The sequence below is a fragment of the Peromyscus californicus genome, unplaced genomic scaffold (genome assembly GCF_007827085.1).
Source record: "Peromyscus californicus insignis strain IS unplaced genomic scaffold, ASM782708v3 Scaffold_7__1_contigs__length_154581171, whole genome shotgun sequence".
Taxonomy (NCBI): Eukaryota; Metazoa; Chordata; class Mammalia; order Rodentia; family Cricetidae; genus Peromyscus; species Peromyscus californicus.
This window is the reverse complement of record NW_026294595.1, coordinates 76781522-77358237: the sequence shown is the minus strand read 5'-3', so window position 1 is coordinate 77358237 and position 576716 is coordinate 76781522. Positions and strand designations below refer to the sequence as shown.

General features: G+C 44.9%; 3 protein-coding genes and 4 long non-coding RNA genes across 10 annotated transcripts; 4 read left to right on the top strand and 3 right to left on the bottom strand.

The window, feature by feature from the left end:
* The first annotated feature begins 28203 nt into the window (after positions 1 to 28203).
* Trim44 (tripartite motif containing 44) lies at positions 28204 to 145424 on the top strand. Its single transcript, XM_052722888.1, has 5 exons — positions 28204 to 29148; positions 47566 to 47643; positions 74419 to 74658; positions 86538 to 86557; positions 140993 to 145424. The coding sequence occupies exons 1-5, from the start codon at positions 28471 to 28473 to the stop codon at positions 141018 to 141020; spliced, it is 1044 nt and encodes a 347-aa protein (XP_052578848.1). The 5' UTR covers positions 28204 to 28470; the 3' UTR covers positions 141021 to 145424.
* A 71971-nt stretch (positions 145425 to 217395) lies between these two features.
* LOC128102011 (uncharacterized) lies at positions 217396 to 242718 on the top strand. Of its 2 annotated transcripts, none has more exons than XR_008215298.1 (4): positions 217396 to 217740; positions 224881 to 224990; positions 225552 to 225702; positions 237626 to 242718. It is a non-coding gene; the product is annotated as an uncharacterized LOC128102011 (long non-coding RNA). The 2 variants fall into 2 exon arrangements; XR_008215297.1 differs by having other exon boundaries at positions 218501 to 224990.
* Positions 242719 to 263439: 20721 nt separating this feature from the next.
* Positions 263440 to 507187, top strand: Ldlrad3 (low density lipoprotein receptor class A domain containing 3). 3 transcript variants are annotated; one of them, XM_052723119.1, is made up of 6 exons: positions 263440 to 263554; positions 338785 to 338835; positions 380352 to 380477; positions 395620 to 395754; positions 502109 to 502454; positions 504253 to 507187. In XM_052723119.1, exons 1-6 carry the CDS (start codon positions 263509 to 263511, stop codon positions 504500 to 504502), a joined length of 954 nt encoding a protein of 317 aa, XP_052579079.1. In that variant the 5' UTR covers positions 263440 to 263508; the 3' UTR covers positions 504503 to 507187. The 3 variants fall into 3 exon arrangements, with proteins under 3 accessions (XP_052579079.1, XP_052579078.1, XP_052579076.1); XM_052723118.1 differs by having other exon boundaries at positions 338785 to 338931; positions 395623 to 395754; XM_052723116.1 differs by having other exon boundaries at positions 338785 to 338931.
* LOC128100652 (uncharacterized) lies at positions 430801 to 435668 on the bottom strand. Its single transcript, XR_008214861.1, has 3 exons — positions 433053 to 435668; positions 432546 to 432837; positions 430801 to 431647 (listed from the first exon to the last, which is right to left on the bottom strand). It is a non-coding gene; the product is annotated as an uncharacterized LOC128100652 (long non-coding RNA).
* A 27327-nt stretch (positions 507188 to 534514) lies between the features above and the next one.
* On the bottom strand, positions 534515 to 550875 carry LOC128102064 (uncharacterized). The gene is made up of 3 exons (XR_008215312.1): positions 550386 to 550875; positions 543102 to 543286; positions 534515 to 540175 (listed from the first exon to the last, which is right to left on the bottom strand). It is a non-coding gene; the product is annotated as an uncharacterized LOC128102064 (long non-coding RNA).
* LOC128102063 (uncharacterized) lies at positions 546899 to 552556 on the top strand. Its single transcript, XR_008215311.1, has 2 exons — positions 546899 to 548999; positions 550964 to 552556. It is a non-coding gene; the product is annotated as an uncharacterized LOC128102063 (long non-coding RNA).
* Positions 552557 to 556629: 4073 nt separating this feature from the next.
* Commd9 (COMM domain containing 9) lies at positions 556630 to 574775 on the bottom strand. The gene is made up of 6 exons (XM_052725014.1): positions 574688 to 574775; positions 564036 to 564161; positions 562109 to 562248; positions 559805 to 559839; positions 558594 to 558697; positions 556630 to 557356 (listed from the first exon to the last, which is right to left on the bottom strand). Exons 1-6 carry the CDS (start codon positions 574736 to 574738, stop codon positions 557216 to 557218), a joined length of 597 nt encoding a protein of 198 aa, XP_052580974.1. The 5' UTR covers positions 574739 to 574775; the 3' UTR covers positions 556630 to 557215.
* Between the last annotated feature and the right edge of the window lie 1941 nt (positions 574776 to 576716).

Sequence of the window (576716 nt, the reverse complement as noted above, 5' to 3'; positions counted from 1 at the left end):
ATATGGTAGTTTGCATTCAAAAACAGAGCCCATGTGAGATAGAAGCAGGAGGATTAGGAATTTAAAGACACATAGTGAATTCAAGGCCAGCCTGGGCTACAAAAGATACTATCTTTAAAACAACAACAACAACAACAACAAAACCCCTCAAGATTGTCTGTGTGACAAGGATAACTCTTACGATTCTGTTAGAAACTGCATTCCCCTCTGTCCTTGTGAGGGACCCTGTGAAACAAATCAAGGTGATCGATCAGCACAGGACAGAGGCAAGACAGACAGACATTTTACTCCCATTGAAAGAGCTCCTCAACTCTCACCAGATATCAGGTTCAGCATTGCTTCAGCATCCCTCTGCAAGCCTTGTTCTGATGAGCATCTAGAAAGACCACTGGCACCAACATTTCCTAATCTAATTTTCTATCAGTTATAAGAGATATTGTTCCCAGTCACATGTACATGTGTTTTTATGTCTGTGGAATGGGGACATGCCTACCTGTGGATAAGAAGACAGTGCAATGATTAACATATTTTTCTCTGGAGTACATTCAATAAAGGCGTGTCCTAGACTAGATAAAAGCACAGTCCACTTCTTTCCAGGTAAAACGTTTCATGGCTCAGAAAAGAGAGGTCAGGAGCTAGACTTCTCAGAACCCCCTTCCCTGCCTGGTTTCGTGGTCAAGCCTGGCTGACAAAGCTGTGACCTGACCCCATGTTTGGAGCATGAAACAGGAGAAGCTATTTCCTCTGTTAAGCTGACATGTGGGCCAGCGTGATCTTCAATGGCTTTCAGGCTGGCTCTGGAGAATCCCTTTCTTTGGGGTTTCTGGAACAGATGGTCAGGGGCTGCCTCGCTGGCTGTTTCACAGCTACCCTTCTCATCCCCCAGTTTCTAAGTCCTTCCCTCATGAACCTTCAATCTTGGCTACATTAGGTAGTCTCTGTTTTCTCTTGTGAATCTTGACTGAGTAGAGAAATATGAAGACACCTAGAGAGAATTCTATCTTTCTGGGTTCTAACATCGAGAGTTCTAGTGGAGCAGAGGCTGCTGGGCTCTGAGTCTCACCCGAGGAGCTTGCTTCTGCAACAGGGCTGACAAACCCATGATCCCACTTCTGACTTCACCCAACATCAGTTACCACTGGCTCTCTAAAATCCAGTCCACATGGACCATCATTACCGCTCTCCCTGAAGGCATTAGTTAAGCAGCCACTTACTCAGGCAGGCATGTTCTGATCCTCCAGAATGTGTTAGATCTGCTCCTGCACACTCCAGCTGCATCCTTACTGCTCTTGTTATCTATCTTCAGCACCCAGTCCTACCAAACTATAAGCCACATGAGGCCCACAGACAATCCTCCAGATCTCTAGCGTGCAACATCCTCGCTGGAGCACATAGGATGCTTAGTAAGTATCTGTTGAATGATTAGACTTCAAAGGTTCTACTCATAGGTAAATGTATTTCTCTCAAAACAACTGAGACCAAAAGGGAGAATGGACTTCCATCGGGCTCATTCTGTGTAGTGTACTATGTCAAGTACTTGGTTTATATTACTATCATTTTATGCCTTGCAAGAACACCGTGAGGCAGATACTATTAATATTTCTACTTTACAATGGAAGGGACTGAGGCTCAGAGAGGTTAAGTAAATTGGCCAAGATTAGAGTTGCCCTGAGTCTCAGTTTCTCATCTTCTGTTGCATCAGTAATTGTTCGTGGTGTTATATGTCCCTCACATAGCTTACAAAAATGTCTCAGAAATAACAGCACTTAATTTCCATAATGACTGTGTGAGGGTGTTGTGAATGTGTCCTGATATTCTATTTTGTCACTTTAGCAATGACAGGCTTGCATTTCTATATCGCTTAGCTACGGTGGCTTAGTCTTGACCCCTAACCTTCCCTACTCTTTGAAATTGCTTCATTTCTCTCCCTTCAAAGGAGCCAGAACGGCTTTAGTTTGGAGGGCCCACAACAATTTCCTTCCAAATCCTTCATTTCTCAGGCTGCGTCGAGGTTACTGTTTCTCGGAGAGGGCTCACTCTACTCCCGCCCCATCCCTAAGTGCCTGGGCACATGGCCTGCTGGAAAGCAGAGTGTTGTATTTAGTCTCATAATTACGACCAAGTATATAGACTAAAATATAAGTTTAAATCACAGTTCCATCACTTGAGCAAACTTAGGTAAGTTAACCTCGCTGCCTCAGTTTCCATACTTATAAAATACGAGTGATAATTGTATCTGTATCTTGAGATTGTTCTGGAAAATAGATGGTATAAGAAATGGACTAGGTTATAACACACACCTGTAATACTTCAGAGGTATAAGCAAGAGAATCATGAATTCAAGGCCAGCCTTGACTATAGAGTGGGCGAGAGCTCACAGGAACTATGGGAAACCCTGTCTCAAAAACAAAAACAAACAAACAAAAGACAGAGGATGGACAAAAAAATGTGGTGTGTGTATACAGTGTATTTTCCTTGAACATAAAAGGATTAAGTTTTACTATTTGTTAGGAAATGGAGGCAACTAGAGATAATGGTATTAAGAGAACTAATGTGGACTCTGAAAAGTATTGTGTATTTCTCTCATTTGTGGTTCCTATATTTTATACAAACATGTAAAATCCTGCATGCACACACGGCATGAAAGAAACTGTCGGGCTGGAGAGATGGCTCAGCGGTTAAGAATACCAACTGCTCTTCCAGAGGTCCTGAGTTCAATTCCCAGCACCCACATGGTGGCTCACAAACATCTGTAATGAGATCTGGAACCTTCTTCTGTATACATAATAAATAAATAAATCTTTAAAAAAAGAAAAGAAACTGTCTAGGGGAACAAAGGAGACTTGCAGAAGCTGGAAGCGACATAGAAAGGGAAGAAGGGGGACATGGGCGAGAATTTGTTCAGCTTACAATGTGCACGTATGTGGAAGTATTGAAAATACAGAAAGAAATGGCCGGACATCTGTCTGGCCCATTGCAAATGACTAAAAAATGTGAGCATTGTCATTGTTATTGTTTTAGTAGTAATTATATTACAGTATTATCACCAATACCACATGGGAAGTTGGGACAACATAAGCAAACTTTATCAGGTGTCCACACGCAGCCCCAGACCACGTTTCTCCTCATCTTATGGAATGGACCAGAAGCTAAATATCCCTGTTTATCAGTGAACTCGGCAAAGCAGTGCCCAGGCAGAGCACACCCCAGCCCCTCTGGTGAGCCACCTTCTGTCCTATATTTTTCTGTATTTTGGGAAGGGTTTCCTTTCCCTAAAATACTGGCTTCTCCCATCCCTCACCAGTCCTCCGATGGCAGAAAAATTCATTCCCCTTTCTAACTGAATCACAGCTTTAATAAAGCTATTGTATTTGACCACAGGCTTAAAAAACAGCAATATAACATAGTACGAGAAGATCATTAAAGTTCTATAAAGTAAGCGTTCTCTCTGCTTCTTCATTTCCAGTGTCCTGGAGCCTTAGATAAGGGATAAACATTTTTTAATCAAAATCTAAATAACAGTAAATCTCATTTTTCATTTCATTTCAAGTATTTTTCCAGTTAAGTATGTGAGTATGTGATGTTTTCTAATTTCCTGTGTAGATCAGATGTACTAGATGTGCTATAAAAGAGTTTGGGGTTGTGGTTGCTTTTCTCTCTCTCTCTCTCTCTCTCTCTCTCTCTCTCTCTCTCTCTCTCTCTCTCTCTCTGGTTTTCATGGCACTTTTGTGATTGCAATTCCAGCACACATCGCCTCTCTGGTTAAGATGTCAGAGAAGTGAGCCAAGAATGATTAAAATTCTAGAGACGGATTTGTAAAAGAAAAAAAAAGTACTGGGAGGTAAAAAACACTGACTGGGGGATAACTGGGTAAGTAGCTCAGAGAGGCTGAGAACAAAACAGACATTAATTATATCATCCAAGGGCCACAGTTAAAAAAAAAAAAACCTGAAGGAAAATGGAGGCTTTTTCTTTCTCTGTGCCTTTTCTGCTCTTGCTTTGTAACAGGGATCAAGGACACAGACACCGAAGTCCAGCGTTATGCCTGCCATTTGTTGGCTCTGTGAACAAGTAAATGCTAACAAAAAAAAAATAATAATGTATGTGCATGTGTTTGCGTGCATGTCTGTGTGTGGGTGCTAGAGAATGATCCAGAAGTCTTCCTCAATCGTTCCCAGTCTAGTTTTTTTTTTTAATGGAATTTTATTTATTGCTGTAGGTATGCATGTTGGGGGTGATCTTGCCACGGGAATTGAATGTGTAAGGGTCAAAGGACAACTTTTGAGAGTCTGTGCTGTCCTTCTACCATGGATGCTAGGGGTTGAACTAAGGTCAACAGGCTTGAGCAGCAGAACAAATGCTTTTACCCCCTGAAACTTCCCCATCTTATTGCTAAAGACAGGCCTCTTGCTCAGTTTAGAGTTTATTGAGTTGGCTACAGAAGCGGGCCGTCAAGCCCCCAAGGATCCTCCTGTCTCTGCTCCCTAGAGCTGTGAGCACAGGCAAGAGCTCTCACATTAAGCTTATTAAGGGGGTGTAGGGACCTTCGTGTTTGAATGGCAAGTACTTTCATAACCCAGTCGTCTCTCATCTCAGACCAAGTAGCTAAACTTCTCTGAGCCTCAACTGTATTGTCTGTAAATGGACAAGATAGAAACATAATTCATAAGGCTGACAGGAGTCTGACTTAGCCCAGTATCCAATGTGTAATACATGAAACGATTCATTATTTAAGTTTATGGTGATATTTCCTAATATAATATTTTTGAACAATATAAAATGTCCAAAGGAATGTTTCAAAGGGCACATACTTGAGGCTTTTTAAAACTGTCTGGGATAAAGTAGAAGAAAATGAAATCATAGGCAAGCCCTGGAGTGGGCTGTTAATGAAATATCCCATAGCTCCAAAGCTGTAGGCTGGTACCGGAAGACCCAGTGCCTGGTAAGGATCTGCTTCCTGGTTGGCAGGGGGCTGTCTTCTTGTAATGTTTTATTTTGGCAGGTTCATGAACTTTCCTTCTTACAAGGTACCTAATCTCATTCATGGGGCTCCTCTCATTGGTCGTTAAGATTTTGATGTATGACAGTTTTGGTGGGCACATAAACATCTGTAGCATACAGAGTGATGGATGCTATGCAATTTTCTCTCTTCATGGTTCTCTGTCCCACACACCTGCTGAGTTGCTGTCCTGACTTACACCTTCTAATTCTCCTTGGTAAAGCCATGATCATTAACTAATAGGATTTTATAACATGCTAGTTGCCACAGAAACACCCACCTTATAAACTCTGTGAGAACAGGGTCATGTCTGTTACATTCCTGACTAAGACCCTGGTATTAACCCACAAGGAGACTCAGTGAAGGTGTTTGGCCTTAGGCATCATTGGCTGAGCTCAGGATGTCAATCAACTTAGCTGTATCTCTTTCTTGAGGCTCCAAGTAAGAATTTACTTTCTTAGCTTTTCTAGCTTCTTTTTTTGTATTTTAATTTTTTGAGAATTTCATATATGTGTATTATATTTATATTATTTTCACCTATCCATCTTCCCCCTCCAACTCCTCCCTTGTTCTTCCCCACCCCCTCTCAAATCCATGACCTCTTCTTTGTTATTGTTTTTTTAGTGTTGCTCATATGTTTATTACTTAGGGCTGAGTGCTTAGAATTAAATAACCTATCAAGGAACTCCTCCCTGGAAAGACCGACTTTTCCCTTTCTTAGCAACCATTGATTGCCTGCAATTCTTCCTCTACGGGTGGTGTCTTGTGAAATTTTCTCCACACACATTGGCATGTCACCTGGCATTGCCATTGTGCAGGTAGGTCTTGTGTAGGGAGCATGTTGTTGAGAGTTCATGGGTGCAGTTTCCCTGTCACATCTAAATGGCGTTATCTCATAGCAGGTATCCTGCTCTTCTGCTTTTAACAACCTTTCCACCCGAGTCTTAGGTATAGGGATTGCACTGCAGTGTACCAACGGAGGGCAGAGCACCCCATGGTCACTTACTTTCTGCATTTTGAGTGGTTGTTAAACTTTGTGATTGGCTCCAACTGCTGCAAAAAAGAAACCATGCCGGTCAGTGGTGGCACACGCCTTTAATCCCAGCACTCAGGAGGCAGAGCCAGGTGGATCTCTATGAGTTCAGGCCAGCCTGCTCCACAGAGCAAGTTCCAGGACAGGCTCCAAAGAAACCCCGTCAAAAAAAAAAAAAAAAAGGTTCTTTGATGAGGCATGAGAGCTACAGTTATCTGTGGGTGTAAGGACAGATATTTAGAATACAACTAGAAATTGTATTGTTTAGGAAAATGGCAGTAGTAGGTTATCTTGTATGGTCTATGACCTCTCCAGCCATCGGTCTTTATAGTACCAGACACGAGTTCCCTCCTATTGAATGCACATTAAGTACAACGGGCAGCTGTTAGTTACCCCCAAGATAAAAAGTGCCAATAGCCTCTTGAGGCTGCTTACATTCCTTGGTCCCCTCATAGTCCCATTTCCCCATCATCAAGGATAAAAAAGACATGTTAAGTTTTTCTTGCGTTGTATCACTCTATCTTTTATGCTTCCCTCTTTAATTTTTGAGAGCCCTTGTGATTACATTGGATCCACTGGATAATCCAGGATAAGCTCCCTTTATTAGGAGGTCAGCTGATTAATAACCTTCCATTTGCCACTTTTTTTTCTCTTTATCATTTAACATGGCATGCTCACAGACTCTGCCAACAGCAGAGACCAACACTGAGTCAAGCTATGGCACTATTCCCTGGGGTAACAAGCCAGGGACCTGGTGGCAGGTTGACTACATTGGACCACTTCCTCTGTGGAAAGGACAATGCTTTGTCCTTACTAGAGTAGATACTTATTCTGGTTATGGATTTACCTTTCCTGCATGCAACACTTCTGTCAAAAGCAGTATCTGCGGACTTACAGAATTCCTTATCCACCATCATAGTATTCCACACAGTATTGCTTCACAGGCAGAGAAGTGTGACAGTAGGCCTCCACTCATGGAGTCCATTGGTTTTACCATGTTTCCCAGCATCCTGAAGCAGCTGGCCTGATAGAAAGATCAAAGGGCCTTTTGAAGACACAGTTACAGTACCAGTTAGGTGGCAGGATCCTGGAGGGCTGGAGGAGGGTTCTCCAGAAGGCAATATGCTTTGAACCACTGTCCACTATGTTACAGTTTTTCCCGTAGCCAGGATCCACAGGTCCAGGAACCAAGGAATGAAAAGGGAAAAGTTTGACTTCCTGTTCCTGCCACCTTAAGTTTTACTAGAAGTTTTGGTTCCTGTGGAGGGAATGCTCATGCCAGGAGCCACAATAAACATTCCATTGAACTGGAAGCTCAGATTCCCCCTAGCTACTTTGGGTGTCTGGTGCCCTTAAGTCAACAGGCTAAGAAAGGAGTAACAATGTTAGGAGGAGAGACTGGTCTACATAACCAAGAGAAATTGGATTGCTTCTTCACAATGGAGGGAAGAAAGATTGTGTCTGGAGAACAGGAGATCCTTTAGAGCATCTCTTAGTACTGCCAAGTCCTGTGATTAAAGTCAATGGGAAACTACAACAACCTAATCCAGGATGGATGACGAAGGGTGCACACCCTTCAGGAATGAAGGTATGGGTTGCTTATCCAAGAACAGAACTAAGACCTGCTGAAGTGATTACTGACGGTAGAGGGAACACAGAATGGGCCATAGAGGAAGTTAATCATAAAGACCAACTAATGCCACATGATCAGTTTCAAAAACAAGTGTTTCTGTCACATTTTGTTAAGAATGTGTTTATACAGATATTTGTGCTTTCTTTCCTCTATTTCTTTATCATGTGTCTTAGTTGGGGTTTCTATTGCTGTGAAGACACACCATGACCAGGGCAACTCTTAGAAAGGAAAACATTTAATTGGAGCTGGTTTACAGTTCATCGTCATGATGGGAAGGGTGGCAGCAAGTAGACATGGTGCTGGAGGGGTGGCTGAGAGCTCTACATCTGGATCTGCAGGCAGCAGAACTGTGTACCACACTGGGTGTAGCTTGAGCATGCCTCAAAGCCCGCCTCCACAGTGGCACACTTCCCCCAATAAGGCCACACCTAATCAACAAGGTCACGCCTTATAACAGGGCCACTCCCTATGGGCCTATAGGGTTCTCTCTCTTTTTTTTTTTTTTTTCTTTTTCTGTTTTTGTTTTGTTTTGTTTTGTTTTGTTTGAGACAAGCTTTCTCTGTGTAACAGCCCTGGCTGTCCTGGAACTCACTTTGTAGACCAGGCTGACCTCCAACTCACAGAAATCCATCTGCCTCTGCCTCCTAAATGCTGGGATTAAAGGCATGCACCACCACACGCAGTTTATGGGGTCCATTTTTATTCAAACTACCACATCATGTAATGTAATATCAAGAGAGTATCAGTGGTTTTCATATTTAAGTTTTGAGATACTAAAAGAATATCCCTTGAGGGACATTACTACTTATTCTAAAATTTGTAGTGGGTTTGTGTTTGTACAAGGGATAGTTCTATCATGATAGGTATAATTATGACCTGGTTAAATAGATAATGCTTTTGTGATTGTACATGGGATAGTTATATCATGTTAAGCATAATTACAACCTAGTTGTTGTTTTCATTTGGAAATTAAGCATGACATTGGAGATATGATTGTGTGTCAAGATGACAAAGGGTAGACTTGTGACGACTATTCTTAGTGTCAACTTGACTACATCTGGAATTAACTAAAACCCAAGAGGCTGAGTACATTTGTGAGGGGTTTTTCTTTTTCTTTTTTTTTTCTTTTTTTAATGTTTATTTTTATTTTGTTTGCATTGGTGTTATTCCTGTCTCTCTGTATGTCTGTATGAGGCAACCAGATCCTCTGGAACTGGAGTTACAGACAGTTGTGAGCCACCATGTGGTTGCTGGGAATTGAACCTGGGTCCTTTGGAAGAGCAGCTAATGCTTTTTACCACTGAGCCATCTCTCCAGCCCCTGCACATGTTGTTCTTTTTTTTTAATTATTATTATTTTTTTAATTTTTTTTATTTTTTTATTTATTTATTTTTTAATGCCGAGTGCTGTTTATTGAAGGAGGGAGGAGGTCTTAAATACAGGTTTACAGCACAATGGGAGAACCCCGGAGGGCAGAAGTTCACTACCGATGTTTTACAATCTTGCATCTAAGCTGTTAACGCCCATTATGCAGGATACACAGAAAAGGAACTTCCCTTAAGCATTCAGGAGGGTAGAACCTGGCAGGGAATTTGCTGGAGTAAAAAAAAAGGGGGGAGGGGACTGGGGACTCATCATTCCTCTCCACATTCTATTCTTTCCCTTGTTTTATATATTTTAAATTTTTTATCGGTGGTTTCTGCTGGAGTATCCACTGCAGATAAGCGCTGGAGGTCTCCTGTTGCAAATCACCTTCTGGAACGATGGAAGGATCTTTCTACTAGCGTTTGAAGGAGACCCAATCTGGTGTTGGTGTAGGCCCGGGGTTGTTTATGTCTTTCCTCAGGACAATGAGGTTCCTCTTTGGATTCCTGAGCACTGTGTTCGCCCTGTGACTGCTTCTGAAACCCAACATGGCAGAGAACTATTGGGCCTTAATGAAAAACTCTCCACTTCCAATGCCAATGAGGGATTTTTCTTAATGAAATCATTTGAAGTAGAAAGAACCACCTTTAATTTGGATCTTGTGAGGTAGGATGATCTACCATTAATCTGGACCATACCTTCTGGTGGTAGCCTATATAAAGGACACAGAAGAAAGTAGCTCTTCGCTGTTTGCCTGCTCGCCCTCATTCTGGCTGGCAAGCCTATTCCTTCACTGGCTTTAAAGCCTACTTCTTCAGGATTCCACTCAGTGAATCACAAACATCACAGCCCTGATTTTTTTTTTTTTTTTTTTGGTTTTTCGAGACAGGGTTTCTCTATGTAGCTTTGCGCCTTTCCTGGATCTCGCTCTGTAGACCAGGCTGGCCTCGAACTCACAGAGATCCGCCTGCCTCTGCTTCCCGAGTGCTGGGATTAAAGGTGTGCACCACCACCGCCCGGCCACAGCCCTGATTTTAAACACATCAAAGCTAAAGATCTTAGAACTTAAAAGTTCAAGGTCATAGATGTAATCATTAGCAGAGCTAGGATTTGAACCTAGGATCATTTGCAAGGCCTCTTTTTTTTTTTTTTTTTTGGTTTTTCGAGACAGGGTTTCTCTGTGTAGCTTTGCGCCTTTCCTGGAACTCACTTGGTAGTCCAGGCTGGCCTCGAACTCACAGAGATCCGCCTGGCTCTGCCTCCCGAGTGCTGGGATTAAAGGCGCGCGCCACCACTGCCCGGCTGCAAGGCCTCTTAATACTACATTGTCTAATTATAAATGTCAAATAACTATTGGTGTGGTTGAACTCAAATGAGTAATAGATATTCTGAATAAAAGTCTCAGAGAGTACCTTAAAATCCAAGTGGCAGCTTAGTGCATGTTTTATAATGTATAAATTTCCTCAACTCAGAGTCTACCCTTGAAAGTGACAGAAAGTATCAGAACAATCTACTCCAATCCCAGGGCTCCAGGACACGGCTGGAGTTGGGAATTAGTGATCTTATCAGTCATCAGCTTTTTTTGTGGAGAGAAAGGATTGAAACAGGTTTCATGTAGCCCTGGTTGGCCTTGAATTTTCCAGATAGCTGAGAGAGACCTTTAATCTCAGATTCTCCTACCTTTAGGTCCCAAGTGCTGGAATACCTCATGTATAGTGCAAGATGAGGTACAGTACCATACTTGGCAATAATCAGTTTTCCTTTCTCTCTTGGATCACAATGAACTTTTCATGTTAGCACATTAGTAGCAAAAAAAGTGCCACAGCAGTCCTCACTGCCACCTCCTTCTGCTTTTTTTTTTTTTTTTTTTTTTTTTTTGTTAGCAAGAAAAATAAGTGAATTCCTTCTTCTAAAAGTCCAAGGAAAGTCACAGTGCCCCCTCATTGGCTCTGCCAGAGACCCTGGTCTGTCTGTGAAGCTACCACTGAGTTCGGGCAATACGTGCTAAATGATTAGCTCTGGGTTATTTGATCCTTCCTAAGTTCAGCAGTGAGCCAGCATCTCGAGAACCACGAGGACTCACGGAGATCAGGAAGGGGTACTTAAGGCAGCAGGTAACAGACTTGCTTATTTATAGGGACTTAATATCCTCCATAGCAAGAAATCCAGAGGCTGGAAGTTCTGGGCTGGTTAAATCTGAAGCTTAGTGATGTCAAGGGTTGACAGGCTCTTCTGTGACCATTTAGGTTTGCCTCTAGGATTACAAAATGGCTTCCACAACTTGTCCCTCTTTGGCAAGATGTTAAAGCGGGAAGGAAGGGAGGGATGATTTCTTCTTATATGCTCCTCCCTTTTGTTCAGGAAAAAAATATTTTCCAGAAGCATCTCAGAAGATTTGCCTTGTCAGTTTGTAAGGAATAACGGGAGATGGTAATGGGGCTGCAACCAGCTGTATCTGGAGGGATGTTGGGGATTTGGGTTACCAGGAAGGGCTGAGGGGGTCTGGATGAATATTATACAAAGGCTGTCTATTGAAGCAGAACCAAACACAGAGAAGGGTTCAAGGCCTGAACTGTACTAGATACTCTATGGGGAGTTTATAGTGGGATTCACAAGAAATCCCTCAGAGACTTAAGCACAAATATGAACCACCAGAGTCAGCATGGCCACGTTGCATTAGTGACTCTTGAGTCACTGTAACAAAATACCTGACATTATAACTTAATGAAAGATGGATCCGTTTTAGCTCACAGATTCAGAAAGTTTGGTTCCTCACACCATCGAGGGCATGACAGAGCAGGGTTTTTCACAACACAGGAGACCAGGATGTAGATTAATGGGAAGCCTACCACTTAGCTTCCACCTATCCTAATTTCATTCCACTTGAGGGCACAGCCCACGTGACAGTCCCACCCACATTCAAGGTGAGTCTTTCTCCATTATCTGATCTTCTTTGGAAATACCCTCACCCAGAGGTCTTCATCACCAAGCCTAATGATGTTAAATCCAGTCAAGTTGACAGTGAAAATGAACCTTCCCATATGTGGAGCATGGTAACTGTTTCCTTCCAACCACACATGCCCTTCTACAGAGTAACTTTGAACAGATTCTGGAAGAGGCTGTCTTCTCTTCTTGAACTTTGGCTGCCCTCTCCTTGCCTTGACATCCTTCCATAGTGAAAATATGCGTGATATCTGGCCCAGGCTTTAAGGAGCTTTGAAGCTTCCATTTCTGTTTTCTGGGAATCCAGACTCCATACAAAGAAGTTATCTTACCGGAGGGGATGTGCAGAGGGAAAATAGCCCCAGAAAATGAGAGTGAACACAGAAGAGAACCCAGGCTGCCAAACAACTGCCAGCATGTGAGGGACTCGATCTTGGGTGTTCCAGCCTCAGCATCTGGCTGCATGTGGCTGCATGAGTGGCCTCAGACAACACCACATGGAGCAGAACAGCTCAGCTGAGTCCTGTTGGGTCACAAGACCCCAAGAAAACCTTAGTTATTGTTTTAAATCCATGAGACTTTGGAGGCCTGTGGCACATAGAAATAGGTGAAGTGGAAGCCCTCTGCTCCCCTCTTTTCAGACTGCCAGTGAAATTGAAGGCTTGCTCAGAACATCCAAGTTTAGTAGAGGAGAAAGCTTGGTGAGAACTCTGGTTTCTTAAGCTTTCACTTGTTATTCTGGTAGTTTTATTTATTTTTGCTTTTGAGATAGGATCTCCTGTGGCTCATATTGGTCCTGAACTTAATAGGTAGCCCAAGCTGGCCATCCACATTCCACTTCTCAAATGCTGCACTTAATGGATATGGGTCATCACATCTAGCTCAAGAATGCCTGTATCTTAAAAAAAAAAAAAAAAAAAGTAAAAACACAGCTGAGCAGTGGTGGCACACATCTTTAATCCAGCACTTGGAAGGCAGAGGCAGGCAGATCTCTGTGAGTTCTAGACAAGCCTAGTCTACAAAGTGAGTTCCAGGACAGCTAGGGCTGTTACACAGAGAAACTCTGTCTCAAAGAAACAAAATAAATAAATAAAATAAAACCCAAACCAAAGAAAGAAAGGAAGACTTAAAAAGAAAGTATGGTGGCACAGGCACTTGGTTGTTGGAGGTAGGGGGAATCAGTTTAAGGTGGCCACCAGCTAAACAATGAGTTTAAGACCAGCCTGGGCTATATGGAACCCTGTTTCAAAAACTCAACAACAGGATGGAGCATGTAGCTCAGTCAATGTAGTATTTGCCAGTCTATATGAAGCCCTGGATTTGAGCCACAGGACCACATAAACTTAGCACTTAGGAGGAAGCAAAATGATCAGATGCTTAAGGACAACCTTGACTGCACAGTCAGATCACAGCCATCATGGCTTACACGAGACTCTGCTAAAATAATAATAATAATAATAATAATAATAATAATAATAATAATAATAATGAAAACTCATATTTCTGCATTTTCTGTCCTCTGGCATAATTATTTCATTGTATACAATGGGTGCTCTTTTAACTTCTGTTGATATGCATAAAGTAATGCCTCCCATTAAATGATTGCTTATTATATACTTGGCACAATCCTAGGTATATTAGCTCAGGTTTGTTGTGCTCCTGAATTTTACAGATAACAGACATTTAAAATTGTAAATAATGGAATCGGGGTGAAGGGAAAACATGCTTGTCGCTCCAGCATTTGGGAGGCTGTTGTAGGAGGACTGGGAGTTCAAGGCTAACTAATGAGTTAAATAATGAGTTTCGAGTCTATTGGCTAAGTAGCAGTGGACCTGGATTCCCATCCCAATATGCTAGACTCTGAAATGTTTGCGCATTAAGCACCATGATCAACAGCCTCACTGATTCTCAGCGGCATCTTCCCAACAGATGAGGTTTTTCTTTCTTGGGTGATGCAGTGATTCCATTCAGCCCAATTCTCATCGTGTCTTAACGCTGCCTTAGGGTGGATATAGATTTGAGGATTAAGCCAGAGTAGATCTGTTTGGAATCTTCAAAGAGTTTTTCGTTACTGAACATTTGCTGTGAGTCACTAGGATGCTTTCTACAGAGTGAAACATAAAACGCCTTGAGTTTTTCATCTCTCAGAAGAGTTTTATATTCGTGGCACTTCTCATCCCTCCCCCACACCATTTTCTTACCCTGCATCAGGATTCATGGGCTCTTGTCATCCTTAAACTGCTTGTGAGGTAAAGGAGGAGACTTGAATTCTGGTTTAGAAACTTTGTACCGTCTTGCTGAGTAAGGCTGCGGGGTGGGGATAGGAAAGAAGGGATAAGCAGGAAGGACATTGGTCCAATGAAGGCAAAACACCGTTAGGAGTATCTAGAGACTAGCAACCTAAGCCTCCTCTGCCTGTCACTCTGTGCAATGACTGCATGATAGCTTGCCTGTGGCTCCTCTGATCCATACCTAGTGTCCTGACAGAAGTGTCCATAGGCTCCATTGCTAACTCAGGGTGTCCTGACCCTGTCACTCATGCTGCACTCTATACACACCACTCCAGAGTTTTAGAAAGAGGTAGGTATAAGACATGGTCATTGGTGCCGAGGGTGCCGGCTTAACCCCTCTGTCCTTTCTCCTGGAGGCACAGAGGCGAAGACACATAAACAGCTTTCCGAAAACTGAGCACAATAGCAGGCACCATGGAGCACAGAGCTGGGCAGCATCTGGGGGAAGAGATGAGGCAGGTCTGTCAGGAGAGGGAACAGCAACCACAAAGGCAGGAAGGCAGAAGCAGAGAGGCACGGCACACCTAGGGAGCACTCACCCTCTCCCAATGTCCATGCCTAATGTAAGACTCTTCCCTGGAGAAAAAGGAAGACTCACCTTGTGTTGGAATTTTCCCCAGTATCTCATTTAAAATGAAACAAACACACAAACAACAACAAACCTCTTATTTTTGATATTGTTTTTGAGACAGGATTCTCAAAAAACAAACAGGAGTCTGTAGCTCAGGCTAGCTTGGACCTACTCACAATGTATCCTAGGCTGGCCTTGATCTCATCCTCCCAAATGCTGGAATTACAATCATGAGCTGCCAAACCCAGCTTCCACGTGACCTCATTTTATGAGATGATTTTCTAGTTAACTTGATTTTAAATGAAAAAAAAAAAATTCCATTTGGGGAAGAAGGTAAGATGCAAGAATGCCTGGGGGGAGTGGAGGGGAGGAGGAGAGAGAGAGACACTTAGTGTTCTTTGCATGGCTTTGTCATTTAACCCTCAAAAAGCTTGCTATGACAAACACTGTAGAAAACCGTGACGATTATACACTCTGAATAATTGCACTTAGTGTTCCAAAAGTGGCCCTCAGCCAGGTGTGGTGGCCTCCACCCTAATCCCAGCACTGAGGAGGCTAAGACAGGAGGAGGTTTGAGCCTTTAGGCCAGCTCGAGCTACTTAGAAAGGAAGAAAAAGTGGCTGTGGCGATGTTGAAGAGTCGGGGTCACTAATGACGAATGGAATAAAATCATTTCCCAAATTTGATAGGCAAAACAGAGCCAAAGAATCAGTAGTTGGGGGCTGGGAGCAGAGTTCAGCGGTAGAGGACAAAATTAGCATATATAAAGCCCTGGATTCAGTCTGAGCACAAATAAATAAATAGCACCTAGGTAACAATGACAAAAGTCAATATTTGAAAATATTTCATGTAATGTTTAACTTAAACTATATTTAATAAAGTATATTAAATATTAAAGTAGATAGTGCAAAATTTCAGTTTTACTCCTATAATGCTGTTGTACTTTCAAACTGACTATAAAATTTGGCATGGGGGCTATTATGAGAGAGTGAGGGAATTGCCTTATCTGGGCAGTTATCTGATCTAGCACATACTTTGACTTGGTCTCTGGAGCACCAGGGTATAGGGCTGAGGAAGTAGAGACAGATGATTTTGGAAGGAAGTTAGGCGGTCAAATGAGACCCAGTTCAGGAATGACGATGGGGTGATCTGTGTGTTCAGCAGATGAGGCTGCGGTAACTGAGTTTCAGGAGAGTTTTTCTCATGGCCGCACAGAGCAAAACCTTACTCAGTTTTCCCTGAGCTTGTTTCACAATCCAGATCATGTCTGACATCAGGTGGGTATATTTGAGGAGCCAGGGCACTTTCTTCACACATCAAGAAAATGCTTCCTTAGTTCTGCAGTGGGTACCAGCTGTGGGCCCTTCACTATAATTCTGGTACCTTCCTGAAGATAGCATCCTCTTCCATTAGGCTCAGCCCCCAGGACTACCACCCCCCTTCAGATGCCAATCACATGCTGCAGGTTGTTTTGCCTGGGTTTCGGCTTGCTGGATATAAATCCTGCTTCTCACAACCTTCCTGTCAATTTGATTAATGTGCTAGAGTGGTTCACAGAATGCAGGCAGACACATTTACAGTTTTATGATAAAGGATACTAATTCAAAGGTTCTAAGTATAGAGCAGCATGGCTAGAATCCCAGGAGGCTATAATCAGGAGGCTAACACAGCGGGATCCCCTCAAGTTCCAGGCTAGCTTGGGCTACATCATATGACCCTGCACGAAAAAGAAATCAAATGAAATAACAAACCAACCAAGACAAAGGAAACGATGAATGGGCTAAGGCATAGATGGTGACCTGGACCAGTGGGTCAGTCTTCAGTGACAGGGTCCTGAGAGGGAGGTGCCCGGGATGAAAAAGGTAAAGAAGATAGATGATAGAGAAGATAAAAGCTGGGGTTGGGAGGTCTTGCACAAGCTGTGCCTTATGCCAAGCAAGTTATTAAGAAGTACAGCCTCCCATATACTATTTTCAGGGGAAATCACCAAGGTCAGCAGAGAGCTAAATCAATCAGACAATGTTGGCAAAGAGAACACAGGATACTGTCTTAGTTAGGGTTACTCTTGCTGTGAAGAGACACCATGACCACAGCAACTCTTATAAAGAAATCATTTAACTGGGGTGGCTCACTTACAGTTTCAGTCCATTATCATCGTGACGGGGAGCATGGCGGTGTGCAGGCAGCCATAATGCTGGCCACATCTTGACCAGAAGGCAACAGGAAGTTGACTGAAAGTCACCCTGAGGGAAGCTTAAACCAAAGAGACCCCCAAAGCCCGCCCCCATAGTGACACACTTCCTTCAACAAGGCCACACCTCCTAATAGTGCCACTCCCTTTGAAGGCTATTTCCTTTCAAACCACCATGGATGCCTTAGATACAGTTGTCTTAGGATTGATAACCACAGCCCAGAAAGAAGAGTTGGGTCCCCAGAAACTGAAACATTGACTCCTTTGAGGCACAGGCTCCAGCCTCAGACCTGCCTTGCCAAGTCCACTCCTGAATAATGACACAGAACTAAAGTTTACTTTGTCCTTACATCAAGACAAAGTCTTGGACCAGTCTGACTCCCTACAATATGGCTGGTAAAAGAAGCTTCCATGTCCTTTCTGGGTGTACCACTCCCCAGGAATATCCATGTGAAACTCTGCAGAAGCTCTTTGAACCTTATCCTTTTCTTCTTGGAGACTCTTATGCACAGGTGTGATTGTCCTAAAGCCAACAGTTGTTACTGTGATTCATAGACTGAGAAGAAAACCCACTGAGTCCTGTTCATTTAGTTGCTTCTTGGGATCTTTGTGTAGCATTCCCTCCTCCCATGCATGAGAGGGATTATCTGCTGGGTGATTGGGGTGCCTGCCTTTAATCCCAGCACTCGGCGGAGGAGGGATGAGGGGTAGGGGGTGGGGGGTGCAGAGGCAGATGGATCTCTGAGTTTGAAGCCAGCCTGGTCTACAAAGTGAATTCTAGGACAGCCAGGCTTACACAGAGAAACAGCTCTGTCTCAAAAAAAAAAAAAAAAAAAAAAAAAAGGTATAAGAATTGAAGAATTGATCCTCTCACAAGCTCTATCAGATAAGGTAGATCATATAATTCATTATTGTCAGTCCTGTGGAGAGGTGATGAAGTCTTGAATGAATACGCATTGTTGACAGGCACATGGCCATGTTAAAGACCACAATGCCTCAGACCCATGGGGATGGAAAGGCCTTCCCTGGTGTGAGTGTGTGTGTGTGTGTGCAGACACTATCAGCCACAGCTTCCTAGTCCCTGGATGACTGAAGTTTGACCCTGCAGAGTCCCTTACGGAGATTAACTAACCCTCCCGCTCCTCCTTTATGCTTTGTATAATAAACAATCTGAATTCCCTGGCTGCTGCTAGTACAACTCCATCAGAGTGCATGGCCCACCTGACCCCAGTTTGTTCGTATGTGTCTGTCCTTCCTTCATTCCCTATCACCCCGGTTAGGTCAGTCCCTAAGCCTTGCAGGTCTTGATACAGTCCCCAAAGAGAAAAGCAGAAAGAAGGAAGAACATAGATTTAGTTTCTGCAACCCAGTTTGGAGAGGCAAACCGCTAGTTTCTATTGTCTATCTAGAAAAGAAAAAGAAGCTGGGGAAAGGAAAACAGAAGATCAAATCTGTCTCTCTCCCATGTAGAGAGACTGACTGACTGATTGATTAATTGATTGATTGATTGATTGATTAACTGATTAATTGATTGATTGATTGATTGATTGACTGACTGATTGTGTCCTCTGAGCTCTGCTTTTGAAGTCAAAGAAGCCTCAACACCATAGCAAAAGACAGTATTTTACTGCTCTGAAGACATTGGGGAGCAGCTTTAGGAACTAGGGACAGAGACCAAACACTGAAACCTCCTTTGTTTCAGCCATCTGGAACAGGGATATGAGACTTGTGAGCCTGCGGGAACTGTGGATGAAACCCAAACTACTTGTGATAACACAGAGAGACAAGCCGAAACAGAAGAATGCCCCCGATGCTAGCCACAAGAACGTGCGAGCAGCACTCCTGGTCTTGCCTTGTTTTTAAAGACATAACACATTTAGGGAGTGTAAGAGAGGGAAGCAGTTAGCGGACAGCCCCCTCTCACTTTTTCCCTTAATCATGTCGTTGTGGTCCCTCCTATCAGACAAGTTTCTATATTAATAGTTACTATTAAAAAATTAAACCAGGCTGTTAAAAAGCTGTTTCATTCTACAAGGAAAATACAGATTCCTACTCTAAACCATGCAACCATGATAAAAGTGATCTGAAGATGGACTTTACTGTGAAAGTAAAGAAAAACAATGTTGGAGATGTGAATGAAAGTTTCCAGGAAAAAAAAAGCCATGCTCCATGCTAAAGATCTACACGGCTGTTTGACTGCTTAAAATAGTAAACATAGTGAATTGGAATGTTGCAGAATCAGAGTCAAAATTAATTTGGGCTATCTTAATTCCCTTAATAATTCATTCATTTCCCATTCGTATGCCCAAATAAACATCCTTTGGCTGTCAGATAAAACATTTGGAAGGTATTAAGTTATCAGACCACTCCAAAGCTAAGAAGAAGCCAACAGACAGCATCTGAGGCTGAGCAGAGAGGCCCTACCTTGATGTAACTAGACTTCCTGATGTTCCTACCAGTATGTTCAGAAAATGCCTTATTTATGGCCCTTTTAATTCATATGACTATAAAAATTCATGTAAGCACTTCCATCTGTGGGGCCATCTGAGTCTGTATCCCTGGACTAGGGTCACATGTTTACTGAGAATGAGCCATCTCATTTCTTCTGAGGCAAAAGCTGTCTTTTACTACAACAATCTATATATTTATGATCTTGGAGCAAAGAAAGACTTCTTAAACACAAATGGATTTGACTATATTAATACATAAGCTCTTTTCAGAATGGACACTCTTATTAACAATGTTAATGGACAGGTGGCAGACCAGAAGATGATGGTTTCAGCATTTAAATAGACCAGAGTTATTGTCTAGAAAGTTCAAGGAAATCATCCAAACAAAATAGTAAAATAGCAGAAAATGAAATAAAAATTTAAAAGTTATGAACAGTCTATGCACACAAAGAACTATTGATCTTTATTTAAAAACTAAGACACTTAAAAATAGTATTATCATGAGTTTTCATGAGATTAACAAAAATTACAAACAGCTATAATGCCAAATATTGCCAAGGAATAGATTTTAAATAAAGATTTATTTTATTTGTATGTGCGTGCGTGCGTGCGTGCGTGCGTGCGTGTGTGTAAATGCATGCGGATGCCAGAAGAAAGTGTCAGATTGCTAGGAGCTAGAGTTTCAGGTGGTTGGGAGCCACTGGATGAGTGTGCTAAGAACCAAACTCTGATCCTCTAAAGGAGCAGCAAGGACTCTCAGCTCCTCAGCTTCCCTCCAGCCCAATATTCAAGATCAACACACACACACACACACACACACACACACACACACACACACACACACGAGAGAGAGAGAGAGAGAGAGAGAGAGAGAGAGAGAGAGAGAGAGAGAGAGAGAGAGAGAGAGAGAGAGAGCTGGGGATAGTAACACATACCTTTAATCTCAGAACTCAGGAGTCAGAAGCAGGAGAATCTCTATGAGTCAGTTCAGCTTAGCCCACACAGTGAGCTCCAGGACAGCCAGAACTACAGAGACAGACCTGGTAGTCAAAACAACAACAACAACAACAACAACAAATAAGTATATAATTTTGTGTGTATGCGTTTGGCCTGAGTGTATGTAGGAGCACCATGTGTGCAGATCCCTGTGGAGACCAGAAATGGAGTCAGAGCCACTGGAACCGGGGTTACAGGTGTTGTGAGCTGCCGAGGTGGCTGCTGGAAAGTGAAATGGGGTCTTCTGAAAGAGCAGCAGGTGCTCTCACAGATAAGTCATCTCTTCAGCCCATGTATTAAAGATTTTTAATGACACAGCACTGTGTAAAATAATGAGACAAAGAATTCTTTGGTTCTAGGTTTATGTAAAATTTAATACATACATTAAACAAAGCAATACATTTTTTAAAAGATACATACACACAATGACATTAATCAAACACACTGAAGAGAGTTTTGTGGAAACCTTTTGGGGGAATACAAATAGAATTTGAAGTTAAAGAAGAAATAAAGTTAAATTAAAATTGAATGAAATAAGAAAGATGTCTTGCACAAACTGAGGGCAGATTAGGATTTGAGTCATATAACTAACTGGTCTACCTGCACTCAGGTTCCAAAATAAATAAATAAACAGAGGGAACACGCCTCAGGGAGATTTGCCCTCATAATTCTTGATTTACAAGGGCAGTGCACCAACCTCTGAAATACAAAGTCTTTAATTAGTTCCAGTCCAGAGGTGACTGCTTTTCCAAGTGGAGAAATGGAAGGCAAATTTAAGGATCCCCCCCCCCCCCCCACTCATTCCCAGAGTGCCGATCTCACAGATGATTAAGTGTCTGTCTTCCTTTGCAGTCCATGCAGATAAAAGCCAAGACCACCCCCTAGGAAAGCATTTCCAAGAAGAGGGGCTTGAAAACATCAGTTTGACAAAAAGAATTAGCATCAGCCTGGGTTTAGGGAGCTGGCTGGAGACCAGGGAGGAAGTCAGAGATTAACTCACAATTGACTGGATGTTCTTTCATATAATTCCCCCGGCCTGCAGCTTCCACACTGGCAAAATGGAGGCATTCACTAGGAAGTAATTTATAGAACGCATCTGAGAACAATGGTAAAACAAGCCTCATGGGAATGTTTTGAATTCTTGAGGTGAATGGAATGATGATTAGGAAAATGAGGTATCTTTAGCAAGTAACATACTAAATCATTGTCATAAAATATCTTGATCAGGGTTTATCTGGGATTATTTTTTGCAGATATTTGCTTTTAAGGTGGAAGTGTTCATAGTAGTATACGAAGCAGCAGCAGCGAACTGTTCAACCATTCATGTGTGAGCACTGAACAAAATGAAATGTTCAGAAAATTGTTGTGCCAAGCAACTCATTATTCTGTATATCCATCTTCAACAGCCATTTGAGAAGCAGAGTCAGGCCCAGCCCCAAAGCCTTCATTCTTTGTATTTTGGTGGGGCTGGGACGAGCTGTGAGGTATCATATTTCACGGTCCTGACATAATAGGATAAGATATAGCTAATATGGTAACAGGAAGAGATGAGATTTAGGTGATCTCAGGGGCTTGTTGGAGAAAATGAAATGAGGCACTGAGATGACCGTCTAATTACACAAAAATGGGACCAGCTGAAGGGGGCCCATCCACCTTCTCAGCAGGAGTGGACTTTGAAGTTCATCTTGGTCTCTTTTTAAACTTCTAGAGGCTTTTCTAGAACTAATCGTGCTACATTATGAGTCACACTAACCTTCACTCTTCTTACTGGAGCAGTGAGAGAGGACACACACTGCCACCACAGCTGAGGGGTGGGAATGGAGGTGGGTAAAACTACTAGGAGCAGCCAGGATCTCAGCTCAGCTTCCCTCTGGCAGGGTAACTTTTATTAAGTTCTTGTTGCTGTTGTTCGAGTGCTCTCTCTCTCTCTCTCTCTCTCTCTCTCTCTCTCTCTCTCTCTCTCTCTCTCTCTCTCTCTCTGTGTGTGTGTGTGTGTGTGTGTGTGTGTGTGTGTGTGTGTGTGTGAATGTTTTGTTTTCTTCCCAGAATTTAAGTTTCCTTATTTGTATGGAGTTCAAATTGTTAGGCAGCTAGATATTAGCAGGTTTAGATGGATGGACCTCTACCTCAAAATAAGCAGCTTGTAAAACAAAGAACCCAAACTGTGAGACTGATTACAGGTCAAAAGAATTAGATTCAAGCTGTATCCAAGCTGTATCCAAGCCGTATCCAAGCCGTATCTCCAGCTCTAGCTAGAGACCTGGTATTCTAAACTTCTTGGGAGGTCATTAATAGATAACCAAGTTCTGTGAAATTCCTGTTTAGCAGCAGGCTTTCTGGTAGTTACCATTGTTTCCTCCTTTAAGAATCAATCCAAGTGGACCTGTCAATCACCTGGATAGGAAACCCACACCACAGGAAAAGTTGTCTGTTCGAGAGACTTCAGAAATAGGCTAAAAACTGCCAAAAATGTAGATGAGCATAATGTTCTCTTTGGCTCTTTCCCAACCGTCACCCCTTACGAGTGCGTATTGCTCTGCAATGGTCCCTTTGGCCACTGTCCATTCTCACCCCTTGAGAGGGCTCTACTTTTCTCTCTAATAAACTCCACCTAGCGTCTTGTCTGAATTATTTTAATGGAGGTCCCCAGGACCAGAGAGACATAGGGAGTCAGAGGGAGATCCCCAGGGACAAAATGCTTAAAGGCTTAAGACCTAAGAGTCACATAGTAACACACACTTGCTGTTTAGAAATGTATCATTTATTTCTGAGACTCTCACATGAATTCACAAGAGTCGCAGCTGCAACGTACTGTCCTCCACATCTGCCTGCTGAGCATCTTGAGATAGATGCCGTACGGCTGTTGTTAACCACTGTGAGAAGACAATGCCAGTGCCAAGTGTGCCGAGCAGCCTGAAGAAGATTCAAAGTTTTGAAGTAACTGTTATGCAGCAATAGATCATGAGTACAGATTTTATTTCAGTGATGTTCTTCTGTAATAAAACTCTAAAATTGGAATGGCTTTGAACTTGGGCACCAGGAAGAAGTTAGCAGGACCTTGAGGTGAATATTAGTAAAAAACTGGAACCTTGAAGAAACTGCTAGTCAGATCCAAATGGTCTTTGAGATAGCTACAGGACAGAGCTTAAAGAAAAGATGCTATTGGAAACTAGGAGTGGTGTTTGTCATATAGAGACAGGAGTTTGGTGACACTGTCACCTATAGTGATGTGGAAAAGAGAAAGTGTGCCTAATCAATTGGCTATTGCAGCCAAAGTCATTTCCCAGTATAGTGTTGACAGTACTGCCTGATATCTTCACAAATGTGAAAGGAAAGAGCTCATCGGAAGGAAGAACTCTTCAAAAAAAGTACCTAGTCTGAAAATCTCCAGTTAAAGGTGGCAAATGATGCTAAAATAAAGACATGGCTTCCAGACAAAGATAAAGTCCAGGATGATGTTGCAAACATCACTGATGGGGTGAGGGTATGGCTGAACAGTCCTTTATTTAGAACTCAAAACTGTCCATAGCAGGGATTCAGAGAGTCACTCAGACAAAAATAGGACTTCAAAGATGCCCCAGGGTGTGTGCCTCCGCAGCTTCAGTAGAGGGACAGTTTCAGTAGACATGGGTTTGTTTTGAAAAGATTTGTAGGTATGGATTCTGTGTAACAGAATAAACTGAATTATATTTATAGGAGACTTACTTTTAAAAGTATTACAAGCAAGTATAGAGAGAGTAAAACTTAAAGTGGAATTTAGAGCTCCTAGATTCTATTGTTAGAAATCAAAGTGACAATACTATACAGTTTCAAACATATATTACTTTTTCAAAAGTTAATTTATTTATTTTATGTATATGAGTGCTCTAGCTGCATGTACACCATCATGCCATCAGATCTCACTAGAGATGGTTGTGAGCTACCATGTGGTTGCTAGGAACCGAACTCAGGACCTCTGGAAGAGTAGCCAGTGCTCTTAATCACTGAGCCATCTCTCCAGCCTCTTAAACATATATTACTTTAAATGGGAAAAGAATTAAGAGTCCAACAGGCGAATTCAAGAACTGTGGAAAGTTCTTCCCACACAGGAATAGGCCTGAAAGTCCTAACCAAAGAAATTCCAACATGTATGCAACTGGGCTTAAGGATCCTGATGGACCAGTAGCCACCCAGAGCTTCCTCTCTTCCCTTGGAACAGATTGTCTGAATCCAGTTCTATTGAGCCAATCCTGCAAATGTATCTGGGGGTCCAGGAAACACTGGTGTTAAGATGGACAGAGTTATACTTGAGAAGCTTAATTTAAAACATTATGTCTGGGAGACCTACATACATCTGCAGTCAGTTTAGACGACGTGACTCTGGAGTGATGGTATCATGGGAAGAGACATCTACTATGGAACAAAGTGAGAATAGTTTACCTATGGGGGAGAGACAGACTACAGTTGCCGCCAAGAAGCTCCCAAAACTCAAATCTTTATGCCCTTGGTCAGTATCTTCCCACGCTGGACAGCACAATAGTATCTCTATGACCAACAGTCTATGTTGAAAGTAACAAGAGATGCCTTAGGTTATAAAAGATACTATGTTTTCCACCATGTTCTCTCTTGCTTTGGGGGAAATTCAGTTTTCTTAATAGGACAGTCAAACAGTCCTATAAAAAGTAGTGCAGCCTCCTTTCAATGGCCATGTGAGTGAGCTCACTTGCAAGCAAATATGACATTTGCAGATTAGCCTTTAAATGCCTGTAGTACTGACGATATCCTTGCTTACATTTCTAAGCCTGAGCCACTCACAGTTAAGCCACTCCAGGATTCCTTACTCATGGAAATTAAGTGAGACAACAGATGTCTGTTATCTCTAGGTTCTACATTTTAAGGTAATTTTCCATGAAGTAATAGGTTAGTATGACAAGGCTATCTCTAGATAGTTCCCGAAGTCTACTAAGCTTGGAGAACTGGCTGGTTCTACTTTCACTGGAGAGAAGCAGAGAAGCTCATCTGACCGAATCCACTAACTAGGTCACCAGAACTTTACAAAGTCCCTTTTTAATACTTCATTTACTCTTCCTATAAGACTCTCTCCACAGAAGGTTCAGAGACGGATTGTGAAGTATCACATATTGAATTTCACAGCATCGTGTTTTGTTAGGTTGAAATTAAAAAGAACCAAGGACAATAATGATAACAACATGTTGTCACTTCCTCCTGTTAAAAACTCTAGGATCTATAAACGTCCTTTTGCCAGGGGGCTGTGGTACTAAGTATTGAACCCCGGGCCTCTTACGTGCTAAATAAGTACTCTACCACTGAGCTATACTTTCTACAATTTTTCTTAATTTTGTTTTGAGACAGTGTCTTATTAAGTTGTCCAGGTGGGACTCAAATATGCAGTTCTCCTGCCTCAGCCTTCCAGGCAGCTGGAACTAAAGGTGTATGCCACCATGCACAGTCAAAAATACTTTTTAAAATGTATTTTCATCTCAAAGATTTTGTAATTACCATGCCATGGTGTTCCTAAAGCCTAAACAGTTTTATTTTCATCGGGGGAGGGAAACAGAAAGAACCAAGCAACAAACACCACTCACTGAAGTACTGATGTTGAAGCTCGAGTTGGCATTGGCCAATTTCTTTCTCCAGAGTGGTGTATCAATCTTTGTTTTGAATGAAAACATAGAAGCAATTTCCAGAAAAATGAACTGAAGGAAAACGAAAATGTGCACAGATTTAATTGGAACAAAACAAATCTATTTTTTTCCCCAACATTCTATAGAATTTGTTATGAGGTTAAAAACAAACAAAAACAAAATTTCCAAAGCAGGGCGGTGGTGGTGCATGCCTTTAATCCCAGCACTAGGGAGGCAGAGCTGGGAGGATCTCTGTGAGTTCAAGGCCAGCCTGGGCTACAGAGTGAGATCCAGGACAGGCACCAAAACTACACAGAGAAACCCTGTCTGAAAAACAAACAAACAAAAAACCACACACAAAATCTCCAAACCTTCTAAAAATATATATTTAACAACAGCTGCACAGAGACTAAACATACGCTATCTTAAGGGACATCAAACATTATTTAAAATTTTTATTAATCTACATCCCTTGATGTTTTTGTGGAGACCTGGAAATCCCAGCATTCTTATCTAAAGAAAACAGAGGCCACCTACCTCCTTCTCCTTCCTTCCCTCCCTGCCCCGACTCCTTTCAAAGACAGGCTCTGTGTAGCCTTGGCTGTCCTGGAACTTCCCCTCCCCCCATGTAGACGGTGCTAGCCTCAATGCTAGCCCCAAACTCAGAGATTTGCTGGTTTCTGCCTCCCAAGTGCTGGGATTAAAAGCGTGCATCACATGCCCACCTACCTTCCATTCTTCTCACCCACTTCTCTGCCCCACTAGGTCAAAATGTCCCTTTCCTCTCTCAATCATATATATATATATATAATTTCTGTTACTGGAGAGACAACCATGGAGGGTAGAGACAGCAGCCCGCCCAAAATGTCTTACATGTTTAAGATACAGAGCCGGGCGGTGGTGGCACACGCCTTTAATCCCAGCACTCGGGAGGCAGAGCCAGGCGGATCTCTGTGAGTTCGAGGCCAGCCTGGGCTACCAAGTGAGTTCCAGGAAAGGCGCAAAGCTACACAGAGAAACCCTGTCTCGAAAAACCAAAAAAAAAAAAAAAAAAAAAAAAAGATACAGAATGATCTTCAAAGGGTCATTGTCAGGCACTAACTACAATTTGTGCTAAAAATAATAATTAAATCTTAGTGATCACCACAGTGCAAACTCCTTTACATTTAATCCACAAATCCCCATGAAGTAGATATTATCATTATTTCTATTTTACACATTTTTTGTTTGTTTCTTTTTTAAAGCAGAAAAACAGAAAGGTGAATAAATTTGTTCATGATTACAAAACTAAGTGGTGACCTTAGGATTTAGGGATTTTTGTGAATAAAGTCCTAAAACAAGTCTTGAAAACACCACATAAAGATCCAGCACAGTCTAGGGCATTTTGCTTCACGGGTAACAGCTCCTCTCCATTTTCTTGGAGCCGGGTCTGAATCTAGGGGGACCCCTTAGTAACTGGGGGCTGGAATCTCACTTCATAAATACGGTCTCCCTGCACCTCCCTTCACCTGACACAGCTACCACCCAGCCATTGTGAGTCCCTAGGAGACTGGAATGCAAATAGACTCTGCAAACACCACGATGCATAGTATTGCTTTGGATCGAAAATGTTGCCTGTTTGCTCAGCCTGACTCTGAGGCTCCCGGAGCTTAGGAGAAGAAACACAGCCCTTTGGGGGGGCCTTGTGGAAATCCCAGGAGAGCAGGCTCAGTCTGGTACAAACAGCCTTGGGCCTTAGCCCCTGGCAGAATCCTAGGACTGTAATGGGGGCGGGGACAGGTTGACACTCGAGTGACATAAGTCCGCAGGGACCTCAGGCTAGTGGTTTTCGGTCAGGTTGACACCTCCAGGGAGGGCGTGGGGGAAGGCGGGGCCCACCGCCTTCTGCTCAGTGAGGGAGAGACCGCGTTGGCGCTTCTCCTTCCGGCGGGGATGCTCGGCCCCGCGGGAAAACGCCGAAAAGGGCTCTTGCCGCTTTAAGTGACTCAGGAAGTGAAAGGAGGCCGCTGACGGCGAGGGCCAAGTGGAACCGGGGCGGCGCGGGCCCGCGGCGGCCGCGATCCTGCCGGGCCACGGAGGCTGAGCTGCGCGGCGCGGGGGCCGACGGGGCGCGGGCAGCCCAGCCGGAAGTGGCGCGTGAGGGACGAGGCGCAGCGCGGCGCGCAGCGGAGAGGCCGAGCGGGCGCCGGGCCCAGCGCTGTCGGCTGGCCGGCCCCAAGGCCTCAGCTGTCCAGAGGCGGCGCGGCGCGGCTCGGGGCGGCCCAGCGGGGCGGGCGGGCGGTCCCCGGGGGGAGGCGGGCCTGCGTGAGGAGGCTCCGCGGTGAAGGCGGAGAGCACGTCAGCCGCTAGGCCTCGGCCGCGTCCCTGCAGCCACATGGCCTCCGGAGTGGGCGCGGCCTGCGAGGAGCTGCCTCCCGACGGCACGTGTGACGAGTGCGAGCCCGACGAGGCGCCCGGGGCGGAGGAGGTGTGCCGCGACTGCGGCTTCTGCTACTGCCGCCGCCACGCCGACGCGCACCGCCAGAAGTTCCTCAGCCACCGCCTGGCCGAGTACGTCCATGGCGCCCAGGCCTGGGCCCCGCCAGCCCCCGAGGACGACGCGGGCCCCGAAGACGTCGTCGAGGCCAAAGGGGAGCCCGAGGGAGAGGTAGAGAGCGAGGTGGGCGAAGAGGAGAGCGAGTCGGAGGAAGAGGAGAGCGGTGAGTCGGAAGAGGAGAGCGAGACCGAGGAAGACAGTGAGGATGAGAGTGAGGAGGAGAGCGAGGAAGACAGCGAGGAGGAGATGGAGGATGACCAGGAGAGCGAGGCGGAGGAAGACAACCAAGAAGGAGAATCCGAGGCAGAAGGAGAAACTGAGGCAGAAAGCGAATTTGACCCTGAAATAGAGATGGAGGCGGAGAGAGTGGCCAAGAGGAAGTGTCCGGACCATGGGCTGGATTTGAGCACCTACTGCCAGGAAGACAGGCAGCTCATCTGTGTCCTGTGTCCAGTCATTGGGGCTCACCGGGGCCACCAGCTGTCCACACTAGATGAGGCCTTCGAAGAACTGAGAGTGAGTATGGGCATTCAGAACATATGTCTAAGGGGACCAGGACCCCCGTTTCAACTCAGATAGCGTAGCTGTGACCACATTCATTTTCATGTCTCTCTTCTCAAAACAAAACAAAACGAGCCACTTGGTTGGGAAGCAGTGCCTACTCCTACCATTTTGGTTGAAATTGTCAAGTTGTCGATGCTCATCTGAGAAAATACAAGTACACAGAAAATCTTGGGTATAATTGCTAAAAATTTGCAAATCACTTCTCCCTGGATCCCAGATAGAGCATTCCTTGAGAATTTTGACGCCATTTAGGCCAATTTTCACATCATCACCATTGTTAGGATCCGTGTTTTGACTTAGGGCTCTTGTTATGGCAACTCTGCCCACCTGAAAATGTGAGAAACCATGATTTTTGACAAAACCAAGTAGCCGGCTCTTGTAGTGAAAAGACTCCGAAAGTGATGATATAGACGATGACTTGGTGTGTGCCGTGAGTTTCCCAAGGCGCTTCGTTTTCAGACTTAGTAGGAAGGTGTGTAGCTGGAAGGCTACATTGGTGAGGGACAGAGGTTTTCATGGCCACTGTCTAGACTTGGATATATTATCTTGCACCTGTTTTTGGTCAGCAGTAGACATTTAGTAAATATTTGTTGATTGTATTTGGGTTGCCTTTTATGTAAACAGTGGATGGCTATGATCAATAAGAGAACAGTTTTTCTGTGTGTTGTGGTAAGTGGTTCGAGTTGGTAAATGTCATATTATGGCTGTGTTTCCCTCAACAGTCTTACAACCACCGGTCTCAGAATAACTAATACTTTGATAGTGAAAATACTTTGTATTGATATTTCCCTTATTCCTATTTTTATTGTAAAATACACATTCAGAAGTGTACAAAATATGCAGTCTAGCAAATAACTACAAAGCAAATACTTGTGAGAGCTCCACCCAGATCAGAAGTAGAACATTATTACTAATAGTGACATTCTTCATACCTCTTTCCTGTGTCGTCTTTTGGTAACCATTTTCCTGACTTTTGGGCTAATACTTTTCTTGGTTATCTTTATGTGTTACAGCTTTTTTGTGCATTTTTAAACTTGAAATGTATTGTAATGCAGTATTTTGAATTTGATTCAGTTTTTAAAAGACATTTGTGAGATTCATCCATTTACTGGCTGTGATTTATTTTTCATTGAATTGTATTGTGTATTGAATTCCATTTTATGGATATGCCACAAGTTACCATATACATGAACATTTGACTTGTTTCCAGATTCTGGAATTTCTAGCTGTTACAACTAGTGCAGGTGTAACAGGTGCATGTCTGTAATTCCAGCATTCCAGAGGTGGATGCAGGAGGATCAGAGTTCAGTGTCAATCTCAAGTCCATAGTGAGTTTGGAAAATCCTGTCTCAAAAACAAAATGACACATCCCCTCAAAAAATAGTGCAGGTACAGGCATTCTTGGTCATGCCTCCTGATAGCCATTTCCTATATGTAAGTGGAAATAGCACCCAGTGTTACCACCTGTTTTCCAAGTGGTTGTTCTAGTTTGCATAATTATGGAAACATTTCCTGTTGCCCTGAGTCTTCACCACCACTTAGTAGTAACAGTATTTTCCCCAGTGTGGTGATTATGTAATGAATGGTGTCATATTGTGGTTTTAATTGCAGTCCTTTGGTTTCTGAGTATCTTTTGTATTTCCTCTTTTGTGATGTACTGTCAGATCAAAAGAGCAAACTCGAGTAGATTATCTTTTTCCTCATCAACTTATGTGTATGTATACACATATACCTCTGTGTGTGTGTGTGTGTGTGTGTGTGTGTGTGTGTGTGTGTGTATAGTTTCTCCATTGTTTCTATCCATTTCACATATCTTCTGTCTCATTTTTCTTTTCCTTTTCTAATAGATTACTAATAGTATGACGCATTGGGTACTCAGTAGATCTCAAGTATTTATCAGAAGGTGAAAAAGCTGAAGGTAAAGAGGATGGCTTGGTATGTGACAGACCCACCCTTAAGTGACACCACTTTAGTCTCAACTTGAGAATTACTTTTTATTCAGTCTGAGATGGCAGCTTCCTTGTGTACACGTCTTCCTGTTGGCTACTTTAACATCTATAATCTGGGGTTGAACTGTTGGCTGGAAGCAAGGAGCACAGGCACTCAGGACCTCTCTGAGTAGACAGCAGAGTATAGTCAAAGAACAAAACTGTGGCTCTGATATGTGGGGTAGAGATGAAAAATCCAAAAGCCTGGCTCAGGGGAGGCAGGTCATGAGACAGAGACAGAGAGAGAGGGAGAGACTCATTATAACAGAGCTCAAGACAACATCAGTGGAAAATAAAACTGATTTTTAAAAAAATATATCGTTTTGCTTTTTTTGCGGGTTTGAGTATTTAGAGGAGAGATGTGAACAGCTGCTTCTTGGCCTTTCGGATGAGATCAAGTGTAGAGGAGAGTTACAAACAGGATGGCATGTTGTATGAATTTAGAGAAAGAAAGTGGTTTTAGCCAGAGGCATGACACCAGGAATGGTTTATTGGCAAACGTGGTATTTGAGACATGCTTTGAAAGATAGGAAGGATTGAATGGGTAGGTATGGTATTAGATAAACCTTCTCTGTGCCGCCATAGCAACAATTGGTATGCATTTACTGTAACCCCAAATATTGGTTATTATGTCAGTGCTGGTTCTGTTCCCTCTGTGTTAACAACTTTTCTAAGTCTAGCAGTATATGTTAGTCTTCACTATGTTCCCAGCACCTAGCATAGGGCCTATTGGATAATAGACACACATGACATACTTGATTTATGTATGATACGAAGTATAATAATTTTATCTAATAAGGCATTACTGAAGAAGTGATGAAGAGATTGTATTGTAGTGTATCATATTTATGTTGGGACTCAGTTCACTATACATGAAGTAATGGAATAACTTGGAATCCTAAACTGGCAGCAGTTCCTACAGGATGGATGACTATTTCTCCCTCATGTAATTGATGTCTGGATGTCGGCAGTCTAAGATTGGAGGAAGCATGAAGTTTTATCTTGGCTCTTGCCAGCTCCTCTCTGCCATCTTTGTTACAAACTGAGATGGCCACTGAAGTCTAGCCAGCATTTGTAACTTCTAAGATAACAGACATAAAAGTGAAAGATACTCCCCTCTATTTTAAGGCATCTCTCCAGAAGCATGTATTCCTGCTTAGGTTTCATGGGGCAGAACTCAATCCCATGCTTTGTCTAAGGGATATGCAAGGGTGGCTAGAAAATAATCATTTCACCAAGCCACAGATGACAAACTAAAAGGTGACATTTTGTTACCAAGGAAGATCCGTAGAGTGAATATTGAAGTCTTCGCCCTGATTATCCTTACAGGCCTAGCTGTGTTATGTTGGGTAATTCAGTCAGCTTCTCTGAGTCTTGGTTTCTTAACATGGGCATAATTGTGTCTCCCCTCTCCCTGCCCCTGGGAGTATGGTAAAGAGAAATAAGCTCATACATAGATCCTAGAACTATAAGTACTCAGAAACTGATGGCTCTTATTACCTTATTACTGTAGAAAGCTATCTGAGGCCGTCTCTTTTCTGAGTCTAGTTCTGGGCAAGTTAGTCTGGCAGCAGTAGATGTTCTGGACACTAAGCTTTCTTTTGTTAAAACTGTCAGCCCCCTCTCCTTCTGTTCTTTCTGCCTGCTCTAATCTGCTAATTTGATAGGCTACTGAAAACTTTCCTTCAGAGACAGGTTCCTGTGTATTTCAGTGTCCTGCTGGTGTCTAATGCATTAGCTACCCAAAACACAGCTGCTAGTCTATTTTGGGTTCACAGGTTTGGCTGTTGTCCTCTTTAGATTCTGTTTTATACTCTGTAACTGTGGAAGTTTTTACGGAAGTTAAGGGATGATGGGAACAATTGATTCTTTATTTTCTGGGTAGAGGATAGTCTCAGTTACTCTAGTAGATAGTTATGGAGAGAAGTTTCTATAGACCCCCCCTGTTCTTCTAGGACTTTGGGTCTTTATGAACCCTGGCAGGGTATAATTGCAGAGTCTGACTTAATAATTATAGAGAGTAAAAATGCTAATCTTTGTCTGAATATGTAAAATTAAAAGATTACAGTTTGTTGAATTTTGAGACTCTTCTAGAGATAAGGGAAAAAGAAAGTAATTGCTGCCATTTATTCAGAAGTTTGAATACATTTCATATGTTTTTACATTTGATCTTCACTCTAGCAAACTTGGTTGCCATGAGTCCCATTTTACAGATGAGGGACCAGATGTTTAAAGAGGTTGAATTTTGCCAGGTCACTCAGTGTCAATGCAGGATCATAGTTTTTACCACAAAAGATTAAGAGTTTATTCCAGAGCCAATTATGCGTGCCCATTGCCCAGGAACACAGATTCAGGTTACTCTAGACACTTTATGCAAGATGGTAACAGCTTCATGAAGTATTTATAGGAACAGAACAGAGAAAGTCATAGAGAAAAGTGTCTCAAAATCCATTGGTGGGAGCATCAGGTGCACAGTCTACAGCTAAGTGGAAAGTTTCTGTTGTAGACCTCAGATGCTAGTGATACCATTCTTACTTAGCCTTTGGAATAATAGAAATTAAAGTTTGTATGTTCCAAAAAAGGTCTTGCCTGATAGTCACAAGGGTGCTAGTTCAAATACAGAAATGAGCAATAAATGGCTGTTTAAGAGGTTAAAGATAGCACAAAATAATTCAACATTCCAGCTCTCCACAACCACGGGAGTTCTAATGAGTCCATCAGTCTTGTAGAGTATCTAACAGTTGGGGTGTTTTGATTGTTGTTGGCTAACTTGTTTCTATTTGTTTGTTTTTTTCTGGGAACTTCAGTTCACAGTACTAAGTAAAAAGAAGTATTTGAATTCAGTTCTGATACCAGAACACATGTTCTTCCTATTTCCTTTATTCTGTGTGTAGTCTTAGTTATTCTTCTCATTTATGCTTTTTTACATTTCTCAGAATCATTCTCCTGTTGACTGCTGTCTACAGGGATGTACTTCATGCATAAATACTTTCCAACTACTCTCTCATCCCCCTAAAAGATTTCCTATTCTGCAGAATAGTTTGTTGTAACAAGTGGCTTTCTTAATTTCTTCTTTCTATTCAGCGTTTGTTTAGTTTATTATCTGATCCTGAGTTGTCACTGTGTATTCAGTTAGTAACAATCACAATGGCAACAGAAGTGTGGAGAACTTCCTGTGTGCCACCATCTGTACTGTGAACTTCATACACGCTTGTCATTTAACTTTTCCACAATTTTATAAGGTAAATTATTAAGCTGTATTTGTGTTACTTGAATTTAATGGCCTTATGCTTCCCTTTGATTTCTTTATTCATTCAACACATTATTGAAATCCTTTAATTTTCCAAGTGGAAAATTTATGCTGAGATATTTTAGCTGACAATTTGTTTATTTCTTCATTTCTTATTTTTGACCTTTCAAAATAGGGTCTTTTTATGTAGTCCTTGCTGGTCTGGTACTCGATATGTAGCTCAGACTGGCCTCAAACTTGTAGCAGTCTTCCTGTCTCAGGCTTCCAAGTGCTCAGATTATAGGTGTGTGCTCCCATGCATGCCCAGTTTAGCTGTCAGTTTAAAATGTAGGAGGAAGCACAGTTTTCCAAAATTCTTTTAGGGAGTGCTTAAACAAGAGCTTAAAGTCATCAGCTACAGAGAGCCTCTCATGCACCTGAGCAAGTCAGATTGTCACTGTACATGGTTTACTTCCACCTAGTCACTGAAACTAAAATGCCCTTTGACAGAAGATAGTACGGATAAATTATGGGATAGTCATAATTAGATACCATAAATTGCCATGAAAATAAATAAACCAGAACTGTGAATAAATCTCAAAACAATGTTTGAAAAGCAGGCAACTGGTAGAAATATATGTATTGAATGATAACTTTTATATTTAAAAAAATTATAAAAAATAATTTCCATATGGAGTATTTTTGACTGTAGGGAACCTAACAATAAGTGATTCTAAGTCCCTGATGTCACTGAACTTAGTCTGTGAACAATACATACTAAGCAAATTTAAGTAATAGATAATATTTGAATAATGCTCAATTTTATGAACAAACACACTAGAAAGGTAGAAATACACTATAGACTAGGTAGAGTGAGAGGAGAGGAAGGCAGTTGAAGGATCTGAAGAGGACCTGGGATAGTGGCCTTGAAACCGGTACATAGAAGCCACTTCTGCTAAACAGTACTAAGTCCTCACGAGCCCACGGCGTCCAAAAGCAGCATGAAAGCTGGCATCTGCCTTCATTCGTTGCGGTAGTGGAAGGAGAGAGAGAACCCTTTCTACTTCAGTCAGCTTGACTTTTGAGAAGAGCAAAACCTCAAAGGACAGAGCATCTTGTAGAATATTTAAGGTGTGCTACTTTTTTTTTTAATGCTCTGGAACATTTGTTTAATGATACAAAATGTGTTTGATTAAATAAAATTCACCTGCAGTCGTGAGACCCAGGCTGCACCCTCAGCTATTAACAGATTGTGGGTTTAACAACTTACCAGACTACATGTAGGACCTGAGCTGAGAAAATTAATAATGGACAAGACCACACCTAAGCTGGACCTGCTTAATTAACCCTAAAATTCATGTCAATATCCTGAAGATAGTTTTGGGACCAATAAACCCTTAATTTTGTTCTTCTTCCCAATGTGGCCACATTGAATAAATCTCTTTCTCTGCTTCTCACTTTGACTTGTCTCTTTAATTGGCGTATTGGGAATGGGTAGCTCTAATACTGCTCTAACAGCTCAGTTAGAGCTGGAGCCAGTTATGGGAGGGTCTGGGGGCATAGTAGTTCAGATGGACAGAATGAGTGTAAAGGCCATAGGATGAAACAGGAGTATAAGGAATAAGGGCAGGCTTAGGGAGGTGGTGAGGAGTGAAAAGTTCAAGTTACCAAGTAGACCATTATGAAGACTTTGGATTTTCTTCTTTGTGGCCTTGTTCTGTTTAAGCAAGGGAATAAGTGATCTGATTTATATTCTTTTTTTTTTTTTTTGGTTTTTCGAGACAGGGTTTCTCTGTGTAGCTTTGCGCCTTTCCTGGGACTCACTTGGTAGCCCAGGCTGGCCTCGAACTCACAGAGATCCGCCTGGCTCTGCCTCCCGAGTGCTGGGATTAAAGGCGTGCGCCACCACCGCCCGGCCTGATTTATAGTCTTAAAACTTTACTCAGCTTGCATGGTAGTGTACACCTTTAATCTACACATGGGAGTTTGAGGTAGGATGGCAAGCAAGTTCCAACATAGTGAGTCCCTATTTCAAAAAAAAAAAAAACAAAAACAAGAGCAAAACAAATAAGCAAAAACCCAATCTAACAAAAGAAAACAAAACTTGACTTATTTTCTGTGTGGAGAATGGACTATAGCATAGCAAGAGTTTGAGTATTACCACTTGCCCAGTGTTGAGAAGATGGAAAAGAACATACAGGTTTAACATACATGTTAGAGTTAGGTTTGAAACAGCTGAGGGACTAGAGAGACAGCTCAGCTGTTAAGAATGCTTACTGCTCTTCTAGAGGACTAGAGTTCAGTTCCCAGTGTTGAGTGGCTCACAACCACCTGTAACTCCAGCTCTAGGGGATCCTACACCCCCTTCTGGCCTCTATGGCATCTGCCCCCATGTGGCATACATAGAGACATACACAGAGACACATAAATTAAAAATAAAATCTTTAAAAATAATAGTAAAAATAAAAAATACATGTAATGGATTTTAGATCCAAGAATAATTTTGAGTCTGAGGAACTAAAGATGGTTCCTAGCATGGCAGTGAGTTTCAAGTTAGAAATTAAATAAAATGCAGAACGTGGCAGAGATTTTTACTTATGGCATGGTGATATTAATTTTTCATTTCATTTCTTTTAAACATAATGCTTAATTTTAAAATAGCATATAAAGTAATGGGTTTCGTTATGGCATTTTCCTATATTCTTTATTTTTGTTGATTCTTCTCCTCAATTCCCCTTTTTTCTCCCCTTTCCTTCCTTCTGCTAATCTCTTCTCCCAGTAACCTCCATTCCCATTTTCATGTCATATGTATTCTGTTCCCCCTGCACATCGCCCTATCCGCTCATGGTTCTAGTTTCATGACCTATACATCTCCTACCTAAACTTACATAAAAATTAAATTCCAGGATCCACATATAAGAAACATGCATTTTATTTCTGGGTCTAGGTTGTTGTGATTAATGTAATAATTTCCAGTTCCATTCATTTTCCTGCAAATACTATGATTTCATTTTTTCATTATGGTTGAATAAAATTCCATTGGTATACACACCACATGTTATGTATAAGAATGTGGACAAAGAGTTATTTATAGGAACATGGACAACTTTAGAGGCCACTCCACTGAAGAAAATGTCATCATTACTGCTGTTGGTCCTTAAGGAGGGGTGAGGTCTAGTAAACTCTTTCCCTCTCCACAGTGGAATGTTGATGGGCCAGTCTTGTTCAGATAATCACAACTACAGAGTGTTTTAATTGCGTCATGCCTGGAAGACAGCATTTCACAGTACTTCACCCAATTCCTCTAGTCTTACATGCTTCTTCTTCTTCTTTTTTTTTTTTTTTGGTTTTTCGAGACAGGGTTTCTCTGTGTAGTTTTGGTTCCTGTCTTGGATCTTGCTCTGTAGACCAGGCTGGCCTTGAACTCACAGAGATCTACCTGGTTCTGCCTCCTGAGTGCTGGGACTAAAGGCGTGCGCCACCACCATCTGGCTTTAGTCTTACATTCTTTTAGTTTCCTCTTCCACAATGTTCTGTGAACCTTGGAGGGAATAATAGAGATGTCTCGCTGAGGGCTGAGCATTCAGCAATCATTTATTCTTAGGATTTTGACTAGTTATGCATCCCTGTGGTAACTGTTGCCTGCTCTGACCAAAGTTGACAGCAGCACTAACCTATGAGCAAAAGCATAACTATTTATAAAGCGAGTTGATGAGCACATCATGTCCATTCAGCAAAATGATGATGCTGATACTGTAGCGTCCCCATTTGGGCCCATGACCTCCCTGGCCATGGGCTTTTAGCCAGGTTTCCCTACCAGACATGAATTTCCTCCTGTGGATGAAGTTCAAACAGAAAGGAGTTGGTTACCCTATAAAAATTATGCCACTGTTGCACCAATGCTCACACAACTGCTGGGAACTTCACAGGATCCATAGCTGAGTAAGACTGTTAGTGGCATTTTGCCTATAGCAGCCTGCGTGGAACCTTCTGTCACTGTGGAAGCTTGTCAGTGTGGAGGAAACTTTCAGCTCTGCTCCCACTTGATTTCTCTATATCCCGCAACCAAAGTATGTGGTATCTTTAGTAATATGGTCTTACCATATAGTTGTGGGGCGAAGCCAACAGCAATGACAAATAGCCTGTATTGTTTTGAGAGTCTCTGGGGCTTCCCTGGCCAATAACTCAGGAAAATGGCCCACTCCTGCAACTGGAATTTTCATTTAATAACTTTATGGTTTCTGGGAGTGGATTTATCTACCCACCAAGTTTTGTTTTCAAATGTTTAAGCTTTTGTACATTACAGTATGTTGAACATACTTGCCCTCATAACCTCCCTTTCCCAGCCCTCCTCCTGTCATTGGTCCCCATTGTCCCCTTAGCTTTACTTTTACTTTCAAGGTACACAGGCATGTACACACATCTAAGAACCACAAGTAATAGAAAACATGCTATTTAGCATTTTGCCATTGTCTTAATTGGCTTAATATGATTATCTTCAGTTGCTGCCATTTTCCTGCAAATGCCATAATTTCATTCTTCTTTTTATCTGAAAATGTTTTCATTGTATGTATCCATATACACCATATTTTTCTTTTCCATTCCTCTGTTGTTGAATACCTATATTGGTTTCATAAATCAACTGTTGTGAATGGTGTTGCATTAAACATTTACGTCTCTGTTTGTATCTTTTTTTCCCCTGTGAGACAGGGTTTCTCTGTGTAGCCCTGGCTGTCCTGGAACTTGCTCTGTAGACCAGGCTGGCCTTAAACTCACACCAGGCTGCCTCTGCCTCCTGAGTGCTGGGATTAAAGGTGTTCACCACCACAGATGCCTCCAGTATCTTTATCTTAAAGTGTGTCTGCTATGTTTTCCTCCAGGGACTAGAGGAAAGATCCTAGAGTTCAGGAGCTTCATTCAACATCTCAGGTTTTATAGTAAGGTCTTTGATTTATTGCCAGTTGATTTTTGTGTAGGAAAAGAAATACACATCTAATTTTATTCTTCTACAGGTGGGTACCCAGTTTTCCCAGGACCATTTCCCCGGTGTGTAATTGAGAGCTTTGTCAAAAATTAGGTGACTGTAGCTGTGTGATTTGTGGGTCCTGTGTTCTGTTCTATTGGTCTACATTTCTGTTCTGTGCCAGTACCATGAAGTTTTATCACTATGTTTCTGTAATGTAGTCTGAGATCAGATACTGTAATCACTCCAGCATTTTTTTTTCGGACTATTTTGGCTATTTGGGGTTTTATCCATAATAATGTTTTTTCTGTGTTTGTGAAGAATGCCACTTGAATTCTGATGGGGATTGTGTTAAATATGTAGACCACTTTTGGAGATATTATTTCAGCAATATTAATTCTGCCGATCCCTAAGCATGGGAAGTCTTTCCATTCTCTAGAGTCTTCAGTTTCTTTTTTCAGTGTCTTTAGATTTTAATATAGAGGTCTTTTAATACTGTGATTTGGTTTATTCCCAAGATTTTGTTTTGCTTTTAAGCTATTGTGAATGGGAAATTTTCCCTAATTGTTCATGGAAAGTTTATTGTTGGTATATAGAAAAGTTTCTGATTTTTATATCCTGTTTCTTTGCTGAAGGTGCTTATTAAGTCTGAAAATTTCCTTGTAGAGTTTTTAGGGTCTTTTAAGTTTATGGTTATATCATCTGCAAATAGGAAGAATCCTATTTGTATTCCTTTGTTGTTGTTGTTTCCCTCATATTTTGAACCAGCCTTGAATCCCTGGAATGAAACCAACTTCATCATGATATATGTTCTTCTTAGTGTGTTGTTGAATTTGGTTCTCAAGTATTTATTTGGTTGAGAACTTTTGTATCTGTAGGTTTATAGTTGTTGTTATGTCCTTAGTTTTTCTATCAGGATAATACCTGCTTCAAAAGGCAAAGCATAAAGGTATGAAAAATAGGAAACTAAAAGGATGAGATAGAGCAGCCTTTTTCTGGGCCCTCAAAGTTGGAGACTGCCGTTCTGTGCTTGGGTAGGAAGGGTAAGTGGAACCTGAAGACTTTTGTTAGATGATTTATGCTGGTGCTGAGCCTGAACAGGAAAAGAGTTGAGTCTCTCTTCACTTTAGTAGCTTCCTATTGTGGATCAAAGACTTCTGCTATCCACAGTTAGCTTTGTAGTCTGTGGGACTAGCATGCTTTTCTTTTTTTCTGGAGACTCCCCAGACTGTCTTGTAGGCTGATTAGTATTCTATCTGGGGTAGCTTTGGGGGATGCAAGTGTGTTGGGAGGGGAAGCAAAAACAGCATTTAGATTTGTACATGAAGACCTGTCTCTGTACTCTGAAAACCTAGAAAGCATTAACTGCCCCACTGTAGGTGCCAAGTAGTCCTTTGGTACTTTAGACTTTTTGCCTCTACAATCAATGGTGGATTGGTGGGCTCTAGAGGTTTGATCTGCCTGCTAATCTTGGTCTCAGGAAGACCAGACCTCAGAATTCCTTAGTTGATGACATTGGCTGGAAAGCAGGGCTTTTTTTCCCAGTGGTCTTCATTTCACTGAGCCTCCTTCTCCTGCATGCCTCTGCTTCTTAGTGTCCACTTCTTTCATTCTATACAACTGCTGTCGGGACAGTCTCTCACCCTAGGCTTTGGCAGTTGAGTTCGGGCTCTCTGATAACAGTTTGCTTTCTCAGGCTTTCAGGGTAGCTCAGTTTAAAACAGTCTCTGTCCCTCTAGATGGTACCTAGGCACTCCCCTCCAGTGTATTTACAGAATTGGTCTTGTTGTTGGGGAATTACTGTCTCACCGAAGCTTGTAACTGTGAGAGCTATGTGCTCATCATGTGGCTAGGACTTTGGGTCTCATTTTGCCAGCCCTGCTGGCTTATCTCTTCAATGAGGGAGGCTTCTGCTTCCCTCCTCCCACAGGGACCTTGTTTTGAGGCTGGGTTGTGTTTGGCTCCACCTGCTTTCTCTGCACTTTTCAGCTGCTCTATCACTAAGTTTGAATTTTTGAGGTTCTTCCTCTCTCTTTGAAATAGAATGGGGTTTTGTTTGTTTGTTTTTCTAATTCTAACTCGAGTCTTTCATAGGCCCATAGGGAGATAGCTACTACACACACCCGTTTTCGAGACAGGGTTTCTCTGTCTTTTGGTGCCTGTCCTGGATCTCGCTCTAGACCAAGCTGGCCTTGAACTCACAGAAATCTGCCCGGCTCTGCCTCCTGAGTGCTGGGGTTAAAGGCGTGCGCCACCACACCGCCTGGCTTGTAGCTAATTTTAAATGCCACTGTGCTATATAGAACAACACTAAAAGCAAAAGGAAACAGCTCTGTAGATTACAAGCTGCACATTTGTAGCATCTGATCCAGTCATCTTCTCTATTTAAAGATAGAAAAAATAGAAACCCAGTTACTAAATTACTTTCCTAAGCTCACATAGCAACTAGTGGCCGCTAGGAGTAGTATGTGGCCTCCTTTCTTTGTGCTGCGCATGTTACACTAGGAGAGTTAAACTCTTTTTTGGGGGGAACCTAAGAGAAGCCACTATGGCATGTTCAGTGGTTTTGAGAATTTTAGGCCACTTGAAATCTATACAGGAAACCGGGTAAAGATCCTCTCATTCCTGCTGGTTCATATATTTACTACATTAAAAAAAAATAGGCCCTAGTATTTAAGTTAGGTAAACTAATGGGAAAGGCATTAGAAGTATGAGTCCCGGGCTTTCCATTCTTACATCTAACCTTCCTTTTCCCTCTGTCTTATTGCTGTTGTTTTTAAAAATTAAATCTTAAATATACCACTAGCAGTACATTGAACTAAATCTAAATCTAAAATCTTCCTACTACTGTGCTTAATACCAGACCCAGAAATAATTGCTTTTATTTTTGTATACATATATATTGCCCATAGAAAATATATACTGTATGAATTATTTTGCAAGTTTAAAAGAAATCCCATAGTATATTTGTCATAAATCAAGATATATAAGATCTACTTTATTTTCTTTATTATGTCATATTCCATAGTTTTAATTCCATAGTTGCTTATCCATTCACTATTGGACACTTAGGGTATGTAGTTCTTCACTATTGGACATATTATGAATATTTTTGTGCATGCCCCTTTGACATATATCCTTCCTTAAGAGGAAGATGGGAGTGTACGTCATAGACATGTGGTTTCAGAATAGCATTTTCACTTTATACTTCCAAATCAAACATACAGATTTTCCCCAAAGCCCCTTGGTACTGGCTACTTCAGATTAAAACATCCTTTTCAGCTTGATGGGTAAGGAATAATATCTTAATTATGAGTGACTTTGAGCATCTTTTTTGTCTTTCGATGTATGTGTCTTGTTTCACCTTTTCTGTTCATATCCTTTGTTCACATTTCTTATGGGCTTACTGATTTATAGAAATTTCTTAAACATTTTTCATATATTGTTGATATTAGTCTCTTCTCTTATACATGTTATCTTCTTCATTTCTACCTTTCTGTTCCTGGTTTTGCCATTGATTGGTTTTGTGATTTGGGAGGCATGATTTAATTTCCATAACACCATTTTTATCTACTGTTAAGTGTGAATACATTATCTCTGGTTAGTGTGAAATGCTAGTGAAGGGGTGTTTAAACCCTTTGGGTTCCTTATTTTGATTTCCACCAGCTATTTTTATCTGCAGCATGAGAATTTGGTACTTTTAAGGGTATTGAGGAATACCAGCAAAAGAGCATGTGATAGTGCTTTGGAGCTTTGCCTGAGAGGTGGACATCATTTTAGTTTTACTGTAACTTAACCCTAGGAACTGACTTTTGTGACCGTGGATCAGATTCTGAGCTATAGGTGTCACAGCACAGCACTTGTTTATTTTGCACTCTCTTGGTGGAGGAAAGAAGTGCATAAAACAAGGTATGCTCATGCTGACCTGTGTCCTGGATTGCTTTATGGGATGGAGGTACCATGTAAGGAAAAGCCCTCTTCTTCTCCAGCCATGTTACTTGCTCCAAAATGACATGGTAGAATCTGTTCATTTATGGGACTAGATACTTGCAAGATTGGAATTAGCTGCCTTTGTGTCCTTGCCCAGTTCTCAGAGCAAAGGATTCAGAGGAAACATTGGGGGACATATAGCAGTGTGTGTGCATATGTATATGTAAAAATCAGTTTTGATTGTCTAGATTGCTCTCAACAATGAGCAGAAACGTGATAAAGCTCTATAGATTGGGACTACTTAGACTCCACCCTTAGACCCAAACAACCTCTTAGCCTCTGCCCTGTGTCTTCCAAGTTCCTTCCTTTCACCATTTCTGTCCCCTTACAGACTGCTTTCCAAGAATTGACAGAATGTCTTGAGCCCACTACCAGGGCCTATAGAGCCTGTCTGTAGGAAGATGGATCAGGCCAGTGAATTCTACCCATGTTATGTATTTATCCCTAGGTTGCAGGTGTGGCCATAGAGACTGTTTGAGAAGGTGTTTGCAGAGCTTGCATACTCAATTGAACACCTATGCATAAGGCTCTCTAGAGTGTAGATGTGGAGAATACAGGGGTTGTGGGTGGGGTGAACTTGCACCAGGATCTTCCTTTTGTAGTTTTGCATCAATTCTAAAACTTGTCAGAGACAGATCTGTCCTAAAGAAACATTCTGTTTTCATTCTTGGTGATGGTGGTATTAGGGAGGCTTTTCTTCATACTTGTTTTGAGGGTAAACATAGCAGGCTCAATATAAAGCCCGATTAATGTTTGAGGATAACTGAGTTGGCTGGAGAGAGAGGTAGACTGTATGATTTCCTGAAGGGAGACTCTCTTGGTGCTGCCCTGTGTCTCCCCTGGGTAGGTGATGCTTTTGATGTTTTGTGAACAGGAGGAAATATTCTGCTGATGAAATGCATTTTTAGGAAAAGGCAAAGGGTTTCCTCATCTCTTTATGTTAGCAAGGCACAGCTGTCTGCAAAAAGTCTGTTTGCTGCTTAGGGATTCCTCCTTCATTCTTTGTTTCTGAAGGCTTTTAAGACATAGTTTAGTGCATTCCTTTCTGTTTTCTACAGCCAGAGGGAAAGTCATAATCCATCAGGGCTCTTGCTGAATAGCTTATAGTGGGTGCTGACAGCTGAGGGGTGCATGTGTCTGTGTCTGTGTTGGGGAGGGGGAGAGCTTTCCAGGGACAAGTGACCTGCTTGTTCAGCCAATGAGAGTAGGTTAGAGGAATGATATCACCAGACAGGCTTTTTTGTCTGATCATCTTGTAAAAAGCAGGATTGTGTCTGGTAACTTAACCCTTTTTTAAAGTTTCACCCTCCCTGGTATGTGACCTCTAGATTCCTGTTCCCAGCTGTCAGGTGTGAGACCACAGAGATTAAAGACTGGAGAAACTGGGAGAATCATAAGCCACAACTTAAAAAATAGAAATGACTAAACTTTAGAACCACAGCTAGAATGGAAATGTGATCTGAGTTGTGTTCAGAGAGTACATATGGTCATATGGTACTTTCTACTTGTAGTCTTAGGAAGGGAGGAAAGTTAGTGGGAGAAGACAGATTTTAGTATATTTTAATTTATGGAATGGAGTCGGTGGTAGTTTGAATGTAATTGGCCTCCATGGTTCATAGGGTGTAGCACCATTAGGAGGTGTGACTTTGCTGGAGTAGGTATGGCCTTATTGAAGGAGGTGTGTCACTGTGGGGGCAGGCTTTGAGGTTTCCTATGCTCAAGATACCACCCAGTGTTTCAGTTCTGATCAAGATATAGCCAGCACCATGTCTGTCTGCATGCCACCATACTACTAGTTGCCATGCTCTTGATGTCATGATGATAATGGACTAAGCCCCTGAAACTGTAAGCTGCCACCTCAATTAAATGTTTTTCTTTATAAGAATTGCCATGGTCATGGTGTCTCTTCACAGTAATAGAAATCCTAACTAAGAGTCTTACGAAGTATTTCCTGTTTGGGAGGACTTGAATTAGCTTTGTAGATTTAGAGACTGTCCTGTGATTGCTCTTGATGTTGATTTTGAGTAAGTGACTTTTGTAGTATTTGTTTATTCTTGTACTTCTTACTTGTCCCTTGTCCCATAAAATGACAATTCTTGTCTTTATGCTTGTTTCCTTACTGGTAAAATAAGTGGTCCTGTCCTTGCTCATAGAATTTCTGGGATAAGGAAATAAATTAGTTCTTGCAACTTTAGATCTTGCTCCATGCATGAATTACATAACGAGAGTGTTTCTTAAGATTTTATATCCACTTGTTCATTCAGTGGACATTTTACACCTTTGTTTGTTTTTAAGACTGCCTTATATGTCTTAAAATTTTTCAGAGAGAAAGAATATTTGTAGGCATGCATGGCTGTGCATGTGTGAAGGTCAGAGAACAAGTTTGTGGAACCAGTTTCTCCTTCCACCTTTGTGTGGGTACCAGGAATTGAGCTCAGGTCATTGGACTCGAAACCATTGGAATGACAGTGCCTTTACCTGCTGAGCCATTATTCTAGCCCTGGTAAAGCACCACCTTCTTGATGCAGGGTGTAGGAGATACAGACATTAAAGGAGAGTTCTATCCTTTAAGGAACTCAAAACATCACAAAGAAAACAGACAAAAATACTAATTAAATGTGTGTTTCATTCTTTTTATCCAGTGCTAGGTCCTCTTCTAACTCTCCTGGCCTACATGAACACAATTATCTCTCTCAGCTGTATGCAATGGGCACTACTATTACTAGCTTCGTTTTATAGACAGATTTAGAGATGCAGAAGGTAGGACTATTAGAGTTGGCATTTGAAACCAGGCAGTAAGGGTCTGTATTCTGTGCTGACCTCTGCAGTGGTCATAGCCACATGTAACATGAAATGTGCCTAGTCCAGGTTGAATTGGGCTGTATGAATAAGAACTAGATTTCAAAGACCTAGTTGGGGGTGAGTGGGAATCATAAGACTCTCTCCCCCTCCCTCTATCTCTGCCTCCTCCCTCTCCTTCTGCCCCCCACCCCAGCCCTGGTGTGTGTGTGTGTGTGTGTGTGTGTGTGTGTGTGTGTGTGTGTGTGTGTGTGTTTGTGAGTGGTAGAAGAGGTAATTTATTAAGAAAGAAAGGATTCCCAAGAGAAGAAATGGGCCAGAGCAGACAAAGGTCAGAGGCTAATAGGTAAGATCTCATATTGAAATTATATGTTGCTGATATTTTAGACATACTTAATTAAGTAAAATGTATTAAAAGAGGTCTTACTTTCCTATTATAGCTGCTCTGAAACTTAAGGTAACATAGAGGCTTTATGGGAGCACACGTTACATTTTTGTTGGATTGTACTACTCTAAATAATAACAAGCAGGTGTCATTTTGGAACACTTACTGTGTGCTGTACACTCTGCTAACACTTCTGCAAACATTTCAATTAAGCCTCATATTACCCTTTATATTATCCCCATTTTGTAGTCAAAGGAGATGGTTTTGAGAAATTCAATAATTTGTCCTAGGTTAGTCAACTAATTGGTGCCAGACAACTTCAAAACCATGTGTCTGACTCAACACTTCTGTTGGTAACTAGCATATGGTAATTCCATTTGAATTTAAGCCTGAGATGTGTAATTTTTGTAAGTATATATGATATTGTATACTTCTGTATCTGATACATAAAGCTTCAAAGTAAAAATCAGTAGTCCGTAAGACAGAACTCTCCTTTGTAGGGTCTTGAACGCAGGCACAGTTGGGTCTGCAATGAGGCAGTGAAGTCATCCTGTGCAAATTGTATTTATTTAATTTTCCCTCCCTCTCACCTTTCCCCTCCCTCTCTCCTTCCCTCCCTCCCTCCCTCCCTCCCTCCTTCCTTCCTTCCTTCCTTCTTTCCTTCCTCCTTTTGTAGCCTGACTGGCTTGGAACTCACTATGTAGATTAAGCTGGTTTTGAACTCACAGAGATCCTCCTCTCTCTTCCTCCTGAGTGCTAGGATTAAAGGGAAGTGCTATCACACCCAGCCACAAGTGTGTTTAATTTTCATTCCAGTCTATTGCTTTAACCCTTGTCCGTGATGGAGACAGGAAGGGACAGCACAGCACACCTTCCTTAGTTGTTTGGTCCTCTTGCCTAATCAGATGACAAATTTGTTTTCTGTTTCACTGTCCTTTTTGTCCTCTGAAATACTGTTTGTGTTTGAGAAAGCAATGATATGCTGCGTAGTGACTCTTGACTTTTTTTCTCCTAGAGCAAAGATTCGGGTGGACTGAAGGCAGCTATGATAGAGTTGGTGGAAAGGTTAAAGTTCAAGAGCTCAGACCCTAAAGTAAGTATTGTTTTGGAATTAACTGGGTGTTGGTACCTCAAGCATTTGTTCTCCTTGATCTGAGTACAGGGAGTGTTAATGATCATCTATCTGTACTTTCTATTTAGATTCAATTAAGCCTCACGTCAAAAACAGTCTTCTCATATGCCTGGGGAAAAGTCATCTATTTCCCCTTGTCTATTTTATGACTTATAACATATAATCATTAATTGTTTTTTTCTGAATTGCAGAGAAGTGCTTTTTTAATTTTTTCTTACGAGACCTTTGAGACTTCTGTCCTCTGTGTCCCTTAGATCTACCCAAAGGCATCTGAGATACTCATCAGCATAATTCTGGTCCCTGGATACCTAGCCATTTGGTGCACAGTACTAATATGCCTTGTCAACCCTAGCTTACAGGAGGCAGCTGCCTCTGAGCATGCCATTGTCCTTGTTACCTAGAGTCTAGTCGAGGAAATGATTGACCAGAGCATCCCAGCTTCTTTCAAGATTTGGGGAGCTGAAGGATTGATATTCTGGGAGATGTCAAACTCGAGTGGAGGTGCGAGTGGAGGTGGTGGGCTGGGAGCTGAATGTGCAGGAGGGATTGTGACTAATAGATTCCCTTCTTCTTACTGAGACACTTACTATAGCAGCACTGCCCGGTATTGGGACTAGATGGCTTTGTTGGAAAAGAGCCTCTCATAGGTAAGTAGGGAAAGGAACATGCTTTTATTTTTATGTCTCTCCTTTTTCCTTTTTTTTTTTTTTCTCACAATTTCTTTATCAAATAAGAGTACCTGAGAGCCAGGTCCTACACTCGGGATCTTACATAGTTGTGATAAAATATATAACAATTTAACCATTTAAAATGTATATTTCAATAGCATCAAGTTCACTTAGAGTGCTATGCAGCCATCATCACTGTCTATCTCTAGCATATTTTCATTGTCCCAAACTAAAACTCTTTCCCTCTTCAACACAGCACCTCATTCTCCCTCCCTTTCCATATTTTTGATTATTGCAAACCCCTGTGAAGTGGTTCCTTATCCCAGTTTAATTTATTTTATTTTAAGGACAGTAGAGTTATTTGCTCCAAGTCTGGTATATTGTGGAGATTCGAGTCAAATGACTCTAGTGCCTTTGTGTTCAGTCTCACTGCAAACCAAGCAGTGGTTGTGCTGTGTAATCACGGTTTTTGAACGCCGCAGTGAAGCAGAGCCATTGGCAGCAATGGACTCTATAGGTAACTGCAGCCATCAGTAGTTTTCTTTTCATATGACACTGAAAATATTGACATTAGTAGTATCTCCTCTCTTTTTGAACAGGTAAGGTTCTAGCAGTAGTGAGCATCTAGATAGAAAAAAAGGTTATATAACTTTAACAACTCTTTTACCTAGAATAGGAGGACTCCTGCTATTTTTCCATTGATAAAGCTGAACCAATTTAGTACTAAAGGTAACTGAAAACTAACACCTTGAAAAGTTTCTTTGGTTTTGTGTGTAACCGATATATTGCAGGAAACGAACTGTATTTTCTGTCTCTGCCATACCTGCATGTTTGTGATTAGCAAAGCAGTAACAGGGGATTGATGATACAGACTTTAGCCTCCTTTATGAATACAGACAGTGCTTCTTTGAGAAACTTGCCACAGAGGAGAAAAGTCCAGCTAAAGTGTTCCCTAATGCAGCTGTTCACAACCTGGGGGTCAATCCCTTTGCCGGGTCAAGTGACCCTTTCACAGGGGTCACATATCAGATGCCCTGCATATCAGATATTTACATTATGATTCATAACAGTAGCAAAATTACAGTTATGAAGTAGCAATGAAAATGATTTTATGGTTGGGGGTCACTGCAACATGATTAACTATTTTCAAGGGTTGCAGCATTAGGAAGGTTGAGAACCACTGCCCTAATATAAGCTAAAAGATGGCTCTAAGGACCTGACTTGATCTTAGGTTTGGGTCCACCCCTTTACCTTCAAGCCTTTTAGTCTACAGGATGAATTTGCTTGAGTGTATATGGAGCTGGCTTGAGAAGGAGTGAATGTAAGTGTGGAGTGATTGCCAGATCAGGAAGAAGGGAGAAAAACAGGACACTTTTAATAGAAACTTTTTGTAAAAAATGTTCTCAGAAATCAGTTATCTTCCAAAAGTGCCCTTAAGTTTCTGTCTGTCCTGTTATCCTCCAGTACCCTACCATCCCCTTTTTGATTGGCTTATTTAAGAAGGGCAGACTAGCTCAGGCTTTCTGATTTGTCATTTTGGGATACAGTTGCTTTACATAGAGACACTGATTGAATTGTAGGGACTGAGCACTATCTCTGCCTCACTTCCTCTAGAACCCCTAATGCATCACAAAACTTGATTGTCCAGACAGTGAAGTCTACTGCCAACTGAATTCACTCTAAAAAACTATATATAGTTATAGTTATTTATTTATATTTATATAAATAAAATTATTTATTTATTATGTATGGGACTCTGTCAACATGTATGTCTGTGCACTCCATGCATGCTATGTTCATGGAGGGACTGAGCTGCCATATGGGTGCTGGGAATCAAACTTAGGTCTTTTGGAAGAGCAGCCAGTGCTCTTAATAGCTGAGCCATCTCTCCAGCCCCTGAATTCACATTAACTGTGTGTTTTGCTAAAGAGCAATGGAAGATGCCTATATTAACTGTTTTCTATAATTAAGAAGCAATATATGCTTGTAGATAAATATAGATATTCATAAAGGAAAGCTAGAATGAATTCCCCTCAAATTAGTTACAGTTATTGACAGTTTGGTGTATAAGCTTCTAGATATTTTTTGGATTTAAATTTTTTTTTTGCAAAAATTATACTGTGCCTATGGTTTTATGTTGCCTTTTTCATTATGCAGAATATTCTAGATACTCTTCTGTGTTGACAGATAGAATGTTAGTTATAATGGGTGGTGGTGGCACACACCTTTAATCCCAGCAATCAGGAGGCAGAGCCAGGCGGATCTCTGTGAGTTCATGGCCAGCCTGGTCTACAGAACAAGATGCAGGACAAGCACCAAAAACTACACAGAGAAACCCTGTCTTGGGGGAAAAAAAAGAAGAAGAAGAACGTTAGTTTCTCCTATTGATAAGATTCAGGTTCTGGTTAGCTTTAAATGTCAACTTGATATAGCCTAGTGTCATCTGGGAGGCAAGTCTCCATTAGGGAATTGCCTGGATCAAATTGACCTGTGAGCTTGTCTGTGAGGGGGGTTGTCTTGATTGGTAATTGATGCTGGAGGGTCCAGCCCACTTGGGGTACCACCTTACCTAGGCAGGTGGTCCTGTATAAGAAGGCTAGCTAAGCATGAGCCTGTGAGGGAGCCAGCAAGTAGCCATCCTCCATGATCTCTGCTTCAAGTTCTTGCTTGAATTCCTGCCCTGACTTCCCTGATGGACTATGTTATGCAAATGGAAGCCTGTCACAGCAGTAGAAAGGGAAACTAGAACACTTCATCTTACTCAAGCATGCCAGATACTTTCTAGATCAGCTGCTCTTAAATTTTATTGTTCATAAAAATCACCCAGAGGATTTATTAAAAGATAGAGTTCTAGGCCAGGCGGTGGTGGTGCACACCTTGAATCCCAGCACTTAGGAGGCAGAGGCAGGCAGATGACTAATAGTTCCTGGCCAGCCTGGTCTACAGAGTGAGTTCCAGGACAGCCAGAGCTACACAGAGAAACCCTGTCTCTTTAAAAAACAAAACAAAAAAAGAACACACACACACACACACACACACACACACACACACACACACACACACACACAAAGTAAATAAATAAACTTATTTATTTATAACTATATATTTACATACATACTTAGGAGAGACAGAGAGTGTGTTCTGGACCCACCCCCAGAGTTTTGATTCAGTTGCTGTGGGCTGACAGAGTCCCAGACTGTGAGAACCACTGTGCTAAACTGAGCTACTTTCCTTGCTTTTTGTTTGTTTGTTTTGTTTTTCTGCTTTCTTCAAATAGAGCACCTAAAAATAAGACTAAGTGATTTTCAAATTTGAAAAAGAAATTGAAATATATAAAAATCTAGGCTTAGGAAACAAATGAATTGAACAGAGGTAACAAAGAAATGGGAACGGAAAAGGGAAATACAAGGGAGGTCACTGAGGTCTGTGAAAGAGGCAGGGTGGTTTCATCGTCTCATTTCTAACAGAAAAATAGCCAGGTCAGGAAGAAGGAAAGGACTCAAGAAGGAGTGTGAAGAGAGGTGTTGAGTCAAGACAGGAGGTCATTAAAGACTGTGCTGTGCTTCTCTAATAGACTGAGTTCTAAAGCTAGAGGAACCATAGGAAACATCAAATCCCAGCCACTAGACCTTGAGAACAGGGATCAGAGCCAGTGATGGCTAAGAAATTACTCAAGACTGGAGGAAGCTATGCATGTGTGTGTTGCTTTGGTGGGCCTTGTTTTAAAGGTTACATGCCTCCAGGTAGCTAGCATTCCTGTATTGTGGATAAAGATTGCTTTTAATAACAACCTTTACTTTGTATAAAAATGATTACCAAGAAACTCTTTTAAATAATAAACTGGCCAGATAAGTTTGATATTCAAATTGCAAAAATTTCTTTTCAAGCTAATTTTCATAAACATGTTACACAAAGCATGGTTTGTTTTTTGTTTTGTTTATTTGCATGTAGCTTTCTTATATTTCTGCTCAGCATTAGTGAAATAAAAGATATCTCTCTGAGAGTGATGCCTTAGGCCCGTTATCTCAGTACTTAAGAGGCTGAAGCAGGACCATCATGAGTTCTAGTGGGTTACACAGAGAGACTCTCTTTCAAATGCAGCATAAAATAAAGCAAAGAAAAAGATGTAGTCATTTAGGTGCATGTCTGTGGCAGGATGCGGGAGCCCTGGACTTGTAGGACAGTAAAAACTGAGTTCTTTATATTAACAGCTTTCTTGAGTGACTGTAGTTTATCCGAGAAAGACTGAATCAAAAGCACAACATACTAATCTTTATCAAACTAACTTTTTATGCCATTAGTAACAGGTACTTTCTCTATTTTCTATTGATTACTTTCTTCCCCTCAGAATATGCTTTTCATTGTTTCCTTTAACTAGTATACTTAAAGCAAACATTTAAAAACAGTGTGGTTCACTAATTCATAATAATCTTTTTTTAATTTTTAAAATTTATTTTTATGTGTGTTTTGCCTGTTTGTATGTCTGTTTACTACTTGTGTACCTGGTACCCACAGAGACCAGAAGAGGGTGTCAGTCCCCTGGGACTGGAGTTACGGGTTTTTGTGAACCACCTGGTACGTGCTGGGAATTGAACCTACATCCTCTGGAAGAGCAGCCAGTGCCTTTAGCTTCTGAGCCATCTCTCCAGCCCTCATACTAATTTTTCCAAGTAGTTTCAAAGATGGAAGCACCTTGAAACTCTATCAGAGTAGTTTATGTTCTACTGTCTTGACTAACGTGGAAGCAGATGTGGGACCTGGTCCTAGCAGGTCTAAGGCATAGCCAATTCTTCCTATTTATTTATTTATTTATTTATTTATTTATTTATTTATTTATTTATTTATTTATTTATTGTTACAAGTTTTTATTTATTTATTTATTTATTTATTGTTGCAAGCCTCTAAAGATACTCTACTAAATAATGAAGCCAAAAGCTGTCTAGAAACATGAAGTTTGTTAGATAGATCTAAGAATGGCTTTCTTGTATTTTGTAATTACAAGAACTTTATGGTCATTTTTTTTATAACCAGTATCATTGTTATGGAATACAACCTAGTCTGCCCTTCTGTGCTAATTAGAATGTCAGAGTTGCCGGGCAGTGGTGGCGCACGCTTTTAATCCCAGCACTCGGGAGGCAGAGCCAGGTGGATCTCTGTGAGTTCGAGGCCAGCCTGGTCTACAGAGCGAGATCCAGGAAAGGCGCAAAGCTACACAGAGAAACCCTGTCTCGAAAAACCAAAAAAAAAAAAAAAAAAAGAATGTCAGAGTTTTAGGTTTTGCCTTTAAAAATCATAATAGTTAATCAAAACCTAATTTGAATTCTTGTTAATATTCTGTTACTCTTAAGAGTTAAGCCATACTTCATTCTGTTGCTTGTCTTCACCAAAACAGAAACACTTATTGGTCAAGACTTGAGATAGCTCAGCTATCAAATAGTGCATATGAGCATGCTCCTTTGACTGAAGAGTTCTGAAAATTAGTGACCTACTTCTGTACTTTTTATTTAAAAAGCTAGAAGTAGGAATCTTGGAGGATATAAGTCATGTTTATTTTGTTTTCATAACCTCAACACTTACTAGCATGAATCTTGACACACAGTAATTGATGTATATCACAACACCCATGAAATAAAGAATTTGTCCCATTTTATGAATGAGTCGTTGGAGACTTAAAGGAGTTAAGTAGCTTGCTAGTAAATGATAGACCAGAACTTATCTTTTTATTAAGACAGGTTCTCTCTATGTAGCCCTGGCTGTCCTGGAACTCAACTATGTAGACCAGGATGGCTTGAAACTCACAAAGATCCCCCTGCCTCTGTCTCCCAAGTGCTGGGACTAATGGCATGTGCCACAAAGCCTGGCTAAGGACTTAACTTTTGGGTTGTCTTATTCCATGTTCTTGACCCCGGAACTGGGTTGAATCTGTAAACAAGCAGATAGAGGCTACAGATGCATGTAGACTGTCACCCCTTTCAGTAGGACCCTTCTCATTATTTTTACCTCGCATCTTCTTTTCCCTTTTTAGCATCCTTCAGCCAAAGTTACCACAGTCCCAGAGCACCAGAATTGGTAGATGGGCTTTTCTAAAAGACAGTGTGGAAAGACAAGAAAGATCCATAACATCCAGAGCTCCAACTTGACTTGATTGTTTGAGGACAGCAGTTGGGAAAAACTCCTACTTTGTCAGGCCAGCTCTAGCTTCTGGCATAGGAGCCACTCAGAAACAGTTGTGGCCCCTTTCATCCCCGTAGACATTGAGAGCACAACGGGGAAAATGAATCTCTTACTTTTTTCTTATACCCTTCCCTTTATCCATGTGAAAAGAGATCTCTTCTTCTTCTTATCTTCTCCTCTATTCTAAAAATAATATGAGTTCTCGGTAGACATTTCGAAAAATACGGAAAAGTACAAAGAATAAAGAAAAAAATCACTTATTCTCCCACTGCCCATAGTAGGTTATAAAGTTTGGGGGTTTTGTTAATGCTGGTTCTTGAATCTCAGCTATTTCACATAATTCAGGGGTAGTTCTGAGATCTGGTTAGACCAATCCAAGGTACAGGGTCAGTGGCATTAAATGAGAGATGCTAAAACTTAGGATACTACTGTGCTTTGCCTTTTAAGTGTGTGTGAGTGAGTGTGTGTGTGTGAGTGTGATGAGTATGTATGCATGTACGAACACATATACACTATATATGTAGTTTTGTTTTCTGACCTTTACAGCTAACAGCCTTTATAAATGCATACATTTTTATCATTTGAGTAAACTTTGATCCTTGAATCCATTCTGGGGTAGTAGAACCATGAAAGCCGATTTGCCTTTACTGTTGAATAAAAATTTTACTTAATAAGGCCTTAGGTTTTTGGTGGCAGGAACAGATTCTTTGCAGTGTGTGGTGGTATTGTGTAGATAGAGTTTTCCAGCCTGGCCCACAGTCAGGACAAATCTCTGTCACCCGCCAGTCCCACAGCAGCTCAGACCCGACCAAGTAAACACAGACTTATATTGCTTACAAACTGTATGGCTGTGGCAGGCTTCTTGCTAACTGTTCTTACAGCTTAAATTAATCCATTTCCATTAATCTATACCCTTCCACGTGGCTCGTGGCTTACCGGCATCTTCACATGTTGTTTGTCATTATGGGGCTGGTAGTGTCTCTGACTCAGCCTTCCACTTCCCAGCTTTATTCTCCTCCTTGTCCCGCCTATACTTCCTGCCTAGCCAATGGCCAATCAGTGTTTTATTTATTGACCAATCAGCAACACATTTGCCATACAGAACATCCCACAGCAGTATTGTGTTCCCCAAAATATTGTGCACCCTAATAAACTTATCTGGGGTCAGAGACAGAACAGTCACTAGATGCAAAGGCTAGAAAATGGTGGCACTCACACCTTTAATCCTAGCATTCCAGAGGTAGAAGTCCCTCTGGATCTCTGTGAGTTCAAGGCCACATTGAAAACAGCCAGGCATGGTGACACACGCCTTTAATCCCAAGAAGTGAGCCTTTAATCCCAGGGAGTGATGGCAAAAACAGAAAGATATATAAGGTGTGAAGACCAGAAACTAGAAGTTTTGACTGGTTAAGCATTCAGGCTTTCAAGTAGCAGTTCAGCTGAGAGCCATTGGGATGAGGACACAGAAGCTTCCAGACTGAGGAAACAGGATCAGCTGAGGAACTGGCGAGGTGAGGTAGCTGTGGCTTATTCTGCTTCTCTGATCTTTCAGCATTCACCCCAATAACTGGCCTCAGGTTTGATTTTATTAATAAGAACTTTTAAGATTCCTGCTACAGCAGTGTTTTTTTGTTTTGTTTGTATTTTGGTAAAATGACAGTTGTAGTCCAAAGTTATTTGGAACAGGGAAAATGTAATGCAGAGTTGAGTTCCTAGTCATATAACCAGCTATTTCATTGCATCAATGTTCTTACTGGTCAATATGTCTTACTTATGATGACAGAGTAGTACCCTCTTGTAAAGCTGACCACTTGCTCCAGTTGTCCCACTTCATAGATGAAGAAACAGAACCAAGAAGTTCAAGACTTACCAAGCCAGGTATAACAGAGATATGGGAGGCTGATCTGCAGTTTTCTTTACTATGTGAGTGTAGAGAAATTGCAACCCTCGTGCATTTATGACTGGAATGTGTAATGGTACAGCCACATTGGTAAGTAGTGTCAGTCCCTCTAATGGATAATCAACGAGTTATCATATTATCTAGCAGTTCTTCTTTTTTTTTTTTGGTTTTTCGAGACAGGGTTTCTCTGTGTAGCTTTGCGCCTTTCCTGGAACTCACTCTGTAGCCCAGGCTGGCTTCGAACTCACAGAAATCCGCCTGGCTCTGCCTTCCGAGTGCTGGGATTAAAGGCGTGCGCCACCACCGCCCGGCTTATCTAGCAGTTCTATTATTGTGTGTGCAAAAATATTTAAGAGAGATGAAAGCAGGTGAACATAAAAATGTACACACTTATCTTCGCAGCAGCATTAGTCAATCTGTCCAGAAAGTGGAAACAACCCCCCTTGACCTTCAGCTGAAGAATGGATAAATAAAGCGTGGTACATCTGCAGTGAAATAGTATTTAGCAGTGAAAAATGAAGTCATAGTAGATGCCATACCATCAACTACCCTTGGATATATCATGTAGGGAAAAAAAATTTTCCTCTCTACCACTGAGAGTTTTTAATTGAGAAATTCTTTGAATAGAAACAAATCAACAGTAGAAAAAAGGAATGCAAATTTGTTTGCATATAACCCAGTGAATAGGCTTGAATTGATATGTGAATATCATTGAGATAGGCCAGTTCTGGGAGATGTCCAACACAGATTGGTAAACAAAGATGGAGAAGTGTGCATGGTGCATATGCATCTGTGATTTAGAGGCACCTTCCCTTTCTATACAGAGAGGGAGATGCCCTTAGACAGAGATTTCCTTTGTAAGTCTTTCACGAAAGGGTAAGTTTTTTTGTGGTAAATAATCCTAAGTCAGTGCTGGGAATGGTGAGGTGTGTTTGTCATTTTGTTACTCAGGAGACTGAGGCAAGAGGACTGCTGTGAATATGTAGCCTGGGATACATAGTCAGATCTTTTCTACAAAACAAAAGAATAATAACATCAAAGCAACTTAAAATAACCTAACAATGAGTCATATTTTCGGGTAACCTATTCCACTCTTCTATAGTTATATTTTGGAATATCGTGTACTTGACATTTGGGGATATCATATCCCTTAAATAAGTTTTAAAAAGTTATTCATAGGTGACCCAATAATATATGATTCTACTTATACAGAAGCTCATATTGGACAAGTTTATAGGAATGGGAAGTATACTTGGCATTGTCTATGGCTGAGAAGTGTGACAGCTTACAAGCATGGGGTTTCTTTGAGGGATAATGAAAGGGATCAGAGATGGATAGTGGTGCTAGTTCCACAACTCTGGATATAGTAATAGCCTGAATATAAAAAAAGCTGAACTATACACTTTTTTTTTTTTTTTTTTTGAGACAGGGTCTCCATACATATCCCTGGTTGTCCTGAAACTCACTACATAGACCTGGCTGGTCTCAAACTCACAGAGATCTACATGTTTCTGCCTTCTGAGCAGTGGATTAAAGGCATGTACCATGATGCCCAGCTCTGAACTGAATTCTTTTTTTTTTTTTTTTTTTTTTTTGTCAGAGCTGAGGACCGAACCCAGGGCCTTGTGCTTGCTAGGCAAACACTCTACCACTGAGCTAAATCCCCAACCCCTGAACTGTATTCTTAATGAGTGAATTATAAGATCTGTGGCTCATATCTCATAAAGCTCTTGGGGGAGGCAAAATTACTGCCTGAATTACTTTGCTCCATCCTTAAAGTGTTAGCCATGAACAGTGTTTTTCTTTTCCTTCTTTAGCCAGGGATAAGGGTCAGGAACCTGATGTTCACCTCTGACAGGAAGTAGCAGTATATGTTCTACAATTATTCAGCCCCTACCCCAAGAGTAGCTCTGACATGAATAGCTGCACAAGCTTGGGCAAATCCTGTGCTCAACTTTTTGATTTTTGGGTTTTTGTCTGTAAAATAGGGGATAATAGTATATACTTCAGAGGTTGAAAGGAAGACTATATGAGATAAAGTATGATATCCTATTAATCGTGGCTACTACTACCCCTTCTAGTCCTGAGAAATGCCTTTTAAAGGGGGACAAGTGGATCTTGGGCCAGCTACTTCTCTACAAAATTGAGGAGACCCTTCCAGTCCTTTCTGAGAAAAAATTAGCTACCCACTTACAAATAACTAGATTCTTTATTTGGATCAATTAGCACATCTCAGGCTTAGTAATACTTATAGATTGTAGGTTTTAAGGGTCATTGATATCTCTTTGAGTAATAATGATATGCAAATAAATTAAATTCTCACAGTTAGAATCTGTTGGTGTGGCTGGCAAGCTCATTTTGAAGGCCTGGTCTGCCTGTCAAGTATGTGGCCTTGTTCAGCATAGCTTCCTGCTCCTGCAAGTTAAGGCACATATATCCACCTTGTGTGTGTGCAGCTGTGTATTGGTATTTGTGATAGAAATAAGAATCCACTGCATAGCATCTCTTCTGCTATTCTGGACCAAATTCTCCGGCAGATCTGCCTGGTGCCAAATTGAAAGAAAAAGCAGTTATATTTCTTTTAAGAGTCACACCAAGTGATGTATCCCTGCTTTAAAGTAAATGCCACTAAGATTCTTTATTTTCCCCCTACTCCTTCTTGTTTCCCTTGCAGCTTTACCCTTTGACTGTAACTCTTTCTTATTGGGGCCCCAAATCATAAGGAACTTCTACATATATTGACTATAGGCATTTTATAAGTAAGGTGGCAATGATTTTTGAGTCACCGGGGGAGCTGGAACATTGTTAGAAAGAAAAGGGACTGAGCATTAAATGGCTTAATAAAATCAATTCATTGTGGTGTCCGCCCTTGGTCCTTTCTACACTGACAGGAGACTTGATAATCTACTCTGCTGAATGCTTGCAGGTGCTGCTTACACAGCTAATGGGGAGAGGGGAGTAGAACTGTCTGCACTCCTCCACAGCAGCCACGCTTCATGTTTTGAGTGTGGATTGTATTTGACATTTAATTTAGGAGCCTGGGAACCTAGATATAAAACTCTACTATGATAATAGTGATAAAAACCAGCTAGACTTTTATTTAAGAGTCTGCATCTTTCCTACCTTCCCTCCCCATTTCCTGATAAGTTAAACCTTTCAAGAAATAAAATTACAATATACTCAACAAAAAGATGCTTTCTTTGATAACTTTAAGTCTTTAAAGTACAACTCTCAGTATACTGTAGTCTATATTTAGATGCTTTTAAGGATATGTGTGTATAAAATTGGAGGATAATGCCTTTCTAATTGTCTCAGCATTTAGATAGAGGGCTAAAATAAACAAAAATTGAGGAAATTATGGAAGGTCACAGAGCTTAAGATGCTGATAAGTATTTTTCTGTGATTTTTATGTAGACTATATAGAACATTATTGACATTTTACCTATATAAGTAGATTATGACTATATACCAATGTAGAGTTTATTCAGACTTTCAGGGTGTTTCTATCAAGAATGGCATGCTTTTCTTTCCTTTTACAGTGAAAGATTCACATGACCTGGTCCACATAGCACAGCACCTATTACCTGTCAATGTACTGGAGCCTTCATTCAGTTTTATCTTGATAGTAGTAGTAGTAGGATTAATCATGTTGTGTTGTAATTAATAATCTGAAAATGGAAATTTTTATTTTGTGGTGCTGGAGAGTGAACTTGGGACCTTGTATATGCCAGGCAGGCACCATATCACTGAATTACAACTCTAGGCCTCAAAATGAAGACTTTTGAGGAGATACGAAACAGAGATATGAAACATTTGGTATCACAGCCTTCGGGGACCTGAAAAGCATGTTAGTTAATGAATACTGTGGCTCTTGGTTCTTGGATATACAGATGTTCCTAAAATTCCTTGACTTGAAAAGAGACATGAACAATGTCTACCCCTCCTCCTAAGGTCCTAATGACAAACCAAATTACAATTCCACTAAGGTTCACCCAAGGGAACCAGTGAGTTATTAAGAGTTCCTTACAGAGCAGTGGGTGAGAGGTTATGGACAGGAGGACAGGTGACTTACAGTAGCACCCAGGAAAGATGGTAGCTTCCCCATAGCTGTATAGATGGAACATCTTCCCTGCATCATTCCCCGCCTATATTCCCCACCTCTAGCTTTTCCCAGAGACCCAAAGGTCATGTGTACTTAGGGCAGAATTACATACAAATTGTTGGGAGGGTTGACTGAATACTCAAGCAAGGGTTTCATGATCCTCCCCATCCCCTTTCCAAGAGGGAACATCAACTGTGATGGTCCTTGGTGAGCAGGTCCAGCTGGAATCCTGAAGATAGTGGTAGTTTGGCTATGAAGATGTCTTATACAACACAGGCTACTAATTTCCCATAGGGAAAGAATAGGGTTTCCATTTGTACAGAAAAGGAAATAGAGTCAGAGGCAATCTGCGAGATTGAAGAGACTACTGTGTCCAGAGACTCTGTTTAGGTGCTGAAGAGCAGAATGTGACCCATTCTTCTGACACATTCTGCTTTGCTGCTATTGTAGTCTTGTAGTTGGAAGTTTTCCTGTGTTCTGCCTGGTCCATAGCTACTCAGACCCAAATAAACACACAGAGGTTTATATTAATTACAAACTGTATGGCCATTAGCTCAGGCTTATTACTGACTAGCTCTTACACTTAAATTACTCATAATTCTTATTTATGTTTAGCCATGTGGCTTGGTATCTTTTCTCAGTTCTGCCTTTACATCTTGCTTCCTCTGTGCCTGGCTGGTGACTTCTGACTCTGCTCTTCCTCTTCCCAGCATTCCTTTTGTCTGCTTGCCCCACCTATACTTCCTGCTTGGCTACTGGCCAGTCAGTGTTTTATTAAACCAGTGTACAACAGCATTATTCCACAGCATTTCCCCTTTTCTCTCTAATCAAAAAGGAAGGTTTTAACTTTAACATAGTAAAATTACATATAACAAAACAGTTATCAAGCAAGAATTATAGTTATAATATCTAGTCTATTTGTATTTGGCAAAATTAAAGAAAATATTTCATCTATCCTATATTTGTGGGTCTAAAGTTTCATATCTAATTTGTCTTTTATCATAACCAAGGAAAATTATAACTGTAACTATCTAGTCTTCAACTACATCAAAGACCCCAGAAGGATATATTACCTAAGTAAACAGGAAATGCATTGTAAGCAACTTCCAAAAATCTAGAATGACAGAGACAGCTGTCTCCCTGGACAATCACCTAAAGTTCATCTGAAATGTTGGGGCATCCATCTTTATCCTATAGGCCTTGAGTTTTTTAATTGTTTCTCCATGTGTCCTGTAGAATATCCAGCAGTCTCCTCTGTGAAGCAGGAACCTGATAGATCACCTTGCCTTGCAAAGTTCATTGGTCACCTTTCCATGGGTCCTGCGTGTCCAGTTGACACAACATTTTGTCAAGTAGTCCAGGCAATAACAGTTTCTTGCCCAAAGGGCTGTCTTTGCCAAGAAGATAACTCCATATGGAATGTCTTTGACACCCATCTTTCTCTTTGAAGTAAATCGGTCCTGCCAGGAACAGATGTGTCTCACTGTCCAGAAAGTCCTAAATGCCATATTTTGTAGGTCTTTGAAGTGTTTGAAGATTACCTATCTATCTGAAATATATCTGTGTATATCTAGAAAACTAAACTAACATGACTATAAGTTTGACTATCATAGAAGACTATTAATCTGTATTTCTTAAACTATCCATTACAATTTCAAATGAACTACACAAACATAATACCTTAAACAAGAGTAGAAATATACATACAGTATAACAAAATTAACTTTAAATTTATATCAATAAACTAAAATCTATAGCAATTTAAATCAAGTTGCTTTTTAAAAGTAGATTCAATAGTCTACCCTTTCATCCTATCATATCTATATCCTATCCCCCTTTCTTCTTTTAGAAGGAGATTGACTATGACCAATAAATAACAATTTGCAACCAACAATCTAAACAAAGACAAACATCCTTAATCTATTTTTTTGGGAATGTGGGTGTAGTGTTCTAGGCTATTTCCTGCTGATAGGGGGCGCTGGTAGTCTTATGGGGATCCTGAGAAAATTTGAGGTAATGTTCTAGTCCTGGGAAGACCGGCTATAACCTTTGTTGATAGGAACCATCTGTTAAGGTTCAGGAGGTCTGGTTTGATCAAATATGATCCATCTTAACATGGAATAAATCCATAGCCTCTTGCTTCCTGTAGAAACAAAAACAGCCTCCTTTTCAAAGCAACATATCCTTAGATCCAAATTTTGAAGTCAAGATACCTTTAAAATATATGTATATGGGTTTAACTGAGCAGCCTTTATAATTAAATGTCTTTCTGCAGTTAAAAATCCCAAAGACAACACAATCCAGATTCTCTCTGTAATATCCATCTTTATGTGGCTTATTTTTTTATATTACCTTTACTGTCTCTTTAAAGACTTTATCTTTTAAAACTATTTCTTTATATAACTGTCTATATTCCTTTTCCCCTCTCTTCCAAGCCTACATACATTTTTACACACACCGTAAACCATTTGGCAGTTTATTTAATCTGAATCTGACTTATTGTGAATCTGTTGCTTTAAACTGTAGAATGACTAGGACTGAAATGGCAGCTTTGGCTGCTGTCTCTGCCCACCTCCCAACATGGTGGAACTACATTTACAGCCAGCTCTGGGAACCATGCTCACCGCCAACTCTGGGAAGCAGTGGGTCTATGCTTCTATCAAAGCAGCCTGTAGCCCAGAAACCAACCTTCCTTCCTTCTTTCCTTCCTTTCTTCCTTTCTTCCTTTTTTTTTCCTGTACTAGCAAAGGCTAAATCTACCACACAGCATAATATGCAGCTTGGAGATGCCTCTGTGTACCTCAGTGGGAATCCACCATGTTGTAGGTCAACCCTGCATGCCACAAACCCACTATAGAGTAGCTCAAGCCCACAGGCTTTGGCCAGCCTGAGAAACACAACTAGGAAGCTGTTTTTTAGCTCTGTTTTAGAATCTTTTGTTTGTTTGTTTTTTGTTTTTGTTTTTTTAAGCTATCTCAGGTTTTAGGTAGAAACTCTTGACCCACATTTTGGCGCCATTTGTAGTTGGAACTTTTCCCGTGTCCCGCCCGATCCCTTTTTCCCAGAATTCTCCTCGTCTGCTTGCCCTGCCTATACTTCCTGCCTGGCTGCTGGCCAATCAGTGTTTTATTAAACCAGTGTGCAACAGCATTATGCCACAGCATTTCCCCTTTTCTATCTAATATATAAATAAATAAGAATTATGGGTTAATTTAAGTGTAAAAGCTAGTCAGTAATAAGCCTGAGCTAATGGCCATACAGTTTGTAATTAATATAAGCTTCTTTGTGTTTACTTGGGTCCGAGTCACTGCGGGACTGGTGGGTGAGAGAGATTTGTCCTGACCAAAGGCCAAGTAGGACACAGCAAAACTTCAGCTACATAGTCTAGACTGTCTGAGGTGATGCTCAGTGAGGTCTTGTCAAACTAGAGAAGGTGGAAATTGCTTCCTAAGGACTTGAGGCTCCTAAGGCAAAGAGATTCTATATTATAATCCTCACTTCTAAGAATGTTTTTCCTGTGTGCTCTCAGGATACTAGAATCTCATTTCCCAAGTGTGGAGTCTCTCTTTAAAAAAGCTTGCAAGGAGCTCCTTATGAGAACCCAGTGAGTTATCACACAGACGCGCACAGTGACTATTCAGATACTGTTATCTCTCAGCAGCAGATTACTCACTGGCCTGTGTGCCTGGAGAGTATACACAACTCTTTCCATGTGTTATTTTATGCTAAATTCATAAAAAAAAAAATCTATGAGGACACTGTTATCCTACTTTACAAATAAACTTTTTTTGCCTGAGCTGCACAAAGTGGCCAGCAGAGCCAGTCCTGAAAAACTTCAGGCTCCCTGGACTCTACCCCTGCAGAGAAGAGGACCCGGAAAAGGAAGTTCCCTATCAAGTGTCTACTGGTGCCTGGTGATATGCAGTTATTTTGGAGGTAGAGTTTCCCTAATATACAAGTAATTGACTTTGTAGGGAAGGTATTTGGATTGAAAGACAACTAGAATGAGGTTGAGAGGTGAATCCCCCCCCCCAATTTTAGTGGGGTCGCTGTCAGGGACCCAGTGTTGGGGTCCAGCCCCAACCTACCAAAGGGTCCCTTGAAGTGGGGAGTGAGGAATTGAGAAATGCTAGATAGGAAATATAGACATAGACGAAGAAAAGACAGAGACATAGGATAGCTTCGGGAGGGCCCTGGGTTAATACCAGCAGCCCCGAGTTTATTCATGATGGGCTTTTTAATACATAAGCAAGGGGAGGGGCAAAAGACCTCCCCCTTTCAGGGTTGAGATATAAAGTACCAACAAGTATAGATCCTTAAAACACCTGGTAACCAGCCTTTGGCCAAATCATCCTATTATGCAGCCCTGCTGGGTAAAGCAAGCTCAGCCTTTCTGACCTTGAGTAAGGCCTCTGTGGGCCCCCACAGGTTGCTTTGAGTTTCTCTCCATTTAATTTGATGTTGGCTATTGGCTTGCTACAAATTGCCTTTATTATGTTGAGGTATATGCCTTGTACCTCTACTCTTTCCAGGACTTTTATCATAAAGGGATGTTGGATTTTGTCAGAGTCTTTTTTGGCATCCAATGAGATGATCATGGTTTTTTGTTTTTGTTTTTCCGTTCAGTTGGTTCATATGGTGGATTATATTGACTGATTTTCATATTCTGAACTATCCCTGTAATCTCTGGGATGAAGCCTACTTGGTCATGGTGGATGATCTTTTTACTGTGTGCTTGGATTTGCTTTGTGAGTATTTTATTGAGTATTTTTGCACCAATGTTCATGAGGGAAATTGGTCTGTAATTCTCTTTCTTTGTTGAATCTTTGTGTGGTTTGGGTATCAGGGTGAGTGTGACCTCATGAAATGAATTGGGCAGTGTTGCTTCTGTTTTTATTTTGTGGAATAATTTGAGGAGCATTGGCGTAAGCTCTTCTTTGAAAGTCTGGTAGAATTCTGCACTAAAACAGTATGGCCCTGGACTTTTTTAGGTTGGGAGAATTAATGACTGCTTCTATTTCCTTGGGGCTTATGGGTCATTTAAAGTGTTTATCTGCTCTTGATTTAACTTTGGTTTTTTCCATACATCCTTAGTTTGAATTAACCAAGTCACCACTCCATCCTGTCCCCTGTATCCCCACCCTTGAGTCTGTTTAACCCTTTAATTTCAAGTATTCCATATGTGCTTTCATATATGTGCTCTACTCTCTCCTCACCCACCTCCTGCTCTCCCTCTCATCGGATCTTTTTAGTTTCCTGAGCTCATAGAACTCTTAAGCTACACACACACAAATCTAAAAACTCAAAGCTAGGATCCACATATGAGGGAGAACACTTGGTGTTCTTCTTTTTGTGGACTTGAGTTAAGAGGTGAGTCCTTTTAAAATTGCTTTAGTCTTCAGCAGATAGAATAGGCCTTCTTTGTGTATGCAAATGTAACTGGGTCAAAAATATTATAAATTATGTGTAGTTGCCCCCACAAACTTTTAGTGTCACTTTCTACCTCCACTTAATTACTAGTAACTATTTTTCTGGTTTATGCTAGGTTCAGAAGGAGAGGTCACAGAAAAACAAGACAGACTAGAAGCACTCTTCTTAGTTTTTATGGGTCCTGGATGTCCCTGGAGACTCCTTCTGCTTTATAGTCCTGGAGTGCAGGTCATCCAGAATTCTTTTTTCTGTTCTCAAAAGTTTGTAACTGTGGTCTCTGTTACTACTCTGAGGTCAGGCAAAGAGAGAAGTATCTGAAGAACAAGCAGTAATGTCAAGTCCACACAAGCACAGCATCCCCATGAACTGCTTTGTGCTGCATCCATTTCAGTGCATGTCACTGGGTTACACATCAAGTTGTCAGGATGATAAAGTCATAGCAGCTGACAACAGGACAAGCAGTCCCAGGAGAAGATGCTTGGCAGCGGTGCTATATCCATAGTGGTTAGATGTTCATGTCTCTCACTAAGGGCTGCTCATCCTTTGACAGTGACTGTGTCTCTCTTAGATGCCTGGAGTGTGCAGTTGCTGTTCACTTCTCAATTTGATCAGCAGATTCAATTCATGTGCTTACTAGGCCCTTTCAAGTATCAAAACCTCTAGTGGGTTTTTTGTTTGTTTGTTTTTTCATTCTTTGGGCACTCACTACCCAGCTCCCAAATAAATACACAGAAACGTATTCTTACTTATGAATGCCCAGCCTTAGCTTGGCTTATTTCTAGCCAGCTTTTCTTAACTTAAATTATCCCATCTACCTTTTGCTTCTGGTCTTTTACCCTTCCCTATTCTGTATACCTTTTTTCCTTCTTACTCTGTTGCTGGTTGTGTGGCTGGGTGGTTGGCCCCTGGTGTCCTCTGTCCTTTTCTTGCTCCTCTCTCTTCCATCTCTGCATGCTAGCCACGCCTATCCTCTCTCTCCTGCCTAGCTATTGGCCGTTCAGCTCTTTATTAGAGCAATCAGGTGTTTTAGACAGGTAAAGTAATACAGCTTTTCAGAGTTAAAGAAACGCAACATAAAAGAATGCAACATATCTTAGCATTGTTAAACAACTATTCCACAATGTAAACGAATGTAACACATTTTAAACTAACATTCCACAACAAAAATCTCCAAGACATATTGTCCTCTGATATGTATGCTCACGGCATGCATGTTTATGTTGAGGAAGGAGAACTGTGGGGGAAAGAGAGGATGAAGCATAATGCCATATGTAAGGAGCTCTAAAACTTATGGCTCAAAAACCAAAACAAATAGTTTAGGGAAGAAATATCAGAGGAAAAGAGAGGAAGGATGGAGTATTTTGATTGAAATTTTGGATTATTGTCTGAGAGAATGTGGTTTGGAAAGTTAGAGGTATAAGCCAGGTCAAAAGCTACCAAAGCTAAGGTCTCTCTTCCTATGTGATGAGAATGAGGAATAAGTATAGTCACTAATATTGAAAGGATCAAAAGTGATGTTTGAAGTCAAGGTCAAAAGCTAAGAATTCAGAGCCAAGGAGAGATGAAAAGGGAACAAAAACTATGCAAGCTAGAGTTGAAAGTAGTAGCAGGATTCTAACCATAGGTTCAAATCAAGGGCTTTATCACTTAGAATTTTGTTTGAGAAAGTTGGTGGTGGGGAGAATAGGACTAGATTAAAGGGCCACAATAGAGTGGCCCAGGGAGGGCTGAAATGGAGAGCTGAAGCACAAGTCTGGGTGTTTAATGACAATCAGTGGGAGGGGAATGCTAGGGAAAGAAGGGGATTTTCATAGATGGGAGAAACTTCCAGCTATACTGTAGAAGGTCAGAGGTAGTGTGGTTCCCTCAGAACCAGTTGTCTAGTGCTATATGCAAAACCTGGGAAGGGGAAGATAAAACTGACCTGAGTTGGTATCCTGGATACCTGCCTAAATGCCCTTACTTTGAATGGGAGGTAAGAGGGCACTTCAGTGTTTGATGGGAAAATAAAATAATATAGTTAGAAGGCAGATTATGTACTCAAATTATGTAAATTTAAACTCTAGTTTGCTATTTACTTGGGGCAGGGTTAGTTTTCTTTCCTCACCTCAGTTTCTTCATCTGTAAAATAAATATAATGATAGCTTCTTCACAGTACTACTGTGATGGCTAACTGAAGTAATTCACACATAGTGCTTCCGATAGTCCCAAACATGGGACACGGAAAAACAGGGTAGCAATGGTAAGGAGGAGTGGTGGTGATTTGGCTTGAAGTGTGACGATGGCTTAGGTAATAGGAACGTGTCCAGATGGGGAAGTTCATGAGTCAAGAGGAATACTGAGATGAGTTGCCTGGAGAAAAAATCCAGACATAAAGGGCCTTCTCTCAAGGGGGTAATAATTGCATTCCAAAGATGGGATGAAATTACGAAAGCAAAGTCTAGTGTTTCTCAATGCTTCCAGCAACGTTGTCAGAGCTGAGGTAGGGAGGATGCTGCTGGCCATCGTACAGTACCTTAGCATTTCCCCACAGCAAGGAATTATTAGCTTCAAGTGTGAATGGTGCAGGGTTGAAAACTCTCAATCGTAGTTACTTGTGAAGAGTGTATAGAATTGCCAAGAGGAAGTTGGTAATGAAGGAGCTAGAGAAGTGCAGCAACTGTGATAGAGAATTTAGACTATGAGCATGGTGCTTTGTTAGCAAAACAGGGATCGTGAAGACAAGTGAAGAGCAGACACGTGGCTGCTTTTCTCTGGAGGCATGCAGGGAAGATGGGAATCCTGGTTGAAGGAAGATTGGGGTATTTGTTTTTTGTGCTGCTGGGGGTCTAAGCCAAGGACACTGCATATGGGAGGCAAGCACTCCACTACTGGGTTGTGGCCCAACAGGAAGACTTGAAATACCACTTTCCTTAATGTCTTCTTGAAACATCTCAACACCCTAGTGTAAAACCCAAGGAAGTCAGGTTTCTAACTAGGTCATGAGAATGACTTTACTGAGAATGTTGGTGATGGAATGTAGTTCAGAGTTCATATCTGCTGTGTTTCTAAACTGCTTGATAATTTTCATAGCCTGAGAAATGCACTTTTGTTTTATTAATAAACTGGCTTTTTCAGTCACATATGAGGCATGGACTTGTGAGATCTTGTCATTGAAGAAGACCTACTTTTCTGGAATACCTTTTTATTAAGCCACTATGCTTTCTAGCTATCATTCTTCTTCTTTTAAAGCTACCTCTGATTAGTAAAAAGAAATAAAACCTGGTTGCTGTGGGATGGTCTGTATGTCAAGTGTGTTGCTGATTGGTCAATAAATAAATCACTGATTGGCCATTGGTCAGGCAGGAAGGATAGGCGGGACAAGGAGGAGAATAAAGCTGGGAAGTGGAAGGCTGAGTCAGAGACACTGCCAGCCGCCACGATGACAAACAGCATGTGAAGATGCCGGTAAACCACAAGCCACGTGGCAAGGTATAGATTAATAGAAATGGATTAATTTAAGCTATAAGAACAGTTAGCAAGAAGCCTGGCACGGCCTTACAGTTTGTAAGCAATATAAGTCTCTGTGTTTACTTGGTCGGGTCTGAGCGACTGCGGGACTGGCAGGTGAGAGAGATTTGTCCTGACTGTGGGCCAGGCAGGAAAACTCAAGCTACACCTGGTTTCCTGTAGTTCAGCTAGCAAGGAGTTATTAAGTTCCAGTTCATGTCAGATACTTTGAATATTGTTTCTAAGTACAAGCTTCTTAATTCAAGGTTTTATGTGTTTAATTATGTATGTGTAAAGTGCCATTTTACATACCTCTTGGGTCTAGCCTAGCTAGGAAATATTAAATACAAGAGTATAGAGAATATATCATGGGATAAGATTTAACTCTTTAAGGTGTAAATTCTTTATCCTGGTAGGGACCATAAGAGAACTGTTCTATTAAATATGGAAATAACTCGGGTAGAAATGAACTCCATTATGGGTATGGTGTACTATTCCTTTAATCTCAGCACTAAGGAGGTAGAGGTAGGCAGATTTCTTGAGTTTGAGGCCAGACTGGTCTACATAGCAAGTTTCAGGACATCCAAGGCTATATATAGAGAGGACCCTGTCCCAAATAAATTATCCAAAAGGACCTGAGCAGTCATAAAGTGATTATTAGAGGCAGTATGTTATAGCAGAAAATGTGGTACTAGACCAAGGCAAAATTTCCAGACTTGACATTAAGACTGTTCTTCCCCAGAGCTTCCCTTCTTCACCTATAAAATAAGGTCACCTATAGGTATTCACTACCAGTGTTTCCAAATTACAGATAATGCTGTGTTTAAGTAATAGCATTTGCACGCTAATGCAGCTATAACCAGATAGATGATTGTGTTCATAAGAGAAGTGCTAAAGGTTTTAGCAAATTGGGAGCCAGCTGACCAACAAGAGGAAGCTCCTTTTACAGTTTCCATGTCCCTCAGGTAGCATTTTCCTGGAGATACTCAGTGCCCTAGTAAGTATGCACTTCAAAGAGGAGGAGCATAGTTTTCTCCTAATTAAGTAGTTCCATCTTGGTTTAATTAGCCTCTAAGAGTCCACACTAAGATTGTGTTTGGAGTAAGGTTTGATAGTTTAGTGGATGCGGTCTAGAAAGAAGCTTCCAGATTAGATTCCATTTTCACCATTCTGTCTATCTACCTTTCTTCTCTGAGTTTGTAGTTTTATTTTTATAGACATCACATATAGTGAGAACATCACTGACATTTCTGGGGAACTTTAGAACAGGCTGAAGAAGTACCAATAAACTCACTCAGAAATGATATCTGAGATTTCCAGGTAATAGGAACCAGCATGAAGGGCTCATTGCTTTTGAGAACTGTGGTTTTTAGCAGGATAGAGTTCTGATGACAAGGTGAGGTAACTGGAAGGAAGTTTAGAAAGCAGGAGTCCTTGTCCAGAACACCCATCCTTCTGCATGCCCTCTCCCAGGAGACTGTTCCTTAGGCTCTGGAGTAAAGTGAATGTATCCATCTGTTAATTAGTATAGATGGAAATAGGAAGGTATAAAGGTTTGATAGATTATTCTGCCTCCACTCTTTGTTTTTGCTTTCTTTACATAGGATGAAGTGTCTTGTTGAAAAACTATGTAAAGCAATAGGAAATAAGGAATTTAATCATTAAAACTTAGGATTAATTTGCCTTTTTTTTTTTTTGGTGTTTTGAGACAGGGTTTCTCTGTGTAGCTTTGCGCCTGTCCTGGAACTCACTCTGTAGCCCAGGCTGGCCTCGAACTCACAGAGATCCATCTGCCTCTGCCTCCCGAGTGCTGGGATTAAAGGCAAGTGCCACAACCGCCCGACTTAATTTGCCTTTTCTCTGATCCAGTTTCCCTGATTGTGATGATAGCTTCCTAACTTTCAGCCACATGTGTATATGACGTCTAGTCAAGTAGATTGCAGTTAGTGTCTATCATAATTGTCATTTTCAGTCACTTAAAGCCATTGAAAATATTTAGTGAGAATATCAGACCAGAAATGACCATCATAGAAGCACTGACATGCATACATTAAAATAGAAATATAAAAAAACTTATGTAAGCGCAAAGCCTACCCAATCTGATAAACTCATTAACTCATTGAACATTTCCCATCCTCTTTCCAGGGAGAGCACCTACAGGGACGACTTGAATTCTGGAGGGCTTAGATCACTTAGCCAGTTGATGTGGCGTGCAGGCATTCTTTTGCCTTGGCATCCTTATGGCATTGTTAAAAGAGGCACTTAAGACCTTGTCAGTCCTCATTCAGTTTGTAATAGGCTAATTAAAGATGGCCTCATTTCCTTCCCCTACTTTCAGTCTTTCTATTCCTCAGTTTTCTTTCTTACATTTTTCCAGTGACTTCTATGAAAAGAGTCTCAGGCTGAGGAGAAAAAAAAAAAGACTAAAAAGTTTCTTCCTCTCCTATGTTTACTTCTGTGTCTGTTTCATTACCTATAAAAGAAGTTCACTTAGGCGACAACTACTTGTTCTTCTTCCCACATTCTTTCCTGATGGTCTTTTTTCCTGTTTCCTTTAGTTCTACTTCTTCAGTGTGTGTGTGTGTGTGTGTGTGTGTGTGTGTGTGTGTGTGTGTGTGTGTGTGTGTTATATGTGTATGTGCATATGATGTGTTCTCTATGTATGTACAGAGATTGGTGTGCAGTGTCTCTAATAATTGCTCATCATCTTTTAAAATTTAATTTTTCATGTATATTGTGTATGATGTGCATATATGTGTATCTGCATGTTTGCACGTGTGTACATGTATGTGTGAATGCATATGGAGGCCCAAAGTTGACATGAGAAGTCTTTCTTAGTCTTATTCCCCTTTATTCATTTGGACATGGTCTCTCAGTTGAACTTGGAGCTTTCAGACACAGTTAGTCTAATTAAGTTAGTATCCACCTTCTAAGCTTTATGATTGCAGGTGGGCTACTCTGCCTACGTGGTATTTACATGGGGTCTGGGGATTTGAACTCTGGTCCTCACACCTGCAGGACAAGCACTTTAATCACTGAGCCATCTCTCCAGCCCTACCTTACTTTGAAGACAAGAGTTCTCGCTGACATTGGAGCTCATTCTTTCTCTTAGACTGACTAACTAGTGAGCTCCAGGATCTGTCTGTCTTCCCTGTGCCACCTCTGCTCCTGTCCCTGCTCCTGCCCCTGCCCCTCGGCCAGCACTGGGGTTGCCAGTGTATACACTGTACCCACTTCCATGTGAGTGCTAATGATAGGAACCTGGGCTCTCCTGCTTGCACAACAAGCACTTTAACAAATGAACCAGCTCCCTGCCCCCTTCCCTGTTTCTTACCTCAGGTACACATACTATGGATGGTTGTTTAAAAACACCCATGAAACTGGGGATGCAGCTCAGTGGTAGAGCGCTTGTCCTGTATGTGTCAGGCTCTTGGTTTGATCCCCAGCACTGCAAAAAACAGTAAAGCAAAATAAGAAAATACAGTTTTTTGAAAAACTTATTTTATTTTCATAGGTTTTCATTTTGTTTGCCCTTCTTATTTCTTAGCCAAACACACCATCAGCAGCATGTGTGTTTGTTTGTGTGTGTGTGTGTGTGTGTGTGTGTGTTCAGTTTATGGTTGTAGTAAAATAAGACAGTAACATTTTTGCCTACTATATTAAAAAATGTAAAAGTTTGATATTACCCCGTATTGATAAGATTGTAGAGAAGTGCTTCCTTTCACACATTGTTGTATAATTGCTCCATCCTTTTCAGAGAGCAGTTTGGCACCATCACAATAACTTTAGCATATGTATGAAATGGCTTAGTGACTTGAGAGATTTCTGAAGACACTCACGTAAATATTAAGAGTTATTCCTCAGATATTCATTGTTATGTTGTCTGTAATAGCAAAAATTTAGAAATAGCACATTTCTGTGATAAGAGGGATAAATGGGATATATCTTTATATCCTGCAAGTGGTAAAAAGTAATACAAAAGATGAAGGTGCTGTCTGTATTTCACTAACATTTTAAGTGGAAAAGCAAGACATAGAACCATATGTTCACTGTAATCCATAGAAACTTTACCCAGTTTTAGGTATGTGTGAGTAACCATATAGAGAAATAGAACACCTACTGAACTGGTAGTTTCTTTGAGTTTTGTTATTGTTGCTGTTGTTATGTTTTGACTTTTCAAGGCAGTCTTACTACACTCACCAACATGACCTCAAAACCTTGATCCTCCTTCCTACCTCTGCTTTCTAGGTGCTGAGGTTCCAGGCATGTACCACTATTCCTGGTTCAGACTTCTTCCTACCTCTGCTTTCTAGGTGCTGAGGTTTCAGGCATGTACCGCTATTCCTGGTTCAGACTTCTTCCTACCTCTGCTTTCTAGGTGCTGAGGTTTCAGGCATGTACCGCTATTCCTGGTTCAGACTTCTTCCTACCTCTGCTTTCTAGGTGCTGAGGTTTCAGGCATGTACCACTATTCCTGGTTCAGACTTCTTCCTCTTCCTCCTCCCCTTTTTTGTTTGTTTTTGAGACAGAGTCCTCTATAGCTCAGCTGTCCTGGAACTCACTGGTAGTTTGTGCTGACTTTGAACTCTTGATATTCCTCTGCCTCAGTCTCTGGCATGCTAGGAGTAGAGGCATGAACTGCCATATCTGGCTAGAAATTGTACTTTTTATTTTATGTATTCTTCTATTACAATTTTTTAAAGTAGTTATATATTACTGGTATGTAAATAAATAAAACCCAAAGCAAGAAAAAAAAGATAAGGAATTAGTTCCTGAACAATAAAAACAGTTACCAGGACATTTATCGAAGGTGTTGGAAGAATATTATTGAGAGCATATTGCTAAGATTTCAAAATGAGATAGCAACAATAATCTGTATTTTGAGCAGGACTACCTTGCACTATTAAAAAACTCTACCTTTCCATTTCATTGCTGTGTTCAATCTACACTTCTTACGTGTCTGTGTTCTACAGGTAACTCGAGACCAGATGAAGGTATTTATACAGCAAGAATTTAAGAAAGTTCAGAAAGTGATTGCTGATGAGGAGCAGAAGGCCCTTCACTTAGTGGACATCCAAGAAGCAATGGCCACAGCTCATGTGACTGAGATACTGGCGGACATCCAATCTCACATGGATAGATTGATGACTCAGATGGCCCAGGCCAAGGAACAACTTGATACCTCTAATGAATCAGCTGAGCCAAAGGCAGAGGTAAATGAAAATGTTGGTGATTTTTAGCAGGAAAACTATTAGGAACCTGACTGTCATATTCGTTGGCTATGAAAATACCTGCTTGTGATCTCTAAACATAATGAACTGAAAAGTTGGGGAGGATTTCAACTAGTATGGACTGGAGAGTGCAGGTATTGGCTACTAGGGTCTATACCTGGCTTTTTGTCCTAGCAAAGTATTATCCAACATAATTTAAAGGATTGTAGTCAATGGGGCAGATACTAATCATAGTTAAGACGAGAAGCCGAAAATCTAAACTAGAGAAGAGAGCAAGTGACAGACATAACCCATCTCAAGCCGTGAAATGAATATAGAAATGATAAAGGTTATTTTAGACTTGAGAACAGGACTGAATTAGAGTGAGTCAGGTAAAGCCTAAAATAGTACAGAGTGAAAAATTGTGGATTTAATTTTGTGACTAGCAAAGGGGTGTGGTGATATATTGTGTACCCTACTAAACTTGCCTGAGGATCAGAGGACAGAGCCAGCCACTAGTTCTTACCTCTACAAAATCCTCAGCCTAAAGAGAGTGAGTTCTTGTTTCCTCATGCCTTATATACTTTTCTCTGCCCTGCCATATTACTTCCTGGGTTTAAAGGCGTGTGTGCTTCCCAAGCAAAGGCATGAGACCTCAAATGCTGGGATTAAAGGTGTGTGCCACCACTGCCTGACCTCTATATCTAATCTAGTGACTGACTCTGTCCTCTGATCCTCAGGCAAATTTATTAGCATACACAATGTATCACCACAAAGGGGTGCTTCCCGTTGGGTATTTTATGGATCCATCTGTATAATTGAAGGTATATTTGCTGGATTAAGAGCAGCACATGGGGCTGTGAATTGTGGCACAGCTACTTGGGAGGATGAGAAGGGAGGATCACTTCAGCCGGTATAGTGAGACCCCATTTCAAAAAGAAAACCAAAATTCTTAAGAAAATAACAAATCAAAAAGTAGAGCATATTATGAAAAAAAAAAGAATAACATGAACAAAAGACACAAGATAAATGTGAATCAGTATTACTTAACTATATGCATTTCATAACAGGATAAAGTGTTGGGATATTTCAAACAACATATTTGGACATTTCCAATTGTGTGTTTATATGTGTGTGTGTGTGTGTGTGTGTACACACATACACATATACATATATATATCACAACAAGCTAAGCATGTTGGTAACTAGCTTTAATTTCAGCACTTAGGAGGCAGAAGCAGGCAGAGCTCTGAGTTGGAGGCCAGCCTTGGACTACACAGCTAATTCTAAGAAGCCAACCAGGAATATATAGACCCTGTCTAAAACATGGGAGAGGAAGATCTGGAAAGATGGTTCAGCAGTTAAGATAACTTACTGCTCTTGCTGGGGACCCAGGTTTGGTTCCTAGCATCTGCATAGTGGCTTACAACTGTCTGTAACTCTAGTTGCAGAGATCCAAAGTTTCCTCTGTAAGCACATGTTGCATAGACGTACACTCAGGCACATACACATAAGGAAGGAAGGGAGAGAGGGAGGGAAGGAGAAAAAGAGGGATCGACGATAGATAGGAAAGTAGGAAGGAAGGTAGGTAGGTAGGTAAGTCAGCCAAGGCAACCATTTGTAAAAAAACACAAAACATCTATTTCAGAGAGAGGCTAGTGTTCAATAGGACTTCATAATGATAAGTAAAACTTCTGGTCAGACACATGCTAGGTAGGGTGAGGTAGTTTGTTCTATAAGAAAACGTGAGACAGTCCTGCGGACTTTCCATAACTGCTGTTGAATTAGTGAGTTCAGCATTAACTGGCAGTCTTACCCAGGCCAAGGAATATACTGGCCAGTGAAGGAGTCAGGGTATAATACCAGACTCAGGCCTTGTCCACGTCAGTCCAACAGGAATATGAGATACCATTCTACCCATCCAAGACTCTTGATGAGTTTTCATTTGTGTGTGGAAAGAATAGATGTTGTTCTTTTCATGTCAGCCTTCCTAAAATTAGCAAAGTGTGTGTCTGAGTTTCTAGATATACAAGAGAATACTTTATAGTTATCATTTTATTTAACTCTAAGGTCTGTGTTCATCAGCCCCATCTATAGATGCTATGTTGAGAATCAAAGAACTACAGAAACACAAACCCAGTGTCATTTAGGTAGTAGAATGGAACCAGAATTTAGAATTAAATTTGTCTTATTCTACTGCCTGCTTTCCCTTTTCTATGTGTTGTATGCTAAGTATCCTGTTTATAATGGGAGAAATCAGGAAAATTCACTTAAAGTATTTTAAGGTGAGCTAGTCATTTTGACTGGAAGGGTCAGAAGCAATAACTGTCTCAGATTCCCTTCAAATTGAGACCCTGTGTTAAGTTATACTTTCAAAAAGAAAGCTTTCATTTGTGACTAGTTCCCTCTCTTTTATTATTATTCTAAATAATGAATTCAGTTTCTCCCTAACATTAACTCTTCTTTAAATACTTCAGCTTAGAGAATTACTCTTAGGATTCAAGAGCTGACAAAGCTTAGACTGACTAGGCTGGGGACATGATGAAGCTATAAGAATAAGAAGCAGCATTCTGTTAGGTAGAGCATTTCCAAAGAGCTGTGTCATTAATAGCATCTCATTCCAATTAATTTGGTAATTTATTAGTTAGAGCAAATATCCAATACCTCTCACTCCACAGAGGAACTCTCTTGTTTCCTTTATATAATACAGAATTAGAAGAAAAATCACCTGTATTTGGAATTTAGTCAAAGGTTTCCTTTTCAATATTTTTATAAATATCAAGCAAACATACAGCAAAATTGGAAGGATTTTCTGGATTACACCCTTATAACCTATCACTTAAGTTCTAATTCATTTACATTTCCCTTATTGCTTATCTATATTTCTAGTCATCTTTCCAACTTTCCACTTATCAATCTATTTTATTTTTAATGCTAAAAACAGAATGTCGGGTCTGGTGATGCATCTTGGTAAAGCATTTGCCTAGCATTCTTGAAGCCCTTAATTTGATTCTAGCACCATATAAAACTGATGTGTTGGGGCACACAGTATTCAGGAAGTGGAGACAGGATTAGAAGCTCAAGGTCATCCTTGGCCACATAAGAAGTTTGAAACCAGTCTGGGATACGTAAGAGCCTATCTAACAAAACAAAGCAAAGAAACAGAACTGAGCTTCTAGTTCTTCAGTGGAGTCATGATCATGTTTCATTTTACTCCTTTCTCTAATCCCTGAATGAAAGTCACTTAACAGAGGGGAAAAGATTCAGTACTGTAGTGTAGTGGGTAGCCATTCCAGCTTTGATCTGGAAGTTCCAATCCAGCAACTGTCACGCCTATAAGGCGGGGCCAAGGGAGGCGCAAGAGACCTGAGATCTGGATGGGCCAGCGCTCTGCTCTCTCTGTTCCTGGACCGTGGACGGTGGAGGTGGACCAAGCAGAGCTCCGGAGAACACCGCTGGACTGTGATACACCTTCCCCAGACCCCGCGACCTACCTATCCCTTTATTTGTAAGTTACCCACTAAATAAATCTTCCTTTTAACTACGTGGAGTGGCCTTAATAATTTCGCCAATATCTGGCGCTCACGTGGGGCAAATTCCAAAGGCCTGGGTGGCTCCCACCCTCAGCCTCCTCCCCGACTGGTGGGTACCTAAACCCGCCTGCAAAGTTCCATATAACCAGGGAACGCCTACATGGTTCCATTCCTGAAAAAGGGAGCAGCTAGTCTGGTCTCAGTTCCCTAGCTTAGCCCCAAGACCAGCAAGGTCTTGTTAATAAAAACAAACCTGGAACCAGGTGTTGGGTTAAAGCTGGAAGATCAGAGTGACAGAACAGGCCACAGCTACCTCACCTTGCCAGTTCCTCAGCTGATCCTGTTTCCTCAGACTGGAAGTCTATGTGCCCTCATCTGAATGGGTCTCAGCTGAACTGTTGCTAAAAGCCTTAAAGCTTAACCAGGCTAGTTCCTGGTTTTCACACCTTTTATACCTTTCTGCTTCCTGCCATCACTTCCTGGGATTAAAGGCGTGAGTCACCATGCCTGGCTGTTTCCAGTATGGCCTTGAACTCACAGAGATCCAGACAGATCTCTGCCTCTGGAATGCTAGGATTAAAGGCGTGTGTGCCACCGTTTTCTGGCCTCTATATCTAGTGGCTGTTCTATTCTCTGACCCCAGATAAGTTTATTAGGATACACAATATATTGGGGAACACAATATCACCACACATTACTACCTGAGAACTTTGGACTTAAAGACCTACAAGGCAGAGTGTTACCAAGGTTCCTATCCTTCCTGTATTTTCTAGCTTGGGTGTTCCACAAACTGGAAACACTAACAGACACAGACAGAAAGGGAATTCCCAAGAAAAATCTGCTTTCTGTAACCAAAGAACTTGGAAAAGTGTTATCCAGTTCTAGAGAAATCTTTTGATCATACCTGCCTGTTCTAGAGTGAATACATAAAGAAAGCTCACTGCTCATCAGCCCCAATTGGCACTATTGCAGTGGAGCTGGTAGGCTGAATATCTAAAATCTATGTTCCCCTACAGTAACAAGTTATCTTTTTTCTTTGATATAATTTATTTATTTATATTTTATGTGCATTGGTGTTTTGCCTGCATGTATTTCTGTACCAGGGTGCTGGATTCCCTGGAACTGGAGTTACAGACAGTTGTGAGTTGTGTGGGTACTGGGAATTGAACCCAGGTCCTCTAGAAGAGCAGCCAGCCCTCTTAACCACAGAGCCATCTCTCCAGTCCCCACAAGTTATCTTTATTTCTCCATGGAACTTTTAGGCAAAACCTTATTTTCTCCTTATGCCCTTTCTCCTCTCAGTAGTAAGGCTCATTTGACATGCACCTGTAGGTGGAACTCTAACATTACTCCTGACTGCTTTTTCAATGAGGAAGTACTAATAGCCTTCCCTGTGGAGACTTTGCAGAGCTCTATTTCCTCTTACCCTATGTTAACAAGCCACTGCTCCTCCACTCCAGGATCAGTGGATGGAAACTTGCTTACACTCTGCTCTGTAGTAATGAGTTGGCACCTCTCCCTTTCCATAGCTAACTGTGGAAACTAGAGTGGAGTCCTGTCATCTGTGCCAGGCAGAGGCATGTACACTAAGTTGACATTTAAACCAGAGTCCACAAAAGTAGTTCAGGACATACTCATTCTGAACTTAACAGGTTGATGACCTGCTAAAGTAGAAGGTTATAAATAGTTACAGATTGCTGTAATACAACTTAATATTTTCAGGTTATAGTCCAAAATTACTCATTATACTGATAAAACTCCAACTGTAAGGAAAAAAAGCACATGACAGCACCAAGATTAGGGAGATATTGGAATTATCAGACAAGGACAGCTATCATAAAAATGGATATTTACAAGCACCTGGGAAACAGGTGATGCAGAAAAGGACCAAATGAGATTATAAAATTTAAAACTATGAAAACTGACAATGCTTAGTGGTAGAACACTTACATAGCATGTGTTAGACAGACCTTGGGTTCTATGTCCAGTATCACGTAGATAAACACACAGAGACATGACAAAAAAGTCATTGTGTGGGCTCTTTAGCAAATTGGAGACATCAGAAAAGATGGTGAATCTGAAGACAATTTGATAGTGATCCATTATTATCAAAAGATTGAAAAGCAATTGAACTAAGCTTCAGGGACCCATGGGACAATAACAAAGGGCCTGCCTGATGCTCATTTAATAAAGAGGCAAGAAAGAAATGTTAAGCTAAAAAAAGTCTGAAAAATAATAATGGTGCCCAACATTCAGTTGGAAATGTAAACCTTCAAATTTAAGAAGCAGAGCAAACCCAAACAATATAAACTCTTAAGAAATCCACACTAGGACATACCAGATTAGACTTTTGAAAACTAGTGAGAAGGGAATATGCCTTGAATACAGAGCTCCTGAAGAGAAATGACAGAAAACAACAGTTTGATAGAACATGATATGTGAGTCTTAATTTGTAGGTTTTATCTATATATTCTCAAAAATAATTCAAAATTTTCAGTTAATTTAAATTGCTTTTGTTAAATGTTTCTGTATCCTTTGCATCATCAATATTATTAAAAGAATTGTTTTAATTTTTATTTTTCAGTTTTTTTATGTTATATATAAAATACAACTTTTTCTTTGAGACAGGTTTCACTGTATTACCCTAATTGACCTCAGATTTTCTAGTTCATGCAGTCCTTCTGCCTTACCCTTCCAAGTAGTTGTAACTTTAGATATGCTCTACTGCCCCCAGTAACAAATGAACTTTCACCTTGTATTTGTAACCTTGTCAGATTCCCATATTTGTTATAGCTGTGGCCTAATAGATTCTTTGGGGTTTTATGCATCAGCAATCATGCTATCTGTGACGGTCTTGCTTCCCCCTATAAGCTCTATGCTAGTTCTTTTCCTTTCTTTGCCTAAGTGCAACTGCTAGGTCCACCCATGTGCTGCCTGCATGATGGTAAGAGTACATTCTCGCCTTGTTCGCTGCCATACAGGGAAGAACTCAGTGTGTAAACATTGCACATGATGGTGTTTCTAAGTGCTCTTCATCAAATTGAAGTTTTCGTAGTCATAAATTATATTGAATTTTGTCTTCTGCATCTATCCGAGATGATTATATGAATTTTATGTATTTTATTGTAATGATTAACTACATTGACTAATTCTACAATATTAAACTAACCTTACATTCATTTTGCTAATTTAAGAGTTTTTATGACTTTTCATGAAGGACATTGATCTATAATTTTTATGTCCACGTTTTTGTCAGTTTTTGGTATTAGGTATACATTTGCTTCATAATTCAAACTGAGAAGTATTCCCTTCTCTGTTTTCTGAGTTTCTATTCTTTATCAAAGTTAAATATTGAAAATATGATATTTAAATTTTTATTATTCAGAATAATATGCTTAAGTAATGGATGTCTGGGTACTTCCTGTGTCTCCTTGTAGTTGGCAGTCTGACAGAGGACACAGTATAGATTATGGGGGAACTTCTAGAGAGCCTGTGTTCCTTCAAGGACCCAGTTTGCCAGTGAAGTATCTAGCTAACACCCCTGCTAGTTTTTACTGTATTTTTACAGTATTACCCATAGACCTTAGCCCCCCCCCCCTTGGGTATGTGTATGAAAAGTGATCCTAATTTAAAAATTGAATGATATGCTTTTTTTATCTGTAATTCATGAACATTTCCATATTCTGCATAGTGGATATGTTTTTGTTTGTGTTGTTTTATTTGCTTGTTTTTGTTTGAGATGGGGTCTTATGTAACCCTGGCTGGCTTCAAACTTGCCATGTGGCTGAGGATAACCTCTGGGTTATCTCCTGCCTCTGTTTCCCAAGTGCTGAGATTTGAGACATGTGCCACCTTCCTCCATTTGTGTCGTCCAGAGGATGGAATCCAGAGCGTGTTGGACACACTGTCAACGAGTATATGCCCCAAACCCTTCCAGTTTTTTTTTTTTTTTTTTTTTTTTTTTTGGTTTTTCGAGACAGGGTTTCTCTGTGTAGCTTTGCGCCTCTCCTGGAACTCACTTGGTAGTCCAGGCTGGCCTCGAACTCACAGAGATCCGCCTGGCTCTGCCTCCCGAGTGCTGGGATTAAAGGCGTGCGCCACCACCGCCCGGCCCCCTTCCAGTTTTTGAAAGGAGAGTTCTGACTTGCAATGAAATAGATAATCCTAGAAAAGGTGGTTTCTGTGGAGAAATTAGTAAAAATAAAATGTATATATCTTAAGCATTTACTTTGAATTTTAAAATTTACTAGTTTTGCCTTGGAGTCCAGGTGTTTTTAGAAAAATGTGAGTTTGCCAATTGAGGTTGAATGTCAGATTCTAAGTATGAACTACATCTACTACCATTTTAAAAGCCCAGTTAGGACGAGGGCATAGCTCAGTAGAGTGTTTACATAGCATGTTAAGACTCTGGGTTTGCTTCCCGGCACCCTGAGAAATCAACGATAAACTATTGCCTAAAATATCTAGTGTTACTCCATAGTGAAGGAGATACAATTCAAAGCAAGTTAAATGTAGAATCTTAGACATTGTAATTTAAGTTTTGTAGTATTTTGCATGTTCCACCTATACTCAAAATTGTTACTAATTTTTACCATTTTTAATGAATGCTGTGAAGCATTTAAATTCTCAAAAAACAACAACTCTTGGGGACAATGGTTGTCTCTCTTACATTCATTTTTGTTATTTCACTTGTCATGATGATTGCAGGTTTACCTGAATAAGCAGATTTGGGATTCAACTTGAACTTAGTGAACCTTATTTCCACTGGTGGAAGTAGAAAGAAAAGGTCACATTAGAGTGCAGTGTGCCATCCAAGAGCATTCATGATGTTAGAAGGAGGGATTTGGGAATATTGCTTAATCTATCAAGTCACTTCTGATATTTGTAACCAGAATTAACTTATAATGGCAATAGAAATTAATCTTAAATCCTGCTATATCTTTGCCTGAACTCCTAAGTAATTATTTACTATATACTTGTGCACCCTAGATATGAACAAAACTTTTTCAAATGGTTGAAATCCATTGAGGGAGACACCATGTGGTGCTGTGACCATCAGTTTTCTTAAGCTGCTAAGTGAAAAGAATGAACTCCACAGACACAGAGTAGAAAAGAGCATTATCTTCCCAAGCTCTCAGTGAGGAAGTTACTGAGTCAGGCCTGATCTTAAAGGAGTGCCTAGAATTAGCAAGGTTTTCAGGATAGAGGTGAATCTTAGATGGTCTTTTAATAAAAAACCCAGAGCTAGATATCAGGGTGAAAGCTGAAAGATCAGAGAAGCCGAGCAGCCAGCTACTAGTTCTTACCTCTATGAAATCATCAGCCTAAAGAGAATGAGTTCCTGTTTCCTCATGCCTTATATACCTTTCTCTGCTCTGCCATATTCCTTCCTAGGATTAAAGGTTTGTGTGCTTCCCAAGCAAATGCTGGGATTAAAGGTGTGTGCCACCACTGCCTGACCTCTGTGTCTAATCTAGTGGCTGGCTCTGTCCTTTGATCCCCAGGCAAGCTTTATTAGGGTACACAATATATCATCACAGTGAACATTTGGGGTAGCAGGGCCAGCATGTGCACATCTTTTACCAGCAAATTATAGCTATCTGGATGTCTGGTGAAGCCATCTAAATAGACTTACACTTTGTAAATGTGCTTGTTGTTTCATCCACTTGTTCATTCTTTCAGTAGTGAAACCTTTGTTCTGGCATTCTGCATGCTTTGTAGTAGTGACTGTTGTTTCTCAGAAAGATGGAAATACAACAAAACTGCCTTTTCTTACCTCCCCTGTTCCCAGATAAACAGTATTGATTAGTAATTCAGAAGAAGCTCAGTAATGGTCCCCATTATTGGACACTATATCACATACTTGTTTAGAAAACTGAATCTGGAAATGTTAATTACCAAACTTTAATCCTGGGATTAATGTGAGATTGTTTTTATAACTCAGAAATCCTACTCAATCTCATACAAGCCTTCCTATGTAGGTAAGATTCTAATTCACCACCCTTCTTCCTCAGCCTTAAGTGCTAGAACTGAGGGTATGTGTACCATGAAAATACACAAATCCCATTTCATAACCATTGTACCAAGATGTGTGACTGTGAAGAGAACTTGCTTTAAATCATGGGAGAACATTTAGATGTATTTTCCTACAAGGTTCTCTCAGGTAGTTATGTTTAAATAGCCAAAGATAATTGGAAAATTTTGTTGAGGTTTAATTGTGTCATTGGTAGTTATATAACTCATGAAATTTAAATTATATGACTCTCTTTGCTGTATTATAGTACTCTTGAGATGTATAAGTTGATCAAAATGCAACTTATATCACCCCTGTATCAGCCTTTCTACTTTCTACTACTTTGCCCCCTGCTCTCATTGAGGTACAAATGATTAGTGCCCTTACAATATTGAAACTCTCTGAAAAGAAATGCCCTTCTTTTCAATCGCCAGTACATAGAATGATTAAATCACTTTCCTGGCTGGAGCTTCCTTTACAGGCCTAATGTCTGGTAATCTGTCTTTATCCCACTTGCACTCTTAACCCCACACTGCCCTTAGCCCCACTCCTACACTGCCCAGAATACATAGGCACATCCTCATTTTCTTATTCCACAGAACCCAAATTTTGTCCCTCTCTCCCTCCCTTCATTTCATCTGTCTTATCATCTATCTATTAAACTATTATGTCTTTGCTCTTGTTATTCCAGTGTTGTTCTTACTGTCCTATCAATCATCTATCTATCTATCTATCTATCTATCTATCTATCTATCTATCTATCTGTCTATCTACCTACCTACCTACCTACCTACCTACCTACCTACCTACCTACCTACCTACCTATCTATCTATCTATCTATCTATCTATCTATCTATCTATCTATCTATCTATCTATCTATCGGCTATATTAATTAAACTGTTAGGCATTTCTCTTGTTAGTCCAGTCTTCTTCCCACTTTTTAGTATTGTCAGCCTGGGAGAATCCTGCTTATCTCAAGTATCAATGTATATGTCACCTTCTCTTCCCTTTTGTCCCTGAGGTCATTCTGTTTATGCCTTCAGTAGCGCCCATAACATACTTAGTTTATTTTCTGTGTACATGAGCCCCTTGTTGAGAGCTCATAGAAGGTTAGATCATTGTCCCTAGCACTTACACACACTGTTTTTAATGATCCGTACTAAATTACTACTGATATTAATCAGTATCCTTTATTAACAGTGTCCTCTCAAGCACTATGTATGCTTAGCAATTTGAGCATTATTTAATCCTCATATTGATCCTATTGATTCAGAGACAGTTATTACCTCACTTTATAAACCAGGAGGTTGAATTTGAAAGAGGCAGAATAACATGGCTAGAGTAACACAGCAAGTAAGTGATGGAGCCAAGATTTGAACCCACAGTGTCTGGTTCCAGCTTATACAAGTTGGAATCATTGATTAATTGATTCTATGGGGAGTACAACCAGAAGGTATGTTCTCTACTGAAATCAACCCTAAATTACTGAAGAAGGGAGTGTGAAAGGTACTTTGTCACTAGAAGGATGAATGAACTGCCATGGGAAAGGCTTCAAAGTCATTTGAAAGCTCTCATTTTGTTACAGAGGGAGATGCCAAATAATCTGCTGCGAGGGTTACTGATAAAGTTAGGTCAAGAAAATGAAACAACTAGAAAAAGAATACACATTTTTGCAGAATGAATAAAAAAAAAGAGGAAAAGTATTGTTTGGGTAATGAATGAGGTAGATTACCGATGCTCAGACTACCCATTTACAGAGGAGGAAACCAAGGGTCATTTTAACCATTTAGTGTGTCCCAGTAGCACATTCTCATAAGTCTCAGACTTCAAATAGAATCTCTATTTCCTGAGTCCTAATTTAGAACTCTTCCTACCTCAATATGCTGAGTATTAGAACCACTGTGTTCATATTTCAAGAAAAAATGCCAGACCAAGACAGAAATTAAGTTTTTGAAGAAAACAGCTTGATGCTTTTGGAGCTGGTCAGCTTTGCCCAAGACCTGCTGCTATTTTGGGGTTCTTGGTTTGCTCAGAACTAAATACTGCCAGACATAGAAATAAAAAAGCAAGGCTATTCTTTAGACCACCTAGGTCTGTGCGTTCACATTCCATGCTTGCAATGGCAAATTATTAGCCCATCTCTGCTAGGCAGTTCCAACATAGAAATGGATATATTAGTCCTTGTCTTAGCTCTTAGACATCTTTTGGCTTGTCTTTGTTAAGATAAATACACAACCTTGCTTTTGGTTTGGGCATGAAGAGGAAAATTAAAGAAATCTCAACCAGTTTTTAACCAACAATGATTTCTAACACTGTTTTTTCTTTTTATTTCAGGGTGAAGAAGAAGGACCCAGGTAAGATTACATTTTTGCTGCTTGTCTATTTTCAGAAGTGGAATGACATTTGTGACCTTCTAATGCCTCCTGAAATATAGATAAGTAAAGGACAGCAGAGAAAAGGAATTTCTGTCTTAATCCAGGGCTGTGAGGCCTTTATTCTATAGGACTCCCATCTCCTTCCCTGTCTGTGTCATTTTCTGCCTGTAAACTTCATTAAAGGTAGACTTGAAAGTATATGGTGACAGAGACTTTGCTTTGTTCTTTAGCACATTCAGAGTTCCTTGTTAAGAAGAGCAGGCTCTGTATTTGAATGATATTAGACTATCAGGTGGACCTACTAAACTTACAGTGTTCTTTTTTGATAGAAATTAGATTTTGTCAGTGTGCTCTAGACTGTACATTATTTCTGTCACAATGAATGTCAAAATAAGTTCTAGGTCATAGGTTAAAAAAAAACTTTATTTGGCCGGGTGGTGGCGATGGTGGTGGTGCAGGTGCAGGCACACACCTTCAATCCCAGCACTCAGGAGGCAGAGGCAGGTGGATCTCTGTGAGTTTGAGGCCAGCCTGGTCTACAGACTATCCAGCAAGTTCCAGGACAGGCTCCAAAGCTACACAGAGTAACTCTGTCCTGGTGGGGGGGGGGGCGGGGGAGAAAGAAAGAAAAAAAAATATTTAAGGAGCAGGGAGGAGGCCTTTGTATTTTTCTATGTCAACAATTGAAGAAATTTAACAGAGCATTTATTATTGCCTCAGCCTTTAGTAAACTTGGACTTGACTTTCATTTCTTCTCTTTCCATCTGCTTGAGCAGTGAGAAGACTAGGAAATGCTGCAGCTGTGCCATCAAGCAGACTATACTGTCCAGGCAGGCCGCATCTGTCATGGAGACTAATGGACTTAAGACAGGGAGTTATCACAAAGGGTGTCTGGGTCTCTGCTGTTTGAAAAGTAGGGTGTCTGGGTCTCTGCTGTTTGAACTTTTATTTTAACCACAGCATTGCCTTTCTAATGAAGTTGAACCCCAATGAGTATAAACATTTGTCTTCATGTGGAGTTAAGACTGTAACCCTTGGTGGACCACTGACTTCATCCTAGTAGAGTCTGAGCGGCTTCTAAAGAGACCAGAGCTCCTCAGAACCAGTGCCGGGTTCACTAATGGAGCTCCAGTCCTTCTTAAACCTAAACGAGCTGTCCAGGATTGCCCATGGAGCCAGTTTTTCACTCTGGCTTTATTTCTAACCAACGAATATAGTTCCTCTCTGCTCCTGTCTCAGGTGCTATTTGTTGTTTTTCCTGTCACTGTGATGAAATATGTCCTGACCAAAGCAGTTTACGAGAGAAAGGGTTCAAGGTACAATCCATTATGGTAGGGAAGTCAAGGCAATAGGAACTCGAAACAGCTGGTCACATTGCATCTGCAGCAGAAGAAAAGAGCAGTGAATGCTTGTGCTCACCCCACCTTTTCATTTTTATATTGTCTGAGATCCCAACTAGGGAATGGTGCCACTCATAGTGGGAAGGCCTTCCCATTGCACTTACCTGACCAAGATAGTGCCTTACAGTCATGCTCAGAAGCCAATCTAACCCAAATGATCCCTCCCAAGTTTACATAGAGGTTTGTCTAATAAGTAATTTTAGATCCTGTCAGCTTGACAGTTAAAGCTGATTACCACATTTTGAACTTCTCCCCCACTTTAAATGTATTGTTTGAGAATTTTATACAGGAATATAATGTGTTTTGACAGATCTACTCCCTACTTCCTCCTCTCCAACTTTTTCCATATTCCCACAGCCACTTTTACCTTCCAACTTCTTGTGTTCCTTTTAAACCCAGAGTCCATTTAGTGCTGCCAGTGTGTGCATGGGTGTAAGACCGTCCTGTGGAACATGGGCAACCTATCAAAAGTCACCGCCCAGAAGAAAATTGATGGCTTTCTTCCCCCATTGTTGCCATCAGTTGCCAATAGGTCCTCACCTAGGGGTGGGGCTTTGTGAGCCTCTCCCTCTTCCATTCTGGGATTTTTGGCTGGCTTGATTTCGTGCAGGCCTTGTGCATGCAGTCATAGGCACTGTGAGTTCATGTGTGTAGTGGGCTGTCATGTCCTGAAACACTGTTTTGCAGTAACCCTCCGCTAACTCTGGCTCTTAAAATCTTTCCACCCTATTCTCTAGTGATCCCCTGAGGCTTTTGCAGAGAAGGGCATATGATACAAATGTCCCATTTAGGGCTGAGCAGTCTGTGGTATCTTCTTAGTCTCTGTATATTGATCAATTGTAAGTCTTTATGTTAATCACTATTTACTGCAAAAAGAAGCTTCCCTGATAAAGGTTGAAAATATACTAATTTATGGCTATAAAGATAAATATTTAGGGAGCAGTTTAAAATAATGTCTGTTAAGCAGCCTACCCAGCTGTGGATTCTTGGTCCAGTTAACAGTAGAAGGCATGCATTCCATTTTGTGGATTGGGCCTTAAATCCAACCAGAAAAGTGCTCAGTTACTCCTGGATTATTGGTCCCACTATTCCCCATGGGCATGTCTTGTAAGATTTACAGCGAGTTAGATTATTGAGTACATCATTCCCCAGTAGCCTGTATGGTATCTTCACTACTGTGGAAGCTAGCCACTAGAGATGAAGCTTCTAGGTCAGTGCCAGCTCAATTTCTCTATGTCTACTGACTCAAATATGTGGTATCTTCAACAATAGGTCTTTCCATCAAATTCTGGAGAGTAACCAAGAACAATGCCAATAGCCTGTAATGTTTTGGGAGAGTCTATGGGACTCCACTGATCAATAGGAAGTAACCCATACTTGGCACTATTGAACCCCTTTCTTAAGATGTTCCAAATCATGTCCTGGATTTGCATCTTTTGGTACTTCCTACTCTTTAAAACTGTAGTTCTCGGCTTCCACTTTAGAACTACAGGAAAATAACTACCTCTGGTTTGCTGTTGTTCAAGCCAGAAGCATCATGCATTAAACCTGCAGAGCCTCAGAGAATCCCTTTAGATTCTACCTTAAAACATTTTCAGGAACAAGCTTGCTCTATATTATGGTTCCTTCCCTCACTAGCTCCTTCCCATTTTCTTATTCCTTTAAAATGTGTTTGTGGGAGCTGAAGAAATGGCTCAGCAGTTAGGAGAAATAATGGCTCCCACATGGCACCTCACAACCATCTGTAACTCTAATTCCAGGAGATCTGATGCCTTCTTCTAGCCTTTGTGGGTTCCTGTTCACATGGGATACACATAAATTCATGCAATCACTTAAATATAAAAATAAGGAAGTAAACATTAAAAATGTTTGTTTATGATCCTGCTGTAGCACAGGTACTGTGCTCCACACTGTTATACCCATAATGGTGACTAAGGCAGACATGGTAACTACTTTGGTGCATTTAGAGTCTAGATAGAAGAGGTGAGCTTGTAAAGCAGCAGTATGGAAGAAATGCTGTGGTAAGGGAAGTCCAAGCTGCTTGAGGAAAGGATTAAACCAGAAAAATAAGGAAGGAGGCGAAAGAAGGAAAGAAGAGAGAGTGAATGAATGTGAATGAATAAATCGAATGAATGGGAGTCCTAATAGAAAAGGGTATATATGGACAGAGATCTGGAAGATGAGAAGGCAGGCAAAGGATGAGCATGGATTAGTTGTTGTGGGTCGAGGAAAATTCTTATGTAAAAGCCCTAGACAAGAGAAAGTAGAAGATAAAAAGCACACTGTTGTAATTTTGGCCTTAGAAGCCTTTTTTGGGTATTTGCACTTTCCTGGCGTCAGTGGAAAGCCATTAAAGAATTTTAAACCATAGGCTGAGCATTTAGGAAGTAGAAGCAGAAGGGTCAACAGTTTGAGGCAAGCCTTGTTAGCCTGGGCTACATGAGATTCTTCCCAAAAAGAGCAGAAACAGCACTTTGAACAAAAATTGGCCTGAGCAGGTTTGTAGTTTAGATGTCTCTGCTTTGTTTTCAGAGTAGAAAATGGACTGGAGGCAATCATAAGTCTAGGTAAATTGACTAAATGATGTGGTTTTGTTTTGTGTTCTGCAACAAAATCCATGAGAGTGGGTGCTACATAAGGATATTGATTAGCTTATAGTTCTGAAGGTTGTAGGGGCCATGGCACCACAATCTGATTGACGCTGGTGAGGACCTCATTGTGCATGGCATCATAGTAGCTTGAATGTGTGCAGAAAAAAGGCTCACAGGTTTTGGGCTCTCATTTTCTTAGAACTAATCCAACTCCATAGGACTAAATTAATTCCTTCCCAGGGTGGTGCCTCAGTGGCCAAGTCACATTGCACTAGGCTTCACCCTTTAAAGGTACCTTACCTCTGGATATGGCCACGCTGGGGACAAATGTTCAGCATGTGAATCTCTCAAGGACAGAACATGTCTAAGCTTTAGCACTAGACTTGTAATGATATGGTTTGAACACCAAATTCTCCATGGCACCTCGCCCCTTTATTCTCTAGGTCTTGAAATCGAGGGCAGACACAGCCCTAGACTTTCTTTCCCCTGAAGAGAGTTCAAGCAAGACCATGCTAAGAGACAAGAGCTCAGCAGAAGTAATAGGAAGGTTCCATGGGGTAGCACATGGCTTTTCTATCCTGACAGAGCTTGACTCGGCTGAACTTTCCATTGTGTTATGGCCACATTCCAAAGTCACATTGATTAGGAGAGTAAAAGGATACATGCAGAGAAGTGAGAAACTAGTTTTCAAGTTTAACTGCAGATACCTTAGTGTCATTTTGATAAGGCATAAAGTTTCTTTACTAGTAACTAAGATGTCAAGCTCTCTCCCTCAAGCCAGGCTGCCATGGATGTCAGCAGAATTCTCTTGGACTAAGACTTGACAAAACCTTTTTCAGTATTGTGTGTACTTGAGAGCATGTTCTAAATTGGCAAAAAGAGGAAAGAGGATTCTTTTTGTTTGTTTGTTTGTTTTTGTTTTTCAAGACAGGGTTTCTCTGTGTAGCTTTGCACCTTTCCCAGGCTGGCCTCGAACTCACAGAGATCCACCTGCCTCTGCCTCCTGAGTGCTGGGATTAAAGGTGTGCGCCACCACCGCCCGGCGGGAAGAGGATTCTTATTTTCTTTTTAACCTTTAAATTCATGCTTATTGGTTCCATTCAACTTATTTGTGTTGAACTACCATTTGGCTCAATCTATTCCAATTAGTACTTCAGGGCAGATTGTCTTTGATCTAAAATTTCTTTCATTTATGATACACATTTTACCATTTCAACAAGCCAAAGAGAATTTTTTTCCAAAGTTTTCTGTGTTGCTGAGAGATTAAACAAGAGTTTGATGTGTAAAGGAAGAAGGAAGGAAAAGCAGGTCTCCCTGCGTAAAGAATGGCTAAGGAATGAATATGGAGACTAGGTCCCATATCCAGTCATCCTCTACTGAGGAAGGAACAAGAGAATCCTGTATCCTGTGGGATAGATTGTTCTTCCCTTCCACCAGCCGGAGTCCTCTTGCCTTCTTTCCTCGGGTTTTGACCTTCCAGGCTGTGTGATAAGATACAGCCAGATATTGTGCTTTTTTGTTTATGCCTGTTCTCTACCAAGTTTTACTGTATAGTTGTCTGGCAAATTAACAACAATAATAATTGTAGCTACCCTGCAATGAAGGTTTATTATGTCCAAAGTCCTTATTATATATCTTCATTTAACTTCATGCAAATCTTATGATATAATTATCCCATTTGTTAAATGAGGACATATTAATACATTCTCAGAGAGATCACAAGCTAATTAGTAAGTAGCAGAATTAGGAAGTGAGTCTGATCTGTTTTGGGGACTCATTTGGACTGTCTGCAGAAGGCAAACACAAGGCTGTGGTGGTATTGTGTTCCCCAAATATTGTGCACCCTAGTAAACTTATCTGGGGTCAGAGACAGAACAGCCACTAGATACAAAGGCTAGAAAATGGTGGCACTCACACCTTTAATCCTAGCACTCCAGAGGTAGAAATCCCTCTGGATCTCTGTGAGTTCAAGGCCACATTGGAAACGGCCAGGCATGGTGACACACGCCTTTAATCCCAGAAAGCGAGCCTTTAATCCCAGGGAGTGATGGTAGAAAGCAGAAAGGTTTATAAGGCGTGAGGACCAGAAACTAGAAGCATTTGGCCTGGCAGCATTTGGCTGGTTAAGCTTTCAGGCTTCTAGCAGCACAGTTCAGCTGAGAGCTATTTGGATATGAGGACACAGAGGTTTCCAGTCTGAGGAAACAAGACCAGCTGAGAAGTTGGCCAGGTGAGGTTAGATGTGGCTTGTTCTGTCTCTCTGACCATCCAGCATTTCACCCCAATAACTGGCCCCGGGTTTGATTTTGTTAATAAGACTCTTTAAGATTCGTGCTACACAAGGCTCTTTGTGACTTCAATGTGAAAACCAAGAGAATTCACACACAGTCCTTCGAGGATCGTTTCGGTCTAATTCCTCTAACTGGGGCATCATGATTCACTGATATGTAATTGCTGTGGCCTGTTTTCTGAAAATGATTTCTCTTGTCCTTAGCTCCTGTGCTTATCCAGGGATATCTATTTAATCCTCACAATGTCTCCTGAGCACCAGCACCAAGAGGATTCTCTAGGGAGCCAAGCAAGCCTTTGTTTGATGTCACAGGATAGTTGCCTATTGCTTGCTGTGTGTTAGCTAGTCCTCAGATCATGATACATAGCCATATGGCTGGCAAGGATCCTCAGAGGGTATGGTAGAGCAAAAGACTTAATACGTAGACCATGGATATTAACTACTATGGAGTCATCTTGTAAGAAGGTGTCTTTGAAGCCCAGAATGATTTTTTTTTTCTTCAAGCAAAAAAGCAATTTACACTTTTGGCTGCAATTTTCTGTCTTCTTTGTACTGTTATGGGAGATCTTGTGTTTACTGCCTCACAGATTGGCTTCTTCTCTACCCCTGCTGAAGCCTGCTGAGAAGTAATAGGTATTTGAGGAGAGAGGGTGGCAGTATGATCAGCTTGTGTGAAAGCAGTTGTTTTGTGGGAGTCAGCCAGAGGCAGAGAAAGACCCTTAAACTCTTGTGTTCAGAGGAAAAGGAGCAAGATCAGGATTAAATTTTGATTTGCTGTTGAGGTTTTCTGTGATTTTTCTTTTTAAACTAAGAGGAAAATGGCTTTTTAATAATATCAGCTATACAGGGAACTTCTGTAGAATTTTCATCTTCAAAGCTGGCTGTTATTCACGTTTAAAGCGCCTGCTGAGATCATTGTGAATGTGACCTGTGCTGATTGTGTGATCAAATAGGAAGCATGTTTGGAAAGAGTAAGAGCAAAAAGTATTAACTTTACCTCTCTTCTCTTCTTGTTTGTGCCTGTGACCGATGGTCACTTAACCTTGTATACTATTATTTCTCACTCCCTATCCTACCTTTACCAAGTTTGGGGTTTGTGTTAAGTCATTTTTCCATTGTGCAACAAAGTACCCAATAAGGGAAGAAAGTTACTTTTTCCTAACACACAGTTTCAGAGGCTTTAATCCATTGTCATGGGCTGTCTTGTCCTTGGACCTGTGACAAGCTAGTACATCATGGTAGACAGTAAAGGAAACTTCCTCTCTTGGTGCCTGGGAGAAAAAATTTAGAAGAGCCAGAATCTCAATAGCTCTTAATGGCACACTCCTATAACCTGGTTCTTCAGCAGACCTCACTTTCTAAGGATGTACTACCTCCCAGTAGTACCAGAGTTAGCAGCCAAGCCTCTATCTAGCACGTAGTCTTTGGGGAATATTTATTAATTTTAGTTGTGTGTGTTTTAATTAGTAATTTTAAAAATTGTAAATCACAGTTTTGTTTCTTTAGTAACAACAATGGTTAAGGAAGAGGAGGCCATTAATTCGTTTGGTTGTGGGGCAGGCATGGGAGTGGTAGGAGAGAGGACATAATGTAGTTATATTTTAATTAAATAAAAAAAATTACCCTGAAGGTTCATGCTATATATTCTACCTTCCCCAAATGAATAACCCTGTATTTTTCTGACTTCCTAGAGTATATTGAAATAAATGAATTAAGTCACTGATACACACGTTTCTTTTGTCCTCAGATTGCAGATTGATGGTTTGGTTGTTGCATTCTCTTCATCTTAGGAGGCTTGTCTGAAAGCTGAAGAAAGGGGCTCTGATATTTGTGCGTAGAATAGAAATTCCTGGGCTGCTTATTATGCAAAGTAAGGTTCCAACATTTAAGTTGGCTTTCAGCCTGGGAGTCTCTTAACTGACATTTCCATGGTATAGAACATGGGCTTCCTTTGTTTTCCCATGCTGAGTTGGGTTGTTTGTCTCTCCCTCTAGCCAGGTGGACAGTGAAACTATGCTGCGCATTGTGCTGCCTCTCTATACCAAATTAGCCTCCTTGCTAAAGTAATTGGTTTTCAGAAACTTGCCTGAGAGTCACAACTTTATTTTGTGCACGTGTATTAACCAGAGAATTCATTTGCAGCTGGAAATTTCACCTAAAATGCCTCTGACATGAATCTGCCTCCAAATGGAAATGCCATGTAGTTATAGCATATACTGTCCTATATCGCTGCCTACTTTTCAGGACTTCATAATGCTAAAGAAAAGGCTGGGTAAGAACAGGCTTGGCTTGTCCCCTTTCCTGCTGTAGCTCTTCTCTGTTGAACTTCTACCTGCTGCCCAGCATAGTAGTTATGATGCTGTGCGTGTTTCTACAATAGACTTGAAGGCTTATCAAAATGAGGCCCTCCATTGGGAGTTCTCTTAACTGACTTCTCCAACAGAAGAGATTGCAGAAGAATTCTTTCATTAATTTATCAAGCAAATTCTTAGATTGCCTATATTGTGCCCGGGCCTATCCTAGGCCTTGGGGATATAAGGACAAAGACTTTTTTTTCTTACATTTATAGAGGTCTCAAAGTCTAGTTTGAGAGAGCTAAATAAACAATTTTATTATCATATTTAATTGCAGTATAATAATCATTACGATATTTAAAGAAACATTAATGATTTACCAACTATGTATGTATTTTAAATATTTAGATAAATTAAATCGTGTATGATAGCCCTAATAACTGGTTTATATATTATCTTTATTTTTCATCTGAGATGAAAAAATGAGTCACAGAGAAGTTACACATTTATGAAATCATGTTGTTTTAAAAAATGGCAGTCAGCTTCCAAGCTCAAGTAGTTTGACCCCAGAGTGTAAGCTATACCATTGCATGATAGTAATCCTATAAAGTAAATCTATTGAGTGTAGTGTACTACCAACTCAAAGAATTCTTCTGGATCTTGGCAAATGGGTACAGCTAGGCATTTTCTAATGGAAAGAATAGGAAGGTCATCCAAGCAGAGAAACCAGCAAATATAAAGGCTCAGAGGTATACATATGCTGTGTGAGGACTATTGAATGACTGTATGACGGACTGCAGGAGGTAAGACTGGCGAGATGTAGAGTTGAGCTCTGGCCTGTGATGCTGTGCTGAGACATCAAAAGGTTTAGACATTTCCTGTTACACGTTACTTCTTGAAGCCAGGATTTCCTGTCCATCCTCTACTCACCCCTCATAATTTGTAGATTCTTTGTTTGGTTTTTTTTTTTTGGTTTTTCGAGACAGGGTTTCTCTGTGTAGCTTTGAGCCTCTCCTGGAACTCACTTGGTAGCCCAGGCTGGCCTCGAACTCACAGAGATCCGCCTGGCTCTGCCTCCCGAGTGCTGGGATTAAAGGCGTGCGCCACCACCGCCCGGCTTCTTTGTTTGTTTTTAATGCCTCTTTCTCCATCAATATATGACACATGGGCCAATGAGATGGCTCATCTAGTAACAGGGCTTGCCAGCAAGCATAATGAGTCCTGAATTCAATTCTAGAGACTCACATGACAGAAGTGAAGAACTAACTTCCACAACTTTTCATCTGACCTCCACATGCGTGCTCTGGTATATAATTACCCACATAAATACACACGAAATAAACATGTAATTTTTAAAATCTGATATCCAATAATATATAACAAACACCACAAAACAGAAAGCATTCTTTTTGTATCTGTTATATGGAAAAATAAGAAGTTGAGATAAAACATTTATAGAAGGACTTCATTTGATTTGCATTCTATTTATATTCCTATTTTCACAGTTCCTACCTTCCTCTAATTTAAAACCAAGTTTGGAAAATAGTTATTTAATTCCTTTCAAATTAATGGAGAAAGGCAATCTTAACGTACCAACATTTTCCAAATGGAGGGCATAGATCTTTTACTTAAAAACTAGTCAAAGAAATTGATGTGAAAGGATGCTATGTTGATGCTCAGTTAGAACTGATGCTAAGGAGTTTGTCTATGGCCCCACTCTTTTTCTTGTTTGTCTTCCTAGCCATTTGGCTTGGCCCTTAGCAGAATAAGTTTTAGGAGTCAGAACTCTAGCATCTTTTTAAAGAATAACTATATTTAATGACCTTGTTATGTCCCGCACAGCAGAATTGTTCGTTGTGTCTTTTTTATTGTGCAAGAAACCTGCTAGTTAGTCTCAAGTGCCTTCTTGCTTCTTCCCAATGAGAGACAGGCAAGAGATAACAGCATATTTCCCTACCCTCTAAGGGTACTTTTTTTGGGGGGGGTGGAGGGAGGTGGGGCAATGGAAACTTTCACTAGGCATTTATATCACATGCTGGGAACAAATACTACTGGGTTTTGTTTAGTTTTTCTTCCTTTCTTTATCCCATTATTTTTTGAGTTGGTATGATCTGTAGAGTCACTAAATAGAAGTTTCCTCAACATTAGAACTATAAGGAAGTGATTTCAAAGTTTTAAGAAAGACAAAACTGAATAATAGTGTGTGGTATCTCAAATGGTGAGATCTTTTACCGTGAACCAAAAAGTACTTGTTTAGACATCTTAAACATGAGTGGTTATAGGATCATGAAAGAAATGCTTTCTTATTCATAAGCGGGGGATTCAGGGAAGAAAAACACTTTCTTATATAAACACCCCACTCACCCAAGTCCTCAGTACCACTACCAGTTCTCTGTAGGTTGCAATGTGGTTGTAAAATGAAAAGCATTTTGTTTCCTTGGTGACTACCCGTCTTCTTACACTCTGGTTCCATCACTTCTATTTAAAGGAAAGTGAGATTGAACATGAGAAAAACAGTACAGAGAGGGAGGAGCTGACAAAATTTCAAGGAAGCCAGGCAGGGAAAGTAGCACAACTCAGCATTTCTCTGCTCTGGCTGTTAGATGCATCTTGATCTGGATGCTGTGGGGGCAATGTGGCATTTTATCTGACTAAAGGTACTGTCACTCAGACAAGTATAAAGTGACAAAGATGGCAGCTTTGTCCTGTCTTTAAGCATTGTCCAGAATTGATAGTTAACCAGCAACAACAGTGAGACTTCTGAACAGTGAACATTGAGTAGGAGGTAGACCTATAGACTCTTAGAACTTTTAAAGCATCTCTTATAGTTATACCCACCACCCTTATGGATATGGTGGAATAGATACTATAAGAAGTTGAGTGATTGACCTATGGTCATATAGTTAGCAAGTAATATTGCTACGATTAAAAGAACCCAGATCTAGCAAGCTTAAAATTCTCCATGTTTAGCGTTTATACTGCAGTGCCTTTGTCAGGAAACAGAAGATCTAGATCTTATAACTTGTTGGCTGAGAATTAGTAAAGCTGATGGGCAGTATTGTAAAAGTCAACAGGGATTCAGCACTTCATCAGAATTTTCCATTTCTTTGTCAAATACAAATGGGCAGTTTGAAAAAAAAAAGTTGAGATTAGGCTTGCCAAGAAAGTACCTGAAGGAGAATAAACAGGAACTTCAGTCCGTAGACAGGTAAACATTAGTTTACCCCCTGGCTTTTGTAGAGCCAGCAACTGCCATTGCCTCTTTTGAAAGAGCCTCTGTTCACCCAGTGGCAGGTGCAGGCCAACTGTTGCCATGACAACTGCAGGAGAAGCAAGCAGTTTAATTCCAGAACTGATAATTAACTAGGGGGGTGGAGTGGGGGTGGGGAACGAATTGGGGTGATAATTGTTGTCAGAGAGAAAACTTAGCAATTACTGGCAAGCTGCATATATGCAAAGGCCAGGCACAGATGCTCCAACCCAGCGTGCCCTAACATTCAGCATTCATTCCCTTTGCTTGGGAATTTTGATAAACTAAAATGAAGGGTCAAGTTCCCCCAGCCAACTAGGTCTCTTTAAGGAACATGAGGAAAGAAGAATGTTACGTTGGTTATGAAAAGAAACTCAGGGGAGCATATGAATGAGTACCTCAGTGATACTACCCAGCCAGAAGCAATTCAGAAGTACCGTTAAATCTGAAAGATGGGACCCACAAAACATGCTTCTTAGGAGTTTCAGCCTCTGTGGTTGGGAAGGGGAGACAGTTTTCTAGAAAGTAAAAGACTTGTAGAAGTAATCAACTTAGGTACTTGATCGTGGCTTTATTTTATCAGTTCTTTTGAAGCTGTATTGATGAAAGTACCCCATTACACACAAGAAACCAGTATCTGTCTTGTTTAACCATACAACCTAGGAAGAAGACAATATTATTATCCTTATAGAGATCCAGAAATGTTGAGGACTTAAAGCAAGTCAGAGAACTTGTAGGTCCTTGTACTGAATCTTATTGTCCTATTAAGTTTACTTATACCATTCTGTTGGAGATCATGGTCCCAATCTAAAAAAAACAACAAACCAGAAAAGAAAAAAAAAAAACTATTTTCTTTTGTGTGTGTGTGCCTATGTGTACACGTGTGGATTTCAGGAGTTGACATCGAGCATCCTCCTCTATCATTCTCCTTATTTTTTTAAACTTCTAATTTTTTTATTTATTTTTAAAAAGAGGAACAATAATGTTTATTGTGTGTTGCAGTTATATACATTAGCCCCATGAAAAGACAAACACTCAGACTCGGGCATTCTGACATTGAAAGTCTTTCCTTAAGAAATTAATAAGTTCCCTGTCACTAGAGTACATCATTTCTACCCTTTCTACTCTTTCCTCGACCTCCTTCCATCTGCCCCCTCTCAAATTCATGACCTCTTCCCTAATTACTACTGTTACATATGTGTGTATGCTCATACATGTATGTGCATGTGTTTAGGGAGGACCATTTAGGATTAGATAACCTATCACGGGACTCATCTCTGGAGAAAAGGAGGACCATTTAGGATTGGATAACCTATCATGGGGCTCATCTCTGGAGAAAGCTGATTCTCTTTCAGCAGCCATTGCCTATAGCTCTTCATCAAGGAGGGAGCAGTAGGAATTTCCTCCATCCATGTTGGCATGTCCACTGCTGTTGTCATTATGAAGGTCATGTTTAAGCAATCATGTTTTTGAGATTTCATGGATGCAGCTTTCCTGTCATATCTAAAGATACTAGCTCACAACAGGCATTGTGGCCCTCTGGCTCGTAGAATCTTTCTCTCCCCCCCTCGACATTATTCCTTGAGACTTAGGTGTAGGGGTTGCATTGTAGTTGTACCAGTTGGGATTGGGCACGCCACAGCCACTTGTTCTCTACAGTTTGACCAGTTGTAGATCTCTGTTAAGAGTCTGTATCTGCTACAGAAAGAAGTTTCTTTGATGAGGGCTCATTGCTACATTTATCTATGGGTGTAAGCATTTACAATACAATTAGAGATTGTACTGGTTTAGGAAAACCCTGGGTTTAATCTCCAGCACCACAGAAACAGGGGATAATCCAGCACTGGGAAAGTGGAGACAGCAAGAACAGAAATCCAAGTTCATCTTAGCCTCTGCTCCACAGGGAGTTATAAGCCAGCATGGGCTCCATGGACCCTTGTCTCAGAAAGAATAAGAGGAAGCAAAGGAGGAAGGAAAAAAGGAAAAGAGAAGTATGAGAGGGAAGACAGAGACAGAGAAAAGAATGGTAACATTTAAGTCCTTATATTCTGGAATTTCAAGTATGGGTTTAGGAATGTAAATAGTATGTAATTTTTAAAGGACATTTTTTAGGAGGCCTGTTTGTCCTTCTTTTAATATCTATTATAGAAGACAAAACTTTCTCAGTCCTTCTGACTGGATGGAAAATGTGGAGCATGGAGTGATAACCATGACTGAAAACTGAACTTACCCACAATTTTCCAGAACTTTCAAAATCTAGTAAGTTATTGTGTGTGTGAAACAATATCAGAATTTAGGAGTTCAGTTAACTCAATAATTATGCTGGAAAATGTAATTTTCCTCTATAATAAGGGATTATTTCAAAGAGATAACATTGATGTGCTAATCATCAACAAAAACAGTGTAACCTTGCTTTTGAATGTGATAAGGGTCATGGTCTGAAAGGCCATCAGAATAGTTCTCAATCCTTTGTTCAAAATAATAACTTAAGCACTGTCTGAAAGTATAGGATGGAAACTGAAATAATTAAAGCTAGAATAAAGTTGTGACTGTCATCTAAAATCTTGGTGAGCCGGTTATCATATTTTTCTTTATCAGGCTGTTTAACAACTTTTATCAAATATCTACCCTGTACCACACAGTGCTATCGAGGCATTGGATCTTGGTAGAAAATAAAACCACACACAATCCTTGTATGTTTTTTATTAGCCTATGGTCGTCTCCAAATTTTATTTCTTCTGTTGGCTCAAAACTCTGCAAGCCTAAAGAATCATTAGACAGTCGGGTGCTGGTGTGGTACACCTTTAATCCCAGCACTTGGGAGGCAGAGGCAGGCAGATCTCAGTGAGTTTGAGGCCAGCCTGGTCTACAAAGTGAGTTCTAGGACAGCCAGGACTATTACACAGAGAAACTCTGTCTTGAAAAACAAAACATAAAAATCAGACTACTGAAAAGACCTATGTCACATGCATGTATAAGTAGAAATTCTCCAGCACAGGGCTTCCCAAGTGTGTGAGATGACCATGAATTGGGTTGTTAACTTCACCTTCTAAACTTGGTTCCATAGTTTAGTGTTAAGTTTGACAAATGCTATAGTAATAAATAGTAATAAAAACAGCTTGGTATTGGCATAAAAACCAACACATGGACCAATGGAATTGAATTGAAGACCCTGACATTAACCCCACACTTATTAACACCTAATTTTTGACAAAGAAGCCAAAACTGTACAATGGAAAAAAGAAAGCATCTTCAACAAATGGTGCTGGCATAACTGAATATCAACATGTAGAAGATTGCAAATAGATCCGTATCTGTCGCCATGCACAAAACTCTCAGTCCAAGTCAAGTCAAAGAACTCAATATAAAACCAGTTACCACGAACCTGATAGACGAGAAAGTAGGAAGTAGTCTTGAAAGCAATGGCACAAGAGACTAACTCTTAAATATAATACCAGTAGCATAGGCACTGAAAGCAACAATTAATAAATGGGACCTCCTAAAACTGAGAAGCTTCTGTAAGTCAAAGGACAAGGTAAATAAGACAAAACAACAGCTTACAGAATGGGGAAAGATCTTCACCAACCCCACATCTGACAGAGGGCTGATCTCCAAAATATATAAAGAATTCAAGAAACTAGACATCAAAATAACAAACATTCCAATTAAAAAATGGGCCACAGAGCTAAACAGAGAATTCTCAATAGAAGAATCTTAAATGGCCAAAAGACATTTAAGGAATTCCTCAAAATCCTTAGTCATCAAGGAAATGCAAATCAAAACAACTCTGAGATACCATCTTACACCTGTCAGAGTGGCTAAGATCAAAAAACACGGATGACAGTTTATGTTGGAGAGGATGTGGAGCAGGGGGATCACTCCTCCACTGTTGGTGGGAGTGCAAACTTGTACACCCACTTTGGAAATCACTATGGTGGTTTCTCAGAAAATTGGGAATCAATCTTCCTCAAGACTCAGCTATACCACTCTTGGGCATATACCCAAAGAATGCTCAATCATACCACAAGGACACATGCTCAACTATGTTCATAGCAGCATTATTCGTAATAGCCAAAACCTGGAAACAACCTAGATGCCCCTCAACTGAAGAATGGATTAAGACAATGTTGTACATATACACAGTGGAGTACTACTCAGTAGTAAAAAAACAATGACATCATGAAATTTGCAGGCAAATGGATGGAACTAGAAAATACCAAGCTGAGTGAGGTAACCCAAACTCAGAAGGACAAACATGTCATGTGCTCACTCATAAGTGGATACTAGATGTAACGGAAAGGATAACCCACAGTTCTAGAGAAGGACCCAAAGAGGGATACATGGATTGCCCTGGAAAGGGGGAAATAGATGAGATCTCCATGAGTGGATGAGGTGGGGGCAATGGAGGTAAGGGATGAGGGATGAGAACTAAGGGAACAGATAGTCGAGCTGGAATAGGGATGAAGTGGGAGAGCAGTGAAAGAGATACCATGATAGAGGGAGACATCATGGGGATAGGGAGAAATCGGGTACTAGGGAAGTTCCCAGGAATCCACAAGGATGACCCCAGCTTAGACTACTAGCAATAGTGGAGAGGGTGCTTGAGCTGGCTTACCCCAGTAATCAGATTGGTGAATACCCTAATTGTTATCATACAGCCTTTCTCCAGTAACTGATGGAAGCAGATGCAGAGATCCACAGCCAAATACCAGACTGAGCTCCAGGGGTCCAGTCGAAGAGAGAGAAGAACAAGGGGGCATCAAGATCATGATGGGGAAACCTACAGAGACAACCAAACCAAACTAGTGGGAACTCAAGACCTTTAGACTAACACCTGTGGAGCCTCCATAGGACTAGACTAGGCCCTCTGCATAAGCAAGACAGTTGTGTAGCTTGATCTGCTTAAGGGGCTCCCTGGCAGTAGGATCAGGATTCATCCCTTGTGCATGAGCTGTCTTTTTGGAGCCCACTACCTATGGTCGGACACCTTGCACAGCCTTGCAGGGGGAAGGGCTTGGACCTTCCTCTATTGAATGTACCAGGCTTTGCTGACTCCCCATGGAAGGCCTTACCTTCTTGTAGGAGGGAATTGGGGGGTGGGGAGGAGGGAAGAGGGGAATCTGTGATTGGTATGTAAAATGAATAAAACATTTCTTAATAAAAAAAAAGATAATTTCTTTCTACCACAATTGAAATGTAAATATCAAGTATATAGATAGTGAAGCTACTGTACATTCCTGGGGAATGGAGACCTAGGAATATCTGCTGAGTTTTTTTAATCACTTGAAAATTTTTTTTAAAGACAAGAACAATTAATTTCTATAATTTTATCTAAAAATGTCATAAATAGGATTTGTGTTTTCTTCGTTATAATTAACACTGTAATCCCTTTTCTTCTACTTGCTTATTTAATTTTTGGTGTTATGAGGTAGTAACTTGCACTATAATAGCCCCAATTGGCCTCAAACTCAGGATCATTCTGCCATAGCCTCCCAAATGCTAGGAGTATCTCGCCATACTTGGCCTCCGCTCTTTTTTGACAGTAGCAGCACGGCGGTGCTACTGAATCCCAAATATTTTAGCATGTTGACTAGCACAAAGGAATTCAGATCTTGGTGAAATCAGTGAATTCATGAGTTTGGCAAAACAATTGCTAAATATAAAGCAATGTTCAGCTGTGATTTTTTTTTTCAGTTTAAAGTTGGTATTTAAATTGGCTCATCCTTTGGTCCCATATTAGTGTCCTTGTACATCTAGCAGATATCAAGGGTGTCTCACATTGACAGGATCCAAGAAAAGAAGTATTTTACAAATTATCAAATACTGCATCTGATGAATAGTCATTGCGTTTGTTTGTTTTTCACTAAGGGTTATAGAAATACTCACCATTCAGTGTGTTGGAAATTTCTCTAATGTGACTAGGCTTCAGTGACAAATAGATTTTACACCAAGATCTCAGTTTTCTGATTTGCAGGCCAACAGACAGAACAGTGAGACCAGAAGGCCTGCAGTAGAATTTGCCTGCCTTTCATCTGTCATATATAGAGGCATTAGTAGTTACTCTGTATATTAAGGATTAAGATAATACACATGAAAGGTTGTGTATAGGAAAAACCATCAGAAACAATATTCTATACCCTTTAAAAATGTAAAGTGCTAAACAGATGAAATAAGATTGAATGATGACAGGTCAAGTCTTTTTGACATGGTATTTGTGAAGACATAATTATATTGACTACCTAAGATTCAAAGGTAGCTCATTTAAACAAGCATTTACCAGAACTAGCAAAGGAGGAAGCAAGGAAACTGATCTTGATACATTGCTTATACAATTTATATTACATCTTGTAGTTGGTTTTGTTTTTGCTCTTTGGGGGCCCACCACCCAGCTCCCAAATAAATAGAGACTTATTCTTACTTGTGAATGCTCAGCCTCAGCTTGTCTTATTTCTAGCCAGCTTTTCTAACTTAAATTATCCCTTTTCTCTTTAACTATGTTTTGCCTCTGGGTTTTTAATCTTTCTTTTTTTTCTGTATATCTTTCTTTCCTTCTTACTCTGTGGCTGGCCGGGTGGCTGGCCCCTGGCTTCCTCCTCTCCTCCTTTACTCACTCCTCACTCTTCTCCCTGGATTTCTCCTCCTATTTATTCTCCCTGCATGCCAGCCCCACCTATCCTTTCTCCTGCCTAGCTATTGACTGTTCAGCTCTTTATTAGACCAACCAGGTGCTTTAGGCAGGCCAAATAATACAGCTTTACAGAGTTATACAAATGTAACATAAATTAATGCAACACATCTTTACATCATTAAATATTTCACAGCATAAACAAATGTAACACATCTTCAACTAATATTCCACAACATGTCATTTCCTTCTGATGTCAGTCATGAAAGGTGGTTTTGCTGCCTGTATATTAGGTAGGTGATTAAATTGAGTGAGAGTGTCTTGTCCAAGGTTACTCAGCGGAGCTACAAGTGTTAAGAAGACTTACAAGGAGGGCCTTCTTGTTTTGTATTTCATGTCTTTGTTCTCAGAACTGGGTTTATTCAAAACAAGACCCTGTTTTCTTCTCTTTGCCAAATGCTTTTATCCTTGACTCTGCTTTCTTAGGAAATGGTAACACCCTGTCTCAGGGTAGGAGTCATTCTCATCATTCCTTTTCTCTGCATCTCACATCTACTTACTAGACAAACCCTGACAGATTTATCTTAAAGTGTATGTCAAATCCAAAAACTTCTCACCCCCTCCAGGTTTCCAGCCTGGTCCGGACTACAGAATTTCTCTCCAAGGATTCTGCTGCTGTTGCCACTCTTACTTCCCTTCCCTTCCATCTCCACTTCTCATCCCATTCTTGACATACAAGGTAGAGGAAACTGTCCAGATGATAAGAAGAGCTTGTAGCTCTTGATTTATTAGTATACCAGGCCCAGCTTTGCTTTAGAATTTCCCAGGAGAAATGGACTGTAAAGTCACAAACTGACACTGCTCACTGCTTCGCCCTCATGTTGGCCACTTATCTCACTGAACAATTTAAACCACACTCACTTCTTACTCTTCTTCAACAGATAAGGACATCTTTCCTATATCGTGACCTTTGTGCTCTTGGTGTCCTGTAACACGAATTGCTAAACGGTCTTATTAATTAAAAAAAAAAAAAAAACCTGGTGCCAGATATTGGGGTGAAAACTGAAAGATCAGAGAATCAGAACTACAGCCAACCTCACCTTGACAACTCCTCAGACTGAAAGCCTCTCTTTCAAGAGAGCAAGTATTCCTATTTCCCCTGACTAAAAGCTTCTGAGTCTTCCTCCCCCTCCCCTGGGTCTCAATTGAACTGCTGCTAAAAAGTTTCTAGTTCCTGGTCCTCACGCCTTATATACCTTTCTGCTTCCTGCCATCACTTCCTGGAATTAAAGGCATGTGTCCTTCCCAAGCAAAGGCATGAGATCTCAAATCCTGGGATTAAAGGTGTGTGCCGCCACTGCCTGGCTCTGTTTCCAGTGTGGCCTTGAACTCACAGAGATCTCTACCTCCCGAGTGATAGGATTAAGGGTGTGTGCTACCACTGTCTGGCCTCTTTGTCTAACCTAGTGACTGGCTCTGCCCTCTGATCCCCAGGTAAGTTTTATTTGTTAGAGCACAAATAAAACATCACCACAGTGTCCTGTTTCAGGGTTTCAGGTTCTGTCTGCCTGAATTGTCATCCTTAGATGTTCATGTGGTGTGTTCACTTACTTTATCCAGGCCTCCCGAGATATTACTTATTAGGAACTTTATTCCTTAACCTGCTTTGCTTTCCTATAAAGACCTGTTGCCACATGAAAATGTTTTCCTTCTTGGTCAGGAAGGACTTGATATGAAGTTGTGGTTGTTTTTTGTTTTTGTTTTTTTTTTTTTAATTGGCTTTTCCACCAGTGTGCTGTAGAACATAATAGCCACTCATTAAAGGTTTGAATGAATAATAGCTTTGCAAGTAGTAGTGAGAACTTTGGTTTGGACTAGGAAGACATTAAGTTCATTTGCTTACAATCTGTTGCCATGTGTAGGCTATATCCCCTCAGCTATTATTAATGAATCTGCTTCTTTGTCTGCAAACTGTAGGTAGCAAGGTGCTAGCAATTAGGAGTGAATAATTAAATGAATAACTGTATGAGGTTTGGGGAAGTAGTAAGATGCTCTAGATATGGAAGAAAAAACCTTGATGTGACTCAGCCTGTACTCCCTTTAGAAAGCATTGTAAGGGAAAATCACCCAAATCTATTTCTTCAGTATCACTCTGCTCAGTACTACCAGGAACTGGCAGGGGTTCTGCTTAGACAGTGTCAGAATCAAAGCTTAAGGCCTAGATTCATCCTTAGAGTCAGACCTTAAGAACAACTGCCTCCATCATGTGGTTGGTATCCAAATGGTTGGCAGAAATACTTATGTATCCTAATTATTGCTAAAATCCAAGTATATTAAAGCAGCTAGGGCTGTTCACTTAGGCAGGACTGCCAATGATGATAGGAAAGTATGTTCTTTGTTCAGGAAAGTTCTAGATTGTGCTTACATAAACAAATAATACTACCATTATTCAAATGAGATCTATCCTGTTGCTGTTTGGAAAGAAAGATATGAGCTCATGTAGCTACCAAACTGACTTGAAGAAACTGCCCTTCCTGTTGTAAGCACCTTGTGCCCCATGTTAGTAGAAATCCCTTCAGAGACTTAGGCCCTTTGCCATCTTCTTTGGTGGCTTTAATAGATTCAGTCTCCCCTTTCTTCATACCTTATCTAAAAAGCCACCTGCTTATTCTTTGATGTGGATACTTGTGTGGATATTTTGTTTGTGTTCTGACAAATAAAGCCTGCCTGGAGATCAGGGGGCAGAGCTAGTCACTAGTTAACCATAGAGGCCAGGCAGTGGTGGCACACATTTAATCCCAGCACTTGGGAGGAGGAAGCAGGAAGATCAGGAGTTCAAGGCCACCCTGGTCTACATGAGATTGAACCAGTCTAAAAGAGAAAAAGAGCCAGGCAATGGTAGTGCATGCCTTTGATCCCAGCACATGGGAGGATCATGCCTTTAATCCCAGCACTAGGAAGGTGGAGACAGGGTCTCAGGCCCCTATTCGGTCTGAGGATTCGTAGAGGTAACAAATCTCTAATGTCTGCTCTGCTTCTCTGATCTTTCAGCTTTTACCCTAGTATCTGACCCTAGGTTTTTATTAATAAGACTAATTAGGATCACACTTCAGGTACTTGTTTAGAAACATTTCTTTCTCAGTAGAAACTGATGGATAATTGAGTACAAGTTCTGGCTTCTGTGTGTTTTGTGATTCTGGTAGCATAGATTTTTGGAGCAATGAAGTTCTCTCTCCAAGCAAGTAAGACCTGATCATAAATGAGCTATTATTTACACTACACAAGGATAAAGGGTTGATTTCTTCATGAAGTGGAAGGGCTGGACTGTTCAAAGAGCCTTCCCTGCTACTGCTTCTCCTGTCAGGTTGCTGGGCAGAGAGAGGTTGGGGAAGAGCTGTGGCCTGCTTCTGGAGTATTGCCTGATAGTGAAAGAGCAGAGGTCAGGTTGTAGAAGAGGCTCCATAAAGGAGATGTGGCTCTGAGGCTTAAGGCTGAAAGAGCTGTGCCTGTATATCTGTATCTTTGTCCTTTAGGGTTTTTTTCCATTAAATTAATTTTTCCACAACAAAAACAAATAAAAATCCATGATAGAATTAGAACTAGAAACATTTAGGATAAGTACATAAAATGTATTCAATACTGAAAATATAAAATTTAATGTGTTCCACAGCTTCTGTTTTAAATGCCTATTCTAATTGTATGTAAGTTCATTAAGTTGTATAATCTTTAGGGCTGGTTAATCCTGAAGTATGGTTTTTTACTTATTTCTAAGATTTTTAAATAATTAAGTAAAAAATTAACTTAGTTGAAAACATATTTCATTTTCACTATCATACATACGGATAATCTATAATACTGCTTTTATGCCATGTTTAAGTTGTATATAGTGGAATGTAAGACCTTAATATCTTAATAAGTTGGTGTCCACCATTACCCATTTAAATACATGTAAACTATTCAAATTTTGTATTGTTCCTTTTTCCTGCCACTGCATTTGTGTCACATTTTCCTCACAAAACTTTATCCTAATAATTGTGAAAGTCAAAAAATTATTTCCTAAATATGTAATTTCTTCCTGAACTGAGTCAAATTACAGGCACTAATTTTTGTTGTTTTGTCTTTTTTTTTTTTTTTTTTCCAGAGCTGAGGACCGAACCCAGGGCCTTGCGCTTGCTAGGCAAGCGCTCTACCACTGAGCTAAATCCCCAACCCCGGCACTAATTTTTTATCAAAATAACCATTAGTGAAATAGAACATTAAGTTCCTTTGGCAGTAGTAATTAGTAAGATTATAACAGAGTCTATTCATTGGGTATCTAATGAGTGCCAAGAAGTTTACCTATGAAGACTTGATTAGGTCCTAAGACTTTGTATTAGATATAATTTTTTCTTTTTATTGGTTTTTACTAATTTTTGGTGGTTGTGTCAAAGAAAAGCATGATAGTATTATTTTAATTGAAGGGAAGTTATTGTATGTAAAGAGGAAAAGAATCATCTTAGCTTCCTTACATGACTCAAAAAAGATCATTCTGGATCTATTATAACATTGATGACCAATGGCCGTGATGCCTGATTCTTACTCTGGAGCTCTGCTGTTAGGAGACTTGGCTGTCATTCATTTTACCCATACATCCCTATCTTTCCTTCACGGTTGGACTTGGTTGCCTCTTTAGTTCATTTTTTCACTTGGAGCTTTTACCTCTATTGTTTACTTACCTGGTGTGTCACACCCTCTGTGTGATACACAAACTCCTGAGTGCTAGCCTTAGACCTTTTGGCTTTTCTTTCTGCATGTGTAAGTAGATCTGTTTAACTACATGAGCACTTCTTGCCATGGCCCTGATGGAAAAATCACTGGGAAGGACTCCTGAGTCCATGGCTGTTTCTTAGAAAATGGTAGCCGTGGTCATTACAGCAGCAATAAGGAGAAGCATGGAGTTAAATGTAGACCATGGGCCTGAGGAGTAATCCTGGCTGTGGCATTATTTAGTTAAGTAAATTCGGAAAGTTCTTGAAATTCTTCAGGTCTAAGTTTAAACATTTAGAAAATGAGAATTCTGAATTTGATGTGACCCTAAAGATTCCCCCCCCCCCCCATGGTCTCTGCTTCTGGAGATGACAGACATTATAATAGAAGTGGTGCTCCTGGGAAGGAAGGTTAATTTTGAAAACAAAAGATGTTACTAACAGCTTTATTTTGTATTTGTTTGAGTACACTGGGGTTTGGCCTCCCTTTTCGACTTTGCTCAGCTTTTCCCCTCACTCTCTCCTGGGCTATGTTATGAATCCAAAAAGGAGACAGAATGGTTTTTCATTTCCAAGGTCAGATCTTTGGAAACATACAAAGCCATGAAGTCATGAATTAATGTAGCCTTCTGTGCAACATTTCTCCAGCATCTTTTGATATCCTGGGGTCATTATATGCTCCCACCAGTGTATTTTGCAGTATCATAACATCTTCACAAATGTCAGCCTGGAAGTCTGGAGAGAAACCTTATTTTTCCCTGCTGCCACATCTCTACAGAATCCGAAACGTGTGCCAAGTCTTCCTCCTTCTGAAGGGCATGCTTCTGTCTTTCTTCTCTCCTTTGTTTGGTGCTTCTCTTTAGAAAAGAAGCAACTTCTGATTAGTGAGAATTCAACATTCACCTGACTCCTCTTCCTCACTGTATGGGGCCCATGTCTTAACAATCCCAGCACTAAAAAGATAGCATGGCATCTTTACTTGAGTCATCTAAGTCAAGCAAAGTTGTCCTTCCTTGCTTTTGTCCCTACTGTGTAAAAAGAGATTAGGAAGAAATTGCCTCTATTAGACACAGGTAAGTTTTTGTTTTGGCTTCTCTCTCAGTGATAAATCAGTACTTCACACCTGTTACTAGAGGTGACTTTGATGTAGTAGGAGAGGTGTCGAAAAGCTTCTACTATAGCTTCAGATACTAGACCATCTGAGTCATCACTGTATTTTTGGGTTTCCATTGACTGTACCTGGATTACATTAGCTCCTTAAGCTTCACCCCTTCCTGTTTGAATTGGCAAATAAAGTGACTAAGTGAGTTCTTTTAGCATTATACCACAGTTTGTATTGGCTTCCTCTCCACACTGTAGAATCTAACAGGATAAATAAAAACCTTAGTTTCTTTTTAGCCATCTACCCTTTCAGTTGTTCTCATGTCTCTTGTTTGTTGTTGTGTTAGTCAGCAGCCATTTAATGATAAGAAGCAGAAACGCCCCCTAAGCTAGTTCAGATAGCACAGGGTGAGGTGAAGAATATGGAAAAGTGGTATTCATTTAGCACGATCCAATTCAAGAAGTGTAGTTGTTTTTTTTTTTTTTACTCTTTGGGGACCCACCACCCAACTCCCAAATAAATACATAGAGACTTATTCTTACTTAATGAATGCCCCCATCCTTAGCTTGTCTTGTTTCTAGCCAGCTTTTCTAACTTAAATTATCCCTTTTCTCTTTAACTACGGTTTGCCTCTGGGCTGTTACCTTTCTTTATTCTGTATATCTTTCTTTCCTTCTTACTCTGTGGCTGGCCGGGTGGCTGGCCCCTGGCTTCCTCCTCTCCTCCTTTACTCATTCCTCACTCTTCTCCCTGAATTTGTCCTCCTATTTATTCTCCCTGCATGCCAGCCCCACCTATCCTTTCTCCTGCCTAGCTATTGACTGTTCAGCTCTTTATTAGACCAACCAGGTGCTTTAGGCAGGCCAAATAATACAGCTTTACAGAGTTATACAAATGTAACGTAAATTAATGCAACACATCTTTACATCATTAGCAAATACCCCACAGCATAAACGAATGTAACACATCTTAAACTAAAATATTCCACAACAAGGAAGTGTTTGTGTTTGGTAGAGACAGTGGACACTGGTTAGAACTAGAGCGTTTTCTCAGTTTCCTTCTTTACTTTCTTCTTTTACCCACTTTATTGTCCTCCCCATAGAACAGCCTTCTCTGTTTCCTTGTGTTTCTCATCTTCCCTTGTAATTTCAAATTGTCCAAGTATCATTTTGGCCTCAGCTCCACAGGAATTCTTTGATGCAGGATTCACCATTGCCTTACCACTGTCTTCAGAGAAAGCCCAGTAAAACCATTTGTCTTTTGGTTAACTTTTCCTGAGATAGATGGTCATAGCCAGTTCAGGACACTATAGTTAAATGGGCCTTTCCTTCCTGAGATAGGTTGGGGCATTGGGAAAGGTCAGCAAATTACATGATATTCTGCTCTGCTGTGATACAGAGCCTGTCAAAGGTATACAGTCTAGATAAAGTTTATATTTTCTTCAAATCCATACTGTTTCCCAATAGCTAGATAACAGAGTAGCCCCCTAATTGCCCACATTCAGTGTCCATCCCAGAATAAATTACTTTGTGGGGGCACACCCAGCATTTCACAGATAATCAGAGCAATGACCATTAACTTAACATATGGCTTCTTCTCCATTTTCTTGTTTACTGTTGCCTCTTACAGGCTAAGTATATGAGGAAAAGAGTGAATTTGGAGTCAACTGATTATTTATTCTCTTATTCCTTCAGTGACAGGACTTTTTCAGTGACAGGAAAAAGTCCCTGTTTCTTGGGAGCCCTGTTCCCTAATAACCAACACAGGACTGATTCATGCCTCAGTGGTGTTGGGAGACTTATGAGGGATTTATGATAAATCATGTCAGATGACTTCAAGAATATTAAAGCAGTGTATAATGAATTTAACTATTAGTTGTAGATGTAACCAACCATCTTATTAAATAAGAAACAGAACCAATGCAAAGAAGAAAGCCAAGAGATCAGAGCTAAGAGCCTTACCAGCCTGCTGCAGCTAGCCTCTTCAGCCAGGAGACCTCTCCGAAAAAAGAGACCTACTTCCTGTCTGTTTGTCTTTATGTAAACTTTCTGTTCTGCCTTCTCATTGGTTGTAAAACCAACCACGTGACTGCCTCGTCACAGCCTGTCTATACAGACCTCCAGACACACATTGGAGCGTGTGTCTCCAATGCTGGCTGTATCCTTGAACACACAGAGATCTACATAGCTCTGCCTACCAAGTGCTGGGATTAAAGGCGTGCACCACCAATGCCCAGCTTTCCTATGGCTTGCTAATAGCTCTGACCCCTGGGCAACTTTATTTATTAACATACAATTAAAATCACATTTCAGTACAAATAAAATACCGCCATAATTAGTAAACTGTGTTAGAGGTAGAAACATTGGTTTCTGGCTGTTTGGGTCTGTCTATCAACATGAACTGCTAAGAAATAACTCTGATACCGTTTTCCTAATAAGGCATGGTTTTGGAAGACTCAGCCAAGTTTCTAGTTCTCCAGCTCTGACTCAGGCTGTCACTAACCCCTGGACTACTTTGAATAAAGATGTAATAGAAGGCAATGTGTGCTCCCCATCATCATGATTCTGTACATCATAGAGGAGTTTTCATTTTATTCATGAGCCAGAACTATTTTAATGATAGTAATATCAAGCAGGGTGCTTCTTTCAGTTATGAGGGAAAGAGCATGGATCACAAATGTGATTTAACTGAGGATAATATTTACTTGAATATGGATAGGAGCAAAGAAAAGACTTGTCATCATATGAGGCTGCTTCCTCTGTCAGTCAAAGATTTCATTTGCAATTGATAATCTTCAGTGTTGCTACTCTGTGCTAGGAGGGAAAATTCAAGAAGGAGGTTGGAGGTGCTGCCAGCTCTGTTCCTTTGACTTTCCTATGTTTCTATTATGTTTCTCTGCTGTGGTGGGAATAATGGAGAAACATTCTCAAAGTGTTCTGTCTGTGAAAGAAGGTCATACACACATACAAAAATACACACAAGCACATACATACATATGTATATACACATAGACATATACCCACCTCAGATGTATTACTTGAAGAGAGGCCACTGTGTGTAGTTCAGACAGCATGGTCTTTGAAGTTAGGATAGATGTAGATCCAAAAGTCAAAACTCAAACATTTTCTCATGGACACAGCCTTGAGAAGTGATTTGACCTTTGACTTTTGGATTTTCTACCTGTGCTGTGCAGAAACAGGGCTTAGCACAATACATTCAGTAAGTGATGGCTACAGCTAGAATTGTCTAGGCTCCTGATGGTCCTGGCCCTGAAAACTTGCTCAGCCAGGTAGAGGCAGTGGAATGGTTAGGAGCTGCAGGGGAAATGTTAGTAATTGACAGGAGGAAAACTTCTTTAAAACTGTAATCAGTCTAAGGTTGCTCACAACTCTGTGCTGCAGTGTAGCACTTACTGAGCCATAGTCTGTGAACTCCAGGGAAGGGGACCAAGCAAGATGCTTTGAAGGAAGTTTAAGTGAGGAATGAGGATTAAAAGCTCAGTGATTTATTTTAGGTGGCCCAAAGAGAGCATTTAACATGGATTCAAGCTTTTCATGTAGGCACAGAACCGAATTTAAAGAAGTATTACTAGTTAATATTCTGATAATGACAGCACCCTGTGAAGTAGCTTCTCTCCTTGATTTCATTTACTACCCAGGAAAGTCCTATAATGTAGGTGAAATTACTTAAGAATCTGTATAATTCACTGAAGATTGCTGTGATGGCTAATCCTGGTTGTCAACTTGACACACTTGAGAAAAGGGACCCTCCATTGAATAATTAACCTCCATCATATTAGTCAGTGGGCATATCTGTGTGGCATTTTCTTGATTGTTAATGGATGCAGGAGGGTCTAGCACACTGTGGGTAGTACATCCCTAGACAGATGGACCTGGGCCGTATTTAAAATAATAATAATAATAACTGAGCCAATGCCAAAGGCTGTGAGCCATTAGAAACCTCCAATGATTTCTGCTTTGGCTCCTGCCCGAGTCCCTGCCCTGACTTCCCTCAGTGATGGACTGTGACCTGGAAGTTTAAGATGGAAACGCTCCCCTTCACTCCCTGAACACACACCACTATGCACATTGTTGATTTTGGTCATGGTTTTTATTCACAGCAACAGAAATCAAACTAGAACAGTCCCCCCATTAGTAAAGGCTACGATTGAAACTGTTCTCTTAGAGTACAAATCCCACATTTTCCTACTATACATCACTGCTATCAGATCGTGGAGCCCACTTTCTTAATTCAGTAATTCTAATTTCCAGATTCCAAGATAGAAATAAAATCTATGGTGTATTTTCAGTAATCTAAAGCTTTAATGGAAAAATCTTAACATTAATCTATAACAAATTTTTATTCATTAATAAAAATGCCAACTTTGTTTGTTTAGGATGGAGTTAATGTTAATCATTTTTTCTCCTATGAAGACCTGATTTGTAGTCAATTAATATATTAAATTCTTTTTATTTTTCTTTCTTTCTCTCTTTTTTTTTTTTTTTTTTTTTTTGAGGAGGGAGGTAGGGGGCTGGTTTTTCGAGGCAGAGTTTCTCTTTGTAGCCCTGGCTGTCCTGGAACTCTTTGTGGACAAAACTGGCCTCAAACTCAGAGATTCACCTGCCTCTGCCTCTCAAGTGCTGAGATTAAACATGTGCGCCACCACACCCATTAAATTCTTATAAGGAAACTAATGACCTACTTGAAATGCTTTTGTTAGAAGATTAAAACTTGTTACTGTCGCACCAGTTGCTCTTTTTTGCAGCATTCTAAATAAACTTGTCTCCTTCCAAACAAACAAAAAAACTAACCAACAACAACAAAAAAAAAACCTAAGAATTTCAAAATTTGAAGCCCATGAAGGGTAAATGAGGGCCCTTGAACATGAAAGGATTATGAAATAGGGGCTAAGGAGTTGACTCAGCAGTTAAGGGCACTTGCTGCTCTTGCAGAGGACCATAGTTCTGTCGCCAGCACTTAACATTGGTCAGCTGACAACCTGTACCTCCAGCTCCAGGATACCTGACATCCTCACATCCATGTATGCTTGTGTACACACATGCACACATGTACATTAAAATATTTTTTAGAGATTATGAAATAGTAATTGAATTTTAAGACTGCAGGCTGTTAAGTCATCAATCAAATCTGTCATAAAGGAATATTTTGTCTGCTTTGAGTAATTTTAAAATTTTGGATCAGCCTTTAAAATCCAAAGGTGAATATTTCTCCATGAGAGTGACCAGCTAGAGCTGAGCTGTTGTTAAGATAGGAGTGTGCTTTTCAGTGTACCACAGCCTTTCACAGCCCAGTTCATTGACTTGTTCTACCTGTCATGCCCTGAAAGCATTTGAGTCTATAATGCTGAGGCTAGTCCAACCTCCTCTGACTACTTAGTAATGGCAGAGAAAAGCCCATTTCCCTGTTCTCCTGCCTTCTGCATTCACTGACCCTCTAGAGTTTTGTGCCTTGGTCCTTTTTTAAATGTTAAGTTAGTCATATAAGCTTGTCTCTTTTATTCTGCTATGTCTTTTAGAAAAAGAGTCATTCTCATCAAGTAACACATCAAGGCATGTGCAGGAGACTGGGAACATAATAAGTGAGATATATCTCCCACCCCGAGGAAGGTCATAGTCTGTTTTGAATTTAAGAGAGTATCTAGCACTCTGATAGGTACCAAGTACATGTTCAGAACCTACTTGCTAAAATGTGGTCATTAACAGCATGGAGTTTGGCATTACAAAGGCTTAATGAAGCTGAGTGTGGTGGAGCATGCCTATAAGCACAGCACTTGAGAAGGGTGAGGCAGAAAAAAATGCAAATTTGAGGCCAGTCTTCAAGACTCAGAAATTAGAAAGAGAAAAACCACTTAGCTCAATACTTGTTAAATAGAAGACAGAAGACAGTCTTGTCATATTTACAAATTTTAATCATGCAATAAGCAATAGAAAATTCAATATATTACCAAAAAAGAAGATAGTGTATGTCAACCCGGCCTCAGATTTCTTGTCTGTAGACTGGAGCTATTCGTAGTGATTATGGGATAGAGTAAGGATGAAGAACATAAAAGATTGGTTGATTGTAGCTTGAAGTTTTTTCCGGTCCTGCCCGGCCCACAGTCGGGACAAATCTCTCCTAACCCGCCTCCCACAGCTGCTTGGTCCCAGGTTAATACACAGAGGCTTATATTATTTACAAACTGGATGGCCCATGACAAGCCTCTTGCTAGCTAGCTCTTATATCTTAAATTAACCCATTTCTATTAATCTATGTTTTGCCACGTGTTCCATGGCTTTACTGGTCTGTTGGCATGTTGCTCCTTGAGCAGCAGCTGGCTCTCCTCCACCTTTCCTTTCCTCTTCCTGTGTCTCTCTTGGATTTCCTGCCTGGCTATAACCTGACTCACCATAGGCCAGAGCAGCTTCTTTATTAACCAATCATAGCAACACATATTCACGGAAAGACATTCCACAGCAGGTGATAGTGACTAACATCTATTAACTGCCCAGTATTTGGTAACTCTTATCACTAGGACTACATAAAGAGTTGACACTTACTTGGTGCTTACTGATGAACAAATGAACCGACAAAATGAAGTGAATGTAAGGTGTTGGAGTTTTTCAAACAGCTGTGACAAGTATTCTCTCCAGCAGCCCTTATGGCTTTGAATGTACTGGTTTGATAAAACCTAAGGATTCGTATATTTCTGGAAGCATCAACACCCAAAGTTCTTTAAAATGGATTTGTGTCCTTATCTCTGTGGGATGCAGTAGCCATTTAAAATAAGTGAACATCAAGTGAGAAGTGAGAAATAAATCTCTCCTGTTCTAGAGGGTAGACTCGTGCTCAGAGTTTTGAGAATGTACTCAAGACTTAAAACTTGTACTGTGGGCTCAACTTTATGACATAGCATCTTGAGAGTGTTGCCCTAAAGCAGCAGTTCTCAACTTGTGGGGTCTCAGCCCCTGTGGGATCACATATCAGATATCCTGCATATCAGATATTTACATTATTATTCATAACAGTAGCAAAATTAGTTACAAAGTAGCACCAAAATAACTTTATGGTTGGGGCCACACAACGTGAGGAACTTTATTAAAGGGTCAAAGCATTAGGAAAGTTGAGAACCACTACTAAAGTATCAGGACAGTTGCTAAGGGAATTGTTGAAATGGGAAAAATATTAGACCACTTTCCTAGGATTCCTATACTGCTTCTTCTTTTTACAGCCTTAGGGAATAGCAGAGAATTAACTAACTGCCATCCCTGTTTCGTGTCCTTGTCTACTGATTCACTAAATCAGTTTTTCCTATAGATTATGAAACTAAAGCTCTGAGAGATGAACGGATCTACTCCAGTTCCCATGTATTTTATAAGGATTGGACTAGGACTTTTGTGTTTTCTTCAACACCACATAGGCTCCCAAAGCCTACCTCACTGTCCATAGTATGCACCAAGCTTGTCAACCCCAATGCCTCCCCTAAAAGGAGATAAAGGTCAGTAGAGGAGATATACTAAGTTAATACACGCTGTACTCACTGCTGCTGCTGCTGCTGCTCCTCCTCCTCCTCCTCCTCCTCCTCCTCCTCCTCCTCCTCCTCCTCCTCTTCCTCCTCTTCGTGTTTTCAAGTCATACTTATTAGGCACTTGAACACTGCCCTTGATGCCAAGATACAGGGTAAAAATGACAGGGAAGATCTCTCTGTTAGAACTTTATTCTGGTAGGAAAAGAGACAGAAAAGCTTAATAAAGCAGGTCACAGTGACACATAACCTATAATCCCAGAACTGAAGAAGTAGAAAGAAGCAGGAAGATTTTAAATTGAGGGCCAGCCTGGACTACACACTGAAACTCTGTCCCCCAAAACCAAAAGCAAAACAAAACAAAAACTTATCATTAAATAACAAAATAATTTCAGATAGTGGTGTTATAGTGAAAATGAAACAGAGAAGTGAGTTTGAAGCTTGGGAGAGGAAGCTGCTGTAGATAAGGTGTGGAAAGTGCTCAAAGGACTGAAGGAGGTGTGTTTGAGCAGAAAGCTGACTGAACGAAGGAGCTAGCCAAGCCAAAATGGATATGGGAAGTGGAGGCAGAGCTACAGATACAAGGCACAGACCTGCATCAGATCAGACCACTACATGTTTTAGACTTCTCTCTCTCTCTCTCTCTCTCTCTCTCTCTCTCTCTCTCTCTCTCTCTCCTCTCTCTCTCTCCTCTCTCTCCTCTCTCTCCTCTCTCTCCCCGCTTTCCTTTTTTTTTGATTCCATATGTTTAATAACTATGGAGTATGTTTCTGATATATCATCTGAATTACAATACAGTCATATATAAGCAATAGGGAACCATTCTGAGAAATGTGTTGTTAGTTATGTGAACATACAGAATGTACTTTTAAACAGCTATGACATTAAGCATTATAATGGGGCCACCTCCATACATAGTAGTTCACCATTGGTCAGTGTGTCACTGTGCATGCAAACCTGTGTTGCATCATTTGGTGTTATTATTTTGAAGGAAAGCTAATAATCTTTGATTAAGAAGGAAGCCGTCTATATGAGTCCCAGAGACAGGCTGCTTTATGAGAGAGTGAAGGCATGAGAGCTTACATTGTTTTCTGGCAGAGAACTACATACTTTAGTGCAGCCGTAATTGCTGCATACTGCAGCAGGAATGGTGAGGACTCTATACAACAGGAAGCCTCCAGAACCTTGGTCACCAATGTGGAACTTGGGTACCTCAGAAGGGAACTGCTGAATGATGTGATGTGCACATCTAAATGAATACACATTGCACTCTCTGCTGCTTCTCCTCATCCTCCTCTTCTTGTTTTCAAATCATACGTGTTTTGGTGCCAAATAAAATTATTCTCAATTAAGAAGGAAAACAAACATTTTTTAAATAGCGAAGAAAGAAAGAAAGAAAACTATTTTGTGTAAATAAGAGTAGATTAAATATATGGTATAAAATAATCGAGGGAATAAGAATAAGAGATGCCATGAATGCAATCCTGAAAAGTGGAATAACTATTAAAATAACAAAAACAATAAGGAAGCTATTTGCAGTGTGTTTAAATTTTTCTTAAAATTCAGATGACTTTGTAACACAATGGTTATCAAAGAGGAATTCTAAAAAATAAGTTAAAATGCAGTATAAATAGGGGTAGGGAGGTGACTCAGTTGATAAAATATTTGCCTTCATGAAGACCCAAATTTAATGCCTAGAGTCCATGTAGAAATGCCAGGTACAGTGGTACATTTTTAACCCCAGCTCTGGGAAAGTAGAGACATGAAGATTCCCTGGAGCTCATGGACCGTCCAGCCTATCCTATACCTGGTGACCTCCAGACCAGTGAGAGACCCTGTCTCAAAAACAGGTAAATAAAGGAAGGTGGATGATACCTGAGGAATAAAACCTAAGACTTGCCTCTGACCTCTGCACATGTGTACATACATACAAAAAAAAAAAAAAAAAAAAAAAAAACAGTAGTGATCTGGAACCAAGGGAAGGAAAATCTTGGCAAAGAAAAGATATCATCAAGTGTATGCCTTTTGATTCTCCTGAGTACTTCCATATTATATCAGTTAGAATTGTGTTCGGCTTTGAGCAACAGAAAACTCTGGTGTCAGTACTTTCAGGAAACAAAGCTTTCTTTGTATCACAGAATACATACAAAGGAAAATGAATTCTGGCTTTGGCTGGGTGGCTTATGATGTCAAGACTGCTTTGGGTCTTATCCGAGACAGTTTGCAAGAGTTGATTCTTTCTTTCCACCATGTGGGTCCTGGAGATCAAACTCAGGTGACCAGGGTTGGTATCGTGCACTTTTAGTCACGGAGTCATCAGCCACCCTTAGGATTTCCTTATGACTGAAAAGGGGGCTGCAGCTTGAGTTATTGTATCTTTGCCCAGGCATGATGAAAGGATCATGCCTCTATTAATCAGGGAAGTAAACACTTTCCCAAGATCATACTTCGTAACCCTAGCACCAAACCATATTTCTTTTTCTTTTTTTGTAATACACATTGCAGCAAGATTATACAGCCAGTGATAGCTGCAGTGTAGGACATATATGCAAATAATCTTTAGTGGAATGAGCTGGGAACAACTACCAAGTCAGCTAGTATGTAGTATCTGACAAACATTTCATTTGCTGTTTATAATAAACTTGTGCATTGGAAAGCCAGGGTTTGTTAGTTCTACTTTATTTTGCTGATATTACAGTGTCATACAGTTATTTAATGATTTAAAAAAAAAGAAACTTGATTATATGCATGCCTACTATGCATTGGATGCTAAGCACTTTACAGGTCTTTTGTTCTTTCCTCCCTTCCTGGGGCTAGTGGGAGAGGATTCAGCTCTCCTTATTTATAGATGTATCTGAGTAACAGAGATATAGACAAGTTTTGATGTAATTTGCCCAGTATCGCAGGATAGAGCAGGGACAGAATTTAGACTCTGTCAGTGTTAACCTAGTGCTCTTCCAGCTTCTTCTGCCTTTTCACTATCAAACTTCACCCCTGTGTATCTAGGTATGTGCCATGTCACTGACAATGCCCAGAGCCCTTGAAGCCACTCTGTGCCCCTGTTACTCCTTTTAATTTATATGACCTATCCTGCTTCTTCATTATTGTTTTTATGAACACAGAATCCAGCATCACATTATTTTAAATGCTCTACCATTATGAATACATTTCCTTTCATTGTAATAGCACCAACTCTAATGACTACATTTTGTTTCCACGCAGATGTCACTGGTGTTTTTGATACTCCATTCTAATTTATGTTAGAAAATGAATGCTTAAAGTATTGCCCAGGCTCCCATTACTCCAGAGGAAATGAGAGGCACCCTGTGTGTGTGCATATGTTCTTGCACTCATGCAGTAGATAGAATGGTTTGGTCAGAATGAATTGTGTGCCTGAAATGAGAGTCTAGATCTTTCCTGGAAGGGCACATTGAAGATTATTTGCTGTGCATATTGGCAAACCTATGCAAGCAGATTACTTTCTGAATGCATGTTTGCACTGCTTGCTAGGCACAAACTACTCAGATTTTGTAAGGAAGGGAAAAGGGAGTCCTCCAAGATCTTAACCTTATGTGCAGAGTCAGCAAAGGTTGCTGTTTCGTTCAGGACCTCGATCTCCCTGTCCATTAGCCATATATTGACATAACCTTCAGTGCTGAGGGTGAATAGTGAGACAAAAATCCACTTGGAAGCAGAATATGCTGGGATTTGGAGTAGTTGTGTGAATTGGTCTTTATGTAAGAGTGAGAGCATATTGTAAAGAATGAGTATGGATCACATACTCATGTGGAGGGGGGATATAGTCCTCTGTTATCCAAGAAAATGATCTCCCTCGTTTGCACAGTGTATCTATAGCTGTGATGCTGCAGGCACTCTGTATTATGAGTCGTCATTCATAAGTTACAGAAATTAAAGGGTAAGAGGTCCTGTAGTTCACAGAATATAGTAGTATCCTCAAAAATACTACATGTTTATATTATACTAGCTAAATCTTGTAACTATCTAGGAATGCCCCCCTAATAAAACTTGGCTACTTAATTTAAGATCACTGACTTACTATTTACAAGGTAAATCCAAGACAGAATAGTGATTATAAACTAAACTTAGAATGTGTTCATATATGTGTGTTTGTATGTATGTTTATCTGTATATACTAAAGACATATTGTTAAGGGTTCAGAAAAATGTTCATTTGCCTCCAACAACACATGCTCCATAAAGGGGAAGGGGAGATGGAGAAGAAGAAAAAGGCCAAGACCTGTTCTAGAAATTGGCTTAGGGAAAGTAAAAATGCTCTCTGTATCTTTAAGTGATAATAAATCTCACCAGAATTTTATAACTGAAAATCTATCAAAAAAATACATATGGAACTTCTGCTGCCTCCTTTTCTGTTGCATGGGTAGTACTTTCCCTCTGTGAGTCTCCCAAGGTTTGATTTTTACACACTCTTGTCAATAACAGGAAGAACTAGTTTGCCTGTGCCTTTCCAGAAATGCAAGCTTAGATGAAACCCAAGCAGTAGCCTTGAAGAAGTTATTTTCTGCCCCTTCATGCTAGAAAGCTGCTAATACTTGTCATGTGCTAAAAAGTTTAGATTTTACACAGAATTTTAAGGGATTAGCTAAAATGCAAATAAATAAGTGAATTGTATCTCTGATCCCACATGTGGGTTCAAATAGTGACACTGCCTATTATATCTGTAGGAGGAAACGGCAAGAGGACAGGAACATTTGAGACCTGTGGGTCTGGGCAGTCTGCCACACTGTCCACCGTTCCTTGGGGACAGTGATCTGAAGCACATTTTATGTTTGCCGTAGCAGGGTAGTCTTTCTTCAGCCTGCAAAGCCTTTGTGAAAGGGACATGGAGATGCAGGTACAGAGGGAAGCTGCCTCATGCAGCACTTGCTTCTGTGAACAGAACACAGGAGGCAAGGACAGTTTACCACCAGACCAAGTCTGTCAGAATTGCAGGAAGACTAAAACTCCTACAAAGGGAACTTGGGTGTGTTCCTATTAGGCTCATACCTCAGCCATTATAGGTAAAAGCAGGGATACTTTGTTAACAGCCTGCCTCTCCCTCATCTCACTGCTTTCTGCTCAAATAAACTGTTGGGCAAGCCTGAAGACCAGCCTAAACCCTGCTTCTGTTGAGCTGCCGGTGTTAACAGAGTTCCTAACAAATCTACCTTCAGGGACTATAAACTAGAGCAAAGCCTTGTGCATCAATTCATCCTACAGGTCCTTGGCCTTCTAAATGGTCAACATTCCTGGCCATCCATGTATATATTACAGTTTCTAGTTTCTGCAAAGCTATACTTCAGCTCTAAAGAGATTATAGCATATAGGCGAGGGCTAGCCCCACAGAAAATGTGACTCTCTATTTCTTGAACTCAGTCCTCTGTGCTTGCATTACAGTTTTTTGTCTTGTTTGTTTTTAGCTATGAAAAAAACTCGTGGTTTTATTTTGTTCAACTATAAATAGTACTTATTGAATGAGAACAAGTTGTTGCAAACCTCTGAGCTTTTAAAAACTATTAATCTGAAATAAAGCAGTAGTTACATTAATAGTTGTTTATATAAAGTATTACCCTGTGCTAGAATTTTAATAAGGTTTCATATTTAGGCTCACACCTACTCTATTACATAGGTTATATATGACCCATTTTATAGATGGGGACACTAGAATTCAGAGAGAAAAATGACCTAACCAGGTTTACTTTATTTATCTCAGTTCCCAACCCTTTTCTTTGAGATGGTAATTGATAACCAAAAGATCAAAGAAAGATCCACCAGAGAAATTGCATTATAGTCTACCTGAGAATGATAGGTTGAAACTTCTTTTGATCAGGTGAATGGAAGCTACCATACTTTGCACAGCGCCTATCCTTCTAATTAATGAGATCTGAGTGATGCAGGCTTGACAGAAGTCACAGTCAGCTTCAACTTTCTTTTTACTGAAAAACATGGGTTTTGTAATTGGCCAAATCTGGGTTCCAGATGTGGCCATGTTCCCTGAGCCTCAATTTCTATATCTGTAAAGCATAACCATCCATGCCAATTAAAACAGTTAAGAGATAAGCTTTGGTGTGTGTGTGGGGAGGGGGGATGTTTTCTTGCTTTTCACATAGACTAGTGGTCCCCAGCCTCCATTGCTGGACTACTGCATTTAATTTTCCAGAACATGGTCTGCCTATCTTCTTCAGTAGGCAAGGAGAGGCATGTGACTTAGCCAGTGGGTTAGGCCCACCAGATCCCCAAGTACTATCAGGAGTTTGACTCTGGAGAGATAACCTGGAAGATCAGTTTGTGGAGAAAATAGCCCTCTCTCCAAAAAACAACAAAAAATTACTTCCACTGGCTTTATTTAAACTGTGAGAGTGATCATTTTTCCTAGTTACATTTATTTATTTATCTAAAAGTCCTTAAAATAATTTTTATAAAGGAGTGTCTTCATTGTCTCACAGCAGGTTACCTTAAATGTAAAGACAACCCCCAAAAGAATTCTCTTCTCCTTGAAGAAATGTATGAAATACTTAGTTAACCATTCTTCCATGCCATTCCTGGGCTGAGTGAAGATTATATGAAATATTTAAGTAGAGAGTGGGTTGGGAAAGCAAATTGACCTTTGTACTTTGTTAACTTCTCATGCTGGTATAGATGAAAGCTATCTGTAATGCATTGTTCTATATTAAACAAGTCAGATTGAGACTCAGAGTGTAAGAACCTGAGACTCCTAATCCTTTAAGGAAGAAGAGAACAGAGCAGTAGGTAGACATTGTCCTCAGACATTTCGTGAAAACATTGATCATTTACCAGTTTCCTATGCTTTACATTCATAAAGAACCTAGGATTCACTAACCATAAGCAAGAAAACTGAGGCCAAGGAGAGTCAGTTTTGCAGGGGAGTTACTGAGTGAAAGGATTGACTTTAAACCTTTGTTTCTCTTGGGCATGATTACTGGTTCTCTTCAGTTTGAAAGGCAGGATTGAAAGTTTTGACAGCAGGGAAGCCTGTCCTACAGATGATTGACAGATGACCATCAATTGGGCAGCCTTAGTGGGTGCTTAGCCTTTACTCGGGCATTGTCATCCTGGTGTTCTTTTGGATATCTGCACTGTTCTGTCTGGCAGGGTCTTATAGTAGGGCCAACAGAGAGTGACTGCTTTGTAAATATCATAAATAAAGACCATGACACTAGATTTATGTTGAAATAAACATAAACAGACCCGTCTCCATAGATGGAGTCTGAGTGATACAATTATATCATTTCAATGTCACAGAACAGGCTTCAGGAAAAACTGAGAGGAGAGCAAAAGTGTCTTTAACGATCCTTACTTCAGTGTTTTTAACACTCTGTTCTCACACACTAGTCCAAGCTCCCTTAAAGCGGGGCATTTTCTTTCCCCAGTAACCCTAACCATCCATCTCAGTGGTTCCATCCCACAATCTCAGTGGTTACAACTGGCTCATCCAGTAACTCATCTGTGCTTAGCTGGGTTATGGTAGTCCCACAGCCAACTTTTAACTCTACAGCTTCAAGCAGAAGAAAAGTTCTAAGTATAGGACTGTAGAATGAAAAACAACTTTCATAGGGGCTTTTTGCTTACTGGCCTCTGGGGACCTATTAAAAGGAATAAAGCCCTTGTATGTTCCTCACATGATCTCATGCTCAGTATCTGTTACTTCCTCCAGTATACAGGACACTGAGTTCAGAGCAATAGGCCTTGTTTAGTGTAAACTAGATGACATGCAGTAGAGGGGAGGCTGCGTTGTTCAGTTTCCTGTGTTTATGTATTGTCTCTCTGCTCACTCCTCCCTCTCCCCTGTTTGCTGTTGTCATGGGTTTGGGGGTCTTCTAGTAATGACCAGACTAGTGCTCTCTCTCATCTGATAACACTGAAGTACAATCCAGAAGGGCCTCTGGTAAGATTGGCTGAAAATAAATGTATTCATCTTTTCAGATGACTACGGGAACCCGTCTTAGGAACCTGCTTCCTAGTAGGGGCAGATACCGCTGAGTGCATGCCTATTTTCTGTCTCCTTAGCTTCCTGAATATTGGAGTAGGATACAGGTAGAAAGAACTTTCATACCATCTTTTCCATTTCCTAAACATACCTACCGCAAGAAGGGGGATAGATGAGTAGGGATCAGGCAGTAGAACAGGACCTTCTGCTATCTTATACAAACATCTGCTTAGAACCCTGGGGAAGATGGTCCACAGAGACCTCTGGCCTATTGACAGAAAACATTTGTTTCCACAGTTTCCACAGAAAACATTTCTTTCCCCATTAAGAGTTTTCTTGCTGTCCCTGGCATGGGCCTTAGAACAGACAAGTTAGTTTGGCATTGGCAAAAAGGGAACACCCCCCCCCCCCCCCGGCTCTGCTTAGAACCTAGTTTCCCTTACTTCAGACCCCCAGCAGGTTAGCTCTTGACACTCTTCCATTCTGAGTCTCAGACCTGTACTGATTGTATAGTCATATTTCAGAAGCCTGATGCCTGCCTACTTCCCCCACGCAGACTTTGTATTGAGTTACCACTGGGTATTTGTTTTTCTTTTTTTTCCCCTGAAACATCTGTTTGTGCTGTCTTGAGGGAATGTTGCACAGAATACAGCCTGAATATTTTAAACATTGCTCTTGTTCACATTTTGAAGTGCTGGCAGTGTGGTAGACGCCATATGGAGATCTGACACCCTCCTAATCTTCTATTCTTTCCCATCTATACCCCCCCCTTCTTAGGAGACACTTCAGGCATGACCTATGAAAGGAAGCACCGATGAGTCGCTTTCAGCCTCCTTACCCTTGCTTTATTCTGGCTATTCTGGACTTTTCACAGCCCTCTGACCATGCTAAGCTGTTTCACATCTTCCAGAGTTTATTCAAGCTGTTCGCTCCACCTGGCATGCCTTCCTCCTGACCCCATTGTCTTCCTGGATGGTACTAATCCATCTGTCAATGATGAGTGATAAAACAGTTTCTTACTTATTAAATGTGAGTCACGTAACTTTGTTCTCTTTCTTATAGTGTGCAGACTACCTACATTTTTGCACACTCTGAGGTCTTTAGCTGTATTCCATCACTTGGTTATTTATTTGCATATTAGTAGGGATTCAGCTACTATGAGATGAAAAAGACAAGTATAGAAGTGATAGAAAAACATTTAGATGTGGCTGAGTACTAATTATTAGGAAATATGTTAATCACTTTCATCTATTATTCATATAATACTTACTCAGTTGTAAAGGGTAGCCTCATGTTTTCACTTTCCTGAATGGCCTGACACAAGCACTGGTCCTTTTTGACCCCATCATCTTGCGTCAGTTTCTTCATAGTACTTTCTACTCAGTACAGTTAGTGTGCTTATTGTTGCTTCATTGGAAATTAGACCGTACAAGAGCCAAAACCTTGTCTCTCTTTCTTGATGCTTTAAAGCAGCTACTACCAAAGTGCTTAATATATTGCAAATGTTCAATAAATATTTTCATTGAAAGAGGGAATTATTTGATAACTCTTTATCCCACAGATTATAAAACAATGGATAATGAGATTAAATAGCCTGGTACTTCTGACCTGGACAGACAGAACTGAAATTGACCTAGAGGGACTCTGTTCTAGTGATTCTGCTTCTCATGTGTCTTGGTAGTGAGTCTTTTGCATGACTGTTTGCTGGAAGCTGAGGGGAAAGGCTGTCTTTCAGCAAGGTTATTTTACAACAGGAATAGTTGTAAAAACTGAAAGGGGGAAAAAAATCTTAACTTCCAACCCCCTTTTGACAAGGCTGTTGGGGATTCTCCATGACAAGAAGTTTTCTAGCAATTGTAACCACAGTGGAGTTTTAAGTCTCCCAAGGCCTTGGAAAATCTTTAGCATTGAGGCATTAGCTGGTTGGGTAGATACCGGGAGATTGACTTCACAAGCCTCCTAACAGATTGCCTAGCCATCACTGAGTTTTCCTGTACAGGGTTGAACAAGGGACAGGCCTTGATTGTAGTTGTAGTTCTGTCTAGCTCTGGGACCTTGAGATGATACCTTCTTACTCCATTCTTCATTTTCTTCACCTGTAAAATGGATTGTCAGTGCTGCTACACAGTTATTGTGAAAACTGAATGTAAAAAATTGGTAAGTGACTCCCTCAGTATCTAACAAATAATCACACCATTCCTATAGTGAGTGCTTATAATGTGTCCCCTTAACCAACATGAAAACCTTTGTTAAAGGAAGCCTGTTGTGTGTGTGAGAATGGGATCTTGAAGATTAGCATGTGTTTTTTCTACTACTGTTATTGTTTGTCTTTTGGCTCTTTTTAGGGGGGCCCACCACCCAGCTCCCAAATAAATCACACGTGGAGGCTTATTGTTAATTATGAATGCCCGACCTTAGCGTGACTTAGTTTCTAACCAGCTTTCCTTAACTTTAATTTATCCCATCTACCTTTTGCTCCTGGGCTTTTCCCTTTCTATTCCTAAATAACCTTTCTTTGTTTTCTTACTCAGTGGCTGGCTGTGTAGCGTGGTGGCTGGCCTCTGGAGTCCTCCTCCTTCTCTGACTCCTATATCTTTTCACTCCTCCATCTCTTTTTCTTCTTCCCAGATTTGTCCCTCTATATATTCTCTCTGCCTGCCAGCCCCACCTATCCTTTCTCCTGCCTTGTTATTGGTCAGTTCTTCATTGCACCATCAGGTGTTTCACACAGGCACAGTAACACAGCTTCACAGAGTTAAACAAATGCAACATAAACAAAAGTGACACACCTTAAAATATTCTGCTTCATACTACTGGTCACAACCACAGTTCTAGTGCAGCTCTCCCTCTACTGGATCCAAGCTTCAGCTGACATTCGTCTGAATGAGAGAGGGAAGCAGTGGCTTAAACACTCTTTCACCCTCAGGATGGCCTGGAAGACTTAATGACATCCTTACCTCTCTCCCACCAATGGTCATTAAGGTGAAGGCTAAATGATTCAAAGTCTTGCGGTTTGAGTCTGTCTTGAGAACAACTTGCAGCTAAGTTGCAGAACACTGGAAGATTCCAAACATGTAGCTGTTTAATAGGGAAGCAAGATGAGAATTTTTCTTCATGAAGATAAATCTTTTCCTTATGAAGATAAGTTGGTTTTTGAGGTTCCCTTGTTGGGGATGTTTAGACATAAGCTTGCTTCTACTGGGTCCTTGTGGTGGTTTGAGTGAGAATGGCCCCCATAAGATCATATATTTGAATACTTGGTCCCCAGTTGGTGGAGCTGTTTGGGAAGGATTAAGAGGGAATGACCTTGTTGAAGAAGGTGTGCCACTGGAGGTGGACTTTTAGGTTTCCAAAGTCCATGCCGTTCCCAGTTAGCTCTGGTGCTCATAGATCAAGATGGAAGCTCTCAGGTACAGCTTCAGTGCCATGCTTGCCTGCCTGCCCACTGGGCATGCTCCTTACCATGGTGGTCATAGACTTTAACCCTCCAAAACTGTAAGCCCCCCAGACTGTTACTTCTATAAGTTGCCTTGATCATGCTGTTTTATCACAGCAATAGAGAAGTAACTAAGACAGTCCTTGGTGATAACAGTTTCACTGATCCGTTGACCAGACCTGCCCTTTACCAGCAAGTCTATGTTTTATAAGAACAATCACGAAAAAACCAAAAAAAAAAAAAAAAAAAAAAAGCCGGGCGTGGTGGTGCACGCCTTTAATCCCAGCACTCGGGAGGCAGAGGCAGGCGGATCTCTGTGAGTTCGAGGCCAGCCTGGTCTCCAAAGCGAGTTCCAGGAAAGGTGCAAAGCTACACAGAGAAACCCTGTCTCGAAAAAACAAAAACAAAAACAAAAACAAAAAAATCATTGTTTATGATACAGCACTTTGATCCACACTTGGTGTTGGAGTGGTTACACACACCTCATAATTCCAGTGACAATTAGAAAAGAAAATGGGCTTTTTGTTTACCTGTAGAGACAAACTGTTAACAACATGTGAGATTCCTGGGCAGTCTCTAGGACCAGTGGTGACCCACGGTCTGCTAAGGAGGTTTCTCAGAACATACAGACTCTATGGGGTCATTTTAATCATTACGTATTCGTTTGTAACTCCAAAATATATAGGATGCCTAAAGTGTGCTAGATATTATACCACGTGGATGAACGTACACTCTGTGTGTGTGTGTGTGTGTACACCATCTATATTAATATACTCTAGACTGAAAGAATGTGTGTGTGTGTCACATTTAATTCCTTTTAGTAGCTCTTTAAAGTAGCTAGTTACTAACTAATTTGTCCCCTGTTTTCAAGTAAAAGCATAGAAGTCAAAAGTCCTTTCTACTAAATGGTAGAGCTGTGACTCAAAACCACATGTTTTGTTAATCCCAAACAAAGATGGGAGGAGAAAGACCGCTTCCCCATATCATCATGGCCAAATTAATTAAAGAAAGCAATTAAGTAAAGTAAGCTTTTTATTCATGTACATGGGCTACATCTCCCTAAGGCAGGGTTCAATAGGTCAGCATTGGGTGTGAGGGAGATGAGGCTTAGGAGAAGGGGGTTTCCAAATAGGAGATTTGGTGCGCAAACTAAGCAGGGTTACAGGAGCATACGCATAACAGCTAGTCCTAACTACCTCCTGAAACAAAGACATGATTGCAAGGCGAACATAACAAGGTAGTCATAGGTGGTTATATAACCTTTTGAAATAAAGGTAGGTTAGGTTTGCAAGATGGTTATAAACAATTATTTTGAATGACATAATTGTCATTCTTGGAACGTGCAGGACAAGACCATTTGTAGTTAAGGTTACAGATGGGACACAGCCCAATCCTTGAAAAACAGATGTTTAATCATAAATAGGAATGAACCTAGTTTGTCCTTACTATAAGATGGCTTTTAAGTCTAAGATGGGGGCAGGCTGGTTCTTCAGTTTAACTGCTAAATCAACATTCATAATTCTTAGCAATAGGAGAAGTAGCCTTAGTTTTTTAAGAGTTGTAGTTATTCCAACTTATTACGGTCTACAGATTTCACACCTTTTCCCACAATCATCATGAGACTCAAAGCTATTGAAAATAACGTGAGCTTGTGCGCACACACACACACACACACACACACACAAACTTTTCATATAGAGATGAGATTAGTGTCAAGTACATTTATTTATTGATCCTTTTTTCTTTTCCTTTGCTTACTTGCAAGATCTAGCAGCTTGGGGCAACAGAAAATTTGAAGCCCCAGATTTTATTAAATTTTATGTCTAAGTTTTTTTTTTTTAAAGGAAACTCCTTAAGAGATTTGGTTTCCATTATTCATATGCCAAGAGAAGATGAGGAAACTGGGTCAGGTGATTTCCTGAAGGTATAGGAAGCAGGGAAAACAAACCTTTGGGCTATTTTCTTCTTCTCGTTCTCCACCCCCTAGAGTTGCATGGGCCCTAATAGAAGGTGTGAAGGGTTCCCTTCAGTCCTCACTCACAGGAGATCAGCAGGGAGGTGAGGTCCAGAAGTGCTGGGGGAAGGAAGGAAGGAAGGTTGCAAACAGCCAATATAATGGCAGTAAAAAGGGAAACTTAACTGTCCTCCTGGCATTTGCCTCTTACAGACACGTGCACATGCACACAATGCACACACAGACCTTCTTATTTCTGCACGACTTTAGTTTCCTGCATATACTTTGAAACCATCCTATTTGTGGCAGGCGTGTAGGGAGAATGGGCATTCTCATCTCTGTGTAAGTAATGGTTATAAATCAGCACACAATGACTTCTGCCACACATTTTAACAATAATGTGTCAGGAGCCAACATATCCTTGGCTTATTGGAGAAATAGTTGATTCTAAGAAGTGGGGAAAACATAAGACAAGCCTGGAGAATCTTGTATACCATAAAGTAAGAAAGAGCTCAAAAGTAAGCCAAAAAAGTTCACATTGGTGAAGAAATGTCAAGGGAAGCTAAGAACTAGCTAAAAGCACCCCAAAGGCCAAAGCTGAACAACAAAATAGTTTTAGATTATAACCCCAAGTATAAAACTAATGCTTAGGGTTCTACACTGGTATAAATGACTGAATAGGTGAATAAAAGGAGAAGAGCCAAATCTTACATCCAAAAGTATTTCAGATGACTTATATAAATACTCTTCAAAGAGAGGGAGCAAGTTTGGGCTACTCATAGTAGCTTACTTCCAAATAGTACACTGTATGAAACTTGACAATCAGTATTGAAGCCAGTGGTCATGATCAGCTTTAACAGTGTGGAGTTATATTGAACTTGAACTTTGATAGTACGTGGTACTGATTACACGTTAACTCTGTCGTCTTCCTCCCAAAACCCTGTCATCACGAGCAAGACATTCGACAAATCCCAATTGAAGGACATCCTACCAAATATCTAAGAAGCAGTACTGTACCATCAGGAGTAGCTATAGCAATCACCAGAAGCCCCAGGAACCAAGACCATTCAATATGGTTTCCTGAAACAGAAAATGACAAGATATGAACCATTTTTTCTTGATAATAGGAAGAGTGAAGCATAATATCTTTATTAATCTAAAGTCTTTCTAACATTTGAAGTTTGTTTTAAAAGTACAATAATGCCTTTTGACCTAGGAGTTTCCCTTCTGATATTTTTCTTTGGAAATTATCAAGGATGATTCATCAGCATTGATGTATGTCACAGAAATATGAGAAATAGTAAAATGGTAGAAATCCTTTAAATATATAATATTTGGTATTCTAAATATATGCAATTCAATCATGAATCATAATCTTAAAGAAATATATTTCTTGATGAGGAAAAATGTTCATGACTGATACTTGAATGGAAAAACTGGGTTATAAATGAGCTTAGGAAGTATGAACCAATTTTATGAAAGCTAGGTATGTATTTTATACATGCAGAGAAAAGATAGATGCAAATATATTTCATTGTGTTAATGGGGATTATCCCTGGTGTATGGTGCTATAGAAAGTTTTTTTTTTTCTTTTTCATAGAAGTAGCTAGAAGTAGCTTCAGTTCTTAATCTGGCAGCAACAAAGAATTCAGTCCTCTGGAAGGGAGTTCTAAAGCAGATGTGGTATTGGCAGGCTAAGGAACTATCTGTTACTTCCATTCATTTACTTCCCTTTTGCAGGACACTGGATGAAAGGCTTGTAATCTTCCAGAGAAGCAGGACTTTACACACACTTGTATGTAAGTGTGAGGAGCATCACCTGTGAAAATGGCTGCTAAGTTCACAGGGATCAAACTTGACACTTGGTCAAAAGCTATGCTCAGAGGCTCTAAATAGATCTGCAGACATAGGGGCAGCTGTGAGGCTGTGAGACAAACCAGATCTGTATTTCCTCCTTCTATAATCCTTCTTACCTGGCTTGCTTTTTTTTTTTTAATCTTAAAAAAAGCAATGCACACTTCTTTGATTCTACTACAAAACTTGATGGTGGGCATTACTATCCCATTTTTCAGGTGTTAAAAAAAAAATCTTAAATCACCACTACTTGTTATAGGGCTGGGAAACAAGGGATTGATCAAAGAGTAAAAACTCAACCTCTTTCCTCAGTTTGGTGTGGTTTCTGGAAGTTGATTGTTTCACCTAGATCTATCATTTACAGGCTGTGAACCTTGAACAAATAAATCATGTAACATCCTTGGATCTCAGTTTTCTCTTCTGTAAAATGGAGATGTGCCTACCAGAATCTATAATAGCATACCAGTTCTTTTTTAAAAGATTTATTGGTTTTTATATATGTTTTGCCTGCATATATGTCTGTGTACTATCTGGTAACTGCTGAGGCCAGAAAAGAGTGTTGAACCCTTTGAAACTGGAGTTACAGACTGTTGTGAGCCACCATGTGGATGTTGGGAATTGAATATGAGTCCTGGAGGAGCAGCCAGTGCTCTTAACTACTGAGCCATCTCTCCAGCCCCAGCACCTCAGTTCTTAACTGCAGAATGGAGATGCCAGTACTAGAAGTTATTGTTAGAAATGCTATGAATATAAATTGCTTATGGACCATTAAGTTAGGCCTTTGTAAATCATGTTAGTTACCAAAGGAGGGAAGACTATATTTATAAATCACGATGCAGTCTAGAGAAAGAATGGCCCTTTCCTTTCTCTTTCCCATGGCTTGAGAAGGAAGATGAGTGAGACCGAAGCAAAGCCTTGCTTTTTAAAGAACCACAAGAGAAGTAGGAACCATAAAGTTTTTGCTCAAATCAGAGCTTATTCTTCAGGCTCTTCTAGATGCTGATCAACCCAGTTTTGGGGCCCAACTAGGAAAACAGATGGTACAACTTGAACAGCCTTCTGGATGGATAGAAAAGGTGGAAAGGGGAAGGGCATGGGAATAGGTAAACCCTATAAGTAAGAGCCAATTATTTGACTTCAACAAGTGTTTAATTTGGAAAGGAGCTTAGCTTTATCTGTTTTGGAGTTTTCCTAAATTACATTTATCACTCAGGCTGTCCACTTTCTCAGGTGAGAAAATGTGTTCCAGAGTCATACAGCAGAACCTGGACTGGAATGCCAATCTTTCCATACTCCTCCTCCTCCTCCTCCTCCTCCTCCTCCTCCTCCTCCTCCTCCTCCTCCTCTTCTTCTTCTCCTCCTCCTCTTCCTCTTCTTCTTCTTCTTCTTCTTCTTCTTCTTCTTCTTCTTCTTCCTCCTCCTCCTCCTCCTCCTCCTCCTCCTCCTCCTCTTTATTCTTCTTCCTTCTTCTTCTTCTTCCTCCTCCTCCTCCTCCTCCTCCTCCTTCTTCTTCTTCTTTCTTCTTCTTCTTTTTCTTCTTCTTCGACCCAGGACCACCAGGAACATTTTGCTTTGCTTTATATTTATACCTAACTAGTTCCACAGGTCAAGACTAGTAAGTTCCTATATTTACCGGCACAGCAGCTCAGTCCCCTTCTGTTCAGGCTGTAGGGGCTGGTGAGTGTGTCATGGAGGAAAGCTCCTGGATCAGACACCTGACATACTTACTAGAACTAGACAGTCGCGTCCTCAAATACTGAAAGCTAAAGGCTTCCCAATTAGCTCTTTGTGCAGTGCCTATGTGGCCTTTTTTTTTTTTTTTAAGAATACTAAATCTTTTAATCCTAAATACATGTAGCATTCCTCCTCCCTCTTCATTGTCAGTACCTCTTAATTTCTCTCTTCTCTTGACTAATTCTTTTAGAGCAATGATTAATTAATAGCCATGAACTCAGTAAGACACAAGTGATACCAAATCAAAATAAGAGTATTATGTGCATAGGGGAAAAAAACTGTTAAGTCTGTGAACTCTGAGTGCATGCCAGCTCACTTCCTAGCTTCAACTCTGAAGACAGAAGCTGCAAAGCTGAGCCACCTGTCTGTATAGATTTGTCAGGATTTCCTTCTGCATGGTAACCCTCTTCAGCAGGTGCTTGGGGTTGAGTGGGACTGGGCCTCGTATCTTCTCCCAGTTTACATTTCTAGGTGCCACAGCAAAATAGAAAGACTCTCTCAGTGTGTCCAAGTCTGTAAAGAGAACACAGCATTCATGACACTAGCTGGGACTCCTTGGCCCCATCCTATTCCCGCAGACCCTGTCCCTAGACAGAAAGGTGCTAAATCTCACACCACCATCCCATTCAGAATTTAAGTGCTCCTAGTTCCTTTAGTTAAACTTTGTGGTTTTATATTTCTTAAAAGAATATAGGAAAAAGTGTGTACCTCCTTGCCCACCTTTAAGTTAATTCCTTAAGTTTTGGGTCAGATTTAGATAATTAGAAAGGATATAACTGCTCACATCTTGTAGTTTTCATCTCATTTTGTGTATATTTTTGTCAAAACTGGCATCACAAACTTATTAAATTTACAGACGAGATTTACTATATAATCTAATTGGCAGATCATTTTCTTATACCCAAACTAGCCAGCCAAATCACACTCACTTTCTGTTATATCTGATTTTATTTATATTCAATTCAAATAAACATACTAATACAACTTACAGTTGTCTTCTGAGTTTAGATTTTAGTGAAACATATAGATAAGCATATTACCTTGTGTAGATGAAATAGAGAATAATGTCTTACTATTTCTCACCCTGCTTTCATGGAATCTCTTTAAAGTCTTTGCATATACAATGCAGTATGAAGAAAAGTGTGCATATCTTTTCTGAAGTGGGAGTGAGAAGATTTTGAAAGTGGACCTGGCTACAAAGAAAACTTATACCCCATGTTCTTTAGGTGATCACTTTTAGGAAAGAAGATATGTAGAAATTAAAGACTTGTAAATGTTCTCCTTAAGATTACCCATGTCCGCCCGAACTGACCTACTCTGGTGATGGGATGGCCAAACACCCTAATTGTTGTGCTAGAAACCTCATCCAACTACTGAGGGATCTGGATGCAGAGATCCATGACTAGGCCCTGGGTGGATCTCTGGGAGTCCAATTAACGAGAATGAGGAGGGTTTATATGAGCGAGAATTGTTGAGACCAAGGTTGGATAAAGCACAGGGACAAATAGCCAAATGAATGGAAACACATGAACTATGAACCAATGGCTGAGGGGTCCACACTGGATCAGGCCCTCTGAATGGGTGAGACAGTTGATTGGCTTGATCTGTTTGGGAGGCATCCAGGCAGTGGGACCAGATCTTGTGCTCATTGCATGAGTTGGCTGTTTGAAACCTGGGGCCTATGCAGGATTGTTTGGCTCGGCCTGGGAGGAGGGGACTAGACCTACCTGGACTGAGTCTACCAGGTTGACCTCAGTCTGTGGGGAAGGCTTTGCCCTGGAGGAGATGGGAATGGGGGGGGGGGGGCGTTGGGGGGAAGGTGAGGGGGACGGGAGGGGGGAGAACAAGGGAATCCGTGACCGATATGTAGAACTGAATTGTATTGCAAAATAAATTAAAATAAATTAAAAAAAAAAAAAAAAAAAAAAAAAAAAAAAAAAAAAAAAAAAAAAAAAGATTACCCATGTCCAAGTCATCCTAGAAAGTCATTACATACAACCAGGGAATATGTACTATAGCTTTAAGACTGCTGTTTCTAAATACAGTGTCTTCAATCCAGACCAGTCAGTGAGTAGAAGCCTCCTGACTAATCCACAGTACTCAGTGCCCTGCTATTACCAGCATTGACAAGGGAAAATTTTTCTAGAAACCTCCTTAGAATGGTCAGAACCATGAAACTTTCTGTCCAATCCCTGTATCTCCTTAGCTTTGAAGTTTTCATTCAATAAAAAGATAGGGCTAGGGAGATGGTTCAGTGCATGGGGACCAGCAAATGCATGGGAACCTAAATTTAGAAACTCAGAGCTCACATTAACAACTGCATGTTGTCATTTCATGTCTATCGCCCAAGTACTAGGGGAAGAGTGGTGACAGGCAGATGCCACAGACTTGCTGACATTTATTCTAGTTCAAATGGTAAGCTTTGGGTTCAGTGTAAGACAGTCTCAAAAATAAAGTGAAGATTTATAGAGGTAGACACCCATCATCAACCTCTGGCCTCCATATGATCACACAGAAACATACACAGAGACACACACCCCACATACACATTTAAAAAAAAAAAAAGAACCTGTTTCATTTCAGATATCTGAAGGAAATTGAGATAGCATGTTTAATCTAGAATATAATAGTTTCAGATGCCAAAACAAAGGTATTGAGGGAAGGTAAGAAGAAGGCAAATTTGATTTTTGATTTTTAAAAGGAAGGGTCCAACTCCTTGTATCATATGTATCTAAAGCTCTGACTATAACACTGTAAGATAGAGTCACTGTAAGATATAGCACTACCATGAGGAAGTTGAGATTTCCTAAGAATTTAAACCTTCTCAGTCTCATGACCTCAGGGTCATTATATAATGCTGCCCCCTCCTTAAGGACCTCAGTGGAATGGATAGCATGGCTGTCTGCCTAATCCCCTCTTTCACTAGAAATTGATACATTCAACAGACACCTTCTGCAATCCCCAGTTCAATTGTAGATCCCTGTGTAACAAGTAGGTGTTTCTGCAGAAGCAGATAGGTACCGAAGAGGAAGACTGTGCTGCTTCACTTGGAGAAGATGGAGATTTTTAAGGCATTTCAGATAAGATTGTATGAGCATATGCTGGCTCATGTAATAAATGAGAGCAGAATGGAGAGGAGAGGAGATGCCTGTCACAGATGAAAGTTATGGGTAACCCACCAGAAGAGACCATATACCAGCTGGGGTAGCCTGTGCTACACATTTCATTAAGATCTTTTTTGAATTATCATGATAAATAGGTTGTTCTATGAAAATATGCTTTCTTTTTTCTTTAAAGACAAAACAAAACAAGCTATCTCCCCAGCCCCCAAAGCTGTGACATCTGTGTGGGTGACTACTGTGCCCTTCTTTCTTATTCTAGTCCTGACATCCAGCCTACTACACATTAGACAATCAATAAATATTTAGCAATTGAGGAAATCAATAAATGATATGTCAAAGTCACAGGGTCTCATGCTCTAAACAGTGAAATAATTTTATCTTTCAGGCCCCGGAACAGATCTCTCTTAGGGTAATGAGAATAGATTTTGTCAGTCAATACCTCTGACCTTTTCCCTGAGCTACTCCAAGTTTTATATAGTTTTATAGTAAAAAACCTGAACACATGCCTTTAATTCCAGTACTCAGGAGACAGAAGCAGGAAGACCTCTGAGTTCAAGGCTAGCCTGGTCTACATAGTTCCAGGACAGCCAGGGCGATACAAAGAAACCCTGTCTCAAACTGCCTCCCCCTCTTGGAAAAAAAAAACAAAACAAAACTCGAAAAGAAATTGTGTATGATTTGATATTCTCAGTTTGGGGTTGGAGTTGCTGACCTCTTTGAGACTATGATGAAAATCATGACCTTTCTCACACAAAGGGACACACAGACAAAACTGTGAATACGATTTCAGTAGGTTCATGAACGCTTTATCTCAAGAACGCTAAACAGTGACCTGAGCTTAAGGAAAGGGTACAGTCACCCTCAGTCCTCTTCATTAGAAGCGAGACGGACAGAAACGAAAAGAGCTTGCTTGAATATATACCGAGGGGAGAGTATAGCGCCAGTTTGATCTTGCTTTGATTTTGGCTACAATCAATTCATAAAAGACCCTTTGTTCCCTTTGGGACAGATGCCACCAAATACTGCTCTAATGGCAGTCCTCTGGTCAGCCCTGCCTACATGCACCCTTTATCCCATGACTGGACAACCAGTAGGAAAAGAGGATGGCGGAATTCTGAATGTGACACATTACTGAATTGGCTCTTCTGGCTTTTAGAGTGTATACTCCTTACTCTGTAGGCCCGTGTCCTAAGTGTTTGTACCTTGGAAGTACTAGAACCCCACTGCTAGATTATTTTATCTTGACTGTTCCCCCAGGTAGAAACAAAGAACGCAGATTTATATAGACGAAGATAATCCTTTCTGAGAACTTTTCTAGGTCACAGCTGGGAGCTAACACACTACAAACCATTTCTGTCTCTACCAGCTTGAAATGTTAGCCTTCCAGCCAAAATTAAACCTTGATCTCAAAGGACTCTAGGTTCTTACGTCTCAAAGAGCTTCACTTTCTTCATCTGGGCAGTGAGAAAATAATAATTCCAATATCCTGGGATTGGAGTGAGGAGTGATAGAAGGATTAAGTAAACAGCCAAGTTCCAGGTCATGGTATTTCTGTGTTCAGGTCCAGTAAGCAGGAGGGAGATCAAATTGTTTCTTGTCTGTGTTTGAGTCGGTGACCTCTAGAAGTGGCTGAGGAGTGCCTGGGCAGGTTTGCTGCTTTGGCCTTTCTGTAAGTGTGCTCAGACCTGCTGCCTTTCTTTCCCAGGACCATGATGCTGAACTCTGAGCATCGGAAGTAGTAGCTATAGCCTTGGGCCTATACACTTGTGTTTGGCCCTGAAACACTGACACTGGAATCCTCTGGTTACATCAGTACTGCCTGTGGCTATTCTTTTCAACCCTGTCTGTTCCTCCCACCCTTTCTTTCTGTTGTCTTTGGAAGTCAGTGTTTGTTGAGCACCTGTGTGTTTATTGTACAACTTCTAGATGTGTAGACATTGGTAAAATAGTATTAATGCTACCCTTACATACTTCAGGAGAAGGGATGAGAATAAATACCGAACTGGAGAATGTGATAAGGGCAAGGAAGGTACGCAGAGAGTGATCTAGTGTCCTGATGAGGTAGAGTACTTCCTGGAGACTGACTCTGCTGCATGGGTGAGACCTTGGCTCTACCCAGTGCAGAGTGCCAGTAATTGCTACTGCTTGTTTTTCTGACCTAATAATAGGTGGCCTAACACCTAGAGGAACTCAAACTCCTGGTGTCTACCAGCAGTTTATTTTGCTCATTAAAATTCTAAGTCTGATGAGGCCTCCTGCTCCTTTACTTACTCACTGTATACTGGGTACCGTGTATTTTACATGTGTTCTTATTTGATCCGTTCACAACCCAAGATCGTAAGTTTTTAATTTTTATGATCACTGTAGTTAAATTTAGATTCAGAAATCAAAGAAACTGAGGCACTTGCCTGTGTCCCTACTGCTCGATCGTGGTAGTTAGGAGTAGCACGAGATTGTCAACCTATATATTGTGTTGCCTCCCTTGCTGTGGTTGGTATTGAACTCACCTGCTTTTCCTTTTCTTTTGTAGTGGTGCCAGTGAAGAAGAGGACACATGAAGACTTTCCATTCCCCGTGGAAAACACCCCTTCCCCGTGTGTATGTGACAGCGTGTATGTAATGGCTTCTGATATCTGTGAAAGCTGCCTGGCAACAAATTTCTTCCACTGGATATGTCCCCAGGTCCACAGCAGGCACACATGTCTCCAAGGGACAACAGGTTTTATGCATACTGACTGTGTGCGTCTTGTTCTCTTGTGGTAGGTCACAGGAAGAGCCCCTTTGATCACCTTGGAGGGCTCTTCAGGCAGCTCCCCAAAGGCTGCTTTGAACTTACTCACTCAGGAAAGCCAGCCCCTGGAATATTGTGCAAGTCACAGGATCACTTCTTAGGAAGGTTCTAGAATATCTTGAAAGGAAATCAGTTTTTTCCTTACCTGCAAACAGAAAACCCACTTTGTTCGTACTGAAGCCTAAAGCAAGTATGGCCATACTGACTCATCCGACAGTCTCTCGTAGTCTGTTTCTGCCTTTGTGGAAGGCATTAGGGCAGCTGGGTGGAAAATGGGATTGAAGAAAGAGTCCAGAGCTGGAAAGAAGATATTTTTAGTACTTGAGGTTATCTGGGACTTGAGATTCATAATTCAGTGCTGTGGAAATGGAAAAAGTGATTGAAGAGATAGAAAGGAAATGACTTTAAGGAGTGTGGAGGGGGAGGAGTAAAGAAATCTGATCGAAAGTTGAAATCAGTGTTTCAGAATTCAGATTGCCCGAATTTTCCAAAATGGCCACTAAAGTGTCTGATAAAACCTGAATTCTTGGGCTAGCTGTATGGATTAATAGGCCTGTCACAACATAGAAGACTGGCATGTGTATCGCCAAGTGGGAATTGTCACTGTAAAATGTACCAGTTCCACCCCCAGGTAAGCCTAAGGTGGCTTCAGTGCTCTGTGAGGAGAATCCTTGCCACTCGCTGACTGGCTGGATTCATGTCCATCTGCCAGCAAACATTCCCTCTATTCGCTACAGTTGGAATCCTCCCTCCCCCTGCAGCAGGCCTTCAGTCCACCTCCCATACCCCAGCTCTCCTCTCTGATATAGTATGAGCAGGCATGCCCCAGAGCTGGATTTCCTGGCCTTCTCCCATTCTCAGATCACAGTTCCTTACAACCACATTTTTCAGGGTCAAGGAAACAGTGGTGTGCTGGGAGATACCCAACTGCAAGCTCACACACACCACATCTTGTTGAGACATGAGTTTTTCTTACCAAATGATTTGAAGTCGGGGAGAACCTTATTTTTAATAGAAAAACAAGTCAGAGAAGAGAATGTTCATACACTTCAACTGTTAAGAGAAGATAGGAGACTTGGAAGGTAACTCTTGTTTGCAATTGGGCAGTGTATTCCCTCTCCTCTGCTTGTGTGGTATTTCTATGTTCCCATTGAGATTCTGTCTGAACTGTATTCAAGCAGCCTTGGGGTTGCTGTTGACCAAGGTCTGTTTCCAGTGTCTCTGAGGCAGATCCACGGAGTCTGCCTTGGGGGAAATCCCCTTTTCTTGCCTGTCTGCTTGCCTGCCTATAACCTGTGTACTTATCACAAAGCTTTAGGGGCAGCTGATGTGTGTGTGTACAGGATAGTTCTGAGGCAGAAACAACCTGTGCTTACTGTAGGAGTCCTATTTATATCATTGTTCAATCCTGTGCATGCTAGAAAATGATTTATTCCTTTGAGGACAGGAAACTGCCAAGCCTATATGCTCTAGGTTAGGATTACCCTAGCTCTCACTACACATATAAGGATATTAGGGCAGAGAGGTGTTGAAGATTTCATTCCCAAACTGGTGACTGGTAGGTGGCTTAGACAATTTTGATGCTTTACCATCTGTCTGCAAAGACTGGAGAATTTAATGCACCCTGAGTTAATAACCTCCAATGATATCCTGTTTAAAAAAATTCTAAAAGAAGGATCAAAAACACTCTAAAACGAATATGGAAAATCCGAAGATTGAAAAGACTTCAGAATTTGGAAGCTTGTGTTGTCTTTCCCCAGTAATCATTGTTTGATCTTTATATGTTGACCTTGTATTACCAATGGACAGATCATTGGCTTTCCATACCTAATCATGCTATTACTTTATATCAGTATTGGGGAATCCAAGCATTTATGTAGTGGTTATAAACAGAAATATAAAAATATTTGCCAACCTGTCTCTATAAATTATCTGTCCGGAATCCTCAAGGAAAACATTTCCCCTTTATTTTGAACAAGTTTTGGATTTGCTTTCTGGGCTCCTGCTGTCTCCAGCACCTGATGAAACTTTAACCAGGAAAGCATCAAACACAACACAGCAGCTTCTTCCCAGGTCCCAAAGTTCCTGTGGCTGCATTTGTCAGTGTGAGATGTAGGATGCCTTCTGCAGTGGCGCCAGCTTCATTCTCCGAGCTAGGCCCTGCTGCTTGGCCTTGTGCCCCATCATGAGGAAGCTTCCTGCCTTCCAGGTTAGTGTGAGTTAGAGTTGTGTATCCTGACTGACTGTGGACAACAGAGTTTACCCAGATCTCTGGGGAGAAATCATCACGTGATTCAGGTAAAGAACATCTCCAGAAATGAATTGGGTACCCACAGGAAGTACTGGCAGCCTCTGAGTACTTAGAGGGATTTGGTCTTTGATTTGGACAGTTCTAAGAAGTGTTTGACTTCTCAGCTGGACAGCCAGGACAAGGAAGTACCTGAGGACAGGCTGTGAGCCAAGCTCTCTGTAGATCTACCCAGGGCAAGCCACATGTCTGTAGTTGCTAGGAAACACAGGAACCAGTTTTAAACATGGTTCTCCCTGCTCTGCAGTCAGCCCTCTGCCCTATACCATGACTCACCTCCAGATTCAGAGAGAGGAAGAGGCTTTCAGTTCCCGAGTGCAATATGCTCATTCACATTATAAACTACTTTTAGAGACATCAAGATGACCTTATTCCTCTGCTTTAGTAGATGTTTTAAATACTCATCATTAACATGAGGAAATTTCCCCCTTCCAGGAGATGGGGAGCCTTTTCTTTTCAGTGCTATCCCTACAAAAGAAAAAAGGTGGTATTCAGTGTGAAGGTGACAGCAGTCTTCAATATCTCCTTCTTTATTGCTATAGAAAAGCAAATCTTCATATTTTAGTAAACCCAGCTACCATGTTCTGTACTCTATGAGAAGGTGCCAATTCAAATCACCGACTTTGGACTCTTTTCCTGGTGTGTGTGTGTAAATGAGAGTGAGATTTATATACACGTGCACATACCATACTGCTTAATTATTTTAGAGTTAAATGAGAAAGACTCACAACTGCCCCTGCTGATTTTATATACTACCACAAAGGTTTCTTCTAAGTCCATACAATGTCAGCAGATAATTGGAGTGTGAGTGCTTGCTGGCTTTCCAGAATAGCCCCTAGTGGTAGGTGTCAACTTTTAAAGCACTGAGCCAAGGTGACAGCCAGGAAGGAAATTGCACCCCACCCCTTTCCACCATGTCTAATAACATGGGAAATTTAGATGCCTTGTCATTTTGGTGACTTGGATCATTTTGGTCATTCCATTTGGGCCTGAGTGTACAGCTGCAGAATTTATAACCTTGTAGTAGTCAGAGGTCTCGGAAGTCCTATCTCCCCACAGAGAAAATGTCCTGCTGATTCCTGACATTCTGCTCTCATGTAATAGCTATTCAGTACATGCTTTTCAGTAAATTGGTTGCATGTTTACTGTGGGCTGAGCACATTTAGAATTTTGTTTGCTTGTTTTTTAAAGACAAAAATCCCATTGTAAATCAAGTCCAGCCTTGCCCTAAGGGAACAGGCCCAGAGGGAAATTGCAGATCTCACTGACACTGCTTTCACCCCAGCAGTCTTTCTGAGGCCCCCACCCTATGGAATTCCAGGAGCCACAGGAGCTGGGTATTCCCCAGGAAAACAGGAGATCATTTCGATCATTTGGTCTCACATTACGTAATGTGAGGCTGAGAACACACCAGAAACACCAGAACTAGGGGCCAGAGCAGGCAAGTGAAAATAAATGAAGACATTTGGAGGCGCACTGGTGGAGAAACAGCCAGAGTCCATGCTGGACTTGATGTGACTTTGAGGGGACCATTGATGTATCCTTTATGGAAGTTAAACTTGACCAGTCTTTTTACAGTGACAAGCCACAACGCGTGAGTGGGTAGAGCCAACGAATCCATTGTCTTCTGCCTGTTTTCGTGTACACAGTCACATTCCCTCCATAGTCATCGTCCCCTGCCACCCTTTCCACTAAACAAGGGAACACTCAATCTTTCAAGGGAATTGCATATCTGAGTTGATGTTTCAGTATATCATTTTCATACTGTAAATTATTTTGTAAGAGAGATTTACTGCTATCCCAGGATGTTCAGACTTGGCGCCCCTGTGCATTTGGAAATCAATAAACTATTACTGGAAATACCATTTGTCTCTCAGAGTTGTGCACAAAAGACCCTGCTAGGTGTAAATATTCATGATGATCTGCATACTTAGCTGTGGCAATGCTAGAGATGATGGTGTTGGTGTTATTAGCTTTGGGGACCTAATTTACTCCTGACTTCCTAAAGTGCCTTAGGAGACCTCTGGATGGTGGCAAAGGGTAGACCGGAGAGTGTTAGTATTTAGAACCAAGCCAAGTGAACAATGGCTAGATTAGATTAGATTTGATCCGTGAGTAGGTTATAAGGTAAGCAGTATTCACTCCTGTGGTCTTTTCAAATACCACTTACAGCTTTACAACTTTGATTAACTAGAAGGAAGATCAAAATTCAGTTTTTGACAAATGTTGTTTAAAAGTAAAAACCAACCTTGAACAAATTATAGTTAAGCTAGCAGAGCCATCTCTGTGGAACTTTAAAGGTACCTACTTGAATATAATTGATGAGCAAATGAAGTTGTAAATAAGCTCATTTCAGTCTGGCTTCAGCAGTTGTCTTGACACCTGGAGTCATGTACTCCAGCCTTCAGTAGCCACTGTGAATATCAGAGATGCTAGAACTATGCAGACCTGAAAAGGCAAACCTTCCCAAAGCATAAAACTTAATGTTTCAAAATCCTAAAAGCCACTTCACCTATGTTTGTCAACCCTGCTATAATTTCCTTCTATCAAATATGTCTTCATTAACTCTACATGGTACGGGAACTTTGGGGAAAGTTTTTCTGATTGATCGTTTCTTAATTTAACTTACATGTAGACTCGTTTCCTTTAGACTCATAAAAAAAAAAAAAGTGAATTGCATTTTGTCTGGAGTATCTCCTGGTCTTCACAAGGTCACCCAATAAGCCAATCTGGGATCCAGCCCCAGGACAGAAGACTGTCTGTCTCTTGGAGCGATCGCTATGTCCCACTTCCTCCCCAGCTGCTGGGGGTGGAGTGGGGGCGTTGCCAGGCGCTGTAGCTCTTGACATTCTCCAGCCTTTCAAACCACAGTGTATTGGAAGGTCTTCATCCCTGCTTCCTGGTGCCAGTACCTCAATTCTGCCTCCTGTTGTCCCAGTCCTTCTCATTTTATTATCTTTCCTTTAGACAGCTCCTTTTTTTAATCGATCGTTTCTTGATTCTACTTACATGGAGCCTCATTTCCTTTAGACTCATAAAAAAGTGAAATTGCACCTTGTCTGGAATATCTCCTGGCCTTCACAAGGCGCCAGAGTGAGATATGCTCAACAAAAAATCAGGCTCCCAGCCTGTCAGTAAGTGAGCACGGTGTTACAGCAAACAGATGAGAAACAAGACTGTTTGCAGTCACTCAGTGGCTGCACTGAGTGGCTATTTGTTAAATATTGAGATTTCCAGTGTTAAAACATTTATTTTTGTTAACAGTAAGAGCTACTGTTTAGTGAACTCTTTGTCTGGGCCAGGGACTCTCCTCCTTGCTTTTCACATTGCCTTATTTAATTCTCAAAGCACTAATACTATTGTCTCTTATTTTATTGCTCAGAGATCATATTTAGAGACTTAAGTACTATAACCAAGGTATATTTTAATAAGCAGAGAGCCAGGATTTAAATAGTTGGGCTGTCAGACTATGGTGTCTCCTCTTCACTCCTAACTATACTGACTCCACCTGGTGTTGATAAATAACATCATGTTACCCCTGGCACTCCCTTCACACAGTTCAGCCTTGGGCAAATAAATTAGGCCTTTGCTAGCCCTTGCTTTGTACAGCCTGGAAAAAAACCACAGTGAAGAAAGGACTAAAGACAGCATTGCAATCCTCTTCTGACCCAGAGCTGCACTTTAGGAAGGAGAGAACTGTTAGACTTGCTTTGCCTCCTTCATTTTAAGGCCATAAGTAATAGAATCACCAGGAGACAACATCAGTGCTGTCTTGACTGCGGACTTAGACTCTCCAATGTCAGCCAGCTCTGACACAGAGCCTGTAGGTTGATTAAGCATCATGAAGATGTCTCCAGCAGCTTGATGTTGTCCTGCTTCCTATTCTTGGAAATGGGTGGCAAAAGAAGCTATCTGTTTTACAGTTCTGTGTCTGAGATGGCCACAGTATGCCATTCACCATGTAAAAATGGATCACAATCTTCATGCTGTTTGAGGTTTCAGTTGCTACCTATTCATCTAGGTTCAGCCATCTGATAACTTCATTTATTTGTGGTTCCTGAACATGAAATCCAAACAAATGGCTTGAGAATGAGTAATTGAAGCAACTAGGAAACCTTAGCAGAAGTGCAACCCACTGAAAAATGATTGAAAACTAAGAAGTAAGCAGCCAAGCCTCCTACCTAGTGGAAATAAATACCAGAAAGCAAACGTCCAAGAGAGGCCATACATCCAAACATGGGGCACCGACCCAGAACCGCTGTTCTCCTCCAGCAATTGTAAATATTTGATTAGTTTCCAAGTCTACAGAAGATTGAATTTAAGGACAGAGAAGACTTCCAGAGAAACCAAATTCAAGGAACGGAGTGACAGCAGTAGACAAGACAATGTCAAGTGGACGGGGAGGGTGCTGCCAAACCTCATTTTATAGAGGACACTTGTATCAAAGGAGTCTCACTGTCCTATTCAGAATAATGACTGAGCATCACACACACACACACACACACACACACACACACACACACACACACACGATGCTCAAAGGCAAGTATTTGTACAGTAAATATTTTTAAATGCTTATAACAGATGGTAGAAAGAGAAAGAAAGAAAAACCTCCTTGGGCTTAAAAGGAATAAACGTTTGACAATCCAGAACATTTAACTAAACAAAATGTACATCCACTTAACTGAGAGTTCATTGTCCCGTGAGCCTCTTGTGTTCAGAGAGTTTTTTCCCCTAGCTTTATAAGTGACTTTCATGCTACAGTGCTTTGCATATAATGGCATGAACAGTAGACATGCCAAGTTTTCAATGTGATGAATAAAACTAATAACCAGAATACAGGTCAAATTCTGCAACAACAAATATTGCTATTATAAAAATCACTTAGGCATCCCTAAGCCCCTGTCGATTGCCCATTTATTTTAGGCAATAGTCATTACAACAAAATCAGAAGTACAATAAAAAAAAAAGCTAGACCCTCTCTGCAAATTGAGTGTAACACAATTTAACCTGTAATAACAGATTCTCACTTCTACTTCTCCAACTCTGTGCTGCAAGAAGAATAAACCTTAATGTCAATACACTACGGCCTGGAAAACTGGTGGTGAGTTGTTCTAGAAGAAAGAATTCAAAAGCAAGGTGAACATGGAGCTGGATACCATTCCCTCCCTGGAGAACTTCTTCTATGTTGGAGCCATCAACCAAAGGGTAACTGACTTCTAATCCCCACGGAGTATATTTACTTAGCCCTGGAATGAAGGTTCAGTTCATTTCTCATGGACCTTTAAGGACTTTGGAGTAACCTGTTCCTGATCTAATGACCCAAAGATTTTTTTAAAAATCCAGGAGCATTCAAGTGGAACTGTCTTTCTGTCAAATGAATACCTCATGGTTATAAAAGCACAGGCTGCATTGATTGTGTGTAGAAATAGTGTGTTAATCGGTTTCATTCCATTTGGTGCACAGACAAGGATTATTCTATAGCTTTTTGCTGTGGTTATGATCAGAGTTTTGTCTCTTACTGTAATATCAACCATCTTCCTTTTTTTTACTTAAATGGTTTTCATTATTTCTTTGCAACCAACATTTTGTATACCTTTAGCAGAAAAGATTAAATCATAATTCACTTTAGAACCATACAGTCAGCAATAGGAAAGGAGGGAGGTGGAAATTGTCCACATTTTCCCAATGAAACTGTCTGGCCCAGGTCCCAGATTCATATCAGACTCCAAAGAAGTCCATAAATTCTGGGCACCACTCAGCTTGCAGAGGTGGTGTCTTCTGACCTCAGGGTAAGATGGGTCTGCAGGCATGCCACTGCAGGAAATCTCTGCTTGCTTGTTTCTCTAAACCAGGACACTAAAGCACTCCTGTGCCCCAGGCCAGGAGATTGGGTTCAAAAGGGGCTGACTCCTCTGCTTGGTCTTGAGAACATTGAGTCCAAGGCTGTAGCTATTGGCTACATGGTATTTTATTTTAACATCTGGAGGTAAAGGGTGTTAACTGAAAGGAACTTTTCTTATTAATTTTTTTCCCACAACCCCATTAAAAGCCCTTTTGGGCCCAGGGAGAGGCTGTATCCCAGAATTACAATCGACCAAGAGGCCAGAAACACAGTAGAAGAGCACACTTAAGAAGTGGTCATGGTGGTGGCAGTGTCAGGAGGGTGGGTTTGGGTAGAGATAAGCCACTGATAGCAGTAGAAGTGGACATTTTCGCCTGGTCAATAGGCAGCATATTGTTGGAAGCTACAGTCACCTATTGGGATACAAAAGACCAAAACGTACTCCTCTCAACTGTATTTTGGTCCCCATTACCTAAGCTCCCTGTATCCCCTGCCCGTACAGCCTCTAGTTCTCTATTTCACTCTCTTTCTACGAGATTCACATCTTTAGTTTCTACCTATGAGTGAGAAGACAGTATTTGTCTTTCTGTGTCTGATGTATTTCATTTTACATCATGTCTTCCATTCATGACAGGATGAGAGCGGATGACTCTGAGGTCATGCCTAGTCTGGGCTTACATAAGCAAGACCCTGCCTCCAAAACAACAAAAAGAGAAAAAAAAAATGGAAAAAAATGTTATTTTCTCAACACTTAAACCAATTCTATTTGTTAACAGGTAGATTAGAACCCATTTACCCTGGTAGATCAGGCCTATCTGATCCAAGAAAAGCATTCCCATTGAAATCATACCTAACCCACATTTGTCGAAACTATACTTGCCTGTTATTTACTCAAAGTTGCCTGCTAAGCCCTCCCCAAGTTCTGGCAAGAGGACAAGACTCGGGAAAGAATCAAGGTCCCTTGGGTCTACCACTTGTGGCTGCAGGCATACCACCTGTGGAGTGATGACAAAATCCATCCAGAGTGTTTATGCCCCTTGTGATAGCCAAGCCATAGGCATTCTTTTATATTGTGCTACCGAAGCCCATCACTGCCCTTGGAAAAGACAATTTCACAATGACTTCCTAATCGTCATTGGCACAGTCTCAGAGGGACAACTGCTGTCTCAGGCCTGGCACACTGTCAGATGGCAGACTCCAAGGAAGTCAGAAGTGATCCAGAGTTCAGGCTTCCCCCATCTTTCATCCACCCACCTCCTCCCACTCCTCTACCCCTTCTTCCAGTCTCTCCATCTGGAAAACATGAGCTTTAAGGATCCCAGACACAAATTCTCAGGTTTCAGATGTTTGGGAAATTTCTCGGCTTGGGTCATTCATTGTTCAAGAGTAAGAGGATTTGGTTTGGAAGAAAAAAATAGCTAAGATCCTTTCACAGAAGAGAAAGTAAATAAGGTGTGATGGGGACCCACCCTTTTGTCACCTCAGTTCCCAAACCACACACATTGCCTAGCTCCAGAGAAGGTATTTCTATTTCCCCTGGGAGGTAACAATAGAAAAACAAAATCTCTGCTCACAAAAACATGCTCTTCTCCTTCTATTGTATAAACACAGCGAGCCTTGGGTAATGTGACGTAATTGATTTTGTGTGTGTTAGTAGGGAAGAAGCGAGTCTCCAGGGGATGGAATGAAGAGTGATGGAGTGACATGAAAAACAAAATTTAGACCTAGGTTTTTTGGGATGGTAGAGGGGAGGCCTGTTAACATGAAGAACTGTTTAACACTACTGTGGCATCTCTGAGAAAAAGCAACGTGTGCCTTCTGCCTTTGGAACATGGAATAAGTAAAGCTTTCTCCTGAGCCTGGGTTTCAGAAGTGAAGAGTCTTGGTTCTAGTACCGACTTTGTCCTTTCCTAACTTAGGGAGTGAAGAAGTAGATGATATCCAGGAACTAGTACAGTGCTGGAACACACAGTGAGCCTTTAGAAACGGTAGCTTTTCGTGGGAGCTCACGGACGCTAGACCTATAGACAGCTAGGGAGCCTATGGGACTAACCCAGGCCCTCTGCATGTGGGTCACAGTTGTGTAGCTTGGTCTGTTTGTGGCCCCTCGCAGTGGGACCAGGATCTGTCCCTAGCACATGAGCTGGCTTTCTGGAACCTATTCCCTATGGTGGGATGCTTTGCTTATCCTTGATGCAGGGGAGAGGAGCTTGGTCCTGCCTCAACTTGATATGCCATGCTTTGTTGACTCCCATGGGAGGCCTTAGCCTTTCTGAGGAATGGAGGGGATGGGGTAGAAAGAGGTGAGGGGAGGGAATGGGAGGAGAGGAGGGAGGGGGAAATAGCAGCTTTTGATAACTACTCACTGGGCCGACAGTCACTCATCATTGGAGTCCCCTTACAGATGTGGATGGAACATATCCTCACATTAGCCCACACAGAACTGCTCAGTCTAGCCTTGAGATCCTCCAGGCTCTTTAATGGTCCCTGTTACACCCATTGTAAGTGCTTCAGATTAGCTTATGTTTGTTTAATCTTTGTAGTTCTGTGAAGGGTGTATTGTTGGCTGCTGTGTTACTGGTGCTAACAAAATTGCCTCACACAAAGGAACTATTCAGGCATTTTGTGGATAGACTGATTAGCACTCGAAGTCACACTTTCTCTGGATACTGTATCTGGATGCTGATAACTGGAAGACACCTTTAGCTGAAGATCTAAATCAGGCGACACCACCGACAGACACCTGTTTTTCCTAGCAGAACAAGGAAGAGAGGTGAGAAACCTAACTCCCATCCCTGTCCTCCCTCTAAGCGACTGTGCAGTCTCCAGTAACCATGCCTTTCTCTGTACTCCCAAACTAAGGGTAGAGTCTTCTAAGATGAGGAGTTTCCATTCTCCTCCAGCTCTCCAAGATAAATTCAGAGTGAACTCTTCTTGGGCTTCAGTCTACGGTTTTTATTCTGTGTCAAGTAAGTACAGCACTGGCCTGTTTAGGTAAAGAGTCAACCAATATTCCAAGCAAGCCCAGGGTGGTGGCAGGCCCCTTTTAACCCAGGTTGAGTTTACATCCATTTTCAAAGATGAGAGTTTGGGGCTGGGCGTGGAGCTCAGTGGTAGAGTATTTGCCCAGCATGTGCAGTGCCCTCAACGCCACAAAGAAGAAAGGAAACCAGGAGGGTTGAGGCAGGAATTATTGTTGTCTGGCGTCTAACAGCATTGGCCATTAACTCTTCCTATGTTTTCACTAGCATGTTCTCCTTGAAGCCATGGAGAACCTTCAGACACAGCTTCAGTGTGATAGGCGGCAGCATGTGGGTGGGAGGTGCTAGAGAGAGTGTGCTCAACGCCAGAGGGAAATATGTGCACATCAGGAAGAAAAACTGCTGTTCTTTCAATATTAGATCGACGTTTATTTAAAGGAAAGACGGAGGCAGTGTGAAGAATCGGGGTGCTTGTCACTGGAGCTCTGCCCCACCTGCATACCACACTCAGAAACAAAAGCTCCAACCCCCTTTTAGAAGACCATTTAGCAACCATCTGCTGTTAATCCAGTTTATCCCTCCTGGGGTCTCACCACACCCACTTCCAAATGGCTTTCAGAGTATATCTTGCAACCTCATACAACTGTTTCCCCGAGAAGCATTCTTGGAATTCATTTTTGCCACCTCATTTTCATTTGAGTGAAGTTTTTGTGCCACCATTCCCTTACCCCCAAGAGACTAATCATGTACTGTGTACAGTGTGTGCGTGCGTGTGTGTGTGTGTGTGTGCGTGTGTGTGTGTCTGGTATTTCAGTCAGGACACCATTCCTCTTACAGAAATGTGTGTGACCCCCAGATCACAATTCCCCCATGTAGCTGTAGGCTGTCTGGTACAGAGTTCATGTCCTTTCATGTAAAAAGAGACCCAAGGGTGGTGTTTTCTTAGGAGATTGTTAGACCCTCTGGAATGCCACGGGAGGATTTAACAATGGTAAGGAATAAATAGCCCCCCTTGCAGGGACAGCTGTCTTTTTCTCTGCTGCCTGCCTCTCACCCTTACCTCAGCCTCCTCCTCCTCCACTTCGTATCCAGGGACAGGGAACTTTACCCACTGTAGTTTTGAATGATAGGCATGCGTGAGCAGAGCTGTTGATGGTGTGATGTTCAACTGTGCTGTTTCACACCTCTCCAGGGACTTGAGGTTTTCATTTGTGTGTATATGTGCACATGTATGAATGTGTGTGTTTATGTTTGTATTAATGTATGTGCAGATGCACATGGGGATTTGGGTTTAGGAATGTACAACACCACATATGGCCTGAAATTGGATAAGCTCACCATTTCATTTCATGACACTTTTCAAGTTTGTGAAAGGAAAAACAAGACACTTCAAGCAGAGTTCTACAGAGGTTAAATGAACTACTAGGTTGACTGGATAGTAGAATTATTACAATAAATCATTATTATTAGGTATCAAAGTAGGTATTTCGGAAGAGAAATTCAATGAAAGCCAATTGTATTTCTGGAAATCTCTTTATCTGGGCTGGAGCAATGACTCAGTGATTAAGAGCACATTCTGCTCCTGCAGAGTTTATTCCCTATACTGCCAGACAACTGTGAGCTGTGTGTAATGCCAGGTCCCGGAGACCAACACTTAGGGCCCACATACATACCCACACAGAAACAAACATAATTAAAAATAATAAAAAGCAAATATTTAAAAGATACTTCTTTAAAAACCTTGACACATGCAAGAGTTTTTGCATAGGAATGTTTATATAATATTGTTTCTAATGACAAAAAAAACGTGGTAATGACCAAAATAGCTATTAAACTGGCTGTGAATCTCAGAGTTCATCATATGGAAGAACAGTGCAGAAAATCCAGAGTGGATTTCCCACTGCCTACTAGCCCAGCCAACAATACCTCCAAAAACCACCTCCTTGTCTGGATTAGCAATCACAGCTCTCCTTCTTGCAATCACAGAACATTCCCTGGGATTCTAATGAAGTGATGATTTTGTTTTACTGTGAAGAGTGGGTTTGTGTCACTCAAGCCAAACTGAAGAGATAGGTGCTCTGCGCAGGAAGAGAATGAGGGGCTTAGGCAAAAGATACCCTGGCTCATGTCACAAATGAGTTTGGATGGGCCAAGTGAGTGAAGACCCTGACTTCTGGCAAACCTCCTTAGCCCGTTGTACTGTAAGGGGAAAAGAAAAGGTCATCTGTGAGGTCTCAAACGAATGTGACATGATCTGCCCCATCCCTCCGGCTTTCCTCATCCTTTGGTCTGCTCTTCAGGTTTGTTTTCTGCCCACTGCAGCCAACACCAAGGTGGGACACAAGTCCTTTATCTGCCTGTACTGGCTAACCTCGTCACTGTTACGTCTAGCTGCCATCAACCAGAGGAACACTGTCCTGCCCCCCCACATCCCTGTCCCCCAAACAAGACCTTTGCTTTTCTTCACAAGTTCTTGGGGTCTTCCTCTTGTCCTTGTTCTGCTTTGCTTCCTTTCCGGGGGGTCCTATTTTACCTCACAGGAGTGGACCTCAGTTTATTCCAGTTTCATGAAAGAGGAGGAAATAATGATGACAAGAAGAGAAGAATTGCAGTCCTGGTATTCCTTATCCTACAGACTCTACTTCCTAGTACGATCCCTCTACCTGTGTCCTTAAATACCCCCTTTCCCCTTGGCCCTCTGCAATCGTCCTCTTTGCATTTGAGAGACGATGCTGTGCTTGATGGGGTTAGAATATGCACCGAACATTGAGTATGAACACATTGGAAAACCTGAGCACCCTACAAGCTGTTGTTAGCCACACAGCATGAGCTGTGAGGACAGAGATCCAAGCCCAAACTACCCCAAAGGGAGACTGAGATCTGCGATTTCCCTTCAAGAACCATCCACCATTGTAGACGAAACCCCGCCTTTCTTCTTGCCCCCACTTCAGCAGGCTTTTGACAAATATTGGCAAATAGAAATAGAGGGAGGTGGGGCTGGGGAGATGGCCTAGTGGATAGAGTGCTCGTCATTCAAGTCTGAGGGCCTAAGTATGCATCCCCAGCACCCACATAAAATGTTCAGGAAGGCCGCTCATCTGTTACCCCAGCACCCACATAAAATGTTCAGGGAGGCCATTCATCTGTAACCCCAGCACTGGGAGGGAGCAGAGGCAGGATCCCAGTCAGCCTAGCTGACACAGCAAGCTTCAGATTCAGTGCAAAGGCTCAGTATCAAAAGAAGAGTGCAAAGGTCTGGAGAAATGGCTCCGAGCGTGGTGAGAGCACTTACCCCTCCCACTGGAGGACCCGGTTCAGTTCCCAGCACCTCATAACTGCCTGTAACTTCAGGGATCCAACTCCCTTCTGAACACAGGGTTGTACGTGTATACAGTGCGCATGTGTGCACTCACAACACACGCACACATAAAATAAATATTTTCTTTAAAGAACAATTGGGGAAGATGCTCAACACTTTCCACAGGGAGGGAGGGAGGGAGAGAGAAATAGAGAACATCTGGCACCTCAGCTCTTTAGTCTCCAGCTGATATCTCCATTAATAGAATTGGAAGTGTGTTCCCCTATACAGTACCAGTCTAGGCCAGCAGGGGTCTGCCATTGGTTGCTTTTAGCCAAAAATGAATTTGAATGGGGAGCTAATGGGCATGGCTTGAGAGAGCAGAACTCCTAGATATAAATACTGAATCCATATTTGTCAGATTATGAATAGCTCAGTGCAGCCCACAGGACATCAATTTTTTTTATCCTCAATGAAGTGCTTGGTTTAATCTAGTTTTTAAGATATATTCATAAGGAGACCTACCTTGTTCTAGAAGCTTGGAACACCCAGGTTTCTTTCAGAAACAAGTTAACAATTTTGCCTCTGAAGATGCCCAAAGGACCAAAGATGTATAATAAAAAGACAGTGTGTCAAAGAGAAATTAGATGCTTCTAATTTATAGACTCCACTGTAAAGAAGAACAGGAGTTTGGAATATAGTGCTTCTAGATTATTCTTGGAGGAGGTGATTACACACATGTCTATGTAAGACAGAGGTCCATGTCAGTGTTCTCCTCAGTCCCTCTCGATCTTATTTTCTGGAGACAGGGTCTCCCACTGAATTTTGGGCTGAAGGGTTCAGCTAGACTGGCTGGCCGGTAAGAGCCCTCCTGCCTCCTCCTCAGTGCCGGGATTGCATGTACACACCACCACACTGGCTTTTTTTTCTTTCTTTCTTTCTTTACTTGGGTGCTGAAGATCAAACTCGGGTCTCATGTCTGTACTGCAAGCAAACCACTGAACCATTCCCCCAGCCCTTCTGCATTATCTCGAAGGTTGGCTTTCAAACTGTATCCTCAACCATTTTCACCCCCTGAAATACATGCTTGTTGTGGACAATTATTAGTCATAATAAGTGCTGCTAACCATCGCAGTACAGTGCTGCCTCGTTTTTAAAGGCCTTTCCTACACATTACCTCATCTGGTCCATTTTTATAAGAAGTTAATTATTAGTCTCATTTTATGGCCAATGAAATTGAGCCCCAGGCAAACGAAGAGAGTTGCTTGAAATTGCACCGCTAATGGTGGCGAGGCTGGCAGTTTTCCATGCTGATAAGACCAGGTCCGTAGGTATTAAATGATTTAACATGTGCAAACATTTATGTAAGGCAGACTTATTATGAGTGGTATTTTTTCAGCAATTAGCCTGATTTTACTTATTAGCACCTATTTATATCTTGTTGCCATGCTAGACGGCAATACTGTCATAATGGTGGGGGTGCCTGATTTTTGCTAACTGTTCATTCCTTCTCTTCACATAACCCCACTCTATATTCTGCTGTTCAGGGAGACAGCAAAAAAGTGGCAAGGATCCAATCTGCCTACATGCAAAAACTCTCCCTATCATTTGTCTCACAGAGAAAACTGTGGTGATATATTGTGTACCCTAATAAAATTTACCTGAAGATCAGAGAACAGAACAAGCCACTAGATTAAACATAGAAGCCCGGCAATGGTGGCACACAACTTTAATCCCAGTACTTGGGAGTCACACGCCTTTAATCCCAGCACTAGGAAGGCTGAGACAGGAAATGACATGGCTGGACAGAGGAAGAGGTATAAGGCAGGAGGAGACAAGAACTAAAGTCTTTCGGCTAAGGAGTCCTAGAGATAAAAGGTGGCTTGTTCCTTTGTCTCTGATCTTTCAGCTTTCACCTCAATGTCAGGCCCCAGGGTTTTTTATTAAAAGGCTGTTTAGAATTTATGTTACAGAAAACCAAACTTTATCATCACAACAACCTAAAGAGCTAGGTGCTGCTTCTAGACAAGACAAGACGGAGACCAGCTTATTGGGGGTTCTTATGCTTGTCCCACCAGGTTCCCACTCGCTGTGCTAACTGAGTGCAGACACACTCTAGCTGTCGCAGGAGATGTCAGGACTGCATGCCTTCGCTATTAGGATCCATTGTAGTTGTGGGTACTAAATGAAATGAAGCTTGGCATTACACCTTGGAGAATAAGAGATTCATGTTTCAGGTTTTTAAAAAAGTCAAATGCAATATGAATTCAAACGAACTTTGTAGATGACTCTATAATTTTGATACCAGCCACCCTGAGCTGCTCCTGTTGCCTTAGAAATCCTCTCCTTTTTATTAGGAGTTTATTGGCTCCAGATATGATTAAGGAAAGGCACCTTGAACCTGACTGGCTGTGGCTACTCACACACCAGACCTGGTTGTGAGGATCTGCCAAAGCCCCGGTGCTAATTCCTGCATGCTGAGAATCGAGTGCATGCCAGCATTTTGTAAACCATCTCGGAAACAGGCACGTTGGGATGCTTGGCAGGTGCCTGTGCCCTCTTCTTGAAGTATTAGGTTGAGGCAGACCCCTGCTGGGGACCTTGATAACCTGGCCAGCCAGACTCCCCACCTCCAGTGGTCCCAGGGAAGTCTTGCTTCTTTTGTCACAAGTGCTTCAGAAGTAAGCACGTGACCTGTGAGGCTTCTGAGAAAAATTCTCACAACTCCAAAAGGCTGTGAGAGGGCCCAGTTTTCTTCTTTCCCCAAATAGTGCCTGCGCTTCACTTGGCACCTAAGGAGGAAGTGTTACCTGCAAAGCGTTACCTGCAAGGATGGCTGCACAGCCTGTGTGCACGGCTCCCCACTCCAGCCCTCACAGCAGCTCTGCTGGAGAAGTCTGGCAGACGCCTAGCTGCAGATGAAGAAACCAGAGTAGAGGGAAGTCTAGAACAAACAACACATAACCGGACCACATCTGTTGGCTTCCCGAACCGACTCTGTTCTCCATTGCACTGGTCTCACCCCTTGTCTGGGGAGGAGACAACTACAGCTTGGTCTGTTCTTTATCCCTGTCTTTACACCAGCCAGTCCAGTAGACTCACTCACCCGAGACCAACCTTCCGTTTCCCCCCTGACCTGCCAGTCTCAGGCAGTTCCACTGCTGGAATGCTGCTATAGTTTGGATCTTAAGTGTTCTACAAAGGTCCGTGTGTTCAAGGCTATCCCCCAACCCCAGAGTAGCACTCTTGGGAGGCAGTGAAACCTGTAGGAGGTGGAGCTGAATGAGAGGGCCTTAGGTCATTGGAGGTGCATCCTTAAATGGGATGGTGAGACCTAGCCTCTTACTGGCTTGCTCCTGGCCATGAGATAAGCAATTTTGCTCTGCTGTACAGTCCTAACAATGTACAGCTGCCTCACCCCAGGCCCCAAAGCAACCAATCATGGCCTACAGCCTCCAAAACTGTGAGCCAGAATAGACCTTTTCTCTTTTTTGAGTGACTGTCTCAGTTATTTGTTATAGTCATGGAAAGCTAGCACAGCATCCTCTGCTGTAACCTCTAAAGTTCTTCCATGCTCTAAACTCACCTCTAAATGAATTCCAGTTCTGTCCAGGACATACACCAGATCCACAGCACATACCAAGCCTTTAGCTGAACTTTGGAACTTGTCGTCTGTGACCTAGGTTTGGCAGCTCCCAAGTTTGTATCATTCTTGGAAGTTTTAACTATCAACATTGAACTCTCTTCATTGACCCTTAGGTCTTCCAGGGGTCTATTTCTGGACACCATAGGATACTTCCTGCCTTTCTGGAGATTCCTTCTGTGCTCCTTTCTTGCCCTGCTGTGCTCTGTGAGCCACACCAGCCCCTCCCTAGTTCCAGACACACTGGTTTTACATACTCGACCTTGGCTGACATGACCTCTTCCTATAATGCTCTCTCCCTTTCGTTGTGTCTATCCAGTAGCCTATCTTTAGCTGACCTGGGGACCCCATGAGGGAAAGGCTGTAGTTAGTCTCAGTTCCATAGCCTTACAGCACCCACCATGATGCCCAGCCTAGCAGAGACACCTAGTAACTGTCTGTAGAATGACTGGATGGGTAGATGGATTTCCTTTAGCTGCAAGAACACCTTCAGCTCAAATGGATCTCTCCACAGTGTAGTAATTGTAGTCAACAAAGTCTTGCCTGATTACCGGTCTCTCTCTTTACAACAGTTAATACTGTCACCCAGCCAGAATCTAGTATCACCTCTTAGCAAACCTGTGAGGGATTATCTTGATTAGGTCAGGATGGGAAGACACACTCTAAATGTGGGCAGTCCCATTTCGTGGGCTGGAGGCTCCTGGACTGTAGAAAGAGGGGAAAGTTGGCTGAGCACCATCCCTCCCTGCTTCCTTACTGTGAAGGCTATGTGGCCATCTACCTCAAGTCCCCGCCACCATGACTTCTTCTCTGTCATGGACAGTACCCCGAACTGTGAGTCGGTACTGTGAGAAAGTACCCTGAACTTTCTCCCTTACGTTGCTTTGATCGAAATATGTTGTCACAGCAACAAGGTAAGTGAGTCACACATGCTACTATTTTAATTTTGGTGAGTGACTGAGACTATGTACATGCACGACAGTCTCATCAGCCACCTTCCTTCCACACAAAGCTGAAAGAGCTTTCAGGCGGCACTCCTCGCTCCTGGATTCTAGACTAAACTGAGCCGTAGGCCATCTAGATTGGGAGTGGAGAGTTCTGTAAGATAATTGAAATTCACAAACACCTGGAATGCACTGACAGCTCTGACCTTCTCGCCTCATCTGGTGTTAATAAGTTAGAAATAGAAGACACTGACATTTGGCCCCCTCTCCCCACCTTCAGCCACACTCCCAGCCAACCAATCATGGAAAATCAAGTATTCAAAAGGCACAGAGAGACTGAGCAAAGCTCAGCTTCTGAGTTACAGCAAAAATCATTTGGAAGGATTCCGTTGTTAAGGGAGTCGCCTGGGGAAATGATGTTGCCAGTGACTGGACAAGCTCTGGAAGCAAACAGACCAGAGGCCAAGTGCGGACTCCACCACGTGTTATCTTGGTGACGCCTACCAGGTTCAAAGCCTCTCAAAACCCCAATCCCCTCATCTTTCACCTTCCTTTCAGAGGTTTAGACTGGAGTCACAAATGAAAAGACACACCAGAAGTAGTACCTGTGAGGGTGCGCAGGCTGTGGCCCCCTCTGTTGGAATCGGATCTGGCGCCATCTCTCTAGTCTCGCCATGCTTGCCTTCCCTGTAAGAGCCGGAGAAGCACAGTGAACTCTGCCTGCATTCCTCCCCCGGGGCTCACTGCCTTCCCACAGACCCCAGATCTCACCCACAGTGCGCTCTGGACAGTATTTATGGAGGTTTGAATTCCAGCACCACCCAGCTTGCCTAGTCACTTGCCCTGACAGTCCCAGCTTTAGCACTGAAGGTCCTTTGTCCCGAGCAGGGGACATCTGTGTCTTTACTCTGCTCCATTACAGGCTTCAATCCTGGCTGATTTGATTTCCCCATACCTTGAGGATACGAGAACGTCTAAAATCAAGCTTGGCAACTAGATTGAGAAAAGGGCAGACAAGAAGCATCCGGCCACAGAGATCCCACACACACTTGGGTCTTCCCCCCATGAGGCAGACCAGCCCTTCCTTGAGAAGATGCCAAATGCCTGGTCTCAGGGTTACAGTTTCCCTTTGGGGTGTAGAAAGCTTGTCATGACCACCAGTAGAGCTTTCACCCCACTAGCACCTCACCTGAGTTCACCTCCATTAAATCCTGGCTCTCTGCCTGGGCCAGAAGGAACCCAAGGGCAAAGAAGAACTTTGGGGTAGAAGCCAGGAAAGTGTTCTCCCTGGGAAAGCAGGTGCAGGCCGAGTGGAGGGGAGGTGAATGGAACCAGGGAAGCTGCTTTTCTTTAAGGAGAGCAAGGTCACTGTTGTCGTCAGGAGCACGTCAATAGTAGTCATGAACCTGAGAATCAGTCGTTGTTGCTGGCTGGGGCAGGGCTTAGTGTGTGGCACTGTAAGCCTGACTTTACAGCTCTACACCCTCCAGGTCTTACAGTCACCCTCCAAGACCAGCCGCCACATGCTGTACCCCTTGACTTCTTTCAGAGAGGCACTTGACAGATTGCTAGGATTTGGAATTTTGAAATGATCTTTCTATAAACCGTATCAATTCCTCCATCATTCAGATTAAGAGGAGAAAAAACTACATCTAGGCCTGGTGGTACAGATGTGTAGTCCCAGCAATTTGGAAGGACAGAATAGGAGGATTTCAAATTCAAGGCTTGCCTTAAGTGAGTTTGAGGCCAACCCAGGCAATTTGGTGAGACTTCATCTCAAAATAAAAAATATGAATTGAAGGGGGCTGGGATTCAGTGCTTGCTTAGTGTATGTGAGGCATTCAATCTCCAGTAGTCTCGGCTTAGAAAGCTGAAGGTATTTTTGTAGCATCCCACAAATGTTGAAAAAATAGGGACTAAGACCACTAACTTCAAAGCCTATCTCAGAGTCCTAGGGGTGAAATGATTCTGAGCAAGCATGACCAAGATGCATGCATAATTTATTTGTAATTATAGCCATGACTGTTGTATTGCAATATTAAGTATACTAAAACATGAAAGTAAACATTGAAAAGGAAGGAGGCCACACATATGAATGAAGTTCCAATGCATGCTCAAACTCCAATAGATCATCTTGTGCCTTTAGGGAAGTGGGTGTGTTGGAGACCCAGGCCAAATGCCTGCTGGAACCAAGAAGACAGCATAAATAACTAGGACTAGGGAGATGGCTAGGTAGACAAAGCGCTTTCCTTGCAAGCCCGAGAACCTGCGATCAATGCTCAGGATCTGTGTAAAAAGTGCCATGTGTGGTACCACACAATTGTAATTCTAGCAATTGGAAGGCAGAAATGGGAGGGTGCTTGAGGCCAGCCTTGTCTCATCAGTGAGCCCCAGGTCCCCGAAAGAGACTCTGCATCAAAATCTAAGGTGAACTACTCCTGAAAAACAACAGTGAGTTTGTCATTTTGCCTCCACACTCATAGGCACATGTACATGTACACCCAAGAAAAGACACACACACACACACACACACACACACACACATGCACACACACACACACACACACACACACACACGCACACACACACGCACACACGCACATATAAAACATAAACAAGTAGAGTGGATCAAATGCAAAAAAGCCAGCAGCTAGGCAGGATAAGAAATGTTCCTCAGCCTTAGTACTGGGGGCCAAGAGAGAGTGGTGGGGACTGTGGCTAGGCAGAACAAATCTCCCATCTACCTGGAGCAGCTATCACCCAATTCCAGACAACAGCTGCATGTCAGCCCAAGCTTTCCAAACATCCGCTTTCCCCATAGACGTCAGATAATGAGGATTTATGTGTAAACATGCCATCTGGGGAGGTCAGTCTCTGCCTTAAGGGTCCTTTAAAAATTCTGGAGGTTCAAGTGGAATCAAAAGCAATCTGTGGCATCCAGAGGGCAGCCACTAGAGTGAAAGAAAGCATCCTGTCTCTGCCCCGGGCCATCTCGACTCTGAATGCCATTTCTGCCTTTAACAAGTCATTGAGAGTCTGAGCTTCACTTAGACCAGCAAAATGAAAGTTACGGGTTTCCTGGCAGGTTTGTGGTGTTGTATACAAAGCATTTAACATGGAGTCTGGCACACAACAGTCATTCAATAAATGATACTGAGCCTACCTCAAACTCAGCTCCAACTGCCGATCCTGGCCTCTCTCTTCCTCTCTAAAAGTGATTTCCCATCTGCACTCAAGTGTTAATCCTGAACTTCAACAGTTCTTCCCCACCCTGGTTTCATTATTCCTAAGGCCTCAGTCCCACAAAGTCACCCCTACTTCCATGGCCAACAGAAGTGCGCTTCTGACTGAGTGGCACTAATCAGAGGAACCCACAGTCTCTCCTGTAGTGGTATTTGCTCCACCCATTTGTGGCCCAAAGGAGGTGGTGCTTCCTGCCGTTGTACGTGACCTCTTATAAGGAGTTGGAAAAGGGTCACATGCCCCTTTTCCCTGCTCCTGCCTGCGAGGTAGATTCACCCCTGGTCAGATCAGAGGACTGTTCTGTATTTGTGAGTGTATTTCCTCAATTTATATCTTAATAAATTCTGTTATCCATATAATAAACTCACATAGATTGATCATAATAAGTGGTGCCCAACGTGGGGAGAGAGGTGGCTTGGTGGTTAAGAGCACTGACTGATGTTCCAGAGGAACTGGGTTCAATTCCCAGGTTGTCTGGAGTCTGATTACACCAGGATAAAAATAAATAAATAAATAAAAGGGAGAAGGCAGCAGGGAGAAGGGACCACGCGGCCCCTCTCACCTCCTTATAAGAGGTCATGTACAGTGGCAGGAAGCAGTACCTCTTTGGGGCCATATAGCCCAAGGTCATGGGAGGAGCAAATACCACTACACTCTCCCAAGTTATTTGTAAGAACAGCTCCCAGAACCCCAAAAACAGGATATTAAGTCGTGAATTTATTATAGAAGGACAAAGCCCTGGGGCAACCTGCTACAGTTCAGATCTGGAATGTTCCCGAAAGGCCCCTGTGTTGAAGGTTTGGTCCCCAGCATTGGCACTAACAGAAGGATTCTTCAAAGATGAGGCCTAGTTGGAAGTTTCCTAGTCATTTGGGGACATACCCTAGAAAGGAACGCTTGGATCTGGACATCCAACCACCACCAGAGAAGCCGCTTCCTCCACTACCTGCCCCCACCATAATGCATAGCTTCACCATGTGCCAAAAAGCATGCGCTAAGTAACCATGGACCGAAACTTCTGAAACCATGCTAAATAAACCTTGTCAAGTTGGTTATCTAAGAGATTTTGTTACAGTAATACAGAACTAGCACATAAGCCAGGCGGTGGTGGCACATGCCTTTAATCCCAGCACTCAGGAGGCAGAGGCAGGAGGATCTCTGTGAGTTCCAGGCCAGCCTGGTCTACAGAGTGAGTTCCAGGACAGCCAGGGCTACGTAAAGAGACCCTGTCTCAAAAAACAAACAAACAAACACGAAACAGAACTGGCACATAGTCAAGAGGACGAGATGAGAGTGCTGGGGATGGGGCTCCGTTTCAGTCCCCAACATCACATACACCACATGGTGGTCCATTCCTGGAACCCCGGCAGCCAGGAGTGGAAGCAGGAGAATTCCGGAGCTCAAGGTCATCGTTGACTTCATAGTGACATGAGTTCAGGTCTGGCCTGGCTACATATGGCCATTCAGAAAGTAAGGGACAGACAGACAGACAGACAAAGGAAAGGGGAAGAAGAAGGAGAAAAAGAAGAGGAGGAAGAAGAAACAACAAGAAGGATGAAGAGGAAAAGAGCAGAAGAGATAAACGTATGTGGCCAGAGGGAAATTCTCCTCTGTCCCCAGAAGGTCCAGGGGTAAAAATGACAGAAGCAAATCCACTGGAGAAAAGGCAGCCATGCATTGTTTGGTTGAACCATTGCACACAGTGTGGTTAGCTCACCTGCCCAGCAGACACCATTTTTCTATAGGAGAGGGAGAAGTTGGGGGACATCAAGGGAATAGTTAATGATTCTGGGGGGAGGAGCTGCATTGGGTTAGAGAACACACATGCCTCAGACTACATTTAGCCCGTCAAACAGACAACAGCTCGCACATTACTCTCTGTGGGACTGAAACAGAGGGCAACACCCAGCAGACATCTGTCCGGGAGTGTTGACACACCAGTCTCTTTTCCTATAGCTAATGACATTTCAGTAGGAAGACTGAAGGCCAGGGAGTCCTTGTTTGGGGGAAATCCAATTAGGATGAGAGGAGTTAGGGCTGGGATAGGGAGCACCAGAGGGGTAGGAATCGGATTCACATTTCTTCAAAAGACTTTTAATTTCTATGTGATCAAACTGTTCAACACATTAAAAGAAAAAAAAAAAAACCTTGTTTTAGGAGCATGGGGGTGGCGCAGAGCTTCCGAGTCCTCTCCAGGTATGCTCCCCCCTGGCTGCTACTGGTGCTCACCTCTGTGGATGTTTATTTCTCAGATTGAAAGGCCAACCTCTGGTCAAATGGTCGCCTCCCTGGCACTCAGCCTTCTTCCTGAGGAGCTTTCCAAAACTCACCTTATCACACAAACTCAAGGGTGGATGAAGGGTTTATTATTCTCACCTTTATGCCTCTGATGACTTCAGAAATCCCAAAAGGTTTTGGGAATCCCACACTAAGAACAGGAACAATGACCAAAGCTGTTGTGTACTGTAAATCCTAACACCACACCCTTATCCGACTTGATGCCCTGGAGTGTGACCTCCACAGACTGCATCAGCCAGCAGGCCCTGTTTCCTGAGGTGATATTGTGTTCCCCAAAATATTGTGCACCCTTAATAAACTTATCTGGGGTCAGAGAACAGAACAGCCACTAGATATAGAGGCCAGAAAATGGTGGCACACACGCCTTTAATCCTATCACTTGGGAGGCAGAGATCCATCTGAATCTCTGTGAGTTTAAAGTCACACTGGAAACAGCCAGGCATGGTGACTCACGCCTTTAATCCCATGAAGTGAGCCTTTAATCTCAGGAAGTGATGGCAGAAAGCAGAAAGGTATATAAGGCATGAAAACCAGGAAATGGCTGGTTAAGCTTTTGGGCTTTGGAGCAGCACAGTTCAGCTGAGAGGCTTCCAGTCTGAGGAAACAGGATCAGCTGAGGAATTGGCCAGGTGAGGTTAGCTGTGGCTTGTTCTGCTTCTCTGATCTTCCAGCATTCACCCCAATACCCAGCTCCAGGTTTGTTTTTATTAATAAGACCATTTAAGATTCCTGCTACAGTTTCCCATCCAGCTTAGCACAAGGGAGGCACCAAAGGATGGTCCGAAGGCGAGAGGAAGGAGATGGGAATGTTTGGTCCTTCAGCTCCCTGTGAGTGTGACAAAGCTCTCCTGCCACAGCTCCAGGCCCAGGAAAGGCTAGGGCTCCTTCTCTCCCTCCCTCCTTTCCTCCTTTCCTCCTTTCCTCCCTCCCTTCCTTCCTTCCTTCCCTTAGGTTGTTTTGTTCTTTGGAGTTTGGAAGGGACAGGTTCTTGTGTGCACAGCTGTTTTTAAAGGGAGCCGCTCTCTCCCTTATCCTTTCAGCGAGAGATGATGAAAACATGTCCCCCACATCACCATCCCCAAAGGACTTCCTCACCCCCTATTGGTTTCCCTTAATCTGCCACAGCTTTGTAAGCCAAGCTCTTCTCCTTGCTCTCATTGTTATGTTTCCTGTGGGACCCTGACCTGACACACAGGTAGCATATGGTTTCCACCCTTCAGCCTCGGGGACAGAAACTGCTAAAGCAGTGTGACTGGAATTCATCGAAGATCATCACCATCTCTGCCTCACCTTCCAGCTGCCAGAAAATCCAGTTGTCCAGTATATCCCCCTCTGCCTAAGAGTCCAGGCCACGGAGGTCCAAGCACACTGATGGGAAACGTGTTTGTTCAGTCACAGGTAGTTAACGTGCACCTGTGGTGGGCCAGGTTCTGGACCAGGTTCTCAAGACCCAGCTGAGGTCAAGGGAGCAATGCTTGTGAATTCATGGGTTTATAGTGCATAGGATTATGTGCAGGAATGTTCTAAACGGATACCATCTTTGTAAGCCATTGTGAGATCAGCTGACTGGCCAGTGCTCTCATGATTATCTGGGAGTGTTCATTATCCAGGATTGCAGGAATTGATTTTTTTTTTTCTTTGCAGCCAACAGTGTGAGTCAGATCCAAGTCCAGTTCAGTTACTAGCCACCCCGGAGTCAAGTGGCCGTGGTGTGCAGTTCTGGGAGACTCGAGCTTAAACCTTCAGTCCAGGCCTTCGTGAGAAGCCGTCCCTTCCTTATGTATGGAGACACTCTGCTGGTCTAAACCTTCAGGGTCTTTTTGCCCTTGCTCTTGTTTGTTTCCAACAAAGAGGCATTGCTTGGAGGCCACTGTGTGATCATGAGAGAAGCTGATACTTTTATGTGTGACAGAAAAAGAGAAAAAAAAAAACCCTGGGTTTTATGATATCACTTAGCACCACATCAGCCATGGGCTGTGCATCTCTAGATTAGTATGACTAAGCCCCTCTTTATACAAGCTCTTGCCAAGTAGCTGGTCTATTATATACATTCAACAGAATTTTATCTGGAGGAGTCCTTCAAGATTGATTCCATTTCTTCACTTATAACCAAGGCATAGGAAGGGAAAGACTTTGCCCCAAAGTCGCATAGGTCAACATGAGTTCCCATCTCCTAGCTAGCTGTCATCCAGGTTTATAATCTGTACTGTGCAGAGCTTTGCAAACTCTGTGCATATTTCAGCTGTATATTCAGCTGCAGGTCTTTTGAATACAGAAGTCATTTGAGTCATGCTTGAACCCCTAAAAATGCAGCTCGTTCGAGTGTCCATGTGGTTGTCCTGGTTAACTATGCATTGGGAGCCTTCGGGCCTGAAAAAACAGGATCATGTGTGCACGTGAAGACATCTATGAGAAAAACGCAACTCCCTGTCTCTCCCATTTTTGTGGATCGTGTTAACTCCATCTCTGCAGGTACATATTTGTAAAGATCACAAAGTCCTAAGGCAGAGGATTCAGCACAGTCCCTACCCCAAACAATTCCCTCTTGTCTCTCCATCCCACCCCACAGTATGTGCTGATGTACACACACACACACACACACACACACACACACACACACACACACACACACACACACACACACACTCACTCACCTGAGATGCTATCGTTAATGATTTACTGCCTCAGGAGGTAATTACTTTCTTCCTGAGAATGCCCAGAGAAATGAAAGCCAGATAAAGGGAGTCTCTGGGACCGTAAAAACAGATTGATTAGCCTTATTGGCAACTGTAATGGAATGAATGTTTATACATTCCCAAATTCATCCTAGCCCCCCAAAGATGGAGTGAGGTTGTGGGGCCTTTGGTGAGTGAATCCGAAGAGTGGAGTCTTTACAGAAGGGACCTTGGAGAGCTCCCTCGGCTCCCACTGTGTGAAGACAGCAAAAACATGGCCTTGAGTCATCAGGAAGTGAACCCTCACCAGACAAGGACTCCAGCCTAGTGGCAGCTGCTGAAATCGCAGGTAAGAAGAGGCAGTACTAAAGGAACTAACACTGTCTAATCCAACAGTTATTTTAGAGAACTCAAGACAGGGCTTCCCATCCATTGGGAACTCTAACCCCAGCACCCACAGGGCAGGATATGAGGTCACAATCTCCAAGGGTGTTGCTGACACCTCTGTTCAGCCCTGTTGATGCACTCAAAAGACAGCATCCATTTGAATCTTCACAAGCATGCACGGAGGTTTGTCGCTTTATTGACAGGAAAACCAGTGCTTGGAGATGGGAAGTGCACAGAGATAAAAATCAAAAATGAAAAGGAGGGAGGGGTGGCAGGACTGGAGCCCAGGCCAGGCTCCCTCCAAATGCCGTGATCTTCCTAAAGTACCAAGTAGTCAGCCTTTGGAACTCAACTCACTCCCCACCGCTTCCAGTTTCCCAGGTCTCAGAATGCGACCGACCTTCCATCCCATCCATCAGCTGATTCCTCCCAGGTGCAAGAAACGGTGCTTCGCCGGGCAGCTTTCGGAAATGCAAGCAAAGGATGATAACGTCATCATTCACGGGGAGGGGGGAGCACTGCACGGGTGGGGGTGGGGTGTCTCTCTAGTAATTGGAAGAGCTGGGAAAGGGCCCTCTTTTGGTGAGCCGAGCCAATCAATACATGCCACTTTAAATTCTCCTTCCTGCCTTTTTCCCCAGCCAGACAGACTGGAGAAAATGCAAGTGTTTGAGGCCTTAGATTACCAGACTAGATTTCTTAATGGAGTGCTTCTTCCCCCCTATAGTATTTCTGAAAGCCAGGCTGCCTGGGGCTGTAGTTGCTTCTTCAGACACGGGAAGGACTCCTTCAGGACTTCCTGGCTGCCTGGCCATGGGTCACTGGAAGAGGCTGCTGCTCTAACAGGCCCCAGGGCCCACCCTCACAGCTGTCATCAGTATTTCTGAGTCACAAAAGAAGATTCTGGAGCAGTAGGTACTTATTCTAGGACACACATATGCAAAACCTGGGAACCTTGACTCCCAAAATCCTAGACGGAGCTGTTCCTGCCTTATGGGAATGTGGGCAGTGGGTATTCCATCTTGTGTCTCTGCAGGGGCTCATTCTTCTGCAATTGCTCCAACTCACCACAACCAGCAAGTGTCCACACTCCTTCTGTGAGCCGCCCACTCTCCATCCTCCTTGTCCTTCCCATTCCTTGTTAACTAGTCCTGCCTCTTCTCCATACCTTATAGGGATGAGGAAAATCTCTCCACTGCTCCTCTCATCATCCTGCCTCTCCGAAGTTCCCCTCAGAAAGTTGGAGTCCAGAATGTGAGAGGAATTTCTCCTGTCTTCTGCCTTCTGTTGGATGCCTGTCAACCAGATTCCCGACTTGTTTCTCTTAGGATGGAAAGAATCGCCCACAGGCCAGGCAAGGGTAGATGACAGGAACCCAGAGGACCGTAACAATGCAGCCATCAATCCATGCTGCTTAGTGTCCTGGTACTGAGATCCAGGAAGAATAGGCCCACCCAGTGGTCTTGGCCACATGTTCAAAGTACACCTCTGAGGCACAGATGTTCTCAGACTTGCAAGTTTCCCTATTTGTCATTTGGAGGGAGTGATGCCATCTGCCTCAAGGTGTGTAATGAGGCTCAGATGACATACTGGAGGGAAAGGGTTCCAAAAGGTCAAGAGTCCTGCAGAATGAGTCCCCAAACCCATGGAAGTCTCACTTCCTAATGTCTTTCCCATCTGGCTTCCTCTTTCAGCTCTGCCCCGTCCAGCTATCAGAAATTCTGCCTTGGACTCTTTGCTTCCATTCTCTCCTCAGCTCAGTCCCCTCTAGACACTAATACCCAGTAATCTCTCCAAAACCCACTATTCCACAAGGTACATCCTTTTATCAAAACTCCAACTGTTCTTTTTGCCAAGACAAAAGCAAAAATCTGCTTGTGGCCAAGGGCAGAATTCTAAGAATGACCCAGTGATACTAGCCCCACGCGACCTGCTCCCCTTGGAGTAGGGGATTTGTTAGCAGGCTGAGATGCCTCCACAGTCACATGGTCTACAGCAAAAGGGAGACTACAGAGAGGGTGGGTTAATGTAAAGGTATGGAGTCTTATTCAGTGAGTATCCAAAGAATTTAGAAATGAGAAGCAGGGGAAGAATTTAACAACAGCGAGAAAGAAAACAAGACCCTTAGTTCTACAACCATCAGGGACGGCTTTGAGGGACAACATAAAAGAGTTTGGAAATGGATTTCCCTGCAGTCTCCAGATGTGAGCCTGGTCTGGCCACCACCACAGACACTTGAGACTGTGAGACTCTCAAGAGAAACCAGACGAGCCCACCTGACTTCAGAACACACAACAATGAGATAAAAGGGTATAATTTTAAACTGTTAAATCTGTGGTAATTTGTTACACCACAATAGAAAGTGAATATTGACCACATATGACAAGGTCTCAGGCATTTTCATTTGCCTGCCTTTCATTTGACCCACTTCTGAAACACACTATTTTGAATGATTTGGAAATTCAAATCCAGATTCAACTACTTATTGGCAATTACCCAACATCTGTTTTTCTATAACCTCATCTACATATCTAGGAATAATTCTGGAACCTTTCTGTGAGAGTGTTTGGGAGGATTAAGTGACATAATACAGTAATATAGTGTTAGATTTTGTACAGAGCATACTAATACAGCATCCAACACTAATCATCCATAATAATAATATTTGATATTTTTTGTACTCTTATTATAACCTCTGAGAATTGTTCCTTTAAGTTAATTGGGTTTATTTATTACCCTAATATCTTTTTTAATTTTCTATTGCTGTGATAAGATACTCAAACCAAGGCAACTTCTAAAAAAAAGTGTTTATTTGGGGTTTATAGTTCCAGAGGGTTGGAGTCCATGACCATCAGTCAGAAGGCAGGCAGGCAGGTGCTGGAACAGTAGCTGAGAACTCACATCTTGAGACATAACAATAGGCAAAGAGCTAACTAGGAATGGCATGGAGTTTTGAAACCTCAAAGCCCGGCCCCAGTCCCCAGTGACACACCTCCTCCAGCTAGGCCACACCTCCTAATCCTTTCCAAACAGTTCCACCAACTGGGGACCAAGTGTTTGAATATATGAGCCTACGGGGGCATTTTCATTCGAACCATCACTCCTGAGGAAGCACAATCCTTTTCTCAGTTCACATCAGCCCCCACCAGAAATGCCTTCTGCTTCTACTGTCCTCAAATGCAGACGCATCCAGGCCCCGCCCAGAATCTTGCCCTCTCACAGACCTTTTCCCCACCTCTCTAGCCTCGTGATCACCTCTGCAGTGCCAGAGAATGGTGCAAACACTTAGACTGTCTCATTTCTAATCAATTAAAATAATGTTTTCTTTTTTCTGACCAGAGTAATGTCTGCTTGTTGGAGATATCTGGGGAAATCCTCAAAAGCCCGGGGCAGAAAACAAGTTAATATTTCCACCACTGTTAATATTTTGCTTCATTTCCTCCCAGTCTTCTTGTTTCTGTCATTTATACATATGTAAATGTGTGTGTAAGCTGTTGTCTTCCCAAGCATACACCTTGTCCACAGGCTTCCCCAGGCATCCGTCTGCCTGAGAAGGGACTAGGTTTTAGTCATACAGGAATTCAAGCAGAAAGCAGTGTAGTACTTAGCTCTCGTCATCAAAATGGAATTATACAGGAAACTGGGGTATTGAGACATGTTTTACCCAATCCTCCTGTATCAGTTTGCTGCGGGTGGTGTAAAAGGTGGTCATGGTTTTGTAATTTGAAAGAAGAGATCTTCTTACCATTGTTATGGTCTGTCTAAAATGAGTCTCTGGAGGTCAGACGTGGTGGTGAATGCGAAATGTCCTTCCTGGGCTCATGTGTTTGTGCTTGGTCCACAGCTGGTGGCCCTGTCTGTGGAGGGTATGGAACCTCTAGGAGGTAGAGTCTTGCTGCAGGAAGTACATGACCGAGGTGTCATGTCATGTGTCCCTTAACACCCCCGACCTCCACCACTTTCCTGTTAACTCCCTGCTTCCTGACTGTGGATGTAATGTGACCAGCCAGACTTAGTTCCTGCCGTGACTTCTCCACCACTATAGAATGGTATCCTCTCTAACTGTGAGCCAGGAGAAACCCTTGCTTCCTTACAGGAAACTCGCTATAGCAAAGAGAAAAGCAGCTGATCCAGGTGTAGTGAGGGGTCTTCCTGCAGCTTGGGGGAGACCATTCTTTCCTCCTCCAGCTCTTGTCACTGCCCCAAAGTCCTTGGCTTGTGGATGCTGCTCCCACCATCAGCATGGCACCAGCACCTAGGTTTGACTCCTTCCTCCCTCTTACAGGGATCTCTGCACTTACAAGGGGGTCACCTGGATAATTCAGGATGGGCCCCTCATCTCAGTGTCGCCATGCTCTAGGCAGTGAGCTGGGTGTCCCAGGACTAGACAGCTCTATAGTCAAGACCACTGAACAGCCTTGCAGCAGCGCAGAGAGGAGCCAAGGTGGCTGCTGTGAGGAGCCGTGGCGTTTGGAAGGAGTCCAAGAACAGGAAGCTGCTTGGGAAGCTGGTCTCAAAATAAAGTGACTGTAGCAACGTCTGACATTTACTGAGTGTCTGTGCACCAGGAGCTATACTGGGCTCCCATTTGAAATAGTTGCTAGGAAAAACAACATTGAAATAGCCACAGAATCTTAGATAAAAATTGCCCAAACTCTACTCACGTAATTAAATCAATATTTTAATTTTTCCACACTCCTATATAACTTTTCCATATTCATTATAATATTATAGCTATAACTTAGGATGCTAATTTCCACATTTCCATTTTAATTTTTACCATAAATAATATTTCCATTTTGCAGAAAGTAGCAATTTTGTCTCCTCTTTCATCTTTCTCTTCTGCTTCACGATCCTGAGTAGTAAACAGCCCAAGACAATCTCTCCGTATTCATCAGTGCTTACTTAAAATAACAATAGTATTATTGTAGTATTTATTATGTTATTATATGTTACTATAATAATAATAGTATTGGTAGTATAAGAGCTGAAGAGATGACTTGGATTTCTAGAGGACTGGAGTTCCAATTCCCAACATCCACATCAGGCAGCTCACATTCTCTGTAACTTCAGCTCCAGGGAATCTGACACCACTTCCAGCCTCCAAGGGCACACACACACATGAGACAAACACATTTACACATAAAGATACATAAATAATAAATAATTGCAAACCTGCAGACTTAAAGGAATTTTTTGTTTGTTTGTTTGTTTGTTTTTACAAACACACACACACACACACACACACACACACACACACACACAACACAGGGTTCATCTCCCTGGAGTTCCTTTTGAAATGCAGTGTATCTTGCCACCTTTTCAGGCCAATAAATCCAGCTGCTACTCATGTATAAGAAGCTATGTCACTATGGCATAACATCTCACCCAGCCTGTCCTGATCCCCATGACATTGAATACATTGAAGATTTCTTCCTGTTCTTCTTAATCCTTAGGATATATATCCCATGAAGAACTTACTTTAAGGTGCCATTTTATGGAGCTGTCCACACTAACTCCTTCTCTTCTGCTTCTTATACCACTGACATAGGACTGGCATTGCCGTGTTCTTTTTGCGGGGTTATTATTGAGAAAGATTCAATGCCTGTCACCTGGAATCACCACCATTTACTGAACCTGTTGAGAAACATTCTTGTTTCCAGTCACAGTGCTCGGCCGTGGAACCTGAGGCCAGTGAGAGGGCTCGGTGGGTGGAAGTGCTTGCTGCTCCAACCTGTCAGCCTGAGGTCAATCCCTGGAACCCAGGGTGGAAAGAACTGACTCAAAGTTGTCCTCTGCCCTCCACACATCCGCTGTGGCACACCTGCTCCCACACTCATGTTACTATAAGGAAAATTAAATCAAAAGTTTTAAAGAAGTAGGAAGTGGACTGGGGGGTGGGCCTCAGTGGCGAAACACTTGCTCCAAATGCACAAGGCCCTACGCTTTATCCCAAGTGCCACGCACACAAGAAAGATAGTGTGCTGGCTAGTTTTGTGTCAGTTTCATACAAGCTGGAATCATTTTGGAAAAACAACTTCAACTGAGAAAATGCCCCGATTTTATTGGCCCGTGGGCAGGCCTGTGGCGCATTTTCTTGACTGATGATGCATGGGGAGGGCCCAGCTCACCATGGGCAGTGCTGCCCCTAGGCTGGTGGTCCTGGGTGCTACAAGAAAGCAGAATGAGCAAGCCATTAGGAGCAAGCCAGTAAGCCGCATCTCTCTATGCCCCCTGATCAGTTCCTGCATTGAGTTCCTGCCCTGACTTACTTCAGTGATGGACTGTGATATAGAAGTGTAAGCAAAATAAAACTTTCCCCAAGTTGCTTTTGGTCATGGTGTTTATCATGATAGAAACCCTAAATAGGACAGGTGAGATCTTACCACTGCAGATGACATTGCAACAAATGTTTTAGAATATACATTTTTAAGTACCAGCGCTTTCGTTTCTGTGGGGTAGAAACTGAATCTAGGATCCTCTGTATAAAATGCTAAGCACAGCCCTGAGCTGAACTAGTGGCATGGGTGTCTTGAAGTATGCAAGCTCACTCAGGTCAGGGAGAAAGACATGGTGTATATGGCCAAAGGGATAAGAGCCAAAGACAACAAAGCTCTGAGTGGGCTTGAGCAGGGACAGAGAAACAGATAGTGTTCAGCCTCTATTCACACCCCAGTCACTTCTGGGGGTTCCATGGACTATGGAATGGTGTCAGCAGCAGGCTGTCCCCAGTGCTCCATGGCCTACCCTCCACCTCAGTGTGTTTCCTCCTAAAGGAGAACAGAGAAACAGAACAAAGCCTCAGATCCCTCTGTAGATGTAACCAACCGTCTTATTAAATAAGAAACACAGAGCCGATTCAGAGAAGAAAGCCAAGAGGTCAGAGCTAAGAGCCTCACCCTTCCTGCTTCAGCGACCCTCTTCAGCCAAGAGAGCTCTCCGAAAAGAGGGAACCTACTTCCTGTGTGTGTCTTTATATAGTCTAGCTGTTCTGCCTTCTCATTGGTTGTAAACCCAAACATGTGACTGCCTCGTCACTGCCTGAATGTACTGCCCTCCAGGTCCTTAAAGGCGTGCGCCACCGCCGCCATGCACTTGCTATGGCTCTAATAGCTCTGACCCCCAGACAACTTTATTTATTAACATACAATTAAAATCACATTTCAGTACAAGTAAAATACCACCACATCCCTCACCTTCCCCTTGCCCTTCCCAGTGTCTACATCTGTTTCCTGCTGCTATGACCGAACACCACAGACTAGGTAGATTGTGAAGAACACTGGTTGATTTATCTTGTTGTTCTGGAGGCTGACACCAAGACCTGGTGAGGGCCTTCTCACAGTATCTTCACCTGACGTGGGACATTACAGAATGAGACAGCAAGTATGCCAGCAAGATTATCTCTCAAAGTCACTTCCCCAGTAATTCATGGACCCATCCATTCATCCACCCATCCATGGCTGGACCATGCAGGAATCTACTCCTGAAAGTCCTGCCTCTGAGACACTGCCATGAGGACTAAGTTTCCAGCACTTTAGAGACATATTCAAACTATATCACTAGGGAACTTGCTTGCTGTGCTGGGGAACACATGGTAGACTTTATATCAGATTCTGCATTTTAAATTGTTAAGGTGGGGGTGTGGAAGAAAATATAAGAAATAAATGAGGAGGAGAAAAATGACAGACAGACAAGAGAAAGATGTTTGGACTGCTTTGTGAAAGAGAAAACATTTAAATACACATTTACAATAGTTTGAGTATATATGAAAACTTCAAGCCATAAAAGCAAATACATAAACAAAACGCTGATGACCTTAAGGCTAAGGGTTTATTTGTCTTCTTATTGTATAAGAAGAAGAGTAGTAGGAAACTGCTGGTTCACCAGCTCAGCAAGGTCCAGTGCCTCTGGGGGTTGCTGGGTCAAAGGAAGGATGCATTAGTAATCATGCTAGATGTCCCATAGTTCCTTGCATTCCATCTGAAGTGCAGTTTATATCTTAGACTAAATGTGAATATTCCTAGGGGATGCAGAGCTTCTGAAATTTAAGAATAAAGCTGCCAGCCACCCCAAATGGGCAGATTATATGAATAGTCCATTAGGGGAACACAAATGGCCATTAAATTATGTGGTAAGAGGCTCAACTTTCTCAGACTATGAATTATCAGGTGGATGCTTAGCTGAGCAATCTTCCTTCCCTATCATATTGGCTGATACCCAAAACCTACTAGTAAGCTGTGTTGATAAGACTGAAGACTCTTTTGTAGACGAATTTCTAAATGGTCTTATTAAATAAAAAACACGGAGCCAAATATAGGGGTGAAAGCCTTAGAGAGATCAGGGAAATAGGGAAAGCCACCAGCCAACCTTACCTCACCAACTCTGCAGCTTGCAAATGTGAGTTACTTCCTGTCTACCCACACCTTTATTGCCTTGCTGTTCTGCCATCTGATTTGCTCTCAGTCTAGCTACATCACTTCCTCTTCCTGGCCAGCTCTGTCACTTCATGTCTGTACGGGCCTCCAGAACTCCATGGTTGTTACTGGGATTAAAGTTGTGTCACCACGCTTGGCTCTGTTCCCTAGTGTGGTCTTGAACACACAGAGATCCTGCTGCTAAGTGATAGGATTAAGGGTGTGTGCTACCGCTGCCTGACTTCTTTGTTTACTTAAAATGGCTTGCTATTTCCTCTGATTTCCAGGCAGACTTTATTTATTAAAGCACGAATAAAATATTACCACATTTCAGCAGAAATAAAACACTCACCCTATCACAAGGCACTGGGAGAAATTCGGAAAGATGCCAGCCTAACAGGGAGAGACTTGGAGCATCGAGCAAAATTTCAACTTCATCTAGCCACCAGCACAGCAATTCCACATCTATGAATCTTTCTCAACAATAACCCAGCATGAAGAACATGGCAATGCCAGTCCTATGTCAGTGGTATAAGAAGCAGAAGAGAAGGAGTTAGTGTGGACAGCTCCATAAAATTGCACCTTAACAGTAAGTTCTTCGTGGGATATATATCCTAAGGATTAAGAAGAGCAGGAAGAAATCTTCAATGTATTCAGTGTCACGTGGATCAGGACAGGCTGGGTGAGATGCTGTGTTATAGTGACAGATAAACCCAAATGATTGTGCCTTCCACAGCCTCAGGCTGCCTCTTTATTATATGTGGGCTCCAGCCTCACCCCATACCATCTTCCCACTGCAACCCAAGCTTTGGGAACAGCATGTCTGGGATATTTTAAAGCCAGTCACTGAGGCAAAGAGAAAAGACATTTGGGCTGTTAAGCTTTCTTCCTGGAAATGACCAGCATCACTCTCACTGACTCCCATTTTATTGGCCAAAGAAAGTCACACAGTTTGAGTTCAAAGGGGCTGATGTATTATAATCTGATCAGTACCAAATATGAGTGAGCAATGGTACAGCCTAGTATAGAGAGGACACTATTTCTTCTGTCCTCTTAAAACTATCCTACGATACAGTAGGGTGCACAAAGAAGTACTTCTGTTAATTATGAACTCAGAGTTCCCAAACAAAAACCAAGAGTCGGGGCTGGGGAGAGAGTTGCCATCAGGAAAGTGTTTTGGAAGCATGAGGACCCGAGTTCAGTTCCCCCGAACTCACACGAAAAAGCCAAGCATAGTGTCACACTTGCAACCCCAGCCCTGGAGAACAGAGATGAATGGATTTCCAGGGCTCTCTTCCAGCCAAGCCAACCTATTTAGTGAGTTCTAAGCCAGTGAGAAAGCCTGTGTCAAAAAACACCTGAGGTTGGTGTCCTTTGGCCTCCATGTACACACTGGCATTTACCAGTGTGCGTGCACATACATGTGCATCAGCACACACATGAACATAGGCACACAGAAAATTTAAATGAATTGAAACGAGATGAGAGACAGGCAAAACCCACACACCTTGAGACTGTAATCTTACATCTGAATTTGAGTTAGAATTCTCACTAGAATTCATGGCTTGGATGAATACACATAACAGAGCCCTCCTATCAGTTCCCTGGCTGATCTGAGGGCTGTGGGGAGACTCACCATCTGTTGTGGTCGAAGTGGGAAGCCAGAAGCAAAGCTTTGTTGTAAGAGGTGTTCCGGGGTACAATGCTGCTTTCACCCATGTAAAAGGACGCAGGAACAGCAGCTCCCATCACATCCCTCCCCGGAGCTCTTCTCAGCCTTTGGTGGACGGTAGTGGATTACTGTAAACCGAGGCAGGTGGCAACCAACTGCAGCACAGCTGCTAGTCCAGTTGTGGTCCGTCTGACACCGGCCATGTGCCTGTTGATTTTATTTTCTTTATCCCTAATAGCAAGGAGCTCAAAAGCGTGTCTCCTTTCTGTGCGAAGGAGGCACCAGCCCTCCTCTATTGTTCTTTTGTTGGAAGATTGTGGTGCCAAGGAGGTGCCATGGGAGTCAGTGCCACCTGTTCACATCATTCATTAGTGCCTTCTGTATTGAGGCAGACGGAATCCCAAATGTACCATTTTTTATCATATTGTGAGTCACTGCTTTTCTGCTGTGATCCATGAGACCAATACGAAGATGCCAATGAACATCTGTGGTATAGTGTGTGTAGTCTCTTGGAATCCTGTAGTCAGATGGGGTTTAAGAACACAGCAGAGAGAGCTGGAGAGATGCCTCAGGGATTAAGAGTACTGGCTGCTCTTCCACAGGTCCCGGGTTCGATTCCCAGCACCCATATGGCAGCTCACAACTGTCCATAATTCCAGTTAGCTTGTAGGCAAAACATTAATGCACATAAAAATAAATAAACCATTAAAAAAAAGAACACATTAGAATCACAGCATGGCCTTGCTATAGAATTCTATGGCTCTCTCACTCTGTCTTTGTCTCACTCTCAATGTATGTATATGTGTCTGTGTGTTTATGTATATGTGCATGTATGTATGTGTGTATGTGTATGTGTGTACATGTATGTATGAATGAATGAATGTATGCATGTATATAAAACCTTGAGCTTCTCATCCTCCTGCCTCTACTTCCTGAGTGGTAGAAAGACAGGTGCACTACCACGTGTAGTACATGAAGTGGGTTGAACTCACGAATGCTGAGCCAACACTTTGCCATTGGGCTCCATTCCGGCTCCATTCCCAACCCTCTGCTGCATCTTATTTTGGTGCATTCAAACGTCCCGCCATGAATATCTGCAGTGCCATGAGACCAGCTGGGTCACAATCCTGAGCGGCAGGAAGGAGAGCTAAACCACGGGCAAGCCGGAGAGCCCTCTGGACCCATCGGAGTGTGAAGCCTCTGGGAATTCACTCGGGAACAGGGTTCTGGCTTTAGAACCGGCTGTATGAATTGCATGGGGTGGGATGGGGAGAAGGAACGTCCCTGTGAGCAGAGCTACTGCAGGATGGTGGAGTAAGGAGGGAACACACTGACTCCTCAGCAGTGAAAAGTGGTTTGGCCCCTTAGTCAGGGACCCAGAAGAGAAGACCACAGTCCATATACCACTTCCAGTGTCCTGATGCTGCAACTCACCCAAGAAGGCCGTCCAGCTGAAGCCTCACCAAGTTACCGCTCCATTTCTCATCTGGCTGGTCGTGTCTGGTGACAGAAGAACTTGTGGCTTTGCATCTTCTGTGTTGACTGGCTTGGTGGCACCGTGTGTTCTTTCATTGGTGGCATATGGAGCAGGACTCCCTATGTTAAGTCAGCCATTCTCTGGGTCCTTAAATGTCAGTAGATGGTGGCTGCCATGGTTTGAATGTGTTTCTCAAAATTCATGCATGGGAGCTAGAGAACAATTGAGGAGGAGGACAGTCTCTGACCTCTGGCCCACACACATTTAATCCACAGTGCACTAGAGTTGACAGACCAGACCTTTCAGAGGTGACTAGGTCATGAGAGCATGAATGGATCAAGGATGTTATCAAGGGGAGAAGTTGGTGCTCCCTCACACACATGTATAAAATAATCACATATCTCATTCTGTGGTGATATGTTCCCCAAAATATTGTGCACCCTAATAAACTTATCTGGGGTCAGAGAACAGAACAGCCACTAGAAATGGTGGCACACACACCTTTAATCCTAGCATTCCAGAGGCAGAGATCCATCTGGATCTCTGTGAGTTCAAAGCCACACTGGAAACAGCCAGGCATGGTGACTCACGCCTTTAATCCCAAGAAGTGATGGCAGAAAGCAGAAAGGTATTTAAGGCGTAAGGACCAGGAACTAAAGCTGGTTAAGCTTTTAGGCTTTGGAGCAGCAGATCAGCTGAGATTCATTCTGGATGAGGACTCAGAGACTTCCAGTCTGAGGAAACAGGATCAGCTGAGGAAATGGCGAGGTGAGGAAGCTGTGGCTTGTTCTGCTTCTCTGATCTTCCAGCATTCACCCCAATACCTGATCTGGGTTTGATTTTATTAATAAGAACTTTTAAGATTCCTGCTACATCATTCCTTACACTTCCTGCCATGGGTGACCCAGTACAATGGTCCACACCAAGTGCCAGTGCTATGATCGTGGACTTTCCAATTTCCAGAACCACTAGCCAAATAAACTTCTGTTGGTTATAAATTACTCAATCTCAGCTCTTCTGTTGCCGCAACACAGAATGTGCCAGAACAATGGTAGACACACTGAATAAGATCTGGAGACAGGAATCCTGGAGAATGAATGAAATTATGCAGTTGGGCACAAAACATCCATCCGATATTAGCCAGCCCCCTTTCCTTGGTCTCTATGCTCCTAAAAGAATAGGCCTTGGATCAAAGTGGCCATAGGACAGGAATGGTCCCAACACATGGGTTCCTGTTCAGTGAAGCCACTCCAGCTGTGATATTAAATGACCACATAAAAGCAGTGGGGACTGAGTCTGAGCCCTAGCTACAGCGCCATGTCTGGGGGTAACCTACTATCCCCATTTGGGCACATCGATGACGTCAAGCTTTCTAATTTGGCAGGAAAAAGCAATTCTTCTCCATCAGACTCTGCTCCAGAGACAGGCTTTTTTCTTTTTCCCTCAGCACCAGCATCTGAGGGTTGACAGAATGCTTGACCGGTCCTCGTGAGATCTTCTACTGCCTTGTCACGGACCAAAGAGTACCCAGCAGACATTACAGGGGGCTCAGAACCACATGACAGAGTCTTCCATGTGCCTCATTCCCCAGATACCGTCATCTGAACAGAAAATGGCGGGATGACTTGGCGAAGTCACCGCTAGAAAGCCAAACCAAGGTCATTTTGCAGGATCACTACCCTAAATGTAGTGCAAATGCTGAACAAGCCTGCTTCATGCTGCTGAGATGCCTGGGTGCAGAGACCAAGTGAACTCTAACTGGCCTTACTAGTATCCCCAGCAGACACAGGGAGGGTTTGCTTCCTTTTCCTGTCAGCAGCGTCTACTGAATGCAAGGTTTTGGAGTCTAGGTGGAAATGTTTTCATCAGGGTGGATGATTCAGGTTCCATTGAACCAGATGTTGCAGGACTAAAATAGGCAGCTGAGGGGTGAGGTAATGAATATGGATTTTGACCATTGAACCGTAGCTTTACCGTTAAGTCTTTTGAGATTGCATTAGGCCATTACCTCAAATAACTGGATTTGCCCTCCCCTCTAAGGAAAGAAGTGCAGATAATCTGCTTCTTATTAAATCTTAACATTGTAGGAGGATTTAAACACACACATGACTCTAAGTAGCAGAAGGGATGGACATACCAAAGCCAGCCAATGTGCTACCCTAGTCCTCCTTACATCAGTGGCCTTGGTTTTATTGCCATGTTCCTGATCCACGCAGTACCAACAACGACACATTGTTCTACCAGCTGCAAAATCCGTGATCACTGTTACCAACACACACTAAGGACTCCCCACAAACAGTAGTGAGTGTCTGGAGAGACCATCTCGACTGCACATTGGCTGAACTGGCCATGTGGGTACTCTGGCTTCCCCTCATGCTGTGATGAGAGGCAGGCTGAGAAGCACAGCTTAGGGACACAGGAGGAAATGGCAGGTGAGATAGTGCCTACCATTGTTCTAGGGTTATTGAGAAGAGGAGGCAACCTGGGCACGTGGCTCCATGTAAACATCTCTCTCTTTGCCTTGTCTTTGATTTTATTTGATTTTTGCCTCTCTTGCTTCCTTAAAACTCTTCCCAGTGAAGTCTGAATACATGGTTTCCTTAAGCTTTTGTTTTCTAGAGAAACTGGGCGGAGCCTTGGGCCTCATTACTGGAGAAAGAGCTACACCAGAAGAGCAGTAAGCTACACCTTACTGTGCCAGAGAGCAAGGACATCACTAAATGCTAGTGGTATTGAGTCAAAAGGACACAAGAACCAATTTGAAAAAATCAGCCACTGGCTGAAAATGGAGCAATTTGGCTAAAAATAAATATTGACATTAGTGGATTTAAAAATATAAAATATATTTTTTAAACTCTGACTTGTATGTTTGTGTATCAGTATGTATGTGTATGTGTGTGTATTGGGGGGTGTGGAAGTCAAACTTGGCTGCTGTTATTCGGGAGCTGTCCACCTTATTTTTTGAGACAGAATCTCCTCCTGGGACCTAGGGCTCACTGTTTAAGCCAAGTTAGATGGCCGCTGAGCTCTAGGGATCCATTTGCCTCTGCCTCCCCAGCACTGGGATTACAAGTGGTCACACTTGCCTTCTTACTCGAGTGTCAGTGGTCGATTATGTCCTCATATCTGCTCAGCAAGCTCAATACTAATGGAGCCATCGCCCCAGCCCCCAAACTCTGTGTTCTTAATAACAACCAAGAAAAAAGCCATTGATATCTATCCTACCAACTCAGTGTCCTGAAAGCAATAAAGAACATAACTTTTGCCTTTTTATTAAGATTATATTTCAGAGTCACTAGTTGATGAGGGGAAGTCCTTTCTTATAGAATAATTCTGTCAATAAATGTAGAGGAAGTATTAGATTAGAAAAGTTGCTGGGCAGTGGTGGCACACCCCTTTAAGCCCAGCACTAAGAGGCAGGCAGATCTCTGTGAGTTTGAGGTCAGCCTGGTCTACAGAGTGAGTTCCAAGACAGCCAGGGCTTCACAGAGAAACTGTCAAAAATTTAAAAAAAGTAAGAAAGAGAGAAAGAAAAGTCATCATTTACAAGCTGATTGAAATAATGGGCATTCGAAATAACAATGGGCAGTGGTCCACACTATCCTGTTAAATAGTTAATAGTTAACAGAGTTTGGTAACAGGAAGATCAGCTAACTCCACCAAATCCACTGTCTTCTCACCATTACAGAAAGTGGGAGAAGCAGAAACTCCATTCCTGTAAAATGATGCAATCGAAGTCACCACCCTTGAATGTAACAAGACTTTAAATCTATCTGGCACTTTACAGGAAATTCTGGGGACAGAGGAACAAGCCCATATGGGGGTGTGATAAGCAAGACATTTTAAAGAGGAGAAATAAAGGTTTTTCAATGAATAAATATGATGCACGGCCTTCAAGCCCTGTGAGGAAGAACTAGCTCTTACATACTGTTGAGGCAATAGAGGACTTTGAGCAGGGATAGGACCAGGTGTAATCAAGCGATTTTTGTCCATTTCCTTGGGCGTGATAAAGGCATTGTAGTCCTGTTTCTTTTAAGTTTTTATCTATGAGAGACACCTACTGAACACTTCTTGGGTGACATTTACTGTGTCTGTGATTTTCCTTACCAGAAAAATGGAGGCGACAGATGCACACAAGAGTAAGAGCCAGTGGAGACTCTGGGTGCCATGAGATGGAGACTCCTGGCAGCCGCCCTTCTCCCCTCTTCCTGCGTACATACTGGCCTGTCTACTTTCTGCTCTTGCCTCCATTCTCTGTGCCCTGGGAGGTGAACCTTTAGACGGGTTTCTGCCTGGGCTCAGCCAGTGAAGTCTCCACATCTGTTCAGGAGTGGGAGAGAATGGAGAGGGCTCACTCCATCTAGTCCCTCCCTGCCTCCAGATGTCCATTCATTTCCAGGGCTACTGTGACAAACACGGAGGGCCGTAAACAACATGCATTTCTTTCCTCACAGTTCTGAGGTGAAGACTTTGTGACTGAAGTGTCAGCAAGGTTGGTTTCTCCTGGGGTGCCTCTCCTCAACTTGTAGGTGACTATCTTCCTCAGCTCCCCAAAATCTTCCCTATGGACACATCGGTGTCCTCACTTCTTATTGTGAAAACACCGGTCAGATTGGACCAGGGCCACTCTAATGACCTCATTGTTAAACCTTACCTCAGCCAGGTAATATGGTACTCAGGAGCAGGAGGATTGGGAGTTCAAGGCCAGCCTCAGTTACATGGGTCATTTCAGGCTAGCCTGGGATACATGAAAATATGCCTACAAAAACACAAAAGCAAGCAAACAAAAATGACCTCATCTCTAAACATAGTTACATTCTGAGGAAGTGAGCAGTTTGGAATTCGGTAAATGAGTGGCATGGGAAATACTTCAGCACGTAAAAGCAGCGATCAGCAAACTTTGTCTACACAGGATCAAACAGTAAATAACTTAAATACTGTAGACAGTACAGTTTCTGTCACTGTTACCCCTTAGCTGAATCATAAAGTAGGTACAGAGAGTACAGTGTGTAAGTAAATGAGTTTGACTACATTCTAATAAAACTATTTACAAAATGAGTGACAGGCCATGGGCCATAGTTTATCAACTTTTGTGCCTGCTGTTCATCTTGTCTTGCTACTTTCCCATGCACTCACTTCTCACTCAGTGTCTCTCCCCTTACAGACAAAGGGTGGTCACAGCTTCCCACTGTTGCTGGTCCCCTGGTGTCCTTGTTCCCTCTTTGTTCTGTTAATCCTCTGTCCAGTGATGCTTCGTTATCTTCACTCAATTTTCTTTAGTTAAATTCCTCTTGAGTGTGTGGCATCTTTCTAGATAACCACCAACTAAAAATGTGTATTTGAAGTTGTATGTTTAAAATAGTGTTATATATTTGATATTTCCCACAAAAGTGCCATCATGAAAGAAAAGTATAGATTTGGAAGGTAGCATTGACATGATTGGCTTTTCATGGTGTCTCCATGGAAGACTTGGCAGGGGCCTGCCTACCCGTCAGAACCAAGATGGGGCTGAGCAGGCAAACAGGAGCACGCCTAGGACCTGACAAGAGAGGGCCCAGGGAGCCCAGTTCACTAGCCAGAGGGTTCGTCATCCAGACCAGACTTGGACCTATCACACCCAAGCCGGCGCAGGCCAAGAAGTGGCCCAGCGCAGCCGCTCTTCATCAGTTTCCAACCAGGATCCAGAGGCAGGGCATCTGCTTCCTCTACTGCCTCAATCTGTGCCACCACCGCGCTCTGAGACACCAGAAAAGAACCAAGAGAGACTGGGAAGGTTTCATTTTACCTAAGAAGCTAACCGTGACTTCTAAAGACCTGCATCAAACTGTGCTTATGGGACTGGACCCAAGCATAAGGCCACCCACCCTTTGCTGTCCTCGGAGGCTGTTCCAGGATTTTGCTTGGATATCATTATAAAATCCCTTACATAAAATGGCATTGAATTTGCACAGCATCCTGCATACATTATATCATCTCCAGACTACTTATAGTCCTTGCTACTAAGTAACTGCTCACAAATGATTGCTAGGCTGTGCTGTGTAGGATTGACAAGGAAAGAACTCCAATGTGTTCAGTACTTGTGCAAGTTTTTAATTTAGTATTTTATTACATTTCATGTATTTATCATGTGTTGGTGTTATGCACATGCTCAAGGCATGTGTGTAGAAGTCAGAGGGCAGCTTTCAGAAGTTGCTTCTCTCCTTCCATCACACGGAGACTAGGGCTCTAACTCAAGTTATCAAGTTTACAAGCGGGTGCCTTTTTTTTTTTTTTTTTTTTTTTTCTGAAACAGGGTTTCTCTTTGCAGCCCTGGCTGTCCTAGAACTCACTTTGTAGACCAGGCTGACCTCAAACTCAGAGATCCCCTTGCCTCTGCTCTCTGACTGCTGGGATTAAAGCTGTGCATCACCAGGCCCAGCCACCAGCAGGCTCCTTTAACTGCTGAGCGATTTCAGCAGAGCCAGACGCAAATTTTGAAAAATAGTGTTGGCTCAGCATTCTGAAGACTAAAGCAGGAGAATTGCCATGAGTTCCAGGCCAAATCTACATACATAGCAAAACTCTGTCTCAAAAAAACATTTTTTTAAAACCCACAATTAATTGAATCTGTGGATTCAAACCCACAGATGTGAGGCTGGGTTGCATTTTATCCAGTAGCTTGGAACTGCTGTGGAAAATGAGATCTGTGATAGACAAAGCAAGAAACCACATTTCTCCCCATGCTCCAAAGAAGCTTGGGAACTCTGAAGCTGTCTTCGACTGTCCGGTTAATCACTTAGATAAAGGAGCCTGAGTTTGAAGGGCGGAAACCAGTTCACAAATTTCCAACACAACGTGTTGTTGAGGCAACTCTGAGGGCACAGAGTCCGCATTGTTTCTACCGGAGATTAAGATGGCTCTGTGACCCGGCCGCCCTGGAGCCAGGTTGTGCGCTGACCCATCATGCCCCCTCCCCGACCCCATGGCTATTTGCAGGCTCCTGGGGTCCCCAGGAAATGAGGTTAGCAGTCTCCAGCCAGGGCTCAGCTCCGCGCTTCCCTCTTCTTTGTGAACCCTGCTCTCCTAGTCCTCTGCTCAGGAAATTGCACGTATTTCCTGCTTTGTTGCTTCGCCTGCCTCACAGCTGTTGCCTGTTCACCTGCCAGCTGAGGCCTCACGGGAGGAAGCGAAGAAGATGAGTTCAGAGGAAGGGAAGGAATCCAGGTGAGGTACTGGGCCAGAGGACGCCCTGTCTTCCCATTGGCCATGACCTCTGCTTCTGAGGATTCCCCACTTAAGTATCTGCTGGTAGGCTCGCATCCAAGCTGCCTCAGCTCACCCAGAAGAGAGAGGCTGCGGGGACCGCTGTCCTGGCTCAGCACTCGGGGAGCCGGGGTGTGCGGAATAAATTTTTAAAAAGCACACAGTTTCCCTCATTCACTCAAACAGCGTTTGTTAATTTATTAAATGCCTAACGAGAGCAGGTGGGTTTTTACGGCGCTGGTGCTGTAGTAATGAGTAAGACAATAGAGCAGGAGCTAGAGAAATGGACTCTGATTTGTGTGTGGATCCACACAGCTGTGCACATGCATGTAGCCACAGCTGTGGACTCTGTAGCCACGGGATCAAGGATCCATGCGCTGAAAAGAGAGGGAAGGTCGTACTTAGTGAACATGTACAGACTTCCTCCTTGAACTCTTCCCTGAATAAGATACAAAACACCCGTTCCGGCCGCATTTGCAGTACGCTGGCTGTTGTGAGACCTCTAGACGGAGCCACAGAGATTATAAGCAAATACTATACCATCCTGTCTGGGAGACTTGAGCATCCATGGATTTGGTGATCTCCAGGGGTCCTAGATTTGTCCTCTGAAGATAGTATAGAAAGACTGAGTATATGTCTGCATGTAAAAATACCTAAATGTGAGTATATACTTCGTACTTAGCATGAAGTAGGCAGGAGGCTTAGGAAGAGAAAAGGAGCTGGGGTGAGGAGATGGAAGGTGAGGAGGTCAGAGGGGCCACATGTGGGAGACCATCCAGGCCGGAAAGGCCAGTCGGTTTTCTGTAACCCCCAATGCTGCTCACGCCCTGTGCGACAGTGCCCCTCCGGCTTCCTGGCAGCTTGCTTAGAAGGATGTGGGCACCAGCTCCTTTGTCCAGACAGGAAAACTGAGACCTGGGAGGATGAGAGACCCCATGAGTTCACACAGCTGGTAAGTCAGGATTTGAATCTTTCTGAGCTCCCTGACGCTTCACTGCTGTGGAGTTTCGTGTCTTCCGGAAATTCCTATCTCATCAGAAACCACCGAAGACGTAACAGGGAGACTGTGGCCGGCAGAGTCTGGAGCCCGATCTCAGCTCCTCAGTGGTAAGGCAACAGAAAGAGAAAAGGAGAAGAAGGAAGAGCAGGGGAGAGGTGGAGGAGGAAGCGGTGATGGTGAAGGGTTGCTCGGGGTGCCCCAGCCTCCTCCCGCCTTACGGCATGGCACTCCGCCAGCCGCTCTATTCTGCCTTGGCACACTCTTTCTGTAATGGGACATTGAGGGGATATTTAGCCTGTGTAGGCCTTAGGGTCTCTTTTGCTTCAACCTTGTCCCACTTATTAGGACCCAAGAGACATTTTTTCAGTCTCCCCCAGTACCTCTATTTCCTCGGTTATTAAATGGGAACACAGAGTCCTGGCTTCAGGGGATTGCTGGCAGTGTTACAGGAAGTAACATCTGCAAAGTGTCTGGCCCGTGTTAACAGGATGGCTGCCACTGATGCTATGCTTTCCTCTCCCCAGGCATTGCAGGTGAGTGGGGGTGGGGTGGGGGAGTCCTGACCTGACCTCTCACTTTAGCCTGGCTGCAAAGCCCTCCCTCTGCCTTCCGGGCATGGGTGTTGGAGAGACCTGACCTGAAGCAGCTTCTTCCAGAAGAAAGCAGACACATGGACATTAGCTTCGTCTTTCCTGTTTCTTCCCCATGGCGATCCTGCTTGCTCGGCAGACATGAAGAACGAGGGTCATGAGTGAGAAGCCTCAGCCTGTCTGTGACACTCTCATATTTTGACTGACCACCAGGCCTATAGGTAGGGAGGGTGGCTTGGTGAGCAAGCGGCAGGTCAAGGAGTCTAGAGGAGAGAGAGTAAACACACTCTGCTCCTGCAATCCCCAGGTAGCTTCAAACTGTCCCTAGTGCAACTGCCATGCAGACCTCGGCTTCTCCACCCTGCCTCTCAATATTGATACCTCTGTCCATGGCTCCTCCCTCTGTCCATGGTTCCTCCACCCTGCTTCTCAATATTGCTTCATCTGTCCAAGGCTCCTCCCTCTATCCATGGCTCCTCTATCCTGCTTCTCAATATTACTCCCTCTGTCCATGGCTCCTCCATCCTGCTTCTCAATATTGCTCCCTCTGTCCATGGCTCCTCCATCCGGCTCCCTCTGTCCATGACTCCTCCATCTTGCTTCTCAATATTGCTCCCTCTGTCCATGGCTCCTCCATCCTGCTTCTCAATATTGCTCCCTCTGTCCATGGCTCCTCCATCCTGCTCCATCTGTTCATGGTTCCTCCATCTTGCTTTTCAATATGGCTCCCTCTACCCACTCCCTCTGGATTCCCCATCTCAGATAGATTCACACACGACTGACTCCAACTGAACTAAAAGAAGTACTGCAGGGTGTGTTTAATTCTCATAGGCAAATTTTCAGTTTGGTGGCCTGTGAAGCTTTCTCCCACCGAACAATGAGAAAACAGAGTTACAAAGTGTATGCATCTGATGACCCTCCAGTTTAGATCACACTGGACTCCTACCCCTGAACTCCAAACAATGGCTGATGCTGCATATGTCAGGAATCTATCACAGCATGTATCAGTTATCCACTACATCCTCTTTCCTACCCATTAGCATCAAGCTGGAGGGGATATTCAAGACTGGACAACTAAACTAAAGAGCAATTGTTCCAGCTGAATATGGAGAAGGAGAAGGTAAAAAAGAGTTATTTGTACAAAGAGATTACACATTCACCGGATCGCAATTTAAAATTTGCCAAACCTAACCCATTTTCCATAAATTCATTTACTGACGTCTAGAAACCCCACTGAGAAATCTATTTCTGATCTCCTTTTGAAGAGTTATTTAATTCCCAGGGAGCGTGGCCCAGTGGCAAGATATTTCCAAGAAAAGGGAGGGGAATCTAATTCTCTATTTGGTTTAATTTTCTTCTGGAACACTTGTGAAGGCTCAAATCCAAGGGGAGGAAAAAAATACACTCCTACTTCAGCAGCACAGCAAAGAACTAGACAGAAAAACAGAACTTTCCCAGCAAGAGAGGAAGCACAGATTATGCACATATATACCACTTTACAAATTTATAATCTGCTTAAACTTGGACAGAATTAAGGCTTCCAGTGGCTGAGGGCAAAGAAGATAGAACAAAATAAATACCCCCCCCCCCATCGTTTGAGAGAGAGTGGATCTTAGGTGTGGAAGAGATGTGGATAGAAAGGCAGATGGAGCCGGGCGGTGGTGGCGCACGCCTTTAATCCCAGCACTCGGGAGGCAGAGCCAGGCGGATCTCTGTGAGTTCGAGGCCAGCCTGGGCTACCAAGTGAGTTCCAGGAAAAGGCGCAAAGCTACACAGAGAAACCCTGTCTCGAAAAACCAAAAAAAAAAAAAAAAAGAAAAAGAAAGAAAGAAAGGCAGATGGATGTGTGACCGGTGGGCGGGTAGGTGAGCAGATGAATGTATGGGTGAGTATATAGGTAAGTTGGCAGCTACACAATTTGGGGGTGTGAATGAGTGGATGTATAGGCAAACCCTCTGGGTTACTTGCACTGTCACAGACCAAGACTTAGAAGCTAGAGATGGAGGTTTCTCTGGGTAGCACGGAATCAGGTCTCTGCATCCCTGCATGTCTCTTCAGCTTGAAGCATTAACCTCTTAGCAAGATATTTAAAGCACTCCAGGACCCAAGTTCCCATATAGCTATTCAAGTATAACCAGACTTCATCCCCTGCAAATGAGATGTGAACTGGCTTCCCCACAGGCAGGGCATGGTACAGGCCAGCGGTTCTGTGACCGTGCTGCTTCCTTGGATCTGTCTAGAGAATATTACATCCTGTAAGCCTTAGCTCAGCCCCACATCCTTCTCAAAACCTCCTCCACACTCCACTCTGAAGGCTGAGGGACATGCCCTCTCCTCTTCGCCCACCACTTGACAATGAGCCAGCTTATATGACCGTCTCTCCCAGGAGTACACTGTGCCACCCCATCAAGAAGGAGTTTCCAACTGGAGTGACATGACCTTATTCAGCTTGACCCTGAGTCCCTCTCCTTCTTACCTCTGTCTCCTCCCCCTCCTCTTTCTCTTTTTCCTCCCCCCATCCCCCCTTCCTTTTCCTCTTCTTCCTCTCCTGTCCTTATTATATGAAGTCACACATTGTGGGATAAGAGCTATGAGGTGGGAAGAGAAAAAAATTACAAGGAGGATTGGGTGGTCAGTGTCTTCTCTTCCTCTTCTTTGTGTATCTGCACATTCGTGTGAACGTGTATCAGAAGACACCTTCTCTCTGAGATGGGGGTCTATCGTTGGTTAGAACACTAGGAATCTGCCTGTCCTTTATCTCTGCGATGCTGGGATTACCAGCACGCATGCCACAATGCCTGACTATTTTTTTTTTGTGGGTTCTGGGGGTTGAACTTGTGTCCTCTGTCTCCGTACTTATAAGGCAAGCACTTTACGAACTGAGCTATCTCCTCAGCCCCTTTCAGCCTCTTCTTGTCATGCTTTAGCTGCTGTCCATCTCTCCTCTGTCATTGAGCCTTCATCTCGAGCTCCTGCCACCAAGCCCAGCTTTGAGGTTGAATTCTTCACATGAAGAAAGTTAAAAGCCTGAATAGTCACCATTGTCCCTGTTCCACCCAACTGATGCCCAGGGGCACCTCATAGGCTGCTGAGCATCATGGGAATGGCTGTCATTTGGAAGAAACCCAACACTCAAGTTCAAGGAGTGGAAGTCCTAAGGGGTCACCAGGGCAGTTTAGGAGAGGAAACCCAAGGAGGCAGCTGAGACATAGCTAGCCTTCTGAAACCGTGTCACCCAGGCCCACCAGACACTCCAAAATTGACTTCCTTAATATTTAATATTTATTGATTAACAGGTGGAAAATATCAAGTTGATTGTTTATAACTAACTTACATGCACTCCCAAGAATTGAATAAAAAGGCGCTAGACCAAAGAGGCAAAAAGCAATTTCCTCCAAGAATCCAATTTGTTTTGTTCTCTGCATCTGATTCCCTTTGGGTTGAGCCTGATTTCCTTAAGACCTCCAAAACTCCCGACTTGGAATCTCTGGAACTATGGCTACACAGGAGCCATTTCTCCAGCCCAGACCTTGGTTCAACAGAGAGGTCTACACAGTCACGTGTCAGGTGCAAAAGATGAGCAGCTGTTAGATTAACTCCTCATGAGGCAGTGCTTAGGCAGGTTCCTCCAATCTACAGCTTTCAGAGTTAGCCAGCTTCTCTCTTGGTTCCAGCAAGGAAAGGAGAGACATCGAACATGGTGGCACAAGGGACTTGAGGGCTGCGTCTCAGCCGTTCTGATGCCATGTGAAGGGTCTCACTCACCGGTCATACCCATTGACCTCCCAGGCTCTTTCAGCTTGGGTAGACAGGTTCCCTCCCTCCCTCCCTACTAACAAAACCCAGCCTCTACTCTCTGCAGGCTTTAGAGAGATGTGGATGTGAGCCTTCTCTACTGGAGGGGACTCACCCATGCATGCCTGCATGGTGATGCACAGATTTCATGGCCAGAGGAATATGGCCTTCCCTCCTCCCCTCCCGTGGCTTCTGCTCCACTCTCTGGATACACCTGACATCCCCACTACACCTCAGAACCTTTGTATGGCTGTTTCTCCTGCCAGAACGCTTTCCGCCTAGATCACAGTATGGCCTGCTCACTCTCTTCCTTGGGGTCTTCACACAAAGCCCCTGTGAGGTTCTTCATGGCCACTCTGTCAGTCTGTTCTCTGTTACTATGATGAAACGCACAAAACTGAGGACTAATAAACAAAGAGACTCTTTTGCTAAAGATTTGGCAGCAAACTGTCCCAGCATCAGGACACAAGCTCTGCAAGGACCCCTGCATTATACCATGGCAGAAGACATCATGGCAGCAGTGATCACAGAGTGAGAGATCACTGTAGCACTGGAAGCCAGGAAAGACTCACTCCTATGATAGCCTGTTCTCAACAACTAGCCCAATGATGCCGGAGAAAGGCCGTATTCAGTTTTAAGAGTACACCCAATGTGTCCTTAATCAGGTACCTCCTGTAAGAATTCGCCTCTTAGATATTAATGTACCTCCTCTCATATCACCATACTCCAAATTACAGCACTACCCAAAACCCAGCACCATCCAACCTTGGTACCATTGAGACCCAGCACCACTCAGACCCCAGACCCCAGCATCACCCAGACCCCAGCATCACCCACATCCCAGCACCACCCACACCCCAGCATCACCCACATCCCAGCACCACCCACACCCCAGCATCACCCACATCCCAGCACCATCCACACCCCAGCATCACCCACATCCCAGCACCACTCAGACCCCGGCATCACCCATGTCCCAGCTTCAGCCCAAGCTCCAGCAGCATCCTAAGCTTCAGCGCTCCAGACTGTTGCTCTCCCCATCCCTCTTTTCTGTTCCCTTCTTAGCTCTGAGTATTATTTATGTCTGACACACTCTGCTGTTTAATTTGCACACTCTGTTTCCACTGGTGGAATGCAAGTTCCATGAAGCCTGGTGCTCTTGCCTGTTTAATATGATTTCCCAGCAGTCAGGAAGGTGCCCAGGAGTAGCTTCCCAACAAAATTTTGCTCCATTGACCACACTGCACCCAGAATCAGATCTAGGTTCAGATTGCATGCTCTGCAGTTTATAAAGATGCAGGTACATTATTTCCCCTCTCAGGGTCTCTTGATTTTTACCTGGAAATGATGTACAATATCTATTCCACAGGGATCCAGGAAACATTAACAAGATGACATAAAGGACTGAGCACAGTGTCTGGCTAGGAAACAAGCAGGTATTTTACTATAAATCACAGGAATTGGGGACTGGGAGATGGCTCAGCAGTTAGGAGAACCTGAGCTTAGTTCCCAGCACCTGTCAGGTGGTTCACAACTCCAGCCCCAGGACATCAGATGCCCTCTTCTGGACTCCAAGGACATTGCACTCACATGCACATACCTCCCCTAACACATACTTTCATTAAAGCTTTTTTTTTTTTAAATTTCAATAATTAAAAGAGGTTGTCATAAAAAAATAATAATAAAGATGAAAAAAAAGTCCGAAAATCTGTCTGGGTTGAGGATAGAGGTCAGAGAAGCCTCATGTTCAAAGAGAACTGAGAGTACGAATCTGTGAGAATGGGTATGTAGACCCACGCTCATCTCATTCGTACAAAGCTTTTCACCCCATTTTACCCACTCTGAACAGTATTGTGAACAACACACCACACACACATACACAGAGGCATCCATATATATATGCACACGTGTACACACTTGTACTCATGCACACATGTGTGAGCATGCACACGAGCACATGAACACATATCCACTCCTGCATGTCCACACTGGAGCATGCACACAAAAGCTCCCAAGCTTTTCCTCATCCCCAGGGGGAACCTCCGAGGCTTGACTGCTCTTTCATTATTCTTTGCCTATTAGACTGGGTAAGAAACTTGGCCCACTGAGCATGGTTGCACGGGTATGCTTCAGCAGGCACAGTTGCCGGTCTTCACACAGCTCCGTGTCTCTCTTGCCGACCCCCCTGACCCTCAGACTGTCCCTCCTCTTCTTGAATGGGCTTGTCCCTTCAGGCCCTCTGTGTTCTGGCCGCAAAGGTGGTAAGTTGAGGACACTAGGTAGACCCACGCCACTCCCAGGCAGGTTTCACTAACAGAAAATGGAGAGCAATGAAGCAGAGATGTGGAAGGTGAAAGTGTGCACGAGAAGCCCCTACAAAGAAATCCTCACACCAAAGCCTGCCATCCCCAAACTTCAGATCATCAGAAACAAAGATCGTAAAGGCCGTCAGGGGGGAAACAGAGGTCGGACTGTCACCGACCTAGAAGACAGAAGAACAGTGTGTTAAATAAAATTCGGAAGGGAAGAGCTTCTAATTTTAAATTCTATACTATGCCAAAACATTAGTTGAAAATGAGTATTAAATAGGGACATTTCCAGAAAAAAAGGTCTTAAATTTTTTCCCTCTGAGTACCTTTCTAAGAAAGGCATTGAGGGATAGTCTCCATGAAAGTAAAGGGGTAAAGCGCGGGAGAAAAACGGGCTCAGCTTGCCGTCTAGCACAGGAAGGAAGAGACGGAATGTGCAGGAGGACGGGAAAAGGCCAAGAGTGTAGTGGGTAGCCATTCCAGCTTTGATCTAGAAGTTTCAACCCCCACTGAGGCTTCGGTAACTGTCACGCCTACAAGATGGAGCCAAGAGAGGACCCTGAAGACCCGAGATCCGGATGAGCCGCGCCTCTTGTTTCCTGGACCCTGGACGCTGGAGGTAGACCGAGGGAGCAGAGTTCTCCAGAGAACACCGCCGGACTGCGCTGAGTCTTTCCCAGAACCTGTAACCTACCTATCCCTTCATTTGTAAGTTACACCACTAAATAAATCTCCCTTTTAACTACGTGGAGTGGCCTTAATAATTTCACCAATACAAGAGAATGCTGTCTGACATGTCAGTTAGGGAGCGTTTTTTAGGGATCAAAACTGAACATGATAGCCATGACATGTTTGACTATGTCATTCTGTAACATTACAAAAGAGATTTACTAGAAATTTGAAGAACATCAAATATTTTGGTTTGGTTTGTTTGTTTGTTTGTTTGTTTTTGATAAAGAAAACAAAATCAAAAAACAATGGAGACACTGGGCTAAGACTCCAGTCAGGGCCTCCGTCTGCTCTCGTGGGACAAGCTTCTTGCTGCAGTAGGTGGGAGCTGATACAGAGACCCACAACTAGACAACATGCAGGAAGTGAGAAACTTTGGAGCACTTGGTCCTCAATGGGATGTCTGGATCAAATGTCTCTCCCCAGGGCTCAGGGATCGATGTGGACGAGGAGGAAGAAAGGTTGTAAGAGCCAGAGGTGGTAGACGACACCAAGGAAATATTGTCTTCCATGGCAGTATGCACAAGGCCTGCACAGGTTCAAACCAGACGGGATTCCTGGCACTGAGAGTGGAAGTGGAGACCAGGCCCACCCCTAACCAAAAAGCTGTCTGCAACTGATAGCCACTGGCGAAGGGCAAGTCAGTTTTCTCCAGTGGAGTCCCACGGTTCTATCAATCAACTACACTCCAGGGCAGGCCCCATGCCCAGGCGGAGCTGGTCAACATGAGCAAACTTGACCGTGCTTTTGGAGACTTTTTGTATCATTTTGCTGTATTTGGGCTTCTTTTTTTTTTTTTTTTTTTGTCTTACTGTGTGTTTGTTTTTAGAGAGAGAGAGAGAGACAGAGAGACAGAGAGAGAGAAAGTAAAGTTGGTTGGGTAGGGGCATGAGAGGATCTGGGAGGAATTGGGGGAGGAGAAAAACATTTATCAAAATATACTGTGTGAAAAAAATTTCAAAATAAAGTTTTTTAATAAAGCAGTGGGGTCTGGGCATGATGGAAAGTTCTGTAGGCCCACAGTTTGGGAAGCTAAAGGAGGAGGATTGAAAGTTTGAGGGCAGCCTGGGCAACCTAGGCTAGATAGCAAGATGGTGCCTCAAAAGAAGATAGGAAAAGCAATTATGTGTAAGAAAAACAAAACTCTACATAATTACTTTATACAAGGACTGTTCAAATATTCTATTCACAATATCTGCTTTAAAATTACGCCACATTCCAGATAACATTTATCTGTCCTTTAACTTATTTTTATTGTGGAGATAAAGTTTTACCCCAGAAGCACATGCAACATAATTCCTATAAGAAGGATCATTTGACATTACAGTTTCACACAGTAGCAGAGCACATAATCTCGACTGGTTTAAGTTTCCAGACAGTAGCTAGCACATTGGACACATTAGATACATTAGTCGTTCCATGTGTTAGGAAGAGCTCCCAGATGCTTTGTTAGGTAAGGACACTAAGCAAGAAAGACCATCTCAGAAAGCCTCAGGCATGTGTACTGTCTCCACCGGCTTGACTTTTTTTCCCTTTCGGTTGACTTTTAATTAGCCCTAAATTGAGTTTCCTCACTCAACGTGTCTAAGTTCAGTTAGATGAAAGGCAAGGATCAGACTAAGGAGTTGCGGAAGAAAACGATGCGGTAAGAAGACCTTCAAGTACAGCTCCCTTCAACCATCACGCCCTGGATTCTGCTCCATGTGAATGAGCTCTGGTGAGTGAGCTAAGCCTTCCTTATATGGCACTGAATGTACACTAGCTACTTTCAGCTCGTCCTGGATTGTGTGTTTGATGATATTCGTGTCTTGTATATTTTTCTGTCTGAGAAAGTCATTTGGGTATTTGGGGGTTGACATGGAATGCCTCAATATGTTCACCCACTTCATTTAATAGAATTTTTTATTTACATTTAACAGGTTTTCACTCAGTGGCAGATTTTTTGGGGTCAAAAGAAAATCCTTAAGAAGAATGGTTATTTAGGGAAAGGGACATACAGCAGATGGCTCAGCGGTGGTTGATATTCACATGTGCTCTAACCATGAAAACAACAAATATCAGTTGATTGAAAGATATAGTCTGTTTAGCTCAGGCAAGCACATATGGTAGGAGAATGGCAACGGGGGTTGGTCTACCCATGGTATGCCTCCATCTTCTTTATGAGAACGTGCACCATAGGAGTTTTCTCCCAATGCAAACATTCCCTCCAGGAAGAAGGGAGGAGGCTCATGAGATCTTGGAAGTAAACTTCACATATCTGGGAAGCTGGAACTTACAGGACTTGTGAGGACCCCTTCCCAAGGTTATGAAAGCAGTAGACATGGCTGGAGGAGGAGACTTTGACCAGCACAGTTGTGGACAGCGCCCGTTGAATCGGACTATAAACTACGCAGAGAGCTCCAGGGTTGCAGTTTTTGAGAATCTTCACCCGTGTTGGGGTGGGCTCCTCGGTGATGCAGCTGCATTTGGGTCCTCCCTGTTTCTGTAACTCATCACCCCTACCACTGTAAGTGACCCCCATAAACTCACTCGTTCACCAAGCCGGACTTGGGCTGAATCGTTACTCTTGGTCTGTCTTCAGTTCGCTATCTGCAGTGAGTAGATGTATGTGTGACATGCCTTCCCAGGAAAAAATCTCAACACAATGGTGTTATTTGCAGCGCTATTTACCAGGCACGAGAGAAAACACAAGGTACATCAGAACCCACTATAAGAGTTTTATTAGGGGAAGGAAAGGGAGGACGTGCAAATAGGCCTACCAGAATCAAAAGTGCAGAGAGGGTCAGGTGGATGGAGCCTGCTTTTATAGGTCACCTCACGCATGCGCATATGGGCTCACATAGCTACGCTGTGCATGCGCATAGATTATGTGATCACACTGCATGCAGATTACACCACCCAAGGCACAGGGATTACGTAGGACATAAAGCCCTGGAGTGACTAAGCATTTTGCCTGACTGCTGCACAGCACATGCATGGTCATGTAGCTAGCAAGTGGCTAGGAATGGTAACAAACAGAAAGTCAATATGTATGTACTACAGAAACCCCTAAACAGCATCAATATCAACATAAACACATAATCTCATGAAATTGGGATAAATTCTAGAAAAACAGCTAAAAACATTAGGCATTTTTGTCTCCGGAAATGAATATTGGATTTCATGGGACTGTCTGGCTTTTCAGTCAGTAATAACTATTTTTATGAATTTTTAAGTTAGCATACACAATAAAGGATTTCATTATGACATTCTCATACATGTGTATCATTGTGCCTTGCTCATGTTCAGGTGATAAATATTCATTAGAGAAAGCTTAGGAAATTCAGATACAGAACCAAAGTAAAGTAGTACAATTTATAATGTATAAACCCAGAACAGCTATCCACGAAGCGTTGGTGCAATGGTTTTGTCTTTCTGTTTTGTACACAGGCATGCACCTTTGAAAAATAAAGATGAGCTCGTGCTGTAAATATTGCTTTTCAGTCTGCATTGAAAGTATTGTGGTAAGTGCGTTCTGTATCAATATTCATCTACCACCTGGTTCAATGTCTGCAGACTCCCCATTGTATAGATATACTATAATTTGTTGAATCCATCCCAACACTTACCACTAATTATTCTGTTGGCCTAATTCCTCCAGCACACTGCAACTTGAGGTTCTTTTGAAAAGCCAGCAAAGGGGAGATTTCTCTCCCCTGAGTTCGATTGTGGTAGTTGATGGTTTCTATTGTGCTCTCTCTGGCGGCTAGCTTCCCCTGAAGACTTACTCTCTTTATAAAGAGTCTCCTGACATTTAAAGCTGGAATGGAATGTGTGTGGCAGGTGGCTGTTCTCACTTGATGAGAGCTTCCTTCATCTTTAAGAAAAGCACCCCCCCCCCCCCCCCCGGCTTTTCCTTGTTGGAGTCCCTTCCCCCGATCTCCATCAATGTTCTCCCACATGACTCCAGTAGACTGGCCTGGCCTTTTGCTGGCTCCTCTACCTACAGCATCTTTGTAGCTTTAGTGAAAGTCAAACTGATCCAAGGAAACTCGACCCCATGATTCTCACTGGAAACTTGGGAAAGTGATCTCTCTTCTTTGTCCTGTGACTGTTATGCCCAGATCGTGGGGACCCCCAAAAGACCACCACGGAGACCGAATCCCGTATGCAAAAGCAAAGAGCCTTTATTTTCAAGCTCAGAGCTTGGACTCTCTGTCCTATGCAGCAGTGAGATCAGAGAGCCTGGAGCCCAGGCAGGGTGGTTTTTGTTTGTTTGTTTGTTTTGTTTTTGTTTTTGGTTTTGGTTTTGGTTTGTTTTGTTTTTTTAATCATAGCAGAGGTTGGGGTGAGGGAATTTCCAGGGTTCAGGACCCTGATTGGCTGACATTTGTCTAGGGATATAGGGAATGATTGGAATGTCAGGTGTTTCCCCTTAGATGCAGGCCCTCCCTGGGTGGGGTCAGCTTATGGCTTTTTTCTGGGTCCAGGTGTTGCCTGCCAGAAGCTGTGTCTGGGCCTCTAAGCCTGTCATGGTAGCTGTGTGGTCAAGCTGATTTCCCCACCGCCCCACCCCCCAGTGACCACTGAGCTGAGAGAAGCTTAAGTCTGAAGGGACTGGTGGCCATTTGTCACTTCAGAGGGAGAGCCTAGTTGTGGGTAAACTCAAGGAAGGGAGGAGTGATGAAGTGAGAGAATCTAAAAGCCCCACACCATCTGGAGCCTGCTTGGCCGACGCTCTAGAACAACACTGTTATGGGAATCAGTGCACTTCCTTTCCTTCTTAAACTGCTTTGAGTTTGAGTGTTGTGGTGGCATTGTGTTCCCCCAAATATTGTGCACCCTGATAAACTTATCTGGGGTCAGAGAACAAAACAGTCACTAGATATAGAGGCCAGAAAATAGTGGCGCACACGCCTTTAATCCTAGCATTCCAGAGGCAGAGATCCACCTGGATCTGAGTTTAAGGCCACACTGGAAACAGCCAGGCATGGTGACTCACACCTTTAATCCCAGGAAGTGATGGCAGCAAGCAGAAAGGTATATAAGGCAGGAGGACCAGGAACTAGCTGGCTAAGCTTTTAGGCTTTTGAGCAGCACAGTTCAGCTGAGAGGCTTCCAGTCTGAGGGAACATGATCAGCTGAGGAATTAGCAAGGTGAGGTGGCTGTGGCTTGTTCTGCTTCTCTGATCTTCCAGCGTTGACCCCAATACCTGGCTCTGGGTTTGTTTTTATTAATAAGACCGTTTAAGATTCATGCTACATCTGGCACCCAATTTTGTGGTATAAATTCACGAAAAAGCTGCTTGCCTGTGGCCTTGCAGGCCCAGCTCAGGCCAGAACTACACTAGGCCAATTGTGGTGGGGCAGGCCCATTGGATTTACTCAAGGAGGCAGAGCCAGGAGGATCCTGAGTTTGAGGCCGGCCTAGGAGACTTGCTAAGGAAAAGCTTTGGCCGGGCCGAGGCACAAACGGTGGTGTGACCATGGAGGCAGCGGCTGCTGCTCCAAGTTGCTGGCTGCTTCTCTTCGTGTTGGTGATGCTGCTACCTGGGACAAAGGGTTTACCACTGCTTGTTCAGAGAAGAATTGCCAGGACCATTGTGTTACAAGAAAGCATTGGCAAAGTTCAGTTTGGAAAAGCTTGGCAAGACCAATGGTGGGGAGAAATTACTGTGAAGATATTCTCTTCTAGGGAAGAACATTCATGGTTCCAAGAGACAGACATTTATCAGACTGTGATTGCTCCAAACCACAGGGGAGGCACACACACATACACACACACACACACACACACACACACACACACACACACACACTCGTCTACAGGGAACCATGACCACACCTAACAGCGACTTTGAAATCTTTAAAAAGATGACTGGAGCCCACAATGACGATTCCACATGGACTATGATAAAGCCATTAAGCTGATTAACACCACCAAAAAGATTGACTTTGGACTACAAACTACTCAGGACAATTTTGAGATGGCTAGCTGAGATGATCCAGCCTGAAAGCCTACTTGAACAAGGACTTGAAATAAGCCCTGCACTTTCTCATTATGCAGCGACTGGACAAATGATACAGGACTTGACAATTAACCCAAAAACTTTCTTTTCAGGATTCCCTAAAGATGTCTTCATCCCCAGAAAACAGGAAGTAATTTTAAAGAAAATGATGCCCACATTCCCAAGAGGTGGGGTGGATAGTTTTTTGGGGTCGTTTAATGAGTTATGGATATTGTCATTGTTTATGATGGTTGGTTACAAGTTGTTAATTGTTAATGGTCAGGAAAAAAGCTGAACAAGGAGATTAGATTCAGAGTTTTTGTTTAAAAAAGAGAAAAAGAAAAAAGAGAATATAGATACGAGGTAGGTCATTGAATCTACTCTGAGGAAAAAGATAAAGAAATAATAGGATAAATGGGTAGATCATTGAATCTACTCTAAAAAGAAACAGGGGAAGATATAAAAATGACAAAAGGTAGATTATTGAATCTATTAGGAAAAGAAAAAAGAGAGAATATAGATATGATAAGATAAAAAGGGAGATTATGGAATCTACTTTTTAAAAGGAACTACTTGTTTTAAATAGGATAAGTAAAGAAATTTTTTGTCTGAGTTTGTCAAATATTACTGGACTAGACATTGTTAATATATATAATGGAGTTTTTTGTCTGAACCTGTCAAATGTTAGTGGACTAGACATTGTTAATGTAATTCTTGACTGTATATATTGTATATACTTATTGGATAGTTTTCCTTGTACTAGTTATAAGCTTTTTTAAATTTTAGACAAAAAAAGGGGAAATGTGGTGGTATTGTGTTCCCCAAAAATATTGTGCACCCTCATAAACTTATCTGGGGTCAGAGAATAGAACAGCCACTAGATACAGAGGCCAGAAAATAGTGGCACATACACCTTTAATCCTAGCATTCCAGAGGCAGAGATCCGCCTGGATCTCTGTGAGTTCAAGGCCACACTGGAAACAGCTAGGCATGGTAACAAAAGCCTTTAATCCCAGGAAGTGATGGCAGCAAGCAGAAAGGTATATAAGGCATGAAAACCAGGAAGTAACTGGTTAAGCTTTTAGGCTTTTGAGCAGCACAGTTCAGCTGAGAGGCTTCCAGTCTGAGGAAACAGGATCAGCTGAGGAATTAGCAAGGTGAGGTGGCTGTGGCTTGTTCTGCTTCTCTGATCTTCCAGCGGTGACCCCAATATCTGGCTCTGGGTTTGTTTTTATTAATAAGACCCTTTAAGATTCATGCTACAGAGTGCCATCACCTGCGAGACAGAATATGCTACTAACATGTATGCAGCATCAACTTAGTCCAGCAGTGCCAAAAGGTGTAAAGTCAAAATTAAAACTTTCCCTTCTCATTCCCCAATTCCCAGTCAAGATTCAGACACAAGCTCCTCTCAGTTTCCTAAACGGTCATCCAAAGTATCCCAGCACATTTTCAACCATGCCAAAATTCACACACAGATAACAAGAAGTCTACATGGTCCTCTAACTTCTTGTCTCACAAGATTTAACATTAAATAAAGGCTACCTTTCCTTACCTGTGTCTAGACGCATACTTCGTTTCCCCTGAAACCTGCGAAGGATCTACCGTGTTGACTGCCCACTATCTATCTAGTCATGTACTGATGTTCATTTGGGTTTACCAAGTCCTTTAAGACCTTTTACACTGAGTTACTGGATAGGGATAAGGCTCAGTGAGTCACAGTGCTTACTACATAAGCACAAGGTTCTGAGTTCAAATTCCCCATAGCACAGATATATAGTTAAGAGTGGCTATGTGTGTATCAGTAACTCCAGTGCTGTGGGACACAGATACAGGAGAATCACTGGGGTTTGCAGTACCGAACCCAGCTCCAGGGTCAGTGAGAGACCCTGTTTCAAGAGAGTAAGGCTGAGAATGGCACAGCAGAGCATCTGACATCCTCCTCTGGCCTTGGTATGTGCTCCTGGGCACACACACCTGCACATAAATGCACCACACACGCACATGCACAAACACACAGAAAAGCACAGCCAGGTTGCCATAAGTGTCTTTTCTAAATTTTGGCAGCAAATACACAGACAGTTTATACTTCTCATCCTTTATCGAGTAGGCGCTTTCCAGGGGACACATTCGTGTGCCTTTGTGGGATGCTGCTCTATAGCACCAGCTCTAAGTGGGAACTCTCAAAATACTCCTATAAAGTTGGAGGGCTACCGGTCAAGCTCTTCAGTACAAACATGGCCAAGGAAAATGGGTGCAGGATTCTGCGGGAGCGGAGAATGATTCAGAAAGTATAGAGCCACTTGCTAAGAATAGAAGGCTATTCTCATCATCAGGGACACAAACAGGCTCGGATGCCTATCAGATGCAACCAGAAACGCTCTTAACTCAGCTCGCTCTTAATAATGACTGCAAATAAAAGCCTTGTGTCTAGGTACCGTAACCGAGGATTATCGGGATCTCCATTGCTGTGCAGTCACATCTGTACGGGCACCACAAACAGTAGGTAAATGTCCTTCCAAAGTGACTTGCTTAGTGAGCTACAGCTACTATAATGGGGGAAAAAAATCCGATTTACTGAGCTGTGGGAAAAACTCAGCTAACTTCCTGTTCTCTTGAGAGAGAGAGAGAGAGAGAGAGAGAGAGAGAGAGAGAGAGAGAGAGAGAGAAAACATTTCAAAATCATAAGAAGTGAGCAGAGTGTGCAGCCAAAAAAATAAAGGGGGAGGAAAAATATACAGGACAGTAAATTAATTGTAAAAAGTCATTTTCCTGAATTTTGTGAATCTTGTGGTGTTTTTGTCAGCTATTTAAAATTGTGCGGTTTTTGCCATTTCTTTCCTCCCTAGAAGTTGATATTCATCTCCGTGCCTGGCTTGTGTCTGCAGCTTTGTGTTTTGGGGGGAGGCACTTTAAAGTTGTTTGAGCATCAGGCTCAGCACCACTTCCTTCCACGCCTGTGTGGTAGCTGAACAGTCAGGGTCTGCTGCCAAACCACACAGCTGAGAGTCGCAGCTGGGCGTTCCCCCTTCTGTGATGTTGGACAGGTGACTATGCCTCTTCGGGCCTCAGTTTCCACTTCTCTGAAATGGTACTAAGAGCTTCAGAGGGCTACGGGGATGGTTTGCTTCAACTGTCAGCTTGACAGAAGTTGGGAACACCTGGGAGATGGTTTCTTGGGGTGAGGAGGTGTCGATAGATGTGGGCAGACCCATCCTGGCTGTGGGCAGGACTGTTCCCTCAAAAGGGATCATGGACTGTATCAAATGGAGAAAGTGAGCACTAAGAAGTACTCATTGGTGTGTTTCTTGGTTGTGGATACAAAGCAACCAGCTACTTTAAGCTCCTACCTGACATCCCCACCATGATGAACTGCCCCACTATTGAACTGCCCCACCATTGAACTGCCCCACCATTGAACTGCCCCGCCGTGATGAACTGCCCCACCGTGATGAACTGCCCTACCATGATGAATTGCCCCACCATTGAACTGCCCCACCATTAAACTGCCCCTGCCCCACCGTGATGAACTGCCCCACCGTGATGAACTGCCCCAGACAGAGTAACCCTCTTCTCCCTTACATTGTCAAGTATTTTATTGCAGCAACAGGGAAACTAAGAGTTGTGGGGATGGAAGGAGGCAAGAACCAAGAACCTAGTCATCAGGAGCAGTCAATGGCAGGTATTTATTTCTTTAAAAGAGTGTGTGTGTGTGTGTGTGTGTGTGTGTGTGTGTGTGTGTGTGTGTGTAAGCTGTGTGTATGCTGTGTCTGTGAGCTATGTGTGTATATGCTGTGTGCCTGTACACCACGTGTGTGCTGTGTGTGTATGTGTGTAAGCTGTGTGTATATATAAGCTGTGTATGTAAACTGTGTGTGTGTGTACTGTGTGTGTGTATATATAAGCTGTGTGTATATATAAGCTGTGTGTGTAAACTGTGTATATGTGTACTGTGTGTGTTTATGCTGTGTGTGTATGTGTGTAAGCTGTGTGTATATATAAACTGTGTGTGTAAACTGTGTATGTGTATGCTGTGTGTATGTCCACATGTGTACACGTGGAGGTCAGCGATCACATTAGGGATCTTCATAAATCACTCTCCATTTTTATTATTTCAGACTCTCACTGAACCTGGAGTTGTCTGATTCAGCTAGCCACCTAGCCAGCATGTCACAGGGATCCTCCTGCCTCTGCCTCCCCAGAGCTGGGATTACAGGCTCACACTGCCATGTCCAGCTTTCAATTTGGGTGATATCAGACCCAGATCCTCATGCTTGAACAGCAAACACTTTACCAACAGAGCCATCTCCCCAGGCCTCGGTTTACATCTTATGAACTTGTGCAGACATCTCAGCAGGACCGGTTCCTGCACATGTCAACCTTGGGTCACGGGTGCATTCTGGGTTTATTCTGCTGGGAAATTCTAAAAGCCCTGCAGAAAGCTGTACCAACTTGCCCTCCACACAGTAACCTACACCAGAGCATGGAGTCAGGAAGTCTACTCAGGTGACTCTGAGGCTCTGGTATTCATTTCATCAAGGCCCAGTTTAGTCCATGAATCCATCCAGCTCACGCTGGAATGTGTACGCCTTACTCCTAACTGACATGTCCTGTGAATCCTAACATTTGTTCCCATTTACAAAGCACCTTGCCTCTTAGGGAGCTCAGTGGTCATGGAAGAGGTTGCAAGCTGATGGAGATGGAAATTGTGGCTCAGATTGGTCAGGGTCATCCCAAGGGAGAGGAATAAGTATCCAGGTCTTCAGAAATCCTAACATATTGTCATTTCTCAAAAATCCGTATAGTGAGATGAAATATGCTCTTTAAAATGAAATATATTCACAATGAAATACACTCTTTTTCCAAGTGAGTTGTGAAGGGCAGCCATTAGGCTATATTATATACTAAGAGGGCACTTCTTAGAAAAATAAATTTAATTGCAGGCTCTTGAGTCACGTCAGAACCTCTGTTTTAAACATTCAATTATAGTAAGATACAGCTATAGAGAATGTGCTTCCCATCCTAATCTGAGACCTCAGACGGCAGCTCCTTTTGTACTTCTGTCTTTAAAAAGCTGCCTCCCCCAGCCCCCAATCCTGTTATCTTCTCTCTTCAACTTGCCAAACAAATCTAGAAAAAAAAAAATGATTAAACGCCTAAGGGAAGAAGCGAAACGCTCAAAACTGGGAGACTGTTCCTACATGTTCAGACTAATTTAATATTTTCTCACATAACAAATTAGAAAGGAAAAGAAAAATTTGCATAGAAGGACAATTAAGAGTAAGCTAGAGGTGTCACTTGTTCCAAATCAGGATGGGTCTTCATAATCGGCTTTTTTATGGATGTGGTAAGTTCTGACAAGCAGGAACTAATGAGTGTATGCTCTGTTCTCTAGTGTCACCCAGCAAGTGGGAGCTTCAGCACAAAGCAAGGATCAGCCCACGGTGCGCTGTGCCTCAGGCCTTCTCGGCAAGCCAGACTAACAACCAAATTACTAGCAGCGAGCTAGTTACCTTTCCATAGGTGCAGAAATGCCAGGGCCTTTGAAAATGCAGTCAGAGCTAATGGTGATGATAGATAGATAGACAGACAGACAGGCAGACAGACAGAGCAAGCAGAAAGTAGATGATGGACAGATGACGGAGATATAGAAAATAAATGAAGAGGTGATTGATAGATTGTGAATGAATACATGATAAATAGATAATGGATGGATAAATGATAGAGAAAATAGATGATACATGATAAATAATGATGGATAGATATATAACGAGAGTGATCGATGATGGGAAGACAAGTTAATGAGAGAGGAATAGATGAGAGAGATAGATAATCAATGTACAGATAATTCATAGGTAGTGGATGGATAGATAGATGATAAGTCGATAATGGATGGATAAGTGATAAATAATAGTTGGATAGAGAGCTAGATGATAGTTACATAGGCTAATGAGGAATAGATGATGAAGATAGATAGATAGATAGATAGATAGATAGATAGATAGATAGATAGATAGATAGATAGATAGATAGATAAGAGATAGACAGAGGGCTATAGACAGGGTGACAGACAGCAGAGGGATTTATTTGGTGTTTCTCAGGCTGCCTGCTAGTCCATCAATCCTGGTAATTTCCACAGACTGTCCCCAGAGCTCTCACACTACTCAACAGATCTACTCTGCAAGTATAATTATGAAGGTAAGTTTTTAACCCGCAGGACTTGATGGTGTACAGCCGCTTGATATTCCAGCTGCCACAGGAAGTTTCTCTCCTCAGCAGAGACAAGATGCACACATGCAGAGACACTCAGCTGCCTACCTCATCCAGTATCCAGGGAGTTTTCTCTTAAAATGAACCTTACAAGAGCCCATAGGCCAGTTAACCCCAACGTGCAAGCTGGCAAGCTTCCTTCCCTGCCTGATGGATCAGGAGAGATTGTGTGGGTGGACCCAGCAGCCAGCTGCCGGTATTGCCAGGAGTTTGTTCGCTCGCTTAATAAGCAATAGAAATTTTGATTCTGGCTATCTTGAGGAAAACCAAGTGCAGGCATGTGTTTGTAGGATACGACACTACCGGTGCACAGAGAAGTCTAGGGAAAGCCAACCCTCGGAACGTTATCACGTGTTGGAAACCTTAGCAGCTCCAGTGACCTAAGTAACAGTGATTCATAGTGGGAGTTGCATAAAGAAGTGACCCTTGACAATGCTTTTCCTATCAGCCTGCTCCACTGAGTCACAGAAGGAAGACTGTCTTTCTGTTCACTTTCTGGTGAGGCGGCTAATTAGCTTGAACTTAGCCCAGGCAGGAGATATGGAACGTAGGTAGGAGGGCACAGAACCCAGAGATGGAAACTTGGATGTGGTGGCACAGGCTCCCTGAAGACCAGCTGCTATTACCAAGGAGAAAAAAAAAACAACTAGGAGAAGTGGGTGAGCAGAGAGCACAGGTATCACTGACTTAAGTTTCCGACCGCAACTCTAAGAAAGTGGTATGTTTCCACACTTGTCCTTCCAAAGGCTTCTCACCAAGAAGATCTCCTCAGAAAGTAAAGATGCTACACTTGTACATCAGAATGCAATTTCCCCTCTTCGCCTTCCATAGCATGGACAACACACCAAACCTTCAAAGAGATAAGGGTAGAGGCACAGACAGGCAAGAAATAGAGCTAGGGCCGTGAAGCGCAGGGCCTGTGGCAGGTACCGCATAGCAGGGACAACTGGCCGACCTAGGTGAATCAGGAAAGCTTCAAGGACTGATGAGAAATTGGAGACTGCAAGGAAAGACTGTGATGTCTGAAGGCAGGAGGAGGATGTGATGCAGTTGAGAGCTGATTATGGTCCATTGGCCAGAAACTCAAAGGGTTGGATGAGGTAGCACTCTGGTCCTAGTTTGTTACCATCTGTTCAGCCTTTATCTTGCTTGAATCAGAGTGGAGGGGATTGCTCTCCCTGATGACTTTGTCTTGGCCACAAGACCTGGTAGATACATCAGTGTGCCAATCCAAAGAAGCTTAGGTCATAGGCATTGGAAGATCCATATGCGACCAAGAACCCAACCCGTTTCCAAGAGAAAAACACATTCCACCAAGCCTGTGGTCCAAGGAGGATGAGAGATGTGGAGAAGAGCCTTCATCAACCCTCAGAGCTACACATTCTAGATCTCCCCCAAGTGTGAAGGTTCTGGACACCTGCTGAACTTTGTCTTGAGGACATGGAAGGCTATTATGGAGTCTGGGAAGCCGCATCTGTTTTTTTTTTTTTCCAGACATTTGTTTAGGCACACATACCACAGCATGCTCATTGACAAAGGACAGCTTGTAGGAACTGGCTCTTTTCTTCCACCACGTAGGTTTCAGAGACCAAACTTAGGCCCTCAGGCTTTGTTGCAAGCATTTTTACACACTCAGCATGTGGCTGGCCCTAATTTGCCTTTTTAAAAGTTCACTTGGTGGGGCTGAGGAGGGGGCTCAATTAGTAAAGTGCTTGCAGCCCATGTATGAGGACCTGAGTTCAATCCCCGGCACCCAGGTGAAAAGGTATTGTGGTATACACTTGTAATCTCAGTACTGGGGAGGCAGAGACAGGAGGATTCTTGGAGCTTACTGGCCAAGCAGGCTAGCTGAATCAGTGAGCCCCAAATCCCAGGGAGAGACCTCGCCTCAGAAAACAATGTGGATTGCCAGGTAGTACATACCTTTAGTCCCAGTACTCAGGAGCCAGAGGCAGGTAGATCTCTGTGAGTTCCAGACCAACCTGGAGTACATAGTGAGTTCCAGGACAGCCAGAGTTCCATAACAGACTCTGTCTGAAAAAAGAAAAAGAAAAGAAAAACAACAGCAACAACAAACAAACAAAACCATTGTGGATTGCTCCTGAGGAACAACACTCGCACATGTGTGTGTGTGAGCACCCCACCCCAAACATACACACACACACACACACACACACACACACACACATGCACACACGCGCACACACACACGCACACACGCGTGCGCACACACACGCACGCACGCACACGCACACACATGTTCACTGGAGATATTCTATAGGACACAGAGTTTCAGAAGTTACCAGCCTTGCTTCTTTAAAATTTTTATAAACATGTCTATTAAAAGCACTCTCTTGTTACATAATTGAAGAATCAATATTGCATATGCTTGACACTGTCAGTTATACAGAGGAATATATATGAACATGAACACACACACACACACATATATGAATATATATATATGAACATATACATGAACAGAAAAGAATTCTACCTTCAAGTTTACAGGAGGTATTTTGGGTGACATTACAGTTGATTATTTCATTTCTTTACGTAAGTTTTTTTTTTTTTTACAATGGCACATGCCATGTTATTATGATCTAACATAAAGTAATTTCACCATCACTGGACCCCTGCTGACTTCACACATTATTCTATCTCATTCTCACTCTCCTCCTGATGACTGAGGAGTACGAATTTTGAGAAGACCTGATCTTACCAAGGCTGGCAAATAATACATGGCAAAATCAGATGTCAAACCCACATCTTTCTCATGGCATCTCTCTCATGACAAGGCGTGTGTTTGTTGGTTTGTTTCTTGGGAGCTGCTCACATCTTTAAGTGAGTATGACAAAAGTGACAAAATTCAGTATGAGTATGTATCTCTCTAACCCACACTCCTGATAACTTTAATTGATTGATTGTAGCACGAATCTTAAAGGTCTTATTAATAAAAACAAACCCGGAGCCAGGTATTGGGGGTGAACGCTGAATGATCAGAGAAACAGAACAAGCCACATCCAACCTCACCTTGCCAATTCCTCAGCTGATCTTGTTTCCTCAGACTGAAAGCCTCTAAATCCTCATCCGAATGGATCTCAGCTGAACTGCTGCTAAAAGCTAAAAGCTTAAAAAGGCTCTAGTTCCTGGTCCTCACGCCTTATATACCTTTCTGCTTCCTGTCATCGCTTCCTGGGATTAAAGGCGTGTGTCACCATGCCTGACTGTTTCCAGTGTTGGCTTTGAACTCACAGAGATCCGGATGGATCTCTGCCTCTAGAATACTAGGATTAAAGGTGTGAGTGCCACCATTCACTGGCCTCTATGTCTATCTAGTGGCTGTTCTGTTCTCTGACCCCAGATAAGTTTATTAGGGTGCACAATACATTGGGGGATACACTATCACCACAATTGATTTTTTTTCTGTGTATAGATGTTTTGCCTGCATGCACATACATGCACCACAGGTATGCCTGGAGCTTAAGCAAGTTTGAAGAGGCACCTGATCCCCTAGAACTGGAGTTACAGGTTGTGAGCCGCCATGTGGGTCCTAGGAACTAAACCAAATGCTCTTAACCACTGAATTATCTCTCTAGCCACATTTAAAATTTTTTCATATCCCTAATAAGATAGACAGCATTTTCATGACCCTCTAAAATTCTTTCTTCCCAGTCTACCCTTGGCCTTAAGTAACTGCTGCTGTGAGTTATCTATACGATATACAAAATGCACTACCTGTAGCCATCCCTGAGATCACCCAATCTCATGAAACGCTCTGTCGGTTCCATCTTCTTTCATTCAGCAGAATAGTTTGAGCATTGCATGTTGAGTAGTACTCCGTCTGTCTGAGGATGCTGAGGTGTGTCTGTTTGTTTTCTTTTTAATGAACATTTTAACTGTTTTGACTTTAGGGCCATAATGAATACTACTACTGTAAATACCACTGAAATCTTTGGTCCATATGCATTTTTTATTGCTGTTGAGAGAATACTTAAGAATGGAAATGCTTGGTTTTAGAGTAGAGATGTATTTAGATAAGAAATCAACAATGAAGACTATTTGGCTAATATTCTGAGACTGGTACTCAAGGATGAACCCCTTCAGAGTCTGACACTCGGCATCTTGAACTCTTGCAGCTTCCTGAGGGACAGAGGTGCTACAGTCAGTCACCTTTGTTCTATTATTGGGTCTTTTCCATCCCTCCTGGCACAAAGCTGCTAAATCCTTTGGGGTTTCTGGAGTGATAGGGACTTTGTTTGTTTCGATGGGGTGACTTGTAGTGGGCTCCTGGCTAGCTTCAGGGTCAGAGCTCCTCACCAGTATGAGAGCCACAACTAGAAGCTAGGGACCTTCAGACTCTCATCATCCTGCTGGGAAGGGAGGGGGATATCAAGTTAATAATTGCCTGTGATTATAATATGACGTCCAGATAAATATCTCTAAAGATGGAGTTCAGAGAGCCCCCAAAAGTGTGGTGATCCCTAACTCTTTGGGGATAAATGTGGCTATTCTTGGGACCCTCTGGGACTAGTCCTATATATTTCTTCATCTGAATCCTTTTTTCTCCAAGACAGAGTTTCTTGGAAACTTTGGATCCTGTCCTGGAACTCGTTCTATAGACCAGACTGGCCTCGAACTCACAGAAATCCATCTGCCTCTGCCTCTGCCTCCCGAGTGCTGGGATTAAAGGTGTGCATCACCACTGCCCAGCCTGAGTCCTTTACTATATACCCTTTACAACAAACCAGTAAGTGTATCCCCCAAGCTCTGAATGATTCCAGCGAATTACTGAATCTGAGGAAAGAGCTGGGTTGTACAAACCTCTTTTTGTTTTTTTTGTTTTGTTTTGTTTTGTTTTGTTTTTCGAGACAGGGTTTCTCTGTGTAGCTTTGCGCCTTTCCTGGAACTCGCTTTGGAGACCAGGCTGGCCTCGAACTCACAGAGATCCGCCTGGCTCTGCCTCCCGAGTGCTAGGATTAAAGGCGTGCGCCACCACCGCCCGGCTTACAAACCTCTTTTTATACCCAGTTGGCCAGAGGTACAAACAGCAAGCAGAGGCAGCCGGCACTTGGAGTGGGTGATCTGGTTGGACCCTGGGTGGATGGAAGGTGGAAGACACCCTTGCTAGCCTGCAAGGGCAGTCCGTTTGCTAGCAGAAGGGAAGTACTGTACAGAAAGAAGTGAGGGTATGGAGAAATCGCTATCCTCCCTTGGTGCTATAACAAAGAGCTTGTTTTATGCATCTGTCAACAATGGGTAACAGTTCTATCTAATCCACGGTTTCATAAACCCTCAGGATCATCAACCTTCTTTACCTTTACTCACAATGGTGGCTGGGAAGTTGGATGTCATTGTGATTTTAATTGCCTTTTCTCCGTGACTCATGATTGCGAGAGCTTTCCATGTGGGCACTGACTGCTGTGTCTTTGTCTGAGTAGTTAGTCCAGTCCTTCAGCCATGACTCACAGTTGATTGTTAGGTCAGTTTTCTGTCGCTATAACAAACACTAATTTATAAGCTAGTTAACTTATGAATAGAAAAGGGTTGTTTCAGCACACAATTTTAGTCATTTAAGTCCATGATTGATTTGGAGTTGAGACAGCTTACTGGAGTGAGTTCTCTCCTTCCATCATATGGGCTCCGGGGATCAAATTCAAGTTGTCAGACTTGGAGCAAGCACCCCTACCCACTGAACTATCTTGCCAGACTCTTGTTAAAGATGTATTTTTGGGTCTATCTTGAAATAACTCATCATGTGCATGTAGCAGCTTTTACTGTCTCCCAATATCACCTTGTTAGGACCCAAATTTCTAACATACGGATCTTTGGGGAAAACTTTGGTCGTTACTTCTTCCCCTTTCCCCTCTGTCTGATTAGTTTTCATCCTCTCTTATTGAGACTCCATTTGTATGTGTTTTATTTATTTATTTATTTTGGTTCTGTAATTTCCATTGGTCTTTTAAAAAAAAACTTTCTCTGTGAAGATATTTACATTGAGATGTCCATTCCTTCCTTTTTATTCTCATGGCTATCTTTTTTTTTTTTTTCATTTTTATTTTTTAGTTTTTCAAGGCAGGGTTTCGCTGTGTAGCTTTGGAGTCTGTCCTGGAACTCACTCTGTAGACCAAGCTGGCATCGAACTCACAGAGATCCTCTTGCCTCTGCCTCCCGAGTGCTGGGATTAAAGGCGTGCACTTCTGTCCAGCGTGATGGCTATCTTAAAGTCTTTGCTACTGCCCATGTCTGTCTCACCTCTACTCTGTTCCTTCTGACCTTGTTCCCTGGCTCATCTTTCTATTTTCCTACTTCAACTGCCTACTGATTTTCTTACTGGATGCTAAACATTATTGGATGGTACATCATTGAGTCTAGACTGTTGTGTGTTGCTCTGGTGGACATTTAACTTTTTTCATGATGCTACTGCAGTGGTTCTCAACCTGTGGGTCACAACCTCTTTGGGGTGGAATGACCCTTTCATAGGGATCTCCTAAGACCATCGGAAAACACAGATGTTTACATTACAATTTGTAACAGTAGCAAAATTAGAGTTATGAAATAGCAATGAAAATAATTTTATGGTTGGGGTCACCACAACATGAGGAACTGTATTAAAGGGTCGCATCATTAGGAAGGTTGAGAATTAACTGCTTTATTGCATTCTTTTGAGGCTTACTATTAATCTTTGATAATGTGGGTCAAGAGTGGCCCCTGTGCTAAGGTTAGTGTAGTCCTCTTCTGAAGGATGGGCATTTTTGGAGCCTCTGCTCAATTCGAAGTGTTTGGTGATAGAATTGACTGGCCAGCAATGTAACATCTGCCATCCTTGTGTAACCTCAGAGTCTCACCAGCTCACCTCCCTTAACAGCTGTTCTTGGTCAGGCTGTGAAAAACACACGTGTGTGCGTGTGGGTGGGGAGCAGAGGTCAATGTCAGGTGTCTTCTCAATGGCTTTCTGCCTCATTTTTTGAGGCAGGGTTTCTCACTGAAACTGGTCTCAAACTCCAGGAATCCCCCTATCTCTGCCTTCCCAGACCAAGTTGTTCACAGTCTGCACTTACAGGCATACTTCTATGCCTAGTTTTTTTATGTGGGGTTCTGTGGATCGAACTCAAGTCTTTCCCTTGTAGAACAAGCACATTTACCTATTGAACTCCCCTCCCGGCCCCTGTGCCAAGTCTTATGGCACGTGCAGTTTTCTATGTGGCCAAAGACTAAAGGGGACCTGTATACAGATATCTGGGTTATCTTTTCTGTTCTGCTCTTCTCTAAAACGCTGCTCCCCAAATTCAAGCCCCTGAGCATCCCCATCGAGTTCCCTTCATCCCACTAGGGGAGCCCACTGCTGTGTGGGGTCTATAACTTGCACTGTCACTTAGACGTGTCCTGGGCGGAAAGCGGGGTTGCCTGTGCAGCCTAGCTCGTGTGTTTCTTTGCTCAGGGCTCACCGACTGTTTTCTTAAGTCTTTATAAGCCCTGAACAAAGCCCTTGGCACATATTAGGTGCTTAGTCAGGTGCTTCCACAGGAGGAGGGCAGGATGAGTCTGGCTCACTGAAGTCCCAGTTCTGGAAATACCCAGAAAACCATTGACATGACCCATCCAGAGAAGCGTTCTCATCTCCTTCACCCACACCCGGCTTCCCTCAGCAGTAACCAATTTTCCCTTCAGAAGCTGGCAAGCATTTTCTGCACATTTGAGTGACTCCGTTTGTGAGACTTGGAGTGTGGAAGTCAGGAGCAGAACCACATTCATTCGCAGTTGAGATGCACACTGTCCTCTAGGGGATTTGATAGACTTTTTCCAAATCAGCTAAATGCTCTCTGGAAGAATTATTGGCGGGGAAGGGAGGCCGCGAACAACTTGGTCTAAATCACCATTCAGATAGATCCTGGAAGCCCTGCATAGAGATTTCATGTTACCAAGAAAAGGGTTCCAAGGGCTCTTCAGAGCATAGGAGGACAGCAGTGCAGGAGATCTCAGTGGGGAGAACCCATGTCGGGCACTACAGATGGAAGAAGCTCCCCCTCTCCCGCCCAGGCCTCCTGCCTCCTTGCATTTGCCTTGAACAATCTACCCAGGCTCCTCATCCTGGGGCTGTTTTTCTGGAGCAGTGAACCAAATGAAAATCCAGGCATTTCCTCTTGTCTTCATCTCCACTGGGAAGAGCAAGCTTGCTTCAGAGATTCGCCACTCCCCCTACACACACACACACACACACACACACACACACACACACACACCACTAACGTCACAAACACTCCCGTGCCCCATTCGAGATGTGTCCCCTGACTTTGGGGCAGTCACCCTCTCTCTCTCTCTCTCTCTCTCACACACACACACACACACACACACACACACACACCACTAATGTCACAAACACTCCCGTGCCCCATTCGAGATGTGTCCCCTGACTTTGGGGCAGTCACCCTCTCTCTCTCTCTCTCTCTCTCACACACACACACACACACACACACACACACACACACACACACACCGCTAACGTCACAAACACTCCCGTGCCCCATTCGAGATGTGTCCCCTGACTTTGGGGCAGTCACCCTCTTCTTACCTTAGGGACAATTTTTATAGTTCAGATTCTTATTTTCTTCCAACTAACATTTCCTCTCCTTCCACAGACACGGTTCTCCCCATGCCTGCATTTTAGTTCAAAAGCGCTGAAGACAAACAAGGGATTGAAAAGACTTAAAGTGCGAGTGTTTTCAGTTTCCTCTGGGGGAGAAAAGACAACAAGTTATGATTTTCTTCCTAACAAACAAACTGTTTTCCATATGTCTCCAAGAGAAAACTGCTTCCCTGTGATTCTGCACATTTCTCTGTCAACTCCAGCCGGGAGATCCTGGGAGCAGTGAGCTGCCTTCTCTTGCAGGGGGGAAATGTGTTTTCCGACTCACGGGCTGATCTCTGAGCTGTAGTAATTGAGCCTGCAGAGCCCACTCCAGCTCCCTGCCTGCAAGGGAGCCAGAGTGTGTAGGGGGGCAGAGGGTAGTTTCTCCCAGCTCTGAGGGCTTCTGGGCAGAGTCCAGGGAGACCTTGCCTCATGGCCTCAGGCAGCTGCTGCCAGTCACCCCTGCTTCTAAGCAGAGTTGAGCAGCTGCTTCTGTGCCGAGGGAAGCGTCTGCCTAGCACGGTCGGGGACGGTGGGGGCTGTGCACTTTGAAGAAAGATGGTACCCTGGTGCCTGATGCGCTGCTGCCGTCTGGATTCCGGATCCTGAGCCAGCTGCAGCCCTCTCTCTCTCTCTCAAACCCTGGACAGGGCTCCTGGGGTGGCTTTTCCCATCCTTGTTAGGACCGCCAAGGCTCAGTCCCAGCCTTTAGCACTTCCTCTCTTGTTTTTCCCTCGGATCCTCCCTCAAGGTAAGCTCTTCACAGGCTGGGTCTGCAGCATGGCCACCCTCCTCCTCCAGCGTCCCTCCTTCTGCGGCCTTCTCTTCTCCTCAGCACCCCCTCCCCACGATGCCGCCTGCTCCCTTGCAGCAGCAGAGATGCTCACAGCCTCCTGACTGTCCTGGGCTTCCCTTTAGGTTGGAATGTGGTTCCGGGATGAGGTATTAATGGCGGAGCTCTAGCTGACCACTTCTTGTTTATCCTTAAAGCCTCAACACAGGATTCTTCCTGCAGGAAGCCTTCCCTCCTGGCTACACCATTCACAGTGCTTCCTCCTCAGGTTCCCCTCACAAATAGGGGTAAATAGAAAGGGGGAGGGTACAGAAATGAAAATGGCAGGGGTGGGGTGGGGGTGGGGAGGGGGGAGGGCCGCCTTACCTACTTTTATCATAACGGCCTCCCCCCTCCTCCCCCTCCTCTTCCTCCTCTGCTTTGAGGCAGTTTCATGTATCTCAGGCTGTACTATGTAGCACTATGTAGCAGAGAACGACCTTGAATTCTTGATCTCCGTGCCTCTACCTCCCAAGTGCTAGGATTCCAGGCATGTGCTACTATGTCCAGTTTGTGTGGCTCTGAGACTTGAACCCAGGGCTTTGAGCATGCTAGGCAAGCACTCTGCCACCACAGCCAGATCCCAGCCCCAGCTTCTTTAGCTATCTCTCCGTGTATGTAACACACACACAAGCTCCTCTGGAGCACAGCTTTTTAATGAATCTCCTTTTACTTCCAGCATCCCCCAGAGGACGTACAGAGACAGGCATTTGCTAAGAGCTGGGGCTGGGACTTCGACTAGCCTCTGCTCCACATTTCTGGCTCATTTTCAATGATGCTGTAATACCTGTTCTCAGAGAAAAGAGACACTGGCACATTTGGGAATCATCTTCCTGCCCGGTCTTCCCTGCCTCTGTCATTATGTAGGTATGCTGGGGTAAGGACTGTAGAACAGATTCTTAACTTCTTGGACAACACTTCTCAAAAGATGTACCCTAGGGGCTGGAGAGATGGCTCTTCTCTGTGGTTAAGGCCACTTGCTGCTCTTACAGAGGACCCAGGTTTAGCTCCCAGCACCCACATGATGTAACTCCAGTTCCAGGGCATCCTATGCCCTCTTCTGGCCTCCAGAGACATCAAGCACATGCATGGTACACATACATTTATGCAAGAAATAACTCAGACACACATTTAAGAAGAAGATGCAGCCTAATTCTTCCCTTCTTGAGCATAGGTGAGTCTTAATGATAGTTTCCAATGAATAGGATGTTACAGAAATGATACGTTAATTTTGAGGCCATAAAAGACATAGATATTGCTGTTATGTGATGGGGTCTTTCCATCAACTCCTGGAGAGACCCACCCAGGCACAGAGAATCCCTGCCCACAGGCAATGAGTGACCATCTTGGAACAAGATAATAAGCTTTCAGATGACTACAATCAGAGCCAAAACTTTGTGGTCTTGGGAGAGATCTTCAGCCACAGTCTCTCAGCTCAGCTACTCCCAGAGTCCCAAGCCACAAAATCTAGCTAATAAATGTCTGTCTTAAACCACTAGCCTTTGAGGCTAAATTACCACGCAGCAGTAGCTAACTGATAGGATTTGTACTCTTGAATGTATATAGACAAGGAAAGAGTGGGATGGTTCTCCCAAGAAAGGGCTCTTCCATTCCAGAGAAGAAAGGAGAGCTTGGCTCCCCAATGGGGGTGCTGTCGCTGTGTCTGTCCCCAGATGGGTACATTTGAACCTGGTTCCTGGTGTAATTGTATGAGGAGGTGGAGGCTTAGGGGGTTGCAGGTCCTTAGGGTGGAGCCCAATGAACGGGATCAGTGCACTTACAAAAGGAACCCAGAAGAGCTCTCTAGTCCTCTAGAGGAGGAAAGAAGTGGACAGCCTGCATCCCAGAAGAGGGCCCTGCCTGTTCTGGACCTTGTCATCGCTGCTTCTCCTTGCTGTGATAAAGTAGTGACCGAAGCAGCTTGAGGATGGCCTTGTTTGGGTCACAGTTCCGCAGGGGCCATACATACCCCATCATGAAGGGGAAAATGGGACAGCAGGCGGGGAAGGCGTGGTGGCAGCGCCGAAGGCTGGCTCGTCACATTGCATCCACACTCAGGAAGCAGAGCCTGAAGAGGAAGCAGGGCTGAGATACAAAACTTCAAGCCCTGGCCTGGGTGGCCCACTTCCCCGAGGCTCCACAACTTTCCCAAAGAGTGCTGCTGGCTGTAGACCAGGTGTTTGTCACGTGATACCTTTACCCTCGAGGGCTTGGCAGCCTTCCCACTGGTAAGAACTAAATGTTTCTTGTGTGTAAGCCACTGACCCTACGGCATTTTGTCACAGCAGCACAAACTAAGATGGTTGACTATGCCCATCTTGGGGTCTCACGGTTTCCAGACTTCTCCGTAACTCTCAGGCTGCCCTAGATGAATTGTGGGCACGGTTGTTCAGCCCAACTTTAAGTAGCCTCAGATTAATTTGTTTAATCCTCACAACCACCCTGTAAGATACTCATATTATCCCAGCTCTGTGAGTGAAGAAACCTAGGTACTGAGCGGTTCAGCAACTCTTCAGGCAGACACTTTCCTAAAGGGAAAAAGGCCCTGGGCACAGACAAAGGCTCACTGCGTGATGTGATTGATGCAGACATTATTTCACTTAATCCCAAATACTACCCAGAGAAGAATAGATCATGGCCTTCTCTTTTAAAGATAACAAAAGTGAGGCCTGAGGAGGTTACATGATTTGCTTGGGTCCCACAGGAAGTGGCTGGTGTGGATTTCACAGCACCCAGCTCCCTCCTGTTCCCACCATCCTCTTGCAACTCTCAGCTTCCCGTGTGTGTGTGCCAAATCCAGAAAAATCCACAGGGCGCTGGCCAGCTGCCTAAATGAAAACTGAGGTGACAGTCTTGAATTCACACGTCCCCAGACACCTGTCAGCAGTTTCCTGCACCCAAGTCCATGTGCTTCCCTGCCGCCTTAGCTAGAGAGAGGGCAAAGCTGGCTGGGGGGCGGGGCTGGGCAGAGGGTGCTGGGGCAGTGAAGCCAGCCACTGTGAACCCAGAAGCACTTGTTCCTGAACCCTTCTTGAGGACACATCTGCCCTTAGACCTGGGATGTCTCAGGATTCAGAGATGCCTGAAGAGAAGTCTCATCTGGCTGTTGGTGGAGAAGCGACCACTCCAGAGGAAGTCTAGCAAGCCCCAGAACAGGCTTAAATGAGAGGAATTATCTGCTTCCTACCATGTCCACGTGCTCCATGCAGCCATGGTACAGCCTCTCTCCAAGCTTTCCTTTCCCCAGCATATGACTCACAGACGTCAAGATGGCTTCCTGTGAGCCAGGAACAGTTAGCTCTCACGATAGTTCTCTACGGAAACAATTCAACCCGTGAGACGAGCAAACATGGCCATAATCCAGGGAGAAGACAGCTGTGTGATTCAGACCTTGAAAGGTTAGGGATTACCCGGAGAGTGAGTTAGAAATCTAGGCAGTTCCACCCTGTCTCCTGACCCGCCTGGTGTTCAACTGTTGTGCGCATTGGACTCTGTTACAGGCTGGGTGATGGGCATAGAATGTTTCTCTTTAGACTTTTGTAACTTTAAAGATTTTTTGTTGTTATTGTTTTTGTTTTTCAAGATAGGGTTTCTCCATGTAATAGCTCTGGCTGTTCTGAAACTCACTTTGTAGATCTGGATGCCCTCAAACTCACAGAGATCTGCCTGCCTCTGCCTCCCAAGTGTTGGGATTAAAGGTGTGGGCCACCACTGCCCAGCAGGTCTAAAGATTTTTAAAACCAAAAATTATATCCACTTTTCTATTTATCAAAAGGCAACTTTTAAAAATCCATAGAGCTGGGCGGTGGTGGCGCACACCTTTAATCCCAGCACTCAGGAGGCAGAGCCAGGCGGATCTCTGTGAGTTCAAGACCAGCCTGGTCTACAGATAGAGTTCCAGGACAGACTCCAAAGCTACACAGAGAAACTCGAAAAAACAAAAACAAAAACAAAAAATCCATCGTAAGAGTGGGATACAATATTTTCTATACATATACCCAATAGAAAACTAATTTCCAAGGCCAGCAAATTGGCTCAGCATATAAAGTTGCTTGCTGACAGCCTGATGGCCAACTCTTGAAAACTGTCCCCTAGTCTCTACCTCTGCTCCAAGGCACATGCACCACCCTTCCACACACAAACATAATAAAAACTTATTTCCATAACATGTAAAGATTTACAGATTAATAAGAAATCTATATGGAGGAACACATGTACATTATATATACACACATGTGCACACCTTTAAAAAACTCAGCATACAAAGAATAAAAACTCTTGGAGACACCTCACAGAATGTGCACAGACACAGGAAGTATGCAGTTTTGTTAGTTATCAGGAGTACACACAGCAGGAGCACAATGAGATGCTGCCAGAGACCTAAAAGAATGTGATTAATAAACAGCAATACCAAGTTCTGTTAAGGACCCAAGTTGATACAGGGTTCTCCTACGCTTTTGTGGAAGTGTATACCGGAAAGTTCTACCAGCACTGAAAATGCATATACCGTATTCCCCAGCAATTCTGATCCTGGGTATATATGACTAAGAAAAAAGAAGATATATTTACCAAGAGATATGTACTGAAGTGTGATGGCAGTGTCATTGGTGATAGTCCCAAATGTCCACAAATCAACGAACCATAAACTGTGGTACACGTGTGTGATATAATATTATGGAGTAGTGAAAATGGAGAAACCATCACTATACAGGACATGACAGCCCTGCTGAACTTAAACACAGCAACGAGCAGAATTCATTTCGATGACAGAAGCTGAAGAGCAGTCGCCTTAGGGAAGGGACAGATGACAGGGAAGGGACCAAGGCAACAGCACCTATATTAGATGGGTTCTGAAAAGGCATGGAGATATAGCTCTTTCTCATATATGCTACACTTACAAAAATGCTCAATTTCTAAAGTCTTTGGAAGACGGAAAACAGAAATAAAAGTATTTTCATATTATATAAATCCCTTGGTTTTGAACACAGTCTATGCAAAGAACTTCTGTATACATGTGCTGGGCAGTCCTTTTGTAAGTTTTATTTTTTCAGTTACCTGTGTGTCTATGTGGGGATATATGGATGAGCACCAGGTACTGGAGGAAGCAAGCAGAGGGTGTAGGAGCCTCTGAGGCTGAAATTATCATCAGTTGTGGATCAAAGGATGTGGGTGATGGGAACCAAACTCAGATCCTCCTTAAGAACCAAGTGTCTCTCCAATCCTAGAATAGCCTTTTAAAAATTGGGTATGATGGAAAATTCCAAAGCTCCTTTATGGGGCAACAGTGAGGACAACCTAAGCCAGTACCGAAAAGTAAACAGACACAAAATCAGTGAGGAAACCAACCTCACAGTATGTGGATCCAAAAGCAAAACAAAAATTGAGTTCCCAAGAAATCAAACTGGGAAGGTGAAAATGCGTGTTTTATAAGATAATCAAAGCAGCGTGGCCACAATGACTGCAGAAGGGGCCTTTTCAGAAAGAAAGCCACGGGTTGCTTCGAGGGGCAAGGATGAGGGGCAGAAAAGATGACGGCATAATGAAAGGGCACGCCAGTGAATAGAAGAGAACTCCCTTGGACATGAAATGCAATCAAGTCAAGACCCATATTTTATCTCTGCTGGAGGCAGTCTTATTTGTTAGTAAAGTGCTGGGATAATCAACCATTGTTCTCCCTGCCAGGACTGTCAAAACAAATACAAGCTTCTTTGCTCAGTGCTAAAAATGTCTAGCCTTTGGAGAGCAGCTGGGCAGAAAGCAATCTTGTTCAATTTCAGTACATTTTCCCCGAGTATTAGGCTGTCCGAATGCAGCCCACATCAAAACATCCCCAGCACCCACTGCAGGGACAAAGCTGTCAGGAGAGCACTTCCCATCAAACTCAAGCAAGCAAGACACACAATGCAGTCACGATAAACTCATCCACCTCCCATCAAAAGAAGCAAAGACTTTGAAGCATACAGAGGCTACCCGAAGAATCATTCTTTGAGGTCCCTTTGATAAACATAAATTATACTGTTTCTAGGCTTGCAAAATGCTATGTATTGATAAGGTTGGTGGCGGGGGGAGCCTTAGAAGTTATCTATGACCTTTTGGCTACCAGTACTGTCATTGCCTCGGGGACATCTTCTCCTTGGCATCTGCAGGATTAGTTTTCCTGCTAGTAAGTCAGTTATCATCAAAACCTGTCTGCGTTGCGGCTTGATGGTTTGTATGGGTAGGAGGAATGCCTGAGAGGGTGCAAGTGGTCAGTTTGGGGATGCAAGTGTCTAAAAGTTACAAATCAACCCAGTGACTTTAAACAATAAGGACATTGGACTTAACAGTCAGGCGATGCTGCCAAAAGCTCAGGTCCTTTCTGCTACTGGGCCCTCATCCAAAGTTCCTTAGTGGTGATGACATCCGACATCACTTCCAGCTGAAAAAGAGCCTAGAACTCAGAACCGTCCTGGGAGCATCTTCTCATTAGGAAGGAAAATCTATTTGCAGAGGGCCTCTCAGCAGACTGATCCCCATCAGGATCAGAAGTGAGTCATATGCCTGTGTCTACAGCAATCACTATAGAAAGGCAAACAAGGTCACACAATGAACACTGAAGTAACTCATTCTTTTTTCTTCCTATGCTGGGGGTTGAACCTATGGGCTTGTACATGCTAGGTAAGTGCTCTAACCCCAAGCCACATCCTCAGCCCTGAGTTATTCACATCTAAACCTTGTGATGAGGTCCTTTTTCTATGACTGAGATGGAGAAGGAAAGGGCACCCATGTGTGAATGTTGTCAGCTAGTAAAGGAGAGCAATGCCGTTTTGCAAGCAGTCGTTTCTGTCTTCTACACAACTAGGATACAGGATAAAACAAGTCTGAGTAAATGGAACCCTGGGCTTCACCGTGGCATATGCAAAATTTCTTCTAGATTTCAACCGTGGTGGTTAAAAATTACTCTGACATTTATTAGTTTACCGTTTCTACTCTTATGCAGAGTGAAATGGTATCTCTGGTATCTAAGGACATGCCCTGCCTCATGCCCTTAGAAAACTCGTCTTTTATTCCAACGCCCAGAATCTCCCAAGTCAGCTCCCACAGCCGTGTGTGCAGTGTGATCAGCGTCCTGGCCAAGATGGACAGTGGAGTGTGGCTGGGCCAATCAGCTTCTCTTCTTGAGAAATTTGGTAAGAGGGCAACACCCAGTGACCTCCCGTTCTTTGTTCTACGTGACAGAGGTGCGCGGGCACGCACATGCACACACACACACACACACACACACACACACACACACACACACACGAGTTTTGGAATAGTTTATGCACCGTGCAACACAAAGATCCCTACATGCCACATGAGGGCACAAATGTCCTTTATCAAAGATGATCAAGGATCTGGCAAAATGTTAGGGTCTTCATTAAAGACTTCCAGATTCCATTTTACAGAACTTCATGTATGAAAACCAAGTAGAGTCACAACTGTCAAAAATTCACCACACGGCGACAAGAGTTGCCTCTGCTCAGCTGAAACCTCCCCCTTGCTCAGTTTCCAACGCTTTAATTCTTTTCCTTAAACAGCACTCCACAAAACACTCAGCAGTAACAATAAGCTGCTGTGCACGTTGTGTTGTGTCCCGGAAGGGTGGGGGATTTGTGCGTATTGAGTTCCAACCGTTTGCTTTTCATGTGTTGTTGACTTGAAGCCTCACCCCATACTGGGTAGTGATCATTATAAAACCATTTTATCAGCAAGGCAGCCGAGCCTTGGTGAGCACATTGATTTGGATAAAGTCACGTGGCTAGGAAGACGTGAAGGAAGGTTGTACACCCACGTTTGGCTGTCTCAACATCTGACGACATCCTGCTGTTATTTGGGGAGACAAGACGCTTTGAAGGGGTGGTATGTAGTTACTTTTCTCGTTCTGACAAAATGCCTGAGGAAAACGAGGATTCCCTGGCTCACAGTGTGAGGGGAGGTGGTCTGTCATGGTGGGGAGGTGAGGTGGCAGGCGCATGGGACAGTCTGGCCATATTGCACCTGAGTCAGAAAGAGATGAATGACGTTGGTTCTTGTTTCCTTCTTACTCATAGGTTTAGGATAGCAGTGCACGGGATGATGCCACCTGCATTCAGGGTGGGTTTTCTCTCCTCAACTAAACATCTCTAGAAACACCCTCACAGATACTCCCAGAGGTGTGTTTCTTAGGTCATTTCAAATCCAGTCAGGTTTACAATGAGTTTAACTACAAGCAACCTGTTAAATACAATGGGGGGATGACCGATGTCCAACTCAGGCATGAGATTTGTGCAATGCACGACATCTTCTCCTAAGAGTGACCTACTAACACTTCTGCACTTCTAAACTAAGCCTGGCTACATCCGGTAGGAACAGGGGGCAGCAATCTCTAACACCTTATTTATAAAGGTGGAAATAAAAAAAGCCTGAGAAGGCAAGGGGCCCAGATGTTCAGATGGACTCGAAGCACGCTGCCACCATCTGGCTCTGCCTCTCCCAGCAGCGAACATTCAGAAGCATTGATTTCTCTTGACTAATTAAAAGTGATCGGAGTTTTGGCTTTGTTTTTTGTCTTCTCCCATCTTTCGAGTACCGGGTTTGCAGTCTGATGCTGCCAGTTAGTGAGAGGGCTGCATACAAAACAGCCCGGAGGGGAACCTGTCAGGATGGGAGCAGGGAGATGAGGGGGAATGGTTCCTTCCATGTGGCTCATATCTAGCCAAGCAGAGTTCAAATCAAACTCCCTCAACTCTTGAAACCCATCCAACGTCATAAAGCTTCCCATCTCCATCCGGAGCATGTAGCAAGCCTGAATCAAAAATGTTATCTTCTTTTGCGGCAATGAACTCTTTCTTCCTATTGAATGTTTTTGTTTTATTTGGGTTTTTTAAAAGCCTCACACGGTTGAATTGTTTCCATTTGTTACAAAGAAATGTTGCATGCTTGTTTTAATGCATTCCAGCATTACAGATGGAAAGCGCAGAGAGAAGAAAGTTGGATTTGAGTTTTAAACACTGTCAATGGCACTTCCTATAAGCCTTGCCAAGGTCGAGACTGTCTCTGAGAATGCAGACTACAGGAAAGTGTCAATTAGTCAAAATGTCCCAGGGAATGGGAGATTCCAGGTTATCTCAGCGCTAACCAGAAAATCCTTTTCCCACCAATCTTTGATACTGGAAATCTTGGTGAAAAGAATGTGTCAAGTTTCCTGCCTTGAGAAGCACAGTTTACCCCAAATACAATCAAGCCTTTCTGATAGCTGCAGGTCAGTCGGGCTGGACCACAGTTCCTTTTGTCCGGAGAAAAAGAAAGCAATACCAAATGGGACTCAGGTAGAATTCGTACTTGGCCCTCTGACCTGTCTGAAGTTTCTGAAATGAGCCTTTTCCTCTCAGTATTTTGTTCCTTTCTCATTGTGTATCGAGGAGGAAAAAGGAGTCTGCCAGATTGGATGCTTTTCTTATATAAATTCCAGTCAAGTCAAGATTCTAAGCCAGACAAAGTAGAGTATTCATGGAATGCAAGTTACTCGCTGAGGCTGAGGCAGAAGGGTCATGAGTTCAAGACCAACCTGAACTGTATAGCAAGATTTCACTTAGTGCATTTAAATTTTTCCATTCAGTTTTTATTAAAAAAACAAAACAACAGCAACACCCTAGGGCTTGCGGAATCCGTCCTTCTCCACCTGGTCTTCCATCCACTCTAAGGGGACCTGGAGAAGTCAGTCCTGCCCTCGTCCTCTCCTTCCTTCCTCTTCATTGCCAGAGTGCAGACTGGCAAAATTGTGCTCTCTCTCTCTCTCTCTCCCACACACACCTCTCCCCTCTCCCTTTCCCTCCCTCTCAGTCTCCCTTTCCCCTCCCCCTCTCCCCTATTCCCCCTCTCTTTCTCCTCTCCCCTCTCCCTCCCTCTCTCCCTCCCCCTCTCCTCTCTCTCTCTCTCTCTCTCTCTCTCTCTCTCTCTCTCTCTCTCTCTCTCTGTTACTTTTCTGTTGTTGTGCCAAAATACCACGACCAAGGCAACTTAGAGAAGGAAGAGTTTATTTTGGCTTATGGTCCCAGAGAGGTAAGAGGCAGCAGGCATGAGGGCAGGAGCAGGAAGCGGCTTCCCCACGAACACAAAGCAAACTGGAAGTGAGGCAGCTGTGGACTCTCAAAGCCCATCCCCAGTGCCGAGCTTTCTCCAACGAGAACACACCACGTGTGTGCATGTGTGCATGTGTGCACATGGGAGGTCAGAGGAGAACACTGAGGGACCTGCTTTATCACTTTCTACATTCTTCTCTTGAGATAGGGTCTCCTGCTGCACTTGAAGCTAGGATGGAGGTCACAAGCTCTAATGATCCTCCTGCCTCCACCCTTTGGAGCTCTGGACATTAGCAACATTTCTGCCTTCTACACACCAGACGCCAGCATCACTCCCTACCACCTTAGACGAGACAACAGAAAGTCTCCAGACATTACCAAATGTCCCCTGGTGGGCAAAATTACCCCACGTTGAGAATTACTGGTCCAGACATGGGCACACATATCCTCCCTCCTCCCCTTGTCAAAATTATGAGTTTTCTTGACCTTGACAGGTAATTTCATAACATGTTTCTAGAGCTGTTTATTTAAAAAAAAAAAAAAAAACCACAGTAATTCTCCGATGAAAGGGATAATTTGACTTGAGTGGATGTGAGGCCTTGTGAAAGCACAGCCACGGGGTCGGCTTTGTTTGTAGAAGATGGTAAATCTGTTTTCAGCACTGCTTCTGATTTGGGTTACAAATACTGAATTTTCAGTCTTCTAAAGTCTCTGTGTCTTTCTCAATTTGACTTTCTGCATCTGTCTCAGGAGTGTTTACCCTAATGTGACCTCTTATCCATGTTTCTTACACCCATTATTCATTTTTTTCCACTAAAATAAGGTTAGAGTTTATGTTGTTGAAAAATATTTTGTAAACTTAAAAAGTTTCCTAATTTGGATGTTATCAATGTCTAATTTTAAATCTATAATAATTTTTCTCTGCCAAAGAAAGTGGCAGTCATTAAATTGGTTTGGGATAAGCAGCTTTTATGATTAGAAGACTTACCCATACACATTAATTATTAAATTTCAACAATTACAGTGTTGGCGTGGGTGAGAGCTGGCCCTGCCCCTCACCTGGGGGAGGGGAGGTCCAATAGAGTCCTGGGCTGACCAACTCAGCTACTAGCCAGGCCCAGATCTAGGGCCTTGAATTGGCCCACCCTACCATCTACCCCATCTATGAGCTGCTGGAGCACATGAAGGGGCCAGTCCTGGGAATCACAATCACAGGAGCTCCATTTCTCGGGACAACAGCAGGATATCCAAGAGGAGTCTGGGTGAGGGTCCAGAATTGATGGTGTAGCAGAGCACAGGGGCCTTGAGCCAGACCAACAGCTCATTGCAATGAACATTTGCAAGTAAAGCTCTTTGGGTAAAAGGGTGGACTGTGAGATACCGCAGTTTCCAATACCACTGTGACTGATGAGTATGTGATGGAGAGGCAGGAAGGGTGGAGGAGCGGCGTGGTGTAAGTATGGTGGACCTGGAAATGCAACAGCTGTGACTGGTATAAAAGAAGGATGCGCTCCATAGAGGAGCAAGTTGTTGCCCAGAGGTGTTGGTGAGATTTTTATCTTCTTTTTGGCAAGGGTTGAGGGCAGATATGGAAGGACTGGGAAATGAGAGGGATTGGAGTGCATGATGGGAAACTCCCACTCAATCAGTAAAATATTATGTTTAAAAAAATTTTCAGTCGGGCAGTGGTGGCGCACACCTAATCTCAGCACTCAGGAGGCAGAGGCAGGCAGAGCTCTGTGAGGTCAAGGCCAGCCTGCTCTACAGAGCCAGTTCCAGGACAGCCAGGGCTATACGGAGAAACCCTGTCTAGAAAACAAACAAACAAACAAACAAACAAATAAATAAACAAACAAATAAATATTTTTAAGAATCAACAATTAAATTATGTTATGATTCCTAGCTAGGGTTCATGTATTAAAGATTTGGTGCTCTGAGCAGTGCTATTGTGAGACGGGGGAATTTTGAGAGGTGAGGGTTGGTGGGAAGAAGTGAGGTCATTGGGAACAGGACCTTGAAAGGCCCACTGTGAGTCTAGAATTTCCACTTCTCTTTCACTGCTCAGATGCCCTGCAGTGAGCAGTTCTTCCCTAGCACACCTTCCCACTGTGACACAAGTGCCTATCACAGGCTTCACAAGCAGTGAAGTCAGCTCACACGGACCAAACTCCGAAATGAGAGCCAAAATAAGCCTTTTCTCTCTGTAAGTACTTGCCTCGGGAACGAGACTGACAAACACGAATTCATTGTTCATGTCTTGCTGATTTTGTATTGTATTTTCATAGTTGCTTGTGTGTTTATTTTACTTAGGTTATAAAAAACAAAAAACACATAAAAACTAAAGGTAATCTTTGACCATAAGCTCATGCAGGCTGGGATGTGACTTAGTGGCAGAGCCCTTGCCTAACATCTGTGAGTCTAAGAGGCCCTGGGTTTCATCTCCAGCACATAAAAATAAATAAATACTAAGAATTTCCATGGTTACAGATGAAGTCGAGACTGCAAAAATTAGTATTAGTGTGTTAATTCCACCAGATTGTTTCTGTATTGAAATGTTTCAATAAGTTGTTATTTATATACATTTACATGAGCCATATTTTTCTTTTAAAATTATTCATTAATTTTTATGTTAGCACACAACAGTGAACTTCACTGTAACATTTTAGCAAACAGTTTTCAGACCTAAAAATGAACATGTACATAGGAAGTTGACAGCAAGAGATGAGCTGTCACTTCAACGTTGCCATCCAGAGGGGATCCCTGTGAACACTGAGGAAATGAAGTGAGATCACCCCGACTAGTTCTTCATGCCCATTGTCTCAGCTACTTTTCTCGTGCCAAGACAAAACACTGTAACCAAGGTAACATCAAGAAGAAAGAGTTTATTGGGAGCTTATAGCGTTTCAGAGGGTGAGTCCATGACTATCTTGGTGGGAAGCAAGACAGCAGGCAGGCTGGCATGGTGCTGAAGCAGTATCTGAAAGGAGGTGGGGGAGGTGAAGAGAGAGGGAGGGAGAGAGAGGGAGAGAGAAGAAGAGAGAGAGAGACAGAGAGGGAGAGGGAGAGAGAGAGAGAGAGAGAGAGAGAGAGAGAGAGAGAGAGAGAGAGCTCTAACTAGGAATGCCATGGGCTTTTGAAACTTCAATACCCATTCCCAGGGACACATCTCCTCCAACAAGGCCATACCTTCTAATCCTTCAACCAACAGGGGACCAAGCATTCAAATATATGAACTTATGGAGGCCCTTCTCACTCAAACCACCACACCTCTGTTTTCTTTCAGTCATGGGAAGTGTGACTATAAATATGTAGCCACCCATTGTTATCTAGGGAGAATTAATTCCAGGACCCCTCAGGATATGTGTATGTGGGTACGTCCGCTCACGTGACTGAGGGTCCCCTCAGAGGCCAGAAGAGGGGTGTCAAATCCCCTGGAGCTGGAATGGTGGTAAGCTGCCTGACATGGGTGCTAGGAAGCAAACTGGTCTTCTGGAAGAGCAGCAAGTGCTCTTAACTTCTGAGCCATCTCTCCAGCCCTGTAGCAGCATTCGGCATAGCCTGTGGGCCTCCTCGTTTACAGTACTTATATTCTTTAGATGATCTTATATTGTCTTTAGATGGCTTATAATACCTAATGCAATATAAAAACTATATGAGTATTTATTCTGTATAGCTTAGAGAGTAATGAAAAGTTAAAAAAAAAAAAAAAGGTCTGTATAGGTTCAGTACACAAGCAACCATCACAAACCTGACTATACTTTCCATGTGAAATTGGTTGAATGCATGAGCCCATGGCTGAGGAGGCCTGACTGTTTTCTGTCTAGGCAAACTGTCCTGCACTGTGGGACTGTGGGTGATAATGCAGTTCTTCTGTATTCTGTATCTAATGCTGCAGTGAAGGTCTTTGGATATAAACATTTTCACACATGTCTGAGCAGGAGAGGTACAAGGTCAAAGGGCCTGAATTTCTAAGGCTAATTAATACACACTGCCAAATCACATCAGGAAGGTTGTTCCTTCCCATTTTAAGTTTTTATTGTCCATTCTTCTGAAGGGCTCGCATTGTGTTGTGTCAGCCTTCAGGCCAGTGGAGACATTTCCCATAGGACATTCCTCAGATATGTCAACGTAATCAGATCTACTGTGAGATATCTGTCAACAGCCTCCTTGGACCCATCTAGGACCATCTGTCAATGGCAACTCTAATGTATTTTTAGACGATGCTCAAGCAGATGCCAAAAGCCACCTTTGCTATTGAATTAGGTTTTTCAATCAGTTAGGTTGTAAAATTGAACTGTGTTAATGACATGTGACATTCTTTGTACAATATCCAGAGACTCAATTAAGGACAGTTAAGGTCAGATTGCAAGACAGGGCAGGTGGGTTTCCTTTCATGTGAATTCTGTGACACTCATCCCAACCACAACGCAAACAGCAGCAAGACTTACTTGCCAAGTCTTGGATCTAAGCAAGACTGGGCAGAAACACACAGCACTTAAATTCAGGGCTAATGACCTGAACAAATGGAGTGGTGCAGTCTGACCACCACATACGTGACTGGCATCCTGCAGTAGATGTGAATTCTATAAGACCAAATGATCAAAATAAATAAATATGACCATTTATGCAAACTCAGGATGTGGAAAGGACTTACCTTCTACTATTTGGAAAAGGTTCAAGAAATTAAAAGTCACAGTATGGTTGTAGGTTCTAAACGGACTCTGTTGTCTAGACTGTAAAAAGCCTGTAGAGTTAATTTATGTTACTTGGGATATGTAGTGTTCTAAATGCTAGTGATTGTTCAGTTTTAACCCCTTTCCAGACTCTCTCTGCCATTCTCTCTACCTAAAGAATCAAGGAACTCAAATTAGTCTTTAACTTCCAAGAAACTGGAAACGTATTTCAAGTGTTCAAATAGCTAAGGTTGTCTTTGCCTTCAAATGGACTTATAGGTCCTGTGTTTGTTTGAATAAGAATGGCCTCCATAGGCTCATATATTTGAATACTTAGTCATCACAGAGTGGCACTGTTTGAGAAGGATTAGGAGTTGTGGCCTTGTTGAAGTAGGTGTGGCCTTGTCAGAGGAAGTGCATCACTGAGGGTGGGATTAAAGGCTTCAAAAGCCCAAGCCAGGCCCATCATCACTCTCTCTTCCTGCTGCCTACAGATCCAGATGTAGAACTCTGACCTGCTTCTCCAGCACCATGTCTGCCTGCATGTTGCCATGCTCCCCACCATGATGATAACAGACTAAACCTCTGAAACTGTAAACAAACCTGAATCAAATGTTTTCTCTCGTAAGAGCTGCTGTTGTCATGGTGTCTCTTCACAGCAATAGAACTCTGACCAAGATGGGTTCTCTTTGCTCTGTCCCACTGGCTAGTTGAATCACTCTGGCATGTAACTGCATAAGTCTCCTGCTATGCAGGCTAGTTCTTAGCTTGCTGGGCCAGGCCGTCACCAAAGCCAGGTAGACAGAAACTTTAAAGAACATAAAAACAGTTAGAAATCAAGGGTTCTCATCACTTACTCCCTGGAAGAGCAAGCCTCAGCCAAACTGCTTCCGATCGGGATGCTTTCAGTAAGGGTAGGATGCTCCTGGCTCAATGCATCTTAAGTAGGTATGTCTCCCACAGATGGCCTGTTTGAGATGATAAGAGTAACCAATCACGGTGGCAAATACCCTAGAAAAAGGGGGCAAAATGCCCCCTTTTCCTTTCCTAATTGTCTTGTTGCTGCAACAGAGTGCCCTGAACAAAGGCGGTTTAAAGGGGGAAGGGATATTTTGACTTTCAGTGTGAAGGTACAGTCCATCATGATGGGGAAGTCTTGGCGGCAAGAGCCCAAGGCAGCTTGTCACATTGCAGCCACAGTCAGGGGTCAGAAAACAAGAAATGTCAGCGCTCAGGTAGCTTTTTTTTTTTTTTTTTTTTTTTTTTTTTTTTTTTTTGGTTTTTCGAGACAGGGTTTCTCTGTGTAGCTTTGCGCCTTTCCTGGATCTTGCGCTGTAGACCAGGCTGGCCTCGAACTCACAGAGATCCGCCTGGCTCTGCCTCCCGAGTGCTGGGATTAAAGGCGTGCGCCACCACCGCCCGGCCTCAGGTAGCTTTTTATTCCTGCAGTCCAAGGTCCAAGCCCAGAGAAGGATGCTGTGCACCTTGAGGATGGATCTTCCTGTTTCAGCCTGCCTACACCAGACAGTCTTTCCAAGGCTAACCTAATCTAGATAATCCTTCACAAGCGTGCCCAGAACCTTGTTTTCTAGGTGATTCTAGGTCCCATCAAGTTAATAACCATTATTAATATCACACTGGTATATGTTAAAGACCACAAATCAGAACCAACCCAAACAATAATAAAAACTCTGATCCAATAAAAGCTAGCCAGGGCTACAAGCACATGGCTCTAAAAAGCCAGGCTGGGTCATTTATCCCTGAGAACTGGTTTTGAACAGTGAGAGATAAGAGTACCAGGCCCACTCTAACCTGAATTTGTGCTATGGTTATTGCTCCCGGGCAGCATCTGCTAGGAGACAGGTCAGGTGTCTTCATGCACTGAACCTCAGCTAAAAATATGGTGTCATTGAGATGATATGGTATACATTTAAAAAGCATGGTCGCCACAACCAGATATGGATGACTTTTATTGAGGAATCAACCTGTATTTGTGTTCCCCATAAGACAGTCTCAGCCAACACGTGAATAGTAAATTGGACCAATTCGCCTCTGCCGTGAAAATGTCAGTTTTAGATGGAAGGGAATGGAAAAGGTAACGGCTTTAAAAGCGGGCGCTGAAGTTCTGTTCTCTCTTGATAAACGAGAAGGATTGAACAACCTCAGGTGAGGATGGCCTGCCTGGCTGATGGGCTTCTGCTCTTACTTTTGGACCTTTTTCTCAGGTTTCCCTGGTAGTAAATAGCTTTCCCCCATGTGAGGTAACAAAAATCCAACCCAAGTCAGTGCTCTGAGAAAATATATTAAGTCATAGAACTGGTGTCTTGGAAACTGATTTAGATAGCAAAACCTTGTCCCTCATGTCCACCGTCTATCTTGTCCCCTCCGGGACTTGACTGCCTCCTCTTATCTCTGTTTCCTGTTAGGTTAGAGTAGTGCTAACCTCTCACCTCCAAAGTCCAGCAGGTAAGCTGTATCAGGAATCTTCGAAGTTCTTATTAATAAAATCAAACCTGAAGCCAGGTATTGGGGTGAAGCTGGAAGATCAGAGAGACAGAACAAGCCACAGCTAACCTCACCTGGCCAACTTCTCAGCTGATCTTGTTTCCTCAGACTGGAAGCCTCTGTGTCCTCATATCCAAATGGGTCTCAGCTGAACTGCTGCTCAAAAGCCTGAATGCTTAACCAGGCCAAATGCTTAACCAGCCAAATGCTTCTAGTTCCTGGTCTTCACGCCCTATATACCTTTCTGCTATCTGCCATCACTCCCTGGGATTAAAGGCTCGCTTTCTGGGATTAAAGGCATGAGTCACCATGCTTGGCTGTATCCTTGAACAGATGGGTTTCTGCCTCTGGAATGCTAGGATTAAAGGCGTGAGTGCCACCATTTTCTAGCCTCTGTATCTAGTGGCTGTCTGTTCTCTGACCCCAGATAAATTTACTAGGGTGCACAATATTTTGGGGAATACAATACCACCACAGTAAGCCTGAGTCTCCTTTCCAGAATGTCCATAAAAGTGTCTTTTCTCCTCAGGTCGGCTCAGCTTGTCACATATTTATTATAAGTCAACCATTAGAGCCCAGGGGATTGCAGTGCCCTGGTTGGCTTAGAACTAAATGACATGTAATACTCCTGAGCCAAGAGTGTGATTCAGGTAGAATCAGATGATTGAGAAAGAAGACTTGGTGGGATCATCAAAAGAAGGGAGATTGGATTCTGGATAGTCAACAACAATGGGTATCCAGCAGAGTGCGTGTTTTTCCCACCCTGATTCAAAAAACTAAAATCCAAAAATCAAGACTTTTTGGGTACCAACAGGATATCATAAGTATGATGGTTCAATGTATATTTTGTTTTGTGTATATAATTTTTAAAATGACTGCATAAAATTGACTTCAGACGATGAGTATAAGGAATATATGAAATAAATGAGTTTCATGTTCATTCTTGGATTCCATTGCCAAAATACCTCAGTGATTCCCAAGTCTAAAAACCAGAGCATTTCTGGTTCCAAGTATTGGATAAGGGCTACTCTAACTGTACCACTAACTTCCAGCCCCAGAAAGTTCTTCCCTGTTACCTTGAGAGACAACTCAGCAAGCAGTCTGATCATACATGTACACAGGCTGTACACTCCGCCATAATAAATGGAAATGAAATAATAAATAAGCCTGGTGAGGGGACCGACTCGGGGTAGTGATCTCTAAGGAGGGAAAACAAATGGGAGCTAGGGAGCTGGGGGGATGACATCATCAGCAGTAAGTGCTCCGTATGGCAAGCATGAGTGCCTGAGTTCAACTCCCAGAACAACCCACTAGCAAATGCCAGGTGTGGCGTCCCATGTCTGTAATCCTAATGCTGGGTGTATGTGTGGAGACAGGGGGATCCCTGCTCTCGCAGCTCAGGCAGCTAGCTCAATTAGGGAGAAGTGGGAGACAGCCTCAGAGAACAAGGTAAAGCATGATTAAGGATGACATGGAGGTTGAACATCATTAAGGAAAGGCATGGGAGGTTGAGCTATGGCATCTTTACTCTAACCCACATGAGCATGCATACCTGTAGACACAACCTACACACACACACACACACACACACACACACACACACACACACACACACAGTGTTGGAATGAGGACTGTCACCATTCACCCTCACAGAGGAGCCCACCCGCACAGGAACTTGATCTGGAGTGTTGGTACAGGACTCGCTTTCAAACAAAACTCATTGCTCATGCAGATGCTTCCTCCATGTGCCCCGGGCTGCATCTCTCACTCAACTCTATGAGTGAGCACATAGATCCATCCGTGATGCTCCATGGGAGCCAGAGATGATGCTCCATGGATGCCAGAGATGGAATGAAGCAAAAGTGGTCGTCAGAATATCCATTGTTCTCCCGTGTAAAATAACCAAGCCCTTGTTCATCCACTTCTCTGGGAGAGGTCCCATTGGATGGACGTTGCAAACAGGAAACTTGAGGCACTCATTCATCCTTTGTTATTTATTGTCTGTGGGCAGCTGGGGGATGTTTGCTCACAGCCTGTGCCCAGGACTGCATCCTCACGGAGAAATGAGCAATGCCCATTTCTAAGGCAGAGCACTCTGGAGAGAAAGTACATTTCCCCCAAAGGAGAGGGCAGAAGAGAGGCTCACAGAGGAGCTCACTGCCACTTTTCAGTATGTGGTAGATTGGCAACACAGTGTAACTAAAGACAGATTATTGTTACTAATACTGGAATCAAACACAAGAGAAGGCCCACTTCAGAAAGACCTCCTAATACAGCAGGCTCCAAGCTCAAGGATCCCAGTATTATAAAGATGACATCACCTGAGGGTTAAACATCAGAACCCAGACTGCCTTGTTGTCAATCTCAGCTCTGACAGTTTAGATTACGTAAGGTACTAGAACAATGACTAATACATGGTAAGTGTATGTGCCAACTGCCATTATTATTACTAAAAAATGACTCTTCTCCGGGCTACAGGACAGCCTCCATGTGTCAGGCAAAGACAGATCAAAGTGTTCTATTAAGTCTGAATTTTTTTTTCAGGATCTGGACCCAATCGTTGCAGTGGTCATCCATATAAACCCTTCAGCTAAGCCTAGAGCCTTACCTGCATCTGTCTGTCAACAAGAGGATGAACACCTACATCATCTCTGAGGTGTCCCATGGGTATAGTCTCAATGTCCAACTTCAGAAGGTTCTTCACGGCTGAACACAATGGTCAGCAGAACTCTCAAAACCTGAGTTCTTCTTCCATTAGATTTACACCCTACGAGGCTGGAGACTTCATAGTCTCTGTTCTTTACTGTGTCTCTGTCTAGACCTAGGATGCAGAGATTTGTTTGCTGAGTGAACAAATGGATAAACAGGTCAAATCAGCCTTAGCTTAAACTGCAGAGAGAACTCCAGCCTCACGGTCCAGTCTAGCCCTCAGGGGAGATCCACAGGGAAGCTCAGATGGGGGTTCCTTCCTGCAGCCTTCTTGGGTCTCCATTCTGGAACTCCTGGAAGTCAGCCACCCCTACCCGCATGGCTGTAAAAACAATGTGTAGTCTAAATGGGTTTTGTGGAGAAGAAACTAAGTTTCTTTAAATAACAAACAAGACAGTACCTGGAGAGATGATGGCTCAGCAGGTAAGAGCACTTGTTGCTCTTTCTGGGAGCTGAAGTTGGGTTTCTAAGACCAACATCCTGCAACTCCAAATTGCCTACAACTCCAGTTCAAGGGGATCTGATGCCCTCTTCTGACCTCTGAGAGAACCTGAACATATCACACACACATACACACACACACACACACACACACACACACACACACACCACTATATATGATATATATCATATATAGTATACTATATAGTATATATATGATATATAGTATACTATATATGATATATATCTCATATATATATATCCTCTATTAAAAATAAAACATTCTGGGCATGGTGGTGAATGCCTTTAATTCCAACATTTGGGAGGCAGAGGCAGGTGGATCTCTATCAGCTCAAAACCAACCTGGTCTACAAAGTGAGTTCCAGGACAGCCAGGGCTGTTATACAGAGAAACCATGTCTTGAAAAAACAAAAATAAACACTATTATTTATGAAACAGGTAGTTTACTAAATGAAACATTTTCAGCATATAGATGGTCTTTGAAATGGACCAGATAAGTTGCTCGCATTGAATGAAATTGAGAGATTATCTGGACCCATGCGCATGTGAGGTCTGCAGTTTTCATGGCCCTGAGCTACTGCACAAGGTTGTTAGTTGTGGCTAACGGATGTGTACCAATGCTAGTGCTTATTTTTGATAGACATATGCTATCATTTTCCATTGTTGCCTAGCAAACTACTACAAATTTACCATCTTGATAGAATGTAGATGCATTACCTTGTACTTTTTGTGGGTCAGGCACTTGGGTATGCATTAACTGAATCTTCTTCTCAGTGTTAGTTGGAGGTAAATGGCTACCCCTCACTACTGTCTTGTCTGGACTGAGATTCTGAGGCAGGCAAGCATCCTGAGACTCCACTTGGCTTGGGCTATACACACATCTTTTCTAATAATGCACCTAGCAGCCTGATGGCAAACTGTGACTCTCCCCCCACTTGCATGGATCTGCAGGTACACCCTACTCCAAACAATGGAATAAGTTTGCCCTACCTTTGAAAATGATCAAAAAATGTCCCTTATGGATAGTTTTTATTCAAATATATTTCATAACCTCACCAGGTACAGAAGGTGGGGGCTGACTCCACCTAGACTGATTTGGGGTGCATGCTCAGCAAGGCAAACTTGAGAAAACTTCTAAGGGAAACCCCTATTCCTATGCATAATTGGGCATGCACATGATTAAAATAAGGTGCATGATGGGAAGGGACATTACCAGTGACCAAAGGCTTACATAATCCAAGCCTGTCAATCAAAACAGAGAACCACCTATTTTACACTCTTCAGCAATAAAACTATGTGTACTCTTGAATTCTGTAAAATGAAACCCTGAACAATGTTGGGACCCTTGAGCACTGTCACTCACATGTTCCCCAGTCATGCGTGATAATGCATTTCTTCTTCATCTACACCTCAGCTTTGATTGTTCTGGTCTGGCTGCTTTGCCCTTGGTGTGTACCTAGAACCCGGAAACCCCCAGCCTAGACTTCGACCACCAGTAACAGTTCCTTGTCCAAGTTCACAGCCCTGGGTAGACTGAACATTGGAGCTGTAGGATTGAGGTCCATGCTTTCTTGCTGGCTGTTGGCTGTGGGTTGTTCTAGCCTTGGCTTGTATTCCCCTCCATGCCCCCTCCAATCTTCTTTTTTAAATGTGTATGTGTGGAGGGAGATATATGTATGTATGAGTGTGGGTGCCCATGGCATCCAGAAGAGGGTGTCAGATCCCCTGGAGGTTACAGGCAGTTGTGAGGTGGGTACTAGGAACGGAACTCCAGGTCCTCTGCAAGAGCAGCCACTGGGCCAGCTCTTCAGTTCCCTTCCCCCCTCTGCTTTTAACAGCCTGCTCCTCAAAGGCCAGGGCCAGCTTTTCTATTCCAAATCTCTCCCTTTAAGGGTTTGCTTGATTAGCTCGGACCTATTTGAGATAAGCTCCTTTTGATTACTCTGTCCCAAAGATTTAATTACAGCGGCTAAATCCCTTCACCTGTGTCCTCTACTGTCACCTAATCATAACAATGAGATCCATTGTCTCCATAGTGGGGGCATATTCCAGGGGAGGAACTCTGTAGAGCTGCACACTGGAAGAAGAATCTGCATCACATTTAAATGAACTTTGGAAACCTCCCACCCCCACTCTCCTCTGAAAGGCTTTGCGTCTATTAGAGAAAGCTGATGTCCATGTTCTTGTTAGCTTGCCTGTGTACCTATTTACTCTCTGAATTCACCTTGAACTTTCAGAACACTGGGCTTGTTCCCTCATTAAGTTAAATAAACTCTTGACGTTTTTGTACAATTTGCATTTTTTATGAGTTATAATTTTACTTTTTAGAAATGCCACCCTTTAACATCAACGTTTTTGTTGTTGTTTTTGAAGACAGGGTTCCTCTGTGAAACAATCCTGGCTGTCCTGGGACTCACTCTGTAGGCCAGGCTGGCCTCAAACTCAGAGAGATCTGCCTGCTTCGGCCTCCCGAGTGCTGGGATTAAAGGCATGTGCCACCACCACCTGGAAACATCAACTTTTATATGAATATTTATCTCATAATTTTTCTTACAAAGAATGGATCTGTTGCTTACTTTTTGATGTGCACAGCTCAGGGCTTTCCCATAAATTGCTCCAAAGAAGAATTTTGCTTATAGCTCTCGAGCCCTCCTGCTTTTTGCTGCTTGGAAGCGACGAGGATGCTGGTTTCCACTGGTCTCCTCTTCGACAGCTTGATGCTGACACCCAGGAACACATACACACTATAGTCTTCCAGTTAGAGCGCCTTAAACAATAGCTCTGCCTCGCCAGCCCTGGATTAATTTTCTTTGTTACAAACAAAAGGCATTAAAGGTTCCTGCTGACATTTTCTCTTAGAATGCTGGCATTACAGGATTTTGTAACTGGAATGGGTATGGAGTTTTTCTACTCTCCACATTCTAAATAATGCCCTTTTGGGGGGCGCTAACAGTGCCTTCATAGAAACAAGTGTCAATAAAATTAGGTGTTGTTAACCTGTGCTGGGCACAGTGCCTGGCCCACTCTGGTCTGTAGTCAATGTTTCTGTCTTCTCCACAGCCAGAGTGAAGCAGGAAGGGAAAGGGGGCACGAAAGGAGTTCACGGTGTCTCAGCCTCCATTCTCAGCCAAGCTCTTTGAAGGCAGGGCTAGGTTTCCACAGTGAAGACAGCTCATGTGCAGCCCACTCATGATCGCTTTCCTAAGCAAAGGAAAATCTTGCTCCTTCCAGAGAAGCAAATGAAAGCTTAATACCAGTTAAATAATACATAATAGTAAGATCGTTATCCTGTCTTCTCCCAGTCGGCTAACTTCGTAATGTGTAAATGCTTATGGGGTGTATGAAATCAAAGGACATAAACTGCTCTAAAGGGGGAAGGAACGGATCTGATCAGACAGCCTGCCTGTAGCACACAAACCACAGAAACTGCCTTCTGCACACCACACCACCCCCACCCCTTTTCCATTTAGGAGCCAGGTTAACAGACCGAACAACATCCTTTCCTGTCCAAGTTTAAAGGTGAGCTTCTGATCCTTATACCTATTTCTCCCACCTCACCTCCCAGCCTGCCCCACGCCTCGCTCTCAGATATCCTGGGAAAAGCACAGGCTGCACCTTCACAGCTTTCTCCAAAGCCATTAGCAAATATTGAGCATGTTTCTGCAAGGTGTTCCCGGGAGAGACAGGAGATCTACAGGCCTTTCTCTGTTTCTCATTACTACCTGTGAAGAATAAGACACCAAGCTGATGTAGAAAAGGTGTTAAGGAGGGACTGGTGTGGGAGTGGGGATGGGGAATGGGTTTTGCAAACTCTAAAAGGCAATCAAGTGGAGGTATGCAAATCTTCCACATTGCTTCCGAATTCTTCGTGGTCATCTGCAGCCAGCTCTATCGGTTATGATCAGGTAATTTATTTGTTAGTGTTTCTGCTAATGGATATTTTAGGACCATCTTCTGCTCTTATTGTGTCGAGCACCCATTGACCAGATCATTGGCTTATTGGTTATCTACTTTGCTGCTAAATGATTCTCGATGATTGCTTTCTTCCTTACCCGTTCTTATTCCAGGAGCAGCTTCGATTGCGCCCCATTACACTAATGGAATTATTGACATGGAAATTGCCAGGCACTGAGCTCAGGAATTCCAAGACACACAACCACACTGCCTTTCTTCAAGATGTAGATGCTCCTGAATAATGAGCAGTAAATATTGACATGTTGGTGAAATTAGTTAATTGATGTAAATCAAAGAGAAAGAACCAGAAACATCTTCAGGAAGGAAACACAAAATATTTTTGCATAACTGTGTCTACTTTGGTAGAAATGGCTACAGTGAGCTTTGTGTTTAACAGTTTCCGTTGAATACTGCTTAGAAACTTTAAACACAGTGGTGTTTCTATTTAGTGCTGTGAAAAGCTGGGCAGCAGGTAGAAAAGGTAGCCTAGGCTGGCTCCTCCAGTCCGTGTATTGCTGCCCAGTGTTAGCCACTAGCCACCTGTGGCAATTAAGGCTTAAAGTATTGCTAGTCCAAATGAAATGAATGTGCTGTTACTATATAGTACACATCACATTTGGGAGAGCTGATAGGAAAAAAGAATGTATAATATCTCAATGTTTTTATTGATTACATGTTGAAGCAAAACTTTGACTAATCAATAAATAAATAAATACATTATTGAATTATTTTACCTCTTTCTTTTTACCTCAATGTGATGACTAGGGAAACTTAAATTACACATGGAATTCACATTAGAGGTCTACACTATTGCATGTAGTTCACACTGTGTTTCTATAATATGAGCATTGACTTCACTCAAATCCTCAGTGCATAGTGTCTCACATGTCATTGTCAACAGACAACTAGCCTATTGTCAATGAGAGCAACTGGCCACATACGTTGAAATAGAAATTATCTAAAGTTACATACATGAAGGGGCTGGAGGGATGGCTTGGTGATTAAGATTATGTAGTGCTCTTGCAGTGGATATGAAGTGGTTTCCCATACACGTGTCAGATGCATCACGACCAACTTGTAAGAAGGGGATTCAGTATCCTTTTCTGGATTCTAGGGGTACCTACACTCACATATACACATGCCCACACATATTTACACATCATTAAAAGAGAACATTAATTGCAACAGAAAACTTAGTTCCTCAGTTACACTAGTTACATTTCAAGTGAAATAGTTTGGATATGACTAGTTGAAAAACCTGATATCTAAAATACTCCAAAAACCTAAACCAAATGGAAAATTCCACACTTGACCTCATATGATGTGTCATAATCAAAAACACAGGAGCACTGAAATGATTGTTACAATCCAGGCCTATGCATGGGATGTATGGAGCTCATGGATGAATTTTATGTTCAGGCTTGTTCCATCCCCAGTATATCCCAGTATAGATAAGAAAATATTCCAATATATGGAAAATTCCTTCCAAACACTTGTGGTCCCACACATTGTGGCTATTTAGCCTGTAGTGATACGTGGGTGGTAGTAGCCACCAGACCCTGCAAGAGGGACAGGCCGTTACCCTGGGGAGTTCTTCTCAGAAGTGTCAACTGTGCACATCACCAGGAAGCACTAGGACTGAGGACAGCCGCCTTTGTCCCTGATGAAATGGCCCGAGACTAAAGGCCATCAGCGGTAAAGCTGTGCAGGCAGTGGCATGTGACAAGTGGAGCTCTTCCTCAGCTGGGTTTTTGTCCTTGGAAGCTGTAATCTCAAAGTGTTGCTGAGAACACAGCTACGTGGGTGACGCTTAGGGTAACCATCTAATTTTGCTGAATAAAGAAGATGAAAATCAGGCAGGAAAATTTTTAATAAAGAATATAGGAAATTCCCTTTTGGAACTTTGTGTGTGTGTGTATACACGCACGCGCATTTGTGCTCAGCATGGGGGAAGTCCTGGCTCCAGCCTAAGCCATTCAAAACCAAGGACTTCCATATCTGCTCCAGTCCCTCTCTGAGTGGGACAATGCAGTCAAGAGGCAGAGTTCTTCCTCTGTTTCTTTGCTTGGTTTGGTGTTCTGAGACAGAATTTCATCTTGTAGCTTGGCTGGCCTTGAACTTACTACTCTACTGCCTCCAACTTTGAGTGTTGGAATTACATGTATGGACCCCACATCTGTGTAAAAATGCTAAGGCACCTGCAGAACAGTGAGCCAGAAGTATTCTTTCATTTTGTTTGTGGTCCTGGGGACCAAACCCAAGGCTTTGTGAACGTGAGGTGAGCGCTCTATCACCGTGCTGTAGCTCCAGCTCTTTTCTTTGCTTTGTTTTGACAGGAAGTGGGAAATGGGGGGTGGGTGGAAGGGATGGGTATTGGGGGGTGAGGTAAGAGGAGAGTGTGACCTCCTTCCCCCAGAGCCACAGAGAGCCCAGGTGTTGTTGGGGAAATGGTAAGCAAAGAAAACCCTGGTGTTCTTCATTTCTTTCACTAGCACACTTAGTTTGTAGGGTGTGTGTGTGTGTGTGTGTGTCCTCAAACACATTTATTTGAACATATTCATGATAGAACTACAAAAGTGCAAGTGTTAGCCCTCACTGAAGACCTGTATGATACAATATCGTCATTTTTCAGAGAAATAAACTGAGGCTAGGAGCAGAGCTATTTATCGCTCAAGCTCACTAGCAGATTAATAGTTTGAGATGGACGTTCAGTTCTGATTTGTCTCACAGTGGCTCTCCAGAGCAATCAGGCTGGAGCCAGAGGGATTCCCTGCCCCTGCCATCAACTGGGGTATAAATGGGTTGACACTGTAGACTTCCATCAACTGGGGGATAAATGGGTTAACACTGTAGACTGCCATCAACTGGGGGACAAATGGGTTGACACTGTAGACTGCCATCAACTGGGGGATAAATGGGTTGACACTGTAGACTGCCATCAACTGGGGTATAAATGGGTTGACACTGTAGACTTCCATCAACTGGGGGATAAATGGGTTAACACTATAGACTGCCATCAACTGGGGGATAAATGGGTTGACACTGTAGACTTCCATCAACTGGGGGATAAATGGGTTAACACTATAGACTGCCATCAACTGGGGGATAAATGGGTTGACACTGTAGACTTCCATCAACTGGGGGATAAATGGGTTAACACTGTAGACTGCCATCAACTGGGGGATAAATGGGTTAACACTAGGTTGGCATCAACCTGGATAGAACTGGGTTAACACTGTCGGTTGTTTCCCAGGCCAAGGGATTTAGCCTGAGGGAGTCTCCAGGGACTCTACCCACAAAGGCTAAGAATATTCACTTTATCTCTGACACATGGCAGCCTCCATCCTGGTTCCAGCTTCTTCATTTGTGAAGCTGTGGGCATCCTGTGGGCATCCTGGCTCTAAACTGTTTGCTGTCTGCCAGCTTAGCTCACAGGGCATTTGGGGTAGTTTTCCTTCTTTTTTATTTAAGATTTTATTGCGAAGAATATAAAATGTGAATGTTTTCATAAATGCTTAAGCATCTTTAGGGAAGCTAATTTATAGGATTTAAATGTTACTTTCTGGCCGTTTAAGCCCAAATTCCTCAGTGGTTGGAGGGGGATGAGGTTGAGAAACAGGAAACTGCTTGCTTTCATTGTTCATACTCAACTATAAAAAATTAAACGGCCTCAAAAGTGCAAGCCAGGGAGAATGTTTGCCTGACGTGCATCTGAACATGAGTGATGGCACCAGAGAGAAAAACAGGATGCTTTCTTTTCCCTGTGCCCCTCTCTCCTGCTCCCTTCCACTGGGGCCTGGTAGAGGTGACTCAGCCCAGCCTTCCAGTGCCAGGCACAGGTCCAGCACTTCTAAAAGTCGCTTTTGCCAGAGCTTCCCACCCAGCCCTTCCCTTGGGACGGCACCTCAGGCATGGTGTGGCACCGTGTGAAGAGCGTGCATTGAGCAATGTTTTGGTTGTGTAACAGCCTAGTTGCCCTTCTGGCACACTCTCCCAGGGAGCTTAGTGAACCCAAAGTGCGGGGCAAGGTTCCCATGCTGTGGGTGTTTTTGAGCTACTTTTTGTTTCTATTTTCAACTCCACCCTTGTTTTACAACTTCTTTTTCTTTTTCTCTTCTTCTTCTTCTTCTTCTTCTTCTTCTTCTTCTTCTTCTTCTTCTTCTTCTTCTTCTTCTTCTTCTTCTTCCTCCTCCTCCTCCTCCTCCTCCTCCTCCTCCTCCTCCTCTCCCTCTTCCTTTTCCTCCTCCTCCCTCCTCTCTCCCCTCTCCTTCCTTCCTCCCTCCTCCCCTCTCTTCCTACTCTTCCTCCTTCTCCAACGATGCCACAGCCTGGCCAGAAACTCTCCCTCTTCTCTCTTCTCAGACTGAGCCAAGTGTTCTAAATGAGGTGGTATTTAGTACCACAAAGGGGCATTTTCTCTCATCTAACATTTCTGTGTTAGATGTTCCAGATCCTCTTCTGCCCTTTAGTGCTCAGGGGAATCATTCATAACCAGAAGATGCTAAATTCCCTCTGGATGTCCTGACCCAGGTTTTTTCTTTTTATTTGTATACAAATGACACCATCCTAACCTTCAGATCAACAGATTAGAAATTGTGTAAGAGCAGATCGAGCGCAGCCACAGGCATCTGAGTGGATAATTACACTGTGCCTTGCCTCCACTCACTCTCACCACAGTCCCAAGAAAACTGAAGCTCAGACAGAGGCCAGAGTCTGCCCAAGACACACATCCCTCACGAGTAGCATGCACATGGGCCTGTGTGTCTCACAGTCCTCATGGTGGGAAAAGAGCAATCCTGCTACCTCACAAAGGGACACACAGAAAGAGAAGGCAATGTAAGAAAGTCAGCAAAATTCTTCTTCTTCAAAATGGGTGTGACAGAACCCACGCAACAAAAATGGCCTCTGCCTTACATCCCTGAGAAGCTCTGCCTACGTCTCATCCTAGTTGTAAGAGCTTGATTTTACAATCTGATGATACTGGAGAATCTGTATAAAGTTCCAGGAAATGGGGAAGGTCAAGAAATATGGCCCTTGTTGGGCTAACTACCTTTGATAAGGAGGGAAATGTTTCTCATACTCATGGAGCAGAAACTCAGCTTTACAGATGGGCCCTGATGGAAGAGAAAGATCCTGCCTTCAGCCTACCAGAGACAAGAACATAGGGTAAGTTAAGGTATAGCTAAAAATATGAATTATATGTCTGAAAAACCCCTGCATCCATCCAAGATGAGGCAGGATACGCTGCAATGAAAAGTCTTTAAAGTATCAGTGTCTTCACACAGTAAAGGTCTCTCTTCCACTCAAGATGAATCCGGTGTGGAAGCCCAAGGCAGATGGAGTGGCCCCAGCCACACAACCCAGAATAAGGCAGAGGAAGGAAGAAGGCTTCAGGCCGTGCTTGCTCCTAACCGCTCAAGGCACTTCCAGCTGATTGTGTCGCCACGCACTGAATTGTGTGACATCCCCGTGTTCACACTGAAGCCCTCATCTCCAAAGTGACCGTAGAGGTGAGACTTTAGAGAAGGGCTCAGGGTCAAATGAGGTCCTGAGTGTCCTGTTCGGATGGAGTGATGTCTATAAGGAGAGTCAGCAGAGAGTCTTCTTGCTCGCCTCTGTTCTCTGAGAACTCAACAAAAAGGCGGCCATCTTCAAACCAGAAGAGACCTCATCTGGAGCTGGACCGGCCACCACTTTGATCATGGACTTCTCAGCCTCCAGAAGAGTGAACAAAGAAAGCTCTGATGTTCAAGTTGTACAGGCTGTAGTGTCTTGTTGTGGTAGCTAGAAATAGGCTCTCTCACACACAGTTCCCCAGCAGTGGCATCCAGACACCATGAGCCAGAGAAACCATTCCACTGTCCTGGCATGTGGAATACATGAGCTTGTTGTAATGGGTGGTTGTTTGAGAAACCGCCAATAACCTAAACCCACTGCCACAGAGTCTTTGCCAGTCTACACTATCTGGAATGGTGGTATCTTTAGGAGGTAGCACATGGCAAGTCTTTAGGTCGGCCATAGTGTGCCCTCCATGAGAATGGTGAGCCCAGACACTTTTCTCTTTCTCAGTTTTGCTTCCTGTAATGAGATGAGCAGATTTGCTTCTCCATCAGTTTATTATGATCTGGAATGAAGACTGGGAGGCCTAGTAGCTCCTTCCTCCTTGTCAGTAGTTATTTCTGGCCTTTCTCTGTGGATGGAGGCTAATACACACAAGGGAGGCAGGGTAGCAGAGTATGACTTCATCCATTCTGCAAAGATTTACTGAGCACATATTAGGAGCTAGGTACCTTTCTGGCATCTCTCTGTGAACAAAACAGATGATGACTTTGCCCTCATCATGCTGTGTTCTGCAGGGATAAAAAAAAAACTACTGTCTTAAGGCTGGTGGGATGGCTCCATGGCTAAAATGCTTGCTGTGCAAGCCCGAAGACCTGAGTTCGATCCCCAGAGCTCAAGCACAATGTGAGCTCCTATAGTGAGATGGAAAGCAGAGATGGGAGAATCACCTAGAAGCTTGCGGTCTAATTAGCCTGGAGTACACAGCATGGCAGAAACATGAGAGACCCTCCCTTATCAGGGAGAACCGGACAGTGGTGGTGTGTGCCTTTAATCCCAGTACTTAGGAAGCAGAAGCAGGTTGATCTCTGTGAGCTCGAGGCCAGTCTAGTCTACCGAGTGAGTTCCAGGACAGTCAGGGCTACACAGAGAGAAACCCTGTCTCAAAAAACCAAAACAACCAACCAAACAAACAAAAAAACAAAAAACCCAACTCCCTGATTTTCACAAGCATACTATGCCTGGAGCAAACCAACATTCACACACAGAGATACACAGATTAGTAAGAAAAACTAATTTTTAAAAGATTATTTAAGATTTCTGCTTTAGGTTCTATTTAGGAATACATATATTGTATACATATACATATATGCATGTAACAACAATTAATGAAAAAAGAGGCCATGAATTTAAAAGAGGACGAGGAGAGGTCATGGGAGGACTTGGAGGGAGGAAAGGGAAGGGAGAAATGATATAATTACAATTTCAAAAATAAAATAACAAATGTTAAAAATGTTGTTTTAGAAATAATTTCAAGGATATTTTCCTGGTTGTAAAAATATTTGATTATTCAATAAAATTTGAGAAATAGAACAAGTGCTTAAAACAGGAAAACCCATAGAAAATAATAATCATCGTGCAGAAATAATGCATTACTGCTATAATTGTGTTAGAACATCACAGTTTTTCTCTTTCCCGATTTCCTTCATTTAGAGTTGCTGCTAACATTTTCTCATGTCCCTAACATGTGATTTTTAATGGCTTCATATTGCTCCAGTCTGTAGCAATATCAGTTTCTTTTCTTGAGGAGCAGCTTTGCACAGGACTCTTCAACTGCATCCCCCATTAGACCCTTATACTATAATCAGAGAAGTGGGACCCTCCGTTCACAGAGTCTGCACATATTCAAGTTCGAGATAAATATTACCAGATTGCTTTCCAGAACATCAGCACCAATTTACCTGTATTCTGTGAGATGCATTCCTGTCAGTATTCAATAGGAGAGTGCATCTAAGGTTTGCCAATGTGTTATATCAAGGAAGGGTATTTCATTTTGAGGTTGGTTCACTACCTAGCTTGGTTAGTAACTATCAGGCTTTGCTTAAACCTGAATAATCTAATCCTGGCTTGGAAGGAAGTGTTCTAACAAAATATGCCACTGCTGTATACCTCAGTTTTCTTTTCTGTCTAATGGTAACATTTATTCTTATTTCTTGGGTTATTGAGAGGGTAAAATACATTTAAATTTAGGAACACTTACTATTTAACACTTTACCTGTCATAGGATAAATGGTGGCTATGATTATGGGTGTGTCAATTCAAAACTTATCCACACATGAGTAACTTCAGCATTTAAAAATAATTCATTCCCAGCACTTGAGAGGCAGAGGCAGGTGGATCTCTGTGAGTTCGAGGCCAGCCTGGCCTACAAAGTGAATTCCAGGACTGCCAAGTCTACACAGAGAAACCCTGTCTAGAAAAACCAATAAATAAATAAATAAATAAATACATACATACATAAATAAATAAATAAGTAGAAATAATGCATTTATTTTTCATCAATTTCATAATATGTATACAATATACTTTGGTCAAAATCACCCCATTCCCCTCTCTTTTGTGTCCTTCCATTCCCTCTGGAATATTTCTTCCCAACAAGTCTCCCTCCTGGTTTGGTTTGGTTTGGTTTGAATCCACTGGGTTTAATTAGAGTTGCTTTTATATGTACGGGTGTGGTCTTATTGACAGGACCAAGGGCAACTTTCCAGTGTGGCCTTTTCTTCTGTGGTTCAAGAAAACATTGACTTTACTGCAAAAGAGGAGAAGGACAAAGAGACACATTGGCCAAGGAACAGACAACTCAACGCAATGACTAACAACACCATAGGGCTGCCTTCAGAGACAATTAGATTGGTGGTGGCTGGGCTCAGCTGGGTGGTTCCACTCTTCGCTGTGGGGTCAGGTCAAAACCATGAGCAAATTTATAGCCCATGCACTTTCACCTATGTTAATAATCTACTGGCCCGAATAAGTCACACGACACAGCTCAATATTACCTGAGGAGTCTCCTCCTACAATGTGGGGGGAGGAGTAGATATTTGTTGAACAAGAGATTATAATGGGCCTCCCCTGCACCTGATAGGGCTGTGTACTAAGACAGACAGGGGGGAAGTGTTTTTGAGGGGTGTGTGTCTAGAAATTGGGTTTTTCTTAATTTCTGGGGCTCCACTGAAGAACTCCTTGGAAATTTTCTCCTGTTTGAGCCTAGTAAATATTATTTCCTTTGGGACTGATTCAACAGGACTGTATAAGTGGGAACAATAGCATCTTCCACAGCCACAGCCTCACACAGCTCTTCCTGTTTGGGTGTTTTAGTCCTTTCAAGATCGTCTGATGGTTTTATTGAATTTTCTTCCGCTAAAACAGCAAGGTCCTAATTGTGCTCTACCAAGCAGCGGCACAGCCTTCACAGGAAACGTGTCGGAGAGCCCACGGCTCTCTCATTTAAAGAGGTACAAGAGACCAGGTTTGGGAAAAGCTGTTCAGGAGAACTTGTTCCGGCAACCGAGAAGGAGAGCAGCCATCTGGGGCCCAAGCATGACTCATGAACTCCAAACTCACTTATAGAGGCTTCTGGTGAAATCAAATTGATTGTGAGGGAAGGGATCGGCACTGGTCACACAGAGCTGGGACTGCTCTCATGAGAGGAAATGTGTCATTTTAGTGATTTTGAGGCTGCATGTAGCCAGCATCCCTTCTAAGTGTCCTTGGAGACCAGGCATTTGGGACACAGATGGGAGATGGACATCTCTAATCTCCGAGTGTGCTTGGCTCTGCAGATGGCTGGTGTACCACCACCAATAACACCACCCCTCTTTTTCAGGAGTTCGATGTGTTGTTTTGTTGTTTTTAAGAAGTCCACCTGAATTTTTGATTATTCTCACACACTCAAACGCTCAGGCCTGTTGAACAGTGTGCTCTGTCAGCTCGGCTCATCACTCTCTAAATGACAAGTGCTTTTGACATTATCCAAGGTCTTTTGCTTCAGAAAAAGCAATATTCTCAACTTCTTAAAAGTACAAGCCAAGGGGCTGGGGAGATGGCTCAGAGGTTAAGAGCACTGGCTGCCCTTCCAGAGGATCTGAGTTCAATTCCCAGCAACCACATATTGGCTCACAACCATCTGTAGTGAGATCTGCTGCCCTCTTCTGGCGTGCAGGCATACATTCAAGCAGAACACTGTACACGTAATAAATAAATAAATCTTAAAAAAAAAAAATACAAACCAAGAACTGTAGTGTGTGAACTGCTCTAAATACTTGGTCCTCAGTTTACTGGATCTGTGGCATGATGGAGCATTTAGAACCTTGTGTTTTCAGTGGAATCACAGGATGGAATCACAGGATGCCATGTGGCTTAAAAAAATACATGGTGTGTTAGTGTGCCCCACAAACACATAGGGAATGGCACTACTGGTAAGTGTGGCTTTGTTGGAATAGGTATGACCTTGTTGGAGGAAGTATGCCACTGAGGAGGTGGGCTTTGAGGTCTTATATGTGCTCAAGTCACATCCAGTATCTCAGTTCACTTCCTGTTGCCTGCAAGATGTAGAACTCTCAGCTCTTTCTCCAGCACCATGTCTGCCTGTACACCACCATGATAATAATGGACTAAACCTCTGAAACTGTAAGCTACTCAATTAAATGTTTTCCTTTATAAGAGTTGCCATGGTCATGGTGTCTCTTCACAGCAATAGAAACCCTAAGACACATGGATATTTGAGTGTTTGGGAGGAGACAGTTGTCTATAATTCTGTCTCAAGACATTTAAAAATATTTTTTCAAAAAAAAAAATGTTAGCCAGGCGGTGGTGGTGCATGCCTTTAATCCCAGCACTCGGGAGGCAGAGTCAGGTGGATCTCTGTGAGTTCGAGGCCAGCCTGGTCTCCAAAGCGAGTTCCAGGAAAGGCACAAAACTACACAGAGAAACCTTGTCTCAAAAAACAAAAAAACAAAACACAAAACAAAACAAAACAAAAGTTTTTATCTATGAGCAGACTGGCTATCTCTTTATCTCAAACAGGGCCTAGATCAACTTGCTTAATAACATTTCACCCCAAACAATAGATTTTTTTTTTTGAAGTCCCAGCAGAGCTGATATTTGAACATGTTGAAAGGCTGGCTTTAGGATTTGGATGATGTTGATTGACCCTTCAGTCATATCTGGCTTCTGTGATCTGTAATAGACCGTTTAATCTCTCCACATCTCAGTTGCTCCCAGTGAAAACGAGGAGTCTCTAGAACCAACCTGTGGCATGTGTATCCAGCCTGCCTGTCGTAAGCTAGTTGACTGGCCTGTGTGATCATGGGCCATCGGCATTACACATAGACTATCGCCACTGCCTCTGGGTCCCACCTCAGCACCCACCATGTCTTTTAGTTTTGATCCCTAAGGGTCTTCCATAAATGGGGAAAGCAGAGAAGGGTAGAGATTAAATATTCAGTCAACAAGGACTGGGTTTCATGGACAATGTGCTCGCGCTGCCCCTGCACCCCGAAGGATGATTTTAGATGTGGCTTCCACAACTCCCAGAGAGTTCACATCAGCACCAAGTCTCAGCTGCCTGCAGTATTAACCAGCTCAGAACTGGGAATATTTTCTTGGCTTTTCTCCCTTGTTGTCTCAACTCCGTCACTTTTGTCCCCATGGAGCTACCTGCACCCAAGTCCTTCTCCCAAGTTCTGTCAGGGGACCTCACATGGGACAGTGCTCAGTGAGTATTTGTAATTATTGTTATTTATGAGAGCACTTCTTTATTCCTAGTGTTTGAACAAAACTCAACATCTTAAATTTGAGTTTAAAGATATATAAGCAGAAAAACGTTGACTTACATATTTACCAAATCCCATATAATCAGACTGCCCCTAGAGTCGGAAACTCATGGTTTCTATATGCTCCTCTAACCCCCCCTCCCCCGCCTCCTGTTCTTATATTTTGCCCTGTTATGGATAGACTCAATCTCAGTGCCATTTTTACATTTGGGAAGGAGAAAGTTCTGGACTTGATGTATCTCCTACACTTTTTTTAGCATTCAGTATAAGGCCCTACACATAGAAAATAGCTAATAAATATGAAGGTCAAAGAGGGCTGCAGCTGTCACTTCTGCCTGAACTAGACTTGTACTTATGAGCTGTATTAGTCCACTCTGCATTAACATAACAAAATATTCAAGGCTAAAAACCATGCATAAGAAGTGTATTTTGACTCACTTGTCTGGGGGTGTAATGCTAGGAGACCATATGAGGTGACAGCCTTCTTGCCAGCAGAGTTCAGAGTGCTAACAGCTTTGAATGGCAAGAGACAGGCAGACTGTGTCCCCTCTGCTTTCTCATTCTCTTCTTTGAAAGCCACCATACCCAATTGCAGAGCTCTACCCTGATCAGCTCTCCTAACCCCAATCACCTCCCAGAGGCATCGCCTGAGAACCCTATACCCAGGGGTGTGAGGAGACAGCTAACTCCAAGAGGCACCTGCCACACAAGCACAAGGACCTGAGTGCGGATTTCCAGAACTCAAGAACAATCCGAGGCAAAGTAGTGTTTGTCTGGAAGCCCAGTGCTGCGGAAGCAGAGACAGCTGGGTCCCTAGAGCTCAGTGGCTAGCCAGCTGAGCCACATTGGTGAACTTAGGTTCCGAGACAGAGACCCGGTCTCATAAGAACAAGTGGAGAGCAATGGGGGGAGGGGTACAACACAACAAACAAACAAAACATCTGAAGTCAACCTCTGCCTCCCTATGCACTTACACCCATACACACGCTACTCCCCCATTACCACAAGCACAAGCCTCCATGAACACAAATATACCACACACATATGCACACACACTAGCTACCACAGTCAGATAAAGTTTCTGTGATCTTAATACTCTTAGTTGGGATTAAACTCTGATAACACGAACTTTGGAGGGATAAACTACATACAGTCAAGCCAAAGCACCAGTCCATAGATTGAAAAGACACTTTGTTCACCGAAAACCACATGGCTCACCTGCTACCAACATAACAGGGGCTTGAAGAATTTAATGTGCACGTGAGATTTGCTGAACAATCAGGGCATCAACCAATTTGAATGTGGCCCCTGGTGCACCAGGCCTCTATTTCCAAGTAGACACTGAATCATGTGGGGATCTGGAGCCTATGGAGCATCTAGGGAGCAGGGAGTGAGGTAGGAAGCTCCTGGGGTCTCAGACTTATGAATCCGCTGGTCCAGAAATGCTTTATTCTTTCAACAATAAACTGTTGTTGTTGGCCCGCCCTACATGAATGCCAGGCCTGGTTGTTGCGATTAATCGCACCCTCCAAACTTTTCCACAATCCGCTTTTGCCTTCACACACCAGCTGCAGGATGGTTGAGCGGGACTAAGCCTCTGCTCATCCTGTGAACCTGGAGCTCTTCCCCACATTTAGAGCCAATGGCTTAGCCCAGCGCTGGCCTTGACTTTGCCTTTGCTGGCTCTGTGCTGTGAGCGCTAAGCCAACTGGCCTACACGCATAGCTTCAAGCATTACCACGGCCCGATCTCTTCCACCTTGGAAATTTTCATTGCAATTACTCTGGATTTTCACAGTGATGGGGCTCATGTTTATGCGGCAGTAACTCAATTGTTGCTGGGTGGGTTGGCACACCTCTCCAGATGGACTTGCATGGCTAAATGTTCAACTTCCAATTCCCTTTTAAATTCCATCACTCCCCTGGCTTGGCCATCAGGCCACACACTTTGCCAAGGTGGCTTTATTATGTGTAACCTGGAGTATATTCCCTTTTGTGTATGTAGCTCTGTTTCCTGGAATTATTATTTCTGGTGGAACTTACTTGGGCTCATTTTTGGCTGCTTATTATTTTTCCAGCTGTACTATTTTATTCTTTCAACATTTCATGAAGCTTTATGAAAGAAACCCAAGGTGGGCTCCTAAGTTTCACAGACATCTGTCATAAGAGCACGTGAGAAGGGACTGAGCTTGGTCCTAAGGGTTTGTGAAAGTCTTCTCAGAGAACCACGGAGGAGGAGTCATTACCAGCCATAATTTTTGAGGTGGGTGTTATGGAGCAAGTGGTATGCTAAGTACCTCATTTCCATCTCATAGCCAAGTCTGTCTTGCAGGAGGCCTCAGCCTCCATTTTCTAAGTGTAAGAAAAATGGGTTCATAAAGGCCAGGGCTGTGAAGATGGCTCGGTTGGTAAAATGCTTGCTGCACAGACACGAGGACCTGAATTTGGATCCTCAACGCCCTGATCAGAAGATGGGTGTGGTGGCTGGCACCTGCCTGTAATCCCAGCTCTTGGGTCTTGCTGGCCAGACAGTGGTCAAATCGGAGAGCTCCAGGTTCAGTGAGAAACTGTCTCAAAAAAAATAAGGAGGCAAGTGGTTGAGGAGGTCAATGGCTATTGACCTCTGGCCTCCACACACACGCAGACATGTGCACACATACACATATAACACACACACACACATACAGACATGTGCACACATACACATATAACACACACACACACACACACACACACACACACAATGGCTATCAACCTCTAGCCTCCACACACATACAGACATGTGCACACATACACATTTAACACACACACACACATACAGACATGTGCACACATACACATATAACACACACACACACACACAATGGCTATCAACCTCTAGCCTCCACACACATACAGACATGTGCACACATACACATATAACATACACACACACACACACAAAGTAGAAAGGGGAACAGAGATGGAGATACATAGGTAGATGGATGGATGGATGGATGGATGGATGGATGGATGGATGGATGCAAGGCTGAGGTAGCATGGTCAGGCTTTGTGTGTGATTCCAGATCTCTTGCTTTCAACCACTATGCAAACATGCTCCTGTCCCTGTTTGAACCTGACCATCTGTGACTTTCCATCACTGGCAGGATAGTGCCTACAACCCACTAACATGGCCAAATGTCTCTGGCCAACCACTCTGCTTTTTCATTTGACCTTGATCTCATACCTACTCCCATAATCCTTAGCAGCAGCCCATGATGAACATACATAGTTAAGTTATCCGAACTTGTCCTCGGGGCAGTAGTGAGCCATGGAAGTCTTCCAGATTGAGTAGGATCAGAAGTTCAGATCAGAGATGTTTGAGACAACCTAGGTATTGATGTGCTGGAGTCTGAACTAAGGGAGGGACAGGAGAAAGAAAGGAACAAGTTGGACACACCTTCATGGCTGGTGATGGGGGGGAAGCCAAAGGCAGACTAGACTTCCAGTCAGATTTCTAGCTTGCACAAGATGGAGGACATATTATTAGCTCTATGAATGTGTGTGTTTGTATTTAGTGATATGTTGGGGCGGGGGGCATGTAGTATGGTGTGCATGCATCTGGAGGCCAAGGCATTCATCAGTGTCTTCTTCTAACTGCTGCTCTTAACCTTATTACCTTGTGACAAAACTTTTCCTGGGGAGACACAATATCTGTTTACCCCAGATAGGGAGCCCATGACAGAGCAAAGTACAGGTACCACCAAAGTCCAACTTGGTGAACCAACGAGATTTTTTGTTTGTTTGTTTGTTTTGTTTACTTTTCAAGACAGAGTTTCTCTGTGTAACAGTCTTTGTTGTCCTGGAACTCGATTTATAGACCAGGCTGGCCTCCAACTCAGAGATCTGCCTGCCTCTGCCTCCTAAGTGCTGGGACTAAGGGTGTGCACCACCACCCTCCAGCCCAATGAGTTTTCCTGTGGTTACTTACAGAAGCAGAAATGACTCACAGACCACTATATCACCAAAGCCCACCCCAGCATGGATGGCAGCTGACAAAGCTGGGAACCTGAAGCACACTGCACAGCCTGTAGGCAGCTCAACAGGTTGGAGAGTATCCTTTCCAGGTGCCTCAGTTGGTCTAAACCACTTCTAGGCAGCTTGGCTGATTTCTGCTTCTGTCAGGCAGCAGTTGTGGTGTCCAAGTTTTCTTGACTGGTCTGTACATCTTCTCTACAGCTCAGCTTCCTAGCTTCTGAGGGGGACTCTCAACTTTCATTGTTTACTCTGGCAGGGAGGGGCCTAGTGAATCTGGTCAGTTTCAGGGACTTCCTGAAGCTATTTTGAGGTTTGTTTTTTCTTTTTTTTTTTTTTTTTTTTTTTTTTTTTTGTGTGTGTGTGTGTGTGTGTGTATGTGTGTGTGTGTGTGTTTTAACATTCCTGTTTAAAGAGCTTCCTTGCAGGACGGACTATTTCAATCTGTGGAAATCATTACACAACAGTTTCTCACTGACCCCCCCAAATCACCACTGTGGCTAAGGGCTGGCTGGTGAGTTCTGAAGGTCCTGCCTGGACCCTCATGCTTGGATTTCAGGCATGCCTGACTAACTCAGCTCTTAATTCAAGTGCTCTTCAAACACTGAACTATATCTCCTCAGCACCAATTCTAGGTACTTTTCCGGAGTCTCTACATGCCTCACAGAAGCAACAATGCTAATGTGGTTCTGCTGTCTTTTCAATCCATGGCTTTGAAGAGTCCTGAACACTGTAAAATAATTTCCCATCCTGTCCTCTTTGAGTGTCTGCTTCCACACCGGGCATGGCAATTTGCTGAAATTTCGGTAAAAAAAGAGAAAAGAAAAGAAAATCATGCCTCCTCTCTCCTCCACAATTGAACTACCACCCACGCAGCGTCAGTCCCAGATTAAGTGATCAAACAGCACCTGAAATTAAGCTTTTAAACATGAAAATCAATCAAGCCCGAAGAATTTAGCTCAAAATGAAGAGGTGTTTAAAAGAAGTAGGCTGAGGAATGCTGAGAAAAACAACTTAAATTATTAAAGTAGGGTTTTCATAGTTTGGGAGAAATGCTCCAATAATGTCAGATTAAAAATGTAAATTTATTTATCTTCCACATTGTTTTTACGAGCCTCTTTTTAAGGTTGACTGCCTGTTTATGAATGAGTTTGCTACCTGGAGAAGGGAACCAGTACTGGGCGTGCTGGACACACTCTCTGTCATTTGTCACTGACTGGGGGGGTGTCTCCTGTGACTTCTGGTTTGTTAGTTAATTAATGCATAAATAGCCTCCCTGAAAATGTAGAGGCCATTCAGCTTTATGGGTTTTTATTTCTCAATTCAAGTGCAAAATGTTCCTGTGGTCTGAAAAGATGGTTTCTTTCTTCCCAATTCATTTCATCCCTCCCCCGCTTCATGACTTTGTGGGGGCATTTGTAGTACAGAAATTATGACATTAAAATCACTTTCATGTCAATGGACTTTGATGTCTGTAATAGAAGGTCAAGAGGTCTTTGAGGCAGAATTAGTCAATAGAGAAACCAGGATGGGGAAAATCCTTTAATTCAGTGACCTTCAAGAGGACCCATTCTGCTACAATACAAGGAACCCTAAGGGGTCATGTGCTAACACAGGAAATAAAAGGTCAGTTACATCATCACTGTTTCAGAGAAATGCATTGTGAGTCTTGTATACAAGTCACAGAGTGAGATTTAAAATTTTCTATTTGCTACATATACGTAATTATGTACCAGGGGTGGCGTGGAGGGTGGGGTGGGGAGGGTGTGCACACACACATATACCACACCACAATTCTTACATGGAGATCAGAGGACCACATGCAGGAACTGGTTCTCTCCTCCTACTATCTGGGGCCTGGGGATTGAATTTAGGTCATCAGGCTTGGAAGCAAGTGCCTTTACTGGAGGACTGAGACATCATTCCAACTTAGCTACATAAAAAAAAAAAAAAAGTGGCCGGGCGGTGGTGGCGCACGCCTTTAATCCCAGCACTCGGGAGGCAGAGCCAGGCGGATCTCTGTGAGTTCGAGGCCAGCCTGGGCTACCAAGTGAGTCCCAGGAAAGGCGCAAAGCTACACAGAGAAACCCTGTCTCAAAAAAAAAAAAAAAAAAAAAATCAAAAAAAAAAAAAAGTGATGAAAGGCCTATAGTTTCAATATTATATTTTACCAAGTCAACAAAGTAAAATTATTGCCCTTTTCATGTTCTTTTTGGTATGCCATCTTTGAAATCTAGTTTGCATCTTATATTTAAAGCATTCGCCATTCAGAGTAGCCCCATTTCAAGGGCTTAGGGCAATCCGATGGAACTTAGCTTAAGGCTCTCATAGTTGACACTGGAGATCTGTAAAGTTCAAAGACAATGCTCTCATCTTGTCCATAGTCCTCGGGTGGTTTATATACTTGCATTGGTTAGTTTTATGCCAACTAGACACAAGTAAGAGTCCTTTGGAAGAGGGATTCTATTGAGAAAATGCCTCCATCCGATTGCCTGCAGGCAAGTCTGTATGCCCTTTTGTTTTTGATTACTTGATGTGGGTGGTCCCAGTGGGGGTATGAGTGAGTGTGGGGTATGCCACTTCTGGGCCAGTGGTCTTGAGTTGTGTAAGAACGCAGGCTGGGCAAGCCACAAAGAGGAAGTCAGTAAGCTGCAATCCTTCATGGCCTCTGCTTCAGTTCCTGCCCTGATTTCCCTTCAAGATGGACCGTGATCAGGATGTGTAAGCTGAAGTAAATACTTTCCTCCCTAAGTTGCTTTTGGTCAAGGGTTTTATCTAAGCAATAGAAACCCTAACTATGATATACACACAATGAATCCATTTCTTTTTCAACTGAGAAAGAAAAAGAAATGTATCTGTGACAAAAACTGTCCAAAGGGTTCCCTTCATAAACTGCAGGTTAATTTTCTCCCCGTAATTGTCCCTTGGTTTCAGGACTGGCCACAGGTGAGAAATTACCCTTTTAAGGGGACAGACAACTTGATTCAAGGGGCAATATAAAATAAATAACAAACTGCACGTCTTAAAAGGTGAATGGAAAATTTTTCATCATTTTGGATAGTGCAAAATATTCATTAACAAATGTCAGCCAATTTCTCTCCTGAAATCCTCTGACTATATTAAATGTGAATAACAAGAAGTCAGTTGACTCCCAGCAGTATTAGCCTGACAATTTAAACACACACACACACACACACACACACACACACACACACACACACATACACACACATGGTAGCTCAAGAATGACTTTTCAAAAATTTTTAAATAATTTTCGAGACAGGGTTTCTCTGTGTAGCCCTGGCTGTCCTAGAACTTGCTCTGTAGACCAGGCTGGCCTCGAACTCACAGAGATCCGCCTGCCTCTGCCTCCTGAGTGCTGGGATTAAAGGCCTGTGCCACCACCGCTTGGCCTTCTTAAATTCCAGCAGGGAAAACTCTCATGCTCAACATTTTTGGCGAGTGTGAGCTGCAACCATTGGAATCGCTCAGAAAACTCTCCCTGCGAATAGAATTATTAAACACTGAATCAACTTTTGTTGTTGGCCATTTACATTATTGTAGCTCAAATCCAGTGGCCACATCATTTTTGAAGCTGCAGATAAATTCTGTGTTTTATGAACTGGGATTGTTTACTATAGTAAGTAACTTGTTTTGATATATCAATATGAGAATCAGTAAGACATGGCTTCAATACTGAATTTTTCTTTTTTCTTTTTTTCTTTTTTTTTTGGTTGAGACAGGGTTTCTCCGTGTAGCTTTGGAGCCTGTCCTGGAACTCACTTAGTAGACCAGGTGTAAGGATTTGGCCCTTAATTTCGTCATCAGCCTTTGGCGTCCCAGCCTAAAAAGTGGGTGGGCCCTCTGTGCGTCCCTCTCTTTCCTTTCCGCTGTCTGTCCTTCCCCCCCCCCCCCCACTTCTCTTTCTGCTCTCTCTCCCCCTCTCTCCCAATAAAGCTCTAAAAAGGTAACCATGGCTGTGAGTCTTCCAATCAGCACTCTCCTCTGCCGTGTGGCCGCCAACCACAGGGAGCAGCACCACAGCGTAACCAACACCAGGCTGGCCTCGAAGTCACAGAGATCCCCCTGCTTCTGCCTCCCTAGTGCTCGGATTAAAAGCATGTGCCACCAAAGCTCGGCTCAATACTGTATTCTTTTGAGCCAGGGGAAAAATTTTTTTTTAGCCTCGGATTCCTCATTTGTGTCACAGAGACAATACTGTGTTTCAGAGATTGTCATGAAAGTTAAATGTGACCATGAGAGTGCAAGGACCATGTGACCTGAAGCAGACACCTCCTAGTGACATCTTGTTGCTTTCTGGGGACTGTTAAGTGAGATTCAGCCACGCTAGCTGTTCTGAGTCAGTATTCGCTGCCCAGCTAGGCATTAGCTACCTATCGCTTTGTAATAAATGGCTTGTGGTTGAAACAATAACCCAATGAACACACACAGTCTTCTGGTTAGTAACCTGGAAGCAGCTTAGATGAGCACATGGACTTAGGGTCTCCAGGGAGGCTGTCATGGCTTCCACTGGGGCTGGGGTCTCATTTGAAGGCTGACCTGGGGAAGATCAGTTTCTAAGTTGCTGTTGGTAGGGTGTAGGTCTTTGCCAGCTGTTCAATTGAGGGCCTTAGGTCCTCACCAGCTCTTGCCTGGAGGCCTGTCCCATTCTTTGCAACATGACTTTGTCCCCGGGGAAGTTTGTAACAGCAGCTGCCCACTCCTAAAGTTGAAATGAACATGGGCAGCACTAGGGTGGGGCCAGTGTCTTCCCAAGTTCTTAAGTTCAGAGGCAAACAAGCAGCCCTAGGGAGACTGTTTACGTTCCTCAGTATCATTATCAAAGGCCTGGTCACAATGTGTTTTTTTTTTCTCCTTAAAGAGATTTCTTTTCATTACTTTTATTTATGTGTATCTCTGAGTGTGGCTGTGAGTGAATGCCGTGTGTGTGTGTGTGTGTGTGTGTGTGTGTGTGTGTGTCCCCAGACCTCAGAAGAAGATACTGGATTGCTTGCAGCTGGAGTTAGAGGCTGCCAGGTAGGTGCTGGGAACACAACTCAGGTCCTCTGCGGGAGCGGCTCTTAACTGCTGAGTCACTGCTCTGGCCCTATAATATGCTTTCCTTAAAAAAAAAAAGGTGTATAATCCCCAAACAATAGAAACTGTTAAGTTTTTTTTTTCCGATTTCCCTCTTTTTTTTTTTTTTTTAGAAACTGTTAAGTTTTAAGAGCCTTAAAACTCTCCGAAGCTCATGGGATGGTCTCCTCAGTGTTCTTAGATCTCAGGATGAGATTTCTTCTCTGCTCCTCCAGCAGCTCCAGGAACCATACTCATAATCACAGGGCTTGTAGAAATGCAGACCTATTTGAGTTGGAGTGAGCTTTTTAACAGGGTTCCCAAGTCTACCTGACGCATCTTGGAGTTTGAGAAGCAATGGTCGCATCCCCCCCCCCCCCCCCCCCCCCCCCCCCCCCCCCCCCCCCCGCCCCATGTGTTTTCTCTCAAGAACCGGCTCTTAGAACTTTCTCTCCTTGAAAGCACTTCTTTTGCAGTTAAGAATCCCCCTGGGCTCTGGGAGGATGATGACTTTCGCATCCCTTTGGATGTAGGATAGCAAAACCGGCCCGGGCGCAAAGCAGGGGCAGTTAAGAGGTCTTCGTAGGCTGACCCCTGAGGCAGCAAGAACTGGATCTACCGGACCCTCGCAACCTGGACTGTAGAGCAGAGTGCAGGCGGCGACTGTCAGCCGGGAGCTTGCAGGACTTGGCTGAGCCCACGGGCCTGGGAGGGCGGGGGCGTGGCCGGGCCGGCGAGAGGGCGTGGCCGGCGCCGAGGGGCGGGGTCTGACCGAGGGCCGCGGGGCAGCGACGTCGCTGGGCAGCGGAGCGGCGGCCGCGCCATGTGGCTGCTGTGGCCGCTGTGCCTGCTGCTGAGCAGCACCGCGGGTGAGTGGGGGGCTCGCGTCGCACTTCACCGGGCCGGGGGCGCGGGGACGGGTCGTGATCGTCCGTGCTCCGCGCGCGGGCCTGGGCAGCGGGCGTGGGTGTGCGCGGAGGGCGGACCCGGGCGCCTGGCTGGCCGGGACCCCGCGAGGGGCCGCGGCGGGGCGCGCGCCGTGCTATTGTGTGGGCCGGCGCGCCGGGTGCTGTTGTCGTGTGTTCGCGGGCGGAGCTTTGTGCGGCGCCCGCTCCCTGGAGCCCGGCGGCCGCCCGGATTGGGCGTAGCTGGAGTGCAGCTCAGTGTGCTGGGAACGGAGGAGGGGGAAGGAGAGCACTCTACCCTGATTTCGGGTCTTCCCTGACTCCCTCAGCCTTTTAACGGGCACTCTCCTGCCTCAGTTTCCCGTCTACGCTGCCCCCGCATCTGTATCCCAGCTTCCTTTCTTTACTTCCTGGGACTGTGTCTGGTTTGGGAATAGTGAGATCCCGTGGGACTGGACATGGGACTCACTCGCTCATCCTGAGAGCATATCTTTTACTTCTGTCGTCCGTCGCAGATGCCTTAACCTGCTGGCAGCTGGGAACAGAGGACCCGGGGCTTCCTCTAACGGCCGTTGGTCCCTGCATCTCAGAGCGCATGCATCCTGAGACCCGCAGGGTCCCTCCCAGACAGAGTACCGTTCCCAGTAACTTTTCTGCTGATGTGGGCACGCTCCGAATTCCAGCTTGGAACCCTTCCCCTCTGCCCGCCGGCCACAGCTGTCAGCAGCCCCTCCCTCAGTTCTGCCCATCCTTAACCCCTGATGTTTATTTCTGGGCAGCTGATACTCAGTGAACTTTCTTTACTGAAGATTTCTTGCTCTGTGTTTGTGTCATCCACACGTCTAATTTATATCGGATTTCCCCAAATGCTTCTAGAAGTGTTTGTCTCAGAAAGTCAAGACCATTCTGACTACCCCTTGCAAATGCCAGGGAATCCTCCCTTCCAAGAAATCGCGGGTCCTGAGCATCTTCCCAAACCACTGACAAGCCCCTCCCCTGCCCCCCACTACCCAAGACATCATCCCCACTTCTCTGAGACTCCATTTAAATGTTTGGGTTTGCTCAGCTTCCAGTGAAGGGCTAGACTCCTGTGGTGACTGTGGTTTTTTAACCAGGTCTGAGGCCCGGTGTTCTGTTTGTCTTGAAGGATGGGGGAGGGGGGTAGAGAAGGAGGGAGGGAGGGAGGGAGGGGGAAATGAATTAGGCAGCTATAAGCAGGTGCAAGTTATTTGGAGGCTGTTAGAGCAGGCTCAGTTCCAGGGCATCTCAGACATGAAGATCTGCCTGGATTCACACATTTAATTCACATAGCAATGGCGTGTCCCCTGGTAACACCCAGACTGGCTCTTGTGTGTGTTCACTGCTAATGACCAGTGGGCACTCATTATCACATCTCCCTGTGGTAGTGGGCTGCATGGATTGAGTCTTGAGTTCACAAAACATTATATGTATTTCTCCCTGTCAGCAATGGTTAGTTCATATGCCTGTGAATGTATAACACAGTGCTCAAATCAGTGAAATAGTTACAGTGAGCTGTAGTTGGGGTAGGGTAGGGACAGTCCAACGTTCCTTGGCAGAAGTTGTCTGTGGCTTTGGATTACCTTGACAGCTCTGGGGCCTTTAGGTGGGTTGAAGCGTTTTCTTGTCACACTAAGCATCAACTTTTAAGCATGAACTGCATTTTGAACCAGTTGTTGTGGGAAACAGGGCTGGGTTGTTCCCAGTTGGACCAGGTACCTTTGTCTCACGTTCCTACACCCAAAACCTTTTCTATAAAGTTGATTAACAGAGAGGTTATAGAAGCAGAACTTTGGATTTTCACCTCCTATATTTTTTCCTGTCTATAGAGGAAACCTGGAGCCTGAGTTGAGTGTTAAGTCCAAGTCTTGGGTCTTTAAGAGGCTGGAAGGCCACTGCAATTCCAAGAACAATTCAAAGGACTTTGTTGTTCAGGAACTTTTTGAGGCACCTTGGTGCATGTGTTCTCTTCCTTTGTCTTATTGTTTGCGTTAAGGAGGTGAAACATTGTGGCAGTTACTGTTTTTTAATGTATCCTGCTGGAGAGGCTCAGAATGCTTCAGCCCTACATCACTTGGTCTGATGTCACGTTTTCTGGCACCTGGGTGATGCACATGGTGGGTTTAAGTGTGTGAGCGTTTAGATATTTCAAAAGGTGGATGTGAAGATGAGTGGGTAGGTGATTGGTCTCCTTTCTTTCCTGGCTGGCTTTTGCTAAGACCTCCCCCACCTCGATTTCCTCTCCTTGAAGCAGTGTGCCTATTAACCTTTTCTCCTGGAAGGCTCTGCTCCACAGCCTGAGGGTGGGTTTTATTTATGTTTTAACTAGCTGAGTAGCTGCACTTAGCCTCGCCCTGTTCAGCTGGGTAGAGGAGACTGGACGAATAAACACACCTTGTTGCTTTTCATCTTCGAAGGGTTGTCACTGGGGTTCCCTCCTGGAGTGGGAGCTGTTGTTGTTTTGTTTTGTTTTCCTTGATAGCCTGCTACATGTGTATTTTAACATCTGTTAGGGAGGAACGGGATGGGAATTTGCCTAGTAGATAGCAGGTTGGTCAATCCTTGGTCTTAAACACTATCAGAAACCAAAGTTGCCAGAATAAGTTGGTAGTGGGCTTGTGTTGCCAATACTGTGGTTTTTTGTTGTTGTTCTTGTTTTGGTTTATCGATAAGGGGTCTTATGTAGCCCAGGCTGGCCTCTAACTGCAGATGAGGACAACCTTGAACATTGGATCCTCTTGAACATTTGATCTATCTTTTTTTTTTTTTTTTTTTTTTTTGGTTTTTTCGAGACAGGGTTTCTCTGTGTAGCTTTGCGCCTCTCCTGGAACTCACTTGGTAGCCCAGGCTGGCCTCGAACTCACAGAGATCCGCCTGGCTCTGCCTCCCGAGTGCTGGGATTAAAGGCGTGCGCCACCACCGCCCGGCTTTGATCTATCTTTTAAGTACTGGGGTTACAGGCATGGGCCACCTCACCATGTTTATGTGGTGCTGGGAATAAAACAGGGGCTTCATCCATGCTAAGTAAGGGCCCTGCAACTGAGTGGTAATCATTCTAAGTCTGATAGTTCTGAAGCAGTTGGGAGAATTTCCAGTTTGGGAAATTATGGGATGTGTTATTGTTTAAAAGGCTTGCCCATTTGCAGGAGATGAAAGGACCTCAGGATTTGTGGCCCAAGTCCAGTGTATGAAATGTTCATCTTGCCACTGAAAACAACTTGACTTTTTCCAAGGTGCTCAGGTAGCCCGTAGCAGCATGCCAGTCTATGGCTCCCAAGGGATTGATGACACTGTGTGGGCTGGAGCCTGGATCCTAACCCAGACTTTTCCCAGAACCCTTCCCAGCTTCATGACCAGTGCTACTGTGTTTGTTCTGCCTGGGACTTCGGTGATTGAACACAACCACCACAAGGTTTGCCCGTCAACACTCTCCACTTCCTCATATCTGTTCATTTTATGGATAATGCTGTGAACTTACTCAACAGTGGCACCAACTGTCTTTAAAGGACTCACCAATATTCATGGTGAATACTTCCAGTAGATCCTAGTCTTTGTGTCAAGATGTAGGTTTGTCATAGTGACCTCACCTCCACAGACACATGGGTGAGGATGCTCTAAGCCAAGGCACCATTGCCGACTTGAGTGGTACACAGCCCAGGGTGCTCGTTCGTTGGGCCCTATATTTATGTTTATCATTTTGTAAAAATGAAAAGGTGAGCTATGACACATCATAGAGTGTTGGAGCTGTATTAGTTATGGGATACTTCCAGGGACAAATCTATTTTTGGCTCTTGAGTTTTCTTTCCTTTCTTTCTCTCTTTTCTACTCAGCAGCCAGTGAGGTGTTTTAAGGACTGCACCTTTCTTGCTTTGGAATGGCTGTGAAGAATCTACCCTCTTGACTGCTAAGGAGAATTCTCTATTCTTTTCGCTGGGAGGGTGGCCAGCTACTTTGAAAGCGTAACATTTGCTGGTCATATCATTTGTTAGGTTGTTCAGTATTGCTCAGCAGAATGAGTAGACTCTTGAGTTGCTGTAACTGTTCATTCAAGAGGGATAACAAATGCTTATCTGAATTAGGATTGTGAGGGTTCCTGGAGCTGCTTCCAGGAATGAGGTTAGTCTAGTCTAGGGTTTCTTAGCTTTAGAGTCAGTGACATTTTAGAGTGAATAGTTGTTTGTTGTGTCGGACTGTCTCATGTATGGTGACAATTGGTCATCTCTCTGGTTACTACCAACTTGAAAACCTCTTATGTAGTTGGGTGCCAGCCTTCTTGCTATTCATCATGAGCATGTTGCTGCCCACCCTAAAGGTGTCTGTTGGAGTCCATTCTACTTCATAGACCAGTCTTTATGCATCTGGATGCACACAAGTTCAAAGATGTAAAAATACCCTTAACTAGAAATGCCCTGGGTGCTGACCCTTCCCTCTCACTTTGCCCTCGTGCTGTAGTAAAAACATTTGGAATTTTTGACTGCAGCTTTGGATCGCTGAGGAGAGACATATGCCAGTAAAGCTGGTCCTCAAGGGGTGGTAGTTGACACCAAAAGCCACCTGGCTCCCTGAGTGTTAATCTTGGGATGTTCCTGTGCTCAGAGCCTGCGGGCTGAAGCGGGACATGCTGCCTGGATTTTTGCCTTGAGAATCAGGTGTTGAAATCTTTACCCTGGAAGTAGAGACTTAACCCTTAATCCACAGAGCTGTGATTGCCCTCCTCAGCCCCCTTTCTCTCTGTGATTCCTTCACTGGGTAGCTAAAGCCTGTACAACTTGGGACAGTTCTGCAGGTTGTGAGGAAATGAACTATGCTCACAGCAAGGTGGTTTCTTGAAGTTTCCACCGTACCCTGAAGTTCTTTTACAGTTCCGGTCTTTGTTGCTGTGTAACACCGGAGTGCCTTTAAGACGCCTTGCCTTGCAGCTGTCCTGCTTTGTTTGGTCCCCAGACTTCCTTCAGTTTTTTCCTTTCTCTTCTCTTCAGATGAGCCATAAAACTGGCTGGCTCCTGCCTTCTTTGATGCTTGAACTTGCAGGATGAAGGAAGCAGGTTCCCAAAGGGGGATGCGGGGCTTGCATCCAGACACATTTGTTTTAGTCTTTGAAAGCCTTCTCTACTGAGGAGCTCTGGTTTCCCAAGCTTTCGGCTATCCTTTTCCTTTTTGTCTTTGAGTAACCAGAACATTCTTCTTAAGCCTCATTCATATGCTCAACAGTGTGATATCAGTCCTGCCCACACAGACACTGTGTTGTGCTCAGGAGTGCAATACCGTATAGAACTTACTATTTGCCCATGAGGAATGAAAGGATGTATCTTTTATGATCTGGGGCACGAACGACCACAACTCTTTCTGCCATTGGTGCCTCTGAGACATTTCTTAGTGTGAGTGGAGTGCTTGGAGCTTGGACATGGATGGGAACAGTGCTGCACAGAAGTCACAATACTGTGGCAAGCATGGATTCATAGGGTCCACAGATAACAGCACACATCCTAGCTTACTCCCTTAGCTTCCTAGGTAATATGTGTGTTGCTGTTTTAAGACTTCTAAAGCTTTGCCTTTCTGAGATCTGAGTAATTCATGGGGCTATCAGACACTAGTCGTCTTTGGTCAAAAATGTGTGTGTGTGTGTGTGTGTGTGTGTGTGTGTACCTTCATCACTTGGTGTCCTTGGGGACTGGTTCTAGAATCCTCCTTAGACACCATGGATGCTCACATCCTTTATATAAAATGACATAGTATTTGCATACAACTTATGCATATCCTCTATACTTTAATTAACCTCTGTATTACTTACAATACTTAAGACACTGTATGAGTGATTATTATATTAAATCAATAAAGGAATAATGACAGGAAGTGTGTATGTATTCAGAAGAGATGCATTTTCCCAGTTAAGTGTGTGTGTGTGTGTGTGTGTGTGTGTGTGTGTATGTGTGTGTGTGTGTGTGTGTGTGTGTGTGTGTGTGTGTGTAGTGTTTTGTACCCATGTGTGATACATATAAGTGGGTGTGGGTGTGGGTACATGGAGAGGCCAGAGCAGGCCATTGTATTATTGTATTTTCCTCTGTCACTCTCTGTCTTAGTGCCTTGAGACAGGGTCTCTTACTGAACCAAGTGCTGGCTGTTTTGGCTAGGATGGCTGGTCCCCCCTTTGCACCACAAATCTTGGGGTTATCAACATGTGCAGCCATGCCTGACTTTTTGGGTGAGTACTTAGTATGTGAACTCATGTGTTCATGCTTTCAGAGTAAATAGTCTTACCCACTGAGCCATCGACCTAGCCCATTTCCACATACTTTTGATCAGGAGTTGCTTGTATCTACAGATGGATACTGAGGGCACACTGTATGTACCTTCCTTACGTATTACCTGTGCTGACTAACCCCTAATCTACTCCATTGTAAATCCCTCAAGGCCTGGGACTCTGATAAACATTTGTGTCATGTTTCTTGCTTCTTCTGTGATACTGAGAAGAGTAGGCAGCTCCACTCACTGAAGGTCTGCTGTGTCAGGTGGGATGCCGGGCACTGTATATATATTTTGCTGTTATGTCCAATTAAAAACATCACCAGAATACCTGTGCTCAGAATTCAGACAATACAGAAGTATGACAATGAAACATTCAGATCTTCCCTTCACATTCCTTTCCCTACTGCTAAGTAGCTACTCTGGGCGATCTGAAGAGTCATGGGTAAATGCACATGCACACAGAGGCAGAACGTAGTTTATGCCTGCCTCTGGCTGTAGCTTATCTTTTCTTGCTTTCTTATATTGTGTTTCATCAATTCTGCTGTGAGCTATGTGGACAGGCCGCCTGCTCTCATTGGCCGCATCTTTGATATTCAGGAGTTTCCAGCAGTTTCTGTCAGCCATGCTTCTGTTGCTTGGCTCGTCGAAGGCAGTCTACGCTTGTCTTCAAGAACCATGGTGATATGGCTGCGGCTCTTTGGGAGCATCTTTTTCCTTTAAGTTTCTTAATGCTTGGTTTCTACCTACCAAGAAAATAGGGAGTTGCCCTTATCTTTCTTTCAGTGATATTCACTTCACTGTTGCCCATTTGGCCTCATTCCCCTGTCTTTTTATGTTCGCATGTTTTATTTCAGTGCCATATTTTAGTGTCATCTTCTGAAAGATATTTTAAACAGTAGGTATGTTTAACCTGGGCAGTTGGGAACTTGATGAAAGTGGTAACATACAGATGTTCATTGCCACGTTCATCCAGGCCTGGTCAGTGATCAGTAAATCACACCCCTACCTCTTGTGCCCTTATGTCCATTCTGTCTAAGCTGTTACAAAGTCGAATGTGTTCTTAGCTGCCTTTATTCCAGCTCTTCTCTATCTACTTACTCTTTTCAAAGCAGCTTCACTGACTTTTTTTAGTAATGACATTTATCCAGGTAGGTGGTGTGTTGGTGTGTTCTGCCATCCTGTAGGTGAGCCAAATAAAAAGTGACGTCAGTTGAAAGCTTCCTCCCTGAGGACTAACTGTCGTAATACTCCAAGGTTCTGTGCACACTTCCAAAGGAGGAGAGCAACCAACACACCTGCCCAACTATGATGCCTGTGAACCACAGCAGTGACGAGCGTGGCATGATAACCCAAGACTACGGTAGTGGCACACAGACCTTGGCAGTAACTAACAGCTTTCTGATTGGATTCAAGACCCACTCAACAAGGGGAAATCATGCTTGATTTTGGAAACCTGGTCAACTATGCAGGGCTAGTGAAGTCATGGATCGTGGAGGAGAACCTAGAGCCTGTACTTTATTAAACAAAGTAGTTAGCATAATCCCTAACTACATTCTAAATATTTGTCCTGCTACCCACAGATAAGTGTAGTTCTCAACACCGATTGAGAAACTTCTCTTTAAAACAGATGGAGACCATTAAAGAAATCCATAGCCAATCAAAATGCAGAGTTGTGGAGGCCGGTCCTAATGGATACATCTACAAACAACTCCTGCACCTGAGGCTCAGGGAACATTGCCAACATTGCAGAAAGATTCAAAGAGCCAGAAGATCAGGGAGTTTGCTTAGAGACTTTGTCTCCTAGGAATGCCAGAAGCTACATCCATAAAGTCTCACTAACATGACCTTCTAACCATGAGCTGAACAAGGACAGCAACAATAGACATGCCATAGTGGACAGGAAAACCCCGTGAGGCCTCAGCTGTACACAAAGAACTACAAGCAGCCAATTCTGAGAGGGGGACACATAGTCTTCCCTTGAGAAGAGACACCCACTGGTTATTATCCAATACCAAGTGGAGAGCCCTGAAAGCACATGTACAAGTAACATCATGCAGACCAATCAGATTGTATTTATGTACTTAGGAATACATATGTATATACGTATACATACATGTATATAACAGTAATCAATGAAAAAAGAGGCCATGAATTTGAAAGAGAGCAAGGAGCGGTATGTGGGAGGGTTTGGAGAGAGAAAAAGGAATCGTGAAATAATGTAATTATAAACTCAAAAAACAAAAGTCATTTAAAAAAAAGTAGGGTCACTGTCCAAGCTTTTAACCAGGAAAAGCGGTTTCAGAATTGGTGTGCAGATCTGCACAGCCCTAGACTGTCCTCTTAACCCCAGGCTGTGGTGCTTTCTCATCCCACGGTTGTTGGAAGATGTACATGCACTGCCTACCTTCTGCCAGAGAGCTCCATGAGTGGACAGTGTTGTGAGCACTCACCCCATCATGTTGGAGCGCATTACCTGCTAGAGGACTGTTAGCGTGGGAGGAAGTCCCAAGCTGATTCTATTCCAGGGCACAGTCTATGTTTTGGAAGGTTGAAAAGCATGGTCTGCCTTTCTCCTGTGTGGAGACCCTACCATTGGGGGCATTTGAGTCATCATTTGCAGAGGCTTGGTTTATTCAGAGGAACAAGAGCAACATAAACAAGTTGCTGTGGCATTGAATATGTAAATGATGGAAAGAATTTTCTTTTTCTTTTGCGGAAATAATTTGGTTAGAATACCAATCAAAAGGAATTTCTTTCCAAAAGTTGTTTCTCTCTCTCTCTCTCTCTCATATATACATACATACATACATACATACATACATACATACAACTTGGCAGGAATTGATTCTCTTCCTCCACCATCTGGGTGTCTGGAATCAGAATTCAGGTTGGCAGGCTTGGTGTCAAATTCCTTTACATACCGAGCTATCTCACCAGCCCCAGGAATTTCTTTTCTGTCAGATGCACTTTAAACAGTGGTCAGTACCGCAGATAAACAACCACTGCTTAAAACACCTAAAAACAGATTTTCTAGACAAAAATAGAGTCCTGATGAGAATGTTACAAATAACAAGAGAAGTTTAAGTTTTCAAAAGAATTTCTTTCCTATTCTGAACATCCGTGTGTATGGGGCCCCTACAGGAGAGCAATTTGTTTCTGAGTTGATGGTTGATGTTTTTTTACTGTATCAGGTAATTTTAATGTAGAGCTGCAGAAAGATGTTAAGAACTCCTGTCCCTGTGTTCATCCCCCAAGCCAAGGAGGACTTGTGGGCATGCAGTGTTGCTTTGTAAGTTACTGTTGCTTCTAGTTTATAAAGCATTAATTGTCACGGCCAGATCAGAGTGGACCTCAGGACTTTAAACTCTCCCTCCTATGGTCCAGGGAACTGAGAATGAGAAGCAGACTCTTAATTTTAGTGAGTCATCGTGCCATCAAGAGACAGTGATAAATTGGGTGAATTCTCTGATGCCTGAGTCCAACTGATTTCTGACAAACAGTGTACTGTGCGGACCAGGCTGTCTCTGCCCTGGACAGTGGCCACAAAGAGGGAGGGGGGCCACTGAGCTTATTCTGGAGCTGGAGGCAAGTAGAATTTATGAATAGCTTGATTTAGAAGACTTGTAAACCCAAGGTGCCAGTTTCCAGGTGGCAGCGGGGTACTTGTGTATGTGTTGGCATGAAGACATGAAAAGTATAAAGGGTGTTTAATTTTACAGCATTAGAAATCGCTCCCTGCTCATTATTGCAGGGTCCAGTGAGGTTAGCTGGGGGATCAGGAGTGTGTGTCTTTGACGATGCCACTGGAGTGCCTTCCATTAGACTTCGCCTTGAATCAGAGCACTGTTCTCCTTAACTAACTGGAAATGGCTGAAAAGTGAACCCTAGTCACACTTGTGAGTTCCATGGTTGGTCGAAGCCTCTCATTTGGTTTGGAAAGTTCTAAATTTAACTTGTTTTTCATTATAAAAATAAAATGAAAAGAGTTTGCAGGAAAATGGAAGAGTGATTAACAATGTAGTGTATTCATTTCATTAGCGCCAAGGCCATAAAAAATGGTTGGTGCTAAGAAAAAGCAGAACAGAAATGAATACAGTGTTTCAAAAGCAGATTTATAAAAACATCCTTGTAAGCCCGATTAAAAAACATGATACTAGCCACTGAGCCCTGCTAGCCTGAGCCCAGGGAAGGAACACTAGAAAACTTACTAACCACCATCAAAGAGATAAACTTGGAAAGAAAGACTTATGCATAGGAATAGTCTTTATCAATGAAAGATGGAACCAATCTGGTAAATGTTAAAGGGAAACTATGAACAATCTGGAAATGTTCAAGTGGAACCTAGGCAAGGCAGCAATGATGTAGCCCTAAGATTTAGCATTCCTAAAATTCTTTTGTTACACAAAACAATGATAAAGATCCTGCAAGAAAAGCTAATGGATGTTGAAAACATAATGAAGTTAATTTATTTTTTAAAGCATATCAGAGCAATCAAAGAGATAATAAAACTTTGGTGCATAGAGACGAGAGAGATGGCTTGTTGGGTAAGAGTGCTTCTCTCACATAGACCTGAGTTCAAATTCCAAGCATTTACAGAAAAATCAGGTTGTGGTTGCATATGCCCATGATTCCAGCATTGTGTGTTGGGGCGGGGAGTTGGGGTGGCAGAAACAAACAGATCTCAAGTGCTTGCTGGCTGTCCAACCTACCTGAAGTGGTGAGCTCTAGTTCAGTAGGAGACCCTGTCTCAAGAGAATAGGTGGAAAATGGTAGAGGAAGACATCTGGCATCTTGCTTTGGCCTCTGTATATACGCACATGGGTTCACCAGCACACTCAGGTGCATGCTGCGCGCGCGCGCGCGCACACGCGCGCGCGCGCACACACACACACACACACACACCATCCTCTCGCCACCCCAAATTGTAAACAGCATTCAGAACAGATGAGACAGTATCAGCATCCTTGATATTATGATATGTGACTCAGCAATAAATCCTGAACAGAGGTAGGTTCCATGGGACAGGTGGGGTCTCTTGGATTCTTTGATGTCTGCATCTTTTACTGGTATTCTCCAGTACCTGGTTTAGTGCTTGGCATCTTGTCAGCCATACAGCAGAGTTTCCAGGAAGTCATCTAGAAGAAGCAGTGGAGGGGGCAGTGTGGAGAGGTGACTGTAACTTTGAAGATAATGAATCAGGGAGAGAGCCAGATGAAACCACGGGAAATGAAATTTACCTGCCCAAGCCAACTGTGCCCTTTAGTGACTAATTATTTCTCCTCTTGATTTTGGAACAATCATATTGATCTTCGAAGGGTCATTACAAGAGATATCCTTGGCTTAAAAAGAAAAAGAGGCCTTTGTGAAGGAAATAGATCAGAGCAATTTCAAATCAAGTGATAAATTAGACACATGCATTACGAGACTAGCATGCCCCACATGTAAAAAGTTATAACAGGTCAATGAAAACTGCTGTGAGTCTTAATTCCACGGAAAGGAGGTTTACATGGTTTACTGACTGAATGGGAGGAACTTACTAACAAAAACCCCCAAACAGTTCTATTTAAATATCATCATCATCATCATCATCATCATCATCATCATCATTATTTTGGTTTTTCAAGACAGGGTTTCTCTGTGTAGTTTTGGTGCCTGTCCTGGATCTCACTCTGTAGATCAGGGTGGCCTCGAACTCACAGAGATTCTCCTGGCTCTGCTTCCCAAGTGCTGGGATTAAATGCATGCACCACCATTGCCCAGCTTAAATACCATTATTAAAAATCACTCAGAAGCTTATTCTTGTCTAGTTTAAAGGGAAAAAAATTTACTGGTGAAACTACACAAATGAATCCAGGAAGGAAGCACAGCAATAAGTACAATGTTGGAGGGAAGTAAAAGATGGTATCTATGTGTGTATCTGTATCTATACATATGTATTTGATGTATATATATGTATATATATCCATATATATATATCAGCTATAAGACTAAATGTCAAACAAAATGTTGCTAACACTTATATAGAAAAAATTAACACCCATCTGTTCTGATAGGAGATTAAGTAAAAAGTAAGAGAGAAATAGAATGCAAAGTTAGGGAGATAAAATCTGTTCTAGGGGACTTGATGGTATCAGTTCATTTTTTACATGACATTGAGCACTAAGATAGATTAAACAAGCCACATTGCTAATGGCAACAGGTTCATTAACCAACAAATGTCTCTTCATCCCACATAAAAAGACATGAGAAATCATGAACAGAATGGAAGTGTTGAAGGATCTTTAGATGTTAAATTAGCTAGTGTGTAGAAGGTTAGAGTTATTTAGAGAATGCAAATACTTAATTTTTTTTTCAAGTTTTTGGCAACAGTGATGTTGAGGTCTAAGGAATGATGGGTGGGTGATAAAATGGCCACAGTTGGGAGTGGGCAGTTGAACTCACTGGTCCATCTAGGAGCTTCCCAGGGGTCTTTCCTCCTACAGCTGCTCCTTGAATCTGCAGATTTGTTGGCTCTGGAAGCTTTGGGGATCAGTCCTCCCTGCTAATGAGATGAGAAGGCTCATTAAGCTTGATCTGGGAGCCTGACCCCAGCAGCTGCCCAAGGGGTATCTGTGAGTGAGATGACAAGGACAGCTTGGGGCCTGTTACAAGGGCAGAAAGAAAGTGTGTGTGTGTGTGTGTGTGTGTGTGTGTGTGTGTGTGTGTGTGTGTAAGCACTTACAGTTTTTGAAGGAAATATTCAACCACAGGGATATATTCTGAAGAGCATGTCGTTAGGTAATTTTTCTTATTCTGTGAATAGCATTTATAAACTGTGCTTGCACATACCAGGATGGCTCTGACATCACCAGACAATATAATTTTATGGAGCCACTGTGGTGTATGTGGTCCACTGTGGACTGACATATCTTTACATGGCACATAACTCTGTTGTACTTATTATTATTTTGAATGTTCTCCTTCTACATGTATTTACTCAACCTCCCCTGTTAACTCCAGAGTTTCACTGACAGTGGTCACATATGTCTTGGGTCCTTCCTTCATTGGATTACTGGGAAAGTGTCGCCCGTGCACAGGGTGGGGGAAGGGGGAAAGACACTTTTTGAGGAAGTGTCTCAGTAACCTGGCCTCCTCTCTGAACATTTGCAGATAGGTCTCCAGCACCCAGACTTGCTGTTGTGTGGGTGGGTGGGTGCCTAAAATGAAGGTAGAGTTCTACCTAGGGGTCTTTTGTTTCTTCCTAGGTTTTCAAAAGTGATGCTGACCAGCTTGACTGGGAAGAGATGCTGCCTACCAGTCTGTGCCCTTCACACAGCTAAATGCAACCTTAGGGCGTGTGTTTGCTCTCTGTCTCTGTAACTCAGGCTGTGGTTGTTTGCACAGTCTCTCTGGAGAGCTTCCTGTCCATCCTTCAAGACATGGATAGTGAACCTTCTTTTCTAGAAGCCATAATTCTGTGTCAGCTTCCAACCCAGAATCAATCGCTGCCTTTTAAAAAGCCACCTCTACCTCGTTAATATATGTTAAACATATGATACTATGTTATGGTTTATTCATGCTTGTTCTTGAGACTTAAATGGGTTATTAAACCATTAAAAATTATAAAAATAATGTAAGTTCTGTAAACATGTATTTTCAACTTACTTTAAATTCTAGTGTATAATATATAAAATACTATATATAATAAAATGTATAAACACTACATATATAATGGTATGTAACTAATATATAGCTAATAACATAGAACATGTCACACGGATTTATCAGATGCTGATATCGTCCATTTAAATTTGTATTTTCTTTTTAATAATGTATTGCGATAGCGTCAGAAACTTACCTCATTTCGCTTTGTCCTCTCCCGCCCTGGAGGTCACAGCTGTCCCCAGATGGGTTTGAGTCCTCTCTCTGTGTTGTGTGTGCCTGTACATATTTGTCTGCGAATCCGTCCATGCCCTTTATGTGGGGGCCACAGGGTTGGCCTAGGGTGTCTTCCTCAGTCACTCGCCACCTTTTTGTGAGACAGGGTCTCTCTCCCTGCACCTGGAACTCTTGATTCAGCTAGGCCAGCTGGCCAGTGAGCTTCAGGGATCTGCCTCTTTCTGCTTCCCAGTGCCGGGTTATAGGTGCGCATCATCATTTTAAAAGATTTTCAAAACTGAAAATAGATTTTCCTTCATACAATAGATTTTGATTCTGGTTCCCTGTCCCAACTCGTCTCAGATCTTCCCCACTTCCCCATCCACCCAAATGCACACACACCCTTTCCTTCTCACTTTAGAGAACGAGCAGGCATCTAAAGTGATGATAAAGAAGTAAGAAGACAGAAGCAAACGAGACTAGGGCAGAAAAACAAACAGAAGAGAGGAAAGACAAAGCCCAAGACACACTCAGACACTGAGACGCAACGTGGGTGCCAGCCACCACTGCAGATCGAAGGGTTTGGAGCTGGGTTGTGTTTACTTTCTCCTCTGGTGGTGTGCAGACCACCTTCCAGTACGCGAACACTAGTCAGCAGGGGTGAGGGCTCTACGGAGGCACTAGCTCGACCTCTCCATGTTCAGTGAGTTATGTGGTGTCGTCGTCGTCAGCAGTAGGGCCTTGCCGTCAGTTTGTGGAGCGCAGCCAGTAGCCTTAGCAATGACCTGGCTTGTTGGGGGGTTCCCATGGGTTTTTCATCTGGGCTCTGAGTATCTGTACTCAGTTCCTCTTGCTAGAGACAGGGTATTGCCAATAGTCCAGACTGTCCTTGACCTCATATTTCCCTGCCCCAGTGCCTCAGCCTCCTAGGAGCAGGGACTGTAGGCGTGCTACTTGGCTCTCAATGAACTTTGAAAAATATATTTGTCAGCCAGGCATGGTGGAGTGTGTCTTTCATCTCGGCACTCTTGAGGCAGAGATCTGGGATCTCTGAATTCAGACTCGTCTACAGAGTGAGTTCCAGGTCACCAGGGCTACCTAGTGAGACACAGCTCTTTACCATTGGGTAGAAAATCCTCTCCTCCTGCATTTTGGAGTGTAGGATTGAGTTTGTTGGGGGGCTCTAGAGGACATGCTATCTCACAGCTGGACCTATTCGGGGGGCCAGGTTTAAAATTCTGAGTGAGTCCTGAGAAGTCACCATGCAGTGTACTTTTGCGGCTCTTTGCCACAGCTCTTCTCCATATGTTTTTGTCTTCACCTAAGGTCCCTTTTCCATCCTGAATTTTGGATGGAGAATGGCATGCCCACCCTGTGCAGCCATGGTGAGCACACCTATCTTCCCCATGTTGATCTGCGCTGGCTTTTAGTGGCTCATCAACTGCTTCTGAAAGGCTCCTGAGTTTGGGGGTTCTTTTTGGCCACCATACATGAAAGAGGCTTTGCAGAGACCAGGGAGACTCAGAGCCTTGGGAAAAGAAAAGAAAAAAAAGTATATTTTAAGGAGCCACACTGATGACTTCTTTTCCTGTTTAAATTTCATGTGAGAGTGGGAGGATGGAGCAGGATGGAAGTAAATGAAAATCTCTTTAGACTTGAGCTGTGTGTGCGCAGGACACCATCCGCCATTGAAAGACCATTCAGTGGGTTAGAAGCCTAATGTATATGAGGAAAGAAAACAGTGTAAAAGATTGACTTTGCAAAATAAATCTCCATGTCACATGGAAGTGGTACTGTGAAGATAGATATAACGTGGTGAAGACAACCAAAAATCGGGATCAGATCAATAATGAGATGGAGCTGGAGCAAAGTGGAAATCATAAACTGACGGGGTGTTGGAAGTGTTCAGGGAGGAAACCCAGACCTTAAGGGCAGTAGCTTAAAGCCTGTGCGATTTGATTTCTAGTTATTGCCCACTTGTACAGCCTGAGAGTTTAGGTTGCATATATATTTGTGTGTGTGTGTGTGTGTCTGTGTGTGTGTATGTGTGTGTGTGTGTGTGTGAGAGAGAGAGAGAGAGGGGGGGGGGAAAGAGTAAGAGAGTACATACACCCATATAAATATTACTAGCCTTGGTTTCAGGAAGAATTCAGCATTGGATATGAGTTATTCACCCCGCCTGCTAACCTAACTTTAAAGTGGCCTGTTTGGAATGTCGCTGGTGTTTTACAATGTCTTATTGTTCCCTCCTCACTTGTAAGGCAGCACAGTGGGTGTGGTTGGAATCTCACTTCCCCCTTCCTAAGTGACTGAGTTTGTCAAGAGAAACGGACCGGACCGCACACAGATTTCAGGTGCTGTGCACTATGTGCTAAGATGGAATTCCAAGCTGGCCTGGGCTGAGTTCAGGCGTGGGCCTGAGGGTGTGCACTACATCTTGGATGTTGTGTCTCCTCATTTTGCTGGAAGTAGAGGGGGCAGTAGAGGCAGAGCTAGGAAGAGAACACGCCCTCCCGTGAATACTCCTTTTATTCAGCGTTGCCTCCTGTTTGCCACTGACTGTGACCCAGGCCCAGGCCTGTGGAAATTGCTTTCCTTCACTTCATTTTCTTGCACACCCTCAAGGTCACTAGGAGGAAGGGACTATGCTGAGCGCAGGTGGGCCTAGTGGAACGCCGGAGCTCAGAAGCTCAGTGACTTGCTGGGACTTGGACAAGGCTTGGCTTTCCCACCTCTCACCCCTGCTCTGTGGTTGGTGATGAACACTACAGAGATGAGCTGAGTCTGCGTGCCAAAGCCTCTGCCTTGATGGGCGTTTTCTTCAGAGAGACCAGGGCTGACCTCTTTGGGGGCTCTGGGTGTGACAAGGGCGTGTCCTAGGCTGTCAGACGCAAACTGGAGACCTTGGTGAGAAGTTTCAATTTAAATGCTGAGAATAGGCTGGGCATATGAACTGGGTTTGAGAAATTAAACCAGGAGGAAGTAGAATCAGCTAGGCCAAACTGATTTTCATAGCTTGGCTGTTTCCAGACTTGGATACTGAGTGAGAACCAATAAAATAATGGGGGAAAAAAAAGAAACCCCCAAAGTTGGGTTTCTTACCCTGGGTCACCTACTTTTATGTGATGAAAACAAGACAATGAAAAAATGTGCCCTCTAGTAGTTCATCCCCACTGTATGAAAGGGATCACTGTTTTTGTTCTGTTTGTATATGTGTGTAGATATGTGCGTGCGTGCGTGCGTGCGTGTGTGTGTGTGTGTGTGTGTGTGTGTGTGTGTGTGTGTGTGTGTGTAGGGATGTATGCATGTTTGTGTGCATGTATGTGGAGGTCAGAATTCCAACCTCAGGTGCCATTTCTCAGGCATCACCCACTTTGGTTTTGGACAAAGCATCTCTCACTGAATTGTTACTTGCCTCATCGGCTAAGTTTCTGGCCCATGAGCCCCAGGGATCCACCTGTCTCTGCTTCCCCAACATTGGAATTCTAAGTGTGACTTCTCACATCTGGCTCTTTGAAAACATGGGTTCTGGAGATTGAGCTCATGTCTCAGCAAGTACTTTATTGATTGAGGTATCTCTCTAGCCCCAAGAAATCACAATTTAATATGAAAATGTAGCCATAGCTCGTGCTCAGATTAAAGCCTGATCCTTTAAGTCTAGGAAGGCATGCTGGAGTGTTTCTTCATTTTCTGCTCTTGTTGGCTGGAGAGTGAAAGTGCCGTCGTAGGCCAGGGTGTTCATTATACCACACATCTGGGCCCAGATGTACCCATTGTCCTGCCAGGACAGATCTGAATCTTGAGATGGGAGGATGTGGGGTGACTAATTTTCAGGTTTGGGGCAGTTGAGGTATAGGGGAGGGTTTTCTGGGAGAGACCCTCACTATGCAGAGGAACTGGAGGCCATGGGAAGACAGGAGTGGGTAAAACGTGCAGGAAGAGCGAAGGGACCGAGATAGCCAGGGGCCCACTTTCATTTAGCACCTGCCTGGGCTCTGTCGGGAGCTAATCCTAAACCATCTAACAGATTCTTTGGGGACAGGGACAGTATTATATCCATTTCACAGGTGGAGAAATGGACACCCTGGATATCTAATGTACCTAAGTTGCCTTTCAACCAAGTCTTAGAGTTGGCCCATGAGCCCCAGGGACCCACCTGTCTCCGCCCCCAAGTTCCTGACTTTTCGGGGACCTAGTTGATGTGTGTAGAGTGATGGCAGTGACACATGTCTGAGCACTTCTCTATGTCGTTGCCTTGCAACTCTTGTGACTGTTTCAGTTGACTTTATGGACCCTTATGTGGGTGCTTGTCACTGGGTGATTGCTCCCAGCTCATGCTCACACATGCACACACATGTACACACATGTACACACATGTACACACACACCACAAACAGAACAAAAACAGTGATCCCTTTCATACAGTGGGGATGAACTACTAGAGGGCACATTTTTTCATTGTCTTGTTTCATCACATAAAAGTACGTGACCCTTGGTAAGAAACCCAACTTTGGGGGTTTCTTTTTTTTCCCCATTATTTTATTGGTTCTTAGTATCCAAGTCTGGAAACGGCCAATCTATGAAAATCAGTTTGGCCTAGCTGATTCCACTTCCTCCTGGTTTAATTTCTCAAACCCAGTTCACATGCCCAGCATATTCTCACCATTTACATTGAAACTTCTCACCAAAGTCTCCACATCCACACCGTTTGCCTCCATCTGGCAGATCTGCTCCTTACACTTTGTTGTGTGTAGATCTCGGGTTTTGATCCCTTCACCCGAGTGTATCCCAAGCGTTCCCGAAGCCCAGCTGAGCCGTGTGGCTTTTGCGCATGTGCGGTGGTGGCGCCTGCACCTCACACGGAGGATTCAAGTGTTGGCGCTGGTTGTTCTGGTCCTCATACTGAAGGTTCAGAAAGTGAAGAGGACCTCCAGCCTAATACTGCTGGCCCTACCTTCCTGTCCCTTGGCCATAGATGCTCCCCGCTCAGGCTGGCGTGAACCCCACGGAACCTCCTTGATAACTCATAATAGAATCTTTGAACAGCTGCCCAAAGATGCTTTTCAGATATCCAGCCATTTTTCTCTTTTAATGGAAGCTGTGACTGACTAGTTGGTTAATGGGTCCCAGGTTCTCTCGGGCCACTTAACTCGCTCATTTTCAAGCATTATCCATGAAGAAAATCTACTCTGCAGACGCTTATGGCTTCAGGAGCTCAGTCAAAGCCATCCTCAAGTGTGAGCAGGAGTTTTGATCGGTGTGATAGGGAGGGGTTGACAACTGGCAGCACGAGGGGGAAGTGACGGCCTGCTCATCATCTGTTAATCACTTCTTCTTTTTTTTTTTTTTTTTTTGTTTTTTTTTTTTGTTTTTTTGAGACAGGGTTTCTCTGTGTAGCTTTGCGCCTTTCCTGGAACTCACTTGGTAGCCCAGGCTGGCCTCGAACTCACAGAGATCCGCCTGGCTCTGCCTCCTGAGTGCTGGGATTAAAGGCGTGCGCCACCACCGCCCGGCTTAAAGGCTAGGCTCACAACCAAAAATATTAATCACTTCTATGGCCAAAGCTCTCCCAGCTCTCCAGGGAGCCACAGTGTGAGACTGCTCAGGCTTAGCCTTGCTTGGGCTGTCTATCTCCACAGCCTGTGCCGTTTCTAGGGCTTTATCTCTGGAAGTTTCTGTTCTGGCAGGTAGCCGGATGGTAGAACCAGAGCCATACCCATTGAGTAAATCCCTTCTGCTTTCGCAGCAGCCTGTGGGGCTCACCCTTGGCAGAACCTGCTTCTCCAGGGAGGAGGCCTGTGGGGCCCACATGGGTGCGTAGAGGCTTTTGTCAGACCCACTGATAAAGTAGTTACATCAGTGACTTGGTCCCAGCTTCTGGTTTGGTTGCTTGTTTGGAAAGTCATGACAGCTCATCGACTGTGAGGACGCCAGCTTGTTAGCTTTTGGTTTCTTGCACGTGGTCTTTGTTTTTATGAGGAGCATAGAGACCAGATTTGTCAGGAGAGAGGCTTCTGGGTAGCATAAACTGGTTCTGTGTGTGGCAAGACGAGAGCTTCCTGTGTGAGTCCAGCATTGTCCTCACCGCCTGTAATCCTCTCAGGAGTCAAGACTCAAGAATCTCGAATTGTGTCTCCCCAAAAGATGTGTCCAAGCTGCTGGGCGGGGGTGGCGCACCCCTTTAATCCCAGCACTCAGAGGCAGAGCCAGGTGGATCTCTGTGAGTTTGAGGCCAGCCTGGTCTACAGAGCAAGATCCAGGACAGGCACCAAAACTACACAGAGACACCCCATCTCAAAAAAAAAAAAGCCCTAAGTACTCATATTCCTACCTATAAATATGACATTTTGCAGGAAGGGGAGTCTTCATTGATAGAATCAGTTAAGATGATCTTACTTTGTTTGTTTGTTTTTGTGTGTGTATGGTCAAGCAGGTGCACATGTATGTGCAGATGTCAATCCTAGGCCCTATCTCCTTTGGCATGAGCGCATGTGTGGTGTGTGCACCCCTGGAGGCCAGAGGAGGACACTAGGTGTCCTTAGTAAATGTGGAGATAGGCTGGCAAGTAGCCAGCCCTTTCCCGTCTCCATCCTCCATAGCGTTGGAATTACAGTGTGCACATGGCTATATCCAACTGTTTATGTGGGTCCTGGGCTTGGACCTAGGTCCTCATGCTGGCACAGCAAACACTCTTAGCCATGAGCCATCTCTCTAGCCTCCACCTTGTTTTTGAGACAAGGTCTCTGATTGACCTTGAGCTCACTGATTAGACTACTCTGGCCGACCATCAAGCACTAGGGACCCTCTTGTCTCTGCCTCCTTGGTGCTGGGATCGAAAGTCATGTGACGTTTTCGTTTCTAGTTTTTAAAAATCATGGATTCTAGGGATTGAACTCAGATATTAAGACTTGCATAACAAGCACTTCACTGACTGCTATGTCCCCAATGTGTGTCCTGTTCCTCTTCCCCATGATTAGGACACACACACACACACACACACACACACACTGGGTCTGGGGAAATGATGATCATAAAAGGGAAATTGGGGTGATTTTCATGTAAGCCTAGAGATGCCTGGGATTTTCAGCAACCACTAAAATCTAGAGATACATGGAGGAGTTTTCCCTGGAATGGCCATTCAACATTTTGACTTTGAACTTGTAGCTTCCAGAAGATGAAATCACAGAGTTCTCGTGTCTTAACCCACTCAGCTGCTTGTAATTGCCAGAGCAGCCCATGGGGATAATCAGCTACTAACCCTGTTTTGCCAAAGAGCACACAGGCCTCAACGGTGTTAAACATCCTGCCCTGAGTCACTCAGCACTCATGCAGAAACAAGTGGATAGGGGTGTGGGGGTGTAGGGGTGTGGGGGTGGGCCTGGCAGGAGGTGTGTGTGTGGGTGCCCAGGTCCATGCTCTCATTTTCACTGCTGAGCGGGCTCAGTGGTGATTTCCTGATGCTGGTAATCTAGGCCATCTTAATGAGCGGTGTGGTCTCCGAGGGAGGCCGTACAATTGCAGTGTGGATCTCATTCGGGTCTGGGATGGGGGCTGAAGTTTCCCTGCATGGTCTGGGGGAGGCGGGGTTTCCTTTTGTTAAGCAGACACAGCCTGCCTGGTATCTTCTGTACAGCAGGTCCAAGTGTGGGGTGGAGACTGATGCCATGGCCCACATTTCAGTGAGGCTGGGGGAAACTGAGGCCTAGGGCCCATTCTGTGGAGTCAGACTGCCTGTCCCAGTCTGCCTATAGTTGAGAAAAGTGTCAAAATTCACCCCTCAACTTCCCCAGTACAAGTTGAAAGTAGGACTTGTGATATGAAAAGGACATTGGAATACCAGTAGAGGCTTTAAAAATGTGTGTGTGTGTGTGTGTGTGTGTGTGTGTGTGTGTGTGTGTGTGTGTCTAGAGCACACCCTTGGGTCAGTCCTCTTCTTCCACCTTGTTTGCGGCAGGGTCTCTTAGTCACCACATGGACAAGCCAAGTTATGTGTGCTGTGAGCCTGGGGGTTTTCCTGTCTCTGCCTCCTGCCTTAGCAAGGTGAAGAGAAATTTCAGATGCCCTCCCACACATCACAGTCCACTACAGTGCCCCACTTTAAGTGGGTCCTAGGAGTCTAAACTTGGGTCTTCACACTTACACTGCAAAGCATTTCATCTCAGAGTTATCGACCCAGCCCTAAGGCTCCCCCCTCGGGGGTGGGGTGGGAATAGGGTCTCATGTAGCCTAATCTGGCCTTAAACTCTGCTATGTGGCCAAAGATGACTGAAGTCCTGATCCTCCTGTCTCTACTCCCTAAGTGCTGAGATTATACATATGTGTCACCATGCCCAGTTTGATATAGTTCTGGGCATTGGACAGAGGGTTTTGTGCATGCTAGGGCAAGCACTCTACCAGCTGAACTACATCCCCAGTCCCAGTGGAGGGTTATCTTGAGGTGAGTAACATGAGATGTTGGCCATTTTCATGGGCTGAATTGTTTGTACCCTAAATTTATATGTTAAGACCCTAACTACCAGTGTTTTCAGAACATGATTCTGTTGGAGACCGACCCTCTCAGAGACTGTGAAAACAAACTCAGACCATGTGGCTGGGCTGAGCTCTAGTCTGGTGTGACTGGTGTCCAAAAAAGAGGACATTTGGGCATGTATAGATATTAAAGGAAAATGGCCAGTGAGAGATTGGACAGGAAGTTGGTTCTCTACCAACATATGGGTTCTGGGGATCCAGCTCAGGTCCCTGGGCTTGATAGAAGGTACCTTTACCTGCTGAGCCATTTTGCGGCTATTATTATTATTATTATTATTATTATTATCATCATCATCATCATCATCTGAGACGGGATCTTGCTGTGTAGCTCTGACTGGCCTTAAACCTATGATTCTCTGTAGGTGGAGTTTTTCTTTCAAACCACTGGCTCCACAAATAACCACACAGAGACTTACTATTATTTATAAATGTTTGGCTGATAGCTTAGACTTGTTACCAACTAGCTTTTTCAACTTAAATTAACCCATATTTCTTATCTATGCTCTACTACCTGGCAGTACCTTTTTTCAGCATGGCATATTCATCTCCTGCTTCCTCTGCACCTAGCTGGTGACTCTGCTCCTTCTTCGTAGTATTCTCGCAGTCTGGCTCTCCCACCTAACCTCTTTTTGCCTAGCTATTGGCCAGTTGGCTCTTTATTAAATGAATGAGAGCAAAACATCTTCACAGTGTACAAAAGGATTATTCCACAGCAATCCTCCTGCATCTAGCCTCTCCTAAGTGCTGAGATCACAGGTGTGTACTGTCTTGAGTGGCTTGTGTGGCCATCTTTTAATGATTGGTTTTGAAATTGTCTACATATACAGTGTACACATACATGTACATATACAATGGTACAAAATTTGAAAGAGAACAGAGGCAAGAAATACTGACCTTTCTCACCCTGCCACCTCCTGCCCAGCTTATCACTGACCATTGCTTGAGAACCAACTCTTAGGTTCTGAGTTCTATTAAAGAGGAAGCTCTGTGTGTGTGTGTGTGTGTGTGTGTGTGTGTGTGTGTGTGTGTGTGTGTGTGTGTAGGTATGTGTGTAGTTCCAGTGCAGCTTCCTTATTAATTTGAATTTTTTTTTATTCTGAAAAAGAAATGTAGCCAGATGGTTTAATATTTATGATGTGTGCAAGAGCACAGAGTGAAAACCTCCTTTTGCTCTGACCCCAGCCTCCCCACATGCCTCCCTGAAGGAATCTCAATTTTGATTATTTTTATTATTTCTTTACTAATAAATTTCAGAGATTTCTCTGTCAGGGCAGAGAGGAATAACTCATTCTGCCTTTTGAACTTTCCCCCATGTATCAGGCTAAAGCACCTCATTGTAGTTATATGGTTCATGTTATTCTTTTATCTGGATGTATCATACATTATTACAGCAGTCTCCTCTGGGTAGGTCTTTACTGTTGGATGGCCTTATACACATGCCATTCTGAATATTCCTGGAGGCAGAGTTGTTGAGCCTGGGATCCAAGAGCTTGTGGTTTTGATAGCTGCTGTCTAATTGCCCTCTAGAGAAGTTGTACCAGTCTGTTCCCTACCAGGAAGGTGAGGGTGCCAGCTCCCCACTGCCTTCAAGCCAGTGTGTGAATACATTTGATCCTACTTAGGAATCTGATTGGAGTTCTTGTGAGCAAACATCTTTTCAGAAGTCTAAGACCCTTTCTGTCGTTCCTTTTCTATAAAGTGTTCATATCCCTTCTGTTGTGGAATTGATCTTAACTGATTTTTCTTTTATTGATTTGTGGGAACTATTTATATATTAAGGAAATTAGCCTTTTGTGATACCAAGTTGCAGGTAATATTTCCCTCTTTAATCACATTCTATTCTTTCTTTCATGGCATCTGGGCATAAAAAACTTGTGTTTTCTCTTTGGGGTTGGGTTTTCACATTGAAACCTTTCAATGTGTAGACTTCCTCATGCCACTTTTGCTTTATTCTGTAAATTAGATGAAAATTAGAGGTCCCAGTACATCCAAAGGAAGACAATATTTTGGTGTGATGTGTGAGTGAGGGGAACCAGTGTCACTTTCCCCTAGGTGCCCCCCCCCCATTCCTGTTATTAATCGGCTGGGTCGCTCCTGTTGACCTGTGTTCATTTCCCGCTGCAGTGTCACAGTGTGACCCCCAACTTGTTATCTTGAGGAGCACATGTGATCATCCCTGGCTTCTGGGAATCTGGTAACACTGTTGCATGCACTCTGGGAGGTTGTGATCATGGCATCAGCTGAGCTACAGTTTCTTCTGAGGCTGGACAGCTGAAGGACTCACCTTCAGATCCCTGGGGCAGCTGTTAGCTCATTTCCCACAGGCTTCTGGGTAAAGGGGCTTGGTTGTTTTTTCTTTTGCCATTTTTCCTGAATGTGTGTAGTTTACATTTGTGTATGCACGTTTTTGCACATGTCCAGGTGCACTTGTGTGTGGATGAACATGCAGCTTTGTGTGCATGCATGTGGAGGCCCAAGGTTGATGTTGGGAGTCATCCACCATCACTCTTGGTCTCAGTCAAAGCCAGGGATGTCTAGTTTTGCTAGCCAGCTTGCTCTGTGGATCACCTGTTGCTGCCTTCCTAGTGCTAGGATTATAGCTGGCCACCATTCCCACTTTCATGTGGCATTATGTGGGTTCTGGAGTTTCACACTCATGCTTATGTGGCAGACACTAGCTTATGACCCATCCTTCTGGCCCAAGGGCCTGTTCTCCTTGCTAGCTTTCTGGAGGTTACTCAGTTACTTGTCATGTGGGTTTCCAACATGGCGTTTTGTTTCACCAAATCAGTGATTGGAGCAATGGCGTGTGGCTCTTCTGAAGCTACAGGTCCCACCCACATCCAGGGGAAGAGGATGACAAGAGAGCACAGCAGTGGACCTGAAGACCAGAGGAGAGCTTTAGAAGGCCACCTGCTCGCATACCTTGGTTATCTTCTAGATTTCTGTGTGTTTGAATTATTTCCTGTCTCCTCTCCTACTTTGTAGGAATGAGTAAGAGTCTCACTTCCTCCTCCTCCTCCTTCTACTGTGCTTTTGAGACAGGGTTGTCCTTTGTAGCCTAGACTGGCCATAAGCTTAATACCATTCTGTCCCAGCCTCCCAGTGCTGGGGTTCCATGTGTGTGCCACCATGTGTGAGGAACAATCTGACAGATGGGAGGTGGTGCCAGGGATGCACTCTTCTTTCCCAGTTCCACCCTGGCCAGCTGTGGCCCCTCATTCACTGGGATCCTTTGGCTGCTGAGTTCATCCTTTGGCCGGACTTGACCCAGAGCTGCCTACTAACTTCCTGCCCACAGTCTGAGATAACCTGGGAAGAGCCTGGCGTGGTAGACCTTGCTTGCAGCTTTGCCTCTATGTGCTTGATCCTGAAAATCTGTCTTCTCTACCGAGGATTATGCTGCCATTCACGAGTAGGGCTTTTGGGGTGCTCTACTGTCTGGAAGTGAAACCAGTGTGTCCCACTGTCCCTCGGACATGTCATCCCAGTGGAATGAAGTGATTGGATAAGCTATGGGCTATCTGAGATGTGGACGATTCTTGCTCATCAGTCTCCCAAAAGAACAAGAGCTCTGAAAAAAAGGATGGGAATTCTGGAAGATGACTTCTCACCACATTTTTCTAACTCCATTTATCTGACCATAGATAAAGACCAAAAACTTAAAAGAAAAAGAAAAATGCCCCATTCTCTTTCTCTCAGAGTCATTGTGGATTGATTGGTTTGCTGAGACTATAGGTTTAAAATATAATCTCAAAATATATAAATTATAATTAAAAATATAAATTAAAAAGCACTTACCAGAGCAGGCAGGACAATGGGTACCCTGGCTCAGCATGACGTGAGAGGGGGCCCTGGGCTTGTTGGCAGAAAACATCCTTGATGCTATCAGGTGGGAGGAGCTGGTTGATGTGGGGATAAGGGAGTCCTGTTTTCTTAGGAGAGGAGAGTTCTAGGAGGGGTATCCATTCATGCCTGTGTCTTGAAGAAAAAAGGGGTGGTCCAAAAATAGGGGGGTACTGACTAGGGTGAGGTACTGTTGTCAGTCAACTTGCCGTTTGGTTCTTTGGCCCTGTTGAGGGTGATTGCTTCATGGTAGAATCTAGACCAGGAGCTGTGCAGTGAGGTCCCTTGTCCCTTTTCCACTTCCCTCTGTGTGTCCAGCACCTCCAAGAGTCACAGATCTCCTGGCTGGGAAAAGAGAACTGAAGGGTGGTGGGTGTGTAAGGAGCTCCATCTAGCAAGTGATAGAAACTAGTGGGGTTGAGGGCCTCTGAGAGAGGTGAGGGGCAGAGGGGGTAGGGCTTGGATGAGGGTGTTTTCTTGGCCAGACCATCAGGAAGGGGATATACCAGTTAGCCTATCCAGCATACACTCATTTTTCCCTTTTTTTCTGGTTCAACAGGAAGATTTTGTTTCATTTCTCATCAAACCTACTGTGTCAAATATTCCCTTCCAGGAACCTGTTTCAGTGGAGGCGGGGATGTGGACTTCCCAGTGTGGTGCTGATGAACCAAATGAGATCCTTTCCCCAAGAGTCTGTTCCAGTTGAATGTGTTGTATGGCAAAGTGGACAGTGCCCTTAGCAGTGTGTGTGTGTGTGTGTGTGTGTGTGTGTGTGTGTGTGTGTGTGTGTGTGTACTCATGTATATTGCTTTGGCTTTTTGTTTCTCTTGGAATCTTGGAAATACTCATGCTTAGAACATATTTATAGCGATGGTTCTCAACCTTTCTAATGTTGAAACCCTTTAATACAGTTCCTCATGTTGTGTTGACCCCCAGCCATGAAATTATTTTTGTTGCTACTTCAAACTGCAATTTTGCTACTGTTATGAATCATAATGTAAATGTCTGAAACGCAGGATATCTGATAAATGACCCCCAAAGAGGTCGCGACCCAGAGGTTGAGAACTACTGATTTACAGCATGTCCTTCAGGTGCTATTGAAATTTAAGCTTACATGTTTTGACTCATTGTACAGACAGGAAAAAGACTTAACTAGGGCGTGTGTTTTTCTAGTTGAGGGGATTTCAGAGCTGGCTTAGCAGTAAATCATCCAAGGTGGTATCCTGACTCCATTCTACCAGGGACCTGGGCTCCCTTTCTTACGTGTTTCTCTCCAGTCTAAGTTGACTGCTTGAGTACCAGCTGTGCTGTCTAATTCAAGTTGAAGAAAGGCTGTGGAAGGATGAGCTGCTGCTTCTTAAGAATCCTTTCTGGGATTCCAACAGAGAACTTTTACTTAATCCCATTGGCCAAGGGTCAGTCATATGATTATGGGCTCTGTTGTAAAAGCTGGGAGAGTGGGTAAAATTGGAGTTCTCAGTAATTGCAAGAGGAAACACGGTGTACTAAGGGGTTCATAATGATCAAATACAGAAGTTTATTTGTGATGACTTGTTTTAGGAAAACTTGCTAAGAGGCTAAAGGCATATTAAAGATGTACAGCATTGTCCCAAGAAGGAGTAATAGAGAAGGTATCCTAGAGAGGCTAGGGGGAGTGAGACTCAGTAGAGCTTCTAGCTGTCTACTTGACGGGATCTCTAATTACTTCAGAGACAAACCTCTAGGCATGTCTAGGTTTCTAGAGTGGGTTAATAGATGTGGAAAGACCTTCCTTGAATGTGGGTGACTGAATGAAAGGAGAAAGTGAGGTGAACACTACTGTCACCCTCTGCTTCTGACTGTAGGTACAATGTGACCAGCTGCCCCATGCTTTATCTGCCTTTCCTTCCCTGTCACCTTGAACTGTAAGCCAGAACAAGCTCCTCTTCCCTCAAGGTGCTTCTTCTCAGTGTCTTAGGATTTCTATTGCTGTGATAAAGCACCAGGACCAAAAGCGACTTGGAAAGGAAGGGGTTTATTTCTTCTTAAAACTTTCAGGTCACAGTCTGAGGGAAGTCAGGGCCAGAACTGGAATAGAAGCCATGGAGGAGCTCTGCTTGCTCCTTATGACTTGCTCGGCCTGCTTCCTTGTATTACTCAGGTCCACCTTCCCCGGAGAGGCATGGCCTCCCATGGCTGAGTCTACTATCCACATCAGTCGTCAATCAAGAAAATGCGCCATAGACTTGTCTACAGGCATTCTGATGGAGACATTTTCTCAAGGTGCTTCACCCTAGATCACTCTAGCTTGGGTCAAGTTGACAAGAAGTAACCAGCACAAAAAGCAGTAAGGAAAAGTCTTTATTGATGGGGTAATTTTATCAACACTGGAAATGTATTGTTCATGGCCCAAGGCTGGGAAGGCCAAGGTCAAAGCAGCAGCAGGCTCAGGGTCTGGCAAAGTCCCTTCTTCATAGATAGTGACCTCTTATGGGCCCATGTGTGATGGGTGGGGATGAGCTCCTTGAGTTCTTATTTATAAGGCACTAGTAGCACTGGAGCCCTTGGGACCCTATCATCTCTCAAAGGTGCCACATGTCAACATGATTGTGGTGGGGATGGGATGTCAACACACTCTTGAATCCACTCTCTAAGAAGCAGGGCCTGTGGGAGGGGTGGGGGCGGGGCTGGAGGAAGCAGACAATGGTTTCAGACCCAGATTCCCAGTTCTACAGCCACCACGGCCGCCAGCCGGACTCTGGGGTGTGGATTCGGATTTGTGGACACTGATTTGTGCCCGTGGTTCTGAGAAGTGTGCTCCGAGGCACTGTGGGGTCTTTTGTAGTGATGTTGCCATGCCTTGTGATTTCTGCAGAATGGTGCAGTTAAGTCAGGTGCTTTAAAATAACTGAAGGCTGGGGCTGGAGAGATGATTCAGTGGTTAAGAGCTGGGCCTCTCTTCCAGAGGACCTGAGTTTGATTCCCAGCATCTACATGTCAGTTCACAAACTACAACTCCAGTCCCTGGAGGGGGGTGTCTTAGGACACCAGGCACCCATTTGGTACTTAGACATATGCAAACAAAACAAGAAATTAAAACAAATTAACTGAGGGCTTTGGTGCTGTAGAAGAGGAAGGACACACACAGAAGCATCCCAGGGTACAGTAAGAAGGCCCCACAGATGGCGGCATTCAAAGGAAATAGGGAAACTGTAGGCCTTTGTGAATGGGAGTCCTGCCTGCCTCCACCTGCATTCCTTTAGGGGTTGAGAGCTGAGACTGCACTACTGAACATCACATCCAGCCTTTGTCCACTGTTGGTAGCATCCACATGACACGCACTTTTCAATAATTTCATTGTTTTGCCAGCTGTCCCCGTGTCCAAGCTCATTGGTTCAAGACAGGGCTGTGGCTTCTTCGTCATTGGGTTCCTGGTTCTGTTGTGTTTTGGACTTGTGCTTATCACTGGTACTCCAGATTCGAGGATCCCTGTGCATCGCAGTCGGGGTGGCTTAGTCTGATGATTGTACCCGAGCCTGAGACATTGTTTCAGTTATCGAGTGGGGTGGGGGTGGGGTGATAAGGAAAAAGGTGATGGAGGGTCAGGGCCTGGGCACATGCGGATTTTGACACTCACATGGGTGTCACTTGGGAGTTGGTGGCAGAAAGTGTTCTGGTTTAAATTACACTCATGCTTCAAGGCTCTTAGCTGCTTGAGAACTACTGTCGCGCACTGGGCTCATTTTAAATTGCCCTGAACGGCTTCATACTTCTCTGGTATTAATGACCACTAGGACTTCCCGTTTGAAGAGGGTTCTTTAACAAGGCTGCCTGTTCTTGGCTGTATTTCCTCTCACTTCACTCACTGAAGAATGCTCCACTCCAGGTTCTGAGTGGTTTCTGAGAGCGATGACTTCTCAGTGGTGATGAGGAAAGACAGGCAGAAGAGGCTCAACCTGCAGAAACTGGACTGGGGGCTAACCCCAGTGACAGTCACCCAGAAACAGGGTGATGAGGTGTCTTCACTCAGTGACCCAGATGAGGGGCCTGTCTTCCAGATGCGACAGGATGCTCTGCTAGAATTTATCACAGGCTAGCCCAGCCAGAAGGATGTTTTTGAGATACTTGCCAGGAAACACTAAGGTGGTTGCGGGTCTTAATTTGTTGCTTGAGTGTCTTGAGTAGTTTGGATTCAGGCAACTTGTGACCCCCTGACTTTGAGAATGGAAGCTGCAGTTTCTTTTTAGCCCCAAGATGCTTGTGAGTGAAGGGTGCTGGGGTGTGTGAGGCAGAGCATGATGGAGTTGGCTTCTTGGTGATTCTTCAAGTTGGGCTGCTGAGGTTAGAAGACCTCTGATAAGTTTGAGGTCAGGCATCAGAACTGGTCCATGTGCTGGGTTGGTGACATTGGTCTGAATCTTCCTAAGGTATTGGGAGCACAGAGTTAACATCAAGTCAAATTAGTGCCCATGCACTTGGCTTGAAAGAGAACTTGAAAGAACCCCGGGACTTTGTAGCTCCCCACCCAGGTGGCTGACATCCTTGCTGAGACAGATGTGATGAGCCAGTGGTTGTCCCATCATGCCCTGTCCTGGAACCCTGGTTTCAATTTGAGTCTCAGCTACTTGGTCCGGTGCACTGTCTCCCCTTCTTATCGACCATCTTCGTCCATGTGCAGTTTGACCCAGAATGTTAGACAGAGGCCGCATTACCCTCTGCTAGAAGCGGCTTTGAGCCGTCCCCTCTTGAAAATAACAGGGTGATGGAAATTTTTGAAAGTGGAGCCTCCTAATTGAGCCTTAATTTCCATTGAAGTATTTTTATAAGATTTATAGCTGTGTTTAGCAGCTCTCTAATGACACTGCTGATTTGCATAATGCTGATTATCCAGGCAATTCCAAGTCATTTATAGCTGTGTCTTCATCTCCAGGTGGTAGGCAGTGCTCCATTTCATTGCCAGGGAAATTGAGGCTTTTTATACAGAAATAAATGTCCCGTGAAAGTCCAGCCATGGAGATGAGTTACTGATCACCTTTTTTTCCATGACTGACTTTGTGAGAGTAGTGTGCTGTTGTTCTGAGCGAGTCCTCTGGCTTACTAGACAGTTAGTTTGAGTTATTCCTTTCGGAAATGGGGTTTCTGTCTCTTTATATGTATATAAAATGGAAATTCTGGCTCCTTTAGCTCCCCCACTGTGAAGGTTAATGAATGAATGTGAACTTTGTTAAACAGTCTAGGAGAACGACACTATGAAAAATGTCACTTTATTAATGATAAACTTGAGTTCTGCTGTGGGGCCCCATGAAGGTGTTTGCTAGTTTTCCAAATGTGTTCTTAAATCCTGGTCTACTTACTCCCCCTGTAACCCTGCTAAGAGCTTCTTTTACGGTATTCTTCCCAGGAAGCAGATGTTTTGAAAGAGCCCGTTACCAAATCGCAGTTATTAAATAATAATTCATATTGTGAAAACAGCACTGGAGGATATTTATAGCTGTGAGTTTCCAGTGGAAGGAAGCAGTTGTTGCCACACAAGCCTGTTTTTGTTTCAGCCAAGAACAAAGATGTCAGTTGCCTGACATTTAGGCAAATGGACAGGTTTGGTTGCTGTTTTTGAACTGGTGTTGGGAATACCTGGCATTCTCAACAGTCTGGGAACCCAGGTTTGGAAGCTACTGTTGAGCCTCTGGCGACTGCTGAGCCACCAAGGGAGTGAGTGAAGGTGCTCTATGGATTTTAGTTTTCATATGGATGAGGGAAATTTGATACACAATAATTCCTGTTATCTGAAGGGACATGTTGTCAGAGTCCTGAGTGCCTGAAATAGAAGATAGTACCAGATTCTTATATATAGATAAGAGAGCAACTAAGTAACTAATGGATGGTAGTATATAGAGTGGAAATGCAGGACAGAGTGGGATGGCCCAAGGTCATCATGCTAATCTGAGCAAGCCCACCATTTAAAGTGTTAATAATTATTTCTGGAATTTTCCATTTAATATTTTCAGACTGTATTGGGCCTCAGTTAACCTTGGGAAGTGAAACTCAGAGGACTTAGTCCAAGAAAAGAAAAAGATAGAAAAATGTGTCTGGGACGGTGGTCACCTATGACTGTGACTTGGCACTTTCTGTTCCCTTTTTCCTTCATGCCCATAGTTATTAGGTCACATACAGAGCACAGTGAGGAGGCTGAGACCCGGGGAAGAGGGCTTTACAGTGACCAGCAGTGTCCTCTGTTACCCAGCTGTGTGACCTTGTTCCTGGTCATATAACTGTTCAGGTCTCAGTTTCTTCATCTGCAGAATTGGAGGCAATAGCTACCTCAGTGAGTGGTTGTGAGGTTTAAATGAAATGTTTGTTCTAAAAAAAGGAAAGTAGTGAACTAGGCTCTTGATATTAAGTGCAGAAAATGCCTGATAGAGGTCTCACATCTTGATAGTAGGTACATACCTGGTTCCCATGTGTTCATCCTCTTTTTTATCTTTATTTTTTGTTTTTGTTTTTCGAGACAGTGTTTCTCTGTGTAGCTTTGCGCCTTTCCTGGATCTCACTCTGCCTCCCGAGTGCTGGGATTAAAGGCGTGTGCCACCACCGCCCGGCTCAGTACTCATACTTTTAAGAGTATGTTCTCTCTGCCGGGCAGTGGTGGCGCACGCCTTTAATCCCAGCACTCGGGAGGCAGAGGCAGGCGGATCTCTGTGAGTTCGAGGCCAGCCTGGTCTTCAAAGCGAGTTCCAGGAAAAGGCGCAAAGCTACACAGAGAAACCCTGTCTGGAAAAACCAGAAAAAAAAAAAAAAAGATTATGTTCTCTCATGTTTACTTAGACATTTTTTCTTCTTTTTGACATAGGAACTCATGTGTCGTAGGCTGAACTCAAACCTGCCGCGTAGCTGAGGCCGGCTTTGAACTACTGATTCCCTTGCTTGCTGGGATTACAGCCATGCACTAACAGTTTATGCAGCGTGGAGATCAAAGCCAGGGCTTCCTGCTGCTAGACAAGCACTCCACTAACTGAGCTCTATCCCCAGTCCCCCTCACATGGTCCCGCTGCTGTGACCCTCGCCTGCTCCCAGGAAAGTGAAGTCAGTTTCTACAAGACCCTCTATTGGCCTGCAGTTTGTCAAAGCACCATTGGTGCACAAAGCATGCACGGGAGAGACCATGGGAGTTCAAGGGTGTAGGCGTCTCTCACCACATTGGCCTTGGCCTAGCATTAGCTGCTAGCAGGAGCTATCGCGGCCATTTTCGCTCAGTCTGTCAACGTAACGTGTTGGTGAGTCTCAGGCACACTTTTGTTGCTTGTCGAAGTCTATAGTTCGCACACCTGGCTTTTCCACTAAAAGCTAAAAGAAGTGTCATTCTTGCCTGGCCTCATGGCTTTATAACTGGCACTTCTTCATCCCTCTACTGTGGGTTTTGCTCTGGCCTGCCGGGGTTAGTCCCACGGTCAAGGTCAAGTTGGTCCATAGCAAAGTATGGGCACTGGATGGAAAGGGGCACATAAAGTAGCACTTATCGGTGGCCTAAGCAACAGCAAGTTCTTCTCCTTTGTTTCCAGAGCCTGGGAGTCTGAGGTCAAGGTTGCTTTCTTCTCTGGGCTGTGTGGGAGACTCTGTTTGACTTCTTTCCCAGCTCTGGTTTCCTGGCATCCTTTGCCCCCTCTTGATTTGTCCTTGAAGTGGCTCAGTCTCTGCCCTCAAGGACTCACAGTGTTGTCCCCGTGTGACCTCTGTGTCCTGATTTCCCCCTTTCTATAAGGTTGGCATATCCCAATGACTCAATTTTAACCTGGTTACCTCAGTAAGGGTCTTGTCTCCATCTGTAGCTCAGGACTCTAGCACATCATTTTCAGCAGACGTGGGTCAACCATCCCCAGCCATCTTTTGCTCATTTTCACAAAGTAGCCTACTCAACAAGCTGTGTGTTTTTCGGGAAGGGAACCTTTCAGAAATTCACCCAGGACAGCTGCCACCTGCCCCAGGGGTCTGCCATCTTTCTGTCCCTCTTCCTGTCCTTGTCCTTAGCAGGTAGAATAGAGCTCTGCGCTCTCCACAGCATCCCCGACATTAGAAACATGGCACCTCTGTTCAAATCCTCTTCCAAGGACATCTTCTGGGACAACCTTGTGTATGACTGTGCCTGGGTGATCCTTTTGAATTATTCCCGGGACCTTTCTCACATCCTTTGTGAGTGATTCAGAGATACGGACTGCATGTGCTTGTATTGGCACACTGGATAACAGACTACTACAATGAATTTACCCATTTCTTTGTTCTTTTTTGTAACATGGCTACTGGAAGTCTTTCATTTAAATATATTTGCTTGCTTCATATTTCTGTTGAGCAGCTTTGGTTACTGTTCTCTTCCTCTATCCATCTAGAAAAATCTGCACGGGCCAGCTCAAGCCTGAGGCTGGATTGAGTGTTGCACCTCATTCGATACTTACCCCCTGTAGAGGCATGCAGTAGATTAAATGATGGCCTACTCGAAAGATTTATTTTGGGGGGAAAAGTAACTGATGTTGACATAAAGCCTCCTGGCTTACCCACGCGATCCCTGGAGCCACTGCAAGCATCCTTAAGGAAGATCGGCACACAGAAGGCATCAGCGTCAAGGTGGAGGCCAAGAGAGAACGGAATAATCCGTTTATACCAAGATTCCTGTGCACCCCAGAGAGAAAGGCAAGGGACTGTACCCCCCAGATCTTCCAGCAAGAACTTGTCCTCTCAAACCTCCACCTTCTACTTCTGTCCTTTAGAACAGTGAGAGGACAAATGTCTGTTGTTTCAGTCACCCATTTTGTGGTGATTTGTTATGGCAAACCTGGAAAGTGGGAGGCATTTGAGTCCCCAGACCTTGTGGACAGAGAGAACTCCGAAAGGCCGAGAGGAAGGCCACAGGAATAGGAGGGACCACCACAGATCACTGCCCCGGCAACTGTTGTTCTAGAAGCCACAGGTGGGATGTGCATATGGGGTGCTTGACAAGAAAGGCAGTGACTGATGACTTGGAAGGTGCCAGGCTGACTTGGAAGGTGAAGTGGAGGGAGTGTTCCTGTGTGCAGTGACTGTGAAAGTCTCCAGGTGGTTGGTGGCTGGACAGTATAAGACAGTCTTAGAGATTTTTTTTTTGATGATCTATTTGTATTGTTGGCTAAGGGAAGAAGAGGAAGGGTCTGCTGATTGTGAGAGTTTTTCTTTTCTTTTTTTCTTTTTTTCCTTTCTATTTGATGAGAGATCTGCTGTCTTCCTGGTACTCATTAAATACTTGTTAAATTGGATCTCTCCATTTTTGGGGAAACAGCATGCCATGCTGGTTTATCTAGAGATGTTGGGCTCCCACCAAGAATTTTATAAAGCGACCTCACACTAATTACAAGATAAACATCTCCAGCCCCACGTGCAGCAGGCTTACTCGGCCAGCGTTTTTGCTTACTGAGAAGAGAAAGAACATTTGTTTGACGGTCTAAAATATATCAAGCCTTTTTATGCTCATTTTGGTTAATCCTCAGACTAGGCCTGAAAGTGGCGTTTTCACCCTGCTTTGTAGATGGGGGTCTGGGTCCTCAAGAGGCAAAGAAACTTGGCCAGGTTGAACAGTCAACAGGAGAGCTGAGTCGTATTCAGGCCAGCCACTTTCAGCATCAAGGGGCCCTCTGTCCAAGGGAACCTTTACATAATGCCAAATGTGTAAAACAGTGTGGACTGCTTTGGCTAGGTGGGGATTGGATGGAGTGGGGGGGTCTCTAGGTCCTCCTGAAGCCCTTGAAACGTCACTGTAGAGTACATCTTGAAGGTCATTGTCCTTCACTTGGTTCTTCCTGTACCACCCTGCGCCCTGATGCTGTGTTTTTTTCCTTGAATTGGTGACTGGAGAATTAACCTTTTTTTTTTTTTTTTTTTTTTTAGCTTTTCATGTTGAATAGATTCTAGGAGAAGGGTGTTTCTTCAGAGCCCTTGAGGTATCCCTTGCTCAGTCCTGGTACTATAGCCAGAAGTTTCTCTGGTCCCACCTGGCCTGCAGTCCAGACGAATCTCTCCCACCTGCGGTCCACGGCTGCTGATAAAATAATAATAAAATGCCCAGAGGCTTAATATTAATTACAAACTGTATGGCCTATGGCTCAAGCTTTTTGCTAGCTAGCTCTTCCATCTTAAATTAACCCATTTCTATTAATCTATATGTTGCCACATGGCTGTGATGTTACCATGTCCTGACTGAAACACGATCCAATAAACATTCTTACATGAGCCTCTGACCATAAATGATAGTGGTATTCCAAGATAAATTTATATCATCCTTTGAGCCTGAACATCAAGATTATTCTCAAAGAAAGAAGTTTACAACACTATACAGTGACGTCTTTACATCTACACATAAAGGAAGGAAGGGAGGAAGAAATGGAGGGAAGATTGGCTCTTATAACTTCCTTAAAGCATTGAATATAAGTGTTCCTAGAATTATGTTCCTTCCTAAAGATACTTGGCATCCAGCTCTACCCAGAACGGTCCCTTAAGAGGCAAAGACTGTCTCGCCTGCATTTCTTCTCACATGCATAGATTCAGAGCCAGCAGATCTGCGTGTATGTGAGTGTCTCACATGAGTGCAATATTCTCCATAAACTCCTACAATATGCATCTCCTACCAAACATCACCCTTTTACACAAAGAGATTCCAGATCTTGTCCTCTGTTACTTTCCTTAGCCGTATAATAATCTAGAATCTGTTCCCTCATCATACTATAAAGTGAACCTCACAAAAGTATCTTCCATTTTGCCTCTCTCGGGGACTCAGAGTTATGAGTTACAAGGTCCAGAGACAGTTTTAACTATTACCATGCCAATCTTCAGAAAGTCCCATTCTGTGGGATCTCTTTCTGTACAGTGTGAATATGTGTGTTGCTCCCACTGGCTAATAATAAAGCAGCTTTGGCCTATGGCAAGGCAGCTTAGAGATAGGTGGGAAATCCAAGCAGAGATACAGAGAGAAGAGCAGAGTAGAAGAGACGCTGGCCCGCCACCCAAGGAGTAACAAGATGCAAGCTGATTGAGGATCCACTCTCTGGAACGGTGTCGAAGTAGGAAAAGCATTGGCAAGATCTGTTATGTGCTGTTCCTTTATGTACTTCACTTTGTTAAGTAACACATATCACTTTCCTCCACATGGCATTGATCAGAACTAGGTTCATGGCCCCACCTGACCTGGGAAAGGCAGAGGTACCAAGGTCAGTCTGCAAGTACTGCTTTCTGTCACAGATAACACAGAGTGCCCTGCTAGTGAGCAGCCTCTGAATGATTGAGCCGTGTTGGGCCAAGTACTAGGTGAAAAGGTTGAAGCTTGGGTTCCTCATTATCAAGTGGTCCTTGTCCCTCTCACACCAGACTGTCCCATCTTAGCATCTAGCAAATGAGATGGTGACTGAATGAGGTTTTTGTTCATGGTCTTGACAATGTAGTCATCTGCCTAGAGATGGTTTCTACCACCTGGGGTGGACTGAGTACTAGTTATGAGAGATTCCTGCATTTTGCTGGCCTAGCCACTGCATTTTTTAAGGGATTGTCCTTTTTCCTCCTTTCTTCCTCCTTCACCTTCTTCTCTCCCCTCCCCACCCTGAGTCAGGATTTCTCTGTGTAGCTCTGGTTGTCCTGTAACGTGCTATGTAGACCAGGCTGGCCTCACAGAGCTCCACCTACCTCTGCCTCCCAAGCGCTGGGATCAAAGGCGTGCGTCACCACTGCCTGGATAAAAGAATTGTCTTTAAATCTTCTCATAGGGAGACTCCTGCTCTGTTTGTAGTGAGGGTATGGGCTTCATTTATAATTAGGCAATTCAGACCCAAATTCTAGTCCTCTACTTTTTCCTATGTGGCTTTATTTATTTATTTACTTTATTATTTTTTTAAAGGGTCTCGTTATGTAACTCTGACTGTCCTAGAACTTGCTATGTAGATCAGGCTGAATTCAAACTCACAGAGATCCAGCTGTCTCTGCCTCCTGATTGCTGATATTAAAGGCATGTGCTACCACGCCCAGCTCTCTTTGTGGTTTTGAACTGGCTACTTACTCTTCTTGAGTATCAGTGTTCCCATTCATAGAGCAGGGTGGTTAGGTACAGGCATGCAAATGCCGTGTTCTCTGGGTTACCAAGGGTTATGTTATGATTCAGTTATTTAGTTTCCTGAGGGTGCGATAACAGATTCTTAGAACTGGGTGGCTTAAATACATTCGTGGGAAGTGGAAGTCTAAAATCAAGGTGTTTGCAGGGTTGACTTTCCTGGAGACTCCAGCCTTTCCCCTGGCTTCCTCTCTCCTCCTAGGTCTCTCTCCTGGCTTCCTGCTTTGATCTTCCCATGCCATTCTACTCTGTGGGTATCCAGATTTCCTTTCCTTATGGGGATAATAGCTATTCTATTATGACTCTTTTTACATAGGCTTTAGCTATAAAGACCCTCTTTCCAAATGAGGTCACAGTTGAAGGTATTTGGCTCTTAGGCCGTGAATGAATCTTCTTGGGGAACTACATCCTACCCACTCCAATCAATAGCTTGGCAAAACACCAACAGAGTGCTCCCATTACAGTATACTAGTAAGTGAGTTTCCCTTGCTTCTCAGGGAGAGTGTTTGGGAAAGCCTTCATGGGACTTTGGAACTAAAATGTGCTGTCCTTTTAAGCCTCTGAGGTTATTGTGTCAATAAAACCAGAGCGATTTCTGTTGTCCTTCGGTGATGCACCGCTTTTAGCTGTGGCTGCGCGCCATTCTAGGGTGTATATGAGAGCTGTCGTGCATCTCCATTACAGAATATGCCCGGCATTTGGATTTCAAGTGACTATAGCCCAGTGCTGTCATGGTTTCCTTCGGGCACTTTTGTCTTGCTTAACGATGCAAAACAGAAAACGCACACAAATGGTTCCTCAAAATGAGGCCTATCGTTATTGCTTCTTTTACCTCCAGGGCCTCATACTGCAGAAGCTTATTCACTGCAAAGCAATGAGGCCTCTAAATCTCCCGCCTTCATATTTTCCATTCCGTATTATAGTCGAACATGGTGAAATTAATTGTGGCCAAGGCAGAGACGACAGGAAAACCCTATAATGGTTTATCATATTTTGTTGGCTTTGTGAGGGCTGTAAATTTCAGGCATATAGGAATTGTATTTATTCTTCAGGTTCTGCAAATTTGTTATGTTGCATCTTCTCCATGGGGAGAGGTTCTTCTGGATAACGGGGAAGGGGGTCGTTCTGTGTTCAAGAAGAAGGCAGCGGATAATGGGGGAGGGGTCGCTCTGTGTTGAAGAAGAAGGCAGCCATGGAGGTGATGTTCCCGGTGTTGCAGACCCCTGTAGAGCCATCTTTCCCAAGCTTTAGTTTCCTAGCTGTTAATAGCTGAATTATTGATGCTGGTTTGCTGGTGGCGAGAGCTGCTTCTGAGACAGCCTCTCCCCTTACATCAGCTCTTTGATAGCAGCGATTGTCGGAATCACGTTTCATATGGCGAAGGCATAAATTGAGTAGGTGTGTGTGTGTTGCATACATGTGCTTTTAGCAGGGAAGCCTCTGACTGTGGGGCTGTTTGTGAGCACCCTTTGTCTGAACCTTGTGATGCAGAAACTTACATCTTGGGATGAGAGCAAGGTCATTGCCATTACCCTGTTACTTAGAGAGTTCCACAGCTCCTCTTGACATAGAACTGTTCCCTTCTCAGTCCATTTGACAATGAAGATGCCCATTCTTAGAGAGGTGAAGAAGCTGCTCTAGCTACTGTAATTCCCTGGGCTGTGTAAACAGGAACAGGGCCTTGAGGTCATGGTCTTTTGTTGTTGCTTGCTTGTTTTGTTTTTTTTTGTTTGTTTGTTTTGGTTTTGGTTTTTCAAGACAGGGTTTCTCTGTGTAACAGCCCTAGCTGTTCTGGAACTAGCTCTATAGACCAGGCTGGCCTCAAACTCACAGAGATCTACCTGCCTTTGCCTCCTGAGTGCTTAAGTGTGTGCCACCTGAGTGTTTAAAGGTGTGTGCCACCACCACCCACCGCTTGCTTGCTTTTAAGACAGGGTCTCACTAGGTAGCTTTTGCTGGCCTGGAACTCAGTATGTAGACCAGGTTAGTCTTGAACACAGAGATGCACCTGCCTTTGCCTCCCATGTGCTGGCATTAAAGGTGTGTACCATAAGCCCATGCCACATGCCTGGCATGAGTTCATGGTCTTTGCTCTGTTCAGAAAGCAGAAATCATGAACAGAATTAAAACACACACACACACACACACACACACACACACACACACACACACACACACACACACACTGGTGTAACAAGTCCTTGTTACACTGTAGCTCACAGGCTTCAGACTTTCTGACAGTGCCCCACAGATGCACATTTATACGTTTATATGTGAATGGTTCATAGCAGCAGCTTTCATACTTACCCCAAAGTGAAAGTGTCCATTGTTATATGAATGATAAATAATATTATAAATAATATTGTTATATGAATAATAAATGTGTGGTACATCCATTCAATGGAATGCTACTCAGCCATACAAAGGAGCAAAATACTGATACCTATTGAAGATGGGTGTCCTTTGACTATGGGAACATGAAGCAAGTCAGTTAGAAAAGACGGTGTATTTCTATGATGCTGTTGTGGAGGATGTCCAGAATAGGAAAACCCATTGAGAAGGAAAGTAAGTGGAAGTTGACCAGAAGTCCTGGGGATATGGGAGGAAATGGGGGAGGGACTGACAGTGGTGTAAGGTTTCCTTCTGGGCTTTTGAAACAGAAGTGGATTGTGGTGATGGTTGCATTGAGTTGTGTGCCTTACATTGCGGAGTTGAATAGTGTATGAATTTTATCTCAATAAATCTGTTTAATGGTCACATTTAAATTGCAGATTAGAATATTATATAAAAACTGAATTAAAAGAAACTCTTTCTGTTCCTAATATATTTAGATTTATTCTAATCTGTTCCCTTCCATGTCTTTAAAAGTTGCTGAATGTGACCCATCATACTGAATCCATAATCCACGTTTTTATAAATTGTTCTTCTTTTTACAGATGAAAATCTGAGTCCCGGGGCATTAGGATAGCAAGCCTACTCAGTTTAGTAGTAGTTGAGTTGAGATTGCAGCTGGGGCCGTCTGATTCTCATTTCTCTGTGCTCCCAGGACATTGGGAGTTCTTCAATTCGGGACAATTATAAGGGTCCTGGCAATGAGGACCGGGGAGGTGGCTTGTTAGTAAGGACAGCTTACTGGTTGATTTTTAGGTTCTACATAAAACAAACCTAGAGTGGTAGCCAGCATTCATGATCTCAGTACTGGAGAGCAGGAGACAGGCAGATTCCAGGGAGCTCAGTGGATTAGCTGGCAAGTTCAAGGCCACTGAGAAATTTGTATAAATGGTGGCGGCATCTGAGTGATGTTATCCCAAGTTTTCCTCTGGCACTCCCTGCTTCTCTCTCTTCTCTCTCTCTCTCTCTCTCTCTCTCTCTCTCTCTCACACACACACACACACACACACACACACACACACACACACACACACACAGAGCGCAAAGGTACTGGAGCTGATAGCCTCCTTGTACACCCCTTCTCACCGGCCTGAGTCCATAGGGAAGTTCCAGACATGTCCGGGCGGCTCCCTTGGCGGGGAGCACAGTGCTCCATATAGCACAGCATGTGACTCACTTATGGGGATGTGCATTTGTTGATTTTGTTTTAGGCAAAGATACTATTTTCTCAGCATTTTATAGTAATAACACTCAACATTCTTATCTGCCTGCTATTTAGATGAGAGGTGTCTAGCTCTTCCACCGAAAGTAAAATTTGGTATATGGGGTGGTAGAAAATTAGGGAGGATACATGAGGAAAGTGAGGGAGAAAATAAACATTGCTATGTGCCTAAAGCTCCAGTGGTATCAGTGAATTGTGTCTTGAATAGAGATACAAAGAAAAGAGCATTTTAACTGTATTACAGGATGGGGTGGGGGCTGCTTCGTGGGGGCAGATAGAGTGTGGTACAGTAGAAGGTCTGGGTTATGCAGATGTGTGTGTGGTGTGAATAGGAAGAGAATTTGCTTCTGGCAATTAGCAGCTGGTTCTATTCTGCTCCCCCTTCTAGTGTCTGAGAGGCCAAGACTGGTTTGTTTTTCCCAACTTGACACAGTCTAGGGTCAGCTGAGAAGAGGGAACCTCAATTGAGAAGATGTCTCTATGAGATTGGCCTGTAGCCAGCTTATGGGGCATATCCTTGATTAATGATTGATGTGGAAGGGCCCCGCCCATTGTGGACAGTTCTCTCCCTGGACAGGTTAGTCCTGAGGTGTATAAGAAAGCAAACTGAGCAAGCCAGGGGGAACAACTGAGTAACTCGCACTCATCCGTGGCCTCTGCTTCAGTTCCTGCCTCCGGGTTCCTACCTTGAGTCCCCTAACGTCCCTCAATGATGGACTTCCACCTGGAAGTAAAGATGAAATGGACCCTTTTCTCCCCAAGTTGCTTATGGTCATGGACTTCATTGCAGCAATAGAAAGCTAACTTACACACTTAGCATTTGGGAAAACTCTCTAGCTTGTTAGATTTATGAAGAAGTATTTGCCTGCTCATGGAGAGCATTTCCCACAATGGATTTGGTGGTTTTGTTCTGGACTCCATTGTGAATGCAGCACTGTAATGGGCCCACCACCTTTACTTGATTAGGTTGGAGCTGAGGTTTGTAGGTAGAGCAGAGAGAGGACTGGGTTTCTTCCACAGGTCTGTTCCTCGGGCCTCCTTCAGAACTAAAGAGGAAAGCCACCATTGTCTGGTTTTTATGATAGTTGTTCCACAAGGTTCCTGTCAGGTGATGATCTCTTCCTCCGATGGAGGATAATGTCTTCCCCATGTGACTGACTGGAAGGGTTAGGGACAGGGGCACACTGAAGGAGCCAAGGCAGCAAATACAAATAATTAATGGCTAAAACAATAGCAGTTTGATTAAAAGTGGTGGGCCCAATCAAAGTGTGTGGTCTTCTTTGAACTCCCAGTATGTCAGCACAGCCGCCATCACACTGTTGACGTTTGGGTCAAGTCCTTGGTCCTCCATGTGCTCCGCATTTGCCTGGGAGAACACTAATATCTGCTTCATCGTCTGTCAACTGACAGTAGCCATCTGCTTGCTCAAGGGGTGATGGACTGTTGAAAAGGAGGTAGTGAATACATATAGAGCAATTGGTCCATATCACATCCTCAAAAAATAACAGCTAGTTTGTGATTAGGGGTAGAAAGTTACCGCTATTTTGCAGGTCAGAAATCTTAGGCTTAAGCAGATTTTGTCACTAGCTAGCGGTCTGCAGCTCCAATGTGGTAGGAGCCCAGACTTGAAATGGGGCTGTGTGACTCTGGCTGTCATGTTTTTACCTCTGTCTTCTCCTCACCTATCATCTGAGGACAGTTCAAGTTGTCATCTGTACAGAAGGGATTGTGTTGAGGGCATAAACCTACCTGGGCTTCCACTGGGATTCAGAGATCTTTTCTTGAAGGAAGTTGGCTCATCTCAGTGACTGAGACTCAGGATCAGTGTTTGTCTGTGTTAGTGTGCAGCTCTCAAGCTCTTGTCCTTTGCCTTCCACGTCCCCTGACCTAGAATGACTGAGGCAGAAGAGATGTTTTCCCTCTGTTCTGCCTGTCCAAATTGCTGTTACTCAGTTTCTGTATGTGCTTGCCTTTTCTTAGTGTCAGTGATTATAATCGCTCATAGCAGTAAAGGCTCCCTTTCTCCCATTCTGATGCTTGCAAACACTCCCGGGGCATCAGATTACCCTAAAGCAACAGAATATGCACGCTCAGTACCAGATCGATTCTGCAAGGCCTTCCTTGCCCGTCTCCTTCTAGATGTGGAGGATTCCCTTTTTATCAGGATGGTGTGTTCAACAGTGTGTGATGACTTGGAGCCTAGTGATCAGGCTGTCATGAAACAACAACAAACCAAGCAGCCATCCCAGAATGAGCCTCTGAGGACCATCAGCCTTGGCTGGGACCTTCTGGACTCCAGGGAGGCTGGAGATGGGGCTGGAGGGCTCTGTGGTTTCGAAGTCTGCAGATAGCTAATGGGGCTTTGGTCTGGTGACTGTAGGAGGCTTTGGCTGCTGTCTGGTCGTAGTCGTAGCAATTTAAAGGAGACTCATTACTGGAACAGTTATTGCTTTTGTTCAGAATGGCTCATCCCAGTCAGGCCCTATTAAATACAGCAATTTAACTGACACTTAGTGTCTTTAGGGGGATGAATTATCCTTTGGCCTGGTCACCTCCACTTTGAAATTTGATCATCGGTACAGCGTGGGGAGAGCCGTTCTGACTGTTGCACTTGCTCCTGTATGCCCACCACAGTACTTCATTCGGCACACATGTACTGGGGACCACCTCTACACATGACACAGGGTGGAGCTCTCATTTCTGATGAAAATGAAGCCAGTCTGGACCCCGTACTAAGGGAGCTCACTGATTTCATTCAATCCGAAAACATTGATTGGCATCTACTGTGTGTAAACCTGTGCTTGGTATTGCCCAAGAGGATGATGGCAGGTTGGTGCTGTCCATGGACTCCTTGCAGTCTTTATGGAATAGAGGCATGGAGTGAGTTGCCTGGGTCCAGCCTAGAGCTGAGCACACATCATAAGGGTCCCTGGGAATGCAGGTGGACAAAGCGTGCTTGGACTCAGGGAGCTTCGTGGTTGGTGTAGGTGACACTAGTGAACCTTGAAGGGTGTCATCTGTTGTGATGATGGGAAGGTAGATGAGGACAGGGCTGGCAGAAGAGGCATGACTCAGAGTCCTGGGTGAAGCTGTACAGTGTGAGTGACTGTGCTCCCCGGAGCTCTTAGCCCAGGTTACCCAAGGGAAAGCTGGCTTTTGAAGTGCTGGAACTAGTTTGCCCAGTACCTGAGGGCTGAGTGTTCTAGCCATTCTGTGGCTAGAGCAGGCTGCAAAAGCAGATTACAGTCGAAGGGAGCCTGGAGCAAGATGGGAAGGGATGATAGTTCCCAGACCTGAACACCGGTGGGTAGAAAGAAGTCTGGTTCTCCACTTGTAAATACCTGTCATTTTGCTCATTCTCAAGTGAGGATGACATTCAGAAAGATCCTGGGGAAGAATTCTCTCAGCAGCGAGCTCTACACAGCCACAGCTGGGCAGTTCTTTTAGGAAATGGCTCTTTTAATTTAGTAATTGGGGAAAATGGTTTCCTCTAAACTCTCTGCCTGTGTTCAGTTACTGTATGTCAGTTCTGTAATAGCTGTCACCTTCATTAAAATTCTAAAAGAATGACATTTATTTACACCTTCATTGTTGTTTGTTTGGAAGAATATATTTAGACAGAAAGAAAATAAAAATCACTAGTAATTGTACCACTCAGTAAAAGTTGGCAGGTTGCCCTTTTGGTCATGTTTGATGTATGTATGAATGTGGATATAGTTTCTGATGTCCATTATCCAGTTTATGTACACTGAGCACTTTCCGACTTATGAAAACATTTCTAACTGGTGATGTAGTTCAGTAGTACAGCCCTTCCCTAGTTGGCACAAAGCTCTAGATTGGATCCCTAGTTATTTTACACACACACATACACACACACACACACACACACACACACACACACACAGAGTTTTTCCCCAGTCTTCTTGGCCAGTGTAATCCCAAGTTTCTTTTCTGCAATCTCTGTTGTGAAGATAATTGTTTTCCCAGTTGTCTTCCAACCAGGAGCTCTGTTCTAATAGTGATTCAGTTTTACATGCCACACAGTACAGTGAGTCTCTTGAGTGGGCCATCCTCTCTTCCTGGGGGGCACTTTGCCAGTTCATCCAAATCAACTTTAATGGCCATATTGAATTTAGTCCAGCCGACATTCTAGAATTTATTTACTTATTCCCCAGACCTGTGCGTTTATTTCCCAGTTTTAGTAGCTGTGAGTAGTGCCATGGGTGGCACATTTGTAGCTATAGCTGGTGGACGCTTAGAGGCATTTTTTTCAGATGCAAAGGGATTGCAGAAGCCCACATTCACGTGTGCCCCAAGAACCAACTAGCTCTTTTTTTTTTTTTTTTTTTTTTTTTTTGAGACAGAGTTTCTCTGTGTAGCTTTGGAGCCTGTCCTAGAACTCGCTCTGTAGCCCAGGCTGGCCTCGAACTCACAGAGATCTGCCTGGCTCTGCCTCCCGAGTGCTGGGATTAAAGGCGTGTGCCACCACCGCCCGGCCACCATCTGTCTCTTCACCGAGACACACTCAGTAGAGTTACCTCTTCTTGTGCGTCTGTGTGGTCCCTTCGGTGTCTGGAGAGGTATCCGTACTGCATAATTCTTAGCTCTTGCTATCCCCTGTCATCTAAGGAGCGCAGGAGATCTTTTAGCGGCCCCCGTGGTTCACACGATCTCCACTGGGTGCTGTTTTCCTTTACTAGGGTCTCGTTGGGTCTCCACCAGCCTCCCTTATTGGCATCTTCCCTTCCAGAGGACGGTCGGCACAGACACTGTTGGAAGGTCAGGAATTCAGATGACTAGGCCCTGGCGAGATGGCTCCAGGGCTTGCTCTGTAAGCATGAGGGCCAGATCCCCAGAACCCTTGTAAAAAAAGCCAGGCCTGGTAGCTTGTGCCTATAATCCCAGAGCTGGGGCGGTAGAGACAGGCAGATCCACAGGACTCATTGGCTAGCTGACCTAGCCTAATGAAGAAGCCCCCGGCCAATGAGAGAGCGTATCTCAAAACAAGGCAGGTGACTTTTTGTGGCCTGACTCTGGAGAACGTCCTTTAACTTCCACGTGCACAAGCACCTACCTGTATCATGCACATACAGAAGGAAGGAAGGAAGGAAGGGAGAGGGGGAGATAGACAAACGGCTTTAAATTGATTTTCATCCTTCCTTGCTCCTGTCTTACTGAAGCCTGGCCAGGGCCCCTGAGAGTACACCTACTCTACTGCTTCCAACTTTCTAGTAGAAAAGAGTTAGGAACAGCCTAAACTGTAAGGTGGCAATTATGCCACAGTTCTTAGGCATGCTACAGATTTATTAAGAGCAATGACTTCCTCTGCAACAGTGCCAACTTCATTCATGAGTTTTCTGCTGCAGACCAACCCTGTTAGGTTACCATCACATTTTTGTTAAGCAAAGCCATACCCAATTCCAATTAAGACAAAGAGTGTGCAATTTCCTGAAGTCAGGATTGAGGTCATAACCTTGAGTGCTCAAGAATTCCAAGTATAATTAATCCATCAAATTATGATTACAAAGAGGAAATACCCTATCAATATCTGATGGGCTGAGAGAGTGACCTGCCAGGGTGACTGATCATTCTGAATGGCCACACCCCAGGTGAGTGGACTGGACTGGTGTATGTATGTCTCCTCCGTGTGAACTTGAGTCTCTGGAATTGGTCAGTTTCCCTTCTGATACTGTGTCTGTTTGGATGGGAAGTACACATACGGGCTGCTGTTGCTGGAGCGGTTGGGCTCTGCCTCTTCCATGTCACCCTCAGCCTTGGTACCCTGCCCAAGTCCAAACTCCTTCATCCAGAAGGACTGGGAGCTTCTGAGAGGTGGGAGGGAGGAGGAGGAAAGAGGGGTAGGATGGAGAGGGAGAGAGAGGAGGGAGAGAAGAGGGAAAAGAGGAGGGGCGGGGGAGAGGAGGAGAGAGAGGAAGGGAGGGAAAATGGAAGGGGAGAGAGAGGGAGAGAAGAGTAAGAAGGGGAGAGACAGGAGGGGGAAAGAGAGAGAAGAAAGGAGAGGAGCAGGGAAGAAGGGGAGAGAAGAGAGCATGAGCATATGAATGTGTCGTGGTCATAGTTTTTAGAATCTTGCCACATATTGCTTCTGGGGAAGAATGGCTTATCTTCAGTGTCATTGTCCTATTTATGGGGTCGTGCTTCTGAGATGGATCATTTTATAGCTTCCCTTTGGCTATAGAGGGAAGGACCTCCTGGTTATGGCCCTGTTACATTACAGCTGTTGATAGAGATACTTCCGACACAGCAGAAAGTAAAGTGGAAACTGAGTAATTTAAACACACGCCCTGTGTCCACTCTAGATGTGACCCACAAATAGCCTTCTCTCTTCCCATCTTGCTACGAATAGGAGCCGGGACCTTGTAATTCGCGCCATTGGAAATCCCTGTCTTCCCCCAGCAGTTTGGTTTTGTTTAATCCTTTTATTCCCCCCAAATCACATAGTTCCTGCTACCTGAGTTAGGTGTGGGGAACTCCCCAAGGAGGGGGAAGAGCTGTGAGTCTCAGAGGCATGTATAAATGGGGTAATATTTTGTACCTACTACTTCTGGTTGGAAGAACCTGACTTTTCTCAGCCTTGATTTTTCCCAGGAAACCCCTGAGGGGATAAGATGCCTCCTAGAACTAGGCAGTGGTGGTGTATGCCTTTAATCCCAGCACTCAGGAGGCAGAGGCAGGTGGATCTCTGTAAGTTCGAGGCCAGCCTGGTCTATTGAGTGAGTTCCAGGATAGCCAGGGCTGTTACACAGAAAAACTCTGTCTCGAACCCCCCCCCCCCCCCCCCCCCCCCGGCCAAGATACCTCTTAGAGCTGTTTCACATGTTAAATGGGCAGCCTAGGTGACAGCCTCAGCTGTGTGCCCAGAATGGAGATGGTGGGAGCTGCTGAATGTGTGTCCCCGGTGTTTTCTGCCCCTCCCACCTGTGGGGCATCTGGGGCCAGCTGTTCCTCTGTGGATACTAAAGCTGCTGGCCACACAGAAGCTGGCTTTCATGCTTCTCTGGTTATATGATCTTGGGTGAGTTATTTAACATTTGTTTCCTCCTAGGTCACGTTGGCACTGTTTCCTTCCTCGTAGGGTGCAATCGTGTGAAGATATTGGTGGAGACCCCTTTGTACTTAGCGCCCAGCATGTGGACAGGGCGAGGCTGTTGGGTTAAATCTTCCCTGAGCCCATCGACTCTGACCTCACTTCTGCCTAATTCTCTTCTGCCACAGCTGGCAACAACCCCCCTTTTTCATAAGAAACAAATCTTTCAGCTTACCAGGAGAGAAGTTTCTGATGTTCCTGCCACCCCTAGTTGAAGTGCTGTCCCCATCCCATAATAGGGCTGATTAGGGTCATTCTGTCTTCAACCACACACAGTGGGCTTCTCTGACTCTCCCAGTCCATGGGGAGAAAGTTAACAATTCTAATTCCAAGAGCTCTGGGAAGCTCTGGGAAGACCCACCCACTCAGCAGGCATTATTTATTTATGCTTTAATCTTTGTAGATTACTCCAAGTTGCTTGATGCTCTCCAGAAAGCCCCTGAGTAAATGGAAGTTGTGCGTACACCCAAAGTAATTAATGCACTTTCTACTAGTGAGGGAACATGTAATTTGCAGGAATGTGTGTCAAGACCCACCCTGCTAAATTTATACCCTGTAATTTGCAACGTTCCCTGGCACCAAATCTGCAGAGCAGTGAGACAGACTTACCTGCTTCGCAATTATATCTGCTGCCTGGTATTGCAGGGTTGAGTAACTGGGGAGAGAGGAGATTTCAATCACTTAAGTAAATGAGAAGTGGTTCCCCAGGGCCCATCTGAGATGGCCCTCTGCTAGGGAGGCTGGTTAATCATGTTTCCTTTGTGCAAAGTTGAGTGCTGATGAGGGCAAGCAAGGGAAGATGAGAGGCATGGTCGTGAGGCTTTCCTGGGTGTGGAGGGACCGTTGACTTGAGCAGGAGTTTCTGTTGCTGTCTCCCCTCAGACAGCCTCCGGGAAAGGAACACATGGGGCTAATCTAACAGAAATGATTTAATGGATTCTTTTGTGAGCTGCGTTGGCCTTCATCACTGGCTTTGGGGAGAGGCTTATTGGTTTTTAAAACCGGAAGTCACTTTACTGCTTCTGCAGATCAGTGATTTCTGTAAAACCTGTAAGAATTTTCTTGGTTGGAGAATCCTCTGGAATAATCTTTCTGCCTGAAGTACCAAAACCTTCTGGTTCTATCAGGTGCTGGGAAGAAGCTGTGAGCCAGAGCATGGCAGCTCATGCCTGAACGTCCAGCATTCTGGAGGCTGAGGCAGAGGGTTTCCAGTTCTAGACCACACAGGGCTACACAGCAAGACCCTGTTTCAAAACAAAAACAAAAACAAAATAAAACAAAATGTATGAGGGGGTGGGATGGTTGGGAGTTGCCCAATAAAAGAATCCAGTGGAAGATGAAATGAAGTTTAGGAAGCCCCAGCTCTGGAAAGTCGCTTTCCTCCATGTGACCTTAGGTTGGCTACTGATCCTTGTAAGTGACTTTTCCTCATATGTGAAATGGAAGTAATGACTTCTTTGATTGAACTTGTTCTAAATATGAGGTGTTTATAAAGGTGCCTGGCATGCAAAGGACACCTAATAAATAGTCCTTTTCATGAATGCCATTAACATTTGGGGAGGGCACCATAGGCACTAATTACAACCTCTCTTTGGCTACACAAACCAGGTGGAATGTAAACAAACTGGGTAGTGTACTTTATTCTTTGAAAATCCATTTGAGACTGGCAAATGTGGGTTAGAGCCACAGCAGACTGTTGACGGGGTGACGTGGTAGAAAGTCTCCACCATCCTTTCCCCTGGGCTTCTCGAAGAGGCCTGTTATTTAGCTTGGGGGCCTTCTCAAGAGTCAGAAATGTAGGGAGGGCTTTGGAATCTGGGTCAGGAGATGATTGAGTGCAGCCTTAAATGCTCCTCTTGTGAGTGTGGCTTTTCAGATCTGTGTGCGATCCCATTGGTAGCTGAGGCTTGAAAAAGGAGGGATTTTTCTCTGTGCATGTGTGTCTGCATCTCCCCTACTAAATATTTATGGACTGGGGATGGCAACTGGGAAAGACCCATGTTTAACTGACTGCATATTAATAAGCATATTTAAGAGAATTGAAGTCTTTGTTTTTTAGAGCAGCCAGGCGGTTCCTGTTTGCTGCTCTTCTGCAGGAGGGTGTGTGGTCCGCGGAAGCAGGACAGCCCTGTTTTCCTTATAGGTTTTCTAGCTTGGACTTGGATTTTCACTAAGGACTTATTCAGAATAAGAGCAACAACAAAACCAAAACATATGTTTATAGTGTTGTTACCCCGTGGAGATTAGAGCCTTCTCTTACAATTTTGGTTATGAAAATAATATACACTGTGTTTGCTTGAATTGGTTGTTCTCATAGCCTCCTTTGTTTCTCCAGCTGGAGAAACACCAGTGTCCCCCACTCCCCTACTCCCATCCCTCCCCCCACCCTGCACACTGTGGTCAAGGTCCTGCATACAGTTGGGGATCTTAGCCTGGCTTCCTAGCAGTCGCAGAAATGGATTTTATACTGTTCACATGTCTGTGGTTTCCCCAGGTCCCATCTGAGGTGCCTACTTTTTTCTTCGAGCTTCTGGAGGAGTTCCTTTCTCTGGAAATTCCCTGTTCTGCTGAGATGAACCTGGCCTTTTTATATTGTTAAGTCAGATGCATCTGGGCTGCAATGTGGGGACATTGGTTAGGAGCCATGGACAGCACTTTTAGATGTTCTCACTGCAGGATAGTCATCTTCACTGGTTGGCTGTTTGCCTGCCTGAATAGAAGGCATCGGGAAACAACAAAAACAAAAACATGAGGGGCTGAGTTCACATCCCCAAGCACCACATAAAAGCCCACAAAGCAGTACATACCTAAAATCCCAGCTCCAAGTAGGAGCAAGAGTGGGGGCGGGGCATGTAGATCCAGGGAGCTGTGGGCCTGCCAGTCTAGCTAAGCAGTGAGGGCCAGGTTCATTGAGAAACTCAAAAATAAGATGAAGAGAGAACAACTGAGAAAGATACCAGATCTTAGCCTACCTCTGGCCTTCATGTGTGGGCATCGGCAAACTCAACATACACATGGACAACATTTACACATGGAGAGAGAGAGAGAGAGCGCCAGCCCTATTGCTAGAGGCTTATGTTGAATAATATTAAATGGAATTAGGAAGATAAAATTGAACTCCTTAGGCATGAATGGGCCTGTCCACCATCACCCATGCTGTGCCTTCATAAGTTGGGTTGGTGCTGCTGATGTGCAAACACTGTTCTATAATTGATCTTTCTAACGGAGTTTCAGGCATTAAATCCATGCAGAAAGTACTACAAGTCACTTTACCTACCTAAGAGTTTTACCACCACCCCACCGTCAGCATGATGAATTATTATTGTTGCAGAAAAGAGCACAAGGAAACACAGTGTTCAGAAAGATTATTTTCTTTGTCTTAAGAACTGACCACTTGTTTTCCAGAAACTTAGACCAAATAGCAAGAATTTTCCAGCTTTGCGTACATAGCCAAGTACTAAAATCCAATTCTACCCTTTGCTTCTTTCTTGTTTTCTTTTGGGCTTTAAAGATTCCAAGGAAGCTGGTCAGAAGGTTGTAGAATGCTCAGGCCTTGTAACTTGTCTGCACAGGAGATGGAAGGATGTCTTCCACTGTAGTGGTGGCATTTGGATTATGTGGCTGCTAAAATCTGGAGCCCGGGTGGCACCTTGAACTGCTGGTGGCACTTGGGATGCTTGCCCCTTGCTCCAGTGGTGCTGAAGCGAAGCAGACAGAGCAGCACTAGTCTGAGAAAAACCCAACTGAGACAATGGATCTGCTGCCAAGAATACCATCTGCTGTTTCCCAGAGGCAAAGATTGATGACTCGAGTTGTCCCTGCCTTCAATAAATAGTCAGAGAGACTAAATATATTCGTTTATTTTAAGTTTGACCAGCCTTTCATAATATTTCTTGTTAGAAGAGGGATATATGTTGAGTGATTAACGGAAGGCCCAACTCCTTGATTCTCATATAGATGGCTAAAATTTTTTAGTAGCTTCCCAATTCTATTTTCCTCCTGTGTGCTTCTGACTTGCCCTCTCTGTGGGACGACTGAGTTAGTCTACACGAGGGATTGCTCATTTGGCACACCCCTGCTCCAGAGCTGATGAAAGTGTTGATTTCTCATTGTGTATAACGTCAAGTCCAAGCTGCATCCTCTTTCTTGCAGAGGCTTTCCTAGTCTGTTAGCCCTCATCAGGACCACTTGACCATTAGCTGTCGTATCTTCATTTACTTCAGTGGTTCCTCTGGAATGTAGATTTCTATTTTACCCAGCCTAGAAAACTATTCTGTGAAGCATTCAGTGTTAGGGCCCCCAGAAAAAATGTCTCCCTCTGTAGGAATTCTTCCATCCTCGTTCTCTGTCTCCCTCCTTAGGAATTCTTCTATTCTCTTGCTTCTCTTTTCTATGTCACATCCAAGTCCTGGCATCTTCATGGCTGGTGAATGCTTGGGACTCTTCTGGCCAGGTTTTCCTGATGCTTTTGCCTGGATTCCCTACAGCCTCCAGTGCACTAGGTTTCCAGAAAATTGAATGAATGTCCTCTAGAACAGAGCCAGTGACTTGAGGGTCACCCTTGGTGCCTCAAGAGGCTGAGCTGTCTTGCTGGCCCATGCTGGCATCCTTCCTATGGAATCTGGACTGATGGCTGGTCACCAGCATCCTTATGGTCTGATACCACAGGCACAGCCTGATACCTAGCTGTGGTACAAGAACTTGGGCATAAGCCACAGCTGTTTTTTTTTTTTTGTTTGTTTTTGTTTTTGTTTTTCGAGACAGGGTTTCTCTGTGTAGCTTTGCGCCTTTCCTGGAACTCACTTGGTAGTCCAGGCTGGCCTCGAACTCACAGAGATCCGCCTGGCTCTGCCTCCCGAGTGCTGGGATTAAAGGCGTGCGCCACCACCGCCCGGCGCCACAGCTGTTTTTAATCAGAAATGTTTAATAATCCCTTTTTGTTACCGCTGCCCTTGAACGTGGTTCTTACTATTGATTTTAATTAGTCAACTTAGATTGCCTTACTTCTCTATTCTAAAGTTGCTAGAGGTTAGCAACCCTTAGTAATATATCTTCACTTCAAGATGTGAACCTCTGGGGATCTTGGAACTAAAAACAAAACAAAAACTAGATTAAAACTGTAGAAAGAAGCTGGGCAGTGATGGCACACACCAGCACTTGGGAGGCAGAGGCAGGAGGATCTTTGAGTTCGAGACTAGCCTGGTCCACAGAGTGAGTTCCAGGACAGCCAGGGTTACACAGAGAAACCCTGTCTCAAAAAAGCAACGAAAAGAAGGAAGGAAGCAAACGAAATCCTGGAGCTTGCAGGGAAAGGATGGGGAGTTCAGGCAATGTATAATTCTAATCTCTCCACTACAGTTCTGAAGTTACTTGCCAGTTTTGAAAGATTTTTTTTAAAAAAAGTCTATTATATATAAATTGGCTTACCTAAAGATGATTATGCTAGGTCTCTTTAGAGAGAAAAATGTCGTTCTCATTTATTTGGAGGGAAAGTCTGAAGAATACTGTTTTCCCAATGTTTCAGAGCGTTCTTATCTCGTCTTGGAAGTAGTAGTGAGCATGACTCATAGTGGAGTTTGGTGAAAGCGAATTGTTCCATAATCCTTCCTAATTAGTTCCTCTTGGCCTCCCAGCGGCTCATGAATGTGAGGGACTCAGAGGGGTGGATGTCTATTTATTTTGGTGGTACTTTGCAAAATCTATTCCCCTCCTTCCTTCCTTTAAGTAGCTGAGAGACTGACAGGTGTGGTTGGAAGACTTGCTGTACAGTTTGGTGTCTTCTCATACAAGGGCACTGCAAGAGAGGGGCCAAGGTGGAGAGCCGTCAAACCTGCCTTGAAGACAGTTTTTAAAAAACCTTTCGCGAGCACCTTCTCCCGGAGGGCTCTCCTGTCTGTGTGTTTGTGGATCTGAGGCTTGCTGCTGAACTGTGCCCTCGAACTCTGGGGCTGGAGGAGTGTGGTAGGAGGTGCTTTTTCTACCAGCACCTTGCCAACTCCCTGTTTGCAGAAGCTGAGCTGTGTGAGGCCTTTCTGTGTTTACCAGTGTTGGGATTTTTTATTGGGGTTGGGGAGGTAGGTGGAGATTGGGTTGCTCTGGGCTGAAGTTTGAACAGGAGCTGTTTGTTTTATGGGAACACAGAAGCTGATCCGAAGGGGTGGACGGTAGAGGCAGACAGGGAGAGAGGGATGGGAGGAGGGAGTCAGAAGCCTGTGTGCCACAGTTCCTATTATCCACAAATTTACCTTCTGTGGTTTCTGTTACCTATAGTCAACTGAGGTCTGAGAACATCATATGGAAAATTCTAGAAGCAAACAATTCCTGAGTCTGAATGGTATGCTGTTTTGAGTAGCACAGTGAAATCCATCCTGCCTCAGTAGATATCAACTGCCCAACATACAGTAGCAAGCAGAGAACTGTCTCTGGATGCACAGGGAATTTTAGGGAGGTGAGAAATGATCTCAGGAACAGAATGGGCCCAAGGGGCCAATGATAGTCTGGGACAGAGTTGCTTTAGGCTCTGGTGCCGGGAGAAGCATTTTCCCTTGGTTGATACACTATCTGGGGAAGGGATTCAAACAATTGAGAATTTTCTAGAAGATTCAGAAGATGAGGGAAGGTAAGGGAAAGTCCTTCCCTGCATGTGTCCTTTCCAGGTACTCTCAGCTTGAAATCCAAAGTAGACCATGATCTCTAATCTCCAACAGAATCCATGCCCTGTGTCCTGTCTGCCTGCTCATACTTTAGTAACCAGCCATCTAAGTTTTCTTTGTTTGATGCAGGGTCTCTTTATGTGGCCCTAGTTGGCCTGGAACTTTCTATTAGACCAGTCTGGCCTTGAACTCAGAGATCCGCCTGCCTCTGCCTCCTGAGAGCTTGGATTAATGACCTGAGCCACCACCCCGGCAGTCTGGGTCACTGGGTCTGCTGCTATGGTACTGCTATGGTACTGGTATAGGGTTTGATACTGCCAGTGGTCACAGACCCTTACCAGGGGTGCTGGAACATATCCCTTAGAGTAAGGAGAAGGGGCTTCTCTGCTGACTAGTAATGACTGGTGTTAAACACCTGCTTGCTCTGGCCTGTCCGTAGTGGACTATTGTGACACCGTCAAGGCAAATGATGGCCTCTCTTGTGTCCAGGAGCAGCAGCGGCTGGTGAAGTGACCAGTACCTATAGGGATGTCACAAGACTCCCTTGCGTGGGTAGCCTTCTCTGTCCTTTGATGAGCACCACCGGTCTGGAAGCCTGGAGTTGAAGCTCCTTTTGTTGAGCCTCTGGGCATCAGTGATGACTGGACACTGCCTTTTGGAAGGAGTCATTGTGACAAGAGAGAATGAACAAACCCTGTTAGACTTGTGACTGAGCTTCAGGTAGGACCAGGGATCGTTCGCCCAATCTGTGGGTTCATTGCCTGTAAACCATGACAGATGGCTTTTCTCTCTATGTCGTTCATTATCAACTTTATATGTGTGTGTGTGTGTGTGTGTGCGCGCGCGCGCGCGTGCGCGCGCGTGAGCATGTTTGCCAAAGACAACAACAAAAAATTTATTTAACAGAAGGAGAACTTCCAAATTCACCCCATGGAAAAGTTCAGTGAACCTCCAAAAGATTCAGGATAAGCAAGTGTTGTCCCAGGAGGGCTTGAGGCCTGAGCTTGGCTGTAGCTGGAGATGAAGCTCACCTCTAGGAGGGGCGTCCCCACCTGTCATTTGGATTCATTTTGGAATGAAATGGAACACCCCCTCCCCCAACCTTTCTGAATGTCTCCTGTAGTTTGGTTCAGCTTGATTCAGTGGAATGGGGCCTCACGCCAGGCTTGAGACGTCTGCATGCTTGGGGTTTATCAGGGTGTGGCTGATGCCATTTCGGGTGTTCAGAGTCAGACTGTTTTTAGTGTTAGGGGAAAATGAGCGAATCGATTAAAAATACATCCTGAACATGCCATTCCTCTCCACAGGCTGCCCATCCCCACCAGATCCACACATCATGAGCTGGGGCACATGACGTGGGTGACTTGGACTGTGGACCCCGTTAGTGGCTCAGGCTGTAGCTGTAAGGAAGGAGGCAGTCAGCTGGGAATGACAGAGACCTTGCCTGAGAGTCAGCTGTGCTGGTCAAACAATGGGATCCTTTATTTTTTCTCAAGTAAATGTTGTTTTAGAAACTTGAATTGGCTGTGCACAGATGTCAGATGCAGAGCTCTGTGCATTTTCATGAAGTAAACACACCTGAGGGACCGGGCTTCAGATCAGGAAATAGAGTACCCAACACCCTAACATCCCAGGGAACCCAACACTGCTCCTACCCACCACAGTCCCAACTTTCCACACCACAGATCATTTTTTTTCTGCTGTTGAACAGGCAAGAATACCTCCTTTCACTCGGTGTTAGAAGCATCTCATTTCCAGGAGGCCAGTTGTGGGATGACCCTCTGCCCACTCGGGTTTCGAGGACAACCCGTCTTGGCAAACAGACACCTCAGCAGCCTTGGGCTCTGGCATTATTGCTTCAGGCGCCCTTGAATGAGTTCTGTCTTCCAGCAGAAATCATGGCCTTCGGCCACCTGGAAGACCCAGTACCCTGGAAACAGGAGTCCAGAGCAGGCTATAATTGTGGGCTTCCAGAGTGTGCCAGGAAGACTTGGAGAGACGTTCTGCATTCCCCACACAGGACAGATTACATTTATAAGCTTTAATCAGACTCACAGTTCCCGCACTCCCATCTCACCATCTCACCTCGGCCATGTCTTCCCTCGGTCACCAAGGAGTGGGACTCTTATTGGGGTGGAGCTGGCAGGGGGTGGGGGCACCTGAGGCCAAGGAGAAGCTCATGAGCTCTCCCTTTCATAACTGACTAAGGAAGAGCTATCCATAGCCTCCACCAACTGCTTCCCTGCTACTTTTCCTTTTTAGGTTAAGCTAATATTGGGATGGCGAATTCTGTAGCTTTGTCAAATACTCTCAACTTCTTGAGTTTCTCAGATTTTAATGTTTTTTTTTTTAATATTTTGTAATTTGATAAATTGGGTGACCTTTACCTTTGGCTTTTGTTTCTTGACTCTCCCCACCCCAGCTCTCATTATGAGCAGTGTCCCTCTTGATCATCTTGGATACTCTTATTTGTCCTCTACATATATTTCCTGTGGTGACATGTTAATGAATCACTTTTGAAAACTGGACGCCAATGGAGAATACATGTACATCCTAAAGGGCCCTCAAGGACTACTCCACAGTTAGTGTTCTAGACCTGGATGTCAGAAGTGTCAGTCTAGGTACATATGAATTAAAACACACATTTGTGGAGATGACCAAACTGGGCCTGTGCTAATCATATTGTCTTACAAATTGCTTTCTCCTCTCTGACCATATTATAGACATTGTCTGGAATTGGTGTGTTCAGGCTTCTGGGTTCTTCCTAAAGCTTGCCCTATGGTAGTACTGGTTTGTAATCAACTACTTATGACCATTCTCTTGATAAATAAATAGGTTTTGAGTTTTCACAAATAATGCTGTGAATGAAAGGAAATGAACACCATCATCTATGTGTCCCCTCTGCACAAACGTGTCCCCAGCACAATTTCTAGGTGAAGGGGAGGGAGACGGGCTGGGTGGATGGTGTTGGATCCTTGTTCATTGTCACGTGGCCCAGGAAGCTTAACCAGTCATATTCCCACCAGTAGTATACCAAAACCAGTTTCCTCACACCATGCCAATCCTTGAGTTATAGATCACTACTTAAAATACTTGGCAATCATTGTTTAAAGAATGATATTTTTCCTTGGTTCTGTTTAACTGTTTGTGAGACTCAATCTTTTGTCCTCTCCCACTACACTCTACCGTGTGTGTGTGTGTGTGTGTGTGTGTGTGTGTGTGTGTGTGTGTGTGTGTGTGTGTAGAGGCCCAACGCTGATGTCAGGAATTAGCCTTCATTTCTCTTCCGCTGTGTATTGAGACAGAGTTTCTCAGTAAAACACAGAACGGTCTGTTATGGCAAGTCTTGTAAGCCAGCTTGCTCTGGAGACTCCTGTCTCTGCCTTTTGAGATTGGATTGCAGGGAGGCCACCATGTCCACCTGGTCCTTACCTGATTCTGGGGATCCAAACTTGGGTCCTCACATTTACCTGGCCAGCACACTAACCACTGAGCAATCTCCTCAGGCCTAGACCTTTTCATTTGCTTATCTGGCATCTCAAATTAGTGCCTTGGTCACTCATTCCCTGTATCCATTTTCTTCTGGGTTGTTTGCAGTTTGTTTATTGATTCTTTAAGGGATTATAGTTAGCGACACAGAGGATTGTTTTAAAAGATGCGTTTAAGGAAAAAAAATGTTGGCATTCCTGCCTTGAAAGTTCCATAAAAGATCAAGTTGCGCTTATTTCTGGCACTAGTTGAAGGCTTTGGTTTTCTGCTTTGTTTTTATTTAATTAGGTGAAATTTTTCCTTTTGGCTGCAGAGTCCTGGCTGTCTGTAAATGCATTATCAGCTTGCAGCATAGGGTGGATTGTGATGTGAGCTGTGCCAGGCTGGGGTGGGAGCCTGCTGGAGCTGATTATTGAGAGCGTGCAGTGAGAGCGAGCCCCTAAAATCTGTGACCCTTCATGTGGTTAGCATCAAGGCACACTCATGACTCAAGGAGAGAGGTGGGGAAGAGGTGCTGGGGTCCATGTGGCTCTGGATAAATGTGCTTCTTTATCCTTTGGCATCCTTCATGCCATCCTGCTCCCTAAACTCTCTCAGCAAGTTCCCATGGAGCCAGTACTTGTCATGTCCAGAGCATGGAAGAGTTGACACCTTCCTTACTGGTTAACAGCCTGGGCTCCTTTCTAGTTCAGAGGATGCAAGGGCTGAAAACCACCGGGCTAGCTGGGGACCTAATTCTAGCACTCCTAGAGCCATGGACCACAAAGGGCAGCTCTTGATTTAGTACCTTCTTTTCTGCCAGGCCACCCTCATCACCTCCAGTAGCAAAAGGCTTGCTGTTTTGCTCTGGATGAGAGTCCCAGCCTCAAATGCCACTGGGCTGGCTGCAGCTGTCACTGCTCCCTAGATACAGAGAGAAACAAATAAAGGCCGAGGGTAGGGTGCTGACGTTTGGGGATTCCCCATGGGGCGAGGGGGTTGGCTTTTCTATGGCTGGGCCTGTAGACTTAGCTGAAAGACTGTCTCAGTCCAAGGCTCATGGCAACACAGGGCGGACTCTCAGGGTTGTGTCACTCATTGGACGTGTGTGGGCCTGGCTCTTTTTCCCAGCTTGTGGAGCTGACCTTGACTTCTGTGAGCTGGCTTTGTGAGGATGGGCGTTCACCGGAGGTTGGGTTTGCTCATGGGTAGCTGTGTCAGGTACCACTGACAACCCCCCACACCATTCTGTACAGTCTTTGTACCAGGAGCTCGGGAGGCAAGCTCTCACCTGCTCATGCTGAGCTGCCTCTGACCTTTGGCTTGAAGAATGATTAGTTTGTACTTAGAGGTGTTTTGTAGAAAAATCTCAAGATCTATGAACTCTTCATGAGATAGAATAATAGTATGGATTTATTTCTTAGTAAGCAAGTTTGGATCAAGTTATTATTATAATATCTAAGCATGAAGAACTTTTTTAGTTCCATAAATCTTGAACTATGTACAAATGTGGAAATCAGCCTAACTTGTGGGAATAATCCACAAGATGTTTGGTGGCATGCTTTTTATAATATAGAGCAAGGAAGCAGCTGCCAGTATTTTCATCAATCCACCCTCGCATTCATCTGTCCACCGCCCCCCATTCCTTTAAATTTTCTGTCTGGGCCCAGGGCTACATTAGGACATGGATGGGCCATTCTGTTGTATAAAAGCTGCTTATGCTGAGCGGGGAGCTGGGAACAACAGAAGTTTCTAGAGCGTTATGGTATGTGAAGTGGCAGAAGTTTGCATAAGTTGGGAGGACTAGGTGGGTATGCCCCCCCCCCCACCCCAGGGTCTCCAGCTTTACCCTTCAGGGATGGAGTTATGGGACTGTTGGAAACATTGCATGTAGTGGTGAGGTTTGTTCGAGGGGCCAGTGAAGGATGGTTTCTGCAGACTAAGAAATGCCAATGAGATTGCAGGTAATAAGGGACAGATTGGTTCTAGGGTTGGGGGAGGCAAGGGTAGAGAGGAAAGATGTGTGGGGAATACCACCTGCTGACCTGTGTGAATGGGAATAACGGGGAGGGTTGGATGGCAGGAGGAGCAAGCTTAGAGAAACTTAGAGTTCTCTTTTAGACATGGTAAGCTGGTGCTGCCATGGAAATATGTTTGGTGGTTGGGGATGAAACCATGAAGCTTGGGTACAGGATGGAGTTGAAAGGAGAAGAACTTAGCCAGAGAAGAGAGGTATCAGGTTGGGGTTTCACCTTGAAGGTCAAATCTAATAGTGGACAAGGTGGCTTATTCAGGGAAGCCATATGTTGCTTGTGCCAAAGGAAGCAGAACCCTGAGACTGTTGAGGGGTAGGTGGAGGAAGCTGCTTCCGAGGGTGTATGCGGGAGGCAGGGCAACAGGAGGTATAGGTCACTGAAGGGATGTAACTTAGAAGGGCTGATCCAGGTGGCCCAGTGCGGCAGAACTTTGCACATAGACCAGGCATGGTGGCTCACATCTGTAATCCTGCACTCCTGCTGAGAGGCAGGAAGGTTGAGTTTTGAAGCCAGCTTGGGCCACATGGTGAGACTCTGCCTCAAGAGCAATAGCAAAAATGTGTGCTTGAGGTAAATATAGAAAAGTAGCCATTAGGTTCGGAGACCGGGAGGCCAGTGGTCACTCCATGAGGATGGATGAGAGTAGGAACCAGCTAATGCTGGGGATTAGAGAGGGACCTGCAGGACTGCATCCTGCTTGGAAGTGAATCATGGTCTCAGTGTTCATCAAGCCTTTTGACTTCTTGCCAGTGCCTTCCTTCTGAGCTGTCCCCATTAGCAGAGATCAATGCAGTAGCCAGAAGACCAGGAGCTACACTGTGGGGCATGCCATTGAATTTATTGAAAAATCATTTCTTAATGAACAGCTCACTTCTTCTGCTCTCTCATCTCACCTGGAACGATTCTATTGTATTCAGTGTGGGGTGAATCCTTGTGCAGTTCAGATCACCCATCTTCTAATTACTAATCATGTAGCTCCATTATAGTGGTATGCCGTGGGAAATGACATATTATGTATCTACATGACACCTAGTTTTTATAGAATAGTAACTCTTTAATAGTGAATAATAATACCTTTAAGAAGTGAGCTGTGGTTAATCTTATGGCCTCTATCTGTGTGTTGTCATAAAATGGATGAAAACCTGGATGTTTCCATTGAATTTGTACTTTTCTCTTTTTTAAAGTGAAATAGCCCTTTTCCTTTGACTACCTGTGGAGCTTGTTAGGTTAGGGTTTGTTCTGTTTCCCTTTTGTAAATGGGTAAACTGAGTCATGGTGTCAAAGCTGCTCCCTGAGATTGGCTGGAATGGTATTGGCATTTGGGGCACATGGCTTATCGTGTGTCTGGAATGAGAAATCTGTAGCTTTAGTTTTTGTTTTCTTTCTTTTGAGATGGCAGTTCACTATGTGACTTAGGCTGGCCCTGAGGTCAGATCCTCCACCTCAGCCTCCCTAGTGCAGGGACTACAGGTGTGCCCACTTCCAGTCCTCCTTAGTTTTAAACTTTGTTTTCTGTTGGCCATAAACCACCTTTCCTAGTCTGGAAAGCCCAAACACGTCCATCGAGGGTTTCAGTTCCCTGACTCATCAGATCTGACAGGCCTCTTGCATTGGTAAATTGCTCCGAGAGCTGTGATCCTTGAGGACTCCACAGTAAGTACTACTGAATTCTAGTGCTCACTAGATGTCCCAACAGTATTTGCTCGAGACACCAGTTAATTCCTCATGATGGAGGGCCCCTTGTCAGCTCAGTGGGAAGGGAGGGTGCCACGTGAGCAGATTGTAAAAGCAGGATGGACCGGTTTAATGGATTAAGCTATTTAAGAAGATACATTGGTTAATAGGCATTCCACCCTTGCTTGGCGGCAACAGACTGGTGTGCCGGTGCCCCTCCCCCCACGCCCAAGTTCCTTTTCTAATAGGAAGTGATAAGCCAAACAATTGTTCATTTACTGAGTACATGATGAAAGGTAGAAGTGAACTGAATTGGAGAGGCCCTTGGATCCATAGGGAATGGGAGGCAGGTCTGACCCCTGGCCCTTTGGATAAATTGTCCCTGGTTGCAAGTGTACATGGGACTAGGTCTTCCCAGTAGCCAGTAACCTGGTTTCTTTGGGCAGCTCCAGCCTGCCTTTCAACGAGCTGATGAGCTCTGGTTCTCAGTTGCTCTGTTTAGACAGGAGGAGGGACCTCCTGTAGGAAGACCTCCATGTGAACCCAGACACTACTTTTAAATGCTGACTAATACATCTGGAATAGAGAGATGGTGTACATTTGCCCACTGTTGAGTTCATATCCACAGAGACAAAGAGCGGGTGCCTTAAGGATAGAAACATGACTCAGACACCGTCTACCAGTGTTTTGCTTTATGTTATACATGGGGAAACTGAGGCTTAGGGTGGAGAAGCAAGTCCAGGTTCTTTGGAACGGTTGTTGCAAGTTATAGTCTGGCTGCAGCTCAAGATTCCTGGGAATGTCCTAAAGAGCCCACGACTCTATCTTGTGTGGGATGTGTACGTGTGTGCGTTGATGCGTGTGAGTGCTGGCAGCCAGCATGCACGTGGCACAGTGCTCTTGTGGAGGTCAGACAATAACAGAGGCCTTGTCTTCTACCGTGTTTGAGACAGGGTTCCTGTTTCAATTCTGCATAAGCCAGGCTGGCTGGCCTTTGAGCTCCCAAGGATCTTCCTGGCTCTGCCCCCCATCTTGCTGTGGGAACACTGACATTTCAGATGTGTATTATGTGGGTTCTTAAAACTTGAACTCAGGTCTTCATGTCTGCACTGCAAGCTCTTTGCCCATGGAGTCATCGCCCGTGCCAGTGGCTCTTGATTTCTTAGGAAATTCCCGAGCTGAGATGGTCTCATGCGGGAAGGTAGCCGCTGCATGAGCTCTTACGTATCTCTCTGTGGTTTGCTTTTGGGTCTAAGCGACACAGTCAAATTGCCCCGTGAACATCAGGCATTCCCTTGCCCAGACTGGTCCCCTTTTAGAGGGCATGGATCAGAAAGGGTCAGAGCCTTCTCTAAATGCCACAGAAGTGTCAGAGTCTGAGTAGAGTCAGTGAGAATGAATGGCAGGAAAGGAGTAATAAATAGGGTTGTTTCCTAAACTCCAAGTACATGTCTCCTGTTGTTGTGCATACTTTATTCATCGACCTGTTTATGCTCTGTTTATCCATCTAGCATCTTTCTATCTCGGCAACGATGCCAGAGAGGTGGAGTATCGAGGCTCAGAGAGGGTAACTCAATTGTCTGAAGTCACCCAGTTTTCTATAGTTATCAGAGACTTCAACCTTTGAACCAGGGTTGAACCGGGGTCTGTTGGTTCTTCACAGTAGAAAGGCTGGGAGGAGGGCAAGGAGCGAAGGCTGGCCTTCTCCTTGCCGTCCCTCCTCCCGGGCTACCTCTCCTGTGCTCCAGAGTGGCAAAAGCCAGGGAGCTCTGTTTAGCAAATCTCAGCTTCTGTTACCTCGCTCCCTTTGAGCCTGTCTCAGATCAGCTGAAGGATGGGGAGCCAAAGGGGCTTGAGAAAGACAGTCTTGACTTCTTAGAATTTGGATCTAAAGCACCTGGCTTGGTCCTAGGCTTGGTTATTTTGGCCTTTGGATTGCCATGGCTTAATATGTGGGTGGGCAAATCTGTCTGATGGGAGATACTTAGTGTCCTCTCCATGATCGGCTTTTACCCTGCAACTGTTGCCGCCCTTCAGAAAATGAAAAGAATTCATAACAGAGCAAAGCTCCTGGATGGGCGTCGTCACACTTGCAGGGTCTTCCATTGGGACACTTGTCCCTCCGTCTTGTGAAGTGTAGAGTGTCATCCGTATTTGGGACCATTTCTCTTTTGTAGGTTTCCTCAAATATTCGTAGAGATTTCATTCTCTTGAATGAATTTTACTCCTGAAATGTTTCTAAAGTACACAGAAGGTCACCAAGAAAAATGCCTGACAAGCCCGTGCGCTCGCCGCCCTCTTCCCTTGTTTCAGACTGCGGAAAGAAAGATAGCTTGCCCTGGAAGTCCATTGGTGCCCACCTGTGCCCTCTCTGAGCCTGAGGCAACCGTGACCTTGAACTTGGTAGTCATCCTTTCCACATGTGCCCCCTAAAATTGCTTGTTTCTGAGCTTAGTGTGGATGACATTCTGCAGCTTGCCTTTGCACTTCCTGTTAAGTTTCTCAGAATTACCCATGCAAGTTCAGCTCACCCCAGTTCATCCCATGAAAGCTCTGCGTGCTGTGAGCTGTGGAGAAGGGCATGTGTTTCCCCCTGTTCTTCTGATGAACATGCAGTGGTGTGTTTTTTTGTTTTTGTTTTTGCTTGTTTTGTTTTGTTTTGGGGGCATGTGCAAAGACAACTATGTTGGAGTAGATTCTGTCCCCGTTATTTTTGAGGCGGGGTCTCTGTAGATTCTGTCCCCTTATTTTTGAGGCGGGGTCTCTCTTGTTTCCACTGTACTGCCTGTGTGAGCTCCAAGCCGACTGATTCTCCTCTGTTTGCCTCCCATCCTGATGTAGGAACACTGAGACTGCAGATGGGAGCATCTGACTTTTTGTTCCTTTTTTTTTTTTTTTACTATAGGTTCCAGGGATTAGACTGAGGTCATTAGACTTGCAGGATGGTTTCTTCTACTTATTCAGCTATCTCACCAGCCCCTGCGTTGTGACGTTCCGTTGTGTCACCCTGTGCACTGTGCATGTTCATCAGCTGCCTGGGATGATCATCTTGGGCCCTCTTCAGCGTCCCCAAGCATGTGTCATGCCTGGGTTCCTGGGGTTCCACTTCTTTAGATTTTTGCAAGTCTGATGGCTGTGGATGAGAGCTTGCTGGTTCCATTAATCACCCTGGGATTATGGTAATGTAGCGCCCCTTCATCAGTAGAAGCACCTGTTCCAGATGCTTTGTCCAGCCCTGCCCCCCACCATTAATCACATCTTTGTGTTCTCTTATGTCGTTTTGTAAGGAAATTCTATATAGCCACACTTTGTGGTCCCATAGTGAGCATCTTTTCCCAGTGGATGGGATGTCTGAAGCGTGTTTATAGTGTTTATCAGTGACCTGGAATTTCACAGTTTAATGCAGTTGTATCCAACTGCCTTTTCCTTTCTGGCCTCTGCTTGTTTTGAGTCTTAGTTCAGAAATCCTTCATCATCAAGATGTGCTTTGGGGCCAGAATGGAAGGTCATTTTGCTTTTCTGGCTCATTCCCTGGCTGGCATTATTATGTTACAGCGGTGCCTGCAGTGTGAGAGGGGGCACAGGGGCTTAGTGTGAGCAGATGGTCTGCTGCAGAGTGGTTCCCCGAGACTGTGGAGATGGCTGCACTGGTCTCCTGTTGCATGGGGATAATCTTGGGGCTGAAGCAGAGCCCTTACTCTTGACCTCTGCCTACATCTGAGCCTGGGAGAAGCGGCGATTAGCTTTATCACAAGCCCAGCTTATCACAGCCTGATGGAGTTGGGCTGCAGGCTGCCCCTTCTCCTGCCCTTCAGCTCAGCTTCACTGACCCTCTCCTGCTGTTGCTGCAGGAAGCTGCATAAGCAAAAGGTTGGGGGTGAGGGGTACTGTACTGGACTCTTGGCCCATCTGCCTGCAGCCCACCCTTGGTGAGGGCATGGGTAGGCAGGAAAAGAGAACTGTTGGACATGTGGTCAATCTCTTCCCTCTGCCTCTCTTCTGGGAACTTAGAAAAGCCTCCTTCTGCAGGTCCAGTGTCATTGATTCACCTGGTTACACATGGCAAAGCAGAATTGAAGTTCAAGGCCATTCAGATAAATTCATGACAGAACTAAATAATGTCTGCGGGAGTCAGCAAGTTCTGTCCCCATCCCTGTGGTCAACAGCCATTTGTGGGGTGTCTCGATGTCTGGCATTTGCTTGTTGCTAGGGACACAGGGCAGCAGATGAGCTGAGGTTCTCTGGGGCCAGGGAACAGTAAGAACAGCCTCTTTTTTATGTGGTGAGTGAGATGGGATGGACAGATGGCACAGTTGTTGGTTGGTAAGTGGCTGTACCTGCCATTACCTGTTGTCTGACACTTCCTGATCTACAGATTTAAATAGTTAGAAAAATTCAAAAAGCAGACAATTGTAATTAGTTTTGATTAGCTTTGACTTTCAGTTACCTGAGAAGTTCATTATCCCCCATCCCAGAAAGAAACCCACTCTTCTCTGTGGTAGACCAAGAATACAGAAAATTGCTCTTAATGATTTTGAAGATTTTTGAAAAATTCCATCAATGAAAGATTTATGGGATACTATTCTCTGTCTTATCTGGTCACCTGTACAGTAAGTAGCCTTAGCCCAGCTTCATGGCCTACACAGCTGAAGTGTTTACTGTCTGGCCATCTCTAGCTGTGTGACCTTGGGTGAGTCCTGTCTTTAGTCTGTTCCTTCAGCTATAAAAGGGGCAGGTGCCTGTTTCATGGGGTTCTTCGAAGAACTAATGAAAAAAGAATAGCTGTTAAATCCCTGCCACATTCAAGTGCTTTGGCAGACGGTAGATCAGCCCCAGTGGAGAAGCCTATAGGAATCAGCATCTCCAGGGCTGTTAAAGAAGTCAGAGGAGGGTCGAGCGAAGGCCCTGGTGTGGCTCAGGGTTCAACTTGTGGATTGCATCACAAGGGGCTGCAGGCCCTTGGACTGTGGACATGAGACCTCACAAGGACAGCATCTCAGTGGCTCTATAGCTCCCCTCAACACAAACACCGTTTCCACGTAGTTTTCCTCATGAAATGATGCATAAAATGAAGACATACATCAAAATATAAGCAGTCGCTTCAGCCCTAGAGGCCACAGGTCCAGATAAAAATAATTTATGGAGTTGACTCCTTGGGGAAACTGTGTATTCCAACACTTCGTGTGACCTTCCCTTGCTCCCTGAATATTAGCCATTGGCTTCTTCCTTAGCTTATTTGGTAAGAAGGAAACAAAGCATTCATCATTTTGGAACACTTCCTGGGAGAAACAAGCCATGAAGCTGTGTGATGGACAGATACTGGGCGGACAACTGGGCTCGCTCATTATCCTGGTGACTTGCTCCATCCTTAACTTGTTCTGGAGAGAAACTGTGTGTGATTTTCCTTCAGGCCATGGACCCTGTTTATAGTACATCTGTGAATATAAAGAGTCAGGTGTCCTAGGCTGAAGAATGGGATCATTTTACCCTTTCTTAACAATATGTCTGAGTGATCTCCCTTGATCAGATGGGTAAACTGAGGCAACACTAATGGAATGAGCTCTTGGGGCAGAGGGAGTCTAGATTAACAAGGCCGGGGGGTGGGGTGGTGGTGGCGGGGGCTGGCTAAACTCAGGTGCTTGGAGCCAGGCCAGACCCAGACATTCTTGTGTGACTGCTGTCTTCTTGGTGACTGCCAGATGCTCCCATATCCAAGCTTGGACAGGAAGACATTTGTGTGATGAGGACCAAATGCCTTTGGAAATACACAGGACAGATGTCTGAGGTTCTGTTTAGTGCTCACACCACATGGAAACAGTCGGGAGTGGAAGGGCTCTTCAGAGTTGTTCTAGCTATGCTTGTAAACAAATGACAAAGAAGAGCTCCCTAGGTGGCCTTAACCTTCTGTGGGTGAGTTTGTGTGTGTGTGTGTGTGCGCGTGCGCGTGTGCGTGTGCGTGTGTGTGTGTGTGTGTGTGCAGGTGTGTGTGCAGGTGTGTGTGCGTGTCTCAAGAAGTGAGTCACAGAGAAAACAGCGGTCCCTGAACTCGCTGGCACCTGGCAGGGGGAGAAGTCTATTTGGTGTCTTGAAGAGGTGGTAGGGAAGAGCTGTCTGAGATCTGCAAGCCGAATGTTTAGCTGCGCATGTGTGCTGGATACAGGAGTCTGTGCATCTTGTTCTGTTCATCAGGCTCACAGATCTAGACTGTCAGGAAGTGGATGAGGAGAGCGAACGGCCACTGGGCAGAAGTCAGAAAATGGAGCCTGCTCATTGCTTGCAGATGTCCATTCAGACTGCACCATGACGGATGCGAAGGAGGGAGGCTGAGTGGGGAGCAATGAGAAACGCCAAAGGACCCGAGCTGCCGGAATGAAATTCCCATTTCTTGGCTGGAAAAGTCAGTGTCACCGGCTGGATGTTCTGGCTGATTGCCGCAGGATGTAGTCCTGGCTGGAGTCTCTAATTGCCCCAGCTTGGTTCCCCACATCAAGTAGAGAGCTGTGGGCCAGGGGCATTGGAAAAAGCTGTAGCAATGGGCTGCTGTCTTCTTCCTGACGAGGAAGGGCTTGGCTTTCATTTTTCCATTCTTGTACAGATGGTATAGTTATTTTCAGTTAAATGATGTTCTTCAGTGGAAACAGGCAACTCCTTTTGATTCTTTGGCTTAATGAAAAAAAAAAAGAGAGAAGAGAGGAGGAGAAGGCCAGCTTTGTGCTAATGCTGGTCAATTTTTTCTTTAAATATGTTCCAAGACACAGAGATGGGATATGTATTGCTGCCACTAGAAAGCCAGGCAGTTGGGCTGAAAAGATTTCTAACCTCCTTTCAAGCAGACAGGGTACTTGTTCAGGTCCAGATCCCCTATAGCCCTTATTTTAACTATGTATGCACAGGTCCCACCCACATGCTGGGACATGAGGTAAAGGTTGATGGAGCAGTTCAGGGATGGGGACTAAGGTACTAATGCCATGCCTGGTTTTCTTCTTAGAGTTGTCAGAGACATGAATGGGAGAGCTGGGGATGGCAGATGCCTGGGATGTAGAGCTGAGCAGAACAGAGTCTGTGCCAAAGGGGGTTGCATTCTGCCTAGCAGGAACATTAGTGTGAAGGAACCACCAGCACAGGCTGGGGTCAAGTGAAGCACAGGGCATGAGCAGAGGGAAGGACCAGCTTCCGGCTGGGTGTCTGGGACAGGTTCTCAGATTTGATGACTTAGGCTGGGGTTGAAGGATGAGCAGGAAGAGGCTAGCCTATTGGGTTGGATTTCTGTTAAGATTGTGGGGCTTGAATGTCAGAGATGGCTTGTCCCACAGTTGGGGAGCTCTGAAATCAAGCTGTCAGCGGCCTTGGTTCCTTCTCAGTCCCTATTGCTTGGTTTACAGATGGCCGCCTTCTCTGTGTGTCTTCATATTGTCTCCTCCACATATGTCTGTGCTCTCATTTCCTCTTCCAGTGAGGGCACCAGTCATAGTGAATTAGGGCCCACTCCAACAGCCTCATCGTGACGTATCACCTCTTTAAGGACTCTGTCTTTAAATGCTTCCCCATTATGAAGTACTAACAATTAGGCCTACAGCATAAAGTTTTGGAGGGATACAACACAGCCCCAAACACCAGGGGGAAAGTGGGCTGAGATTCTTCTGGGTCATCCAGCCACATGTTTGGGAGCCTGGGGGCAGGAACGATGCCCACATGGTCCAGACACGGGTTCTGAAGGACGTTGCAGGGACTTCAGAGTCAGGATCACACTGGGCTCTCTAAACCGGGTGGTGAGAGTTCAGATTTGTCTGAAGGGCACAGAGACACCATCAGCTGTATTTCAAAAGCTCACTCAGTGTGAAGAGAGGCAGCTGGAGGGAGAACTGCTAAGCAGCAGCTTGGCTTAAACAGGTAGTTCTTTGCCTCGGCACTATTGACATGTCAAGTCAGATGATTCTGTGTTGTGGTGTCTCAATGCGTGATAGGAGAAATATAGCACAATACACCTGCCATTCCTAACAGTCAAAGCTACATGGTTCTTTTAGGCCCCAGACCTTTCCAAGCAAAGCTACACCCCTGGCCTGTACATGCTAATGTCAGTAATACCTTACCCCTAGTCATGATAAGAGAAAATGTCTCCAGGCCCTGACTTATGTTCCCACAAATTTCTTCTCTGTGCAGACTGCTGGTTGAAAGGGGGACAAGAGATAATGGTGCAGGTGCTACTGGCCAGTGAAGCAGCTGGGCTGGGCTTGAGGGAGGCTTGAAAGACAGAATCCACAAGAGGATCTTCTCTTGCTTTGGTTTCTTCTTATGTTTGATGATGTCACTTTCCTAAGGCACTGGGCGGGGTGACCCTTGTGTGCCTAAGGGGGTCAGAAGAGCATGTGCCTATTGTATCCACTAGGCGGGGTGTCTTAGGACTGGCAGGACATTTGTGTGTAACGGATGTAATGGATGGGTAAGTTGTCTCTGAACCCACCCAGCCATTCATCAGGTCCATGTGTTGCCAGCCTCATTGATGCTCGGAGCAAGCTCTTTGGAATCTAATCTGGCCAATTTTCTGGTTCCGGAAATCTGTTTATCAGATCAAGATTTCACAGTTGCAGTGACTTTTCCAGGGGGTTTGTCTTCGAGGAGTTAGCTCCACAAAAGCGAGTCAAAGTGATTTCCAAACAAAACCGAATCTCAGCTCTGCATTCCGCAGCCCTGAGGAATTCCCGACTGGCTGGTGATGCTCAGAGCAGTTGCTCTCAAACAGCTGGAAGTTATATGGGGGGTAGGGGTGTGGAGGTTTTGAGCTGAGCATGAAGTATCTGGCTAGAATCCAGCATGTGACTGCTTTCTGGGTTCCTCCTCATAGGCATCCAGATTTCTGCCTGGAGATAATAAAGTTCCTGCTCATTCTTTCCAGAGTTAGTGGTGGCTTGTGTAGTTGCCTTCAGAGGAGGTCCTGTGTTGAGTCTGTGCTCTGCAGAATGGAGCAGAATTGTGGCAGGATTGGAAACGTGGTGACACAGTGTGTTTGTAACTCCTACCTGTCAGAACGGCATGTCTTCTATTTCTGACCCATGCCCCAGGCTATTCCTCCCCACGTCATGCCTTTGACTCTGTTCCTTTGATCTGAAGGGCCTGTACTTTATATCAGCCTCCACCGAAAATGCCACTTCTTTCTTGGAATCTTTCTTGTTTGCCTTGAATTCTAACTAAAAAAAAAAAAAACACTGGGGTGTGGGTGTTTGTGTTTTCATGTCTTTGTAAGTGCACAAATGTATATACGTTTGTGTGTGTATGGGGGTCTGCATGAATGTGTGTTCATGGATGTGTGAGTGTAGGTCAGAGCTTAGCTGTTGCTTCTCAAGGTCTGCCCACTTTATTTCTTGAGACAAGGTCTCTCATTGTCCTGGAACTTGCCAAATAGGAAGCCTCAGAGATCCACTCACCTCCACTTCCCTTGGGATCGGGTGTGTGTGTGTGTGTGTGTGTGTGTGTGTGTGTGTGTGTGTGTGTGTGTATTCTGGAGACTGAACTCAGGCCCTCATGATTGCATGGCAAGCACTCCACCAACTGAGCCATCTCCCTAGCCCCGCACCACTCATTGGCCTTTTAAAGTAGGAAAATGTCATAGTCTTTGTGCTCCTTCGGCAGATTCTTCCGGCCAGAAGACAGATTCAGACTCGGGGGAACAAACTGTGAGGCAGGAGGCTGAGTTGGAAGTTGTAGCCAGTGCTGATGGCCATGGGATTGTAGCTGTGTGGACTAGAGTCCTAGCTGCAGTGATGGAGATAGGGATTGGCTGCGTCAGGACCGATAGAGTGAGCAAGGGGTGAGGGTTGGGATGTACTTGGGCTGAGTGGAACCTTTTGCTGTAGCTTCCCTCTTGGAATGAAGGATGAAAACTCATTTCTGAAGAGCAGCGTGTATATGGGTTGCTAATTTAGTATCGGGTAGCAGATGGTCTCCAAGAGGATATCCACAGCACAAGGACTTTGGATGCCTGTGTCCATCCCCATTGGCTCCTGCTTGCTCACCCCAGTTAGAAACGTACTTTTAGTACCACTTCCAAAGTAGCTCTGCCAGACAACTGTGCTTCTCTGTGCATGAAGAAGCTGGGCAACACTCCACAGAGAGAAGCTAACAGAGGAGTTTGGTGCTAGCAGGTGAACAGCAGTTTACTAGGAGACACAGTGCCATGAAGGGTGTTCTGGGCAGTAAATAAATAAATACATAAATAAACACATAAATAAACACATAAATAAACAAACAAATAAATAAATAAATAAGAAAGAAAGAAAGAAAGAAAAAGGTGCACAGGAGGTTGCTGGTGTGAGGGGATGTAAGAGGGATCTGAGCCTGAGCTGAAGCTGCTTCCTTTGGCAAAGCTTGTGAAAGAAGAATATGAGTCTTGCTCTCTTGTTCCCCATAGGCAGCTCTAAAAGGCCATGCTCCCAACACCTTAATGTCAGTAAGGAATTCAGTGTGCATATGTCCTTCCATCTTTCCTTCACAGCACAAGTGTCTGCTTATAAAGGCCTAGTGCTTGTTTATTGAATGACTTGAGGCGTTTAGAGCCGCAGTGTGCTGGCAGACTGGACTTTTCCTCTGACACAATTTTGCTTCTAGATGGCTACTTATCTCCCAGCCTTTAATCACACTGGCTCAGCTTCATCTGACCTATCAGATCTTGGCTCTCTGGAAAATCTGCCTCCAAGGTTCGAGGTAGATAAGCTCTATACCTTCCCATACCTGCTCTCATGAGTGTTTAATTTCCTGTCTTAAGGATGGTGCCGGGTAGGGCCCTTGGCATTTTATGATTGTTTAGTGGACTTGAACCTGAGCCTGGGGACTTGGTTCTAAACCTCCAGTGACTCTTGGATAGTATAGTGGTCTGGACAGCCTCCTGGGGGTTAGCAAGCCTGAGTACAGATTTCATATGTCAGGCAGATTGATTTGTAGATCGAGGTATCCTATTTCTAGAGGGAATGATCTCCTGGTATTCTTGCCAACTTGGCTCCAAGTCAAGGACTCTGATTGTAGGGGCTGTGAGTCTGAGGCTTTGAAGGCTTACACTGCTGGGGATATTTGGGGTCCAGGGCATATTCCTATCTGGAACTTGAAAGAACATTTGGGTTTTCACACACACACACACACACACACACACACACACGATATATATATATATCGTGTGTGTGTCTGTGTGTGCAGATATTCATGGAAGCCAAGAGAGGGAGTCACAGGCCGTTATGAGCTGCCAGATGTGGGTACTGGGAACTGAACTCTGGTCCTCTGGAAGAGCCACAGGTGCCCTTAACAATTGAGTCACCTCCTTAGCCCCATTTCTCACAGATCTCCACGAGAGAGATGAGCGCCTCTTACATGCTGGACACCGACTGCTTCTTTGCATTGCTCCAGCTAGTTCCTCGGTGTCTTTGTACTGAGGTGGGCCGAGATATAAGTTGTAGATGTATCCAACCTTCCCATCAAACAATAAACACAGAACCAATGCAAAGAAGAAAGCCAAGAGGTCAGAGCCAAGAGCCAAAACCTTACCCTTCCTCCTGCAGTGGTCCTACCTCTCCGAACCAGAGCTACCCCTGTGTTAAAGTCTTTATATAGAGTTCCTGTCCTGCCTTCTCATTGGTTGTAAACCCAACCACATGACCGCCTCCTCACAGCCTGTCTGTATAGGCCTCCAGGTTTTCCATGATTGGTATTAAGATTAAAGGCATGTGTATCCAATAATGGCTGTATCCCTGAACACACAGAGACTTACCCAGCTCTGCCTACTAAGTGCTGGAATTACAAGCGTACGCTACCACTGCCCTGCTTTCCTATGGCTTGCTAATAGCTCTGACCCCCGGGCAACTTTATTTATTAACATACAAATAACATTTTAATACAAATAAAATATCACCATAATAAGTGCTTCTCATAGGTGAGGAAACAGACGCAGAAAAGCAAAGGTACCCAGTAGGAGTCTCCTCTGGGCTGGACGTCAGTCTTTGCAGCTAGGCCCGGGCTCAGGCCCTTGGCTGTGGTCATGTGTCTCTGATGATCTGTTCTCCCTTCCTTACAGAGAGCCAGCTGCTCCCTGGGAACAACTTCACCAACGAGTGCAACATCCCAGGTAACTTCATGTGCAGCAACGGGCGGTGCATTCCGGGTGCCTGGCAGTGTGACGGGCTGCCCGACTGCTTCGACAAGAGTGACGAGAAGGAATGCCGTGAGTGGCTGCCTGTGGCTATGGGCAGGGGTGGATAAGGGTGGAAATTCAGGCCAAGAGCAGGAAGTCCAGTCAGGCTTGGATCTTGCGCCCTGTTGGCCGTGAGCTAGTGGGCCAGCTTTCCTTCTGCCTTTGAGCAGTGTGGTCTGTGCGGAAGTGTAATATGGTAGAAGAGCCCTTGCTTGGGTGAGCAGAGGAGACCCCCTTTCCTGGATGCTACCCTCACCTTCAGAATCCCAGGCATTATGTTCTGGGGTGCCTCTCAATTAACAAGGACTATATTTGGCTGCCTTGGTCCAGGACTGGAGACTATCTGAATGTGTGGTAGAATTCTCTCAATGATTCTCGGAGGGCGTATTATGTCAGTGTTCTGTGCCGAGTAGATACTCAGCTCATGCCCTATGCTTCCTTACCTCCTTTCTCTGTATATGGTCATGGCCTTGGCCTTCGCTGGGCTGTCCCCTTTTGATGAATACCAGCATGGGATGGTCTCTGTGGTCCTCTCCATCCCACCTCTTCTTTAGCTTCTTGTCCATTTTGTGCTCCTGAAGCATGCATAAGATCTAGGTTGAGGATAATCCCTGGGAAAGGAGGCACCTTGGACAGTGGAGGGGTTGGGATGTCCAATGACCATCCTCCCTGCCCTGAAGAGTCTTCTCTTCTTCCCGAGTTGGTCTCAGCACACTGAGCTTGGCTCTGGTTCATCCTCCTGGCATCCTGGCAGGTAGGCAACATCAGGAGGTGTGGCCCTGGCTCATCTGATGGGTGACTGCCATGGAGCCGCACATCTCTGCTCTTTCATAGACTTCGGGAGCCAGGCCATGGGGCACTTCGGCCAGGAGGACTCTCTGTTCTGGCTCTGCTGTGGCTCTGGGAGACAGCTGGGGACAAGGCCCTGGGAGGATGGGAACTTGAACTTTTAGCAGAGCTGTTCCTGGGTTTGAGGTTCTGTCTGTTGATGCTCAGGAAGGAGCACTGGGTTTGGAGCCACCACAGGAGCCAGATACTCACTCACTAATAGTATGCTCATGCAGACATGCTCCCCACGTTCTGAGGCTGGCCTCTCACCTGGCATTGGGGGTGCAGTATCCTCCATGCCTGCCTATGCCCTTCAGAGAAGATTTGGGGAGGAGAAGACTGGAGAGACTTGGAGGCTATGTTAAATCGTGTTATGTGTGATTTTTCTCATTAAGTTGTTAGGCCTAATACATTCTCCTTGTTACTATTCTTTTTCTTTTTTCCAAACAGCTTTTTTTTGATAAGTATTAGGTCTCTTTCACTGTGTCCTTCCTTCTAGCATAACTTTAAAACTTTCAGAAATCTAACATTTTTTAAAATTGAGTTTCAAGTGTGATGGAATGTGTGAGCCTTGTCTTCGGCCCGGCTTTAAGGAGCATTAAACACTCTCTAAGAGTCTAGAGTTGCCATTTTCAGGACACCGTGTGCTTTAGCAGTAGCTATAGACTGTCATTAGCTAGCTGGCAATATTCAGCTCACGGGTGTGTAAAGGAATGCAAGATTAGCAGCTAGTCCAGCCCCACCTCTGTCAGGAGCAGCCGTGACATTACTGACTTCTCTGGAAGCCTCTGCCTTCGTGGGTGCAGCTAGTGTATTAGAATTCATGAAGAAATGGGAAGAGGTGGTGGAGCGAGAATGCTTTTAGAAAAGGGTTGTGGCAGCAGCTGCTTGGAGCTGCTTGGTTTGGTTTGGAGCAGGCGCATTCCTGCCTGTCCTCCATCCTCCTCTTCTCCCCAAGTGTGGTAGAGACCCAACAGGCATTTGCCTAGTCTTTAGATCCAGACATAATTAATTTTTTTAAACTATACCTACAAACACGTTGCCCACCCAGCTTTTGCTTTAAATTGAGAAAACAACTCTTGAAAGTTTAGACAAGAAAGGGAAGGGGGAAAGTCCCCTTTCTAAGAGAAATTGAACTTTCACTTTCACTTTCTTTCATAATTTTCTCCAGTCTAGGAGTTGAGTGTGGGATTTCGAGGAAGGCCATCTAGACTCACACATGGTCCTCTCCTGCATTCTTAGGTGAATATGTGATTTTTAGAAAGGTTTCCAGAATATTCTAATGTAGAATCCACTGGTGTTAGTAACGAAAGTTCTTTGCTCTGAGAAGACCCCAGTTTCGTCCTCTCCCAATGTGAACAGGAAGACTTCTAATTGTGAGCACTCTGGTGATGTCTTGGAGTGTGTGAGCACCATGGTGATATCTTGGTGTGTATGCTGAAAGCACCAGCATGGGGCCTATGTGCCATGAGTGTAAGCACAATTACCAGGCAGTCTGCACAGAACGTTAAGTAGTTGTCATAAGGGTGTGATTGTGTGGCTTTCTGTTTCTTCCCCCATTTTCTTGTGTGTGTGTGTGTGTGTGTGTGTGTGTGTGTGTGTGTGTGTGTGTGTGTGTGTGTGTTTGTGGTATGTCTGTACTTGTAGAGGAAGCCTGAGGCTGATGTTGGAATCACCCTCCATTGCTCTTTCCTTTTCATTGAGGCAGACTTAGTTAAATCCAGAGCACCACTATGGCTAGTTTTGCTAGCTTGCGTGCTCTGAGCTACCCTTGTCTCTGCCTTCCAAGGCTGGAGTTACTGGTGGAGATCTGAACTCCAGGCCTCATGTTTTCATGGCAAGAGCTTCAACCACTGAGGCATCTCCCCAACCCATGCCTTGCCTTTTATGTTTAACATTAGCTGTGTTTCTGTGTGTTTATAATAATCGTTTTGTGAAAGTATATGCACTGCAACTTAGTCATGCTCATTGCATGTCTTTTACTTTTTAAAAAAAGATTTTTTTCATTACATGTAGATGTATATGTCTGCATGTGGATATTGTGCACTTGACTACAGGTGTTTTCAGAGGCTGTAAGAGGGCATCAGATACCCTGGCAATGGAGTTAGATGATTGTGAGCCATCTGACATGGATGCTGGGAGCTAAACTCAGGTCCTCTGGAAGAGCAGCAAGTACTCTTAACCACTGAACCATCTTTCCTGCCCTGTTCTGCTTTTTGGCTTTTGTTCATCACTGTGATTAGAATCACTTAAGAAACTTCCTATATAGGTGACAGAAATGCATGGCACAGGGCTGAAGGCTGAGGTGACAACCCACTCTCTCTGGGAGCAGCAAATGTAGAATCCTTGCCAACTTCATGGAAAGAAGTTTCTTTGAAACAACCGTCTGCCTCAGAGAACACAGTGGCCGCTGTCACTCCTGAGAGGTCATGGCGTCAAGAGGTCTGTGAGGCTTTGGCATTGAGAAGATAATATGTTACAAAAGGAATTGAGAATCCTTGCCCTTTTTAAAGGGCATGGAGAAGCTTGGAGATGTGTCTCGTGGTGGGACGTGGTCTTGTGGTCAGCTCTTTCATATCTGCAATAGTGGAAAGACATTTTAGAAAATAAGAAGAAATTCTATCATCAAGGTGAAAAAAAAAATCACATACTGTAAAAATTGAGGGGGAAGGAGAGGAGGACGAAGGAATCACATCAGAGCCTGTCTCTGTTACAGCTTGGGGACTTTCACTTAGGCCTTGTCCTACGTGTATCACCGTGGAAGTTCCAGTTTTCATTTCCAAGTTTTCATATGACAGGTATCATGCTGTCATCTTCGTGTTTTTCCATTTCTCTATCATCTGAATGCCTAGGTAATAATCCACTCTTTTGGTGTCATATTACTGATATACTATTATTGCTTACTCTTGTTTTGTGGTACTGCTTGGGATTTAACCCCGGGCTTCCGTATGCCAAGCAAACGTCTGTTCTGAGCTTCCCCTTCAGCCCGCTGTGACTCTTGTTCAGCTTTCCACTACTGAAGAGTCTTCAGCATGTGGGCATGCTGGTGGAGACGGCTTTCTCCCTTTCCTTGAGCTGGATTCTCAGAAATGAAGTTGACGACACCGAGGGCAGGAGCTTTTCCTGCCTCTGCCCACAGACTGACTGCCCATCTGGTTTGCTGAAGGTCTGCACCAGTTTGCTTTCACTGGCCAGGAGTGAAGTCTGGGACTTAATTCTAGTCTTGGCAGCATTGAGTAATAGCTTTAAAATAAACTCTCTCTTCCTGGATAATACTTGAGAGTAGTTCATGTATTTTACATTTTTTTTTAAATCAAGAAGGTAGAACGCTTATATCTTTAGTTATTAGTTGTATTTCCCTGTGAAGTATCTGCTGCTGAGCTAAAATTAATTTTCACCTGGGCCCAACGGGCGTTAACTATGCTGCAGAATGCTTCTGAGGACCCCCCTTTTAGAGCTGGGGGAGGGCCTTTGTTTTGCCATGCTTTTAATATATTTCTGTTCTTGGTTAGTGGATTGCCCTCAGTGATTATTTTATTCAAATCGCTTTTCATATCTTCCCCCCGTTATTTGTGGTTATAAAAAGAAGAGAGATACGTTTCAGAAAAATGCAATCTCTCCACAAGAGCACTCATTGTGAGGGACGACAGTGAATATATGCCTGCGTGTCCGAGGGATCGGATGAAACCAGACACTTGACATTTTGTTAACTCATTAGGTTGTCACAGAAGCTTTTCTGGGATGGAGCTGTTGTCACCGAGACAGAGCAAATACACAGAGCTTGCCTTTTGGCCCAGAAAATAAGACCCCATAACTTTCCTTCATTAGAGACCCCCAGGGGTCTTTTTGTTTACCCCTGTAGGCTGCTAGCTAGACAAATAGGGTCTGTGGATTCTGTTACTTGTATTGTGTTTGTTGTAATTCATAGATATTCCTCTAACTAATACAAGGAGATAGTTGGCTTATGGAGAAAAGAGGTTTGTTTTGGCCCACGCTTTGGAGGTTTTAATCCAGGACCCGGTTGGCTCTGTTGCCTGTGGAAGATAGTATGTCATGTTGGGAGAGTGCACAGTGAAGAAAAACCTCATGACTAGGAAGCAGAAAAGAGAATGGGGAGGAAGGTCTGGGGCTTCATCATCCCCTTCAAGGAGGATACAGTCCCAGTGGCTTAAAGGCCTCCCATTAGACTACCTCTTTCAAGATTTACTATTTTTAATTATGTGTACATGTGTGCACCTGTGTGTTCGCATGTGTGTAGGTGCCTGTGGAGGCCAGAGGGATGGAGATGTGAACTGCCCATCATGGGTGCTGGCGATCAAACTCATGTCCTCTGGAAGAGCAGCAAGTGCTCTTAACTGTCCAGCCATATCATTAACCCTGGGCCCTCTTAAGGTTCTGTTACCTCCTAATTCTGCCATTAAAGCAATTAACACTTGGGTTTATGGGGGACATTCAGTCAAAACTGTAGGGAAAAAAATTCAAAACATCAATAATGTTTTTCTTCAGTAATGATTTTTCAGATGGCCTTTAGTCCTCTGAAACCTTTTCTTAGAAGCGGAGGGACATTCATAGTGATAAAGCGATACAAATGTCTGGAGCCAGTACCTGGAGACCTTCCTGTTCTGTGCTGGCCTCTGACTCTTATCTCTGTGTCCCAACAAAGCTGGGAGAGATTTTTGAATGTTGAAGTTTCTCCTCACAAGGTGGCTTATTTCTCCTTGGGAAAATTGCATAGACTGGTGTCTTTGGTCATGCATGGGGACTTTTAGTGTTATGCACGGGTGCATGCATGGATATCCAATAGGACGTGGAAGAGGAATTCAAAGACTTGGGCAAATGAAAACATTTTAATGACTCTCCAGAACCAGAGGCGGGGAAAGTAGGTGCAGATTTGGAGTTGAAGTCCCATTTGCCTTCACCGTTCCCAGCTGCTGCTTACACCTTGTTCGGGTATGATGGTGGGAGCCCAGGAGGTAGTTTCAGGGGCAAGTTTGGAACTCTGATCCCCAGTGGAGGGGGTGGGAGTGCGCTTCCTCTCTTTTTCTGTCACTGTTCTAGACTTCTGCCTCTAGGTGGCACCACATGGAATGTTTTCTTCTAAACCATCTGCTTCTGAGCTAGCAGACACAGAGCAAGCACAGGGTTCTGTGGTGTTTGAGTTTCCAAACTTGAACGGGAATTTGGTTATTTCACCAAGGTACCTACTAGTGTGGCTTCATAGGCGCAAAGATCAGGGAATCAGGGCATGCTCATGGGTTGTATTCAGCGTGCTTCAGGGTGGTGACTGGTGGCGTGCTGTGGCCAGGGAAGGCAGACAACCTCTCCGTGAATTGTGGGATGCAGCTACAGCAGAATGGAGTTTTCCCTTTCAGCTGTGCCGACACAGAATTGCCACTCCACCAATGCTGTGACTCAAATTTGTGACGTCTGCCACATTCTAAAGTTGAAATCCTAAGGCATGGATTCAACTTGTTAGGCGATGGAGTTTAACAGAGGGTATTAGTTACCTTTCTTGCTGTTGTGACCAAATATCTGATAGACAGCATAAAACGGAGGGAAGTTTTATTGTTCACCTTTTCAGAGGCTTCAGGCCATCACCATGGGAAGGCATGGCGGAGAAGCCAGGAAGAAAGAGACAACACAGGAAGAGCCGAGGCGAGCTATAGCCCCTGAGACATGTCCCCAATGATCTGCTCTAGCCAAGCCTCACTTCCTGCCTTTCATCATTGGTAATAAGGACATCATATTCATTATGAGTCCATCGTGGGATCAATCCATTGATTAGGTCAGAGAACTCATGATCTGATGCTCTCGAGAAACACCCTCATAAGATGTACCCCAAGGTGTGCTTTACTGAGCTATTGGAAACACCTTCATAAGATGTACCCCAAGGTGTGCTTTACTGAGCTCTCAGGCATTTATTAACCTAGTGGAGTTGACAATCACAATTAAATATCACAAAGACATAATTGAATTAAAATGAGACCACAGAGTGGGCCTTAAACCATCACAGCTGAAGTCCTTCCAAGAGAGAAAATTTGGATCCAGATATGAAGAGAAGATGATGTTAAGCTGTGGGGCAAAGAGAGCCATCTGTAAACCAAGGTGAGAGGCCTGTGTCTGTCCCCTGTGGCTCTCAGAAACGCCAGCTCTGCGTATACATTGATTTTGGACATCTGTCATCCAGAATTAAGGAAAAATAAGTTTCTGTTGTTGAAGATTTCCAGCTTGCTCCAGCCACCCCTGTACACTAACTAATGCAGCTGTGGACCCACCACTGTTGTGTTTGAAGTCGTCACCTAGAGATGCGCAGGTGTCCCACACTCATGAAACATGACTTTGACAGGCACCGGCTTCTGCCTCCTCAATGATTTGAACTTAAGAGTGTGTTCAGACCTTAAATCCCAGTACCAAGAACATGCCCTAACTTGGAAATGGGGTCACTGCAGATGTGAATAATTAATATGAGGTCACACCATAGTTAAAGGAGCTCTTGTTGCAATCTGAATGGTGTCCCAAGAAGGTACTATGAAGAAATGAGGGAGGGATACCATCTGACAACAGGGATGGAGGTTGGAGTGAGGCAGCTGCCAGCCAGGAAATGCCAAGGGCTGACAGTGTTCCCTAGAAGCCACAAAGAGGTGAGGAACGGAATCTAGCCAGGATCTCTGGGGCAATGAGGCCCTGGTGACTCCTTGCTCTTGCTGTGCAGCCTCCAGAGAACAGCTTTTTGTTTCCATATTCCACTCCATTTGTGGAACTTCATAATGGCTGCCCTGGGAAAAGAATCTGCTCACTTTCCAAGGGACCACTAAAACTACTAGCACCCCTGTGGCCAAGTTGGAACCAGTGGACACTGGTCTGCTTTCACTGGCCTGCCACCCTTGCCCAGTCTCAGGGACAGTCCTGTTCTCTGTTTCTGCTTGGATGTCTACTGTGTCGCATGGGAAGTGTCCCTGTTCCTGCAGGTCTTGACTCTGGCTAGCCACTGTGAAGTACTGAATTCCACAGGCTTCTGAAGGAGGTGAGCCTCTGACAGCAGAAGTGGCCTTTACATTGGCGCAGAAAGTGACTGTGGCTTCATGCTGACCCGTGTGCGTTCACTTGTGTGGTCTTTCTTTCCTGTTGAGTTATTTTGCTGTGTGTTTGTTTTTAAATATCTCTGGTAACTCAGTCATGTCCGGACCCTCAAGTTCTTCCATCCCAAAGGTGAAATTGTAGACTCTGTAGTTCAGAACATGCTGTAAGAGCGAGGCCATGCTAGATTCCCACAGCTCCTGAGACTGTGGGTGCTATAGTACTTTTCTCAGCACGCACTTACTCATCTATAGAGTGGGACCATCATGCACCTTCACCAGAGGGCATGTTCGAAACAGTCATTACATGGTGTTCTTATCAGAAAGAATATATAATATACTGTCCACCTGTGAGTAAGCAGATGTAAATAAGATCTCTTACCGAACCGGCACGAGTGCAGCTCTCAGTAAATTCTAGGGGGCTTTTCCACCTGTTTAGCTGGTGATGTTTGTGCACAGCATGGTGTGGTCAGCCACTACCTCCACATGTCCCTGCCCCTCACCTTCCTATACTCCAGGATGAGGGAGGGCCTCTGCTGCAGAGTTAGCTTTGTTTCCTGGATTATCTCCTTTTCATTTGAGGGAGTCTTTGGCCATCCAGGGTTGAAATGCCCTTCAACTTAGCACTCCAGAGAGCCGGCTAGATACCCAAGCTGCTGCCAGAGAGAAGAAAACAAATATTTGCAGGCTGAGGTGAGCTGGGTGACTGAGAGGGCAAGGAGGTTTGGAGGTACCACCTGCATTCCTCCAGAGTCTCGGCCTCAGTGGACCTGGACTTGGTCCCCAACTGCCACAGTGGCTTGTCAGCTTGTCCTCAGCTCTGCTGCAGCCACACACCATTTAACACCTAAGTGGCGTTGGGTAATGGTGTTCTGCTCTGTCACCTGTGTCAGTGAGGACCTTCCACCGCACACACTGGCTTGGGGCCACCCTAAAATGTCCTGGGGCAACCCTCTTTCTACCCTAGATGTGCATCTCATGCCTGTCCAGCCCAGCATGAGAAGAGTCTTAGTTCTGATGTTGGAATCATTCGTTCCTCGGTAGGACCTGCCTGTTACCTAAATATGAACTGTACCTAAATATGAACGGTTCCAGGTTGTCAGGCGTGATGTAAACCTTATCTCTTGCAAACTTTTCTGAAAAGCTCCTGGTAGGTTTTTTTGTCCCCTCCCCCTTCCCAAAAAATACCAGCAATTTTGCTCAAGGTGAAAAAAGACAAAGCACTCTCAAACTCCCCAGGCATATCAGTTTCTTAGGACTTCTAGAATGCAGTATCATTAGCTGGATGACACAAAGCAGCAGAAATGTGTTCTTCCACACATTGGAGGCTAGAAGTGCAAGGTCCAAGTGTTGAGGCAGGTGTGTTCTCCATGGAGGATAGAATAAATATAAATATATTTAAATTGGTTATCACACTCTTTCTTCCATCATCTGGAACATCTTGACTTCTCCACTTCTGTGATGAGGAGGTACTCAGCATGTTAGTTTGTGAGAACGGCAGCCTGGCAAAGCTGTGCTTTTCACAGCCATGGGTAGGCAGGGTGCTATAGATGAGACACACTGTCGCCAGCTTTCTGCTTTCCAGCCCTGCCTACACTCTGGGATGGCTGCGACTGGATGTCCCAGCCAGTTAAGGGCTTTTAAGTTCTGTGTGTTTGCCTTGTTCAGGACACTAAGAGTATGAGCCAGCTGCTAATGTTTGTAAGTTGGATGCTCACACATAAAGATTGGGCTTATCAGGCTTTCTTTAAGAAAAAGAAAGCCAGGCGGTGGTGGCGCACACCTTTAATCCCAGCACTCGAGAGGCAGAGCCAGGCGGATCTCTGTGAGTTCAAGGCCAGCCTGGACTACCAAGTGAGTTCCAGGAAAGGCGCAAAGCTACACAGAGAAACCCTGTCTCGAAAAACCAAAAAAAAAAAAAAAAAAAACCCAAAAAGAAAAAGAAAAAAGAGATCTGGCATTAGAATCTACACTTACCAAAACCTTCACACTCCACATCTATCCCACATTTCAACTTCTTGTTCATGTGAAGGCCTTCAAGATGGCTGTAGTTGTAAGATGGATAGTCCCCTCCATACTTCTGATGGAGTCAGAAAACATGGGCCCTAGAGTGACCAGCACAGGGTTTTAGTGCTTAGTGGCACATAAAACAGTGGTGTCTTAGTTAGGGTTTCTATTGCTGTGAAGAGACACCATGACCACAGCAACTCTTGTAAAGGAAAACATTTAATTGGGACTGGCTTATAGTCTCAGAGTTTAGTCCACTATCATCATGGCAAGAAGCAAGGCAGCATGCTGGCGGACATGGTGCTGGAGAAGAAGCTGAGAGTTCTACATCTTCAGACAACAGGAAGTGAACTGTTCACTGGGTGTAGCTTGAGCATATATGAGACCTCAAAGCCCACCCTCACAGTGACACACTTCCTCCAACAAGGCCACACCTACTCCAACAAGGCACACCTCCTAATAGTGCCATTCCCAATAGGCCAACCATTCAAACACATGATTCCATGGGGGCCATTCCTATTCAAGCCACTACAAGGGGGATGCCCTGCCATCAGTGACATATTGGACTGGTAGTTTCTGATGCTTCAACCAAGGATGTTGAACATTTCCCGACAGATAAATGCACCATGTGTGTATGCCTTCCTTAGGGTGTTGGGCTGGCAGGATGGGAGCTGGCATGTACAGTGGGAGAGGCCTGCTGTGCAGCCACATTGCCTGTGTCAAATCCTGGCTCCATCCTGTGGAACTGTGGTACCTGGGCAATATTGCTTTGGTGTTCCTTCAGTCCCATGGGCATTTTGGGAGCACAAAATGGAGCTCCAAACTATTCCTCCATCAGCAGCTGATGCTGAGCACTAATTAAACTGTGATTGGCAGAGGAGGCATGCTTCTGGTATAGATTCCGCACCTGCTGCTGGCTAACCGCTTCCCTTTCTGTAGCCTCAGCTTTTGTCTGTGAAATTGGAGTGGGACAGAGTGAGAATACACAGGAAGGTGTGGGCACCATGTACTTGTCTGATACTTAATATGGTCAACTTCCCTATCTCTCCCTTCCCCAGGGATACATCATGTCCTGTAGGAGGAAGTCTCTAGGGTGGCCAGAGAATTTCAATGCAGGTTCCCACATGCTCTTTCAGGCATCAAAGGCAAGTTGGATAATTACTCAGAGTCTAAGTTAAGGAAGGTGAACTGATTTGAAAATCACTGTGAATGTTCAGAGAGACGGTACATGGAACAAAAATTAGCATCTCTCCTCCCCAGAGCCATATGCTGGAGGTAAAATATCCGGACATGTGATAGGGGATGTCCAGAGGTGGGTATAGCTCAGGCCCAGGTGAAGGACCCCATGTCCATGGCTGAGCTCTCCAGCTCCCAGTGGACCATCTCCCACTTGGAAGATGAGAAGGGTGATGAGAGCCCAAGGTCCCTCTCTCTTGAAGCTGAGACAGAAGGTCCAGGCCCTGGTTAGGGAAGAAGATGAACTGAGTCTGTGGAATTAAGGCTTCCAGGAACTTAGAGAGTAAGCCAGGAGGCTTGCCTCATCTGGTGTCATTCTGAGAAGACCAACTCCTTAGTTAGTCACAGAATATCCTAATTTGTGCACAGTTGTTATTGTTGTTGTTGTTAATACTAATACTAATACTAATACTACTAATAATAATAATAAAAGCTTCTTCTCCCATATCCCTGTCCATGCCCTTTTAGCCCTGTTCTGATGAACAGGAGGACTTGGACACAATGTACTAAAATCTGACCAAGAACCTCCCAGCTTTCTGCGTCTCTCCTAGGTGGAAGCCGTCCTTTGAGACTCGCCAGCACTGTCACCAAGCAAGGGCTTTAGCAGTGTGGAGTCTTCTTGTCCTTTGAATTTGCCTCGTCCTATCTCCCCCTCTCCCACTTCCAGCCAGCTCCACTCCTGTCAGCATGGGCTGCCTCCAAAAGAATCCTAATGAAACGGTTCATAGTGAGGGGCAGGGTCACATTCCAGTGCATCTCTAGTGTGGCCAGGTCCACCTGGGCTACTTCTCATTTGGGCATGCTCCCAGTTGCCAGGACTTGGCCGTAACTGCAAAATGTAGTCAGTGGTAACAGACCCAGTAATTGCTAATAAAATTTAAATGGCTACACAATCACACAACAGAGAAACAAAATTCTTTTTCCTGGCACATCCAGACCAGTCTTGTGGACCCAAGTTAGGCTGTGGGCTAGGACTATATAGTGTTTTTATTTTTCTTTTTTAATTCAGACTCATACTTTGGGCTGTGACACAGCTCATGTGCAATTGCTTAATGGATTTTTAAAAAATCTAGAAACAGATGAGAAAAAAATAATTTTACAAAGATAATGTGCTGCATTCTTATAATGCAGACACATAACTATAGAGAGTCTGTAATTTGTTTTTTACATTTAAACTGTATACAATGTACTGTGATTACATCCAACCTTCAGTACTCCCTCCCCCTCCCCCTACCACTGACTGCCTTCTGTGCAACCAGCCCTCTCCTACCCTCCTTTCCTTCCTCTCCTACTCCAGGGAGAGTGTCTGAGTCTGGCACCTATCAAAAGCTTGTGGCCAGTCTGGCATGGTAGCTCATACCTTTAATCCTGGCACTTGGAGGCAGAGACAGGAGGATCTCTGTGAGTTCAAGGCCAGCCTGGTCTACACAGTAAGTTCCAGGCCAACCAAATGGACTTGCCCCCAAACTGTCTTCTAAGTATTTATGCTTATGATCATAGACTCCTGCATTTCTTAGCAGTCATCAGAGAAGTCTTCTACAGTGGGCAGAGGTCAAAGTGAGAATCCATAGCTGATCAGAGTTGCTGATATCAGGTGACCACTGAATGCTTGGCCCCAAATGGGGCATCCATGTCACTCCATACAAAGCCCAGGGGACATCATGGAAGAGAGTCAGGTAGGACTCTGGGAACCAAAGGATGAGGAGGAATGTGATGGATGCTGTCTTCTGGATATGGCCAGATGCTCATGACCATTGCTCATGAGCACACAGCCGCTGTGACTTCCTGCATGGGGTGGGGCTGGAGGGTGGACCTAGAGTCTCACAGCAGTAATTCTTGAAGGTTAGCTTTCTGGTGGTCTAGACTGGGAAGGTGGGAGTGGAGCACCCTGAGGTCAAAGGGTAATTGAACCCTTCTTCAGGAAGCAGCTCAGGAACTTCTGGCTCTTGGCATAGTCCCATAAGGTGTCAGCAGTATCTTAAGTAGAAAAGCCTGTCGTGTTTTCTAGAATTGGTGGTGGGGAGGGAAGGGGGGGGAACAGGTGACGTACACGCGTTCCATGTGTGGCAGGAACATTACAGCTTCAGATGAGTTCCAAATTAAAATACCAAGTCTGCCTTCCTTGGGAGCAAGACATTTGCATGTACTTGAGATGCTTATTTCTGCCGCCCAGGCCCTTTATTTTGGGAGGCTGAGGGTGGGGATGCAGACAGGCAGCGTTCCGGATTCAGCTTGGGATTGAAGGATGCAGGATCTGAAGCCTGGCTTACCTCCTGATGTCTCTTGGCAGGTGGAAGGGTTCTTTGCCTCTCCTTTGGGGATCAGGTGACACAGCCCAGGAGGTTTCCTGGGCTCCCAAAGGAGGTGGGGTGAATAGACCTGTGTATTTTTCTCTTTGCAAGGAGTTGGGAGAGAGGCTGACTCTTGATGATCTGTACAGAGCAAACAGAGGGGTTCTTGTTTGGCTTACCTGGGGCATGCAGAGAGTGTAGCTGAAGATGCCCGCAGGGGCGCGTCAGAGGAATCACCTGCCGCTCGCTGTTTCTATACGGTTCAGCAGTGCAGTAATGTGATTTCAGTCCTAGATGTTGTGCCCCTATCCGTTAGTATCTGCATATGTTAGACTTGGTGTCTGCTGAGGCCTCACCTCATGGCTTATTGTGTAGCTTCATTTTCTTGCTGTGTCACATGATGGAAAGGGTGACCATTTTCCTCTGTCCTTTCTTAGAAGGGTCCCAATCCCATTGATAATAAAGACTTTTCCCTTATCACCCAATGAGCACTTGGATATGAACTATAGAGAAGGGATCACTTCACTCAGGTGCAGGCAAGTGAGTGACATCTCAGTGAGGATGTTGGCCTTGGAAGCAATCCATCCTGGAAGGAGTGCTAAGTAACTTGATGGTAACCACTTGTGGCCTGGCTCTTGGCTTTGCTTTTAAGGTTCCTTTATTCACATTACCCTTAAAGGCATATTTCACAGCTCACCATCATGTTGAGGCTAGGTTCAAGGATGTGAATTTTGTGATCAGGTCAACGTTCTTGATCCATAGTAGCCAGGGTATTGGTTTTGAAGGGGATTGGGTGGAGAACCTCTTTGGCTGTCCTGGCTTTGAGGGCATCTTTTGATTAGTGGTGATGAGACAGACTTTGCCCCTGCAGACACCAGGATGCTGGGGTGGCAGGAGAACGGTGTGGGAAAGTCATCAGACTGTGGAGTAGGCTGGGCGCTATGGAAAGAGAGAGAAGAGGAGGAAAGGAAGGAGGAGTGAGGAAGGAGAAGGGGAGGGCAAGGGAGAGGAGGAGGAGGAGGAGGAGGAGGAGGAGGAGGCGGCAGCTCTGGTAACCAGGGAGAAGCTTGGATGGCAGTGTGGGTTTAAGAACGGCTTGCCCAGGCCTCGGGAGAGTCCTTGGTCCACAGATGCCGTTGCTAGAGTCTGGGCCTCACAGAATGCACCTTAGCTTAGGAAACCCACATGGGGAAGGGCTTTGGTCTGAGTGTGGTAGCCGTCAAATCTGGGCAGTCGAATCTGGGCGGTCGAATCTGCATGGCATGTTTTTCAAGCTGCTCCAGCCACTGCTGAGCCGTGTTCATGCATCCCTTAAAAACTGCTTACAGGAAACCTACTGTGTACTTGGCACTTGGTGAGCCTGGAGGTAAATGCTAAACAAAGAAACCTTCTTCTACAGGGGGCCTACCTTGAGGAACAAGTTAGTCAACAGGCATCAGCAGTGGGAGTGACCTGCATTGGGGACAGGATCAACTGAGTACTGTGAGACCCCAGAAGAGGGACCTCCGGGCTGACTTGGGGCATGCAGAGAGTGTTGCTGAAGATGGCAACTGTCTACGCTGGGACTGGAAGAGAAAGGGTGAACGCACCAGAAAATAGAGTTGTCCAACTCACTCAGGCCGCTGTGACAAAATGCTGTTGTCTAGTTGTTTAATAGCAGAAGAGTGTGCCTCATATATAGTTCTGGAGGGGAAAGTCAGGTCCAGGCTACCCACGTGGCTGGGTTCTAGGGAGGCCTTTTCCCAGGGGCAGGTTGTTGCCATTTTGTCACATCCTCACTGGCAAGAAGTGGGGGACAGAGTTCCCTGCCCCCTGTTTTAGTTAGGATTGCTATTGCAGTGATGAGACATTACGGCCAAAGTAACTTGGGAAGGAAAGGGTTTATTTCGGCTTACAGGGCAGAGCCATCAGTGAGGGAAGTCAGGGCAGGAACTCAGGAACCTAGGGCAGCGAAGCAGCTGCCATGGTGGGGTGCTGCTTGCTGTCTTGCTCAGCCTGCTTATTTATTACCACCCAGGACCACCTGCCCAGAGGTGGCCCTGCCCACAGTAGGCTGGGCCCTTTCTGCCATTCATTAATCCGAAAACACTCCACAGATTTGCCCACAGGCCAGTTTCATTCGGGGCATTTCCTCAGTTAAGATTTTTTTCTTCCCAAGTTACTCAAGATTTGTATCAAATTGACAAAAACTAACCAGCACACCCTCCTTTTTAAGACTTTGTTTTTATTTAGAAATTGTTTGTGTGTATGTGTGTATGTATGTATGTGTGTATGTGTGTATGTATGTATGTATGTGTGTGTATGTATGTGTGTATGTATGTATGTGTGTGTATGTATGTATGTGTATGTATGTGTGTATGTATGTGTGTGTGTATGTATGTGTGTATGTATGTATGTATGGTATGTATGTGTACATGAGCATAGTCTACAGAGCAGCCAAGGAGGGTGTCTGATACCCTGGGGGTGCAGTTGTGAGCCACCCCACATGGGTTCAGAGAGCTGAGCTTGGGCTCTCTGCAAGAGTTAACACACATTCCTAACTGCTAAGTGATCACTCCAGCACCCCCTCCCCACATTTTTGAATGGCACTAATCTCACTGCAGGGCCACCCTCAAAACAGGCACACCTCACGCCCTCATGTCCAGGTTGAGGTTTCAACACATAAATCTGAGGGACACAGGGAGTTTCATGGGAAGAAAAGCAAAATGAAGCCCGAAGGATTAAAAAGTCTTTTGCATATTTAGCTCTGCATGAAGTCATTCCTAAGAATAAGGAAGGAAGAGGGAAGAATTTCAGAGATGCTTAGAGAAGTTGGTAAGTTGATGGTATAGGACCTGGAGCTGTCAGGGGACGATGTAGCTGTGTGGTTGGAAGTCAAGAGTTGGGGCTGTAGAATCCCAGGAGAGGACCAATTGATCTTTGACTACTTTTCTGCTGTGTGACCCTGACCAAGTCACTTAACCTCTCTGTACCTTAGTTACCACATCTGTAACACGGGATCCGAGGAGCGCCTGCCTGTATCAGCGGCTCCTGAAGACTGATGCCCTGTGAGTTCTTAGAGCAATGTGTCACTCTGCCAGCCTTTGATAAAGCTTCCTGTCACTGCTTCATGCTTTCAATTCTCCTGAAAAAACGTCATGGTAAAACAGCTTCAAATGCTTGCCTGCTGTCACCTGACAGTCACCACACTAACCACAATGCCGTGACTAATACAGCTTGTGGAAGAATGCAGGAATATTTCAGTTATATTGACAGTTCAGCGTGAAGCTGCTCAACATGATATCACTAAAAAATAAAATAAGAAAAATAAAAGTTTTCATTGAGTTTGTTCCTGAATAACAGTGAAAGAAAGTCTCTCCTGTTGGCCACCTGGGGCTAGCAGCTGTTAGGGACAGTTCCCAGCCTGCATGTGCTTGCCAGGACGTCTGACTGGCTCGTTAATATAGACACAGGAATGACTCAAAGTCTGCTTGAATGAAATCTCCCAAATAGGGCACCTAGGAATCTGTACTTCACCCAGAGCCAAGGTGAGCCGGGGATGCTCACTGTATGCTGAGCCCAGGTGTCCTCGGCAGACTGACGGTCTAGATGGATGAGGACATATCTTAGACAAACCGTGCCTCTTTCCATATGCAGGTAGAGGGGATGCCCAGAACACAGTTGCTTCTCTCAGATGCAGGCAGGTGAGTGGCATCTCATGAGAAAGCTGTCCTCAGAAGCACTCCATCCTGAACGGTGCTAAGGACCAGATGGTGACCACATGTGGCCTGTCTCTTTGTTTTGCTTTTAAGGTTCCTTCATGCATATTCTCTCCTAAAGACATCAGATGGACCCTGGCACTCTCTTGTGAGAGAAAGTGATTTCATCTGACCCAAAATAAAATTCTCAACAAGAGCTTCCTGGCCTCTGGAAAGCTCAGCAAGTACAGGCAACAAGATGATATCCCAGGGATAGTGGGGATTCCTGGGAAAGGGATCAGGGGTGGTGGTTATTCTTTAACTTCACAGTTTTTTCATGGGAGGAGATGTGTGGTGTGTGTGAGTGTAGCCAAGCCTAGCATGGGCTATCCTGGAGTTATTGCTGTTTCTTTATATACACCACACGTTTTAATTTCTCTGTGCTCCAGCCTCCTCATCTATGAAATGGAGGAAAGGATGAAATAGACTCTCTCTGATATTATTTACTTTCCTTAGTGCTGTGATTAAATTCCTGACTCGAAGCAACTTAAAGAAGGGTCTGTTTTGACTTACAGCTCAAGGGGATACGGGCCAGTAGTTCAGAGAAGGTGTGGTGACAGGGGAGAGGTGGCTGGTCATGTTCCTTCTGCAGTAAGGAAGGAGAGAGAAGGAAAGAGGAGGGAGGGGGAGAGAGGGAGCTTAAGGCCCACCCCTAGTGACTCACTTCCTTAGTTAGGCCCCACCTCCAGGCCCACTATAGCTGGTGACCAAGAGTTTAAATATGAGCCTGTGGGGGACATTTCTGGTAGAGCTTGAATACATTTACAGCCGTTAAATAGTTGGACTATACTGCAGCAAAGTCTCCTGGTCCTTTGCCTTGTCTCTTGCGAGTATCAGCCGTCATTATTAATAAGCCCATCATCGTCTTTAAGGAAGTGGAACTGGTCGTCTTTGGATGGTGAAGAAATGGAAGCGTACAGAGGGAGGCGCCCAGATCTCAGATAGATGAGGATGGTCGGGATAAAGTGGGACTCAGCTCTCTGCTGGGCCTTCATTTCCAGTTCCTGTCATTGCTTTTCAGACTGGGCCTCTGGGGTACTAAGGAGAAAGGGAACCCCAGAGTGGCCGGAGTTTGGGGCGTGGACCCGTTTTCTGTTTCAAGCAGAACAGCTTCGTGTCTGTTAAAAAAAGAGTAGACTTTGCACGCTGCTCTGCTTTGGCTGAGGGGTCTGTGGTAAACAGCCCCCTGGATGAACTCTCACTGCGCTCCCTAAACAGCCCTTTGTTCTCTCACTTCTTCCTAACTTCTGGGATCCCAAAGACAGCGCCATGATTGTCCTTTCTGGAACAGAGCTCAAGTCCAACTCTCAGAGTCCAGAAAGGACAATCATGGCGCTGCCTTTGGGATCCTCTCTTCAAGGCTTGGAAGATGACTTTGCCAGGAAAACGCTTGCTCTGCAGTCTTGCCCACCCAGCATATGTATAAAAGCCAGGCTAGCCGGTTGGTAAATTCTAGGTTCAGTGAGAGAGACTGTCTCCAAAAAATAAGGTGGAAAGCAATGGAGCGCGATGCCTGATGAAGAGCTCTGCCTTCCATGATGTACAGACACATAGACCCACATACACATCTGTGCATACATACACACCCCTAAAACAAGCACCCCCCCCAAACCCAGCAACAACCTCCCCCGGGGTGTATAAGGGGGTGGTTCTCCTTAGTGCCGTTGGCTCTGCCCAAGCTTGTAATATTAGGTGGCTGTGCCTTTCGTAATTGAAGAGGCTCCAGGAGAAACTCCACCCAGATGGTGAAGAATCAGGTTCTTGCCAGGTCCATCAGCTTCGAGCTCTGCCCTTTATCCTGCAAGGTGTGTTTGAGAAGAAACCATGCGCTGCACATTGAAGACGCATACTGTGATGCAATCCTCACTGTGACACGTGTGAACAGCTGTGGAAACAATGCAGATGTGGAGCCCACTTTCTCTGGGCTCTCTGGTTAGTATCCCTTGGTCTCGGGCCAGCCCCTCCCTCGACTTCTGCTTTTCAGAAGTACTTTGTTTTCCACTGCAGACAGGAGGAGTACAAAGGCAGATGGTGTCATCACTTAATTTGTTAATTCTGCCAGACTTTTTTCTCCTGCCAATCAACAGTCATCCTTACAGTCTGATGTTTAAGGACAGCCTTGAGGGAAATTACAGAGGAGCAGCGTCCTGTTTACCCTGCGAATGAATGCAGAGGACTTGAGTTAAATCAGAACAAAACAAACAGTTTAAAACAACACAGGGCCTCTGAGCGAATCCTAGGGTGGCCAGTGTGCTGAAGCGGAGCAGCAGGGGAGCAGGCAGCTGGCTGTTCCGGACCCTTCCTGGAACTTAGGGTGGGGGTTTTCTATCTGAGTCTTCCTTTCCTTCTATGTAGAAATGTGCCCTCCAGCACCTTCCCAGGAGTACTGATTATTTACAGGATTGACATCACGAAGTTCTTTGAATTCTCTGCTGGCCTAAGCACACAACTGAGAAAGAGCAACAGCAGCTTTGAAGGACTGTGGGCCATGGCTGGGGTGATATCTCAGTCAGTAGTGTGCTTGCAGACTGAGGACCTGAGTTCAGTTCCCCTGAGCCCATGCTTTTTCACTTTGCTTGTTCTGTCTTGTTTAAAAAGAAAGGGAGAGAAACTCTGGTGTAGCATTATAGAGATGGAGATTAATGGCTCCCTGTGATTTTCTGGCCATTCTAGACTGCTTGGCAAGCTCCAGGTCAATGAGAGAATCTTTCTTAAAAGAGCAAGGTAGCCAACACCTCAGGATTGATAGATAGCCAAGGTTATCTTTTGGCCTCCACACATGTGTGCACACCTACCTGCACATACATGAACATACACGAACACTTACATACACAGAGAATATGGATCATATCTGGTGGTTCATGCTTGTAATGCCAGCACTCCAGAGGCCGAGGCAGGAGAATTGCAAGTTGAAAGCTAACCTGGGTTATATAGCAAGTTCCAGACCAGCTTAGGCTCCCTGTCTTGAAAACAGTCAATTAAAACCTAAACAAACAAAATAATGAATGGGTGAATCAGTTGATCAATGGCTGGGTTGATGCATAAATAAGTAGATCTATGTCTCTATGGATACAAAGAGGGATACCTCACTCTATAACCATTCTGTCCTAGGAACCTTTTCTCCTCTCTGTTCCCAGGTAGGGTAGACGTTTTTTCCCCCAGCTCACATAGAACTGTGCTTTTCTGTCTGACTTGTGAGCATCCGATCTAATAAAGGCCCATGGGCACTCGCTCTCACACATCAGTAGAAGCTTTAGGATGGCTGGCAAAGGGCCTGAATACATCTTGCTCAGTTATCCCAGCCACAAACACAGCGAGCTCTCGGCATGTGAGAGACGCACAGCACACGTTTGTTTGGAAGGATGTGGACAGCTTGTAGTCCTCTCCCTTATGGCTGCTTTCTTGACTAGTTTTCTCTTAACAAGTAGCCAGAAAAGGGTTGCTAAAGAGCCATAGAATTCCTTTCACCTGAAGCGCGTGCGCGCGCGCGCGCACACACACACACACACACACACACACTCTCACACGTGCACACACACACACACATCTCTCATACATAATGTCTCTCAAGACTTTTAAAGGATTCACGTAATTGTTTTGCTTAAAAGCATGTCTTCACACTGTCTCCTACCACTTCATCCCTAATTCCAGCCTGTTAATTAACCATTCTTCTGAAAACTTGGATTCCAAGGGATGAGAACTCTGGGACACCCCTCCCCTGTCAGCTAGTATGTGGATGCCTATTATCCTCAGCCTCTGTCATTAAATCCTAATGTTTTGCTTCAATTTAAAGACAGGGGCAGAGGCTAATGAGGGGCTTTTCTGCCCAGGAACAGTGGGCACCTGGCAGCTTCAGTGGCTTTTGTATTTAATTCCAGACATGTAGGGGTACCCACAGTACCCTACTGAAGTATCACTGCTTCAGGGGGAGTGGCAGACAGCTCGGCCAGCCCTGAACATCTAGCCCTCCCCAGCTCGTCTGTTGCTCAGGCAGCCTTGGTGCTCAGGAGAGAACCACAAACCCTGAAGGAACCTCATCTGGGGTTGTTACTGTTACTGTTACTCTTGTGCAGCCAGCTCTTGCTGTAGGTGAGCATTCCAGGTCTTACTTTCCTCAACTCTTAAGGGACTTGGTCATCTCTAAGTACCAGACATCTTTGGCTGTCCATGTAGGAACACATCAGCACACATGTCGGAATAGATTTTGAATGGTTTACATATGCAAAAAGCTGGGACTCCTAAGTGAGCACAAGTGTAGGAACTCTGGAGTCAGAGTGCCTCCATGTAAATGTCGCTGAAACTTTGTATACCAGGCACTCTGCTCAGTGCTCTGCATGGGTGATGTCATTAAGAATTCAGATTGCTCCACTAAGTCCACTGACACACCCTTTATATAGGTGAAGGATTGAAGCTGTACAGGAATTGGCCTAGGTGGAGCCAAGAAATGAATGCAGACTTTACAGATAGAGTGAGCCTGAACCACTGTTATGCTGCCCCCTGCAGGTGAGTGTGTGGCATGGCTGGTCTTTGAGAAGGAGGTTCTTAGGGATCCCCGGAGATTAGAGGCAAAATTCTGTACAACATTTTCATTCCCTCTGCAAAACACACACACACACACACACACACACACACACACACACACACACACACACCAAACAAACAAACAAACAAAAACAAGCTTGCATGATTAGTATCTGAAGTCAGTCCTAAATGCTTCTCTGTTCTAGAGGATACAGCAGGAGCTTGAAACATCAGAACCTCAATGGGAGTTTCCCTCAGTGATGTCATTTCCTGTAAAAAATCAATAGCTGGGGGCTGGCTCAGTTGGGAAAGTGCTTGCCTTGCAAGCATCAGAACCTGAGTTTGGATACAGCACTCATCTAAAATCCCAGGTATGCACATCTGTTATCATGGTGGTGGTGAGATGGCAGATGTAGACAGGAGGACCCCTGGAGGCCTGTGGGCCAGCTAGCCTGCTCTACCCATGGAAATTCTAGGCCAGTGAGAGATGCTGTCTGAAATGAAAAGGTTGTCCTCTGACTTCCATGTGTACATACATATGCCATTGTCAACACACACAAACACAGAAGGTGCATCCCAGGGCACTGTGCACTAATGATGTCTGGCAGATTCCTAACCACTGACTTCAGCTCCAAAACCCTCTCTGAAATGTCATCCCTGGTGTCCCAGCTTTATAAGTACTCAGAAGCTGGGGTTGTGGGGAGGACTCTAGAAACTGAAGAATCTGGCTCAGTAGGCCTGGGGCATGGCTGATTGTCTGACTGCAGCAGCAACCCAAGTGGTTGCTGATGCTGCGGGTCTGAGGTCTATACCTCAGACCTCAAGGTGTCCTGGGCTAAACTGGCTGCATCAGAAAGACCTGCTCCCACTCTTTTTCTCCTAGGATACTCTTGAAGAATAAGGGAAAAGAGACTTATATAGACATAGAGAGAGAGACAGAAAAACAGGATACCCTCGGGAGGGCCTGGGTCAAAACCCACCACCCCCTTCTGTCTCTTCTATTTATATTTCTATTTATAGAAATGCCAAGGGGTGGAGCAAAAGACCTTCCCCTAGCACAGTCAAGTGCAGACCCTTCCAAACACCTGGTAACCATGCACGTGGTCAGTCCATCCCCTTATGCAGCCCTGCTGTGTAAAGCAAGCTCAGATCTCACTAGGAAACCTCTATGGACCCCAACAGGCCTTCCATAAGCAGCAGGTCTCAGATGAGCCTTGGGAAGTGTCTGCACTGCACTGACAAACAGTGCCCTGCTCCATGCTTTCTGACAGTCAGTGTCCCTCATGGACTGGAGACAGGTTGCACATGATTAGCTCATGGGTCTAGGTGGAACCGGATGCTTGTGTTGTATTTCCCTGGGTCAGTCTATTCCATACCCAGGCTTGGGAATTCTTGTAGCAATTGCCTCTTCATATCATCTAGTCTTTCCCATAGGCTCAATTTCTGCTTGCTCCACCCTTTGTCCTTTGCTGTACTTGAATATGTGCCTTTGATCACCCATATCCTGGCTTGGCATCTGCCCCAGTAATGGATTTGCGGCACAGGTCCCCAGGAATCTGCTATCAAATTTGGCAGATGTTGACATCCTCACTTGTCCTTCAAGCAGGATTGGACAAGGTTTACTGTAGCTGGAAGTTTTCCCGTGTCCCTCCCGGTCCACAGCTGCTCAGACCCAAGTAAATACACAGAAGCTTATATTAATTAAAACTGCTCGGCCATTAGGTCAGGCTTACTACTGACCAGCTCTTACACTTAAACTCAGCCCATTTCTGTTAATCTATATGTTGTCATGTTTTCTGTGGCTTTTTAACTGTGTGCCATTACATGCTGCTCCCTGGATGGCAGGCTGGCATCTCCTCACACAGCCTTCCTCTTCCCAGCGTTCTCCTCTTCTGCTGGCCCTGCCTGTACTTCCTGCCTGGCTACTGGCCAATCAGAGTTTATTAAACCAGTGTACAAGGGCATTATCCCACAGCAGTTGACCACATTTTCCTCTGCCCTCTATAGCTGTTGGGATTCTGTCCAATCATCTCTTCTTGTTTGCCCTTCTTCCTTCTTAGTCCCCCTCCCTGGATCATATTCTTCTGGAAGTGGGCTCAACCTTTCCATATACCATATTCTCTATGGATGACTTCATCCATTCCTGTACTCTAGTACTGCTGGGTATTTCACTCCTGGAGGAGGTTCCACACCACACGTCTGACCCAGACACTGCCCTCACCACATGTCTGATCCAGACACTGCCCTCACATATACCATGGAAGCAGCCCAGTGGATGTGGGCCCCAGAGTCAGGCAGTCAGGGGCACATCCTGGCACTGCCACTTGTCAGTGAGGAAATCCTGTGTACACTACTGATCTTCTCTTGGCAACAGTTTGAATGTGGTGCAGTGGATGCAGTGCTGTCCTGGTTAGTTTTTATTATCAAATTGACAGAACCTCGAGTCACCTAGGAAGGGGGAGGCTCAGATGAAAAATTGCCTCCATCAGGTTAGTCTATGGCTATGACTGTGGGACGCTGTCTTGACTGATGGTTGATGATTGACATAGCAGGTCCAGCCCACTGTGGGCAGCACCATCCCTAGGCAGGCAGGCCTGAGCTGTATAGGAAAGCTAGCTGAGCATAAGCCAGTGACTGAGCCCCTCCTCTGTAGTTTCTGCTTGAGTTCCTGATCTGACTTCCCTCAGTGATGGATTATGATCTGGACATGTCAATCTCTTCCTCTAAATTTTGTTTTATCACAGTGACAGAGGATGGAACTAGAACAAGTTCCTCAGCTGGGAAGTTTCCAGCCCCAAGGTGGATGCCTGTGGAGTTCTACATGAATGTCTGCCTTGATTTTTCTTAAATTATTAGGAATAAGGACTTGGAGTAACAGCAATCTGGATAGCTCCCAGATCACACACAGATTCTAGTGAAATTTGGAAGTATCTTGCAACACCTCCTGAGCACGCCCTGCATTTCCCATCGATTGCACACCCCTTTCCTGTGCTCCTCGCCTCTGCCCCATCTCACAGCCCTTTGCACATGCTCCTTTCCTGTGTGCCAGAGCCTTTGTGCCAATGCCAGGGGACTTAATCAGATTGTCCCTGCTTCCCTCAAGAACAGAGGGTCATGTCTCCCTTCCTGCTCCTGCTCATTCTCAGGGGCTTTTGTGAAGCACGTGTCTCTCTGTACTACATGTGCATGAATGTTCTTGCATGCATTACATTACATTGCATGTTCTTGAAGTTAGGTTGGAATCCCTGGTGTTAGGTACAGCTGGGACTCATTGTACATCTTGTGAATGGAGAGCAATGGAATGGCACTGCAAATCAGAGGCTGATCCAATGGCACAGAGGGCCAGCCCTCAGGATGCTTGAGATGATCTTGCCTTGTTATGTTTGAGAACTTAAGAATGAACCCCGAGCCTTCTCTCTTCCTGTCTCTCTTGCTGCACTAATTCAGCAGCAAGCCCAGCCAGCTCCCCTGCTAGAGCACCAAGTTTCAGCAGGGAGTGATGCTGACATTTCACAATGCTGGAGATGGCTTTGATGGCCACACCTAGGGCCATTGCTAGTCGATAGTGGGTAGAGGCTAAAAATGCTGTAAAACTCTAGTTCACAGGGCAGCCCCTGCATGACCAGGTATCACCCATCCCTGATGCCTTAGAGCTGAGTTGAGGAACCTGTGGTGAGGATTCTGAGTCCACCTACAGCTATCCATCTGTTCATTGAGTTCTCATTGTGACCTAACACCTGGCAAAGGGCAGTGTCTAAGAGGAAGGATTTGTTTGGTTTGTGGTTTGAGAGGGCACAGACTCTCACAGCAGGTAAAGCATGGCAGTGGGAATGTATGTTGACTGGTCACACTGCGTCTACAGTGAGCAAGCAGAGAAATGATTCCAGCACTTCTTGCTTTCTCCCCCTTTCCTTTAAATGACCCAAGCCCCACCCATGGGATGGTGCCACCCGTACTCAGGGTGCATCTTCCCTCCTTGGTTGTACCTCCCTGGGTATATCCTCACAGACATACCCAGAGGTGTGTCCGTTGTCCTTGCTCAGCTGGCATCTTCATGTTACAGGTCTCACTGTCATTGCTACTGCCTCAGATGTTCCTGTCCTTAGCACCCAAGTTAGTCTCGCAGTCACTGTCATATGGTGTTACAACAGCTTATAACTCTCACCACTGGGTCTGCTTGCCTCCCTCCCTCCTTTCATCCCTCCCCGCCTTTTCTCCTTCTGTCAGAGCTCCATGAGAGTAAGCCCTCTCGTGCCTTGTGCAGGGCTCTGTCCACAATGCTTAGAACAGTGCCCAGCACATAGTCCTCCATACACAGTGAGGGAAGTGTGGGGAATGTTAAAGCTTCACCCATAGTGAAATCTAGGAACCACACCACATGCCTTTTTTTTGCATTAGTCCCCATGATAGGGTTATGGAGATGGAGAGCAGCCGTGGAAAATGAGATGCTGGAATTTGTGAGCTGGAGATGACCGTGTGGCTAGAAGGTACAGAGCTGAGGTTTGAACTTACATGTTGGGACCCTAGAGTTGATTCTCCAAGCTACTCTACCACACTTTTGAGGAAATGGATGTGGAATGTGAGTTTTGAGCCCATACCTGTGCTTTCTGAGTGTGCATATGGTAGAGCACCCTTTACTGACTGGGATTTAGTTTGACCTGAGTGTGTGTGTGTGTGTGTGTGTGTGTGTGTGTGTGTGTGTGTGTGTGTGTGTGTGTTTTGAGGTTATGGTGGAGTACCAAAAAAATCTCTCAATTCATAAAAAGTTCGGATTTAAGGCTGTGAATGTGTTCTCTCCATCCTCACTATTGACCACATTTTCTTCGTTGTTTTGACCACTTGGGAAACTCAGGCTAAAACTTGATCCCTGATGGGAGTAACTTCCCAAGAGAACATTTTGTTTGTCTCTTTCCTTTACTTCTGCTTTCCCATAACATCCATTTTTCGTTATTTTTTAACAGCTTTGTTTTCCTAAGCCAACTTAAAAGATTTATGAAAACATGCTATAAATTTATAAAAAATAAATATATATAAAGTATGTCCCTGGCTGGGTGGTGGTGGCACATGCCTTTAATCCCAGCACTCGGGAGGCAGAGCCAGGCAGATCTCTGTGAGTTCAAGGCCAGCCTGGTCTACAGAGCGAGATCTAGGACAGGCACCAAAACTACACAGAGAAACCCTGTCTTGAAAAAAACAATAAATAAATAAATAAATAAAGTAAGTAAGTAATTAAGTATGTCCCTGGGAAAATTATTAATCTGTGTTGGTGTCCTCTGTATGATATTGGAAATGGTTCTTGCCTTTTTGTGCTTTGGGGTAGTGTAAATAGGGAAAGTCAAGAAGAGCCCATGAGAAGCATTTAGCAAGCATTAGTGCTCTTTCTTCTCCTCTGCCTACAGTGAGAATGAGAGAACTTTGCACCAGTACTTGGACCAGTGGATGCTGGAAGGTGGCTTAACACATCTTATTAAATCAGTCCTATTACTGCTGGCTCTAGTGAGTTCCAGGACAAAGACCCACAACAAATGACTGGCTGTCCTCTTGGTTTTGAGTTGTAGTTTAATATTAGATTTAGAAAGTAGAAAGGACTCCATGGCTTTGCGGTAGACTCAGACACAGAGCCCAGCCTGACAAATAGAACGCATTTAATTCAAGAAAATGAATTAGACTGACAAAAAACTTTTTGTTACTATGGCAACTGGGTACTTGGCCAGTCCTCCTTTAGCTTGATTATAATGCAGCAGTGAGAAATGTCAACTGTTATGTCTCAATCACTTATTAGCTCATAGAGTGTCCCAGTGCACGTACTAATTGTTACTGGATAAAGTAAAACTATATTAAGAGGTCCATGCCACCTGTTCCCTTGTACTGAGCTGTACTGGGAAAGTAGAAAACAGTACTTATGATAATAAAACTGCTTAGCCCTTACTGAAGCCAGGCATCTTCTCATTTAGCCCAGTCCACTTGTAAGGGCTATTTCACCATCCCATTTCGCACATGAGAAAGTAAAGACTTTCACAAGGAGCTGGTCCAGAATCTAGACCTAAGGCTATCTGGTTCTTAACACTGATTCTTAAAAGCTAATAGTGGGGTTTGTTTGTTTGTTTTCTTTAAGAAAAACAAGCTGGGTATAGTGACACATACCTATAACCCAGCACTCAGAAGGAAGGGGTAGGTGGATCTCTGAGTTCAAGGCCAGCCTGGTCTGCATAGTGAGTTCTAGGACAGCCAAAGCTACATAGTGAGACCCTGTCTTAAACACACACACACACACACACACACACACACACACACACACACACAGAGAGAGAGAGAGAGAGAGAGAGAGAGAGAACAAAATGAAGAATATTGACCTCTTTTCTTCCATCTGAAAGTGATTGACAGATCAGTCTTTGTGGATTTCAGGTTACCAGCATCCCTAGCTACCCATCATCTGTTGTCAGGGGACTTTCCCATGCCCTTCACCCCAGCACTGTCATAGGTTCCCTGGGAGCATGCCAGAACTGGGGAGGAATTTAACTAACTTGGAACCTTCCAGAAAAAGAGCCACCCTTTCATTTCTGATGTCACCCATCTTCTTAGGTCTCAGGAATTCTCATACAATTTGGTTTCTTTATTTGGTTATATCAGAGAGCTGTGCAGTTATGTCACTAATTTTAGAACATTTCATCACCCCAGGAAGAAATGTTTGTACCCATTAGTTGTTATTCTCCGTCTCCCCTCCCGTTCCCTGGGAACCACTAACCTTCATCTCCAAGGATTTGCCTTTTCTGGACATTTCATGTAAGTGGGATCATTTTCGTAGCCTTTTGTGCCTCGCCCCTTTCATCTAACATAATGTTTTCCAGGTTCTACAGCATATCATGTGTCAGTCTTTCAATCCTATGTAATATTACAGGATATAGAGTGTAGGGGTCCAAGTTCAATCCTTTGCATATGAATTTCTAGTTGTCCCAGGCTTTGTTGAAGATTGTCTTTTACCGCAGTGAATTTTCTTGGCCCTCTTGGCAAACATCAATGAGCTGTAAAAGATTATCAGTTTTATTTTGTTAATCCACGGGTACACTGTTACTCCAGCACCCCGAAGACCTGACTGTTCTGGCCTAATGCATAAGTACTGTAAGATCAAGAAGTGTTAGCCCTCGAACTGTGTTCTTTTTAACAGAGTTTTCACTGCTCGGAGGCCCTTGCTTCCTCCATGTGAAGTTAGGATCTGCTTCTCAGTTTGAACAGATAAATCAAATGAGATTTTATAGGGACTGTGTCAGAGCTGTAGACTGCTTTGGGGAGTGTTGCCTTTTACAGATGTTAATCTCACATTGTACGAACGTGAGGTGTTGTACATTCTCATTGCTGAGACAAAAACATCATCAGCAAGGAAGGGTTCATTTTAGATTGTGGTTTAAAGAGGGGGGTACAGCCCATCGTGGCAGGGAGGGCATGGAGACAGGAGCATGACGGTGAGTTAATTATACCGTGTCCACAAATCGAAAGTAGAATGTAGGCAGGAAGTGGGGCCAACTATCAAACTTCAAGTTAGCCCCTCCCTTCACCCTAGTCATCCACTTGAGGGAAGGTTCAACATTCTCAGGCTTCTACGACATTCTGAAACGGTACTACTTGCTGGGACCAAGTGTTCAAGCACTGAGCCTGTGGGGACACTCACGGCCGAAGCACCACAGATCCCTGTTTATTGAGTCATTTCTTTGAAGGATGGTTTTCAGTTTTCAGTACACAAGCCTTACATGTCTTCTGTTCAATATAGTCCTAAAGATTTTTGCTGGTTTTGATGTTATGCGGTTGTTTTCTTAATTTTGATTTTGATTCTTGATGGTGAGTGTGTAGAAATACAATTGATTTTTCCATGTTCATCTTCCACTCTGCAGCTTTGATGGTTTTATTCCTTAGTACTAATTATTTTTTATGGATTTGCAATCTCTCTTCATCTTTAATACAGATATTCACAGCTATCCATTTCTCTTTTGGCCCTGACTTACTTGTATTCTTCACTTTTTAATACTTTGTTTTTGTTTCTATTTATAATCTCGAAGTATTCCTAGTCTTATCTCTTATGTCTGACCCATGAATTTTGTCACCTGATAGGCATATATTTGTGAATTTCACCAGATTCCTTCTGCTCTTGATTTCTAATTTCACTCCACTGTGGCTGGAGAAACACACTGGAATTATGGGAATTATGGGATTATCTGAAGCCTCACTGACTCATATTAAAGACCTCATAGAAACTTGGATTCTGCCTTACTTATTGTTCTGTTGCTGTGAAGAGACACCATGACCAAAGCAACTTGCAAAAAGAAGCGTTTAATTGGGGGCTTGCTCACAGTTTCAAAGGATTAGTCCATAGTCACTGAGGTGGGAAGCATGGAGTCGGGCAGGAAGGCATGAGGTTGAAGTAGTAACTGAGAGCTCACATCTAATCCACAAATTGCAGGCAGAGAGAAGGAAACTGCGCCTTCATGGGCTTTTGAAACCTCAAAACCACACCCTGTGACACACCTTTTCTCATAAGGCCACACCTCCTAATCCTTCCCAAACAGTTCTACCAACTGGGACTAAGCATTTAAATATATGAGCTTATGTGGGTTGTTCTTATCCAAACCACCACAAATGCCCTGAGGAAGATCTTCCAGAACTACGTTTGTGCTGCTTTGCAGTCCTGTTTTCCTCAAAAGGTTCTTTTCTCTTTATATAATGACCAAAAAGAAAAAGAAAAAAAGAAATCCTCCTGGGTGTCCTTCTGAGCAGTGGGAGGTACTCCCTGGCTCCAGCTGTGAGGACTGGATGGTCCTTTGGTTCTGAAGGTACCATTTGCTGTGCTCCCAGCAATCATTGCAGTAACAATCACCTGGACAAACTCTTGACTCCCAGGTCCTGGTGCCTCCTTGATTGTGTTGAGAGAGCCAGGTAAATCGTCTAGGGAGCTCATCCCCCAAAGCTTCCTTTCATCTTTAGTACTGTCTTCCAGAGAAAGTTCTAGGCTGTTACTATCAGTCCCACAGTAGTCCAGTGAAGTGAGATAATATGCCATGTCTTGAAGTTGAGGTACATAGAGGCTAAATAGCATATCCTCATCATACAGCCTGTGAGATTTGAGCCCAGGCAGGCTTACACCTTTCCTTACCTCCCTGCTCAGGCTATTAAAAGTCATTTGGTTTATTTTCCTTACAACATCCACACTTGTCCTGTGTGTAACATAAAGACTCGTAATTCTGGCTGTTTGGGAGGCTGAGGAAGGAAGACTACAAGTTCAAGGTCACCCTGGGCAATTAAGTGAGGCCCTGTCTCAAGAAAATTAAAAACACTGGGCATGATGGCGCACGCCTTTAAATCTAGCAGGCAGATCTCTGTGAGTTTGAGGCCAGCCTGGTCTACAGAGCCAGTTCAGGACAGCCAGGGCTGTTACATAGTGAAAACTTGTCTCGAAAAAAATAAAAAGTAAAAATGAAAAAGCTGGGGGTGTAAATGAATGGTAGAGTGCTCATCTACCATGCTCTGAGTTCAGATCAAGAGAAAAAGAAGAAAGGGAGAGGGTGGAAGGGAGAGAGGGAGGGAGGGGAAGGGGGCATAGAGCCACCCTTAAGGTGGATGAGCACCTCACCTTTGTCAGGGTAAGCAGCTTGGGCCACAGGCCTGTCAGGAAGCATGAATCTGTACCAGGATTCAGGCGTGTAGCAGATTCTCTGTTCAGACAGCTGGTGAGGCCTGTGGTGCCTCTGTCCCTTTTCACAGTGGGGACATGGGGGTTGTGGGAGAGTAAATGCCTTGTCTAGGTCTCAGTGATGAGGCCATATAGCTGGAACAGAAACTCCCTGTGAACCCCAATCCCTTCTGACATCTTCAACCCAGGCTGCAAACCTCATATTTGAGACGTAGGAGAGGAGATGTTTGGGAAGATTTTTCTATTAGAGAATCTTCTGGCAATGCTGTTTCAACCGCATTTTCTTTCCACTTATATTCCAGTTAGCTTGCATCTGCTGCCCTTTCTCACATCCCAAGCAGCCGATATGTTATTGTAGGGAAAAGTAATACCTGGCCACGTCGGATCAATAAACTTGGAGTCCACTGCAGCTTTCACATGGCGCTGAGCTGTTGTGACAAGCAGAGGCTTTTTCACAAGAACTCATAATTTGCACAGGCTTCAGGGCTCTGCGTGGCTCTCACTTTTGGGGCTGTTTGTCATCCTCTTTGAGACCTCAGTGGACACGCTGCCCTTCCTAGACTTCTAACAGAACCCCAGCAGGTTGTTTTTCAAAGACTGTTGTTTTTGTGTTTCATTCTTTGCTTTCTTGACCACCGACCGGAAGTCATTTTTTGACTTTGAAAAGGAACCACAGTTTGACGTTTTAGAAAGCGAGCCAAGAGACCCAATCTAGTGCAATTTCAGACATTCGAAAAATGTCCACATTGTTCCAACCTCCAAGCCAGTGATGGTTTCAGCTGGGAATGGTTGAATGCGTGTGAACCTTTGGGAGGTGTTCACAATGATTTAAATTGCTTGCGTTTTCTAATTTGGTTTCTTTCTGATTTATACTTTGGTGTGACATTCATTCGATAACATTATAATGAATTGAATTACAACTTGTTTGTAATACTTTTCTTAAGAGAAATGTATTTTTATTTTATTCATTTATGACAAGTGTGTGCTTGTGGGCGGGGGGGGGGGGGGGGGGTGAGAGACAGCAACTGAGCACCCGGGTGTCAGAAGACAACTCAGGAGAGTCTGTTCTTGACTTTCTCTGTGGTTCCGGGGCCCAAATAATTCAGGTCATTAGACCTGCATAGCAAGTGCCTTTGCCCACTGAGCCATCTTGCCAGTCCCAAGATAGAGTTTTTTTAGCTAAAGAAAATATTGCAGGTACATTTACTGCTAGAAGCAGCACATACCTGTGACCTTCATTTCCAATGTTCTGACCTAGGCCCTTGCACATGCTCTTCCATTTCCTGGGAATAGTCTTCGTACTGTTATTTCTACAAGCACTAGACATCCTAACATGGCCTATCTGTCTTCTGTAGACCATCTTCCATCCCACTGCAGAGCAGTCTGAACCTTAATGCCAGTGGAATTCATGGCTGAGACAACTGCAGATTGTAATTGTCACATGGGTATCCTAGCCCCAGCCTGCATACCTGGAAGCCAGAAAACTGCCATCAGCCTTCGTGGAGTTGAGATTAGCTCCCTCGTGAGGACACTGCTTGAATTGCAGGCAGAGCCTCATCCGCTTCTGTCCTCACCCACCAGCCTTCTGCGCTGGTGACCACACAGCTGCCTCTGCCTGACAGGTAGCAGGAGGCTGGGGGCATTGTGTTACTGGCCAACAATGGGGTAGATTTCCCCCCTTTAAACCTATTTTGTATCATGCAAGGGGAAAGTGTAAATTCTTACAGAGTAGGCAAAATTGATTTAAGAGTTTTCAAATTCTAAAAGGGTCTTTTTTGCTAGGACAACAGCCAATTGCATACGAGACTACAGCTTTTATGTATAAGAAAAAAATGATTGTGTTCCTTACTGAAATGGGGAGAGCTAACCTTTGACCTACAGTCTGTCCTGCCTATGGGGATGTGCTGGGGTAAGGTGGAGCAAAGATTGTGGGAGTCACCAACCAGTGACTGGTCTGGCCTGAGACTCATACCACAAGAGTGAGTCCACCTCTGACACTGCCTGGAGCACCAGGACCCAGAGGCTGGTTGACTCAAGAGACCTAGGATAGGCCCAAACAAGACTAGAGGAAAAAACCGTCCATGTGATAAGGCCTAACTATGTTCTGCTGTAATCATAGAGGGTTCCTAGCCCAGTTGTCATCGGAGAGGCTTCCTCTAGTAACTGGAAACAGATACAGAGACCCACAGCCAAGCATTAAGCCAAGCTTGGGGAACCCTGTGGAAGAGGGAGAGGAAGGGTTGTAGGAGCCAGAGGGGTCAAGGACATTACAAGAAAATCCACAAAATCAACTAATTTGGGCTCATAGGAGCTCACAGAGACTGAACCAACAACCAGAAAGACTGCATGGGATTGACCTGAGCCCTCTGCACATATATGATAGTTCTGTAGCTTGGTCTTGTGGAACTGCTAACAGTGGGAGCAGGGGCTGTCTCTGACTCCTTTGCTGGTTTTTGGGACCCTACTCCTCATACTGGATCGCCTTGCTCAGCCTTAATACAAGGGGAGGTGCTTAGTGTTACTGCAGCTTGATATGCCATGTTTTGTTGATGTCCATGGGAGGCCTGCCCTTTTCTGAACAGAAACAGAGGAGGAGTGCATTGGGGGGAAGGGGCAGCAGAGGGGAGGTGGGGAAGAGGGAATGGGAAGAGAGGAGGGAAGGGAAACTGCGTCTGGATATAAGAGAAATATGTTTAATAATAATAATAATAATAATAAATGGAGGAAGCGTACATAGTAGTCTGTAGTTTGCTTGTAGACATTCTTCTCACATTACTCTTATATCTAGGACGTCAGTGTTAGACTCAACTTGGAACAATAATGTTAGAATTGGCCCCACACTGTCCTCATGGCTGTCGTTTTTTGGAATGGCATCTGGTTTTGTGATTGTAATACCAGGAAGAAAGGAGCAATAAGGTCACCTGCTCAGTGGGTTTTGAGACATATAGTGTCTGGCAAAGTAGGATTGTATCAGTCTGCTTTGTGGTTCTGTAATAAAATGCTGGAGGATGGATAACCTTATAAAGGAAAGATGTTTATTGTGAAGTGCTTCTGGTTCTAGAGGAGACGTGACCGTGATAACCTTCTTGCTGGCAGAGTCCTGAGGTAGCCCAGGACATCACATGGTAAGGGAAGATGCATGTATGTGCCTCTGCTGGTCTCTCCCTCCCTTTATAATGCAACCAGGATTTGGTCATGGCACCCCCACTCTGATGACTTTATTTAATCATCGGTATCTCATATTGAAACATCAAAGGACTCATCTTTAAACATCACGGCCAGATTAAGTCCTCCCCGCAACATAGGGATTAAATGTCAACACAGGAACCCTGGGGAGGGACATACTCTAACCATTTCCAAACTGTAGCAAGGTTGTCCCCATATATGTGTTCATTGAAATATCTGGCTGTGCTTAATGAAAATACAGAGTCTCTGAGGGGAGTCACTTCCCTTGGTGAGTCTGTGTGTGGGGGGGAGTTTGCTGACTCACTCTTTGCAAAGCTGCACGGGGAAGGTAGGACTTCTGCAGAGACATACTGGAGGGATAGCCCTGCGAGAGAGCACCTGCCCCCACCAGTCCTCTGAGACCTAGAGGAGCGTGCCCTGGAGACAGAGAAGCTGCATCTCCTAGAGATCTGTGCAGACCAGGAAACCCCTTCCAGCAAAGACTGATGTCCCATACCCAGTGCAGATTTAGGAAGATGAGAGGAGTGGCATGGTTCCCTTGACCAGATGGGAATGTCCCCTCCTCTGCAGGGGAATGGAATATACAGATGTTAAAAAGAAAGGAGACAGAAATGGATGGAGAGTATAGAGGGGTGCTGCAGCTAGGGACCAGCCTAACATAAATGCAGAAGAACTGCGGTTTGCTCTCATCTGTCGTGGGCTGCGGTCTCTTCTTGTGGCCATCTTTGGCCTCAGGGGATGCCAGGTGAGCGCTAAGGGACACCAGAATCTACACTGTGCATAGCCTTGGACCCAGCAGCTGTGCATCAATAAGATACTATTCAGGTGGGAAGATGACTGTATACATGTCTCTATGCATTGCTGTTTAAAGTGTCTGTCAGTAACTGACCTCCTCTGACTGAGCCATCAACCCAGCCCCCACAGCATTCTTAATGGCTGAGTATAATGTTACTGTGGTGGCTGGGTTGATGGTTCAGTCAGTAGAGTCCTTGGCGTGCAGACATGAGGACCTGGGTTTAATCCCTACCACCCACGTAAAAATGGGGCATAGTGTTTGTATACCTGAGATCCCTGGACCAGAGACTGGGGAGCCAGATGCCGGAGGATTCCTGGAGCTCATTGGCCAGGAATGACTCCTTCACTCAGTCAGCAAGCTCCCAGTTCAGTGAGAAACCCTGCCTTAAAAAAATGGGTGGAGAGTGATCGAGGAAGACACCCCTGGCCTCCACATGCACTCACACACATGTATGCATGTAGCCACGCTCCCCCTGAAACACACACACACACACACACACACACACACACACACACACACACACACACACACATGCTGTGGATCAGTAGTAGTCAGAAGCAGGTTTCAGAGCAGTATGTGTTTTGTATGAATTTATATGCACCTACACACTGGCGCCAGCTTGTTAATTCCGTCTGTGCTTACTCAGTAGCTTACACACTGGGTACTTTTTCTGAGCAGTGGACAAGACAATGTTTGGCATTCCCATGCTGTGGCTGGTGTAGCAGCATTTTCTGGGAGCCCAGGAGTGCTGCAGAACACCAGGCTTCACCCTAGACTTGTTGCGTTATCAGGATCTGACCCATTGACATAGGATTTTTCTTGCTGCTATTATGGTTTGAGTATGCCTTGGCCTCCATAAGCTTATGTGTTTGAACACCTGGTCCTCAGGTAGCAGTGATGTTTGGGGAAGCTGTGGGACCTGTCTGGCAGAGGTGGGTCTTTGGGGGTGTATATGGTGTTATATTGTGTCCCCCAATATATTGTGTACCCTAATAAACTTATCTGGGGATCAGAGGACAGAGCCAGCCACTATATTGAACATAGAGGTCAGACAGCGGTGGCACACGCCTTTAATCCTAGCATTCTGAAGGCAGAGATCCATCTGAATCTCTGTGAGTTCAAGGCCACACTGGAAACAGAGCCAGGCAGTGGTGGCACACACCTTTAATCCCAGTACTGGGAAGCACACACGCCTTTAATCCCAGTACTGGGAAGCATACACGCCTTTGATCCCAAGAAGTGATGGTAGGAAGCAGAAAAGTATATAAGGCATGAGGACCAGGAACTAGAGGCTGTTAAGCAGTTCAACTAAGACCCTTTCAGGTGAGGACTCAGAGGCCCTTGGGCTGAGGAAATAAGATCAGCTGAGGAGTTGGCGAGGTGAGGTTGGCTGTGGTTTGTTCTATTCCTCTGATCTCTCAATTTTTTACCCCAATTTCTGGCTCCAGTTGTTTTTTTTTTTTTTTAAATAAATAAGACCGTTTAGCAATTCGTGGTGGTTGGGGTGGGGTGGTGGTGGGGTGGTTCCTAGCCTGGCTGTGGTTTTACTTCCTGGTTGGCTGTCCTGATTGCCCCCACACTCTCAGCAGTGTGAACTGAACCACACCCACTCCCATGCCTTCCCCTCCTGATGGACTTTTAACAGTCTCCTGACACTGTGAGCCAAAATGAGTCCTTCCTCCCTCACAGTGAGAAGGGTAGCTGATACAGAATCATGTTTACTGAACGTCCACAGCACTCTTTCCTGGGTGGTGGTGATGGGTGGTAATTTTCACATTCTCCTTCATACGTTTCTCTGCTATAGACATCTTTCACAGTGAGCTCAGGCTCCAGCTTACGAGCAAGGATGGAACATTGCAGAGGAGCTTATGGCTCCTGCTTCTGCTTCTTTGGCCCATCCTGGCTTTGTCCTGGAGGATCCTGCTGCAGGAGTTAGAGGTCAGCAGCTCTTCCTCATCTGGCCAAGTACAGAGGCAAAGGAGGGCCACCCTGAATACCCATTGCTTGGCCTGGGGTTGTAGCATCCACCTGAGGGGATGTGGCAGGTCTGACCAGCTGAGTTCATAGTTGTTCTGGCTGACTTGGGTGGTGACTGAGACAGGATCTCACTGTGTCACTTGGGCTGCCTTCACACTTGCTGGCCCCTGCTTCCATCTTCTGTGTGTGTCACCGGTGTGTGTCACCACACCAGACTTCTAGCCCAGCTCTTGTGTGCGGTGCACCGGGGGAGACCTGGGCCATCAGCGATAGATAACAGACCTAGATCATCTTCTAAAGGGTGTGCAGCCATGAGTGCTTTCTGGGCAGATTGAGAGTCACAGGCTTGCAGTGTAGTGAAGAGCCTTCTACCCCAGCTCTGGAGCATTCTGGCACGTGGAAGAAGGGCTTTCGGTTTCCTGGTTCCCTTACTTTTGTTCTCTATTGAATTTGAACTCTGGTAAGAGGTCTGAGCCAGGTGTGGTGCGGCAGCATCTCTGTGGCATAGCACTACAGAGCTGAAAGAGGCTGGACTCAGGAGCAGGAGAATCAGGCTCAAGGCCAAGTTCACCCCACAGGAGCTGCCTGACTCTGGGAAGGTTTGCTGTCTGATTTGGGCTTCAGTATTCACAGCTGTGAGACCCAAAAACTAGGTATTAGATAGACCCATGCATCCTACATGATCTGGACTTACAGATTGGTGTCACCATACCATTTCCTGGTACACTGTAGTTCTCGCGTCTCCCAGAGACCTATGTCTCTGACCTTTAGCCCATCTGTACCCCCTGGCTTCTGGTAAAATGGGAAAAATACGGACAAGTCAATAAACATGCAGGTCAGGTTCGCACCTACACTTCAGGATGAAGAGCTGTTCGCTCCGAGTCTGGAGACTACCTTCCTGTTGCCACAGCTGCCTGAGTTGTGATTGAGGAGATGTCCTTCCAGACGGATTAGCCTCAATTGAATGTCTCATCCCCCATCACAGGGACCACATAATTGTTTCTCCCCAATTCACCCTTGGTTCTGCTGGTCCCTGTTTGGCTACTAGCTCTGTTGTGTGACTTTTCCTAAGGAGATGTAAGCAACTGTCTATTCATGCTAGGCAGTTAGGGTACTAATAGCAGGCCAAAGAGATGATTTCACCCAAACCTGATTTTGTGACCAATGTGTTTACTGCGGTTGCTTACGGGAGTGTGGGTGACTCAGAACCTTGCCGCCACATCGTGGGTGACGACTCACAAAAGCACACCCACAGAGCTCCTTGCAAGCAGCTCCACTGTTAAATCTCCTCTCTCCTAACAATTGTTTCCTTAGCTATATAACTTTGCGGAGGGACCCTATAAGTCATGTAAATTTATGACCTTCTTGATCCTCTAATGTATGTTAGTTTTTTGACTCTCCTGAGCCTCCCTCTTTCCTCCAGAGGAAACAGCCACACATCGGTTTCTGTCAGAGGCTCTGTCATGGTGGTAGGAAAAGCAAGTGCCATTGTCTCTACTCAAGCTTTTATATCGACCACCTTCATCTTACATGACCCCTGGAGGGCGAGTTTTGCCTCCACTTTGTTGGTGAAGAAACTGAGGCTCAGCAATATTCAGAAACATGTCCAAAGTCATCAAAATGGAGTCTGAGTTTGAGCCCAGAACTCTTGAGATGGTGCTTTGTGAAGAACTCACAAATAGCCTGTTGACCACGAGTCAACTGCCACCTAAATTGGCATCATACAGACGGTGGGAACGTGTAGGTAATTTACTGTATTTGTTCCGAAAAAATAGCCTTTTCCTTCTTGGAGGAGTGTGGGTCCAGCCTCGCAGACAGGAGGCTGGAGGATGCTCAGCAGGGCTGCTACCTGCACTTAGCCATAGATCTCATCTTCTGTCTCCTAATCGACACTCAGAGCAGACAGCACCATTAACTAGAAAGAGCATCACCCCCCAGGGCTACTGGGCTTAGCAGGGCAGTAAATCAAGCCCAAGTTACAACTGTTTCTGTTCAAACTGTTTGTACAGCAGGTGTACAAAATGAATTTCTTCAGCGCAGGAGTCTGGCTTCTGTTGGGAGAAGTGACAGCCTGTGGCAGAGAGGCATGCTGTTAGGTTGATTGAGGTCATGGCTTCTGGAGTCCACATGCCTAGGCCTCCCCTCAGTACTAGATAGATTCCTAGCTGTGTGAACTTGACTAAGTCACTTTATCCTCAAAGCATAGCCACAAAATGGTGACAGAAGCCGTACCTGTCTATGTCAGGACTCCTCAAGACTCTCCCAGGGTCATCATTTCCTAGGACACTCCAAATGGTCATCGGCAAATGGTCATCTCCAGGACTGTGGTTCATGACCTCAAAAGGGTGCAATGCAAATTCAATAATAGGCAAAACATGATGGCAGTGGTACCCAGAGAGGCCCAAGCCTTGGCTTCCCAGAGTTCTCTCTTAGAGCACGCCTACAAGGTGCACCCTGTTCATCTGGGTTTCAACAGCATGTGTGAAGTGCCCACCGGGCAAGCTCATTTCAGACTTGGCACCCAGTTCTTGTCAAGGGCTGATCACCTGGGCTCTGTCTTAGTTTCCTTTCCTGCTGCTGTGGGGTAATACCCTGACCAAAGCAGCTTAAGGAACGCCTCACAGTTGCAAGGTACTGCTCCTCGTGGTGGGAAATCATGGCGGCAGGAGCCTGTGGCAGCTGATCACATTGCCTCTGCAGTCAGCAAGCGGAGGTGATTTCCAGTGCACAGCTCCCCTTGTCTTTGCTTTTGTCCTAGGTTTTCCCACCTTGCTTACTCTAATCTAGGTGCTTCCTCACAGACATGCCAGAGGCTTATCTCCTGGGCAATTCTAGATCCTGTCAAGTTGACAGTCACTGTTCACCATCACAAGCATCCACTGCCTCATATGTTCCTGGACTCCAGACTCAAAAGAAATGCAAATGTTAGCACAAACTAAACTGGACAGTTTGTGTAAGCTCTCATGGAGGTAGGATGTCCCCACACGTTTCGCAAACCACATTCCCAACCGTATTTCCAGCCAAGCAAGATATGACCTTGCAAGCAGGTCTCTGGAAAGGTACAGCCCTGAGAGTGTCACATGCGCTTTTCTGCACGCTGTCCCATTGAGTGGCTACTGGGTAAATTAAATGAGAAAATCTATGCAAAGGTCTTGGCACCCTGCCTAGTGTGGCAAGGACTCGCTAAATGCCACCAATTGCTCTGATATCCAGGGAATGAATTTTGACTGGCTCTTCGGCTTCTAAAGAAGCAAGCTCTGTGTCCACCGTCTAGCTCTTTATCTACCACCCATCCACTCACCCACTCACCTATCCATTCCTCTGTTTTACACCTGCTACAGTATGCAGCCTCTGCCTCGCCTCCTCTAAGACTTCATTTGTACATGGGGTGTTTATGTGTGTATGTGGGTACGTGTTGTGTTTGTGTGTTGGAGCATGGAGGTCAGAGGTCAACTTCAGTTGTTGTTCTTCAGGAGCTATCCACCTTGTTTTTGAGACAGGGTCTCTTGCTGGGATCTGGGACTTGGCAATTAGGCTAGGCTGGCTGGCCCCTGAGCACCAGGGGTTCACCTATCTGTTCTTACCCAGTGCTGACACTGCAGGTACATGCCACCATGTGGATTCAGGTTGTTCTTTCTTTCTTTCATTTTTTTTTCGAGACAGGGTTTCTCATTGTAGTTTTGGTACCTGTCCTGAAACTCACTCTGTAGACCAGGCTGGCCTCGAACTCACAGAGATCCACCTGGCTCTGCCTCCTGAGTGCTGGGATTAATGGCATGCGCCACCACCTCCCGGCTACAGTCAGGTTTTTTGTATAGTTTCTGAGGATCAAAATCAGGTCCTCATGCTTGCATGGCAAGCATTTTACTGACAGAGCCATCTCCCAGGTTCCTTTAAGGACTTCTGAAGCAGTGTTGATTGGCAGCTCTAGAAAATGCTGCATGTAGGTGTCCATGCGGACTGGGGATTTGCCAGTGAGGATGGTAACATGTCCTTGGGAACGTCATGCTAAACCTGAAAGGACTCATTCGTACGTTTAGAATAAGTGGGGTCAGGAGGCTGTGGCCCGAGAACTTCATCCCCTGATAGACCTCTGTGTGTCTTTTCCTCCTGCAGCCAAAGCGAAGTCAAAATGTGGCCCCACCTTCTTCCCCTGTGCCAGTGGCATCCACTGTATCATCGGCCGCTTCCGCTGCAATGGCTTTGAAGACTGTCCTGATGGCAGCGACGAGGAGAACTGCAGTAAGTCCTGGGAACTTGGGCACGGTGACCTCTGTCTCTCCTGCCAGCTGGGCTGGTCCTGACCATCCTTCGTTACATCACCTTCTTTAGTACTTCTGGGCACGTGCCTGTTAATTCTCACGCACTGCTTGTGGAGGGCCATAGTAAGTCCACTGCGTCTGATCAGGTCACAGTCCCTCTGCAGACGCCCAGATGAGGAGCCTGAACTAGAGAGATGCATTGGCTTTTCCAGGGCCACATAGCTCCTTTATACCTCATCTGGTTGACCGTCTCAACACCCCATGTTTTTGTACTTGCTTGCTCCCCTTTGAATGCTTTAAAAACTTTGATTTGTTCGTTATATTCTATGAGAGTTGGAGAGTTGGCTCAGCAGTTAAGAGCACTTGTTGCTCTTGCAGAGGCCCCAGGTTCAGTTCCCAGCTTCCACACAGTGTCTCACAGCTCTCCCTAACTCCAGTCCTAAGAGATGTGGCTAAGAACTCCAAGGGCACCAGGCATGCATGTAGTCACATACATACATGCAGGCAAATCACTCATACACTTAAAAAAAAAAATAGATTCTTTGAATATAAATTCTTGAAAAAAATTTCAGATAGTATAGAGTTAAAATTATCGTATGACCACCGTGTTTTTGACCTGTAATATTCCATATCAATACACAAACATACAGACACACACACGTTTACATATTCACTCTAGCTCACTTTGCCTCTTCGCAGTCTTGCTGCTGGGTTTAACCCTTCCTTGGTCTAAATACATGGAGTCTTTTCTAGTGTTTTTGGGGCCAGAGTGACTTCACATACTGCAGTGTCAGGGTAGGAAAGGTCAAGTTCTCAGCTCCCTGCTGTCCTGGAATGTAATGACCTAAGGGGGAGGAAGGGTGTGTGTGTGTGTGTGTGTGTGTGTGTGTGTGTGTGTGTGTGTGTGTGTACACATACAGTTAATCCAATGACAGTAAAGACATGTCTGACACATCTGGGATGCACACTCAACTGAGCCATCCTTATTGCTTGCCCTGTAAGATTTACATGTGGGATACCGGCCTTTAATCCTGAAGTGAGTAAATGATATCCATTCCAGATTATAGCAGAGGGCAGTGTAAGCCATGTTGTCCTCTCATCTCCCTTTGTAAAATTATGATCCAGTGTCCTGCCTTGCTGCCTTGAAGACTGGTTTTATTTAAAAAACCATCATACATTTATCCACCACTTGTTGTAGATTCATCAGATAGCTGACTGAAGAAAGTTACTATTTTGTAATCAAAGAATATAACTCATGGAAGAATGATAGAGTTGAGTACACATCTCTATCTTGAAACCTTGTTGCTTGGTGGATGCTTGTAATAACCACCAGTGGTTGTGAAAACCCCAGGTGAGAATCTGTACAGAGCTTTCCAGGACTGACAGGTCGGGCTGAGGGAGTCCTCACCTACCACTGGGCCTTTCTGGACTTGAGTCAACATTACCCCACTCCAAGTGGGATACAGAAACCTGGTTCTGGTAGTCTCTTCATGTTATAGAGGTAACTCTTCAGTCATTAAAACTCCCAGAAGACAGTGTTTGATTTTTGTTTTAAATTTTCAGCTCTAAAGGGCTCCAGAGAAGAAGATGCAGTGTTCATTCAGATGGGCGGGGCTTCAGCTGCTCTTCCCTCATGCCTGTGAGGGTCCTCTGGTGTCGTTCCCTTATGTCTAAAGAACTTCCTCCAGAGATGCTTTTTTGGAAGATTTTATTTTCTTTTTAAGTGTGTGTGTGTGTGTGTGTGTGTGTGTGTGTGTGTGTGTGTGTGTGTGTGTGTGTCTGTGTGTGTCTGTGTATACACAAGATGACTGTGGAGGTCAGAAGCAATCAAATCTCCTGAGTTACATTTGAGTGTACCTCCACTGAGTTACAATTGGGGTGTGAGCTGCCCACTGTGGGTGTTGGGAACCAAGCTCAGGTCCTATGGAAGAGAAAAGTATGTGCTCGTAACTGCTGAGCCGTCTGTCCTGCTCAGCAGTGCTGTTTAGAGCAGGGTTGCAGATGACACACGCTCTGTGTTTTCACTCAGCCAGGGATGTCTGTCTCCCCCTCCTTCCTAAAAGCATTTTTATGGTGTGTGGTTGGGGGCTGACAGTCCTTTCTCTGAGGACTTTAAATGTGGCACTTCCTTGGGCCTCTCTAGTTTCCGGTGGGAAAGTCACAGTCACTCAGTTCGTTCACCTGCACATCCTGCATCTCTCCTCTGGCTGCTTCTAAGAGCATTTTGTCTTTGGTTCTGAGCATTCACATTTTGGTTTTGGGCATCTGCAGGTCGATTTCTTTGACGTTATCCTGTTTAGGGTTTTCTGAGTCTAGGTTTTGATTTTTGGCACACTTACTACATTTTCGGCTACCATTTCTTCAAATGTCTTCCAGCGCTGGCCTCTTTCCTTACAAGATCCAGGTGACAGGAGCATCGGATTTCCAGCCTCTGTCTCATGAGTCCCCGAGGCTCTGTTCCCTTTTTATCAGTCATTTTGCTCCCTGTTGATCAGAGGGATACTTTCCGTTCACCTGTCTTCGGTCGCCCGTTCCTCCCTTTGCCGTCTCTGCTCATCCCCCTGCTAGCCAGCTACGGCGCTTTCGCTTTGTTTAATGTGTTATTACAGTTTTCTGTTTCTAAAATTTCCTTTTGGTTTTTTTCTGTCTCTTGTTTCTTTGCTGACTTTCTGTTTTTCCATTTGTTTCCAATGTCTTTGTGGCTGCTTATTAGAGTGTAAGAGATGTGTTACATTTGGATCACACAGTTCCAATACCTGGCACCTTCATGTTAGTATCTATCTGGTTGCTGTCTTTTCCCACATGTGTTGAGATTTTCCTGATTCTCTGTATGACATCTAATTTCAGTTTCTGTTCTGGCATTTTCTTTGTTTTGTCTGATGCGAGGATCTTAAGTAAATTCTGGAGAGAGAATACGTACATTTTTGCCTTAGTAGGCAAATGTCCTAATAGACATATTCCTACTACTTGGTTATGGGCTGTGCTGGTGGAAGCAGACCGTGTGCATCCAGTGGTCTGAGTTCATTCTCAACGTCTTTGTGTGGATTAGGGCAGTGCACACAGGTGCAGCGTGGGGCTCCATGATCAGGACAGTGCACACAGGTGCAGCGTGGGGCTCCATGATTAGGACAGTGCACACAGGTGCAGCGTGGGGCTCCATGATTAGTACAGTGCACACAGCTGCAGCGTGGGGATCCATGATCAGGACAGTGCACACAGGTGCAGTGTGGGGTTCCATGATCAGGACAGTGCACACAGGTGCAGCGTGGGGCTCCATGATCAGGACAGTGCACACAGGTGCAGCGTGGGGCTCCATGATTAGGACAGTGCACACAGGTGCAGCGTGGGGCTCCATGATCAGGACAGTGCACACAGGTGCAGCGTGGGGCTCCATGATTAGGACAGTGCACACAGGTGCAGTGTGGGGTTCCATGATTAGGACAGTGCACACAGGTGCAGCGTGGGGTTCCATGATTAGTACAGTGCACACAGGTCAGTGTGGGGCTCCATGATCAGGACAGTGCACACAGGTGCAGCGTGGGGATCCATGATCAGGACAGTGCACACAGGTGCAGCGTGGGGCTCCATGATCAGGACAGTGCACACAGCTGCAGCGTGGGGCTCCATGATCAGGACAGTGCACACAGCTGCAGCGTGGGGCTCCATGATCAGGACAGTGCACACAGGTGCAGCGTGGGGCTCCATGATTAGTACAGTGCACACAGCTGCAGCGTGGGGATCCATGATCAGGACAGTGCACACAGGTGCAGTGTGGGGTTCCATGATCAGGACAGTGCACACAGGTGCAGCGTGGGGCTCCATGATTAGGACAGTGCACACAGGTGCAGCGTGGGGCTCCATGATCAGGACAGTGCACACAGGTGCAGTGTGGGGTTCCATGATCAGGACAGTGCACACAGGTGCAGCGTGGGGCTCCATGATCAGGACAGTGCACACAGGTGCAGCGTGGGGATCCATGATCAGGACAGTGCACACAGGTGCAGTGTGGGGTTCCATGATCAGGACAGTGCACACAGGTGCAGCGTGGGGATCCATGATCAGGACAGTGCACACAGGTGCAGCATGGGGTTCCATGATCAGGACAGTGCACACAGGTGCAGCGTGGGGCTCCATGATCAGGACAGTGCACACAGGTGCAGCGTGGGGATCCATGATCAGGACAGTGCACACAGGTGCAGTGTGGGGTTCCATGATCAGGACAGTGCACACAGGTGCAGCGTGGGGCTCCATGATCAGGACAGTGCACACAGGTGCAGTGTGGGGTTCCATGATCAGGACAGTGCACACAGGTGCAGTGTGGGGTTCCATGATCAGGACAGTGCACACAGGTGCAGCGTGGGGCTCCATGATTAGGACAGTGCACACAGGTGCAGTGTGGGGTTCCATGATCAGGACAGTGCACACAGGTGCAGCGTGGGGCTCCATGATCAGGACAGTGCACACAGGTGCAGTGTGGGGATCCACCTAAGAAGAATGGTACACACCCATCTGCTTCTCTCTCTTCAACATGGTGGGGTCATCTTTTCAGGGGCCTAAAGATCGTAAGAGGCAAAGGGAAAATTGTAAACTCACCACCATTTTGTGAATAATTTAAATTCCGGCCTTCTTCCCCAGTGGCTGTGTTCCAATTACTTTTCAGAATATTAAGGTGGTTCTATACCTGTCCCGGCCAACTATGTAAAGCTGCCTATGGAAGAGCCTGCATGATACATGGTTCCTGCCTCTGACCTGCTCAGGAATCTCCCATAAATGAAACCAAGCAGCATCATAGAGAGACCTCGGGTGGGCTCGGGGATGGCTCAGCATCATAGAGAGACCCCTGGGGCAGGAGTGGGGGTATAGCTCAGCATCATAGAGAGACCCCTGGGGTGGGAGTGGAGGGATGACTCAGCATCATAGAGAGACCCCTGGGGTGGGAGTGGAGGGATGGCTCAGCATCATAGAGAGACCCCTGGGGCAGGAGTGGGGGTATGGCTCAGCATCATAGAGAGACCCCTGGGGTGGGGGTGGGGGATGGCTCAGCATCATAGAGAGACCCCTGGGGCAGGAGTGGGGGTATGGCTCAGCATCATAGAGAGACCCCTGGGGTGGGGGTGGGGGATGGCTCAGCATCATAGAGACCCCTGGGGTGGGGGTGGGGGATGGCTCAGCATTATAGAGAGACCCCTGGAGTGGGGGTGGGGGATGACTCAGCGTCATAGAGAGACCCCTGGGGTGGGGGTGGGGGGTGGGATGGCTCAGCATCATAGAGAGACCCCTGGGGTACGGGGGAGATGGCTCAGCAAGGACACTTGTTCCTTTTGCACGGGACCCAGGTTCAGTTCCCGGCACCCTTACAATGTCTCAACCTTTTGTAACTCCAGTTCCAGGGAATCTGATACCCCCTTCTGGCCTCTGCAGCTCACCAGGCAAACATGTTCACAGACATACATGCAGGCAAACATACACAAAGTAAAAATAATAAGACTTAAAAAAAAAACTACTAAGGTTTTAAAAAAGTTAAAGAGACAACCAGATACTTTATGCCTTCTGTATGGTGCCACTGAAGCAGACATTATCAGATTGACGTGGTTTTGCCAAAACAATCCCAGCTGCATCTAAATGAGCCTCGAAATCTGACCATTCAATTTCTAGAAATTGAAGTTTAGAGGAATCTGTCCATAATAGTGTACAGAGGCAGAGGGTCAGATTCCGGGTGTGGGAGAATCTTCAGGACCCAGCTTATCCAGAAGTAATTCTGAGAGGAAGCATGGAGAAAGGGGGACCTGTAAACTGGGAGGCTTCAGAGAGGAGTCAACCCCGTGCCATGTGCGGAGTATGTTTTCTCCTGACTCTCAATAAAACCATTGTTTAAAGAATGTTGAGATAATTGATACCTTGAATTGTGATGTGATATTTGCTGATATTAAAGCATCTTTGCTAATGTTTAAGGTCTGAGAATAGTGGTAATGTGGTTTTGTTATCATCCATATCTTTTAGCAGTGTGTATTATAGGTTATAAAACTTAGATTAAATGATATCTGTGGTATGCTTCTACTGATGCTTTCAGGGCAGTTGGGTCTAAAATAAATACATAAATGACACCATGTCCTGGACTGCATTTGTCCCACAGATGAAGGCTTGCTGCCTGTCCCCCAAGTGAGGCAGGACGCGTTAGCCAGGCTGTGTGTCTGTTCATAGAGCCTCCCAGAGCCCTGCAGAGCTGGCCTGTGTCTATTGTCTGTCTACATCCAGGTCAGTTTGACTTTCCTTTTGTCTCTTCAGTCAGCCCCTGAGTAAACCTGGAGGAGTCAGCCCCTCCTCTATATTTAGACTGTGGGAGCTGAAAGTCACAGTGGGGGGCGCTCCCCCAGTGCTCCAAAGTGATGTCCTTGCGTCTCCTTAAAGACTCTGTAGAGCCTACTTTCTTGGAGGTGTACCTGGCTCGTCAAGGCTATGCTGGGTCACTGTTGCACTCTATCCTTGGCCTTCTTCAAACGGCACATCAGAGGGGTGACCCTGAGCACCCTGTGACCACCTGCTTCTCCCCACACCTGCACACCCACTAATTCGCTCTTCTCCATGTTCAGTGCCGCTTCCTCTGCTTCATTGTGACAGTCGCGAGGGGACGTGGATTGTGTGGCCCACAGCTGTGTTCCCAGTGCCAAACATGTTGTCAAGCTCAGCCTTAGCATGTGTTAAGCAAGACTTCTCAGGCTTTATCTTACGCTCTGCTCTCTTGTTACCCATCTAGGGTTAGCTTTTTATGAAGAAGGCCTCGGCTGCAGTTTATTCTGTGTGCCTACCAGGGTGCTTTACTTAGAGGCAATAGTCAGTGAGTGATTTCTGAGTGACTGAGTCAAGGAACTAATCAAAGGGCTGAATGAGGACGATAGGGAGACTTGGACAGCAGTCCTTCCCACTGCAGTCAGAATAGATAGGTTCTCACCATGCAGAGCTCTTCACCCTCTTTAGTTTGCCCATGTGCTCGCAGACAGTAGATACAGGTCTTGCCTGGCACATTAGCCCCAGTTCCTATTGTCTTGCAGATTCGCATCCTTTTTTTTCTAGTCTCCAATGCCAGACACCATTTGGGGTGCCGCAGTGGATGCAGGGATGTGTCAACTCCAGACGCTGACATCCTTGACCCAAGGGAGATGAGAATCTTCATCCACAGTTAACGACAATGCAGAGCTGGTGTTGGGAGTGCTGTGGGAGTCAGGGATGGGGGAGATCACTTCCCTCGAGGCTCATCATGGAGATTTGGGGGAAGATGAGCCTCAGAGGATTGGTACTACTTAAAATACAGTCCCATAGGATATTTCAAGGTGAGGGCTAAAAGCTGTACTATGCTATTTCCAGGACATATTGAACCCCTTTTGCTGGGAGTTGGTGAACCCTTGCTGTATGTGGCACCTCTACAGAGAGGCCGTGTTTTACATGGGTGCCCTCATGGGTGAAATGGTGACAAGGCAAGGTTCAGTAACTTGTCATGGTTATATACTTGACAAGTGGCAAAGTTGAAATACTAACTCAGGTGGCATAAATACAAGCGTGAACTCAACTGTTACAGCACTATCTCCCATCAACAATAATTATGACAGGTGTGCACATACCAAGCACTTCTAGGTCACAGACTAGGGTGGCTGATTTAATCTTCATAAACTTAATACTCAGGCACTGTCTCTATCGTCACATTGCAGATGAGGCAATCGAGAGCTAGAGGATTCGAATAGTTCTCTCCGTGTCATATGGCTGTTGAGTGGATGAGCTGAAATTTGAGCCCAGTGATACTTCACACCCTCACTTTTAAATACTGCAGCAAGATGTCTGGCTGGATTTGTAGGCTGGAAACATGACGGAAAATCAAGATCTTGGGGTTTATTTTATAATAAACAGCTGGTGCTGAGCCTGTGCAGGGTAGGGAGACAGAAAGGGTCATCCAGGGCTAATGCCTGGGGGACTGGAACTTGGTGGTGTCTTTAAAGGAAAGAATTACCACAGAATGAGAGAAAAGTTGGGGTGCAGAGATGTGAAGAGGGTGCTGCTATTAGGTGTGCAGTTTGAGGTGAGGAAGGATTCAAGCCGAGGGCTTCACTAGAAAGGGTGTTGAGGGAACCATCCACAGGAAAGCGAAGGCTGAAGTTGTGGAATTGGCTTTGAGTACTGGACAAGAGGCATCCATGTGCAGGAAATCTTTATGAAGCAGAATTAAACAGACTGCCCAAATCATATATCTGCAGCCTGCCAATGGCCACACTGCCTCTGAAGGGCTTTTCAAACCTACCATGCCTGGAACTGTAGAGGTGGGAAGGCAGGTGAGATGGAGCACTCTTTACCTCCGGCTTGTTTGCCGGGAGTAACGGCTCTTCCTTTGGAGATTCTCTTTGCAGAATGTGGGTGTACATAGCCATGTCCGGTGGGAGTGTGGAAGTGAGGACTGCTGAACCAAAGCCCGATAGCCTGGGTGCTGGACAGGCTCTGTTAGCAGATGGAAAGGAGCATAAAAGCTTGTGGTTATTGGCAGACAAACCCCAGGCAAACTGTGAGCATATTCCAAGCTACAGAGCGAGCAATGCGTGAGGCTAGGAGGAACCATGTGCCACAAGATGGTGGTTAGCATCCCTGGTTTGTGGAGACCATAGATCCCATTCTAGAGATGAGGATGTCTCAGCATGCTCCATCTGTCCCAACTATAAACTTCACAAGGAAATTGGGACTGGGGAGAAAGGGTCCCTACAGAGGCCATAAGGTTAGGAAGTGAGTAGCAGCCACCTTCGGATGGGAGCTGTGACAATTTACATGTGAACCTTTTGAAGTGGCAGAGGCTTTAAATGAACTAAAGAGGACATTTCCTAAGTCCTGCTGGAGACAGATGGCCAGTCAGTTGCTTTTGGATGACTGCAGAGTCCCTGTGGTCCATCCACTCTGTTCAGTGTGGCCAAAATGGGGCAGCCAGATTCCTTAACTCCTCTCTGAACCTGTTCCCTCCCTCTGTCAAGAAAGAGTCACTCTATTTCTTATGTAGTGTGGACTAGGAAGCCAACCATCAGGGCCCAGTGTTTTTATGATAATAATTCCCAAGGGACTTCTGAGCTGGCGATTCTATCAGTTAAGCTGATTGCCACAAACAGTTTTTCTCCATTTCCAGTGAAATAGATACCACAAGACACAGTATTCCTTTCTGTAGTTAACTGAGTAAAATCCCACATTAGTCAATGGCTGGTAAGCCTTAGAAAGGATGAAGACAGCACAAACATTTGGGGTACATTAAGTATTGCTCAAAGATACCACAACATCACATCCTGTAGGACACACTGTCTCCTGCTCCGTCTGTGAGCTAGCAGTTCAGTATTTGTGCCAGGCACAGTAATCGCTGCAGAGTCCACAAAGACATGGAAAAAACCTTGAGTTTTCTGCAGCTCTGGGGAAGATCTGCTTCCCTGGTGAACTTGTCTGCCTAGAGACTGCACGTTGATGGCTTGTGTACCATCAATGACAGGCATTTTCTCTGAGACTGGGCTGTATCTCAGCTCTGCCAACATCTACCCTTTTTTTTTTTCTTTGAACAAGTATTTTTTTTTTATTTTTATTTTTATTTTGCAATACAATTCAGTTCTACATATCAGCCATGGATTCCCTTGTTCTCCCCACTCCGGCCCCCCTCACCTTCCCCCCAGACCACCCCCCATTCCCACCTCCTCCAGGGCAAAGCCTCCCCCGCGGACTGAGATCAACCTGGTAGACTCAGTCCAGGTAGGTCCAGTCCCCTCCTCCTAGGCCGAGCCAAGTGATCCTGCATAGGCCCCAGGTTTCAAACAGCCAACTCATGCAATGAGCACAGGACCCGGTCCCACTGCCTGGATGCCTCCCAAACAGATCAAGCCAATCAAATGTCTCACCCATTCAGAGGGCAACATCTACCCTTTTTGATAGCCACTCAGGGTAGTTCTAAAGAACATTTTTTTTGACTGGGCTGTGCAATAGGATGCCTTTGGCTTCCACTTTTGTAACTTTCTAGTCTCGTTTGAACGATTTTCTCCATCTGGAATTCTTGGAGTAGCTTTTAACTTTATTCATTTATTTTTTCTTTTCCGTCCCCTCCTGTATTCGTTGACTTTCTTGCTTGTGGTTAGTTTGTCTACAGGGTGGCAAATGGACTCCAGCTTGCTCCCTCTAGTTTGCCCTGTCTTCGGGAGCTGGAAGGCCAGGCTTGTCAGGACCTGTATCAACAGAGACACAGACAACACCAGGGGAGGTGGAAGCTTGAGGCCCCTCTCAGGCTTCTGGCATTTTCTAGGCACACCGTAGCCATGTGTGTTTTGGCCCGCTTACTGCTGGCTTTGGGGTGTGTCTTTTCCCTATCCTGTGTTTCACTGCCCTGTTTCTCTGCCCTGCAGGAGTGGACTCAAGTTTCTGTGGCTCCTGGAGCTACAGTGGACTAAATGTAAGGAAGAGTCTTGGGATAGGAGGACTCCTAGGGTGACAGGTGTGTCTGTGGATCCTGAACAGCTGTGTCTTGTGGGCCAGTCTTATGCCTGATAACCCCAAAGATAGGAGATGTTGGCCAAGAGTATTCCTATCAGACTGGATTAAGAATTTTTAGCGAAATCTTTTATAATTTTGTTTTATTTGTGTGTATGTTCATGAGCATATGTACATGTGGGCACCTGCATGTGGACATGTGGAGGCCACTGGACAACACTGATGTTGTTCCTCCCCAGGTACCATCTGTCATTTGTTTTGTTTTTAAGACAAAGTCTCTCATGAGCCTGGGGTGCCCTGATTGGCTAGATCACCTGGCAGTGAGTTCCAGGACCCGCTTGTCTCTGCCCTCCCCACTGCTGGAGTTACAGACATGTGTTGCCCATTGTGGGTGTTGGGGATTTGAACGCAGATCCTCGAGCTCACAGGGCAGGGCAAGCTCTGCACTCCCCTGACTCCACTGCACTGTCATCTTGGCCCCAGGGAAGTCTTTTAACCATCGTGAGAAGGAACGTAAACTACAGTGATGTCTTCACTTGGCTATTATATGTTATATGTTCCCTGTATTGTCTCAAAAGCATTCTTTACTTCCTGCTTTGCTTCAGAATTTTAAAAACAATTTTGCCAGATATAATTCGGCATCTCTGGTGGGACCCTCTGGGCTCCTACCCTTCTTTCCTCTCTCCAGAGGCATCCACAGCCCTGAACTTGGTGATATTCATTACTATGTTTTTATTCATCAGCATACATTTTTTTAAATCCCTTAATAGTAAGTAGAGTTCTTTTGCATGAGTAACTTTATGGCAGCAGTGTAGCACTGTACATATCTTTAGTTCCTTGCTTTTCTTATTTGCTATTCTATTTGTGATATGTATCTATCCTCACACCAGTTTATTTACTTTTCCATGCTGTACAACAGCTATTGACACTCTATGGCCCACTATTTGCTTTTGTAAATAAAGTTTTGTTAGAAGACAGCAGTGTCCTTTGTTTATGAATTATCGGTATAATAGCCAAGTGAAGACATCACAATATAGATGAAATCAAATGGCTAACAAACTTCAGTTATGTAACTGTAAGTGGTCCTTTACAGGAAAACCTAATTTAGGTTGTAGACTGTTTCATTGTTATAACTCTATCTGATATTTGGGTCAATTCTATTTTTTTTTTCTGATAGTGGCTTCAGTATACATTTTTTGTTTGTTTTAGGGTCTCTTTCGCGCAGGAGATGGAATTACTAGCTATTAATAAACTGATCTCCAACGTGGGCCCACCAACTGCTTCCCTTTCAGAGTCCAGGAGAGAGCCTCCCCCTCCACATCATCATCAACAACCTATGCTTTAGGACCTTAGGGCCAGTCTGATGCTTTGTTACACACATTGGCAAGGTTTTACTGACCATTTAGCAGACCCTTTTATGGGAAATGCTTTCTGTGTCCTTTGTCTGTTTTTCTGCCTTGCTGACTTTTGCCTTTTGTTGTCAAAGTTAGTTCTTTATATATTCTGGTGCTGGTCCTGTTGGTTGAACTCATTAAAATTAACCTATGTCTTATTTTTCAAACACACACATAGAAGCATATGCAGACCTATAGTGTGCCTGTGCACAGATAAGCAGTCACACACAAGACAGAGACTGTTTTTCCTTGGGAAAGTTTGAAAGCCTCTGAGACTGACACCCTCACAGTGTCTCCACACACAGTGTCTCCAGGAGGTTGATGTGAGCTTGCCTCACCCACCTCCTGGACCAGTCAGCCTATCCTTCCAGGCTGTTTGAGTGAGTTGATTGGTATTGATGTTTTAACTGCATAGTCATGACCTTCCAGGGTGTAGAGAAGCTGAAGGCCACTGTGCTGAGATGCTGATGAGCAGAAGGCTGGGTTTGAAGATTTGCCATGGACAAAAACCAAATGTGATTTGTGGTTTTGGATTCCCCCATTTGGGTTTTGGCTGTAGTCAGACCATGGTTCCAGCTTGATTAACTTGAGCCGTTCTCTGGCCCACAGTGATTTAAATCATTAACTCTTCCCTTATCAGGCTGGATGACTGTTGTTTGATTTTACACTGGTCCCTTATCCTTAGAACCCAGATCTCCAGCTTACCCCATGCCCCTAGTTCCTCTGACCTTTCAAATTAGACTTTCCCCCTTGAATGAAAAGGCAAAAACAATCTTGTCATGCTTCAGGTTTTTATAAGCATGGAAGTTGACCGAGTCCACAAAGCTATGGTGTCTGAGTTTTTAAACGAAGCTTGGGAGGAGTGGAGCATACACCCTCCAGTCCAGGACCACCGAGAGGCATCGGGCCTGACTTGGCTTAGACTACACAGAGCCTTAGGGCCGGGCCTGGTGCCTCTCTGGTTCTGTTCTTGCCACATGCAGTCTAGGTACAGGCTTAGTTCCTTCCTAGAGGTCCATGACAACCCCACATCATCATCATCATCATCATCACCACTGTCCTTCCTTCTCTAGGCCATACACACTGGGCGTCTAGGACATAGCTAGATGACTCAGCTAGTGAACCACACATAAACAGCCTCACAGAAAATCAGTCCATCTCTAGCAGTCTGCCTTATTTCCCTGTCCCTTGCAAGGAAATGAGGACAAGACTCGGCCCAGGACCGTGTTTTCAATCAGTGGCTGAGTAGAAATGCTCTAGTAGCTGTGTTTGGTGGCTCACACTTTTAATCCTAGCACTCTGCATCATGTCAGATGTGGACGTTTCTTGTCAGTCTCTTATGATGCTGAAATTAATGCAGGACTGACGCAATGGGCCTGCTACTGCCGCAGCCTCAGAACATTGCTGTTTAGCCTAGAAGAACAGCACACCTGGTCACCCTCTGCACTTGTCCATGTGTGCTTTTAATAATTTTAGAGCATTGGGCCACACATTGCTGTTTCCACTGGATCTCATAAGATTATGGAGCTGATCCTCACTACAGAGAAAGGAGCTGAGGGTTGGGATTAGTTATTGTTTGTTTGTTTGTTTTTAAATAAGGTCTACTATATAGACCCGCTTGCCTTGAACTCACAGAGACCCAGAGACCCACCTGCCTTTGGCCCTGGAGTATTAGAATTGAATTGAAGGTGTGAGCCACCACACACAGCAACTAGAAACATTTCTACTCAGCCACATCACTGATTGGAAACAGGGCCTTGTCCCCATTGTCATGCATGGAATGGGGAAGCAAGACAAACTATTGTAGAAATACTATTTTCCTAGGGAGATTGGGTCCGTGCTCTTCACTAGTTTTGTGTCTGCCTCATATTGTGCAGTTGGCATCCCTTTCCTGATGCCCAGCACTGTGATTTCTTTTAAGGTCCCTGTAAGGGCCTTGAACAGGTGCCCCAGGGAGGTGCTACTCAAGAGAGAGTCCCTGCATAAATTCAGGAAGAAATGAAGGCTGTCGCTATGCTAGTAGGCCCGGAAGAATGAAGAGTCTGATCTACAGACAAGGCATCAGAGGGACTGTGGCAATAGTTCAGTTAGTGAAGTACTTTCCACACGAGCATAGCAACCTAAGCAGATCTGCAGCATCCACTCACTTGTGTGCGTGGTTGCTGATCTGTGTTCTCAGCCCTGTGAAGTGGGGATGGAGTAGAGACAGGAAGAACTCCTGAACTTGCTGCCTCACCCATCTAGCTAATCGATAAGCTCCAGTTCCAGTGCGAGACCCTGCCTCAAAAATAAGGTGGAGAGCAACTAAGGAAGACGCCTGCTATTGACCTCAGGACTCTGCCCACATGCACATACACAGAAGCACACGCACATAACAAGGACAGACAGATACACACACACACACACACTATTTTTTAAAGCTCGAAGGAGGGAGAAGATGTAAGAACTGCTCATAGCTCATGAATCTCATCAGCTGGTGTAGATGTAACCAACGGTCTTATTAAATAAGAAACACAGAGCCAATTCAGAGAAGAAAGCCAAGAGGTCAGAGCTAAGAGCCTCACCCTTCCTGATTCAGGGATCCTCTTCAGCCAAGAGAGCTCTCCGAAAGGGACCTACTTCCTGTGTGTATGTCTTTATATACTCTAGCTGTTCTGTCTTCTCATTGGTTGTAAACCCAAACATGTGACTGCCTCGTCACTGCCTGTATGTACCGCCCTCCAGGTCTTTAAAGGCATGCGCCACCGCCGCCACGCACTTGCTATGGCTCTAATAGCTCTGACCCCCAGGCAACTTTATTTATTAACATACAATTAAAATCACATTTCAGTACAAGTAAAATACCACCACAAGCTGGTCCCTTCCTTAGAGGCAGAAGGTCCCCAAGTTGACTGCTGCTTCTGCCTCTGCTGTTCTCCTGTCACCAGCCATCCCCTGTAGACTCCACAAATAAAGTCCATGAGTTCTAAACTCTGCCTCAGATTCAACATAGGGTTGACTGTTTAGAGGAGGCTTTGACCTCTGGCTATGTTGGTGTGGTCACAGGACACCATAACAGTGACCTGGAGAGGGGTTTAGAAGGGGACAGAATAAAGCTTATCTTGTCCAGGTCATAGGCTGGCCAGTCTCTGGGATGGACTATGCATATAACCTGACCCTGCTGCTCCTCTGACTAGAGAAGTCTCCTGGGTCCTCGGGGATAAGCTGGGCTCCCTGGTGATCCACTGTGTTCTCTCCCCACAGCAGCAAACCCACTGCTCTGCTCCACCGCCCGCTACCACTGCAGGAACGGCCTGTGCATTGACAAGAGCTTCATCTGCGACGGACAGAATAACTGCCAAGACAACAGTGATGAGGAGAGCTGCGAGAGTTCCCTAGGTGGGTGCTGCTCCCCCCCCCCCAAAAAAAAGGTGATTGGACACAGAGGTCAGACGTGGGAGGGAAGAGACGAGCAGCCACATCCTCTTCCTAAGAGCAGCTGTGGTGACATTTGTACTCGCCTTCATCCTGAGTGTTGTTAGTCTCGAAGCCATTGTGCCTGCCGTTTTGACTTTGGTATCCTTCATATGTTGAACACTATATATGCGTTTCTTCTATGGTCGTCCTTGGTTGTATTACAAGCCTACCGAATTGCTTTGCTGTGGTTTTCTGTGTTGTAGTGTTGTTGAGAGTCATGTGAGTCATTTCCCTCCGTCCCTCTTTAGGATGAATTCTGCAGAATGAGATGCCTGCACCAGTCATGACCACATTTCTCCACACAGCTGGCTGAAATTTTCTCTTTGGTTTCGCTGCTGTGCCTGTCAGTTCTCCCCTGACAGCTCAGTCACATTCACAGTTGCTCTGGTTTTTGCTTTTTTTTCTTCTCATTTTCGTTAACTTAGTAGTCAGGAAATGATCGCCTTCCCAAACGCTGTCATCTGTGTGTCTGATTGTGAGGTGCACTAGCGCCCCCAGCGCCCCCTGGCGTCTGCTCACTGCTTGGTTCCCTCTTGTGTGGATTGCCCGTGCATAGAAACACTCTTGACTTGGGAGTTTTTGTGGAAACTGAAGGCTGCAGCTGAAAGCTGGGAGAGGAAGGACACTGAAAGATAAGGTCCCTCCTTCCTGTCAAGACTCACGGGATCTCATTCAGTGAACATGTCCTTCCTTCCTTCCTTCCTTCCTTCCTTCCTTCCTTCCTTCCTTCCTTCCTTCCTTCTCTCCCTTGAGTGCTCATTCTGTCTCTCTCTCTGTCTCTCTGTCTCTCTGTCTCTCTCTCTCTCTCTCTCTCTCTCTCTCTCTCTCTCTCTCTCTCTCTCTCTCTCTCTCGTATACCAAGGCTGTCCTCAGAACTTACTGCATACCCAAGAGTGACCTGGAACTTTTCTCCTCGTGTCCCTGGTTCTGGGATTACAGGCATAAGCCACTCACTGTGCCTGGTTTTCCTTGGTGCTGGGGACGCAACCCTGGGCTTCACGCATGCTAAGCAAATATTCTACCAACTGAACTGCATCCCCAGCTCCCAACATGTGTTTCTTCAGTGATGACAACAAAGTACAAAGCTTTTTAAGTGTGCATCTGTTTTAAGATATTCTGAAGAACAAGTGTTTCTAATGTTACAAATTGGCTCTATTTGTATGTGATCTCTCCTTCTCTCCATTAATAGTGTTATGTGACTACAGTTCACCCAGATTGTTGCTTATTGGTGGAGCTCATTTGTTTTTCCATGTTCTCCTGAGTGGGCATGTTTGTAGATTTAATAAAACTACAAGACAAGCGAGGTTTAACTGCTTGTAGTATGTTTGGAGGTGGACATAGGTAGGGAAAGTTCCTGGAGGACAAATAGAGGTTATTTTCAAGGTCCTCGCTTTTATTTTGGTTGCTGTTTATTATGTCATTATAAGTGCACGAATGAGTGAGCAAATGAGCCATCCTCACATCACCAGTGGGATGTGGACCGAGCAGGAATTAGGACCTCCAAAGTCTGTAGGACTGAGGGCCATAGAGAAGGTAAAACATGCATCAGACCGAGCCTTGCCAGAATCTGCAGGAAGGGCTCAGCGGGGCGAGTGGTAGTAGAAGTGGAAGGTTCTTTTATGGAAAACTTGCTGCTTGGGTGTGTTCTTCATCGGTGCTACAGTAAGAATACGTGTGCAGCCAGCCGCCACAGCCACTGCCACGTGTGGGGACTCCTGGAATGCAGGCCCTTGGGCCCCACTGCAGAACGAACAATCAGGTTGTATTTTAATACCGTGCTGGGTGGTTCTAATGCCCAAATCTTAGAGCAACTGCTCTGACCTAGCCCTAACCTCAGAGAGAGTTTGAGCTCACCATTTACCTAAGAAATTTTAAATTACTATGTGTGGCTATCCTTCACAAAGTCAAATTTTTATAAAGGAAAACATGTTGAGGTAGAGCCAGTGTCAAATGCCAACGGGGAATGGCAGTCACCGAGCTGAGTAAATAACCTGACAGGAGGTGTGGAGGATATTTTCCTGTGAAGACTTTCTTGCCTAGTTTCTGGTGTTCTTATGTATCTTAGCCTCACTTGTGCCTGAGTGTTTTCATGAAAAGAACTTCAGATCGAAGCTTTGAGTGAGGGATACTGATTTGTCTGGGCCATTGTTTTGCGTTCTACTGGGTGGTCATGTTGGAAAACCCCTTCTCCAGTTTCCTGTACGGTTTTACTGACTGAGTTATTGTTTATCCCTCAGAGGAATGACTGGTGACCCCTCGGCTATCTGGCTGAAGTTAGTCCTGTTAAATTCCGCTTCTTTTTTTCTGTTTCACTCCCACAGACACAAAGATTTGAGAAATAGTTGATGGTGCACCCAAGCTTTGCCTTTGGCTTCGGACATGATGGCTGTTGTGGTTCGTTTTGACTGTCAGTCTACCGTGGTGGATTCTGTCCCTCTGGGACTGTGAGCCAAAACAAACCTTTCTCTCTTAAGTAGCTTTGGTCAGAGCATTTTGTCATAGCAGTAGAAAAGTAATTAAGACACCCTGCCTCCCCCAGGACATGTGTGAAGTCACTCAGTATCAAACTAAAGACTTTGAACCATGTTGGTACAATCCTCCCCCCACCCAAAAAAAAAAAAAAAAACCATACAGGAAAAGAGAAAGGAAAAAGGTTTGGTGACAGACAAATACACAGTGACCTAACTTTTGAGGGACACTGCACATAGAGCTGTCTTTCCTTCTAAGTACCTAAATGACATCAGGGGATGAGTAACACCTCCATGTGAGGTGACCATTGTGCTGGGAATCTTTCCTAGCTACCAAGGTATGGAAGGTGTGTCCCTTTTGCCTTTCCAATCCCAGGCGTCCTAACTAGTAGCCCAGTGCCTCACCCATAATGGGGTCCATAAGTGTTGACAAGTGAGGAAAAAAATCTCTGTGTGGTTACCTGTGCTTATCTTGCACTCTGTGGTATCACACCGTGTCTTTGTTTCGGTGTGTGAATGAAAGTACCCGCAGTTTATTAAAGTCACGAGAAGTACTGATGTCATGTGTTCACTAGGAAAGTTTCTGCCATTCCATCTTAAGGATTGTGTCCCAAAGTAAGCACAAGATATGAGTAAGTCTTAGAGGTGAGTCCCATTGGTCAGCCTGTGTTTCTACATCCCTCCTGAGGTGTCTCTCTCCCTGCATCAAATGACAGTGTAGTATTCAGGGGTCCACTTTGTAGCCTCTAAATGGGAACTGCTTGCTAACTTTGCTGCATGCCTAATGGATGCCAGTCCTGTGAGAAATCTTCCCTGTACTGGGCTGTTGAGAGACAGGGCTCCATGCAGTGTCTTCCTAAAGCATCTCAAAGGCTTCTTCACTGGACAGAATGTACACTCATGCCTCATGGGATTCTCAGCGCTTTTCAGTGCGCCAGGTACTCAGCTCAGCGTCTCTACATGTGAGCTCACCCCCTGGGCTCCCTAGCCTTTGAAAAGTCCTTTGCTTTCAGTTGATGTGAGAAAAGAAAGAGAGGTTTTAACGTGTTTATTTGGAAGACGTGAATAAAACTGGCTTAAAGGCAAGGACATGAGTTGTTCAAAAAGCTTTCCTCCTAATCTGAGTAGGTGGAAATCAGCCTCCATCCACTGTGGATCCTCTCTGAAACCATCAACACAGTCTGCTAGGACCTGGGACCCAGGGGAGACTGTGGGAGTGTGTTGCAGCATGCTGTGTGTGATGCATTAAGAGACTTTGTGGTGGGCTCAGAGTTTATCAGGGCTTCACTGATCTGCACCGTCTCCTGCAGAAGATCCTTTCTGAAGGATAGCTTTGGGACAGCCTCACTGTGGCTATCCTATGCTTTGGAACTAGGATGCTGTGTATCTTAGATGTAGCAGCGGTGAACACCATGCTAATGACCTTGAAAATGCTACCAGAATGTGGCTTTGGTGTCTCACTGATGGCACTTCCTGACACTCATGCCTGTGTGTAATCCCACCTTTTTGTAAATGATCTGGATTGTTTGGCTAGTTCCTTCTCTCTTTCTCTGTCTCTTCCCTTTCTCTTGTTCTCTCTCTCTCTCCCCCCCTTTAAAAAATTGCTTAAAATTTACTATCTTAACTTTTGAAAAGTACTTTAACTTTTTAAAGTTCAGTGGCAGAAATTACTTTTCCATTATGAAACCAATTGCTAGGACTTTTACATCTTGAAATTCTGAGCGTATTTAAGAAACAAAGGGAAAACAACGTTCTCTACTCCAGCCCATAACCCTGGTAACCACTTTTCTACTCTCTCTTGATTAACTTGGTAGTTTCAGGTGTTTGTATAAGTAGAATCACATGACATTTGTCCTTTTTGTGACCACTTAGTTCATTTAGCATGTCATCAAGGTTCATCTATTTTATAGCATGGATGGCTGTTTCCTTCCTTTTAAAGGCCGAATAATGTTCCTTTTCATTGATATACCACATTTGATTTCTCTCTCAGTAAACACTTGGGACACTCCCACCTTTTGACTCTTGTGAATAATGCTGTGTGAACGGATGTACAAATTAGAACCTGCTTTTAACGAGAGAAATGCAGGAACGTGGCGGGGTTCCATTTCCAGGCTTAGGTCATGAGCGCCCCTTCCCTCTTACTCGGTCTTGCTTTCTCTGGTGAAAGCCTTTTCCATGTTGTCAGCTGCAACTGCAGAGGCTCCTGTGGCAGGGAGCTGGGCAGGACTCTAGCCTAAAGCCAGCAAGGAACTGATGTCTACCAGCAGCTGAGCTCAGAAGTGAGGCTGGAGGGGGAGCCTCCCCTGTGAAACCTCAGTTGTAGCCTTGCAGGGGACCCCAAGGTGTTAGATACCTTGTACACAGAGTCCCTCTCAAGGAGACTCTTGTGATTAGTGTTCTAGTCCCAGGTCTTGGTGATCAGTTTTGAAAGGGGCCCACACAGGACTTTATAGGAACTGCCCATGCTGGAATTCAAGCTTGGCCTCAGGGACCTTTGTCTACATCCTCCTTATGTTGTCCTGCTCTGTTCTCACAACCCCACCCTCATCCCAGGAGCCTGACCTCTTGCCCCCTCCTTCTGGATGAAGAGCTAAAGACTATGTAGGCCAAGTGTGTATGCAAGCAAGTAGGGAACTGAGGTGTGAACTTGCGTAGAGACTTGCTCCTCACCCTGCCCACCCCCACCCCCCTGTCACCTCTATCTTGTGGTACTCTAGAACTCCAGGAAGCAGTCTCGCTCCAAGTGCAGTGAGCTAAAAGAGGAGGAAGAACTGTGAAATGGGAATGTTCCTCCTCTTGGTGCTCACGTGTCTACTCAGTAAAGGAGTACCTCGCTGCTGGGCTTCCCACCCCCTATAGCATTTTTGAGGTGAGTTCTGCCTAGGGAGACACCCCAGCAAGGAGCTAGTGGGCGAGTTTCACACCTGGCAGAGCATCTTTATTTTCTTGCTGTGCCCTGGTGATAAGGCTTCAGGAGAATGGAAGGCTGTTTGAGGCTTGGCACCTCACCAGAAGCCAGCAATGACAGCTTTGTGCTGTTTCTTCTGCAGGTGGTGTGTGTGTGTGTGTGTGTGTGTGTGTGTGTGTGTGTGTGTGTGTGTGCGTGTGTGCATGTGTGGGTGTGTGATGTGTACATGCATACATCAGGGAAGGTGAGAGAGAGAGAGAGAGAGAGAGAGAGAGAGAGAGAGAGAGAGAGAGAGAGAGAGAGAGATGGAGCTTGGAATTTGAGTGTTAGCATTTCACAACTTGCACATTTCTCTCAGTCGATATGTGATGGGGAACCTGTCAGGTTCCAGGCCTGCAAGCATACTGGGATCTTGCTCTCTTGTTGAATTATGGCTTTTTCTCCTCAAAATTCATTTTTCAAAATCCAGACCCTGCCTGCAGTTCCATGGACTATGGCCATATTTAAGAATAGGATCATTGAAGATATAATTAGTTAGGATGAGGTCCCTTTAGGTTAGGGTGGGCCTCTGATATGACTAGTGTCCTTATAGTAAGGGAATTTAGGTGTCAGACATGCACACAGGGAGAACGTTGCAGGACATGAAAGCGGAAGAGGAGGGTGCTTACAGCAGAGATGGCCAAGAAACCAGAAGCCAGGAGAAGGACGTGGAGCAGACTGTCCTCACAGCCTTCAGAGGGAGCCCCTTCTCCAGCACCTTAACTTTGGGTTTCTAGTTTCCCACACTGTGCCACAGTAGATTTCTACTGTTGAACACCTCACCCACAAGTCAGTGCTACTGTTATGACAGTCCTACCCGGCTCCTGCAGAAGTGGCCCCTCACTAACACACAGCCACACCCTTTATGGGACACCAGAACTGGTAACAGATGTGAAGGGCTGGAGAGCCATCAAAGTGGACAGACCAAGTAACATGACCCAAGGGAGACAGGGGAGGGCCTGGAGCTACTGAGAAGAACCCTCTGGGGAGAGAGCTGGTCTGCCTCTGTGGAGGGTGGTACGGCCATGATGGGTTTGAAGGATACCTCTCAACCTGTATTTCAAGAGACTCGTTTCCTATACCTGTACCCCCCTTAGCTCCTAGCTCCTTAGCTCTGTCCCCAAGTGGCTCTGGAACTGGAGTTGGTGGAGGTGGAACCTCTGCACAAGGCCACTCCCCTCTTGTTTTCTTACCCCCTCTAGGCCTATTCTAGTTTCTTTTCTGTCACTGCGATAAGTACAGCTTAGCAGAAGAAAGGGTTTATTTTATTTCATCTTATATTTCCAAGTCCATCTTTCAGGTAAACCAGGACAGGAGGCATGCTGCTTGCTGGTTCCCTCTCTGGCTTGTTCTCTGGCTCATGCTTACCTAGCTTTCTTATATAGCCTAGGATCACGTGCCTAAGGATGGTGCCACCCACAGTGGGCTGAGCCTTCCTGTATCAGTGAACAATTAAGACAATTCCCACAGACATGTTCACAGGCCATTATAATCGAGATGATTCCCCAACCAAAGCTTTCCACTGAGGTAAGTGTAGGCTCTGTCACGCTGACAATGCCTTAGTCAATCTGTCTTTGTGGGGCCCTGATACATTACTGGAGCCTGTGCTTATAGGGAATATGTTTATGGCTAGTTGATAGAACCAAGGAGAAAGTGTCTTGGTGGCATCTGGTCACCATATCCAGCTACCACTGCTAACTCTGTGGATTCTGTGCTTTTTTACAAACATTTATGGTCTATGGAAAGAATTGTTACTTAGCTAATGTTGAACTTTAGAATGTGGTCTTCCCCCATGGGCCCGCTCTGCTGTCTACTGTGCAGTGGATTGGATTACCATTCTCAATTCTTTGCTCTCTGAGACCCTTTCACTGTACTGGCAGAATGAATGGCCAAAGAAAATGCCTCTGCTCATGAGTCTCAGGCTTTCTTTGACCAGTGGAATGTTGACTGACATAAGGAGACCCAAGGCATGCAGTGTGCTTACTAAAGTGCAGGGTTCCTGTGCTGGCCAGTCTTAGGTCAACTTGACACAAGCTAGAGTCACCTGAAAGGAAGGAACCTCTGTAACTTGAGTTTTCCTGCCTGGCCCACAGTCAGGACAAATCTCTCTCACCTGCCAGTACCACAGCTGCTCAGACCCAACCAAGTAAACACAGAGACTTATATTGCTTACAAACTGTATGGCCGTGCCAGGCTTCTTGCTAACTGTTCTTATATCTTAAATTAATCCATTTCTATAAATCTATACCTTGCCACGTGGCTCATGGCTTACCGGCATCTTCACATGCTGCTTGTCATGGCAGCGGCTGGCAGTGTCTCCTTCCTCTGCCTTCTACTTCCCAGAATTCTCCTCTCTCCTTGTCCTGCCTATACTTCCTGCCTGGCCACTGGCCAATCAGTGTTTTGTTTATATAGAACGATATCCACAGCAAACCTCAATTGAGAAAATGCTTCCATAAGATCCATCTGTGAGGCATTTTCTTAATTAGTGATTGGTGGGGGAGTGTTCAACCCATTGTGAGTGATACCATCTCTGGGCTGGTAGTCATGGGTTCTATAAAAAAGCAGGCTGAACAAGCCATGAGGAGCAAGTCAGAAGCAGTACCCCTCCATGGTCTCTGCATCAGCTCCTGCCTCTGAGTTCCTGCCCTGCTTGAGTTCCTGCCCTGATTTCTTTTGGTGATGAACAGTGATGTGGAAATGTAAGCCGAATAACCCTTTCCTCCCAACTTGCTTTTTGGTCATGGTGTTTCATTGCGGCAATAGAAACCCTAAGACAGTTCCTTGCATTTCAGTAGTCTCCAGACTACTAGAACCTCACCCCAAAATGAAAACAGAGAAAATGGTTGTGTGGGCTTGAGGTAGGCTAGAGTATCTGTCACCCTGGTAGAAGTGTGTGGGCCTGAGGCTGTTCACTTCATGGCAGCAGGAAACAGAAGGATGACAGAACAGAGCGAAGTTACACCTTTCACAGGCATGCTACTGGAGGCACACTTTCTCCAATTAACCCCCACCCCCACATGCACCTTCACCCCACCTGCACCCCCACCTGCACCCTCACCCCCACCTGCACCCTCACGGTCTCACTGTTCAACCTGGTTAGCTCAGAGCTCTCATGATCTAGTCCTCTCTAGAAATGCCCTCATAGGCATGCCCAGTGGTATGCTGTGGGAATTCTCACTGTCCCTTAGACCGTCAGATTGGTAGTCAAGATTTAACTATCATGTGAGGGTGTTAACAGTGAGAGTAGTTGAGCCACTATTTTTAGGGAGGAAGTAAAATCTGAATCAACAAGGCATAGTGACAAAGTGAACGAGGCCATCAAGAAGGAAGGTGGGCTGTGTGGACCACTGCAGGGACAGTAGTTTGGTGGACTGGAGGCTCTGTGAGGAACTGGCCAGTTGTGCTTGCTTTCTGTTTTACGGCCTCAAGCCGCGCACCAGTCCGCATCATTGAGAGGAAAAAGCATGTATGGTTTGGAAGACCTTTGCTGTCTGTCACTAAACACATCCAAGCGACAGAGCCACTAAAGATAACTACTAGACATGTAGTAGAGAGCTTGGGATGGGGGAGCTGCTCATTTTAGCCTACTTCTTCTAAGTAGGGATGGCAAAGAGATCGCTACGAAGAAAAATCTAGGTTAATATATGACCCAGAGTGTCACACAACCTGGGATTTGATGGGTGGATGTTGTTTGTCCTAAGACTGTGGCTATCCAGTGATGTCAAGAACTTCCTTCAAGGGGTCCTAAGGAAAAGTCATCCCTTAAAGATTTCACTCAGCCGGGCGGTGGTGGCGCACGCCTTTAATCCCAGCACTCGGGAGGCAGAGCCAGGCGGATCTCTGTGAGTTCGAGGCCAGCCTGGACTACCAAGTGAGTTCCAGGAAAGGCGCAAAGCTACACAGAGAAACCCTGTCTCGAAAAACCAAAAAAAAAAAAAAAAAAAAAAAAAAAAGATTTCACTCAGCTTTAGTTGGATGAAGACTGCTGGAGGTCCATTTAGCAAGAGGAATAATAAGAAAGCCGGTTTTTTCCCCCCCTTCTGCTTTTAATTTAAGAATTTGAAATCCCAGCTGGGCTGGGAAAGACAGAAAATGCTGACTTCATTGGAAGAAACAGAAGGAGGCTGGGAGCGGCTGATTGCCGCTTTTCTGTACCGTGGGCTTTTCTTCGTGGTAATTGAGTGTTTGCATCCGAATTGTCCTTCCTTTAACCACTGCAGCAGGAGTTTGAAGATTTCTGAAACACCCCTCATTTGGAAGCAAATCAGACCGATTCTGCACTCATGGCAGTAATTGCTTCCTGGTCTCTTACCCACAGTGATAATCTGCTGAGCTGCTGCTGAAGTCTCCCCATGCCTATCTTGCACAAGCCCTGGCCTCTCTCCTTCTTCTGGTCCCTGGGGAATGGGAGAGGCTAACCTAGACATTTGCAGAGTGTGCCTTGTCTGAGTGGAAGGACCAGGTTTCAGGGAAGTGGGGTCACCTGTTCAATTGACTGCTTCTCTCTCTCTCTCTCTCTGAGTCTGCTCTGCAGGGTCTCATAGCCCGGGGCAGCTGTGTTACTGGAGGATGCAGGAACATCTCCATCCATAGACTGATTGTGACCCTCAACTTGCTGACTCCATCAACACTCTCCTCTGTTGACCCTTCCTAGCACTCATTCCTACATCATATTTATATTGTCTGAGACTGACCAGCCCCTCCCAGCACTGGAGGAAATTCAAAGCCAGATCAGATCAAAGTTGCTCACAGTTTTGCAATGGAGAAACATAATCCTCTCCTGATAATTACCCTAAAGTGTGATAAATGTTGTAACAGAGAATGAACCGACCTCTGGGAAAGCAGCGGGCAGGTATAGGATGGCAGGATTTTTTTGGCAGGGTATGGTGAAACTTCTGAGAAATGAACTCTTTGCCCAGTCAGTCAGGATAAATAAAAGTGGATACAGATACATGTGTGGGGCTGGGCCTCTAGACAAATGGAAGAATATATCCAGAGACAGAACTTATGTGGCTGAGGACATGGCTCAATGTGTAAGAACTCTTGGTCTGCAAGCATGAAGACCCAAGTCTGAATCCCAGCACTCACATAAAAAGCTTGGCATGGCTGCCAGTGAGACAGTCTGCCCTCATCAGGTTCCAAAAGGTGCTCCAGCAGGTGCTCCAACAGTTCCTATTTCCCAGACCTCAGACCAGAAGCCACAAGGGGGAAGACCAGGTAGTCTTGAAGGTAGTGACCAAGGGGTTGCACGCACACTTTTGGTGACCTGAACTTAGTCATGTGATCACACCTAAGCTGCAAGGGAAGCAGGAAAATCTTTCCTTTCTCACAGTGCCTAGCCCAAACTCAAGAATTCATATCAGGAAAAGGATAAATACTGGAAATTATTTAATCCCAGAATCTACTGCACACCATTTTAACTTGAACCAATAGTTCAAAGATTAATTTGGGGAAACATGTCCACAGACTTTTGGGACAAGTATTGCTGCTTTGACTGGCATCAATCCATTTAGCCTGAGAGACAACGCTGATGCACTTTTCCCTCTGAGGGTCCCACAAGCCACCTGGGCCAGCGCTGGAGTACTCCGCAATGCCAGCATGCTGCACTCCTGGCAGTGCCCCGGGCACGCCCTGTGATGCTGACCCCTTTCAGCCACCCCAGATGTCAAGTCGAAGGTGTTTCCCATATTTGTTTCTTCCTCCATAAGCTAATTTGTTCTAAAGCTGTGGTGACCCTTGGAGAGCCATGCTTTTATCTTGGTTTTGGAACGGGACCAAGGTTTTAGTTCATCTTCAGATGACAGAAACCTGACTCTGGTTGTGCCTTTTTTTTTTTTTTTTTTTTTTGCACAGAGGTCAGCTGGCCCCCAATTTAGGTCAATTTGCATCTGAAGGACAGATACTTTGTCCTCCTTAGCTGATCTGTCAGACTGCTCTTTCCCAGGTGGCTCAGAACCTTTTATAGATTTTCCCTCAACCTCACTCTGGTGTGCCAATGCCTGCCTGCTTCTCTTGAGGAACATGCTGTGGTTTGGGAGGAAGTGACTGGAGTGCATCCTTCTTCCCAGTGCAAGCCCCCACCTCATCGATGGTCCCTTCCCTTCTGTCTTTATTCCTGCCTCAGTCTGGCCCTCTTAAAGTGAGGTCACAAATTCTTTGGCACCTCTCCCTTTGGGATTTGGAGCTGTGTCCCCTTTCCCAGAAACTGGCTCAGCTTTTGTGACACAGCAAAGTATGTCGTGTTGAGATTCATGACACCCAGTCACAGGATACAAGAGGCCACAGGGCTTCTTATCTGGACTGTGCTTTCGTCAGGCTTCTGTTGTTATATAAAGATGGTGGACAAGGCTGCCATGCTGTGAGGAAGCCCAAGCCAGTCTTCACAAAACGTCCACAAGAGTTGCACGAAGAGAGAGATGCTTGTAGGGCCACTGGCACTTCAGCCTCAGTTCAGCTTCAACCACACTAGTCTGTCTGTCTGTCTGTCACAAAGCTTGAGGCTCCAAACAAGAATAGACTTCACTCTGCAGAATTTTAAATCACAGAACCTGTGAGAGTTTACATGTCATTGTTAGAAGCCCTTCAGTGTGAGATTGCTCAATGTACAGAAGTAGGTCATTAGAACCACACTCCATCAGAAAGCTACGTCCCTAGACCACTGATATCTCTGCCTGGGTCGAGGACTGGTCAGAACTCACCCCTGCCGTTTTACTTTCTCCACAGACCGCCCTCCCCTCATTTCCTGTTGACTTCCTCAGATCCTTGCATCACTGAGCTCTCTCTAAGGGGGTGAGGCTGGGCACCTAGGCTGGGAAGGCTGCCCTCCGATCCTGCCCTGCCCTGTCTCATCTCGCAAAGCTCTTCTGGCCACATTCCCTAAGTGATGCCCTGCTCCTTCTCCACATGGTGTTTTTGACAGGAGCTGAGCCATAATGTCTAACCCATTCTTTGTTGGCATGAGATGGAAACGGGAATGAGGTTTATTCTTCATGCCAGCCCTGCACTAGGCAGGGAAGACGACTCTGTTGAAGTTCCTCAACCAGTCTGATCCTCTTCAACACAAGACAACTATTGCCTGCCTCCAGGGCTGCTGAGAGGAAATGTGAGAGCAGCCTGCAGGCTGCTTAGCAGGCACTACTAAGTGTGGGTGTCATTCCCGTGAGCCACCAGGCCTCCTGTGTAACCAAGTGCCATTGAGCTCCAGCCTTAATGATCTTTGTAGAAACACCAAATTCCAAACAAGCTGCTGAGGTCACAGCGGACTGTGCCCTGGATGGGTGACAAAACCTTCTTCCATCCTGCTTCCCAGCAAGGATCCTGGGTCAGGCTTGGTTCCATCTGGCATCTTGCCTCATGGCCTTATGAAAGTGGAAATGACAGTGGAACATTCTAGGGTGTGAACACCCAGATGCAGCTAGAGATGGAGCACAGTGGGGCAGGGGTGGGGCGGGGGTGGGGTGGGGTGGTAGACTGGTGTGGTAATTCCTCCAGATGTGTCCTGTGTCAGTTGTGATACCAGGTGCATCTCGAGTTAACTTTTGTCCACTCAGCAAACCTCATTGGGAGTTTGGCTTTTGGACTCATCACTGAACGGGAGAGGCACCGCCCTTCATCGTGTGCCTGTCTTGGTGGCTACCTGTTTGAAAGCCTCGTGTAAATCTTGATTAGTTTGGAGGAAGTTTCTTTATTCAGGAAGAGAAGATTTTGATTTGACAGTAATATTTTAGGTAAAAGCTGTCAGGATCTAGAAGACAAAGGAATGAGGGGAAAATCTCTAGAATCCTGATCCATTCCAGACAGTCACACTCTGAGACATGTGGAAGCGACACGTCACCTCAGGCTAATTGATGGTGTGTCTTCTATTAGAATTGCAAAGTCCTCACAGTTGGGAGGTGTTAAAATATGACTTCACATCTTATTAAATACATGCTATATTTAAACTGGGATGTGAACTGAAACTCGAAGCCAGCTAGACTAATTTGCTGAATTCTAAACTAATCCTGGTTCCGCCTTTGACATCTTTTTGCTTCCGCAGTGTCCCTTGCTGGATTTCATTAAAGTGTTCAAATCGGAACCGTACCATGTGTTTTTGAAATTACTCAAGCATTCAGCACTCCTATAGATCTGAGACCTAATGGAGAGAAGCCATGGTGGCCTGTGACTGAGGTCTGCCATGGTGGCCGTGCTTCAGTCAAGGGGAGTGTTAGCTAACTTCCTACCCCTGTGACTGACATTGGAAGGGAGGAGAGATTTATCTTGACTCATTGTCTCAGAGAGTTCAGTCCATAATCCCTTGGCCTCTTTCAGGTGGGCAGGCCATAGAGGCAGTGGGTACCGGTAGCCAAGGAGAGCTATTGACCTCTTAGTAGACTGAAAGCGGAGGAAAAGGGAGAGTCAAGGCCAAGGACACACTGTCACAGTAACTATTTGTCCTCCACCAAGGCCCACGTCCTAATAGTTCCGTCCATTATGAATCCTTCTTGGATGAATTCTTTCATCAGGTCAAGATCCCTCATGACTCAATAGATTCTGGAGTCACCTTCATAGATGCTTCTGGAGCTGTGCTTCCCTCATGTCCTATGAGGATGCCAATCTAGACAAATTGGCAGTGCATATGACTCATCCCAAGGGCACTTTCTGGTATGAGCAGAAATGCCCCTGACTGTAGTTGGCGTTTTTTTACTCTTTGGGGGCCTACCACCCAGCTCCCAAATAAATACACGGAGACTTATTCTTACTTAGGAATGCCCGGCCTTAGCATGACTTGTTTCTAGCCAGCTTTTCTAACTTAAATTATCCTGTTTCTCTTTAACTGCATTTTGCCTCTGGGCTTTTTACCTTTCTTTGTTCTATATATCTTTCTTTCCTTCTTATTCTGTGGCTGGCTAGGTGGCGGGTGGCTGGCCCCTGGTGTCCTCCTCTCCTTCTCCTTTTCCCATTCCTAGCTCTTCTCTTTCTTCTTTAGCCTAGATTTCTCCTCCTATTTATTCTCTCTGCCTGGCATCCCTGCCTATCCCTCTTCTGCCCAGCTAATAGCTGTTCAGCTCTTTATTAGACCCATCCGGTATTTTAGGCAGACAAAGTAATACAGCTTTACCGAGTTAAACAAATGCAACATAAAAGAATGCAACACATCTTTGCATCATTAAATAAATATCGCTCAACATAAACGAATTAACACATCTTATCCTAATATTCCACAACACTTGACAGTGGTATTTTCTTCTCTATTGAACTTGCAGTTCTTGATCTTCAGCCAAATTCATATGTTTCTACATATTTGTGTCCTTTTGGAAAAGACTTGAAAGGTGGAAATTGGTGTACTCAGAGTTTCTTGAGACAGCATTTGTTAAAGAAAAGGGTAGCATGGTCAGTTCTCAGGAGTGTTTGGTACCTGAGAGCAAGTTAGCTGGAAAAAACTTAGGATCAGGGAGGGGCAGGACAGTCACATGGCAATTCTGTTAGTGAGTTTTTAACTACTGTGTTAGGGCTGGAGAGGGACTGGCATTTATTGAATGGGGCCAGGGAAATAATTATGACTTTATTTCTATGTTGTGTGGTGTTTGCGACTTCTGCTTATCTGTCCTGGCTTTGGTTTTATGTCAGCTGGACACAAGTTAGAGTCATCCAAAAGGAGGGAACCCCAGTTGACAGAATACCTCCATAAGATCTGGCTGTGAAGCATTTTCTTAATCAGTGATTGGTGGAGGGCCCAGCCCATTGTGTGTGATGCCATCCCTGGCCTAGTGGTTCTGAATTCTATTAGGAAGCAGGCTGAGCAAGGAATGGGGGAGCAAGCTAGTAAGCAGCATCCCTCCATGGCCTCTGCATCATCTTCTGCCTCCAGGTTCCTGTCTTGTTTGAGTTCCTGTACTGACTTCCATTGAGGATGAGCAGTAATATGGAAGTGTAAGCCAAATAAATCCTTTCCTCCCCAACTTGCTTTTTGGTCATGGTGTTTCATCACAGCAATAGAAACCCTACCTAGGACATTGTTGCAGTGTTGGCAAGTTTCAGCTAATCTGCAGTATGCATCACTTTATTTTTTATTGCCAAGTAATATTCCATCATGTGGATAGTCCACTTTTGTCCATGTCGGTCATTAACTTGTTCTACTTTTCAAGCTGTTAAAACAAAGCTGCTGTAAACACAGGTGTGCGGCTTTGGTATGGGGATTATAGGTGTTCATTTCTCTCAGGAATAACCCTAGGGGTAGAATTGCTGGACCATGTAGAAAATGTGTATTCTGAATGATTACCAGCCTGTTTTCTAAAGTGTCCACATCGCAGTGCACCGAGGTCCTGATTTCTCCATGTCCTCACCTTCGGGTATGATTACCTGTTTGGGGACTTTGGTTGCTTGCTCATTCTGTGCAGCCAACCTCATGGTGTGAAATGGCATCTCACTGTGGTCTCGGTTTGTTTTCCTGGGGGCTGGTGTTTCGGAGTTGATCATTCTCTAGTGTGCTTCTCGGCCGTTGATATGCTTTATATCTTTTTCATTTAGACAGGCTCTCATGTGGTGAACTCTGGCCTTGAACTAGCTATGTTCTCAGGTTTGTTTTGAACTCCTGATCTTCCTGCCTCTGGTTCTCAAGTGCTGGAATACAGACTTGTACCACCTAGTTTCTTTTGAGAAATGTCTATTCAGTCTTTGGCCCAATTTTATATTATTTACCTTTCTATTGTTGAAGTCTAAGTAAGTCTTTTATCAAATATATGACTTAAAAATGTTTCCTTTTGTCCTGCGAATTTTTTGTTGTATCACTTTCTTAACAGTTATCACTTGCAGTAGAAAAATTTAAATTTTGATAAATCCAGTTCATAACTTTTTCTTTTGTTGCTTGTACTTTTGGTGCCTAATCCAATCCTAATCCAAGGTGCCGAAGACTTACAGCTCTGTATTCTTTTTAAGACTTTATCATTTTACTCAGACCAATAGCGTATGCTTTCTTTCACATGCACAGTCTAGATTTGAGAAGTGTCTAAGACAAAAGAGTAGACAGTGGACCATCAGGAGGCTGAAGAGAGACAAAAGAGAGTATAGGTGTGAGTGCCATCAGAGTACATGGCAGACAGGTCTCAAAATATTCTAAAAGACAAAGTAAGAGTGTTGTTTTAGCTCTTATGTGTAGGTATCTGAGCCGTCTTGAATTTATTCTTATGTGTGGTGTGAATCAAGAAGTACCCTTTTGTGGGCTTTGGGTCCTATTCTCCTCTGTCCCTAAGCTGTCCTGGCATTCTTGTCATCTTTGTCCTTAACAACACAGCACAGACTCTCCCAGTGATATTTCTGGTCTGGAAACAAATACACAGTTGTATGTGGTGGTCCCCTCCTCCTAGGGATTTATATCCAGTTAGGATAAGTGGGAAGCAAATTCTAAGGCAGACTGTGGGGTGAGGAGAAGGCATTCTTCCTTCCAACGGTCAGTTTCTTCCTCATCGCGTGACCTCAGGTTGTCCACCACTGTCCTGTGGAGAGCTAATGGCTATCTCCTTCCCTGGGACAGTCACACGTGCTGCCCAGAAGGCAGTGTTAGGTGGGCGGTAGGGATAATCATTGGAAACCATTGTGTGTACCATATTTTGAGTACTTCCCTTCACTGAAAATTCCCAGCGCCTCATGGGACAGTTACTGTCCCATGGTAAATCCACATTTACCATGAAGAAAATGAAGCCAAGACATGTTAGTTATTAGTAATTTGTTTTGAGTTTATCATCTTACAGGCAAAGGGGATGGAGTTGAATCCAGATGTCCAGCTTAGGCGCTAGCTATGCTGTGAGATAATGAGTCTAAACTCCCAGCAGGGACCTGAATGTTTAGAACCCCACCTCACTTTCAAAGGTTGAAATCTTAACCTCTGTGATGTTAATATTGATTGTCTATTTGGCAGGACCTGGAATCACCTGGGAGACAAGCCTTCTAGGCACACCTGTGACGCATTATTTAGATTAGGTTAGCCTCTGAGCATGCCTGTGAGAGGGTGTCTTGATTAGGTAGTTGAGAAGACCTATCCTAAATGAGGGCAGCTCCATTCCCTAGGCTTGACCTGAATTAATGGAGGAAGAGAGCTGAATACAAGCATTCGCTGTTCTCTGTTAGTTCACTGTTGGCTCAGACTAACCAGCTGCATCACGCTCCTGCCACGAGGACTTCCCATTATGATGGATTGTATCCGCAAACTAGGAGCCAAAAGAAACCCTGTGTTCCTTGAATTGCTTTCATCTGGGTATTTTATCAAAGCAGTGAGACAAGTAGCTAATATACCCAAATATTATATTAGGAGGTAGATCTTTGGAAGTGATCATACCATGGGAGTGGGCCCTTGTGAATAAGATTAGTACCCTTATAAAAGAGGCCCGAGGTCCTTTTCATCTTGTGGTCGTATGACAAGGTCGTGCCTTTGATGAACTAGGAGGTCTTCACCAGGGGTCTGCCAGAGCCTTCACGCTGCGCGTCCCAGTCTCCAGAACTGTGAAAAAAAGAGTCTTCATTGTTTATAAACCATACAGTTTATGCTGTTTTTTTCTGGCAACCTCGCCCAGCACATGGGCTGCCTACTTCACTGCCCTCTCCAGAGTGCCCTGCATGAAGCTGGCACTTGATAACCCTTCATTGAATTCAGAATTGGATGAGATGAACATTGACTAAAGGCGCAATCCAGACAGAACAGCAGCAGCCAAGGGGAGGGAGGATTGATTTATGGAAGAAAATTAGAGGAATGAAATCCACAGATAGAGTTTGCCTAAGTGAGAATGATGACGGCAGCCAGGGGCTCCGGGGAGAGGAATTGCTTAACATGGGAGCAGAGTGCAGGAGCAAGGGGTGGGGGAAGCCGCACCAAGGCTGGAATATAAATGGAGGCTCACAAGCTTGGGCTCCTGCCTGACTGTGCAGTTGGAAAATGAACTTCTACATAGAGACATAGAGGACAGAGGACGTCTTCCCCAGCCTGAAACAGTGTAGCTGCAGAGCCCCGGGGCTTGTTTTCCTCTGCTGTATGGTTTGATATGTTTAGTAAACTATTATTCTTTAAAAAAAAAAAAAAAAGTGGTAAAACCCGGAAGTCAAAAGAAGAGATATGGGCAGCAGTAGATACTGTAAGTAAAGAGAATTTGGTGAGGTCTCAGAGGTGGTTTACACTATTTATCCAAGAATGGACAGCTTCTGTTTATACTTGGAGTGTTCGGTATCTAAGGCCTCCCTCACAGTGTTGAGAACAGATGGCCGCCTCCTTTTTAAGACTGAACAGGGCAGAAGAGCAGAAGTCATGACACCATCTCCCTCCAAACCTTACCTTCTGCCACTTGTAACCCATCAGAGAGAAAAGGATCATGGAAGCCACCGAGCCCACGCCAGGCCTCACCATTAGCATTTCATACATACTGTAAGCCTCTAAGGAACCTGTTCTTATCACTAAGACCCCTCTATTTATAGAGGACAAAAATGATCCTTAGGGACATGATGAGACTTGTGTAAAGCTGTTAGACAAATGGCAGAACCAGGATTAAAACCTTCCTTTATGACTCACCCAAGCTCCCAGCTACTGCTGTGCAAGGTACCAGCCCTGCACACCAGCATCTCGCAGCCTGGTCTGGGTGGGAAGGGCACAAACAGACAAGGACAGGCAAGGCTGTGTTGAAAGCAAGGGTTGGGGTCTCGCAGTGTGCAGAATCCACTTGGAGTTGGAGAGCAGCTGTCAAGGCAGTGGCGCTCATCATTGTGGTTAGCGAATGGAAAGGCCTCATACTCTTACTGTGTTCATAACCAGTGGACAAACAGTCCTATATATACGTCAATCTCTCTCTTAAAAATGCGAGCTAGACTGTCCCGTCCTTCATTAGGACTCTCTGTGGAAAGAAGGATAAAGGAGCCTGACCTGGCCATTGGGAATGTTCTGTAACATATCATTGTGGCCATCCATTGCAGTGTGGTGGCTGCTGCTTTTGAATATTGTTATTAAGCAAGAAGCAGCTTAGATGCAGGTGGCCCAGCCCAGCCAGAGGCACCCATAACCTAGTGAGACATGGATGGACAAACATTTCCTGTCCAGCTGCTAGCCTGCTTTCCCACCCACCCCACCCCATAGCAGGTGGAGAGACAATACATACGCAGCACATACCACTTGGTGCATACTTTCCCTTTCTGTTTACTGTTTTTAGTAAGGGTGGGGCTGCTGGGATGAAACTCAGGGCCTTGCACAAAGCAGGCAAGGGCTCTACACCTCGGACTCGTAGTCCCAGTGGGTGTTTTGTAGTGTGCTGTGTCTGCCTGTTGAACCCAGTCTGTAGCTGGGCTTCTCTCTGCTGAAGTAGCTCCCGTCTGTAAGCCGGGCTCAGCTTCAGTCCGCTTCCATTGTTTCCACTTCGTATCTGTCTCTCTCCATCTTTGGGAGTGACAGGTGAACACAGGGGCTCAAGAATAGTTGAAGTTTCTGCTCATACTGTATTCCACTGACCCCTTGAAAAGCTACAGGGTGGCATGGCCAAGCTTGTGGGCACAGGATAGGGTGAGGAGTTGGAAGTAGTTTATAGTAGAGTTGGGGGGTGGAGGAGCCTTTAGTGGGAAACACTGATCCATCAATCAGTTGTTGTACTATCTTCTAGGAGACCAGCCAGGTTGAGGCCCTGTTCTGTCCAGACACCTGACTGAGGGAGAGTCTGTGCCAGCCATCCAGCCTTCCTAGGCTGCTGAGGCTCTGGCTGAAGCGGGCATTGCCTTTTATCTGGCCTGCCTATAACTCATTATTTACATACTATAAAATAATGCTTAACTCTAAATTACCTCAGCCAGAGCGTCAAGTGAGGCTAGCTAGACCTTCACAGATGAAAGCAGACTAAATACAGTGGGGAGGGAGGAAGACAGCCACAAATAAAATGTCATGGAATGCCTAATGATAGAAGGTTATGCGGCAGCCTGGGTAATTGGGCCAAGTGGCTAATGGCAGCAGCTGCCAGGGTAAGCTGGTCTCCGGTTCTCTTTATGTGTTTATCTGCTGCCTGTCACCGTAATGGCCACAAGCAGTATTGATCACAGATTAATTTTGCCTCATTCCTTCTGTTTCTTGGCTCTCCCCTTACCAGTCTCACCTCCCCACATCAAATAGGCAGCTGGATGAATGTGTGAGGAAGCCTGAAAGGGGGGGGGCAGTCTGTCCACCAGGTAGCATAGAAGCGAGCTCTTGCTGAGAGCCCGGCACAGTCTGAGGTCCATAACTAAATTATCTAATATGACAACCTTATGAGTTGAGCGTCACTATTGCTGTTGTACAGATGAGGCCCAGAAAGGTTTAGTAACCTGATGGAAGCCACCCAGGTTGGGACAGCAGTGACTGTTACTTACTGGACTCTGCAAGGTGGTGTTTTGAGATTTCAGTACATGTCATGGAGTTTACACTTTTTTCTTAAATTATTTTGTGGCATTTGTGTATATATATGTGTATGTATGTTCATGTGCATTAAAGTGGAGAAGAGAAGGTGGCCATGAAATTCTTTGCTCAAGAACACCATCCACCTTTGGCCTGGAGTTGACCTCCTAGGCCAGCCTGGCCAGTGAGCCCCAAGAGTCCTCCCATCTTACCTTCCTATTTCTGGCATTATAGACATGCACCAGCACACCCAGCTTTTTCATGTGGGTCTGGGAGACCGGAGTTAGGGACTTGCTCTTGCAAAGCTAAGCCATTCCCTGGCCCCGTGTCTGTCCTCTTTACTAAGAACTACGCAATGCCCTCTAGGTTCACTGCCCAGTAGTCTTCTGCCACATCTGACCTCCAGAGCTTCCAGCCTGAAAATCTCCTGTTTCTTAGACATTCCAACCTCTTGCCATAGGCCCCTCCAGGTACTCTTACCCCTGCCCTGCTCGCCCGGGCCACACAGACTATCCTCTGTCACCCTGAACCTTCTGCAGGCACAGCTGTGTACCTCCTTGTTTTCCTTACTTGTGTGTCCCAGACCCCGAGACAAAGGCAGCAGAGAGCTCAGTGAATGAGCTACTGGAGCAACTGCCTGTGCCCAGATCCCAGCTCTGCTGCTTATGTTGACTGTGGGACCACAGGCAGGAGACTTCCTCTTTCTGTCCTCCGTTCCCCATCTGTAAAATAGAGATAAGCGCAAGGTTGCTAAGCAGTGAATTAACTAATACATGAAAGTTCTCTCTGCACAGTGTGACACACAGCGAGCCCTGAGCAGATGGTAATTGCTATTACTGTCATCGTTAATAAGATTATTATTGTTAGCCCAGATTGGGTAGTCACTGACTATGGAAGAGGCAGACAAATCAACTTCTGTAAAAGGGGAAACAGTCTTCAGCTAGCCAATGGGGAGTGTTAGCTGTGCACCCAGCACCCTGCTCAGTGTGAGGCCGCTCCTTCTGGTGATACAGCAAGCACAGGGCTGTCACCTCTTCCTGGCACTGCTATGTAAAGTAAGCAGGTGTGGGAAGCCGCTTTTTGTGTCCACCTCTAGGGGCTTAGAGAGGTGTGCTGTGGGTAGAGGATGGTGTTTACCTACTAGACACGTGATCCCCAGCCTCATAGACCCTGTGGCTAGTGACTGCATGATCCTATCTTGTCCAGCAGTCCCCAGTTGGTCTGTGACAGAAAACCACTTCTCTTTTGAAGCAGAAGGAGCTGCCACAGCTTATGTTATGACCAACCAGAGACAAGCAAGACTAGGTTCCACAATACTCACTTTAGAGTATTGTGGAACCTAGTCAGTGTGCCCTGGGGTCACACACAACACCTCTCCTTGGCCTCACACACAGGATCATGTGGAACCTAGCCCTCCCTCTGCTCTCCAGAACCTTGCAGGTTCTCTAGGAAGCCCCGTCCTCCACCTCTGCCCACCTTCCCCCCTTGTTCCTGTCCTGCTGGCCTCGAGCAGGAGCTTTGACACCGTGTTACTGAGAGGTGGAGATCTGCTCCTGGGCCCCCACTGGCCCTGTCTACCCTGCTTCCTGTTCCTAAATCAAGGCTGCCGGCAGAGCTGCTCTATAACCCAGTGGGACCACACGATGTAGTCCCACTGGGCAGGTCTCTCGTTGAAGACAAGGAGCTCTATGAAGGATCCCACCAGCCAGTGTCATCCCAGTGTCTCCCAGCATGTCCCAGTACAGGAATGTGGGGGGTAGGGGAAGGGCACTGGTCTCCAGAGAAGCTGGCTGTGGGCTGTGTCAAACTTGGGCATCAAAGTCTGACACCTGGGTCATCTAGCCAGTGTTGCATGAATCTTAGAAGGTCTTATTAATAAAAACAAACCCAGGGCCTGGTATTGGGGTGAATGCTGGAAGATCAGAGAAGCAGAACAAGCCACAGCCACCTCACCTCGCCAATTCCTCAGCTGATCCTGTTTCCCCAGACTGGAAGCTTCTAAGTCCTTATCCAAATGGATCTCAGCTGAACTGTGCTGCTCAAAGCCTAAAAGCTTAACCAACCTAGTTCCTGGTTTTCACGCCTTATATACTTTTCTGCTTTCTGCCATCACTTCCTGGGATTAAAGGCGTGAGTCACCATGCCTGGCTGTTTCCAGTGTGGCTTTGAACTCACAGAGATCCGGATGGATCTCTGCCTCCCAAATGATAGGATTAAAGGTGTGTGTGCCACCATTTTCTGGCCTCTATATCTAGTGGCTGTTCTGTTCTCTGACCCCAGATAAGTTTATTAGGGTGCACGATATTTTGGGGAACACAGTACCACCACAAGCCAGACTTTGCACAGGTGCGGTGATGAGGTGCTGGGGATGGGCCCTCGGTTGCCATTTGAGTGTCAGTCTCGTAACTCCAGTGTTCTAGGCAGTCTGTGACATGTGTGTGGCTTTCATTTCCTTTTTCATTTCTACTGAAAAGAAGAAAGAACTCTGTAGTCACAGTCCACCAGGGACCCACAAATAAGGACAATGGGGTAGAGGATGGCTGAGATCATCTGGACACTTGCAACTTTCACAGTTAGACCCACTGCTGTGGCAGTGTGTTCTGGAAGCCTCCCTGTGCAAACAGAATTGTATGGGGCCAGCCAGAGAGAATCCACCGGCATGTAGATGGTGGTCATCCCTGGAGTGAGTGCTGGAGAAATTACATCTGAGTTTATTCCATAATACAGAGCGGAGTACTTCTGTGTTTTCAAAGAAAGGTATGAATTAAAGATAAAGGCCAGGCTTGGAGATGTAGCCCAGCTGGTAGAGTGCTTGCAGAGCATGCACAAAGCCCTGGGTTTTGCACCAGCGGCCATAAACCAGGCCCGAACCAGGCCCACAACTGTGAACCCAGCACCCAGAGGATGGAGGCAGGAGGATCAGAAATTCAAGGTCAACCTCTGCTACATAGTGAGTACAAAGTTGGCCTGGTTACATGATACCCTATCTCAAAAAAACCCAAAATGAATAGAGGCCATATTCCTGAACATTTGGTATTCTGATCTGAACAGAGGAGACACAAACAGCCATTAGGAGCTAAATATATAGGTCTTAAGGAATATCTTTATTTTATGATTTATTTGTATTCATTAAACATTAATAAGGCTGCAAGCTTGCCTATGGATTTGGGATGGTTGAGCGGAGGTTTGAAAGACGGTCAGTTGTGAATAATTTATTATGAAAATCACAGAAAATAAAATAGCGCTGGGGAGGAAGAGGTTTTGCACTGATGCGTTTGAATTTATACAGTACATGTCGTTAATCCTCAGAGAGTTCCTTTCATCTCTGTGCCTCACTTTCCCCATTTGTACGGGTAAAGTGAACTAGCTTTGGCTATTGTGAGGATGAAAGGCTTAACAATCTTGAATTCAAGAACAAGGCTAGAACACAGCAATTATGCCATATGGCAACCTCCGAGTTTGCTTTGCGATGTTTAGGACATGCTCTGTGGCCTCCTGTGGGAAGTAGCAGCAGCAGCAGCATGAAGATCAAGGATTGGTGGAGGTGCCACACTGGACTTCTTAGCACATCTCAGTCACCATGCTCAGTTCTTAATTTGGTCACCCACTTGCTGCTTGTCTGGCTCACATCCTTCCGTATCACTTGCCTTTACTTTACAGAGGTTCAGAGAAGTCAGACAGCCTGCCCCAGATCACATCGCTTGTCAGACGTTAACCCTGATTCCAAAGTCCATGCTCAAAAGCACTCTTCTGTCATCTCACTCTTACATTTTATATCTGCCTGCAGGTATCCAAAGCACACAGTGGCCTTGCTTTCCCTGCCTCAGAGTTCTGGGTTGGGATGTTTTAATGCCCTAAAAGGTGTTTCAGAATGTGTCCAGCTGTTTTCCCAAAGCAGAGACTAACTACCTCCTGATGGACATGCATTCAAGGAAGAAGGAGCCGCCCTCCATCTCTGAGGCAGCAGGTAGCTGGAGGTTCCACACTGTTACATATTGATAGCAGAGATTTTTTTTTTCATTTAAAGGAAATTGAGACCAATTATATGGCTTGCAATTAAACTCGGAAAAGGAATTGAAAGATGGAGAATTAATTTCCTGTTTGTTTGTGATACAGTGTCTAGGCAAACAGTTAATCAGCACTTGTATCAACACCCGCCCCGTAGGGCTCAGCGCTGCAGGCACAGGCTTCTCTGCCTCCCCTGGAGAATCCCAGTCCATTTTACAGTTAACTTGTTCTGCTCTGTCTATGCCAAGTGCTTGACAAATGAAGATTACCAAGTCACTGTGCACAGATGCTCGGCTAGGACCTGGGGGTTAGCGGTGTCACAGAAATGATTCCATCCGAAGAGCAGCAGCAGCACACAGCAGCAGACAGGTGTGATCAGACTTCCTCACAGAGGGGCTTCAGGTGTGATGGGCGGTAGTGGGCAGAGGCCAAGGTTGCCCCTGAGAGACAGTGGTGGGAGGCCCCCTTATAATCAAGTGAAGAGTGTGAAGCGCCTCTGCCTAGTAATATGGAGCAAGACAGGCAGTTCCAAGATTTCATACAGGGGGAAGTGACAGGACTGGCTGATCTGATTGGAGGACTAGAGAAGGAACAGTGGGGAGTGGGCCCCTGTCTTCAGTTAGAGATTTGAGGGGCCTTCTCAGGTGCCAGTGCCCCGGTCACCATGGGGAAGGGGCTGAGTTCAAAGGTGTGCCGTGTTCTCTGTCTGTTTCTGAGGACAGTGGCTCCTTCTGCCTTCTCTCCCTGTGACTGTATCAAAATCAGGGAGTCTGACGTGGTGGCGGCAGAGGCTGCCGTGAGCTGGAGCTGGTGTCTCACTGCTTCTTGTGTGACCAGAGACATGGGGGCTGGGGCTTCCTGTCAGGCACACCCTCGGTCCTCATAGCCTGCACCCTGCAGCTCAGGCTGGAATGAAAGGAGGGAGGAGCCAGGAAGGGTCCCCAGCCACGCTGGGGACATGAGCCCGTCATCCAGTCGGGCTTGCCACACACCTGCAGGGCTTTCTGGGCTCATAACCTGTTAGATATTCCTTTTTCCCAGTTTCCTTCCCAAGTTATGCAAGCTCTGCTAGCCCTTGCGGGTGGGTGCAAGCTGAGGTTGGGGACTTTGCTGGGGACAGCACTCAAATACTGAGGTCTGACATGTCCATCCTTGGGAGGCAGTTCAAGTCTGTGAAAGGAGGCGTGATGGCAGGAGGCTTCCTGGAGGGCCTCACCCTGCTCCCAGTCTTCCCCATCCTCAGTCTTCTTGCCTCCTTTTGGTCTTTGCTTGGTGAACCCTTCCTTGACCACACTCTGCTGAATGACCTTGTTTCCCTTCTCAGCCTTGATCCGTGTTGTTGATGGGATAACCGTGGTCCGGCCTCCTCTCAGCCCACGTACTGTTCACTGCCAAGTATGGAGACAGGCAGCAAATGCCAATCACAAGAGTGTGATTTGTGTAAGGAAAAGTGTAGGGCATAATAGGAGCAGGGCGGACTCCTCTAAGTGGTCTTTCCGGGACAGTCTGGAAGGTGAGCAGGAGTCCGAGAAGAGGGAAGAGTTTGCTAGGTAGAGGGAACCCACAAAGGAAAAGAGGAAGTGTGGGTATGGCAGCCCATAATGCCCACCCAGGTGAGATGGGGGCTGGTCCTAGATACAGTATAACATCCTGACCTACATCTCTAGAGCACCGGGAGGTCAGGAGTAGTTCAGGGAGACATTTGGAAGATAGAAGCAGGGGCAGATACACCTTGCTCAGGTGAGGCCGGAAGGTCTTACAGAGCTCTGGTGAAGTGTTTTGGTCTCACCACAGCCTGCGAAGACCTTTTGTGAGCCTGAGATGGAGCTGAGGGTTCCTCTCCAGCTCCGTGCTCCTCTGTCACTGCTCCTTGCCCTGTACCCCAGTCTGAGCACTTACACCATGCCAGGCACTGTGGCCTGCTGGGTGCTTCTTGGGAGTCACCCCTCGGCCCCTCACTACCGCTGGAGCTGCTCTGGATCCTGCTGTTATTGTGGGAGGAGAGCGCTTGAGTCCCACACCACTCCTGGAGGCTGTCAGCACTGGAGTCTGGAATGCATTGTTCTCTGAAGTCCAGTCAGAGCACTGGATCTCCTCTTCCATTATCAGGGCTCCAGCATCTTAGACCATCCAGCCTGGGACTTACCAGAAACTTCTACCTGTGCCCCATTGGTCCTGGCTTCTCTCAGGATGTCCTCTCCTGACTTTCTCCCACTACAAGTGGACCCCATGGATCTCAGTGGGCCGATAGACAGGATGGGAGGTTGTGCCTGTAATCTCGATTGGACGAGGACCATTTTACACAGTGAGTTGCAGCTGATATCAGAGGCAGCCAGCATGTTAGTTTGGTGCATGGGGGCCTTTCTCTCTGTGATGTCCTGCCTCTGGCCTTCTCAGATAGGGCAGGGTTGGTATTTTTCTGTAAGAGAAGCTTCGATCGTGAATGATAGTGGCTGGGTCCTGGAACCAGCCAGCAGTAAAATAAATACTTCTTCGGTTGCTTTGGGGCCAGAGGACAGTATACGAAACCAAAAAACGGCACCATTATGTGTTTTTATGCTTAGCTCTTCTGAATGAAAATGCTCTTGCTATTACTGGGGATGATCTGCCCTTTAAAAAAGATTGTGGTATAATACACAGCACATGAAATCTGCCACCTTAAGTGGTTTTGAGCAGGCAGCCCAGCAGTGTAGTATAATCACTCTGTTGGCTCTTTCACATTTTGAATCCTGAAGAGAATGCCCAGATGTATTGGGTCAGAGCAGGAGATGGAAACATATCTTACAACTTCATGCTGACTGTCTCTGGCTATAGAATCTGGAGCGTTTATTCGAACTTGCATTGTTTGTACCACACATCTTATCTCAGGGAACCCACCAGGCCTGGAGCAGGTTGGGTGAAGGGCAGCAGGCTAGTCTTCATGGTTTGGAGCATGTTCTTGCGCCATCTAGTGTCCATGGGGGCCCTAACCCAGCTGTGCTGAGGCAGCTGGACTTCCCTAACTTTAGGGGGAGGCTCTATAAAAATCCAGTGGCTTGAAAAGCGCACCAGGGAGATGTTTGTCTTTTTAGATCATTTGGATTTTTTTTCTTTCCCCAGCTCTGATCCCAGGGAAATTTGCAACTGAAATTTGTTTCATTAACAGTCAGAACAGTTTGTCCCTTTGAAGCTCAGACAGGGTGAGATTAATATGAACCCGATATTAAGCTATTAAGCATCAATTTGGCAAACCTATTTATAAAAGAGCTGGAGACAGAAAATAAAGAAAGCTGCATTAAGCGACTTGTCTGCCAAATCCACTCTCTATTCTGGAAGATGTGACTCAGTAACCAGTCTCTCTGAGAAAGAAATGTGTGGGGGTGTGGGGGGTTGGGGTGGGTGTGCATGCGTGTGTGGGTGTACAGGCTGAGCATAGTCGTTGATGACATGCACTTAATCTAACCCTGCCATTGCCCAAAAATGGTGTCCCAGGCAAAGCAGACTGACTGTATATTACAGCCTTGCTGTTAAACAACTATAAAGGAACTGGAATTTCCCTGCCACCCAGTGAAGATGCAGCCACCCCAGTGTCACAGCACAATGCATATGTGCTTGTGGGTTTGCCGACGGGAGCACACGTAGGGCACGGCCAGGTGTAGGAACCTGTGGCACCACACAATAGTGTGCGGTGGGTAATAGTCTATGACAGCAGTAAGCAGCTGCTCCTGGCTTCTGTGTTCACTGTACTTCTGTTTCAGGGTGTGTCCCTGCTACTTACAGAGTCTATGGTAAAGCAGTGTGCTGTTGGGCCAGCAGCAGCCTCGTACGGCCTGTGTATACCATGTCTCTGGAATACATCATTTTCTCCTGTGCTTGGTTTAATTTCTCAGTGTTGTGCTCAATTGTGGCTGTAGCTGTAAGAAAGAGACTGTGCTACATATAAATGGTATGCAGCCCAGATGCGAGAGGACTCCACCATCTGGGTTTGTGGAAAAGCACAGTATCATGTTCATATGTCAAAATGGCCTAACAATGCAGTTCTTGTAATGAACTGTCATTAAGCCGTGGAGTAGTAAAATAATTAACTATTCATTATGGTTCATCTGTTACACAGTGTCATGTGCCCGAAGTCTGTCCCAAGTACTCAACACTTTGTATTTAATCCACATAACAGTCCAAGAGGAGTGGGTGTTTTTATTCCCCAGATTATAGATGAGGGGACAGAGGCACAGAATGGTCAAGGATTTGACCACAGGTCACAAGCCCCCTGTTAATATTCTGTTCAGGTGATAGTGTTTGCTCCTGCTGTCCCTTGTCCCTTGGAGTTTCCTGCTGCAGCTGCAGACTTCTCACAGCCGTTCATCATGTCTAGCCCTCAGTACCCACAGCCCCAGGTACAGAGCTGTCACATGTGGAAAAGTGTAAGCTCTGTGGGCTGTTGGTGTCTCTGTTTTGAGCTCCTGGATCACAAGCTGTATGAAGGGAGGAAAGAAAGGCAGCTCAGAAATGACAGGTCTCCCAGTCCTCAGCTCTATGGCTCACCTGCCTTGTGACCTGGACAAATGACTTCCTCCCTGTAGCCTCAGAGCCATCCCCTTGAGGATAATAAGATGGCTTTGATAGCGTGCTCATTTTGTGTTCTTTGCTCTCTCTTGAGAGGTTGAACGCAAGGTAATGTTGAACTTCAACGTAAATTGAAGTCAGGGTAATGTCTACAGTAACACGGTTGGGGTCTGGTATATGGTATGTGCTTGTTAAGTTACCACTATTTACTTAGTAGCTGGAAAGTTAACTCTACCCTAGGTCACCATCTGAACTCTCAGGCACCTTGAGTTGTACCCGTATGTTTGCCCCATGGACTGAAAGGGCTTCAGCCCACGTTCTACTTTGGAAGGTAGGATGGTCCAGCAGGGGGTAGCCATGGTTGGTTCTGGTTGGTAAACCTGAGAGCTGGGAGTTTGGCTTTACTGACTCTTCCTTTTCAAATTCCCTTGTATATATGTAAAGTGTATGTGTATGCACACAACCATATACTTGCTGACCTGGATGGTTTATTTTGATTTTGTATGTTTGTGTGTACTTGTGTGTGCAAGTGCATAAGCATGTGTTTGTGTGTGCACATGGAAGCCGAGGACAGCCTTGGTGTGGTAATTTCTCAAGCACCCTCCACCTCCTTTTTCTTTTGTTGTTTTGTTTTTTGTTTTTGTTTTTTATCTGTTTGCTTTTTCAGACAGGGTCTCACTATGTAGCCTTGGCTAGCCTGAAGCTCTGTTTGTAGGCCAGGTTGGCCTCAAATGCCTCAGCCTCTGGAGTGCTGGGATTAAAGGCATGTGTGTCACCACACCCTACTCCACCTCATTTCCCAATGCAAGATGTCACTGGCACCTGGGGAGCAGCAATGGGGCTGGGCTGACTGGCCGGCCAGTCCTGGGGTCACCTCCCCCCCCACCCGCCCACTCCAGGATTATATACAGGTGCTGCTGCACCCAGCTGGTTACATGGGTGCTTGTAGGGGTGCTTGTCTGTGCTTCATTCACCCCTGAAGCACCGCCCCTAGAAGGCAGCAGGTAACTGCTAGGTACCTGCCCCTGCTCAACAGGGACCCATTTTAAGAGGGGAAATGTGGAAGTGATCTCTCCCTTGGCTAGCTCGTGATCCTGGATGCTGGATTGCAGACCAAGTCAGAGTTCTCCAGAGAACTTGCTTGGATTCTGTAACTGATCCATTTGCTGGTTGTAAGTCACACCAAAGTAAACCTCTTTTGACTATCAGATACAACTACGGGGAATTGCCTCGTTAATTGCCACTTCAGGTGCTTGGGATCCCACCCAATCTGTTGCACCTGTACAGCAAGCGCTTCGCCCTCCAAGTTCCCACCTGGATCGTTTTGAATCAAGAGCAGGAGGAATGGGCTGGAGAGACGGCTCAGCGGGTAAGAGCACTTGTTGCTCTTGCATAGGACCTAGGCTCAATTCCCATCACCCACATGGTGGCCCATAAACATCTGTAACTGCATTCCCAGGTGATCCAGTGCCTTCTTCTGACCTTTTCAGGCATGAGATAAACATGTGGTGCACATACATATACTTAACAGGCAAAACATCTGTACACATGAAGGTTTTTTTTTAATTCTAAAATAAAACTTTTTTTTAAGAACAAGAAGAATGGCAGTAACAGTGGGACATCAGACATTTGAATGGACACCCAGACATACAGAGAAACAAACAAGAGCTTAGGATACATATTATCTTTTACAAGGCAAAACGATGCAGCCTGGCATTCCATGGACACCATGAGGAGGGAGACCCTGAGAAGTTCCAGTGAGCAGGGGTAATGAATTGCAAGCATTACTTAGTCCCTGTTACTGCAATTTAAGATGTGAAAGGTGTCACTGGGTCCCCTTAACATGCAGCAGGTGTTGTTGCTAAGTGCACTAACCCTATTAACAGGCTGCTCATCAGTTCCTGTAAAGATGGAGTTCTCCAAATCACCTTTTTCTCTTCTGGCTCAATCATAGATTCTCACTCCAGGGGGTATTTGCATGACTGAGGGAAATGATTTCTTAATCCACAGGTATGATGCTCTGGAGGGAGTTTTGCATATTATCTCCCCCTGTGCAGTAGGAAATGAGTATTGGACTCTGCTCAGGGAGCTCTCCTGGGCCCCCTGGGCATATGATGAAGGAGGCAGCCAGACATGTTTGCAGGCAGGAGCCCAGCCTTTCTTTCAGCAGAAGGTAGAGGCATCTGCTAATGATCTCACTGAGTGATGGACTCATTTATTCCCTCTTGGGTTCATTCCATTATAGGAATGCTGAACCTTTCCCCAGGAACCTCCTATCTTGCTGAAAATCAGCCCTTTGATCTGGATCAAGACAAATAGCTCACACTTGGCAGGATGGTAGTGGGTAATGTGGACTCTCCAGGACTCCCACAGGCACCACCTGCCGGGCACCAAGCAGGTGTCAAAGATGAGAGAAGAACTGGTCACTTCCTCAGCTCTCCTTGCCTCTGGTCCCTTGTTGTCTTCTGGCCTGGTTAATCTCATGACACCAGCCCGCCACTTTCTGCCTCCTTTTTGTCTCAGATTGCCATCTTTATTTCCTCACACTCCCTGTCTCTGCCTTACCACTGTAAATGCAGAAAGATAATGAGATGGTGTTGGGTGGATCTGTGGGGCTACCTGAGTGAGCGTCCACCTTCTTGGACTCTTTGGCCCAGAGAGGCCGCTTTTCTTCTTCTATGTGTGAATTATTTAAACACGAGATTTAATTAAGAGTTCTGCTGTGGTTTATCCTTGACTTTGACCCTTTCAGGTCAAAGTCACGTTGGGAGAAATGGTGGGAAAAGTTGTACCTCTGCGATCCTACTCAGCGGCACCCGATTCCTGCAAGATTCATCACTGGCATGGCCCCTTTAGCTGTGGCAGTGTGTGGGAAAATTCTGGAGACTTGACTTTTCTGACCCACAGACCCTATGGGGAGGCAGCATGGCTAGCCTCATTCCTCTTCCTCCTGTCTGTTCCCGTCCTAAGCCTTTTCCTTTATTTGAACATTTAGAAGAGTAACCTTTGCATGCCCTCTCTCAGACTCCTCCCAAAACAGCTCTGAAGACTGTCTTAATTAGAGTTTCTATTGCTGTGAAGAGACACCATGAAGGCAAAACACTTACAAAGAAAAACATTTAATTGGGGTAGCTTGCTTACAGTTCAGAGTTTCAGTCCATTGTCATCATGGTGGGAAATGGCGGCATGCAGGCAGACATTTTGCTGGAGAAGTAACTGAGAGTCCTTCATCTTGCAGGTAACAGGAAGTGGTGTGAGGTGTGTGGCTTATGTATATATGAGACATCAAAGCCCACCCCCACAGTGACATTCTTCCTCCAATAAGATCATACCTACTCCAACAAAGCCTACTACTCCTAATAGTGCTACTCCCTATAAGCTTATGGGGGCCAATTACATTCAAACTACCACAGAGACATGGGCAAACTGCAAACCAATGTGAAATGTGTTTCTCTGCTGGAGCACTGTTGTGAGCCTTGGGTGCATTTGATATCCCCAGTGAGGACGGTAGTATGACTTTCCCAACAGTACTTGACCACAGAGGCCTTCCTTTGAGTTAATCCGATGGATTAGTGCTATCAGCAGTCTGGCTCCACGGAGTTGCTTGTATCATCTTTTCAGGATTGGATACTCTGCTGGATAACTCCCTTCTAGCCTCTAGGGCATCTCACACATCCTGTCCTACACTTTGCACTGCTTTACGCCTGCAGTGGTGTCTTATGGGGAGCAAGCCGATCTGTCTCTGAGGATGAAGAGGAAATTGAATCACAAAACTTTGAATGCCCACTATGCACCAAGTGTTTCACAAGTTCTATCTTTTGGAGACTTCCTGGCGATTTCTCTTTATGCTTCACAATTAGGCCCTTGGGGTAGAGGGGTGTAATGTTGACTACCCAAAGGCCTGCAATCAGCAAGCAACAGGAACAGAGCTTATCCTAAATCTTAAGAAGGGGCCATGGAGCAGAAGGCAGCCACTCAGCCTTATTTATCAATGGCCGTGACCTGTACCTGACTAGGTAGAGGAAACTATGAATGAGACCATCCTGTTGCTGTTGGTGAGTGTGAATAAGGGTCTTGACTTCCTGGTGCTTTAGCCAGGACTCCTTTGCCCTTTAGATCCTGGGTTGTTCCTAAAATTAAGGGCTTAATTCCCATCTCTCTAGTTCAGATTTTCTCCACTCAGCTGCTAACAACATAACCACAAGAGCTCATTTACCTCCAACTTTGCCGCCAGAACTAGCAGGTCTCAGCAATTTGGGGAAGACTCTGAGGACTCCACTGGACAGGTAACAGTAGCACACTCCTCCCTCTCGGTAGGCCTGCATCACTCAAGTGAGTTTCCAGGAGGGTTCATAAGAACAGTTGGGCAGAAGTAAGCTGGTATTAGTAAGAGCCTCGTGCTCATGGACAGCCCTGTAGATCAATAGAACACATGCTCTCAGTGCCATGATAAACGAGAACCATTATGACCTAATTAGCAAGCCTCATATTTTGAATGGATAAATAATAATTCCACCTTGTAATCCTAAACCGCTTCTTGAAAAATGCCCCTCATACCGCTCTGCCCTGCTGCAGAGCTGAAGGCCACGGGAGCCCAGGCAGAGATGGCCATTTGCATATTGATTAGCTTGGAAATGTTTGTCTGTGCTCATAGACTTCTCAAGCTCCTTTGTGCTCATTATTTTTTAAGGTTAGAAAACAAAGAAAAATTTTTTTCTGTTAGACTGCTGCTTGAATGTGAAATTCCGAGGGCTGTGCATAACTCAGGACTCTTACTCTTCGCTCTTTAAATCTGTTGCTTTTGCATAGTGTCAGCCTGAGGGTACTCTTGCAGATTGGGTATAGTGACTGCAGATGGCTACCCATTGCATTGGACCATCCATCCATCACCATGTGAAAAACATGGACCCTTAGAATCAGGGAGACCAGATTTCAAATCTTTTCTTTACTTTGTGATTCTGAATGTTGGGATGAGGATGGTTGGAGAGATTAAATGAGATGTACATGGAGTGCCTAGCACAGGTCTCGGTGGGGAATGCAGGAGCAGTACTAGACTCTATGTAGGAGCAATGATAGTCTCTAATCTTTTGTAAAATGATGTAATAGGAACAAATCAGTGATTCCACAAACCAGGGTCTTCAGCATCTCAGAGTTTCACAGACATGTGGGGTGGTCTGCAGGCTAGCTCAGTCTTAATTAGAAACTCCTGATAGCTTATCTTTGGCTTGGCCTCATTCCAGCTTCATAACAGTGCCCATTATCTCGTGCTGATCACAGGCTTGGCTCAGCAAATGACATTCGTTGGTGATTAATAAAAAATGGGAATCAGATTAATTAGGCTTCAATAATTGCATCTTGGTGGCAGATGTTGCAGACAGACTTCCCTGACACGGCTTCCTTGGAAAGTACTTCTAACTAGAAGATGCCGGTTGTCGGAGCATATGATCATTGGGGAGCTGGGGGATGGATGGACAAGACCGAGGGTTTGTAATGATAAGTGACAGAAGATTAGGCACCCTTGATCCATATATATTATATATATATTTTATATATATATATCCACCCTTGATATATATATATATATATACATCCATCCATCCTGTCTGGACAGCATAGCTTTGTGAGCAGTAGCTATTGCCCATCCACATACCTTTTATTTCTTGGGGATCAACAGTTTATTTGATATTATTGGCACACAGTTTGCTGCCCCCTTCCACCCATCAACCCTCATCTTTCACCCCTGACTAAAGCTAAATGTGGGAACAGAGCAGATCCTTCCAAGGATTCCCTGGCTTGCTGTTTCTTACTGCGTCAAGCAGCCAACACATTCCAGTCACTTCATGGACACTGTACTTTATCTCACAACAATCCACATCTCAACAGGAGTCTGTGGCTCCAAGATGTTGTTACTTACCCCTCAATCACACCGGTGATACATGCAAACAGTGCCCACTGAATCACATGACACCTCACCCCACCCCCAGTTCACAGAGAGCTTCAAGAAAGCAGCTGGTGTCTCTTGTCTGTCTGGCTCTTAGGAGATGCTTGTGGTCACTGTTTAAGTTGTCTCCGGGAGATGAGGATGAAGAGGAGCTGGGTGTGCCCTTTGAGAATGCACATTGAGAAGAGCTGATAAGGCAAAGCACAGGTGGAAATCTCTGTTGCCTCAGTGATCATCAAGGGCGGGAAGCCAGTGGAAGTGACTGCCCAGAATTGCAGATCCGTGCTGGTTAGTTACTGAGCTGTAGTTCTGAAGGCTGTGGTCCAGAGAGGCCACCTGACATCCTTGAGCATGCTCTGGAAAAATGACATTCCTTATTGGCTTATCACCATGCCCAAGGGAAAGAGGGTTCCCTCTGGTAGCTATGAAAAGGACAGTCAGTGAAGGTGAGCAGAAGGGTGGGTGTGTTGATGGTTGTACCTTGGAAAGCTGGACGGTCACTTCCAAGTGCAGCTTGGTTGTCCTTGACAAACGCTGACCTTGGTAGTTGACAGAAAAAGAGATACTGTTAGCCAGATGCCGACGAAGACATGGTCACCCTTCATCACAGACAGGGCAAAGAAGTGACAGTAGTTAGGACTCTGGTGACAGAGAAAACTGTGGCTTGTGTCTAGGACTGATGGAGGAAATTGCCATCCTCACTGTTGGTAGTGTTGGGTAAACACGTGACAATGCGGCCATCTGTCTGAGAGTTAGAGTCTCGTAAGGGTCCTACGGTTCACAAAGGAACAACACTGACACTTTGATAACAATGTGACCTGTGTGCACTTGAGAAGCACGTGCAAGCCAATATTAATATTAGTTAGGAAAATTTACTCTAACTAATTATACTTAAGAAAGTATAATTAGTAAAATATATTTTTTTTTGTTTTTTGGGTTTTGTTTTTGTTTTTTTAAACAAGCTTTCTCTGTGTAGTTTTGGAGCCTGTCCTGGATCTCGCTCTGTAGACCAGGATGGCCTCGAACTCACAGAGATCCACCTGGCTCTGCCTCCCGAGTGCTGGGATTAAAGGCGTGTAAAAATATTTTTAAATGGATTTAACGTTACAAAAAAAAAAAAAACTTCACAAAAAACAAAAGCTGGAGGCTGGAAAGATGGCTCAGGAGTTAAATGTCTATACTGCTATTACAGAAGGCCACCATCCACATCAGGCAGCTCACAACTACCTGTAGCTCTAGCTCCAGGGGATCCAACACCACCTTCTAGCCTCTGCAGGCACCGGGATACAGGTGTGCACACATGTACATGCACATGCACACACACACACACACACACACACACACACACACACACACACACATAAATAAATAAAAATAAAATAAAATTTAAAAAAAAAAACTGAGCTGAGCGGCAGCAAGAGACCTTGCTTACCTTACCTGAAAAATACTAGCATGAAGAAATGATCTGGGATTATATAAGCTCAGTAGCAGAATGCTGATCAATAATGACAAGCCCTAGGTTTAATGCTTGATGCTGCAGCGAGTCAGCAGGAAACAGTCAGACAAAACACCTTTAGCTGGGAATGATGGTCTGTAATTTCAGAAGATTCAGCAGCAGAGGCAGGAGGATCACTTCAAGTTCAGAGATGCCTGGCCTCCATCGTAAGGCTTGTCTCAAACAAACAAAAGTTAGTGGAGCTATATGGTAGAATCCTAGCTGGTTTTAATTCTGTGAACGATAAACATGTATATAATATATATGCACCATACACATGTCACTTGTTAGTTAGACATATTCTTTCTTAAGTATTTCCCCCCTAAAGCAAGACATGCGTGGTACTAGCCCAACCCTTCATGCAGCTGTAATATCTGTGAAAAGGCTCTGTCGACCAGGATGCGATCCAAAAACAGGATGGCATTTATTTAATAAGAATAATCACCTACCGGGCTTTTCTTTGGTCCTTGGCTAAGCAGTGTTTGTAGCATTTGGAGGCCTGGAGAGTTTGCAGTGATTTACACTCCTCATACCTTGAAGTTCATGTTCGTTTGTTTTGTAAAAACTCCCCAGAGCACACAGCAGAGATAAAAGTAAAGAGAAAGCAGGGATCGAATTTTTATGTGTGCCTTGGAAGTCTGGGGAGGATGTGGGAGCGGATGCTCCCTCCAGGAAAACGGAGACGGCTGTCAGAGCGGGAACCACAGCCCTGTTCCTGTCCTGAGGTCCGGGTTTGATCTTCCCGACAGTCTCGTTTGGTGCCACAGGTCTATAGCTTCAGTGCGTGCTTGCGAGGCCGTGGTGCAGAGTGTGCCTGGATGGGAGAAGTTAGGGAAAAGGAAGGAAGTCAGCCAATAAAGGGAGATGGGAAGATGTGATGTCTGTTAGCCTGGATGAAAGAAGGGCATGTTCAAAGAGTGCTCTCTGTGACAGCAGTGAGCCAGGTGTCCCCAGCGGGAGAAGGCAGACATGCTCTGCTCGCACAAGGTGCTACTCCTTCAGTTACCTGGGGTTACATTACCTGCTCTGCTGGCCAGGCTGGTGTGTCAGCACACAGGAACACTGTGTGGCCTCTGGGTGGAGAGCAGGATGAAACAGCACAGCTTCGTCTGCATTTCTGAAGGCAGTAAATTCTCATTTAAGCTGAAATATTGATCTACTCTGTGAAACTGCAGTATCAAGAGTTTGGGGTTGCTTTTTTGTTTTGTTTTGTCTTGTTTTTTTCTAAACCATACCCTAGGGGCTTTTCCCTGAATCTCACTCCAGACATGTAGAGGTGAAGTTGTTCCATTTTCTCAGAAAACTATAGCTCTGTCCTTTTCCCCAGCCCCCACATCTTCTTAATTTTGGCTAGAGGGAGAAACCATCTCTCTGGCAGTGGCTAGGGTTCCAGCATAGAAATGCCTGCATTTAGCATAAAACATCCTGGGAGTCACTCCCCCACTGTGGCTTTTCTCTGATGCTTTTACTCCTGAAAGGATGGATTGCCATCTAGACCTGCTTCAGGCTGGATCTATTCTGTGGGCTGCAAAAGAGGTAGTAGACCTGTTAATGGTGGTCAGAGTCTGGACCAGGTGTTTCCAGAGTCATAGTGTCCTATTCAAGGATGAAATAAAGGTGCACACAGATTACAAAGTATCAATGATACTTTATTCAAAGCAAAGATCAGAAAGGAATACACCACTAAGATTGACTGTGGACATGAGTGAAGGTACTCAGGGACCCAGACTGTGGTTTGGGGCCTCTTTTATGAGGTTCAAGAGGAGGAGGAGGAGTTTAGCTGCTAAGGAACATACTGTGGGTAGATCCTTATTTTGATTGGCAGATTAAGTTTATAACTTTTCTCTACTTCTCATATTCTTTCCCACAATGCAGCTGACTTAAACCATATGCATGCCCAATTATGCATAGTCATAAGGTGGTAAATAGGGAGTTTCTCTCAGAAGTTACTTAGCACATGTAGTTTGCCTCATTGAGCATGCACCTGAAGCCAGTTCAGCTGGATTGGCCTTCCCACTCTCATACCCAAGCTGTAAGAACAGTATAGAATGTAAGAACTGAGTAGAATCGAAGTTTGATGGTTTTTAAGGGGAGAGGAAACATATTCTATTGTTGTTAGTAGAGTGTGCACGCAGCTGTATGTAGGTGGGGGGGCCTAGGTTTCTAAGTGCCTTGTTGAGCTGCGGGGCGGTGCATGTGCTTAGTTAGTATATACAGGTAAGGGTTTGGGGCTGCAATAGGCATTATTCAAAGGGGGTTATGTGCTTAGCCTAAGCCAAGAGGAGTCCCAGGTTGCTAGGCTGTTCACTGGGCTTGCCTACCTCAGACTCAAGAAGATCCATGTCTGTGCCTGTTCTGTGATTCCATTCTGCTTTCTGTTGATGACTGAAATCACACCCATCTTCTTCGTTAGTGATGAGGTCTTGACTGGAATCCTTAACACAACTTCCTGCTCACCTGCCCACCTTCAGTGTGGCTCATTACTAACTCTGAATGTGTGTTAAGAATCTTTGAACCGTCTCAGGGCTTGTGAGTGCTGATGAGAAGTGGTTACTTGAGCATGCTAAATGCACCGTCTAGGCCCTATCATTCCTGCACTCCACGCTAGCAATGAGAATTGTCTAAAAGCCAGTGGGTGGGTCGAGGTGTCACTGCTGGTGGGTGAGACCATGTGCATTGCCACATATGGGGGAAGCCCTGATTGAGCTGCAGCTCATCTGTGGAGGAGGACACTTTCTATACTACCAAGTCTTCCTGTTTATCAAAAGGAATAGAGGTTGGGAGTGCTCTGTGCAAGCTCTTGACTTTTCAGTGTGGGGGCTAAATATTTGTTTTGTTTTGTTTTGATTTCTTTTTTGTTTGAGTGGGTACTGCTATGTAACCTAGGCTGTCCTTGCTATCCTCCTGCCTCAGCCTTCTAACATGCCGGGATTGCAGGCATGGGCCATCACTCTCAACTTTAAAAGCTTAAACTATTATTATGCATCTACAGAAAATTCTATTTCTGGACTCATATGCTGAGAAAAGGACCAAAGTACTGCAGTGGGATTTATGCAAAGAACTGATCCTGCCTTTCCTTATACACACAGGAAACCTTTTCTAAATGCCTGCTGAGCATGGGCACTGTCCAGGGGTTTGGCATGGCAAATGCTTCCCGAAGTGCAGTAGATGGCATCGGCTTCCTGTACAGGTACAGGGACCAAGAGTCGGTGTGGAGAAGAAAGCGGTTGTTCCCGACTGATCAGACCCAGTCATCTCCCAGAGCCTGGGCCCCAGGCACACCTTACTCCCTCCAGCAACACCCATCCCTGTGCTGAAGTCCAGAGATGCCCCTGGTCCCTAAGGAAACCCAGCCCTGGTACTGCCTCTCTCTCCTGGTCCTGGCTGGCGCCATGGGTGGACAGATCTTCTCCAGAAGGTGGTGTTGCCATAACCGTCGCTGGTTGTAACCACAGTAGACCCACTGGGCAAGAAAGGCCTACAGCTGGGAATTGTACATTTTCTTGCTTCCTGTTTGAACTACAGAAGGTGCCGTGGGGAAAGGAGGAGCATGTACAAACACTTAAGACATTACTCAGCCCAGGCTGCTGTAGCAAAACCCTACAGGCAGCAACAGCTTAAACGACAGAAAATTATCTTCTCACAGTCCTCAGGGTAAGTGTCCAAGATGCAAGTGTCACTGGGACTGGTTTCTCCTTCAGCCGCCTTCTGCCCAGGTCCTCACACAGAACGGCTCTTCTGCCCTCTTCTAACAAGGATACCTTGCAAGGGCAATGTGTGGATTAGGAGCCATCCTAAAAAACCCACTTGTTTTTAATATTCAGTCACTTATTTGAAGTCCTTTCCTCCCGATATGGTTATCTCACGGCATGTTGGGATTAGGACTTCACCATATGACTTTGGAGACAGGCTCCACGCAGCCTGAGACACTAAGTCTACAGCCACGTGGAAGAGAACCGATGAGCCAATCCTAGAGAAGCAAATTCGTATTCAAACCCGCCACTAGCTTAGTCTCCTGATCACATTTCAGCTCAAGTTGCTCATCTGTAAAATCAGAATAATGTTCCCTATGCTCTCACCTCTCTAGATGATTTTCGGGAACTCAAATGTCTGGTGAATGTGAGAAGAGCAGCGTGGCAGCTGCTCCTGGCTAATCCACCCACAGTAACGTGCAGGTGGGGTGTGGGTTTCTAATGCCTTTCTGTCTTTAGAGGTGACACCTACTGCATTCATCCTTACGGTGTGCTTGAACATGTTCCATAAATGGTCACATCACTGCTGCTTCTTGCAGTGACTGGTTTCCCATGGCTGTGGCCACAAACTGGTTTAATACAACAGAAATATACTGTGTTACCACTCTGGAGGACAGGAGTCCACGATGAGTCACTGAAGTGCTCGGTCCAGAACTTGTGGGACAGGATACCTCCTCTTCCTCACCCAGCCTCCTGTGCTTCCAGCAGCCCTTTCACTCCTTGGCTTATTGATGTGTCCCTCCATGTCACTCCAGGTGCCTCTCTGTGGCCTTTTCCCTACATGTCTGTGTGTCCCACATCTCTGTCTCCTTGCCTTGGGAAAACACCAGTCCGTGGGTATCGGGCTCACCCCAGATCAAAGATAACCGCCTCTAAAACTCCGTAACTCAATTCCATCTACAAAGACTCCGTTCCCAACCAAGGTTATATTCGCAGGTCCCAGGAGCCAGGACTTGAGACATAACCAGGAGGTCACAATTCAGCCCACTGTGCACAGTGTCGTGCAGTTTCTCAAGCCATTAAAAATGCCTAAAACAGTAAATGTTTCAAATTAGCACATCAGGAGGCCATGGAGCCACTGAATAATCACTGCCCTCCACTCGCTGCCTGGGATTCTGACCTCTGCTGACTCTGGAAGCTGGACCCAGCTCTCTGCATGCCCTGTGGGGTTGCAGCAGTGACCTCCAGCCTGAGTCTCCAGAACCTGCTCATTTCTTTCTCTTTTGTTCCAATGAAAATTTTCATTGCTGTATTTTTTTTCCTCATACGTATAATTGGTATAAGATTTTTAAGAAATTAAAAAAAATACCCCCACAAGAAAGACCTGGTGATTCCATGCTCCATTCTCATTGCCACTGAGTTGTTTTTCCCCTGGGGCCAGACGGGGGTATCTGGCTCCATCCTCCACAGTCTTGGTGTACTCTGCTGATGGACATGGGCTGGTCATCTCTGGTGCCTCAGGGGATATCTGGCTTCATTTTATGGTAGATCCAGCTTTTCTGCTGTGTGACAGGGACTGGCGACCTTTATTATGTTTCCCTTCCTGCTTGCTTCTGAGAAAGCCTTCTGACCGCTGTATTTACCGGTGGGACCAGAATGGAGACCTGCAGGCTGGTAGCTGTCCCAGCTGGAGGGCGTAGCTCAAAGGGTTGGAGAAGACTTTGCTGGGGGTCTGAGTGGTAGACAAGAAGAAGGGAAAGAAGAGGACCCACTTTAGGAGTTTTCTCAGTAGGACTCTGGGAACTTGGGTGGCCTCAGACAAATGCAGTAGCTAAGCAGCTTATTTGGGCCTGCCCCCTATCAGCAAGACCCCAAATTTCAGCACCAAGTTCTAAGACACATGTAGCTTCCGTCATCCACTATTTGTTTGTCTGTATGTTGCCAAATCCCTGAGGAAGATGTTCTCGGACTTGGGTAGACAGCAAGTATTGGTTAAAAACAAAACGAAAAAAGAAACCCAACATTTTTTTTTTTAAATTGAAGTAATATTTTCTTTTGAAGCATTTGTGATGGATTTTGGTGTTCTCTGCCCTGTGGGAGGCAAATGAAATTAGTGAGCTGGACCCCCATTTAGTGACTTTTTTTTTTTTGAGGCAGGTCTGGCTGTGTAGCCCTGGCTGACCTGAACTCACTACATAGACAGACTGACCTCCAACTTGAAGAGATCTGCTTGCCTCTCTGGGAACTTGTGGCCCTCAGACAAATGCAGTAGCTAAGCAGCTTACCTCTCCGGTGGTAGCACAGTTAAAAGATTGTGCCACCACACCAAGCAGTTTTGTCATACTTGGTGCCTACTGAGGATCAGGCCGTATGATACATGCTGGGATTGCACCGGGAAGTGTCCCAAAACTCGGAGTTTACGAAGAAGAATGTGCTTACTGCCCACTGGTGAGTGAGTTCTGTTAAGTTCTACCACACTGGAAGAGCCAGGCGAAGGTGGCTTTGGAGGAGAGGAACTCGCTCTAGTCAAATGCTGGGCTGGCAGCAGATGCAAATAGGTTGCATAAGATAAAATGGGGATTGCAGCAAGCAAGAGGGAAACAGGCATGAAAACATCCACGTGCAGTCAGTAGGATTGGGTAAGACAAAATGACCCAACGTGGAATGTGCTAGAAAGACAAATTATCCAGAGGTACTGGGGTGGAGATGCTGACCTTGCAGAGCTGTGCCCCCTGGCTGGTGAGAGACGAGGATGAGAGGGAGTTTGAGGCTGACCCTGTTCCTGCTTGTTAAAAATGGACAAGCCACCCATCTGTTTGTGCTAGTGGCCAGGATTCTGCTGCTCACGGTACCTTCAGCTTCCCTTCATTTGTCTCGGATGATAATTGGGAAGAAAACCGTCACATGGGGCTTTAGCAGAGTGGTGAGGGAACACAGCAGTGTGGGAGCTTCTGGAAGGCAGAGCTCTGACGAGGCTCCTGGCCTGTTTCTCTGTGGTGCTCTGTGTGTGTGTGTGTGTGTGTGTGTGTGTGTGTGTGTGTGTGTGTGTGTGTGTGTGTCTCAGAGAGAGAGAGAAAGCAGAGAGGAGAGAGAGAGAGAGAGAGAGAGAGAGAGAGAGAGAGAGAGAGAGAGAGAGAGAGAGAGAGAGAGACGCTGGCATCTTCATACCATTTTTCTCCTGCCCAGGGCAGGAGTCAGGGTAAGATGGGCAATGGCTCAGACAAGTTCAGCAGGATGAGGCAGAATATTGGGGTTCTTTTTCATTCCCAGAACCAGCTCTCTGAGAACATCCCCCACAGCAGATGGGTGTCCCACACAGCTGTGTGGTGGACATCCTGTGGGAAGAACAGTGTTGCTGCTGGTAAAAGTGTCCACCTCTGACACCCACAGCTCAGAGCCAAGGTGGCCATTTGTTAAATGGATGAGGCGCTAATGAACCGCCCTGGAAGATGAGTGCCTGCGCCCTAGTCACTGTGTCCTTTACCGCTGCCTTCTCAGCGGCCTCTTACTGAGGCTCCCTGCCTCTGTATCTCAGCCTCAAGTACCTCTCTTCAGAGCACACTCTTTGCTCAACAACAAGATGGGAGCTGGGGAGACAGCTTATTTGGTAAAGTGTGGGTCCTGTGAGTGTGAGGAGTGGAGTTCAGTTCCCAGCAGCCACACTGGCGCCCGCTGGGGATGTGGGGATGTTCAGATCCCTGGGGCCATCCTACCTAGTCTGCTAGCTGCAGGCCAGTGAGAAGCCTTGTCTCAAGAAAAGGGGGTGGCATCTGAAGAATGACACCTGGGATTGTCCTCTGGCTCCACACTCATGTATACACACACATGAGCACACACACAAACACACACAAAATTGGCTTTTCCTTGCCAGCAGCCAGTAGCCTAGATTCTCCCTGAACGTTGAAGGCCGCCAGATTTGTCTGTCCTTTGTTTCTTGTGCACACTTCCTGGTGTCCCATCTTCCTCTTATTCTTTCCTTTCTTTCTAGAATGTCTTCCCCAGGCTCAGTCTGGCAAAAAAACTTTCCAGTTCAATGGCTGCTTTACACAGACGTGCTCATAGGAGCCAGCAGTGATTCTGCGCTCTTCCAGCTCTGACCCATGCTGCTCTCCGAGGATCTTCAGCACACAAACACATCTCTGACCTTCATATGCCTTGAGCACTTGTTCCATGTTGATGGTAGGGGCTGCCATGTTCTACAGCTTCAGGGGTGCCAGTTACGTCAAAGGATAGACAAAGGCATTACCAGGCCAGGCGGCCAGCCTTCTTCTCAGATGACCTCAGTACCTCTAGGTGGCTGCTGTTGCTTCTGTTTTATAGATGAGGAAATTCACACTATAGGTAGTAATTCTGCCCGAGGCCACATAGTCATGATGGAGCTGGGCAGTAGTGAGCCTGGGCGTGTTGCCATGACACTCTGCTCTGCTACCTCTGGGGGAGGTCAGGGCCCCTCACCTGATTGAATTCATTTTCAGTTGCCCTGTTTCCAGTGAGCTTAGAATGTGCAGTGGGGAAAATACCAGCCCCGTTTGTTGGCACTTACAGGCCAGTGTCTGTCTATAGTGAAGACTGGCGTTAACAAGTATGGCACTAACGGGTATGGCATTAGCGAGTATGGCATACTGATGAGTATGGCACTCGCGAGTATGTGGCCAAGTGGGCTGGCTTTCAGGGTCAGTGCTTCTTGACCCTGCAATGAGGAAAGGCGATGGCTGGATGCCTGGATGGAGGTACAGTGAGCACCTGAGGGCTTCTTAGACTTGTGTCCAATGCCTACAGCTGGTGACTTTGAGAAACTGACCCCAGGGTGTCTGCAGTGACTTTTGTGGCTACCACCTCTCTTCGCAAACCAGCCTATGAAAACCCCCTGTTCCTTGGAGAGGTGCAGACTGGGAGAACCAAGGCGCCTCTGTGGGGAACTCAAACCACAAATTGTCCGTCCCTCCTTCAGCCCCATTTTTCTCAACTGGGGAATCCACGGGAGAGTCTAGCTTTGTGCTTCCCATGTTCCTGACAGCTGAGTAGAACTTGAACCATATCCTGTATGCACAGGGAATCCCTGTGTGAATTTCCCATCAGTCACATAACCAGATTCGGTCAGGAACAGAAAGAATTGTGGAAGTTGTTGAGTTCAGCCGCCTTGTCTCACTTTACAGATGGGAAACCCAGAAAGGTGAAGGGACTTGGCCAAGGTCATATATCTCATTAGAGACAGGACTTGACCTTAAGTCTTCTGAAGCCAGTACCAATGCTTTGCCATCTCCAATGTCCTTTTGTGACAAAATCAGCCTTCTCCATTTTCTACTTCTGGTCCAGATGTTGCCTACATTCACATTCAACACAAGGTACTTCGTGAATTTCCAGTTCTTATATCAGAGAGGGTTTCATCTAGGTCTCTGTTTCTGTCTGTTCCCACTTCCTTGGGCTCTTTGTGCTGAACTGTCCCTGTGGCAGCAGAAAGGTGTACAGAAGAAAGTTAACCCAGAAGTGCTGTGGCTGGTGATCCCTAGAACACCTGCCTGCCTATGAGGCTGGCCCTGGCTGGCACGTGGAGCCTGGGTTTGGGGAGAGCTCCCAGAATGCTTTTTATTGTTAGCATACATGATGTGGTTTGTGCTGAACACCTGCTTTTCTTTGGGAATCTGGAAAGTTGGCATGGACTGAACAGAGTGCCAGTGTGACCAGCAATAAAACCACGCACGTGGAGCTGCGAGTGAGTCTCACTGGTACTCAACATTCGTGGTGGCATCCACTATTCAAGGTGCAGGGATTAAGTGGATGCACTGGCCCTGCTGGGAAAGGACTCTTGACAGCATGGCACTTCACCCATGTGCCGTTTTTCCCGTTGCTAGTTTCATACTCTCTTGATGTAATGTAGTATGTTTACAACTCTAACTACTGACTGTGTCCTTGAGCTCTCTAGGCAAATCATCACACTAGGAGCAGTTTGGGGGTGCCTAGCTAAGGAACAGAAGGAGGTTCAGTCAAGGATACAGTCCCGCAGTCTTCTATCACCTGAGGAAAGGGTGATGGGGGCTTATGGATAGGGAGACATTAGGATCCTGCTAACCCAAGTTCAGCCCTGACTGTACCATGTATCATGTGTCTGGGGCAAGCTGCTTTCCTTCTCCTAGCCTCGGGATCCCTAGGAAGGGAAAAGCAGTGCTCAGTGTGGTTCTCTCGGGACCCCAGAGCCGCCAGCTTTGTGGGTATACATCCCCACATGTGCTCCACATGCACACTGCGTGTTATCAGTGTTGTGCTGCACGTCTGCGCACAGGGCCTCCTGGCACAGAGTTGGCCCACAGTCAATATTAGTTGAATTTATGCTCCGAGAGTGGGTAAATGCCACCCGGCATTGCTCTAGGAAGCAACAGTCCAAGAGGGATGGAAGTTGTTGTAGAGTGAGATGGGTAAATTCCATGAGCTTCCATCTGTAAGCTTACGCCTGCGGCTGGTTGCAATAGGAGAGGGCATTTCATTGAACTCTGTGAGCATTTCCCCTTCACCCTGACCTCAGCTGGCGGTCCTGGCTCAGAGTTAAGCATGCCCCTCAGTTCCGTAGGACACCAAGGCTTGTCTGATTGCCTTGGGTTATTTCAAGATCCAGCTGCAATGTTGCTGTCCATGTAGACCCTGTTACTAGGTGCTTGATCTAATTAGCAAGCCACTTTTGGAATGGCTAAGTGGGACATGCTCTTTATAACCCAGTGACTCATTTCCCATATGCTCTGTTTCTCCCCACCCCCGCACTCCCTGAACAAAAGAGAAAGGCGTTAAACAGCTGTGTGTAAATTTGTTTGCTCCAGTGGTGGGCAACGATTTTCCTTCTCTCCTTGAGGGTCTCTGTAGCTTGCTTTGCTTCTTAATGTTTCCTTTACAGGATAAATAATGTCACAACAGACCAGCAAGAGGCTGGCCAGCCATGCAAAGGTAGGATTTATGGCATCTCCCACAGTCTGAGGATGCTGTTCCTTCTGAATTGTGTGGTGGGTATGTTTGTTTGTGTGTGTGTGTGTATGTGTGTGTGTGTGTGTGTGTGTGTGTGTGTGTGTGTGTGTGTGTGTGTGTGTTTGTGTTCATGGATGTGCATGTGGAAGCCCAAAGTCAACACTGGATGCCTTCTTCAGTTGCTCACCACCTTATTTATGTAACATTTATTCTATTTTAATGTGTATGTGTTTGTGGAGGGGGTAGGTGTGTGGAGTGCAGGTGCTCACCAAAGCCAAGCCAGAAGAGGGTATTTAGCTAGAGTTATAAGCAGTTGTGAGCTATTCAACATGGATGCTGGGGACCAAAGTTGAGTCCTCAGCAAAAGTATTAAGTGCTTCCAACCACTGAGCACACCCCCCAACCCCCGTCCCCTGCCCCATATCTCCACTTTCTTTTTTAAGTCAGGGTCCTATTTGAACTTGGAGCTCATTGATTCAGAGAGCCAGTAAGCCCCAGGGAGCTCATATCCCTGCTTCCCAGGTGCTGGGATTACAGGCATGGGCTTCCACACCTGCCTTTCACATGGATGCTGAGGATCTGAGCTCAGGGCCTCATGCTTGTGCAACGAACACTCTCCCGACTGAGCCATCTCCCCAGCCCCTCCTGGGTTTTTAAGCACTGCTTAGAGCTGCTTGGTGACCCGGAGGCAGTGAGACCAACAGGTCACAGCCAGGGAATTCTTAGATCCTGCCTTTCACCCAGTGACTTCCCCAGAACACCTCCCTTGCATGTGTAAATATGTAGGTGCCCCACAGTCACGTGGATTTGGGAGACATCATCCCACACTTAGAAATCATAACAGAGTTGCAGAGATGGCCTACTAAAGACAAACTTGTGTTTTCTGAATAGAATTGAACCAAAGAATCGTTGTCCCCATTTCCACGAGGCTGTTGCCCTACTGTGCAGAGCCATGCCACAGGCTGAGCTAGGTAACTTGAGAGTCTGTTCCAAGTCACCATCCAGTCCCTCTTGGTTAATTTTCTCACAGCTCCGTCAGAGCAGCATTGGTCACCAGGTGACCCCAGCTGCCCGCTGGCTTCCTATGACAAGCCCTGCTTCCAGGCACAACCCTGTCTTCAGGCTCAGCCCATCAACTTCTTCTCTCGCTTCCTTTTCTCTTTGCTATAATAAAATACCTGAGGCTGGGTGCTTTATAAAGCAAGTGGTTTCTTTAGCGCACAGCTTTGTTTTGAACTCTGCTGGGAAAGGGTGAGCCTTTGATTTGACCCCAGCCCTCCAGCCCCCGAGCTTCTGCCTGCTTTATTTGCCGTCATTTGGCTTCTCATTGATCGGGAATTAATCGGTGACTGACAGGCTCCCCAGAGTGGATTGCTGCTGTCTAGGAAATGTGCTGATTTAGAGAGAATTTCAGATGTTGTTAACAACCCAGAGAGCATACTGTCAAGTGTCTTCTTTCCTCGGCTCATTCTTGGCACCCCAAGCCTGTGATTCAGCCGCTCCACCGTGTCCTTCTAGTGGCATTCATTACTTATTCGGGGGCCTTTGAAGCTCTGTCCCAAAATGTCACCAAAAATTCTAAATTACTCGATTCTCTTCCTCTTTTGTTTAAAGAATTGTCACTAAAGACTTTATTTTGAGACAGTCTGCCTCAGCAGCGATTATTTTGACTTATGCCTGTACTTGGGACTTCCATACTTGCTGTCTGTTTTCTCTCCGGTCTGGCTCCAGCATCAGAAAAGGTCAAACTTACACCCCCTCCTAGCTGTGTGACCTTGGATGAATTGCTTCATGTTTCTGAGTCTCAGTTTCCCCTCTACAAAAGTGCGCATTAATAACTTCCTCTCAGGTGGATAATAAGAATTATGAGATAATTAAAACTCAAAGTCCTTAGCACAGCCCCTGAGCACAGATTCCTGTCATCTCAGGAGATGGCAGGGAACTCTTGTTCACTGGGTGCCTGGCTCACAGAACTTGTGCATCCACTCTGGGTCCTCAAAAGTCCTGGCCTGCTTTCCTCCTGACTTCAAATGCTAGCCTGCCTTCGTCACCAGGGCAGCAGCTACAGAGTCCAAAGAGCTTTGAGCTGAACGTTCCCAGATAAGTCATTTTCAGCCCTCCCATTCCCTTAGCAGTTCTCTTGATTGTATGCTACAGTACCAACGTCAGGGCTGTTCCCCTCCTGGTCTAAAATGGGTCTTTATGAGCCTGAAGTGCAGCCAGGGCCCTAAATACTTTGCTTCAGTGGAGAACTAAGGGATGGAGGGAGCGAAAGGGAGGGCAATGCAGTGGTTGAGGCTTCAAGGTCGAATGGAAGCAGTTAACTGTCGCTATGGGGTGACCTCGTCCCCACTTGAACAGCAGTTTGTATAGACAGTGCCACAGCACTCTCAAAGCCGTGCTTGTTCATATGGCCAGCTCTGCCCAGCAAGACCCTGTGTTAGGCCAGGTGTCATGGCAGAATGTTCACCAAGATTCACTTGTTACGGTGGCCCTGGGCTTAAAGAAATTGGGTCTCGGCAGGCACCATCTCCTTCAGAAGACCCACGTCTTCCAGTGTCCAGTGTCTTGTTTGCTCACATAGGCTCTCCTGAGGTTGGATGTGGAAAAGACTAGGAAAACCAGCCCCAGCCCACTCCCTGATGTGGCACCATTTGGAAATGATTACTCCCTGTCACAACTGGAGGAAAATGACAGAGGAAGGTCAATAGTCATCATCTTTAGCACCATAAAGTTTCAGAGATTTCTAGGATTTGATGTGTAACGTTTTCAGAATGCAACATAAATCATGTTTTCCCCCCCTTTATTGTTGTCTTCTAAAAAACAAAAACAAGTCGCCTCGGAAGCCACTGAGGAGGATGTGTGTCAGTCACAGCCTCCTTGGAGTCAGCTGAACCAATACAAATGTTTTCTTCCCCAGGAAGACATGCAGGTTCGGTTGATTGTGTTGTTGTTAGCACAGATCTCCTCCGGGATGCAGAGTCAGGTCGCAGAGTCAGGTGGGGGAGGGTAGGAAAGGGAGCTGAGAACGGAAGCAGCAATTTTAGGCAATTTGAAAATTCTATTAAGGGCAATCTGTTGGTCTCCTGCAGAATGACAGGACCCCTTTCAAAAGGTTCCCGCTAACCTGCAAGGGGCTGATGGAGTCTGGGAGCTTGCTGCCCTACACCCCCAAAGTCATCACATAGGACCCTGGCCTCCACTCTGCTCTCCCTCCATGCCTTTAAATAGAAACATTAATAACACTTTCCTGTTGAGGGCTTTGTATATTCCAAAGCTGGGGGGAAAGCCAGACTCTTGTGGGCTGTAGGACAAACTATAAGGAGAAAGAAGAAAGTGGGGATCGCTGGGACTGAGGAGTTTCCCACACTGCTGCCTCTGAGCAGTTGGTTTCACTCCTGTTGACTTTTTAATGTTTCTTTTTATTTAGTCATTGGGTTTTAAAGACTTGGATGAGCCATGGGCTCTTGGCCAGGAGAGCAGAAGACAGTGGTTGAGGCCAGGGAACTCTTTCTCAGCTTACTGCTGAGGAGGGGCAGGGCTAGGAAGAGAGCCACACACTGGAGTCTTCTGACCCTTTCATGTCCAGCACTGTGAGCCTAACAGTTCTAAAGGTGGGATCCCGGGAACCATGGTAAAGACTGTATACCCCGTGGGCAGGAAAGCCTCCATGTCCTCACTCTTGACCCAGGTAATGTCTGGAGGGTGCAGAGGCACCCTCCACTCTGGGAGCTGTGGAGCTGTCTAAGTGATGGGGAATCTCGATTTCTTCAGGCTCTGTGCTCCAGGTGCTGAAGTGGAAGGTCCTGCAGTGTGGGTCAGGGAGGAAGGAGGGCGGGGCAGGGAGGGGGCAGGAGAAGGTCTTCTCTCATTCAGAAGCTCTCAAGCCATTTGACCCCAGCCCACAAGGACTTTTTTTAAGACCACCACCAATTAGACTGAGTCTTCTTCACCTATGCCAATTGAAAATAGGCAACAAACAAACAAACAGCAACCCTCGCAAAAAGAAACTGCATTCCACTGAACATGCTCAGACATGTTTTTCTCCTTGTAATTTGATAAACAACACAGTTCAACTTCAGAGCACCGCACTACGTGTTATAGGTAATCCCAAGATGATCTAGACAGTGTGCACAGGAGGATATACACTGAATGTATACCCTTCGTGTAGTCTCCCTGAGATCTTGGTGTCAACCTTGTGTCCTGCAGCTAATCCCCAAAGAGGAGGGATAACTGGAGAAAGGAACGTGTTCTACATACAGTGTACTGATGTCTTTAAATTACCCTGTATCTCTTCATTTTCAGCTGGGCCTGATGTGCTATGGTAGTTTCTCATCTGACTGTTTGATGGAGACCTGATTCTCCAAACATGGCACTACAGTATTCAACAAGGGGGAGGGGGTGGGGGCCCAAGACTATCCCGGTTGATTCTCCTATTTGGTTTGGTTGTTCCTTCCAGGTAGAACATCTATATTCCAAATACCCAGGGGTCCATGTCCAGGTCTCTCTCTGGTGCAACCTTCTCAATGGGAATGCTGTCACATTTTTGCCTTTGTTAAAATTACAGCCTGTTGCTGGATGGTGGTGGCGCAAGCCTTTAATCCCAGCACTCGGGAGGGAGAGGCAGGCAGATCTCTGTGAGCTTGAGGCCAACCTGGTCTACAGAGTGAGATCCAGGACAGGCACCAAAACTACACAGAGAAACCTTGTCTCAAAAAAACAAAAACAAAACAAAACAAAACAAAAAATGCAGCCTATTTCCTGCCTTGCCCCCAATCACTCTTCATGTCTGGAGGCATCTATTTATCATAATTCTGGGATATTTTGGTTGTGATGGTGTGTGTGTGTGTGTGTGTGTGTGTGTGTGTGTGTGTGTGCGTGTGCGTGCGTGCGTGCGTGCGTGCGTGCGTGCGTGCGTGCGCGCACACCTCAGGAGTCAGCTACCTTGTTTTTTGAGACCAAAGTCTCTCATTCTCCTGGACCTCACCTAGGAGTCTAAGCTGGCTGGCTAGGCAGAATCCCTGGGATCTACCTGTCTCCAGCCCTGGGCTGACCGATTGCCATCACACTGAGCTTTTGAACGTGGATGCTGGAGACCAAGCTTTGCTCCTCCTGCCTCCACAGCACGCCCTTGGCCAGCTGACTCATCTCATCAGCCCCAGTGTTTGGTTTTGCCACTTAACTGTCTACTCACAAACAGTAGAATCTAGTGTTAGCTTATGATGTAAGCGCCAGCCGGTAAGGTCACCAGGGCAGAACCTCTTCTAAACATGGACATTCCCCATCATTCGGAGCACCTGCTGCAGACACATGCTCTGTGGGAGCTTTGTGGAGTGAGTGACCGGAAGAGAGGCTTTCTTATTGTGGTTTTCTTGAATTGAAGAAAGTAAAGGAAGGGTCAAAGCCTTGCTTGGAATAGACTAGAAATGGGGAAGATGAGGAAAAGCAGAGCTAGAAATGGGGTTGGCAACATATGGTGACAGTCCCAAGGAAAGAGAAGACAAGGTGCCAACCGTAAGAACAGCACCACATGACAGCAGGCCAGGCATGGTCCTGTCTCATCCCTCTGTTCTAACCCCGAGTCGGCCCACAGATGCCCAGTGCTGGGCCCGCAGCCTCCCCCCAGTGCCCCAGCCCCCGAAAAGATTCCATCCTAGACCCTGTGCATTAGCCAGCGCTGATAAGACAGCAGAGGAAAATGTCTAAATCCTCACTGCTGTGCACGAGGAAGATAAGCCGGGCTCTGACAGCAGTGAGAGCATCTCCCTCCCCCTCCTATTCCGTCTGAAACAGAATAAACCTGAGCCGCTGCTTAACCGGCCATCCCAGGGATGTGGAAATGATGGAATTCTAACAGGCCACTTGTGGCTAATCCTGCGAGCCCCTGAAGGTTTGTTCTCAGACTTTTTGGTCCACACAGGCCAGACTTGAGGGCCTTTGGCACCATAACCAGAAGATCAAGGCTTCTGGAAAGCCAGTGTGATCTCCCATCAGTGTAGACAAGGCCTGAGGGAGTCTGACTTCCCGTTTAGCATGGCAGTAGTGCCAGGCCCTCCTTGAAAGATTTAATTATACCACACAGCTGTTGTCTCTCTCCTCTTAGTCCATGTTAGCCTTGCTGCAGCAGCAACAAAAAATTAATTCTTCCTATTCGTTTCTCAGAGGTCAGTTTCTTTCCTCTAAAATGTTTTTATTAGCTCCTTGTTCAAGCTAGGAACTCTGCCTGTCAAAGGAAAGGGTCTTTGATGGGACTGGGAGATGGCTCAGAAGGTAAAGCGCTTGCCATGCAAGCGTAGTGCCTGAATTTGGATCCCCAACAACCTTGTGAAAGACCAGGCATGGTTTCTGTAACTCCAGCGGGGGAGGCGGTGGTATGGTAAGGAAATCCCCTGAACTTGCCAACCTTACCAAATAGTGAGCTGCAGGTTCGGGAAGCGACCTTGCCTCCAAAGGTAATAAGGTGGACAGCAATAGAGGAAGACGCTTGACGTGGTTTCTGCATGCGCCACATGCTTACAGAAGTGAGCACACCTACACACACACACACACACACACACACACACACACACACACACACACACGAGGGAGTAGGGAAGGTGAATGTATTAAGTAATGATGAGTCTTTTTTAGCCGTAGTTTACCCTTATATATTGGTTGTTGTTTTGTTTTTGTTTGTTTTTTAAGTAGAAATGGAAGGATTGGAGTTGAAAATGCATTAGTGACTTTTGAATGTCATGCAGTTATGTAGTAAGAACCCAAGATGGAAGCCAGATCCTGAACTTCCAGAATGCCTTTCTCTCTTCTATACAATGAAGACATACATCTCTCTGATTTCTTCTGCTGCTGGGAGAGAGGGAGAAAATAGTTAGCATTTTTCCAGAGCTCTTTGAATGTGATACACTGGGTATGCTCTTTCCAAGGTCCCTGTGAAGCAAAGGATAGTTGAATGGGTGGCTGGCTGGCACATGATGGATGCATAAATATATTAGTGGGTAGGTGGATGGATGGAGTCTAAGAATTCCGGGGGCCAACTCCATTTCTATCCAGGACTTACCAGCTCCTCTAAGATGAATACCTTAGTAGCTGTGTCCAACCTGGGCTTCCGACCAGAGAATTTTATTTTGCCAGTAAGTAATAGTCACTGCAGCAACACATCCCCTGCCCAAAGCAACTGGGGACAAGTGTAAGTTATTTGAGGAGACGAGCCCAGACCTTAACCAGCTTTGCAGAGCCCACTATATGTAATGCATCATAGGTGCTCTTTAAATGTTGAAATGAATGAAACGTGTCAGTTAACATGAGGCTCTCTGAGAATACATTAACATCTATCAAGAGTTCGGCAATCTACAGATTTTGAAATATCCAAAAATAATCACCCCTAGAGAGAGCTCCGTAAATCAGCAATGAAAGAGCTAAAAGAAAACTATAAATCATTCCATTACTGTTTCATACGTTTCCAAGTAAGTGGTTTTGGAAGCGTGAGTGGTGCATAAGCTGTATTTAGTCTTGGTGTGCTAAGCAAATTTGAACCAAATATAAATCCTGGCATGGTATTTTTAATCCCCATAGGGAGGGACAGGGGTTTGGGGAAGGAGAATTGGAGGAGCATCAGCGCTATTTGGGTAAGTTTAATCTACATTTTTAGAAAGATACAGTTTAAAGAGCTGGAATATCAGTCACCCCCACTGGCAGGATTCTTCATCAAGAGAGAAACGACGGGAGGTCCAATGTTCTCAGGTCTCTTCAGCTCACATTATTAATATGGGTTTTGTCGCCCTGTGAGCCATGTGTGAGCTTTCTTGGCATAGCTCCCTGTCCTTCGCCTCCTTATTTACAGCTTGCAGTAGACTTGTTGAGTGTGAAGCAAGAACCCAGACAGAATGTTAATGCCCAGTAATGACACGTAAGCCAGTGACATCTCGGGTCTTGGGTGCACATCACTGAGGGAGGCCCAGTCAGCTGTGGCCCTGCTCCCGACATTAACTTTGATTTGCTCCACATTGCATGAAGAATGATGCGGAGCCTCAGCTGTGAGCATCTCAGACAGGAGCTGATGATGGCCCTTAAATCTATCCTTCCCCTCCTGAGAGACTGACTTAATTAGCCGGGGCTATGAGCTTAGCTAATGGTAGGCTGGGTGAATGCTTGATTTGCAATGGAAATTCAGTTTGGCATGGAGTCTTGGTGTTAAGAATGCATTGGCGAATTTTGCAGCAGTTCCTCAGAGCCCCCTCCTCACAGGTTTTTCTTTCTGGAATATTTCAAATGCTAGGGATGAGACAGCCTTGTCCTTAGCACTGGATCCTATCCACAGGCCTCAGCGGTTGTGATATTTAGCAGGACAGATAGAGACCCAAGGGGCCAAACAGCTTCTTCCTTCCCAGGCAGATGAAACAAAGGCCAGCTCACTGCCTGGCCTGTGTGTGTCTGCAGGGGTGTTTGATATGAGGAAGAAACTTCAGGAGCTAAATCCAGGGGCAGAGAAAGCGGCACAAATGCATTAGGCCAGAAGCCAATGATTAGGAACCAGGAAAGGGGGTCTGGAGTGATGGAAGCCTGAAGATAAGCAGTTCTGGTTGGATGCCATCATGGGCAGTTGCCTGCTTTAATGTCTGGATAAGAACTTGCTTGTAATTGGTAGATGGATTGTGTGGATGGAAATGGAGCCTGAAAAGAATCTATTCCCTTCCAGCAATTAAACACCCGCCCCCCTTCCTTCTCATTCTGACTGCTCAGCAGACCCAGTCTCCTAATCCTCAGCACAGAAGCAGATCAGAGCTCAGCCTGGTTTGAATTAGTTCCTGTGATCCATAGTAAAGTGCTTGCCCTGCCTTTCTCCCCTGTGATGTGTGACGGGGTATAGTCCAGTACACCGTGTACTTAAGTGGATGTGGGGAGATGTGGATACAGATGCCTATGAGTTGCAGGTGGGTCCCTTTTAAATGTCACTTCCATCTGATTTCTTCCTTTCCTGTCTGTATACTGACATACCCTCTTGACCACTTCCTCAAGTACTGATGGTAGCTTCCTAGAGTAGGATATAGAAGGCCATTAGTCTTCAAGAATTTTTTTTTTCCTTACAAAAAAAGAAGAAAGGAAGGAAGGAAGAGCAAGAAGAGGGGTTAGTGAGACTGTTCAGCAGCTCCAGTGTTTGCTATGCAGCTTGGCAACCTAAATTCACTCCTCAGGATCCACATAAAGATGAAAAGAGAGAACCAAATCCACAAACTTTGTTTTAAAAACACAAACCTTTTGATTTGGTGCATGAACTGAAAAGGATGGTGTTTGCAGTATAAATTGCTGTGCATATATTAAGATGGTATCTGCAGACTCTTGACAAAGCTGATTGCTACAACTGAAGGTTTAGGATGCTGGATGACACATGCAGACTCCACACAGCTCATTCTATTGGGTCAGTAGTGGCTGCAATGCCTCACTGCCCCTGTCCAGGGCCTGCTTCACTGCTTACAAAAATAGACACTGAGAGCCTCTGGGAGGAGAGATATCAGTAACAGGACAGAATTAAGACATTGCTCCTGCCACTACCCCTAGTGAGACTTCAGGTTACACAAGAGCTGACATTGTGACAGAGTCTGTGACTATCAGCCACTATCCATCTTGGAGCTTCTCAGCTCAGCTTTCAAGATTAAAATTGTGAAGATGCCTTACATGGGACAGTCTGCCCATCAGGAGTGACCTCCTCCTCCCTCCTTTTCCCCCTCCTCCTCCATCTCCGTCTCCTCTTCCTGCTGCTATAACCTGTTTGGGTCCACTCAAGTGTCGCTTTATTTGAACTTGAGTGAGTCAGCCACATAGAGAGTATATCAATAAACTCATTGCTCAGATGAAATTGTTCCTCTGTCCCTGCACCTTACATCAGTCCTTAAATTGCTCCTTATTTCCAGAAACAGATGGCCTGCTGCAAAAAATTTTTGCTTGAATGGAAAAAAACCATCTAGAGATGATAGATTTCAAGTGCACTGACTTGCCATGGAAAGAAGATGCTGTTGCTGGGCCTGATCACTGGAAGGAGCAGTGTTGTCCGTTCTGGTTTCTAACTGTCCATAGATCCACCTGTTAGTTGCACCATACAGCAGATCTCTTCCAAGTAATGGAATTCAGCAACCGGAGTGACTGTGTGAGACTCTTAGAGGCGAGTGGTTTAACGCTGACAGCCCTGACTCCATTAACTTCCTGAGCAAAGCATTTTGAGCAGAGGAAGGTGCTTTGCAAGGAAGCAGCCAGCCAGGTTCTCCTGTGTCCCAGATCTGATGTCATGGTAGAGAATTCAGTGTTAACAAATGTGCCTCGCCTTGAATTAGCCAGAGTTCAGCTGTCACTGAAACTGGAAAAAGACATCTTTTTTAAATCTTATACAACTCAATTGCTTTTCAGAAACACAATAAAGTCTTGCTTCCATTATGAAAGTATCTGCTCTGATTACAGGGTGTTTTAAGAATAAAGGAAGGGAAAATAATCCTGTGTTTCCTGCTTCCATAAGTAAGCATTACAGCAGTTGGTGTCCTTCCTTCCATCTTTCTGTGCAAAGGTAATGGAGTCTTCTGGTTCTCACAATTAGGATATTCATTGCTTTGCATCCTGTTTCCCCCCTCTTACATTAAGTAATTCTCCGTCTTGTAAACTCTTACTCAGTGTCCTTAATGGTTATGTGATGTCCTTTCAAACAGATACACCTTATTTTCATTACTCACATGACTGCTAGTGTAGGTTTTGCCAATAAGTTGTTATTCACAGAGCTATAACAATCTTTTTTGTAGTGCATTTGGGGTGTGTGTGTGTGTGTGTGTGTTTGCCTGTGTCAGGGTGCATATGTGTATGTGTGTGGAGGCCAGAGGGTAACATCAGTGTCGCAGTTTCTCCATCCTATTAAGGCGGGATCTCTCACTTGAATCCAGAGGTCTCTGATTCTGTAGTCTAGCTGTGATGCCCTGTCTACCTCCTGAGTGCTGGCATTACAGGCAGGCTGCCACAGTCGCCTGGCGTTTATGTGGGTGCTGGTCACATCCCCAGCAAGTGGATTACCCACTGAGCCACCTCTCTAGCCCCATAACAGACTTTAATAGCTTTTTTAAATTCCATATTTTGGGTAACTTCTCTCGGTCAGTCATTCTGTTTTGTTTGTTTGTTTGTTTGTTTTTCGAGACAGGGTTTCTCTATGTAGTTTTGGTGCCTTTCCTGGATCTTGAGCTGTAGACCAGACTGGCCTCAAACTCAGAGAGATCCTCCTGGCTCTGCCTCCCGAGTGCTGGGATTAAAGGCGTGCGCCACCATTGCCCGACTTAGGTCAGTCATTCTTAAGAGTTTATACCAGCCACAAACACACTAAGGACTCATTGCATTTTTATTACTAAATTGAACTGGATCTGTTTAAACCCCCTGCAAGCAATTGAATTAACCTCTTTTTTTATTGTGTTTTTGCCACCATGCGGTGTTACTGCTTCAAATACCCTTCCCACATCGAAGGTAAGGCGTGGCGTCTGTTCTTAACCCTGAAACTCCCTTTAGTGTTGATTGCAGTTTAATTTAGTAGGACTCTGCGGGGTTTCATTGTTCATGGAACTTCTAAGAAAATGCTCTTAAACAGTAAATTCCGTTTGTATTTTTATAACACACACATAACAATGGATTTGTTACATTTCTCATTGTTGTTACCAAACACCGGACAAAAGCAACCTAAGGAATCAGGAAGTTATTTTGGCCTATGCTGTGAATGTCCAGTCCATCACAACAAGGCCCAGCGAGAGAGGTGCCTGGGCACAAGGTATTTTGGAGTCTGGGAGCTAAGGGAGATGAGTGCCACTTCTCAGCTCACTTTCTCCTTTTTATTCAGTCTGGGACCCTGTCCATGATGCCCCCACATCTGAGGTGGGCCTTCCGTCCTCAGTTTCCTATCTGGAAGCGCACTCAGACACACATAGTGATTCTAAGTCCAGTCACATTGATCAGGAGGTTGACAATAATGATCAACATCACCCCAACTTTAAAGGGGGGACTAACATTCCTGAGAGTCCTCTTATTGAGATGACTCCTCCGTTTTCAGCCAAAATAATAATAATAATAATAATAGTCTCTATTATTTAGTTTTGTGACTTCTAACTTTTAGTCAGCAACCATTGGACACCTCCTGTTTGCAGTCCTCAAAGTATGTTTCCCTCTCCCTCCTTCTCCCCCAACTCTTCTCTCTCCCTCCCCTCTTTCCCTCTCCCTCCTCTCTGCATCCTGTGGCAGCTCAGGTGAAGGTCTGACAGCAGGAAATTAACTGGCTAATCCACATGTGGAGCCCCTGGGTCCTGCCCCTTTCTCTGCTGAACATGATTTATGGTTGTTTGGCAGAGGGTCAAAATCTGATTCTGCCAAGTGGGATAGAGGGGGATATATTTGATTTCTTTGACACCGTTCATTAAAAATTCATACATATAGATCTGAAAATGAAACATTTCTTCATGTCAACATGAGTTACAGTAGGAGCCTAGAACAAGACCTGGCCATTGGAGCGCAACACTGTCCCCCAACAGTGATATGAGCACAACAGTGCCTTTTGATGCGACAAGAAGGGAGAAGGCCATTTAGACGCTAGAAGGTGGGATGGAAATTTTCTCTTTTGTCTGAGGGCCTTTTCCTTGTACCCAGAAGCCCACTTGATTCACTTGTCAAATGCATATGCAGTTTCAACTATTGGAAAGGAACATGCCAGTTAACTAGTAAGCAATGACTTACATTAAACGCTCCCACTCTTTCTACTTGTTTTCTTAATTTCTGCTTCCTTGACCTGTTCCTTTCCAGTCATCCAATTTTTACAGAGTCTAGACTGCAGGCCTTTCATTATAAACACCATCACTGCTTGGAAACATGATTATGCAGTCCAGTGCTTTGCAAACTGTAATGCACACATAAATTGTCTGGATCTGTTAAAATAAAGGTTCTGATTCAGCAGGTCCAGGAGGAGTTGAGGAGGCTGCATCTTTATCAGACTCCCAGGAGATGCCACTGTGAGATCCAGGCAACAGGCTTTGAAAAAAAACCAAGACTCTGGTATCCGTCGTGTCTGTGCTGCCCTGAAAGCCATGCCCACCTAGGATCTGTGAATATCATGTGACCTTATTTGAGAGTAGGGTCTTTGCAGATGTAGTGAAGTTTTCCAAGGAACCAGCAATCAGAGTCTCATTCATTCATTCACTTCAGGGAATTGCCTCATAGTAGTTCCAAATCTGCTGGGCATGCCAATAGCCAGAAACCCAAGGAAGGACTGATGCTGTGGTCATGAGTCAAAAAGCAGGGTTACTTTTTCATGCAAGAACCTGGGTCATGCCTCCTCATGCCTTTGACTGACTTGGTGAGGTCCAGTCACATTATCTGCTTTCCTCAGCCTCCTGGTTTAGATGTTATTCAGACTAAATGTAATTCCTTCACAGTACCAAATTTGACTGGTAGTTTGACTAAAAGAGGGGCATTGCAGACTGACCAGGTGGACACAGAAAATTAACCACCTCATTGAGGTCAGACTGTGTCCAGGTGAGCCCTAACTCCAACATGACTAATAGGCAGATAAAACGGAAGAAGTGTGGATGCAAAGACATAGACACCCAGGACGCATGAAGACAGAATGGTTGGTATGATACACAGGAAAGCCACGGATTGCTGGCAGCCACCAATTTGGACCCCTGGTTTTGGGAACTGTTAACAAATACATTACTATTGTTTTAAGCCACATTCTACTGTTTGTGGCACTTACTCTGTGTGTGTGTGTGTGTGTGTGTGTGTGTGTGTGTGTGTGCGCGCGCGCGCGCATATAGAGGTGTAAAGTGTGTATACAGATGAGCACGTAGGTGCATGCATGTAGATGCTAGAGGACAATCTCAGCTATCATTGCTCAGGGCACTGGTTTTGGGTTTGGGTCTCCGGCTGGGTTTGCTCAGGCACTGGTTTGTGGGTAGGATTTCTCACTTGGTTTTCTCAGGCACTGATTTGGGGATGGGGTCTCTCCCTGGGTTTGCTCAGGCACTGGTTTGAGGGTAGGATTTCTCACTTGGTTTTCTCAGGCACTGATTTGGGGATGGGGTCTCTCCCTGGGTTTGCTCAGGCACTGGTTTGAGGGTAGGATTTCTCACTTGGTTTTCTCAGGCACTGATTTGGGGATGGGGTCTCTCCCTGGGTTTGCTCAGGCACTGGTTTGAGGGTAGGATTTCTCACTTGGTTTTCTCAGGCACTGATTTGGGGATGGAGTCTCTCCCTGGGTTTGCTTAGTCACTGGTTTGGGGATGATGGGGTCCTTCACTGGGTGTGGCTCCCCAATTCAGCTTGACTGTGGGGCTGGAGGTCCTTCTTTCTCCACCTCTCCAGTGCTGGAACTGTAAGTGTGCCTCACCATGCCAGGCTCCTTTGTATGGGTTCCAGGGTTCGAATCCAAGGCCCCATGCTTGCACATCAGGCTTTACTGAGTAAGCTGTCTCCACAGCCCAGGTGTGGTACTTTGTCACAGCAGCACAAAGAAACTAGCACAGTGCTCTAACTAGTTAATAAGCAATGAGGAGAATTAAGAACATCACTGTGAACCACAATGCTAGACTTTTCTGGGGTCTGCTACCTTGAAAGATGAGCCCAGAGTCTGGGAAGTCACCCGTACAAATGTGTCACTGTTAAAAAGCAGCTCAGAGCTACTGTGGCTGCAAATGAATTGGTCACTCCCCCACATTTCCTGGATTCTCACCTGGGAGGGCTCATCTGTTTTCTTTCCTGTCACCTCTCACTTTGCCTTCAGGTTGCAGGGCAGCCTCGTGACAGATGAGGAGGAATTAAATTTGCTTTTCTTTGAACAAACTACACTAATTAAAATGTGCCTCACTGGGATTGTCATTTGCCATAAGTAATGCATATTTCATTAACATTTGCTTTAAAAACCAACGCGATCATAAAGTTAGGATTGCCTAAGTGCTGTCCAGATTTAATATGCGTGATATAAGCTGCCGGCCTAGTGAGGAGATTGAACAGGCAATTTTTGGTACCTGGCTGATGCTTGTTTTTAGCAGAGGTGAATCAATACCGGGTGAGGGTTAGACTAACAACGTGGGCTGTCAAGAACAGGAGAAATAATTAAAGTTATGATATTAGCAAAGCGACATGGCTGTAGGGGAGCGCATAGATGATTTTACTCTGTTCCTCCTCTCTGCCTGCTGCCTCAGGCACATGTTTTTGGCATTTTCAGAAGGAGGTAGAATCAGGAGGTATTTTTCTGCTAGGGAGTGTTTAAGTAAATGTCAGTTGTGGTCAATGGAGTCTCCACCAGGAAAGCAAAGCTGTAAATGTCATTCATTTTGCTTTTCAGTAACAGTTGTGTGGTGGTGGGGGAGGGCGGCCAAGGGGCACATGTATACATGCACATTCATGTATGTGAGCGTGCACCCGAAACCTGTGACATCAACTTTAGTCACAAATACCAACCCAAATTTGTGGTGAAGAGACAAAATAACCTTGCCAAAACCAAGCTCCTCTTAACAGGCATGTTAGGGGGATTTCAAATTTCCATCATTGTAGTCTTTTTCAGCTGTAAGAGTCATCAAATTAAGGTGACTCTCACAAGCATCTGGAGGTGAACTTCAGACAGTGCCTCAGCCGCATGTTCTTTGAGCTCAAAAGTGACACTTTGGAAAGAATTTTGACATTTGGGTTGAAAGCGTGGTTTTGAAGAGGAACACAGTCACATACCACATAACCACATGTAAGTCATTAAGGTCAACACCGTGTGTTCAGTGTGGACATGAAATCCCCTCCACAGGCTTACAGTAGGACCTGTGAGAAGTGATTGGATCATAAGGACCCTGACTTCACCAATGGGTTAACCCATTCAGGGATTCGTAGCTTCTCAGAGTGTAGGGAGAGGATGGCAGCATTAGGACAGCGCTTCTCAACCTTCCTAATGCTGAGACCCTTTAATACGGTTCCTCACGCTGTGGTGACCCCACACACACCTTAAAATCATTTTCGTTGCTACTTCATAGCTGTAATTTTACTACATCTATGAATCGTAATGTAAAGGGCTGATATGCAGCCCACAGGTTGGGAATTGCTGCTTTCGGAGGTAGGTCCTCAGGGGAGGAAATAGTTCACTGGACTGTCTTGGTCCCTGACACCACCTTGTTTCTCCCTCTGCTTTTTGGCTAACCTTAGCTAAGTAGCTCTGCTCTACCACAGGCTTCCCACACTGGTGCCCTGCCTCACCAAGGCCCTGAAACAACGGAACCAACTGAGCCGAGACCCAAACCAAGATCCAGATTAACCCTTCCCTCCTTTAAAATGACTTTCTTGGATATTCAGACATGGAATTCTTACTTGTTGGTACCGTTTACCCAGTAGCTGCACACTGAGTTTCTGTTCCATGACAGACAGTTCTAGACACACACAACAGTGAGTAAGGTGGGCAGGAATCTCCATCTTCAGTAGACTTTCTGTCCAGACTGATTACACATGGAGAAATATGCAGGATGAGGCGTAGGCCGTTCTACTGGCTCAAGCAGAGTGGGAATAGGAAATAGTGTAAGCTGTGGACAGACAGACAGGAGGTGGGAGCCTGCTGGCCCAAAGGAACCCTGGCTTCAGTTCTGGATGAGGTGGAACCAGTGGAAATTTGATGTGATCTCAGGTTATGGCAGGTGCTCCTGCCGCTGAGCTGGGAATAGCCAGTGGAAGTCTGGGGCTCTAAAAGGAACCTGTGCATCAAAGAGCGGTAGCCAGGGCAGGGTGGCTAAAGAAGTGGTTGGTGCAGGCTGTGCTTTGAAAGTGGAGTCAGTATGCTTGTGGAATTGATGAAGGGTATGAGAGAGGCGTCAAGGCGTCAAGGATGATGCCAGGGTTTCTGGACTGAAAAGAAGAAAAACAGAAGAGCAGAGTCACCCATAAGAGACGGGAGGGACACATTGCCAAAGGAAAGGATCAGTAACTCAGCCAGGATGTTTTGTTGCTTGAAATACCATGTGGCCCTGGATAGCTGATCTCCAGGACAGATTGGCAACACTCACCCCCATTCGTAGTTCATCATTAGCTTTTTAGTGAACTCAAGACCCCCTCTGTTACCAGTGATTGGGGTTGCTACCTGAACTGGGTGTTCCCAGGTTCTTGGCATTTTACCCAGGAGTGAAATAAGAGGCCGCACAGATTGCAGAGTAGCCAAGTTAACTTTGTTTAAAGCAAAGTAATAGAAAAGATCAGAATATACTGCAAAGGAGCAGCGGGCACATGTGGAGATATCCAAGGGCCTCAGTTACTGTTGAGGTGGGGGCTTCCTTTATGGGATTAGAGGGAAGGAAGAGTTTGTTTACTAGGGGGCATAATGATGATGGTTCTTTGTTTTGATTGATTGATTGATTGATTGATTTAATCATTTTTAAATTACTTAATCATTTTTCTATTGTGGTATATATCCTTTTCCATTATGTATCTGTTTTTCATCTTGTTCTGCCTATGCATAGTCATAAGATGGTAAATACAGGATTTTCCCTGAAAATTCCCTTGAGGGCACAATCTTGCCTTATTTCACATGCACCTAAAACCAATTCAGGCCAGATCAACTTCTACCCCTGCCCTGTACTTTGACATGAGGAAATGTGTTTGAACTGAATCTGTTTGATTGATACTCCTTAGAACAAGAAAAACATACTCGACGATTCAGAAAGGGGTGGGGTGGGGGGGCTGATGCAGGTGGGGCTCACAGTTGCATTGTTTGGAGAGGATGTCTGTGCGTAGTACATAGAGGTGAAAGTTCTGGACAGCCAAGTGCATTCTTAGAAAATGGGGTTGTTCATAACCCAGTCCAGGCAGAGCTCCATGCTGCTCAACTATTCTCTGTGCTTGCCTGCCTCACCTCCAACCTGAACATTCCAGTAAAATGTATTCCCTTCTGGTGTCTCTTGAAATCTATGATTAGTTTTAAAAAAAATAATACTTTTACTTAACTACTAAAGTAATGAATACCCAAGACTAAAAATTTCTGAGAATTATAGAACTAGGTGAAAAAGGAAGTCTTCCTTGCCTTCATGCTCCCTTGGGGTAATCAGTGTTAAAATTGGTTTGGGGGTTTCCGAAGCCACCTTTTCCCCATGTGTTATATGTGCTGGGCTCTGCGTTATTAAGCGCTGGATAAGCATCACCCGACAGTAATCGGCTTATGAACCTTTGAGGTGTAGGTAACCTATTTCTCCACAGTTTGCAGATGAGTAAATAGAATCAAGGGAATGCATCTGTTGGGCCCAGGCTGGGGAGGGAACAGACTCAACACAATGTCATTAGACATTTGGGCTCCAGAGTTGAGGAGCCAGTACCCTAGGCTCCATGAGGAAATCTTAGGAACATCCTGGCATCTCCTTCATAAGCTGTTTTCTGAAGATCCTACCTAAATTAAATGAAAATGAACTAATTAAAGGTGGCCTCTTTGAATAGCCTGCCATATTTCTAATTACAGCTTTCTCTCCCGAGAAAGCAGCTGAATATTGTTTTGGAAAGTTGCTCAATTATTAATGGTTGGATAACACTTGGAAAACGTAAAGTGTCATTAAATTGTTAATAAGAATGCCTTGTGGGGGGATGGGATGGGAACCAGTTGTCAGCTCTCTCTCTCTCTCTCTCTCTCTCTCTCTCTCTCTCTCTCTCTCTCTCCCTCCCTCTCCCTCTCCCTCTCCCTCTCTCCCTCTCTCTCTCTCTCTCCCTCTTCTCTCTCTCTCTCTCTCTCTCTCTCTCTCTCTCTCTCTCTCTCTCTCACACACACACACACACACACACACACACACACACACACACACACACACTGTTAAGTGTGCTCAAACATGCCCTTAGCTCAGAGATTCCATAAGCATGAGAAGTGCTATATCAGCCTGACTGGCCTTGCCTGTTAGGAAACACCTTACACAATTTCCTCCTAACTTGACTCTGGCCTTGCCACTGATCCAGGCTGCAGCTAACAGAAAGGAGGGGCCCAGCTACATTGGAGCAGTAGAAACTCTTGCCTGTGAGAACTAGGGAAAAGAAATTGATCAGCTCTACACAGGAAGTGGCTCCACATCCCTTCTGTTTGGAAGGGACCTTGTGGGGGAGTGACGTGTGTGATTGTCATTATGACAATTGAATATTCATACTCAAGCATACACTCACACTCTCATATATCTGCAGGACATCCAGTGAGAGGAAGCAGAAAAATGTTGCTATTAGTACAGTATCTTGGAGTGACCTGAATTTGATCCTGTGGGCTCAAAATTTTAGCATCAAGATTTTCTTCCTTGTTCACCTTCACCCCGGTCTGCTCCCCTTAAAGAAGACGGGGGGTGGGGGTGGGAGGGGCGCAAGCTTCCAGCTGGCGATGTTGCCTGCTTGTTGGAAGAGTTACGCTCCTGAGAGACTGGTTCTACTCAGCCTCCGTAGTTGCATAAGCTTCTGTTCGCTCACCCATGGACATCTTTCCGCCTTCAGTTCCCTGCTGAAGCTCGTGCAGACCTTGGTGTAACAGAACACCATTCTGTAAACAAGCCTTGATGACAAGCTACGCCTTCCCCTTCATCTGCCACCTTTGCATCTTTGGGAAGACATTCCTGGAATGACCAGGGGCTGTGTATCGCCATTTAATCGTGACAGCTTTTAGTTTTTGTTTGCAATTAAGAAGAACTTGACATTATTAAGCATTAAGCAGTGAGCTAAGCTAGGTCACTTGTCAGGAGGTTGCCATGTTTGAAGAAGCACTAGGAATTCGGAGAGAGAAAAAACAGGATTGATCAAGTTGGGGTGGAATTCAAGAGACATCATTCACTAAAAATGGCTTCCAGTTTTTCAGTACTTAAATGTATCAGGAACTATACTGAGCGTTGAGGCCCATCATTGGGGCTATAGATAATGAGGTGTCCACAGTGAATGAGACACAGGAAGGTTAAGAGAGCTAGCCTAGAGACACAGCTGTAGTCTACAAACGAGATATCCTCTTCACAGGCTGCTGTGAGTGGAAAGACAAACAGCAGGTACTTATACAAAAAAAGTTATGATGGTAAATTTCCTCAAACTCAAAGCAAAGGTATGGGTATTTGTTTGCCTCTCAAAAAATCATTGGCTTTGAAGCATTCCAAAGTTTCTTAGCTTCTTTCTTGTTATTATGATAAAATGTCCTGACTAAGGCAACTTAAAAGAGAAAGGAGTTATTTTGCCTCACAGTTGGAGAGAGACAGTCCATTGTGGTTGGAAAGTCATAACAGGCAGGGAAGGCGTTGTGGGGGAGCAGGAAGCTGGCTGAGTGTGTTTGAACTCAGAAAGCAGACAGCAAACAGGAAGTTATACCAGGTTTGAAATCCACAAGGCCCGCCCTCAGTGACCCACTTCTTTCTTTGAGGCTTTGCCTTTTCAAGGGTCCGCCATCTTTCTGCACACCACCACCAGCTAGAGACCAAGTATTCAGAAACAAAGGCTGCAGGCAACATTTTACATTTAAACCACAGCAAAAACACATACTTTTCTTTCTAAACTCCTATTAGATTAAAGTAAAATACGTTGATTCTACCCTGCTACTTTGGAAAAGAAATGTCCATTTACATTAAGAGGAAACACTGCTGGGTGGTGGTGGCGCACGCCTTTAATCCCAGCACTCGGGAGGCAGAGGCAGGTGGAACTCTGTGAGTTCGAGACCAGCCTGGGCTACAGAGTGAGTTCCAGGACAGGCTCCAAAGCTACACATAGAAACCCTGTCTCGAAAAACAACAACAACAAAAAAAAAAAAAAAGAGGAAACACTAAATCTAGTTTGGACCAAAGGACAAGTTTAGCACCTGAGTTTCACACAATTTCAGTATTTGTCAGGGTGTGAATGACCTTCATACCTGTTATCATCACACATTCCTGAGACTATATGTGATCTCAAAGAATCAAATAGTGTGCCCAGATCGTGACCCCCAGAGAGACCACCGAAGACGAGCATGCTAGAATGCAAAAGCAAGGTTTAATTCTGGATATCCAAAAGCAATACAAGCCTAGGCAAGGACTTCGTCCAACAGATCCAACGCAGTGGAGGCTGGAGGAAGTGCCTGCTTCTCTGCAAGCTCAGTTTTTAAAGGAAAAAAACACAAGGTTACATCATTTAGGGGTGCTAGTATGGGTACAATTCTGATTGGCTCGCTTCTAGGGACTTTCTAGAAATCATGGCTTAATCTTATTTCTAAGGGGGTAGTTGCCCGTCACCATTTCTCATTGGCTGCCCCCAGATGGGGGCATCTGGTGATTACACAGTCACTATGGAGACTAGGATTGGGACATTCTGTGGTCAAGCAGCTGCCTAGGGGGCCAGGGAGAGGACATTCCATAGTCCAGCAGTCATTACCTCCTGACTACCTTGTGACTCTGTACTTTTACACTTCCTGGTTTCTGGAATCTGGACTGACTGGTTTCAGTAACTCATGGCCTATTCCAGTAACTCATGGCCTGTACCTAAAAGGAGAAATCTTAGGCCTTAGTTTTAGGGTGAAAGCATTTTGGTCTTATTTTGGTTCCACAATAGGTATGATTAGCACCCCAGAATCTGGGTTTTAATAAGCTCCAAAGGTACCCTGTTCCATACAGTCATTTGAGTGTCCTATCATCTACCACACCTCTGTTAATCCAATGCCTAAAGTTTTTCTATTTTTTGGTTCCCTCTGCTGCTTTCTAAGTAATTCCTCCTGCACATCTTTCAGCTTTTTTTATTCTCTTTTCCTCTGTGTCTAATCTACTGTTAAACTGCTCTGTTGAGTTTTCTTCATTTTAGTTATAGTATTTTTCATTTCAATGCATTCTATTTGGATATTTTCAGGTCTATTTCTTCTTTTTGTAAAAAAATAGCTTTTCCTTCATGCCTTGAAAACAGCCACATGGTTTGGTCTGACAATTTAGCGCTTGAAGTACGTATCTGTTTCCGATGTCTGTTTCATCTGGTTGACTTGTGGTTAGAATTGTGGGGTTTTTTGTTGCTACTCAATGTCCCTGACAAATTATTTCTAAGGCTTTTGGAGTGTTTGAAAAGATGGCTTCCTCTAGAGAGATCTAGGTTGGTGTCTACTGGGTGCCTAGGAGGCCTGCTGGATTGGTACCATACCAGAGGAGCTTTGTGACGCTCCCTTGGCCTCTGGAGGGCATAAGCCCGAGGTGTACAGCCTGTGATCCAGCCACCCATGGGGATATAGTCTTCATCATCTTCCCTGTACTTCTTGGAAACACAGCTTCCCTACAGTGCTGTGGCTGTGGAGGAAGAGATTGAGTTCTGGGGTTTTTCTTCAGCTGAAGAGTTAGCTCTGTGGGGTCCAAGCACAGAGGACGGCCTCCTTTAGACTCTGCTTTTGGTGAACGTCTTGACTTGGATTTCTCTGTCATTAGCAAAATGGGAACTCAAGTTTTATTTAAACTTAATTTATTCTCAGGAGAGGAAAATGCCTTTGGTTGTACAGGTCGACACTTTTCCTTTTTACCACCTTGTCGGTGATACTAAGATACTTTTTCAAATGTTTTGCTCCAGATTTTTTTTTTCTAGAACTTCTGTTTTTCATATTTTTGCTCAGTAGGTGAGTTTCTTGACTATGTCACCCTGCATAACCAGAACTGGTTTGTGCTCTGGTCAGTCTGGTCCAGGCTTGGGATTAGAAGGCCAGAACAGAACCTCTGCCATGGCCTGCTGTAGCAAAGACCACTTACTGACTTTGACCCACACCCTGAACCTCTGATATCCCAGGTGGCTCTGGGAGTCTGAGCTAAGAGAGCTTGGGGCTCACAGCAACAGTTAGTTTAGTGTACTAAAGAACAGGTCAAACTGTGCTTTTAGAAGTAGACAATGGGGATCCATAAAGATTGGGAGGCTTGCGGTGTGGGAATTTGTGAGTAGGACCCACCACTGATCAGCTGCCTCCAGGCTACCCTTCCCTCTCTGAATCCTCCTGTTCCTCTAGGTGCTAATACAGTTTGATTAAGGCAGTGGCACAGGGTGGCCTGTGTGCTTCACAGAAACTGGAGTGTGCAAGCTGATAAAAACAGTCTGGTTTCCTTCACTGAAAAGTGGGTAGTCAGCCTGTGCCTGGCTGCCATTACTCTTGTTTTTATTATTCCTTCAAATGGATTAATTGGCCTCTTGAGAGGGGATTGCCACCCGTCCTGAAGGATGCCTCTCTCTGCCACGTTAGTATATGCCCTTTACTCTGCTCGTGAAAGTCACTCCAGAAAGCACACATTCCTCTCCACCTGCAGTGCCAGATTTATCAGCCAATTCCCCGGAGAAGAAACAAGATAAAAAACCTCTGGCTATAAAGTATGGTTATGCACTACACTCTGTTGGTTTTGTGTCTAGACAGAGCTAAGAGACCCCTTTGTGGCCCTGGCGATACCTAGAAATGGCTGTATGTTTACCTCTTGATAAGAAAGATGGGCTTGACGTTTTTATGGATTGGGCAGAGGCCACAGAGTCTAGCACAGAAAGCAGTAGTCCAAAAGTCAGAAGGGGACATGGACCCTGGTGTGCCTGCCCCTCTCTGAATGGAAGTACAGCCTTACAGCCATGAGAAGACTCTAGAGTCCAGACCTCCCACCGAATTGCTTCCCCTCATGCCTGTACCGTGCATCTCTGTGCCTGAGGTCTTCATTGGTGAAGTAAAGGGAACAGAAGCACCAAGTGGTGTTGTAAAGGTAGATCATTTGGCATGCTTATAGTGCAGTACGCACTCACACAGGTGCTCTTAGGATGACTGTGCCAGCCCGGAGAGACTGTATGCAGGTACTGGCAGTGTCTGCAGGATGCTCCTGTTCAGTGAGTCATGGGAGCTAACAGGCCCATTTGGAAAGGGGCTTGTTTTAAACAGTTGGTCCACCTCCAGAAAGCTTTACAGCCTGAATAGCCCCGCCAGACTGATTGCATGTGTGGTCTAGGATCATCCTGTTCATTGCCAAGACACATGTGAGCCAGCAAGCCAGGAGACACCCAGGATAGGAATACCTAGAATCAGAAAGTCCCTGGGAAATGCAGATGTAAGACTGGATGCCATGAAGCAGGTCTTGATCAGGATTAATAAAACATGAAGTTCATGCCAAGCGCACGCTCATGCACTTGACCATGGTGGAGTAAGCCCCTCCTCATATATCTGTACACCTGCATACAGCTGGGGAATTTGGTGAAATACTAGTTCCCTGTTTGGGTTACCTGGGAACACGCATTTTTCAGGAGTCATTGAACTGTATATGTAAAATGTAGGAATTACATCACGTTTTAGAAAATGAATTATTCTCCCTCATATGTTTCTAGTGGAACTTCGGTAGGTGTATAGGAGGTTGTCACAACCCATGGGGGCACCCATCAGTGGTTGCTAGCTGGAGAAAGTATACGTGCTTACCATCTCTAGCACAAGTGTATGACATGACCCCAGCTCCAGCAAATTAATCTGGGACCCAGTCTTTACATCTGGTCCATCTTTTCCTTATACCTTCATTTTCACTGTTTTCATTGATGTTTGACCTTTTCGTTTTTATAATCAGAAATAACATGTGCATCCTAGACAGCTCAGGACTGGATAGAGTAAAAAGAAGAAGTCTCATGTCAGCATGCCTTCCCCCACAACCCCTGTCACAGAAGTTGGCGCTGTTCTGTGTTCTGTGGTTAGACAGCGACCTAATCCTTTGTATGAATGTATGTATATTTGTATGTGCAATGTAGACATACAGATAGATAAATATGTCTGCACAGGTACACAGAGTTTGAGGGTCTTATTGTAGAAATGGGACCATACTGATGGTTCTGAATCTTGTACTTACTGCTTGATAAGCGTTGGGCATCTTTTTGTGGAATTACCTTTACTGTTGCTATTCCATTTTTCCAATGACTAGAATATATCCACTGTTCAGTTACTCACTTTTTCCAGTGTTGCTGACCTCACTCAAGATGGCAGATAGTTCAGTGGAATGGGCTCCCTGCAGAAGACCCTATCCTGGATTCTGTGTATGGTTCCTTTGAGGGCCATGGAACCTGGCTGGCTTCTGCAGATGCAATCAGTGGAGTAAGGAGCACTACCCATGTCACTTGTCTGTGTGACTAAGGACATCTTTTGAATGCTGCAGGATGATTCCTGTGATTTCTAAGATAGGCCTCTCTCCTGCAGACAGACCCAAATAACTTAGGTTGAATTCCAGGCAATGAAAGTGAGGTTTTAAGTAATAGCAAAGCCTTGTGTTTCTGAAGGGCTTTCATAGCCATTATCCTGTTTGATCCTGCTAAGAACCCTGAAAGTGTGTAGGGCTGCACTTTATTATCCTGAGGCTACAAATGAGACCAAGTATCACAACGAGTGATAATCAGCTGGAATTAACCCCTCTGTTTCTATCCATGGCCCCGTGTTCTTTTCTTGATGGAAAGCATGCCGTACCTGGTAGACACTGGTACCCACCACACAAGATGAACAGAATCCACTTAATGTCATCTTTGCCAAGCCAGCTGCCCCAGACAGTTCAGGGAGGTAAATGGCAGGACAATGGGGCAGCCTGCCTCTAAGACTTCTCATTTAAGATGGCAGCTTGAGCACACACATCTTTTTGTTTCCTCCTAGATATTCAATAAAATGGCTTTTTAAAGGGTAAGTCTGCTAGAGGGGAAAAATAGCAACAAAATGTGCAAGCTAGAGAATAAAAAGATGGGCAGTAGCTGACTTTAGACTCGGAAAACAGAATCCTAAGCTGGCATTTATGGGAACCAAGAAGCCCCCAGGTTTCCTTCCGGAAGGCCTCGGAATTACAGCCCGCGATAACTCGAGAAACAAAGGTCCAAACAGCAGGAAGACTGGTTGAAATCTCCTGCACAAGTCTTCATGCTTGCTGCTCCCCACCCTGCACCAGGCTGGCAGCCAGGGCTTGCTCTCTTGTGGAGGGAGCAAATGTGTGCAGAATACCAGACAGTAGCTGAGGAGGGACGGCTTTCTGAAAACAGGGATTTGACACAAGTTGACAAAATGAACCTCAAACTACTAGTCTTTTTTCTTAAGTCAGTTTCCAGAACATAGTTTAGGAAAGGTCTGCAGGGAAAATCCCCAGCTTTAGGGATCAAGTATCTCCAGCTTATTCTCCTGGTTGGGAACCCCATAGTCACCGAATCACAGTAAGAACTTTTTAGGGACCCACACTTAAAACTGATAAGCCCAGGGAAGATGACTCAGTGGTTAAGAGCAAAACTGATAAGCTCGTGGCAGGGAGAGACAGCCCAGCAGTTGAGAGTGCTTAGTGCAGAGGACCAAGTTCAATTCCCAGCACCTACTTTGGGTAGCTTACAACCACCTGTACCTCCAGCTCCAGGGAATCTAGCACCAAAGTCTGGCCTCTGCAGGCACTTGTGCCCATGTATGTACGTGTACACACACACAATTAAAAATAAACCATTTTTAAAAATCATCAACCTACCAAGGATCATCAAACATTTGTATGAAAGAATGGCACATACACACTACACACATGATCTCTCTCTCTCTCTCTCTCTCTCTCTCTCTCTCTCTCTCTCTCTTTTCTCTCGTAAAGAATAGCATCTGGGAGGACACAGACCACTCTGGGAGATAACTGTAGAAGTCGCATCTTGAACTAAAAGCAGGATGTTCTCTTCCTTTTTAACTCAGAGAGATTTTAACATATTAAAAGTTCTGGGGAATCAATTTGAGATTATGTCTGAGAAAGTACAAGATCACAAAGAAATAGAAAAATAAGACAGAAACATAAGAGAAACCAAGGACCCGGTTAGGAGATTTACATGCAAGTAACAGGAAATTCTCGCCGGGCGGTGGTGGCGCACGCCTTTAATCCCAGCACTCGGGAGGCAGAGCCAGGCGGATCTCTGTGAGTTCGAGGCCAGCCTGGACTACCAAGTGAGTTCCAGGAAAGGCGCAAAGCTACACAGAGAAACCCTGTCTCGAAAAACCAAAAAAAAAAAAAAAAAAAAAAAAAAAAAAAAAAAAAAAAAAGAAATTCTCAAAAGAAATAGAAAACCATTTCCCACAAACTAAAAGAACAGTGCTTTCTAGATAGAAAGGGGCTCATGAGATTTCATCAGCGAATGACCATAAACCATGCTAAGCACATCATCATGAAATTTCTGAGCAGCAACAGAAGAGAGAGATCCAAAAAGTGTCTGGAGAGGGCATTAAAAACCAAAAGCAAGAGTGGAGACAGGTCTTGAAGGGTACAAAACTCAAAGTGCTATCAAACATTTGAACAACATTGGTCATAAGACAACCCCAAGCAAAGACATTTCTCCTAGCCTCTACACCATAAAGAACTTCTCAGAAATAATGAATAGCAGCCTTCCAAAGAGCTACTAAAACTAAGTGGGGAAACGAAGAGAAAGACACTAGGCGTGGGAAGCTGCAAGTCCAACCTAAGTGGGAGTGGACAGGGACACACAGGGTTGTGATGCAGGGTGGCTGCTGTGCAGCAGATCTGTGAACCCCCAGGTCAACACTAGGGTGATTCCATAGCTAGGGATAGGTTCCTGTGCAAAGTAATTAATAGGATATATATCTATATCTATATATATAGATATATAGATATAGATATAGATATATATACACACACACACACTACAGCTCTCACATCTGTAAGAGCCAATTGTGGGTGACCATGGCCCAGGAACATAGATCCAGGCTCCTCCAGATACCACTTTCCAACATGGTAGAAGTTTCATGATTTTGTAGTTAGTAATCATAACTCAAAATATTTTTTCTCACTTTTTTTTTAACATATATGGGTGTTTTGCCTGTATGTGTGTGTAGTGCCCCTGGAGGCCAGAAGAGGGCGTCAGATTCTTTGGAACTAGAGCCAAAGACTTCTGTTAGCTGCCATGTTGATGTTGGGAATTGAACCATAGTCCTCTAAAACAATGATTATCAACTTTCCTAATGCTGTGACCCTTTAGTACAGTTCTTTATGCTTTGGTGACCCCCAACTTTAAAATTATTTTTTGTTGCTACTTCATAACTATAACTTTGCTAGTGTTATGAAGTGTTATGTAAATATCTATGTTTTCTGATGGTCTTAGCAACCCCTGTGAAAAGAGTCATTCAGCCCCAAATAGGTCGCAACCCCAAGGTTGAGAACCACTCACTAGAAGAGCAGCCAGTGCCCTGAGCCACTGAGCCATCTCTCCAGCCCCTCAACACACCTTTTAAATACATTGTTGGAACATCAAGTCGGCAGTTAGACAACAAACCAAGGAGCCAAGTGTAATAGGTCTCAGATGCTATCTGATGGCATCTTAGCTTTGGGTTAGTGGAAGGTCGGCATCTGATTATACATCCCAAATGAATAGTCATAGGGGTCTTAAGTCACACACAGAGGTAGGTAAATGGTTGTCCAGGAAGGCTAAAGATGGACCAATATATTTTGACTTTGTGCCTAGAACATTTCAACTCTCCAGACCATTGAGGTTTTGTTTTCTGGGACTTTCAGTTGATAGATACATAATGGCTTAAAATACACAGAGAGAAGATGGACAAAGCTGGAGGTGGTTTTGTGTTTGGATTCATGAGAGATATATAGGATACTAAACAAATGAGGAGATCTATATGAACTGCAAAAAACCCAAAAGGTTCTCCCAGAAGAGAAGTGTTTAAGCTACACTAGGCTATGTGATCCACCTCATGGCTTCTCCTTGCCTGAGGTAACAAAAGCAATGGGTATCTGAAGGTGTATCTAGTCCTGGTGCTTAAAAGGAGCATGCGCATGATGAAGGCAGGAGTGGTGATGAGTAACAGCTAAGTCCTCATCTGCCACAGTGGGAAGACAGTGAGTAATTCCTAACAAGCGCAAATAAAAGGAAGTAATATAAGTTAGTTACTTGGAGATATCCAAAGACCCGATCTCACAGCAATCAGGGGAAATGATTGCTTCTAGGAGAGGAAAGTCAGAGATTGTTGTTACTTTGATCAAGCTTCACACTTAGACTCTTTAAATTGTGCTGGCGCATGACTTGTTAATGTGACTTGGTTTTTGGGGGGTTTTTTGTTTTTTTTTTTTAAAGAATTCCAAGAACTCGCTGGTGAGAGCCAGGGCCTGAGCTGAAGCCGCCCTTGCACTTTAAAACTGAGCTGTGAGAGAAAGGGCTCTTTCAAGTATTTTCGGCTGTGCAGCAGATGGCCTCGGCGTGCGGAACCTCTCTGGAGCCGGCTCTCAGCTTTGGAGCCTCTGCCGTGAAGGAAGCACAGATGCAGGGGTGACATTTCAGAAGCCTGTGACCTGACTTCTTTCTCTGCAGGATAGCTGCAGCATGGACCGTTTATTGAAAAATCTAATTCTGAACGTTTTGGTCAACCACAAAGCTGAGGGGGCAGCAGAGGTGCCTTCCGAATGGGTTGGGGTCACAGGCAGGCATCACAAGGCCTCTTTGTGGGCTGTTATAATGCGGCCCAGGTCTTCAAAACAAAGCCGCATGGTGCCTGTCTGAGGAGCCAGATAGGATTGATTCTCTATTCGCCTGCTCTCCCAGACGGCTGGGATTCAATCCAGGGGGTGGGTGGTAGCAACGCGTCCTCTACAAGCCGCAAATGGAGACAGTGTTTCTAAACCAGCTGCCTGGCACCCTGTGGCGGGATAGCGGTGGCCCCTTTCCGAGATGAGGTCGCAGGCATGAGGCCAGCTACCAAGGCTGCAGGGCTGCTGGCCTTCTCTGTGTAGTGGTTCTGAGCACTGGCTGTGGGGCCAAATGGAACAACCTTCAAACATCTAACTTGCTGCTTACCAGGTGGGCGTGGCCGGTAGCACCTGACTTCACCTTCTGGAACCTCCATTCTTTTTACTGTAAAGAGGAGGTGAGGCCGCATCCCTGGGGTTGTGGCAAACATCCTGTGAGTTGCTATACGTGGATTACTGATCCCAGTGGTAATTGGTTCCTGCAGATAGTTGTTGCTTTCTTGTCTTAAAACTCCCGTAGCCTGTGCCCCCTTTCAGGTCCGCTTCCTTCCTGCCTGGCCACTCGATCTCTTTCTGCTGTAGCTCATCTCCTATTCAGCCACCAGAGAGTTCCCCCAAACACTGCTTTTGTCACTGCCCATCCCTGCTGGGGAGCACTCTGGTTTTAAGACAAAACTCTCTAGCCTGTTATTTAGACATTGTGCGGCTGCTTCTCGCCCTTCCTCTGCTCTGTCCAAGCAGGAACTTTCCTCTTCCATCACTGTGGCTGCTGCCTCTGCCTGCTGTTTATTATCAGGGTCCCCTCCCCCAGACTCCCTCTTAAAAAGGATCTCTTAAGAACAGAGTTGAAATCGAGCCACTGTCTTCCAAGGCTTCCCATGACACTTGCACCCTAATCAGTCCTCTGTGTCTTGCTGGCTCCTCACACTATAGCCAGCTCAGGCCTCTTGCAGTTTTACATCAGGTTTCCTGGCCAGCAAAGCCCCTGTGTACTGTGGGAAAGGCCTTCAGGATTTGGAGAACTAATGGACTTGGGTTCGAGTCCTACCTCTGCAGTTTCCCCTCTGAGAGATCTCATGAATGATATATCTTACCCAGTGCTGTAATTCACCCATGGGAGGGGAAACTGTAAATTGTGAATGTCATCATAAAGAGATAACATCAGACATTAGTATAAAATAACTCACATGTGGGGCTAGAGAGATGGCTCAGTGGTCATGAGCACTGCTGCTCATTTGGAGGACCAAGTTCAGCTCCCAGCACCCACATAGCTGTTCAAAACTGCCTATAACTACAGTTCCAAGGGACCCAGTGCTCTTCTTTTGGCCTGTGGGAGCAGCAGGCATGCACATGTGGTGCACAGACATGCAAACAAAACACCCACACAATAAAATGGTGAAAATAAGGAGTCTGGCTTGCCTTTTAGAAAACTAATTCACATACATCACTTAGTGTCACATCTGGCTTTAGCTGCTTAATTATTGTTCTCTTCTCTCTGTTGCTTTCATGTGTGTAGTTTGCTGATTCATGACATTATAAACCCCTTAGGTGTGGGCCTACCTCTCTGTATCAGTCAGTATATGTCAGATCATGCTACGGTAACAAATAGACCCAATACTGAATAATTTTTAGGGAAAAAAAGATTGATTTCTACCTTGCAAGTCAATTATGGATTTGTAGGGCAAATCCCTTCTTGTTTTACTTACCCAGGGAAGGGGTCCACTCACAGCATTTTTACAGCCCAAGCAGGTCACACACCCAAGCCTGCCCTGTAGTAGCACAGCAAAGTAATTGCAGAGGGTATCTGCAGATTCAGGAGCCTCTGTCCACCACCCTCACAAGTGTCTCCTCCAGTGGCTTTGTGCCTGCAGGTGCCACTTTGCAGCCTGGGTCACTGCCAAGTGTTGTGTTCTCATCTCACATGTTTGGAGTCTTGGTGATTACAGACAACCTGTTATCCAGGGGTCCATGGTTCCCTCACTGCAGCCCATCACCGTGGCCAGAGATCTGGCACAGTCCCCATGGTCTCAGGACTCAGCCACACCCTTAAGCCAGAAGAACAAAAGACTCTGTAGCCTGTCTCAGCTTGAGTATCTTCGGCTCTCTAAAGCGGTCTCATTGTTGATGTAGGGGTGCATGGGTCCGTTCACTAAGTAGATAATGTACTTGTCAAGATCTGTGTGTGGTGAGCATTATTTCAGTTCCAGTAAGTGGCAACCAAGGTGACATGGACCCTGCTGCTCAGATTTAGTAGAAAAGGCAGAAAAGTGAAGCGATTGAGTATGGAGTTTTGAGTAGAGCACACAGCTGAGTGTGTCACTTCCTGGCAATGTTGGGCAAGTTCCACACACACTCCTTGCCTTGTCTTACCTATCTGTACAGTAGGAACAATGATATTTCTGTGATAGGATCCATCGATACAGTGAGGAGACAGATGAACCATATACAACATTGAGAATGGTGTTAGGATGTGGGCCGTCTGTCAGCTACAGTCACAATCACCACCATTACCCACATTCACAATAGCAGGAGGTTTTAGAATGAGCTAATGGGGACAGTTCCATATTTTCCTACAAGAGTCCTATTAAAATAGGTTATTTGTGTCACACGTTATTCTGGAAACACTACTTCTGTGGACTCGAGGCACCCCGTGAAGACTGACAATTCCAGTCACACCTGGCCACTGTTTGTCACTGTGCAGGGTCTGACTAATCCCTTGTTATTGGCCATTTGTGTTGTTCCCACTGATCCTCTATTGCTGTCCCCTGAAGTCACAGCATCTAATCCCTTTCTAACAGTCAAGGAGCTTTTTATTATGAAGGCTCGGAGGCTGGGGAGAATAACTGAATAGAAAGTGAACATTGTCAAGCAGAGAGAAAATGACTAATGAGTCTGAAAGCCAGACTGAAGGACAACAAAACAACTCGAAGGTGTGGTTCACCAGACCAGTGCCTGTGTGTGTTAGGGCCAGATCTTGGGTCACTGGGGTTTGGGGGGGGGGGGCACATACGTGTGTGTGAGAACACATGTATTCACGTGCATAAGGATGCCAAAGGTCTGCCTTGGATGACATTCCTCATGAGCCATCCATGTTATTTTTTAATGCAGGGTCTCTCACTGACCTAGAACTCAGCAAATAGGCTAGGCTAGCTAGCCAGTGAGCCTCAGGGGTCTGCCTGTCTCTGCCTCCCCAGCCCTAGGATTGCGAGCACACACCACCATACCTGGCTTTTTTCATGTGTGCTCTGGAGTCTGAACTCAGGTCCTCACACTTCCCAGGCAAGTATGTTACCAACTAACCTGTTCTTAAGGGAGAATGTACTCTGAGTCCCCCTGTACCTCCCCACCTCAATCACTAGGCAGTGAGATGAAGAATTGGACTTGAAGGCCAAAGATGCATTTCTGTTAATTCTGTATCTGTGCATAAAAGTCACTCTTGCAGGTCTATATCTGAGCCATGTCTTTAGGGTTGGTCCCATAAAGAAAAGGGACCCACTCCCTGCTACTGCCTACCAGTCAGATGATATCAGAAGCCAGGATACTGTATGCCATAGTCAGCCCATACCAAACTTTTGCAAAAGTGTTCATCCTAAGGTGGAGCGGGGAGCACACCCCATCCAAAAAGCTGGCCTAATTAAATCCTGACAGATTGCTGGACTGTTTCACAGCTGCCTGGTAGCTGGATCTGCTCGGAGGCTCTGGCAGGGATAGATGCATCTGGCTTCGCTGAGGTAGTTAATATCATTGGCGTGAGCCAAGAATGGTGGAAATGGTAGGAAATGTGTTCTTTTCTTACTCTCAGGCACAAGAGAGTTGGGAGAAAAATACATCTTTCCTTCCTGGTTTTAAACTGCTTCGAAGGAGTGGGAAAGGGATCAGTTCATCAGCAACCAGTGAAGTACTCTTTTTGTATTCCATTTGTAGGCCACGCCGGCGGGGTACAGTGGCTTCTGCAGGCTTTGAAATGGGGTGGCAGTTTAACCACATCAAATGCATAATGAAGTGAGGCCCCATCTCATCGGTATTCAGCCGGCCACTGGCATTACACGCGCTAATCCTGAAACAATAAGCTATAAGGAGAGGCCGCTTGCTTTCCTGGTTGGAAATGAATGGAGAGGCCTGAATTAGGCCAGTTCTATCGCCTGTCTTAACCTGGCATGGTGCCAGCATGTCGAGTTTGACCCAGGAGGATTCCTATCATGTGAAAGACTTAAATCGGGTCTGTCTGCCAATGCATACGGTCCTAATCCGTTAAATATTTCCAGATAACTATACACGTGGGGACTGTTAGCTCCACAGACGGTCACATTCTGCTAAATCCATGCAAATAGAGCCACTTCTGCCTGTTTGTTTTTGTTTTTGTTTTTTTTTAGGCAGACTTGATAATGTCATATTCCTGCATGATTCTGCCCAAATCCTTCACGCAGCACACCAAGTGCCTAGCATGTCTTAACCTTCACAATCATTACCCCTCTGCTCTCCAGGGCCTGGCTCTCTTGAAGTAAGATCAGAAGGATTTTCACATGAAGTATTGTCTTTCTCTTTGATTAGCTACTTATGTGGAATCAGAAACCCTGCCTATATTCAGCTTTGGAAATTTGAGCCCCAGAGACAATGGCCTTGAACCCTGCTGGTCTTTGCAGCCTTCTGCACTCAAGAAAATTAAAACATGGGGACTTGAATGATTGGGGCTTTTTTTTTTTCCTTAAGGGGAAGCACTGCTGTCTGTATTAGAACATTTTTTCCAAAAAAAATTATTATATTCCTCAGGGAGTCAATTTTTTTTTCTAATTTCCCACAGTCCAAAAATGGAGATAACCTTTTCAGGATTATAAAAAAAGGGGGGGGGGGGCGAGAGGGAGGCATGAACAATCTTTTATTCAACAGGTATTTCTCCAGCATCCTTGAATGCTGAGTTACATGTTGGATAAGCAGACAGTACATCACCCTCCTGGTTAGTGTGAACTGGGGGGGGGGGGGGGTGTCTTCCTGGGCACCTATCTGGGCTTTCTGTGCCTAGAATCTGTGTGAACTGTGCTGAGGATACAGCCTTTCTATGTGAGAATTTCACTGTCACAGACATGGAGATCACAGCCTTCTCACTGCGTCTGGAGTTCTTAGTATCTGGGGCTTTTCAAATCCGTTAGCCACCATACCACTGTCCATGTTACTGTTGCTATAGTTGAGGCCATTGCTGTTATTGTCATTATTGCTACAGAGCAAAGTCGTTGCTCAAAACAAAGCCAATCCCCTCCACGGTCCCTGTGCTGTGGAAGGCAGGCACTAGCAGAAGATTCCAGTGAGAGGATAGGATACGATGAGGAAAGAGAACTAGCTCTTGGGAAGAGGCATTTTCCTCATCAAGAATGTCAGGGAAGGCTTCCTGTGGAGCAGATGACAGACTGGAGATGGATGGAAGGAGAGGCATTGATTCGTTATAAAATAATAATACAGAAAGTGCCTCTGGTTTAGCCATCTCCCGACAGCCATTATCATTTTAATATGTAGCCTTCCGACATCTTTGTGTGTGTGTGAGCAAAAGAAATGTGCATATGCACATGCTCACACACACAGTTTTCTCATCAAAAATGGCATCCTGCTTTTACAAGATGTATATTCTTCATAGTGTAAGCTCTTTCACCAAGCAGCATGCTGCTGACATTTTTCTGTATCGGAAGTCAAGACCGACTTCTTAAGAGCTGAGAGCGAGGGGCTCGAGCCTTCCAGCTGCTGTCTCTTGTGCTTGTCTGCCTATCACTCCTGCCCTCTGTGAGTCAGGACTCCCACCTGACAGCTTTACCATGTGGCTTCGAACGAGGCTGCCTGCCTGCCTGCAGGACTTGCTAAGGCTCCCGGCAGTATGTTCTTATCTTGGGCACTGGTCCCCAGAAGCTCTGTGGCTCTGTCTGAACCCCTAATTGGGGTTTGTGGTACACATTTCTGGAGCTTGTCTGGAATGGAAGCTTGTGTTTACACATACGAAGAAAATGAATACACAGGCACACCACATAACTCTTCTTAAACCCCCCCCTCGTGTTTCTATTACCTGAATGAACACTGGAGGAGCCCTGTTAAAGGCTATGCTCCAAGGATCATGAAGGCCCCCACATTTCAAGAGCTTCTTAGAAGATGATTTGTTTGTCCTCGTATTGCTGAAGGCTCAGATCACTAAAGTCACCTTTAAAGGAGACTTTTTTTTTTAAAGGAGATGTTTTTATGGACTCAAAACAGGAAAGAAAAAAAAATCAATGGTTCTGTGCTGTGTGAAATGCTTTGCAGCTTGCTCTCCTCAGTGACTCAGTAACTGGCAGGTTCATTCTTCAGCTCTGTGATCTGATTGACGGCATCTCTGCACTCAGTGAGGGCCCCATTAGCATACTGTAAGGCTGGGGGCCGCTTTGGTTCCTGCTCTATGGCCACACTGGGGCTCATTCCAGCTGCTTCGCAGCAGATGCGTAGTGTATGCTGTCTTAACCTTTTCACCGTAGCTCCCCCAGTTTCCTGTGTGCCGTGGGCTGTCTTCTCTGTTTTGCCTTGGTTTCCAAGTTTTCCTTTCACTCTCATAAATTGATCCTGAGTCAGTCCAAGATGGAGGAGGTGATAATCAAGGTCATGCAGCAAAGTTGCAGAAAGCCACCTTAGTCTGTTCCCAAGGCTTTACCAGATAGCACAGGCTGAGTGGCTTGAGCATCAGGAGTTCATTTCTCACAGATCTGGAAGTTCAAGATCAAAGTGTCTGCCATTTTGGTCCCTTGTGAAGATTTAGTTGGTTTGTTGACAGCTGCCTTTTTACTATGTCCTCACTGGGTAGAGCGAGAACAAGCTCTTTAGTGGCTCTAATCATACTTTGAGGGTCCCCCTTCCAACTCCATCCAAGCTGCATCACCTCCCAAAAGCCCTGCTACATCAGCACCAGAGCCTTGGCATGTGAATCTGGGGATGATTCAAACACTTAGTCCCTAACAAGCGGCTCTCAGGACTGAGGATTAAGAAGAGTGTGTCACCAAGAAACTGTGGCTGGCAGGAGAGAACATCTGGACCAGCAGGATGGCGGTGCGGCAGGATGATGGGAAGGGATCACGGTGTCATGGAAAGACAGCATTTGGCACTACGTGCCAACTCAGCCACTACCTGTGGATTTCTTGCTCTCTCCCAGCTCGCCTATCCTTCTCTGTTACACTGGGGTGGTGGAGAGACGGCTCAGCAGTTAAGAGCACTTGCTGCCCCTGCAGAGGACCCAGGTTTAGCTCCCAGCATCCATGCGGCAGCTCACAAGCACCTGTAACTCCAGCACCTGGGATCCAGTGCCCTCCTCTACCTTCCCGCAGCATCCGTATGCATGTGCACATTTCATACACAAGCACATACATACATGCAGACACGCATGTACTCAAAATAATAATTTTTAAGATTTTTTAATTAAATTAAATTAAAAGAAAAAAGAAGATAGACTCAGCAGATGTATGTCCTCTCTCACCCCACCCCACCCTGTCCCTTACAAATGAATAAAAGTAACTCAAATAAAGAAATTGTAGGAATGGAGTTCCATGGCAGAACTGGGAGAAAGGACTATTTTTAATTCTTTTGCCCGAGTGTATAGGTGATACTTCTTAAATGCTGGGTTGCAGTTAGGCCTTGGAAACGGGAAACAGAAATATTTGAGGGTAAAAGTGGAGTGGGGTACGAAACCACATGCTGGTTTTCTTGTGAGGCAGAAATGGACTTACCTAGTCATCGTATGATAAACACAGAACCAGAAGCCACCAGCAGGCTTCCCCTCCATCATGTGTTCACTGCCGTCTTATAGGTGTGGCTTCAGAGGTGCTGAGGTGACTGGTTTTCTGTTATGGCTTGATGTGAGAAAAACTTACATTCAGCCGAGAGTCAATACATCACATCCTTATGCCTAAGAGGCCACATCTGACAATGGCTGAAAGTAGGTGGCTGGTGATCCCTCTCTCCTATTTTTTTTGCCTTTTAAATTAATTTTCAATTAGGTTTTGAAAGGACAAAGTATAAAATCAACTAACTTGCAATTAATTTCAACAGTAATTATGCAAAAATTCTAGGCATGTGAAAGATGGGGAACATGGAATAATTAGTTGAGGGTTTTTTCACTACCGTAATTACAATGATGAATATGCATGAGACCATTTGGGAAAGGAACTCACAGCAAGCAATTGTGTGTAATTAAACTTTTAGCTGGCAGTGTTGTGTTGTAGTCTCTTCAAACTGTTAAAAGTCTGCCCAAACAAATATCCCCAAAATACAAAGTCACAGGTGCCGTTCTTCTCCTTCTTTGGTTAATTGTGTGGGTTTCTGGTTTCTTTGAGCCATTGATGCACTATGCATAGCTGTCCATGGTGTGGGCTGAGCAACAATACAGATTTTTATGGCGTGATCAGTTAAGCCTTTCTGTGGATACCACTTGGTTTCAGTTCATACTGATGTTAAAGACATCTCCTTTGGTGGATATTTGTTTAGTGCATCCTTTTCTGTGATACAGTGTGTGGAGATTGGGGTATAGCCATAGTATACTAGCCACAGCACCTCCTGTGATGGGGCAGCTTCTACGGCTGGTCCGTGCGTTCACCCCCGAGGTGGTATTGTACCATCCTCCATGCAGATTCTGCTTAGTTATTTACCTACTAAGTGGCAGGGGGAGATTTGGACCCAGGTCATTTTAGCCCTAAAACTACTCATTCGCTACCCTATTTATCCAAGCTGAGAGAGAGAAGGAACCCGTTTCAGTCCCCACTGTAGATGACAGATGACATTTACATCTCCCTTCTTCCCAAAAGGACAGACAGACATGTCAGTACTCAGCCAGGCCCTGAGAAGGAGTCGTGAAGAAGAACAGCAGAGGTGGTGGTGAGGGTGGTGCTGGCTGGAGTTTCTCTTGACCCACTGGTAGCTGTTGAACCCACACTGCTTGCCAGCCAGAGACAGATGCCGCTCGGGAGTTGAAGTAGCTTTCCAGGGTGGCAAAGCTGGTGAATGGAAAAGCCAGGACCCGCACTCGAGTCCCTCAGCCTCCAGCACCAGGCTGGGCATCATCGGCAGCCCTCTTCAGGGATACTGGTCACGTGACCCAGGCAGGAAAATGTCCCGACAGAGGTTGTCTTCAGTCTTGCTCCATGCTTCTAAGAACCCAAATTTGAGTGTTAGAAGTCTCAAGAAGTGCCCCCTGGCTGCATATAAGGTAATATCTGGGTAGGTACAAAGAACTTTCTAGAAGCCTCATAGGAAAGAATGAGAGCAGTGTGGATTGTGTCTTGAGATCTTGTTTGGAAGTTTCCATTTCTGAGGGCCGTGCCCTAAGGAGGCTACTCTACCTTGACTCCCTTTCTTTGAGCTCAGTGGCCACCTTCTACAATGGTATGTAAGTTCTGAAGGCAGTCTCCGTCACCAGAGGCCCAGCCTAGGCTTCAGTGGGTGCTGGCTACACAGCCTTTCTCCAGTTCTCATTAAGCTAGATGGTTTCAGTCTTTTAAAAAAAATGAAAGGGAAAAAAAAAAATCTCATCATAGGCACACTACCAGACTGCCATTAGCAGAACGGGGAAGAACCTTTCGCCAAGTGAAGCAATTTCCTTGTTCTGTAATTAAAGCAATTTGGGAGCTGAACGTATTGATGAGCAAACTCACTGAATTGAGACACAAGTGGTTTACAGTGAGCACGCACATCAGAGGGAAGTCAGAGGGCCTGTACAGAACGCCCTGTGAGTCTCCCCACATAAACCTGCTGTCACAGTGGTCAGGTCTGCACTGTCGCTGCAATGCTGTGCTGGGACAGCACAACAAGGCTGCTGAGGTGCAGAGAAGCAAGCAGTTTTCTCTCTACAGATACAAGCCAGCCAGCAGCCCTGTGCCCCCTGCTCGTCTCCCTCCGGAACGCATGCGTCTCCTGACCTTGCCATGTTCGAGTTCCTTGTTGTCCTTAGAGGGTGTTTGGTGTCCGTCCATCTGTCCGTCCCCCATCCCCTCACCCCCACCCCAACCCTGGTTCTGACCTTTAGGACAGTTCCCAGGAGGTTGGTTCAGTATCTGGGGCATCTCTGCTCCTGGCTTAGCCTATCAGCACTCTGCAGAAGTCCCCCAGGGGATAAAGGCTCCAGGTTGACCCCTGTTCTTGTGATCCCAGCCATCATGCATAGCAATGCCTCCCCTCTAAGCTCCTCAGCTCTGTCCCCTCTTCACTCATAAGTGACCAGAATTTTCTAAATCTAAAATAGGTATTTTCCAAGCTCCACTGGGACTCAAGATCAATATTCTGTTTGTTTGGGATTTGCTTTATTCTTGATTCTAGCAAAACCCATGGATTCAGGGTAAGTTAAGGCAACAAAGCCCTAGTCTTCTGTATAGCCCCTCTGAGCATCGGGGATTCTTGCCTTCAACAGTGCCTCACCGTAGTCAGTGGGCACCAGCAGGAACCCCTCAGGCCAAGTGTGGCCAGTCTTTTCCAAGGATGAAAAACTCTAGCACTCTGCTCCATCGACTCCTCTCCTCCCTTTCTGCTTGATGAAAAGTGATTATTGAAATCCTAGGCTTCCTAAGATTAACCCTTCAGTTGTTCCAGCCCACAATATTTGACATGTTGAAGGGTTATTCACACAACTTGGTGTTCGGGGTCGTGCTTGTGTGTACAGGTGTATGTTCCTGGGTACATGTGCACCCATGAGTGTAGGGGAGAGGGCAGAGGTGAGTCTCAGGTGTTGGCCTCAAGTGCTGTCCACTTTGATTTTTTGTTTTTTAATACATTTTCTTTTTTACATTTTTAAATCATATTTTGTGTATATGTGTGGGCACACAGGTACCCATGGTATAAGAGGAGGTCAGAATACAGTTTGGGGTACTTGGTTCTCTCCTTCCATCATGTGGGTCCCAGGAATCTAACCCAGTCCTCAGACTTTGGTAAAAGGTGCTTATACTACTAAGCCATCTTGCCAACCGTCACCTTCTGTTTTGAAAGGCTGGGACCTGGAACTTCTCAGTTAGGCTAGGCTGGCTGGCCAGTGAACCACTGGGATCTACTTGTCTCTGCTTCTCCAGCTCTGAGACTGTGTGTACCACTGCACCCAGCTTTTTACTGTATGTCAGGACTCAAATTTATGGTCTTCATGCTTGAGCGGCAAGCACTTTACCAACAGAGCCATCCCCTTAGCACCTTACACAGTACCTTTTATGCACAAGACGAGGCAGTGATGGTGGGAAGGACACAAAGGACCAAGTCTTTGTGTTAAGACTTAGAATGGGAAGCCTGGTGGTGGTGATAGCGGCGGCGCACATCTTTAATCCCAGTGCTCGGGAGGCAGAGGCAGCTGGATCTCTGTGAGTTCGAGGCCAGTCTGGTCTACAGAGTGAGTTCCAGGACAGCCAGGGCTACATAGTGAGACTCTGTGGGGGGTGGGGGGAGTGGGGTACATGACTTCAGAATCCGAAGTTCTTCTGAACCAAAGGAAGCAGGCAGGTTTGCAATGTCTCCTCTTACTCTGTGGGAATCTTTATAGATCAACAAGAGTGAGCAGCTTGTTTATCTGCCTTCAGACATGATGCTTCAGAACAGCTGGGGTTTAGGTTTGTCCTGTTGAGATCACAAGGGAAGTCTAATCATGACTGATGATGTGTTTTCCTCCTCTGAAGCCATGAAAAATGCAATTAGCAGAGGCTTCCTTAATCTCCTGCATGCGTGTGTTCAGTTAGTGCAGTTGGGTGCACGTAGATGCTATTACAGGAGGGGCTTTACAAAGTCCAGACACACAAGTGCATAACAATTGGCATGATCCTGTTTATGCCCCTGACCGTGAGAACCTCTCTGTGGCCATTCAGCGTAGATCTTGTGTTGGTGTGAATGGCAGTGTCTCCCTGTTGTGCTGGGTAAACGTATCACCAGAAGGGATACTTGGCATGTGAAAAAAACAGAATTAAGCTAGAGACCCTTGAATTTTGGTCATGAGTAATTCTTCATTTGCTCTGACTGGGAGATCCTTAAATGGGGAAGAAAGCTCATCGGGAGTCCAGAAAATTAAATCCTTATTAGAGAGGGGAACATTCATTCACAAAATCTTGAGTGGTGCTAATAGTGCTTATAATAGCTGATGCTATGTGTGGGAAGAGTCAGGGCTGCTGGTAGATCATAAACCCATAATTTAAGGCTTATTATTATGAATTGGCTTTGCAGATATTATAGTGTTCCTAATATGTAGATGTAAAGCTGAGCTTAGTGCTGAGAAGTGAGAGGGACTGGTTATAATCATGACTGGGATGAGAATCCAGCTCTTGATAGGTTCAAAGTCTTCTTGACAGTTACATCGGTAACTCCACAAGAACAAGCTGTGCCTTGAAGTGTATTGAGGACATTGGAGTAGATTCTGGAGTACAAGATGCTTCTTTCTAAATAGAGAGCTTGGGGAAATGGCAGTGAGAAATAGCAGAGAAAACGTGGCTCACTGACTCCTTGAGTACTGGGCGTTGACCAATATGTGGGTGAGGAGGCTGAGCCGGGAACGATATTCCAGACTATGAGAGCAACAACCCTCTCAGGGGACTTAAATAAAGACATACCTGGAGAGTCTGAGGCTGGCCAAACCAGCCCCATTCCCAGCTCTTCTCAAATATGATTTGATGTTACTTCTGGCTCAGGGTCTTAGAGTCTAGGGTTCTGTCACTGGCAGGGACTCCAGACTCATTTAAAGGCCCCTCTGAGGAGAGAATCTTCCACCAGTGGTCTCACAGCCGACAGAATTCAGCTCCTTTTGAGTTGCTGCAGTGAAGGTGTCAGCTCCTCTCTGGCTGGCTGTTGGCTGGAGGTCCTTTCCTCCAGTTTCAATGAACAATGGCGTATCTTTACAAAAGACACACTCACTATGGAGCTATTATACTTATTCCAGTCCTGGGGCTGGGAAATCCAATTTGAATATGAAGCATCTTCTAGAAGTAAGATATTCACAAAATGAACAAAAACACTAAAACATGGACTTGGGGGATAGGGTAGTAAACAGTTACATGAGTTGATCTGAATGCACTCCTCGTGGTTAAAGTTGGAACAACTTAAGCAATGGGATAAATAATGTCAGTCTGTTTCATGCTGCTATAACAAAATGCCCATGAATGGTAATTTATAAAGAACAGACAGGTATTTTCGGAGGCTGGAAGTCTAAGAACAAGGAGCTGTAGGGTGCATGTTCAATGAGGACTGCTCCCTGCTTTCAAGATGACAATGCATCACTCTAGAACTGAAGGATGGTGCGTCTGCACTTGGCATTAGGGCATGCTCATCAAACAGCACATAAAACAGCTTTCTCAAGGGCCTTACTCACACTCGCAGAAGAGCCCTTATGGCCTAATTGCCTCTTAAAGTTCCTGCCTTTTAATACTGTCACTTTGGCCAGTCACACCTGAATTTGGTGGGGACCAAGTCAGAGCATGGTGTTGGGGCGTAGCTTAGCTAGTAGAGCACTTACCTCACAAATAGTGATGGATTGTTGCTCATAGACCAGAATAAACATAGATCGAGTCCACCTGATGCTGACATAGCTAACATAGATTTTTTTCTCCCCAAATAACAAGTGGGGAAGTAAGGAGATAGATGATAGATGAGAGAGAGAGAGAGAGAGAGAGAGACAGAGACAGAGACAGAGACAGAGACAGAGACAGAGACAGAGACAGAGACAGAGACGGGGCGAATACTTACTCCTGGCAGAAATTTTCAAGTGAATGAAAAGCAGAAGCAAATGAATGAAGGAAACTGAAAACAATGTCACCATGGGAACAACACAGTAATACCTGCAGGTAAGACCCTTGATGAATGCTGAAGTTAGTCGGGGAAAGCTGAATCAAAACCAGGATATTTGCATATTAAAGGCTTTCCCCCAAGATAATTAGTAACTACTGAGAGGAAATGAGTTCCAGGCCAGCCTGTACTACAGAGACAAGACACTGTCTCTAAAATCAGTATTGTGCTTTATTAAGGTATAGTGTACTTAAAATTACAGGTATTTTCTAATGTCTGGACTGTTTGTGGTAGGCTCCACTAAAAAAGGAACTGAGCAAAGCAAATATAGGAGCTAACGGTTGCCTGTAGAGGAAGGAAGTGTCTGGAAGGCAGGTTGCAGAAGCAGCTTATCTGTCGCTTCATGTCCTTTCTTGCCTTTTCAGCTTTGAAATGTGCACACATAGCCTTTCCTGAAAATAAAATCGAAAGTGAAATAAGTAGCCAGGGTAGTTCTGAGGTCCCCAGTGTCCCTTGTCTGTCCTGTAATGACTCATCCTTTTTAAGAGTGACTGGGCATCTTTGACTTCCTGATTGTGCTTGGTGAATGTTTAATGAGTGAAGAAATAGGCTGTGTGTTGGCCCTCCACACAATTCATCCTCCTGTCTATCACCTGGATCCTTGAGGACCCGTGCCTCTCCTCCCGCGAAGGCCAGCTTGGGCCCTCAGTCAGCAACAGAAAGGCTTTGGTTTTTCACTCGCTTGTTTTATGTGGTGTGTTAATGTTTCACAACTCCAGCCTGTCTTGGTTGACTGGAGGGCTTTCAGCAGGGATACATGGATTCTAAAGCGGCCCCAGGGAAACTTTGTCCTTTTTTCCTCCTTAAAGAATCAAGCAGATAAGACTGAATCCTTCATAGTCCCAGACCCTGTACTTACTCATCCTTTATAGAACAGTCAGGTCCTGTGACCTGCTGCCCAGGAGGCCCCTAGTGTTGAAATGAAGCCTGAAGAGCCTTGTCTTAGAGAACATTAAAATGCCCCACCGCTCCACCAAGCCTTCGTCGCAGAAACATAAATATGAGATATCCAAGGAGAAGACAGGATTGCTCAGGCAGGCAGTACTGCTCAGTCACCCGGGGAGACCATGGCGGCAGAAAGCAGACAGATGTATTAATCATTCAAGGCTTCAGAGCTGATTTTGAGACCAAGTTTGCTGTTTCCTGTAAATGTAGGAACATTTTACTAGCTTGCTTCTGAGACAACAAAAGAAGCAAGAGCCAGCCAGGCATCATGGTGCCTATCTGTAATCCCAGTGCCCTGGAATCAAAGACAGGATTAAAAGTTTAAGGCCAGCCAGGCGGTGGTGGCACACACCTTTAATCCCAGCACTTGGGAGGCAGAGGCAGGCGGATCTCTGTGAGTTCAAGGCCAGCCTGGGCTACAGAGTGAGTTTCAGGAAAGGCGTAAAATTACACAGAGAAACCCTGTCTCAAACCACCCCCCCCCCCAAAAAAAAGAAGTTTAAGGCCAGCCTTGGCTCCATAGATGAACTCTGTCTCCAAACAGGGTGGGGTGAGCAAAAGCCAGTGGAAAGGAGATGCATTTGATCTCTCCTTGATTTCCTGATGTCTCGATTTCTTCACACTAGTACTTATTCATGATTGCCATGTTCTGCGTGCTAGACTGGTTTTTCAGAATTAGCTCATATGTGGGACAATCAAACTCTGGGTTTTGTGACTCTTAAAGTCACCATTGTGACCACGTTACTTTGCCAGTGGAGCACAAAAGCAGCCAGAGGCAACATTCACAAATGAGTGGGTATGGTGGTGTATCAGTAACACTTTAAAGGCAGTCTTTGGCCAGCCCTGACTAGAGCGTGGGTGCTGGAAGGCATAGGCCCCCAAATTCAGGCTGTGGAAGACTAAAGGCAAGTTTTAGAGAGCTCTCTTGACTAGTGTTAGGAAACTGGGTTTGTCATAAGTCATGGCTCTCCTAGGCCATACAACAGGGGATGTGCCATGAGTTTATTTTCTTCTGGAAAAGAACTTTCCAGATAGGATTTGAAAAATGTGGAGCCAGTGTTAAGAAGAACAAGACAGGAAGCTGAGGGACTAGCTGAGAAGTTTATGTGGTGCCAGGCAGCCGACAGTGGTCACTTGGAAACAGGATGAGGAAGCTGTGGCCCTGAGTTGGACATAAATGAAAGCCGTCATGCAGTCTAACCCCAAAGCCTCCATTTTGCAGAGACTGGCCGGAGGTGCCCTTGGAGGATCATTGTTGGGACGGGAGGATATTTGTTCTCTCAGCACCCACTAATGAGAGTTTATTTGCATTGACATAGACTGACATAGATTTTTCTCTCCCCAGTTTATAGGGTGAGCCTTTTCCCTGCATTATTATCTGTGGGTGATTATGCCATACTCCCTAACCGATCAAAGTACCCTGCTCCTGAATCCTGCTGGGGTTAGCATATTCTGCCCTGGCCGCTGTCACAGAAGGCTCAATAAACTATTGCATTGTAACTCAGCAAGCCTTATTACTGGACCAGAAACCAACTGACCATTGAGTTTAAAGAATGTCTGCTAAGCATTTAATTTTACAGCTTCTACCAAACAGTTCAGGTAAATAGATACAGTAAGCAATAGAAATAGTAATTCTGCACAGTCCTTACTCAGCAAATTCTGGGAGGCACGGATATTCATTTTAAGTTGCTTGCAGAAGCAGCTGAGATTGTCTTGAGAGGAGCCCCAGGAATGCTGAAGCTCCACCTTGCTCAGAAGAGAGCACTCCTCCTTCTGACTCCCTCTGACTCTAGTGGGTCAGTTCATGCCGACTCTACAGACTCCTGTGCTGTCTTTCACTGGCGTTGGCTCTTCTTTGTTCAAGGCCATTTTGTGGTCTTCAGTCGGAACAGTGGAAGGGGACTCCAGCTCTCCATGCTCACAGCACTCTTCCCTTGATGCTTTTTTAAGTGATTACATAATTGAGCAGAGTTCTGAAAAGGCCACCCAGGCCCTGGCTCCCAATTACCCTCATCATGAAGTCTTGGAAGCAATCTGAATTCCCATTAAAAAAAGAAAAGTCCTCTTCTACCTTAAATAGCCAATTAAATGCCTTACCCAACAGCCAGTTCTGTAACTGCCCTGGGCCCAATTTTTGACTGAGAGGCCCTTAGCTGACTACCTCCCTGGGTTGTCTCTAGGCCATTCCTCCTCACAGCTGGCTAGATTCAGGTTGCAGAGTCTTAGCAGGCTACCTTAGACTTTCACTATCCTCAGGAACTGGCCTGGGGGTAAGAAATTGATGGGGAAGGGGGCTTTGTCTGGGGTGGGGGCTTAGTTGGTAGAGTGCTTGCTATGCAAGCATGAGGGCCTGAATTTGATCCCCAGATCCCACGTTTACAAAGCTAGAGGTTGTAGTGTACGCTTGCCATCTCAGCTCTGGGGCAGCAGAGACAAGGATTCTCGGGGGCTTGTTCACCAGCCAGCCTAACCTACCAAGGCCCAGGCCAATGAAAAACCCTGTCTCAAAAATTTAAGGTGGGCCGGGCGGTGGTGGCGCACGCCTTTAATCCCAGCACTCGGGAGGCAGAGCCAGGCGGATCTCTGTGAGTTCGAGGCCAGCCTGGACTACCAAGTGAGTTCCAGGAAAGGCGCAAAGCTACACAGAGAAACCCTGTCTCGAAAAACCAAAAAAAAAAAAAAAAAAAAAAAAAAAAAAAAAAAAAAAATTTAAGGTGGGCAGAGTTGAGGAACAGCCACAGTTGTCCCTAGCTTCTTGAAGCACATGCGTGCATCTGCACACACACGCTCCTGCACACACTCACGTGGCACACACGTTTACATATGCTTACGCACACACCATAAAAAAGAAAGAAAATTTAAAAAGAAGTTAAGGGAAGGATACCCATTGGCAGTTTATGCGGAGCTCCTGGGTTTGGGGGAGATCTGCCCCCATTTTCCCAGTGGTAGGCACACGTTGTGTGTGTGTGTGTGTGTGTGTGTGTGTGTGTGTGTGTGTGTGTGTGTGTGTGGGGGGTAACACTGGAAACTCCTACCGTGACAGGTATCTGCCTGTCTGCCTTTGGTCCTGGGTCTTTCTTCTTCCCCCCACCTCTTTGTGCCCTCCCCTCCTCCTCTGCCTGCTTTTCAGTCTCATTGTGAGTGTAGTCTTAGAGCCATTCTCCTAACTCCAGAACCCTTCAGCAGTCTTTGGAGCTGTCTTGGTAGCCCCCCCTGCACCCGACTTCCCTCTGACCGGGGGAAGATGGCTCTGGTTGTGGTCTGATGCTCTGCAGCCCCAGTATTCCCATCACCACTCTCCCCTTTTGGTTAATTTTAGCAACTTGAGTTGCCATGGTAATGGTTCATGGAGTTTTCATGGCTCCCTTTTGATTCAGTCATTGGCTGGTCTGCCCTTTAGATTAAGCTTTCTCAATCCGCATCTAAATTGGGACAGGAGGTGTGCTTAGAATAGGGATCCAGAGGCGAGGAGCTCTTAGAATGTTTATTTTAAACAGGAAAGTCGGGGTGAGTGAGGGGATGCCCTTGGTTTACAGTGGCCAAGACAGTTCCTTGAGGCTAGTGGCCTTGAGAGAACGTGTAGTAGGAGTGCTGGAGATGTGCCACCTCCAAGCTTCCAGCACTCCTGGATGCAGGCTCTTATGAGTTCACTCAGCTCAATTAAAAAATAATAATAGTCTTAATGTTCATATCAACTCTGCTGGCTGTAGGCTTTGAAACCCAGTTTTACAGACGAGTTTGGCTCTACCTTGTCCATATAGTTCCTGGCAAACAGGACAGGATGCTAACCCCGCCCCCAAAACTCGCAGACCTGGACCAACCGCTGAGCATCCTGCCTCCTTTTAACTAGATACACCTGTCCTTACATCCAGTACCCTGAGCCTCAGTCACTTGGATCAGAGGTGGGGAAAGCTCAAGTTATGCTGGGGGCTCAGAAGCAGAAGTGGGGTGTGGGACATTTGGAGACATGGGTTGTATTTGTGGGGGGGCAGGAGGACAGATAGGGACAGTAACAGAGAGAAGGAATGAACAGACCTTGTGTGAAAATGCTTCTGTCCTGCTGTAACCAACCCAGGAAAAGTACCTTGCTCTGGGATAGATGTGCAGGCAGACTGCTGTCTCTAAAATAATCCAGGAAGCCAAAGATAATCCCAGAAAACAGTGGGCCCAATCAGCAAGGGCATGATTAGTGACTGACAGCATGCCTCATTTGTGTCTCTGCTTCCAATTAAGGAGCAAGTAGAAGGCAGACTTGCTCCCTTAACTGACTGCAGGACTACTCATGTCAGTGAGAGAGAGCCTTAGCATCTCTGAACCAGCAAACTTCACTCAGTGTGCACACAGGTACACACGCACGCGCGCATGCAGGCACCACAGCTGTCCCTTGCCTCCTCTTAGCATTCTCTGCCCTCAGCTTGCCTCAGTCTCTGCCAGAGCACCATGGACAGGGGCTGGCTGGACTCCCTTGCTATTCTCATTTGGGCAGGGTTCATTCCTTTCATTCAGGATGAAATAAATGCTCTGAAGGAAGATGCTTCCTGAATAGTGCGTGCGCGCGCATACACACACCCCTGAAGCCCTGACCTCCTGTATGGTGATAGATGCTGGTGTAAAAACAGCAGAAAGATGACACAGAAAGGATCCACTTAATTCCAGCAGAAGAGACAGTGGAGAGTTTCACAAACACAGCGACACCAGGAGGTCGGCAGGATGTGCCAGGTCCAGTGGAGAAGCAGCATGGGAGTCCTGCAGAGGAGATGGAGCCCTGTGCTGGATGCTAGGCTGGCCCCTCCAATCACAGTTCTTGTGTGTCCTCCCTGCGTGGTACTGACTTCCTGGGCTGTGGCAGCCAGCCTCCCCGTGGCTTAGTCCAGTGGAAGCCAGAAGAGTGTTGGAGGGTAGGAACACCAAAAGGTCAGAATGTGGTACTTGGTGATACTTTACCCACCGAGTACCCAACCTGTTAGGTCTCTCCGATCCTGGGAGATTCTAGACACCGTATCCCCAGCCCTTCAAGCCTAGACAACTTGCTGCTGTCTCTCTGAAACTACTTTTCTGATCTGGAAGGTTGTGGGACCCAGCATTTGCAGGACCCAGGCTCTAGACAAGTAGTAAACATCTGAAGGACCTTGAGTACCATGTTCTTGGCTAGTACAGACAGCATGTGGGAAAGCACTAGATGAGGGACGCTCAGAGCCCAAGCACCACAATAAGAATTTCTACCCTTGAGAGACAGAAAGTTCTGGAAAGACTGGGGAGGCAGCAGAATCAGGCCCAGGCTGCAGGTCCTTATGTCAGGTCAGCATCTTAGACACATGGGGAGGAAACTGCACTGCCTTCACACTCTGGGCCAATGTATAGATGGCCCCAGGAAGGTGTGTCATTGCCCCCACCAAATATGTAAGAGGAATGTTCCAGAAGGATGGAACTATGTTCTGATACACAGATACCATCTTTTCCATAACACTGAGCTGATTCAACCATGGATAGTTTTTCATTGTCTGGTTTTTTTTCCCCCCGATATAGAGTATTGAACTTAGGGCCCACACATAGTTGAGCCCTCTGCCTCTGAACTGCCCCAGCCCTGGTTTTCCGTGCTCTGAAACAACTCTCTGGACAGGCTTGTTCAGGGAAACCTGTCTTCCTACTGCTTGCTTTTCTTGTGGGTGGGTTCAGTTTCCACTCCGTCACTTCGGGACCATATGACCTGGGACATGCTTCTTACCTGTGGATCTAAGTGAAGGCTCACTGAGGAGGACATCCCATCAGACAGGCCTGGTTTCGCATTCCAAGACAGCCTATGGCTACCGTTAGAGTGCCTCTGCCTCCCTTCCCCGGAAGTTGTTATTATTTGAAGCATCAAGTGTTGTACAGGGATAGGGAAGCAAAATACACTCTGCCCTGGTTGGGTTGCATTCCAGTAGACAAGAGGGACAATTGACACAGTGTGTAACAATGAGTAGTGACGATGGGACCTGGGAATTTACCCACCCGTCCGGCCGAGAGAGCAGCTATGAGGTTGAAAGCGGGTGCTGCACACACACTCTTAGCGCCCTGGAAACACCCCAGGGAAGCCAGCGGGTCGGTAGCAGCAGGATATAGATAGAGGCAACATTGAAGGTCAGAATGGCCCCGAGGACAAGATGATGCTGGGCCTGGAGGCCAAGTGAGGACTCCTGCTTTGTGCTGAGCACCTGGGAAGCCTCTGAGGATTTTGAGTCAAGGACTGACCTAAGCAAGTGAGTTTGTGTCTTAGAAGGAACATCCTGTAACCATTTGGAAAGGGGACTAGAGAGTGGGGGTTGGGGGCAAGGTACAGGTGACAGTGGCTTGGGGGGTGGGGGGGGACACGCTAGCGCTGAGACAGCAGGACTCATGATTCGGGATCCTGATTGGCCTTGGGATTCCTGTCAAGCATCCTTGTCCTGCTGGCCCTGGGACCAGAACAAAATCAACAACCCTGCCCTCCTGGACGCAAGGGCCATGGGTCGTCGTGTTCATATCAGGAATCTCAAGAAACAGTGAATTTGCTCATAGCTAATAAAACTCCCCCCTGGGAGCCCTGGGTGGAATGCTTCCGTCACCAGCCCAGTCCCTGAATTATTCAGATAGTTTTCTGCTCTCAGAGCTGCCAGTGTGCGCACTCAGCATTTCCCAGGGTAATAAGGTTTTGTGGGCAGAAGTGGCTCTGATGAACTGATTACTGGGGGAGCTGCGAGCAGCTTGAGAATGTGGTGAACGCATAAGAGCAGCCTTGGACTCCCGGAGAATTTAAACAGGATCAGCTCCTGCTGCTCGGTCTTGTCAAGTGTGGGAGGCACTGGGTGGCATCCAGCTCTTTCCATGGCATCCCTCATTTCTCTGAGGATCAAGTGCACAGTTGTAGGTTCCTATCAGTAACAATGACACTGAACTTCCAACTGCTGGGGCCGGGAAGCTGGGACTTGCTGCTGCAGAAACAGAACAGGGCTGAGACAGTCACATAGCAGCTTATGTCCTTCTAGATGGCAGCTGAAGCCACAGAACTTTCTCCAGCATGTGTCCAAAGGCCAGGGATGCCCCCTCTGGTTTATTAAAAGACAGCCGCCAGAATGATGGGAAAGTAGTCTTTTGGAAATGATGTACATTCTATCCTATGTCCACATAGCAGTAAGGCTAATGAAATTTCGTCAGACTTGTGGGATCATCACAAGGAACATTTATCTAGTACAGGCTCTGAAAAGTCCTGTGATAATAGCTATTAGTAATGGCAAATGTGGCGAGTACTTACTCTGCCAGGTGCCACTCCCGGTCTGCTTATACTCAAAAGGCAGAGTTGAGCTCTGACTGACATTGGATAGTACAGAAGGCACACAATATTTACTGTCTTGCCCTTAACAGAAACGGTTCACCAACCCTGTCTACACCAGTGTACATACAATACACCTTCGTCTAGTGGAACTCAGGTAGGTGTGTGGGGTGGAGCAAGCATTTTGTCTGCAGCTAACGTTGTTCTGATGATTAGCATTATTAATTAACGTGGTTCTTTACGATGAGACTTGAGTGCAAGTTGGAGGCTGTGAGCACTGAGTCAAATGCCTGCCTCAGTCCAACAGCAGCAGGTGGACCCAGGCCTGTGTAAAGCTGCTTTGCGACACAGGTGGCAAGGTAGTTTGCCAGGAAAGGACAGGCTTCCCACCAACAGTACCGGAGAAGCGGGCTGTCTGCGCGGATTGATGGAAAGCACCTTGACCTTACTCTTGTTCCGTAAACAGGAATTAACTAGCAGTACATCATCGATGTAAATAGAGGCACTAAAGCTATATCATTCCTGCTAGGTAAAAATTCAGCTGAGGATTCCTTGGATAGTATATAGGAAGCACAAACCATTAAGAAGGAATTGCTGCATTGGACTTCATTAAATTCAGAAAGAAAAAGAAAGACACTAAAGGCAATGAAAAAGAAACCACAGCTTAGAAGATCAATTGTAAAACACGATGGGATAAGCATGTGTCCCAGATCATCTGAAATACTCTTACTCAATAGTAATAAGCAGCCAAGCAATCCAGTTTTCCTACATTTTATTTTTGCTACATGTGTGTATGTGTGTTTGAACGTGCATGCCACCACCCAAATGTGGAGGTCAGAGAAAGTTTATGGGAACCGGGTCTCTCATAATTGTACCATGTGGGTCCCGGGGAATGAACTCCTGTTTGGTGGGGGTTTAGTGGCAAGCACTTTTACCCACTGAACCACTGAACCATCTCCAGATCTTGATTGAGGGGATAGTTGTTAGCTTTGCCAAACTCATCCGCCTGTGGCTTTTAAAAAGGAAATTTTATTGTGCATAAATTACACTTCAATAAACTTGATTTGTCAAAGTATTCAGTTTAAAGAAATAAAAAGCAGGCACGTGAGAGTTGATTTTTAAAAGGAATGATGAGGATTCAGTTTGCGGCATGCCAAATATTCCAGAAACAGGAATTCAGGACTCAGGAGGTCAGGCTTCAGTCTCAGGAGCCATCTTTAGACAATGTGTCCTTGATAGGAGGTGTCCCAGGAAGGTGGGCAGGGAGGTGTGAGCCCTGAAGTTCTCACATGTGTTGGGAGAGAAGGAAGTGGTAATCAGACAGACATGTACTGTCAGTCATGGAAAGCCGAAGGAAGACAACAATGGATGGTCTTAAATACATCATACTGTGCAAGTGACACTGTAGACGTGAGTGAACAGTGGGAAGGTCGTTCTCCCGCTCATCTCTGTCCACTGGGAAGGTCGTTCTCCCGCTCATCTCTGTCCACTGGGAAGGTCGTTCTCCCGCTCATCTCTGTCCACTGGGAAGGTCGTTCTCCCGCTCATCTCTGTCCACTGGGAAGGTCGTTCTCCCGCTCATCTCTCTCCAACAGCATCTTTCCCTCCCATAGAAACCTCCTGTGTCCCACCTTCTCTGCGTCTTCCAGAACTGGGGGGTACATTAGTTTATTTAGCCCATTTTACACTATTCTATTGTAATGAAATACATGAAGTTTTGTAGCTTTATAAAGGGGAAAAAGGGTTGTTTTGCTCAAAGTTTCTAGAATCAAAGGTCCATATTTACTGAGGAATTACTAAGGGGATGAAAGATGCCACCCAGTGTGAGACGAAGTGAGAGAGAAAGGAGAGAGAGACTGTTAGTTCTTCCCTGTGTCTCTGTGTCAGGAGGTGTGTGGGTACGGGCATGCATGTGGAAACCAGGAGGTAATCTCAGTTGACATTGCTCAGGTGCTGTCTACCTCTGTTGTTTTCCTTTGAGTTGAGGCAGGGCCTCTCTGGCCTGGGGCTGCCAAGTAGGCATGGCTGACTAGGAAGTGAGCCCCAAGGGACCACCTGTCTCTGCTTCCCCAGGGCTGGGATCACAAGTGTGTGTCATGATTTCCAACTTGTAGTTAATGTGGGTTCTGGGGATTGAACTCAGGCCCTCACGCTTTCGAGGCCAGCAGCTTACATGAATGAGTAGGGCCCCAGCCTTCTCCCTCTTTTTAGAAAGCACCGTAATTCCATCACGGGTTTTCCCGCCCTGATGGCTTTATATAATCCTCATTATCTCCTAAAGGTTCCACTTCTAGACACATAGAGTAACTTTCTACCCTCCTAATATTGCAAAATGGGGGTGAAATTCCAACTCATGAGAACTGGGGGTGACACACACACTTTAAAGCAGTATGTAAACTGTATCTGTTCTCTTATAAACTTTGTTTACTCTTTTACTAGTCAATACATCTTCCAAATACTTCCACAGCAGTATATGTTGTGTAAATTTTAAAATAGGAGTAATATTATACAGAAACAGCATAATTTATTGAATCAAGCTGTGATGATAGACATTTACATTTTGTTATATTTACTACTACAAACAATGTTTTCATTGTTTTTCACTCACTGGTACTAAAATGTAATTTCTGGGCTGGGGCCATAGCACAATGGTAAAATGCTTGCCTAGCATGCATAACAGTCTGGGTTTGAACCTCAGCCATGCAAAGGAAAAAATATTGCTCATTTTTACTGTGATACTGTGTCAAACATAATTATATTTTTAATATACATTCGTCTCTCAGTGTCTGTGATGGATTGGTTCCATGACACCAGAATCCACAGCTGTTAGAGGCTCTTGCATAAAATGCTATATTTGCATAGAACTTACGTACATTCTCCTGTGTACTTTAAGTCACCTCTGGATTATTTATACCTGGTACCATGTGGGTGCTCTGTAACTAGTTCTTACTCTGTGTTGTTTAGCGAATAATGGCCCCAAAATGTCTGCACATACTCAGTAAGGATGACTATATCAAATCCACCATTTCTGAAATCTGGGGGTGCAGAACAGATGCGGAACTCCACCTGTACATACAGAGAGCTGCTCTATGTTGTTAATCTCCCCCACTTGGCCGTATTTGTACCCGCTTGTTCTCCCACTAGCCACCCATGAATAAACCCCATGCATCAATATACATGTTTTCCTAAGACCCACCCAGTGGAATAGAAACCCAACCTCAGCCTTTGGCCAAGCCAGTGGACAAAATGCCAGTATCCTGGAGGAAATTTGATTTTCATTTGCAAGAATTATTTTATAGATGGGAAGGAATGCTAAATCACAGCTCTCAGCTGCCCCAGTCGGGATGGCACCTCTGAGTTAGTCAAAGGTGTTTCCCCCACGACCCCAGCCTTCTGCTAGAAAGCTACCATTGTTAAGTGGTCAGGTGGCCATCTCAGGGTCAAAGCACCCAGAAATGGTGCAAAGCACAGCTTGCCCCAGGACCAGCCCCTGACTGCTTGGAGAGTCTGGAGATCTCCAGTAAGAGCAGATGGCCTAGAATTTTAATACAGCACAAAAGCAGATATCCAGGATAGGAATTTAAGATGTTTGACGGTAGACCAGGAGGGCATTCGCTTGAGGGACAGCCAGAATAAATGGAAACTTCATTATCCGTGGATCACACACTTGGAACGCAGGTCCCAGGCAACTCTGATGTTAGTAATTTGGCCAGCAGGCTCATTAGGCTCTTAAGAAAAGTGGGCCTAGTTAATGAATTAATGCAAGATGACATTTTACACACAGAGCAAAAACGAGCCCAGGCAGCTCTGAGTTATATGGCATCATAATTCCTTGAGTGGATGTGATCGCTGCTCCTCGACTGCCAAAGTGGCAGGTCTGGAGGGAGGCGGCGTTCTGAGACAACAGTGAGATCCTTAAGATACAAAAGCCCTCACTGTCTGCTCGTTAAAGAGCTCCCTCTTGGATCTGTAATGCTGCCAGTGGTCACACAGACGTCAGAGTTTCGAAATCTCTGAACACATTTACTTTCCCTGTGAAAATCTACCCAGCTCCGTTACCCCCCCCCCCCCCCCCCCCCAGCCAAGGTTCTCCACCACTTGTGCAGAGAGGGCTGGTGAGGATATCAAGAATGCACATGCTAAGAAGTGGCATTAACTAGTTAGAGCTGATGGGTCCTGGAGATGGACAGCACAGATGGTAGCACAACAACCTGAATTCACTTAATGCTACTCAACTGTTCACTTAAAATGCTGTTTGTGGTATGCACATTTCATTATGGCGATTTTAAAGTAATGTTTCTTTTTAAAAGAATCAGCATTGCTGAGTGCAAACCCTTGTCAGGCTGTGCTCAACACTCTGCATATATATGCATTGTGTCTTCTGATGACCGGGCGAGATGCATGTTGTTAACTTTCTCAGCCCTGCTATTATTTACGAAAGTTGAATCACTTGCCTGGGCTCAGGCACCTGGAAGTGATGACTCCAGGATCCACCCCAGAGCTCTGTAACCTCTCAGGTCTGTGCAGGAAATAACCACAGAAGGTATTTTAATCCTGAATTCTGAAACACACACACACACACACACACACACACCCTGCTTTAATTACCTAAGCTAAGAACTGAGTGGCAGTTATTTGTCTCCAGGAAAGTCCAAAGCCTCTTTCCTCCGGTAACTTACAGATGTGCACTTCCACCTTTAAACGGCTCGTATTTACCTCTTTCTGTACAGTTCAGATGTGCAGCGCCTGTTAGAATGATGACTGCCGGGAACTGGGAGGATCTCCTCAGCTTTTAGTCCAAGTTTGGGTATGGCTAGAGAGAAAAGTTAACAACAGAGAGAAGGGACCCTAAAGGGGTCTCATTGCGATGATATTTTTTTTAAATCAGGAAGGCAGAGATGATGTGTTCTACAGCATGCAGGCTTTAGAAGGAAGCTACATGGCTGCCAGGCTCCTTCTGTGACTGTGGACAGGTTAACCCACCTCCCTGAGTTAAAAGAGAAATTATAATAGCACCTACTGTTTACCATAGAGTGTGACTAAACAGATGGTTGTTGTTGAGTTCTGTGCATTTATTGAGTGCCTACTGTCTTGTGTTTGTTTGTTTGTTTGTTTGAGACAGGGTTTCTCTGTGTAGCTTTGCGCCTTTCCTGGATCTTGCTCTGTAGACCAGGCTGGCCTTGAACTCACAAAGATCCGCCTGGTTCTGCCTCCCAAGTGCTGGGATTATAGGCCTGCGCCACCACCGCCTGGCTGAGTGCCTACTGCTGCTGCTCCTCCACTCGGGGACTGTAGTGACAAACAAAGTGAACAGCCCAGGGTGAAGGAGGGGTGAACAACCGAGTTCCCCTCTAGCTGCTACGGCAGGGGAACAAATGCCGGCCTTGCCGGGACCTCAGAAACCTCCTCCTGAGTCACAGATGGAGAAGCATGGGACCCGCAGAAACCTCCTCCTGAGTCACAGAGGGAGAAGCATGGGACCCGCAGAAACCTCCTCCTGAGTCACAGAGGGAGAAGCATGGGACCCGCAGAAACCTCCTCCTGAGTCACAGAGGGAGAAGCATGGGACCCGCAGAAACCTCCTCCTGAGTCACAGAGGGAGAAGCATGGGACCCGCAGAAACCTCCTCCTGAGTCACAGAGGGAGAAGCATGGGACCCGCAGAAACCTCCTCCTGAGTCACAGAGGGAGAAGCATGGGACCCGCAGAAACCTCCTCCTGAGTCACAGAGGGAGAAGCATGGGACCCGCAGAAACCTCCTCCTGAGTCACAGAGGGAGAAGCATGGGACCCGCAGAAACCTCCTCCTGAGTCACAGATGGAGAAGCATGGGGCTGTGGTCCCAAATTCACCCTCTGGGACTGAAACTAGAATATTCTTCCAACGGGCACAGCAGTGGGCTGCTGTAGTTCTTTGGCACAAACAAGATGTCCCCAGGTTTCTGTTAGAGGCTGTTCTGGTTTCCTGTGCCTGCCTGGACTTCCTGAGGTTGTCAGCTGTGTCCTGCTGGCTGGGAAGCAGGTCACCTGAAGCACTGAAGTGTGGCTCATTAGCATGTGTGGGAGGAAGGTATTGTTAGTCAGCAGAAATGGGGTGTGACCCAGACCATCACCCTGAGACCTGAGGAAATGCCTGCAAATTGTCTACTGAGTCTTCTTGGGTGCTCATAGAGCAGGGTCAGGCACTAGCTTAGGTCACACGGGCTCCTCCCTCAACCTCAATAATCTTAGTCAGGGGACCCAGCCTCACCAGGACACACTGTGCTCATCTTAAAAACAGCGCCTTGGCTTAGTTGAGAGAGTGCTTGCCTAGCATGCATGAAGTCCTGAATCCTGCCCCCATGCTGCATAAGTGGGGAATGGTGACCCATGTCTGTAATCCCAGTGTCAGGGAGCAGAGGCAGGAGAATCAGAAATCCAAAGTCATCTTTGGCCACAGTGAGTCACAGGCCAGCCTGGAATATATGAAACCCTGAACTAAAGAAAAAGAATTAAAGCAAAACTAAAACCTTTGGTACTATACACTATGTGTATCAACACACGTGTGAACGTAGCACAAAGTGCCAGCTGCCGTTCTAGACCCTTGTTATTGCTGTCTGTGCCAAACTGCAGAAGCCCGGAGAATGTCTAGACTGTTCGTTCCCAGCACTTCCCAAATGGCACAGACACAGAAAGTAGGTTGACAGACAGATGCCAGAGTCTGTCCCTGTATCTGTGAAGGTCAACCCAGGGCCTGACACAGAACAGAGCTCTGCAGACATTTGGAGCCCTGATGTACATACCTACCTTCCTCACATTAGCATTATCATTCATTTTCAATGAAGAACTGATTTCTGGAACCCCAAGAACTCTCACTCTTGATCCCTGGGAATTATATTTCCCATCTCTGAGTTTTTAGCTAACTTCATTGAGGTCTTATTCATGGAACATAAAATTAATTCATGTTAACTGTGTAATTCAATGATTTTTAGTTAACTTTCCAACATGCGCCATCATCGCCATAGTCTAGTTTGAGCACATTGTCAATGACTCAGCAGGACCCCTCATGTCCACTTAAGGTTAATCCGGATGCTGCTGTGCTTACTGTCTCTGTGAACTGGCCTTTCAGATGCATCATATACAGTCTACGGTCTGGGATATTGGGGTGTGGCTTATTTCTCTGCATGTTCCTGAAATTCACACTCATGGGATGTATCAGTATTTACATTTGGGGCTGGGTAAGAGTACATTGGGATATACCACAGTCTGACTACCCATTCCACAGCTGATAAACATTTAGGGGTCTCCCTTTCTGGTGGCTGTGAATAGCCCTGCTGTGCTAACTGACAAGACAGTTCTGGGTTGATTCTCGAAGGCTTAGAAAACTCACTTGTAAGGTTCTCTCTTCCTCTCTTTTCTCCTCCTGGCTTTCCCAGAACCAGGCAGTGGGCAGGTGTTCGTGACCTCAGACAACCAGCTCGTGTACTACCCCAGTATCACATACGCCATCATCGGCAGCTCCGTCATCTTCGTCCTGGTGGTGGCCCTGTTGGCACTGGTCCTGCATCATCAGCGAAAACGGAACAACCTCATGACTCTGCCTGTGCACCGGCTGCAGCATCCTGTGCTGCTCTCTCGTCTGGTGGTCCTGGACCACCCCCACCACTGTAACGTCACCTACAACGTCAATAATGGTGTTCAGTATGTGGCTAGCCAGGCCGAACAAAACGCCTCCGAAGTAGGCTCGCCACCCTCCTACTCCGAGGCCCTGCTGGACCAAAGGTGAGAGATTGCCGAGAAAGGCATCTAACATGGGAAAGACATGTGTGCACACGCAGGGCTACCTGAGTCTAGCCAAGAATTTGGGCTTGGTAACTATAGGCAGTAACGGTGATTGACATTTACCTACTCCGAGAATGTTCCATGTTATCTCTGGACACTTCTCTGAGGAAAGTAACTGAGGCCCTGCAGTTTTAAGTCACTTATCTGGGGACCTACAGGAAGGATTCCCTGCTCCTCCTTGGTTAAGCCACAATGTCACACTTTTAGGCCATCGACCATCTCTGGGCCATATCTGCTACTACAGTAAAGTATCATGGAAGATTTGGTTAATTTGTTGACTGAACAAGAGAATAAATAACTCCCTTGCCTTGCTTGGCTTCATTTATGAGGTAAAAGGAATGGTGTAGAGCACCCCAAACTTTATTGAGCAATGGATTGCTCATCACAGATGGCATTGTTCATGAACCCCCAATATAGAAGGCCCAGACTGGCTTCCTGTAGTTAGAGTGGAGGGCCTAAATCATGCCTGTTTGGCCTCCCTATCCTTTTCTTTTATGGCCTCCATAATATCCCATATAACCAAGGCTGTGTGTGTGTGTGTGTGTGTGTGTGTGTGTGTGTGTGTGTGTGTGAGAAAGAGAGAGAGAGAGAGAGAGAGAGAGAGAGAGAGAGAGAGAGAGAGAGAGAGGTTGGAGATTGGAATCATGTCTCACACATACTAAGCACATGCTTTACCACTGTGTTCATCACACACACACACACACACACACACACACACACACACACACCAGATAACCTTCTTGGAAGTCCTGTACTGCAGCCAGCTATCAGAGCCTGCTTAGATTATGACATTCTGTGCCCTGCCTTCAGGTCCTCTGCTCAGTGCCCAGGACTCCCTGTGTGTCACATTCAGCATTTTACAGATGTGCCTCCAGGGTGGCTGGCCTCCTCCCTGGACCCTTCCGAGTGGCAGCTCCTGTGTGATTTCATCTTCCTTTTCCCTCCTCGTCAAAAGCAGACAATACTTCAAGGACTGGGAGGGAGGCAGTGCCGCAGAGGAGTTCTGTAGGACCTCACTCGGCTGATGAGCTTGCCACTCAGAAAGAACCTTTGCATTCGGGCCAGCCAGAGTAGAGTAGGGCTAAACCCGATGAATCTGGAGACAGAACGGTGGGGTTCTAGACCCTGCATTGTGCCTTACTAATCTGTGATCTTGGGCCCCCGATTCCTCACCGGGACAGTAGACATAAAAGTAATGCCTATCTCAGGGGTCACTGTGAGCAGTCACGGTGACGGAGGAGAGGTACAGGGAGAAGTGCCTGGCCTACAGCAGTTGGGGAAGAACACAATTTTGTTGCAAGCAAGGTACCGAGGAAGAGATAGGGCACTTAGAGAGTGACTTCTCACCCAAGGCCACAGGAAGTTAGACTTAGTAAGAAACCAGATCCCTCCCTTATCAAACTCTTGGCCATAAGTCATTTAGCCCAGAACACCCAGGGTGATCTGAGGGTGTTGTTTAGCAACCTCATCCCTGCCCACCTACAGGAGAGATACGGTACGGGCACTGCCCATTGGACAGGAACAGCCAGAGCACACTGACCTTGCTGTTCTGTCACGTTTCAAACCACTGGTTTTGCTGGTCTTAGGTCTCCTTTGTACTTGGCAGTAAAACCTTATTCTTCTCCTAGCCATCCGCTCAGAAATGGGCTGTTGTTAGAGCTGGGTCTGAATCACCTGCCTCATCTTGACTCTAATGTGTTGTCTCCCCTCTGCCGCCCTCCTGCCATCTCTCTTGCAGACCTGCGTGGTATGACCTTCCTCCTCCACCCTATTCGTCTGACACCGAGTCTCTGAACCAAGCTGACCTGCCTCCTTATCGCTCCCGGTCAGGTAGTGCCTACAGTGTCAGTGCGGGCTCCCAGGCGGCCAGCAGCCTCCTGAGTGTGGAAGACAGCAGCCACGGCCCAGAGCAGCCTGGCCCTCCAGAGGGCCCTGCTGAGCCCAGAGACTCCGTGCCCAGTGAGAGCACTGAAGAAGTAGAAAACTAAGTGATTCCAAAGTCCGTGTGGGTAGATCTGCTCCGCCTTGTTGAATTCCAACAGCCTGTGCTCATGGGACGCTCTTTGAGCTCCTTTTGAGGATGTCTCAAGTTGAAGTTTGGGGTGCAGATTGCTCTCCATCGCCATCTCTTCCTCCAGATTTCAGGGATGTTCCTTGGAAAGACCTGGCACTCCTCTGCCCTCGTAGTTGACATGATGCGTTGTCATCTTCTGTGAGGTCACTGTTCCTTCAGAGCCTCTGATTATAGCCTCCCACTTCAGATGACTGTGCTACTGTTGGTCCATCCAGTAGGTTTGTGACTGGGCAGGCAGCAGGATGAAGCCCTATGTAAGTGTCTTTGTCAAGGATCTGGGGCCACGTTGCTCATTCAGGTGAGAAGACACCAGACCAAGTCTCTTCTGGGCTGCCACCTTATAGCTACATTTGGAGACTTGGGTTGGAGGATGCTGTCAGAAGGCCATCATCAGAGGGCACTCCGACAGTGTCCAGGGGAACATCAGATCCCACCTTGTACTGTCCTTTTCATCATTCTTACTGCAGCAAAGGCCAAAGAATAATTCTGACATGAAGAACAGCTTCTGGCTCTCAGCACTCTCATTTGGTTTTGTGATAGATTCAGAAACAATCTACCTGGCCTTTTAAATTTGCCTAAGAATCCTAATTTTGAGAGCTTTCTCTAGAAGTGCAGATCCTCAGCATCATCCTTGAAAAAGTAGAAAAACCCTGCCACTGTTGAAAACCCTCAACTCCTAATGTATAGGTTACCAGAGCCTGGGCCTGCCTTGACCTCATGGTCCTTTTCCTGGCTTCTGGATTGTCCCTTTCCAAGATGACTTGGCATAGCTAAGGACGAGGACCCAAATTAAGTTGGCCAAAACTGTGATCGAGCCCTTTGCCCCATAAAACAGGCCCAGTCTGATGTGCTCATACATGCAGCTTCAGGCTCCTAAGTTCCCTCAACACCCGGGAGTCTATTTCCATGTACATTAAGGACACTCCTAGAAGTCCTAACTTACATGAGAACCACATTCAGTACCACCTGTGAGAACTCGCAGGTCACTGTACTACACACACAGACCCAGGAACAGTGCACCAAGTCAGGGTTAGGGTTAGAGTGAGGGTCAGGTCCAGCCAAACATCCTGGCAGTTTCTCCTCTGAGAGAAGTGGGCAATAGATAACTTGGAGTCAAGATTTCCCATTGGATTTTTTAAAGTCTCTTAGAAATGCATTTGAAACGGTGTGTTTGTTTTTTTCCCTTCTAGTTAAGGGACTATTTATATGTGTATAGGAAAGTTATCTGTTTGGTTTTGTTTTTGTTTTTCTTTTGGCGAGGTCCAAAGAAAGATACAAAAAGAAATGCTGCCTTTCCCCAGCCCCATCCCATAATGTCACCTCAGACTCACCTACATGCCCAGCATTTATATTGGGGCATCTTGGAGTCACTATTTATCGAGTTCTTGAAAAGTGCAGAGGGACAAGTCTCCCAACCATTGTCTGTATGTTTAAACTACCTTTCCTCTCTCTTGATGCCTAGCCAGCCCCAGTGCATGACACCACCACCCACCCCCACCAACCAGGCAATAATGGGTAAACCATACTAACCAGGGACAAAACTGGAACCAGGTGATGCCACCTCAGGCAGCTGCCACCCATTCAAAGCATTTTTCCACAGCTGACGAAACTTTCAATAACCTGTTCCATGCTAATTAAAATGGAGCCTGCAGGAAGCAGGGACGAAGTGGCCTTCAATGATGCTGTTCCGTTGACTTTCCTTTTTAAATAAATCCAAACTAGACAGCTGGAAAGCTAGCCACTTGGGGTTTTGTTTGTTTGTTTGTTTGTTTGTTTTTGTTTTGCTTAAATAAGCCTAGCTGCTTGTATCTTTCATTTTTAAAATAGCAATTGAGGGTGTGTGTGTGTGTGTGTGTGTGTAACCCAGGGAAGAAAGAACTGGGTAACAGACGGAGCTTTCCTGGCTGTGCGTCTCATCCGGGTGAGTCAGTGACTCTCTCCTCCTTTGATGGGTCCCTGCTTCTTTTTGGTGCTCTGAAAGTTGTCTGGAGGAAAGGATTCTAATTTTAATTAACTGAGCAGTGAGCTAATCTCATGAGCTTTCTGCTTCAAGGCATTTTAGGAAAAACAAATGGTTTTAGTAGATAAGGGGAGCCTATTAATGTTGTTTGTTTTTTGTTTTGTTTTGTTTTTTCCAAACCAACACAGGAACATTTTTACTATAGATTTGGTTTTTAATGGTTTTTTTTAAAATAATAATAATAGTAATAATAAGATAGCAAAGCTCTGGGCCTTGAGGTTTTTTTCCCCTTTCTTCTCAAGATACCAAGTAAGTGGCTAGCAATATTTTTTTAAATTCATTCCAGCCAGGATTTTTTAAATACACCAGCCAGAAAAATGGTCTCCACTGTGTCTTCTCCGTGTGACCCGCGCTTCATTTTGACACTACACTCGACTCACTGTGATTGGAAACTCACTGCCTGACTTAACTGCCTCTTCCTTGCAATTGACAATGTTTTTGAAATTCAACTAAGTTGTTAATAAATAGTGTGTGATATTCAAAATTAATGTAAACTGGAAGGTTTTATGTGGTTGCTTTTTTTGGTTTGTTTGTTTTTTTAATTTTTATACTCTCAAATAAACTTGCAGTTTCATTCTTTCTGCTGTGTGAATGGTTCTTGACCCACTTTTCTGCCCCCCTAACAGCATAAAAAGAGGGTGATCATTTCTGGCTTAGCTTCCCCAATAAATACCATAATAAAATGAGGAAAAGGAAGAATATATTGGTGAACCTTCAGAATGTGGTGGGTATTTGGGGTTCTACTGGTGTGATTGGACTAGTGGGGAGAAATTGTGCACCCCAGTTAGTGTAATGGCCCTGGAAAGTGAGTGAGTCCTTTCTTACGGTGTTTGTCATTCCAGGAAAAGGCAAGTGACTGAGATAGCTGTTGCAGATTCCTGCCACGGATTCAAAGACTGAACCTTGCACAGGCATCTTGTGATTTGTTCCAAACCACCAAGGGAGCATCTCCATGTCCCTGTAGGTCTACTTTAGAGCACGCGTTGACTGATGTAGCAGGGACAATGTGTAGGCGTCTAGATGCCCAGTGGGACCCCGCCACCCACAGCCAACAAAGTGAGTCCATCCGTGGTCAGAACTGAAATCCACATGAAAATGTAAATGCAAATCTTCAGACCAAGATTTGGGTCATGTATTATTCCCCTGCTCCTATGAGATGGAACTGTCAGGCAAGGGTATCCCAAGAGCCCTGTGTTGTATCCTGCCCCAAATGCTCTAAAGCACAATGTCGCAAATGTTTGTTCATGTATTCATTCTTTCGTTTCTCATGCTGCCCTGTGAATCCCATGTTTGTTGATCCCAAGATAAGGAAATAATTATAATGATCTAATCTAGAGCAGACATTGGCAACCTTTCTGTAAAGAGTCAGATAGTATGTTTGGCTCTACAGCTACAAAGGATTCATAGATAATACATTAATGATTGGGTACAGCTGTGCTTCAGTAAAATTATATGGAAATAGGAGCTGGGTAATTTTGACCTGTGGACTAGTTTTGACATTGTGGACCACAATGGGTTTGTAAATCTTAAGCTTAGGCACTGTAGGGCAGAAACAGTGGTATAATGGTTTGGGGTAGTAAAACCCATGAAAAATTCATGAGGCAGAGTGTCCAAGGCCCTAATTTAATTGAAATTGGCCTTACTGGTTCATTTTCCAATGAATAAAGAAAATACAGGATTAATAGAGGCTTTCCTAGTGAGATCCCAAAACAGTTGGGTTGAACAGAGAGAACCTGGTTTAAAAAAAAAATCTGGTACCCCTGGGAGTCCCTCAAGGTCATAAACTTAGGCATTGTCTCCGTTCAAGAAAGAGCATGTTGTATGTGACCTGGAAAATATGTTCGCCTCCATTTAGCTTACAACCCACAGGCAGTGTAAGTCTGTCTAGTCAAAGACTCAGCTGGATGAAAAGCATTAGACTGTGCAAAGGAGGTGTACCTGGTATTCATATTCATAAGAAAAAAAGAGCTGTGCACCCACTGAAATTCAGGAGAAAGGTTGGTGACAAGATCTACTGACTCCTAGAACATCCTGTAATCCAGCAAGTTCCTAAAACATAAATGAGAACCCCCAGTTACAAGTAATTAACTCATTGAAAAGTGAGTATCATCTATTACAAACAAGTCTTCAGGCCTGGATGGATGCAGTTGATGAACCGCTGTCATTAATAGTGTATTTCTTGGGAGCTCCCAAAGCAATACAGTCTATGATCCACCAGAACTGGCTGGTATGACCCTATTGCTGAAGACACCATGCTTGTTGGATACAAGACACAGAGAAATCAACCTAGAACTGAGGTTAAAGTTCCCTCCTGCTTGCTAGTGTTCATGGTACTAAGAGGTGGGGAGACAAGATACCAACAGTTATTCCCAGCTACAGACTCTACTATAATAACAACCTGCCAACAAAGGCTGGTTAGGGGCTAACCAACCACTTCCCAATTAGTCTGAGACCTAGTACAATGGGGAATATGTGCCTCATACTGTAAACCTTATCTAAAGTGTGGCTGTTATCCTAGTTAGGGTTTCTATTGCTGGGAAGAGACACCATGACCATGGCAACTCATATAAAGGAAAACATTTAATTGGGGTGGCTCACTTCCAGTTCAGAGATTTAGTCTATTATCATCATGGTGGAGCATGGCAGTGTGAAGGCAGATGTGGTGCTGGAGAAGTAGCTGAGAGTTCTGTATCTTTTAAGCAACAGGAAGTAATCTGAGACACTGGGTGGTATCTTGAGCATATATGAGACCTCAAAGCCCATCTCCACAGTGACACACTTTCTCCAACAAGGCCACACCTCCTAATAGTGCCACTCCTTTTGTGGGCCATTTTCTTTCAAACCACTGCAGCTATGAAGGTCAAGTGGCCTGGAGGAGAATGTACTACTGATGTTTTGCTAAGTGGGCATTGTAGGCAAACCACCTCCTGAACACTTAAGTTTATACTGAGACTAATGCTGCTCTCAGCCTGGGTCAGAGAAACTTCTTTTTGTAAAGGGTGAATATAACAGAGACTCACAATTGGTCTCTTGAGTACTGAAAATAAATGACTAGTGGGTGCTGAGCCCTAAATAGGATATTTATCTCACCCCCTTTGGGAACATCTTGTAAGAAGAGGTGGAAAGATTTTAACAGCTGGAGGATTGGAAGGAAAGCTATGAAATACTGTTTTCTATGTTTGTCATGGCTTTTGTGATCATGAACACACAGAAAGTGTGGGTAGCTGCACAAAAAGACATAAGGCAACTAAACTAGTAAGGAAGAAGGGAGTCCATGGGAATGAAAAGGGATAAGAGAATATTGAGAGGTGAATATTCAGGCCATGATGGTGCACACTTTTAATCACAGCACTTGGAAGGCAGAGGTAGGCAGATCTCTGTGAGTTCAAAGCCAGTCTGGTCTACATAGTGAGTTCTGGGACAGAACTTGAAAAACCTAGAGAGAGGAGGAGGGCAGTGAATATGATTGCAAAATCAGAGTACATGTTACTTGTGTATAAAATTATCAAAAAATAGAATTTGTGGGTTGGGGAGATCGCTCAGTGGTTAGAAGCACTGGCTACTCTTCCAGAGTTTCGGGGTCCAATTCCCAGCACCCACATGACAGCTCACAACTGTCTGTTCAAGGGGATCTGACACCCTCATACATGCAGGCAAAAACACTAATGCACATGAAGTAAAAACAAATATTTTTTTAAAAAAGAATTTGCTTCTGGGCCTGGGGAGATGACTAAGTAAACAAAAACACTTGTGGTGCAAGCCTGAGGATCTGAGTTCAAATCCCCAGAACCCACACAAAAACTCGGTACGTAGTTTAAGCTCCTGTGATCCCAGCACTCCTGCAGGGAGGTGGGAGGTAGAGACAGGCTGACTAGCCTAACGTACTTGTGGGGGGAAAAAAAAAAAAAAAACAAAAAAACCAAGAAAAAGGCCTGTTTCAAAGAAGACAAAAGGCAAGGACTAAAACCCAAGGTTGTCGTCTTCCGACTTCCACGTGTGTACCATGGCATATGCACACCTACGTTCACACACATACAAATATATACATACACATTGAATTATCCTCCCCAAATTTCCCAGCCCTGCTTTGCTCAATATTGGTTTCATGAAAATGAAGAGACATTCTATAATTTATAGACACTCCTTTAAACTAACTCATGATTAGACATCCTTGATCATGTAGCTATTACTGTGGGTAGGACTTAATCCCTTGACTGACAGCACCACCAAAACTATATGGAGTAGGAAAGGGACAATTCCTATGTGAAAGGATCTAGTAACAGTCAAAACCTTAGTGTATCAATTGGAAAGCTTCACTGAAGAAAGGCTCACACTAACTAGCCCAGATTTTAATACACATAAGAAAATAACGTAGGCTTTAGGCAATAGAGCTACAGGCATTAAATGCTTTGCAAAGTGCACTGGCAACATCAGCAAACATTGCAGAAGAGTCAACAAGCCTTTCTCCAAACCCAGAGGCAAGACAAATTAAGATGAATTTGAAGCTGGTATCGTGTGCTTTCATTAGATAGTCATCTGGGGTTGGCCACACAGACATAAATATCTATAGGAGGAAATCTACCCTATAAATAGAAATAAGTAACTCCCAAACTCCAGTCCTGTCCTTAAGCTCTGAAAGTGCTGAAATGGGATAATTATTCCACCACACGTTTCCCACTGCCCCGACCTGCAGTGTTTTAAAACTGATGGATCAGAAATATATTCCCATTTTCTTAAGACCTCAAGACTCACATATGCATGGTGTTAATTAATTAGGTTTCCTGTGGTTAATCATTTTATCTATGCCAGAGAGCAAGGGTGCATCAACACCTAGGATGCTACCCCTCGGGAATTGGGACAGTTGTTGCCACCAGAGCTAAGGGTGTCACTTAAAGACACAGCCATGCAGGACAAAGGTGTGGTGTCAGAGGAAGCATGTTCCTTTAAATATGATCAGTGTTTCCATGGGGCTGGGTTTGTGTTTTGAACCAGGATGATTCACTTTGATGTTTCAGTACCACTCCATATTTGACTTTTTATGCTCCTCACATTCACTCTGTTGAGCCATCCCAATGGACTAGCAGAGGGAAACACACAAGAAGGACCATGACAGGCAGTGTGTATAGAGGGACCTGGAAGCTGCACATGAACCTCTCACATTCCATTGCTAGCACTCTCTCTAGCACCATAGCCATGCCTACCTGCCATGCAAATCAGCTGTGTGACCAAGAACCGGAAGAGGATTGGGATGTGAGTCACCAAATACATTTGGATTCTTCTTTTCATATGGAGAATACATTCACCCTTTGTCCATGAGAAGACCCTGCCATTCAGTGTGATGAAATTCAGAAGTTATGATCAAGTGAGAATTCTATGTGAGGCCAGATGTGGTTCCTCTGGAAAGACTTTCTCCCCCCCCACAACACTACACACACACACACACACACACACACACACACACACACACACACACACACGGCTCTAGTCATCTCATCTGTATTGCCTTCCTTAGGCTGTTTTTAAAATTGTTGAGTGATATTCATTTCACTCAGGACAGAACAGGGTAGAAATCAAAATGGTGTTCCACAGGACCTGAAGGCATCTGGCTCCCCCATGACCCACCTACCCTTGTCTTCTATCCTCCCCTTACTCTGCTCCAACTGTCACCTTGCCAACTCTTGAACCTACCAGGTATGTTCCCAGCCAGGGCCTTCGTTTTTGCCATAATTCTTCTGGAGCACCCTTCTTTGGAAACCTTTCCCCAGATGGAGCCCCATCCACTTGGAATCTTGATATTGATGTCCTTGGAACTTCAGCTATGGCTACTTTGAGACCCTGGAAGAGTTAAGTACACGGATTCCACTCTTGACAGAATATAATTACTACTCAAATGATTGGGAGTGAGTCCTAGGTCCAAGTAGTACACAGGAACTTGGGGTGGTGAGCTAGGAGTTTTGTTCTTATGTGATCTGTGCTCAGGTAAATCCACTCAATTAAATCTTGGGATTAGAAATAGTACAGCTCAAGTGTGAGTAACAATTGCCTGACCCTGCATGCAGTGTGATGCTTCCATGCAGTGTGACTCTTCATACAGTGTGACTCTTCATGCAGTGTGACTCTTCATGCAGTGTGGCTCTTCATACAGTGTGACTCTTCATACAGTGTGATCCTTCATGCAGCGTGACTCCATACAGTGTGACTTCATGCAGTGTGACTCTTCATGTAGTGTGATCCTTCATACATTGTGACTCTTCATGCAGTGTGACTCTTCATGTAGTGTGATCCTTCATACAGTGTGACTCTTCATGCAGTGTGACTCTTCATGTAGTGTGATCCTTCATACAGTGTGACTCTTCATGCAGTGTGGCTCTTTTGCAAGGGAACTTGAGATGGCTACCATCTTATAACTGTGGTATACTAGTCGGTGAGTTACTAAGAGCATGTGAATATGCCTCACAACTTTAGGGGTGTAGGACCACAGATTTTTCTTGAGCTAATGAGTGATCTCTCCAGTTCATGACCCCTTGCTCAAACAGGGAAAAAGAGCTACAGAAATTATTGAACAGAGATCCGTGCTGGCCTCCTTATGAGTACAACATAAACTGCTTTCACAACTCATCACTTGGGTTGGAATCAATCACCAGGAAATGGCTGAATGTAAATGCTTGACCCCACTTGCTGGCTTGGCTTAGATTAATAAGTGGCTCTTTCATAGGAACACTGTTTGTACTTGCCTGCTGTGTTCTCTGGGATCAGTTAGAGCCACAGCAGACTTTACAGGAATAAGGGATTTAAAATGGAAATTAGGGCTTACGGTGACATGGGAAGAGCTGATGAAATAATGGCTTCGAAGTTCCAACTAGAGGACCTAGACATAGTACCCAAGAACAACTGCTTCGAGCCTGGGGCAAGGAAAGAAAGCAGCAGGCAAGGAAGGCCGGAAACCCCTTCATGGAGTCTCCAAAAGTGGTGCTGCTGCTGCTTACGGCTCAAGGGAGCTCAAGGGACATCACGGCGAGGACTGCAAAGGCATTGTATCTAACTACATGGGGGTTGGGGAGAGACAGAGGAGGAAGGGGTGGAGGGAAGGGAGAGAGAGAGGAGGAAGGGATAGAGGGAGGGGAGAGAGAGGAGGAAGGGATGGAGGGAGGGGAGAGAGGGGAAAAGGAGGGGAAGGGAGAGGGAGAGAAACTGAGTATATAACAGATATATATATATATATATAAACTCAGTATACATAGTACTGAGCTCTTTTGCTTTGTAAAGTCTCATGAGTTCCTTTTACTGGCACACTTGTCCACGCATTGACGGCAACCATAGGACGGAGGGGGCAGTAGGAAGTGTAGTCCAAGAATGCCGACAACCATTGTCTCAGCCACATCTGAGGGACCTTGATCTTGGTACCTTCCAGGTGCAAGGATTCATATTTTGCAGGAAATTAAAGTCAAGGAAGTCAGGAAGTGTTAGGCTATTAATTTTTATGTACCTAATGAGGAAAGGAAATTTCACTTCTGACCTTTAATTTGACTCATTATAGCCAGGAACCCGAGTGTGTAGTTTCCAAACCAAGAAAGATCCCTTTGAAAAGTATGGTGTCATCTCTTGTAAATTATTTGGACAGTTTGTGTGGGCACAATCTGTGTTAAGAAATAGAAAGACATAGCTTTGGAGATGAATTTACTGGTGATTAGATTTGCCCCCGAACAGAACGTTCTACTGCCCAGAGAGCTGTTCATAGAAGGGCAGTTGTGAGAGTGGGTGACTGGATTCATCAAGCTAGGAGTGGGTGGCTGTCCCTTCCCCTCACATACATGACCAGTAGACAGGCCATAGGTTAGAGTTAGAACCTGTGTTGGAAAGCGGCAAAAGGGTGCTGAGTTACTTTTGTCAAGCAAATTAACTAGTTAAGTGCCAATCAAGTAAGAAACATAGACAGGCCATGGCAGTCCGAACACACTGTTCAACTGCCCATACCGAGCTCAGGGATGTCTTGGTTTCTGGGACAATTAGCCTAGAAAAGGTGAATCCTCTGTCTGTCCACGTCCCCCACCCCACCCCCATCTTCCTCTCAAGCCCTCTTTTTCTGTTCCCTTCCCTCTTCTTCCCGTATCTCCCCTTCCAACCCTCCCCACACTTGATGATGAGTTTCTGAGACAAGATAATTTGTGCTCTTTGGAACAAGCCAGTGTCCAAGGTAGCTAAGTGTCCTCAGAGTTTAACCTGCAGCCCAACTGGTCCACTAGAAGTTGAGAAGGTTGAGAATTGAGGAGCTGTACCGAGAGAGCCTTGGTCTGGTTTCCGTAAACAGCTGTTTTTGTGTACTGGGGGAGGGGTTAGCTGTTACAAGGGAAACATGTACTTGGGGGATTAGTAATCACTTCACACCTATTAAACCTGAGGTCTTAATTCCGTCCCTGATCTAGTGGGGATCAGGTAATTTTCCATTTGTCTGCTTCATTTTACTGAAAATACTGTTGGCAAGGTTCACCTGTATGGTGAGCCTCGGAACGTCCTTCCCACTGTACATAAATAAGACCACGTGTTCCACCCATTCACCTTTTGGTGGCCGTTCGGCTTGTTTTCCCCTCCTTGCCGTTATGACTAATGCTGCTATGAACATGGATGTAAAAATAGCAGTTCATGTTCCTGCCTTTGTTTAGGGTTGATATCTAGGAATGGAGTTGGCCCCGCGTGCTTTGAACATCCTTTCCAGCTTTGGAGAGTTCTCTGTTGGAGTTTTGCCTCCTCAGGGAAGGGATCAATATCTTTCTCAGACTCCTAGGGAACTGGGGCCCAAATGGTGGCTAAGGCCCTGCTATCAGGCCCTGCTCTTGGAGACTTGAACTGAAAGAAGAGTTTACGATTGGTGAGAAGGTTCTGTGGGTGAGGGCCCGTGCTGCCAAGCCCGATGACCTGAATTTAGTCCTTGGGACTCATATGGTGGAAGTAGAGAACCCCTCCACATTGTCCTCTGATCTCTACCTGCATGCTGTGACACACACATGCACGTGCACACACATGTTTTTAGGTTGATGGTGGCAGGTGTCTTCTGAAAGGAAAGAGAGCAGCATAACCTGACCTGCATCGCACAGAATGGGTGTTGGAGGTGGCAGGGCCTTCTCAAGGTGGAGACCACAGCAGAAACAAGCAGCTTCTCCTGCTCTGCCAACCTGTTTTGTTCAGATGCTGTTTTCTTAATTAGCCTACAGTTAAGTTTGCTCATACTAATTTAGGCTGATCTCTTCCCACCCCCTTCTCTCCCCATCTCCCTGCTCCTCATCCCCATTTAAACCCTTCTGCCCCCCACATTTCACTGTTTTTGATTAGTGTATGTGTGTTAGCTTGTGTGGGATATGTGAATGTGAGTGCAGGTGCCCCCAGAGGCCGGAAGGAGCCTGATCCAGTTGAGCTGGAGCTACAAGCAGCTGTGAGCCACTTGACGTGGGTGCTGGGAACTGAACTGGGTCCTCTGTGGGGGTAGTATACTCTCCTAACCATGGAGCCATCTCTCCAGCTCTCTGTACTCTACTTCCAAATCACACGAGCTCTGTACTCTGCCGGTCCCTCTCCTTTAAGGCCCCCTCTCACAGATCCCGTTCCAGCTTTCTGGCCTCTACACACACTCACTTCTATAGTAAAACAAATATAGAAAACTTAGAAGCTGCGAGTGGATTGATGACTCCATGGTTAATACCACATGCTGCTCTTGCAGAGGACTTGAGTTCAGTTCCCAGCTTCCTTGTTGGGAAGCTCACAACAGCCCGTAACGCTAGCCCCTGGGTATCTAACGCCCTCCTCTGGATGCTGGCATGTGCGCGCACACACACACACACACACACACACACACACACACACACATATATATATATATATATATATATATATATATATATACAAATTTTTTAGTTCAAATTAAAAGAAAGTTTGAAGTAAGGATCCACATGGAAAGAAATATTCCTGGGTTCTGTCTGATGTGTAAAGACTTGGCACAAATGGCTTCTGGATCTCACTCTGCATGACTTCCTGGTGACAGCATCAGGCCTGGCTGGAAGTGGCCTCTGGCTCCTGCTCAGAACTGGATGTTTCTTCCCCGTGGGTTGTTATTAGTTGATTTCTCGCCCTCGGAATCAGTCCATTCCCAAGACCCTGATGCTTCCTCATGAGCATCAGGAGAGCTATCAGATTAGGGAGCTGGGTTCTGGGCCAGCTGTTCAGAAACCTCCTTCTGAGTCATCCATCTCGAGGACTCCAGTCCTGTCCCTCTTGGGTCCCCACCTCCCCCTAGATGCTATTTTGGCATCCCTTGCTTCTCCTCTGAATCCAGAGCTTATTTGGGATGGATTAGTCTCTGGCAGTAAACCACCATAAATCACGGGTAGTGCGGCGGCTTATGGTCCATTGGAGAGGGGCTCTCAGGGTGGGCTCCCACTCACTGGTTGTCAGGGTAAAACTGAGAAGGGACTGAGCCAGGGGACAGCCACTTGGGAGGTGGGCCATCCCTACTTTACCACCCTCACCATCCAATTGCTTCTTAATGCCAGTGATGTTTGATGGGCTCCCATCTTCATTGGGGTGTCCTGAAATGCTTTACTGTTGTAGAAAGCAGGTGGCTAGAAGTAGCCTGAAAACCCCTGGCATGTATGTGGGTCTGCTGAGAAGGGCGTGGGTCACTCGTACAAAGCATTAGTGAGTGGACTGGTACTCTACTTCTGCCCAGAAGCCTCTTTCAAGCTAATGAATGCTGATGGAATAACACTGGTGGTCAAAACGAGATTCCCACAGCCCTCACCAGCACGCATCCAGACTCGTTTATCTTTTCAGAATGTATTAGATACACACTGCCATGCATAATACCCCAAGATAGACAGCACAGGCCAATCCTGACCTCTGCGTACCCCAGGACTTTTCTCATGTCTAAGTCCCTCCTCTTTCCCTCAGCAAGTCCGTCTGTGAAATGGAAGAGCAGCTGGCCAGCAGCCAGCAGCCCTGGAGAGTCCCCATCTAGTCTTGGTCCCAGGAGATGTGTGGGTCAAGCGGCCCAGCAGCAGAATTCTACATCGGAAAGAGGAGGCAGAGGGCTCTGCAGAGTCTCTCAGTTGGCCCTATATCTTGAATAAATTGCATGTTGGAATTTAATTTGGAATCCCTGCTGTTTCCTTGATGAACGCAAACCACACCGCAATTAGAGTGATGAAGCAGGCCGCTGCTGAGCCTGACAAGAGCGATCTGTCTGAGCAGCGAGGGAGGGAGGGAGCGGGCGGTTGGCAGGTGGCTGGTGGGCCCATGCTGGGCACGTTCTTGCATCTCTCCCCATAGAGAAAAGCCCACAGGACAAAGGTTGCCTTCTCTAACCACTCAAGGAGCTGCATGGAGAAGATGGCTTCAGATGGTAACCTTTTGCAGCTTCCTAGGTAAGGCCTGCTCAGCTCATGGCTCCAGTCTCAGAGTCCCACCTTCTCCCCATCTCAGGATAGAGGGAAATAAATACTTACTGATCGCCGTGTGCCAACTGCTGGGCTAACTCTCTGAAGGCATCATCTCATTGAATCTGCCCAGAAACCTCTCAAGAAAGGCACTCTTACCATCTCCACTTTGCATGAGAAAACCCACGCCTCAGAGAAGCTGATTAACCTGCACACAAAGTCATAGGACACATAGCAGGATGGTAGATAGGCTCTGAGCCCAGCAAGTTTGCGTTCCTTTTTCTCAGCCTCCTCTTAATATTCACCGACTTCTTCACTGGAACCCTGCTCCTCCCACCCATCGGCTTTCACTCACCCTCCACATAGCCCCTTCCTCACAGGCAGAGGACTGCCTTTTCTGATGGTTGTCCCTCCCTTGCTGCTCAGTTAGGAGAGTCAGCCATTCCCAACCACGTGAGCAGCTGCTGGGAGCACGTCCTGCCTGCTTGGCTTTGGAAGGAAGGCACCACTAGTCCATGCAGCCAGGTGCTTGCTGTGGACATCCTGCTCCAGCTCCTCCACCTGAGACTGGAAAGGATGGGATGATCAGCATGACACGTTTGCGGAGAGAAGTAGAAGAGAGACTCATCTGAGCCACAGTCTGTCCTACATACTGTCCAAGCTAATTTATTTGTGTGTGTGTGTGTGTGTGTGTGTGTGTGTGTGTGTGTGTGTGTGTGTGTGTGTACACACCTTGGTGCACACGTGGAGGTCAGAAGACAACTTGCAGGCATCTCTCCTTCCACTGTGTGGTTTCTGGGGACCAAACTTGGGCTGTCAGGTTTGACAAGCATCTTTTCCCACTGAACCATCTTCCAGGCCCAAAACTTATGTTTGAATCCCCTTTTCTTGAGCTCTTTGCATCAACATATTATGGATGGATCAGAATTCAGGAAAGGAAGGAAGAGGTTTCAAACCTGATCCTGCCGATAAGGTAACTAGGTATCGTTGCTGCCTGGCTAGTGGTGCGACATCAGACTATGCTAGAAACTGCCCCATGGAACCCAAGTGAAGGACGCTTCCTGGTGAGTCCCTGAAGCACACTGGGCTGGGAACTCCAAATACAGGCCTTTGGAAAGGAAGCATGGAGAGACCCGGAAAGCTTGCAGAGCCCAGAGCCGGCATGACTGAAGCCATTTGGCTGCAGACATCCATGTACAGGTGATGGGCCCAGAGCAGGGGAACAAGCAGAGTCAGTTTTAGACTGAATATAGACCTGAATTTCAGTCCTGGGTGTGGGCCAGCCTGCTGGGTGGCTTTTCTGGTTTAGCTTTAGCTTTCCACTGGGGAAAGTAAGAACTTTAAGTGAGCTATTTTAAAGCATTAGAATCCTATGGTTCTAATGTGATTAATGCTCAAAGCAATGGGTCAAGAGGTCCCAAGGCTTCTCGGTGCCCCAGGCCCCTATTGGCGACAAATTGCGCACATCGTGGTTTTTCAGTTCAATCATTTATTCTGCAAAAACGTAGTGGATGCCAGGAGGTAGGAATTTGTTATGCAAAAGGAAAGGTCCTGGTCTCGAGGGATTGCTACTGAAGGGACTGAGACCGGTAAAGCACACAAATCTACCACCCATAACACTGTCTAGAGAAGCCATTCGGTCAGTCAGTAGCACATACAGGGCTGTATGCATGCCAGTCTCAGTACCTCTTGACCTCATTGTGGATGAACATTGACTGCTTGGCTGAGAACAAAATAGCACACACTCAAGTAAGAGAGCCTTTCTGTAAGCATTACAGCTTGGATAGAAAGGTGTCCTGGCAGCCGGGAGCTGATGAATACCACAAAGTCACACCGTACAACAAACCTCACAAAGAAATTTACTGGGAGGGTAAAAAAAAAAAAAACAAGAAGGTGGCTGCCTCTGCTCAGGTGAGAAACAGGCTACAGGGCTTGTATAGAGTTTCTTGGGAAGGGGGTGGAGATTGGTGGAATTTCATGTCCAGAGATTGGGCTTTTTACTTTGTAGGTTGGGGCAGGGTCCAGCAGTTAGGGCAGTTAGAGTATTCTGTGGGTGGGACCTGGCAGAGGTCCTCAGGGGAGGGGCCTGGCTTACATTCCCCCCTTTTTTTGTTTATTGTTGATAAACAATCAGGCCATGGGAAAGGGAGCAATGATATCATTAGACTACTTCCTACTGAATCAGGGTATCGAAGTCCTTTGGGTGAATTTGATCTTCACCATTAGGGTATAATTGGGAGTCACTGGCCGGTAGGGACTGGTAATCCTGTAAAAGCAAATAGCAACTGATTAAAAGTCTGGTTAGAGATCTTTTGAATCTGTTGTTGAAGAAATCTAGACAAGAAGTTTATAAAGCAGGGTGCAATTAGTAGGATTAAGAAAGGCAGGAGAAAGGGGGTTAAGAAGGGTAGCATCCAATCCCGTAATGGACTGTCAATGAGCCACTGGCCAGAGGCACTGAGCTGTTTCTTACATTTTTGGAGATCCATCTGGAGTTGTCAGATCTTGCCTTTTACTATACTTGACTGGTTGACATAGAAGCAACATTCCTCCCTGAGGAAGAGACAAAGACCACTCTTTCTGCTGTTAGCAAAAGTTTTAGAGAGTTAAACCAAAACCAGAAGAGTATGAGATGAGTGGCAATAGTCCCCACTGGGAACGGTCTGTCCCTTTATCTTGTTTTGCTCTCCTTTCTCTGTCACACAGCAGATGACTTGCCTGTTGTGGGACGACAGAGATTTTGGAAGAAACCTTTAAACAAGAATGCTTGGGTCTAGAGGAGGGGGAGCCATACCCTAACTCCAGAGTCAGATTTTAATTCAAATGGGATGGCATAAAACAGCAGTCTAATGCCATTCATACCTACAAGACAGCTGAATCCCTGTAAAACTGAATCAGTAAGCTGAGAATAAAGAAGGCTAAGAGATAGGAATTTTTTAATTAAGAAACTTTTTTCATTCATTTTACACACCAATCAAAGATCCCCCTCTTCCCTCCTCCTGCCCCCCAGCATCCTCCCAACCCACCCCCACTTCTCTCACAAGAAGGCAAGGCCTCCCATGGGGAGGCACATCCAGTAGAGGCAAGTCCAAGCCCTTTCCCCTGCCTCAAGGCTGTGTAAGGTGTCCCATCATAGGCAGTGGGCTCCAAAAAGCCTGCTCATGCACCAGGGATGGATTCTGATCCTATTGCCAGGGCCTCCCCACCAAGCAGATCAAGCTACATAATTGTCTCACCATGCAGAGGATCTAGCCCAGTCTCATGCAGGCTTCACAGCCATTGATTCAACTTTCATGAGTTACCACTAGTTTGGTTTGGTTGTCTCTGCAGATTTCCCCATCAATACCCTAACTCTCATCACCGAACTTTTTTCCAATGCCTGATGGAGGCAGATGCAGAGATCCACAGCCAAACACCAGGCAGAACTCCAGGAGTCCAGTAGGAGAGAGAGAGGAGGGATTCTATGAGCAAGCGCCTCAGGAGATAGGAAATTTTTGAGTCCTGGCTATAAACAAAGGATGCTGTACGAGAGAGCTGAGAGAAGCAGCAGCCAGTGAAGAGTGTGTGCAGGGTGTGTATATGCTGCAGCTGGCCTACTCCTTTGCTTTCTCCCCTCCTGCTGGGTCTAGTTCCTAGGCCCCACTTTGCAACAAACTTACAGATCTATCTATGGTAACTTAAAAGACAGGACAGTGTGTGTGTGTGTGTGTGTGTGTGTGTGTGTGTGTGTGTGTGTGTGTATGCATGCGTGTAGGTGGAAAGAGACTAGACAAAAACAAACAGGGCTTGGACCCAAGAAATAGGGAATGGGGGATCTAAGGTGCCACTAGATGGCCCTTAGGATTGACTATCTAAGGGGTATTGAAGCTAAATTTGGTTGCAAAAGTGAATAAAGGTTTTCTAACAGGTATCACAAGGGGGAATGGGAGGGTATGGAAGACACGTTCCCATGGATGAGAGAGAAGGAAAATGTCACTGCAGCCTGTAGTCATGGATGTCCCCAGGACTCAGGGAGGACTGAACAAGGACCAAGCTGTTCAGTGGGTCATCACCCTACTCAATGTGGGGTCAGGGGCTTAGCCTGGCTAAGCCAGCAGAGACTCAAGGCCTGGTACCAGGGTTTTCATAGAGGAGAGAAGGCGAGAACAAAAACCAGGCTCTCGAAGGAGGAGTCTCATCCACAGGAAAGGGTCGGAGAATGGGAAAACCAGGCTCTAGGAGGAGAGGTCTTATCCACAGGAAAGGGTCGGGGAATGGGGCCACAAAAGCCACGCGGGCCTAAAGGAGCTGTGGGGTTATGGGCAGCTCCAAGGGGAAAGTGGGAGAAATGGACAGGAAGAGGCACAGTAGCCTGGTTAGGCCTAAGGAAACTGCAGGGTTGCAGCTCCAAGGGTGGTGAGATGGGATCAGGTGAAGAGGACCAGCTGTAGACTTAAAGACCGTGGCTGGAGGTACCTCTGCCTCCTAGAGTACCAGAGGGATGCCGGACACTCAATGGTCACTTCCTCAGACTCAGGGAAATGTTTACGCCAACCAAAAGGGAAACTTACCTAATTGATTCTGGCAGATGGGGTGCTGAGCGATTGGTGAGCCAGAAGGTGAGTCTGTTTCGGGTGGAGATGAGGGATAGGATCCCAGTGCAACTTAGATCACCAGGGGAAACACTGGCACTAGGAGAGCCTATCTGAATCACAGAATCAAATGTAAGAATTACAGCACAGGTGGAAAGGTATCCTGGCAACTAGGAGCCAAGGAATACCACAAAGTCACACCACACAACAAACCTCATGTAAGAGATTTATGGGGAGGGAAAAAGCCAGGAGGGTGACTGCCTCTGGTCAGGTGAGAAACAGCAGCAAACTGGACAGGATACAGGGCTTAGGTAGAGCTTCTTGGGAAGCGGGTGGAACGTGTCAGGGTGGAGCTTTCCAGGGTGGAGATTGGTGGGATTTCATGTCTAGAGATTGGGCTTTTTACTCTGTAGGGCAGGGACAGGATCCAGCAGTTAGGGCAGTTAGAGTATTCTGTGGGTGGAACCTGGCAGTTAGAGGTCCTCCGGGGAGGGGACTGGCCACCCGTGTGGCTCGAGGGGCTTACATTTTCTGCATCACATAGCAATCAGAAAGCATGGAGATGCTAACAAGGATTGACTTCCTCCCTCCCTCTGTGTGTCATCCTTGTGTGTTGCTGTGGTCCACATGGATGAAGACACTCACCACCAAATCTATTTAGCCAGGGGAGTGAGGAACCACAAGCCATTGAGGCAGAGCTTGCTCCCCCCTTCTTTTAAATCATCAATAAAAATTGAGTGTGGTGGCCATGTCTATAGTCCTAGTACTCAGGAGGTAGAAGCAGGAAGATCATGAGTTCAAGGTCATCCTCCAAGACATAGAAAGTTCAAAGACAACCCGGCCTACAAGAAATCTTATTTCAAAAAGGTAAATAAAAGAATACTGAAAACAAAACCAACAGAGTTTAATACAGTCAATGTTATCAAAGTCCCAGAAGACAGAGCCAACATTCTCAGATGATTGCATGGAGAGAAGGCAGGACCGTAAGACTGTATGAATTGCCTTCACAAAGAGGGCTTAGTCAGGGAAGCAACCACTCCAGATCTTTCTAACAGAAGGCAGTTGGCCCAGTAACTGGCTATCCAGGTAATGGAGAAGCTGAGAGGCTAAACCACCTAGAGATTAGGCATCGCAAGAAGCTATTGCATTCTTAGGAAGGAATGACCAAGGGAGGAGCCAAAACCATGGTAGCTGGTGCCCAGTAGAGCCTGCAGAAGGCAGGGCTGCCCAATAGGAATGGGAGCCAGAGAGAAAATGCTGGAGAATCTTCTACAGGCAGAGAGAAAGAAATGGGCATGTTCTGATCTCTCCTTTTCCCACCTTCAGTTAACAGTGCCCACTGGCCAAGTTATCTGGAAGCCACTTGGAAGATTCTTTGAAATGTGGTTTTCTGGGAGGGAGCAGGCAGGGGTCGAGGAGGATTGAGTCTGAATACTAATAGACTGGCACAGAGCAGCGCAGACCCGGAAGCACCCGTGAGACAGGCTTGCAGTGTTCTCTCCGGAAGCTGTGTTTTGCCCAGACTATAACTAATATAACAGAGCAGGCTTTGGTTTCTGCAGAATCAGGTGGAGACTGGAGCCATGATTTCAGAAAAGCATGAAGTTCACTGGGAAGTAGAAGGTCCTTACACTAGACTGTGATCACTCTTTTCAGAAATTCTACCATTGAGGCAGTAGCTTCAAACAATACCTACTTACCTTACATTTCTGGAGGCCAGAAGTACAGTTGAGTCTTCCAGGAATCAAAATCTAAAGGTTAGCAGAAGTGTGCCGTTTCTCTGGGCTCCGGAGGAGACACTGTGCCCTGCTTTCTCCAGTTTCTGTGGGTGCCCACATTGACTGACTCAGCCACACCATTCCAACCCTTGTGTCTGTCCTCAGGGCTCCTTCTCTCATTCTCCAGCTTCCATCTTATAATTTTACACATCATCAAAGTGATCCATGATCGCCAGTCTCAGGAATTTTGACTTAAGCACACTTGCAAAATCCCTGCTACCTTGTAAGGTACAGAGCCACCAATTTTACGTTTAGGAAGTCGACATCTTTAGGAAGGCCATTATCTTTTACAGCCCTCACTTTATTTTTTCTCCTAACTATGGATCTAGGCCTCCAGGGACTCTCTATATGCAGAAGTGATCACAGCTACACATTCAAGGCCTTGGTAGGCGTTCTGTAGGTCCTGTGTGGACCCTGACTGCCCTCTGTTGACTGGCACACAGTATATATGTAGATGATCATCCAATCCTGGATAGTTGCCCTTGCATCATTTAAGAATGCTTTGGGCTGCAAGCTACGGAAAATACAGTTTCGATAAGCCCGCTTCGGGCTTTTTGTTTTGTCTGCATGTGGCTGCTGGCTATGCCTCTTCAGCTTTGATGTCAGGCAGGCATAAACTCTGCTGTGACACTGGGTGAGGGGAAGGAGGTTTGGCACTGAGTCAACCAAACACAGTGCCCCCTTTCTTCGGTTCACTTGTGGGAACCTGTGGGCTGTGCACGTATAATAAAGTTGTGGGTGATCACGCTCAGAGGCCTCGTCTACCTCAGCTTCTCTTTTAACTCCTAGGGTGAAGTCAGCTCTTTAGACAAGATTTTCTTGCATTAGACAAGAAGTCAGCTCTTTAGACAGCATTTTCTTGTACATCCACAAGGCCTAAAATCCTACCTATTCGGCAGGCTAAGGCAAGAGGATTGCAAGTTTAAGACTTTCCCTGGATAAGACACAAGTTCAAGGACAAGCCAGACAACTTATGGAGACCTGATGTCAAAATGGAAAGTATGAAGGGGACTGAAATGTAGCTCAATAGTAGAATGATCGCCCAGCATGGGTAAAACTCTAGGTTCAAGATCTAACACTGGGGGAAAAAAGTCCATGGCCACCTTACACAACCTCGGTGAACCCAGGGGCCTGATAAACTGGAGGTCATGCTGCATACCTTTTCCTAGGAAGATGCATCTATTCACCCCAAATACGCCACCAATGACCCATTAACCTAATGACTCTACCCAAGCCCAATTTGAAAAACAAATGAGCTTGTCACACTTACTCTCTGGAGAATGAGTGAGGGGTGACTTATAGGAGTGTGGGTGACCCTGAAGCAGCTTTATCACCAAAAATCCCATCCCATAATGGGCGGATGGTCTTGTAGAAGCTGAGAAGCTGAGTGATGGCTGTAATCCCAGCTGAGTTTCCCATGACCCCTACCTTCTCCGATGGAATGATAAAGTCTCCATTACTATTATCATAGACCTGCTATCACAGCACTGCTTTGTTCATTTCACTGGTAGGACTACAGGGTCACGGCCATTTCTGTTCCATGATGGCAATGGTCATAGTGGTTGTAATGTGATGGTTGGATTGTGCCCAGAGGAATAAACACACACAGCAGGTAGGATTTGGAGAGCTCACTCAAGGCCCATAGCATGAATGAAAATGCTTCATGGTAGCGGTAATGCTGATGAAAAATAATCATGTGAGTAGGGTCTCATGAGGCCCCCTCTTAGCTGAGAGCATTGACAGTGGGTGGCTGAGGGGAGAGAGTCAGTTTTCTTAGGAGTGTGGCCTCTCCCAGATTGCCCATGTACCGCTGGATGGCCCTGAACCCATGCTCAAAGAAGCGGCTCTAATTGGACTATTTGTGGGTTATAGAGGGAAGAATAAGGAAGATGATACATGAAGTTGGGAGGGGGTTACAGAGAGGGTCTGGGAGAAACAGGCAAGGAGGGAGAGATGGGTATGATCAAAATACATTGTACACACATGTGGAACTCTCAGAGAATAGAGAGAAGGAAAACAAGTTTTTAAAAAAACCACACGGAGTGCATTCTACCATTATTATATAGAGAAGGGAGAAGACTGGAACTAGAAAAAACTAAACAGCCCATCTCAAAGTGTTAGCACTTCCGAGAGCCTGGGTTTTTGGTCACTGTGCTAAAGCGCTGTCTGGAATTCACTTTCCAGAAAGAGAAAGCAGAATGTTTCCTAGGTCTATCTAGGCCAGAGGAGCAACCATCCAAGAATAATGACCCAAGTATTGGTATCAAAGCGTGTTGCCTGTAGAGCATCAGCGGAGTGGGATGCAGTCCAGGGGGACGATTGGCACAGCATGCACTTAGCCTTGTCCCACAGTTCATCAGTCACCCTCAGTTCAAGAGCATTTATCATGATTACATCCATCCTAGTCCCCATGATGAGGTGGGGTGTTTGCTTTTTTTTTTTTAAATAAGGAAGAGTGCCAGGCAGTGGTGGCATACGCCTTTAATCTTAGCACTCGGGAGAAGGTCAGCCTGGGCTACAGAGTGAGTTCCAGGAAAGGCTCCAAAGCTATGCAGAGAAACCCTGTCTCAAAAAACAAACAAGCAAAAATAAATAAAAAAATTAAAATAATAATAATAATAAATAAGAAAGAGTGTCAGGCATGGTGTGCATACCTTTAACCCCAGTACTCAGGAGGCAGAGGCAAGCAGACCTCTGAGTTCAAGGCTAGCCTGGTCTACAGATCGAGTTCCAGGACAGCTAGGGCTACACAATGAAACCTAAGGGGAAAAAAAAAAAAAAAAACTTAAAAAAGAAAGAAAAAGCACATCTTTCCCATAATTTCTGTGGTGAAGGTTTTAAGACCAGGCTCATTCATTCATTTAATGAATTTTTATTAAGCTCCTACTGTATATTAGGCAGTGTCCTAGATGATGGAAATCCATGAGGGATTAAAACAAATTTTAAAAAATCCCTGCTTTCATGGAGTGAAGGGACAGGTAATACACAAGACTAATAGGTAAACTATAAAAGTAAGTTCTATGATGTTCCTAGGAAAGCTGATTTTGTTTTCTATAATCGTGACGATCAGCTACTACCAGGACCGGTTTTAAGCCTGTCTAGTTCATCAATGATGGTTTTATAATCTTGAATCAAACACACCAAGAGCTGTTTTAAATTGGATGAATGGATGAATGGCAGTTGCTTCAATGAACACACTTCTGAAAGCCAACCCACGAGAGACAGCGTTGTGTATGGAAATCAACCAGTCCCTGGGGAGAACTTGCACTTGTGAAGACACATCTGAGGCGGACATCGACCCACTGCCTCTAAAACCCACCCTAATCCAACACACTTTCCCAGTGATTTTAAAAAGATTAACAATTCACTTTGCTCGGAGAAATCTGCCTGACCAGCATGGCTCTTCTGTACTTCAACAGTCTTAAGAAGACACTCGGATTCTGAGTGATGGGCTTCATCTTTGATAAATCTGAAAGTGCCTTTGAGATTGTTTTGAAGATTCCCAGCTGCCAACATTCCATGGGACTCCTAACCAACAGATGCCCCCACCATGGCCTTTGTCCCAGTCCCACTGGATGTCCCTGACGTATCTCATTAAAATGCTTTTGGAGTCATTTTGTTCTCCTGGGACTTTCGACTAGATTTTCTTTGTTCTTGCAGATGCACTGTTTTTATTATTAGATTTTTTTTCTAGATGCATCATCTGGTGGATATTTTTGCTATTGATTTGCTTCTTTTTTTTCTCCTGCTCACTTAGCTTTGTGTTGGCTAAACTATTAGTACAAAGTCTCATTGTGTGCATTTTGTTTTGATCTCAATTGTCTGGTATTGACTGAATTAACAGAGAATATTCCACAGGGAGACTGGAAACACAGACTTCAGTGCAACCCAAACCAGCCTGAGGACCGAAAGTGACTAGCAACTGCTTCTGGCAAAAGTGACAGAGAGGCTTTTGTCCTGGGTCTCCTTCGAATTTGTATGAGGCCATTTCCTGTCTTTAGTGTATTTAATCAACCCCAAGGCTGACAGTTGTTGAGCCATTGAACCTATGGCCCCTTCCAGGTTTCTGCTTGGCTACGGGTTCTGAAACACCCACAGGAACACCCGCTCTTCTGACCTGCTCTGGAGGTCACTTTGTCATAGGTTTGGTATGTCAAGGCCTCAGTCTCTTCCTGGCTACCTTGGAAAGATGCCTGTCACTGTGGCAGAACACCTGGGACAAACAGCTTGCAAGGAGGCAATGTTTACTTTTGACTCACAGTCTTCTGGGATTCTGCCTGCACTACTATCGTTCTGGGTCTGAGCCATGCAGTACATGATGGAGGGAGTAACTGGCAGAAGAGGCCTGCTTACTTCGTTGTAGCCTGGAAGGCAAGAGGCTAGGTTCTGATAGCCCCTTCGAGGGACATTCCTGTGATCTAACCTTGACTAGCCCCCCCCCCCTTTTTCTTAAATTTATTGTGAGGAGAGCGTGCATGTGCCTTGGGACATATGTGGAAGCCAGAGGACAAATTGCAGGGATCTGTTTTTGCCTTCCAATATATATATATATATATATATATATATATATATATATATATATATATATCTCCCCAGAATCAAATTCAGGTTGTCAGCCTCGTTAGCAAGTATCTAGGCCCACTGAGCAATCTTGCCAGACCCAGGATCCGCTTCCTATATATTCCCTCGCCTTCCAGTGGCAGGCCAGCAACCAAACATCTAACAGCAAACCGTAGGCCTGGCCAAGTTCTCTCCTTATACAAATTTGCATTCAATATATAACAACTTGTAGTAAAAACAGCCAAACAAAATTGTCTTCGTTTACTAGGATTGTCATACAGAAGAACCACAGGCTAGGTGATTCAAACAACAGGAATTCATTTCCTCGTGGTTCTAAGGAGTCTGAGGTCAGGTTGTCAGCCGACTGACTTCTCTGAGCCTCGCCGTTAGCTTATGGATCAACCCTCAGTGTCTTCACACATTCTCCCTACTGCGTCTACGAGCATCTGAAGCTGTTGTTCTTACAAGGCAGTGGGTCATGTGGAGATGGGGTCATAATAATGACCTCTCCTTAACCTCACTGCCTCTTTAGAAGGAGCCTGTCTCTAAACAGTCCCCCTTTGGGGTTCCTGCGGTTAGGATTTCAACTTAAGGATTTCAGGGAACTGCATAATGTTGGTTAAGCGGCAGTGCTCGTGTCTGGCCGTGACGGTCATGCCGACGGAGAGTGCTGGATGTACTGGTGACAGAAGAGTCACAAGCCATAGTTACCCTTCTAGAGCTTTATTTGTGTGTGTGTGTGTGTGTGTGTGTGTGTGTGTGTGTGTGTGTGTGTGTGAGAGAGAGAGAGAGAGAGAGAGAGAGAGAGAGAGAGGGAGGGAGGGAGAGAAAGACCATGCGGAGGGGGGAATACGGAAGGAGAGAGTGTGGAAAGAGAGGGGGCACGCCCACTTTTTAGGCTGGGATGCTGTCACAGGCTGGTGACATAATTAAGGACATAATCCTTACACATAATCCTTGAAACAACTGATGACTTAGTGAAGATCTTGACATATAATAGTAAGAAATCAGCACTTTTAAGAATAGGTCTAGAAAAGTGTAGGGAAACTATGTTCAATGTTGAGCTTCTTTGATTAATATGCCAGAGACTAAACACAAAATACTAACTCCAAGAGAGATTCAACTCCTCTGCTCTAACATCCAGAGTTCTGTCCCCTGTGTCCTACACTCCATCGTCACCATCCATTTGCTTTCCTGTGTTCCTTCTACTTTTCCTCATGACCTTGTAAGTGAATCTGTCAGGGGCAAAGAATGATCACGTTGCAAAATGTATCACGCTAAAAAATACTAGAGTAGAGGCATATCAGTAGAAGATGAATCTTAACCAGAGCTAAACTGGGGTATAATAAGAAGATTTTTGTAAACTTCAGGAAGACAGGAATTTGCTGTAGAATTCTGAGGATTTTCTTACATCGATTGTCCTGAGCTTTTGGATTTATATCAACCAGTTCACAGAATCATTAGTCACGTTGAGGAGGGAAATGTTAAAAGCAGTGGTGTGGGAGAGGCAAGCAGAGAAACTAAATAACCCAGAGATGTCACAATTTTTAAAGGACAAGAAAATAATATTTAATAAGGCAATTTCTGGAGGCTTCTCCTTAGAGGCAGGTAAATGTTTAACCAGGAGCTCTGTGGTAGGGAAGCTGTGAGCTGCTGTATTTGCCAAGTTCTGTGGTGTAAATACTCCCACCAGGACCTATTTCCAGGTAAGCACATGACGTTGCTGAATGTAGCACTGGACAGACAGACTCTCAAAGGTGGGTGGAACCACTGCTCAGGGAGCTTGGGCAGAGATTTGGAATTACAAACCAAGTCAAAATGAATCAGCAGGGACTCCAGAAACCATCTGAGCAGGATGCTGCCATGAACCCTCAGCTGGAGTCAACGGCAACTCAATCTCTATCTTTCATTGTGCTACGACCTGAAAAGGGGAACAGAAAAAAGTAAGTTATAAGAAAAATTGTCAATTTGAGAACTTTCCAATATGTGGCCTTATGCAGAATTACACAAGATAGAAATGGAGATAAATACCCTGTTTATCCTGTCAGGCAACGGCCCAGGGAGCAAAAGGTGTGCTGTTTGCTCAGAGGACTACTTAGGACTAGGGCTATAGCTTAGTGGTAGAGTGCTTGCCTAGCATGCATGAGGCCCTAGGTTCAATTCCTACTACTGCCAAAAAAGAAGAAAAAGGAAAAGAACAAAAGAAAAGAGAAGATTGCCTATTACCTACACATACAACGAGCAGAAGGATCTTTAGGAGAATGAATGTCCCGTGACATCACGGGAGTCAAGATCCACTTTTCACTAATCGAAATGAAGTTGATCCTGGTTCCTTGAACCTACTCCTCTTGTGTAACAGGGGACACAGGTGGCTGGTCAGGTGCTCAGTTGCTTCAGTAGTGACCAAGAGGCTCAAATCAGGTCAATCTGAATCCTCCTTATCTCTGCAATAGTATGTCTGCATCAGTAATGGATTGTTAAGCTGGGTGCTAAGTGAACAAGTGCCCACTTCTCCTTATGCCTGAGCTTCTTCCCTCAGCTATGCTTGTAGGTAGAGTTTTCCTGCCTGGCCCACAGTCAGGGCAAATCTCTCTCACCCGCCAGTCCCACAGCCGTCAGACCCGACCAAGTAAACACAGAGACTTGTATTGGTTTCAAACTGTATGGCCATGGCAGGCCTCCTGCCAACTGCTCTTTCAGCCTAAATCAATCCATCTCTATAAATCTATACCTTGCCACATGGCTCGCGGCCCACCGGCATCTTCACATGCTGTTTCTCATCTTGGCGGCTGGCAGTGTCTCTCTGACTCAGCCTTCCACTTCCCAGCTTTATTCTCCTCCTTGTCCCGCCTACACTTCCTGCCTAGCCAATGGCCAATCAGTGTTTTAATTATTGACTAATCAGCAACACATTTGCCATACAGAACATCCCACAGCACTTCCCCCCTTTTTTTTTTAAAAAAAAAAAGGAAGGTTTTAACCTTAACAAAGTAAAATTACATATAATTTGGGAATTTGGGCGTAGCTTCTCTTACTACTTCCTGCTGGAGGGGGGCGCTGTATCTTATGGGGATACAAAGGAAATTTTAGGATTATGGAAAAGTCCATGAGGGTGTATCATCTGAGCCAGTTGCCTTCAAACCATTCTGGATGTTGGATCATCTGGGCCATGGTGTCATCGGAGACCTTTCAGGGGGTCTTGGCTGGTCAAACCTGATGTATCTTAATCTGGAACAAATCCATAGCCTTTGGCTTTCTGTGGGAACAAAAGCAGAGTCTCCTTTCCAAAGTAACATATCCTTATATCCAAATTTTGAAGTCAAGGTACCTTTAAAATATACATTTTGGCATAACTCAACAGCTTTTACAATCAAATATTTTTCTGCAGTTAAAAGTCCCAAAGACAACACAATGCAGATTCTCTGTGTAATATCCATTTTTACGTGGCTTATTTTTTATACGTGGCTTATTTTTTATACTACCTTTACTGTCTCTTTAAAGACTTTATTTTTTAAAACTATGTATTTATTTCTATAACTCTATATATCATCTTTTTTGTCTCTTTCAAGCCTACGTATCTTTTACACACATTGTAAACTATTACATCTGAATCTGTCTTATTGTGAATCTATTGCCTTAAACTGCAGCAGCTGTGGCTGCTGGATCCACCCACCTCAGCTTCCCAACATGGCCATGGTTTACCTCCAGCTCTGGGAGCTATCGGGGGTCTATGCTTTTAGCCAAGCAGCGTGTAGCCCAGAAACCTCCCCTTTTGCTCTGCACCAGCAAAGGCTAAATCCACTATGCAGCTCAAAGTGCCACTTGCAAAGGCCTCATTCCCGCCATAGGCAGGTCGAGCACGCACGCTAGGAACCCACCAGTAGCTCAAACCAGCAGCTGCCGCTCATTTGAGAGAGACAATTAGGAACTGTTTTTAGCTCCGTTTTAGAATCTTTTCTCAGGTTTTTAGGTGGAAACTTTTGCCACCACGTTGGACGCCATTTGTAGGTAGATTTGTCCTGACTGTGGGCCAGGCAGGAAAACTCTACCTACATATGCTCCTGCCTCTATTCCCTCTACATTGTCATATCAGCTACATTCTTCCTCTTCCTCTCACTTCTGTAGACTTCCCATCCCGGGATCCATTTCCAAATTATCACACAAAGGCGAATATCACTTATAAACTTGGCTGATAGCTCAGGCTTGTTACTAGCTAACTCTTGCACTTAAATTAACCCATATCTTTATTTATGCTTTGCCACATAGCTCATGGTTGGTTACCTCATTTTTTTAAAACTTCCTGCTTGCTCAGTGGCTGGCTGGCATCCCCCTCGACTGTCCTGACTCCACCCTTCTCTCCCAGCATTCTCCCTGTGTCAAGTTGTCTTGCCCAATCTCTTTCTGTCCTGCTATCAGCCAATCAGCTTTATTATTAACAATGAACATAATCTGTAGTATTTCCCCCTTTTTGTCTAATTAAAAAGGAAGGTTTTAACTTTAACATCATAAGATTATATATAACAAAAATAGTCACTAAGAAAGAATTACAGTAACAATATCCAATCCATTTATATTTGGCAAACTTCAAGAAAATACTCTATCTTATCTTGGTGAGTTTAAAGTTTTATATCAAGAAAAACTATAACTATGACTATCTAGTCTTCAACTCCATCAAAGACCCTAGAAGAATTAAATGTTACCTAATGACCAGGACATCAGGCTGCCTGGACAGTCACCCAAAGTTCTTCTGTAATGTCAGGGCATCCAACTCTGACCTACAGACCTAGCATATTTAACAGACTTTCCTGTGAAGCAGGGAATTTTGAAGGACTGTTCTACCTTGTCTTGGCAAAGGTCGGCAGTCACTTTTCTGTGTCCTGCTGGTCCATTTTTACAGTAACTGTCAGCAATTGAGGCAAGGACAGTGTCTTTGCCCACATGACTAGCTTTTGCCACAAAGAAAACAAACTCCCTACAGAGTTTCTTTGATGCCCATCATCCTCTTTGAAGTAATTGGTGCTGCCAGGAGCAGACATGTCTCACTATTGAGAAAAGTCTAAGTTCTTAAAACATTTTAAATGCCATATTCTGTAGGTCTTTGAAGTGTTTGAAGATTGCCTGTCTATCTGAAATATATCTCTGTATGACCTTGAAAACCTAACTAACATGACCATAAGTTTGTTATTACAGATGACTATTAATTTGTATTTCTTAATTATATATTACATTTTTAAATGAGCTGCATAAACATAATACCCTAGACAAGAGTAGAAATATATATACAGTATAACAAAATTAACTTTAAATTTGTATTAATAAGCTAAAATCCATACAAATATAAAATATTTTGAGATTAGCAGTTATTTTTTGGGTTAAAGTAGATTCAATAATCTGCCCTTCTCCCCTATCATTTCTATATCATAATCCCTTTCTTCTTTTAGAAAGAGATCTCTGAATTTAACTCTTTTGTTTAGCCTTTTTTATTTATTTATTTATTTATTTATTTATTTATTTATTTATTTATTGGTTTTTCGAGACAGGGTTTCTCTGTGTAGCTTTGCGCCTTTTCTGGAACTCACTTGGTAGCCCAGGCTGGCCTCGAACTCACAGAGATCAGCCTGGCTCTGCCTCCTTTAATCTGGGATTAAAGGCGGGCGCCACCACTGCCCGGCTTAGCCTTTTTTTTAAAATTATGACCAATAACAATTTGTAACCAATTCTTCTTAAATGAAAACAAACATTTATAACCAAAACAAACATTTTGGGAATGTGGGCGTAGTTTTCTAAACTACTTCCTGTTGACTGGGGTGCTGGCAATCTTTGGGGGACCCTGAGAAAATCAGGATAATTACTAAGTCTTGGCTGGAGTATTTTGTGAGGTTGGATCATCTCAGTCAGCAGCCTTGAAGCTGTTGTGGATGCTGGATCATCTGGGCCATTTTATTCATGTCTGATCCTCTTGCTCTGAAATACACAAACTTTTAAAGGTAACATACGTATCTGTATTAATAAAATGTAGACTCTGCATTGTACAAAAGTTAGCCAAAGATGATTTTTTGTTATGTGTTTGAGCAGGTAAAATATACATCACATGTCTTGTAGTTCCTTTAGGTTTATTTTTCCATGTCTTTAGTCAGAATTTCAGGGGGTCTTCCTTGATAAACCTGATTTTCTTTAACCCAGAATCAATCCATAGCCTCTCATTTCTTGAGGAAATAAATATATAACCTCACTCCCAAAGTAAAATATCTTTTGACTTAAATTTTGAAGTCAAGGTATTTTTAAAATGTATAGGTTGGTTTAATCTATCAGTTTTTTATAATTTAGTGTCTCTTAGGAGCCAAAAAATTTAAAGATAACACAATAACATACAGTATCCAGATTCTCTGTGTATATTTCATTTTTATGAGGCTTATTGTGTTTTTTAATCACTCTATTCCTTTTTTAAGGGCTTTATTTTAAAACTATATTTTTTAATCTAAGACTGTATATATTCTTTTCCCCCTCTCTTCCAAGCCTATATATATTTAAATATACTGTAACCCATTTATAGGTTTTTTTTTTCTGTCTGAATTTGTCTTTACTCGTACCAAAGGATTATCCCACAACACTCTTCCTTAAAACTAATGCTTTCTTATGGTGACTGCTGGCCTTCCTTGATCATGGCCTTCCTTGCCATCGCCTATTGCCTTTGCTCTGTGTGGAATAACACTTTTTCCTATTCTACTGCATAAAGACAAGGAGCATACCGGTGGATGTCATCTGTGTGGATGTCATCTACCCAATGCCATGAACATTTTTTTTAAACAAACAAATGTTCCATGTCTTTCTCTGAACTCATCACTAAAGCATTCCAAGGAATGAGACCTGTTAGGGCAAAGCCATCAGCTTCCTTTTTGTTCAGTCATTCCACCATAGTCCAACTCATTATGGCCAATGTCATGAACTGTCTAGCAGGGCTACCCAAGGATAAACACTGCAAGTGTTTGGGGGTTCCCCCAAAAGATGGACTACAGTTTTTAGATGTGGTCTGCTCACTCCTAACAGGTTACAGTAGGTAGAGGCTGACATGACCCATTGGTGATTCCCAGCTCCTAATATGCATGCCATTGTGCATGTCCTTCTCCTTGGATGTAGGATGGACTCATGATTCAGTAGAATATGACAAACATGTTGGTTTATCTCTTCATAATTAAGTTAAAAGACCATGACCTTTGAGTGGCTGGTATTTTCTCTCTCTTCTTGAATTATATTTGTCTGAAGGACAGGACTATCTAGCAAGGAGCTGTGGGCAATCTGTTCCAACAACAGTTGGAAATGGAATCTGACTAAATGTCACATGACTTTGGAAATTTTCCAATGAAGTCTTCAGATGAGGCTGCCACCTTGGTTTCAGCTGTTGAGATATCTGAGACAGAAGTTCTGGCTAAACTGTGTCTGGATTCCCCATTGACACTAACCATGAGATCATAAATATATGTCTCTTTTCACTTCTGGGGTGACTTATTATGTGTCAGTAGATGACTATACACAGCCAAATGACATCTCATCTCAATGTTATTTCAACTGTTTTCTTAAATATTCAGGCCGGTCCTCCTGGGTTGACCATTATATCAGCAGAACCAACACATCCTTCAGACTTTGTGTTTCAAGGGTGAGAAGCAATGGGAAGTTTGATACGATGTCCATGAAAGACCTCCCAGCTTGAGCCTGTACTCAAGGTGGAGACAGAAGTCCACCAACTACTGGACCTCTAGAGCCTTGTAATGCCAATATATCTGGAGCTGAGGTGTCATCATCCTTGGAGAAGGTGACCAAGCCTCCTGAAAGAGACCCCAGGTCATCAGATCAAAAGATGCCATGTGCTGGGGATGAAATCCTCCATCATCCTTGGAGAACGGCTTATACTTTGGACAAAGGTGGCTACCAGATCCTGTGTTTGAGTCTCTGAAGCAATCCTAAGCTGCCAGTGCTCTAGCAATCATCTGCTGTTTTTAAGACACTCCAAGCTCCTGCCTTGAATAAAACTGTCCCCTGCAGAGAGCCCTGGACTCCTCTGACCCTCAGCCAGAGCCAAGACATGGAACCCAGTAAGGGATGGGCCAGAAGCTAGGCCTCTTTCCAGTCTCCCCACAGCCTGTGGTATCCTAGGAAACATTAAACACCCAGCTGAGGCCCCAAACAGAAGAAAAACAAATCAGCTCACAGAATGTCTACACCCTTTCCATCCAACAAATTATGTGGCTTTACAGAGGGTAACTGGGAAACCTATGACAAAAGAGACAAAGAGCTGGTGTTTGTCTTCTCTCACAGGCTGCAGCTGCTGCTCTGTGTGTGAGGGAGGGGCAGAAGAGAGAGGGAGGGAGAGGGGGTAGAGGGGGTTGAGAGCTACCTGGACACCTTCAGTGCAACCTCAGAGAGGGCAGAACAGCTTCTCCCTCAGGCCTCAGAGTGCTGTGTTGAGACGCCCTCTCCTTCCCTTCCCCTGGCTGTTGCAGGCCAGAGCTCAGCCAGCATGCTCTGCACACCACAGATTCTGCCGTGTAGGTTAAGAGCAGGAGAGTTCCAGGAAATATCTGGTGTGACAGTCCAGAGAGCAAGCTGTCTACCTGGAACCACAGTCCTCCTTTACATTACAGGATACAGTGACTCTGGAGAAAGGTTCTAACGAGGCTTTGTGAGGAGAAAAGAATAGTTGCTCTGGGGCCTGGGGGTCTGAGAAGGTCGGGTGGAATCTGGCCCCAGACACTTGTGGTGTGAGCTTGGGTATATAACCTGATACGCCTTTCAGTCTCAGTGTCCCCATCTACGTATGTGTAATAATTTGCTTGCTCTGTGTCCACCTTGTATGGTTCAGCAAGATCTAGCAAGTCTTGTCTAGCACAAATCGAGGAGAGCATGAGGAAGTTCAATAATCAACATAATTAATATTCTAATGATATGCACACATGCATTTGCATATGATATAAGTACATGCTCTCGTGTGTGTGTGTGTGTGTGTGTGTGTGTGTGTGTGTGTGTGTGTGTGTGTGTGTACATGCAGATGTGAATGCATGTGTGTGCAGGTAAAGATGTGGATGTGTACATGTGCACGCAGAGACCTAAGATCAGTGTTGGTGCCAGGCGGTGGTGGTGCACACCTTTAATCCTAGCACTCGGGACGCAGAGCCAGGCGGATCTCTGTGAGTTCGAGGCCAGCCTGGTCTACAGTGAGATCCAGAACAGGCACCAAAACTACACAGAGAAACCCTGTCTCGAAAACCAAACAAACAAACAAACAGAGCAGTGCTGGGGTCCTTCTTAGTTGGTCTCCACCTTGTTTTTGAGACAGGTTCTCTCACTCAACCTAGGGCTCACTGACTGGGGAAAACTGGCTACCTAATGAGCTCCAGAGACTTGCCTGTCCCTGCCCTGTCCCCTCCCAGACTTGGAAGTTACGGACACAAAGCCGTACTTGGCTTTTAAGTATTTTCATGCTCGTGTGCCAAGCGCTGTACTAACCAAGCCATCTCCCCAGGATTTTTAGTGCAATATGCTTAAAACTGTAAATTAGTAAAAAGAATTCGTGACAGAAAAATACCACAAGGTACGTCTGCTCCATAAACGGCTGTGAACCATTAGCAGCCTTTGTTTGGATGTTTTTAGGGGGCTTAGAAGGTAAATTCTAACTGCATAAAAGCCTCTGCTGACCAGCCTTGGCCCAAATTCAACGTTACCATTCTGATTTTCACTAGTAAAATGGGTGGCTGAATATGTAGAGAGGGCCTGTCTTCTCTGCTCCTCACCTCTGTCACCTTGGATAAGTTACTCCACGGCTCTAGGCCTCAGACTACTTACGTGTGAATTAGGCAACATACACTATCCCCACCGAAGGGTTTTACAACTCAGGATACCTGACCCATAGCCAGTGTTCAGTCACCACGGCTGTCATTACGGGATCATTTACCAGGCAGGCATCAGGACAACATGAAAATTTTCCCCGGGCTGGGAAGTGCTGAAACAGGCTGGCATTTGGTGGGTGCTTTCTCACTGCCTCTGTGATAGGATGCATCTGCCCAGCTTTCTTGTTAATCAAATATGCAGCTGGCCTGGGAGCTGCTGCCTGGAGCCGCCCTTACTGCAGTGTCTGCTGCTGCCATCTGGATATCAGGGGGAACACAGAAAGTGGGTCGGGGCAAGGCAAAAACCAGCTGAGGCAGAGGACCCGGAGAGTCCAGGTCTCAATCTGTTGGCGGCACACGAGTTTGAGGTGCAGAGGTTTTGGCAAGGAACAAAATAGCATCCCCAGGTTACAATCAGCCATCCTCTGCTTTTCACCTCCACAGGTACAGAGTTGGAGCTTGGCTCAGTTTTGTCCGATCATCTGTTCCGACGACTGATCTGTCCAGTTTGAGGAGAGCTCAGGATGCAGGGAACTCCAACAAGGCATAGAAAACATTTCTAAATCATTTTGGGTAGGTGTTTTCCTTCCGATGCGCTCTGATGTTGAGAGGCAGAAAAGGCTTTGAACAAAAGCTGGCCGTAGGCAAGTGTCCGTTTGCACATTTAGTAAGACTGGCTACACTAAGAGCCAGGAGGATTGCTGGTGGGGCCGAGGAGCTAAGGATGGCAGAGTGTAAACTCCTCCCAGTTTCTCCACAGCTGGAGAACACCTGGAGAGCTATTAAAAAAACAGAGTCTTGGGCAGGAGAGAGAGCTCATTCCCTAAAGTGCACGCACAAGGTCCTGAGTTCAATCCCCAGAACACGTTTGTTTTTGTTTGTTTGTTTGTTTGTTTGTTTGTTTGTTTGTTTTAAGGGGGCGTGCTTGTAATTCTAGCACCGGGGGAGGCAAAAGTGGGTGGATCCTAAGCCTTGTTGGCCGGCCAGCCTAGCTACCTAGGCGAATCTCAGGCCAATGAAAGACTCCATCTCTGGAAGGAAAACGGTTAGTGGTACCTGAGGAACAGCACCCAAGGCTGACTTCTGGTCTCCACACTCAGGCAGACATACCTGTGCATATACCTGCACTGACATGAACATGCACACATACATATAAACACAAATACACACCACACACTTGCCTCAGCAAGTCTAAGGGGTGGGAGTGGGAAGCAGGAATCTGCATTTCTAATATCCCCAGGTGACTGTGACTCTGGTGGTGGCTGGTTTGGACTCTGGAGAGAAGAACAGTTCAGCTTCTTATGGGCAGCGGGACCTTGGGCAACTTGACCTCTCCAAGAACCAGCTTCCTCGCCTGTAAAACAGATGAAAATAGTAGCTGTTCATGGGGTTTTCGCGAGAGTGAAATGAAGTAAGCACGCATACACATGTGAAGCCCTGCCTGGAACACAGGAAGCCCCAGTACATGTTAGCACTTGGAGTCCTTAATGGCTAAGCATCTCACCATGAGAACTTCAAGTGCCTGCCTTTGTTGATGGTGCTCGAACTCAACCACGAGTGGCAAAGTAGCGAACTGATGCATTGTCGAAGTAACTGCTGAGCTAAAGCCAGTCCGAGTGCCTGCCTTTGTAAACAAATTAGAAAAGGTGAGTAGGAAGGTCCCTATGTATTTAGGCCTACACAAAATATTTGCATATCCTCTCAAGGGTCTCACGTGGCCCTGCAAGTTCATCTTTCTCACAGCCTTGGTTAAGTAGATTATAACAGCATTCACGTCTGTAACACTTTTCTTTTTCAGAATTCACAATGCCGAAAGACATGATACCAGGTAACAGCTCTTGCTTTTGAGCCTTTTCTCTGTGACCATGGTGATCCATGTTTCTACGTTCCTTCAAAGGCAGTCACAGCCGTTTCTAGTCTACAATGTAACTGAGACTCATTCCCACATTGCTGAGTGTGGGGACCAAGGTATGCTCAACTCTGTCAGACCGTCACCGTACCCCCGCTCACTTCCGTAGCGTGACGATGTTACTAGAGGAATGTATTCAGCAAAGACTAAGTGATCCGGAAAACCAATTAAAGGATGGAATTACCCTGGAACAAATTAAAGGATTGCCTTGACCTCACATAATTTTCATCTAGCTGAGAATCAAGATGAACACTGAGGCTGGGATGTACCTCAGTGATGCGAACTGCCTCATAAGCTACAGCCCTGGGTTCAGTCCTGAGCATAAGTAAATGGATAAATAGATAAGTAATCATTATAATCCAATGATGGACGTGGCAGACATTTCTGAGGTTCCCCTGGTATTCATTTGGTCTTCGCATTTGCAGCCTCCCTTGCAGTTCTATCATTACAGTGGATATGGCTAGTGAATGTGGTGGGCGTGGAAGATGCTACCTTAGGTGTGGCCCTTACGAACACGTGCGTTCCTTCTCCCCTTGCCTTGCAATAGTGATTATGACAGCCCTGTGGTCCAGGTGATGCTGTTCAGATGCAGGAAGACAGCTCAGTGGGTCTCTGGATAAGGGAAATAAATCTGCGGGATCACACCATGAGATCCTTGGTTACCGCAATATTTTCTAATTTCCTCTGCTCAGAGAAATGAGGTGGCCGTGGTTGGTAAGGAGGAGTTCCAAGAAGATCAGCGAACCCTAAAACGTATGTGGGGAGTCACCTGAAGACCTTGTTCTAGACCCAGCAGGACAAAAAATTTAGGAAGGGTGCTGGAGATGATACACCTTTAATAGAGCCATTCTAAGGATTGACCAAGTTTGGGGGACCCTGCAATATGAACTGCTCCATCCACCCGAAAACCACTCTCAGCAGAGACATTGTCGCATGACCTCCAAGAGGGAAGGCTCTGGGGTGGAATCTCCTCAGCTAGAGGAGATTCTATCCCCTCCTGGCTGAGTCACTTTAGTAATTCAAAAGCTGCTTCATCTTTAGCACGTAAGAAAACGTATTTTATACAGTTGTTGTGATGATTGAGTTAGGACAGCATAGTTGTAATAAACTTAGTGGCACATAATAACAATAATCATTCGGTATCTCTTGAAGTTTGTATGGGTCAGGAATTCAGAGATTACCCCTGGGGGCAGTTCTGGGTCAAGCTGTCTCTCGTGTGTCACATGTTGACTGGTGCTGGGTTACCTCAAGTTACCTCAAGACTCAAGTTGGGATGGAAGACCTACTTCCCAGGGGCCTGGCTCACATGGCTGTTGGTCAAAGGCCTCCCCACAGGACTGTATGAATGTCCTCACTGTGCGGTGGCTGGCTTCTTTCCAAAAAAAAAAAAAAAACACCCAAAAGGCCAAGGAGAAGGTGGTGATTGATTCACACATGGTTCTGCAGAATCTCTTGGTCACACAGGTCAGCTCTGCTCAGCATGGGGGGCAACCAGACAAGGTAAGAATTGCAGGGGTGAGGATCTGTGAGGCTGGCTAGCATAATTACTCCTGCCAATATCTGAAATACTCCAAACCATGCCTGACACATGATTGGAACTTGGCAAACATTTGCTATTTGTAATAGAAACAAAATGATCTGTAACCTCTCACCCAGAACCCCGGCTCCTCCACCACTTTACTTTTCCACAGGCATTCTACGAAGACACATAAGTGTCCTTTGTTCTGGAAAGCTGTGGACTGGACACTTGACTGCCAGGAGGAAGGGACCCCGTCCTGGTACTCTATACCTCTAGGGAGGAAGTATATAAACAGAGACAAGAGAACTTCTAGGAGCTTGCATTTCCCATGGCGTATTCACCGCCATTATCTAGCTTGAGGTACACAACGTGGAGGGGTTAAGACCACAGATTCTGGAACAAGATTGCCTGGGAGCAACTCTCAGCTCTCTTTATTAGTTGTGTGACCTTGGACAAAGTTACTTTCCAGACCTGTTTTCTTCTTTGTTATAAATATGAATAACAATTCCTATTTCATGGAGCTGTTGTATGAATTATATACTCTAACTATATGAAAGGCTCAGAACCATGTCTGGCTTGCAACGAATGCACATAAATATTAGCTATTATAACTACCCAGAGATGGGGATCAAGGATGATACAAAGGGACAAGGAAATGAAGAGATGCATGACCAGCTCAGACCTTTATCTGTGACCCTTTGACAAGTGCAAGGTAAAGCTGATGTTAAAACAACTTTCTAGTGCTTTCCCCAGACACCTGAGGTTGGTTTAGAGTGATGGACACAAAGCTTGAAGAAGCATATGTATGATGCTGCGAGCTGATGGGCCAGGCTCGCGCACCTTCAACCTCACCTGGTACATGTTATTTATCTGACTTCTTCTATGACTGGAACGAGCTGTTTTCTGGCTCTCTCCAAGTTTGTAATTTTTACCGCCATTTCCTAATTTCCTTTGTTGAAGAGAAGCTTGGGTGCCTGAGTGGATTGCCTTCCATTGATGGGGCAATGGAGTTGGTACTGGAGTCCAGGGTTCTGTCCCTGTGGACGGGAGCAGATGAAATGAGATGGGGCAGCAGGCAGGTAGAAGAAATCAAAGAGTTTAGCATCAAATTCAAAGCATCAGTCAGCTGGAGGATTCTTAGCACCCTAATTTGTGAATCTTAGGTAAATTACAGAAAACAGAAGCTAAGGGCTGCTGGACTTTTTGCCCAGGAAAGGTTCTGGTTGAACAGATTCAGGGTATAGCATAAACACTGCTCCCATGGCACAGGGGTCTCTGCAACCTTCATGGCCAGCAGAGTGACGAGCCACCATGACAGGCAAGAAGGCAGTTTGGCTCGATTTGACTCGGTTGCTAGTGTTTCAAACTTCGGGAGTCTGACCCCAAGTGGTTTATTTTAGGGTTATTTAAGCACAGCACAATTTGGTGAAAACTCGATCCTGCATACACAATAAAAAATACATAAATCTCTGAAGAACAAAGTAAGCTAAACACAGATCAGATGTGACTACATAAAAACTCTTTGTAAAGCTTATAGGTTGAGTGAGAAAAACAAATCTGTGATAAGTGTCTGGGGAAGGGTCTTGAGCCAAAAAATCTCTGGCCACACAGATAGTGCGAAGGTCACCAGACTAGAAAGCACAGCTGCTCCAGCCTTCTGGGCAGAGAGCAGGTCTTGCATTCCTTCTCTTGAGGGAACAACCCTGTGTGCTTACCACTCCAGGTTCCCCTAGTGCATGTCTGTGAGCACGAAGACCTCCATTCCCCCTACACCATGGAACTCTAATGAGAAGGAGATTGAGTTCTGGAAGGTGGGGATACCACACAGAAAATGATCCACTGTCCCTGTGTTCCCCAGGAGCTTGCCTTCTCAAAGGCTCTCTTGGTTCAGCAGACACCAAGCCAATCATGTTGGAAAGTGTGATACATGAGAGGCTCATTGCTTAGGTTGAAACCTGAGCTCCAACCTGTGGTACTGGGAGCAGGGTGCAGAAGAAGGGTTTTGTGTGACTGAGAACTGCAGGGAACTCTGGGTGGCTCTGGTAAAGTGAATCCTCCCCAGGCTCAGAGGATGGGATAGGTGTCCAGTTAGCCCTACGGCAGGGCATGAGTTCAGGAGTGAGACCATCTGATGGTTTAACGTGACCACTTGGCTTCCGAATTCAGATAGAAGTCAGCGGGCCATTTAAGTGAGGAGGTCTAGAGGACTTGGAGAGTCAGAGTGAGAGAGACAGTGATCAGAGGTGCACTGTAGCTGGAGTTCTCCTGCCTGGCCCACAGTCAGGGCAAATCTCTGTCACCCGCCAGTCCCACAGCCGCTCAGACCCGACCAAGGAAACACAGAGACTTATATTGGTTTCAAACTGTATGGCCGTGGCAGGCTTCTTGCTAACTGTTCTTACAGCTTAAATTAATCCATTTCCATTAATCTATACCTTGCCACGTGGCTCGTGGCTTACCCGCATCTTCACATGCTGTTTCTCATCATGGCGGCTGGCAGTGTCCCTCTGACTCAGCCTTCCACTTCCCAGCTCTATTCTCCTCCTTGTCCCGCCTACACTTCCTGCCTAGCCAATGGCCAATCAGTGTTTTATTTAATGACTAATCAGCAACACATTTGCCATACAGAACATCCCACAGCAGTGCACAGTAGACCAAAAAGAACTGGGCTTCTTGGGGTCACATTGTGATAACAGAGGAGAGAAACACCGCCCCCCACCACCACCACACCACACACACACTATAACTCTTCAGTGACAACCACAAAGGAAACTTGACCGATGCTGCTACTCAATGGGACTGTGTGGGAAGAAGAGAGATCACACCCAGACATGTACTATCCAACAACAACAAAGACCACTCCCACCCTAAGCCATTTCCCTTCATCTTGGGTCTCACCAATGGGAGGTGGGGGTCACTGGCCTCCAGTCTGAGCAGCCAATGGCTGGCCTTCTGGCTGGCAAGTATACCGCTTGGAGAGTTTGGGAAGGGGTACAAGGCCAGGATATGCATGCTCTGGGGCTCCAGTTCTCAGCTGTGGCATGCCTTGGGCCCTGGAAGCCCCTGCTCTGGGGAAGGCCATCCATGGGACATCAGCCCTTGGTCTGGGGGTGCCCATGCACCTGCAGCAGAGTCCAGAGGGAAAAGTGGCAGAGCCAACATGCAGACAGGGCAGGGAACCCGCAGTGAATCCCCTGGTGTTCTGGAGCTACAGCCTCGTTTGAAACATCCTCTCCTGGAGGCATGTGAGAGGATCATAAGACTCAAGAAATAAAGGAAATGTGTGTATACATCCAAATAAATGCAAATTACAAGGTCCAGGAAGCTCCCAAAACTTGCAAAACTCACAAGATCATTGCCACAGTTAGACAGATAGCAATGATCGCTGGAAAGAGAGACTCCCTGAGGCAGGCTTAGAGTCACCCATGGTCCTGTAAGTAACCCCCATAAATCCTGGGGTTTACCAGCAGAAGTTAGGTTAAGTCATTTCTTTGGTTTGTTGTTGGTGCTCTATGTGAAGTGAATAGGCAACTGTTCATGTTTCCCCAGGAAGAGTTACATAAAACCTAGTTGGAGAAACAACCCTCATGCTCCCACATGAGCCAAAGGACTGCCCTCACAACAATCAGCATTTCCTGTGAGTGAGGATCCCAGCCTTGCCTCTGCTGGAATATCATGAATCTATGCGATGGCCTTTGGCATTAGGAGCTTTCTTCTTCATTTTCCTCTTTTAGTCTCACCAGAGACACAAAGCCAGAGGTCCCAGATCCTTCTCTAGTTCCCCTTGGCTTTTGATTGGTCTGGTCTTATCAGGAACGCAGCCTGGTGCCCATGGTTTCTAATTACCACACTCCTCTGGGGCATCTTCCCAGTGATGTTGACATGTTCATCATCTGCAGAAGATCTTTTCTCACACTGTGACTTCTAGTGCCTTCATTTGTCTCCTAGATGAGGACTCGGGGCTAGCTGTATGGCCCCTAAGGCTTAGCTTCCTGATGATGGGAAAGTGAACTAAACCAGTGGTTTTAGTTCCTTTTCTCCTTGCTGTGACCAACTGCCTGAAAAGAAGCAATGTAGGGGAGGGAAGGATTATCCTGACTCACAGTTCAGGGAGACACAGTCCACCTTGGTGGGGAAGTCATGTTGGCAGAAATGCAAGGTGTCTGGGCCCATTGCAGCTGCGGTCAGGAAGCAGAGAGAAACGAATGCTGTTGCTCAGCTTGCTTTTCCTTTTTATTCACTCCAGGAGTCCAGCCCGTGGAACAGTGGGTGTCACCCACATTTAAGGTGGGTCTTCCTAAGTCAATCAACCCAATCCAGAACCTCCCTCGCAGACATGCCCAGGGATTTGTTTCTATCAAGATTCTAAATGTCATCAAGTTGACCACCAAGACTAAGCCTCGCGGCCACTACGTGCCCCACCCCTACTCCCTGAGCACTTTTCTCCTGAATATCTTCATATAGACTGTCTAAGATGGCATCTCAGATACCAAGACTCTGAGAGCAGCTGCTTCTGTTCTGGAGGTTCTCTCTCACCGCTTCGGTCCAGTGTTCAGCTTCTCTTACGGTTTTATAAAAACTCAGATGTCACAGAATGGAGGCATTGCCTGGGTTCATAAAAAAAAAAAAAAAAAAATACCTGTCCCACATCCCTTTTGCTCACCCGCTGGCCACAGCCCTGGCCTGCATCATGGTACCGATGCTCATGTAAGCTTTCTGCTCTTGACTGATTTCAAACTCACACAGTAAGGAGAGCACAAGATGAACTCAGGTGAGGTCATGAAGAAACGCTGAGGGGGGTCCTGTGGATTAGATAAAGGGGAGCCACTGGCTGGGAAAAACAGGGCAGTGACATGATGACACAAGGGACCTTCCTGTCACACATTCATTACCTGCATGTAACGACTGTTTGTTAGAATGTTTTCTGGGCTTGGCTTTGTGGACGTACTGTGAACAAATCAAGCTTCTCAGCCACATGGAACATCCAATGAGAAGGCATACAATGAGCATGGAAAATAGCTTAGAATACACGTAAACTCATTGAATTAGTAGAACTTTATTTTAGATGGCGGGGGGTGGGGCGCGGAACAGGGCCTGGAAATATAGAGAGGAACTGTCTTCAGACAGCGTTGCTTTGGAGTTTCTCGGAGGAAATGGCCCTCTAGATGAGCCCTGAAAAATGAAAAGGAGCCACTCTTTTGAAGAGCAGGGAAAGACTGTCCAGGTGCAGATATGGCGGTGGGCATAGGGCACACAAAGACTCTGGGATTAGAAATATACAAAGGGACCCTGGAACCGACAGAGGCAGGGGAGTGAGGTGATGGGGAGCAACAGGATATTGGGAGGCAGAGGCTGAGGGATGATCTGTGCTGTGACAACACGGGTATATAGATAAAGAAGAATGGATTGAGTGGAGTGTATTAAGAGATAGGACCATCAGGGTGTGTGCTCATGCATTTAGACAGTTGAGGATGAGGCTGAGGCTGAGAAGGAGAGGCAGCAGGGAAGTGTTCCACATTTCTGGTTGGGGCTGTAATTTACTAAGATAAAGAAGCCTGGGCAGGTGAGACCAGGTTTGGAGGGTAACACAAAACCAGGTTTGTCCATGGCTGTGTGGGCATGGATCAAGACACGGCCCACGATGCTAACTTAGCAGCCCGAGGAATGCTTTCCAGAGGCTTCTTCAGGCAAAGCTGGGCGTCTTAGCTAAGGTTTTTATTGCTGTGTGGAATCACCATGACCACAGCAACCTATAAAGAAAACATCTAAGCGGGTGGCTGGCTTGCAGTTTCAGAGGCTCAGTCCATTATCATCATGGCAGGGAGCGTGGTGGCGTGCAGGCGGACATCCTCATGCAGGAGCAGAGTCCTTACATCTTGGCTTGCAGGCAACAGGAAGTCAACTGACTGTCACACTGAGTGAAGCTTGAGAAAAGAGACCTTAAAGCCTGCGCCCACAGTGACACACTTCCTCCAAGGCCACACCTCCTTCCTAATAGTGCCACTCAATTTGGGGGCCATTTTCTTTCAAACCACCACACTGGGATTCTTTGCCCCAGAAAAGAATTTCAGGATGAGCTGGTATGAAACGGAGCTGGATTTTATTAGGAAGATATTTCAACAAAGGTTTATGTCTAGGGTTGATAAAAAGAGGGGTGTTAGAGGGGGTGCAAGTGTGGCCTTCTCAAGGTAGACTCACACACTTTTCAGTAACCGTAAATACTATTCAGGTAGCTCCCAACTACTAAGAAAACCCCTGTTTCCTTCTCTTCTAATACATGAGATGATTATAGGGCTGCTCCAGAGGTGACTTGGAGAGGACCATCTGTTAAGAAACCATGGTCACAAGGGCTGCACAGCGGGACTTGACGTGCCTTTTATTGTAAATGGGGTTTCTGGTGGGATTCCTAGAAAATTGCAAGTTTGCATATGGGAAGGGAATAAGGCCAAACTCAAAGGCCAGCTTAGGCCTGAAGTACGACTTGTTGATATTTCAACATTCTTATTTGAAATGCCTCTATAAAAAAGGAGTATTGTCTCTATGTAGGCAGCCTTCACAGTAATTATCCCGGAGTTCTTAACTGTCAGCTGCTGTGAGGCTTCAACAGAACTGCAGGCTCCCAGCCTCCTTCCCCTCCTCTTCTCCGGTCTTTCTGTCCTGCTGCGGGTTGATGCCCTGGAGAGTGCTGAAAAGGCTGCATTTGAGGAGAACAAGCAGGCAGCCTGATTCAAGGCTGATCCTGGATTCCAGGTGAGAAACAAGGATGCCCGGGGTGGTAACGGAAACGGACACCCCTCCTAAGCAAGCAATGACAAGGGCCCTGGGGTTCAGTGGTAGAGCGTTTGTCAAACATGCAAAGCCCTTGGTTCAATCCCCAGCTTGGGAGGGGGGGGCAGGGAGACAGAGTGAGAAAGTGCTTTTTAACCTCCCCCAAATGCTCTGGATTTCCACCTGTGAGATGCTGAGCAGCCAGCCAGATGAAGCAGTTCTTTTTGGGAAACACTGAAATGAAACTACCATATGGAGGGGAGTGGAGGCGAGGCGAGCGATGGAGAAAATGGGGTCGAAAGAGACCAGGCTGAGCCTCAGCAATGCGGCGTCCTCCACAGCTGACTGACATGGTGAGGAAGTTCTGGGTACCATCTGTGCCCGGGAAACGGTATCCTGGGAAACAGATGGCTAGACAGGCACGCCCCCTGGCTGACCAGAGTCCTGCAGCCAGGGTCACCTTCCTGGGAGGTTTAGAATGGAGCATTCAGGGAGGCTGTGGGCCCAACAGGCTGCCTTCCTTGTCATCATGAGGTCCCCCTGTTGCTGGACCACGGCTGCTCTGTTTGGTGTACTGCTTTTCTCATTGGCTGCTCTGTTCTCTCCAGCTTCTCAGGTTAGCAAAGGTCAGGGGCTAGTGAACACTGGACAAAGTGGCTTAGTCAGCCCATGGCACTTCCAGGACACTCATTCATGCATTCATTCATTCATTCATTCATTCATTCTCGTTCATCCATGCTGGGTGCTAGGGACAAAACAATAAGCAAAAACTAGACTCTGTACTTAAGGGAAGACACGTCAAGAGGACAAGTCACCATGCCCTCAGAAGAAGCCGAGGCAGGAGACTCATGAATTTGAAGCCAGCCTGAGCTCTACAGCAGGACACTCCCTTACACAGTAAGAGAGCAAAAGAGAGAGAGAATATGAGGGGGTGGGGGTGGGAGTGAAGAGCTTCCATTCTTGGTATCCAGACCTGTCCATGTTCATTACCTACAACCTCCACCCCCTCCCGCTCCTGGACTTTACACTGTTAATTCAGATTTAAGCCATTTCTTTAGTTTTGTTCCAAGAGCTTAAAATGTAAGTGGAAATCAGGTTAGGAAGGACACTGAGTATCAGTTCTGAGTTTAGCCTTCATTCTGCGGGCATTAAGGAGCCATTAAGAATGTGGGGCAGGGGAATGCCTTTTGACTCTATTCAGACAATGCCTACGGCAGGGAGGAGGGGAGGAGGAAGCTGCTGAGCCCAAAGGCAAGGAAATCCAGATGCGAGTTCCCTGGGGCTCCTCACCACCCACACCGCAGCACATCAGACCTCCTGGTCACATCAGAGCTGAAGAGCTTTCTGCCTACACAGGAAGGGGCTTACCTGGAAGAGGCTGCTGGCACATAGAAGTTTAACCAACATTGATGGGCATCTTCCTCCACTCAGATACCTTCATACATAATTAATCCGCTCCAGGCTGGGTTGTCAGGAAGAGTTAAGCTTGATCTCTCTCTTACATTGGTGAAGAAGTTGAGACTTAGTCCGAGCCACCCCGAACTTGCATCCATCCTGTCTCCACTGTCTACCAAAGGAACAGGAACCTCCGTTGGCTGAACCCTGAACCTGTGGTCACCACTAACAAACCTTGTTTGGAGAAGCTGCAGCTGATGAGTCCGAACAGACAGGATCTGCTAGCCTGTGACAGAAGCAGCAAGGAGGCAGTAGGCACTACCTACCTCAGGAAACCAGATACAGGGGGATGTCCTTAAGGGCTCCCTGGGAGTCTGCCCTGCCTACCCTCTTCCCCTTCTAACAACTTGGTTGCCCTGGGGGGATAACTGGAAGTCACAGGCCTTGATCTGAGGACTTCTTTTACAGGTAGCCTCTCCCCAGCTGGGGTTCTGGGAGGGGTCTGTTCCTGCCTCACCTTCTCCACTCTGGTCTTTTGTTTTCCTTACTAGGCCAGGATGAGCGCGAGAGGACAAGTGCGCCACCTGCTGGAATTATCAGGCAAGTTCCAGCTGCGCCTAGCTGAGAAGCAAGCAGCGATTTCCTCGCCAGTTAGATTTTAGGCTTTAGGCTTTTGAGTCACCAAAGAGGGTATGACCTTTTGACCAGTGGCATCTTTTATGAAATTAATCCCAGAGACAGGTTATCAGTTTATTTGGTAACTGGAAACTTAGTACCGATAGGAACTGCCAATCATCTGAGTGCTCAAGTGTGTGTTGTGGGATGAGTGGTCTAGGGATGGAGACTAGTAGGCAGACCATTAACACACAGTGTGTCCACAAAGATCACGCAGAGGAGACAGGCTGGGGGTCCGACTTCCTAGGGCCTTGCTGGGTGCTGCTCTTGAGTCTATGAGAGGAACAGGGATCAAATGAAGGCATTCCAGACAGGACTCAGCTGGGACAAAGGTCTGGCTATCTGGGCTTCACCTCGACTTAAGACCCACCCAGTAAATCCCTCATTTATTTTTCCACCGAGTTGATGGAGAGAACCCAGCACCTCTTTCCACTGGCTCTTTATAAATGCTGGTCCCCAACCTCTAGAAGTGGACACCTACCCTCCACTGTCACTATGGCCGTGGGGTTTTTATCTTCACTCAGGATTCCCATCCTTTTTCTTTCTACCCATAAATTATGGTGGGTGGAAGAATGTGCATAGGTATCCCCACTCCCTCCCACGGACTTGAAGTCAATGAAAGTTTGGAAGCATAAAGAAAGGCTAAAGTTGATGAATTAGGGCCTAGGCAACATAGACTTATTTAGAGACAATATGAATGAATGTCACTTCCGTCACACTGCTATTCAAATTCACCCATGACCTCTATAAAAGTGACCCCACAGGTTAGTGATACCGCTCAGATCCCGTATGAATTTGTGAATTATAGTTGGGTGATGATTGGTCAATCTGTTGTGTGTTGGGCACTGTGGTAGGTACTGAGGACTAGGCTAATGAGACACAGCCTCCTTTACCAAGAAGCATACACATCTCCATCTCCAAACCCCATGGCGCTTTGTTTTCTTCTCGTTCCCCATCCTTGAGGCTACATTGTGCTGGAGTCCCCGAGTGGGTGCTTATGACATCGCCCGTCAGATGTCTCTGCTGTCCTCTTCCCACCTTCCCTGCAGCTGAGGACAGGCTGTGTGAGCCTGAGCAACGGAGACAGTGGAAAGAATGTGGCAACTTCCGGTGCACTCTCTTCTTCTTCCTAGGGGTGCAGCCTCGGACCGTAGTGGTGAGCGGACTTTGTCCATGGCAGTGAGGGCGACACTTGGTGACTGACTGATAAAGCAGACAACAAAAAGAACCTGCGTCCATGAACTCAGAACTGTTGGAGCCCACTAGGTTTCCTAGTGACTATACCCAGCAGGACTGCACAAGAGGATGATTGGACCACGGGCCTGGGTACCAGGTGTTTGGAAGGGTCTGCACTTGACTGTAACTAGCAAGGGGGAGGTCTTTTGCTCCACCCCTTGGCATTGTTATAAATAGACCTTTGGAATAAAGTTCTGGGCCGGTGGATAAGGATCCAGGCCCTCTCGAGTCTATCCTGTGTTTCTCTCCCCTCTATTTCTAATTAAGTCTCTTATTCCTTACTAGTCCCTGGGGTAAACAATGGTGGGGGCTGGTCCCCCACACAGAACCATCCTATTAACAGGCCTTCTACTGGTTTGGACTTTTACATTATACATGCCTAAATGTTTTGACTCAGGGAAAGTGGGCTTTTGTTACAGCCAAATCAACACCTAACACAGTGAACCTCACTCCATGAAGCTTAGGGAGCTCTTTAGCAGCCTCTGAAATCCTAGCCAGAGGCTAAGCCCTTGGGACGCACACCCAGCGAGTTCCTCCCAATTCCCACCAGGTCCTCCGAGGACTGGAGCCATGCCTGCATTCATGTGTCACTCTGTGGGGTGGTGGCATCCTTCATTGTGTGCAACATTGACACCAATGGTCACGAAAGGTTCATTCTTCAGCCAGCAGGCCCATGAGGTGTACCGTAAACCCATGCTGCCTAAACAGTACCCTCATCTCCCCTTACAGGTGAGTTCTGAAAGTCCCCTGGGGCCTTTCCCGGGTATTCAGGGACAGCAAAATCTCTCCTTGGAGATTAGGGTCCTCTAGCACCAACCAGGGACAACTGTTAGTAAACTGGATTTCCTTTTCAAAACTGTAACAAGGGCAACTAAGCTATGGAAATGCGAGCACCGAACAGGCTAGGAAGCTGTACAAAGATCAACAGTGTGCAGTTAAGAAAATTCAGGAGCTATCAGTATTTGGAAGTCAGCGGATACAAGCTCAGAATAGTTCTTGTGTCTAATGGCTTGAAAACTCTTCAAAAGAATGATGACTAATAAAAGTTTCTCACTGTGGTAACTAACATCTCAGCTTTCAAACCATATCGGACTCGAAATTTATGAACACTGGGCTGGACAGTTTGACTTTGGATGCCGGGACAGGGTGCCCGTGTGGGTGCAGAGACCCAGTGGGTGACTGACTCTGATGCCAATTTGTCTTCAGACTGAATACTACCCAAAAGAGGGAGGGGAAGGAGGACAGTAGGGTCCACAGAGGCGGTGAGGCAGGGAGAGCTGGGAGGAGCTGGAAGTCAGCACATTCAAGGCAGACTCAGGGCATCTGTGGAGAACCACAAGTTTTCTCCCCGACTGAATCAGCTGCGTTAGGGAGATGGCTCAGACAGTAGAGTCCTCGTTCAAGCACAAGGACCGGAGTTTGCCTCCCATGTGAAAAAGCTGGGTATGGTGGCACATGCTTAAGATCCCAGCACAGGGAAGAAGAAACAGATCCCTGGCCCATCAGCCTAATGCGTAGTAAGTTCAAGGCTGATTCAACTGTCACCCAGAGTGTGAATCAGCACTCATAAAATCAGGTGGATAACTTGCGAGGAATATCTCGCCTCCAGATGCGCTGTAACATAGCCTCATCCACCAGCATGGATGGGCACACTAGGAGGAATGGGGTTGGCTCAACACTGATCTCCCTTCTCATCCTCTGGGGTCTGGGTAAGCTGGAGCAGACGGGCTCTGAGTGCCAGGAAAGCAGGTCTCAGCACTGCTGACTCACTGCCAGAGCCCAGAGGCCGGGGTGGCCTTCTGGGCTGATCCTGGCAGGGAAAGGCAGATTGGCTTTCCGGAGTGAGGTACGTCCACAGCACAATCTCAGCGACAGACACATTGATCAGGACTGAGACAGCTGCCCACCTCTGTGCTGTGTAGGTGGAGTATGCTGGGCAGCCAGGAGCACAGTCACCCCCCCGCCCCCGAGATTGACTGTTGTCCTTTGACGGACAGAGTCTGCACATCAAATCTTCCTGCAGCCTAGGGAAAGGTGCTTACTTACACAGAGCTGCTCCTCATACAGAGAGGGACCAGGAAACCATACATCACCCAGTGAAGAACCTCCTTCCAGATCAATGGGGAAGTGAGAGGTTCTTCTGAAATCCTGTTGACCCGACCAGAAATATGGTACCTGTAAATAGTCTATCCTTGCTAAAAACAAACAAACAACAACAAAAAACCCAAGTCCCGTAGAAAAGTAGATTATCCAAGGGCACCAAACATTGGCTGACTTTCCCAGGTAAGCTCGTGTGAGCCCACACCATAAGTGTCATTGTATCCAACTTCCCAGACACATAGACAGCACTCTTTGTGTAAGTTCTTTACAAATGACGATGGTTAATGGGAGACTGAGAAGATGGGATGTGAGGTCTCCGCAGATCACAGGAGCTGGAGGGAAAATGGGGTGAATTCCTATCAAGGCTGACTCCTCCACGAGAGCAGCAGCTGTCAACCTTAGGTAGTGGGCTGGGGTCTGAGGTCCATGACTGGCCATGGCATGCAAAACATAAAACCGTCCTTTTCTGCAGACAGGGTCCGCAGGCTCTCCATGGGTGTGGCCGTCTTAAGGACAGGCCACTGCCCCCTACCTTGTATCTCCACACCCACAGCCTAGCAGGACTCTCTGACCTCGTCAGAGGAGTTCCTTTGTGCGGCAGACAGTAGTGAGCACAGAAATTCACAAGTGGCCCGAGGGCAGAATGCGCTTGTGGAGTTCTCAGCCACAAACAGGACATCTGTGTCCTACTTCCCCTCAAGGCTCAGGGGCAGTTGCAGAAGAGTGGACAGAAAGAGCGTAAGGGCCTGAGGTCAGAGAGGAGCAGACTCGAGGTGATTTCTGGATATGACAGAACCCTGTACCGAAGAACACACAGCAGCTGTGGTTGCCGGGGTAAGACCTGCACAAGATCAAGCCAGTCAGCATGCCAGGACAGAGGGGGAGGGGAGCACAATCTCCCACTCCTAGCCGGAGATACCGACAATCTAGGGCTTCTGGGAGAGGAAGAGTCCATTCTAAGGGTGTGGCCCCTGTAAGTCAATCATCCACCAGGAGATGGCTGGAACCCACGAGTGTGTAGACAGCCCAGACTGGACTTAACCGGTTATCTCTAAAACAAAACCAAGCAAAAAAGAGGACACAAGTTGGGAGGGGATGGAGAGGTGGGGGCGGGTCTGGAAGGAGTTAGTGGGAAAGGGGTGGTGGTGAATATGGTCAAGACGTACGGAATTCTCAAAGAATTCGTAAAAATATTCTTTGCGATCAGGTTGCTCAGCATGACCAGCTCAGAGGGTTGTCTTGACTTCCCAGGATCTCACTGGGTGGCCAGGGGTTAGATTTCTTATCTTCAGATTCGGATTTCCCAAACCAAGCCAGTTAAAGAGCTTCATGTCCCTTGCAGAGTCCTGTGTCTCAGGGAGAAAGCTAGAGAAATCTGGCCCCACATCCTAATGAGGCCATTTGCCAGCAGGTGACTGAACCTCCGTGAGCTGGCTGTCTCATCCATAAAGGGAGGATAACAGCATTCATCCTCACACCAACCCCGTTGGTTAGACAATGCAACGGCGCCCAGAGCTTCCCACTGCTCTCTATTAATAGTCAGAGCTAACGTTCTTGGGCCGATTAGCTGTCCCAGGGCTAAGTGCTTTCAGGTATGCTAGACTATTTAATCTACACACTCTTATAAGGAAGATACAATTATGTGTCTACTTAATTAAAAAAGGGAAGCAGGGGTGGGGAGGAATTGATCCTTAGAGGTCAAGCACATCACCATCAAGGAGCAGGGCTGTCTTCCCAGCCTGTCGCCTGACTGCCAAACCTATATTCTTCACCAGCGGTGCTACCTCCTCCCTGGAACACCTGCCCCAAAACACACACACACACAACACACACAACATGCATGCACACACACACACACACACACACACACACACACACACACACACACACACACCCCAACAAGGCTGCATGTGCTACTGTGGACATTGTTAAAGGAGAAAAGGTTTCCAGACACGAGAGAGCTGTTCTCACATGGCTGAACTCCGAGGAGTGCCTCTCCTGACTGTTAGCCCCGTTTCTTTCCTGTTTTGCTTTATTTTTCATGATAGACAACAGCAGGAGAGTGGTGGGGTTCATTAACAGTGCATTAGCTCCCACCACGCAGTTGTGAGCTTAGCTTGGAATTAAGAAGTTAAGGTCATTTATCCAGATGAGAGATAGCAAGGGCTGAAGACATCAACTCAAGTAAAAAGAATCATGACCAGAATCATCAAACTGCTATTTATTTCCAATTCTTTCCACTTTCTCGCCCAGGAGCAGTGGCAAATAGCAGGTTTCAGTTTTCTGAGCTGGAGCTGTGGCCCAGCAGGGCTGCAGCTCAGGGAAGGCGCTGAGGGATCTCGCTGTGGTGCTGCATGCACTCTAGTATGTCTGCTGGCTTCTCTGACGGGCGAGCAGGCGCTGCTGGCATCACCCGATTCCCTCCATGTGTCCCAGGGCTGGAAATGAACTCCTCTGAGCTAAAGCTGGAGGGGAACTCATTAGGCAAGCTCCACAGTTTGGGCCCAAGTTTCCCACAGCAGCACACACAGGCAGCTGATAGAAAGAACATGTTCCCTCACACAGCCATGGCAGTAACTCAGCTCCACACGGGGCCTTCTCAGAGGTGGAGGCTCCTGCTCATCACCAGGAAGAGACACAAACTGAACAAGAGAAAGAAAGGCATGGGCTCGGCTGCTTCCTTCCCTCCACTGTGCCTTCCGAAGAGCAGCAGCCCCTCCATCCCGCCATCTGCCCCGTCAGCCCATGTGCTGAGCGCTGCACTGTCCGTCCCAGGTCAGGAGCTGGTTGGCCTATTTGTTGGCTACAGCGGAAAGCTGGTCCCGGATTCGGCCCAGACCATCTAACATGGTATCCAGCGTTTCTTTGCTCAGTTCCATGGTCACAGCCGAGATGGAGGGTTTGTCTCCACACAGACTAGGGTCTTCTTGGATCTGCAAGAAGAACATGGTCCAGAAAGTCAAAGCTGCCTGTCTTTCTTTCTCCCTGAAAGTGAGCCCTACTCAGTTCTGCTGTTCCTGAAGAGAAGGTTGCTATTGAGTGCAGCAGAGAATGCTAAATCCTTCCACTTTAGCAGCTGGCCATGAAGGAGATGCTCAAAAGGCCTGGGTCACTTTCCTTTTCCACACTATGGATAAGTGAAGGCTCACTCACCTCTGATACTGGGTCTTAGCACTCAAGTGAGGAAACCCGACCCGTCTATACACACTGTAACAACGGACTCTACAGCACGCACAGAACAACTGGACACGGAAAGAAAAGTTCCAGATACACGTATTTGATCTTAAGGAGGACATGAAATGTTACTATATGTTTGGGGTAGGGGTTGGTTTTTTGAGGCAGGGTTTCACTGTGTAGCCCTGGCTGTCCTGGAACTCACTCTGCAGCCCAGGCTGGCCTTAGACTCACAGAGATCCTCCTGTCTCTGCCTCCCCAGTGCTGGGATTAAAGGGGTGCGCCACCACTGCCAGCTTCTCTCACGGCTGGCCCGAAGTGTTACTATACTTTGAAAGGGACCTGTTAAAGACACTTCCTCATCCTCTACAGATGTTGAATTTCTGGGGGTCTGGTAAAGTGGGGTGACACTCTTCTAACTTCAAGTACACAAACTCTACAAAATGGGTATGTGTCTTTGCAGGGTTCCAGAAAAGAACAATAAGACGGAGGTAACGAGACAGGGCATGCGAACAGGAAAATGAAATACTGACCGATCAACCGCCAACAGAAGCTTGGGCTGTACTGCAACAGTGCCGGCCCAATTCTATTGGACAGGAAGCTGGTGAGAGGCTACCTGACAGATCCAGAGGGCTTGCTGACATCTACATGCATAGCCCTTCAGACATCAGCACATCATTGAAGAAACACAATGCCCTGCACCTGTCATTCTGAAACCCCTGCTTTTACTATTTCATTATGACCACACTAAGTCAACATGGTCCTGCAGGTATAATCTGTGAACAAGTATCTCATGTGTGTGTGTGTGTGTGTGTGTGTGTGTGTGTGTGTGTGTGTGTGTGCGCGCGCGCGCGCGCGCGCGTGCGCGGTAGGGATGGGGGGGTGGTGGCAATTTTTTTTTACTTTGACTTCTGGTGTTTAGATGGTAGTGGGTGCAGGAGGGCCAACTCACTATCACTCCCTCTTTCCTTCTGAGGAGCTTGACAATGGGCATACCTTCATCTGGAGCAGGCAGGTGGGGACGGCCATGCGGCTGATGCTGTCTGAGGAGGTTTTGATGTCCACTCTCCAGTCCAGGTCCAGCAGGCGTGGCAGAGAGACTGGAGGGGACAGTTTTGGTCAGGTGTTATACAACCTGTCTCTCCTGAGCTTTTATTCAATGACAGGGGGCTGTAAGGCCTGGTGCCACCTGTCCTTAGCACTGACTCCCAGTGGGTGCATCTGCAAACACCCACACCCACACTCTAGATGTTGGGAGAGAATGACAAGTGAGTGACACACGGCAGAGATGCGGCCATGGCCTGAGTCACAGAGAAAGGTCAACTTCAGTGACCGTGCTAGAGACTTGGTTTATAGATGAAATGGCCTTTGTTTGAATGCGAGCCCCACACTTGCCTAACCCCTCCTCTAGAAGCCTGGACTGCAGGGGGACTGGGGGGGCTGGATGAATCAGCGCAGACAGCTCCAGCTGTGGGACTGACTTAACCCAAGTGCAAGCGCGGTCACACGGCAGCACGCTCTTCCTAACCTTCACAATACATACACAATTCAGTTTATACTCATTGTACACGGGACTGTGTTCCACAAGGTCACTGTCACGTGCATCTATGTTGAGCACATCACACCCTGCACCCACTTCCTTCTCCTCCTTCCTACTAGCCCGCTTTGCTCCCCTCTTTATTTTTTTGTCTTAACTGACACATACTTTAAGTACTTCACTTTCTGCTTAGGAATTTCTATATTTTTTAGCAACGTGCTTCTGTCATCGTCATCATCATCATCATCATCATCATCATCACCATCACCATCATCATCGTCATCATCATCATCACCATCATCATCATCATCATCACCATCATCATCATCATCACCATCACCATCATCATCATCATCACCATCACCATCATCATCATCATCAAGAGGGAAATTTAAAAGGCACATCACAGAGTGTGGTTTGGGGCTAGAATAGTTCTCTTTGGTCTGTGGTTAAGTTCCTGGTTGGGGGACTCAGAGCTGGCACTGAGGAGCAGGGGCAGGGGGAGGCAGGGGAGGGCAGGGGAGGGCAGGGGGAGGCAGGGGAGGGCAGGGGAGGGCAGGGGGAGGCAGGGGAGGGCAGGGGGAGGCAGGGGAGGGCAGGGGGAGGCAGGGGAGGGCAGGGGAAGGTGGGGTGGTGGTGGTGGTGGTGGTGGTGGTGGTTCTGTACTCACTCTGGTTTGCTTGGGCTTCAGTTCTCCAAGTCGATCTGTTTGAGAGATGAGGAAGAAACAGTGGAAATGCAATGAAAGAAAGCTTTCTGATAATGAGGGACCCGGCTTGTGGCCGCTCACCCAGAAAGGGCTTCAAAAACCCCTCCTACCGAAGGCAGCTTGTCATTGTTTTGCAACGCTCAGTGAGGGCAAGGCCCCAGTGCTGAGAATTTTCATAGCTCAGAACACAAAAAACATAAACACAAAAACATAAAAGGCAGAAGGTAAACATACTTGCAGCCCTAACGGAGGACCTGAGTGCAATCTGTGGGACCCATCTGGTCGAAGAGAGGACTAAGTCCTGCAAGCCGCCCTCTGACCCCATGGCACCATGGCATGCCCCACAGCCCTCCAAATAAATACATGTAATAAGACAGTCTAGAATGCTTACTGTGTCACACACAGTCTTATTGTGCCACTGGTCTCAAAGACAAAACAGAACAGGTCAATGCACTCTCCCTCCCTGAGCAACTACTACAAGTGTTGCATCTTACGTAAAACACACCACACACACCTCACGACGCTAGAGCAAGCGGCACCAGAGTGAGGTGCCCGGCAGACAGAATAGAAAGTGCTCACACATGAGAGTTCTAACTTGGCAACAAAGCCCTGGCAAACAGCCATTACCAGTTACTGCTGCTAGACTCCTTAAAGCTTTCGGCTAAACAACAATCGTTTCTATTTAAGATTCGTGTTGAAAAGCATCTTCCCAGCTTAGAAAATATAGACAATTCATAAGAGAAATTAAAAATGACCAATAAACACAGGAAAAAGACAACCAACATCTCTAATCTCAAAAACTTAGAAGCTAAAATGAGGTACCATTTCCCTTTCACAGAAGGAAAGTAAGGGGAAATTGTCTCAGTGCTGGGAGGCCAGGCTTTGGGGTGCATGCCTCTAATCCCAGCAGCACAAACAACAGACTCCACATGCAAGGCTAATCTGGGCTACACAAGGAAACCTAGTCTCAAAAAAAGGGGTGGGGTTGGAACAATGTTTTTGGTAGCCAGCTTGACAATATAAGGCAAAGCCCAGTATGTCCGGCTATGTGCAAGGCTTTTAAGCCAGTAAACGAAAAACTGAATACATAACAAAGTTTCTATTGCAAATAGTCTTTGGGAGAAACTGCCAATACCTTAAATGGCTAACCTTAAAAAATTGTTAAAAATTATACCAAATTCCTCCATGTGCTAGAATATATTTTACATTTAACTATTAAAAATGACCCTAAGGGTAAACACTTACAGAAGTGTCATCAATATTAATACTGTTTGCTAAAAATAAGCAAGCTATAAAATGGCAAAATCCTGTTCGTTAAAAATCAAACCATAAGATCAGCTTCTCCATATATACACTAAAAGAAACTGTTGCTCAAATCTTAGATGCTCTTCTAATAAAAAACTCAGAGCCAGATATTTGGGTGAAAGCTGAAAGACCAGAAAAGCAGAGCAAGCCACAGTCAACCTCACCTCACCAACTCCTCAGCTGATCCTGTTTCCTCAGACTAAAAGCCTCTGAGTCCTCACCTGAAAGGGTCTCAGCTGAACTGCCTTAGTTCCCGTTTCCTCACGCCTTATATACCTTTCTCTGCCCTGCCGTCACTTCCTGGGATTAAAGGCGTGTGTGCTTCCCAGTACTGGGATTAAAGGTGTGTGCCACCACTGCCTGGCTCTGTTTCCGGTGTGGCCTTGAACTCACAGAGATCCATCTGGATCTCTGCCTCCAGAGTGATAGGATTAAGAGTGTGTGCCACCACTGTCAGGCCTCTGTGTCTAATCTAGTGGCTGGCTCTGTCCTCTGATCCTCAGGCAAGCTTTGTTAGGGTACACAATATATCACCACCAGAAACAGCAGCCAGGGTCTCACCTTCAAGCTAGGAGTGGTAGCACAAGCCTGTAAGCCCAGCACTTGGGAGGTGGATGTAGAAGGAACACAAGTTCAATGTCATCCTTAGCCACAAAGGGAGTTCAAGGCCGGCCTAAGCTACATTAGCCCCTTCCTCAAATAACAAAAATAAGTAAACAAATAAATGGCTTTCTTTAAGAAATGGATGCAGCTAACCTCTGGGTGTGGGGTTACAAGCATCTTATTTTCTTCCATCATTTATCTGTATGCACTTTCACCCACACGTTTACATTATTTTAGGCTTTGTGTCTATAACAGTATATATAATATACTAACGGTAATGACAAGAACATGAATAGTACAAGAACAGTAATAACAAGAAACATGCAAGTTAGAAGGGATTCTCAGGAACACACTTACATGTGCTCCAGGACGATTTTTGTCAGCAGGTTTTTGAGATTTTGGTGGAAGTTTTCCGGAAAGAGAGCCAGAATCGCTTCTGCCGAGGACAGGTCACGGAATGCCACCAGCCTGGTGAAGCAGTGCAGAGCCTGGAGCAGCTGCAGGAGAAAGAGGGCACCCCTGTAGCTGCAGGGCAGAGGCAGGAGGGTACAGGCACACACGGAGGGGCAGGGGTGGGGTTCAGTACACTTGCCCATGGGCACAGCACCACAGTCACGTGTGTGGGTTATCTCAAGTGTGGGGCCTCTGCAGCAGACGCTGGCACCCCCGCTGACTTTGCTAGTCCACTGGCCCTTCTAGAAGACAGGTGCAGCTACCTGACCTAGGAAGCCATCAGCTTGTCAGAAACTTGTTAGCTGTGGGCAGAGGGAAAATATATCTTTTTGCCTTCCGTGGAAGAATCTGACCTTCACTTAACTTTGTGATGCTGTTTCCCTGGTAACCTGAGAGAAGTGCAAAGCCAGCTGAGTTACTAGGCAACCCTGCATTGGCCCAATGCCTCTGGACTAAGAGGGCTGTGTAAACACTAGGCCATACGTCCATGAGTGAGGCTGCACCCTTTTTGCAAGAATTGGAACCTGTGCTTATTGAGTTGTTAGAGAAGCCATCGATTCCCCTGGAGTGGAAGGCCTCATATGTCCTTACCCTTAGCTGTCACCTGGAAGATCAAAGCAAAGCAGTTCCTGGCCAGTGGTGTGATTCCCTCTGTGAAAGAGGAGTCTTGGACACGCCTTGCTACGTGTTCCCACTTACACCCTTGTAGACACTGCCCAGCAAACGCAGGGCTTCTGCCCAGCGCTCTATCCTGGAGCTGCCCTCCCCGCAAAAGTCCTTGTAGTCGACTGTAGCTTGGAGCTCACTTAGGAATATAATGATGCTTAGCTGAACCCAAGGAAGCTCTCTGGAGGTGACTGTTTCTTTGCTTTGCGGCTTTCTCTGATACCATGGAGGTTGTCTGACTATAAATGACTATAAACCCAGAAGCAAAGAGAATCGAAGCTTCCAGCAGTGATGGTGGAAGCTAATGCCACAGCAGTAGCCACTTCGTCAAAGTGCCTTGTGATGGGCTTGTCTCCATCCATCTTCTCCCGACTCCTTCCTCTGTTTTCCTAGAATCACCCAGCTGTACCCAAGTCCTTGCTTCAGCATTTATTTTAAGGGCATCCAAACTAAGTCTACAATCTTTCTTCTGCCTTTTACTTTCCTATGGTTGATTTCCATGAATAAAACTCTAGACTAAAGGCAAGTGACAATAACAGGATCATTTGGACGAAGACAGTCCTGTCAAGCACATCTGCCCCGGATGGACAACACAGTCACTGCTGTGTAACTTAGCATGAGTCACTCTGGCTTCCTCTTAGCTGCTCATGAAAATCATATGACCTGAGCAGAAAGTGTCACGGGGTGGAGAGACAAGAAGGGGGTGTGGGGAGCACAGCGTCCCTGAGGGAGCCTGATTGAGCCCAGCAGTGGGTACTCTCTAGTGCCACTCAGGCCTCGGTGCCTCAGCTCAAAGATCTCTGCAAGGTCTGCCCACAGCCGCGAGGCCGACAACAGTTCATCAGCATCTGCAAGTCACATGCTGAGCACGAAAATCACAAAAGGTCGTTTTTTATCCACACTGCCTAGGTAATAAGCCTGAAATGAAAATGGCCAGGAACTCTGGTTATTTATCATAAGGGGGCTTATGTGTCATAAGGAAAGGCTCAAAGACAGAATCCTTTGAATTCATTAATATTTTTTTAAAAACTACGAAGGCTCGCTACAGTGTCAACAAATGTGTCAAAGAGAAAATGTCTTTGGGCATGCAGCTGCCTGGGAAGTCAAGAAAGAGGCAACAGGTGATAAGGACCGGTGGGGGATGGTCACTTCTCACCACACTTACTTGCTCGGCCTCCTCCTGGGTCACAGACAAGCTGGAACATGTACTATCCAAGAGTTTCGGTGAGTCAAGGGCTGAACTGGAAAAGCTTTCTTGGCACAGTTGTCGGACAACGTCTTTCGAGGAGGCCTAGGAGTTAATTTATAGATGGAAAGTCCACCAAGTTAGACTCTGCAAACGTTTGTGTTGGTTCTTTCATGATTCTTTTGAGAGTGTCTTAACACTGAAGATCAGAGGACACTTCTGTTTCTGGGGAAGCAGACTGGATGCTCCTTTCCCTATTCTTCCTGCTGAGAACCAACTCCCCTGGGCACTCAGGGAAAACAAACATAACTCTGGACGGAGGAGAAGGCAGACCTGCTAGGATGAGGCCCAGGGAAAGCCACAGTGCTGAAGTTCTTGGTTTCCCTTTGCCTGATCCCAGACCTTACCCTAAAGGGGCAGCCTCCTAAGACAGAAAATGTTTAGACAGTAACTATTCTACTTCAGCCCCAACGATGACGGTCACATAAAGAACTGTGAACACACATCACCCGGGCTGGCAATGGCTGAGAGGAAGTCTCGCCATGAGCAGCAAGTCCTGTGAGGCTACAGCAAGGAATCCCAGCATCTGTTAGGGTGGACTGAGATGGCTATTCTTGGTTGTCAACTTGACTATATCTGGAATGAACTACAGTCCAGAAATGGAGGGCACACTTGTGATCTGGATCTTGAGGCAGGAAGGCACACCTTTAATCTGGGCCACACCTTCTGCTGGGAATCTATATAAGGACCATGGAAGAAGGAGGGAATGCTCCATCTTCTGCTGCTTGCCAAAGCCTTGCTAGCACATCCATTCCTTCACAGGCATTGCAGCCTATTTCTTTAGGACTCCAGCATATACAGAAGACCAGCTGGGACACCCAGCCTCGTGGGACTGAGCACCTACTGGATTCTTGGACTTTCCATTCATAGCTAGCCACTGTTGGACTGCAGTCTGTAAATAATTCCAATAAATTCCATCTATATCTCGAGGGGCGGGGGGGGGAGGGAGAGAGGGAGAGGGAGAGGGAGAGAGTGAGAGGGAGAGAGAGAGAGAGAGAGAGAGAGAGAGAGAGAGAGAGAGAGAGAGAGAGAGAGACTGAGACTCCATAAGTTCTGTGACTCTACATCCACAGGTGGTATCCAGGAAAGACAAGAGGGGATCTTGGATCTTCATTCCCACTGGCCTGTAACAAGCCACACTACCCTGTGGGGAATCTGGACTTCTACTTCCAGGTAGGATTAATGAGATTTCTCTTGCTATTGTAAGATACTGACCAAAACCAACTTAGGGAGGAAAGGGTTAATTTGGACTTACAGGTTACAGTCCACAATCAGGGGAAAGCCAAGGCAAGAATCTGGAGGAAGAAACTTTAACCAAAGGCCATGGAGGAAGGAGCAATGCTTACCAGCTTGTTCCTCATGGCTCGCTCAGTCTGCTTTCTCAAGACCCCCTGCCCAGGGCCGGTACCACTCTCAGTGGGCTGGGCACTCCCACATCAATCATTGATCAAGGGAATGCCCTTGTCTATAGGCCAGTCTGGTAGAGGCATGTTCTCCATGGAATCCCCTCTTTCTAGATGACTCTATCTAGTTTGTGCATGTGTCAAGTTGACAAAAGATGCCCCTCTCTGTCTTAGCAGTGTCGGGAAAAGCCAGCTAAAACAAGATTTAAATACTATGCACAGTCTCAGAACATTACAGGAACATGTCCAGGCTCTAATAAACATCACCCGTGTGACCAGAAACCAGGAGGCTTTCAAGATGGAGGAAAAGAGGGAGGGAACAGATGTCACAGGAGGCTGAGGAAATAAGATCAGAAGTTGCATGTCACCTTGGGCTACTTGATGGGACAGTCTGAGAAGACGTTAAAATGATCAGACCAAGATTTTGACGCAGCTATGATTGCAATATTCCAATAATTAAAAACATGCCTGAAACAAATAAAAAGACTGGCAAACAAAACAAAACAAAACAAAACCAGAAGGCAACAATAATATAATGCAAACAAAATGAAAAATACCAGAGACACAACCCAAACAAACACTCAGAGGACAAACGCAGCTCAGCAACACGGAAGGAACAGTGAAGAACTGACAGACGGAGGACAGCCCATTATATGAAATTACCCAGCCTGAACAGAGGAAGAACGGACTGAAACTAATCAACGAGGCCTTGGTGGTCTGCAGGGCTCCACAAAAGACCTAACAAGTGTACCAATTAAGTCATGCAAGGAGATAAAGAGGAAAGGGAAAATAGATGATAGATAGATAAATAGATAGATAGATGACAGATAATATATAGATGATAGATAATAGATAGATGGATGATAGATAAATAGATGATAGATAATAAATGATAGATAGATGTATAACAGATAAATGATAGATAGATAGATAATAGATAGATGATAGATAGATAAGAGATAGATGATATATAGATGATAGATAACAGATAAATGATAGGTAGATAGATGGATAGATAATAGATGATATAGATAGATAACATTTAGGAAATAATAGAACATATTAAACTTTCCAAATTTAATCAGACTTAATGGTAAATATTTCAAGAAACCAAGTAAACCCTAAAGAACATAATTTAAAGACCTCACACCAAGACATACCAGATACTAAACTTCAAAAAATGAAACACACAAAAAAAAATGTAAGCAGTGTGAGAAACACCCAGAATGGCAACAGCTTTCATGTCAGAACTCAGAGGCAAGAGAGACTATTTCTCAGGTATGGAACGTACTGTCGACCTGGAACCCTCCGCTAACAAAACGTCCTTCAGGAATGAAAAAAAAAACCAAGATAACCTGTCAGAAGATCTGCCATGAAGACTGGCAAGTTCTCCAACAGAGAAGGAATGAGTGAAGTGGGGGGGGGCCCACTGTGACCTGACTGAAACTATCTTGGGTCATCACTGCCATACTGCCCCTCAGACAGCTTGGCCTCTTCCCTGCATCCTGGGGATACACAGAACCATGAGAGCAGTATGTGAGCTTTACAACCTGATCCTGGCACCATCAGCATCAACAATGAGCAGGACACTTTTCTTTAGTTTCCTGCCACCTTCTGACCATGGCAGTCAGTGCTTTTATAGATTTTCCTAGAACGCAAAGATAGAACAAGCAAAGATGTAAAAAAAAAAAAAAATACATTTTCTAAATTATATTGGAAGGCTAAGCAAAAATTATGCCATTGTTTGGTGAAGCTTCAAATGTAATGTAGAAGAAATATTTAACACAAATGTGTTATAATTAGACTTCATCCTAGCTGATAAAATGATGACACCAACAGACTATGATAAACTATATACACACCGTGTGACTAGAAGGCTCTATTAAAAGTGCATTTTAGAACCCCAGATAATGTAGAATTCTGTGTGTAAATGTACACGCATACATGGCGCATGTGTGTGCATGCATGAGTATGTGTGCACATGCGTGAATGCGTGAGTGTGTGTGTGTGTGTGTGTGTGTGTGTGTGTGTGTGTGTGTGTATACCAGAGGTAGGATGTCCAGTGTCCTGCTTCATCACTCTGTTCTTATTCCCTTGAGACACTGAAGTTGGAGCTAGGCCGGCAGCCTGAACATCCCAGAGACCCTCTTGTCCCTGATCTCTACAGTGCTGGGATTACATAAGTAGCTGTGTGGCCATGGGTAGCTTTTTGAGTGCTGGGGATTCAAACTCTGGTCCTCATGTGTACACAGCAGGCACTCTTAGCCATTTATCCATCTTCCCAGCCCCTAAAGTAGAATTCTTTTTAGAATGTTCAAATAACCCATGGGAAAGTGGAGAAATGTAAAAAAGAAAAATAAACTAAAGAATGAGCAGAAAACCAGCAAGAGCAGATTGAAGTCCTAGCATGGCGGTATTTGTATTAACTCTAAGTGACCTAATATTCTAATTGAAATAGAAAAATGGGCAGAGTGGATGAAAAATATTAAATGCTGTATACACGGGTCTCCTTCAAGTATATGGGCAGGCTAAGAGTGGACGGATGAATAGAGAGTGTCATTCAAACATCAATCAATGGAAAGCAGGGATGGCCACATTGGTAACAGGTAAAGCACACTTCACAAGGAGAAAACTATCAGGACAGTCTTATAAAACGCTGTAAGATGTTGTCCACTAAGAAGACACCAGAATGTGTGTACAACCAACAAGAGGACTGCAGACCGTGAAGCAGTAACTGACAGGCGTGTAAGGAGAACGGTGACTTCCCAAAGAGAACAGGCACGGCGACACCCCTCCCTCAGCAACTGACCACCAGCCAGCTATGGAACAGGAGGGAGGAATTGAGCAGCACCATCCATCACTCTAATTGACATCCGGGGGACACTCCCCAATAAGAGGACAGGGGAAGTGGGTGAAACAAAGAGCTGACAGCAACGACAAGCCAGACATCGAAAGGATAAGGGAAGCCACACACAGACCTGACGGCTTCCACAAATGGGCCAATTACTCAAAAACCCCATCACAACGCCCTGCATGCGAAACAGATATACAATAGCTGTCACTGCTCAGGAAATTGAATCCACAGCATTAACTCAAAAGAGAAATCTCTAAACACATACATCTTCACTGGAGAATTCTAACGAACACTTCAAGATTAAAAATTCTACAAATCTCTTTTTAAAACAGAGGGACAGTTTCCAATGCATTTTATTGGTGAAATTACTGTAACACTCAAACCAGATAGACAGTTCAAAAAAGGGCGAAGAACGAAGGGAATAAAGACAATTACAGATCCTCATCCCTCATAAAAACTGACACAGACCTTCTTAGCAAAATATTAGCATCTAGAAATGAGCAATAAATAAACAATATATAGAAAGAATTATACACTAAGGCCAGATGGGATTTATTCCAGGGATATAAATCTGGTTAAGTATTTGAAAATCTATGCAACTCATACTTTTAACAGATCAAAGAAGGAGGAATCACACAATCTCAAACAAACCAAGAAAAATGTCTGATAAAATTAAACACCAATCTTTCACTTAAACAAACAGAGACACCCCTCTCCACTAAGGAGATGGTTTGACAGGTCAAGAAAGGCATGAGCTGAGGACCTGAGCTTGCTTCCCAGAACCTACAGGGTAGAAGGAAAGAGCCAACCACTGCAAGTTACTGTGGAATAATCCTTCTGTGCACTGTGAATATATATTACTCTCATTGGTTAATGAAGAACTGACGGGCCGGTAGCCAGGCAGGAAGTATAGGTGGGACAGCCAAACTGAGAATGCTGGGAGGAAAAAAGGCAGAGTCAGTGGAGTTGCCAGGAGACACAGAGGGAGCGAGACATGCTGGAGGACAGGTAAAGCCACAAGCCATGTGGCAATACATAGATAAGTAGAAATGGGTTAGTTTAAGGTGCAAGAGCTAGTTAGTAGTAAGTCTGAGCTATTGGCCAAGCATTTATAATTAATATTGAGTCTCTGTGTCAGTTAGTTGTCTTCTGATCTCCACACCTGAACCATGATGTGTGTCTGTGCATGCACTCTGTAAAAACGCTATAGTTAACAACCTCTACTATGTCCAGCACAGCTGGGTTCTGGAAACCTGACTGGGGTAATGAGGGAGTGAAGAAAGGAGTCACACAGACATGTGTACAGAAAGTCTGGGACTGAGTGGGTTGTACTCACTCTGATAGAGTGGCACCATCTACTATGCAACAACATGGACCCTTGGCCTGTTCATCACTTACAGCAGGGGAAGAGGGGCTAGCTAGTCTCCATAGGCAGGAAGAAGCTGCAGTGGATGCTTTTGGAACACTCTGTCAGCATCTGCACACAGACCAAAGGCGTTGGCAAGTCCCTGAGCCTGAGCCAGTGAAGGTTTTGCCAGTTCCCAGGAGTTTGAGGCACTGGAGTCCTTGTCAATAATACACATTCATCAGGACTTCATCTGCTCCTTACATCTTCACTCGGTGCTTCTATGATCCCCATAAACAGTGTCTTGTCCTTGGCTGTTTACTCTCACCACTGTTCTGAAAAAAACCCCGAGAGTTCCAAAAATAAGGAAAGACAGGGAACTGAAGGCCACGCAGACTACATAGAAGAATTAAAAGTCTCTGCTGATAAACATGATCTCCTATGTGGATACAAAAAATCACCAAAACCTAGTATAAGTGAATTCAACAAGTTTGGACATACAAAATCAACACACAAAAGCCAGCTTTATTTCTACACAGACATTCTTTGACTTAGCATGGGATGGCATCAGCCTTGCCTTTAAAATACCCTAATTAGAATATACATGTAGTACGCCTTAACCTATGGAACGTTGTGGTTTGGCGATGGTATACTGGATAGTGTTCTTGTTTCCACTGAATGCTGCCTAGCTCACTGGGTGCTAAGGAACTGGCACCTGTCATTTCAAGTATCTCCCCCAGATGCTGCAAGCCAGGAGATGATCTAAATCCAAGGTATGGTTTGACCCAATGCTATTACCTTCACACTGTGGTAAGGTCAGCAATCAAACATTGAATCATCTTAACTCGGAATCATGGACAGATGCTTCTCAGAGAAAATGTCACCTTTCAAAATACAAAGCAAAGGTTACTGTGATGATGAGCAAGGACTGTGCTCCAGTTTCAGTGCCCTGGCTTTGGCCTTAACTATTAACTAGTGTATCAATATTTTCACAGGACTATTGGGTATCTTCTCCTATTTACAATTCTGAGAAGAGCATTCTAGTATGTTCTAGCTCCTCATCTCCCCACTCCCCCTCTTTCACCCTCTCCCTTTCCTCCCTCCCCTCCCTCTTTTCTTCCTTGAGAGTGTATCTTCTGCTCATTCTGCTTTGTAGCCCAGTACTCCAGGAAGACTGTCTTAGTTTGCTTTCCATTGTTGTGATAAAACATGGCCAAAAACTTGGGAGAAAGGGTTTTTTTTTTCCATCTTACAACTCTCAGGTCATACTCTATCACTGAGAGAAGTCATGTCAAGTTATATGCATATAATTTTAAAAAGTGTCCTTTGCAATTGGTCAAAGAATGAATCCTAGAACTTCTGTGCTGCAACTACACATTGCAGACAAAAGAGCTCGGAAAAGATGAAATAAATATGGAGACATATCAAGTTTATATACTGGGAGATTCAACATTTTAAGGAGGGCAAATTCCCCCTAATTGGTTAAAAACAATTCCTATCAAAATCTAAGCAGGTTCATTTTAGATATAGCAAACAACACTTAAAAATAAATGCTGAAATGTTAACTGTTTTTTATTATCTACAGTGGCTTCCCCTTAAGCAACAGCTTCCACTGCAAGGGCTGCAGCCTAGAGAGATTCTGTTCCCTCAGGCACAGACTCTTTCAAAGTTACTAAGGGAAACTTTATCTAAATCTAAAGAATTTACAATTCAAGGTCTGAGGTAGAATTTTGCTCCCTCAGAGAGGCTGAATAGCAGGTAGCTAATCTCCCTTTGCTGGTGGCTTCCAAAATACCCAGTGTCCTTCACTCAGCCCCCACTTAAAAAACCATTGCTACACTTGGTTCCTCCTTACCACTTCCTGTCAGCTACTTGCTGACGCAGCCTCCTGCTCACAGGTTAATTTTATTTAATCAAACACATCTTTGAATTGTTAACAAAAGCAGTAGGAAAAAATGCAACACACTTTAAAATATTCCCCAACATTGAATGGCAACGGAGTTAGAACAGCTAAAGCAACATGTGCAAGTGTGTGTGTGTGTGTGTGTGTGTGTGTGTGTGTGTGTGTGTGTGTGCGTGCGCCTGTGAATGTGTTGGGAGATGCATGTGCACAGGCATGTGCATGAATGTAGAGGCAGAGACAATCTCACTGTGGCTCCTCAGGCGCCATCCACCTTGCTTCTTGAACACGGGTTCTACCATTGGTCTGGACCAGCCAAACAGCCCAGACTGCCCAGCCTTCCCCAGCGGTCTGTATCTCCCCAGTACTGGGATTACAAGTGCACACCATCACATCGGCTTTTTCACGTGGGGTCTCGCTATTACACTCACATCCCCATGCTTGCCTAACACACGATTGACTGATTGAGCCATCTCCCCAGCCAAGGCAATTTTGAGAAAAAAGAATAAAGTAGGAAGAACTGGTCTGATTTCAAGATTTATTATACAGTTAGAGCGATCAAGCCTGGGCATATTCAGAGGGAAGAGCTCATAGATCAAGGAAACAGAGAACCCTGAAACAAACCTACACAGATATGCCCAAAGGATTCTTGAATTGCAAAAGTAATTCAGCATAGGAAAATTTGTCTTTTTAACAAACGGTACTGAAACAACATGACATTAAGAAAGCACACTCAACCTAAGTATCACACATTTTATACAAAATTGGCTCAGTATGGATCACAGAGTGAAATATAAAAGACAGATACAGGGCTGGGGAGGCGACTTAGTGGGTAAAGCAGTTGCTGCACAGCCTGATGACCTAATTGGGATCCCCAACACACACACATGTCTCCAATCCCAGGGCTCCTGTCAGAAAATGATAGACAGAAGAATTCCCAGAAGCTCATGGGCAGTGAGGCTGGTGTATGCTGCAGTAACTGGTGAGTAAGATCCTGTCTCCAAGAAGACTGAAGACAAGGACTGACACCCAAGGCTGTCCTCTGACCACCACATGGACACGCCCACAACCGCACACACAAACACATATGCACGCCCTCCCTCCCCACATACACATTGAGACCCCAGACACATTTATCAGAATGATTCAGATAGGATATAGAGATAACCCCAAATGATGATTCTGGTACAGGTGTAATGTAAAGTAGTGCAAACACACCGGAAAAGTCTGGAGATGTCTTTAAACCATGCACCTTCCAGATGACCTAGCAACTTTATCTGTAATATCGAACGCTGGAAATACTCTACATGTCTTTCAATAGACCAGTGAGCTGACAAAGAGAATACAGTACAGAATACACCTAAGCAGTAAAGGGAGGCAACTGTTGATACACATGACTCATGAGATTTTCTATAGCGGTGGTTCTCCACCTTCCTAATGCCGCGACCCTTTAATACAGTTCTTCATGTTGCGGTGACCCCCCCCCCCGCCATAAAATTATTTCATCGCTTCGTCATAACTGTAATTTTGCTACTGTTCTAAACCATAATATAAATGACTGATATCCAGGATATCTGATGTGTGACCCCCCAAAGGGGTCAAGACCCACAGGTTGAGAACCACTGCTCTAGAGAATTAGGCTGAGTGAGGAAAGCCAATCCACAAGCATCATCTACAGTGAGACTAAAAAAGTTCTTGAAACAAAAAACAATGACAGAAAAACATAGAAGTGTAAAGGAGGTCTGGAAGCCAACTGCAAGAGAGCATGGCTGTAAGACACCAACACTAGGCTCTGACACTGATAGAAATGCCTTGTAGTATCAATGTAAACACCCCAACTGTGATATTGTTCTGTAGATTCTTCTCAGGAAGTCACCATTAGGGGACACTTGACAAAATGTAAATGGCATCTCTCTGCATTATTTCTTACAACTATGTGACTCTGTAGTTAACTTATAATAAATTTTAATTTAAAAAATAGAAATAGCAAGGAAAATGGACAAGCTACTGCTGCACAATCATGCCTGAGAGCCAGATGTGTCTGTTTGTGATCTAGTGTCGGCTACAAGTAAGTATCTACGTCATATACTATTTTTTTAAGTTTACCAAGGGAAACGAAATGTCCCAAGATAAGCAGGCATGGAGAAGGAATGATTCAAGTTGACCACAATGAAGGTTAAAGGCTGGGCATGAGAACTCTAGGTTTCTAGTCACAACTGTTACACTAATGTACTTAACAGCTATTTCTTCAGCACATACTAGGTGCCAGATGCTGTTCTGCTTGTTGGGATACACTTGTGAACAACGAAGTCAAATCCTCCAGGAGTGGACCGAGCAAATGCTTACCGCGGAGGTGTATGCTTACTGCGGAGGTGTATACTGGAGAGAGCTGATAATGATAGTGTCGTGAGTATCATTACTGACCTTCAACTAGAGAAGAGAGAAGAAAGGAAAACAAAAAGAAAGCCATGTTCCTCAGAAAAGACTATAAACAGATGCGCGATGTCGGCTAGTGATAAATTCTAGGAGGGAAGGCAAACCTACCCTTCCACAGAGTAATTCAAACTTTACGAGGTCTCCAGAAGAATGTCTCTTTCAACCTTACAACCTTACCAAAGACGATCAGCAAAGTGTCTCAGCCCTCACACAGGCCAAAACTGGACCTCAGTGGGACAGAAAGCACACACAACCCAGGGCTGGGCCGATGAGAGGGACATTTCTCTGACAGAGCGGGCAGAGACCTGGATGAAATGGGGAACTGATTGCCACCCCAGTACACCAGTCCGGAAAACCACTCGAAGTCACTAATTCTTGGGTGCATTCACATCGATTATCTATTTTTTAACTTCCACCGTAATATCAGGGAGTGATTTAAACAGTTGCTCCTGTTTAAAAGCTCAGAAAGGCTGAGCAACTTTCTCAGGATCACACAGAGAAGTACTGGCGGGGCTGGGGGTGGGGTGGGCGGGAGTGCTCCAAGCCAGGGCCTGTTTATTCCCAATTCTTGCTTTGCACAAAGTTCCAGAGACTAAGGCAGCCGCCACACGCGTCCCCACCCCTGCAAGATACCTTCAGCAGGCTCTGGAGGGCCGCGAAATGCTCCGCTGTCAGGGCCGCCATCTTTCTGGAGTCACGTGACAGTATGAGCAAGCGGGGCGTTCCACATGACACCTCGTGGGACATGCTGGGAGTTGTAGTTCTTTACTGTGGCAGGCGGGGATGGCGTAAGAGTACTAGGGTGTGCAGAAGACCCGGAAGAAGTCTCACTCCAGGATGGCTAAACTCAAGGACCAGAGGGCCGAGATGCTGGGAAAACTCGGGTATAGGATGGTTTCCAGGGAGCAACTGTCTGGACTTTCTAATTCAGAGAAACTGGTGTTGCCTTTGCCCTTCTGAGTAGGCTGGCTGATTTGGGGAATACATCTGCAGGCTTGGCAGGCACCTTGGCAATACAGACATCCAGAAATGATCAGCCTACTCGCCATCTGGATTTAAACGAAGCAGTGCCTATTTGAATTCTTGGAATTCACACACATGCATGCATGCATGCACACCCGCCGTATACCCTGAAAAAAACGCAGTGCTCTTAGGCACATGGTTTCTTTTCTGTTTATGGAGAAGTAGGGGCTTGACATTATAATTAGCCTTATCCAGAGAGTGAGGCCAAATCATTTAGGGTTCTTAGTAACTTTCCTGTTTGAAGAATAGGCGTTCGGGAAAGAGGTCAGAAAGCAGGAAGGCATATGAAAGTATTACCTATCTCAGCGCTGCTTGTCTCGGCCATGGTCTCCCTGGACTCTTTGCCTAGCGAGCATCTCTTGCTCTGGGAACCCAGTGTTGAGGCTCATGGAGTGAGGAACTGAGGCCTGCAAACGCCTCCTTCCTCGGAGGCAGAACTACGACCTCTAGAGAGTCTGAAAGCAGCAGTAGCCAGGCCAACAGCTAACCGCAACCTTGTTATGGGTTGAAATCTACCTGACAGGCTCACGCTTTGACCACTTGGTCCCCAGCTTGGGGGGCTGTTTTGAATGTTGTGGAACCTTCAGGAACTGGGACCCTGGCTAGCACATGTCCCTATGGGCAGGCCTTTGAGAGCTGTACTACTTCTGGTCCTGGCCTGTGTGCTTGGTGTCTAGTCTGCTACCGTGTATATATACCTTGCCTATATATCACTGCCACCATGCTCTGCCGTGTTGGATACAACTTCTGAAACCCCGAGCCAAAACGAGCCTTCCTCCTCTGAGTTGCTCCTGTCCAGTACTGTGCCGTGGTGTCACGACAGGGGCCAATTCAAACCTCTTGCGACGTCGGAGGCAGAACCACTCAGCTGAGCCACCCCAGGGTTTCCAGCCTTGAAATACTGTGTAAGATTTTTAAGGGCAGCCTTCCCATATCCTGAATCAAAGTGGCTGCAGGCTGTGAGCCTCCAGCCCAAGGCACTAACCACTGCTTGCCAGCTACTAGGGAAGGCTCACAGCCCAGCGGAGCAAAGATGGAGGCCAAAACAGCCACCTCCACTGGCATGTGTGGCGCTCTCTTTGCTGGGTACTACATCTACTTCAGCTGCAAGATGGGGTATGACTCCAGTGTCAAGAACTGGCTTCCAGAACTAAGAAAGAAACAGAAACCTGTGCCGGAGGGAGCTAGGCTTTCCCTATCACTTGACTTTAAAGATGCCATTTTTTTTTTTTTTTTTTTGATTTTCGAGACAGGGTTTCTCTGTGTAGCTTTGCGCCTTTCCTGGATCTCGCTCTGTAGACCAGGCTGGCCTCGAACTCACAGAGATCTGCCTGCCTCTGCCTCCCGAGTGCTGGGATTAAAGGCGTGCGCCACCACCGCCCGGCTAAAGATGCCATTTTTAACTTGAATAAACACAACTAGGTGAAGAGTTACCAGGGAAAGATGAATGTGCCAAGGGCGTGGAGCACCAGAGGCATGCCACGGCAGTGTGTGGGCAGCCTCAGCAGCTGCTGCAAGGGTCATAGCTGTCGCCACCGCCACCACCAGTCTTCCAGATGCCACTAACCAAACTTCTAACCATTAGTGAGCAAATTGTAAGTGCTCAGTGCTTGGCTGGAGGTGATGTGGAGTGTGCCAG

What these genes read in the sequence shown, in the direction of transcription:
- Trim44 (XM_052722888.1), top strand. Translation starts at nt 28,471, where the DNA reads ATGGCCTCCGGAGTGGGCGCGGCCTGCGAGGAGCTGCCTCCCGACGGC. An exon ending in TCAAGAGCTCAGACCCTAAA is followed by an intron (nt 47,644 to 74,418) that starts GTAAGTATTGTT and finishes TGTGTTCTACAG; the next exon opens with GTAACTCGAGACCAGATGAA. An exon ending in CAGCTGAGCCAAAGGCAGAG is followed by an intron (nt 74,659 to 86,537) that starts GTAAATGAAAAT and finishes TTTTTATTTCAG; the next exon opens with GGTGAAGAAGAAGGACCCAG.
- Commd9 (XM_052725014.1), bottom strand. Translation starts at nt 574,738, where the DNA reads ATGGCGGCCCTGACAGCGGAGCATTTCGCGGCCCTCCAGAGCCTGCTG. An exon ending in CCCAGGAGGAGGCCGAGCAA is followed by an intron (nt 562,249 to 564,035) that starts GTAAGTGTGGTG and finishes TTTCTCCTGCAG; the next exon opens with CTGCTCCAGGCTCTGCACTG. An exon ending in TGAAGCCCAAGCAAACCAGA is followed by an intron (nt 558,698 to 559,804) that starts GTGAGTACAGAA and finishes TGTCCCCTCCAG; the next exon opens with TCTCTCTGCCACGCCTGCTG.
- Ldlrad3 (XM_052723116.1), top strand. Translation starts at nt 263,509, where the DNA reads ATGTGGCTGCTGTGGCCGCTGTGCCTGCTGCTGAGCAGCACCGCGG. An exon ending in GCTGCTGAGCAGCACCGCGG is followed by an intron (nt 263,555 to 338,784) that starts GTGAGTGGGGGG and finishes CCTTCCTTACAG; the next exon opens with AGAGCCAGCTGCTCCCTGGG. An exon ending in CAGCGACGAGGAGAACTGCA is followed by an intron (nt 380,478 to 395,619) that starts GTAAGTCCTGGG and finishes CTCTCCCCACAG; the next exon opens with CAGCAAACCCACTGCTCTGC.